This window comes from Sander vitreus, chromosome 4 (genome assembly GCF_031162955.1).
Source record: "Sander vitreus isolate 19-12246 chromosome 4, sanVit1, whole genome shotgun sequence".
NCBI classification, from domain to species: domain Eukaryota; kingdom Metazoa; phylum Chordata; class Actinopteri; order Perciformes; family Percidae; genus Sander; species Sander vitreus.
In genome coordinates, this window is record NC_135858.1 from 23,813,500 (window position 1) to 24,316,955 (window position 503,456).

Consider the following 503,456-nt stretch of genomic DNA (forward strand, 5'->3'; position numbering starts at 1 on the left):
AACACCATTACAGTAATGAGCAGTTAGTGCTGTCTGCACTACGGCCTCCCACAGCAGGTAGACCTTTAAGATTGCAAGGGACAACATTTCCATCAGGAAGGTGAGGGACCTGAGCTATGCCAGAACATTTTATTTCATATTTCTCCAGTCTCCTGATAGTCTATGATCACTGTTTGGTACAGCCTCGAGGCAGGTGTTGCCGGTGATTGATTCCTGCAGAAAGCCTGTCATTTGACTAAAACATGACAATCACAAATATATACTGTATGTATCACATTGATGGGAAATGCCTGTTCGGTCATGAGTTAGCAGCAAATGGATTCTGATTATCCCAGGACCTCACAGTTCACCTCTCATACTTTCTTCAGTGCATATACAGTGTTAGGGCTTTCACTTTTTCAAGTGTAGGGCTGAAACGATTCCTTGAGTGATTTGATAACTAAATATTGTTGATTATTACTTTCGCGCTTACAGGCTGTATACATGGCATGGATTGCAAAATAGAGGAAGAGGGAGAAAATAGCGAGGGGTGAAGAGAAGCCAGAGAAAAAGAGAGATCGTGTCCAAAGTGTGTACAGTGTGTCTATTGTAAAACCAAACTAGCTAACCACAGTAGCACAACATCAATGCTTCAGCATCCCAGCAGAAAGCATTCAGTGTAACGGTACGCACCTAGTCCACAAAACCCGGGTTGGATGCCCTCACTGCGGGGGCACAGAGCTGGTTAACTTCAGCTGATTAGGTTAGTTGTTAAGACCTTTGCTTGTGTTACGATGCTGCCCTTATATAGTGATTTTGGATACATCAGCCTAGCCCTTTTGAACTCTTGTTTGACGATTTGGACACTGTTGCTTCTGATTGTACTTCGTACAATAAATCTCAGGTACCGAGTTGCCTGTTGAGTCCATTCTGTGACAGACCTATTAATATAGCAGTAAACAAATATTTGCTATGTAAAGATATAATGGAGTAATAGCGTCCTGAGCAGAGAATGAAGTCAAACTCCCTCTGTGTGTTGTAATCTGAGCTTCTCCGTTCTTTGTTTTGATAGCGGTTCTGGCCGCACATGCATGTCGGTGGCTTGTGCGTTTGTGTTTAGTTGGAATTGCCTCCACATGGCTGTGAGAGCCATGTGGAGGCAATCCCAGAAAACTCTTTGCATTATTTTGAGTACAGCATATTTAAGGTTCTGAGAGCTTCTTCGTAATGTTTACAATAATTGTTAAGTCTAGGGAACGATTGTGGTGACGCTTTAAAAAAAAACGATTGTCTGAGTATTCTTAAGGGTCAACATTTTGGCAGTTAACTTGGTGAGCAATAGGAACTAAACCTACAATACTCAATATAACCCCTTTCATTCAATACCTGACAGAGCACTATCAATTCTCTATGACATTTCCTACAGTCACTTTCTTTGAATTATTGCTCCACAAAACATTTCCCTCAGGTCCTGTATTCTGATATATGAGCACTTAATTGTAAAGGCTTTGTTTACTTCAACTTGTACCTTGTTTTCATTTTCTACCTTCTGGCTACTCATTTTTCCTGCCTCTCGTCCTCCAAATGTTTTCCACGCCTACAGCTCTCAGGGACATCTGCCTTTTCCAGCCACGGCTTCGGCGTGTTTTTATTTCCTTTTATTGTTACATTTTGTCAACCCTCAGGGGACTAGGCATGCTATCTAAAAATCATTAAACACATTATTTGATAGGCTTTTTAAAATTTCAAATTAAGCAATTCCAGTGTCTAAACTGCAGCATATATTCAGTAATCCAGTATTTTTTGACACATTGGATCTTGTGAGCTACGTGTATTCTTTTCATTTTGTTCTCGACTGTGTCAAAACCTTATGGTTTGCTGGTTTCAAAGAGACAGTTACACTTAAACCGTGCTGTGTTTACCGTGTTATCTGGCAGAAGTTGGGGGTGTTTGGGATGCTCTTCCTATCCTCCGTCCTGCTTCGATCTGTGGAGATGTTTCTATGTCAGAGGGATTTGAGCAGCTTTCTGCTAAGCCAGACTGTGTGAGCGCTGATTTCTAAGAGCTTTGTGCTTTAGTGTAGGTGGTGTTTTTGCAGAGAAGTTTACAACTGGGTATTTATTTGTGTCTTGTGTGTTTTAACTTCATAAACAACAAACAGTATTGACCCAGCTGTCCACAGAGGAAAGCCACACACCGTTGATCTGCACACACTGCCCACACTGCCATGACGCAGAGCTGGATTAAAATCAGCAAAATAATCATATAGAAGACTTTACAAAAGACAATAAAACAAATGGGGAAAAATCCTATGCACAAAGAAACATAACCTTCCTTCATTTTCCTTTTTCTTTTTTCGTGATAACTACTACATTTAAGTATTTAGATGTTGCTAATGTACAGTATTGATTGCTGCCCATTTTTATTTTTTTACCATGTCAGAGCCAAGGGTGAAATCCAATAGGACCAAGCTATTTTAACACCCTGCGTAGGAGAGCTGCTTATGCTATGATAGATGTATACAGAGGTGTAGGTAGAAAAGCAGAATATTTTTGTTGATATTGGTCAGTCCTCCCTCCCTGCAACCGCACGGCAGGGTTTGTGTTTATCTTCTGCAAGCTGCTTGATACCTAAATACTAGATACTTAAAATGTAAATAAATAAAAAAAAAAAAAGGGTTTGGTACGTGAAAAATTAGAGCTGTATTGTTGTGTATATTGGTTATCCTGTTGTAAAAATATATGATATATAAAGAAATGAGTTAAAGTGAATGAGGGGTAGGAAACTTAGGAAGCTTCGGCTTCATCCTGCTCCTTTTCGGACAAATTTTTTAAATCAGAAATGGTAATAGTATTTTTAATATTACTTGTAAACACTGTATGGATATTGTTCTTTTTCCTTTGGTGTGTTGCTACACACTTTTTATTTATATATATATATATATATATTTGGATATATATATATATATATATATATATATATATATATATATATATATATATATATATATATATATTTGGATATATATATATATATATATTTGGATATATATATTTGGATATGTATGCATATGTATATATAGGTACATGCTGTATGTGTATATGTATTTTTAGTTTTGTTCGAAATAAAAACAAATGAAATGAAATACCAGAGTTAATATGGAGCGAACAAAATGCAAATAAACTGAGATTTCTAAATTATTCCATCAAGAATAGTTCTCTAGGTTCACTTTGCCATTATCACTCACTTTGTTTTCTCCTTTGTGTTCAGACAATTCATATTAAAATCCTTCATTGTGCTTTTCCTTCACCTGAAAGCAGATTATCCCACTTCTCTCATCAAGACATTGTGATTACAGTTGTTGACTCAATTACGTGTATTGCTTCTCCATTTTCTCCTTGGCAGAATAGATGCATTAAGATAACTGGACAGGCTGATGAGTCCAACCTCCTACTGTTGATTAGAATTAGTGCGCCCACCAGATTTATCATTGATGGTGGCAATAAAGATAATGGCTCTCTTGTTGGAAATTAGGCCAAGTTAGTTAGCACCAGTTAGTAATTGAATGGTTAAATCAATTAATGTAAACCTTGAGATGTATTGTAGAACTCAATCCTAGAAGCGTGGGCTCATGTGTGGAAATTTAAACCAAGGTTGTTTAAGCATCATTCTAATTCTGCGTCAGGATATACTAACGTTAACTCAAAAGGCCAGAAACCAATTCAGTTTTCATTGATTGAAGTCTGAAGAAACATCCACTGACAATCAATTGAGCCAGAATTTGAAGCCAGACCATTCAGTACTCCTAAAACTTTAAAACGTTGTCATTTCCACTTAACTGCTATAATGGAAGCTGCTATAGTGGCCAGGTCTTCAATGATTGAAACCATTCTTTCCTTGTCCTTATTTGCTCCTTTTTTTTCTCTTTTAATAAAAACTATGCTACATGCATGTTGCCAACCAATCATGTGGGTCCACACATATTTTCAATGTATTATTCAAGCTTAAGGACAGAATTGTCACGGTGGCTTAGTACTGGCATTAACCATACAGTTAAAGGCCTGTCTGAGTTTCCATTGACCTACACAAAAGAACCGCCTGGCTCATTTTCACAGCTCCACTTTAGCAATAATTGATATTCATGATGTGTGTTCTTGCAGCTGCTGCCAGTTAAATTCAGTGTACAGAGACTCAGGGGCGGTGGGTGGATTAATCTGCTCGTTGTGTCAGATTTAAGTCATCAAATCATTCAAATGCAAACTATAATGTTTTCGGTGGAGCACATAATGTCATAAAGTGTATATCATACTAACAAATGAATTTGCCATTAATTGTTGAGTGGCTGAGTAATGGATAAGTGCATTCAGCTGGCTAAAGCTTGGCTACCTGTGCTTTTTGGAAAATGGAATAGGTTACTTTGTTGGTTGTTGTAGTGCCTTTCCCACCACTATCGGTGAAAACGTAGAAATACTGCATACCTCCGTCTTTTTTTTAAATTTAGATATGTCTTTTCTTTTTCTCCACAGCAACAGCTGACAAGAGGATCATACATCTTGGCATCTTACAGGTAGGTCAACAATTCTTTACACAAATCATTACCCTGTTCACATCATCACTTCATCTCACTGACAACAAAAGTAAATAAAAACTAGAATTCAGGCTGGGATGTTATCACCTACCCTACGGGAAGAAAAAAAAAATTTGCTACACTGTGTATGGTGAGCTGCTATGTGGTGGGAGTGCTCCAGGTCACTTCCTGTGGTGTTTGAGATGACTGTGACCAGTGTTTGTTGAGATTATTGCCTCTGCATTGAGTCAACAACAGAGGCAGTCGGCACCATGCAGCCCTTTAAACCCTCAGTATTGAAATGGCATTGACACTGATGTGAAACTAAAAGAGGTTTTAGTGCACAGCCTTGTAATTATAGACATGTTCACTGAGTAGTTAGGGAGGAAACATGCTCTAACCCTTTATGGCCTGTCTGGTAGTAGAGGGCATTCTGTGTGTTATATTAAACGCAGTGTCTCATTTCTTTCCAAATTGCCTTTTTATTTAAGCCAAGAGTTTAAACACATTGACCCACAACTTTTGTCATCATATTTATAAAGGCTTCAGTGAAGCTCCAAGCTTCTTTTGTGTTTTTTGTTATGTGGCAATACTTATTTACAATGTGGCTGAACTCTATTGCTCAGTTCAGGTGCAGGTCATTTTCAGTTTTTACAGTTTCCAGTATAAGAATGAATCTGATTCCCCGCTGTATTAAACCTATGATCAGATCTTTTATGAAATGTTTAAACTAAATATTCTGGAGAAACATGTTGTTGTTGTTGTTGTTAAGGACTAAAAAAGATGCTGATTTAAATTTATTTGAGACTGTTGTGTTTGATTCTAAAATCATATTGACCTTTAAATGTATATTATATTAAATTGTTAATTCTTATCTGAGTCAATGTATTGTAATGTCATTCTAGCAGTAGTCTATATCCATGACGCTCCACTTCCGGAATCTGCCGGAAATTCCGCCAGATGTCACTCATTTCGGCCAGATGTCCGTTACCTTCTTTCTTTGTGTTGGCATTTTAGACCCCGGTAGATTTATGAGGACTATGGTTAACTGCTCCTCAGATCTCTGCAGGGTAAATCCAGACAGATAGCTAGACTATCTGTCCAATCTGAGTTTTTTGTTGCACGACTAAAACAACCTTTGAACGTGCACGTTCCACCAAAACAAGTTCCTTCCCGAGGCTATTTTGCAGCGGCACCGTGGCTCTGACCGGTGCTTAGCACCACCCATGATGATTGTGATTGGTTTAAAGAAATGCCAATAAACCAGAGCACGTTCTTCTTCCATCCCTGATTGCTTTGTGGACTAGCCAGACCCTCCTCTACAGCGCTGTGAAGGAAGGTCTGGCAATGTGAGACTATTCTAGCGTAACGTAATCATCGTTTAAACATAATTGTCTCTTGTCTCCAGTTCTTTCTTCCATATTCCGTCCTGTGCTACAGCCACATATGCAGACAACTTTTCAACTTCCAGATTATTTCCAATACTACAGTTTAGTGCCTCTATTCTTGCATTATCGACAGTCATGGTAGTGCAAGCCACTCAACAAGAAAACAATCTGGTAGCAATTGGTTTCCTTTGTACTCTAGGTTGAATAATTCAAGACTTGGCCAACTGTCAGCTTGGGTTTCAGAGTGCAAAAAACTCTATCAAGAATGCCAATGCCGTGTTACTTTTTAATTGAATGCTTAACAAAGTGGATGATACTCTCAGTTGAATGTAGGATCTGCCTGCATCACCAGTGACCACACAGGAAATCACTCCTAACCAATCCAGAACCATTAAAAATTATTGTGGCATTTTATTAAATCTGTAATTGATGCAGCTGAATATTTGAATGAATTAGACCTTATAAAAAGTTTAGTTTTTTCTTGTACTTACTCATACAGGATCATATATTTCATCAGTAATATATCAAATCAAATATCATACATGCGTAATTTAAAAAATTATAAAAAACTAAATGAATTGTCTAAATCCTATGTGATAAAGCTTATAATTGCAAGATCAACTAGTGACCAGATATTTAATAGACGTCTGAAACGTTTAACCAGTCATACTCTCATGAATAAGGACACACAGAAGTGACTTGACATGGGAACAAATTGTTCAACAGTTCAATCAGGAGAGACATAATTTAAGAGTGAAATACGTTTAATTAACATGGTGCATAGTAGGTTTATATGTTAGAGGCTTTAGTAATTAGACTCCATTGCAATGTGAATGTATTAGTGGTATAGAGGCCATATAGAGGATATATATAGGAATATCCCCCCGATGGAGTCTAACACTGGTGGTGATGATGAAGGGATAAAGGAAGAGCCTGAAGAGCTGGATGGATGTTAATGTGGAGCAGGGCCTCTGATAATGGAGGGACCCTGGGAGCTGGGAATGATGAGAAGGTGAATGGGATTGAGGAGGGTCACATTGATTTTGCCTGAAACAACAACTAACAGCAGCAGAGTAGAACAGATTTAAATTTTGAATGCAACAACGCAATAGCTCACGGAGATTGTGGCAAAATCTGGTTGTGTTAACTGAAAGATTGGATGCCCAGAGTCAGCTGATAACAATGTAGCTGATTAGGTTGGGAGAGAGAGAAATGTAAAGCATAGAAGTCTTCCTGATATACGCTAAGCTTCATTTCTCACTGTCAAAACCAATGTGACAGTTTGCTAAGCTATGAAGTGACATCATCCAGCCCTGCTCTGCAAAAAAAATCATATCTTGAACATACGTTTTGCCACTTTATTATAGAAAGAAATTGAAAAATATCATGCAGAAAATTGGCAGACATGACAGCACGACTCTCAGTTGGGTTGCAATATATTCCACTTTTCTGAAAAACCCTTCAAGAAGTGACAGATGTGGCCATGACATTTACGTCAGTTTTGTTGACTCATTTTCCATTCTGACTTGACTATTGACTAAATTATACATTGATGGTTGACTCTGCAGAGAAAGCAGCTATTTGGCGCTCAGTGAATTCCTTTGGAGAGCTCCTGTGTGTGTGCAGGGTTATGACTCAGTAAATATAATAGATCCAATATCTCCTTTGTTTTTATATTTTATTCACTGGCTGTTGGTTGTGTTCTTCCTCTTCCTTGCTGTCCACTTTAAGGTTGACTTTGACTCCAGCTGTGAGGTCTCTGAACCTTGGGTCCAATGAATGATGTAGTAAGCCGAGCTCATGACCTGAAATGACAGATAACCCTGTTAAGAAGGGCGTGCTGCATTTTCAGCGCTACATTTCTCAAACCTGATGATCTTATGATCCCGCAAATCTCGCCTGCTGCCATGATATCAGTGCAGGGTTAAAGAGGTTTCACTTGACTCTTCAAGATCATTGCTTATGTTGTCATCTCAAGCGCGGAAGTGAGGGATTTTATTATCACTTCTGGGTTTGACAAAACATTGAATACTGGCAATTCCAGCTCAGTCTCAGTGGGTGCAGATTCCTGTTCATCATTTCACATTGACACAGTGGTTGCCAGTTCACTTGTTGTCCCTTAGAAAATCTTGTTGCAGACTTTTGGAGGCCACTTGAAAATCTCCATTAATTAACTATCGACATCAGTCTATTGTTTAAGTTTACTGCGTCATTGATAATTATTTATAAATGTACATGTTGTATCAGGGTTATTCATTACATTTATTCTGAGTCAGATTATTAATATTAATACACTGATAAATGATGATATATATATAGATCAAGATACCCAGCAGTATATAAAGTCATTAAAAATAGCTCCAACTTTGCATCACTATTATAATCCATTATCCAATATATATGATTTAGCACTTACTTAAGTAAGGTTTTGAATGCAGGGCCTTTAATTGTAAAAGAGTATTTAACACTGTGGTGTTGCTACTTTTACTCAAATAAAATTCCTAAATGCTTCTTCCACAAATGGTTGTGATGTTTGTGCTCCTTAAAATACTGGTGGTCAAGGCATTTAAGCTTATTTATTGTCACTCTTGGTATGAATCACTCTAGATAATTTTATATTTGTAAAAGGCAGCGGTTAATGTTAGAATGGCAAGAGAGCCTATACAATGCAAAGACATTATCATATTAGATATTCAGCCTAAAGACAATATGAATCTATACCTTTACTGGCAGTAAGACACTTCAGAGTACAGTGTAACCACTTGCAAAATGTCATGCTTGCTCTAAATTAATCATCTACATCCATTTTTTCTTCAGAATGATAAGGAATCATTTAATGCATCACTGGTAACTTGATTATTACACCATGTCAGTTATACAATTATCAGATTTTGAAAAAAGCTAACTGTTGCGCACGCTACACTACACTTTTGAGTCTTTCAGTAAAAAGCAATAATGCCAAACCGATTTTAGAAATGTATTATTCAACTGTAAGCTTTCTTATTTTAACCAAAATAGTTCCATTGTGCCCATGACAATAGAACTACACTTCTCCCAGACAATGTTTAATAAAACCTTGTGGTGAATGGGATCACTTTGATAATTTACCAGTATTGCCTGTTAGCCTACTGGGGATCATTGATGTGTTATGGCTTCTCTGAGGAATATTGCCTGCTGCATAATTACTCATTTTTGTTTTATCTTTCAGTGCTTTCCTGAAAGGCAGGCTGCAGAACTTTGCATCATCATCATCATCACAAGCCAGACTAAGCAAAAAATGAATCATCCAGTAGGCGACATGTTAACTTCAACTTTAACAGGGGGTGGGTGTGCATTATAAACACGTGACAAAAAAGGAATATTATAGATCCAAGAAGAAACTGACGGAAGGGCGGGGCAAACACACACAGTTAGGCTACTGATATTTCAGAGTCATGGTCGGGGCAATAGATTCCCACTCGCACAAACTTCAGTCACATAAAGGATCAATGGGTCAGGCAGACTAGACTAACATATTCAACTAAACAACCCCTCTGCCCCAGCCCTCTCTCTGCTACTGAAGATGGAGAGGGGGATTGCAGGTTAACAAAGGGCATGCATTTTGGTAATTTTGCTAACATAGGGATGACATCCACCCTCAAATCGCGTTTTGGTTATCCCTAATACTGCCAATAGTGATAGTTATCATTTCAACACAGCAACGATCCCACTTCTTAAGGCCCTGACACCACACCAACTGGCTGGTAAGCTAGATTGCTTGCTAGGGGGCTAATTGTTTAGCGGTGCAGAGTGTGCAGAGAGAGAGAGAGAAGTCTATTACAGTCTTTATATTAATTATTACGGTATAGGAGGTTAGTTTATTAACGTTTATTTTGTAATGTGTAGGTATGTAGAGATCTTTTGTTGTTTATTATTGTTGGAATAAATATGCCTACACAAGTAGTTATGTATATCTTATTGTACGTTTGCCATCCTATGGACATAATTGGCAAAAATAGATATTCCAATCGTTCGAACCCGTGTGTTTTTTGAAGAAACATTTTAACGTAATTTTTGACCTGTTTTGACAGTTCTTATGTGTATTGGATTGATCAGATGAGATGAAATATTGTGTGTGCCTATCACAGTCATTTGTTTGTTTTCCTCACTCTCCTTTTCAAGCTGAACAGCCAATCAGATGAATAGGCTGTTTAGCCGAAAAAAAGGCAGACGAAGGCCGACACATGGCGACGGTGCAGGACACACAGCACAAACTATGCCGACGGTTGGTCGCCGACTGGCGGCTTGGTGTGTCAGGGCCTTTAGAAGAAGTGGAATCGGAAGATTTAATATGAATTGGGAAGTCATGTGGCCGAGAGTAGGAATAAGTCCTTCCTCTGGACATTGAAGGACGTTTCCTCCTGCTGAAGTGTCCTTTAACAGCACTGCACTGCATCTCTTTCATTAGTCAATGACCGACTCTACTTGATGCCTCTGGTGATATGTAGCCTCATACTGAACAGTAAACAAGTGCTCAATTACTACGCTTTAGTCCAAATGGACTGTGGAGCAAATACTAATGATATACATCTACCCTATTACTTTTGTAATTAATAATTTGGAATCCCAAATAATCACAATGTGTTTTGGGCAAAACAGGTGTCTATGAAGTCTTGACCTGCAATTCCATGGTATTTTTGAGCCTCCGGAAAATAGAATTTAAATGGCATCGTGGATTCCCTGGAGGGTGAATTTGATGTGGACTAGTTAAAACAAACGAAGAAACATGGTTCCTGAATCAAAGTTATTTACAGTGAGAGGAAAGAGGAGTTCTCTGTGGGGAGCACAACCATAACCACATGTTTATTATTATCCACATCAGGACAAAGTTCCCTTAACAATAACGGATAGGTTTATATTTCCTTTTAGTCTGTCTTTGAACAATAGTAATGTGGCTCTATGAACATTGAAAAAGATTTTGCTTGCTATAATAATTTGAATGGATGAAGTGACCCTGCCCGGAGGAAGCCCGGGGCCCCCGTCTGGAGCCAGGGTCATGACCGAAAGAACAAGATCCAGGGTACAAGCGGCCGAAATGGGTTTCCTCAGGAGGGTAGCTGGCGTCTCCCTTAGAGATAGGGTGAGAAGCTCAGTTATCCGTGAGGAGCTCGGAGTAGAGCCGCTGCTCCTTTGCGTCGAAAGGAGCCAGTTGAGGTGGTTCGGGCATCTGGTAAGGATGCCCCCTGGGCGCCTCCCTAGGGAGGTGTTCCAGGGACGTCCAGCTGGGAGGAGGCCTCGGGGGAGACCCAGGACTAGGTGGAGGGATTATATCTCTAACCTGGCCTGGAAACGCCTCGGGATCCCCCAGTCGGAGCTGGTTAATGTGGCCCGGGAAAGGGAAGTTTGGGGTCCCCTGCTGGAGCTGCTACCCCCGCGACCCGACCCCGGATAAGCGGATGAAGATGGATGGATGGATGGATAATAATTTCTCGTTTTCATACTGGCCACAAAAAGATCTCTTTATAACGCGCTTTCAATGCAAAATCCATAGTCCATGTTCTTTGCAAAATATATTCCAAAGTTTATTCAAAGCTTATATGAGGCTTCAGCAGTCTGATTTAGTCAAATCAAATGGAAATCTATAAAATCCTCCCTTTGTGTTTCCACTGACTTTTATTTTGTACTGAGCTGCAGTGCAGGGATAGAAACAAAAAGAAGTAATTGTGTACTAAAAAGTCTATAACTTTATGTCTAATTTGATTAATATGGCACATACACATGATGATGTCCTACTGATGGGGCCCTCAGATCAAAAACGCTTCTTATCTATGTGTTGCTCTGGAGAGCATGCACAAACAACACATTTTGTCATTTAATTTGGAGGACTTACTCCAGGCAGGATGGGAACATAAATCTGTGTCATCTGCGCAAAAATGAAAATTTCATTTAGTTGACTGAGGATGTTGCAAAGTGGAAGCATGCAAAATGAAATAAAGCAGTGGACAGAGCATTGGGGTACCCCACAGGAAAGGAAATGACAATCAGAGAAAGAATTGTTGTAAATAGCAGTGTGCGTCCTGTCAGGTAAGAATTTTAGTGCAATTTAGCAAGCTGCCACAGATAATCTCATGGCTCACTTGCATACTGATGCTCTGGGGATGTACTATAGACCATGTGTGTTCATATACTGCTGTAACATTTATCTCGTTGCATGTTATTGCCTTTAGAGAGGTCTTATAGACTCAGTCACATTGTTGCATTGCTACTTTGCATGTTGACTTAAATACTGCTCTTTTATTCATGTACCCAGACTCCAAGGATACTTTGAATTTTTATTTAATTTAATACCACATTTCTCCTCCACTTGTCTTTGGTGTCTTATGTTGCCCCTCATCCATCATTCAATGTGATATGACTTTGCGTAAACATACACACCACTTTCTAAAGCCAAGTGGCACGTGTTATCTGTACACATTATGAGCTATCTGCTTGTATGTCTACTCTACGCTGAAGAACAGGACAATGCATTTGGCGCTTCCACGTGTATGTCTACGCTTGCATTTTGAGCTATCCGCGTGTATGTTTACGTCAGAATGGGACATTGCATTTGGAGCTCGGGTTGGGTTTAGGAAAAGAAGAACGGGACGGTTGGATTTAGGAAAACAATAACGGGACGCGGGACAACAACGGCACGGTTGGGTTTAGGAAAAGAAGAAAGCAATGGTTGGATTTAGTAAGAGAAGAAAGCGACGGTTGACTTTAGGAAACGTGACACGCGGGACACAATCCCCGGTCTCCTGGGTGAAAGTCCTGTTTGACCCATCCTCCACCCTGACCAACCTCCCTACGCAGATTTTCGGCCTTTCATACTACTCACTACAGCGTAAATTGACACGCAATCGCAAGGTAATGTAAATCAATGGAGGCTAAACAGCGTTGATAAACATGCTAAAAATCGATTATGCGTCTTTATAACACACCAAAATGGCATACAAATTGTATAAAAATGTATATAAAATGTCATATGTATACTCCACTTCATGAGAACAGTCTGCATCATTCCAAAACACAGACATCCTGAATTGGCTTTGTTTCCTGTCTGAAATGTGGGATAGAGGGGGGTTTGCATCCCTGACTTGAATACTGTTTATTAGAAATGGAAAATGACCTACAGTTGACCTGACACTCATATTCCCCTCTCAAGCATACATGCATTCAAGGAATGCTAACATCAGAGCTGCAGAGTTTAAATGCTACTTCTGACAGAAACCGCAGCATTGAGAGTAGAATTAGGCTTGACTGCTGTTAAGGGCTGACCTATTGTATATTTCTTTACAATACAGGGTCGAGACGGACGTGTGTCTTTGAATTATTTATATTTATTTATAGAAATGTCTGAGCGCTGAAACCTTTTTGAGACTGTTAAAATTTGATAAGGATGATTATTACCCCCTTTTTTATTGAGTAAAATCACACGACCTTGAACAGTAGAGTAGATTTCTTGTTGTAATATTTGTACACTTAATCTACTATAACAAATAGAGCCACGTCATGCTCAGTTTTTTCCCTAGCCAATTACAAAGTACGCACTTTTGGACCATTTTTTATTAAATTTCTGAACTTAATTGATAAATAATATTTCCTGTCATACTAAAAGGTGCCGTTTCTAATACTCTGATGTCCTGTGGAAATACATTCAGGGATGATCCTGATCCTGTCAGAGCAGTCCTGTGAATTTGATTTACAGACCTCTAGTTGATGAATGCCATCCCATAGATCGTGTCACAGCAAGTTGTCTCTTATAGGATCATGCTTAGCAATTCCCAGCTGGAGTCTGGGGGCCCTCAAAGGGTCAGGGCCACAGTAGGGATTGGACTGTTCCAGTGGTGTCAGATTTGGTGAAATGTCACGGTGGGAACAAAGGCAAAAGAGCTGTTTTGCCTTTTGATGCTGCAAAGGAAGTCAAGGGCTATTGCCACCAGGCATGAACACAGAGATCACACCGCACACTGAGCCTCAGTGCCACAAAGCACATTCCCTAACCTTCAGCAGCTGTTTCTCAGCATATCTCAGGGTTGTACATTATGTAAATTCTGTTGAAAAAGCATGCAAATTTCCAAACATATGAGCATTTCTTAAGAGCAAGTGTGTGTATGTACATGTTTGTGAGTGGTCCCTGTATGGTGACCCAGTTAAGCAAATTCACATTTATGCACCAAATGGCAGACACAGTTAGCAACTAGCTGGCGAACACTGAGGAGCATTTAGCAGCTAAAGAGTCAAATATTTCCCTTAGGGGTTAGTGGAGACTTAAAACCGAAAAACAGAACTTACAATGGATGCTCATATTGCTCTGTATCTGCTGGATATTTACACAGGCAACTATTTGCAAACAGGTTTAAGACATTTAGCAAATAAAAAATAAAAGGATTTTGGGAAGGTTAAAGCTGTGATATTTTCAGTTTAACATATGACAGGAATTAGCTCTGATTGGCTCCAGGAGGCATCATTTGAACCAAACCGTGCCTGGTAAGCATCCACCGAGCTCAAGTTTATCTAATATGAATTAAATGAGCTGTTATTGCCATGCCTGTGAGGACGTAGTTCCATCGTAATTGCCATAATTTGCACATACAGAAAAATGAAGCAATTGTCTTTTCTGGAGGTGTAATAGGCTGTATTTGAAAACTAAATCAAGAAAGATAAATAATCTGCTATTATTCTGAGATAAAATCAATATACATTATTCTGGCTTCAGCATTACATGAAATGAAAATAACTGTTTTTTGCATCATTTTATATATTCCTTTAATTTATCATGACACATAGGAAGTTATGGATTTTTACTAGATTTTAAAATAAAGTTCAGCATGCTGCTCCATGCAATTTAAATTTGCAATGATAGATTTACCTAATGGTCAATAGGATTAAGTGAATCCTTTATTAGATCTTTCTACTGATGCTGCTGTCCATGGTGCTGAAAGCAGTTCAGTGTCTTCTGAGTCCGGTCCTGCTGGGGGTCAGCACAACCACGCTTTCAGCAGCTTCGTATGACATTGCTTCTTATAAAGCAGGCTGGTCACAGTCTCATTGTCTTCTTCAAATAGAGAAATTGCTGGACTTTAAATTGCTCGTAATTTGTTTGATTTGATTCACAATGCATTCCGTATCTCTTGAGCACAGGAAAGACAAAACATCCAGAACAAATAGCATCCAATTGTTGCCCAAATTTGCATCAAACAGTACTCATGTGGCAATATGTTGTTGGTTGATTGGGTGCTGTAATAGTACCATTCGTCTTCTCTATACTGGCCCCTGAAGTCATTCCTTTCCAAGTGATTGCAATAGAAGAGATAAGGTACAACATCACAGTCTACATTCTATGCAAAAATACAATCCGTAGTTCACCTGAAGCTAGTATCATTCACACACTACACTCCAAAAACTCTTTCAAAGTAGATTTGAAAGTAAAGATTAAGGAATTCATCACCTGGCCTAAAATATCTCAGAAATTCCCATTGCAATTGAATGAAGCACAACATAATGTCATCAAATAGCTTCCTTTTGCCCTTCTGTCTGAACAACAGACCAAACACCCAAAGGTATTGAGTTTATGATCACCTAAGACAAAGAAAATCCTCACACTGGAGACTTGTTGATTCTTTTACAGCCCTAGGCATGTAAATATTGAGTATTATTATCCGATTATTAACATACAATTAAAAACAATCTCCATCAATGAGCCCTTTTTGAAAGAATGACCATGCAGTATTTCCATACCGGTTCCTCTATATTAATAAAGGCATAAAATGATTTTCAGATACTCTATTTTACTTTATTTTAAGAGCTCAGTACTTAGGAGACTTGAATATTATATGGTTGTATAATCAGACATTTTCTCTTACTCTCTCAGATACTTAAATGTTATTATACTGCAAAGTGACAGGTCATTTAAATAGTACCACTCCCCAATTACGTGTTACATCCACAAATGCCAAGAAGACAGGAAACCAACAAAAATCTCTTATCTGATGGACAGCTTCGCATCAACGACCTTCTTTTCATATTCACAGCCACATCTTGTTGAACTGTAACCATATGTTTTGTGTAAGAGCTTTTAATACGATGGCTCTAAAAAGTCTGTGCAGGCCAGGTTGAGGTTGTTGGCAGTGGACAGGCCCTGAGGTCTGAATGAATGATTATTTTGATGAGGCTGTACGATTTGAAATCTCTGCCTGCCTCCTCTTGGTCCCTGTCTAGCCTTCTTATGTGGATAAATCAAAGTCAGCCCCTAACTGAGTCTCTGTTACTCCTCTGTCTGCAAAGTCATTAATCCAAGGATGTGGCCTGCGGGGCTCTCTCCTGCTTGACTCAATCGTTAGATGAAAAATACACTTGGTTTCTCTCTCCCTCGACCCTACTCGCCACATATCTCTCTTTATTTGTTCTAATGGGCTTCTGCTCTTTGTTTTCACACCGGAGGATGAGTTACATGTCCTGCTGGGGTCTTTCAGCGGGATTGTGTGAGTGTAACGATGCTATACGCTGTGCCCTCACTCTACATCGCTCTTGGGGAACATTCACAGAATCTCCCATTCTGTTGGTGTGATTTGTGTCTTCATTTTCCTTTTTTGTCTCCTCTCCAACATGCGTGTGACTGTGAACTGGCTGTAAAGAAAGTAGAAATAAAGGCCTAATGCATAATCATGCTATATATTTCCACACCACTATCGCCAGTCTCAGACACACACCCTCTTTTTTCTCTTTTGTGTATTTTCTCTCTATCTCCCTAATTACTTTTTTTTTCTGTGACGCCCCCATCCTCCTTCTGTTATAATGACCTGGAGAGGAGTTGTGAAATTCATTACATTCAGATCTAGAGGGGGCTAGGGGATGGAGGACAAGAATAGTGTCCCGAGTTCCTGCTGGAATCTGTTTGTCTTTGATGAGCGTGTTATACAATGTCAGCACCCCCGATAATATTGCTTCCCCAGTTTGTGGCAGACAGAGGGAATCTCATTTGTTGCATTTGGTTACGGAACAGTGGCTGCCTCTGAAGAGCCATTTTCTGCTCCATAATCTTGCAACTGTACTGACCAGAAACTTGTGCACAACCTGAAATGGAATAATGGAATAATGCTTTTGTTCATGAGCTTGTGTGTCTCTTTGTATTGTTGTCTTTTCTCTGTGCTGTGAAACTCATCATAGGCGGTCTGCTTAAAATTCCAAGTTGTCGGTGTCAAACAGAGCTCTCAGACAGCCCCTGAGACACTCAGCAGCTTCAGAGGAGGAAAAGTAGTGAGGGGACATGTTGCTCCAAGACAACTTGATTAGTCTTTTGCCTTCCTTTTTCCTTTGGCTTTCTCTTACCTGTTTGCCTTTCTTGCATAAAACCTTGAATACAATTTTAATATTCAGCTTCAGCGGGAGTGGTAAATACTAGGTGCATTAGAAATTTGGAGGTTGCTGTTGAACAGCCTTTAAAATGCAATTGATCAAAGTGGGTTTGTGATGCTGACATTCGCTGCTTGTAGGGTTGAAAAAATATCCCACTGAAAAAAAGATTAATGCCGCTGTTTGAAGCAAAGCAAAAGTGCATTTTAGCCCACAGAAAACCTAAATGAAAACACGACTGTGGGTATTTCAAGACACCGTCCCTATTCTCTTGTCAGGGGTGTAGTTGTGCACACAGCTGGTAAATATTTAATGTGTCTTTGTTGTGCTTTGCTGTTTCCACTGTACAGTATTTTCTCCTTTGTCCTTAAGAGACCCACATAAGAAGAGCTCTTGCTGCACATGAAGCTTCACTGACTATTCTCACCTGAGGAGGGTTTGGATGTTTGGACAGCCAATGTGTTTGTGCTCACCATGCAGTATATCAGCTACTGTATATTCAGGTAGCGGATCAAGGCAGCAATCTGTTGCAAGTGCAGAGATGATAACTGCAATTTTAACCACAAGACTAGACAAGCCCTCTGGGTTTTTGTCTGTATTACCATCCATGGTAATCCATGGCTTACATTTCAGCCCCCCCTTGGCTCTTGGATCTATTGTTTGAGTTTTTGTAGTTATTTTACTTTCATTATCACTCCAATACAACTCTGCAACTATTAATTCTATTTATTCTTTAACTCAGGCTGAAGCTGCTGTTTTTATTGTGTTAATTGTTGTGTGGTTTGTGTTGTATATTATTCATGTGATGTCTTCCTGCTGCATACGAATTGCCCTTTTGGGACAAAGAATAAACTGAACTGAACTGTATCGTCTTCCCTTTGTCAAATACAAACTATTGTAGACAAGAAACTTCTACTTCAACGCTAATTTTCTTCTTCTCATAATGTTACTCATCAAGTTCCTTCCTATAGTTTATTTTTCTGTCTATGTATCTAGTGTTTCAGGGTGAACTGAACCTCAGCTTGTAGAGGGCAGCCTCTCATTACCATCCTCGTCCTCCCATTGCCAGTCAAGTCCTTAAAGTCAAGGCTGACCTGCTTAGAAGACCACTCCAGCCAGCCTGCCACGTCTCCCGAATGAAACCTGCTGACATAGACTGATTACACCAAACTGCCCTTTCACCTGCCTCACACAAATCACTCTGTGCATAGCTTTTTTTTTCCCTCTTCCCACATCCTCACGAAGGAAATTTTTTGAGGGACACAGGGGGACACAGGGGGAAAAGAGCTCTCTTGAAACTACATTACTGTAGCTGCAATAACAGAATCATTCTGTTTGAGACATGACATTTCAGTGTCATTATCAGCCGAGGAACCGGGACAGGCTGACTGGAACGGAAGAGGCAGCCATTTGTGCCCACTTTGCTCTAAATAAAAAAAGGATCTGACTGGAGGAGGGTGCTAATTTTTGCCTGTGGACTATTGAATACTTTTCCAGTACAATAAATCTGCATAAAATGCAAATGACCATAAAATGTATAAAAAAGACTCAAAGACCTAAATAATCAGGGAATTATTTATTTGGCAAATCGTCCTAATGCTCCAACTCCAAAATAAACAAATCCTAAGAGACCACTTCTGATAAGCAGACGGCTGTTGCATTAAATAATATATTATAAAATAAATATATTTGGCAGTAGCCCTGAGGTCATGCCCCAAATATATGACAAAATACACTATTACGCTATTGTAAGTTGCTCTTTTTTCTGCAACACTGTCACTTAATCCTAATATGCAATGTTTTGGTCCCAAAACCAACAAGTTAAGGTCCATTGCCACAAAAGATGATTGATTGTTCTTATTTAAGAAACAGAATAGCAACGAGGCAAGTGTCAATGCAGGTCCATCCGTATCAATATCAATCAGTAAAGGAGCTGAAGGACCTTGGTGGGGGACACTGTGGCTATGTATGGCACATTCCTGTGTCCTGTCCTCTAAGCTTGTGATTTGATTTATAGCCCATGTCTGGCCAGAGTCCAGTCAGACCTAATAGAATCACAAAAGGTTAACAGGGGAGTCATCAGAGCACCCCGACATTAGCGCTGATGCTTAGGGGGACAAGAGGACAATAAATACACTTGAACCGGACAAGGCAGGGAAGGATATACTGTCTCATGATGGCAGAACACGTAGTAATTTACTAAGATAAACCTGTATGTAAGAGAGGCAGCGGAGAAGGCAGCCACAGGCAGAGGGAGGACATTAATGGAGAGAAGAGCAGAGAGGAGGATGCAGAGAGAGAGAGGGAGAGATGAAATGGAGAGGAAAGAGAAGGGTGGGGATGTAAGATTGTCCTCTCTTGTTTGACCATAAACAGACGTGCTCTGCCAGCAGATTGGGAAAGATATCACTTTCCTCATACCCTGATGTAGGTGTCACTGTGTTCTTTGAGGTGGGAAGTGAAGTGGGATCACAGCAAAATCTTCAAATGTGGGTTATAGAGCTGGAATTACCAGGTTGAAATAGGTCAGGTAACAGGAGAGACTTGTGTAAATCAGATCATTTGGTTCGCCCTCTTTTCAGTCCAACTCCGCTTCAGTGTAATGTAGTTGTCATCTAAGACGTGAACCAGGTAATACATATATATATATATATATATATATATATATATATATAATATATATAAATAATAAGACAGCAAACTTGGATATCAAATCATCTCTTCTGAATGGACTCTTCAACAACAGTCGCATTAAAAGGAAAAGCAGGTGTGCCAAATGACTGGCATGGCACCATGATATTGCAATCCCAGCGCAGTACGAACATGCCAGATTACTGCACCCTCCCAAAGGGTAAAGAAAGAAATATTTCAGTTCTGAACATGGGCAGCATTCCACTTCATATATCTGCAGAGGTTTAAAGTTGCTTAATATTGTACATAAATGATTAAGCTGACACATTATAACTTGAGTTCAGTAACTGCTGCCTCTGTCATGGTAGATTTGAGGTTTGGCTTTAATGTTGATCCTTAGTCAATCTTCAGTATAATACTGTAGATTGTTTTAGTAAAAAGTAAAAATGTCAGCTCTCTCAAATGTGGGTCTTTGATGTCATTAATAATAAACTACATTTATTCGAGTTTTGGATTGTTGGCCAAATAACACAAGCTATTTGAATACACCTCCTTGGTCCATGGAAAATTATAACATCATGTTTCACTTTCTTTCTGACATTTAATAGACAAAACAAGCAGATCAATCAAATACAAATATACTGTATGTTAGTTGCAGCCCTGAAAACAACAAAGGTCAGTAGCAAAACATGAACGCCGTCTCAAAACCTTCAAGTGTGTTGTTAGGTCTACATGTCTACATGCCTATTTCCTATTTTCCTATAAGAACTGTTCTCGAGCAAAGAGCTCTAGTGATTCACTTCATGTGAATCGCTTGTCAGAGTTGATCGGCAAAGGGGGAAGTTGCCTTCACTGGACATAGGCAGGAAATGTAAGTGTCTTGTTCCCTCTTCTTGCTGGGAATGAGAAAGAACTAGCCAGATAGAGCCTGAAAAATAGTCCTGTTTGTTTCCAGGGCAACGGGACAGATGCACCTTTCTCTTAATCTGGCAGAGATAGGAGCTACTTAGCCAGAGAGCACAGAGGAGACGCAAGGAGGGAGGGCCGGGGTGTGTACACACATGAAATACTCTCAGACAAAAAACACACACACACACACACACACACACACACACACAAACACACTCGATAAAGGTTGAGACAAGGAGGGAGGAGAGAGGTGTAGAAAGAGTCAAGAGCAGAGTAGAGAAAGGAACAGAGATAGAAAAAGCAGGAGGTTTTTCTGTAGCCTGGTGTTGTAAACTGCTCTAATACCTGTGCTCACCTGGGGATCCTCATCAGCTGTTCAGCAGGATGCCTCAGAGGAAAAGGAGTTTCACATTTGGAGGTTATGGAGGGTAAGATGGAGGATTAAGCTCTCTGAGAGTGATTTTGGAGTTGCCAGCTTTGTGTATGTCAGTGTTAGTGTACCTGTTGCATGTTGTTGCTTAGGGAATTGCACTGCACCTCCTCAACAGCTGCAGAACTCGATGACTCTGACTGCTCTCCTAATTTGCAGCTTTAACCATAATTAGTGAATAGCTGCCGCAATGCTAGAAATAATAGCCACAAAGGGAGAGGTTAAAGGGATTGCTTCAGTGTGTTTTATTGGCTCATTAGGATGATGATTGATTGTCTCAGTCATGTTTGTTTTTTAAAGACCTTTCAGAAGTTGCTGGTCAGACACTGCAGACTACTCAAAAGGAAAATAACCTTAAATGTGTCATAGTGAATACTGTAAACCCACTGGTAGTTTGAGGGAATTAGTCAGACCATTAGTGGTAAATAATGTTATCCAAAAACAATCAAGATCACCTCTGGAGTGCCGCCTTTTTTCGATCCTAATATCTTTGGGAGAAAACAAACACAATACAAACGAAGCTCTGGTTGTTCATCATCAACAGAAGTGGTGTGTCATTCTCAATTTTAGAATTTTTTAGAAAATGTTATGTTGGTAATACTGAGTTATTGTAAGATAGTTGTAATATTCAATTAAAGGCTTATGTGGGTAGTGTATTTCACTGTGAGGAAAGTGAAAATGATTAGCTGCATCTCAGCATGATTAAAAGGAGGGTGTGAAAGAGGAAGGATGCGACTTTGTATAGTCACAGTCTTTCATTTATGTGAGTCATGGCTTTTGTAGCCGTCAGAATGTGAATCTGAGATATGAAAAGTATTTTTATGAGCATAGTGCATTACAATTCATGAGGCAATGGCATTACTTTGGATATTGTGTTTTGCTGCTGAAGGGCTCAACCAAGTCTGCCTAGAAAGCACTCACAAGGCCCAGTTTGACATTTCAGTGGTAGGAGTCAGGTTGAAAGCTAGCCTGAGTGCACAGGCAGATACTGTGAACCAATATTAGACAAGGAAGTGCTATGTAGGGCATGGAACAGCAACTACTTTGTTTTGAAAATGTGCAATAAGATTCTTGGAAAAGTAGTCAAAAAGAAAAGAAAAAAGTAATGTTATTCTAATATATATGTATTTTATACATGTATGAACTAAATGATTGACTGGTTGAGGCAAATTGAGGCTATTCAGTTGTATCACAAATCTTCACCCCACAAAGAAAGACCTATGAGATGTCAATCTCCACGATGCCTGACTGACGGTTTTTCCTCAGTCTCATAGGCAACTAGACACTGAGGAGCTGCTAATATTGACTTGACTATTAGGTGTCGGACAGTTCAGGTCCACCAAATGGGACTCTTGTCGATTGGAAGTGCTTGCTTCTTATGAAAACCCCAGTGGACTAGTGTTTGTGAGGTTGGAATTTAGCTGTGGTAACTTCAATCCCTTTTACAAATTCCATCAAGAGTCCTAAAGTGGAGGAAACGTCTTTACAGAAAAACATAACTTCCTGGTTGTTTAGGTGCTTGGATTTCTTCATTAGTACTGTGTTTCTAAAGGGATACATTTCTAACTTGAAACATCATGCAGGGTTGTTTTTTTTTCACTCAAAGGATTGATAATGGGTATCTCAATTAAGATGGCATTGTATTTGTGCTGACCTGATAAATTCATGTTGATGAACTTTAAAGGGATATTTTGGCTTTTTTGCTGAGGGGTTGTATGAGGTACTTATCGATAGTCAGCCTGCAGTATACAGTATAACTTCCTCCAGTTTGGAGAAGCAGGCAGGAGTACTGATAGAGAAGCTAAGGAATTAAGTGCTTTGGATGCGGGGCAGCAGTAAAACGGATTTTAGACACCTAAAAAAAAATCCATTTCAGTTTAGGTGTACGCTAGATTTAGAATATTTTTACCACTTTACCTTGCTGTTAGACAGCCCTTTCCTCCAGTTTCAACAGAAGTATCTCCTCTCTCTCATTTGGCTGTTCAGTCTCTCTCTGCAAAAGTTCTTCTGGTTCATAAAGTTATACTCTTGTAATCACTCATTTTTATTTTCTTGTATTTCTTTATTCCATACTGTAAACCGAGGAGAGTCTGACCGAAACAGCTGATCTGCGGCTCAATACAGTGTGCAGCACAATTGCGCTTTTGCGTAGGAATACGTTGAGAAAATGTAGGGCCAAAGTAATGGCTGTCTGATGGCAAGGTAAAGCAGGGAAAATATTCTAGTTATAGCGTACACTTAAACTGATATTGATTTTTTTTTTTTTATGTGCTCCTTTTTTTAAAGGTGACTAAAGTATGTTTTGCTGCTGACTCTAAGTAATGGGCCGCTGAATCAAGTTACCTTCATAATGATTCCCATGAGTTTAATCAAGTGAGGTAGTGAGGTAAGAAAAGGTTGGATCGATTCATATACTTTTAATGCAAACCATTAAATTGTAGCAAATATCTACCTGGGTGTGTAGAATGGTAATGTAGTAATGGTGTTAAAGGTTTAATGAGCATGTATTGAATCATTTATAATCACAGTTTTCAAATGAGTGCTTCAAATGAGTGGATGATTGTTTGTAAGTGCAGCTTGGCTGAGCAAAGCCTGTCCTTGTCCACACAGTCCCCCAGATTGTCCTTAAAGAACTCCACAGGAGCAGTTTGATAGTGTATAGCTTGCCTGTGTGTTCTGGGATTGTGTTCCATATTAATTTTGCCCCCAAATTCTCCCCTCCATCTATGATCCTATCTGATAAGTTACAGACCTCCTCCTCTAATCTATAAACTACCTTTGCCTCGGGATTCTTTGAAAGTATAAAGCTGCCTGAGATGAATTAGCATGTTTGTTTCAAGATTTTTTTTTTTCAGCTTTTTACTTCCTAACTTTAATGTGTCTAACATATTTGTTTTTTTTTGCAGTTGTTTCTGTTAAAAGCTTGTTTTGTCTCTCCAGGGAAATTAATGCCTAATGAATAACAAGGAAGGGATTCTGTAACAGAAATGGATGGAGCCCAGACTTGACTTGGACCATCAAATAACCAATCTACATTTGTTTCAGTATCTGTCCTTGAAGCGGTTATTTTCTTGCAGCATAATTTCCACAAACAATTTAATGGAAATAGCAGATAATAACGTGACTGTTTCTACAAAACGCTTGTAAACAACTGCAAACAAAAACCAATGAGCCAAAAAAGAACAACTGGAAATTGTGATCTATATGAGCATCAATTTTACTGCCTGGGTCTGTAATATGCAAAATCCGGAGTGGGCAATTATGTGAAGTAGGCAAAATGATATAAAAACAATGGATGGTTGACGACTGTGTGGGTGAATAGCTCTTTTTTATTATATTCAGTAAACCTTTTCTTTAAACGTCCTACTATTTAAATCCATAAAGCATAGGAACAAGAAGGCAAGGCCAATGCCCTCCTCATAAACATCCCTACACACGCTTAAATGTCTTGCTTGATGTGAGTGACTTGCCTATTTTGAGATTGGAGGTTGTGGTGGTGAACTGAAGACTTACAGAAAGCCAATCGATGATGCTGGTGCTTTCACAGGCTTAGACTTATAGCTGGCTGGTTCCCTTCTGGTGAGCAAAGTCAGCTTTAAGCCTGAAGACAACTGGCAACTGTTCAGCCAAGTTATTTAAAGTGCTGTTCTGATAAATTCATGTTGATGAACTTTAAAGGGATATTTCGGCTTTTTTGCCGAGGGGTTGTATGAGGGTACTTATCGATAGTCAATCTGCAGCAGATGACTGTTAGCACGCCCTCAGTTTTGGAGAAGCAGGCAGGAGTACCAACAGGAAAGCTAAGCAATGTACTGCTCTGGAGGGGGGGCAGCAGCAAAACGGATTTTAGACACCTAACAAAATCCATTTCAGTTTAAGTGTATGCTATATTTAGAATATTTTCACCACTTTACCCATAAACATCCCTACACACGCTTAAATGTCTTGCTTGATGTGAGTGACTTACCTATTTTGAGATTGGAGGTTGTGGTGGTGAACTGAAGACTTACAGAAAGCCAATCGATGATGCTGGTGCTTTCACAAGCTTAGACTTATAGCTGGCTGGTTCCCTTCTGGTGAGCAAAGTCAGCTTTGAGCCTGAAGACAACTGGCAACTGTTCAGCAAAAATGAAAGATTCTAGGATTGTGCGCATAACCCACTGCGCTGTTTGAGTGTCCCTCAGGTGTCGTACCTACTTGATGGTGATGTCAAGGAGGAGGATGGCGTGATTGTGCACCCAGTCCACCTTTACTTTCAGGCGTTTTAGCTGTTCTTGGCTCTGATCCATTAGAGGTGGTTGTAAACATTTGCTTTAGAGGTGCAATTTTTTTTTTTTTTTTAAGAAAAAATGAGAAACTTGAGGATTTGCTGATTTTCTGCTGCTTGCAAACTGAAACATTTGGGTTTTGGACTGTTGGTTTGACAAAACAAGACATTGATAACATCCTCTTGGTATCTAGAAAATTGTGATGAGCATTTTTCATTGTTTTTGATGTTTCATAGAGCAAACGATATAATAATAGTAAATAATCAGCAGATTTAACAATTATGAAAAATAATCGTTAGTTGCAGCCTTAATGAATCGGCGTACTGATACAGATGCATTTAGTGAGAGATGTTATCTTTTCGATGTTATCTGAGCATTTCTCTAACATTAAATATACATGACTAAATAAGCAGCATTCATTTTGAGTAAAGTTTTTGTAGGGGTATTATGTATTAAGAGATTAACACACCAACTGTCAACAGATTCTGGATAACATTTTGACTACGATTACATCAAAAACCAAGCCATAACAAAATTAAACAGCAATCAGTGGTTGAAAAAGACTTTCTTCTCTGCGTTCTTTAAGTACCACTAGGCCACACACATTCAAATTAAGCTCTTGGAGCAGTCTGATTGTTGAACACGTTTGCACATTATTGTAACTGGACATATACCTTTATTTTGATGTCTTATTCCCTTCTTAACAAGTCTTGTTCTTTTGAAAAGGAAACTTTCGCGCTGTTAATGTTCACTCCAGATATCATATTGGTGATTTCTTCTGTCTTCTGTCATGTCTCTTCAACTCTTCACTTGATTTTGAGAAGATTAAAATGTTTACCATTTCTTATCAGGATGCTGCCAAGCTGCACCATTTCCCAGAAACCTGCCAAATGCTGCCTTTTCCCGCTAAAGAGTTTGTTAATCACTTCTACTAAAGCTGTATTCAATTTAGTCCAATTATTCTAAAAAGTATGCTTGAAAATTAAATTGGCTGGTAAAATTCTGGTCATCTCTGTAGATCCACATAAAGCAGCTGATGTGAGCGTCCATGAAAAATAGGAACAATGTAAAAGAAACCTCTGAAGAAGAAAAAAACATGTATTATTCGTAGGGGTGTCAGAATAACTGAGAAATCTTATCTGAGAAAAATAATAATCTGAGAAAAAATAACGCGTTAAAAAAAAATAACGCAGATTAATCCATTCCATATTGACGTTTGACCCGGAGCCGTTCTAGCCACCATTCAACTGTAAAATAAGGAGGGAGACGAGAATGCGCTGCCTGGATCATTGTTTGGAGCATTTACTTGTAAAAATCTTCTTCCTGTCAACCCTGGCTACCGAAATCTGGTGCCACTGATATGTCTGCACTTCTCTCTGCTGCTCTGAAACAGACGATACCGGCAACACAAACACCGCTGCACGTGACGCTAGTTAACACTATACTCAGCAGCTAACGTTAGCCTACCACTAGCTAGTTAACACTATACTCAACAGCAGCTAACATTAGCCTACCGCTAGCTAGTTAACACTATACTCAACAGCAGCTAACGTTAGCCTACCGCTAGCTAGTAGCTGGATTAAACACGGTTAAAATGCTGACAGCTAACGCTAAATGGTATAAAGTTTGACTGTGTTTTACTGTAGAGGATTCAACACCGGGATGTAACAATCTGCAGCTGCCGTCGGGAAACAACACAGACGGTGCGTTGAATGAAACTGGTAAACTACAGCCTCGTGGTGCATTTGAAGTTATTGTAAATGTCCTTTTCCCATCTGGTGGTTGTTTTTGTCGTTCAACAGCAATTTACTAGTGAAATAAGTTATTGTTATACATTATTATTAAATCATTTAATTTTGACCATATGGCCTTAGCAATAAACAAGCCGTTCTTTAATGTCACCAACTGTTGTTTAGTACCCTTTTTTTTATTTTCTTTTTTTACTTTCTTAAAAAATCGGTTCAGACACCGTTAATTATGAATGTGATTCATTTTGATTAATTAATCACAGAGTATATAATTAATTAGATTACATTTTTTAATCGATTGACAGCCCTAATTATTCATCACACAATCATACAGTACAGTGTAGTAAAATTCAGAGTCTGCGTTTAACCCATCCTAAGCATTAGGAGCAGTGGACAGCTAATAGCATCCGGGGAGCAACTTGGGGTTCAGTGTCTTGCTCAAGGACACTTTAACATGTGGTTGGAGGAGGCCAGGAGCAAACCGCCAATCTTGTGGTTGAGGGGCCGACCCACTCTACCACTGATCCACGGATTCAAGACAATCGCGATTTCTTATAAACCCCACAGACTGAACTTAACGGTTCACAACAGCTCTTATTAATCAAGTCTAGCAGAGGAAGGATAATCGTTGTGCTCTTGACAATCTTGTTAATGGTAACACTTCCACTCAAAGAAAGCTGAATGAATGCATTTTGCCGCATATCGTATTGATTTTCTCACATTTAACACATTTCATACAGTAGGGCTTTCTGTCTGAATGGCTCAATTTTCCCATTGTTTCTTTTCCTGGTTGAGAAGCAGTGCTCGAATTACGTGGGAGCCAGAGGGAGCCGAGCTCCCATAGAGTGAGGACTGGCTCCCATTAAAGCAACAAAGTCAAAAATCTGAGGGGGTGTCTGCCATATGTGGCATTGTAATTTAATCTTAAACAACGCTCATTATCCATCCCTGTGCGGTCTCTTACCATTAAAGACGTTAAATAAAAATATAAAATATAGGCTACTACGGGATGCTAATGAAGGCTAAAATAGAGGCTAATAAATAAATCTGTATCTTCTGCCATTCAGAGCTCCGGAAAAGTTCCCATATATTTTTGAAACACCTGCAGCAATACAATGCAATCTCTGATGTTTGGTAGTGCAATGGCTTTATTCATTTCTGCCAGTTAGTGTATTTTCCCTTTGTATAAGTTAGAGACTACATGCATTATTGTGTTTGACACTGAGGATATCTGATACGGTGGTCTGGTTCAAATGAGTTATGTTTTATTTCATTGTGAAATTGAGAATGACACTCAGACTAAATCGTTTAGTCTATTTCTTTGTATTGCGAAATTTAAATGAAATATGGACTATTACAATCAATAATATGTTGAATTTAATTAAAAGGACTCTATTTCTGTAAAAAAAAAAAAAAAAATCTCTGTCTGTTGTGTGCATGTGTCAAGATAATAGCCTAGGCCTACCGTGCGCATATACTGCGCAAAAGTGCCACTCCCGCCTAGGCTATTTATTTGTATAGCCTTGTTAGGCTATGTGCAGGGTGTGCCAACTTTGTTTTATGAGATAGAGAGACCCCCTTAAAGACAAAAAGATAATTCGAGCACTGTTGAGAAGGAAACATCTTGTGTTTTAAAGCCCCCCTCCAGCCAATATTACTTCCTGTTTAACGGTTAAGTAACAGGTTAAGAATGAGTGTGTGGATAATAGTCGGACCTAATCCATAACCATGGCAACCAGATTGCAGCTACAGCCTCTTGGAAAACAGTGATATGGCACTTAATTTGATGAATTTAGAATTTTAATAATTTTGAAGAATTAGCACAACACAGTCTGTTTCACTCACTCGCAATCAACAAGAGCACAGATGCAGAAGAACCAGGAACGCTGACCAATCAGAGCAGACTGGGCATTTATTGGGAGTGGGTCTTAAAGAGACAGAGCGTCTCAGACAGAGGGTGAATACACATGCAGCAGCCATGGGCAGTATGAGAAAAATAAAGTGGTTTTTTTTAACATTAAGGTGAGTAAACATGTTCTAATAGAAACACAAAATACAAGTATGAACCTAATAATGAGCATAATAGATCCTCTTTAATCTATTTTTGAATCTTGTTATGAGCAATTACTTTAAATGTCTTGAACTTTTCAAATATAAATATAAAAGCTCATTGGTTAAATGGCTTTAAATTTACAACAGCCAAGCCCATTTTGTTACCTTCTATCTATTTGATTGTCCTTCCTCGAGTGAGTGTCATGTACATCCACAGTAATTGGAGATTATCTGTTTTTCACTCCTGACACCAAAAGAGTGTGTTGCCTGTGTCAGCAGGGGGATAATAGCCAACCGTATCAGAAACTTGCAAACTAATATTTCCATTCTCAACACTGAGCAACAAACACAGGAAAAGAGCAGAGCACTCACCAGCAACATGCATAATGTTTGCATGGCAAATACATTTTTACAGTCGTGCACAAAGGTGAGCTGTTTCTGACAGAACCAAAGGCTGTAAGAGTGTGCATGAAGTAACGTGTTTGATGTCAGACACACTGCAGTGATACTGTTTCCATTTCTTGCATCACCCCATCCTCTCTTCTTCATCCTCTTTTATTCAAAACATTTTTACAACAGATACAAGTACGAAAATAAGAGAGAAGGGAGGACAACAAAGAGGGAAATGGGGTTGGGGGTGGGAGGGGGGAGGGAGGAGAGACTGAACTAAAGATTATAACAGGCTGGTGAGCTAGTTGGCAGAAACAGGGCTATCAGTGTGAAGACAGACATGCACAGATACACAGATACACAGACCTGGTTTGACCACTAGCTCGATTATGCCACCCAGTGGTGTGGGCATGCCATTGAATATTGACCCACTGCTCCCTGAAGAGGAGTTGGGCATCATTTTGATTTTAACAATTCTGATTCCAATTCCCATTCTTCCTTTTGATTTTGGTTCTTATTGATTCTCGATTCCGATTCTTTGAGGGGTGAAGTTGAAACGGGTCACATGCTTTCACAGATAAGAGGAACATTTTATTTTGATTCAATGGTGATTTACAGTTTTATTAACTTAATTTTTTTCAACGTAAAATAAAGCCACACTAGAACGCCGCTTACCATTTTCCATTGCTGGAACACAACAGGCGCATGGAAGTATTGTGGCTGCTACAGAAACCAAAACTTGTGCATGTTAAATTTGGAAGCGATGATCGGATTCGAAACCAGATTTTCCAAACGATTCCAATATTGAAACGATTCCAAGTTGGAACCGGTTCTCGATGCCCAATCCTACTAAAGACTAACTTAAATGTGTAGGCCAACAATTTAGTAATTACACTTCCCTAATGTTGGGGGACAAGAGACAGATTTTATAAGAATGATAAAAATCAAAACCCAATTTTTTATTTAATTTTCTAAAATACAATTTGGTATCACTTTTCATTAGACCCTTCTTGCCTCCTAAATACCAACTTCTTTCAAATCCCACACCTCCAAATGTAACAGTCGACAGTAAATAGAACGGTCGGATTTGTTCATTTGGGAGTCTTTGGAAATCGACCTATAATGTTGTTTAGTTATGAGAATGTGTTGAAAATACTTGTTAGTTGCAGCCCTTACTTTATTATATTACTGTATCATGCTGGCCCCAGTCTGTAGTGCTGCACTGTAGATCTAAAGCAATGAGTGAAATAAATCTTTGGCGGCAATAAGGCGGGGCTGTGTCTGTGTGTTTGAATTCATTTGTTGAATATGCGAAGAAGCCATGTTCAAGCTAAAACAAGGTTTAAAGCTGCACTTTTAGTAGAAACCCATACAGTATCAGAATGTGCACTTGTTTCTTATCTATCCAAAACTTCCCTGTGCATAAATAAATGATTTTGATGGTGATAGTAAATCACATGAGATGTGCTGCGCAGTAAGTGTTGCCTCTGAATGCATCCCTTACTCCAAACTCACCTTGGGTGAATATTGGTTTGTGACATTGCCGGGAATCTCATTTATCATTTTAAAAGGTTTTTCCATGAGACCTATAATCAATACATTGTCTTACTTTCAATGTAGACAGATATTGGTTTCAAACTGTGGGTGAGCGAGTATATTGATTTTATAGCACCTAACATGCTACTGGACCTGTCAAAGTCACATAAGTTGGCATTACCCATTGGATTGCATTTTACTTCTTGAGAAATCTTGGAAAGGAAGAGACTGTGGATTTTTCTTTAAAGGTAATTACTTAGATGACAGCTGCAGTAACCTCACACTGACCTGAGTCTCCTTGACACATTGCTATTGCACACTATACTTAAAACAAACTTCAGTTGCCATCCTGTCTTTATTCACTTAAAGCAGTTACACAGCAGGCCAATAATTGGCCGTTGGACAGTCTGGCGAGGTCAGTGACTCGAGTCTGTTCGGTGTGTTCCGTGCCGTCGTCTGTTGGAGGAGCTGTCCGTTTCGCCGACCTGACATGCTTAGTCGGAGACAGGGCAGTTGGGACTCACCCGGAAATGGCAATGAGCGTGACTAAGCCTCTCAAAATCTGACGAAAATCTTTTAAACTGACCTTTGTTGATCTGAAATGAAGACTGAATGATTCAGCAACTGCATGGCCTATTTCTCGCTTAAAATGTCTATTTTAGTACAATATGAGATCGTAATCTGAATGAGTCGCCAGTAATGGCCGTTCGAAAAATCCCAAATCTGGAAGCAGCAGCCAGATCCATGTGACGCGTTTGTCCAATCAGCTGCCGGTTTAAATTTTTTGGGCGACAATACAGATTAGCGCCGCCTGCTGTTATGGAGACGTATTACGTCTTGTTGCTTTGGTGTGTTCCGAGGCACTTTTTTGACCAACTCGGGGAGACTGATCAGTCCAACTGCCTCTTCTGCCAACGGTCGGCCGTCTGGTTGGTGTGTAACTGCCTTAGGATGGCTTTAATTACCTTAATGTTGTTATCATGTTGTTGCTACTGACGAATGGAGCGAGTGACTGTGAGTGTGTTGACATCGATTGACAATGGTGATTATTTGATTGGCCTAGCCCTGGGGAGAAAGGGATAAACTGTGATTATCAGAAGATTGATTTTCCACACTCAGGGCTTTAAAGATTGATCCAGGTGGGAGTTTTTGCCTGGCATCATTTGTATGCATGGTAAATGGAAAAGTGAACCAGCCACACAAAACACTCCTAGACCCCTAATACTAAATGGAATGCACCAACAGAGGGATACTGCCTTATTATCTCTTTTTCCCTCTTTCGCTCCCTGGCAGTTAATTTTATCTACAGGCACACATACTTTATCTTTCTCCCTCTGTCATTACTCATCCAACAGAAACATTTCTTGTTATTAATTGCTTATATATTTCCTGCATGCTTAATTAGCTTTGCATGTTTTTTTTGCTTGCCTTAATTTACCTTTTTATCATAGGTGATATTTGACTCTATCTCGCAATTTGGCACCCACCCCCATTCAGACATTTCTGGACTGCTGCCTACCCTGCACTGCACCAGCTGCCCCTTCTTTCTATCTTTGAGGCAATCCCACCCTGGTTAGACTTGGCAAGCGGATGACAGGCTGAGGTATAGATAAATGAAGTAGAGGGAAGACAAGGAAGCAGAACCATCCTACCTTCTGACCTATATCAGTGTAAATAGTATCAAGACTTACACTCTTTGTTCCCAGGATCTTTTCCTTCTGTCTGTTCCAAAGGTTAGAACTAAGCTGGGGGGAAAAGGTGTTTAAGTTTGCTGCTCCCTCTACATGGAACAAGTTACAGAAATCCATGAAACTTAATGATGGTCTCATTGGTCGCTTTTAAGAGGATGTTGATTGACTTGGAGGCAGCCACATCTGGCTGTAGATGTTTTGCCTGATGTGTTTAGGATTGTGGTTGACTTTGAGGGATTTGCTGTTTCAGTTGTTTTATGTTTTTAGTGTTTTTGTGTATGTGTGGTTGTACTGCTGCCTGTCTTGGCCAGGGTACTCTTGAAAAAGAGATTTTTAATCTCAATGAGTCTCTTCCTGGTTAAATAAAGGTAAATAAAAATTATAAAAAAGAAGCAGTGGAGGGAGGCAATGTGGATCCTATTCAACTGGCTTCATGGAGGCACATTATGGGTGTATATTGTTGAAGACATTAAAGCTGCACTAACCAATATTTCTGTGTTAGCAACAGATCAAATTACCACTTGTATTGTGAAAGGGGTCGTCTGTATAGTGACACAAATAATTATCGCCTGACTCTGTAGTTCCTATAATCTCTGTAGAGTGTTGAATAGGGGTGTGAATCTTCACTAGTATCACGATTCGATTATGATTATCCTGTTAATGATTCAAATCAATTTGATATCATGATGCATCACTATGCGTCACCTCCTCAATATTATATATTGCTACACATGGTTTTCATAGTCAAATTCAAGCATTAATCAAACTTTGGACTGACATTTATCAGACAACTCAAAATAAATGTTCAATTAACAGTTCTCTGTGTCAGCTTCATCTGTAATTAGCAACTGCTTGCCAAGAGATGACAAAGTGATAATAACGTTATTTTAGGTTGTCCTTAATATCATAAAAATGTCCTCTTATATTTATTGGAAGAAAAAAAATGCCCAGGATCAATAAAGAATTGAAATAAATTTAAATTATTCTTAGTCTACTCCACTAAAATAATTCAGTATTGTTCTATCAGTTAGATAACTCACACGTCTTACCTTTTCCCGTTTCACCTTCTCCAGATGTTTGTAGCAACTTTCTGGGATGCATAAGGATGTAAACTGATCTACTGTCACTTTGTTTCTCTCTAGAGTTGACAAGAGCTTCTCCAGGACCTTGTGGTGAGTCCTCTCCTTATTATTATTAAAAACATTATGCATCAGAGATTGTTGTGTCATGCTTGACTGCTCCCAACACTCTCTTCCCAAACGTTGCATTTCCAACTTCTGACATTTTTGAGGTGGAGGCTACAATATTGTTGCTTCCTTCTTATTCCACTTGACCAACCACCGTTTTGAATAGATTTCTAACTTCAATCATCTGAAAGCAGAATCAAACGTGAAAAGAACGTCTGTCAAGAGTTCAGATTTAGCATTCGTAGTGTCTTTTTGTTGCACCCTGTCAGCATGACTTTCTGTTGTGTGCTGCAGCAATAAAGAAGACATTTTCCATACTTTAACAGCCAGTTGACTCAGCATGAGGAGAATAGAGATAGAATTTGATTGGTCCATGAATGTATTGCTTAGTCAGTTACTTACAGGAAGAAGTACTGTGATAAAGGAAAGCCTCTTCACTTTAATATTCTCAAAACCTAATTTTTTTAAGTGAAGACATGATGACCCGAGTAAAGATAGAGTTAAAAAAGGTGAAGGCTGATAAGACCTCTATTTTTAGAGCAGTAAAACCATAAGCACACATTTCCTCTTCTTTATCTCTACCCTTGGCTTTTTCCTGCCTGGTGATAAGAATTTCAATTATGCATACAATTATTTACTCACTTAGCATTGTTGAAATGGAGATAGTAGAGCTTGCAATGTTGTCTATTGGCAGGTAGTCTCATAGCATGGAGAAATGAATGTGTGGCTGTAAATACAGGGGCAAGAGCAGATGGAGGGTGAAAGGGAACACACATATGTGTATCATACCAGCTGGCCATGTGGGGCACACACCTCTGAGGTCTCAACCAGAAAGATTGATAACACCACTTTAAATTTGAGTAAAAATTGGAGGTATTTCATATTATATATTGCAGTACTGAACCCATTAAACTTAGCTGTTTGTGGTACTGTGAGTTATGGAACTTTATATACAAGGCCATGTTTGTGATGTTTTATTGATATTATATAATTGTAATATGCAGACGTGCTAATGTGGAGAGTTTCTTATGGCATGGATTCAAGGCAGCAAATATCAATATATACAATATATAATATCAAATTATCACGGGTAATTAGCAAAACACTGTCCATCCCTGAGTTGAATTAAAGAGAAAAATGGAAAGAGAAGGGAGGGAGAGAGACAAAATATTAATTGCATTTTCTTGAGTGTTTTTGTTTTGTTTCTGTGTCACATGCAATAAAGCAATTTTTGTTCAGAGGGATTTTGTCCTTTTGTTTACAAGGCTCTTAGCGCAGCTCGCCAGCAGCTGAAAAAAGATTGTGTTGCTTCGTTATTATACATCAAATGGGCTAAAGGGTCATAAAAAAATAGAGTCATAATGAGTCTGGATAGTACAATGGGAGGGTATACTGGAAAGGGAAAATTGAATGTGCAAGGATGATTCAGGCTCATCAGAGAGTGAGTTTCATTATGAGGATTCGGGTTTCTCTCTTTCGCAAACAGGTCTGTAGCACATGCTAATGGAGCCTCAGGGCTAGCTATCCACAGCAGAGCTCTCTGATTATAATCCCTAACCCTAACCCAATATCATATATGGTTGGATGGCCTCAGAAAAGGTTTATGACGTAATTAGGACACATCTCAGTTGTTGTTTGTGTATGACTCCATGTCTGCTACCTAGCCGTCACACAGCTATTGTGTTAGGAACAGCACCATGTCAGTGAGATTTACTACAGCGGCTTCAAACCACAGTGTCTGTCATTACAAAGTGTCTTTCCAGGATCCCCTGTCATGTGCCACTTCCTCAAATCCATCACAACGTTATCCTCAACCAGCCAGGTGTGAGTGTATGTGGGGGGGGACAAACATACTTTTCTGTCACTCTGGTTGTCACAACCGTCTCCATCATCTCACCCTGGCTGGCTCACAGACACTTTCTCTTTGACTTGACTTGATTAGCCCTGAAGTTTTGGACAAGAAAAATCTCTCCATTTTGGCGGGAACACACATATTTTGAGGTGCAAAACGGCTCACAGCACAGTGTTCCCAATTAAACGCTCATTAGCTTGATTGCTCTCGATAATGGTGGTGCTTCGCTTTCTCAGTCTAAAGCTCTTGCAGTGCTGCAATAAGGAGGCCAGAATAACTGCATTGTCCCTTACAACTCAATTCTGCACTAATGGGGGAAAAGCTTTTTCAGTCTAGTGATGCAGTCTGGTGATGCATCTAATAAAGCGGAACAATGTGATCAGCATTTCTATTGTATTCTAAATATGAATTACATTTGTTTTTCAATTAACTTGTTTGGTTAGGGACGCCCCTCAAGGGCCTCCTCTTTGAGATCATGTGGCATATAATGTACATGCACAGCTCGAGGTATGTCTGTTATCTACTCTTGGCAGTAAACACAAAGCACCAGAGCTGTGACTCGGAGCAACCCTTTGACTGACACGAGAAGCTGCGTGGTAATGGAGTGGTCCTCAGTGTTGAACGATGGGAAAGAGTGGGGCTCTAATTGGGCATCTGCGCCTCTTCAGCTTGCTGTTAATGGCCGGTCTCCTTCCTAATATAAGAGTCAGTGTTGTGTGGCGAAAGCAAAGAGGAAAAGAGAGTAGCCAAGTGTAGCTCAATGGTAAGATCAAGGGTTGTGCTCAGTGAGGGCATGACTTGACTGTCATGGTGATAAACGAGCTGTTTACATTTGCCTTATTAGACATTAAGGCAAAAAATGAACAAAATATTAGGGGACCCTTCCTAATGTTGCGTTGCACCCAAAAACAAATTCCAAACTCACAGATGTTCAATTGGAATGAGATCTAATGCCGCTGCATCAAACCAGAATCATTGTAATGTTAATTGAACCATTCCTGGACAGAATTAGCCTGGCAGTACAGATTATAACCATGCTGATTGCATGCGCTGTTTGGTGCGTTAGATAGTGTAAAAGCTAACCGAACCAAATAAAAAATGCAACAGTGTTGCAACTTCACCCCCGAATCGCACCGAGGCTACCAAACTATAGGCGTGAAAGCGATCTTTTCCCACCAGACTGGCACTTGGCTGGACCATCTGAAGGTGTGTCTATGTCCCAGTGCCTGAAATATCAACAATAAACCTGAATAAAATATTTTCATAGTGGTAAAAAAATAACTTTAGCTAGAGTCTTTTCTACTGAAAACATGATGCAATATACCACTTCCAAATATGCAGTAATTTTATGAAACCTCTTATCTTACTATTCATATCTTGCATAATAAAACAAATGTGTTAATTGCCTCTTGAGGCTTGAGTGATAACAAAATCCTTTTTCTAAGCTTTTTTTTTCTTCATTTATAGATGAAGCGCTCATTAAACCCAGGTCGAGTCTGTGGAACCGTTTCATAAAGCCAGAGTGGCTTAGTTTTATCATAGGGCTGGGACGATATGCTTTGTCCCGATTTGATTCTTTCACGATACGTTGGCGCCAATTCGATTTGTATTGTTATTTTCATTTATTGTGATGTCTAGAAGTATTGCGATTCGATAGTATTGAGTATTTCGATTTTCTTTTCCTTCTTGAACAAAAACAAAAGTTGAATAATACACTTCTAGCGACAATACATCAGGAGACATTTCTAAAAACGAATTGTTTTCTAAGAAGAATGCACATCACATGTCAGACATTTCTTTCATTTGTAAAGAAGTACATAACATGGATTCTCTGCTTTCGGTCAGAAAACGGATATGATGTAGTCCCCATCAGCGGTGCCGTATAAACAGAAAATATTTCGGTGGATCATTGGTAAAAAATATAAATAAAACATATTGATTCTAGGGAAGGAACGATACAGGAATTCCCCCCCACCCTTAGTAAAAAACACCAAGGTTGTTTTTTTTTGTCGATGGACTGACTGTGTGATCTGAAACCAGGCAAGAGGGAGACCCCTGCTGTGACCCAGACAGGTGTGTCCAGGAAAACATTATGACGTAAAGCAGTTGCAATGTGGTCTTCTTTTACAGGTTGTGCAGAGGGCACAATCAGAGAGCAGCGCTGTGATGCTGGAAGTAATTTTAGCAGATGGGGTTCGCCTGTTACTCAGTGCACCTGTTCAGTTAAATACATGGTAGACTGCAGCTGCCATGGTAGATGAGAAAAGAGCCATGCATTTTAGGATCTTTTTTGAAGTAAGCTCCACCCTTTTGCCACACTTTAAATTGCATCTTTTTGATGATTATAATGTTCAGTTTTAGGACACTTTGACAGAGAAGGGTTATTGCTGTTTGAATGTTGAAAGATACTTTTCAAACACTGATTATAATGATACAACACACACAGGCACCTACTCTATAGTCCTCCCAGTCCCACTTCCTTAGCCTCTTCACTTAATATAGATGTATCAGCTAATTAATTGAAGAGTTCCGACTTATTGAGGGTGCAATGTTGCTTGCAGCCATTTGACTTTATCAGGAGGTCAACTACATATAATCAAGCTTTTATTGCATCTCAATTCCGGAGACTCTTCAATTTAAGTAGAATGACAGGGAGCAAAGATGAATGACTCGTACACTGCAGTACAATTGTTTCACCCAGACATATAGGGTTTGCTTTGTGGCATTTCTAACCATTGTTCAGAACTATCAAATCGTTCTTCTTATTATCATATATATTCAATCAATGTCGTCAACTGCAAGTTTCTAAGCTCATGTTTAAAGGAGAATTCCGGTCGATTTCAACACTGTAGCTCTGTTGTTTGTGGTCACGGGAGTGCTGTCAGTAGCGAGAAAAATGAAAATAATTGGTGTTGCCTACACCGAGTTATACTCTGCTGGAGTTCGCACCCAGGCGGCTGAAACCGGGCAGGTTTTAAACATGCTTTTAGCCTCTTAACATGTTTCGAGATGTCATTACAAGTGCCTAACCATGTGAACTGATTCCTTTCCAAGTGAACACAGTGAATATGACTGTAGTAGATGTGAAAGAAATGCATACAAGTTGTGCTAATTCAGCCAGTGCACATACCTCTGTTTAGTTCCGGGTGTTCCAGTGAAGTCCACACAAGTCAACTGTCGAACTCATACAATCCAATATTCCAAAACTTATTTTTTCCACCAAAAAACGATGGCCACGAATTACAATGGTTAAATAAACGCGGTGAAATAACGCCAAATATTCATTCCAGTGTTTCCCTTATTTAGTCTCAGCAGCGCAGCGAGTCCATGAACGAGGCAATCTGTTTGTGGTGAGTTCACATGTCTGTAAGAAAAGCAGGACAGGTGAGGTGAGTCAGGTGAAGATCACGTTGATTACACACAGGCTTGGTAGTGACCGACACGGTAACGTGCTGCAGATCCGGTGTTTTTAGCTGAGCTGGACCAGAGAATATTTGGTGTAAAACAGACCGGTGATGCTGTTAGCTGGAAGTGAATGTATCCCCGCTGTTTTGATGAGGACGACTTTACTGAAAAGAGCGAGTGCTGGCATTACTATGGACATCACCACTCGGAAGGAATCACTTCACATGGTTAGGCACATGTAATGACATCTGGAACATGTTAAGAGGCTAAAAGCATGTTTAAAACCTCCTCCATTTCAGCCACCTGGGTGCGAACTCCAGCAGGAGCGTAACTCGGTGTAGGCAACACCGATTATTTTCGTTTTTCTCGACTACTGACCGCACTCCCAGACCACAAACAACATAGCTACGTGTTGAAATCGACCGGAATTCTTCTTTAAGGCACAAGTTGTCACTGCAGATGAAACGTGGCACATCTTTTTGTCTGGAAAATGGTGAAGGCATGTTTGGTGATGAGGTTTTCAGCACAGCTCAGAAACCCTTGTGGTCAGATGTGGCAATTAGTTCAGTTTTTTGTTGATTTTCTACAAAGTAATGAAGGCATTTTACAGTATCAAGGCTGTAAACGAAATAACTTTTTATTTTCTAGTGTTGTATGCTGTTTTTATGCTTCAACATTACCATATTACCATGTCATATTCCAACATTTCTTATTCAATTATCTCTGCTTCAGTCTCTGCTTGAGGTTGGCTGTGGTGTTGTCTTTTTTGTCTCCTTTTTGTGCTCAGCCACAGTGCCCATGTGGAGCAGCTGCTGACAGCCCTGCATGTCCACGTAATGAACACTAATCACCTTATTAGCACTCAGAAACACAGCAGAGTGGGCAGGATCAATCAACTTCATCAATCAAGTTAGGATAGGAAAATACTTTCAGAATTTTATTTTTAAAAATGTTTGGGAATGTCTGTCTAATATACCTACTAAGAAATTACTTAAATGGTGCATTATGTAAAAAATATTGCTGATATTACAGAAGTTGTTTTTGTGTTGTTAAATTGATTGAATATAAAGTTTACTTTGGTGTTCCCTGGAGCCAATATTGTTCACAGACAGACACTAATGTAGTTCTTAGGATTTAGTGGATATACATAAATGACATCAAATGTAAAGTGCAAAAGACAACACTTGAGTGCAGTCTGACGGGAAATCAGGGAATTGTTGTGTTAGTGAACTGTGGATGAGCTCCAGCCTGTCTTCCATATGCTACCTGCCCCCCTTACAGTCCTGTGCTTTCACACCCAGTTTGGGTTCAGGTTTATCACTGCCAAAATCAATAGAGAGGGCTGCCCAAACGCAAGGTAATTATGAGAGTCAGCGGGGTTCTGGGATTGCTGACAACACTGTTGTTGTGTTGAAGAACTGCTTCCATTCCCACCTCGCACCCCAAGGAAACACACAATAATTACATTTATGATAGAAAGTTATCTTGTTCCTCTTTTCCTGCCTTAGTTTAAAGGTGCCCAGTTTTCTTGTAAACATACCAAAGTTATGTTCACATTCAGTGTTAATTGCCAAAACACATTGTGTGTATCCGTGTGGTGTAACAAAGTGTTGAGTATCATTTCTGCCCTCATAAAACATTTGCAAAGCCATTTTTTTTTAGATATTTCAAATCCTGTATTGTTTGCATCCATTTTGCTTGCTGGCAGTCTTCTTCTTCTTCTCGGTTGTTGACACATTGCCTCATTTGTTGGACTTGTCCATCAGCAGAGTAGTGTGAAAGATGTCAAATGCACAAAATATATACTCATATTTGCATCCTTGTGCACGATACAAACAAAATAGGGACCCACTTGTAAAAATATAGTTCCATTGTGCTGCTAGTGGTCAAAAACAAAACCGTGTGTGTTCAGTACTGGCCTGCATAAGGTAGAATTCACACTAAATCCGGTGCTGCGGCAAAACCCCCAGTTTTATTCATTTGAATGGGGGTAGTCCGTTTAGGACTGCCTCTATAGCTTCTGTGGGATGGGGGACAAAAACAAGGAAAAAAACTAAACAGAAGCACCTATCCTCAACTCCCCAGGTCCTTGTGGAACAGCTGATTGTTTCCTGAAACAAGCTCCAGCACAAAGCACAACCCTTCCGTCTTTTCTTGTCTAGCTGATGTGAAATGAAGGTGCCTTTTTAAGTCCGGTTGGAAATGTAAACAATACAACAAGAACGGAAAACAATAATTGTGAAATATAAAGGCTACTTTTGCTACATTTGGGGGGTTTAATAGGATTATTATGATTGATTGGTTAAACAGGACTGCACAATTTGCCACAGTGCCAGATTTGGTCTGAACGCAGCCTGTCTCCATGGCACTCAAATGCAAGCAGTTACAGTACATGTACACAGTACTTGATATACTGTAGTGATATGTAAAATGGGATTGGCTCTTGTATCAGCCTGATCCCGCTGTCTTTCAACTTAACCATAGTGGAAAAGTTGTTTGTATGGATGAATAATCTTTTCTTTTCTTTTTTCTTAAAAAAAATATATATATTTTAGGCTTGCACTGACCCTTTTAAGGCAAACCAGGACAAAACGATTCTCATACACTTTGTAATTGTAGTTACCTGCTACCTTACCTGCCCACACGTTTAGAAACTGTGACAGCAGGGAATCAAAACGGATTCCTTTAACTAAACTAAGGTGTATGATTGTTCTGCTATACATAGCTGTTGTTATATACAACATGTCATTTTTTATTTTGTATCTCCCTGAATCTTTGAAATGTTTCATCCATCCACAGAGCTGCTAGACCTTTGGCAGAGTTCACTAGAGCTGCAGAGGCAGTTTTACAAAGTTTTTTTTAGCTACACCCTAGGTGTCACTCGAGGCTGCAGCTACACTACAGTTAGGAAGCGAGACTTAAGCAAGATTTGTTGTCCTCACATATACTGTATGATGGGTGTTACACGGACAAAATTATTCATAAGTGTTACTTTTACTTTTTCCAAGAGTATTCTCTGCAGTAGGGTGGTGTGTAAATGTTAAATTTATCCGGCTGCCTCAGGAAGCAGACAGCCATGATGAGAGATAGACAGAGAGGGGGATGAAACTAATGAAATGAGAAATGTGTGTGTGTGGGGGGGGAGTGGTAAGAGTCTCAGCATGACCCACATACAATTGCTCTTGTAATTGCACACTGTCTGATTATCTTGACAATTCTAAATTCCGATGGACTCACTTGAAATAAAATACTGCTAATTTGTTTACTGAGCCTCCTCCTGATTTGACTCTATTTGTTCTGCTGCGTGAAAACAAAGATCCTGTTTCATCTCCAGCTCCACACCACTGACAGCTCAGAGGCTTCAAACAGACAGAGAGGAGTTGATTGTATTTGACCTGCATGCGTCATTCATTGGAGCTCAACTTTGTTCAGGCATTTCTTGCCCTCCTTGGGGTAACACTATCAAGTGAGTGTTAGAGCAGCTTACCTGGGACCCTACTGCTACTGCTACTGGAAAACCACAATGTACTCTCGGTGATCCATTGTAACACAGAACCTTCTGAGCAGTAAATGAAAAGAATACAGGCTTTGTGTGTTCCTTTCAGTGTGTGCGTAGGATAGCTCTTGGCTACCTGAAACATTATACACCCATGAGGGCGTGGACAAGCCAACAGGCCACCCAAAGGCTTTGCTCACATCCCCTTATGGGTTTGTTTCAGGGCCTGCAGCCTGGCTTATCGATTGGCTCTACCACCAACATTTTCTGAAGCTCGGTACTCTTAGTAGAACTGTAACTCTAACCTTAGCAAGCAGCTTAATCTGTTTTCAGAGGTGATGCCTCAGAGCAAAGTCGCTGGAGGATGTTCATAAGATTCTGGTTTTCCAAAAGGTGTAACACGTTTGGTAAAGGAATGTATTGTTTATTATATATGTACAGGGTGCAATTTGCCCCTTTCTGGTCTACATGTCCCTGCCCCTGCTGAATTATTTTTATCCCTGGTGGGGACAAAATGTATCCCCCCTCAAAGCGATCAATGCAATAGACCATATATTATATATAAAAAATAGAAGTATTTTAAACTAAAAAGCGTCGTAACGTGAACTGTCTATAGTGCGATAGAACGATAAAATCTGAGCTGGCAGTTGCTGGTTGTATTTAGCCGCTACAGAGCTCTGGGACGCCAGCTACCAGCGGCAGTTGTTTAGGCGCCAATAGGCGACTGTGAGCCGGATACAGGCACCGCCAGAGGACGGTCCTTTCAGGGGCCATGGTAGTTGAGTTAAGCCAGAAAAAATAAGTGTCATGCGGCGCTGACAGTTGAGTTTAGGAACCAAAACTATTCATTAAGTTTGGGAAAAAGATTGGATTTGGATTAGAACACTCCCGAGGAGCAAACGAGCATTTCCTGGGTGAAAGTATTTTGTTTTTGCCGCATATAGTGAACTCCGCTCTCCGGCTTGGAAGCGCTGTGTTTTATGTTGACACCACGGTGTGCTATTTCATTTTGAGATTATTTTCCATTGGATATTGAAGTGCATACGTGTTTTAGCATATCTGGCCGAGTGGCACTATATCCATGGTATTGGAAGAGGGATTTAATTCTTGCATGTTTTGTTTTGTTGTCCGCGATCAAAAAACATCTCCCCCCCTCTGCTTTCTTCACGAATCACACCCTGTATATAGAGATCTTTTTTGGCTTTTGTTTTCACTTGCATAGATTACTATATGCGTGGGATATACCTGTATAAAAGTGCAATTACTGTTACAAAGTTGTGTAATACCAAAGAAATGTATGTGACACATTCTGAATCATCGTTTTATTCTGAAAAAATCAACTCCTGTGAACTCAGAGTAGGAGTATCTGTGAGCTGCTCCAAAGTACATTCTATGTTGGACTTTTTTCGGATGATAAAGGGATATATCATTGAAACACTTATTTGTAGATACCGTTAGTTTGTACTGTTTGGTGCAGAAGGGTGTACGTGAACAGGCGATTAAAATCCAGTGAATGCCTTTTAAGAGACCACTTTTTTGTGACTGTGCACGTAATGTGTAGTGATGGCTTGTACTGTCTTATGAGGATTAGGGAAATGTGATTTCTCAGTAATACAGTGGACAAAACTGACCTGTGCTTATTCGTCTGTGGGCTGAGCAAGTGATTTTCTCCATTATGTGTGAGTGTGCTTCAAAATCTGCACTGTTTGAGAGCTTTTCAGCTAACTGTCTGCCACTAATGTGTCAAATGGACAATGGGATGGTGAGGCTAATTTATGAAAAGAGTTTTTATGATGTTGGAAGAAGCTGGCAGAGCAAAGCAAATAATTGGACAGACAGATTTGATGTCACCTTTTAGATGAGGTAATGTCCCCTTTTTTTTGGAAAACTTTGCTCTCAAGTCGACATCCGGCCGCAGCATTTTCCTATTGAAAAAGCATAATCTGTTCTTAACAAGCAGACTCACTGAGGCAAATCCAAAGCAAAGCAACACCCACGGCTCGGATGGAAAGCTCTCAGATCAAGGGAAAAGAGGGGAGGTGGAGATGAAGATGGAAAGCTAACAAAGGGAAGACATCGGCAGAGAGAGAGAGCAGGAAATAAAGAGAAGATAGCTTTACTGCCTGCCTCCGAATAAACACAGTCAGGAAAATGCACGCATGTGTGGAAGGGGAAGCGAGGGAGAGAGTAAGACGAGCAGGGTAGGGCTGAAAGGGAGAATAGAAGGAGGGCTACTCTCAGTATCATCTGACGGGAGGGCTACTCTCAGTATCATCTGACGGGAGAGAGGCTGATCCCCGATAGCAGGTGTTGGAGCGTAGAGAGACTGTGTCTCTCTGAGTCAGACGCACAGAGGGAGCGATACGCAGAGGAGCACCAAGTTGTTGAGGAGAAGAGACCGAGTTGCAAGTGAGGCACTGCAGACAGGTAAGCATGGGCTGGGATGATGGAGTGCACTGTGCTTGTAGAGAGAGAAACTGTTGAAAGATAGATACATTGAGGTAGCTTACAAGACAGACAGATGAGGGAGAGAAATGGACAGACACAATACATTGTGCATTAGCTGCTGTACTTGATCAGATTAGTTGCTCTCTACTAAGTGGACCTGCAAAGCTTCCGGGTTTGTGTGTGTGTGTGTGTGTGTGTGTGTGTGTGTGTGTGTGTGTGTGTGTGTGGGTGTGTGTCAATGTGTGTGTCGGTGTGTGTAGTGTGCTGGTAGAAGGAAAGATGCAGCCAAGCAAGACAGTACTCTTAAAGCAAAATTATGATCTAAATATTACATTTCTTCAGTATTTATAAATCTAGGAACTCAAGCCCAGAGCAAGAATTTAATCCTATAATGGCGTTGAAAGGCAAAACCTGGAGCTGCTCCAGTGAAAATGAATTAGAAAAACAACATTCTCGTCTCCTACATTGCTTTGAGCTTTTCACATTCAGTCAAGCTTCATTTGACTGTTACGTCAACAATTATCAAGAAGAAAATGTGCCAGAATGTCTGCAAAGTTTGTGCTTGTGTCCCCAATTCACTCTTGCTGGAGCAACTCCAGTATTGTCTTTTTGTGACATCAAGAGAGGGGCTCTCTTGATGGGACTGATAGTGTAGATGCTGCTACACTTAAAGCTTTACACCCAGCGAATTGGTTGTAAGCAAATCAAGAAAAATAAAAGTAGATTTTGGCAGAGTTCCAATCATTTCTTCTTTTCAGCTCAGTTTTTTGAAGAGCAGTCAGAGCCAACAGGCTGTAATCATGTTGACAGATTCAGACAGAGAGAAGACGTCAGATTAACCTTGACATACAAGTCTTGCTGCTGCCTGACTGGCGGTTTAGCTGGTGGACTGATTGACGAGATGATAAGCATGCTGCACCAGAGCATGTTATTTTTTGTTGTTTTGTAAAATCAGAGGGAGTTATTTCGGAAGTAGCTATAAATCCCTGTTTAACTGAAAAAAAGCTAGTAGCTGGATCATTACTATTACCCACCAGGAATGTTTTGCTTCTTGTTGCATACACAGAAAACATTACGTATTTGGGTTATAGTGGCTAAGTAATGGATAGCACTCCTGATCTCTTTATTAATGCAAGATGCCCCGCGGTCTTCTTGCTGAGGAGGGCTTGTCTGCTAAAGCCCTTTAACGGACAATTAGTCTACCATTAATAGACAAGGTTACTCTACCAGAGCTGCACTCAATCCGATGATATCTAACCCTTCCTGCAGTGCCTGCGCCTATCTTTTGTTTGCCAAAGAAAAAAATGCATCTGCTGGGCTAGCAGACATGCAGTAGTCATTTTCAGCCCGTATTTAGTCTGGGATCAACAATATTTACTATCGTAGATTTCTGCCGGTGAACCTTCGAGATGAGCCTTTACATTAACCTTGTAATTCTTTGTCTTTTTATTATAAGCTTTAAGCGTTATTTGGTTTCATAACGTATCTTTTTCAATTCAATTCAATTTAAATTCAATTTTATTTATAGTATAAAATCATAACAATAGTTATCTCAAGACACTTTAGATAGAGTAGGTCTAGTCCACACTCTATAATTTACAAAGACCCAACAATTCCAGTAATTCCCCCAAGAGCAAGAATTTAGTGCGACAGTGGCGAGGAAAACTCCCTTTTAGGAAGAAACTTCGGACAGACCCAGGATCTTGGTAGGCAGTGTCTGAAGGTGCCGGTTGGGGATGTGATGAACAGTGGCAATAATAGTCACAATAAAGATAATGGAATTAGAAATAGTAGTTGTAGTAGTTCATGGTGTAGCAGGGCACTGCATCTTTTTGTAACTGTAATGACTGCAGTTATTCTGGTTAGAGTTTATGGGGCTTAGCACAACTGATAAACTGATAATGACAAATTATCTGTACACTTCCTTGAGTGGTGCAACGTCGATGCAATAATTGTCATCAAAGATTTTCCTTTGTCATCATTTTACTCATTTATTAAATATTAAAATCAACACATTATTGGATGGCAGAAACACAGCACATTTTTCTTTTGCTGTGTCCAACAGCATGATAATTGGTAATGCCTAAGCATGAATAATCGCAATATACAGTGAATACCACACGGCACACCATATGTTGCTGGTTTAGTTTTGCTTTTTTTGTTGAGTAAAATAATAATAGTTATTGTTTTAAACTTGTCAGCAAACCAAACATGGCACTTATGGTGTGGACTGAAGCTTTGGTCTTCATTTCAAAGGTTACCCCTCTCGAGGAAACACACATTTTATTGTGTAATTGATATATTCATTCTTAACATACACAAATAATGGTTCAACTGTTTTGCTGTATCTGACTGACCCTGACCCTCTCAGTGGCTCTCTGTAACTACAGCAACCCAAAACAGACCCGTCCTACTCAAATGTATGTTTAAAATTCAGTTTGCGGAGCATTCATTGTAGTCCAGCTCATTTGTATTTGCAGGTGCTCCTCGAGCCTGAGCCATGATCGGACTACAGAAAGATGGAAGTCTTATCAGGGCTCATGATCCAGCAGTCAGTGGAGGCAGCTGCTGGCAACACACAGGAATAATTGGTGTTTTAAGTTTCAGACTGCTTTGTGTCTATTTTAGAAACTTTCTTCTGCCAGAAATTAATATAAAAACCTGTTATTTTATAATTAAGAGCATCGTAATCCAGAGTGTGAATGGTTTGAAAGTGATACCAGTTCTTTTGGAGTTTTGCTCATGGTCTATACCAACATAAATGTCTAAGTTAGCCATTAATTCATTTTTACTCTGGGGCTTGATGTAAACACTTTAGAATGTGCTGTTTTAAAGCTATAGTGCGTATAGTTTCTGTCGCCCCATGTGGAATTCTAAGTAATAACAACAAAACTGTCAGCGTGTCCACATGATACAAGCCTTACGTGATCGCCCCCACGCACACACTTGTGGTAGTGACCGCACACTCTGCCCATAACAGCAGTTGATCAAGGATCTTTTTAGTAATTAACATTGGCATGAGCAATGTGTTTGCAGAGAGTGCATGAGTCATGTGTGTGCAGCTTGGCAAAAGGCAGTGAACTGATTGTTTAAGCTGGCTAGGTAAATGTTGCTTGGGATGTGCCTCCAGTGTGCCAATCATCCCGCTGACGTGACACAGTGACCCAGCCACCTGGCTGCTGCTGTGCATGGGCTTGACCTGTGCCAGTCACCAGGTCCAAAGCTCATTAGGACACACCACTGTTTAATTCATCTTAATAAAATAATGAGCTGTTTATATAACTCTAGGTCTCCTAGATAAAATGTGTGATTTTGCTGTAATATACATAATATTATTAACACAATGGGGCTTTCTGATTGCAGACATTTTGGTTTGTCCATTGCATAGTTGCATTATTAATGTGAGTCAAGTCAGTTTAATTTATAAAGCACCAAATCGCAACAGAAGTTATCTCATGAAACTTTTCATATAGAGCAGATCTAGACCATACTCTTTAATTTACAGAGACATAGTCTCGCTTTGCCAGACCCTCCTCCAAAGCACGCTAAAGGAGGGTCTACTCCAGATAGCATTCGGGGAAGGGAGAAAAACGTGCTCTGGTTTATTGGCATTTCTTAAAAACAATCAGAATCGTCAAACCAGAATGCTAAATTCCGCACAGAACCACTGCAAAATAGTCGTGCGAGAGAAAACTCAGATTGGACAGCTAGTCTAGCTAGCTGTCTCAATTTACCATGCAGAGATTGTAGGAGCAGTTAACCATTGTCCTCATAAATCCACCGAATTTAAAATTGCAACACAAAGAAAGCGGAAGGAAATGGAAAATACATGCATCCGGCGGAATTTCCTGCAGCACCGGAGCATGTGATGCATGATGTGGAACGTGAAGGATATAGACTAACAGAGACCCAACCAAGTGGCACCCTCCGGTTCTGAAATTGAAGCCAGCATGGAACTGCTAAAAACTGCAGTTCATTGGGTGGCCACTTGAGGATGGCTCCAAAAGCAAGTAAGTCTCCATTGACCCCCATGTTAAAATGCCCAACAAGCAGAATTAAACATGTTACAGCCTGGTACAAAAAACTGTTTTGGTCTTTAAAGCTAAGTTCACCCTTCATGACAACTGTACATGGGAGAATTTTTTGATAACTCACCTGTTTAGATTGTATTGAGGCTTAACGTTATGCATAATTAAGGGTGTTGAGCTTTGAGTGACAGGTAGGCTGCCGTCACAGTAGGCGAGCATAGACTGTAGGTGTCATTCGGCCCGGCTTAGCTCCATCCATGTTCCACCTCTACAGCTGGATGCACCGGAAGCTGCCCACTTTGTGCTATATTTTGGCTCTTCGGAAACCTATGGGTGACGTCACGGAGACTACATCCATATTTTATACAGTCTATGGACCCAGCATTCCCCCATGTGCAAACCCCACGGGTGTGCAAGGAAAAAAAACTCAAACAGAACCAGGCTCCAGGTGGGCTGCCATCTGCCTTGACCATAAATGATTATATTGAAATGAATAATGGCCAGTTTCCAATTAGGATGCCCTTTGGCCCTAGTGCAATGGAAACAAGTGATTCCAAATGACAGAAAAACAAAACCTTTATGGATATGTAATCACAAGGGACTGTTTAAAATTGTCACTGATGGAGTAGGTATATACAACAGGATGTGTGCCAGGGTTCTGTCAAACAGGATTCATGAACCAACATCATCTTTAAAGAATTACAGATTTCCATGAAGTGAGCTGCGAAAAAGAACATCAGTAACAACCATAAGGCTGTACAGTACAGTTCATATTTTTTCTTCACATGCTAATAATGTATTTACTGCACTAGTGCACCTCACTGCCTTCACAGCGGATAGTGAATTACTGAATAATGCTCTCTATTTTGCGACTCTACTAAATCCATATCATGCAGTGTCATCATCATGTCATATATCAGGATGGTGGTATTTGATAAGGTGGGCTCACTGTGATAGTCTACTGAATATGCCAGCCTGAAATCTCTCCCTGAGTCAAACTTAGCATTTACCCTTTCACCAGATATATTATCTGCCTTGTAAATGAATGCAGTGACACACACCAACACACACACACACACACATACTACAAAAAGATTTTCATTATGAGGGCCACCAAGCGTGCTATCGGTAGTTAAAGTGGCAGGCTGTCTTGTGGCATCTTTCTGTCTGTGGAGTTTTCCTAAATCAATGATTGATTTGCTCTTTTGTGCTTTGCCTTTCTTATTTGGATATGTGGTGGTCCCACATAGGAGGTTGAAGCAATGGGCAGGTGACATACACCTACTGTACAAAGGGTAAAGCATGATGAAAGAAACATGAATTTAAAATAAAAATAAAAGTGCAGCTCTGTTTACTCAGAGATTCTCCCCAGTTGTTAAAGGCGCAGCATTTTCAGATATGGGGGAGCTGCAATTTCTAGTGCCTGCAGAAGAAACAACACTCTGTAAATGATCTTATTTCAACACATCACAAACCTATGTGGTGTGTGCTAAAATTGCAGAATAGGGGGAAATATGTGAGTGTGCGAGTCTCCACCAATTCTCACTCCATTCTCACCGAGAAATCAGATTGTGCTATTGTTCTGTGAGTCTTCTGCTCCTAAGCAATGTTTAGAAATGCCCTCTGCTGCAGGTTTGTTAACCGACTGCATGAACAGATGGGTTGCCAGTTCTAGCAACTAACTTGTTGTGTGAGACAAAGTGTGAAGTAATATGCTGTGACCAGAATCCTGGCCAGGCTGGTAATTCACTCCAATCACACAGAGAAGGATGGGGCCGAGGGGGAACAGAGAGAGATAGGTGAGGGCAGCCGTTGAAGAGATTAAGGTGAGGGTCCTTTCTTTTTCTGCTTTGTGTCAATTTTTCACTTCCCTCTCCATCTGTGCAGTTCTCCTGAACTCTAACGTTTCACAATCTCGCCTCTAATCTCACTCATCTCATAGCCTTCAACCTAGCTGGTGTGAGGGCAAAGGCTGCAGGCAAGCAATACACAAACCAAAAGGGCAGGACGTTTTTGTATTACTCCTGAGTAAAGAAATACCCTCAGCATAGTGGTGTAATAATAGCACCCTTTTCATTGTAGTAAGAGTTGAATGATCCTCTACGATGAGTCAAATGGGTCACTGTTACATACATTTTCCTGTGCTCTTATTGCTTAAGTGTGAAACTGAGATCAAGCAGGCCATAACCCCTCTCTCTCTCTCTCTCTCTCTCTCTCTCTCTCTCTCTCTGCCATCCTCTCTGACTCACAGGAAACAAGATGGAAGGATTCCTGGTATATCTGATGAAGTAGAGCCCTCACTAGCACACTCCCACCCTCCATTTCCTCTTCCCTCACTTACAAAGGTAACACAAGACTTCGACCTGTTCTCTTCTCTATTCAGGTTTGCATTCGGTATACAGCTGCTGGAATCACATACTGAGACAGTGCCAAGATATTGATCTGATAAACGTCAAATCATCAGAATGCTTTAAAGCTGACATTTTGTCACCCCAGTAAAAACACAGTTGTGATTACAGTATGTCTCAGGCGCCCATATAAACATTGAAACAGGTTTTGAGTTGCACTATGTAATCATTCCTCATGTTACAGTAATACTGGCCTTTAACAGATCTCTTTCTAATTCACTTCCACTGTAAATTTTGTGGACAACAGTTTTTCTGAAATGAATATGAGGCTTCAGCAGTCTGAAGCAGGTATAGGAATGATTACAGCAAGCAAAGTCACTAGCATGGCTTACTTACTGGTACACTTGAATGAAATAGAGCCAGTATTAATGTTATTAGATGCAACACCTGTGCATTTCCTGTTATGGCAAGTCAAATTGCCTGCTGTAAAAAATGTCTGTCAAGGATATTATATTTGTCTAATGGAGGATAATGTACTGTAGACAAAAATGGAGTAAGGCAGTTAGTGACCCATATCCTACCTTGTTTATTTAAGGATTTAAGGAAGTTTGGTGATGTTTTAAACTTTGTTATTGTTAACAAATCCCATGAAAAGACCAAAACCAAAAATGAAGTTATCTTACTAACAAATACTGCCTGTGTAGCCAAATCCTGATATAGAAGATATGAAATCCACAGTGCCTGGAGCACAATGGACAAGGCTAGGTGCTAACTAAGCAAAATTGTCATTGCAAACAAAGCATTATGTATTTACATTTATGAATCAGACCATTACCAATAATCTGCTTATAAAGCTGTTTACACTGGTTTGTATTTCTCTCTCTCTCTCTCTCTCATTGTCTTCAAGGGGGCGTCGCAAACACCAACCTGATTATTCTTGGGTGTTGCGACTTGTAAAGGTTGAGAACCACTGCACCAGCACATCAAATATGCATTAATTTGTGGCTAAATGTGGAACCCAACAAATGGTCTATTTGCTTGAGTTTGAGTAATGTTTGCTACTTCAGCATTTAGGAGGAACAAGTGCCACAGACTAGAGTTAGGGTTAGGGTTAGGGTTCATGTGTCATGACAAGTGTCATGTGTTCATGACAGTGTCATGTCACTCTTATGTAGTTACCTTCAAGTAAAGTGTTACTGAATAATGTAACTGTTTAAAGCAATGTCAGATCAGTATTTTGCATCAGTGATAGCATGAGCCCAGTACACAGAGTTACTGTTGGCAATGGAATAGTGTTACCAGTCCATCCCTACCTTTAATGCATCGGCCATTTTTCTCTCTTTCTTTTCCGCTCATCACATCCTTTAGCTGTTACACCAGGTGAAAGGTGGCTCTGATGCCCCCCACCTCTGGTAGCTGTTGGCAGGTTGTTGAGGTGCCTGACAGAAGAGTCTGTGCCCTCTGTCGCATGTCTCTGGGACAAATATAGATCTACAGCAGTTGTTCCTCTCCTCATACCATAGGAGGCACATTGGTGGTATTTTTGTCACACATGCAGTGGAAATACAATTTGCAAGGGATTCATATTATGTAGTTATATATGGAGCTGCAAAAATAGACTTGCAGGGATACATTTTTTTTTGTTTTGTCTCCATGTCTTCATGTGAGAAATGTTCTCATTTATTTATATATTTCATATTTTGTCAAACTGTAGACCTAAATATTTAACAATGTTAAAATGGATTGTGTGTGTCTATGGTGACAGGAAGTTGTAATCTCTACAGTACATACAGTCATGTGAAAGAATTAGGACACCCATGCTAAAGTTGACTAAAAAGAGGAATAAAAAAATCATCTTTTGGAAAGTGATCTTAATGCCTTAATTTAAAAAATGAGGAAAAATCCAGTCTTTAACGACACCAATTTTCTTTGTGAATGAATAATGTAGTGTAAATAAATAAATGTTCTTCCTTAAAATACAGGGGGCATAAGTAAGTAGAGTAGAGATTGGCATGGGGTACTTTCCATAAAATCATCTCTCAATGCAAATCAAACCAGCTATTAGGCTAACTGAAATAAAACCATTAAAATCTCTAGGTATGGTGAAGGGGATGTGATGATGTGGGGCTATTTTGATTCTAAAAGGCCAAGGGAACTTTATCAGGATGCAGATTATCCTGGATCCATGAAATAACTGACCTTTAAAAATAAAAATCTCCCTGCCTCTATGGGAATTTAACATAGGGGTGTACTTACTTATGCCCACTGTATTTTAAGGAAGAACATTTATTTATTTACACTACATTATTCATTCACAAAGAAAATTGGTTTCCTTAAAGGTTGGATTTTTCCTCTTTTTTTTTAATTAAGGCCTTAAGATCAATTTCCTAAAGATGAGTTTTGTATTCCTCTTTTTAGTCAACTTTAGCATGGGTGTCCTAATTTGTTCACATGACTGTATATGACGTTATAGGTTGCACACAATAGGGTTGTTAAAGCCAAGAGCTTAAACAAGACTGGGAAACTTTATAGTATTTTTTCTGCCAGTGGTTTAGTTAAAAGCTCTTTAAGTAAATCAGCCTAGTGTTTCTGAATAGAACAGAGCTGATGAGAAAAATTCACATAATAGAACTTGGGTCAGAGATATGCAGAGAATACTTCAGATGATTATACTAAATGTGACATATTGAAAGGTGCTTTGATGGTCTTTTCATGAGACGCTAATACACTAATGTTGGCCTGTAAGTGGCAGTGGAACCTTTGCTCATAGACGTGTAGCTACAGAGATGCTATCTGTGTCTTTTAGGTGTGGAACTATAAAGGTTTACTCTGCATTTCTGCAAGTCAGACACCTCGCTTCAGTGTGTTGTAATGATCTGATCAGAGCTGATGGCCTGAACGTTTTAGGTTGTGATCTCCAAGTGTGATTACAATGCAGGAGTTCCTTTTCAAACAAAGTGACTTATTCATCCACTCGTGCTCATGATGATTCGTACATGTGCTTTATGAGTGATCATCACAAATATTCCCACATTCAGTTTGTCTTAAAGGAGAACTTAAATGGAAATACTGCATATGTGAAAAAAGTAGAATAAAGCCCTTTGGCTCCAGATGGACCTACGCAAAGTCTGATGAATTGCCTCAAGTGATGTCACTTGACTGAACAATACAAGTTCTAAAAATGACAGAAGTGAGTTTCCCAGACCTATGTAGCCCACTTTTCATCTCTGCTTGGGACTAGCGGCTCAAGGCTACATTAGCCACTACTAGCATAGCACACCTGAATATCCTAATTAAGTGTTGGCGGTCAAGTTGCATTTTGGTTAATGTAAGCAACGGGTTTTGACAAGGAAGAAGAATGCTTGGAATAAGAAAGGCGATATCTGTGGTTCTGCTCCATCAATTTCCATCCTTTTTTTTTAACTGTCCATCAAGAATCTAGACAGGGTAACAGGAGTGCAATGCAAAACTGTTTTAGCAACAACTTTTTTGATGAGTGTATTAACCTGCTCACCTTGTCAAGTTAGCAGTAGGTTAATAGAAAGGAACTAATGGATTTAGCATCTTTATGCTAAAAGTGTCTCAAGTCCTTGGTAAGGCAGTGATAATAATGCATTACACATACAAATGGCCACAAGATGTTCATCAAAATGCAAGAGATGTTTCATGTTATAGGGAGAGTTACAGTGCCTCTTTGTTTCAACTGATTGTTCACTGCTTTTGCCAGAGAGAAGACAATAGGAGATCAGCCTCAGCATACAGAGAACTCAGCAGCAGTTCTGTAGACCTTAACCTCTGTGACAATCGGCCAGCTCGTCTGAGGCAGTGATGGGCTGAAGAGGGGGCCCATCTGTGTGAACTCCCTTTGTGTCCACCAGGCCCCGTTGGCCTCAACAAGGTCAGGCTAGTCTCTGGAGCCAGATCTGATGAATGGACCTCAATGGATTTTCTCTGGCTGAAATGATAGACTGCTCTGTCCATTGATTGACTCTCTTTGAAGTTCAGTTTTCCATTTTACCATATTGCCTTTGAGGATGCGGATAACCCTGAGAGCATTGAGGGATAGGGAGTGTTGGCTTTGGATGCAATGACAATTTGTCTGTGGAAATCCAAATGGGGCTCTGGTTGTGAGGAGTAAATGAAGTACTGGAGTCAAAGCTTCACTCCTCAGCTTGCAGACTAAGTAGAAAGGTCTGGACTGTATGGTTCTTGGATCGTATGTATTCACTCACATACTGGTTTTTTGACTCACTCTGCCATTCAGCTCAGTCAGTCAGTTCTTTCTTCGACACACACACACACACACACACACACACACACACACACACACACACACACACATTACAATTGCTGGTAATTTGAACAGTGATGGTTCATTGCAGCAGCTCCATATTGTCTCTGAGGGCAGGAGCCGAAACGTGAGCAGCTTAAAAAAACTGAAGCAAGTCTGAAAGTCCAGCGATGACACTTGTGAGTCAAACTTGTGAATCTGTTCACTTGTGTAGTGCTGATCTTGGTCTTCTACTGTACATATTGTTCCGTTAGATCAAACACCACATACTGTACTGTAGTCACCAGGAGGACTGTGCAACTGTGTGTTGACTTTCCGAACAGCTTGAACTGAAATGTCGCACACACCAACGCAGCCTGGCAATCAGTATGCTTCATGACTGAAACAATGTCAGTGCTCATAGTGTGATTCTGAATAGCAATTAAGATTTCCCTCACATTTGCCATCAAGTAACAATTATACATGATTATCAGGCAAGTATGTAATTAGTATTCAGCTTTCTTCTGTAAAGGTTATCAAATCCCAGTTTGGCATTCAGCTAAAGCCGGTCTAGACCTGAGTAAACAGATCAGCAGTAATGAAATGTAACCTCAGGATGAGACCATACTAGGTTACCCATTCTGATACATCACTCAGCTGCAAGTTATTGTCACACACTTGGATGTATGAAATGATTTTCTAGGCGTGCATGGTTTTTAAGAATGTCCACTCTTTTCTTTCTTCTGTAATCACAGAACACACACATATCAGCCTCATTCACGGCTGCACTAACTCAGGATTTACTACAGTGTTTACACATACTAGTGTAACTCTTATTCAAATAACAGTGCATAAAAAAAAGAATGACCATATTACATTATTACCCACACTCATATACAATCTTGCACACAGGCCACACACACGAGGCCGCCGGCAACTACAAAGAATTCCCCTTAGCTGCTTAGCTAACTCGAGCCGAGTGCCCCTTTTCAGAGATGTACTAAATAACTTTTCCGTCACATTAGCTCACATTGCATTATTGATATCCAATATCACATGTATGCTTTTTTCACATCTGTATTAGTACACTATAACACCTTAGCAACTTCTATGCTCACCTGTAATCACAGAACACACACATACCAGCCTCATTCACGGCTGCACTAACTCAGGATTTACTACAGTGTTTACTGAATTGTGCAGGACCCCTCATAGCTGCCCACAGTGCCTGTGCCTTTCTACTCACCCATACCTCATGCATACTGTCCCAGTGTTATTGAATAAATAGATGTTGTGCTAGCTAATGAAGCATTAGAACAACACATTAACATAATCAAGCAAAATAACAGAAGAGAAAGAGGTTTCCCTTTATATAGCCAATATTACTAAAAGGCCCACATTATCTCTTTCCATACAAAATCTGTACTTTGTGCACTTCAATTCAAATATTGTTACCTCTCCTCCTTGTGTGTTTTTCCCATCGATTTCCTCAAGGGAAATCAATGCAGACGGGTAGCTGACAGTGTTTATCTTCTAATGCAAAATGAACAACGCTTAACACATATGGGGAGAATCTGTCCTCTTGAAAGCTTTCAGCATTTTTTTTTAAGTAGGTCAGTGTTTGTTGACATCTGATGTTGGGAGTGCACCTGATGGAGAAAGCTACACAGAAAAGTCTCTGCTTTCACAGAACGACAGCTCCCCACTTTCATCCCCCTCGCCTTTTTATCTCTCCTTTCCTCCTAGTATACTTAACTATGCACTGATGATTCCCCTACCATGCTGTGGCATCTACATATGCAGGGAGTTGGGCTGCTGCTTGCCTGTGTCACATATCTCCTCTGGTGGAAGTGGTAACACGTGGAGCTTTCACTTTGTTGCTTTCTTACCAAGGACACGATGCAGTGTAAAGTGCTTGATGCGTGTGTAGAGTCCCCAGAGTGCACCACTCATTTATTAACTTTTCTCATTCATTTATAATGGTCACTTAATGTTATTAAGCATTAATTGCAAAAAAAAGGCTTTAGTATCTGTCTAAGTGCTTGTACAGAAATAGTAGCACATGACTAACAGCTCATAATCAGCACTTACTGTATAATTTATGAGAGCACTGCAGGTATAATAAACCTAGCTACCTCTCAACATGTGCTGTAAAAAACATCGTAACATTACCTGTAAAATGTATAGGAACGTCTAGGTTTGTCCTTAATCGCCTGAGAGGTAAAATAAATGCCTACACTCGCCTGTTTCTTTATGTCTGGCTCTCTGTATAAAGCAAAGGAGAAGAGTTTCTGAGAGGGAGGCTTGAGAAATACCAGATGAAAGAAAAGAGGAAGAGAATAGTCTAATATTGCAATTCAACAGAAAAGAGAACTGCAGGTTTTTTTGTGCGTCCACATTCAAGTGCATGTGTGTGTTTGCAAAAGAAAAGGTAGTTGTGCAGACAGAGAGGGGAGAAACATTGTTCCTCCCTTCCTCCTACTTCCTACAGAACAGCTGTGTGTGTCTATGGGAGGGTGGGTATGAAAAAAGGGAAGGAAGGGAAATTACATTCTCACACTCCGGCACATGCTTTTCTCACACACAGATGTATGGATTCTGATTGACAACAGTCTAGTTTTCTCTGATAGTCCATTGTCTGAGCAGTGACAGTGAGTGTGAAGTGTCATTGTCAACCTCGCTTTTCTGTCAGTTTGACTGCACCTGTACTTGTAAAATGATGACTGATCTCAAGATACCTAAGAATGCCTTATTGGACGGACTGCTCAACAGTCCCCCCACTAAGCCTTTTCTCAAGAGACGATGCCTCAGTGATGTGAGTATTTTTCACTTGCCTGAAGTGAGAGAATATTTTCACTCTAGTTCTTGGTGCTTGTTTAATTATTAAGGTAGCTTAGAGACAGACGTGTATGTGTTTGGTGCTGCAGGACAGTAGATATTTTATTTTTGTACATTGTACAGATAGGGACATGCGCCATTGCTCTAAAGTCCGTCTTAGCTCCATACAGATCAACTGTTTGCAGCACTTTTTTTTTTACCTGATGATAACATGCAAAATACAATTAGCCAATTCTGTAATTATGCCATTTTGTATTTCTACATAGCTATGGTTCACGTTCTGCTCTGCTAAAACAGTAGCTCCATCTTTCTCAGTAGAGATTGAGCAGTGATGTAGTTACTGTACGGTTCACTGATTATCTAGTCAGCATATGACAATGTTTGTTGATGTTTGTTTAGCAGTCAGGAGAGCAATATCACTTTGAATATCGTATGGCTTTGTTTATTTTAACATGAAACAATAGACTCCAGGCTGCACCTTTGGCTGTCAGGGTCAGCTGTGTCTGTTTGTTTGGGTGTGCTTTTATGGGTGGTGATAGGTGTACGTTTAAGTATGTTTTAATACATGTACATGTCAAAATGTTTATATACATGCACGTATACGCTTTCCTGTGTGTGTGTGTGTGTGTGTGTGTGTGTGTGTGCGTGCGTGTGTGTTTGTTTTGCACGTCCTGCAGTGGCCTCAGTAAATTTAAGCTGTCATGTGGAAACATCATTTTGACACTTCAGTCCACTTGTGTTACATGGTGAACAGAGGTCTCACCCCACAACAAGCACTGCCGCCAGGGCTGCTGCGAACCCTTTTCATCTCAGGTTGGAGCTGCTTAAAATCCATAGCGTGGCCTCTGCAGAAGATAAATGCATGCCTGAGGGTGTTTTCTTCTACTTTAACCTGTACCAGTACCTCTGCTAATTGGACAAAACACTAAATGATGTTCTGTGGTAGTGCATGGTCAAGGTATAATTACAAATACGCTGGATTGAAGCCTCTTTGTCTAATGAGCAGCACCGGTGTCAGTGCACCACCTGGACACAAAACATCAAGATTAAACCACTGTTGATGTGAAACCCAGTTGCCATAGCATCCATGTCAATTTAGGTATATTTCATGCCTTGTACACTCTGAATGTGCCTGTTATCTAGTTAAATAAGTCTCGTTCACACATTAATGTGACTGAAAAATCATAGTGCCTTCCAGCTAATTTGGCTGTTGTGTGTAGTCAGATGAGCTGTTGGCTGTAGCAACACAGAGAAGCACCATGGAGCTTTGAGGCTCATTTTCCCCTAAGAGGTACTTGTTTACAGTGTGTTTGTCTTCAAGCGTGAAGGAAGGATTCTTCTGGAGTTGAATGGAGTCTCAGTGAGAATGGTGTCTAGTGGGATGGGGGATGCGTTAAGAAGCGTCATAGGGAAATATGGAATTAGGGATTTAGAGATTCCAACAGGAGTTCTCGTGTATTGAGACTGCACAGCCAGCTTTTGCAGTGAGCAGAGATTAAGGATGAGTGAAAATTGCAGGGAAAGCATATCAACACAACTGTCAAACCCAGTGTCAACTCTCTTCCACAGACCTCGGACCTGTTTGCCATGATCGAGAGGATGCAGGTACTGTAAGTTGTCCCCAGGCTCTGCTCGTCCGCTCTTCTTTCCACGCTTTAATCAAAGGGCATCCTCAGAATTTCACTCGCTTTGGACATAAAACTTCCATTTAAGTCTATTTCGAGACTCCCATTTTTGTGCTTTTCCTGCTATTTTTGCATTCCAGATTACAACCCTGCTACTGCAAGACTTTTATGTGTTTATCCCTCTCTTTGCCACTAATGTGTGTGTGTGTGTGTGTGTGTGTGTGTGTGCGTGCGTGCGTGCGTGCGTGCGTGCGTGCGTGCGTGCGTGCGTGTCTGTGTTTCGTAGCAGTGACAGTCCTAGGCTGCCTTTAGAAACCTGATGCTTCTGAATGTGCTGAACAGAGCCTTTGTGTTTTCTCTTCACAGTTGTTTTTTGTCTGTCACCAGATGTGTGACATGTTATGATGGATTTGTAGGAATGTAGTTTGTGTTTTGTACCCAGTAATGTTCAACTCCAGAGTTACACAAACCAGGAATCAAGAAGAGTAGATTCTAAAATAAGCCAATCGAAAGAGATCAAAACATACTTTGATATAGTAACTTTGATAAAGAACCCACGTTCCCTAATTCACAGAATCATAATATCATTCTTTTTTGCGTCTGCCTTTGGATTTTGAATTATGCGGTCTTTAAACTGACAAAACACATTTTTACGTGTAAAATTGAACTTGTAATGTGGGCATTGCTGTGTCAGAGTCAACTTAACATGATCCTGAAACATTGTGAACAATATTTTAATCTAAATATCCTACTATGATAATATCTATTATATTTCTGAAAGAAGCACAAAAACATGACTTAGGTTTAGAATATGTAAAATTCTGTAGAGGCTCAAACAACAACATCTTTCTGACGTTCTAGGGTTGATATATGTAATACTGGGGGGGTTCAAACCATATTTTATTAATTTTGTTTACCTATAGTTGTTAAACACCTAAACAGCACAGAAGCAGCAACATGGAATGCATATTCTACAACATTTAAAGGAAATGCGGGAGGGAAAGAGAAACCGAAGCAGTGGAACCATCTTCAAAGAATGAATTTAATGAAAGCCTTTTAAATTTTCCATTTGATTCATCTTCCTCAGTCCTACAAAAATTGTGCATCGAATTTGATACGACTCAAATCTTGCTGCAGGGTATTCCACTCAAAGAGGCCACTGATCAGGAATGCTTTGTTCCTCATCTCTCTCTGTGCTTTGGAAACTGTCAGTAGTTAGGAGTCAGCAGAATAAGGAGATAGAATAGATGCAAAGCCCTGTTTGGGCCTTTGAGTGGAATTGTGATTAATTATATCTGCAGTATGGCTTGATGGTTGTTCACATGGGCCTCTGCTTATCTTTTTCACCCGATATAGCCCCCAAGATATATCACTCCTCTTTACTTCCTCTTTCTCGGGCACATCTGGTGATTGAGCTTGCGTTACGTAAACATCAATTATTGCCACAAAGACTGATCTCACTCTATGCTGCTTCACAAGAAATTTCTATCAAAACTGTGTATGTGTCTCTTTGTGTATCTTTGCACGTGTGAACCTGTTTTGAAGATATTTCACCTGTTCCCTCAGGATCCTATTGTTTTTTTTTCTCTCTCTACAGGGTTGCAGAATGGATGAGCAAAGATGCCCCCTCCCTCCCCCCCTCAAAGTGAGTCGAAAAATCCTCACATCTCCTTCTAGACCACTGTCTGGTAAAGCATCCTTACTGGCAGAGTTATAAACCTTTTCTTATCAGCTGTCAGACAGGCATTAGAATGCTCAACGACTGAGTTCGGAACTCAACGGGGACTAGGCCTGCAAAATCCTAAGCTGTGCTATTACCTAGACAGGCTTATACAGTTGGCAGTGAAGACTGGGGAATACTCTAAGTAGGAGATCTGAGGTCAAGTAAGGGCACACAATAGATGGTATCATCATCTTAAAGAAAAACATAAAGCCATTTATTGCTGTGGGCTGACAACAATCAGGTAACTTAGTGAGGGTCTGGCTGCCCTCTAATATGCATAAGGTCGTTTTGGAGTTTTAAGAAAAGATTTATATAAAGGCTCCCATGCAGCATAGTGTTGAAAGAGAAAGTTCTACAGTCCTATTGCCATGAATCATTAAAATAAATTTCAACAAATTAGCTATCAATGATGCACACTATATGGCCAAAGGTATGTGGACACCCTGCAGTATACCCATGTGTGATTGTTGAACATCTCATTCCAAAACCATGGGCATTAATACGCTGCCTCCGCTCTTCTGGGCAGGCTCTCTACAAAACGTTTAAACCTATTTTTAAGCAATTTTGTTTCCATTCAGGCACAAAGAGTAGTGAGGTCGGGCACTGATAGTGAGCGATAAAAGGACTGGCTCTCAGTCCGTGCTACAGTCCAGGCCAAAGGTGTTGAATGGGGTTTAGGTCAGGGTTCTGTACAGGCCAGTCAAGTTCTCCACACTAAATCTGGATAACTATTTCTTTAAGGGCCTGGCTTTGTGCAAGGGGGATAGTGTCATGTTGAAACAGGGCCTTCTGTAAACCATTTTGGAAGAACACTATGGCTCAAAATATTATCGCATCTTGCAGCAGTTAGGTTTCCCTTAATTAGCGCTAATGAGCTAAGCTCATACCATGAAAACAGCCCCAGACCAAATTTAAAAAGTGAACGGACACATACGTTGCAATATACTTTAGTGTACCATGACCCATGTCTGGGTCGCTATTGTTTTTTGGTGGTATATTTTATATTATATATATTATATTTTTTTTTATAACTGCACACATGTAGACAATGGAATGGAGCTACAGTTGAGACTGGCTTTTTCAGCTAACCTAAACCCCTGTCTTTTCCTCCAGCGCCACCATGAGTTTGACATTATTGGGTTTTTAAGTGAAATGTCTTGATAACTATTGGATGGATTGCCTGGTACAGATATCTATTGAGCCCTTTCCTTTGGTGATCCTCTGACTTTTCCTCTAGTACCACCTCCATCTCTACTCTTGTCTTAATCAAAACAAACGTTGAAACGACTACAGATTGTACAGAACTTAGCTTGCTAGGCTTTTAACCAGAGCCAAGAGGTACCATCACATCACACCTGTTTTAGCCTCTTTACATTGGCTCCCTGTTTGTTTAAGGATTCATTTTAAGATATCGTTGGTACTTCATGACCTGGCAATTCCCTTATAAACCTTTACGTTGTTTATGATCCTCGGGCATTGGTCTTTTGTCTCTTTTAGAGTCCAGGCTAAAAACTAAAGGGGACAGAGCTTTTGTAATCAGGGCCCCGAGGCTCTGGAAGGACCTGCCCGAGGAAATAAGGCTGTCTGAGTCAGTGTCTTCTTTCAAGTCTCTAAGTCTTCTGAAAACATACTTTTATTGGAAAGCATATCCTGATTTTATCTGATTTTTTGTTTTTTTGTCTCTTTGTGTTTTACATGTGTTCTTTTATTGTAAAGCACTTTGTAACTACGTTTTGAAAGGTGCTATATAAATAAAATGTATTATTATTATACTCCAAGGTACAATTGCCAAAAATGCAATGCCATGAGAAGGTTGCATTTTGTTTAAGGGACTGTAACTTTAATTTATAAAGCTCTCTTGATCCTGCTTTCACTTCTGCTACATATAGCCGATACAACTTGTAATGAAACATGCTCTGTTGAAAGTGTCACTATCCGAAATTAAAGGAAAGTGTGTTTGCCAAAGAAACATTGCAATATGTCGTCACAAAATTGTGTTTGCAACGGACATCACAGATTACTTCCACAGTACCTGAATACAACTTTTAAATGTTGAAATAAGATGACATGTTTGTAACTGTGTGATGTCCAATGATGTGTTTGAAATAGTTCTGCATGCATTATCTGTCAGTAACTGAAAGGGAGCTTATCTCACACCAACACATGAATAGCCAATAGGAAACATGTCACTTTCTTTTTCAAGGAAATGGGTTGTTTTGTCTATTTTTCATGTCAGTACTTTGAGATTTAGCACCCAGTCTTTGGAGATTATAAAATATTTAAACTTTTACCAAATGACACGAGTTTATAAAGGAAATTAGGACAGCACTCCAATTAATAGTTTTTATTGCCACACGTACGTTTCGGGCACCTTGCCCAAAACATCCGTGTGTCAACAGAAACTAACTCGGTGTGTTGTCGTAATTGCCTTTATACATTATACACAATTAATTAAGTATCCAGCACCCAGTCTTCAAAGTTTCAATATGTGTTGAGCACGTTGGGTCTTATTTTTAATGAATGTTAAAAAGAGTTCCAATATTTACTTTATAACAACGAGAGCAGTGAGTGCAGATTTCCGTCTCAGATAAATGTTACTTGCTAACAAAAAATGACTATGTATTCACTAGAGAGGAATATAAGGCATTCGTCAGAAGGCCTGCTAATGTGACCTCTGTCATGTTCGAACAGTAGTACAGTAGTTAATATTCTGTCACAGTGTTTATGCTCATTGTTATTTTCCTCAAAGAACCAAAAGTGAAAGTATGACTAGAAGCGGCTGTTTGTCAGCTTGACTCATGTTTGTTTCCCTCCCTGCAGACAGAAGAGGACTACATCCCTTATCCCAGCGTTCATGAGGTACATACAACACACTCCCCGCACAAATAACTCAACGATGCACTATATATTATACAGATGTCAGACACTGTATAGCTAAAGGTTTAAACAAGTATAACAAAGCACACATTTTCTGCAACAATGAAAACAATGCAGTGCTTAATGCAACACACCGACTATAAGTTACTAATCAGTATACTTTTTTCACATGATTATTGTCCATCACTGTCAGGTTCTTGGTCGCACTAGCCCTTTCCCACTCATCCTGCTGCCGCAGTTTGGAGGCTACTGGATCGAGGGGACCAATCACGAGCTTAAAGACCCACCGGAGGCTGATCAACCCCCCTGTCCTACCTCCCACATCAAACTGGAGACAAAGAGCACCGCCAAGATCTACAGGAAGCAATTCATGGGCAAGGTGAGAATAGGAAAAAGGGGTTTGTTTATTCATGCAAACAAAACAGCACAAAGTTAATTTATTATTTATTAAAAAATACAATTTGGGAAAGGTCCCTTGTTTCCATTTTTTTATATTTACTGGCCTGAGCCGTGGTATCGAGGTCCCGCCCATGCAACTGCCTGACTAATTGCTAGTCAGTCAGAGCTATCAATCATGACATTTCACCCTGTTTTTGTAGCATCTAATAAACAATTAAAAACAAACACACTTGAACAAACATCAACGTGATAAGAACTACCTAAAAAGACAGAAATCATCTTTGGTGTACTATGATTCTTTTACTTTGGTCCATGTCCAATCCGCTAACATGGAGGGGGCGGGGTTTATGACCTATACTGCAACCAGCCACCAGGGGGCGATTGAGATGTTTTGGCTTCTGTTTTGGGGAGCTGTCAAGCCATCCATCTTTATATAGGCCACAGTCAATGCATACTTGCAAAGAGATGAGGACAAAAACCAGTTGCCACTTGTTGCTTGTGACATTAAAATCATTTAATTAATTCAATTAAAGTCTTGTATTACCCTTGAAAACCTTTACTTTTACAATACTGCTACGCTGTTAGTATTCTCTCCCAAAGTGATGAAATGAAGAAGTACATGCACAAGTACATACACCACACAAAGTGAGAAAAATACTAACTGTCGCCATATTATGCTATATGATACAAAATTGTAAATGAAATTGCCTACTTGTAAATGCAGTTTGTTATATATGCCTACCTCAGAAGTTGTGAGTTCAACCTAGATTATTAAAAGTTGGTACCTTGTTTTACACCTTTTCCTCAAGGGCACTTCTTTTTTAATTACAAGACTGTTACTCTCTCTGCGCCTCTCCATTTCTAATTTATTATAGCATTTTTTAATTCTCAGTTGCTGCAGGAGTATTCATCCCTGCATTTAAGTTTCTTCTGCTTATCTGTCCCCAGGAACACTTCAATTATTACACCATGGATGCAGCCCTGGGCCACTTGGTCTTTTCCATGAAGTATGATGTCATTGGGGATCAGGAGCATCTGCGCTTGATGCTTCGGTACAGTTTCCTATTATCTCTATCTCTGACCTGTTTTCTCTTCCATTTGTGCTTTTTTTATCCTCTCACAATTTCCTGAAATTGTTCTTTGCCTTTACTCCATTTTCCCTTTCTATGTTTCTCTCTCCATGGCTGTTTTCTCACATTGAACCTGCAACAACCCTGGCTTCAAATATCCATGTAATGCAGTGATGTTTGGCATCTACTCATAAATCTCCCAAACAGAACCATTCTATATAGAGTATTTTCACACACGACTTAACTGTTATGGTTAGATTACGTTTTATTTTTTGCTCAAGAATAGTGTTCATTTGAGCAAAACTGACACAAACTGCAATTCTCACTGCATTTTAAAATGTATTTCCAGCTTGATTGCTGACAATAGGCAGTGCTGCGGCAAAGCTTGACCACACTGGCACAGGGCACCCAATACATTTTCTCATCAATTTCATCTTCAATTATACACTCACCTAAAGGACTATTAGGAACACCTGTTACATTTCTCGTTAATGCAATTATCTAATCAACCAATCACACGGCAGCTGCTTCAATGCATTTAGGAGTCCTGGTCAAGACAATCTCCTGAACTCCAAACTGAATGTCAGAATGGGAAAGAAAGTTGATCTAAGCAACATTGAGCGTGGCATGGTTGTTGGTGCCAGACGGGCTGGTTTGAGTATTTCACAATCTACTCAGTTACTGCTCAGTACAACAATGCCTTGTTGATGCTAGAGGTCAGAGGAGAATGGGCCAAGTGATTCAAGCTGATAGAAGATCAACTTTGACTCAAATAACCACTTGTTACAACTGAGGTATGCAGCAAAGCATTTGTGTAGCCACAACACGCACAACCTTTAGGCGGATGGGCTACACCAGCAGAAGACCCCACCGGGTACCACTCATCTCCACTAAAAATAGGAAAATGAGGCTACAATTTGCACGAGCTCACCAAAATTGGACAGTTGAAGACTGGAAAAATGTTGCCTGGTCTGATGAGTCTTAATTTCTGTTGAGACATTCAGATGGTAGAGTCAGAATTTGGTGTAAACAGAATGAGAACATGGATCCGTCATGCCTTGTTACCATTATGCAGGCTGGTGGTGTAATGGTGTGGGGGATGCTATCATATCAATATGGGCTAACATTTGTAAAGAATGCTTCCAGTCCAGAATCAATGCCACAAAGAATTAAGACAGTTCTGAAGGCAAAAGGGGGTCAAACACGGTATTAGTAGGGTGTTCCTAATAATCCTTTAGGTGAGTGTATATCACTTCAGACGTCTGCTGCTTATTTTACACAGTCTGACAGTGTGCAAGCTGCTATTGTTAAAGGATTGCAACTTGTGTGTTTACTGTACTTCTCTTACACAAAATTGACTTTGGCAGTTTCACAGTATTTTGTTTCTGAAGTGTGTTTTACAAAAAAAACTAATTTCATCTCAGGAAGGGTTTCATAACAACTGGTTTGGTGGACATCTGCTCCATCAAGCCTCCAATGGGCTTTTGTTAAGTCAAAGTGCTTTAACTAACACTGGCTCTCGTAACATGCAGCTATCTTACAATAAATACCCCAGAAATAGCTTTATACTTGTATTTTATTAAGTACATAATTTCTATTATCCATAAAACTAATTCAATAATTATAAATAATATTTTTGAAATAAGGATGCCATCACAGATTTGGAAAAGGGTATGCTGCTTGTGTCCTTAGAAACACAACAAAACACACGCCAGGTTCCAACAGAGATTTGTGTTATTTATGTTCTGGGAGTTGTGCAATAAATAGAATAGAAATAGAAGTGTTAAAATGTTGTGTGGTACCGCATAAACATTGAAGCTCCTCTGTATAAATTACTTTAAAATCTGTGCCACAAAGTACTCAACAATCACCACACTATTCATCTATGTTGTACAAGGGTAACGGCTCCCACCTGCTCACTCACCAAAATCCTCTACTCCTTCACATTCTGCTAAAGACAGACGAGGGGGAGTGAGGCAGATCTCAACGCACCACAACCTGTGAATTTCATTTAGCACCCGAGAGCACTCCTCTCCAGATTTGTATAGCTGCATTTAGAGTGGATGAGTACGTTACGAGGTAACAATCTCTCAGCCCACAACATTTTTCACATAGTGATATTTTCTACTGGGTGGGCACCACCCACAGTCAACCCAGCATCCCAGTCAAACTGTCACTGACTCACAGTCCATATTTAAAGCATTTGTAAGAGATCTACATAATGATGAGTCATCATTTCTATTCTTATTTTACTGTCAATGCCCTATACACTGTAAAAACACCCATTTATATTTAAACAGAAGGATTACAGGTTACTCCCCTGTGTTAATGTTGCTACAAATGTCAAGCTTTATGTTCTCACTATAGATTGTAATATGGTTCTCACACAGCACCTGTGCAGTTTACAAAGAAAACGGTGGTTTAAACTGGGTCCTTGTTTACTATGGCGTTATTTGTGCCTCATTCCTGAGCGAGCAATTGTATATTTTGAGCACAGAGAAATATATTTCTATTTTCATTTTGAAAAGAAATTGTACACAAACAAAACACATTTTTTTAGTTTAAGCAAACAAAAATCTATTATGTGCTTAATAATTGTATTTGCATGTTTTCTATTATTCATATTAACGTGCAGTAATAACCCCTCTCACAAACTCTTGCGCTGGCAGACCGCTGCTGCACACCGGTCATGTCTCCCTCTCTCTCGCAACCTGTCCACTCGACTCGGCCGCACACACTCACTCAATGTGCCACAAAATCAACCAATAGAATTGAAGAAGGTCAATTCTGATTGGCTGTTCTTCTCCAATTAGATCATTAGTAGAACTATCTAATGTTTGTTGCATGATCTTCTATCCATATTACCTGCAGGTAATGGGTCCAAACCATGGTCCAAACTGCCAAACAGGAAATGAGCTTCCTATGGGCAAAGCCAGTCTACAGAAAGCCGTTCCACTCCCTATTCAGCCCCATTGTACCGAATTTGGTTGCAGTTCCACCAGAGTTCCACTGGGGGGGATTGCGGTCCAGTGCTAAATGAATGGGACTCTATGGAGCTAGACGGCTAAATTTGTCTCTTTCGCCTGATTGTCATTGAGAAATCTCAGATTTGATTGTAGTTTTTGCAAGTTCAACATGGATTATAGGTCGAAAGTTGAATGAACGAGTACTTGTGTCCTTTCGATTTCTTACAGGTTGAGTCGTTGTTGCCCATAACATGCTAGCATTCTGCTAATGAATGCTGATTGGTCAGTGAAGGACTGAATATTCGGCGTGGTCTTTAAAACATTAGCAAACCTCTTTCTAGAGGCTAACCTGTCAGCTGTGTTGTCGATGCCTCGAGAGAGAAAAAGGAAGTGACTCAGAGCTTGCCGTAAAGCAGTATCTCTGGCCGTATATGTGTATGACGTCATTGACATTTTAAAAGGCTTTTTAGAACAAAAAAGCAACTTTAAAAAAATCTAACACCCAACATTTTCTTAGCCTCCCCTTTCGAATGCAACATTCAAATTACCGAGACCTGGTGCTAATACGGCACCGGTGGGAGAAGAGATGTGTCACCTTTTTCAGCCTTTCTGAGTTTACAGGTATGCATTCTGCACTCGCCTGTGAGCGCCCTATAGTGGAACCAGAGTGGAACTGCAACCAGTAGTCGTGCTGTGATCACAAAAGATACTTGAAATACATTAGTTTAAAATACGCGTTGACCACCACGAAAAAAACTAGATTAACGTGTCTGTGTCCACAAATCAATAGATTAAATAATGTGACCATTTCACAAACTGCCGTGAGACTAGGTTGGAGCTTTATAGTAGAGGGAACTCAGACTGTACCATGTTGAGTACAGAACAGAGGAGTTTTCAGTACCCTTAATATGTCTATGTTAAGACAGCGGTAGACACTCCTCAATGGAAGTTCATATGGTGCGTTCCAGTTGAACTGAGAAGTCGGAATTTCCAAGTTCCCAGTCAGAAATTTCAACCGGAAAGCTCCCTGAAGTCAGATTATCGACTCGGAAAGTTGGAAAAGCTCACAAACCCGGACATCACAAACCAATAGCTGCTCTGAGCATCAACAGTAGTGGAAGCTGTATGAATATATTGTTTATTAGCATCTCTGTCTTATTTGTGTCTCATTAAATCAGTCGTACACACAGTGCTGGCCATTATCTATCCGTGGACATTTGTGGACGTGGACCGTTTGCAATTCACGTCCAATGCTAACGTTGGCGAGTGAATTTCAGTAATGATTCTTTTTATTTATAAAGTAATTATAAGTATCCCAGTAATGTGGCACAGTTTCCGTGGTATTGTTTATTGTACCCCTCGGATAGAGCAGTTAGGAAAGGTCCTCTTTGAACTGGAAATTAATTTGCATGAATGCTTAACATCAAAGAAGGAAAACATTAAAGCAGGAGGATTGCTTTGGATTAGAAACCAAACAGTAAGCATTTTGACTTTTCAAACTGTTTGCCTTTCAGCACAAAGCTAAAAACATACCATGATGTGATTCCCATTTCCTGTCTTACTGAGTTCCCCAATGTGGTTCAGATGGCCAAGGTAGGCAGTTATTATTGCACAGAATATCTATTCAAAAATTGTATTTAAGTATATATTTAAAATGAGAAAAGCTAAATGTACCTTTTCACTTGCAGCTTGTTTGTGAAGAAGTAAACGTGGATAGGTTTTATCCTGTCCTCTACCCAAAGGTAGGCGCTAGTCCTCATTCCCAAATAAAATGTTCTCTACTGCGGTCCACCAACACAACATCTCCATGAACCTGACTTAAAACGTCCTGTTCTCTTGTCCTCAGGCATCCAGGCTCATTGCTACCTTTGATGAGCATGTGATCAGCAACAACTTCAAGTTTGGGGTTATTTATCAAAAGTTTGGCCAGGTGAGTGTGCTTCAGACATACCGCTGCTAATCTTTGCTTTTTAAGTGATGTGTCACTCGTCCTGAAAATGTCCTTTGCTTCCTCCATGCAGACAACAGAGGAGGAGCTGTTTGGGAACATGGAAGAAAGCCCTTCCTTTGTAGAGTTCTTGGAGTTTCTGGGCCATAAGATTGAGCTTCACGACTTCAAAGGGTTTGCACTCTTTTCAGTTAAATTTCTTTTATTTTTGAGTGCTTTTGCTTAATTCTCAGCGCTTCACCTCATGTCTGTCAGAAGTAGGCTGTCATCCACTTTGCATTTGTTTAGAGTTGGCTTTAAATGAATCTCTGAAAAGCGATTTCAGAGTGTCCTGATATGTGTAGTGTTGCTGACATTGTGATTGAGTAGGCAGAAGAAGTGCCCTTGGCATTTCCTCATGATGGATGAGCGTGGATGGGCCGAGTCCTCTGAGGGCACGCACTTATGTTCCACTCCTAACACAGCTTTTTTTCAGTTCATGTCTTTTCTGTCTCCCTCTTGGCTGTTCACCTCAATCCTCTTTTCGCCTTTACTTCTCATTTTTTCTTATCTTCTCCTTTTTATTATTCTCTCTCCTCTTTCTTGCTTCTGCCCTTAAATCCTCTCTGTCTGGCTCTCCTTTTCTTCTTCAGATTTCGGGGTGGGTTGGATGTCACTCATGGACAGACAGGGACAGAATCTGTCTACACAAATTTCCATAATAAGGAGATTATGTTCCATGTGTCCACCAAGCTGCCTTACACAGAGGGAGACTCACAGCAGGTACAGTGACTTTCCAATGGTAACGTATTTGTGTTTTTACAGCAGTTTTTATGTACCTCAATTATTGTGAACACTAGCCTGAAACAAAATCTTTCTACCAGCACCTCTTAACTCACTAATCATGTTATATCTTCTTTGTTTAATCTGTACTAAAAACAAAATTTAAAAATGAAATGAATAGTGCTTTTCATACTATTCATCATGCACATACACTTATTCTTACTACTCTTATAATGTTACTGTTTCTGCACTACAATGGTACTGTTACCACACAGCACATAGCTGTACATACTGTACATATCTGTCTATATGGTTCATACTGAATATCCATATTTATTCTGTTTTTCTTATAATATATTCTGTTAGTACACTGCATATATCTATATTATTAGTATAATGTTACTGCTACTACATTGCACATATCTGTACATGTTCATACATTGTTCATATTACATAGCCATATTTATTCTGCTCTTATAAGGTAACTGCTAATACACTGCACATATTTATATTTAATTTATATTACTCTAAACCACCTTCTGTAAACCAACTGTATACTACTGTCTACACTGCAATATATTTCATGTGCTGCCTATGCACCACCTGTCTATACTTTGTACATCGCATTGCACGTTTCTGCTTTTTTGCACTTCTGGTAGACGCAAACTGCATTTTGTTGTCTTTGTACTTGTACTCTGCACGATGACAATAAAGTTGAATCTAATCTAATCTAATCTAAAAAAATCTAATCTAAAAAAATCTAAAAAGTTGCAGTTTACAGTAATAGAGATATGTGTAGTACTATTTCTTGGTCAACCCCCTTTCTACCACAATGTATCATTTATAACTTGATTTTTTTCATTTGTATTGTTTATCTCGAACAATCATCAATGTTGCAACAAAACAAAAACAAACAAAATTAAAACGCAAAAAATCTGAATTCTCAAAGACTCAAAAAATAAATAATAAAAAAAGTATAAGTTAGAGAAGGAGCAGGCAGAAGCAAATAGCTTATTAGGTCCTGCCTCTACTTCACAATATCATATTATTACAAAATAAATAGATATGCAATTATAGCATACAATCTTTCAGGTCTTATGATAACTTCCAACAATACAACAATATACAACAATACCTTTACATTACAATTTCATTCCTATGTTTCGGTCTATTCTTTTCTGTATTGGTCAAGTTTTTTAATAGATTAAATGAACAAGATATTGATGTTGAAGTTCAAGCTGAAGCAAAGAAACTGAAGAATTTGAAATAGAGTGAGACCTCCTCCTCCTGCAGCTCTCCCTCTCTGTCCAGCCTCATAAGATGAACATGGGCATGCAGCAGCTTCATACAGTAACCTGAATGAATACTAGTCATTCATTGCATCCGGATGCCGTTATATAGCGTTTGGCTGAAGACTTTTATCTCTTTGATGAAATGTTGCAGTAAGCTACATTGGTCCATCTGCTCTTCACTGCATCTTAAAGTGGTCTTTGTTACCACAGTTAGCCTGCACAGACGGCCCATATTGTCAAGGCATGAAGAGAAACACAAAAGACACAAACAACACCCACATGGGGTGTTTCATGAGGTTACTCAAGTAATGGAGGCAAAGTGCAACCGTAAAAACATAGCACTATTTCAGGAGGGATTTTTATTTTCAGGAGTGGTTTGAGCGGGATGTACAGCATTAACAGATGTCAAGTGACTCAATCCAGCTCTGTCTGTGGTGAGCTTGGCAGTACGGTTTCTGCACAGAGGAAGTGGATGGATGTTATTCACCTATCTGGACTCATAAAGCCCCCCTGTGTGTATGTGAGAAATCTGACATTGTGATATCATCTAGGATTTTATTGTTTGAATGCTGAAAGAAAAACATTTCTGGAGCAGTGTTTATCATGTCTCAAACATGATATTCACCCCAACTAGTGCAAAATCCCAGATACACATATTTTGTAATAGTTTTCATTTGATAAAATTTCAAAAGGAGGGAAAAATCATATCTTCTCTGATATGTATGTCAACTTCCGAGCTGTCTAAATTAGAGTTTGTAGCAAAAAGCAATGAGAGTTTCCAGCAGAGAAAGAAGGTGTATGCTTGGCAAAAGATATTGCTTGGATAAAAATGTAATACTTCACAGTCACTCTGTCCTCAAAGTGCACAAGTGTTCTTTTGGCAACTTTATGCTTTTTGGCATCAAGGAAAATGCAGCTATTCAGAAGCGACGATTTGGGTCGCTGACAGTCAGAATCTGCAGAATCATAAACCATTTGTTGTTTGACTTTGCCGTGCCTTCACTAGGATTCATATTCATTAATTTTCTCACTATCAACAGCCTTCGCTAGCTAGCTTGGGCCTATATTTACAATTATTGCTAGCCGACGCCCTCTAGTAACCGTAATAAATGTGACGGGAGCAAAGCAGGAAGTCATGTAACGTGGTATTACAGTTTTCTAAATCGCTTTGGCACAATGGTCGAATGACTATTAAACTTTGTCAAACTATATGACTATTTATATATATATACATTAGGTCAGTTGTTCACATGACTATATTCATTTGTCATTGCTTTGGCACAAAATGCATTGAGTAAACCTTGCAAATCAAAATAGTTTGCATTCATCTGCTATTGAATCATATTATTCTCAAAGCGATTGAGAAAAACTGTTAACCAAGAAAGTCCGAGACGGGTGGATGGGAGCGGTGGTGGATGGGTCAAACAAACACAGGACTTTTACCCAGGAGACAGCTGTTCGTGTCCCGTTTAATGGTGAGTCATTTTAGCGTAGACGAAACTACGTCACATGCAGTATATGTATGCACAGAATTGAAGTAATGCAAGAAATGTACTGATTTTAACCAAAACCACGATTTCTTTTCTTAACTCAGTATTTTTGTTGCCTAAACCTAACCTAAACAACTGGTCGTATGGTTTGGAGGACTTTGACAAGATACAGCAGGGGATCAGTAGCAGTTCACAAAAACAGATAAAGGCGATTAATGGGTGCTGGTAGGTAGGTAGGTAGGTAGGTAGATAGATAGGTAGGTAGGTAGGTAGGTAGGTAGATAGATAGTCCTTTGACAATGAAGGTAGGAACTAGTGGAAAGAGTGGTGGTCAGTTAATACTGTAGGTCTATTGTTTTCCTGTAAACACCATCATAGATGTCATACATACTTATGAGTTATACTATTTTATTTGTATTCGTTTAATGTTTGAAAGAAGCTATTCAGATATATTTAGATATAGCATATTCAGTGTGTTAAATTCTTGGCACAAGAAGTACTACAAGCCAACTTTTTGGCTGCTATTAGTGTAAAACCAGGGTGTCATACATTGGTTTTTGTGACTCTAACTGTCCATTTGAAGTGTTTCCACTGTTCCAGACTGTTTTTGTTTATCTGTGCCATCCAGCTGCAGAGGAAGAGGCACATAGGCAACGACATTGTAGCCATCGTGTTCCAGGAGGAGAACACGCCTTTCGTTCCAGACATGATCCAGTCCAACTTCCTGCATGGGTATGTGGTGGTGCAGGTGGAGAACGCGTGCACGGACAATGTCACCTACAAGGTTGGTTCCAAAGACAGCCAAGATTGTATAAGAAAACCGACAATGAACGCCATTTCAGATTTACTCATTCATCAAGCTTTTATTCTTCTGTGTGGCATATATGACAGTATATTATAGTCAGTGCCCACCTGCGTTCTCCTCCAGGTGTCTGTGACAGCGCGGGATGATGTACCTTTCTTTGGGCCGGCTCTGCCTAACCCTGCAATCTTCAAAAAGGTCAGCTGTCACACAAACTCAGTTCCCCTTTTGCAAGCAGACATCACAAACATTCATTCCCTCCGCCTTTCCTTCACTATATTTACCTTCCTCAGGGCCCAGAGTTCCGCGAGTTCCTCTTCACCAAGCTCATCAATGCAGAGTACGCCTGCTACAAGGCTGAGAAGTTTGCCAAACTTGAGGTGAGAAGAGTGTTGCAATACAAATTACGCCATAGAAGTTTGGATGCCTGTAGAGTGTGTGTGTGTGTGTGTGTGTGTGTGTGTGTGTGTGTGTGTGTGTGTGTGTGTGTGTGTGTGTGTGTGTGTGTGTGTGTGTACAAACTTGAGCACACACCCGGCATATTTATCACCATCTAACTCAAACAACGACGACAATGCAAATGAGCTCCTGCACTGATGTCTATCATCCTGATGTGGTGCTGTCATACAATATTCACCAGTGTCACCCATAAACCTTAATTTGAAATGATGAACTAACTTGGGTTTTACATTTCAAAGTCAGTGTCAGTACCTATGCAGACTGACTGTGTTGTTGTTGTTGTTGTTGTTGTTGTCAGGAGCGCACACGTTCAGCCCTGTTGGAGACTCTGTACGAGGAGCTGCACATAAACAGCCAGTCCATGATGGGTCTGGGTGGAGACGAAGATAAGCTGGAGAACGGGGCCGCTGGAGGGGGGGGAGGCTTCTTTGAATCCTTTAAGGTACAGCCCCAATTCCTCATTTGATGAGGCGTGCACCGTTAATCTGCAACTCCGCATGCATGAGAGAGAATGGTTATGACTGTAGAATATTTAAGGATGCATTTTTTTTACCTCCCCTGGCTCATGGCTGGGATTCTGGGTATTCACACATGAGAAAAAAAAGCACAGACAGTTTGCACTATCTCAAAGGACCAGTCCTGAGGCATTTGATTTCCTCACTCAATGTGTTTTCACATGATGGTGTGGTTTTGAGGCTGTGGAGTGTCCTGTTGTGTATGAAAGGCACTTTCGCTGACTGAGTGCTCCATCAATGACCATTAGGGTGGTGGAGCGTAGCCCGGCTGCTGCTGCTCGGCGGTAGGAGCTGTGATTGTGTGTGCCCGATGAACGATTTAATGACCCCTCATTAGGGAGCTGATGATGCAGTCTGCATGTCTTTCCATGGGGAGCGTTCCCTCGCTGTGTTTCTCTTCTCTGTGTCACCATCCTTTCTGTATTTCCATGCAACTTCAGAGAAATCTATCCCCCTTTTCTCTCAGTCTCTGTCTTTAGATCCATGTATTCTCCATACAAGCATACACAGCCTGTGTATAAATGTACTCTTGGCGACAAATCCTGTCTGTTTTTCTTTCTACCTGTCGAGAGCCATCTTGCTGCCTCTCTTTCTCTCCCTTAAACCTCCACAAATTACATCCGCAAATATTTTCCTACACTGTCTTCCTCTCTCTACCTCTGTCTAACTGTCTTCCTTGCTAACACTGTCTCATCTTCCCCTCCCATGACACAAAACCCCACTATAGATACTTTAGATAATGGATTTTATCCTCCTTCAACACCAAGCCTAAACTCTCCTCGACCTTCTGTGAACCTACATTTCTTTCACGCAGCCTCTCCCTCCTGCCTGTTGACCTGCACTGCCCCTAAGTGTTCAGAAATAGTCCTGCATAAACACACATGTAAGCACAAAGCACTATGTTCATTGTGCACACACAAATAAACACACATGTCCGTATACAACACATTTGTGCCCTCAGATTAAATTTATTCTAAAATATTCACAGATATTAGCACTTCATAATAGGTTCAGCATGCTGTCAAACATGACATATTGAGCTTTGTTAAAAAATAAAGGGCCAATTGAGCAAAGCTATTATAAAAAGTTTGTCAGAAATGTTGACACTGTGTAACATACACCTGGATTTGTAATATAGTCTTGGTACATATTATTAATTATATATTAGTTAGGCGTTAGGTTACTTGTTACTATTAACAATGGCTGAGCCAGCATTCACAATACCAGGACCCTGAAAACTGATGCAGCTAAATGGAATTCAGCCATCATTAATTTTTTTATGTACACATTTGCTTTTACCATTGTGGCATTTTAAAATGTCCTCTGTAAAAAACGCTTATTGCCACCAAATTTTGTGAATATTCAATATCGATGTCTCTCATACACAGAACCGATCTGTGTATTGGCAAAGTATTTACTAACGTGTACATGTTGGTCAACTTTTGAAATTGACTTCGTTTGGATTAATGGAATTTCGTTTGAGTATAGAGGCACATATTTGTGGTATGCTTTCAAAAATCGGTCAGTGAGTTGCGTTTCCACATAATATCAAAGTGGATCCACTTACGGTATCTCCTCGTTTCTCTCTGTAGCGGGTCATCCGCAGCAGAAGCCAGTCTATGGACGCCATGGGCCTCAGTAACAAGAAGTCACACACAGTCTCCACTAGTCACAGTGGCAGCTTTACCCACAATCCCGCAGAGAGCCCCAAAACCCCAGGGATTGTAAGTAGCCCATTTTGGTTCACATGATGCCCACTTAACGCATACCTTCAGGATACAGTATATTCCCCATTCACAGCACAGTGGATACATACAAACTGCTCTAACCCCTATTCTTTCTTATAAACTGCACTTTAGCAAATTACTCCTGTTGGCATATTTTATCACTTTACTTTCATCAGTATGTTATCATTTTGGCACTCGCTTTCATTCCTGACATTTTAAAGTCACTCTTGCTCTTTACTAAAGCAGCTTCCATTGATTGCCTTTTTCCATTTACGACATTTCATTCCTTTTTTCTGTTGAGAGAATCTTCATCACCATGTAGTGTTACAGTATATTTAGATATCTAGGATGATGTTAAAAAGTATCCATTGTGGAATGAATCAGGTGGTTTCCTTCTCAATGCAAGATGACAGTCAAGTCTCTATCCTGAATCTTGAAGTGAGCTCAGTGTAGCAGCTGTATGACTACCCAGACTCCCTCCCTCCTGTGCTTTTGTCATGACTGGTTCCTCCTGTAAACCTCTCTACGCAGCCTTGTATATGTGCATGTTTGGCCGCAGCGTATGTATGGCACAAGCCTTAAATGCAAGGAGTACACCGTCCTGTTTGTGTCTCTTTCATAGATGTGGTTAATTGTGTTTCAACTCTTTTGACATGCATTGAAGTTTGGGATTTGGTTACTGTCAGTATTTTAAATTGGACCAAATTAATCTATGGAAGATTGTCTCTGATATAAATTGTATTCTCCCCTTTGTTTATGACTTAAGAACAGGTGAAAAAAAGGAAATTTAAAAAAAAAAAAAAAAAAAGTGTTGTGCCACAAAAGCCTAAAGTACACCACTACCTCACAGAGACGGAGTAAGTCCCACCCACACCACAGGGGAAAACAACCAATCTCCATTGACTTTATGTTGCGTGAAGGTGCCTCCTTGTGAATTAAGTCTGCTAGCAAACAGAATCAGAATAGAAGCTGTTGTGTGGTGGGATGCGCTGCCAACAGTAACCCATAACTACGTTTTTATAAGCTGCCAAAACAAAAACTGAGCTTTTAAGAAGACAGACGTGGATACCGGCAATAAGATGTGGGGCATCAGCAGGAAGAATGGGAAAACTGTGGGATCCTGACACTAACGTAATGCCTAACGTTACGTGTGCAGCGATCATTTTGTCACTAAGTCATCTTGTCTAAAGCTAAAGCATTTTTACCGTTATTAAATAACGTTTATTATTATTATACTGAAATGTGGATAAATCTAAAGTGCGTTAGCTTGCTAACACATAGTTAGCATTAGCTTACTAACACCTAACTTGTCCTACACAGAGGGTGCTAAAATAATCCTTTGACATGCTTGAATCTAAAGTTTTTAAGCTAGCTACAGGCACTTTGTTAGCGTTTCAGCCTCTGACTTGGGCTCTGTCTCATTCTAGTGATGATTAAAATACATTTCTAGCCAAAAGAAAGACTTGACAGTATTGTTACATAATTTGCTAACACAATATATGTACAATGTGTGCAGGGAGAAATTAAAACTCCCCTGGATAACATGAATGCTTTTAGTTCTATTTAGAACATGGGGTAGTGGTGTACTTCAGATTCTTAGTTATTACAACGCATACAAAAAGTCACTAAAAAACTTTTGTTCACGTTTTCACAGATGAAAAAAAGTTATTTGTAAAATCATCCTGGCAACAAAATGAATTTCACCTGGCAAAACCTTTTTATTCTACCAGTTTCACAGACCACAGGAGAGAAAACAAATTAGATCAGATCACCAGAAAATCACCAGGAGAAAAAAGATTCTATCTTGCTTCTGAGGGCGACCGTATTAAACCCATTTTTGAAAGGACTAAGTTTTCTTAAATCTACAGCTTTGGATTTTGTCAGCCCTCTTTGCCCTTTTTCCTCCTTCTGAATGCATCACTAAACAAACCTGTAATCCTCAGGGCAGAAACTGCCAACATGCCTGCTACCTTGGTGGCACTCCATCTCCTACTGTGCTCTCCTGTGTTGGGACTCCAGTCTGCTTTTGCTTCTCACTATTTTCTTAATATCATGTCTTCTCTAATAAGTCATGCTGCAAGCTCCTTTTCAAGCCCTTTTGCACCAGGCTGTTTAAATTCTTTGTGCTCTGTGCATGGGATCTTATGATGTGTTCTTTTCTTTTTCCTTCCCCTTACTTTTTCAATTCATCATCTCCTCTCTCTCTGTGTGCTTCCCTTGCCCTGTCTTGTGTGGCTCAGTCATTGCTTGTTCCAGGGAAAAGTCCCAGTAAATATGGACGCCGAGGCAGTGCCATAGGGATAGGAACAATAGAAGAGGTTCATGTATATTTTTTCCCTTCTTGTTTACTATTTATGTCTCTGGTCTTTGCTTTTTTCTTACAATGTCTTATGACGAAGTGTGCAGTTAGTAGTTTATAGTTTAAAATGTGCCTGTTTTAGTTCCCATGGCTGTGAGAGGTTATAATGTTAAGTTAAGAGTTACAAATTAAGTCATAATGACATTTGTTAAGTCATGGTTTTAATTATAATTTCATTCATTCATACAGTGGGCGTAACCCTCTTTCATTCATGCATTATACAGTATGGCTGAAAGGGAATGATCCATCATTGACCCAGGGCTGTTATAGCTCATTTAATTTATAAATCTCTTCGGTAATGTAGATTGTTTTTACAGGTAGACCATCTCATTTCAGATTATTGCATTTTCTGGTTTCATGCATTCCATTGCAGCAGATCTCAGGGCTTCATGCATGAATTCCTTCACACAACACTGTAAGAGAAAAGTAAGACATTTAGAAAATAAATTTCTAAACAGACTCACAGCTGTGTTCCTTTACACAGTTACTTATTGATGAATCATACTTGATCTTCAATAAGAAATGTGTACCAGACATTTTAAAGTACTTAAAACAAAAACCAAATAGAAAACCCAACAGGATACTTCACAGGGAAAAGGACGATTAAAAAACAAATCATTAGAGGCAAGAGTAGAAATAAGATAATATAGAATATATATCCATTAATCAATTCCTGCCAGAAGCCCAGAGCATCAACGATTTATAAAACATGTTGCCAAATGTGTCATTACAGGATTCATCAAGCCATCCATTCATCATTATTTCGCAGTATACAGTATACATGTGAACATCTTTCACTTCAGTAGCCTACTGCATCAAGTACTGTATATAATGTAGACTGTGGTTGTGAAATGGTAACGCTATCCCCATAGTGTGTGTCTGACTATCCTCTCCCTGCCCACCGTCAGTCATTGATCATTCCTGGGAAAAGCCCAACCAGGAAAAAGTCTGGACCCTTCAGTTCCCGTCGCAGCAGTGCCATTGGCATCGAGAACATCCAGGAGGTCCAAGAGAGGAGGTGAGAGGACAGAGCACAGCTGATCAGCAGGGAGTGGGTAGTGAACAGAGAATAGTGTGGCAACAGATGGAAGCAAAGACATTAAAATGAGGAAATCAGCTATTAGAAGTTACACTTTTTAAGATAATTGGATGGCAGTTTTAAACAAGAGGGAGGATTACCAATGCCTTACTTTATTTGTTATGCCTAATGCATGCAGGAACGTATTTTCAGTAGGTGGGGTTGCCCAGGAAACGTGCCTGTGCGCTTCAGCGAACACGCACACGCATATTAATGTTTAGAATAAACAACGTTATGTTGTTATGTTATATCACATTTTTTGAAACTTGCTTGGAAATAATCTTATAACAGGATAAACAATACGATCTATATGTCTATCAATATTTAGACCTGCAGCAAGTTCAGCTGCTGCTGAAAAAAATCCAACATACTTACATGAAACAAAATAACAAATGCGTTTGGAGACGACCACACAATTCGTGTGGATAAAACCTAATCCCTCCGAGCTTTTATTTTATGTAACATTTGTGATACAGCAGCTGATCAGTGTGTCACTTAAATGAGGAAGAAATATCAACAATAGTTCAACTGCAGTTTGTGGTTCAGGGCATTTGAAGGGCCAGATGATATGAATGTGTTATAACATTCATCAAGAGTTTGTCTAATGTTTTACCTTATGAAATAAGTAAACTTACAATATTTTCATGCATAAATCTCCGTACCTCTCCGGAAGCCGAGAGGTGTCACCCAGCACCCAGAGGACACCGGAGGGCAGCCTCTTTTCGCAGTCCGACAATTCCTCCAATCACAGCTCTCCAGAATTCCCTGCTACTAAGAACAGGTGACTGTCATTTAAATGTATTATATAATAGTACACTGTATTATATTTGCACACATTGAAAAGCTATATGTGGTGATTGATCAATTGGGTGGGCAGATAGGGAATACATTTGTATAGATTGGAACATCAACTCTGCATGGACGATTACTCTCATCACTACGCCTCTCTAGCCATTTGAATGAAACAAGCCACCAAATCCACATGATCCCTTTCACAATGTTCATGTTAAGTGATTGTTGGTCCAACAACATTCTCTTCTCATTCTGCAGGAGGCACCTGCATGGCAGAATGTATGCAGGTGTCTAGAGGAAATATAAGACACAGTAGAATCAGTTATACACATTTAAATCTGATAAAATGGTATACATGCACAGTCTACAGCTAATATGAGACAAGATATATTCTGGAATGGACTATAGTTTTGGCATTATATAGCTTGAATAGTCCTTTAATGGGTCTTAAAGGCTGCACTTGAACTAATTTGTTGGGTCAAAAACATTGTGATATACTGTAAGTTTTTGTAAGTATTGCATAATTAAGAGGGCTGCATTAACTACTGAACAGCTCAAAAGATTACGCAACCTGGCACAGATGCAAACACACTGTTGTCACTTTAGCTTGAAAGTGCTTCCTGAGGTGCTGTGAAATGATGATAATTCATTAGACTTTTGGAAGGAAAAATAACAAACACAATTTGATTGTGCTGCCCAAATAAATGAAGCGTATGGGAAACAGCTGTTTGTGCGGTCAGAGTGACCCAGGTGTGTAGTTTGGCGATGTGTTGCAGGGCGGCGTCCATCCCCGAGGCTCAGGACCTTTCCCGCTCCTCCTCCAACGCCAGCAGCTTTGCCAGCGTAGTGGAGGAGCACGAGAACGAGCACGAGGCGGAGGACGAGTACGACACTGGACAGGTGAGTGGAGACAGGCAGAGAGATAACACATAATGAAAGTGCTAACTTGCATGCCACTTCCCCAAAACCAAAACAGCAGACAGTGTCTCACAGTTGATGACATATTTAGTATTTGTTTCACTTTTACTGTGGGGGGAGAGAACAATCTACTTGTTCTTTATCTGTTACCTAAACAATTGAAACAAAGGATAGGAGAAAGTTTGATGGATTTCTCTATATCCCAATAATAACAGGTAGAGTAGTAGATCTGTTGTTAAGATTATGATGGATCCTTGACCTATTTATAAATTTTTGGTAGAGAAGAGGGAAATATTTCTAACGTCCTTTACCCCTCCTACAGGAAAGTGTGTCTTGTGTTACACCACTCAAGGGAGACTCATTTGTGTACAGCTCTGCGGTAGAGGACAGTGCCTGCAGTACCAGCCAGGGAAGTTTCCCAGGTAAGTTTAGGAGAAAGGGTCATTGATAGCCTGAAGGTGTGAGGAACAGGCACGTTACCAAATGTCGACTGTTTCACATATCCAGAGTATCTGGGGAAAATCTAGATGGGGCAGATGTTAAGAATAACACTCTTTGCAATTAATATGACCCGGTATTTTTAATACTTTACCTCAGCTGCACCAGTGCGGCTCACTGCCAACGCCAGAAGGTCTGTGTAACTTGGCAAATTGTTCTAAACGGATGATGTATGCCTGAAGGGTACAGCATTGCAAATATATCTGTGATTCCCACGCAACTTCTGTTATGCTGCACCTTTTTTATCACTGATGATTCACTCTGAACCATTAATCTTTTGCATGATGGGATATATTTTTTAGGCTACAACATCTAGCAGCGTTATGTGCTTGAGTTTATTAACCATGACAGCCACACATCTGTCGCATTCCTCCCAGCAGCGTCTCGTCTTCAGCAGCAACCAGATGGAGTGAAGACATCAGAGCCAAAGGGAACAGACAGCCGGCCTAAGACAGAGCGCCCCTCGCAAGAGCACAAGTTCTCATCGGTGAGACCTGCTTGTCAACAGTCATGGGTTTTACTCCATGTTTTGCAAAGTCACTGGAAAGCATGTTAGCGCTGGTTAAGGCCTCATTCACACTGCCTGCATCGGCCGTCAGATGGTCCAGCAAAAACACAGGTCTTTCCATTCATTTTGAATGGTGGTAGAGTGTTTAGGCTGCGGCGGGGGTTGCTGCAGGGGGGGACCATAGACTGTTAATATTAATGGACAGAGCATGTGTGACGTCACACATTGGTTTGTGGAGATCTGCTATGAGTCGTTGAGTTTGCCGTTACGGGCGCAGCCATCCTGGTTGTGGATATGACGATTTTAGACGAGAGGGAAGAGTGAGGGAGGAGCCACGTTACCTTACACACTTTCACTGGCAATCACATCATAGCCGCGCCCTAAAACACCCCCTGCTTTATCGCCGATTTTAAAATCAACGAGACCATCCAAAAATGAACATCATTCTGTATTGCAGAAGACTTAAAACCAGCGATTGAGACCATAAACTCATTATGAAAATGTTTACTGAGGTAATAAGTCAAGTGAGAAGTGGGTCACTTTCTCACGCAACCACACGTGTCGCCCCCTGCTGGAATTCAGATAGAATCATAGACAGTTAAAGAAATGGACCAACAGATCCCGTTGCTCTGGACGGAGACCAGTGAAGGATATTTAGAAGCACTTTTCCGGTGATGGCTGAGTGTTACTGCGCAGCCTCCAACTGAGCTTGACGACGTAGATGTGACGTGAGCAACGTGTCTGAAAGTTGGAAGTCTTCTGGTAGCTGTGCCAAGAGAAATCTCAATCATTCCGAATCTTGCAGAGATGGACAGCGTACGTATATGTAAGGAGATAACATAGTCACAGGCTTATTGCTAACTAAAATGCTAGTTAACATTAGTAATTAAACTTAAACAGCTAATGTAAGTCGAAACTGCCTGCGAGCTTCTCCTGTACTATACGGTAATTTCTCTACTATGCGACAGTAAGTCCCGTGGTTATGACACAATGGTTAGCCTAGTTGTACAAAAACGTCTACTACGGAGCCATAACGTGAGGTACAAGGTAATGGAGCCTTTTATACATTGTCGTGTTTTTTTAGAAATAAACAATGGACAAATAAAGTCTTTTAAACGCTTCAGATGTAAAGTTATTTGCTGTCAAAGTGACGTCAAAATGAATGGCAGTCAATGGAATGCTAAAGGCGGGTGAGTGCTTGTTAGCATCAAAATGGCGCCATAGGAGCTACACGTTGTAAAGAGAGACTTACCCACTTGGATAGAATGCAGGTTTAAGGCACTTCTGCATTTGCAACACTTCGCCGAACCGGATGCTTTGTCCATTAATATTAACAGTCTATAGGGGGGACTCATAAAAACGCAGCGGGCCTGCGGCAAAAAGTTGAGACCGACTCAACTATTGGAGAAACGCAACCTCTGTGTTTTGAGGCGGTGTGAGAATCCCATACAGTAAACAGGAAACCACTAACTTCGCTGCCACAAGAAAGTTTTAATACATTACAAGGGTAAAAAAGGATACACAAGCACTGAACTGGCCTGGAGTTTGTTCAATATCTGAATGTTTCCTGCAACAACAAAGTACATGCTGTCTCCCGCTCGTCTCTTTTCTTTCTCTCTCTCTCCTGTGAAATAAAGCTGCCTTCAAGTGCAGTCGCAAACGTTGAGATCTATAAACGGTCTGACGGAAAACAGTAATTGTGAAATATAAAGTTTACTTGTGTTACAATGGGGGTTTAAATAACACAATAAGACACACAAATGGGCCGTTTGTTAATTGACACTCCCTCCGCAGCACAACCCTGCGGCAAATCGCCAGATCACTTTTTTTGGTGTAAACTTAGCTTAATTGTTTAAATCATTTACTGAGTAGAAAGATGAAATATTCACTTTTTTTTCTGTTTAATGTGATATCTTTGGCTTTTGAAGATGTCACCAGAGTCCTTGAAACTTGTGATGGGTAGCCTAATTTTTTTCTTCAGTTTTCTGACATTTAATAGACTTGACAGTACATTAACAATACTAAAAGTCTACAGCCAGAGCGGCTCTGTAAGGCTGTAGTCAGGCACAACAGTGCTTTGTGCTAAATGCTTATGTCACCATGCTAACAAACTCAAAATGACAAAGCTAACACGCTGATGTTTAGCAGGTCTAATGTTAACGTTGTTCACCATCTCAGTTTAGTGTGTTATCCTGCTGAGATTTGATAATGTGCACTACACTTAAAGTGCCACTAAGGCTGATGGGAATGCAATTAGTTTTGCAGATATTTTTGATAAACCAAAGTTTTAGACAAGTTGAAATTATGACCTGATGATGATGCTAAATGAACAGTTAAGGAATCACCAAAGTTCAGTTCAAGTCATCCTGATTGGAACATAGATATCTGTACCAAATTTCATGGCAATCCATCCAATCGTCGTCATGACATTTCAATCCAAACCACATAAACCTCCTGGGGGTGCTAGAGGAAAAGAGATCATAAGTTGCAGCGCTGCTCTGACGTTAAGTTGTGTAGCAGGTCTTCTGTTGTTGTATTTAGCGATATTAACGGTGCCATTTTCTCTCCATATCTGTATGCAGAACTGTTAGACACACTCCCCTGATCACTGCATCGGCATCCATTTTCAGGTTAGACATAATGTTCACATAATCGTGGGGCTACTTAATGAAGATTTTCTTCCTTTTCTTCATTTGTTTTCTACTTTGTCACAATTTAACCCCTCATTCTCATGCTTCTACTTTATGCTTGTCTCATTTTCTTCTTCTTTGTCTCAGCATTCCCATAAGAGGCACCATTTACCAAAACAAGCCAAGGGCATGTGAACTCCACCACTGACGCAGAAGAGGAGTTGCGTTAGAAGCCAGATCTCAGAGACTGGTAGATCTTCCTTTGTATGTTTGGCATGGATCTGCTGCCTGTCATGACAGACACCCAGCTCCATGGACATGTTACTACCTATCGGCCTCATTCCAGCTCCATGTAGAACCCTTCTTGAATGCTCGAGGCAAAGGAAAAGAGACATCCACACCCATGCAGCATCACTACTGACACTACTGTCGTCCGTCAGTCATAGGTCTGGCTGCTTACTAACTTTCAGGCCAGGACATTTTGAAACCTAATTCTTACTGTAAACACTCAAATGTTGTCCTCTTTAAGAGATCAGGATTTGAACAGGGGTTTAATCTTCTAAAGAAATCGAGACCGATCAAAAAACTGGTGTGTATTTAGCTTGTGAAACAGTCTATAGAGAGGTGAGTTGCACTAGAGAGAAATGTTTTTTAATGTCAACCTCACATCCCACTGTGATATTGTACATGGGTTAAACTTTGATGTGTGTGTGTGTGTGTGTGTGTGTGTGTGTGTGTGTGTGTGTGTGTGTGTGTGTGTGTGTGTGGCTGTCTGTCGGGGCTGTTTTTTGTGTTTTATTGATGATCTATTATTCTGAGTATTCTGCAGTGGATATTTGTCGTGTTTTACGACAGCTTTGGTAAATCTGTCATGTTTTTAATGGAGGGTACTCCTGTGCTGCTGTTGTTGGTGGCTGTAATAGCATAATAGCATCAATCGCCTTCCTCCTGGTGGGGGGGAATATAAAAAAATGCATTTGCAATTTTTAAATTCAAAATTTGATTGTACAGTAAGTCTGTAACAAAACATATTTTAACATAACTGTAGACTCTATTGATGCTTTATAGTTAAGAGTGTAACTATGGTAATGCCCCAACCAGCAACATGCATTTCCAGTCCCCACTTCAAGGTACTGCTGTTTAGACCTTTGTCTCCAAATACTCTTTGTCACACACCACTTGTTGATTTGACGTCTGTGCACAGGTGTGTGTGTGTGTGTGTGTGTGTGTGTATACAATGGTACTGTGCATGGTGTAAATTTGCTTGCCAAAAGCCTCTCCTCTGTACACTGGTGCCAGGTGTTGTCCCTGTGATTTGTGTTTCATTGAAAACCAGCCAATATCTCCAGATGCAGTACACATTGCTAATAGAAAGCCAAATACCAGTTTCTTACTTTGTTTGTAAAGTGTAATATATGTATGTGACTTAAAGCGCTAAATTTTTAGAGTTACTTCCGAAAAGCTGACCCTTTTGAAAAAAAACTGATTTGTTGCTGAATATGAATTACACTGACTCTTCTTGAAGTTGCCTTTTTAATGATTGTGTCGCGTGAGCTTCTTTGAAGGAGGGTCATATTTAAAGGCACTATGTTGCCGGCGGGCTTGAATGTAAAACTAGACAGACATATTTATTTATAGATATATACCACAACGAATAGTGATACTGTGTTGAATCCTGACCACAGAAAACTTGAGTCTGAAACAGCTCACCTTTCCTGAATGGAGAAGAGTTTTCCTGTTTTCAGTTTGTTGTGAAGAAAAGAACTGATGGAGACATGGGGTTGTTTTATTTCAGTGATATGGCTGAAGCAGACATGAGCTTTATTGTCTATGGCAAATTAAAGACAGCCTTTACAGTTTGTAAAAAAGACAAAAGGTTTAAGACACTGGACCAAATGCAGAGCTGACTATATATTGTATTAATCAAGCTGTTTATAGCTACAAATCACAGCATTTTGCATTTGACTCTATAGAAAAATGGCATAGAGAAAACTAGAAAGATACATTTTGGATATAATTACACATTTGTATATTACAGCCTTTTAGATTTGATTTATGAAAAGATAAGATTTCAAATGGTGTTCCTCTGGACTTTGGAAATGCTTGAGTAGATGAAGTACCCCCTCCTGTGGCTCTATATTATTATAGCACATCACTACGTGGTACCATTCATCTAACTGTGCTTGCACTGTATGCCAACGGCCGGTCCAAATCACAACAAGATTGGGAGTCTTGGATCTTCTATGTGCTCGATTCAAATGATTGTATTTCTGTTCTTGTCAACAGTCTGCTTAAGCCCTTGTTCAAAAGACATGTTTGTACATATTGCTTTACATCCTTTTTGTAAATAAAGCCAACAAAAATGTTTAAAAAAGATGAAGAACGCCTGGGGTAATTCTTCCTGCATTAAAGTTGATGGTTACTGAGCAAATATTGTGGAAAGAAAGTGGAATGTATTGCAAAATGCTTAGAGAATTCAGCGTTGATTTAACAGCTTAGAAGAAGCTTAAATGATTTAAAGACATAGATAATGTAAGGCTTTGACATGAAAATATCTCTTCCAATCTAAAGTTAAGTCAATGTGCTATTTTTCTTAAACAACCTAATATTTTGAAACTGCCTCTTTCTCCATCCACTGTTCAGTTTAGGTTCACATCTCCAGGTTCCACCACTTGAAGTCAAACGGTTCCCTGCGGACGTTGGAGCCACAGTGCACCTCTCCCAGCAGTTTGTGGTAGGTGGCGAAGTCGTCGATGAACGTGCAACTGAGGCCCAGGCCCTCCATCAGGGAGCACATCTCAGCCTCTAGGGCACATCGTCCATTCACCTTGGGGCCAAAGGGCTTCGGGATGCCCAGGTCTTTCCCCAGGACAATCATGTTCACCTGGAAACAGAAGTGACAGATCATGAGACTCACAGTAGTGCTATCGGCTCCTAAAATTTACCGTGTGCTTGAATGCGTCTTATATTGGAAACAACGTTTGGAAAGTATACCAGCTCAGCAATAGGTCTGAACACACCATGTCAGGGTAGTAAGCCACTGCTCTGAGCACGCTCTCCTCCTCACCCTCCGTCACTAACTTGAAGAGGATTGGCAGGTCGATGATGTCCTCGTCGTCCAGGCCCAACTCTCTCTTCAGCACATCTCTGTTCCAGTCGATGCAGCTCTGCGAGAGAGCAGGCGGTTAAAGACATCAATTACCCATACTGTACAATACAGAAGTTTTATAACTCATTATTGCTCATTAGATTCTGTAACATTGGTCTGTCTCTTATTAGCATACAGCAGCAATTCTCAAAACCAATGTTACAAAGTGCTTTACACAAAATAAGCAATACTAGCAGTACTCAAGATAATCTTTGTCTGGGCGTTGACACTATGTGACCAAAAGTATGCGGACACTCCTGCTAATTAGTAGGTTCAGCTGCCTCAAACACATCCATTGCATCTCTGCCGTGTGCATCTCTGCCGATAAACATTTGGTCGCAAAAGAGCTCTGTATCTTTCAACGTAGGTCTGTGATAGGATGCCATCTTTCCAATGAGCATGTTATAGTGAAGTGCAAATAACAAGGAGCAAAACAGCTCATCATGAAGCAGTAGGCTACACAAGCTCTTCGAACAGGGCTGCAGAGTGCTGAAGCACATACTGTGTAAAAATAGTTTGAAACTTGGTAGTGTGAGAAGACAAACTGCTTTTGGAGGAAACGTCAGTATGTGAACTGTTGCTCAGGAACTTTAATAAAAGCCACAAAGTGACAGCAACAAGACTAAGATCAACAATGCCAAACGTTGGCTTGGGTGGTGTAAAGAACAGCGCCATTGGACTCTTAAGCTCCTTAGAGCAAATTTGGGATTTGTGATATTGGGCTATATGAATGAAAATGACTTGACTCTAGCGCAGTGGAAACATGTTGGCTAAAGCCATGAATCCTCCTTTACTACCTGGCTTTCTGATGGACGATTTATAATCTGGATGGATGCGTGGAGAACACTGCTGCCTGAATGCATGCATGATGCCAACTTTGGCCAACAGTTTGTCAGAGGAGGAACAGTCTGTGGCTTTCATGATTTAGCTTGGTCCCAATGAAGGGAAATCCAAACGCCCCAGGCAGCACCCTGACCTTACCAACATCCAAAACCTTTGGGATGAACTGATACGCTGACAGTGTGCCAACAGACATTATCACCCAACATCAGTGCTCATTCTCACCAACGCTCTTGTGGCAAAATGGGAGCAAATCCCTGCAGCCAGGTTCCAAAATCCTGTACAAAGCCCTAACACAGACAATGTTACAGCAGCATTTTAACAGTCATAGTTTGGACTGAGATATTCAACAATAGGAGATGAGTGGAATTTCTGGTTGTCCACATACGTTTGGCCATGAAGTGCAAATTATAGTACATCCCCACCAGGAAGCCACATTGTTTTTGTTTGGATTTTGACAGAATGAACTAGTCTTGCATCATTTTTTCTGGGCTTAAGTCTAACCTTGCAATCCAACTCACCTGTACGTAGTTATTTTGAGCTTGGAGATTCTCGTCATCAACTATCTCATCCACAGTTATTGTTTTTTCATCTTTCAGACCTTTTGGACGTGTTAAGAATGACATGATGAGTTTGTTTATTGCTACGATGCACATTGTACAGTTGATTTTACACAGCTACCCCAAGCCTACCCTCAAACATTTTGGCTTTTCCATGTCCATTGTTCTGTAAGCCTCTGAATAGTTTGTAGCCTGCGTCTGGGCTGGCCAGCAGCAGCCGGAATCCCTGTGCACAGACACACAATAGACAAAGATAACACCTGCTGTCTCATTGTCCTGAGAGCATATCAGGTTACACCTAGCAGTTCCCTGTCTCCCCCGTCAACTATTTTATATTTCAATATAGCAGTTAAAGTGTTTTTTGTAATATTTACCTTTCTGTTAGGTGCAGGAACAAAAGTCATGAATTCGTCTACGTGGCCGACACAGAGCCAGTCAGAGAACAAGGCGATGGGCTCCTGAACCTTCTGAGCCCACAAGAAGTCTTGAACTACTTTGGTCATGTTCCGTCCCTTAGTTGCCCTTAAAGAAAGAGAGCAATACAAGTAATGTTCACACATCTTTGGCCACATTTTACTTTGTTTCCTGTGCTACTCTACAACAATGATTATGATTATACACAAATTATTTGTATTCTTTGGAACAAGTCAGGGACTCCTCTCTGGATCTGTTACAAACTCACGTAGGGAAGGCCACTCCAATGATGATTCTGCCCAGGGGGTACTTTTTTCCATTCACAGTGACGGGAGGACTAACCTCCAGATTACCAAATGAGTCCAGACTGCTCACATGTTCTTCTTCGGCCACCCTCGTCACATAGCCAAAGTCGGGGCCCTGAGGACATGGAGGCATTTAAAGATCCACTCCAGATAGGTTTTAAGACGTATGCAAATACTCTGCTTTGAACAATAATTTGTGTCTGTGGTACTTTAAAATGCTTAAAATTACATCTGTTCCATCTCCCTAATTGAAAAATCCAGAATCATTCATTCATTAAAAACAATTTTTCTTTTGTGGAGTGGGGCTTGACTTCAACTCTTTTTGCGTCACTTGAGACATTTTTGGCATTTTAATTTTTTCAATCGCTTTGGCTGTGTTACTGCATGTGGCATACATTTTAGCTAAGATGTGAGTTTATGTTTAAATTTTTCGAATTTTGGAAGTTCAACCTCAGCTCCTATGAGTCTATAATAAACTGTGTAGCCAAAATACGGACACTCAGACCCTTAAGGACAACAATGTACCACTAATTTTGATCCCATGGCCAATACAGCATTGAATCGAGCAGTTTATTAAATCAGGTTTACAATTTTCTACCAGATTGAGCCATTTTCTCATGTTTGTCCTACAGCATGTATTTGTCCATATATGCTGTAAGGACAATGTGGACAGGATAATGTGCACTACACTTAAAGTGCCACTAAGGCTGATGGGAATGCAATTAGTTTTGCAGATATTTTTGATAAACCAAAGTTGAAAATTATGACCTGATGATGATGCTAGATGAACAGTTAAGGAATCACCAAAGTTCAGTTCAAGTCATCCTGATTGGAACATAGATATCTGTACCAAATTTCATGGCAATCCATCCAATCGTCGTCATGTCGTTTGTCCTACAGCATGTATTTGTCCATACATGCTGTTTTCCTGGTTTTCACTGGGGTAAGTGCTGCTGTATAATGGAGCAGTGTTTGATGCATGTATCTGATTTGGTAAGAACATTTTTCCATCTCACCAGTAGCTCATCATATGGAAAATCTCGGAGATCTCCATCTCGAGGGGAATCCAGAACAACAGGAAACCGTTGATGAGGGGAGTCGATGTAGCCAAACTCCAGCTCATCCTGAAAAATATAGAAGTTAACCCTTTTTACTTATCAGATGTTTTTAATAACAATAACAACTTTACTGATGCTTATACGGTTGTCTTTTCTGTGAATGTTTCATGTGACTTTGGGGATTTGAATGAATTATTCCTTTTCTTCCTAATGATGCAGATGATGTAAAAGCCATTAACAATGTTATTGCAGTGTTTCTAACTTGACTTTTTCTGGCTTGTCATTTTTTCAAAAGGAGCACATTTTGTCTCCTTTTCCAAGAAGTTTTTTATGTGACACATTCGGTTTTCTTACCTGCATCCAGCGATCCCCTCTGTTCACATACTTTGGGCAAATCGTGAACTTGTACCCGCCCTTTGCAACAAGGTTCCTCATTCCTTTAAGGAACGGGTTGTTATCATAAGTGCTGAGAAGGTGACCACAGAGAAAAAAGATTTCATTAAGCAATACTTTTTTGTCATTTCAAAATGCTTATTCAGGAGTGACATATAAAACCATAATGACAAAGCATCATTTACAGTACATGTATCATTTACATGCATCATTTTCTTGGTAGTATGAGTTCAAATTAAGGGTATGTACAATACTGTAACACTGTGTTGACACATGTATTGTCACCATCCTCTTTATTATTCATCAGTAGGCTCTTACTTGCAAACAAACACCTCCACAGGCTGGAGGGTGTTGGGTGTCATGATCCACGGTGCCACTCGGAACACGACTTTGTCTGTGAAGATAGGCGTCTCAGGGATATCCTGTCAAAACATGAGAGGCTGAGGAGAACTGCCAGCTGCACTCCTCTTCTTTTTTTTTATAACACCAACAATGATACAAAAACAAACAAAAACATACAATCTATACGTATATCTACATACATCATCACCATAACAGTAACCTTTACTGAATACAGTATATCATTTAAACACAACAATAATCTTTCTACCTCATTTCAGTTTCCAAAATAAAACATAAATAAATAAACACCAAAATGCAATCAGAATATCATTAACTTTTAAGGGGTGATAGAATGCAAAACCGATTTTACCCTGTCATAGTTGAATAACGACAGTTCGGTGGGTAAATAGGACATACATAGAAGCTCAAAATCCCATTGATACCCCTATCCTCTGCAAATTTCACAATTTGAAACTGCCGCTGAAAACGGGCAAATCTCAACAAAGCTGGAAGCTGACGTCAGCATCCCAACTCCTAGTCTTTGTCACGCCCCAACATTTGCATAGGCTACACCACTGACCTGAGGTCAGCTTAGTCTTCTGAATCTAGCTATGTCATGCAGATCTCCAGAGGTCCACTATTTAATTACTAAATTCACTTTACGTTACGTTTACGTTTTTATGCAAGAAATCAACTATGTAGAGGTCAAATATGGGCCGTTTTACGAAAATGGATGGCTAATTGCAATTGTTGTCCGAAATTAAGATGTGTAACATTGTGCATGTCGTGTTGCAGTTCTTACGGTGGCGATGGGCTCTAACAGACTGAGGTTGATGGTGACGAGCCCATCGAAGTCGTTGTCAGGAAACCTGAGGCCCTCCACATGAAATTTCATCTCTGCTACGCCTCCAAGGTAAGGCACTTCCTGGGACAGGACCTCACTGCTCAGCACCAGTGGATACTTCTTCACAAAGTTGTTGTAGAGGAATTTCTCTACTTTTAGTAAGAACAACATAAACAAGGCTCAAATACTGAGGTGCTTCATTGGAAAAAAGATTCTAAAAAATTACACTAGTAAAAAAAAAAAGGTTTAAAGCACCCATATTATGCTCATTTTCAGGTTCATAATTGTATTTTAAGGTTGTACCAGAATAGGTTTACATGGTTTAATTTTCAAAAAACACCATATTTTTGTTGTACTGCACAGCTCTCTCTCACTGCTGCAGATCCTCTTTTCACCTGGTCTCTGTTTTAGCTACAGAGTGAGACCTCTTTTCTTCTTCTGTACTATCTTTGATTGCACTCGCACATGCGCAGTAGCTCAGATGTAGATCACGTCAGCTAGCTAGCTCCATAGACAGTAAAAGAAAGGCTGTTTCTACAACTTCGGTCAGTTACAAGGCAGGAATAGCTGGGAGACTTCTAAATCAGGGCGCACATGTAAGTAGTTCTTTTGTAGATTATGGTGAACTTGTGTGTGTTGTAGCAGTGCTTTGCTATTGAGAACGAGGTAGCATGCTAGTGTTAACATTAGCATGCTAATGCTATGAGCCAACGGTTGCGGTTAGCCAGCTCGTTTCGGCTTGTGACATCACAAGCCGTGCCGATTTTGAACAGCTCACCCGGAGACTGAAGGCAGGACACATTCAGAAACCGGATCTCACTCAAAACAGCATGGATGGATTTTTGGAAGTTTGTTTGTGTGTGGAAGCACCAGAGACACAAAAGAACACCTCAAATCCCAGAAAAAGTGTTTTTTTCATAATATGGGCACTTTAAAGATACCAAATTAAAACAACACAGTGCCTTAAAGCTATAGTGCGTAGTTTCTGTCTCCCCATGAGGAATTCTAAGTAATAAGTAAGTAAGTAAGTAGTAACAAAACTTACTCAGCGTTCACATGATGATGATGATTCACATGATCACGCACCACCCCCACCCCTCCTCCACGCAGTTTTTGTAGCCAAAGAGAACACGGAGGATTAAAAAAATATGATGGACTCTTCAGAAAAGGTAATTGTCTTTACTTGATTTTCTGTGCGTGAAAATCGCCAGACGACACCAGTTTCTGAACATAGCCATACTGAGAAATACAGAAAGAGTTTTGTGGAGCTAATTAGCTTTATATCAACTCATTTGACGGATGTTCATTAATATAAAAAAAGTTACCCACTAAAGCTTTAACTAACCAGCTGAATTACATGCATGTTGCATCATCTGTTTAGGGGCTTTCTCACCCACCATCTTTACTCACCCAGTGTATTAACCTTGGCTTCAGGGGATCTGGACCTGAAGACTCGGACACACTCTGCGTGGCCCTGAGAGATGTGCATGGTGAGCTTGTAGCCCTCTGGGAGCTTGGCAGGGCCTCTGGTCCGCAGCACCATGACAGACATGTCCTTCAGATCTGTACATTATGGTAATGTTCAGCCAAGCGTGTCATTCAATCTTACATACCATGGATTTTAAATGCACATGTAACAGTTACATGACATAAATGTTTTTTTTTTTCTGCTTTTAACTCTGAAGCTAAATACTACTGTCAATGTGGGGTAATATGATAATATTAATAATAATAATAATAATAATAATAATTATGATAACTACTTGGCAGTACACACCCACCTATAATAAATAACTATTTTTCACATTTCAGCTAAACTGGTTTGCCTACTGCCGTCATTTGAGAGGCCTGCTTTATCAACCTGCCCTCTACACTCACACAGAGGTCTCTAGATTTGTAGTTTTATCAATCATCTGCTGACTTTGCCAAAGCAAATATTAGTGGCCTTCTATTGCTGACAACAGTTATAAAAGTTATAAAAGAGTGAATTCAGTGGTGAACCAGAAGCTGTACTATTTTACCTGACACTTTGGTGACATAGTCCTGCTCGCAATCTGGTATTTTGTTCAGGTACTTCTGCTCTGAGTCACAGTTGACTAATAGGATGGCTCCGTGCCCATTAGGACCCCATTTCCAGGATCCCTAACAAGTGTCCAACAAACCAGATGTGAATTAATTTGATTGGCGGGAAAATCTAAAGATACAAAAAGTTATGTGAAACGGCTTAGACTGTGACTTCAGTGATTACACTGCCACATATCAAACTCATAAAACACAACGAATTTAGAAAGAATACATGTTTAAACATTCGTTCACAATCGTAAACAACACAATCGTAGCGAGATCTCGCCTCTGATGGAGAAAGATATATCTGATAACAAACACTAGGCTGAAACACTTTAAAATGAATAATATGCAGTGCTGAGTTTGTCACACTTGGCCTGTTATTGTTTATAAGAAAGTGAAAAGAAAATATCTCCTTCATTAGGTTTTCAGATTGTGTACAGCCATCTGACACATTTGAGCTCACCTTATTAGCGTTGTTTTTCTCCACAACACCGTCTCTGTCAGCATCCACATCCAGAGAGATCTCTGCATGACAGACATAGTTTGTTAATCACAGAGTGCCTTTGCATGGCCCGTTTATAGTCCAGATAGTGGTTGAAATCACAGTTCATCACGGCAGAGGCGAAGAGACTGAAAAGTACATGGAGGAAACTAAGAAAAGAAAAGGAGAAAGTGACCGAGCAAGAGTAAATTTCAGACAGGATTTTAGTCGTTGGCGAGAGCTTTGCGACATAAAAGGCTGCAAGACAGACGCCAAGCTGGGCATGTTGCTGTTGGAATAGGAAGTAATAATAGCTGGCTTGCTATGTTTTGTGTTATTTGATGGTTGCTTAATGTTCGGCTGTGTTAGCAAAGTTGTGGGCTCGCTAGTTTTTGATGAAGTAATGTAATCATAACAAATGCATGTGTCCAGCTGTCCATATTTACGACAGCAGTGTAGAAGTGAATTGCACTCTGAAACTGTAGGGGCGACAAATCTCTCGAATCTCAAATCACCGATGTTACGCCATGTTGCTGTAACTTACCAACAGCTGTCAGGTGCAGGACTGCTCTCCCCAAGACCTCTTTATTCTCCCCATAGTACTGGACAGACAGCTTATAAATAAAAGCACAAGTCATTTAGTTAGACAAAATGACAATTGACAATTGTAAAATCTTAAAGAAGCATCAATGTAAATGATGAGTTTCACATTGCAAGGCAAACAGCTACTGAGCTCTGTTTAATGTTGAATATCTCCAAGTGATACATTATTAATCAAATGAAGGAAAAGGTACAAATGCTTCAAGGATGATGAGTTTGTCCTTGATATATTTCTAAATAAAGTCTAGTCTAAAAATATATATATACACACACACACACACACACACAGAATATTCAGAAGTCACCGCTTCTTCGTTCTGCTGTTAAATTTTAGGCTCTGAAACAAACTAATATTTAATATCTGAAATGCTAATATTTTTAAATTGTTCCAAAAATATTGGCCAACTGTTTCAGGGAAATTTCTAAACACTCTTTGCAAAAAACACCCAACCCAAGACTTTGAGTCTGTGAAAAATCATGTTCCTGGGTGTGCATTTTCTTAATAATAAATGGTTCATTTCCTGGAGCTGTTATACTCCAGTAACTCAGCACTCACTGAAATCAAGACATTTGACTTGCTGCTTTGTGACATCAGTTTCATGCACTTCTGTCCTACTTTACCTTGCTATCATTTTCAGATTCACTGGCATGGCTCATGCTGATGAGTAGTACTGAGTTTCCATTGAGAGGGGTGGGGGAGAGGTCTTCTCCTGAGGTGGGGGGGCTGATGCTGTACTGAACATTGGCAGTGCGCTTCACAGAGAAGAACTTGGACCTGGGAGGGGCACTCCTGCAAAGAAGAGAAACAGCAGGTTTTAATGCATGTTGTATGTTAAACATACGTTGTTGAACATACAGTAATAGGGTGTTAGAGCAAATATACACGTGAGGACGAGCAATGACGTACGCAGGAAAGCTCAAATTTCATAACAGGTGGTGAACCAAAGTAGAAGCTGCAGTCAAGATAAAGTCAGTCAGTCAGTCAGTCAGTCAGTCTTTATTCTGTGTTGCTTGGAAGACAGCAACGCAAGCAAAGTTATTATACACATATGGTTTTATTAAAATAAACAATTAGGATGATGTGTGTTCACAAACAGACGTTTTTTTTCTTAGGAAATTTGTCTAAGGACAAAGACATCTGATAGTTCCACACTATACTACCATCAGATCTCAGGTTTTGCATGTGTCAAGCCCTGTCTGTCTGTCTGTCTGTCTGTCTGTCTGAGAGGAGGAATGACTACATCAACAACAACAACTTTTTCAATAACACTTTCAATACTAAGTATTGCTTTAAAATGAACCCATTCTTTTCATGACAAGGCCTCAAGAATGGGTGTCTTCTCAAATAATAGCACACTTTTATTTTTGAATATTACAAAAACCCCTCAGAGCCCCTGGGAGTCCGGTCCGCGTGCCAGTCTCACATGCCCAGTTTGCAATCAAGCCTTGCTCTGTTATCTTGTGGAGGCTGGCATTTGGCAGAACGTATTGCCTACATTTCTTTAGGACAAACTGTTTTCTGTTGGCGGCAACAATAGAGGTCTGTTGACTGTATCCACTGTACAGGTCCACCATCAACATCTGCGTACAAATGCCACCTGACCCACAGCCCTATTGATGTGGGTTAACAATGGAAATCCTATACACTTAGTTGCCAGTTTATTAGGTACAGTACGCCTATCTAAAATGCGGTCTTATACAACAGTCCTGAGTAAATGTATATGTTCAGTTTTTGGCTTAGAGAGGTTTTGATTCAACCTCATGATACTTTTGGAGGATGCTATATTTAGTCTACCCTTATTAATGTAAATAGGGTGGAGTAATTTAACAGCAAAATAACTATAGCTGCCAAAATGACCATACAGTTGACTCAACACCTCCCTTAAAAAGTTAAAAAAAATCTGAACATTATAAACTTCATGAAGGGAGGATTTATTGCAGGACTGTTGTATTAGACTGCATTGGTTTTCGATACTATGTACAGGCTACCTAATAAACTGAGCAACTCATTTTAGCCCTGGATGCAAACAGTTGAACGGGTTGGCTGTTGACAAGTTCACATTGTTAAAATAAAAATGAGTAAAGAGACATAGGCAACACACTAGACTTAAGCTGTGTAAACCGTAAGCAGTTTGCCAAGGTAATATGATAGAATGTAATACAATATTTTCAGAGAAGAACGTGAATATTTTCACAACAGAATAAAAATTTAATCACAATGGAATAGAATATGACATACTCTAAGTAAACTCCATAAACTATTTTCTACATATCCGATGTAGGTTATGTATGTAGGCTGTGTGTGTGTGTGTGTGTGTGTGTGTGTGTGTGTGTGTGTGTGTGTGTGTGTGTGTGTGTGTGCGTGCGTGCGTGCGTACAGGTTGAAAAAGCTTACCTGTTCAGGTTCACGTTAAGTTCCGAGCCGACCACGCATACAACGCTTGTAGTTTGGTCATAATCTACTCTGAGAGTCCGGGAGTGAATCATGGCTGCAGTACTCTAGTGTGTGAGGCACTCAGACTGGTACTGACACTATTTGACACTAATGCCCGATGACTGTTCCGTTATCAGTAAGCGAAGACTAGTCTTCTTGCACACTGCAGCAAGCCATAATAAAGGCTGCTAAAAAATGGCTGACCAATCAGAGCAGACTGGGCTTTGTCAGGAGCAGAGTCGGGAGGGGGGGGCGGGACAGCAGCGTCTGTCTGCCTTATAGAATGTATATAAGAAGGTCTGACTATAGATCAGGTGCAGCAGCCATGATGATTTATTTATTTTATTTTTTTAAACAAATAAAGCATGTAGGCTAATCGTGTCCTAGTAGAAACACAAAATACAAGTAGGCTATGAACCTGAAAACTGTTACTGCTACTTTCTACCAAAGCTGTAGGCAGTAGCATAGAATAAAAGTAGCCTATATGGCAAACAGTTTGATCGGAAACTGATAAACCTAGGCTACTCATCAACATAAGCCTACACAATAGACTGTGTACCTTACAGTCAATTATCGCATTTCAGCTTACCTGTTCAGAGTTGCCTTCAAATATGTGCCAATAACATGGACGACGCTCAATCGATTTTCTGTGTCCAGACGACATGTCACTTCTCTCCTCTTGGGTAACACAGAAGCAGATGCATCGGTTCGGGACACTTCTTGAGACATGGTTGGTTGCGAAGGATTTCTGGAAGTTTGTTCGATGTTTGTAATTTGAGACACGATGGACATCTGTTGAGACACGCATTTACAGCTCAACTGGCAGGCAGTGAGAGAGAAAAAAAACACATTAGCCTATGTGAACTCATGCATTTCATTTCTCCAGTTGAAGGGTGTGGCTGCTAATGAAAAGGTGAAGCTCCTGTTCTGCATGGTTTACCGATGTGCATATGCACGGGGAAATGGTGCACAGAGTTTGCCCACCTACAACAAGGTCACAATATTATTCTGATATGATTTATAGCACATAGATAAGTCATATTGCAGCTATATGGAGACCACACACGAATGAAACCTTTAAAAGAATAGCAAACGTTCTACACGAATACACGAATCCCTGTTTGACCTCAGGCGAAATTTTAGCCTACATATTGTTAATTGTGCTGAAATGTTTTAATCTTTTTACACAAACTAAGTTAAATACTAAGTTAGTTAAAAACTAAGTAGGCTACAAACTTTGTCACTTTGTTTTGAAAGGCGCTGTATGAATACAGTTTATATTTTTACTACTAGGCTACTATTCCTAATAATAATAATGCTTTTGATTATATAAACTTTACACCGTTTAGCGTTAGCTGTCAGCATTTTAACGGTGTTTAATCCAGCTACTAGCTAGCGGAGGGCTAACGTTAGCTGCTGTCGAGTATAGTGTTAACTAGCGTCATGTGCAGCGGGGTTTGTGTTTCAGAGCATCAGAGAGAAGCGCAGACATATCAGTGGCACCCATAGGCGCCAGACTGCCAGTAGGCTACATACATTTTAAAAATAAACATTGCAGTTGGTGCTAAGTGGAGCGTCTGTCATAGTGTAATTGGTTATGTCGCCTATCCACCAATCACAGCGTCTCTCGGATGAAAACGCCTCTTTAGTCACCCCGCTCTATCCCCACACTATACAGTGTGTGTACAAGCGTTCGATAGCATTGTGGCGGTCCGTCACGGTAAAATTTCCAGCGCCATGGTATCAGAAATAGGGCAGACGCACAACAGGGTTTCCGCTATGTACACCGCGCACCACCGCTCCTTCAGCTGTTTATGAAAAGTCATAAACTCGTAGCGCCGTCTGCTCTACTGAACTCATGCGAACTGTCATTCGCTCTCTCTCCCCCTAGAGTGAGCAGAGCAACTGGAACAGTGACAGGACGTCATCACTCGCGAAGTTATGGCAACCAAATAAACGACAGGGCGAGTACTACTTCACTCAATAAGTGATAAACAGCGACGAAAGCCGCGACATGAAATATGACAGCTACAGTTTATTGGAAAATAGCATTGTGGACACTGAAGTTGATGAATTTACTGTTTACCAGACCACAGATGAGACAAGAAGCTAATGTTAGCCACGCTGCTGTGATGGCCCTCTGCCTCTGACTCGCCGCTGCAGCAGTCTGTGTATTCCTCCGACACGCTGTAGTAACGTTACTGATTTAAAACCGTTTTCCAGGTTAGTGGGGGTGTATACCGCTCAAAACCAACATGAAAAATGTAGCTAGTAATGTTCACTCAGCGTTTTGTTTTGTTGTTAAACTGTGTGTAAAATGAGCGGTGACGTGAAATCACCCTACGGTACCGTCTATTTTCTGGATGGTTTCAAGGTAACGGAAGATTTTTACAAGTAAATTAATAATCCAGGCAGCACATTCTCGTCTCCCTCCTTCATTTTACAGTCCAATGGTGGCTAGAACGGCTCCGGGTCAAACGTCAATATGGAATGGATTAATCTGCATTATTGTTTTTAACGCGTTATTTGTTCTCAGATTAATTAATCGAAATTAACGCGTTATTTTGACAGCCCTAATATATATATATATATATATATATATATGTGTGTGTGTGTGTATATATATGTATAAGCTTCATTTTAAATATGATTTGTGAAATTAACCTAAGTGACATGACTAATCAGACTATAGGTTACTATCTGAATCTTATGTTTGAAACTTCTCAAAAGGCATAGAGCGGAAATGACCGATAACAACAAGGATGTTTCATACATACAAGGACTGTTGCATGACTTCTCCCATATTAATCTGTTAGCCCCAATACATTGAAAGAATTACAATATTTGAGCACAATATTTATCCTACTACAAATTTGTTTCAAGATTTGTGACTGCAGTTAGCCTAACAAATGTGATTTTTGTAAAATTAAAGAAGTCCGAATGTCAGTATACATTAAAATTCTAGAACTCTCAAAACAATCCTAAACTGCAAGCCATTCAAGGATGTAACATTATGAAAACCAAAACCAGACAGTAGGCCTACAGTGGACTGTCAACTTATTAATTCTACTGGAAACATTTCACATCCACAAAGCTAAGTTCTCAAAGTCTCGGCTTTCATTTGAGCCTTCAGAATTTTCATTCAGTTTATTTATTTAATTAATTATTACTTTTTCTTGATGTGCTACTGTGGTGGTCCTACATTTATCCCATAAAATAAATGTAATAGCCTACATGCATACATGTCCTGAAAATAAAGGCTAAGCATGTATCTCCTTATTGAGAGTGAAGACAGGACTTTATTGAGTATGAAACTATGATGCCGAACTGTTTTATAATTGAATTTAATGGAGAGAGAAAAACAAGGACAGTTCGGAAAAAACTTTATTAAACGACTCAGGAGCATGGATTTTGGAGGCTACCACAAAAACACATTGGACATAAATCCAATCGGATTCTTGCAAACGTTTGACAGGCTGAAGAACGGACCAATGGAATAACTGGAAATATGCTGAAATGGGCGTGATCTAGGCAATGTCATCAACTCTAGACGCTTTGTTGTTCTTGCGGGACATAGACGGAGAAAACATTTTTTAATTCGTTGTAAACAAGCCGGGTTAAGCAAAGATACCATTTCACATGGTTCGATGTAATCAAACGCCAGCCAATCATATAGTTAAACCAATGTCTGCTGGTGAAAAGTGGCGTATTTGTTGGACTAAATCATCTTAGCATTGAGCTAGTTAGCTTTAAAGTTAGCTACTCCTGAGGGTGTCCACTGTCCAGATTGGAGCGGAAGAAATTCCAGGCACTGGGAAGAAGGGAAGAAATTTCTGCTGGGATGCCTTACACAAGTTAGGAGAAAATGTATTTTAATGTTCCGTCTGGAATCATGACACTATAAAACTGAAGCATGTGTTCGTTTGACTGATATCAAATTGCAGGGACGATTTGATGGTGGCTTTGTAACAGTTAATGTACCAGTTTAGCGAGTTAGCCACGTAGCTAACGGTACGCAGCCCTCAGTAGGAGGACATTTAAAATGGCGGAGGGCTGGCCCATTCCTTCGGCCCTTGTGTTGATGCTGTTGAGTTTGAGTGCCTGGGCTCTGGAGTCTTGTCCCGCTCCTTGCTCGTGTTCTAAAGGAAAAGATGCAGTCCATATTTTGGACTGCAACAGGAAAAGGCTGTCCACGGCTCCTGTGGACCCACCAGATGGGATAACACAAGTGTAAGTACACAACCGGTTAGACGCAAATTGTGTTGATGTAACGTTGGTCTCGTCTTGTAACGTTACTAAATCCACAGCACTGATTTGTTGCTCCACCGAGGGATGCACCATAAGATAAAAACACAAGAAAAAACACAAACCTCACTAATATAATATGAGTTAAAAAGAAGTAAACAAAAAAGTATGGCCTTTAAACGTGCATGCATACAATGCGCCGATGTATTTGTACAAATAGATATTGTACTTTGTAAGTGAATGTAAAGAATGACAAGCCTCCTGCGATAAGTGATAACGTTGTTCAATATTGAGATATCAATATTATTTGCGATAAATAAACCAATATTAAAGTGTACTGAGTTCAGCCTTTCTGCTGCTTTCAGTATTCTGCTATAATACAACAAATTGCTTGTTGAATTGTTAAACAAATTATACATTAAATTGAATATAAAACACACCACTGAAAAAGAACGACTGTTACTTTTGAAAGTGTAGTTTTCTACTGATATTTTCTTTCAACTACCTCCTAAAAGACATCAATATACTCATCTCTTTATTGAAACTGTTGGAACATTATAGTCTTCATAATGGTAGCGTTTGTTGCTGGGCTGTTGAATTGGAGTGCATTAGTTTTAGCTAGGTGTCTCTAATAAACTGGCAACTGAATGGAAGTATCAAGCCGTGAACCTGAACCTGAGTAAATTGATCAGAATTTCTAGAACATTTGGAAAAGGAGTTGTAATCACCATGGTCTGACTGATGCAAATGGTTTTAATTTTGATGATTTAGTTTGCCCATTTCAATTATTCTGCAGCAGATTTTGTGCCGCAGACTTTTTAATATGATACTAATGTTTGTTGAATTTAATTTCAGCACCATGAATCACAATGAGCTGACTGTTCTTCCCTCTCTTGGAGATGTGTCCTCAAATATCACCTCGCTGTCATTGTAAGTATCTCCTTAAGGTTTTTTAGCCTCTCTCAAAATAAGCCTTATGTTATTATGTAAAGGCATGCCTCCTTTAAAGTCTTTCTTCTTTACATACTTCTCCCAAAGTAAAAAAGCAATAATGAATAAGAATAAACACATCTATCTTATGTTAAGTTTAGAACCTTTTGGAATGGTTGGACACTTAAGCTTTTAATGCATTATTTTGTGTATACAAATATACTGTAACCAAAACACTGGTAAGGTACAATTATTTATATATATATATATATATATATATATATATATATATATATATATATATATATATATATACATACATACATATACACATACATACACTGAGTATACCACAGACATAATATGTCATAGTAACCAGTGTCATTATGACTTGAAAACTAATAACTGTCATATTTTTATACAATTCAGAGTCCACAATCGGATCTCAGAGCTGTCGATGCATCAGCTGCAGCCATACGTTTCCTTGGAGACACTGGACCTGACATCCAACTCAATCTCTGAGCTCAAAGTTGGATCCTTCCCCTCCATGCAGCTGAAATATCTGTAAGTAAAATAGTCATCTTCATTTAACCCATTTTCCATCAAGGAAGGTCGGAACATTGTCTACAAGAATAGCCGTCAATACAAGTCAGTGTTTCAACTAGGTTGACTGCAGTGCACCGCTGCAGAATGAATATAGGGGAAACACTGCAAGTTGAAAGTAATAGAAAATAAAACTGGATGGAGTATTGAAATGTTTTAATAAATTAAAATAATGTTACATGGCATGGATTTAGCATTATATGGCTGTGAAGTTGGCATAAAATTTCATCCTAAGTGATATTAAAAAGGTCTTAAATTTAACTTGAAGAATCCTGGTACCCTGATTTTACTAATAGAAAACATCTAGCATCTTAACTAATGTAATTACAAAAACACTTGTCATAACAGTAAACCAGTTCACAATTGGTAGAGTAACTAATGGTATAAAAAGGGAAAGGGGGCTCTATAATACAACAGTAAGGTGACATAGCAGTTTTATTTATTTATATATATATATATATATATATGGCTCAAATCTTTCTGCTCTTTTATCTCAAAGGAATTTGAGTAATAACAAGATCAGCGTCCTTGAGCCTGGCTGCTTTGAAAACATCTCCAGTTCCCTGCTGGTGCTGAAGCTGAACAGGAACAGATTAGCTGTGCTGCCACCCAAAGTCTTCAAACTTCCACAGCTTCAGTTCCTGTAAGTATTGGATGGTGTGTTTTTGGTGCAAAACTAAAATCATTTCTTAAGATTTTAACAGTTGGTACTTGGCAGACAAATTTGTGGATTTTAATTCTGTTGTAACAACTCTTAAGTAGCTGGCTGAATTTACTGTAAACCTAATTGAAAATATTGAGTGGCTTTAGTTTGTTTTGGTATGAATGTACTTGGTTTAAGGAAGCTGTTCCTTACTCTCATTTTAGTGAAATGAAGCGTAACAAGATCAAGATAGTGGACAGTCTGACATTTAAAGGGATGGAGTCACTAAGGTCACTGAAGATGCAAAGGAACAGCATCACTAAGCTCATGGATGGAGCTTTTTTTGGACTTAACAACATTGAAGAACTGTAAGTACAACGTTGTAGACTCTTCTTCAAAGTGGCATTTAACAGTGTGTTTATCAGCAATTGTGGAACAGTACAGTGTAACATATTTTAAAGTAGCTATAAAGATAGCTGTAAATGCACAAATGTAGGTGGGTTAAGGAAAACACAAAAGTAGGAGAAAACCTCACAACTTATTCTGTATTTTCAGTGTCATGACATTCGTCATGCTATTTAGTCATGATTTTCTTTCTGCCAGATTTTTCAATAAAATAAAACCTTTTCTGTAATTTAGTTATTTCTGTTTGTCATTCCATCTGTGTCTCAGAGAGCTGGAGCACAATAACCTAACAGAGGTCAACAAAGGCTGGCTGTATGGACTGCGCATGCTGCGTATCCTGCGGGTCAGCCAGAATGCTGTTGGCATCATCCGACCAGACGCCTGGGAGTTTTGCCAAAAGCTGGAAGAACTGTGAGTTTGCTTTACAGCTAAATGCCCATGCAGCTAAGAGTCCCCACTTTCTTTCCTCAGCTTCAGACTTTGAAATTCATTCTCTGTGCTCAGAGGAGTTATGGTATCTTGCTACAGTACTGTTGGGTGGCGGGAGCGGATTCAGTGCTGTCTTGCCTCCCAATTTTGTGAAAATGCCTCATTTTAGATAATCATTCTTAGAGAAGAGTCCAGCACACTGACCATTACGCAAGCAATCATTTATTTAGAAAAATACAACGTTTCGGTCCCAGACCTTCATCAGGTAAATTCACACATTGACCTCAACCATAGCCTTAAATAGTTTGGTTGACTGACCAGGACCAATCAAGTCCAGCTCTGGAATGACGTCATTCATTCACAAAGTGGCACTCCCATCACGGACTGTGAACAGGAAAAGGCAGAAAAAAAGCCACTCAGTACATTTAAAAACAATGGATAATCAGACCAGTTTTGTTATAGGCTCATGGTCAATGCATTGTCATTAGCCCAATATTTTTCTACACTTAATCAGAGAGGACACAGTCCATTCAAAAGTGGATCATTACATTGTAGCAGTCCATATGCACCTGTACAATGAACAGTTCCTGAGAATAAACTAATAAGGAAAAAACATCAAATTAGCATAACATGATAATCATGCTTGAATGTGGAATAACATTAACATGCAAGACTAGTGTTCCATAAAGAACTTGGTTGAACTAATGTTTGTCAAAATCTGGTTGTTATGTGCAGAGACTTGTCCTTCAATCATCTGACCAGACTTGAGGAGACAGCCTTCGTAGGATTAGGTCTCCTGGAGAACCTGAACCTCAGAGAAAACGCCATCATCCATTTAGGAGAGGGAGTGTTCAGTGGCCTGGCAAGTCTGCGCACCCTGTAAGTGCTATGCCTCAAAGAAATCGGTCTGAAATATGTGTTACCTATTTGATCAAACAAGTGTAATAGAGCACAGTATGCAAAATATAACCCTGTTGACATGTTCTTGGCTCTGTGCATTCTCATGAAGGCTGCTGACTACAGGAGGTCTGTGTTTGTTTCACTCGTCATGTGTAGTTCTAGTCCGTTTCCCAAGTAATCCTAAGTAGTTTAGAGAAATAACAGTAGAAATTGCCAGTATTTTTAAGTCTGCATCCTCTAATATAGTCTTTGTTGCCTTCTGATCCTGCTCGTCATTAGTTGTCTGTTTAGTCTTACAGCAAACCACCAGAATCCTGTTCTCTTGGTTTTGTGTCCTCTGTCGTGGCATTCACTGTAGGCATCATGTTTAATTGATTTCAGATGAGTTGAAACTGGAAAAATCTACAGTCGAGTTCTGCTCACTCACAGGAGAAGCAAGCATAGGTCTCTTACTTCAGGGTTTCCCGCAGCACTTTGCAGTTTAGGCGGCCCGCCTTAACAACACACGCATGCCGCCTTAACTGAGTCTTCAATAAATAATTAAATATATATATAAAAACCGCAAGTCGCATCAACACAGTCTGTAGGAAACAAGGTAACGGCGAGTTGTAAAGATACCACCAATCACAATGGAAAGAGCATTTGCTGGCGGTGAGTGTAACTGTCATTTATTCACATTTAAAGGGATAAATCGCCATTTCACCGTCGCGTGTGCGTTGGAGTTTGTTAACAAATGTGTGGCAGCTGGGGCATGCCCGGGCAGAGACGGGGTGAGTGGACTGCTGGAGTGATCCTGTTATGTTATCTCAGCGCGGTTTGTTTTGGAGAAGAGTTGTCAGGCAAAGTGGAAGAGAGCGTGTCACGGAGGATAATGGGAGCAATGCAAGTAAAATTGTTATAGCACTTTTTTTGAAAATAGTTTACTGAGCTTAAAATTTGTAAAATTGTACATTGCAACTGTTATTTTGAAAAGCTGGTTATTTATTAATTATTTAAATGTAATATTTAGTGTATTGTGTAGTACAGATTCTGCACTACAGAGATGTATTAATTGTATATTTAAATTTGATATTTAGTGTAGTGTGCACTACAGATGTAGTTGAATGCTCAACATTTCAGCGTCTACTGAGCATAACAACAAATGACAAACCGCTCTGGCTTTGTCAGGAATGTTCTCTCTTGGGTGTTGAATACAATTTTTTTAAATATAAGTTAATGGGAGTTATCTGTAACAATAATGCCCTCCTACATGTATGCACCCCATATATGTGCCACAAAATACATTACTTGTGAACAGGGGTATACGTCTGCTGCTTTTACCCTTCTCCATTCACAAAATGTGTGCGCTTGCAAATTATTAGACGACCAATCTAAACTATATTAACACCACCACAAAAGTTATGAAAATACTGTGTAGCTAAGGCTCAGAGTATCGGCCTAATTAAGCAAATATGCTTTTGTCATTGTACATTTTCTTGCAGAGTAAAAAGTGTTGGTAAGGGAGGAAGTTGTGAACTCATTATTTGCCGCTCAGACTTCCACTTAAGCCACTGAGCTGCGATGAGAAAGGGGTCCTTTTTGGGAGCTTGACCATCCTGGGAGCATTCATGGGAGAGGGGAATTGAAGAGTGTAACCAGGCATGATGAAAAAGAAACAAAAGAGCCCTATAAACACAAGGCCTCTCTGTGTTTCCAGTGGACCCATGAACTGTCCCACTGCTAAACAGAGCCAATTAATTTCCCCTCCACAGCCACAGTGCAGATAATGTGCCCTCTCTGTGGTCTTCTTTAAAAACAAAACAAAAACTTTGCAGGAGGAGTCATCACATCTTCATTCTGTAGTGTGTGCCTAATATCTAAAATGGGACTCTTTGTTTTTCAGGGATATCCGCAATAATGAAATCTCCTGGGCCATTGAAGACTCCATTGGTTTGTTTAATGGAATGAAGAAGCTGAACACACTGTGAGGGCACTCAGATTGCACACATATCGATAGATGGGAATATTGACAGATTTATAATACAAGTAAAATATCTTGGATTTAGACTTTATTTTTATTCTAAATTCTGTGTCAGTGTCCCAGACACTCTGTTTCTGGGGAGAAATGTTTCTTGATAATGTGAAGCTTTAATCATATAGGTCTGTTTGTACTTTACAGGTTTAATTGTGCTGTGAAATTGTTCCTGTTCCCAGTTTATTCTTACTTGCATTAAAAGGCTGGACAAATGTCTCAATTTTGCCTGAAGAAAAACTGCTGACTCAGTGGTTCCAGTGTGCAATGAAATGTTAGCCAGGAGCAGGTTTTGTGGTAACCGTTTTTACTGAACATCATGTTAATTATTATTTTTTTTTTAAAAAAGGATCCTACAGCAGAACAAAATCAAATCAATCACTAACAAAGCGTTTGAGGGCCTGGAGGAGCTGGAGCACCTGTGAGTAAAGCCATCGCACACCCCTGTTACGCCCCACAGTTATACTCATCGTGTCTCAGAAGGATCTCTTGTTATTGTTGAATGATTATAAATAGAAGGATTTTTTTTATTTATTTTTTTTATCACTGTGCTGCTGCTGTTGTCTTATGCTTGTGAGATGTGATGCCATTTTGATCAAATCACATCGTAGGCATGTCTAATCCATATTTCTGTCCACTCTGCAGGGACCTCAGCAAGAATGGCATCATGTCGATACACCCCGAGGCGTTGTCCCATATGAAGCTCAAAGTGTTGTGAGTAGACACTAAATGACTCTTAAAGCACATTTGGAAGCCTTATTGTTGTTTCTTGACTGATGTAACAATATTACTTTCATAAAAAAAGATGTATAATGATTAAGTAATACTGCAATTAAAGGATATAATTAGTGTTTTTAATAAAAAAATAAAATAAAAATTATATAGTTTGTATGAAGAAGATAAGTTGTAACCTACTGTAGCTTTAGTAATGAATGGACAAGAGCACTGAAACTTCAGTTTGGAGCCTTTCGTCCCATTCAATGTTTAAAATGATGTGTAATTGTGGAAACATTAGCTTGTTGTCTTAACAAAAACGTAAATGTATTGGCGCAGTTGGACCAGCAGAGAGATGTGATTCAGCATTTGAGTTGCAGCATCCTCATCCTCTTCTTTAGGTCAACTGTCTCTTCTGCCTGTGAGGAAAGACAGTGGAAATGTTAAGTCTCCTGGCTGTTTTTGAGGTTTTGATCAGCCCATCTTAGGAGTGTCTCAAGCATTGGCTAACGAAATGCCCCAGCAGTTGTCAAACTCAGTAAATGTATCATGACTCTAGTCCTATTAATTAGTCTGTTGCTTTAATAGAATATAGCACTATTTGCTAGGCGAGTGGATAAAGTGGCTTTGCCTGATAACTTAGCTACTGGAACATAATGGTTACACCCTTGTAATTAAGATTTATTTTAGGATTAAGTGTATTAAAACATGGTTGTGGAGGCGTTGTTAGCAATTAATTAATTTTCCTGTCTTTATTAAGATCAGTTAAAGGTTGCTTTTACACCTGTAATTCAGCTCCAATGGTTGGTTGATTTTTCTTTTTTTGGTTTGAAAATGAAAACCCTGATATATGACTTTGGATAGTGGCCATGCTTAAAATATCCTTACCCCCTTTCTATATAATGAATTTTGATCATTCACAGTGTTTCTTTTTTTTTATGGCTGTGTATCATTGCTTGTTGTCTGTATTGTTTGTATTTTTAGTTTTCTAGTGGGATTGTATTTATGCATCTGAACTGCTACAGGTGTGGCATTTTATAAACTGTTAGGTTCATAAATAACAATTCCTTCGGGGTTCAGAGGAACAAGGTGTTTTTTAGCAAGAATTTGTCACACATTGTAACAGGGACCTCAGAGCTTTGTTTTCATGATATTTGGTATAACAAAAATACAGCAATTCTTGCATGCTCACCGTCACTGTTACTTAAGCACCACTTGATATGTTGTCATATAGCCCTGTTTATATTATTTAGGTAAATTAAAACTTTACGCACACTTTAAGCAAGTAAAAGCAAGTTTGCTTTTCTAAAAAGGTAAATCATCAATCGCTTATTGAAATGTTCACAAACACATTCTGGAAATCCCAAGTTCATACTTATTTTTTTCAGTGGGTTCATCTGATCCTTTTATCCCTACAGCAGTTTGCGGATTCCATCATCTTATTTTAAAATGACTCTTCTCACGTCTTCCTTCATTACCTTTCTGTCCTCAGTGTCCTGAACACGAGCAGCCTGCTGTGTGACTGCCACATGCAGTGGTTGGGGCCTTGGCTGACTGACAGCCAGTTCCAGCAGTCTGTCTCTGCTATCTGTGCTCATCCTGCCAGCCTACTTGGTCACAATGTCCTGTCCATCAGCCTGGAAAAGTTTGTTTGTGGTCAGTACCATTTTTCTTTTTTTGTTTGTTTTAAATACTGTTCTCAGTCAGTGAGATTTGTGTGCTGATGGTGGTGCTACAACAGCCATCGAAAATTCTAAACTAAGCAAAAACTATGCTCTGCTGTTACCATGTAGCAATTTGAAGTCCATTACTCTACTTTTTGCAAAAGCTGCAAAACGTCTTAAACCTATCTCCTCCCACATGTTTGTTTCAATTGATACCAAATTTGGGCAACTTCATCTTCAGACTGTCCTCCACAAATTTACCATTACAATGTTTGATTAATCAAAAATTGAGTCCACAGTGCATTAAAACGTTTTACTTCATACAGTAGTGTAAAGAAATACTGCCATTTCTTCCAAACTTAATCTTTGATGTTCATGGAAAAAATTCACAACATTCGAAGATCATTGTAGATTTGGTGTGTGAAATTTCAGAATTTTATCTCAAGGAGATTTTTTTTTTTTTAATTGTCCCCATCTACACATTGCAGTCAATGCAAAATAGAGCATCTTTAAAGGGGTAATTGAATGCAAAACCGAATTTACATAGAACCTCAAAATCCCTTTGACACCTCTTTCCTCTGCAAATCTCACAATTTGAAACTGCCTCTGAAAACGGGCAAATCTCAACGAGCCACCTAGTTGACGTTAACTCGGCGGCTCTTTTGGCTCTAGTCTCTTTCTTTGTCACGCCCAAACATTTACATAGGCTACACCACTGATCTGAGGTAAGCTTAGTCATCTGAATAGGTCGCGTAGATCTCAGAAATTGTATACATTGTTAATCTGCTATTTTACCACTAAACTCATTTCTGAGACTTTTTTATGCGAGAAATCAACTATGTAGAGGTCAAATATGGGCCGTTTTACTACACTACAAATTTTGTCCGACTGTGTGTCGCAGTTCAGCAGGAGCTCAGCAGGCTACGTGACAGCGGCCGGTGCTGCCTCGCCGCCCGGCGTGTCCTACTTCATAGACTCCGGCTCGCTGTGAGCTAGCTGGATCTCCGTCACGAAGGGAAGCCCTCGGCGCTCCATACCCGCGCAAAGTCACCGTTTCTGGTTACTGGACTACAAAATCCGAGGCCCTGATGGAGCTCCAGGGCCTGTAGCTAGCCGCGATCTTTACCCATAGCATTGAAGGGACAGTAGCGGCTAACAAAATTCCTAGCTAATGTTCACAAAAATGCATTAAATTGAAATCGGACACCATTGTTAGCTTTATAAGTAGCCTGGTTGACACCAGACCCTTCTCAGTTGTAACTGAGAGTGGGTCTGGGAAAGGTTCATTGACAGTTAATTTCCAAAGGGGCGTCGCCAACGGACGCCGCTCAAATGCCTCTGGGCGCATTGGATACTCCAACCAATCAGACCACCAATCCGGGTGACGCTGCGCTTCGGTAGCCGTCATGTTGAATGTAAACAAAAAGCTGCTCGCCGTCGCTGCACTATCGTCGTCGCGTAAAGCCTGCCTCAACGGTTGTGATTGGCATAAAGCCCGCCTCAGCGGTTGTGATTGGTGACTCGATTTTGGGGACATTGGAAATGGGTTTGAATGGGCTCTTTGCCAGACTGACTTGCAGAGCAAATCTCAAATTTGCCAGAAGTTCATCAGGGTTTACCCAGGCTACTTTATAAGACCTTCGGGGTAGATGTTATATAAGTGGCGTGACGAAATTCAAACTGTAAATATACTCTAGTTATGCCGAAAGTGAAGCTAACTAACCGCGATCTGTACACATAGGATTGAAGGGACAGTAGCAGCTAATGAAATACCTAATGTTCACAAAAAATGCATTAAATTGAAATCGGACACCATTGTTAGCTTTTTAAGACCTTGGGGTAGATGTTATATAAGTGGCATGACGAAATTCAAACTGTAAATATCCTTTGGTTTGCTGGCAGCTGGCAGCCAGCCAGCTCCTGAGCCCCGAGCCCCGGTAGTCCAGTAACCGAGAAACGGTGACTTTAACTGGGTATGGAGGTTTCCGCTTTCTCGTCAGACTGTGTGGAGCTCCTAGCTAAAGTCCGACACGTCTTACCAAATTTGCAATTAGCCATCAATTTTCGTAAAACCATAGAGCCATATTCACAGGGACTACCCTGTGAATATATTAATATAATATATATGGCTCTATTTAGAAAAGGGCCTAATAAAATAGCATTCGGGCAATTTTCAGCCCAACCAATGTTACATACCCTATTAGGAGACCTTAAGGAACAGTGTAAAATACCCTATATAATCACTTATTCACCCCTTTAAACATCAGTTCGGCATTTATTGATCTTTTTGAAAATAAATGACAGGCATCTCTATGTTGTCTTAACCAAGTACACAAATTCTCAGAATTTTCTAATGAGAATTTTTTTTTCTTTACAGCAGCTTTAAATTCTTTTAGTTGAGTAGAGTTTAAAATGTTCGGCCCCGACCATCGCTGCGGAGCAGCTATAATTACAATGTATATTTTATTATAACAGCTCATTATGTCCTCCTCGAAGTTTTTTAACTAATTTCATAACCAGTTGTACAAAACGTCTAACACTGGGATATACAGTTGTTGGGTCCTAATAGATCCCAAGCTGACCACGATGTTGCCCTTCCTTTATTGGCATACTTTATGTTGAACACCAACTAATATCATACATTTCAGTTAAGAGGTCTGTTGTAAAAATATGGATTTTTCTAACTTAGAAAAATGCTGAGTTTATCTGTCCTTGCTCCTTAACAGATGATTTCCCCAAGCCTCTGATCTCAACTCACCCAGAGACACATGTGGCCCTGCGGGGGAACAACGTGACTCTGAGCTGCGTTGCGTCCAGCAGCAGTGATTCGCCAATGACAACAGCTTGGCGGAAGGATGGGGAGGTGCTGTATGATGCAGAAGTGCAAAACTATGCCCGGTACCAGGAGGGAGAACTGATCTACACCACTGTGCTTCACCTCCTCAATGTCAACTTCACTGATGAGGGGCGCTACCAGTGTGTGGTCTCCAATCACTTTGGCTCCAACTACTCCAACAGGGCCAAGCTTACTGTCAATGGTGAGGATGTTTTCCCTTTTGTCAAAGAATGTGATTGATGATTGCCAAGGATTGCCAGCCATATGTTTTTCTCTTTTTCTGTATTTTTTTTCTGTAAGCTATAAGGTGCTGGTCTTGCCAGTATACTATACACTTTGGTTATGGCTTATATCACTTTATATTTTATGTCTGTCCCACCCTTGACTTTCTATTGACTTATCTTTCAGAGCTGCCATCCTTTCTTAAGACTCCCATGGATCTGACGATCCGGACTGGGACTATGGCCCGGCTGGAGTGTGCTGCTGAAGGCCATCCATCACCCCAGATTGCTTGGCAGAAGGATGGAGGCACTGACTTCCCTGCTGCCCGGGAGCGCAGGATGCACGTGATGCCAGATGATGACATCTTCTTCATTGCTAATGTGAAGACGGAAGACATGGGAGTGTACAGCTGTACAGCTCAAAATGCAGCTGGCAGCCTGTCTGCAAACGCTACTCTCACTGTACTGAGTGAGTCACCCACCTGATCAACAGAGCATATTACTGACGTTTTATTACTTGGTATTTTCAGAGTCACTCTGCTCATGTACACTACCGGTCAAAAGTTTGGGGTCACTTAGAAATGTCCACTCCATTCCAGACAGAATACCAGCTGAGATCAGTTGCATTGTTTTTTTTAATCAGAGCAGCAGTTTTCAGATTACATTGTGTGCTTACATAATTGCAAAAGGGTTCTCGACTGTTGTAGACAGAAGTGGCTGAAGAAACGCTTGAAATTCCATGTTTTTTGGTCTAAATGTCATACCCAAGTTAAAAATGTTGGTACAGCTCCCATATACTATAGACACTGGGGTGTGTCTGATATCATCTCAAGTTTTTGTTACAAGTGTCAGGGTGATTCTAGGCCTTACTGACACAGAGTTACAGACGCTAGAATGGAGGTTTTTTATTTCCGTCCAAGTCATAAATCTGTAAAATGATTAGAATACACTGCTGTAAACACATCTGACAGGTGACAGACAACACAGGGCATTATGGCACATGTCTCAGCTTACTACAGAAAAAATCCAGAAGCCAAAAGACTCAAAAATGTATTTTATATTGTTTTTTTTCCTACAGATTCTACAATGTCTGTGTGTTTTTTATTTTCATTTGAAAAGTGCAAAGAAAAAAGCCAAAAAACTACAAAATACAACACTTCTCAAATACACAAACACACCCACATCAATCACCTTTCCAATGATATCAGGCACAGCCCAGAGTGTCAAAGTATATGGGAGCTGTACCACTTTTAACTTGGGTATGACATTTAGACCAAAAAACATGGAATTTCAAGCGTTTCTTCAGCCACGTCTTTCTACAACAGTCAAGAACCCTTTTGCAATTATGTAAGCACACAATGTAATCTGAAAACTGCTGCTCTGATTAAAAAAACAATGCAACTGATCTCAGCTGGTATTCTGTCTGGAATGGAGTACAATGGACATTTCTAAGTGACCCCAAACTTTTGACCGGTAGTGTATGTCTGTCACTCATTACACACCCCTGTTTTTGTTTTTCCTAATTGGCAATTTTAACTAATGACAATGTAAATGCAAACCTTATTATACCATGTCCACGGAGTATATTTAAATCTAAATGAATGAACTGTCTCTGACACAACTGTTACATCACAGTTCTTAATAACTGTGCTTCTGAGATTTGATTAGGCTATATGGTGGTATATAATTAATGACACAGTTTTGTAATCAAGGCTTAAAGGAGAGCTATTACACTCCAGGCTCATGCTTTTTTCATACTATTTTTTGTTCCTTTTCTACTAGAACATTTACATGCTTTAATGTAAAAAAAACCCTACTAATTCTTCTCAAAATAACAAACTTGACCTTGTAGACATCCATCTAAACCGTTTGACACACACCACTGGGATTATCCTTATTAAATAAAAAATCAATGAATCCTTTTCTCTCCCAGAAACTCCATCCTTCATGCGGCCGCTGGAAGACAGAACTGTGGCCCGTGGTGAAACTGCTGTGCTTCAGTGTATAGCTGGAGGCAGCCCAGCCCCTCGTCTCAACTGGACCAAAGATGACGGGCCTCTGGTACTCACCGAGCGCCACTTCTTTGCTGCAGCCAACCAGCTCCTTATCATAGTTGATGCTGGTCCTGCTGATGCTGGGAAATACACCTGCATCATGTCTAATACTCTGGGAACAGAACGTGGTCACATCTACCTCAGCGTCTCACCATCACCAAACTGTGACACCGGCCCGGGATACGACCAGGACGGCTGGACCACCGTGGGCATTGTGGTGATTGTGGTGGTGTGTTGTGTGGTTGGGACTTCGCTGGTCTGGGTCATTGTAATCTATCACATGCGCAGGAAAAGTGAGGACTACAGTATCACCAACACAGGTCAGCAGTTTAGACACATAGCCATCTGTGATATAAAATAAACCCAATAATGGCGGCTTTTTGGAAACCATGAAATGTGTTTATGGGGACGGGACTTTGTTGTGAGGATTAGACCGTTTCACAGAACGCAATACCGTGTAACAAAATGTGTCTGTTCCAGACGAGATGAATTTGCCAGCAGACATCCCCAGCTACCTGTCCTCTCAGGGTACTTTGTCAGAGCCTCAGGAAGGTTACAGTACCTCTGAGGCAGGCAGCCACCAGCAGCTCATGCCTCCTCTCTCCAATGGATATGTCCATAAGGGCACAGATGGTGAGTAACCTTCTTTTTATATTTGGTGAATTCCACTATGTTTGATTCTGTAACACAAACTGTTTTTTTTCTTTTGGATGAGGTTATTTTTAATTTTCTTGTGATCAGGAATAATCATTTTGTGATATCTATAACAAGCTTTGGTTTTTCATGATAACATGATAAGTATGTCCTGATCTTGGCATAACAAGTAAGGTATTCTTGCATAACATACGCACACATTGAGTGTATAGTAATCATCTATGAACTGCAATCATGAGGTAATCTCTGCTATGGTCATTACACACTCAGAAAACATGCGATGCAATCATAACCGCCACGATGGAAATTCGGGCCGTAAATTGGAGGGGCCAAAGCCCCCCCTTCCCTACTTTTGGTGCCATGCTTGGACCACACCCATTTTTGAACTCTGCCCTCATTTTGATCTCAACTACACACCTGTACATTTTCGTAACTTCATCTTGCAGAGTCGTGACGCTATCACGTTGACAAAAATCTGGCCACAGACTACAGTAGGTGTCTCTAGGACGTTTGGATGCCATGATGACACACACATACATACATACATGCATACATACATACACACATACACACACACACACACACACACACACACACAGTGAAAACAGCACCAGTGTTGCTGTCGCCGCTGGTAACAAAATTCATGTGACCACAAGAAATCAAACGCATAAAGATGCAACGCATCTGACATGGAAAAACATAAAATGTCTTTAAATAATTCTGTATAAATAAATCGCAGCTTCTTGGACTGACTTTTCAGGATTCAAAGATTTTCCTATGCTGTTAGATTCTTCTTTCTGCTTTTGTTTTTCGGATCACATCCCTGCTGAAATGAGACGCTGACTAATTATCATGTGTGTCCCAGGTGTGTGTTATGGAGACACGGGCAGCGAGGTGGAAACTGAGGGGAATGGCGTGCTGCACTGCAGGGTTGGCTCTTTGTTCACTGGCCGTAGCAGCTTTCACCCTGGAGAGCCCCGCGAGGGACTAGTTGGACTCTCCACAGGTTGGTGTCATCTACACACAAGCAGTTATGTGCTTTTTATTTATGTTCAGAGGATTAGATTTTTGTTTTCTGCATTCTTATTGTTCAGTCCAGATGTTAGTTTTTTTTTCGTGTCTAAAGGATTTGGAAACAATAGCTATGCCTTTTACTCATCCTTTCAACTTGTCTAGTATTTATGTAGATGTGTTCATATAAAGGTGTAATAAGGTTGAAGTTATTTTCATATGTATATATTTTAATTCAATTTTGATATAATAACATATGAACTAATTAAGAGAAAATGCATACTACCCTTAATAATGAGATCAGGATGCTCGTAATAATTGCAGCACTACGCGCATAGATACATATGACGATGGACACAATTCAAAATATTAATCTTTATTTAAATGGCACCTCTCATACACACAGCTAATTTCAAAATGCCAACAATTAAACAAAGCTAAAATGTTGAAACACGTTTAAAAAGAGGAGGGAAGTAAAAAAATAAGAGTTATGTTTTAACAACATAACCTCTTTAAGTAGCTTTTGTATGCAGATCCCAGAACAGTGTGAAACAGTAAACAAGGGTTTCCCCTAGATCAAAGAGAGGCTAATAAGAAACCACGTTAGAAATGTAGCAATTTCAAGGTTTACATTTATTCAGTCATTGTCAGGATTTTTCTTTTCCTGCAAACCAAAAATTAAATAATTTTCCTCACAATTTTGTGGGACACAGGTAACATGTTTTATACTTCCTGTAAATTTACTGTAATCCAATGAGTCTAATGTCCATATGTCTTTTGTATATACTCTATATTAAGACCTTATTTTGAAAAGCAGACATAGTCACATGTGTATCTTGGGCTGTTTTGATGTATTTACGGAGATGTGAGAGGCGGTAGTCTTTTACTCTGTCAGCTCTCGTGCTTCTCTGGTGGTCCAGGGGCAGCGTTTGCATTGCCTCTTTCAAAGAACTTAAATATTTCGGGCTGCTTCAGATTTTTGTCAGACTGTGTTCGCTTCTTGGAAGTGCGGCTTGCCCCAACTCCGTATGCTACAACTGAAGTGAATAATGCGCGGCCGTTGAAAGATTTAACAACTATGAAAAGATTAACAATCTAATAAAATAATAACGCCACAACATTCTGACACACAATACTTGGAACTTTACATCATTAAAGGAACACGCCGACTTCTCGGGACTTTAGCTTATTCACCGTATCCCCCAGAGTTAGATTAGTCCATACATACCCTTCTCATCTCCCACCGCTAGCCTAGCTTAGCACAGATCCTGGAGGTAACCGGCTCCAACTAGCCTACTGCTCCCAATAAGTGACAAAATAACACCAACATGTTCCTATTTACATGTTGTGATTTGTATAGTCACAGCGTGTACAAATAACAAGGTACATGAGACACAGCCATCTCCTAACCGTATACATACTGGGAACTATATTCTCAGAAGGCAAAGCACTGCTATTTCTGCTACTTGGGCGGAGTGATTTGCTCGCAGCACACGAGAAGCCCCGTGGTGAGGAGCAGAGAGTAACAACGGTGCTTTTCAGGTGGTACTAATCTTATTAGCTTATCTAACTCTGGGGGATACGGTGAATAAGCTAAAGTCCCAATAAGTCGACGTGTTCCTTTTAAGTGACATTATTTTCAAGTTCAATTCTTAATAACTATATATTTACCTATTATAAAAAACAAATGAATGAAGTCAATATAATTGAAACACTGGAAAATTGAAATTTGAAATGAAATTCCAGGTCTCGAAAAAGGCATGGAAAACAAAGACGATATGAAATAGTATTTGTTCTATTATGAAACCAATGAATACAGAGTGTATTTGTTTTACATGAAATAAATATATGGTGAGAATAATTTGAAGTAATCAGGCGATTAAGTGTTTCTAAGGCCTTTTCCCAGTTGCATCACGCTGATCGAGTCTCCAAAAGGAAGGTATGGTCTGGAACAGGTTTGAAAAACATATGGAAAGTAATAGTTATCAAGATGCATATTCTTTCTGGCCAGGTGGTGCAGGTCCTCTGGTCATCTGCTCCGACTGCTACGACAACGCAAACATCTACTCTCGCACACGGGAGTACTGTCCCTACGCCTATCTGGGGGAGGACGAGCCGCTGGACAGGACTCTACCGGGCCTGAAGGAGAGCTTCAGCGAGCATGCCCAGCACGAGGACACAGCACTGGAGAGCCTCATTAGCAACCTGGACTCCTCTGTCTTTCTCACCTCCCACGACAAAAGGTTGAGCAGCCACACTCCCCCGGAGCATTATGCTAATGGTGAGACTTGGAAACAGAAATGTTGCCTTTTAGAGCAAGGTGGTGACACCATCCTTTGTCTAGTTGCCAGCTATCATGTCCTACCTGCTGAGGTGTTTTTGGGTAACCTGTTGATGTGTGTGTGTGTGTGTGTGTGTGTGTGTGTGTGTGATCCTGTGTATATGCAGTATAAACACTGAGGTCATTGATTTACTCAAGCCAGATAAGAGATTTCCCACTTAACTGGTCAACTCATTAAAGATTGTATTTATTATACATATTGATCTTCCAGATATGATTTGGCCAATTTAGATACATAGAGGCTTGTTATGAAGGTTGACGGTTGATATAGGGCTTAAATAATTGATTATTTTCAATTACTTTTTGATGTCAAAACAATGTAAAACAATCACAAGTTCCTGAGAGTGTAAAAGATCTTCAGTCTTGTTTTGTCTAACCAACACTCCCAAAATCTAAAGGTTTTCGAGTTAGATGGATATAAATATTGGTGTCTTAAGTATTGTGTTTTCCTGTCTTTGCAGATTCTCTCAGCAGGTCCTTCTGGGATGAAGGGGAAGATCCGTCCTCGAAACCCCAAACAGGCGCATCCCAGCACCCAGTAACCGTACACAGGACACCACCTCTGGCCTCCGCTGCCGACAGGGCAGAGGAACAGAGTGAGGCAGAGGCAGACTACTTGTCCAGCCAAGTAACACAGGACCATAAAAGTGCCTCTAACAGGACTAACCCTCAGGAGCATCCTGCTCCCACATAAGTCCTTTCACTCTGCCCACGTTCTGCCTCTGACTCCTCGTTGCTGCACCCCCACCTCCCTTCACCCACTACCTCCAAAGAGACTCCTTACATTCTGCCAAAGATGCTCTCTTGTATGTTTACATTCCCCTTTCGCTCAAGAGGACATACTATCGTTCTCCACAGTGGAGAAACTGATATGTCAGACTGGAGAAACGGACCATCGATTAAATGGACCTCCTCCTTGACACCTCTGCAGGACCCTCTTCTCCCACGTCCTTCACTTTTCTTTGTTCTCTTTCTAGAGAAAGCTATGAATGTATGCTTTAAAGAGCCATGTCGGATGCTGCCGTGAGAGGAGGCCATGACATGGTGGAGTCTTTACAAGCTCTCGCTCCTCCGTCCCTGCTACTGTGGGGCTGAAATGTTGTGCCCGTGGACGTCACACTGGCAGTTTTGTCTCATCATTCCTCGTACAGACACCTGTTTGAGCAGCCTACGTGACATTCAAACTACCTTTTCCCAAGTGGGGAAAATGGATGTTAAAACAGCTGACAATTGTTGTTCCCTGACCAGCAGTTTGTGGTTGTTAATATAGGAAAGAAAGTATGTGACCATGTAACTGACTCAAAACTATGCTATCTGGACCGTGACACCAAAATGCGGTGTATATTATGAATATATCCTATATCATCTTTATCTGATCTTGTTTTTTTTGTCCTATGTCAAACGCAATTGCTTATTCCTTCATTTTATGTCTTTGTAATGATAAGCAGTTTGGAGAGAAAGCGTACAATTTCTTTTGCACATGTGACAATCATGGTTTTGCTGGCTACTTTCTAACGGTTGTCTGTTGGATGGCCTTTTTAACAAGCATTTTCAGTAACCTCGATCAGGTGATATTATGGCTTATATACAGTATGCACTGATTTGTTTTCCCCCTTCATCATATCTTCCAGGCACTTAATTTAATGGTGGTAAACGTTGTTATGGCAGTGTGCATGCTGTTTTTAAATTGTGAGGATTTATCATCACAGTTTTATCTCAAAAAGCTCACGATCCTTCCATAGATATTGATTAAGCCTAGATTTTCACTTGGGACTGTGAAAAATGAGAATGTATTGTATTATTTTATACATGTATGTATGTACATAAGGCTAGTAATCTATTGAATTCCATGTCTTACTAGTCCATTTGCAGAAAGGTTTGAGACATAAGCTGCAGTAATTTTAAGCTTCTTCATGTTATGCCTTTATTGACATAGCGTTATCCTGACGTTTTAAGCTGTTTGTTCAGGGAACAAGATGAACGCCTTTTCCTGAGAAATGGGTGTAATTTTCCTCCTTACAGAATGACTGACTGTCGTCAAACTGTTCTGTTTCCACGTCAGCTATTAAATTGCTTTGAGGATTTGGAAATGTAAATGCCTGTCGTGTGAAAGAACGTGGTCTCGTTTTTATCAGATTTGATGTCATGAGTTGTCATTAAAAAATATTTATATATAATTTATATTAAGCAAATTGCATTCAGTTGTCAGTTTAGTCGGTACACCGAACTAGTGCACTCTAATACAGCAGTCTCTAAATCCAACCTTCATTACGGTTTTAGAAAGGTGTTGATTCAACTTATGGTTATTTTGGAGGATGTTTGTGGTGCTGTTGAATTGTATTGAGATATACCAAAAGGTGCTTCAATTATTTGAATGTAATACAGTTCAAAAGCACTACAACATACTCAAATAATCAACACCTCTCTGAAACAAAAACTGAACATTTAAAAGCTTTTATGAAGGTTGGATTTATTTCAGGACTGTTTTGTTTCACTACAATAGTTTTAGCTTGGTGTACCTAATAAACTGGCAACTGAGTGATCTCATACTCCATTGACATGATGTCTGACGACAATATTTGAAAGTTTATTTTTGTTATTGTCATTTCTGGTATGTTGATAATCTGTACTGCTACTTTCTGCTCATTTATTTTGGAACAAGAAAGGATTTGTCATGTTCCTTTTCACGGTTTTTTTTTCTTTTCTTTTTTTGCAGTGGTACAAAAAAAAAAAAAATCCAAAATGCTGAAAAGTTGCTAATGTGTGATGGTGTAGCTTGATGCTATATTTTGTAATGTCACAAAGTCGACATGAATTGCATGTCATTCTTGCACTCTTTTGGTTCTAACTTGTTCTTATATTTTAGCAATCATCAGCACGCCTTTGAAAACATCAGCACATTCCAAGCTTCTTCCTCTGAATTTTGGCATTACCAAGCTCAAAACCAACATGACTTTGCCAAGGTCAGTTTCATGCCCCCTTTGAGCGATTGAGAAATTCAAAAACTTGCAGTGATAAGTCATCCTAATGGAGCTACATGTAGGGGGTATTGATCGCTTCTCTGATCAATACTTTTTGCCAACACAGCATAACATAATGTGCATTTGTATTTTATTCTCTGAACGTCCTTATATGACTTTATACCAAAGTTTAGCAGTAACTGCGCTGGCAATATCCAATGCTGCTTGTTTGTATTGTTATAGTTTTGCATCTTGTTTTCAATAGTATTTTTGGACCTTGTTTACCTGTACATTCTGTAAAGCATGTCTCAAGAGCCTTTTTCTTACATAGCCATTACTCTGACATTAAACATGAATTCTGATAGTTTGCTTTGGATCGTGAATGTCTGTCTCAACACTTCTCAGGTAGAAGTAGGATTATTTTCAAAATGGATTAAGCTGTCTATTTTTATTATTGGTCGTTTTGTCTGTGAAATGTCAAAAAAAAAAAAAAAAAAACGTGGGAAAAAGCTCATTACAATTTTAAGTCCAACGTGACATATTCTAAGTGTTTGGTTTGTCCAAAGATGTATTGAATCTACTATGATCTATAACCGAGAAAGGCAAAGAAAAGCTGGAACGAGCAAATGTTTGTCATTTTCGCTCGTAAAATAACCAAAATGTTTTATTCATGAAAATAGTTTATTTTCTGTCAAAGATTAATCAAGTAATCTGTTTCAGATTTCTGTGATGGTGTGTGTTTTTCTGACAGTAGGAAGGTTTAAAGAAAAATGAGAGAAAATGTTCTTGCAGGCTTTGATTTAGGTTACATGTAATTCCAGACACAGGGGTCTTAACCACAACATGATTCTTGGCACACCATGGAACGATTTAAAAGGCCAAGCCATCTATAATCTGGATTTAGTCATGTCAAGCCAACACAAATCCAGCTAATATGGGCCTTAAAAAACTGTTAGTCCATCATCAGTCTTGTTAAGAAAAAGACCTCGTTTTTAAAAGTCCCTCCTACATAAATTCAGTCAAATCCCAGGAAACGTTAAATACAAGTCAAATCTGACTGTGCATCAGCCTTTTAAAGTCTGCAGGTTGTTTGGATCTCCGCTCCACTCCCCAGTACCCATCAAAGACATGATAGCATTGTTAATCATCCTCTACAAGGCGATGAATTATTCAGCATGGCGTCCTGGGTGGCAACTCTGTATTTAAACACCGACTTCTAATGCATCACACACCGAAAACAGAAACTACTGCTGCTTCATAAATACTACAGAAGGTGTGTTCCCTGCTTTCAGTTGTAAAGTTAACAAACTCGACTACATGGCGCTGACATATGAATGTCCTGTGAGTCAACATGCCCAAATTGTGAAAAACCATCGTGCCGTATTGGAGAGGTTTTGGCGAAAGCAAACTGTGTATCATTTTAAGCATGCTGTGAAACACAACTAGTTATCTCCAGAGATGAAGTGACATTTACAAATCTGAATTAACAAGCTACACTTAAACACCTCTTCAGTTTTTGCATCATCTTGAATTCTTCATCCAGCTCCAGTGACATTTATCATGAAACAACCAACATTGCACAAAGACAAAGGAGCTGTTATATTTCATAGTTTGACACCAGCGCACATACCCTTATGTAAATGTGTGAGCTCATGCAAAACCTGTGCTCTCAGGCCATGAAATGGGTAGGCTTTGCATGCAGGTGGGAGTTTCCCCTTGAATAAAGGGTAAGAATTCCCTGCACTAGACCTACATAAATGATAACAATGCACCCATAAACACAGTACTAAGGCTATTCTAAGCATTTTTATGCATAAACAATTGGAAAACAAAGCCATAAATGCCATTCTAGTGACAATTAACGATTAAATCATCCTCCGTATAGGCCATGCATGGATAAATACAGTTGAATGCAGTTAAGCGAGATGGTATGAAGGTATGCGAGTGTAAACCAAAGACCTCAGGGAGGGAGAGAGAGATGAACCAGAGCAGTAAATGGTTTTGATCTCTCTGATTGTGTCAGTAGGTGTCGCTGTGGAGACACTTATTACGATCAACCGGAATGTCCTCCCCAAGAATACTTACCTCACTGTACAAATCAAGAGTCTTAATTAGGTGTAATTGGTTCTGCACGCTTAATATTAGGATTACATGCTCTGTGTATTTTTAGTTAGTCTCATATGTTACACTCATTCTGCCTGATATTAACAAAATACAAAATAACAAAATACAGAATGACATTGCTGCTATATATATTAGACAGGGACTAAAAATGACAATAAGTCACAGTTAACATTACTGGACTCATACAGCCTTTTTTTTTTTTGTGTGTGTATGTAACTGTAAACACATTTTTACTTGTTTATCTTTAGAGTGTCTTGTACGTTTTTTTCCCCCCTATCCCTTGCTGCTGCAACAGTGTGCATTTCCCCGTTGTGGGATTAATAAAGGATTTTGAATCTAGAATCTTGTTGTTTATCATTTAGTAGGCTACCACAGCACGCCGGAGGATGGAGCCAACGTGCGCGTCTACAAAACACTGCTGCTGCTGCTGTTGCTGCTGCTGCTGCTGCTGCTGCTGCTGTTGCTGCTGAGCGTAAAAAGGGGCGTTTCGGAGCTTGGCAACGGCTCTCGTGGCGGTGCCAGGTGTGTTCAAACCTGTAGCCGACCAACGCTCGCAGATGTCGCTCAACTCAATCACCATGGGCTGGATGTCAGCCGCCTAAAAAACCGCCAACCGGTGATCGCTGCCGCACGTATATTTTCAGCCTGCCCACAGGTATGAGGGGTTTCTCGTTGACGCACTGCATTTCAGCGACAGACACTCAACAATCTACCGCCGAGTGAGCAAAATACTCTCTGTTTACAGTTTGTTCTGACTACTTGACGTCGGGATCGAGGCTCCTCCGGTGACGAAGCAAAGCGCGGACATGGTTCCAGAGTAGCTGTGGAAAGCATGAAACCAGAATTGTGTTCTTTTTTAACAATCTCGCCGCTATCAACTCTCCTGTTTTTACGCACAAGGAGCGCTTGGAATTATTGCCACCCAGGCAACTGTGTGCGCACACCGGAGCATTAACCCGCGGAATAACAAACCTCAGCGGCAGATTCACGGGCTCACAACCAGCCTCCTAAATGTCAAGAATATGAAATCCCCAGCAGCATGTCGGGAGAATAACTCAGGAGGGTTTATTAGGCCGCTTCACTTCGCGTTCATTTAACAACAGCAAGACGAAGCGACTGTAACCAGTTAGATCGTTAGTTGGTTAAAAAAAACAAAAAAAAAAACAAGGGAGTAACCATGTCCAGAACACTGAAGAAGAAGAAACACTGGTCCAGTAAAGTGGTGGAGTGCGCGGTATCATGGGGGAGCCTGGGGGACTTTGGCTCCATGGTGGAGGTCCTGGGTGGAGCAGAGCTGGGACAGTTCCCCCACCTGGGCCAGATGAAGCTGGACGTGCTGGTGTGCCACGTCGGGAAGCTGCCCTACTACGGCGACGTTTTGCTGGAGGTGAACGGGACGCCCGTGAGTGGACTTACAAACCGTGACACCCTGGCTGTCATACGCCACTTTCGGGAGCCGATTCGCTTGAAGACTGTGAAACCAGGTGCGTCCCCCCCCCCATCTGAGCTATGTTTGTAAGATGAGCGTTTTGTTATAATGTGGCATTCACCAAACACAACAACCCACATGATGATTATACCCAGCCTGTAATGTAAAAACAGTGGCACCCATTACAGCCAGTCTGATCATCTCAAGACAAACATCCTTAAAATAATATTCAAAAAGATGCATAGATTCATTTAATTTTTCACAGAGTCCCTCCTCATATAACTTGCAATAGGACTATATGTCTCCCTGTGATAGGCCTATATGAATGTACACATGTCAGCTAAAGTTGACTAAACCATTGCAAAATAGAATTGAAAAGGTCTACACACCATTACATCCCTGTACACTACATCCCAGACTTCTACTGTCCTTTAACACCTAATTGGTCAATTCTCTCACTACTTTCTCAGGGAGATCGAATCGTGATAATGGTAATAATGGCATGTAGCCCAGTTGGGGTTTTCTAGGCTAAGTGCACATGCATAGAAATCAGGCCTAATTACATCTTTCATTATTAAGGCTACTTTGCTGCCCATTGGCCACAGAAGCCAGAGTTAGCTGTGTTGTGCCCTGTCCTATCATTCCATATCCACCTCTCCAAGGATGCTGGCTGCAACATCCAAACACTGATAACGAGCTCTAATGTAAACGCTTGGTGATGCTGCTGCTGTTGTACTGTACTGGTTCTGGCTCAAGCTGAGGTCCTCAGGTGAAGGGTTTCACTGGCTCTTGAGATACAGTTGTGGGTATGTTGGTAAGGGAAATGGCCCTTACTTTACTCGTTTGCTGGAGCTGGAATGTTGAAACCACAATTGAGACTGTTCACAAGGTTACATCATCATCAGCAGCAGCAGCAGCTGAGTCCCAGGATCTCAGGCCAGGATCCCTGAAGATCAGCTGTATGTGTGCACATGCCTACTTATGGTGTGTGGCTGTGGTCATGCTTGTGTAATCCTTCCTAGGAGTTTTTTTTTTATTAACATTTTTTAAAATCTTTTATAAGCAAACAAGATGAAAGGAAAAATGTTTAGAGAGAGAGAGAGTCATGGCTCTACACTCCCCAGAGCTCCTAACACCACGCTCTCTGCCCCACTAACCAAGGATGATTAATAAAGAGCATGGAGAAATGAGAGAGAGAGAGAGAGAGAGAGAAAGAGAGACAAAGAAACAGAGGAAGAGAGAGAGAGAGAGAGAGAGAGAGAGAGGCGCATAACGAGAGATGGGGAGAAAATCGGCTCTGCCTTTAGCTCCAGGCTTTACTCCTACGCGAGGCTCTTTTTTTTTCTCCTTAAAGCTCACAGGGAAGTAATAAATGGCAAAATTCCCCATCACCTATTTCTTCACTGTCACTCTAACCTGTCTGGCCCATATTCAGTTTCAGTGTATCTAATGTTACGCCCAGTGTGGATCGGCTCTTCAATGTTCTGTTTGCAAAAAGGCCTCACAAATGCACCCCTGGCATCAGTATACAGATGGGGTTGTTACATTGTATGATTCCATATTGTGCATGTGTGTATGTCTGCGCTGTGTTGTGTACATTCCTGCCTGGTAGCCTCATGTTTAATTCACACCTCTTGCATAATTTGAGTTTGCCATTGGATTTTCTCCATGTTGATGGAGGATCAGCTGTCACCGGGAACCCTGGGAATCTGCGATGACATGGCGGCGGCCCGGCAGCGACGGAGGCTATCTGGGTCTATACCAGATGCCCCCACGTACTCATCCCAAGATCCTCTTGTGCTCTGTTTGCCTTGCCCTCTGGAGCTGGTGTGCTTCCCATGCTGCTCCTGCTGCTGACAGCTGGGGCGGAGCGAGGAGGGAAGAGATAGAAGTGTGTGTGCAGAGTTGCAAAAGCTGAAATGGGGATTTGAGGCGTGGATAGAGAGAGACAGGATGCAAGAGATGCAAGTCTCTATGGAGGCTATTATCTATCTCAGCCATTGATCGAAAAGAATGTAAGCTGAAAGAGTTGAACACAGCACTTCACTTACTTTTCTGCTGCTTCTGGCGCATCATATATTCTCTCGGGAGTGCCAAGAGGCTTCTCTCACATGCATACATCCTCACATCATACATACTGTTTGAAATGAAGAAGTTCACACCTGGGCCTACACCAAGACTTCACAATATACCGTGAGGTGAATGTGCTCATTTCTTGGCCATCTTTGATTAAGCTGGGAGACGCCTCTATTAAAAGCTCTGTAGCTCTGTGCTTGCTACAGGAATCTATTTCTGCCGCTACCCTCAGCTAAGGATCGGAAAGATGCCTGATGAAAAGGTTCATGAATGGCATCCCAGAATTCTTATTCCACTGTTATTTTCTGCCGTGCCGCCTATATAGTCTATGTTTGCATCTTCAATCACTGTGCCATCAAAACATACATATTACGACTTTTAGCCATTTATATGCTGCTGAATGCATGATGACTGACATCAAATAAATAATTTCAGAGTGCAGTACACAGTGGAACCTGTGAAGCAAGCTTTCTTTTGTCTTTTTGAAGATTGATCTTAGCTGGCCAAATGTATGAAACCCACAACAAGCCCTCTCTTTAAAATGAATGAAATCTAACGGCAGTCACCAGATTGCAGATATGTTTAATTCAGATGGTAATTAATTGAAATACTCAAACACCTTCGGGGTGTGGGAATAACAGCATGTATTTATTGGAAGGTGACATGTCATTTTATCTTCATTGATTTTAATGATTGATAATTGTTGGTTTGATAATGAGAAAACATTAAGTCTGCAGAATGGCATAATTCATTTGTTTCTTCAAGCTACTGAGTTTCAGAGGCAGGTTCTTAATTACCCTTTGAATTTTTAAGTCAAATTGCATAAGTGGGTTTGTATAAAGCAGCAGCGGATTCTGCAAATAGATTGAATATTTGTTGCCTACCCAGATTACATTTTTGAATTGCCTGCTTCTGCTAATACCTGCTGATCATGCCAATAAAGAAGAATACAGAGTGACATGAGCGCCTAAACCCCTGTATTAAACGGCAATAGTGTGTGAGGGTTAATCACGTTAATGCACCTCTCATATCAGGAAGTGCCTCTCAATGGAATCATCCTCTTGACAGGCGATGCTTTGTCACTGCGAAGAGATTTGTAGTCAGCTGCAGAAAAAAATGGGGAGTGAGAGTGGGAATACAGCAGCTCAGGGAGCCTGGTCAAATAAATAGAGACATCTGTTCTCGCCTTTAAAAGATGTTTCTGACAATCAGCTGAATGGAACAGGAGAGCTCCTTTTTGGAGCGGAACTCATAACAAATTAATTTTAAGGCTGAATGATTTTTTTTTCGTGAGTTTAAAGCGATTATGAGTGGTTTTTTTTGTTGTTTTTTTTAATGCAGATTCAATAAGGCGTCGGCTATGTTTTGTTTTGCTAAGATCTGTTTAAGCTTGGGCACTGATCCTGCTGCTCTGCTATCGGATTATTGCCAGTTTGATGCATATGTAGCTACTTTTGGGCCTCTTTGTGATTTTAATTGCACTTTTGCCTCGTATGCATGTTACTGTATGTTTTTCTACGACTGTCTTCATAATGCTTTCTTGGCCAGGCGTCCCCTTAGAAAAAAACAACCATTCTTAGGGGCCATCCACACGGAGACGCTTTTTGGTGCAAACGCACATTTTTAGCATCGTTGGGCCTCTCCCCCTGACAAATCCAGTAAACGCACTGCCTAAAAACACACTTTTTTGAAACTGGGTCCCAGGTTGAAAAAATTCGAAAACTGCTCTCTTTTGGCTTCGTCTGGATGGTGAAGCTGGATATTTATCGTATTGATGATGTCATTGCCACACCCCTCGACCTCTTACCCGCAGTCCCGCACTAGTGCACGGTCACACACGACTGCGGTGAAGCTAAACGAGCATATCCCATCTCATGGTCAAACCAACTCACTTCATCTAGCTAAATAGTTTGTCTCTGCTCCCTGACACTTCCCTCTGCTCTGCCGGTCCTGGATTCTACACAAGATATATTGCTAACGTTATGTAGCTAACGTTAAACATCGCTAAAGTAGCTGACCGCTACAGCAGCGACGTAACGTTAACGTTAGCTGCTATGGTTAGCTAGCTGTTTATAAAGTGGAAGCTAGCTAGCTAATCTATCTGCTTATCAACTCCTTGAACGGATTATAGTAACTTTTACCACGGCTTATTGTAGAAAAGCTACTGCAAGAAAAACGTGTAGATTATCAAAAAGACATGGGTCATTGATGTTTGTTTGACTGCCAATGTTAGCTAGTTAGCAGAGCTATCGTTAGCTCTGCCAGCTAGCGCGCTGCAATCATGTCCGATGGCAGACAGAATTGCAAAATAAAAAGCAATCCAACAGCACATTATACAATGTAAACAAAGAGACGTTTCCTTGCAGAGGCCTTTATAAAATGAGTAGTGGTGAAAGTTATTCTAGTCCATGGATGTATTAAGAGAACGTTAGTCTAGCTAGTCATGTTATGATGGGAAGTTAACTCTTCGTCTCCGTGTTTTGGTGAATTTCTGTAGCAGAAACAGCGCTGCCTATAGGCCTGGAATATGAAGTAGCGCGTTGAGTCATTTACACAGATCTACATGGATCCGTAAGGATGCAAAAATCCTTGAAACAAATCCAGGGAAGACGGGTAAAAAAAAAAAAAAGATCGTTTTGGTACGTGTGGACGTGGCCTTAATCTCATTGGTGCCAACTAGCAAATTAAAGGCTGAATGAAGAAATTGACACACAAAATGATTACTGTACACACAATAAACTGTGGATGGTAGTGAACTCTCATGTGCCTCATTAATAATTTACAATGTAACACAGAGTATAAAGATGAAACTTGGCTAACCTCTACTAGACACCTATATGAAATATAAGCAGAGTATTGCATCAGGCACTCCTCTGCTGCTGTATTTATTGAAACGCCACGGCTATTCTATATGGAAGAGCTTAAAAAGAACCATACTGGTGTTTCAGTCTATTAACTGCATTAACATTACATTAATATGTATACTCTATATTACAGCTGACCATTTTCTAAAGCACGCTGTAGTGTAGATTGCTCAATGTGTCAATGTTTTGTTTCCTACCTTCCAGGCCAGCACTGTTTTCATTTCATTTCACTACAATAATGAAAATCACCCAGCAGAAACCTTCATTTATGTAGATACCATGTGTGCTTTAATTGTTGTCATAGTTATCATTGTGTGGCAATAAATCATAGATTTTTCACTCACAACTGCACTGCTGCACAATGACGTAACGTAACACTGACGATAAAAGCAGGCATGATGTTCACTCTGATGGGTTAGTTAACTCAAGCAAGTTTTATGGTTCTGCAAGTTGAAGGACGACCTGGAAACGAAAACAAATAAGGTTGGAAACTACTACTTAAAAGCTTGTGACACTTAACACCTACCAGTGTTTGAGATGAGAAGCACAGCAGCAGACACTTGATCACAAGCCCTCCTGTTTTGTTAACACCACCAGGCCACTGGCATGTAATGTCACCACGCTCATCAGCCAGCGTGGGGGTCTGTTAGTGCTGCACAGGGACACTTGAGCAAGACTGTCAAAACTGGAAATGCAAGACGGTTGCCACGGCACCAGAGTATGACAATTAGTGTCGTTCCGTCGCTGAATATTCTCAGCCCTCTAACCTCGCCTCATTAATGTCTTACACACACACACACACACACACACTTGCTGTCTCTCTGCACGCTCCTTTCCCTTTTCACTTTGTATCAGAAAGATATAATGCTATGAGGGTGATTTCGATCATCTATTGAATATCCTTATTCTTTTGATGACTATGATGCATTTTGATAACATTTTTATCATGCAGAAAAGTGTGAGGCCCTGGCTTAACCAAATACAATTTGAAATCTTTGTCATAATAGGCCTTCAAATGCCTTAAAAACATAAAAGTACTTAATAAATTCTAATGGGTGGAAATGAGGATATGTCTATTTTCCCGTCCTTTTTCTTTTTTTCTTTGTACCCACTCCATGCTTTTTGTATCCGTTTGGCCTTTCGCTATATCATCCTACAAAGCATTTTGTTGATATACAGCTTGTTTGTCCTCTGTGACTCCCATCAAGCATCTCCCATGTGTGCCTGAGGCAGCTGTCAGACTTGTAGTGAAGTGCTGCTGCCTTACACACACACACACACACACACACACACACACACACACACACACACACACACATATACACACAGATCTCAAAGTACACTGTGCAAAATGTCCATCCTGACATGTAATCTAAATTAAAACGGAGACCTAAAATCATTAATTTCATTGTTGTGAAACAGTTTTTAACATATTATGATTAGCAAAGTTGAAGGAGTCAGTTTAATTGATTGAATTTCATGACATATGTTGATCTGCATCAGAAACAACCCTTACTCTTGTTTTTAGCAGAGTAAGATATTTAAACTCCATACCAGCATTAATTACTTGTTTTTTTGCAGTGCAATACTGCACCAGTTTCCCATAACGCTAAAGCAGAGCACAGCTGCCAACATCCCGTAGTTGAGAGCCCACTCTCTCATGCCCCACAGTGTGTTTGTGGGGTTAGGGGGGGGAGGCATAATATGACTACAAAACAAACGAGCGTGAAGTTGCTCCCAACCCTACTCCATGTCTTCAATAATTCATCTCTACTAGATACTCTACTGACGTGCATGTGTCTGTGTGTGCATGTGCGTGATAACTGGTGATATTAGAGTAAAGCGGTAGGCTACAGTGAAAAAGCATAGCATGACTCCCGCTCCCCAGCACACTCTTAATATTCCCACTTTAATCAAATTGGCGCTGCTCTTCTCGCACACTTCAACAGCACCTGCAACGATCGCAATGTAAAGCATGCTCGACGGTGAGACGGTTTGGAGTTGAAACCCTACATTTTGAAACTGATTTTAAGTGTTTCATGATGTTTGCCTTGTAGATGTGAAATGTATGTGCAGTTTTGCTTCATGGATGTCCGTTAGGCTTACATTCAGTTAAATAGAGATGGGTAGAACAGCTGGCAAACCATGATTTCTAGTTGATTTCGGCACATTTCAAAGAATCCTCTTACGAGGCTATGAATTGAATTTTCTGATAAGCATTAACTTCTTTTTGTCATACACCATGTCTTCTATAATCACTTCAGTATGTCACTGCTGAATTCTGCTAACAAACGAGAAAAAAGGGTGGTAAAACTGAGCATAAATGGGTTTATCTTCCATACATTGTTTATATTCGCGGAACTGAATCATTTGTCCTAAGGCCACCTATTCAAGAATGTTTTTTCTTTTTTAGTGTGTGTTTGTTTTTTTTTTTTTTTTGCATATAAAAAAAGAAATTAGCCAGGTTCTATAACAGTGTGAGAACTGGAAATTGCGTAGTGTCTGGTCAGGGTATATTACGGTGCTCTCATACCCAGGAAGCTGAGAGTGGTGGACACAGGTCATAGTGGTGTGTGTGTGTGTGTGTGTGTGTGTGTGTGTGTGTGTGTGTGTGTGTGTGTGTGTGTGTGTGTGTGTGAGAAATATGGAGGAGTCCTACCTGTACAAGCAAACAACATAATCTCCGACTCAAATCTAGGCTACATGGCCTATTATGGAAAGTTGAATCTTCATCATGGGAGGATTAATTCTCTAATTGCATAGTTGTTTACAGTAGCATTGGCCAAATAGCATTTGGATGTTTACCGTATTTTGAATTTTCTCTGGGCTATTTTTTATTAATTTTTTTATCAGTGGGAGGTTCTGGGGGATTTCAGTTACTCTGTGCCTTTAGTCGCTGTTCCAATTGAAGGCTGTGTTTCTGTCTTTAATGACAAATTCTAATCCTGTCCCAGTAAATGTGCATTTATTATGGTGTCATAAAATAATTTATTACATTTTTCGTTCTATATAGGGCTCTAGCAGTGGAGGCAAATTGGCAGTTGTTGCTGACTGAATAGAAGAGGAGTAATGGCTATAGAAATAGAAACTGGTTATTTTTGCTTTCACCTGCATCCTATTTGCCCTCATTACCCACTGTTCTTTCTGCCTGCTTTGTGGAGAGCTCTGCTTTTCTCTGCTCATATATGCCCATAAGAGATATCTGCCATAATTTCTACCTGTGATCAGTGTTGGGCAAGTTACTTTGAAAAAGTAATTAGTTACAGTTACTAATTACTTCTTCCAAAAAGTAACTAAATTAGTTATTCAGTTACAAATTATGAAAGTAACTAGTTACTTCAGAAAGTAACTATTGCGTTACTTTCAAGCAAATTTTTAAATGCTCAAATGTACACAAATCTAAACTATTTTAATGTTGCTATGGGACAAAGTGAGACTAGCTTCCAATCAAATGCCATGTATGTAGATATTATGTTTATATAGTGGCTCGATATAAATAACACAACACCTCAACAGGCCACAACTGAGCAAAATTAAATTATGCTTGTTAAGCACTATACCAAAAATAAATAACAAATATATACTCTTTGTAGTGCAAATAACGTAAGTGGCCTGATCTTTATACTTGTGCGCTGGTGTGTGCGTCGAGTACCGACTAGAGTCATATAGTAAGAGAAACAAAGTGTGTCCCCTGTTCTTTCTGACCATGGTGGAACATCTGTAGCAGGAAAAGTTAACCCTCTCCTTGATTTCATAACGCCATACCTGTCTCTCTCTCGACTCACTTGTGTTGTTTGTTGTGTGTCTGACTATGCGTGCTTTTGAACACCCGCCCAACTCTACCTCTGATTGGCTAACCATGACATTTTACTCAACCTCAGCCAATCGTCAGCATTTATGCGCTTGCATCGTGCACTGCCCAATAACCAAGGAACAACAGTAAAAAAAAGTATTTGCCTCTCGGCTCAGACTCAGATATCTAGTTGGTCTAATGAAAAAAACAGCTTCAAATATAGTAACGCGCCGCATTTTTTTGGAAGTAATGGTAACGGCGTTATTAAGATGGGAAGAGTAATCAATTAGATTACTCGTTACTGAAAAAAAGTAACGCCGTTAGTAACGCCATTATTCATAACACCGTTATTCCCATCACTGCCTGTGATAGAAATTTGTCATTCATCAATCTTTTCTAAATGTGTTGTATATCTACAATAGGGTCATGCATCCATATAGTATTTGTCCAAATACTAAGCATACAACCCCTGTAGCTAGTAGTATGATAAAAATGGATTTAGTCTTTATCACTTTATCCACTGGAATCCACAGAAACCCCTAAATATGTAATCGGCAAAATACAATCATAACAGGAGCTCAAAAATCCCCAAAAGATGTATGTGATATAGCTACAATCTGGAAATACGAGTGTTTATCCTTCTGTCTCATTTTAGAGTGCATCAGTCACATCGTGTATATGTGAAATTGGGGGGGGGGGGTTGCTTTGTGGGTCGTCTTTTGGTTGACGGCTGGTGAGGAGTCACTCCTCGGTCTGAGAGCCTTGTTTATTTTACCAGAGGCACAGCAGCCATATGGCGGCTGACTGACCCGGCACTGTCATGAAGGACGTTATCTTTATGCAACGATAATTGCTACATGCCACAGTCCCTTCCCGTCACAGCCCCCCCTCCCCCCACCCATCAGCTGCGATCACATTCGGCCAGCGTGTCACTCCCCACGTTCCTATTATCCAGATGTGCATTATCCTCCAACTGGTGTTGATCACTGCAAAGATAGGCGCTCAGGTCACCTCTAGACAGCTCACAGGTAATGGGCCTTGACATCTGAATTAGTCTGCTCTTTCAAAAGTTGATTAGCAAGCAGCTTAGGATTCTGGGGAGATGTTGATAGGCAGACATAAACAGACAAGGGCGCTAGGCTGGTGTTGGGGGGGGCGTTAAGGGGGGTGCCCCTCTGTGGTTCATGATGGGAGGCTTGCCAGTAATACAGCTCATCATGAAGTGGTCACGGTGTGGTTTTGCAGATGACAACGGTTGGGATGGAGGGGGTTGCTGGGGCCAGTGCGATTATGATTGTGCAGTGGTGATTTGGCCACTTGAAGTATATCATTTTCATTAGCTGATATTGCAGCGCGAACAGTGAACCAAGGTGCTGCCCTCATAAACATTATGAATAGTAGAGCTTTCAAATTTTACACCGAAACCTTTTTCCTGTCTCTGTTTCTTGCCTGTGTGGCTGGTCATTATGCTCATCCCTTCTGCAGCTCTTTTATTATTCCTCGGCTGTCTGATTCTCTGTGTGCTTGTGGCAGCAGGGGAATGGCTGGCTTTGTAGAATCTCAATTGCGGTGAGCTAGCGCCAAGCTTTCCATTCGCCGCTTGCTGCAGGCGTGTAACTGAATGCCAATGAGACATTAGGGTCGAGGCAGGATGGATCAGGCCAGGCTGTGGCAGGCGGGATCGCAGTGGCTATAGAGCCCTTTACCAGGTGAGGGGTGCATATGTCTGCTCTCATAGGCTGCACAGCAAGATGAGCTCTGTGTCTCTGGGTTATCTCAAGAGTTGTGCTTCTCTGTCAAGAGGGAGATAATCTAAGTGCATTCTGTTCGACTTTGACTTTACGCCGCTTCCCATGTAACATACTGCCCCAGAAAGTGAGGCTGTTGGATTCTGATTCAGTAATGACACAATGATAAATGACACTGAAGCAAGGGGCACTGTGTAGAGGCTCTGCTAGAGGTATTCTAGATGACCATCTCTTCTCTTCTCTGTAATTTGCCCTTTCCTATTTGGGTCAGGCTGGGTGATAGAATATGATGATATTTTCTTAATTTCCAGTGTATAACAGCATTTAATGATATTTGCCTTTTTCTGTTAAAAATACACTCATGTGATGTTTTATTTAAGCCTTCCTTGTAATAACACTGTTTGATACTGCAGCTTTTATTAAAATATAATCTCCTCATTTGGTCATCACCACAAATTATCTGTTATTGCCTGCATGTGTATACTTTTATGATGAAAGATGGTATTATAAACCTAATAACTATTTTATATTTCATGTCATATATTGTCTAGCCTTCTTGCTGCTTGGTTTCCTGTTGCGGTGCAGGAGATAGTATCCCATTGCCAGACCTATCTCCACAGCACTGTTGAGTAAGGTCTGGCTGCACCACACATACATTCTGGGATAGGTGAAAAAAAAACACTCTGGCTTGTTTGCATTTCTTTAAACCAATCACAATCAATCGTCTTGGGTGGCGCTAAGCTCCGGGCGCAACGACAGTGGCTCTGCAAAGTAGTCCCGGGAAGGAACTTGTTTTGGTGGAACATTTGCAACCTTCAAAAGAAAACGCCACATACAATATTAAATGAAGTTAACTGTTCATACAATACAGTAATGTGAGTTATTTGAATTAGCTGGATACATTGTTAAAGGTAATTTACTCTTACCAGTGTATCGCCGTGTGTATTTTGTCCACAGCAATCACAACAATCGGTCCCAAAATGTGCCAGTTAGATAGTAAATGCCATACATGCAGGGGATGACTGAAGTGCGTGCCTGCGTGCGTGCCTGCGTGTGTGCCTGCGTGCGTGCCTGCGTGTGTGTGTGAGACAACACAGGACCTAGTAGTGTACTAATAGGGAGCTGTAATGCTAACACTCTTACACAAAACACACACATACACACGCACATTAATATGTCTCTTTCACAGCATGCACATAATTCTCCACATGACGCAGATGTTGCTAACAGTGGGATGGAGTGATGGGTGAATGCAGGAGCCCCAGTCACCCAGTCATTGCCTAATCTGATTACAGACGGCTCCACACAGTCATCCTGACCGATGAAGGGAGGGCATCAGGGAACGGACAGATGGACGAGCCATGGTTGTTAACAGCTGTGGTTAACTCTGTTGTGTAATATACAGTTGTGGTGTTCAGGAAAAGGAAGGCACATGATGGCATTCCACTGCATCATATTGTAACAGTACTATCACCAGGGCTGTGTGGTGTTAACAGGTTTGAAGCCTTTGTGACATAGAATCTATCCTATCCATCTGTCTGGGTTGTATAACAATTATGGTATCAAGTCCTAAAGTTGACAGTAGTTGTAGTCTATCATCAAACCACATTTCCCATAACTCACCCATGTAGTAGGGTTTGGCAGTGGTCTGTATTTTCAGTGTGAGATTTGCAATAGCCGATGATCCATAACGTTAACTTTCCTCATAGTACAGAGAGTGAAGCAGTGGGTTTGTATGAGTGGCTCATGCTGATTAACATCACATCCATTATGTTTCTTTGCCCCTCTGGCCACCAAAATATGACTTCCCCGCAGTTTGTAAGAGTAGCAACCAGAGCTGAGTGGTCGCAGCTGGTGCTGGCTCACTGTCAGATTTGTAACAACTAGTCGATTACCCCAAAAGACTGATTCAGATTGTTAAAATTGTTAAATTTCCCCCTAATATAAGTCATAAAGGGACACACTGTACTAGCTGGAACATGAATGCCAAGCAGCCTTTACAATAAAGCAGACTATATTTAAGCTAACAATGTTCTGCCTACTCTGATCTGCTCACTTGCTAACTCTGCTGTAATACTGCAACACCTGCTACTGCTGCTGCTGCCCATGTAGCATTTCACGACGAGCAAACTCACCTGCCAGTAGTCCGATCATGTCTTCGGGATGGCTTTTTTGAGGAAAATAAAAAAAACTCAAACACTTAAATCTGGAAGCAGGAGTCTCCTGTCCTGGTGTTGGCAGTTCGGAACCACAGCAACTCGTCCCAAAGGGTTCATTCCCTTGAGGGTGCAGATGCCGGGAATTACTGCTTCACTTTATCAAATAAAAAAGATTTGCTTGTTGTGAGTTGATGTCTTCCATCATTGTTTGTGTGCTTGGCAACACCAGTTAGCTAACGTTACGAGGTTGGTAGCAGGTTGTTTTATTGCTATCTCACAGATCTTGTGGGCCATGTCATTGCTGTCTGCTAATTACTGATCTTATACTGATGCTAGCAATATTAATTATAAATTATTTTCTTGTAGTGGATTAGCTTATTTTTCTTTTGTTATGTGCCATTGTGACATGTGGCACATGCTGTTAAAGGTCCCATATTGTAAATATATCTTCTGATTATAAAGCAGGTTGAGGCGCTATATAAATACTATGAAAGTATCAGAAATGATGCCTTTAAATGAGCAGGACTTCTGTTCGGTTCTGATGTCAAACTGTACTATATATACATAGAAAGTGTCATTCCCCGGTCGCATAGCAGTGCAGAGAAGCCAAGAGTATAGATGTGAAAGACCCGGAAACACTGACCAATCAGAGCAGAATGGGCTTTTTCAAGGGGCGTGCATTTCAGACAGTGGGTGAATACATGTATATTCAGACAGACAGTATGAGAAAAATAATGTTTTTTGAACATTAAAGCATGAACATTAAAGCATGTTTCAGTAGAAACCCAAAAGTACAAGTATGAACCGGAAAATGAGCATAATATGTGACCTTTTAGTTTATGTAGTGATGAAATAGAAATACACTCTTATGTATGAGTAAGTATTGTATTGTATATTTGTTTTGTAGTGTTTGTTTTGTCAATGTATATGTCACCATTATATGTACCTTCAGTGTTGGGAAGGATACTTTCAAAACGTATTCCGTTACAGAATACAGAATACATGCCCAAAAATGTAATTTGTAAGATATTCCGTTACGTTACTTAATCTGAGTAACATATTCTGAATACTTGGATTACTTTCACAATGAATTGCATTTTTATAAGTGTAGGAATGCGGCCATCACATACAGCTTACTAAACAGGCCTATTCTGGTGTGTTCTTCTGTTCCAACTGGCTGAATGTGTACCTAAACAAGCAGATAGATTTTTGTATTTGTAGTCCCGAACTAACCTGACTCCGCCAGATGGATTTGCTCGGCATATCCATCTGGGAACTTTCCGTTGGAGAACTTTTGGGAAGGGGCGAAAATACTGGTTAGCTGATTGGATAAACCATCTGTCTATCACCATGTTGGTGATAGACAGGCCAAATCAACCAATCAGATCAACGATATATCAAACTCTTGCCGAAACCAGTCGGGAGAAGAGCAAAAACATTTTTTACTCCGAGAAAAGCCTCCAGTGCCGTTTTTTTGCTCTTCTTTCAATGAAGGAATACTTTCTAATTCGGATAAAACTTGCGCGATAGCTATGCTCATCTCATCCGTGGAAGCCGTCATGTTGTTTAGACTGAACAGTTGCTTCTCGTTGCGTCACACCCATAGACAGTATATAAGAACACACCTAAACCCGCCTCAAAACCAACGCTGATTGGTCAGTCGTTTGGCGAACGGCTCCAAATTTTCTCTGTCTCAAGATGCCAGACTGATCTGCGAGTGGAAAACTGGAGCTCACGAGATCAAGACAGTCTCACGAGGCTAGTCCCGAACGGCATACTACAAAAATCTAACCGCAGTGTAAGCTACCATGAGCTAATTTTAGCTAACGTTAGCTAACTAGCTAACTATGTCAAACGGGGCTAGTCTTTCAACGGCTCTGGGGATAGTAAATCAGCACGTAGGAGAATGTAAAGTCGCACGTCAACTATAAAATAGCAAGGTGACCAGTAAAACTACAGCAGACGACTACCCTTGGCTAATTAAAAAAAAAAAAATTACTTTAAGATGCTTCTTCAGGTTGGAGGTGGAGTAATTTGGACACTGAAAGGAAGTTGGTTGCTGGCACAGTTATATTTCATTCTCCCTCCTTTTTCTTTAATGTGAAATGCTGTTTGAATTTCCAAGATAGAAACGCATTCCTGCCCTGGCATCTCTACCTCTATCAGTGATCACGCAAATAGCTTGTTTTTTCGTTTTCATATTGGGGCTTCTGGGAAATGCATGGAGTTGTGAGAGTGAATAAACTCGTGAAACAGAAGTATCGTCATGTAATCCATTGATTTCAACAATGTAACTGTATTCTAAATACCAACTATTTAAATTGTAACTGTAACGGAATACAGTTACTCATAATTTGTATTCTGAATACGTAACGCCGGTACATGTATTCCGTTACTCCCCAACACTCTGTACCTTTTAATGTATAGTGAATGAGTGCTGTATGACTACTGGCTGTCTCTGTTAGTCCTATGTTACCTGCCTAGGGACTGCAGATGAAAAGTAGTTATTTTTACTAATTCTGGCATATTTACATGGTGTTTTTATACAACAGTGTTCATAAATATGCATGGTCCCTATCAAATAAACCAATAAAATAAAAATAAAAAAGTATTATGAGTGTAAAGTAGTGGAATTCGTTTAAAGACATATTTCGTGTTGTTTTGGGGGGTTCCTATTCTTGTAATGAAAACACCAGTTCTAATCCCTAAAAAGGTGAATTTATACAACCCTGCTGTGATGAAACTGATTTCCTTCTCTTTGATTGCGTTTTTTAGGGTTGAGGTCAATTCCCTGCAGTCTATCTAAAATGCAATGTTAAACTGTGATTCATTAATGCATTCATTCTTTATTAGTTCATTATGATGGTGAGCTTTCTTGATTAGAATTTTCTCTGATTGATTTGAAAGAAAAGAGTCCTTTGTGAAGTTGTTTAATAAGATAATTCTGCTCAGAACACTTATTTCTCATAAGATTTTGAAAGTGTAAAATGCATTCCAGCATAACGTACAAACTGTGGGTGGAGAGAGAGTTACAGATGTGGCAGAACTTCATTAAAAGCAAACCATTTCTAACACAAATCTTCATTAGATGTGACAGTCATGACCATGTTCTTTGGGGATCATGAATGCGTTCTTACTGTGTATAAGCTTTAAAGACAGTCAGCAACAATGAATCCTGGGACTCAAACTATCTTGAGCTCCACATTTCCATATGAAGGAAGCTTTCCCAAAGGCCTTCATAAATAATGATACAGCAGTGACTAAGTCCAGAGAAGCAGACCGGCCTCAGCATGCAAGGTACAATGATGAGTCAGGTTTTTAAAAATGTTTTTTTTTTAAAGCCCCAAGATTAACAGCAGCTGACATCTACAGGATCTGAGCTGATGCAAACAAATTCCCATAATCTATTAAAACAGGTTTGAAAAAAAAAAACAACAGTACGTATTTGTTCCTAGACTCAACATAAAAGCAAGTAACAAAAGTTTGTTTCTCATGTAAAACCCTTAAAATAAGCCTTTTAAAAAGTTTTCAAAGTGTAGATTAAAAGAGAGACATCGACATCAACCATCAGTCGTCAATTAAACGCCAGTTTGACACCTGACTGCTGCTGCTTCCCTTTTGTGTGCTTACATTATGGGAGAGATTTGAAGGTTTGTTTCTGTTTTGATTCATCTGCATTTCAAATAAACTTGAGGTTGCTGCAATTGCACTAAAATATCAAATGTCTGTTGCGTGTCTATGCATTCAGTGAGGGTGCAGACAATACATGTCAGTATTACTAAATTAAAACATGTCTGTGTGCTCATACTTAAGCAGGTGTTGCTGACAAGCTTTTATCCTATCTGAGCTGCCAAAGTGGCCAATACAATTCAACAATCGAACACTCTCCTCCGTCAGCTTTGCTTCCATTGTTTAAGCACTGGCTGTCCTCTGCTCTGTTGCACTTTAGTCTGTGTCTGCAATTTCATTCACATAGCCAGTAGCGCGTTCACAAATTGTGGTTTTACCTCTGAAATTTTGATACAGATCTGTCGACTCCGTCTGTGTTTCCTTTCTTTTGTCTGACCCTGTGTCGTCTGTACAAGTCGAGGCCTGTTGTGTTGCAGAAGAATTTAGTCGGGAGTTAAGTTGTTTCACATAACTACATATTCCTTTGGAGATCTGAACTCACTTTAAAGTCAATGAAGGACCTTTTTATAAATTGATATGCAGTATCGGGTGCCTGAAAGTAAAAAAAAATAATCAACTGCTGTTTTCTTGATCAATTAATCTGTGGATCATTTTATTGATTCGGTCTATATAATGTCAAAAAAAGTTTAAAAATCCCCTTAACAATTTCCTAAAATCCAAGTTGATATCTTCAAATTGCTTGTATTGTCCCACCAACAGTCCAAAACCTAAAGTTATTCAGTTTACTATCATTGAAGACTAGAAAATCTTCACTTTTGAGAAGCTGGAGTGCAAACATTTTTGCTTAAAAACAATGACTTTTGATATATAAATAAATTTGTAATTTTATTGAAGTCTGCAAATATTCAACACATTATTATAAAAGATCTATTAAAACACATGAAATCTTGACATTGGTATGCTTTTCTTGTAAAAGCTGAACTTTTTGAAACTGGAGTATACCAATTCAACAGATTTGTCAGTTTTCACCAGGGGTTGAGGCTGTGTTTTTGTGCTTCGGGCCAGATGATGCAGTGTGGCATCATGATCTCTCCTCTGATTCATTACAGACTCAGCCAGTTTGTGTTTTGACATGGCTGACTCTGACCCCGAGCCCCAGTCTGTCTGGATGGCTGTTTTTATACCTGGCTGAGCAGCCCTGCCATTGGCATTCACCCACACATGAACATAATCAAATCCAAAAAGACACTCTCGCATGTGCACACTTACACAATGCTGTTGGGTTGGATGAGGTGAAGGTGGAAGTCAGTAAAAGGCGGTCCAGCTGTCCATCAAGTTGAGGTTTATTTCCAGGTAATATGATGATAGGTGTTCCTACTTTGAAATTGGCATCAAAGTCTGACATAAGCAATATTCATTTTGTTATGGCGAATGTGATTGTGGCTGTCTACGGTTTGACATTTGAACAGTTAATAACACGGAAAAGGCTAACTCTGGGAAGACTAATGAAGGCCAGCAGAGACGGCGCTTCTAATTTAAAATGTGGAAAGAAAAAGATGATGAAAATTACATTTTTTTGCTGCCTTCAATAGTGTGGAATGGATGCTCATACCCATCATTTCCTTGTTTGGTGCTGTCATTTTAAATAATGCATAGAATCACTTATCAGGGTTACATTTTTGCACCTTATTAAATTAAGGGAAATCTTGCGTGATAGTGAATCACAAATTAGGGACTCTCCTCTCTATTGTATTTTACACATTTACATATGATATCCAATTAATAAAAAGGAATTAGTTAAACTCATTTTGTTTCCCTGCTCATTACCACACAGCAGCAGCAGCCTTGCTTGAGGAGTCCCGCTGTCGATTGTCTGACAGTGTTCTCGTAAATGTTCTTAAAATTACACCATTGTTTTGTCTGCATAGTTGCTGTGTTCCTGCAGACAAAATTAATTTAAAATCTCAAACTCACTTAACAAATGCAGTTTGTATGCAGAATGTGTCAGGAGATGCAAATGTCCACTACAAAGCTGAGGAAATCTGTTCTAATTTTCAAGCAGTTTTTCACTTTCACAAAACAAAACATTTTACTTGTGGAGAGATTTGTCAGGGAGGGAGAATTGCATTTTTATATTGATAAAAATCCAATTTGCGGTCCAGTATTGCATATAGATGTATTTTTCATATTTCTGAGTTAGATGCCCTGGGAAGACCTTTGCCATTTAATTTTTTTTGATTGTATTAACAGGAAAAGAATGCCAAATTAAAAGAAGATGCATTCTAGGAAAATAGTCAGTTTGGCAAGCTCTGTTACAAAATGTCCCAGACTTACAGCCATGTACCAAACCAATTTTGTTACTCAAACAAAATTTGATTTGTGTGAATAGACTGGATTTCTCTTGCGTTGAGAAGGGGGGGGACACACACCACAGATGAATATATCCACTTATCCATCCACCTGCCCATTCACCCATCTAGCCAGACATGGGTTTCCCTGACAGGGATGTTGCTCACTGTGACAGGCTTATTGACAGGCCAGAGAGGAGCTCAGGATTATGGGACTAGAGTACGACACAAGTGCTTGTCAGGCTGATGTGGAGAAGGCTTACACGCTGTCAACAGGCTGAACACACCTGTGTGGCATGGATGGAATCCATGTAGCTGCACCGCGACCTGCACAAGCTTCTTGATGAAAACCAGTCAAACCAGTTGCACCTTTGGACATGCACGGTTGCACGGTTTATTTATCTGTCTCACTCAGGACAAGGATAGATGTTTGCGAGTTGGTTTAATTGTGTTGTTGACCTTTAAAGGGAAAGAAAAAAGCTATTAAATGAATTCCTTTCATGGTCTAGCTGGTAAGCCACTGTGGGGGAAAAATCTCCTCTGTACATAAAGTATCTGTTGTATATTTATCTTCAATGTTTGACAGTGCTGCTTTAAATAGCAACAAAAGTGGCTCATTCTTCAATAAAGGAGGGCTTTTTTAATTCACAGGGTGAGTCATCTACTTCTAAATTTTGTAAAACCACTTAGTGGTTTTGTTTTGTTTATTCTTTTAATTTGTTCTACAATACATGACTTTATAGTTGACAAGGAGGTATCTGTTAACTTCTCCCCAACTGTCTTCCACTTGTAGCTACTCTCTAACTGATCCTTCTATTTTATATTTCTTGTTGCAATATTTGCTCACAGCTGATCTGAGGCAAACAGGAACCCAAGCTGTATTGCAATTCTACTACTTTTGCTGAAATTTTTTTTCTATCACGCAGTGCGATTTATCCATTCTTTGGAAAATATTAGAGATGTTCCGATACCGATACCAGTATCGGTATCGGCTCCGATACTGCCTAAAACGCTGGTATCGGTATCAGGAAGTACTGGAGTATATGCACCGATCCGATACCACGTAATAAAGCCCTAAAGAAAAAATACGTTAAAGTAGTTTATTTATGTTTTTTTTACGTTATAACTGACTGTCAAACTGGAGAATAAAAGAACGTTCTGTGGCATTCATGTTTCACAAAGAGTTTAACTTGAGCCAGACCGACAACAAAGATAGAAATCATATCACATCAATACAGGGATAGTATACAGTTCTTAAAACATAATAAAATATATGACACACTGGTATCGGATCGGTACTCGGTATCGGCCGATACGCAAGTTCAGGTATCGGAATCGTTATCGGGAAGCAATCAATGGTATCGGACCATCTCTAGAAAGTATCTTGACAAACAAACCTTATGAAGTCAGAAATTGTATGCATGTTGTTGACCAGAACATGGATGAGTGATCACATTACTTTCTTATCTCCCCTCCAGGACATGAGCTCCAACCTGACACTACATATGACTTGAAACATTGAGGACAAAGTTAGCTCTGGGTTATTTGTCAATTCTAATGTTCCTATATGCGAGGGCACTAGTACATCTGTACTTATGCGGCAGCTGACAGATACATCGGCTGATGTCCGTGTCTTTCTGTGTTTTCACAGGATTCATGTCTTAATTAATGTCACTAATTTGTGTTCTTGTTCTTGAGGAAACACCCTTTTTTGAAATGGGCAAGATGGAGACGCAGGTGTGTGTAAATTTTAGATTTGTTTGTGGGTCAATTAGTTGAATTCCACAACATGTCTAAACCACAGGTGTGGAGAGGAACAAGCTGCTTCTGGAAGGCCCCGCCTGTCTTTGTGCACATAATAGTTTGAATCATCCTGTTTTGTAAAGCCAGTGATTATGCATTGGTATTCAGAGCCACCCAGCCACACCAGTGATGTTCCGTCAGCTTCATATTTGAACTGCACCCAACAGAGTTAAATCCCTCCTGAATCATCTTCCGCCTAAACATAAACACGCTAAAAGCTTCCCAACAACATAGTATCCAAAAACATCATTTTGATATTTCTTTTTGGGGCGGGGGGCTGGCATTCAGCAGGATGTTAATATGTAAAGCTAATTCTACAGTCAAATTGTGGTATGGGATTTCACACTGTGAGGCTTTCATTGTATGTCTGAAAAGCAATTGTAGCTGTGATAGAGCTGGATTTCATTTTCCAGCAGCAGCCAATGCCCTCTTATCGCTCCTTTCACTTTGACGCTTATTATAATAGCTTTACACAGACATGGGAAGAATCCTAGCAGCCTATTACCTCTACCTGCATTCAGTTTACGTCACCTCTGCCTGAAATGATAACCCCACCCTACCCCACACTATTGCACTACTTTTGTTTTTATAAACCTGTTTTATCAGATGAAAGAGGCAGAAATAAGAAATACAAAATCTAAAAAGCAGGAAGGAGTGTACATACACACATGTATAATGTATTGTTAGAATAACATGTATTCTGATATCTTAGACCAAAAATAGAAACATTTTTTTTTGGAATATGAATGTCCAATATTTCCAATTTCAAAACCTTGGAGAGATTACAGTATGAGACAATGAACACCTGGGCACAAACAAGTTAGAGGATCTGCCGTGGCAAGAGCCACATTGCTTGCATTACTTGTATTTTGATATTTTCATGTTAAAGGTCCCATGACATGGTGCTCTTTGGATGCTTTTATATAGGCCTTAGTGGTCCCCTAATACTGTATCTGAAGTCTCTTTCCCGAAATTCAGCCTTAGTGCAGAATTACAGCCACTAGAGCCAGTCCCACAATAAGCTTTCCTTAGTATGTGCCATTTCTGAGTCTGTAGCTATTGAGGAGGAGAGAGGGGGGGCAAGGTGGAGGGTGGGGATGTGGCCTTGACAACCTGCCACTTTGCTCGTTTGAAAGCCATGATGTCTCTCTCTTTCTCATGGGTGGGCCAAATTCTCTGGGCGGGCAAAGCAGAGAAAGGGGAGGTAACCTAAATAAGTAATTTAAAAGAGAGGCTGTTGTTTAGGAGACTTCAAACCGCATCAGCCCCTGGGCCCATGTGCTAATCCAACATTTACCTAAATGGATATCTAGATTAGGGCTGCACAATATATAGTTTTATTTATCGTCATCGCAATGTCAAGTTGTCCAACATACACATCGCGAAATGCTGCAACATATCGCGATGGACACTTAGAGTGGGTTAGTTGTAAGTAAACAATAGAAAACTGCAGATTAAATTGTAACATTCCTTTTTTTAGTGCTGCTTTTCATGTTCAATTCATTGTTCAATAAAAGAATGTTAGAAATGATATCCTTTCATTTGCTTTAAATTCAACTAGCAATGTATTGTATTTCAGCATACTAAAAGCAGCAGAATGGAGTACACTTTAATATCTGTTTATTTATCGCAAGAAATATCGTTATCACGATATTCAACAACGATATCACATATTGCATATTTTCCTTATATCGTGCAGCCCTAATCTAGATATCATTTTTTATCAGAAGGTTCTCGTTATCACGATTTAATAGATTTAATGTAGCATGGGCATGGAATCTTCTGAAAGCTGTTGCCAGGTCAAAGACATTTTGGTAATGTGGCCTTGTCAACTGCGCTCACATCAGATCTCCTTATTTTAGAAACACTTTGTTTATGACACTTGACAGTTGCATCAGCAACACATTTAGAAACAAAGCAGAAGCACAGTCAAAGAAACGGGGTGAAAAGGTAAAGTCCAGGCTCAAGTTTCCATGGTAACCCCAGCATTGAAGCTTTCTCTGTGAAACCAGAAAGTTAACCTGTCTTACTGACATAAATAAGTATAAATAATAAGACTTCATGCAGGTTTTTACTTAGCGCTCTGTGTTTGCAGCGTCAGACTGAGATGGGTAGCTGTCGTTGAGACAGCTGACCCCCGGCTACCTCCTGCCTTCCTTATGCATCAGCTTGCATGCAGGAGCTCCTCCCCTTCATCCCGCCGTTTAAGACCGAGCATTTCTATTATTGGGCTCTCCTGCATTCATCTGTCAGTGGATGCTCCGTGATACGTGGTGGCAGGCCGCAGAGGCAATGAAGCATTTCCGCTCCAAGTGCCCTCTTTCCTCATTTCACCTCTTCTTTTCTTTTCTCTGCTATCATCCTTTTTTATTTGGCTCTGTTCTTCACTTTTGCCCATCTAGCCCTTCCACAGACAAGTGCATGAAGACACACATACTGGACACAAATGTATTGTACTCACATTGTACAGACACTTGCATTACCATGGGGAGCTGTTCTAAGGTATATGTCTGTGTCGAACCATTTGCCCTGGAGTCACTCAAGCATTGCCTGTAAAAAGGAAAACGGTATTTCTATTTTTACTCGTAGCTCTTAATGCATGCTTACATAGATGGAATCGAGAGCTGTACACGCATGTGTGTATGTATGAGTGTGTGTGTGTGTGTGTGTGTGTGTGTGTGTGTGTGTGTGTGTAGGTGGGTGAATGAACATGCCCACATGCTGACAGAAAGAGAGGGTAGAGATAAATAGTCCATTGTCTGCTGCAGCGCCGGACGGGAGTGCACTGCTCTTGTAGAAAGCAGAGGTGGATAACTGGATGTGCCTGCCCTACTGTTGATTTAGCGGAAGGCTATGAGCCACCTCTGGGTAGTTTCTGCTCCTCTCTGAGCCTGTATTTCTAGATCCAAGGCGTGTCATTTCCCAGAACATGTAGGCACCCATGTGTTGGATTTGTGTACTTAGTAGCAGTGGTGGATGAAGTATTCAGATCCTTTACTTAAGTATAAGTAGAAATACCACAGTGTAAACTACTTGGTGACTAATAAAAGTAACTAAGGTATATATATCTTTTTAAAATGTTATATTATTATGATGTAAACTTCATTGGAACCATTATTATTTATAATCTTTTTGGTCTATAAAATGTCAGACTTGACTGAAGAATACCCATCACTAAATCCCAGAGCGCAAGATGTCTTCAAATGTCTGACTGTCCAAAAGCCAAAGTTATTTAGTTTACTATCATCAAAGGCGAAGAAAACCTGGTAATATTCTCATTGAAGAGGCTAGAACCAATAACAGTGTTTGAACATGAATCGATTATCCGAATAGGCTTCTGTCAATCAACTAACTGAATAATCAACTAATCATTTCATCTTCTAATTACTACAGATACATTAAGGTGTAATTAGCATTTTAATGTGTTCTTACGGATATTTTAACTTGTGTAAAGCATCTTTAAGTATCTTGAAAATCACTCTTTAACATTATTATTTTTAATATTTTAGAGGCTATTCGTATGTTTTGTACGTTAAATCTTAATCTGCAAAGTAATTACAGGTTTCAAATTTACTGGAGTGAAAAGTAAAAATGTTCTTTCTGAAATGTTGTTTAGTACAAGTGGGGAGCTACGCCTATTTTCAAAATTCACAGTCCAGAAATATTAGTAAATATTAACAATTCTCTCCCAAATCTAATAACTAGAATGCTAAAACTAAAATGTTTGATAGACAATGAATTGGGAAAGATGTTATAGATGATACTGAGCAACAACAAAAAATGCAATAATTATAAATAAGTGTCCCTCTGTTGCTCTTGAGTTTGGGGATCCTACTAGTTTAACAAGGTTGAAGGAATCAGAGGCACTCTTGAGGGTAATGTTTAAAAAGCCTTTAATATCTTCTTGGCTATAAAGTCATTAAAACATGCCTACATGTTTTGCGTAGGCAGGTCTAATCATGTTGCAGATACATGATAACCACATATGTATCTACCATACTTAGTGATTACCTCCGATTATCGATTGAACTTTCCTAGGCCATGGAAATGACCAGCTGTTTCGAATGTTATCACTCCATTAAATGGGCGTTATCAGTGGTTAACAGCCTCAAAGATGTGGCTTACAAGGGGCCTGCTATACCCACTAATAGGTTCAGAAGGCCGTTATCAAATTGATATTAGATTCATATTCATATTAGATCAGAAGAGTCGGCGTTAGCGTGGTCTGGACCCCTTTGCGTCACTTTTTAATGCTCTGGGAGTTCCTATTGTGAATTCAAACAAAATACACATTACTCCATTAGGTTTAGTAAAAGATCATGGTTTGAGTTATAATACGTATGTTCGTGCATTAGTTAAAGGAGCTGTAGGTAGGATTGTGAAGATCCAGGACTTAGCCAAAAAATGTTAACAATCAACTTCTCAGTCCCTCCCCCCTTTCAGGTAAAGCCCAAAACGGTCTCCTAAGCCCCTCCCTCTACAAGGGAGAATGAATGTGTGTGCATGAGCAGTGATTGACACGCAGTTAGACACCCTCCCCTGGCCCTGATTGGTGCATCTGAACAGGAAGCGGTGGATTTTTGCAAATCGCACTACAGAATGGTGCCAGAGGACCTGGATTTTTTTTTTTTTAAAGTTACCTGCTTCATGTAGTTCTACTCGAACATAGGATCAGTTTCAGCAAATATGACAGAAAGTTAGTTTTATAAGTCTTGCCTACTGCACCATTAAGAATGTCATGTAATAACAACATAACGTTGATATTTGGTGGTTTCACACAGGACTCCCGGGTGAAAGTCCTGTGTTTGTTTGACCCATTTTCCACTCCAACCTTCCGCCTCATGCTGAGTTTTGCTCTTTATACTCCTATAATATAAAAATTATAATATACACTTCATCGTACAGCGCTGCGGTCAAGCAGTTGCTTTGAGCGTCTAATATTGACGTGGATGGGTGAGCTAGTTTACCAACGTATGATAACGGCTTACTGAGCCAACTAGGAGGTAGAGTAGGCCGAGCCATACCGTCTCATGTCAGTGGTAGTGATAACTGATAACGCCCATTCAATTGGCTGATAACATTTGAAGCAGGTGAAAAAATATATTGGAATTCTTAATTTAGGTGGTGTTCCCCTTTAAGTAAAATGAAGTAAAGTACCTTGAAGTTGTACTTAAGTACAGTACTTGAGTAAATGCATTTAGATACTTTCTACTAGTCTTTACCAGGACCAAATGCCCTCACAGTAGTCAAGAAAGTACATTTCAGGTCAGAAATAGAATCAGATTATGATCAAGGCTGAGTGAATATAGTCAATGAATATAGTCCGTTATGTAATGCTGTGCGCATGTATGCATGTAATGCTGCGCTTCTCTGAGTTTATACAGCTCATTTTAGTTTTAGACTACTTTGTTGCTGCATTGAAGGTTTCGCATTATGATGCAAACAAATGTACTCCAGGAAATGTAGAAAATTCTTAAGTGCATTTTCACTGTGCCATAGCAGAAAATGATCCATACAAAATGATGAAGGATTGGAGTTTGACAGCATGTTATCAAATCTGTATCCAGTATCAAATCAGATCATCTAAATCATTTTTAAAATCTTTTATCAGTTCTTTTCAGATTAAGCTGTTAAAAGTTTAAAATGGCAAGTTATAAATCATTTTAAAAACTCAGATTGGCATTCAGAGAACTTGAAAAAGAAGAGAGAGGAGATAAAAGATTTGATAAGAGATTTGTTAGATTGTTTAGAGCTTAATGAATCCGGGAATATTACCAACTTGGAACTGGATCCAAAATTGAACTATTTGAAGGTAACCCTGGAGATATGATGTCCAACACTAACAGTGAGATGCTGATATTTCTTTGCAAAGTTTCCCAACTTGGAGGCAGATAGAAGTCTTATAAAAGAAGATTATATGCTATTATATGATATTGTTTTTTATTTTAATATGTTACCTGTCTTTATTTATACAGATGAGTTGACTAATAAACTGCATCCTTCTTGTATTCCAAACAAAACTGCTAATTCCAAACAAAACTGCTAAGAAACATTTTAAATAAATTATAACCCATTTTTGATGAATACATCATAGAATGCTATCTCACATGTCAGACTCAGCTTTTTTTTTTCTTTCAGTGAATATAATTCTCACAAAGTTTGTTAGTTATCAGATATATCCTTCAGTGATGAAAAATCTCATTTCCATCTGCTCTGCCAGGCTGCTAAGATCCTGCTGTAGATTTCACATCACGTACAATCAGCATGCTTTGAGCCACCGGCTCACATTCAGTCTTTGAAGTAGTCTGCTTTTCCCTTCCCTTGTCCCTTCTTCCAAGCCAATACTTTACCTCCCTCAAAGCTGTGTTCCCATCACTTCCTGCTTATAACTGGGGCATGGCTGCAATTGTTGTGCAGCATTTTATTCAGAATAATGCTAAGTTTTGTAATAAATGCATACATCAGATGTTCCTCCTATGTGTGCAGTTTTGAGTCTTTCCATGATGTCTGTGTGTACATTTAGGCCAAAAGAGAGAACTTTACAAACACCTGCACTCATACACAAGCTGCTCTTAGCTGAAAAGATATGCGTGACAGACTTTCTGTGTTGGCAGGGTACATGTGAGATGGGATCATGATTTTTGTTTGGCTCTTGAGAGGGGCATCTACCGTGAGGTGCTTAAATGCAGAATCGATCTGTTTACCTCGTCCTCAAACACAGAACTGGTTCAAGTGGAGCTTAAGCTGATCTTGCAGTCAATTACACCAAACTGAAAATCGCTAACCAGTTAGGTCTCACTCCATGGATTATTGGATGACATTAGTCATATATATGTATATGTGTATGTGTATATATATATATATATATATATGTGTGTGTGTGTATATATATATATATATATGTATATGTGTGTATATATATATATGTATGTATGTATATGTTTTAATGTTAAATCATTTCCCTTGCAGATCATTCAAAATTATCAATATAAATTATAAACCTTTTTATTAAGCAAAAATGCCAAATATTTCCTCAATCTAGCCTCTGAAATGTGAGGATGTGCTGCTTTTCTCAGTTTTATATCCATGTGAATAAAATTCCTTTTGGTTTTGAACTGTTGGTCAGACAAAAAAGCAACTTGAAGATGTTACCCTTGGTATTTAGAATGTATAATGGGCTTTTTTTTTCTATAAAACATTTAATAGACACAATGATAATTCAATTAATAAAAGATTTGTGTCAGAATAATCAATAATACAAATAATCTTTAGTTGCAGGTCTAAGGTAAATGAACATGCCTTCACTATTAGTGTAGCAGAAGGTATAAATATTTCTCAAATATGTGAGTAAACATCGACAAAAGCTCAGCCTTAATCAGACAGAATTTAACGTTTTTCCATTTTAATCTTATCTAAATCACAGCTGGCCTGTTAGAACTGCTCATGTGTCCTAGTGGACACTCTGCTTATTGACTTCTGAGATTCAGTACATGACTCACATAGCGTACGTGTCTAATAGATTTGCAAGGAATCATTTCCAGCTCCGGCTGAAATAATTAAGTTGACATTCTCTCCCCAATGCAATTAACAATAAGCGCTGTCCAATCTGTGACCCGTTAGATGTTTGATTTCATGGACTGCATCTTACATTACAAGCCCAAGACGCAGAGCACTCCTAACAGGAGGCAGCATGTGAAACCCATCAGGGATACGTGGTGTTAAGAGGACGCTGCCTGTGAGCCATATCTGCTTCTCTTGGCTAATTTTCTTGAGGTGTAGTGAGCTCTGCTTGCTTTTTTTTACAAATTACTGTCACGTTGCTGTGCTGTTGGTGTAAATTAGCAGGCTTGCACAACAGATTATGCTTTTGAATTTGTTAATCTGACTTGACCTGGAGTATGAGTGAATGTTAGATAACTTTTTTTAATTCATGCCTGTAATTCCTAGTAAAAATGTTGTTTTATGGATGTTCTTTCTTTGTTATTTTTGATCAAAACGTATGTCTCTTTGTGCATCAGTGACAGTGAGTGCGTGCGTGCGTGCCTGTGAGCACATGCGTTACCTTGATGTACAGTAGACTGAGTAGCTCCTCAGATCAGATTGAGCGGCTGAGAGCAGGATGCTGTGAAATTCAGATGCACCATGTGGAAGGGAGGCAGCCTCTGATGTATTTTTAGATGGGCTAAATAATGAATGCCTGAAAAGAGTGCTAGGACCCCAGCTGCCAAACCTTCTCCTTTTCTCTGTGCTCACCTGTTCTTCTTGTACACGCCTTGAGATGGAGGGTAAGGAGCAGGGCGTCTCCCCTTTCAGCATCAAAGCAACCTGCTGCCGCTGTCACCGGCTGTCACCGGGAATGGCAAAAGATCACTTACACGTCTCGTCTGGATATAGTTTTAGACTATTACTGCTCTTAAAGCTGGGGGTATGTGTGAGAACTGGGTGAGCTTAAAGTGTGTCACCAGCTTTCAATGCAACTTCAACTCTTTTTCTTTTCTGATATTTGGGGATTTTTTTTTTTTTAAATTAGGCAATTGAGGCAATCCAAGCATCTGGTAGAACTCACTTCATTTAAGAAAATCCCTTTTATCTAAGTTTAGTTTTATTGGTAATAAGTGAAGTTATTTTTTTTTTTTTAGACCCTGCATCTCAGTCACCTTTTTGTGGCTAAACTTAACTTTCATATAGGCCTAACAGTTACTGGTCGCTGTATTTTCATAATATATCATGTTTTCACAAGTTGTTGTCCATAAGTTTCCGTACAACGTCATACGAACCCGTTCATGAGAATGTGTTGTTTAAAGATGAGCGGATTTATCTGTACACAAGAAGTAAAATATGATTGTTATCTAAGAGCATGTTGTTTTTACTTAGTGCTGAAATGATTAGATGATTCATTGATAAGTTAATCAACACAATAACTATTTTGATAATTGATTGATTGAGCTTCCAGCTTGAATATCTTTGGATTATGGACTGTTGATCAGACAAAACGAGTAATTTCAAGATGTGTCCTTGGGCTATGGGAAATTGTGATTCCCATTGTGGCAATTATCGCTATTTTTCTGACATTTTATAAATGATTAATTAAGCAGATAAAGTTCTTAGCAGGTCAATCTATGATGAAAATAATCATTAGCTGCAGCCCTATTTTTATTCATCAAACTGATGCAGTAAACGGTTTCCTTTCTGAATTGTGTTTTTGCACCAGTCATACCATTACAAATATGTTCTTCCACCCTCCATTTCCCTCATACTCCTCTTTAAAACAGCCCTGGAAGGGATAAGCTGTTATTTACTGAGTAATTATGATGTCCCCCCCCCCTACATGGATGTGTCTAGTTTGTCTGTTTCAGCAGAGCTATTTTTAAATTAAAAAATCAAGTAATTCCAATAAATCAAGCTGCTCCACCTCCTCGCCTACAAACCAGCCACAGTTTAGAGGATCAGATTATGAAGATGCCGCAGGCCTCTGGGCATGGCAAGGGAATATCCATGAAGAGAGCTGATTAAGGAAGAATGGATGGAACAATGGGAGATACAGTACTGTGTGTGTGTGTGTGTGTGTGTGTGTGTTTGATGGCAAGTGGCAAAACTGGGCACTTATAGTGGGAACCCGGCTGAGCTTCCCCACAAACTAAATGTCTTAAATTCCACTCCATAAATCACCACCAATTTATGGTGAAAGTATAAACAAAATGTGAACCTGATGGTTTGTGAAAAATATTCTTTGTGAAAAATATTCTAAGTTAATAATATCGTCTTTTTTTACCAAGACATCACCAGAAGACTATGGCTAAGTTTAGACAGAAACAATCTGAAGAGAAAACGCAAAAGTATAACAACCTTTCCACATTGTCGAAATCATTTAAAAAATATTGAGCCATTACATTGAAAATCTTTTAGATAACAGGAGCCTATAATTTCTGTAGCCTACTCCGTAACAACAGACTACCTGAACACCTTTTTCTCGTCTCTCTCCACACCGCTGTCTTCAGACTTTTGCGTTTTTACCCTTTCGACGGGAACGCGACGGTGGAGCGTTTTTAAGATTTCCACTCTGGAGGGTGGTTTCACTTTTTTTGCGTTTTTAAGCCCCAAAAACCGTATAAACGAAAGACACATCTGATAAAATGTTGTCGTTTTCATCTGTGAGCATCATTGTGTAAACAGGGCCTATGTTTTTCTCTTCCTGCATTTGCTTCCTCAGCAATGTGTGTATGGATGTAAAAAGCCCTGGTTGGAGGTTCAACCCTGATTTCTCAGCTGCGAAAGACAAGCTGAGATTTTGTAAATCTCTCATCATGAGCTCATTAGTCAATGTTGGAGACGAATGATCAAAGATGGGGTGTGTGTGTGTGTGTGTGTGTGTGTGTGTGTGTGTGTGTGTGTGTGTGTGTGTGTGTGTGGTTTGCTCCACTGTTAATCACAACAACTAACTTCCTCTGTGCTGGTATTCTGTGCTAAGATTTTGTCTCTTTTTCCCTCTCAAAGTACAGAGTAAGAGTTTAATGATGGATCTGTTGCCATGGCGCCAAGTGAACAAATGTGGTCAGTCAGACAGGTTTAGTCTCTCCACACTTTCATACTGTACCTGTGGTTAAGAGATGGGGGACAACATCCACAGTTCTTATTCTGTGCAAAAATGCATATGCATTTTCTAAACAGTCTATTCCAGTTGCTGGTAGTTAGTGGTCTTTGTATTCCTTTAAAGGCACATTATTTAAATGTGGGTAACGGTGGATTTCCCTAACACGACCTCTCTCAAAACTAGCACACATTTTGTTATCTTCTTCTCTTGTAAATCTTGTCTCTTCTTATTCGTCTTTTTCTTGTTCTTATTCTTATTCTTCGTCTCGCTTGCTATGCGTACAGTCGGCATGGTCACTTTTTTTGGGCTGCACGTAGGTGGCCCGCCCAGAGCCTTGCAGACATGGGCGGATGACGACATTTACGTCACATGGACTGAGCCGGACCCTAATGGACACACGTGGAAGGTATACAGGAAAAACCTTCAGGAACGCCACAGCGTCTCTCTGAATCAATGTGCAGCCATTGGCGTGTTTTGTCTGCTACTAACAAACCAAATTATCAGCTGCTGTTCCTTGTTCCACTTTTTATCAATATGACTCCTTTGATCTTTGTTTTTTTCCAGATCCATATCTCTGAGGTCAGCCTTTCTCCTTATTATCTCTGTGTCAGCACTTCTCTTGATCTCTGTCCAACTTTGGAGCCTCACTAGTCTAAGCTAAACACCTGACACTTCGTCACTGACAGCACAGGGGGTTTTGATGGGTCTTGTCCTGGCTATTTAGTGTCAAAAGGGAAAGACTCTCCCCTTCATTTCCCTTTACAGTTTTTTTCGATTGCTAAAAGGCAGTGGTCACAACTGAAGCCACATGTTCAAAACTCTACTTACAGTCTGCATTACCAACAGTCACCTGAGCTAAACAGTTCACATCACCTGCAAAACTCATTCCAAACAACACAACTCTTCACACGTCTCAAAACAGGCTGTCAACAACACACACTGTCACTCAGAACACACTGAGAGTAAAAACACTAGCATCAAACACCACTACAGAAATTAGACACTTTTCATCTTTACAGTTTGAATAATTTAAGTGACTTCACACTAATAAATGTATTTTCTTTAAAGAAAAGAGTGACATTCTTTCACATGAAAATCTTTATGTTATAACATACCAGTTTTTTTTATGTAAACAAGACTGAAAATCCGCAGTTTGCTTCAATAGATATATATTTTTATTTTGTCTGTAGTAATTTATGTAATTAGGCTACTGGAAAAAAAGTTACAAACTAAAGGTATGTAATAGTAACAAAGAACAGTGGGGCTAATCCTGCCTCTCTCCAGCATCAGGCAGAGAGGCAGGCTATCTATCTAATTAAGCGAGACGTATCTGTATGTATGTGTGTCCGTGTTTGGAGGGGGAGAAGGTAACCTGCACATCACACCCAGACGCCACATGCAGAACGCTTTACAAGAGCAGGGGGTGGGGGGTGTTACAGCCTTTGACTCGTTTATTATGCATTTATATCTATTAAATTGCTGTGAGCTGGCAGAACATAACGTAATCTCTGAGATTATTCCTTCACAGCGCTGTGCAAAGCGAGAAAATCTCAGAGTTGAGCCGGGCAGACACAGCACCCTGGGTCGGGTTAATTAAGTCTACTGCTAATTTACAACACTAATAACATTACCGTCGCCAAAATACCCCCGCGAATCCACTAAACCTGTATGGAAATCAACACCTCTGCTGACGACGAGACAACTCTCTCTCTCTCTCTCTCTCTCTCTCTCTCTCTCTCTCTCTCTCTCTCTCTCTCTCTCTCTCTCTCTGCACACACACATACACAAATTGTCCGGTTCTGGTGGTTGATTAACGCAGATATGTGCTGATTAGCTCTCATAACGGGCCAGTTGGGTAGCGCACTGCCATGAGTCCATGATGCAAAGCTAACGCAAATCTCTGATTACTCCACATTGTCATTGTGATATTTTGTGATTACATTCTGAATCCGCCCCATTCTCTGTCATGTAAATACAGTAGTAGGTAGGCCTACAATGTCTTCCTCTGATGTAGACATAGCCTACACTGTAAGTCAGTAGTAGGCTATAGGCTACAGTGGAGTAAGTGGTTTGGGGTCCTTCTGTAAGTAATTTTGGGGTACAATTTGGTTTTGAAGAATTCTACAAGCAGCAATACCACAGGCCAAGCAATCGCCCGTTCCAAACAGGCACATTTTCAACGGTCTCTGTACTAGTCTATATAATTACAAATGAATGTGGTGTCTCCATTGCTTCCACCTCCATTACAGTAAGTATGCAATTTTACTGTAGTAAAGGTAGTGTTTTCATATATATATATATATATATATATATATATATATATATATATATATATATATATATATATATATATATATACACACACACACACACAGTATGTGTTCATTAACAAGTCTAAAACAATATAGGCTTTCAGCTGAAGTTGCAATGAGCAGTGTTTGAAATGTACCAGGCTGAAATCCAGTGTGTTTGTGTGGTTAACAGTTTGGACAGCAGTGTGTTAGCATTTGAACAAAGTGCTGTTAGATCCACAGTGTTGTGCAGGTTGTGGTTTAAGACATGGTATAAATGTGTATGAGTTTTGAAAACTTTGTTCAAGCAATGAAAAACAAAGTAGAGTTTGGTCCACATGAACTGCTGCTGTGCAGACTGTGGTTAGAGTTTTGCACAAGTGGCTCCAGTTGTGCACACTGTCGTTTAGCAATCGAAACCCCCCCCCCAAAAAATAAATAAAAAACAACTGTAATACAACAACACACAATTAAAACCAGCAATCAAAGTATTTTTTTTTTTTTTTCTGTGTTAGGGTAAGTTGTATCTCACTTCAGGATCTGTTCACTTAGGATGTCTTGCTGCACTACCTGATTTAGAAGATATTTTTGTTCCATGATTTGTTTAGTAGGGAGTCAAGAAAGCTCTCTCTTTACTAAATATCTTAAAGAAATTAGCTGTCAGTGAGCAGAAATTATCATCATCAGACAGTTAAGAGTTCTACAGCTGTGCTGCAGTGATTGGTCTGATGGCAGTTTCAGCTGTGAAAAATTACATCATGAAAACATCCACCTTGTACGGTGCATGCTTTAATGCACATGAGGATATTTGGGGCTATAATCTGCTTATCCCATGATAACATCCCAGAGCTGGCTACTAAGTTAGCGTCTTAATACCATAAGAGGAGATTTGCTCAGCTTGGTTACAGTGACCAGCTTTTAGCTCAAAAAGCTCTTTACTCTATCTTCAGAGTGAAGAGGAAAAACATTTTTGTTTGTGCTAAATATTACTGCATGTCTCCAAAGTATTTGACTTAGTGCAGCAGAAACCCAGGGCTTAAAGCCAAAATATTGTACCCTGGGTAAGAAGCAAGGAATTGTAAATCATGCAAGACAGAATTATTATTCAAGAACAAGAGCTTGCTTACATTCAACAAAGAGGACCAAAACAAACATCATAAAATACTCAAGACTGGAAAAACATCCCATAATCTCCTCATAATACCAAAACACGTGTCATCACACAGAGCAAGTTGGTTACAGAAAAGTGTAATTGTGTCTGTTTTCATCATCTTTAATGGTGTCCTTCAATTCAGCTACAAAAGCAGTGTTCTTGTCCCTGCTGCGGTTGCCATAGATACCCAACAGGACCAGAGATAACACTCTCAGAAATATTTAGACACCAGACTGGTTCTACAAGAGCAGAATAACAGCTTCATCCAACAAACAGGACACAATTGAAACACCAAAGGAGCAGTGAAGTAAAGAGAGAGACACCACCTAAACTGAGAAGCTCTCAAACATTTATGACATCATCTTTTAGTCACTTTTGTCATCCAGAACAGCTAAAAGTGTTGACGACTCAGCAAGCCCGAAACGATGATGCTATAAAGTATATGGAGTAGGCTTCATTTGATGCAACAAGTGAAACAAATCCCTTCTTCTCTCACCTTTGCTATAGATACAGTCTTCTTTGTTCATTCTGTCTCAAGACAAACGTTTTGCTCATCGTTCAAGTCCAACTGAAATCACAAAAGTCATTACATTTTAAATCATTTTTTATTATTGAAGGAAAGGAAAACGGTATTTGGAGATACATCAGAAATGACCCTTACCCTCCCAGCCTCTGAGCTGTGTTTGATTGGCTGCTGAGCCGACAGGGATGTAACCAAAAGAAACTTCTGTTGTAACTGTAGCTTACGAGCCAAGGAAAGACGGTGTTTCGTTAGCTGTCGTACAAGCCAAGGAATCGCATTAGCAGTGGGTGAAACAATACCTAAATAATTGTAATTACACATACTACGTTTTGTTTTAAAGGAGGCATATCATGCTCATATCCAGGTTAGGTATTTTGGGTTTCTACTAGAACATTTTTATTATTATCATTATTATGGCTAAAGACTTTTTTTGCTCATACTGTGTCTAAATATATCTGTATTCGCCCTCTGTCTGAAACACTATTTTAGCGGCTGTCTCTTTAAGCCCCTCTCCTGAAAAGCCCACTCTCCTCTGATTGGCTTGTGAGAAAAATATGGCACACCTTTGCAAAGGTAGTTTTCAAGCCATGGGTGGAGATACTTAGAATGCAGGCGGTATATTCTAATGAGGCTGCATGTGACATGGGGGGGAGCCAAATCTGATTGGCTTGTTGAATCCATGTTTTCTGATCTAGGGGTGTTTGTAGGCACTCCAGATACCCAAATGTATGTGCACAAGCACTGACAGAGTAAGTTATTTTTATTACGTGTCCCCTTTTAAGTTTTGATACAAACATCAACAAGATTTATACAAAAAGAAGTGTTTGTCTCCTCTTAGTGTATTCACTCTTGCTTCTCTGCTGCTGTGTGCATGTGTGCAGCCATCACCTCGTCAGTTCAGCGAGATCACACAATAAACATGTATCTACCGTTAAATACAAATGCATATTGTTTGGCAAATCTTTTGGTAGTAATAGAAAATACATTATGAAGTAGCCTATTAATGAAACATCCACCTCATAGATTATAAAACATCCCTCTTTCATTATAGTACAGTAGTTACTTTTCGCACCAAATGCTTGCTCTTGGGGGGGGGGGAATAGTTGGGTCTCTGTAAATTATAGAGTGTGGTCCAGACCTACTCTATCTGTAAAGTGTCCTGAGATAACTTCTGTTATGATGTGACATGATAAATAAAATTCAATTAAATTGAATATAACTTTTAATAGTATGAAAGTACTGGTTTCAGTATAGATATTGACCCTTGCATTACTTGGTATTGTATCCCCACCCTGATCAAACCCATGTTGACATTTGTGCTACAGCTGACTAGCTATATGCTTTCTGCCTGTCAACCAGTTTTGGCAAAGCACTTTTCCCTGGTGAATATTTGTATGCTGGCTCATTCAGTAAGCCAAGGTGCAGGATGAGGCATGCTTGTACAGAAGAAGGCTGCCGTCGGACTGTTTGTCACTGTCAACCTGTGACAGAGCGGTCATGTTACTGCTTTATGCAAATACAGCTGAAATGAAATAATTTGACTCTGTATTTAGACAATGTGTCTGTCTGCATAGAGAAACGATGGAATTCTGACTCATTCATACACAGGCAGGAAGCACATCATTGAAACCAAAAAATGTAAATCCCACCCTTTTTGGAACAGAATCTTTTTTTAAAAATGGAATTGTGAGATTTAATTTCAGTCAGATTTTAAGTAATAGATAGATAGTTAGTTAGTTAGTTAGTTACATTTTATTTCGGTGTCATGCCAAACATTTGGCCCATCCCGCATGAGATTACAAGACACCACAAACTTATTTAGCAAATGTCTTCCGGTCGCATATACAAATCATTCAAAGAAATGCATGAATACAAATGTATACAGTACATACACATATATATATATATATATATATATATACACCCACAGTACACACACACAACAAATCCTCATCTACAGATCATCTCGATAAAGAGCTTTTTTCCTCTTCTCCCAGGCTTTCTGAAGATAATTGGCTAATTTATGTTTCACATGTGAACAGCCATCTCAGTCTTTGAGCATTATCCATATTTACCACATCAATCTCTGCTTTTATCTTACGAAACAAAAAATCACACTGTTAAATGAAAACATTATCTTTCATATATGAATTCTATAAACTGAATTTTTATTTGACATTATGTCAGTCTCACATTCCGACAGAATCGGAGATGAATTCAGCAGACACAGTCACTTTATCATTTCATAATTGCAGCAGCTCTCTTCATGTACATCACAGAAGCAGCAGCAGCGGCAGCAGCAGTGGCGGTGTTGTGTCAGGCTATCTGTCTCTTCCAGACAGACTAGCCATGCATGCGGCTCAGAATAGAGCAGCTGGGGCAGTGAGTGCTGTCTGTGGTCAAAGAAGAGCAGCCAGAGATATGCCCTGTTAAGCTGAAGCCATACACGGCCTTGCTGAGAGTCTGTATCAGCCATTCAGCAAAGCCAGGGCTGAGAGCGGTGGAGTGGCACTGGAGTAAAGGGAGTCAGATGGAGACAGCCACCAGATAGACAAACTGGATAGAGAACATGACTGGCGGCTCTCTGGATACGTCTGATAGTTTTGTTGTAGGTGTAGGTAGTTGTATAGTCCCATAAACAAGAGGAGTTCAGAGAAACACACCCAAAAAAGTGCATACACACAGTAAATTCATCAAAAATCCATTTTCTCTGAGACACGCACCAACACACACTCATTCTACACCCACTGTGTATCTTTAGCATCCATGCAGCGTGTCTTTCTGGAGGCACTGGTTTGAGTTTGAATCTCTGCTGGAGTCTGGACACGCTCGACGCACCACAGCGCAGGGCCACAGGTGTCAGCAGCTGACAACCACACACAGGCTGATCGATCAATTAGGGGAATAAATAATCCTCTACAAACTCTGTCCCAGCTGGTTCACTCTATGATTGATTCCGCACGTGCTACCAATACTTAGAAGGGGTTATTGGCTGAATATTTGAGGAAGCCACAAATTTATGTTCCTAAAAGCTAGCTCCTTATCCAAAATAACATAGAACAACTGCTGATATTGATCACTGGGCTGTAATTCAGTCTGACAGAGTTATTAAAGTGGAGTTAAATTATGATGGAGCTGCCAGTGAATGGAGTAGTCTTCAGCACTTCTCTCTGACCTGGGGGATCTTTATTCTCCTTGCGTCTCTCTTCCACACATCCTGATGACTTTTGCACTCTCGGTTATTACTTTTTTCTTCCTTATCTGCCACATCTTTGTCGGTTACTCAACATAACTGGAATTGAATAGCTTTGTAATGTTTTCTCCAAAAAAATTTGGATGCTTCAAATAAAAGCTTATCTGTGTGAAAGAGCCTGAATCTGTCTTTGTCACAGAGAAAGGGACGGTGTACTTTAAAAACTTTTTCAATTATAGAATTGATTGGCTGTACCTATTTGATTCAAAATGCTCACTGATTCGCCAATTGTCTCGAAACTGATGTGTCTTTTTTTCTACTGTCTATATGCATAAGGCTCCGTTCAAGACAAAAGTCAAGCCAAATGTTTTCGTGGGAGAGATGTGAAGTGGAAGCGGCATGTGTGGGGGTGAAATGTGTATTGAAAAAGCTTCTGCAGACGAATGAAAGAATCTGATTTGTGCAGCATTTGCTCAATGGTCGTGCACGAGTGCTTGCACACATATTAGACATGGACCCTCCCACAGGAGAGGTTAAATGCTTACAAAGGGCTAGTCAAACAAATTAATGCACGTATTGCACTTTTTCTCCCCCAATGCTGATTCCAATACTCAGGTGTCTTATATATTGATCCCATGCAGTCCTCTTTTCTATTTCAATTAGAGCTGGGCAATATATCGATATTATATCGATATCGTGATATGAGACTAGATATCGTCTTAGAATTTGGATATCGTAATATGGCATAAGTGTTGTCTTTTTCTGGTTTTAAAGGCTGCATTACAGTAAAGTGATGTCATTTTCTGAACTTACCAGACTGTTGTAACTGTTCTATTATTTGCCTTTACCCACTTAGTCATTTTATCCACATTACTGATGATTATTTATCAACAATCTCATTGTGTAAAGCGCACCAATAGTCAACACTACAATATCGTTGCGGTATAGATATCGAGATATTTGGTCAAAAATATTGTGATATTAGATTTTCTACATATCGCCCAGCCCTAATTTCAATTTAAAATATGTATACATCACTCTGTGGTACTGGCTTTTTCAACTAGTGAGGCAACATGTGGCTGTTTTTCTGCAAAACCATTTAACACCATCTGCAAAAAATGTATTATTACTTATTATCCTACAATAATGCCAACTAAAACTTGGTTAAGCTTAAGGAAAGATTGTGGTTGTGGTAAACAAATATAAACACATATTATCTGAGACAGGATGAAGTTCAGGATTTTTGTTTGTTTGTCAAAATGTTATACAGGCCCACATTTTCTAAATACTCTGAATGTCTAATGGTTAGCCAGGAGAGATCTCACCATGTGAAAACAGGTGAGTTCTGCTGGCTTGTGAGGCTACCTCTCCCATGAAAGCATTCATACTGAAAGGAATAGTTGGACATTTTGTAAAATATGCTTATTCACTTCCTTTCAGACAGTCAGATGATGAGATACATACCACTGTGCAACGTGGTTAGCTTAGCATAAAGTCTGAAATCAGGGGGGAAAGCTAGCCTTGCTCTGTCAACTATTTCTTGAAGAACAGTTTATCCGTCCACACAGCACTTTTGTGCAGTTTCTCCCCTGGTTGGTTGCCTGGCTGTCTATATGCTAGGCTAACTGTACTGTATCCTGGCTGTAGTTCCAAGATGATTTTTTAAGACTTTTTTTGCCTTTTTATTTTACAGCACAGCTCAAGATCGGCTGGAAAAGAGAGTGGGGAGACATGCCGCAAAGGGTCACAGGACAGAGTCAAACCCCAGCTGCTGCAGCAAGGACTCAGCCTTTGTACATAGAGCGCATGCTCTACCAGTTGAGCTACCGGCGTCCACCTATAGAAAAAGCGTATTTTGTAAAATATAAAATATTAGAATGTCTCTTTGTAATGGGTTTCTGTGCAAGCATGTAGCCAGTTATCTACATACAACGGATACTTTCCATGTTGGTTGCTTTTTTCATAATGACTGGTCTGGTATTCAAGAAAGGCCTGCATTAAAAAAGATCCCTTACTGACTTGTCAAGACTGAATTGGTAATGCTGGGGTTCTGTTTAAACGATGACTGTACTACTTTTTACTTTAAAATGCTTCACAGACTGAGAAAGGATCTATTTTTTTAGCTCATTCATCAGGTCATGTTGAGTGCCCTCCTACCTACAGATCTAATTGGGTCTGTTTATTGCTCTTGACTCTTTACAACCTTGTATTACATCAAAAGAAATAGGACGGAGCTCTTTCTCTCCCATAGCCTTGAACACACTGACCAATCACATTGTAAACAAGCTCTCTCTCTTTTTTTAGCCATGTTTGGTATTACTTTGGAGGCTGACACACTCAAGTAATAACATCAGTGCTATGGCGATTGTGTCTCTTTGGGGCAGACAGCAGACTAATTGGTCCCATCTCCTCTTGAGTAGATGTTCCAGGAGACGGGCATAATCTCATTAGGCAGAGGCGAGCAGCGACCGCAGGGCTGTGTGGGGAGAAAAAGGAAGTCCCCTTGTCCATGTTAAGCTGGCCAGGGGCAAGAATCCTCCTATGGAGACAACTGGGCATATGAAAACTGTGTCAGTTAGGAATTTTCAGGCTGACAGAGGTAGGGGTGTGTGTGTGTGTGTGTGTGTGTGTGTGTGTGTGTGTGTGTGTGTGTGTGTGTGTGTGTGTGTGTGTGTGTGTGTGTGTGTGTGTGTGTGTGTTCTTGTTTAACTATATTCATGGGGTCCAAAAACCGGGAATACAGTATACTTGTGGGGTCCGGACAGCTTTGTGGGGCCAAAATGCTGGACCCCACAACTTCAAAGGGCTGTTTGAGGGTTACAACTTGCTTTTAGAATTAGGTTATGGTTAGGGTAAGGGTAAGGGTTAAGTTTAGGCATTTAGTTGTGATGGTTAAGATTAGGGTAAGGGGCTAGGGAATGCATTATGTCAATGACGGATCCCCACAAAGACAGTGAAACGCTGTGTGTGTGTGTGTGTGTGTGTGTGTGTGTGTGTGTGTGTGTGTGTGTTGGGCAAAAGCTGAGGTCTGCTGTTGCCACAGTGACTTAAGCCGCGCTGTAAGTTTTTCCCTCTTCAGTAAAACTACAGGTGCCAGGAGGCTGAGTAATGCACAATGTGTCTGAGAAATTATTTAATACAATAGGTCATGCAAAGGCTAGCCTTACAGCTTAGCCAAAATTCTCCTTTCCATAATTGTACTTGAAAAAACAACCTGCTAAAGGCTCATTTACTTGGCAATATTTTAGCAGGAACATTTCATTTTAATTTAGATGTGACAGCCTGTTTTGGTGAGCAGGTTTAATTAAGGCAATTTTTTCAGGGGGATATTAAAAGAAACATTTGACTTTTGGTAAATGAAATCCGATTTTGGGACTTACTGAAAACTTCTGAATCAAGTATAATACTGTGGGAGAAAAATGTCACAATATGAATACAGAAAGATCACAGTCTGTGCTGACACTAGCGAAACGCAGAATGACAACTAAAGTTGACACCACTCGTTACTCATGCATGTTAAAGTCATACCGGACATGCATTATGTCTATACAAATTAAATGCTGTCATGTAAGTCTATTTCTTCTACGTGTTTGTGCAGGAGATAAAGCAGAAATAGACTTGAGTGGCAAATACCTTCATCATTGAGACATCGCTGAGAAAAGGCCCCTCCGACACAACTTTATCTAGACAGTTCTTCAATGTACAGTACAGTGAAGAGGTTCAGGGAAGCTGTTCCACTGAGCCCAGGAACTGCTTTGCACAAATCCCTTTCCTAAGTACTTATTTCCTCTCAAATGTAACAGTGAATTCACTGTTGGCTCTACCTCTACAAACACACTATTGGTTTTTCCATCCATTATTAATAAATGTGTTTTGCAAAGGGCATACTCTTTAATTTTGAGCCCCCAATCCTGTCCCACCAATCACTCAGAGATGTAGTCTGATCTCCCATTCTTATTTCTAATAAAGCTCCTATGCATCCCATAGCCTTACTTCTAAAGTTATTGCAATGTCACGGAAAACCAACCTTCATAAAGACCAATCATTCTCTCAGCAAGCAGGTCTGACTAAGTACTAGGTTGAAGCTATTAAGGTACTTGTCAACAGCACTTTCCAGAGTGTGGTGCCTTTGGCTTTCAATCTAATCAGTCCTGATAAGAGCCTGCTGACACCACGCAGGATATCTCCTCTTCACCTCCAGCTCATCAAACGAGGGCATTAAATCTCTGTTTATCATCACACGATTAGGCATGACTCCAGTTTACTTCTTCATCTCCTATTTAATTGATTGGACTCTTATAGGAGGAGGTGTTAATAACCTGCTACCTGTGTTGCTCAGGCACTGAAGACCTCTTTGGCTTCATTATAGCAAGTAAGGGACTCCACCAGTGAGTTATCTACCTCATTAGACTTCTATCCATTTGACAACAAGGATGGACAGGTAGCTCTGCTCTATTTCAGCTGAGATGAAAAGGCACTACCATCAGATTACAAACAGGATTTCCTGCAGTCCTTCCTTCCTGGCCGTCACTCAGAGCTACTGCCAAAGCGTTGGCACCATAATGCCTCTTATCAATCTCGTAGCAAACGATAGTCGAGTTCACAGTCAGGTTATTCTGCTCCATTGTTACCTCTTTGACTCCCAAGGTCTGTCTCCTTGACTATCTCTTAATCCCTCCAAAATCACAAATCGTAATGTATTTACACAAGCATACGGATTCTGATCAAATATATTTGTAAAACCTTTATGAAGCCTGTGGAATTCCACTTATACTTATGTGTTTAACTTTTGAGCTTTTCCAAGTTATTTTAGTCGTATTTGTTTGTCTGTTTTTTTTCTACCTTCATACTGTATCAGAACGTAACATGTTATAGCCAAGTTGTAAAATAAAATCATTTATGGACTTAATCTGGCAATAGAAGTGGGTAGATAGCCATGGATGAATGCCTTTTTGGGCGTAAAAAGAGAAACAAAACACTTGGGTAATATTCATGAAACAGAGCAGAGTGCAAGACTGCGTGTTGCCAATGGTAACTGGCAGAGACCACTCAGCCTATTAGAGAATATGCAATAAAATGCCAACAATGCTTTTTGAAAGATTCCATTAAATTTTTTACATTACATGTCATTTAGCTGAAGCTTTTATCCAAAGTGACTTAATTGCTATATATCAGAGGTTGCACGCCTCTGGAGCAACTAGGGGTTAAGTGTCTTGCTCAGGGATACATTGGTTGATGTATTGCAGTGGGAATCGATGTGTCATATCCACTGTGCCATCACCACCACCCGGTCCTTATAATAATACGGGACGTTTACTACTCTACGTAGTCCGACTTTAGTGCTTTGTGATTTCATTGGCAAAAAACTATTTTTGATAAGGCTTGAATATGACATAAGACTTGTAGAGGAGTTTGTCAGTCTTCTGTATCAATTAGATATACACTTTACATATACTGCAACAAAATCTTACTTACTAAAAACTATTCTGAAGCTTGATAGTACAGTGCATAACATGTATATTTACTGTAGATAATAATATGCATATTCTCATCAGGATTAACAGCTCATAACATTTGCATCGAGGATGGACATTTTTTTACTACATGAGACCCAGCAAGCTAATTCTTTACCTTTACTAAAATCATCATTCAAATGAACATTTCAGTCACAGTTATGGTGAATGTGCCAGCTTTTTGTGTCTCACATTATCCACACGTATTAATCAACTTTATTATTAGACCTCTATATTAGCTGTACTTCTCTTTTTACCATAGGAGGTTACTATCATACACTGGAACGTGCCTCTTCCCTCTTCACATCTGAAGAACTGTGTTGTTACCATGGTAACCAAAGCCTTATCACACTTACATGAGCATAATTTAAGCTGTCAACGTTTATTAGAAAAATGCAGAGTTTAAAAGTGCAAGTGTAAGTCAGAGGAAACTTGTTGAGGCGTCTTTATACATTTCTTAACTGGTAATTACTTGTCTGTATAATTAAGTGTGTGTACATCACTTGCTAATATAAGTTATTAGCCAGTTATCAACTAAGCTAAATATAAGTAAGAATGAATTAAATTGGGTATGAATTATGCATTTCAACTTTAAGATATAGAATCTGAAAAGAAATGTGAAGCTTCAACACATGCCAAATGAGGTAATATTCAATACGAACAGATCTGCGTGGGCATGTACTGTAAATCACAGGACATTTTATATAGGCCTACATTTATACATAATGTACAGAAGGTGTATGTTTGGATCTTTGATAGAGCTACCGTACCAAAATACAGTTTGTCTACTTAGAGATCTAAGAACAAGTTTCAGCCATGTTGCCTTGCACACCTCACTGCTGTCTGTTTATACTGAATATCAAGATAATAGATTATCAAGATTCAAGATGTTTATTGTCACGCTGGTTATGCAAGTTCAAATGTGTAAAATACTTTTGCTCCTTCAGAGAAAAACAGTGAGTAGTAAAATGTAGGACATATAAAATATAATAACAAATGAGGCATATAAAAAGAATGCCCTGACAAAACAAAAAATCTATTTGAGAGAAAAACAGTAAATATAAAGAGATAAAATATAATATAAAATACAATAACAAAGTACATATAAGAGGCAATGAAACATACAACAATATACATAAAGAATATATATTTAAAGAATATATACATTCGAGGCGTAACACAGTGGTTATTGCTTTGTTTTGAGATTGATGCTATATATTTAGTCAAATGGTGCAAAATGATGGAAGACAATAAAGATGCAATGATCCAACAGTGCTGTTTGCTGAGGCCTGGACTTTTGTTTGTTCAGCTCAGTATTGCACTTTAAAGGAATGAAGCTAAAGGAGCATTTTTAGCAAACTGTGGAGCCGGTGAAATATGTCGTTCAGGACAGAGTTAAGTCCTTGCCATCTTCTCTGTTAATGCCTCCTGGGGGTTCAGACCAGTCCGTATGATATAATGTCCTCACTCTTCACTAGTTCATTTATCCTGCCTCAGTCTTGGTGCTGCTTCTCCAGCTCTCCATAACAGAGCAACACATTGATCAAAGTCTTGAAAGACCTGAGCCACCTTAAGAAGAATATTTGAGTGCTTCCATCCATATTAAACATCTTGGGTGTTTGTGCATCGGTAACATCTCCACCTGCTCACCCTGCTCAGTGACAGGTGTCAGTGGTTTTCTATACTCTATCACAAATGTAGCTCTCTCAGCTCACTGAAACTCATTACATTCTCTGAAGAACCCAACAAAGGCTTCTCCTAGACTCTTACAGTAGGCTACACTCTGCCTCCTTAGTAGTGTCTTTTTTAATTTGTGTAATGGGCACAAATGCAATTGTCTTTAGGCAGCAATCACACATACTGTTATTTATTGAAATTATGTACTTCTTCGCCAGCATTACTGCAAGATTCTTACTGAGCAGATGTGCCTAGATGTGAAGAATTACACTAAAATGATTACCACAGTGTTTCTTGGCCCAGATTAGCCCTGTGGAGCAAATAAATCCTTAATAGCAACTTTTTTTTTAGCGGCTGTTATGATGATGTCTCAGCAGTCTTTTGTACTGCCTGCTTAGTAATTTACTGTAATTTAAATACTAACATTATTTGAGGGGGAAGTATAAATAATTATAATACATTACTACATAAAAAATGGAATTATTCAACCAGCGAGGTAATTCCTCTGAGTGCTCATATGATGATAAAAAGATGGCTCTTCTTGCTCACGAGACAAGAAGCTGATGGTTATTATTTCCTGTTACTGTCAGAATTAATAATTATTAACTTAATTATTATGTGCAAAAGCAGGTCTTTTCCAGTTTAGTGATTTAATTTCCAAGCACAAGAAAGCAGTTAAGATTTGCTGCACACTACACAAGACACACTGCACAAGGCAAAAGGAAAGCGAGCGAGTAACAACACCGGGTAAGTCAATAAATTGCAGGGGTTACGGATTTGGAGGTAATATAAACAGTTTACAGATGGAATGAACTTTACTGGAGCAGCGGTGAGTCCAATCAGCATCCCACTGACTTGAGGATTAATTGCCAATTTAGGTTACAAGTTACTCAAAGCTCCAGATTCATAAAGTTATTAGTCGGTTTGTGGGGGTGCTTGTGTGCACCCTGGGGACGCTTCCTGTTGGAGTCTTGAGTTTGATGTGCAGCTAGTGATTCTACAGGAGCTTTAGTCTCGACAGTTTTGTTTGGAGGAGAGATCCTGGCGAGGCCAAGTGAATTAATGTGAGTGAAGTCCATTTTTTGCTTTCTCGGGTAAGGCGTTTTTGTAAGGATTTGTTCTTGACTGCCCTAGATGATGTGTTCTGGCCAATCATGAGGATTGTAATGTTCTCACGGCTGAGTCACTTCCACTACTGTCATTTAATCTTACATTTTGGGGCATAGGTCTGCCATGTTGAGGCCAAAATAAGCAGAAAACACTGAACTTGTAACTAGCTTTTAATCGCACTGAATGATAAATTAGTATTTGTGTGTGTGTGTGTGTGTGTATGCATGTGACTCATGCTGGCCAGCATCACGGGGCGCTACAAAGTGCTGCTGATGTTAAAGATCAATGGCGCTCCTTCACCTTGATTCAGCCTCTGTAGCAAAGATCTCTGCCTGCCATCGTCAGTTAGCCAACATTAAAAAAAAAAAAAATAAAAATCTGTTTTCAAATTTTCTGAATCTGTTATTCTCAGTAAAAATGCGAAAAGCACCATTACTCAGTACATGCAGAGAATAAATGTATCTGTGCATGATAAATGTAGGTCCTTTGGGTGAAAATCGATTTATTTAAAACAGTTTGTTGTCCTACCCTAGTCTATATCCACCACGTTCCACTTCCGGGATTGCTCCGTTGCCTCCGGAAAATCAGCTGGATGTCCCTCTTTTCAGCCAAATTTCCGTTACCTTCCGCTTTCTTTGTGCTGTAATTTTAAACTCTGGTGGATTTCTGAGGACTATGGTTAACTGCTTCTCAGATCTCTGCAGGGTAAATCCAGACAGCTAGCTAGAATATCTGTTCAATCTGAGTTTTCTGATGCACGACTAAAACAACACATGTTCCACCAAATCAAGTTCCTTCCCGAGGCTATTTTGCACCGCCCAAGACGATTGTGATTGGTTTAAAGAAAATGCCAATAAACCAGAGCACGTTTATCTCCCATCCCGGAATGCTGTGTGGACTAGCCAGACCCTCCTCCGCAGCACTGTGGAGTTGGAATTGTTTAATGATAATGATCTACAGCTGAATAATTGAATATCAAAATTAGCTTTTTCTTTTAGTTGACTAATCCATTAATCATTTAAATTGTTTATCAAGCCAAGAAAATCACATCTTGACTGTTTCAAGCTTATCAGATGTGAATATGTATTACTTCTTTAATATATAAAAAAAATTGAACATCTTTGGATTTTGAACAATTAGAAAGACGTCATTATCGATGGATTGATCAGTAATGAAGTTTGTTGCAGCCCTATAGCAGAGATGTTCACAAGTCATTTTTTGGAAGTTCAAGTCAAGTCTCAAGTCTTGCCATGAGTCCAAGTCCAGTCTCAAGTCTCTGGCCATCTGATCTGTCCCTAACACTGTATTGTTAAATCTTATGAATTCAAAGCATGTCCTGTAGCTACCATCCATACAGTCCAGTATCAACATCAGTTGTAGGATAACTTTATGGGGTCTACTTAACACATCCCTCTAGCCCTCGGACCTGGTGAAATATTAACCTAAGGCTGTCACATCATATGGATACAACTATAAAGATACAATGTGCCTGTTCCCAGCATTAGCACAACACTTTGCGATGGTTAGCTTGTTACCTGTGATTATATATGCTAAATGTAACGTCTCTTTCACTCAAAAAAATCTAATGTCGAAGTGGAAATCAAGAGAATAGTGGCAGCGCCACACCAGTTACAGAACAACATGCATCTCAGTGTCGGTCCAAATTACGCACAATAAGCAGTTTGAACTCACTGATCTAATGCAATTTATTTATTTTCTAAATGTTAGTACGCTCAGTGAAACTGAGTCCAGCGTGAGGGAGACCCGACTCAGAGGAGGAGAGGTTAGTGAGGCCAGCGTCTCCACGGCAGGTGACAGTGCGCACGGATCCGCTGCGCCACGCATGGATGAAATAATGAAATAGTAAATAGGACTACAGTAACAGAAACATGTGCAGAATTAAGACAGTCAAGACAGCCCAGTGTTTGGTGGACCGGGTACACCTTGTTCACTTAATAGCCTACCAATCATCCACGGGATCAATTACGCATCACATGAGTTTGCCCACCCGACACAGCGTTTGTTCCTGGGGAGATGGATCTGTGCGTCCCACCTCCTGTGCACCATGGATGTCTGAGCCTCAGCAACCACTAACTATAAGATACAATGTGCCTGTTCCCAGCATTAACACAACACTTTGCAATGGTTAGCTTGTTACCTGTGACGATATATGCTAAATGTAACGTTTCACTTTCTTAGTGTGTGAGTGACTGACCTATCTGGGTGCGTTTTGAGATGCCTGATGAAGTTCGACGTTGTTGATCCAGCATCATTTATCTTGGTGCCACACACCTTGCATGTAGCTGTTGGCTTACTGCCTCTGTTTACCAAGTTATTGAAAGCAAATCGAATGACAAAAGGCACAAATCCGGAAGGACTAGGTGTGGCCATCGAGTGCGCGCACATAAGGCATAACGCATGCATTACGTTGCACATTATGGCAAAGGGCAGGGGACATGCAGCTCGTCATACGTTTCCCCAACATATATGCGCCAATAAAAGAAAATAGAAATACATGAATACATTTAGATTTAAAAAGCAATAATTGCATGAAAACATGTTGTTGACGAGTCTCGAAGCTGGAGTCCGAGTCAAGTCTGAAATCTTTTGGGTCGAGTCCGAGTCAAGTCTGAAGTCAGCTGTTTGTGCGACTTAAGTGCGACTCGAGTCCGAGTCTCAGGCTCGAGTCCCCATCTCTGCCCTATAGTCGGGATCATATCATGTTTGTTATTTTTTATTCATAGATGTGAAGAGTGTTGATTGATGTCATTCATCACAGGTTATTGCACTGAATGTAAATTTGATTATTCTATGACTGATATCAATCAGAAAATTTCCTTGTTAATATCATGAGGCATTGGCAATGTGGTTATTGCAAACCACCAAGCCCTAATCACTCCATTCATAGTCTGTTCTAAATTTGAATCACTTTAGGTTGAAGGAAGCACTCTTCATAGCACCACTTTCAGCTTCAGCGTCATACCTCAGCCATAACTCAGCATTGGGGTTTAGAGGACATTTTGGAGTCTGTTCCTTAATGCCCTATCTCTCTATATTAGCTTCAAGATCCTTTAGTCCCACTCTGGGGCTGTTTTGTACTAGTGCCTTGTTGTCAGGCATCCGTTTTAGCTGCTTGTTGGACCAATTTGTGGCCAGCATTAGGCTTTCATTACAGGCCTCCCAGTGCACGCACACCTTGTAAGATGGGACTTAATTAAGTTTATGCTTTCCTTGGCAGACCCAGGGGCGTGCTGCTTGCTTCTGCTGCCGATTGTTGATTTATGTGGAGTCCTCAAGGACAATCTGCTTCCTCTGCCACAGAGCAGGACTGAAAACAAACACAAACACCCCCCCCCCTATCAATCAGGGTTCAAGTTACAAACACTTGATCCTCTGGTCGCTGTTAGCATTCTTTGCCTTTTCTCTCTCACGTGTTTTTAATACAGTTAAGCTGCTTACACATGTTCAGAGGTAAAACCGCAAGGTAGGGCGCAAAGCATTTTCCAGACACAGAGGCAAAGCGCAGTGCAGGTATACGCCATCATTGCTTCTGGCTTTGGTTGCGCCTTGAAAGATCGGCGAGGTCAAAATTGATAAATTGAACTTGGAGCGTAGTGCTCTGCGGCAGTTTCGAGCAGTTCCTGACATGTGTTCTTCTCATGTATCTGAGTTGAGTAGGGAATACGCAAAATGTAATTTATGTATCTCGATTTGAGTCTTATGTGAATGAACCATCAGAGAATGGTTTTTAGCTTCTCCCCTGAGCCTGGAAGCCATTGAATTTTTGAGACAGGAAACCCAACCTGATTTTAGCCAGAGTTGATCTTTCACACATATTCTTCGGTGTCGATATCTGGGAAAGATGAATGCAATGCAACAGACAGATGTGTTGCCATTTTGATTGATAGAAAGTCTCACAAACAATGACATCCACAGTCAAGGTGCAAAAGATTTGGTTTCTGTGGCAGATTATCATGTTTCATTTCTAGCTTTTGAAAGAATAGAATATTAATCCATAAAATGCCTTTTAATGTGATAAGGATCGATTTGTCTGTGTGAATGTGCTGTCTTTTGCCCTATAACTGTTCGGCTTCAGCTTTTCAACAAGAGGACCTGTTCTCGTTCATTATAAAGAAAAATACATTTGTCTGTGCTGGGCTCCTCTTTGATGTGCACTTCCCTTGCTGTCAGCCACAATAAATGAGATTCATCTGAGAAGCCGAGCAAGACAAATAAATCCAATAAGGTTTTGTCACTCACTCTGTGTCCTTTGGTGACATCCTCTCCTCTTTTCTCCGGCGCGCGCTCTCTCTCTCTCTCTCTCTCTCTCTCTCTCTCTCTCTCTCTCTCTCTCTCAATCTCTCTTGTTCCCTTTTCTCTTTATATCTGCTTATTTTTATACACTCTTTGCCACTCCCTATAAGCAGCAATTGTTTTTCAGATGGAAAAATGGTGCTCGGTTTAATAAACAAATGTAACTCTTCGCCAAAGCGCCACTTCAGTGAGGCTTTTGTGTGTTTCGGAAGGTGCTGATGCTTGTGCAGCGCAAAGACTGAAAGAGTAGACAGAGTAGCAGGATAAGGTTTGCCAGACGCTACATGCCTGGAACAACAGCACATCCATCAGCTGCCTTCCTGACACGTCTACCATGCCCAGGTTTTTTCTCTGAAGTCTGGCAGACTGCGAGCCCCTCGCAGGTTCTTGACGTGCCTCCCTACGCTGAGCACAGGGTACAAAAGACAGCTGCTGGCTTTAAATGTGTAGCTGCATCCAATTCAACTGTGGCGGCTACATTCAAGCCAAACCTTGGCTTAGGCCCACGGAGCAGGAACAAACCTGTAGATGAACCAGGGAAACAAAACAATAAGGAGAGACTTGGGTCCATGCCCGGAAGACTCTTTGTTCCTGTCACAGGGTCACTTGCGCAACATGTTTTTACACACACACAAAATAGGGACTCAGAGGGAGAGGGTACATCAGATTACAAGTATCTGTGTGCAAACTTTGAGCCCATCTGTGATTAAACTGCTTTTTTTTACACTAATTAGATCTGCCGATGATAACGCAGCTGGGATAAGACTTTAAGGAGCTCTGTGAAGGCAAGTTAGCTGCTGCCGGTGCAGCTGAGAGGTGATCCTTGTTGTACTTCACAGCAACATCCCCTTAACACATCTGCAGGAGTCTGGCTGGCCGATGTCCTCCCCCAACAGAGATTTCATCTTACTAATTGGCTTTGATGCTGAAGCATAGTGTCAGTGCTGCTTTTTAGCTGTTAAGGGCTGGTGTTTGGTTTGAAGTTGGTGTTTGGTGTCACTGAGGCTGGTGCTGGGCTAGAATACAAATACATAGCACACATTACCCACTCATTTGTGACTAACTGGTGTCATTAGTGAGTTGGCTATGTAGACATTGGAAATATTGCAACATTGAAATATTTAAGCTGCTTAGTCAATATGATTTCTGCTGAAAGTGCTGAAAATACTAAAACATTACACATTACATTGACATGTTATAAACTGGTTTGATTAAAGAAAACACAGCCTTTAATTAAGTTGTTGTCACAGATCCTTTTGGGATAGTTTTCACACAATAAGGGAGGCTGTATACAGTGTTACAGCTAAATAATCCTTTATATTATGTTATTCATTTAAAAAAAAAACTCATCTTAGCTAAAATGTCAAAATGTTTTTCACAAACCCGAATAATAATCCAAACAGCTCAAGAATAAATATTGTCTATGAGGCATTAAACTGAGCAAAGACTCAACATCTCCGTGTTGTGTGATCGTTGGGAGCTTTGTAAAACTTAATGTAATGAGCCTAACTCGTTTTTCTCTCACTGCAGGCTGTGATGATATTAGAATTATAAATAATATCAATTGGAATAGCAGAAAGTTCTTCAAGCGTGTGTGCACAGGAAAACCACATTGATTTTGTGATTAGCTGTGAGTGTAGAATGTGGATTTAGCTTCCCTCTGCCAGCTCATTGAATAAACCAGATGCACATCCTTGAGTATTGGTACAACGGGAAGAACGTCTCTAAACAGATCAAGAGACACAACACCCACAGAATTTGGATCCATTAATCAAACTGAATGAATATGCAACAGGGGCTGCTGGGATGCAGCCTGCTGCCTGTCTGGCTAACAAGGCTGGCATCCTGCAGCTTCCCTCTGAAAGAAAGATATATCTTTTTCAATGGGCTGAGCTCTGAGCAGCAGGCGTATGTGCTGTCGCTCCGTTTGCAGTCTCCCTCACTTCCTCCTGCCTGCTTCTCTCATTCCTTCTCTTTATCCAATGCTGATGCTTGCACTTGCTCGTTCATTCACTCACTCCCATTCTCACTCACTCATCTGCAGCATCACTGACTATCAATAGTGAACTACTCTTTGGTATTACAACACAGGGATTATGTTGGTGTTATGTGCTCTACTGTGCAGAAGGCCGGTTGCATGAACACAATGAAAATAGAGATACCATATACCATTTTTTGCTTCCCGATACCAATTCCGATACCTGAACTTGCGTATCGGCCGATACAGAGTACCGATCCGATACTAGTGTGTCATATATTTTATTATGTTTTAAGAACCGTATACTATCCCTGTATGGATGTGATATTATTTCTATCTTTGTTGTCGGTCTGGCTCAGGTTAAACTCTTTGTGAAACATGAATGCCACAGAACGTTCTTTTATTATGCAGTTTGACAGTCAGTTATAACGGAAAAATAACATGAATAAACTACTTTAATGTATTTTTTCTTTAGGGCTTTATTACGTGGTATCGGATCGGTGCATAAACTCCAGTACTTCCCGATACCGATACCAGCGTTTTAGGCAGTATCGGAGCCGATACCGATACTGGTATCGGTATCGGAACATCTCTAAATGAAAACCCTGGTTTTGAATGAAAAGTATTGAAAGGACCATACCACCAGTGGTTTTTCATACTTTTGCCCATTTACTACAGATTACAAACACTGTACATTACAGTGTACCATTTTTGCAGACCATGTCGCAATGTGTTAGATTTGTAAATGTTTTTTTTCCCACCACATGCCTCACAGCCATTGGTTTCCATTAATTTCGACCATGCAAGTTAAGTATGGTAGCTGACTGTTGAAACTCCAACACAGTGATCATCAAGTCTGCTTTAATTTTTTTTCAATGTTACTATTATTGTGTGATCAAACTGAACAATTAGTCCATCAGTAACCGATAAATTCAAAGGTTCCCAACATCTGGGGCAAGAAGCATTTGCTATTGTGCTAAAACAATTTGACATGGATATAAACTGAAACAACTGCACTGGTTGGCGGAGGCATGCATCTGCAAGGCGGTAATTCTAGTTTCATAAGCCTTCTTGTGTTACACTTCAATGTGTGTGTATTGAATATTTAATAAATTCATGAAGAAAACAAATTTTAAGAGTAATTTTTCTTGAATCACTCTGTCTAAAGGCTGCTTTGGTGGAAGACCTTTTCCTTAACTTAAAGGGCCGTGTTCTTTTCACGGAATTCTTCCGTGGGCCCATCACGGAATTTTCAGTGATCCGTGTCCATTTCACGGAATTCTTCCGTCGGCCCTTCACAGAATTTTCAGTGATCCGTGTCCATTTCACGGAATTCTTCCGTGGGCCCATCACGGAATTTTTTGCAATTCCGTGAAACTGCCACAGATTTTGAGGTAAGGGGCTGTGTTCATTTCACGGAATTCTGTGAGATCAGGTTGGGTGAACAGCTAGAAGTTTTCTGTCGCAACGCACACTTGTGAAATGGTTCTGCATTATGTGCACCTATATACATACCATGTAGATATTCACTTATACTGTATAACGCACTGTTGAGCCACCCTAAATTAAATAAATTTACTTCACCGCTTCAGCCCTAAATTTAACCTTAGCTAGATCAAATGAATTTAATAGATCCCCAGTACAAGATGATCAGGCTTCATACCAAGGCTCTGTTGTAGTCCTTCCTTCAGGCTACAGTGTGTTCATGATGCTTCTGTAGATGCCAGTGACCTTTCTGCCCTTAATGTGCTACTTGTCCAGACAGATAACAGTCATTCTACATCAGTTAAATCTGCAGCAATACTGAATCACAGATGCAATGTGGAGAGGGCAGGGGAGAGGTCCCCACTGTGTAATAATAAATGTTAGCTATGGCTTTAATTGCTGGCATCAGTCAAGGCAGTATTAACCTGGTTAGAGGAAACAGTCATAAAGCAGATTCTGGGCTTCTTTCATACACCAGCCAATAAGGACTCGGTCCCCTGAGTGCTCAGAGGAATGCTCTTTCTCAGCCGTAGGGCTTTTCTGTGTTGAGGACTACAAAACCTGTTACTGAAAACGCTATCATCTTTGCTCTGCCTCTGAGTCTCATGAAAACACATACTGTAAGCCTGGCTTTTCCATGTAAATCACTGAGGATTACATTCAAAGGGACACAGAGGGATGATCAATATGCCTGTGTTGTCCTCCCAACTTTCTCACAACATGGCTCTTGTAAGTTCATCTCTTCATATTCTCCAGAAAAAAAGCTGACCTACTTAAAGTTGACTCTGTATTCTCTCGCTCTTTCTGTGAGGAAGAAGGGGAATCTGGGGGTGGGCAACTGCTGAGCTCATCGCCCATGCATTTCTGTTTCAATTGCAGTCTTAAACTTGTAACTGGCACAATGTCTTTTATGTGCACGCTCTGTGATGTGTGCATGCCTCCAAATGAAACGACTCCCACTTAAACCAAATTTCTACCTTCATACGGCACCTTCTTACTTTTAGTAAAAATCAGCTCATTTACTTCACACAATGTTCATCCTCAAACGTTAAAACATGCCAGGAGAATTTGTTTCTCTCTCAGATCGGGAGACCATAGTGGATGTGATTCTCTTTGTGGTTAACTGGAGCTAACTGATTTTGATGTATGGCGTCATTGTTTTAGCACATACACAAGATGGACAACCGCAGAGCAGAAACAACAGCAGGCAGGTGACAAGAGCACCCATTACTCCCCTATCTTCCTCGACTGCCGAGACACAGCGCGAAATGAGGGACAGTACTGTCATCGGGGAGAAAGATCATGTCATAATAGAGACGCTTTCGCACAAAAAAATGAACTATTACACAGTCTGACAGCTTTTAGATGCAGGGTTGAAGCGTCATCCATTATAATGCTGAATGTCCAACTTGAATGTAAGGTTGTAAGAACGCTCATGCAGACATGCACACATTCAATCCATCAGGTTGTATAAAATCAAGTAGACTAGACACAGACATTAATTTATCATGGCAGATGGAGTAAGTCTCACTATCACCATAGACATCTGCTATAGGGAGGAACTGTGTGCACTGTGTGAAATCCAACACACCCTCTGGCTGCGATGTGAGCCATCCTTCAACATTGTATTGCTACCATTACAGCTGAGTGCTGAAGCTAGCGCAGAAATACCTTAAGCTGAGACCGTTTTCCCCTGAAAAACAACCCGATAAGTCATTTGTTCAAGCAGCAATTACAACCAATATTTACGTTTATAGTGGTGACGCCCTCTAGTGGCTGAAGTAACTATGACAGGAGCAAAGCAGGAAGTAAGGTGATGAAGAAAACTTGGTGTAAGGAGGCAGGTTGGGGCGGTGGAAGGGTAACTTTATGGAACAAACAGAACTATGTCACATTTTGCGTCACATGCTTAACAGGATGTGAAGTAACGGAACTTAAAATTGAAATTAACTGATTTTACCCAAACCAAGATCTTTTTCTAAACTTAACTAAGTAGTTTTGCTGCAACAGTTTCACAACGTTGACGACATGTTTAAAATTGCAACGAAAAACTCCTGTGGGTCATATTTCCTGCCACCGCTAGGGGTGCTAATTTATGAAACACTCCTGGGTCGTATTATTGGGTAGGAATAAATAACCTGTGGCTGTATGGTTTGGAGGACATGTTGCTTAAAGACTCACTTGTCCTTACAGTATTGGTGAGAATTTTGAGACTCTTGTTCAGTAAGGAGATTTTAAGGGTTAACTTCTCATATCATGATTTGCCTGTTATGTCCTATTTATTTAGCTTTAAAGTTGGAAGCAAATAATCCTTCACTTCCTGCCAAATATAAATAACAATTACGCTATTGTAAGGGCTAAATAACAAAAACACACAAAGCACAATCCCTAGTAAGTGTGCACAAGGGTAGTAGTGAGCAGTGTGCAAAAGGATCAGGTTAATTGGGACAAGAAGTGAAGGGTTTTATGATTAATACTTATCTCTTCACCTCAGCTGATTGAACTGAATTGAATGAAACCGTTTTGGCTAGTGGGAATTCATAGTGGCTTGTAAAGTTTAATTCTAGTAATCACTTTGGCTGATGGTCCTTGATCCAAAAGCACTTTTAAAACCCTTTTATTTAAAACCCAATTATTTATCTGCTTGTTCAACATGTCATTGAAACAATTAGTAATATTGAGTGACATTCAAACACTAAAGGTCTACCATCAAACAGAAATATCCTTGACAACAACACATGCATCATTTTAAATGCCAATAATGCAACATTAACATACAACGTATTATATTTTGGAAACCCTGGGATCTTGATTTGAATGTAATGTGATATATTCTGTGGGGTTTCATTGTGCAGTTTCAGTTTGCATTTGTAGTTATAAGACAACTAGGTTTAGGATGAAAGAGAAGCTTTGGAGCATCTTTGCTTGACTGACAGATGTCTCAGCCAATCACAGTCAGCTGAGGTGCTCCTTTCACCTCGCTACTCCTCGTTTTTTGCAAACATTTGGGTTTTCCTGGCTATGACATGGCAAAAATTCAAATTCAAATCTCTCAGGTCCACCCTGAAATAATCTGCCGAGGCTGCTACTGTCTCCACAGGGAATCTACACTTGACCATCAATTTCTTTCTGGTCTGCTTTAGCCCATTATACCTCATATCTGGTTTTGTCAGCTACTTGCAGCCAGAAGTCAACAGCCAAGATGTCAGTTGACTTTAACCTCTTTATGCAGCCATTGCCATTCCCTCTGGTGATGCTGCAAAAACAATAAAAGTGCACAGAGACCTGCAAGTTTTTGGCAGCAAATTTGTAAATTTGCAGGGTTCATTGCTTGTTGGTTATGAGGTGAGTGTCAGAGGTGTGCTGTTTTAGTTTAGTCAGCCATGACAATAATTAGTTATTGTCATTTCTCCATTTGTTTGAGACATTCAGCAAAAAAGTAATGGAGTCCCTGTGGAGACAGGCGGTCGATATGGCTCTCCTGTGGGGTGAGTTGTACTGGATGGATAATGTCACGGACCACTGCTCAGAAAGAGGAAGGAGGGGGATAAGAGGAGCTGTGGGCTGGGAGAGTGAAAAGGAGATGGAGGAAATGAGAGGGTGCAGGAGTGTGGGACTGCAGGTAGCAATAACAGAAAAGAAGAGTGTGGAGCACAAGTGCCACATATATATACACACATACTGTACATCCACACACACTCCTTCTTTCTTTTACTTGTCAAATTAGTGCTCACGTGGCAAGTATTAAATTAAGCAGAACTGTCAGTGTCACGTGCACAGAATGGGCTTATTAACCTTAATGTGCATTAATCACCCTCTCAAAATAATTTTCTGTCGAATCAGTGACAAGGGATTTCACATGCCAATTGATTCTTTTTTCTCGAATTAAACACCTACCCTACATTTAAGAGCTATGTCATGGTTAATTAATGATGTGTTATGTCTAGGGCTGTCAGCGTTAACGTGTTAATCGCGATGCGATTAAGGGCTGACGCGATGCGATTAATTTGTTTTAATCGCCTGCCGGCATTTATTAATTTATTTTACACTTCACTCGGCTTTGCGTGGTGCCTAACAGGCTACTATTTTGACCCTTTGCAGCACCGTTAATTATCATCAAGCTGCCACTTCCTCGTATCACATCCTGCTGCTGCAGCAAATCCTGAATGGCGCTTTTTATTTTCCAAAACTCCCAGACGGCTCAGTAGACAAGTCGAAAGCCATATGCACATTGTGTAAAGCCGAATTAAAATATCACCGAAGCACGTCAAGCTTGAGCTACCACCTACGGAGCTAAGCATAGTAGTACAGGTATTAACGTTGATGCTACCCGCTAGCATGCTACCCACTCAGGCAAAGCACTATTTTGGAGAGTGCTACTTGCCGACCTGTGGATGAAACCAAATCCCAAAAAATGACTACAGCTCTTGCGAAACGGGTGGCAACTAACTGCAGACCTGTCAGCATCGTAGAGGACTCGGGTCTTAAAGACGTACTACGGTTGGCATGTTCTGACCTGTCTCGTTGCCGTCGAGGGGGACAGTAGTTTCACCATACACAGCCTGTACCACACAGAGAAAGCAGCCTAACTGGAACTGCTGCAAAGTGATGCAAGGTGATCACCGGACGTCAGTGAGTAATCAAAATGATTTAGGAGTAACTAAACACTATATTGACTCTAGTTAGGATAGGGATTTTTAGTTTTTTAGTTAGGTACTTGGAGGAATTGTGCAATAATGACAGATTCACACATTTTTCTTTTGTTTACAGTAAATAAATAATTACAAATCTTAAAATCAAGTTCATAAAGTAACTTCCTTTGCATTCATTTGATTCCCAATCAAGATACACTGGTAAGAATTGCTTTTGATTGTTAATATGTACTTAAAAACTGTTTGAAATGCAAAATAATAGAATTGTAATCATGTGATAAAATATGCGATTAATTATAGAAATTCAACGATTAATCGCGATTAAAAAAAATTATCGTTTGACAGCCCTAGTTATGTCACACGCTACATGTACAGCTCAATATACTAGGGCTCATTTTGGATTCTGAAGAAGAAAAATGTTCACTTTGAATTTCTCTATCTTCTTTTTTATTCTATTCGTTGTCAGTCATAAGAAAGCCCTGAATTCATCATAGCGATTCTTTTAGTGAGTGAAGAAAAACGTGGGTGACAGGCAAGCAAGACAGCTTTGATGACAATATCCGCCACTCATTTTGCACCCATATGTGTGTGTGTGTGTGTGTGTGTGTGTGTGTTGTGTGGGTATGTGTGTGCATGTTTATTAGTCCCAGGAGAGGCATTGCAGCAGCTACATACCTCCCAGGCAACACATAGAAACGGGGGCGGCATTCACGTACTTGTATTCTATTTTCACAGATGGGAAAACATCAGTTCACAGGTGACACACACACACACACACACACACACACACACACACACACACACACACACACACACACACAAACGGTGTGTGTTAGAATAAGTAGGTCATGTATCCCCAGTAAGAAAATAATAGATTCACTCAACTTAAGTCACAGAAAATGAGTTGGGATTCTATCCCCACTACGAGAAATATTTTTCATTCACCTCAAAGAGCGAGCTGCACGGCTCACTCAGTAGGACAGCTTTGAGGCTGTGCTTTTGTTTGATGCATGCAGCTGTTTGTGTGTATCTTACCATTTACATGTGATAATTCAGCTCTGATTTGACAGGCTCAGTTTCCACATAAAACAAGTTGCTGGAAATCTCAAATATACAGGGCTGAGTAGAGGAGACATCATAGAGTAGGCATTACCTTTTAAGGTTCTGCGGTGATGGTCAGGACTAAAGCATATTGCTGTGTGTGTGTGTGTGTGTGTGTGTGTGTGTGTGTGTGTGACAAAGAGAGGAAGAAAAGAAGTCAGACTAGACTCACATAGTGTGTTAATACCACCACTTGTTTCAATCTGCTAATAAGGATGGATATAGGTCAGATAAATAATCAATATTGTAGACTACTATGATATGATTTCTTGCAATGTATAATTGATACACTGGCCCTAATATTGGTTTATGTTCTCTTGTAATGCCAAGCCAGAAAATGTTCTTTCGCTGACATTTGAACTCTTGTGGCAGTTCAGCTTATTGTCGTTTATTGCTATTTGACATTTAAATAAATACACACACATGTTAATGTGTGTAAGAAGTATTTGACACTAGCTTAGGGTGACCAGATTTCCCGGAACTAAAACCAGGACACTTTGCGCGTGACCATAGTGCTCGTGCACCTATACACTTTTTAACGTGAACATGTGCCAGCCCAGGTCAGACATAGACACAGACAGATTAGACACAATTTTGCCAACAGCACACATAGGCCTACTGCTCACAACATAATGGGGTATCTCAGTTAATATTCATGAATTTTCTTGGTATGTAGCCTACATATCTAAGAAATAATATTAAAAGACATTGAGTGAGTTTTGTGTGGGACCAACTTTATTTTTTAGAATTAAAGCATTATTTTGGAAAATGCACCCACTGAAGTTGTGAAAAACTTTGTGAAAAGATATTTTTCATTGCATGGCACTAAACGAATTATTTGGAACTGCTGCCACAGGCTTGAACTGAAGTTATGGTAAGACTTTACGGTAAGGGTACATGAATTATGAATTCATGAATTAATTAATTTATGATTTGTGCATTACTTCACTCCTTTATATCTTATGAATCATCAGGAATTGACATGAGTTCATAGCCTCTCGTTCATGACCTCATGCATGAACACATCAACTAAAGCATTAGGTAAGGTGGGTACATCATTATGCACAATTTGTGTTCAAATCAGAATTTGCGCAGTGATGACCACATTTCTTTGCAGAAAAATAAATAATCATGCTTAATAAGTCATAATTCATAATGATGTGCCCACGTACCTAATGCTTTAGTTGTGTTGTTCATGTATGAGGCCCCGAATGACAGACTATGAACACATCAATTCCTGATGATTCATTAGATATTAAGAAATGCAGTAATACATAAATCATTAATTACATAATGCATAATAATACACATCAATTAATTCATGGATGAATTCATGATCACGCATGTACACTCACCGTGAAGTGTTACCAGAGTTATTCTAACCAACAACACACACACACACAAATGTAATCTCATTTGATAGAGCAGATAGCTTCCCTATTGGAAACATTAATTTTGTTTGTTAGAGGAGTGAATTTGCTCAAGAATCAGTTTGTTGGCTGAACGCCTACTGTGAAATTGCGCACAGGTGTCAGCAAAATTGCCCCGTGTGACGAGTAGCGCCTTTAAGGTGGGAATGGTCAAGCGGTTCCTCTCGTCAGTCCATGTGTTGTTCATGAGCGAAAAGATCCGCTCAACAAGAGCATTTGTGCCCAGTAGACACACGGCGAACTGACAAAGGAGACCTACATTTTAAGTCTGTGGCGTCGTCAGGTCCATTTATTTCACTGTCTATGGTTAAAACGAGACAGATAAGAAGAGGCATTGCAACAATGTTTAGAAATATACATTGTAAAGCTGGCTGCACAGATTATGCAGACGCAGACTGCTACGATTGACTGACACACACATACATTGTTAAAATCATACACTGGATTCTTTATTAGTCTTTCTACATGGGTTTAGTTAATGATCGGGCTATAATAAGACCACGTCGGCTATGTAATTGCTGACAACCGGGACAATTTCATAGTGGTTGGTGTAAACCGGGACATTTTAGCGTCTCGACAGGCTTTTGTCGGGACTCGGGACACGCAACTCAAAATCGGGACTGTCCCGGTCAAACTGGGACGTCTGGTCACCCTACACTAGCTAGTGTTCTCAGTCTTTTGCCTAGCTAACATGTTAGGCTAATGTAGCAATCAAGATCAAGTCTCATTGACTACGTTTACATGCACATAATATTTGCCCTTATTCCGAAAAAGACGATATTCCGACTAAGCTGTTTACATGGCTAATGAAAGTGAATATTCCACTAATATTCCCGGTTACATTCCTGGTTGCTGTGCAAAATAAGATTTTTTCAAAGTTTACCAGCGGTGGCAAACTTGTTGGACCGTGCAGACACAGCCTCCCTCTTTAAATTCCTTCAACCAGCTTCTTGAAAAGGACAGCATAGCGATGTGTGCGCATATCCCAAAACCTGTTGATATCCAAGTCTTTAATAATGTTTAAAAGTAGCTGTGTTTCTCCTTCTTATCAGGTCTGCAGCCTTGCAAACTGTTGGCTGGTTGGTTTGTGTACAGCAACCATAGCAACGCACAGAGCTGACCATAAGTTACAAACAGGCAAGAGGCCGTAAACTGCAGTAAAAACCCTGATTGAGACGCATATTCCGAATGCGCTGTATACATGTACAAAGAATGTCTCTAAAGCCAAATAATACCGGAATATCCCACATGTCTTAATCGGAAAATGCTATATTTGGAAAAAAGCGTTATTCGGAATATCCAACCGGAACAGCATTTACTATCTAACTGGGACGTTTTGGGACAGATTGTGGCAGGATTGCTCGTTACACTAAGCGATACACTGGTAAAAGCATATTATGTTTAACCATGTATCCAGCTAATTTAAATAGCTCACGTTACTGTACTGTGGGAACAGTTAACTTCATTTTATGTTATATGTGGGGTTTTCTTTTGCAGGTTGCAAATGTTCCACCAAAACAAGTTCCTTCCCGGGACTATTTTGCAGAGCCACCATCGCTGCGTCCGTAGCTTAGCGCCACCCAAGACGACTGTGATTAGTTTAAAGGTTTTTTTTCCTATCCATGTGTGGAGGAGCCAGATCTTACTACACAAAGCTGTGGAGTAAGGTCTGACAATGCAAGACTACCCAATGATAAATGCACTCCTTTTACTTTCCTTTTTTACTACACCAAGAGACTCTTTATTGAGGGTCAGCCCTCACTATTTTGCAACACCACATCACAGCTGAGCATTGTGACAACACCTAAGTATGATGTGAGTGTGGTCTGTCTGGTCTGACACTTTGTCAATCTTGCACAATGCTCTTTCACAGTACAACATTTAGTGTGGAGTTTCTCTTTAAGAGCTGTGTGTTTGGTCTCCACACACTGATCCTCATCAACACCCTCCGTCGAGCTTCTCAGTTGAAGTCTTACAGAGAGACAGCTCTTAAGAATTTGAAAACTGCAGAGAAGCCTGACAGACATGATATTCTTTGATCGGTAGGACGGGCCATCCCGCTGGGTACAAAGCCTAAAATATTCCATAAGTGACTGAGAAACCAGAGTTAAAGACAGGAACCACTCACTTGCAGTTCTCACTTTAGTTTGATGGCCATGTGAAGATTTTCACAAATACTGAAGAAGCTGGTCCATATAGGAATACATTCTTAAATGGGAAATAATAAAAGACATCTATGTTTCACATAGTGATAATGCACTGTTAAGAGTTTTCTCTGTTGAAACAGTTTGTAGTATTGCTAGAAAACGCCTTTAGGCCCTGCTGAATATATACTGTGATTATTTTCACCCAACAGCTATTCCACCTTAACAAGAGCCAGGGTGTGCGTTGACACTGATTTTATTGCAGCAATATGTGCTCACCTTTTATTTATATGCAGGAGGATTTAACAAACAACTATTTGTGTTTTATTTTACAGTGTAGGCGAGGATTTCAATTAAAATGCCTGTAATAATTGCGTATGCGCAGCAGTAGTGGAAAATCAAAGGACTGAAAAAAAGGGGAGACTGTTGAAAATGTTCTATAGTGGCGTATAAAAGCTTGGCTCCCGGAGCATCACTCCAGGATTGTTTAAAAAAAAAAAAAAAATACGGTACAGGAAGGGGAAGTTGAACAGTGGCATTCATTCTCCCTCTGCTGCTGCAACTGCTATATTTTTCTTTTCACTTGAAGTAGGCTTTGAGTTTTTCAGGTGCTTGTTTAAGCCATCCCATATGCCAGTATATAAACAAAACTATACACATATTTTAATATGGCATTTACTAAATGTAATGCTGTTCATTTGTGACAATTTTCTATCTCGGGGAAAAAAGTGCCACATAAGGTTTGATATATAGTTAAGCAATGGTTAAATTCTAATGTTTTTTTTCAGAAAGAACTATTGATTGTATAAACAGTACAGTCTCCACTCTGCTTTTATTCATTGGAAATAGATATGTGTAGGCAAATGTAGGTCCTTATCGAGAGTACATTACATCGCAGCGTACATTACATGCAGTGCTTTATATCTCCCCGAGTCTATTTAATTAGAAAGAAAATTACACAGTGTTATTGCTTCCCTTTTGTTGAAATTTGATTTTATCTGAGTTATGATAAATGTTGTTTTGAGTGAGTCAATACCTCTCCTGTGAGCCAGATCAGCTTGCTCTAGTAGAGATGTTTTTTGGGGAGAAAAATATTTTTGTCTCAGCTTTTATCTAGACTCTCCTCTGTGTTCTTAGACAGACAGGTGTAATTGATTGAGAACTTAGTGTGCGAGACAGAAACTAGATGTACTGTCCTCTAAAGACTACTTTAAAAGTTTTAGTCACTTTCTCCTAGACAGAGCAACATCATTCTAGTTTTATGGTGAGCGCCATATCTGCGACATAAAACTTGTTTAAAATACTATAATGTTTTTGCAACTTACCATAAGCCACACATGTCTTTTTTGTCTTCTGTCTAATAGCTGTTATTTTGTCTACTGGCAAAGGAAATGTCAGGTGGAACGTGAAGGCCTTGGGTCCCAGCCCATATCAGCCAGTCTCAGCCAGTTAACACCTTAGTCAGACCTAAAGGTCACCTCCCTTACAAATCTCCTCATACATATTCATCCCCGCTCCTCTTCCAGTCTTTGCTGAGCGAGAGCTTAAGCGTTTCTTTTATCCCCTCATTCCTCTCCCTTAACTGGAGGAAACCTCCAGCCTCTAGTTCACATCCTCCTTCTTCTGGTCTTTCATCTCAGCTCCTCAGCCAGCCAGCGAGCTCCTCCTCCGAGGAGGCTGAGTTAGCACCCTCGGATTGTAAAACGCCTGCTTGGCCTTCAGGAAAAGCAAAGTGAGGAAGACGGAGTGTGGGTTGCTGAGCTAGCTGGCAAAACAAGCTACTCTTCCTCTCCTCTCTCTGCCCTCGACATTACTTTAGCACCAGCAAACTATCCCCTAATTAGCAACTAATCTATTATGGATGAACCTCTAATGCATCTGTAGAAATAACTATGCTGCCGTGCCTGCGTGGGTTTGTGTGCAGATACTCAATCATGCTGTATCAACTATGCATGCACTGGTGTTTGCGCGGCTACATGTGTGGGCCCACATCCATTGCATGTGTGCATTGTCATGTTTGCACCCATGTGTTTCCAAGCTGTTGGATATCGCTGTATGCCTTAGTATCTGGTGCTTCCCAGCTCATTAAAAGCACCCTGCACTCAAACTGCAGGCAAGAACAGAACAGTAGTGGATAATCTCATGAAAAATGTAGGGGGAGCAGCAGCCTTATCTCTCGGGCCCTGTGCTGGGGTGGTTTGTGTGTTGCTCCAGCCCTTTGATGTAGTCCATTGATCTTCCCTTGCTGACATGTTCTCCGGGCCCATGGCTGAACCAGCCAGAGGGGTGATTAGCCTTATTAGTGTAATGGAGGGGAGTAAAGAGCTTTAGAGGTGGAAAGGATGGAGGGAAGAGCGAAGGAGGAGGAGAAGAGGGATGCAAGGGTGTTTGGCCAATGCAGAAGATGATGATCAAGCTCTAGCCCACAAGTTTCTCTGCCTGTGATCAACGCGAGGGAGCGAGAGAGGAGGCCAGCTGCAGCGATGCAAGCTGCTTTGTGACTGGGTTGGGTTAAAGTGCAGCACTGCAGTCCTTTGTTGTACTGCATGCTTCTCTGCCGTGATTTATCATCTGTATCAGAGGATGAGTGCTACTGTAAAATGCAGAATTGGTTTTGACTTTCAAGGAGCGGTCGAAGGGATTTGGCCACATTTATGCCAAAAAACTATGATAAACACTGGAGCACTGTGGGTTTTGGCTTAGCTGCCAGCTGGTGCTTCTGAGGGCAGCGTGCTACAGCAGGCATCATTTAATATGAGGAGATAGGTCAGCAAGAGGAAACCAAATGAATGACAGCAGAATACCATGGGGGTTTGCTAGTGGACCTGTGATGGCATCAGAGTAATGTTGTCAGTGCTGAGTTCTGGCATGTGGAGACGAATGAATGTCAGGAGATACTCTACAAAGTAGCACATATTACAGAGATAAGCTGCTAACTGCCAATTTAGGAAGATTATTCAGATAAACTCTTGTGTGATTTTCTCTCTCAAGCGAGAGCCCAGTTTGAACTATATAATTTCCTCTGGGCTATGACAAGGCTGACCACTCCTTCCCTATGACTTTCCCATCATTCATTGCACAATTACATGGACAATGAATGTGATTTACTGCCATGCATTACACTGGCAGTCCAGCCGGAGTCTTTGTGATTTCCATTAAAGCGCTGTGGTTAGAATGGGGAAGCTGAGCAGTTCGATATTCCTGCTTTTCAGGAGCTGCACTGTCACACAGAGACGCTCCACTAGCCGCTGTGAAACTACACATGTGCTTCGCAGTGGAGAAGGTGGCTTGAGAGAGAAGGTCATGGTGGAGGGTAGAAGCAGAGGCTTTAAGGGAACGGGGGGGTTTGACAGAAAGACAACCGACGAGGAGTCCTATAGTCCTTTACTCCTTTTCTCTACTGTCATTTCCCTCTTCTTCCACCGCCATGTTTTTGGCAGCTGCTTGGGGCATGTGCGTGCGTGTGTACGTACCTGTGTGTGTGCCAAGGGCCAAGTGGAGGAGTGCATCGGGCTTAAGAGGACTAGTCGCTCACTCCTTCAGCTTCCTCACCAAAAGCCCGCCTCAGGCTTGATCAACCAATCAAAGATTGTGTTTTTCGGACAGTCATCAGACTTTTTTTGGCTCACCGTCTTCTCACGTGACATTTTGTGACGCCAACATTTTGTGACGCCAACATTTTGTGACGCCAACATTTTCTGCTGCTTAACAGGCGACTGTAATGATCCATCTATGTGGTATAGAAGTTGGAAGGCACTTTCAGCTCATTAGAAAAAACACATCTCAGGAACCAGCAGATTACTTTTTTGGCATGGACAGTTTGAACACACAAATGCATTTTTAGCCCATCATTTTGATGAAAAAATACATTATAGCCAATTCTAACTGCTTAATATGCTCATGTTCAAAGCTCTCACCTCTTTTTCTCTCTCTGTCGGTGTCTGTCTGCCTCTTTCTCACAACCACACATTCACAGATGATGACACAGTGTGAGAATAAACAAGTCTTTGTCTCTCAGTTGTTTTCACTCTCTCTCTTCTCTATGCCCCCCCCCCACACACACACACACACACACACACACACACACACACACACACACACACACACACACACACACACACACACACACACACATAGACACAGACAGACAGACAGACAGACAGACATGCAAGAACATCTTGTCGCCCATGTTGCTTTATCACCAATAGACCATGAACAGAGACCTTTTTTATAATGAACACAGTAAACACTACACGGACGACAATCTGTCTCTGCCTGGGACCTTTTCTTTTTCCAGCAGGCTGCCAACCCCTTGCTGCATCACACCTCAATAATCTCAGGTCAATTGCTTTGACCACAGCACCTGCTGGCTGTGTGATTGCCTGCTATCATTTTAATGGATCGCCACTCTAGATACACTTTAATTATGCCTCACTCCTGACACATTAACCATTTGAAAAAGACTGACATTCGATGCAAAGTGCAAGATAAGCAGTAGGTTGAAAAGAAGCCCCCATTCTTCCTTTTTCTCTTTAAATCTGCATCTGACCGATAGCACAGGCCAGGGAGTAAATATTTGCTAAACCATGACATCTTGTTTCTTCTCCTGCAGCTATTTTCTCAGGGCGGCTGAGCTCTTGCTGTGACAAGATGACAAGCTGCGTTTATTGTCCTGTAGCAGGCCATGATTTATACACACACTCATGAGAGACACCGACATGCAAAGGCCACATGTGCACAACAATGCACACACCGTACATGTATGCATAGAAGCTGAACACACTTCTGATGAAAACACAGATAAACACTTACACACAACGATTTGGGTCAGTCTTTTTGTTGTCTTTGTGACTCGTCAGCCCCCGAGCTGTAGACAAGCATTACATACCAGCTTCCGATACCACACACCCGCAAGTGTTGGTGACACACATGAAGGAACTGTGGCAACCCCATCTGTCTGGCAGCATCAGCCCCACAGTGGGCGAAAACACGGGTGGTCTTTTGCTCTCAACCCAACTGGTCTGTTCCTCCTCCTACTCTCCTCTTGTCCTTTCTGCAAAAGTGCCAGGAGACACATCAATCCAGCCCTGTCCCCACTCAGGAACACCGACTCGTTTGCTTTTATTGTACACTAGTCTGTGTTTGTTGTTGAAACCACTGCAAGGTAACATGAGTTCAAAAGCCAATAATCTCAATTTTATAAGCTTGACAAATACATGGGAAGAAGGTCTGGGCATTTGATTTAAACAGTACTTTCATTGTGTTCAATATCTACTACCCCTTTCCCTCTTTAGTTTTATATTTATAAGGTGGTTTACTGGATGTTTTTAATGCTGCACTATCAATGGTAAGTCAACTGTAAAAAGACAGAGATGTGGTTTATGAGACACGATGTGTAATGAATCCTGAAGCCATTTACATGCTGTCTGGTGGCGAACAGAATGTGCAGAGTGCATGAGCTCAGAAGTGTCTCAGAGGAAATTTACTGTTATAACATCGAAGACTAAACAGTGAACGGGGGCAGGATGTCTTGATAACCGCAGATCCTCACTCCACCCTGAACAATGCTTGAAAATCACTCAGCCATAACCCAGCGAGGAGTTTGCATGTTAGTGGCGGTGTGAAATAATGAGTGAATAATGCCAAAGTTGGGTGTTTGTGTGGAGAGGAAGAGTTGACATAAGGGAACAGTCTGTGTTGTGGTGATATGCTCTCATATCGTATTCTGCCTGCGCAAACGGCTGTCATCCAAGGCAGATCAGGAAGACTAATTCAAAGGGCTTATGCATGCTTAACAGCACTCTGCTTGGTTTTTAGCAGTTTATTTACACACTGTATCTGTTTGCCTAAAACTCTCTTTTTATTTATATTTTGCGAGCCGACCTTCAGGCTGGAAGTGGTTTTTGACAAGAAGGTTCTCTTGACCACTTTCTTTTTCTTTCCAAACATTTCTTTTTATAGGAATTAGGTTGAAAAAGGGCATTCGCGTTTTAAATGTATACATGTTGGGTCTTTTTTTTTTTTTAAATTATTATTTTTTGTGGCAGTGGATAGACAGGAAAGGTGGGAGAGAGATGGGGGATGACACGCAGCAAAGGGCCGCAGGTCGGACTCAAACCCGGGCCGCTGCCAAGGACTCTTTATCTGGAGCAATGATTGAGCTGGTTATATTAAGTTGAACAGGACCAATGCATCAAACACATTGTGCATGATGGAAATCAAAATTCTGTTAACTTGTATGAGCTGGTCCCTACGGTGGCCGACAGGGGCAGACGCCCTGCAACTTAAAAAAAAAACACATTTGCAAATAAAGAAAACAACATCATTAATTTCACAACACATGTGCAGCATTCAGCAAATGCACAACCAAATACATAAACGTGCTGCAAATATGAAACGATGCAAAAAGAAAAGCACACAAACCCAGAAAACGAATGCAACAAAAAAACGCAGCATCCAGATTACACAACGGAAGTTCTCCAGACCTCTAGAGGGAGCAGCTAGTGGAACAGCTGGATTTTTGACCCCACGGGGAGAGAGCGCTCTGCCTTTTTATTAGAGTCGGGTATGGCTGCAGCCTGGAGAACTCCATAGACTGTATATTAAATTCATATTATTATTATTATTATTATTAATAACATAACATATTAATAATATACAGTCTATGCTTCTGTCTCATGCCCTCCCGGCTGGTGCCGTCCCTGAGCTTCAGCTTTTCCAAATAAAAGCTTGCGTCTGGTCCGCTATGTGTTTGTACTTTGGTGTGTTGGATGTTTGTGAACTAAACAGTACGGCAGTCATGCTAATGAATACAATAACTTTTTCAGCAGATGTGTTACTTACAGCACGTTGGAGTTAGCAAAGCAGTTTTGTGTTTATGTGCGGCGGGATTTATTCAGTTTGATAAATCACATTAAATTGGCTGGTTTAATAAACAGGGAGGGACTATAAATCCTGTCTGTTTTTTGTTTTTTGTATTTCAAGAGCAAATTGCTTCACAATATGAAAACAGATTGATCACTTATTTTGTTGGTAACCGTTGTTGTATGATCACAATATTACACTTGAGAGGCTATGCCGGTAATGGGCCTTCGTACCTCAATTAAACCCTCTCATGTAATATGGCTTGAAAGCAAGCGTCAGCGTTAAACGCTGATGCAGTTTTAAATGTTTTATTACCTGGTTACAGACGTCTCTGCTGATTGAGTATCACCTGTGACCTGAGCCGAGACACACCCACCAAACGAGAGAAAACGTATCTCAAACATACTTACTGTCTATATTTACAGTCTATGCAGTTGTTCTCTCTCTCTCTCTCTCTCTCTCTCTCTCTCTCTCTCTCTCTCTCTCTCCGTGGGGTCAAAAATCAAGCTGTTCCACTAGCTGCTCCCTCTAGAGGTCTGGAGAACTTCCATTGTGTAATCTGGATGCTGCGTTTTTTTGTTGCATTTGTTTTCTGGGTTTGTGTGCTTTTCTTTTTGCATCGTTTCATATTTGCAGCGCGTTTATGTATTTGGTTGTGTTGTGTGTATTTGCGTGTGTTTTCTTAAGTTGCAGGGCGTTTGCCAATGTCGACCACCGTAGGTCCCTGTTGAATAATTTTGAACATCTGCTACAGCTTCACTGACGCTGTAAGTAGAGTTAAACTGATTTCTTTAGTAAAATAAAGCATGTGAAGAGCATACTGAGTGGCATTCTGCCTCTTTGGGCATATTGACACAAAATGCCACCTCCTCAGTCTCTCTACAATATGCAAATCACACACTCCTCCACCTTGGTTGCCAGATTGCAGTGCTTGCTGAGGTAAAACAAGAAAACTCCGCATTACTCTTCATATTAATCCTATTCTTTAGTATTATCAGTGGTTGAAAGCAAATCTCCAGATGACTTTTGGTTTGGACTCAGCCTTGTCTGCTTGAAGTTTTGCCATGCCTTCCTCTTGTCTGTACACTGAAAAATGTTTAGAACAATTAACAAGCTGAATTCCACAGCTGAGATTTTAAAGTGAAAATGTTGTTTTCTTGCATCCCACATGCCAAAAATATCAATATGGAGGCTGAGTTGGAGGCACACATCAAATCTCTTCCCCATGACTGTCACATTGAATATTTTAGGCCTGTGAACCCTTCACAGTAAATATGATAGATTCCGAAGGTGTGAATTGGACTTTTAAAGCAATGCCACACAGGAAGTGATAAATTAGCCTTCATGACATGCAACACCCCAGCGACAATCAGTTCCTTAATTGCGGAGAGGGAGAGTGGTGCTGGCATGCTAAAACCTGAGTGGTGTTGATTGCATAATACACCGCATGCAATCATGTGACACAGAGATCATTATCTTAGCGTATTATAATTAATTATAACCAGCAATTCATTGTGGTGCTGCTTAAGGTGTTGAAATATCTCAAATAAACCCCCCAAAATCCTGAATGTAATCCCTTCCTGAGCTGTATTCACCCCACTGTGACCTTGTTGACTTTCTAATTCTTTGTGTAATGATGTCCTCCACTTGTCATTTCCCTTGAAACTGAAAGAAGCTGTGCTAAAGCTGTGCTGGCTCGACAGAAAGAGAAAGCAGTAGATGGAAGGGGAGGGGTTGTGGCCGGAGAGCGCCCTGGCATTGGAGGACTGCTATTTGGCAACATCGGCGTTGAGCTGCGTCCCTCTGATGCCCTCTCTCTAAGTCTGTCTTCCCACGACAGACAGCACACAGTCTCCCATCCATTATGCATGGATGAGCTTTATTGCATTATGTTTTTTTAGGCTAACACACTTAGCAAGCTTGTAGCATGCACAACTCTTCTCCACCAACTCTGTGAATAATTCAAGACCAGGGCATTAGGCTTGGAATAGAGGAGCTTAATCAAAGGCTACAGCTTTCAGTGCGGCTCAGCGCCGCCCCATTGGCAGTTGTAACCTCAAGCTTGGTGCAGCATAGATTTTAAATAGGAGGTTGAATTATCAGGCCAGAGGCGGACTTTGGAGAGCTGTGTTAGCTTTGACATTGTAATATAGTTCAGAAATGTTACATCCAGCAAACCTCCTTAGCTTTTATTGTGAGCAGTCAGGACACTTTGTAGTGTATAAGCTGCTGAGGCTGCCGTTAAGGCAATCCAGCTCAGCTCCACCCTCTTTTTTTATTTCAACTTTAAAACTTATGCTGCGTGTTTTTTTTTAAGATCATCTGCCTACTGTATATGCACTCCAAGGGAATATTTGCCTACTATTGTGGATCTTAAATATTTTTAATATGGCTTAATGTAATCTATTCTCTTCATGCAGCTTCTGGGCCATGGGACATATTGTTGCTGTGAGATGAAAAACAAAGTGTCAGCTTTTCAGGAACTGCCTGGTTTTCAGATTGTAAAGCGTTCTTCTTTAATTCCAGAAGGTGGTTTTTTACAGTAAAAACATTTCTACAAGCTTTTAGGACATGTTAATCCTGCCAGCAGATGGAAACAACGTTTGGATTAGTTTAAAATCCACCAAAACACAAAACTGCATATAAAACGATCCCAATCTGACCCTCGCAACTGATTTTACTTAGACACCTCCATACCCAGATATAACCTTATGCCTTCATCCCACACCACAACCTTTAATGCACAAGTAAGAATGTCTTCTGGCAACGTCCATCTATCCCTTCTCCCTTTTCCAAACTGAGCCTAATCTTGATAATTCCTAAAATTTAACTCTCTCTATTCTGCCTCCCTCTACCCCTCTCCATCACCATTTGTCTGTCTCACTCTTTCTCCTAGCTGTCTCCCTCTCTCTGTCTTCTTTTCCATTTATTTCCTTTCTGTCTATCTTGCTTTCTCTGTCTTTGTGCCTCTCTCTCTCTCTCTCTTTCGTTCGCTCGCTCGCTCTCTCTCTCTCTCTCTCTCTCTCTCTCTCTCTCTCTCTCTCTCTCTCTCTCTCTCTCTCTCTCTCTCTCTCTTTCCCCTGTAATACGCATCCAGCTTCCCTCGGGGGCTAATCCTGTTGGAAACGTTTCAGGGAAAGCGGATTATCTGTCGGAGCGGCATGATTTTTGGAGAAAGTTCACTCACACTTGATTAAATTAATCATTGTCCTCCAAAAACCCCTTATGGTCTTTCCTTGTGGATATTGGTAGAGATAAATAACCGCCCTCAAACAGCATAATTCAGCTCTAATTGATTTAGGGTGGTGTGCTCTCTGTTGTGGTGGAGGGCTTGGTTGTGTGTGGTCGGTGCAGTGCTGTTGAACCATACAGAGTGGGTGGCAAAGCTGTCTAGGGACTATTGGCAAAGCTTTTGTAGGCACAGGGACTATTTTAATAGTTATTTTAATCTGGCAGTTTGCAGGTTGATGCAAAATCTTTGACAGCTTGATTTATCCTCACTTTTTAATTCACCATTGCATTGCTTGAAGGTGGCCCCAATGTGCTTTTGTTAGAGCTAGTCAGAGATTAATGCCTGATTTGGTCTATGCTTTCATAATTTATATAGAGGTGTCAGCATGCTTCATGCTGCCACCGCAGAGATTTGCTGCAGAACACATTAGAGGGAGGAATTAGTGTATAAATACAGGTGTGTGTGTGTGGCCAGCAGGCAATTGTTAGTGTGTTGTTTATAGCCCATGAAGAGCGATGTGGTCAATGAAGCTTCACAGGTGGATGGGATACACCACAACCTTGAAATGACGATAAACTTTCCACTTCCTTGCCTACAGCCATCCCTCCCAACCTCCCTTAATCTCTCCCTTTCTATTTCTCTCTCACACTCTTTCAAACCAATGCCAGGCTTTCAAAGGAAAGCCTGCCGAGGCTCCATTTAACAAGAATATCCCCTCATTACACAACTGCAAAACCTTAAAAGTTACTATCCGCTAAGTGGTTTCATTTAAGGCAATGAAAAATTCCCTTTCAAAGGAAATAATTACAGCTGGTTCTTCAGGGGGGCATGCAGCAACAATGTTTATGGAGGATAATTACTATGCAGAGCAATTACTCTACAGCAACAATTGATAGCTGTACCCCACATGAGTATGGGGATTAGAGCTGTGATCATCATGGGTCTCGAGCACTCGTCTGGATGTGATTATTGGAAAGGTCTAAGGTTTGGAGTGAATCAGGAGTGAGGATTTTCTATCTGCCCTCTGTGCACCACAGCTATACTACGAGGAAGGCTATGTGTATGCACTGTGTGAGGGATGCTGCTGTCAATTTACTGTTGCTGAAGTTATTTTCAGGTATAAACTTAAAATATATTGGTATTTCTGTATAATTTTTTATTATGAATATTTGTCCAGTTATGGATGAAAAGCTTACAAATCTGTCACATGCTGTAGTAAATAATCAATAACTATTGTTTTGTAACAATGTTTTTATTGCTGTAGGTGTATAATATGCTGTATGCATACTGTAGCATAAGTGTAATTTGTTGATCATAGTATATTCTTTTAATATGGACCTCAGGTGGAGTGATTGTTGCCAAGGTAGTCTCCCATTGCCAGACCTATCTCCACAGCACTGTGGAATAATGTCTGGCTATACCACAGATACATTCTGGGATAGGAGGGAAAACATGCTCTGGGTTGTTTGCATTTCTTTAAACCAATCACAGTCGTCTTGGGCGGTGCTAAGCGCTGGACGCAGTGACGGTGGCTCTGGAAAATATGGCTCTTACCTACTACTAGTACCATTTCTGCTGGGCTCGACCCGGCCGCGGTGCCCCGTCCTCCATTTTCCATTGCAGATTTAGTACCGCCTCATGCGTGAGGCGAGCGTGGCTGGTCGTCATAGCGACGCCGCAGGAAACTGCCGTGGCCTAACGTAACACACACACACACACACACACAGAACGTCGAAGGTGTGTTGTTTTGATTCTCGGCAAATTTTGTTTCAAATATAGCTGGAGGCATCAAAAAAACACTGCTGGCTAAGCTATTTAAAAATGTCGGGTTTGTTCAGGACACCCCCGTCTGTCGCTAGCAATGATGATGATTCTCTCTGACCAATCAGTAGTCTGCAGGTTTTCACGTCACCTTTTGGTATCGCCTCAGCTCGCTTGGAACCTCGACGGAGGTGATACTAAAAAAAAAGTACCTGTTAGCTAGTACCAGGTACTTTTTTCATAATGGAAAAACAAAAAAGGCGAGTAGAGTCGTGGCGAGTCGAGCAGGTACCACGTAGTGGAAAAACGCTTATAGTCTCTGGAAGGAACTTGTTTTGGTGGAACATTTGCACCCCGCAAAAAAACTAAACGGCACATACAATGTTAACTGAAGTTATCTGTTCACACAGTAACGTGAACTTTATAAATTAGCTGGATACATGGTTAAACCTCATTTGCTATTACCAGTGTATCGCCATGTGTACTGCATCCATAGCAATCGTTGCTAATTGATCCCAAAATGTCCCAATTAGGGAGTAAATGCTGTAAACATATTCTTTGTGAACCTTTACAATCATTCCCCGAAAGAACCAAGCAGGCCTGCCTTGTTGCATGACCCATTTTCTTCAAAACTTGCCATTTTCAGCATGTAGCTTGCTAGCTAGAAGTTTGTTGTTGTTTCCCATAGCAAAGGGATTTTGAGAAGGGTAAATGTATTTCTGTTGATCCAGAGTCAGACTATTGCCAAGGTAGCAATTAATGGGATCCAAATGAACAATGATCCATAACAAAATCAATGAAATATAATAGAATAGAGGTATGTTTGAATGACCAGAGTGGGTTGTAAAAATGCTCATTATATCAACGTCTAGAAAGAATATTTGTGCATTCATAACATTTCCATGTGCTTTCATAAATCGACGTGTATATTCATTTGCATGCATGTGCGTGTGTGTTTGTCATGCATTCCTGCTGCAGTACAGGTTGCTCTCTGAAAAATGGCTCCCCCTAACATCCTTACTCCGCGTCTCCCCGGAGATTCATCACGTTACATCATGATCCACTTGCTCAGCAGGCATCCTGCCTGAGATGCCTTGACTCCTCAGGTCTGGATAGTCGGTCACTTACATAATTTGTCTGCAGAAAAGATGTGAAGAGGGGATTCAGACTGCAATGGATTTGTTTTCTTTTTGAATTGGTAATGTGCAAATGGGGGAGAAAAAATAGATTTCTGTCTTGTGCACAGACTCTGGTTCAGAGAGGTTATGAAAACACATTGTTTTTACTTCACAGACCGCTGCTGCATGATGCCTCATTTGTGATATGTGTGTTGGCAGAATCTTGAATATATATATATATATAGATGTGTGTGTGTGTGTGTGTATATATATATAAACTTGTATGCTGAACAGTTAAATCAGCAGGGGTGATGTAGTTGAGGGATAGTGCTGAAACGGTTAGTCATTAAATTATTAATTTATTATTAATTAAACAGTTGATCAACAGAAAATGAATTCATCATTTAAATCATTTTTCAAGCAGAAATGCCAGACAGTCACTGGTTCCAGCTTCTTTTCTCAGTTTTGTTATTGTTGTAAATTGAATTGGACTATTGGTTGGACAAAACAAGACATTTGAAGACATACATTCTTTTTTAATTATATTTATAGATTAATTGAGTTTGAGAAATTTTCAACAGATTAAGCAAGAATTAAATAAAATCATGTTGGCTGTATTGACATCAGCTGCAGATTTTCCTGCAGTGTTAATGCAGTAATACATATTTTTGACTTCTATATTTCTAAGTTTACAAATCAATATTTACTATCCTCTTAGATTTACTGTTATTCTCATCTTTAGAGAATATTAAAATGTATTGATGCACTGTGAAACATATTAATCACAACCCTTAGAGAGTTTGCTTGGAAATTCTCCTCCTTGCCAAAAATGTTTGTGTATGATTTAAAATAAGATACTGTTCTTTGCATCTGAGCTGTTCATGTAGCGTCTCTACCGCTTTGTAGTCAACAACCTATGTGAGATTATTAACAGGTCAACGCACACATCTGAGCCAGGTCGTCATGGGGTTGTCCCTGGCCACCAATAACTCTTCTCTTCTCCTCACCTGTTACCTTCTCTTCCATTCAACTCCAGGCTGTGCTGACTTATTCTCCCTTCTGTCCTTACAGTGTGTATGTGTGTCTGAGAGCTACCTTTCCCCTAAGCCACAAACATGTCAAAGCTTGCCCTCCATGCTTGTCTCCATTGACTTCTTGCCCAGTAAGTGTCAACACAACTGGCAGATAACCTGTGCTCCTCCACGAAGTCTCTCCCCTGTCACATGAGTTGAGTCAGCACCAGAACCTATAGTGCAGGCATCATTACTTATTCGTTTGTATGCTGCAAGTTAACTTGGTTCCTTCTGCCCTCGCCGTTTTGTTTCTTTCCTCTACTTCTCTTTTTCTCCCTCTGATTTTGGTAAATGCTTGTCCATGCATATATCTTCACTAGATTAGACTAGTGTAACGTCTTTACAGGTCTGCCTGAATAATTTGATTAGACATCTGCGGCTGATTCAGAACGCTGCTGCTCGAGTCCTCACCAAGACCTAGAAAGTGGGTCACATCACTCCAGTTCTGAGGGCTTTACACTGGCTTCCTGTTTGTCAAAGAATTGATTTCAAAAATGCTACTGTTGGTTTATAAAGCAGCAGAAAACACACTGCCAGGAAGCTTAAAACAAGGAGTTCTACTCTTAAAAGAATGCAAATGCAAAGATGTTGGTAAAATATGTGCTCTTACCTTGGGCTTAGAATCACTTGAAATGCCCTGTTCCGATATGATCCCTGAGTTTTAGTAAAAAAAAACAACAACTTTATTTTCAATAACTTGAGGAATATAGAGATTAAAAAGAAGATGGAGGACAAGTTCTCAAAAGTGAGATGTTCAATCTGAAGAGATTTATGGGGATTGATACAGAAACCGACTCTTTAGATGTCTCTTACATGACAATACTTACATAAATACAGTATATACTAGAATAATTTCTGTCTGGAGGACTCAAGGTAGTCTGTCAGTCCCAGCTGCTTTTCAGTTCACAGAAAAAGAATTCAGAGAGCCACCAACAGATCCTCTATACCTCAGCACCCAAATCCCTCAAACTCCCTCAGCCTTTTGCCAATTAGGAGTGCAGCACATTCTGTTTCCAACTGTTTCCCTGCAGACTCCCCAGCTGTAAACGGTAGTTATAGCCAATATAGCCTCATGATGAGGGTGAGCAGTTAATCCCCGACTGCAGATACACAAACACACCTCCACAGTCTAATCAGCAGGGGCTGTTTTCATCTGTGACAAACTTTCTCTGTCACTTTTTCGCTCTGTCTGTGTAACATCCTGGCAAGATGCCGACATGTCTAGACAAATTCATCACCATGAACTGTGTGGAAGACTAAGAATGAAATCATACTCTAAAATACTTCCATCGCTGTGTAAATAAATAGTCTAATAGCAGACCTTAATGCAGAGACTTAATGGCAGCTTATAACATAAAGCAACAAGGCCTGGCAATAGCTGTGTTGCACTTTAGTTACTTTCCCTGTGTCAGAACTGTTGTAATCTGGGTTTCCTGTCATAAACACCATGGGGATATATTTTGTGCTGTCTTCTTTATCACTTGCATTGTTATAAATGGTTCTCGGGGTCCTCTCAGTCAGCAGGATTAGAGCCCAGGATTAAGGTTCTGCACAGTATGCGAGTGGGTGTGCACTGAGTGAGGAGAGGTATTGGAATAGCCATCATTATCCTCTGGATATCTCATCATGAACTTCTCTCTTCAGTGCTCCTTCAGCTGCACATTACAGTGCATTTGCTGAATACACATAGCTGCAGAGCATTAAATGGACAGATGTTTAAGAACTTCCACTTCTTACTGCATGTTTGCTGAACTATTTCTTCCCCTTCCTCTTTACCTGAAGTTTCCTTCCAGCAAAATCTTTGTTTGGCTTTATGTTTGCGTAATTTGTGGTTAATTGCATGAAGTGGAATGGATACACTCTACAATACTGTAATCAAATCAACATACTGTATGTCTAGTGCTTTTCCTGTAAAATGTTTTACAGTGTGGCAGGGATGTTTTTGTCCTCTAAAGCTGTGGTTCTCAAACAACGCTCACAGATAATATGCTTTTTTTTTTTCGGGCAGTGAAACATTTAAGGGTAATGGATTTATTTTAAGGGTAATTATTATGTTTTGGGCATTTTAGACTATGTTTGACAGGACAGCTGAAGACATGAAAAGGGAGAGAGAGGGGGAATGACATGCAGCAAAGGGCCGCAGGTCGTGGTTTGGATTAAAACACTCCTAAGGAACATGCATTTCCTGGGTGAAAGGCTTTAGTTTTCCCCAGGAAGCAAACTCCGCTCTCTGGCTTAAAAGTCCTGTATGTTAACGCCCACCCCTCCACCCCGACCTCCTACCTACGGGGCCAGCCGCATTCTTATACACCGGTCGTCAATGTAGTGAATACAGCAAAAACAAATGTGGAATGCTTACGAATTACATTGCTTAACTTTTCATTTCTTTTTGAACTAATGGTTCATGAGGACAGGCTGCCTCCTGAGCCTTCAATGCTGGCCTGGTGTATCTGGTACCTTCTACCCCACCCCAACCAGGAGAAAAGGCCGTTACCTGTGGTTTTGATCTTAAAAAAAAATAAACATTTGTCACATTTCTACAGCAATGTTACAAATATCTAAGTTATCAAGGACTGTTCAGTAAATGGACGCTGTAGTTGGGTAAGTGTTTGCGTAAGAGGTGAAACGTACGTGTGCATCATGCTCGCTTAGCACAATGCACTTTCATAAGATGCCCCCAGGATGCTCTTTGCTCACTCAACAATGAAATCCATGGTATTAGAAGCGATGGACTGGCATTTCAGGCGGCACGGAAATGCCGACCTTCGCCTTCCACAAGAAGCCACGATGATAAAAGAGAAAGTGGTAGAGGAGTCTTAGCCTGGAGAGTAGAATTAGGCGGTGAGCTGCACCTTTTGTTCACAGAGTCTTTGTATGATGACAAACACATCCAGATTGACATCAGTCTTGACCTTCAAACCAAGTTACTTTTAATGATAGTTAAACACACACTGTAATGATCAGTGGAATAGAGGAGTCAAGAGTAACACACAAATCCTCACTCTCTCTGCTCTGGCACACACACTGTCTTGCTCTCCTCTGCATAATCTGGCGGCTGCTGTCTCAAAACAACCAGGCTAGCACATCTCATCACCACAGCAACAATTACGGTTCTATTTCAAGCCTATCTTTGTTTGGGTGTGCGTTGAATTAATAATATGATCCTCCTCTGTCAATCTGTCACTGTCACTTACACACCTCACAGAAAGAGTGAAACAGAGAAACAGTGAGCCAGACATTTTCCTGATTCCCATCCTCTGCTCAGCGATGGCCTGCTTTAACCAGGCATGCAAACTCCTCACCTTTCGGCGAAATTCGCAGCTTTGAAACCAAAATGGGTCACCTACTTGATTTGTGCAGTTCCGATGAGAAAAATAGTAGGGAGAGTTAGAAAATAATATATTTTATTGTCCACCATGACAAGTTCTCTGTTTAACTTCAGACAGTGAGCTGGATTACTCTATTGCCCAAGTAAAGTATATTTGTAATCTATTTTCACCATATGACCTGTCAGGTATCATCCAGTAGAAACTATTTTAATTCAATAGCTGTTGATTTATTTGATCTGCTGCACTTTGGATCAATAGACTGATATTAAAAATGATGTCTAATGGATGTTTGTTAGGTTTAAGTGATGCTTTTGACTTGCAGATCATCTTGCCTTTGCTGTCTCACAGAACGGTCTAATAACGTGAGAATGAAGCACAGATTCTACATAGATCTAGCCTCTTAATTTTGCTCTCAAAGTGCACCAGATTCATGCGTTAAACTTTAAAATCTACAAAATGTTCTCCCTTAGATGGTCAGGGGTCCACCGTATCCTTCTCACATTTTTTAACCCATGACCTGTTTGCATGCCTGATTAACAGCACTTTGTAGTTTGACTACTAGCTGCCGCCATTGAGGAAGATGCCTGCGATAGCCCATATTTCTCTCATCATTCCCTGACGGCTGGCAGGATTAATGGCAAAGCTGCAGACTACGACACTCGACAGCCATCATGGGTTAAGAATGATTCAGCCCATTTTTTTACCCATTGTAGACTAATTAAACATCAAAAGGAATGCCTGATGAGCTCTGTAGCTGCAATAATACACATAATTTGTTAGGCAGCATTGAGTCAACAGCATTCAAAGTGGTCCTAAGTGGAGCCTGTTTAAGGTCTTGCTGCTGCATTTCCCACTTTGAGTGTCTCCTAGTATGTTTCCCTGTACGAGATACTTGTGTTTACGGTGCCTTGGTGTGTCATTTTAAAGAGAAAAACAGACTCTGCCAATAGGTCTGAGGTAGGCTAGATGTAAGTGCTGGTGGGAGATTAGGATCCAGACTTTAGTCTCGTGTTCCTTACTGCCTGAGCAGATTGGTCGGCTTCCACCTCATTTCAGTAGCTATTATGTTCTCTTTCTTACTGTTTTTTTCTACCACTCTCAATAATTGAATACGTCTGGCCGAGTTCTTGCTCCACAAAAAACATGACTTCACTTTTATGGAGACATGATTTGACAACAAGCTTGGGATTAGACAGACCCTCCCACAAGCGGAGAACAACACGGCTCACTTGAGTCACACGTGTTTTTTTTAGATATAACTTGAAAACTCATTTCTCTCCAGCAGAAACAGTGTTTGCATGCATTTGTGCCAGATGTAGTTTTGCATGTGAAACAGTTAGGAGTGTAGAGAGGGGGCGAATAAGAAATGCACGTCGGTTACACCGGTGGTTCCCAAAGTAAGTGGCATATAGCCGAAACAATGAGCATGTCCAGAGGGAAAAGCGTGGATTGGAATAAAAGCTGAATGAATCTGATTCATCTGGAAACAATAAACAAACAAGAGTGCTCTGATGCCAGTAAGGCAGTCAGAAATCAAAACATGTATAGTACAAGAGATGAACAGATTTTTATCGATCAAAAATGTTGGTCAAATCTAAAATATGAAACGCTTATCTTGTCTCAGAAACTATGGATTGCCATTAAATTCGATAATTTCTGACTTACCATCCAGCAGCACCGGCAGGTCAACTCTTTTTCAATACTTTGGTTTAAGACCTGCAAAACTAGCTTTCCCATTAGCCTCAGCCCAACTTTGTACAGTATTTGGTGCTAATTAGCAAATGTTAACATGTTAACACGCTAATCTATAATTCGTGAACAAGGTAAACATATATTAACATCTGCTGAACATCAGCATGATAGCATTGTAACTGTGAACATGCTGATATTAGCATTTAGCTCAAAGCACAATTTGAGCTAAATGCTAACATTAGTTAGAGCTGCAATGTTTAATTGATTAATCGATTAGTTAACTATTAAATAAATCATCAACTATTTTCATTATCGATGAATTGGTTTCAGTCATTTTTTATGAAGGGAATGTAAAAATTCTCTGATTCCAGCTTCTTAAATGTGAACATTTTCTAGTTTCTTGAATCTTCTATGACAGTAAACTAAATAGTTTACTTAGAGTTGTGGACAAAACAAAACATTTGAAGACGTCATCTTGGGCTTTTGGAAATTGATTGACATTTTGACATGTTATAGACCAAACAACCAATCGATTAATCGAGAAAATAATTGACAGATTAATCGACAATTAAAATAATCGTTAGTTGCAGCCCTAATGGCTGTAGACTCTTAGTGTTATTTAGCGTCTTTCATTTCTAGGATACCCAATATTGTCACTAGTTAATACCAATTGATCTGATCTTACATGCCAGGGGCCTGTTAATATAAATCCCACAACTTGCCCTGCGTAGAAGCTTAGATTAGGCATTGACCTCCGGTGGTCAGGGTTAGGATAGCCCATTGGTCAGTGGAGAGGACCTGAACGCGCCAGCATGGATGCCTGGCCAATCCTAGTGCTTGACTGCCAAGCAGGGTCTTGCAAAGAAAAGCAAGGGGTCATTATAACGTGCCAGGGAGGGATGCGAGGTGTATGTAACAGTAGCTTCCACACACACAGCGAAGGAGAGCAAAGTTCAGTTTTTACTATCAATGTGGTGCAAACTTTAGTCAGATTGATAAATGCTCTCGTATGAGGTTTTGCAGACATGTTGGCTGAGCCAGATGTTAAATGAGGCCCCACATGGGATGTACAGTGTGTTTGTGTGCCTGTGTCTGAGTTCATTCTGCAGCTGTCTCCTTTTGCACAGGCCACATTAATGATAAAACAGAGGCATGGGCCATAGACTCATTAAACAGAGTAGAAGAATACATGCAAAGTGGAAAGGATCCAGACAGTAGAGGAGTATGAGACAGTAAAAAGAGAAAAATGGATTCAGAAGATTTTAGAAACAAAAAAGTGAAGGTACGCAAAAAAAAAAAAACTAACATGACTAAAAAATAGAGCAACAACATGACTCAGCACCTGCAGGGCAACACTCCTCTTTCCTCTCTCCACATCTTCTCGCACTTTCGTCCTCCTTCCTTCCTCTTTTCCTCAACCCCAACCCTTATCCGTCTCTCTGGGACTAGGACTTCTTCTTTTCCCCTCACACTATCACAGCAGCTCTGGCACTCCTGCTGTTGATGCTGTTAATTCGCACACCGCAGCCCGCTCCCACCTCTGCCGTTCTGCTGAGTTGTCTTGCCTTTACCTTATAGGAGGAAGGTCATGCCTCCATCTCCTGAGTGGCAATGGACTGAGGGGAGGGGGTGGAGGGCAGAGGAGAGGAGAGCATATGGTTAGTTAACTTTAATGCGGAGGCAGATGTCTCTCTGTGTACTTGCGTGATCAGTGGGCTGGAAATGTGTCATGCTATGAACATACGAGGGAATATTTGTAGTCTTTATTGTCGGGGGTGGTCCTGTACTATGCATCATGCAGTGTTGGTGGAAAGGAATTTCTGCTTTTTTCACTGTTGCCTTTATTATAATAAAAGAGAATAGATACTCATTGCATATTTTAAAACATCTGACTTTTACGTACTTTCTGATTATTTCTACTCCTAAATGTTATTACATATGAGGTTTGAGGCTGTTATTTGCAGTCTGGAGTAATATTGTAATTAAAGGTGCAACATTAACACACACTTTCTGTCTACACAGTGTGCGTGTGTGTCTACCACCAAGACACGCAGTCACAAATAATTGAACATCATCTTGGGATATTTTAAATTGCTGAAGTCATGCCAACATCAAAAAGCTAACACAACAAATCTAATCACCTTGCTGGATTTTTACTTTGTTGTGTTGTTTTTTTCTCTCCCTTTTAGTTCATCCTTTTAATCCGCTTATGCCAGACCTCTGTCCCACTGCTAAAATTAGGTGAAATGACAGCGTGTGTAGAGAGAGGTTTGGGCGTGTGAGACCGCTGCCTGTTAAACTTTGCATAGCGCTGTAGCCAGCCAGCCAAGCAGACAGACTGGAAACACAGCTACACATTGACCAATCAGGCGAGCCCCTCCACTCCTCTAATGCAGAATCCTCCAGCCGTTGTAGCCCTCCACATGCCAGTTATATAAGTGCAGAGAATTCAACTGATGGTACTGCATGAGGTGTGAGATTATAAGCCAGGCTTATAGCACACCACTCACAGTCTTTGCTTTTCTCAGCAGACTCAGCAAGATGCCCCATGATCCCAGTCTCACGTACAGCTATTTGAAAAGTTGAGCAGAGGTCTTGCTGGAAACTCACAGCTCAAAAGGTGCCCTGAGGCAATTTTGTCACCTAAAATGGCCACAGGAAGCTGCAAGATTAGAGCAGGATGGAGGAGGGTGGTGGAGCGGGGTGTCCTTGCTGTCAGGGCAGAAGAGTGATGAGGAGCCAAACCAGAGGTCTTTCAGGTGTTGGTGCCTCAGCATGCCCCTGTTTGACTGAGTGCCACAGGGGAAGAGGAGAGTCTGAGGAAGAGGATGTCGGTGACCTGTCATACATCACATGATGGACGGAGAGGGAGCCATGATTTGGGGGGCTACGTGTAGCATCTGCCTGCTTGCAAGTATGGGTGAAGCAGAGCATTAGAGAGAGGGGTTTAAAAGCACAGTGTAAGGGTAAAATCTTAGAATCAAGAGACACACAGAAAGGCGGGACAAAAACAAACTAAAAGTATAACTTCCCTGTTTTTTTAGGTAGTGCTGTACAGTGCTCAGATTACTGTTTATGATAGGTATTCACATAATGCATTGGTTTTCACTTCTTGTGGGGTTTTTCTTAAAAGTTAGAAACATTGTTTTCTAATTATCCTTGTTTTTATTTTTTGGTGTTGGTGCAAATGCATGTAATACTGCACAGAAAATAATATAAACACACACAATCAGCAATAGTTGTGGGTCTTAAAGCAGCAATTGACACATATACATATACAGTACAGTGACATATTATTCTAAGTTGCTAAATCCAATTTATGTAATTCACTTTTACTAATTAAACCATTAAGAAGCCGCTTTACTGAAAACATCCACACTGTCTGACAGTAATGCATATTATATATCAGCTTCTTCCTTTTTTTATTGAAGCAAGAGTTGGGCAATATACCTATTTATAGTTACAACTCATGTGTGGTCTTGCCTTCCTTGGTTGTGACAAACTAAGGGAGTGTGTATATATATATATATATTACCAGCAAATGTAATAACAGAGAAATCAAGGTACTTCATCACGTTGATGCAAAAATTATATAACGGTCCAATATTGCCATAAATCATTCCACTAGTATAATAGTTTCACGGTGTACAGTGTCACATTGCTCACCTCTAATTGAAGCTATATGATGTTGTGAGATATTAAAACCCACACAAGACTCAGTGTTTCCATCATGTTATACACATATCCCCACAATTCACCCTGACATATTTGGGATCCCTACTAGAATTTAAAATAAAGATCTGTGGGTTTGAACAATATGAGTCTGTCCTCTCATTAAAATTGACTGCATCAGCCAAAAAATGACATGCTTACATTTAAGTGACAAAGCCCTCTAGTGGCCGTATTAATTATGACCCTTGTCCATCGGAGCAAAGGAAGAAGTATTGTGATAAACAATGGGTGAAGTTGCCATGCAGCCACATAGTCTGCAAAGGCTAAAGGTAGGGTGGTTGGATGGGTAAACAAAACATTAAACAGAGACAGCTGTTAATTTCTTGTTCACTACTCACAGCCAACATTTGGTTTCTTTTAACCACCACCACAGTCATAGTTATGTAACCCAGCCCAGGATCTTTCCCAAAACCTAACCAAGTTGTGTTTGTGCCTAAAGCATATTTTCCCTTTTAATAAAGTACATTTTGTCAGATATGTTCCTCCTCTACCTAAAGATTATCCACTCGTTACACAGTAAAGATGTTTGGATAAAAGCATACTGTATGTTGCAATGCAGCAAGTGTCTGGAAGTCCCATGGGTATCTATTATAGAGAGAAAAGAGAGGAAGGTGTTCAGTCTAATAAATGTGAGAGACAGAGATTGCAGTCTTTTGCATATACATTCCAGGCACACATGTACCCCGTGACTTTTCAAATGTCTTTTGGCAAAATGTGTAGAATTCCTGCCTTTAGTTTCTCTATGAGATGACCTTGTGCACTGAGAAAGGTGTCCCGGAACAGCTCCAATTCTGACGACATATTCCCTATTCAGAAGACTCTTAAACAACAGAGATAATGACCTCCCTGCGGACGTCCCACATGCCTCGGGGAGAGTGCCTCAGAATGAAATGTCGCAATAGAAATCAGGCTTTTGCTCACATTTCACTGTGTTGGAAAAAAGGCCCATCAAGAGGATTCAATAATTGTCCATGCACAGCCATGCTCCTAGGCTGTGTTTTCGTGCCGAGAGTGAGTTTAGAAGATTGATGCCACTCTCATGTCTGCACAACAAATATGAAGCTACAGCCAGCAAACGGTTCGCTTAGCTTAGCATAAAAACTGGAACCAGGAAGAAAGTCACTTTTCCAGGCCAAGAAATAGTCCAGCATGCAACCCCCCTGTAAGACCACAGCATTTCTTCTTTAAACTTTATTATTTGTATTAAACAAACAATATACAATAATACTTATACTATCTAATATTTTTTTTTAGATGTTGTTGATTATATCTATCATCTCATATAACTCAGCAAGAAAGCAAAATGTTGAACTATTCCTTTAAGACTTGTGTGAGGTTCTCCCTTGGAAGCCTTTATTTTTATTCAGTTTTGCACTTCTGATTACATCAAAATGAAATACTTGGTTAGAATGTGCAGTTTAGATGAATACAATAAAAAATTGATTTGCACCTATAAGACAAAGTAATATTACAAATTTAAAACGTAATAGACACCTTTTCTCCATGAGTTCTAGGAAATTTAGAAAACACTTTAGTTAAAAAAAATGACATGATGTGTTTTCAGTCTTCTGATCTTACATAATCATTTTCACAAAGTAAATGAGTGCATTTTTCCCCGATAACATTCACAGAACAAATCTCTTCAAACGGATGCTTGACGTGTGCTTGTGTGTGAGAGAGAGTTATGTCTTGAACTTGGAGTGTTAATCTAATTCTGTGGCTTCTGAGTGAGGTGTTGGTCTAAGTGAGGATGTTAACAGGCTGTTGCTTCACTAGGGGTGCCAGGCGCTGCTTCCATCACTGCAGATATTTTCTCTTGAGCCTCCAGTTTTTGAGGAGAGGAGTACTGCTGATGCCATGTGAACTGGCAGCACGATGCTCAAGGATTCCCGTGGGTGACCTTGCTCTTTTATGACACATCTCCTGTCGTCACTTCATGACAAAAATTCATGACAAAAAAAAAGTTAGCAGAGGAGAGCAGAGGATCTTTGGATGAGCTGAGTGTTTTTAAAGGGAATCAGTTGTTATAGTCTAATCTGATCCAATTTGGAGGAAGCCTCAGAATACAGCTCATGACATAACACACAAAATAAATTAGAGACAATTTTCTGCCATCACAATGACTGCAGTCATAGTGAAATCAAAAAGACAGTGAAAGTTGAGAAAAGAGAGACAACTTGCAGTATTTTAAAGGAGAAATGTGACAGAAATGAGACCTTACCTTATTTTCTATTGTAAAGAGACAGTTACTGTACTGTATGCTCATCTTCCTAGCTGGCTGAAGAGAAGTAACTTACAAGTGAGTGGGTGGCCGATGGGGCACAATAGAGCCCATTGAGTCCCCGTCACAGAAAAATGAGGCCTTCTACAATAGCCGTGTTATCTGTTGGGAGGAGGAATGAGGAACTCTGCTGTGACAGCCTCACTGTTAATAGTCTCTGACAGGACCCAGGAAGCCCCACAGGCCGGAGCTGTAGTGCTATACTTGTACCGCAATGAACAGATCAGAGCAATGTTTGTGTGTCTATGTGTGTGCATGTTTTTTTTTCTTTTATTTATCCAGTGAAGTGTGAATGAGCATGTTTGCTCTACTGTCTTGCAGTGAGACACCTGGTACCGTAGCTCTACTGTACAGCCACAAACATCTACTGCTGATGAGGCCTGTTGGCTGCTAAAGGTTGAAGCATGTGTGAGTTACAGAGAGCCATTGACTACTTTCATCATCAAAGAGAGAGTTTCATCTTCGCAAATGCACGCGATTTTAGCCTGCAATTAAGGGTTCAATGTGTAGAGTAATATTTGGTGTGATTGATTGGCTCGTGCTCAGGGGGCTGTTGAGACGGTGAAAGATCAAAAAACTAGTAAAGTCAAGTGTATTTGTAAAGCCCAATATTACATGCAAAGTCTCCATGGGCTTTGCAGGCCCACCACATCAATGATCTCGGAGAAGAGAAAGGAAAACGGCTCAAAAAGAAAATCCTCACATTTCAGGAAGAAAAGCCTATTTTAAGATTCCTCACGGAAAGAGTAGGAACCAAGAGAGAAAAAAAAGACATTCCCAAAAATCTTATTACCCAAGCCATTCAGAAGATATCATTTGAAAACGCTATCAGCTAGCATGGCAGGTGTTAATATCTGACTATTTTCTGAGTTGTTTACCTCATAATAGGCAAGAATCTGCATCCATGCAAGAACGGAGAAGAAATGCAGCTTTCACTCATGTAAAGATTCTATCCACAGTGCACCTATCTTTGGTGCTCTTGCTGTTGAAATATTGACAGCAAATACTACAACACATGCTGAACATCACTGAAAAGCTAGTTGACATGTCACATGTTTGGACGAGCTTTGAGTAAACCCAGGATAACCAACAGACTGATGACGTTTAATGCATCTTATGTCTGATGGCCAAATGTTTTGACAAGGCTATTTTTTTAAGCTAAATGTGTTGAATCCTCCCCTATGTCTCTAGCTGAAAGCATATGGAGCACATGTAGTTTGTTGTTCCCTATTCATTCCCTTGTGTGTGTGTGTGTGCTGAATTTGAACAAAAAGGATATTCTGGGACAGTTTTGAGATGAAGTTGCCAGATTGGGCCTTGGTTCCCCAGTCTCAGTCTGTTTGTCTGCTAGACCAGCTGTGATGCAGCCCTCTTTGGAGAGGCAGACCGAGAATGTGCAACCTTTATTCTGAAAAGTCAGGCCCGCCGGGATGATTGCTCTTAAAACGGCGTCAGATGGCAGCGAGGCCTGTGAACATTAGGGGCATTTTTATGTGAGTCAACAACGAAATCCGAAACTTGTGTGAGAGTATGTTCTGAACACAAAAACATAGGATCTCTCTGTGGTGTCACAATAAAGGCTGGTTGGTGTTGGCAAAGAATTTCTAATATGGGAAGAAGTTCCACTCTCTCGTTACTTCCGGCTTCTGAACTGGATGCAGTTCCACCAGAGTTCCATATAGGGGGCGCTCACAGGCCAGTGCAGAATGAATGGGACTTTATGGAGCTATACCCCTCAAAATCCACTTTTCTCAGGATATATATTTTTTGTCTAGTAATTTGAATGTTGCATTCGAAAGGGGAGGCTAAGAAAATACACACTGCTGGGTGTTAGATTTTTTTTAAAGTCGCTTTTTTGTTCTAAAAAGCCTTTTAAAATGTCAATGACGTCATACACATATACGGCCAGAGATACTGCTTTACGGCAAGCTCTTTTTTCTCTCGAGGCATCGACAACACAGCTGAGAGGTTAGCCTCTCCCTGTTAACACACGTGCTAGAAAGAGGTTTGCTAATGTTTTAAAGACCACGCCGAAATATTCACTCTGACATTCTGGTTCTGTTTCGGATGCCGTCAAGCGGGATCTCCGATCGTAATCAGTCCTTCACTGACCATTCATTAGCAGAATGCTAGCGTGTTATGGGCAACAATGACTCAACCTGTAAGAAATCGAAAGGACACAAGTACTCGTTCATTCAACTTTTGATCTATAATCCATGTTGAACTTGCAAAAACTAAAATCAAATCTGAGATTCCTCAACGACAATCAGGCAAAAGAGACAAATTTAGCCGTCTAGCTCCATAGAGTCCCATTCATTTAGCACTGGACCGCGATCACCCCCAGTGGAACTCTGGTGGAACTGCAACCAAATTCGGTACAATGGGGCTGAATAGGGAGCGGAACGGCTTTCCGTAGACGGGCTTTAGTGTTGGAAAGGAAGATGTAAGGGTTAATAAAGCTTCCTGAAATATTCCCAGAGCTCATCATTATTGAATCACCCCTCCATAGTCAAGTACATCTCCCCTCTCTGTTAGCACATACACGTATACGTCTATAGTAGCAAGATCCCATCTTTAGGGACCGTTTGGCATTTATGGAATGAACCACCGGAGGAAAATAGGGGAGGGTCATGTCTTTTTGAGGGGAGGGTCACCCAGCATTTTTTAGTCTAGGAGGAGCGGGGGGGTCACCCAAATTTTGTATTCATGAAAAAAGCAACATTTCAAAGTGGCTTGTTTGGTGCATATTTTTTCATGTAGCTCTTAGTCTCGGCCCTCCTTCGCTACCAGATGGGTCTGACCCATGAGTTTGCTGGGGGGGCAGGGGGAGCACTGCCCCCCTGGTGGCTGAAATGGGTAATTGCATTGTTTAAAACATGAGTGGAATAATTATATCTGGCATGACCAGATATTTTATAAATATCTTAAATAACACAAAACAACTAAATGGTGGTAGGTAATACATCAGATTCCATATACTGCTTTAATAAAAAAAATATTACCTGGCTGATGATGGGAGCAGCAGGACGCAAAAAAACTAAAGTTACTGTTGCACTAGTCTGGACATCTTGCCTTGCCAACCTTGCAATAAAGGTTTCCTAAATGCCACATAGCCTATATACATGTGATGTCAGCTTACTAATTGATTGCGGGTTTTGTGTAGATTTGGACTTTTATACGTTTATTCCACTTTGTTTAAACGGCGAAGTGGAGAGGCCTCGTTCACCTGTTTGGAGCTGGCTGGTGAATGTGACGCTCGTATCGGCCTTGCTGGATGCACCGTGACTCTGTTTGTGGAACTACTGATCGCTGTGGATTACTTTTTTTTTGGGTCATTGGATTACGGCAAAATACAGATCTTTTTTCTCAATGTGTCTTAACGTTTTATAGTGAGTTTGGGGAGGCATCTCAACAGACTGTAGGTCAAACACTGATTGTTCACCGTTACATTTTAGTTGAATTTAAGCGTCTGTCTATTGCCGTCCAAGACAGCCGTGCCGCGATTGGATTTCATAAGGGTGAATTGTTAAATTGTTACAATGTAATTTAAAATCTGTTTTAAAAATAAACATATGTGTTTTGGAATATAATGTTCAGCTTCGGCACCTTTACCTATGTACTAAATATACGACTGAGGAAGCCTAGTGACAAGTCCATAGCAACCAGTGTTGAATTGTTATTTCCCAGTGTCCTTTGCTGAATGGTCTTAATGTTTTATTGTTTTATTTCATATGAATACTAGTTTACTAGAGGAGTAACTTAGTATTTGAAGTAATGCAGTAATGCAGGAAGTGTGCATTTAGTTTCCATGCTTATTGTGTTTTCATAACTATGTTAGTGAGTAAATCTACTGAAATGGCCACCACACCATTTTCCATTTCCATTCCATTTATTTTTTATTTCGAACAAAACTAAAAATACATATACACATACAGCATGTACCTATATATACATATACATACATACATACATATGCATACATATCCAAATACACACATATATATCTATTTATAAAATAAAAAGTGTGTAGCAACACACCAAAGGAAAAGGAACAATATCCATACAGTGTTTACAAGTAATATTAAAAATACTATTACCATTTCTGATTTAAAAAATTTGTCCGAAAAGGAGCAGGATGAAGCCGAAGCTTGTAAAGTTTCCTACCCCTCATTCACTTTAACTCATTTCTTTATATATCATATATTTTTACAACAGGATAACCAATATACACAACAATACATCTCTAATTTTTCACGTACCAAACCCTTTTGTTTATTTATTTACATTTTAAGTAAGTCAACAACCCATTTCCGTAAATCCATCATCCTAACAATCCGTACACTAACCCCCCTTCACAATCATCTCTCTTCCTCTTCATATCCTTTTAATAAAGTGTTTTTATATAACTTTTTAAACTTTGTTATGTTTGTACAATGTTTAAGCACCTGGTCTAGCCCATTCCACAAATTCACCCCACCGATCGTGATGCACATACTTTTTAAAGTTGTTCTTATTTTAAGTTTTTTAAAGTTTATTTGTTCTCTCAGGTTATACCCCCCCTGTCTTTCCATAAAAAAATTTTGTAAACCATAATAGAGGAGTGTGATGTGTACGATGAGAATGCAGAGGTTAACTCATGTAAGTTATGGCTGTAAAAATCAAATGGCATCTGTATATCTTTGCTAAGCGCAAGCTAGCACATAAGGGGAGGGTCATGCCTCTTTTTCAGATCATTTTGGAGGGTCAAGTCTTTTTAGCAGAGAGGTCCCGAAACTCCTCCGGTGGCCCCTTAAATAAATAACGAACAGTCCCTTAGTCCTTCTGATTAGAATTCATAGGAATGCAGAGAGGAGTAATGCGGAGCAGAGTTTGGTCTGTGTGCTCAACAGAGAGGGAAAGAGAGACGGAGACAGAATAAGGGACAGAAATGGGAGAAAAAAATTGATTACTTCTCTGTAGTCAAACTGTTTTAAAGCCTACTCTCCCCCATCTGTCAAAAGATATGGCTCACTCTGAAGCTGAGGGCAGGCAGACACTGAAGATCTCTTCCTGTTTTCCAAACTCCTCCTCATGTTCTTTCAGAGAAAAACTTTTTTTCCCTGCTTGTGTATGACGACTCTGAAGTCTTCTTCTGCCTCAAACTTTGCATGAACTTGCTTTGTTTTTACAAAGGCTTCTGGGAGTTGAGAGCAAAGGCGAAATCTTTTCAGATTTTCTTATGAAAATCTCTTTGGCGTCTCACTTTTGAGGTTGTGGCATTGCGCATCTTTGCCAAAAAGTTTTTGAGGCTTGCGTGTAAGATTGTTGAAACTGTAAAGACAGTCAAGCGTATGGCATTCATCATCTGTCACTTAGCAGTTTGTCAGATTTGTTGCTTCAGATGAACGAAGGCAGTTCCAGTTTAATTTGTTCTCGGTATTTTTAACAAGCAGTCTTCACTGAGTACGCAAAATAATCAGAAAAATATTCTAGTACGGCATTGGGCTCCCTTTTCAGCAACACATACACAGCTGTTTCCGGGCCAAATATCCCTCAGTTACCTCTCTCGTACACTCAATCTCCACTTACCCGCATAATGATTGCAGTGGATTTAATAGAAGAGATCACAGTTTAAAAATCTGTTTAACCTTCATCCTCCTCCTCAGCTACAATCTCCCCTCAATGATCAAACTGGAATGAAAATGAAAATCAAAAAGGATTTAATCTCTCAGCTAGACAGAACAGGTGGTCGTCCATACTGTACCTACGGGCATATACTGTATGTAAAATCCTGTGGATAATATTGCAACTATGAGTGAAAACTGTGAGTTTTGACTTTATCCGAAATGCTTTGAGAGAGTTTTATTAGTTTTATCTCATCCAATCAGGCAGGTGCTTAGGATTATGAGTCTAAATAAATTTGGTTAAATCCCTCCATCAATTTTGATATTAAGCAGCACTCAGTATTTGTAAAAACAAAACAAAAAAGCACCTGTAAATGCAACATCTATGCTCTAAAATGTTAACCGTTAAGTCAAGTAGAAAAACAGTTTGATCTGGTTCTGTGGTATTGATCACTTTCTAAGGGTACATGTCACTTGGATGGATTTTCTTTTAGACGTAAACCCTTCAGAGAGAGTACGGCCATGTTTGTATTGACCCCTTCTTCCTCTGTTTTTGCAGGTAAAGTATTGAACACGGACCTGCGCCACTACCTCAGCCTGCAGTTTCAGAAGGGCTCGCTGGACCACAAGCTCCAACAAATCATACGGGACAACCTCTACCTACGCACCATCCCCTGTAAGTACACCATACTGTACAGGACTGCATACGTAACACTCATTTTCTACACTCAAAAGCACCTGCGAGCACAAAGCAAGCCATGAATGTACAGTGTAACCTACTTTCTAGTGCATATGTGCTTTTATCTGAGCATCTTGTGGGAGCGATGAGGATGTTCTGTATGTATCACACAGCTGGATATGCAACCCACCGGAAGCAGCGTTAATGTGTTCTCTTTCTGGTACGCTATGGACGTTATACACATACCACACTCACATGCTTGTGCTCACACATTTTCATCCTCTCACAGCTCTCTGTCACACACTTTACAAAACACACAGACTTCAATGTCACCATAGCAACCCAAACAAGGACATCTCTTTAATGTAAGTTATTTACTTCTGTGCCGTGTCATCACAGTGATCAAAGCCATAATCTTTCCATAAATAATCCTGTGTTTTCGCTCTGCTGCTCCGCTCTCCCTCGCTGACATTCTGCTCAGTTTGGCCATCACCGGAATCAGTAATGGAGTGGTAAATAAAGAGATTGGTACTGCAGACTGCCAAGAACCACTGCAAAGAACAGTAGCTGCATATGTTTTCAGAGTAACAATAGTTCTAATGGAAATGTCCATTAATTCCAAAAAATAATAATATTAATGTTGCAAAACAGCTGTTGATCTAATATTCTGTATAGTTGCTGCATGACATGTATTTGGAGTGTTTTAGTATTTTAAAATTTACCATGCAGGCAAAAAAAAAACATCTGTCATTTTCCATGAGCTCAGAGAAAGGGAAAAAAAAACCCACATTTCACATCACAGCCTGACGCTCCTGTATTTTCTTGGGTTTGGGTTTATAAGCTAGAATATTGTAATTTTTCAAATGAAAGCATGACAATTACCAAAATTAGAGTGACACGGCTGTTTAAAGGAAATAAATATCCTGATTAAGGTTTGTGTGGGTTGCAGAAATGCAGGTTATTTGCCACAATGATCCAAATGCCACCAAATTAAATTTTCCTGGAAAGACTTTTTCTTTCAAGTAAACAGCTTCTGTCTGCTGCTCTTGTAATTTATACTCCATTTATACACAAAGATGATGATTATCAGCTTAAAAAGGCTAGATCATTTCTATTCCGTTTATTATAAAGGGCTGAACAGCTAACAAAAATTGAAGCCGTCTCATCTCTGATACACTCTGCTGATGTCTACAGAGATACTGCACTGCATTTGTAAAGCACCAGATGACGTGTGGAAGTGAAATTACATCAACAGGAGACGTGACTATGACACAGTCTCTGTAATCCTGAAACTGTGATGATATTCACACAGATATTTCGGCCTAAATATTTCCCACGTCCTGTTGAAGACTGACTTTGCTCAGACGAGCGCCGTAATTGAGTGTAGTCAAGGTTTTAGTCCCATGCAGAGCGACTGCTTCTTAGGCGATGACAAACTCTTAGGCACAGCACTGTCACAAACATGCAGCATCTCTGCTCTCTACTCCCCAAGGGCTGGAGGTTGCTCTCTGTCTTGTTCAGAGGTGACTTGGATGCACAAGTGTAACATTTTTAGGAAGTAAGCTGCTTACATTTCATCTTTATTTAATTTCTTTGGTTTTGGAAAGGGAGGGATATCTTTCTTACCCCCCCACCCCCACTTTTACTTTTCCTTCTTCTTCCCTTCCATGTCTGTTTCCTTCATTCACTCACTGTCCCTCTTTATTTAATTTACCTGTCAGTCTCGTTCTGAGCCAAGCTGTTTGGTTCAACTTGAATTGTTATTGAATCTTTCTTTTCAAAGCTCAGTTGCCTTGGGAGTATCGCAGGTCAGTTAGATGGAGTACAAACCTCCTTGGTGTTTTCTACTAAACTCCTCATCAGATTTCTCTTCCAAGGACAACCTGCATTTTCCTCCACAGCCTGCTCAGCTTTCTGTCATCCACATTCAGCTGATACACACACCCTGATCTTAACTACTACTGGAAACTTGGCTTTCTATTTTTTCTTTTCATGTACAATAGTGGCGGTCGTTGAGGTTTTTATGGCCCGAAACCACCATTCATCATCAGCAGCCAGTGGGCTCGCTACATAAGTCTGACTCTCTAATCCCCGGCTTGAATTACTGTCTTAATGAGCAAGAGACCAGGACTCGCACAGTGACGGCACCTCCATCATTCACTCGCTCACTTTCACTCCCCCATCCTTCACCCTCTCTGTTTCACTTTCGCTCTTTCTCCGTTTCAATTTCCCTTGTCTGCCTTTAAAAAAAATTTATTCATTCAGTTTTGCTTTCTGGTTTGCAGCTTTCTTCATATTAATGAGTCGATTTTGATTAGACAAAGTCTAAGTACAAGAATAGAAGAAAATTTAGAAAAGCATTTTTTTTTTCTAATTGCATTGACCACCGTAATAATGAACATATACATTTGCAGTTCTGATGTTTGAAAGATGTTTGAATGCAACATCTAAGCTACAGTGTTAAGTATTCACATCCCAAAATCAGGTGCATTAAGAAGGTCAACATATAGATTTCACCTGATTCAGAGCAGTTGTGGGTCCCAGATTGAGCCCTGCCTTTAGTTACATTAAATATTTATGATATTTACAAAATGCAAAGTTTGAAATCCAAACATCAGCTTTATTTAGGAGCATCAATTCAGTGTTGGGGCGCCTTGCTCAGGAATTGTTCATACAAATCTAAATCCTTACATGCATTTCCTGGTCTGTTTTTTATTACACTTCTGCAGACAATTAGTCTATATCCACGACGTTCCACTTCTGGGATTGCTTCGGTGCCACCGGAAATTCCGACAGATTTCACTCTTTTCGGCCGGATGTCCATAACCTTCTGCTTACTTTGTTTTAGCATTCTAAACTCCGATGGATTTATGAGGACTATGGTTAACTGCTCCTCAGATCTCTGCAGGGTAAATCCAGACAGCTAGCTAGACTATCTGTCCAATCTGAGTTTTCTGTTGCACGACTAAAACTTTTGAACGTACACATGTTCCACCAAAACAAGTTCCTTCCCGAGGCTATTTTGAGCGGCACAGTGGCTCTGACCGGTGCTTAGCACCACCCATGATGATTGTGATTGGTTTAAAGAAATGCCAATAAACCAGACCACGTTATTCTCCCATCCCGGAGTGTTTTGTGGACTAGCCAGACCCTGTTCCACAGCGCTGTGGAGGAAGGTCTGGCAAAGCAAGACTAGCAGACAACTAACTGACATTAACCACAGTGGACCACAGTGCAATGCAGGTGTTAGTTGAGGCTTGTCTGTTGCTTTTTCTCCCAAACTCCCAAAACTCACTGTCTATCCCCTGCTCCTACTGCAGTTGTCTTGCTCTCACAGCGTCACCCTCTAAACATGCTGTACATGCTGGTCTCCTCATCTCTTTGGCACTGAAACTTGAAGAAATAATTTTCCCATTGTGGGAAATCAGTAAGGTTCTTTTGAATGTGTTGAACATCATAAATTGATGATAAATAAGCATATCTCAGGGTGGATTTATATCCAAAATGTGTGTGGCAATCAGGCAGACGGCAGGAGGATTAGCAGAGGCGGTTTGTGTCACTATGCCAACGGCCCACTTTACTTAACTACCAGCCACACTGCTGCACCCTCATACAACTGCAGCGGATCTGTGCTGTCTTGTTTGTGTGTCCGATCAACACCACAGGATTACTTGTGGCCATAATGAAATAGTTTCTACTTTTAGTCCAGTTATGAAAGCTGATATGTTCAAATGAAAGAAAGACAGGCAGTGAGTATGGTCTGTAATGGAGGGATAGGAGAGAAAAGTGAGGAGCAGAGAGACAAAGAGAGCAAGCTGTGTGTGGTAAATCCCTAAGACTCCTTTACTGGGTCTTGGGACGGGCTTCATCCTACTTAGGATTCTTACGAAAACGCTGGAGGAGGCTCTCAGGAGCTCTTGAGAGGACAAAAGGAGGAGGATTTTTCTAAGAAGTCGGAGAGCTCAAGGTCCCAAACAGTCCCTCGACTCCCCGCTGAGATCAGAGAAGGCCAGAAAGATTTTGATCTCACACAAACTCTCCTTCTCACTCACGCACACACACACATGCACTACACTGGCGCACGTACACATGGACAGAAATGCAGGGACGAGTTGGTACACGTCATGGACACATAGCTGTGACCTTTCTGCCTGATTTGATGCAACCATTTCAGGAGAGGATTTCCTCTTCTCATGCTCCTCCTTCTCCCTCTCCTCAGTTGATTATTATTATATTTTAGGATAAAGAATAATGGTAGATGGTTGAAGTTTTGTATTTCTTGTTAAATGTTAATAGCTAAACTCTATTTTACAATGTGAAAACATCAGATTAAGCTATATGGCAGAGCTTGCCTCAGTATCCTAAGAGCAAACACTTCACAAAAGGACTGAGACTTTAGCTTTGTAATGATCCTCTTTCCTCTCTTGTTGCCTCTTTCTTTCTCGCTGTTTCAACAGCAAAGCCCTAAGACATCTTTTTTTTCTTAAGTATCACCAACATAAAACTATGCACAAAATCACCATGTTAAATTTATGGGCTGCCATTTCTGACTGACTACCTCTGATGTTAACCATCGTGACATCCTCTCAGTCCAGACAGTTCAGCAGTGATCAGCCGTGAGACCTTGCAAGACTAAAGTGACAATTTGTTTCAGTCCAGGATACACTCACACACACACACACACACACACACACACACACACACACACACACACACACACACACACACACACACACACACACACATGTAAACACATGGCTTTGATTACTGTGCATGGTCATGAAATTAAAGTCATAGTTTGACATTTTGGGAAATGGGCTTATTTGTTTTCTTGCCAAGAGTTAGATGAGGGGATCGATAGCACATTTGTGTCTCTCCTGGATTCAAAGCTACAATCGTTTGCTTAGCTTAGCATAACTAATTACCACATTATATCGCATTTGTTTAATTTGTACAAAACTGAAGTGTAAACATTACAGGTTTGGGTTAATACTGGGGGTGTGCCGTGTTAGTTCTTGGCAGAGCACATAGTGACTTAATTGTTGTCATTGTGAGGTTGCAAGGCAAACAGCGGCAACTCTAAATTGTCCTTTTTACACTTCGGTTTTTGCACGATTAAAACAAACAAGATACAGTATAACATGCTTATTAGTGCAGATTTTGTCCTGTTTCCAGTCTTTACGCTAAGCTGAGCACACTGGATGCTGGCTGTAGCTACATATTTTCTGTATACATAAGAGTTGGAGTGTACTTCCCAAAATGTCAAAATATTCCTAGTACTGTAACATGCTTTCCTTTCCTAGCACTGCACAATGCAAATACATTTCCTGGATGTGTTAACCAACACTGTGTATAACTTATTATTCTGACAGAAAGTCTTTGATAAAGCCTCTCTATATCCACATCCCTCTCTTGTCTGGTTTAATTAACTGCAGTGTATCGACTGCACCTTTTTCAACATACACTGAGCATTTTGTTAGAAAGACCAATCTCTGACAGTTTTTTTGAATGCAGATCCAGCTCCTGTATTGACAAGGAAAGTACGATAGGATGTTATGTACATACTGTAGCTCTGCTATAAAAGATGCAATGCTTTCAGTCAGATGTACCCTCAAAGCTCAGCAAGCCCTCATTATATTGTCAGCGACTGATCCCCGATTGGAGGCTGATTGTATATGTTGGTGTGACTTCTGGGCTAATGGCTCGGGGAGATCCTTGGCAGGTACATAACTGTGGCTCAAGTAATTGGGCTACAGGGGACAATTTTGAGTGACCAAAGCCAACGCGGGCAGGCAAACAAGTTGGTAATGAGAAGCAGCAGAGGCTGGCATTCTCACACTCAATGCAGTGTCAACTGCTTTAGTTTACACAAAGTGTGGTATCAAGGCACACTGTGGAAGGAAGCTTCTCTGATGGTTATTTCTTTCTTTTTCAAACTGTGTTTTTACTCCTCACGAGCGCAGAGAGCTGTCACAGTCCTGGTAGCGAGAAAATAAAAGAGCGGAAAAACAAAAGGAAACGGCAACAGTGGTTACTTAATAGGCCATTGGGCCACCACAATCTGTACAGCGACTTCACTGCTAATAAGCGCAGACTCGACAATTGTCAAGGAATCTACTTAGGAAATGCACACAACAACACATTTCAATGAGATCCCATACAGCATAGTTGTATCAGACTATGCTATTTAAGGTTTCAGTGCAACATATTTTATACTGTCATCGAACAGATTAGCACATTTCCTTAATGTATAATCAATATAAAACACAGCTGCTGTTTGTTACTGTATACTGAGGGTCAAATTACTTAAATGTGTGAAAGAGTGTTCATTAAACTCTGATCATGAGACACAGTCTGCTTCTGACTCATCTCACAGAAAGACATCCCTGGCTTCTGTGGGGCTTTGTATCTGTTTGCATCTCCTCCTTGTGCTGCTGCAGGGCTACTCGTGTGCTCTGATTTCCCCTGATGCGGAAGTCAGGTTGATTTGAAATTCTAAAGCGCCTGTTTTTCTGAACATAAATGACTGTCTGTGTTAGATGGACTGGTGGCCTGTGCTGGTGTTTTTCTGCCTTCCTCCTACCCTCACTCCACTGTCCTCTCCACAACCCTGAAAATGATTTACTGGGCTGAGTGAATGAATGAATACGCTCCATAACCATGGGCGACAGTAAATTTCGGTGACAGAGATTGCCATGGAATGTAGCACTGATGATTGCTTCATGCTGTGTGCTTTGTTCAGCCTCCCATGCAATAAATAACTGCTGTCCTGCCTCTAGTTCAGCTGAGGTTATTTCTATGGACTTAACAAGTTTGATGACACGCCACCTAATTAGCCTGGAGTGCAATAGGAACCCAGTCCTACTTATTTATTCATGGAATATGGTTTACATAATCTTCACGCTAATGTAATCATTTGGTGTCCATTTGTGCCTTACGGATATTCATCCTGGGAAAAGCCTCCCATCAGTATTGGAATAGACTGCGGCTTCACCACTGGAGCTCTCAGGATGGCCTCTGTGGGACTGAGTGAACCTATACCATTCCAGGTGTTTACACAACTCTTTGCTTCCATCATATTTCACATCCACAATTTACTCGGCTGCTTTCTTTCGTTTCAGCTGTAGCCAGTAAAGAGCCTCCCAATAATAACTTGTTAGCAGAAGCTGCAGTTACTCATGGAGGATTAAATGAATACCGCTGCAGGCCTTTCATCAATTATCCATCTTTCACAGGCTGGCATCAAGGTCTTTTTTGGGTTTTCATTCCAAAATCAGATATCCACCCTTTTGAGAAATGTGCTGCAGTTCAAGGCGATTTCGATCACAAAAACACTGTTACGAACTGGATCCAAGGAATGTCAGTTGAAGATTTCTCAAAAATGTATCCTAAAATAATGTTTTTATGTTCATGTTGCAGCCACATTGCACTGTAAGCCAGGAGGAAGAATGTGTTCGATAAAGAACTGGAGCTTACTGAAACACTTCTCAGCTCACTTTCAGGGCTTTCACACAACAAAAGCAAAATACAGCCAAAGTACTTTCAAAAAGCATTGCATGATGTGACATCATTAACACAAAGCACTTATGTCTCTTACCTAAAACACGTTACGTGTTTGCATTTTCCTTTTTTTCTTTCAGGCACCACACGGCTGCCTCGAGACACAGAGGTGCCAGGAGTGGACTACAACTTTATCAGTGTTGGAGACTTCAGGATCCTGGAGGAGAGTGGACTTCTACTGGAGAGTGGGACCTATGATGGTAGGTATCACCACAGTGTTAAATATGAGAAACCTGTGTGTGTGTGTGTGTGTGTGTGTGTGTGTGTGTGTGTGTGTGTGTGTGTGTGTGTGTCCGCATGCATATATGGACACGATTCACACTGACATCTCTTTATAATGGAGTCAGTGTAAGCTCGATATTCACAGTTATTATGACTTACCGCCTGCCTTAGTGAAATGTGACAAGCAGGACGAAATGTATTGATCAGTGAAACAGGATTAAAGACTTGTTGGAAGTGACAGTCAGATTAGCAGCGATACTCGCAGCACTTCAGATGAACTCCACTATTCTGTTCCTCCACACTGTGTGTAAAATGGGCCACTGAGTGATAAAGTAGGCAGACTTTATATTTAATTTTAAATGGAAATACTGGAAAAAATCAGGTGTAGTTGGGTGTAACTTTTTTTTTGTCAGCAGGGATTAAAATAAACCTTACATTTACCAAAGATTGAACGTTTTGCCAGCTAGCCTTTTAGAACCAGAAAAAAACAGCAGATATTGACAGTTGTGGTATGCAGGTGTTGATTTCTCATTTTATTGCAGGCAAACAGTTAGTGAGCTTAACAGTGAATAGTGAAAAGGCGGTAGCCACCGTTCTGTATTGCAAATATGGCTGGGCGATGTGGAGAAAATCCTATATCACGATATTTTTGATCAAAGTGGCTGTAGTAATTATGACGGGAGCAAAGCAGGAAGTCATGTAATGTGGTATTAAGACCTAGAAATTCTTTATGTCTATGTGTGGGCGGGACAGGACTTTCATTCAGGAGAAAGGTGTTCCTGTCCCATTTAAAATCTGTTTAAAAATAAAAGTAAATGCCAACTTATTTGAACTTTACCTAACTAACAGAACTATATCACATTCTGCGTCACATGTGTAATTGCGTCATGTACTGTACTCAGTGCTTAATTTGTAAAGTGGGAGGTCCTGGAGCGCAGAGGGGGGGGTGGATCCGGCGACTCAAAAGGTTGGAGGTAACAGATAAAAAAATAAATAATAAATGACACTGCCTGTGTAGGTTCTCTGAATAAAAGAACCTAAACAACACTGTGTGTACATCAGGGCAATGTTTATTTTTATTTCAGAACATGCACTGCATGGGTACGAAATGTAAAAAAAAAAAAAGAATACACTGCAACAATCTTTGTCACAAGCAGCAATTATCCATCGGACTATTAAATTAACCAAAAAACCCACCGTGGTATCCACATTCTTGATTGACAGTAACGGTTTTTGCTTGTTTGGGATCCGACTGGCCAGCGTATTTGAAAAAGTTAAGCAAACTTTGTTGTCTTTTTGACATTTTTCCCCTGAGTGAAACGAGGTTAACACTAACAGCGCTTGTGTCACTTGAAGTGCAGCGCCGCGCTGTTGAAGTGCCTCCCCTCCCTCCGTCCCTCTCCCCCCCTCTGTCTTACCCTGAAAATTCACCTCAAAACGCATTGAAAATGCAAACACAAGATTTTTGTGGAACTTCAAAGGGGAATAAAGACTAACAAGACAGATAACAACATTGAACACTACACAAACAGTAATTTATTTTTTTCATTTAGGTGATTATTTTTTCATGTTGACACAGGAGGTGCCGGATCCAATAAAAAAGGTTTCGGATCCAACGTCGGAGGTGCCGGAACATGTTCCGGCGTGTTCCGGCTCAAATTAAGCCCTGACTGTACTGTTTTTAACCCAAACAACGTTTTTCTTTCTAAACTTAACCAAGTAGTTTTGCTGCCTAAATCCAACCAAACTGCGACTGTATCCCAACGTTAACAACATGTTTAAAACCACAACCGTTACATGTAGACATGATTTCAGAAAAAGCTTCTGTGGGTTGTATTTCCTGCCACCAGAAGGGGTGCTAATTTATGAAACACTTCAATGGGTGGTATTAGAGGGTAGGAACCTATATGGTCGTGACCTATAGTGACCTATGTGGTCGTATGGTTTGGAGGACTTTTATTGTGCATGTCTGTGCAATGCAAGCATACAGTCTTTATTCGTCAGTTCATTGGATAAACTTCCTTTTGTGTTCTCATGTGTCTCTGCCAGCATGTCTTTGTCTGTTGACAATATACAATAGATATTCACACAATAGAGTCTGAGAACGCAAGTCGCTGTAGCACCTTATGTAAACCAGTCAAATATACCAGCCTCCTCTTTTTCCCACCCTCTCTCCTCTCACAGACAAGCTTTGGCTCATCACAAACATCCAAAACTAATTTTGTGTTCAGAGCTATGTAAAGTAACCCACCCCCCTTCTACTCTCTCCACAACTATATAAATGTTCATTTGAACTCCACCTACCTGCAGTAAACATGTCAGTGGCGACTGATATTTTACAACAAGTAGACAAGCCCAGTCATGTTCTTTCCAGTAAAAAGTTTACACAAGGAGGGATATTTCAGCTTGGCGAACAGCTGAATGGCCAAGTATTTACCATTTCTAAGACCTTATACTACAATGGAGCATAAGTACTTGCACTGCACTGAGAGGTCTTGGAAAGTCAGACGGTCGCAGTGTATTTGTGTCATGAGGGGATTAGAACGGAGGATTTCTCTCACATTGCACAATGATTAGAGCAATAACATGATGGTCTTTCTCTCTCGTTAAGCTCATTCTTTCTTACTGCAAATCCAGGCTGCTGTGAAATGGGAGGGGATTTTTGGAAATGCTTGAGGGGCAACCTCTGGTCGCGTGAATGGACCTTCTCTGCACCATTCTCTCGTTCCCCATTCAGCTGCATTTCGTGTTTCCTATAGGATGCAGAATTAAAAGATAAAGTCAAATCCTCATCCAGTGAGAAAGAGCCTTAAGTCTGAGAGTAGCTTCCTCTGGATGTGCACAAGTGTGTTTGTAGAAGTTTGTGTGTGTGTGTGTGTGTGTGTGTGTGTGTGTGTGTGTGTGTGTGTGTGGATTTACGGATGGTGAAGTGCTTATTCTAACGTGTGATGGGCCTGTTGAGGCAGGTTCTTCCACGTTCGTCCTTGTAGCACAATAGCAGCAATGACATTAAACACGCACGCACAAACACACACACACACACACACACATACTGTACAGTATGAACAAACACTTGCGCATAAGAGCGCATGGAACAAATCCCGTCCTTCCTTCCTTCCTTGTCGGTATAGATCATCTAAGAACTGGAAGATCAGGTTTCAGGAGCTGCCAAGTCGCCCACGAGCTGTCCTTCATCTGTGAGCTGAAGCCAGGCGGGATTTACACCTTCATAAAGAGGTTGACCGTGGGTAGAGATGGAAAATGGAGAGCAAACTGAGGAAGAGCACATGAGAGAGAGAGAGAGAGAGAGAGAGAGTTGAGAGAAGTTGATATTGAGGCATACTGAGCCTCTCAGCTCCCAATGGAAAACCCCTTTGCAGAGGGAGCAGGACTGTCTTGGCAGTGTGGATTAGCTTCTCAAAAGTTGGAAGGTTTGAGTATATTATCCCAGAGACAGAACTGAACACTGAACCCCCCCCCATTTACTCAATTTGTTCGTGGTTGAATCACGTGCCTTTCTTTTTCTTTGAAAAGAGGAAAATAACCATCAAACATCCACTTGTATAGGTTACATGGTTCTCTTTCCTTCTGTGAATAGCTCATTAATTACCTTCAGTTTATAAGTGAACAGTAGGTGAGTGTTACTCAAGGTATTGAGTTAATGGGATTCTTAGCTAATCATAATGGTCCCACTAATAGTCCCACATGACTTGCCTGAATGCTCATTATGTTAATGGTTCATGCTTTCAACGTTTCTTTCTCTTATCTCGAAAAATCTTTTATGGGAGTCATTTTATTGCATTGTACACATTTCAATTTAAACACCCTCTCCTCGACTCCTTTATCTATCATCCTGCCATCCATGACCGTGTTGACACATCCACATCCTCACAGAAGTCAGGACACAACTCACATGCATAGCGAGTGTCAGACTGTTTCTGTGGGTACAGGCTCTGCTCTATGATTGGTAGGGTACATGCTGGCTGCTCCATGTTGGTCTGGAGGGTCCCAGGTTGCCTGCTAAGCAGACACATCCGCCATCTGCGCCAGGTGCTGAGAGCATGTCTTTCTGGGCTCTTGGTCCCTCCTCAGTCTTGGCGCCTCTGAGGTTCAGGTTGGGTCACTCTCTGAGAGCAAAACAGAGCAGCCGGACAAGAACTAAATAGTCCTGCAGTGAAGTGCAAGACTGGAGGGACAGCTGCCAGGAAAATGAAATTTTGCACACAGAGGTTGTTTTTTTGGGGTAAATGACATCTTTAATCGGCTACCAGGGAATGCAAATTTCTGCCAAATTGAGATCACGTTAAATCTGTTGTTTTGGGATCCCCATTGTGGTAATGAGTCTGATTTTAACGAGGAAGGAAAACAGACCTGGAGATTAAACTAGATGGAAATGGCAGTGCAGAACTCATTCATTAGTAGTAATGTGTGGTGTACTGGGTGGACAGTTGTGTGGCTTTGTGACTATAGTTGTCTCTTCATGATCTCGGAGAGAAAAAAGTGTACTCATGACCTTGTGTAGCTTATGGATATATAGTGCCCTTGAAAACAGGAGTCTTTTTATTACTGGGAGCTGATTCCATCACCATGAAATTGCTTGGGCGCACTTTGAAAGAAGAGGCTCGCTCTTTCTGGCTCATCAACCCTGTGACACGAGAATCACAAGTAACGTCAGACAAGCTCCCTTGCTCATCAGCTTACGAGGCTTCCTTCCATTTATAATGGAAAACGGTCTTACAAATCTTCACTGACGCACTGCCTTAACACACCTCTATATCTGCGACACACATTTATCAGGGGCCAAGAGACATGTTTGTAAGTAATTAATCACAGGCATAGCGTCTGGCTGATGAATGCAAGCGCACGTCAGGAGACAGGCGGGGATTAGCCAGCAGACCCAATCTCTCCTTGCTATCGTTGTGCCACCCCTGTTAATGAAGCCATCTTTGACAAATGCGGATGAGTGTCGCTTAGTAAACACAAGAGAGTCGAGCGACAAGGGGGGGAGAGGCTGGCGTTCATCCAGCCTCCTTCTCCTCCTCAACCTTTCCACTGCTTTGAGGAAGACGAGCATAGCTGCATTAACCCAGTTTGCCATGTATTGTAGTTGGCTTGCCTGAGGAGATGAGGCCGCACTCGAGATGGACTCACTTATCAAAAAAGCTGTTGTGTTACTGTGCCGTGCTGTAACGCTGCCGGAATGGCTGTCATGTGTTCCTCAGAGCCCTCTGTTCTTCCTGGCATTAACCGCGTTGACATTTTCCCGTCTTTGTACCGAGCTATAAAAAGATCTGGAGTTGATAAATGTTGCTTCTACACTACAGCACTTGTGATGTCTGCATGCTTACGCTTAAGTACATCAAAGCTCCGTAATACCATGGTCCAACTGAAAGTAAGATCGAGTTTATAGAGGCTAATTAAATTTCTGTAAATCCTTATTTCCCAGTGGTATCTCACCCTATTCTTTAATTAATCTAATTAGAATTTGTGATTTAGCTGAGTAGGCTCAATTTGATGATCGCTTATTGTAAGAACAGAGTAAATATTTCACTTAACAAATGGATTGCCGAAAGATTCATTTCATATTTTTGCATACATACATCTGACAGAGGAGCATTTAGCAAACAAATAATGGTAGGAATATAAATTATTATGCACATTGTTTATAATCCTAATGGAGGTTGAATAATTACTTATTATACGCCTAAATTAAGTTCTGCATTCTGTACTGCTCGCCAGCTATACATTGATGGATCACCCCATGAGCTAAATGAGCAAATAATTTAACAAAGTTTTGCACTTTATCCCCTCTCTTTACGGAGCGCTGTTATCCCACTGAATATTTATAATCCATAACACAAGCTTTTTCTTCATTAGGAAAAAAAAGCAAGCTGAGACATAGATAATTGCTGTATTCAATGATCAGTGTAATTAGTTGCTAGCAAATTCCAAGTGAAGTGATTTTAATGTGACATGAGTCATGACAGCCCTGCGGTGCAGTTATCCAGGAAAAACAAAGCAGGGGGTTAAGAGATGTGAAAATCATGCAGAGGAAGCAGAACTCTGACACGTGTAAATATTGAACCGTGAGTGCTGGTGTGTGACATTTAGAGGATTCATTTCTGAACCTGATTTAAATCAGATGAATTAGTGGATGATTTCTCTGACTGTGTCTCCCTTCCTCACATAACTTCCATTTAAACTACTGCCCAGATGTTTTAGGACAATTAAAACATGGACAAAGACTTTTTTTTTTTATCCAAAAGCCATAACTGCACTTAACACTGCTTGAGTATTAGGGATTGATCGTGCAGTGAATGTCTTGTATGTGTGGTATGTCTGTGTATTTTTGTCTTTACTTAAAAAAACAACAACTTCTGTCTCTTTTAATATATTTTTATAGTGACTTTTAGCTGCTCTTTTATTTATTTATTCACCTATGCTGCACATTTGCCGATGTTCTGACATGATAGGACTGCATCCTATTTCGTTGTCTGTAAAGACTATTCTATTTTATATTGTACAGTTAATGGCACATCCTTTACTAATCCATATGCTTTTTTTTCTTTCTTAATGTTAAACAGTTATATTTGTTTCTGTATTTGTTTTTTTAATTTCATATTAATGTGTAATATGTTTATGAATGCACCAACAACCAAGGCAAATTCCTTATAAGGGTTACTTACTTGGCAATAAATCCCTTTCTGATTCATGTTGGTCTGCTCTCCAACTGCCTTTTCTGTTGCTCCTTAACTATTTGGAGTTGCATTATTTTATGAGTAAGTCTCTCTTCTCTTCCACTCTCTGCTTCACTCTGTAAGGTAACTACTATGGGACCCCGAAGCCTCCAGCGGAGCCCAACCTGGTGCAGCCTGACCTGGTGGATCAGGTGCTGTTTGATGAAGACTACGGTGGCGAGGTCCCCAGGAAACGCACCACCTCAGTCAGTAAGATGGACAGGAAGGACAGCGCAGTCCCTGAGGAGGAAGATGATGATGAGAGGCCACCGCTGGTCAATGGATTGCCCGGTCAGTAAATGTCAAACCACAGAATGTCACGTTAAATAACGGACATTCTGCAAACTTTGTCCTTTTGGTTTTGAACTTGCCACATGAGGCCATTGTCACTGTCTCTTGAAAGACATATAGACTTTGGCTTGCTGCAGATTGTGTACAGTTTGATGGACCCAATTGGGTGTGTGAGGACACTACGGTACTGTGCACTTTTCAATCATCACTTAAAACAGCATGAAAAGATTGTCTGACTACAGCTTCCTGAGCAGATTGATCATCCGCTTCTCATTCATTTGTCACTCAAGGTTCTAGTTTTTTTGCACACCCAGTTCAAATTGTACTTGCACTTTTATTTCCTTATTCAGTTCCAGTGGAAGGAGATTTGATACACAGGTATATGTAACTGCTGGTGCAGTTAAGTAGGTAGTGCTTTTTTTAGTGTTTAAGAACTAACATGAGACTTAAATGAACCAACCTAATTACAAAACCTATTACTAAAACTTACCACTGATATCTAGCAATGCAGACAGTTTTAGCTTTGTTTGTATAGATGTTTAAATATCTTTCTCTGTCCCTGAAATTTCTACCACAAGACAACCAGAGGTGTGTAGAATTGTCTTTGTTGTGCCATCAGTAGAGAGGATCCCAAGAAGGCTATAATTAGATCCAATCCAAATGCAGTTGACCTCAAGAGACCCAAATAGATTTAGCCATTGGATATACTCATATTTTAGACATATTGGCACACAGACCTGCAGCAACAGAACCGGGCCCTCTTTGACCCAAGTGAATTGTAATTGTAATGAATATAATTAGGCCCCGGGCCAATATGTGTCCCCAGGTCAGCTCTCGGTTACTAGGAAGCAAGCAGTCCTATAAACCACTCTAGGTCACAGCTTTGAAAATTCAACAGAAACAGAAACAGTGCCCCACTTATTCTGGATTAGAGTTAAAACAATTCGATTTATGATCAACAGAAAATGAATTGAACAATTATCAGTTACCCGCTGTTTATTTTTCAAGCAAAACACCATTTGATCATCATTTGATGGTTTCAGCGTCTTATATCTGAAGACTTGCTTCTGAAGTTGCTTTTTCTTGTCTTACATTATGGTAAACTCTACCCTACTTATATCTTTGGTGTTTGGACTGTTCAGATAAAATAAGACATTTATAGAATGCATGTTGGACTCTGGGAACTTGTTTTATGATGTTTTATAGACTAAGTGATTAATGGATTAATCGAGAAAATAATCAGCAGATTAGACAGTAATTACAGCTCTTCCGTGGATAATCCGCAGACTTAACTGTCAACAGTTAATCTCAAAACCTGAGCAAATAAAACTAAAAATATCTGCATGCGTTTATACCACAAAAGCTAAGTGAGAAAATGTGTTGTAATTTGGATGAACAAATCATGTAATACTGATCTGCTATTGAGTCACTTAGTGACTAAACATGGCTGACATGCTGTCTCTAAAGTGACAGTAATCACACACACCACATTCAAATGTGCTGGCCACACTGTTGATCTGACACTGATGAAATCTTCCGCTGGCAATGCCGTTACTGTTACCTTCTAATACCTCGTACCACAGGTCACCTTGAGAAAGTGTCATCCAGAGAGCAGGACAGTGTGTATGTGATCAATCAGGACAACTCCTCAGCTCTCTAAGGAACAAATATGTCCTTAATGCTCACAAGGAGAACAGCCACACAACAGAAATGGGTTACATACGGTGCACCATACCTGGGTTTTCATAGTGAGAGAATTGGGTTTAATACTGAGGCAAGTTGAAGCTAAAAAAAGGTATTTTTCTTTTCCGAATGAAACATTGTTTTGACAGTCACGGCTCAAACACTGCTTGCTCAGCTGTACAAAGGATTCACAGAAATCCAAAGTCTGTTTACCCAACCGCTCTGTCATATTGAAATCAAACACAAAACGATGCCCAGACATTTAGGAGTTCTTTTTATGGTAAGAAACCAGTCACAAATGACTGCTCTGCTACAGCCCAGAGTTGATACAGAGAAGTCTCAGACCAGCCATAGATGGGCAGAGTTATGGTCGAATGAAAAAAGAGGTTAATGGAAAATGTGAGCTCTAAGTCTCTAAACTCTTGACTGCAGATTTCCACATCTTTCCACAAGACTGTCCTTATTACCCCCTCCCCAGCAATCCCTCTCTAACCCATCTTGTATTGTGGAGTGAGCCCTCACCCTGCTGTGAACCCTAAAGACCTCAGCTCTCCTTCAGGCTCTGCCCTCAGGCTGCTTCTCCAAGTGTTTGTATGTCTCTTCCACACACGTGCATTCACTCTGTGTGTTTGTGCCTGTAAATATGAAGCACAAGTGTGCGTTTTTGATCAGAGAGGCAAATGAAGAAAGTGTTTTAGCAACTAACTCAGATGTTGATGCTACAGAGCGGCTCTGTGTTTGGATTTTAAGCAAATATGTGTTCAATCTAAAATTCAGGTGGAATGATCTTTTTGGTAATATTTTACATTTATGTTTCGGATAGATTTTATGTTGATTTTATGTTGATCAGTGTTTCTCGGTTACATATTTGTGTTGTGAAGCAACAGATTGTAGCACAGTGCTTAAAGTGCTCATTTTATGCTTTTTGGCTTTTTCCCTTTCCTTTTATTGTGTTGTATATCTTTTTTGTGCATGTAATAGGTTTACAAAGTGAAAAATCCCAAAGTCCACCCCAAAGGGACTTACCATCTCCAACAGAAAACACTGTTCACAAACTGCTTCAAACAGCTCTATTGTAGTCCAGCCTTTACTTGCGTGACGAACGTGCGTCACTTTGTAACACACGTTATAATGCTCGCCTAGCTGCTAGCGTGGCACGCCTTCATACTCTGCTTCTGACTAGCTAGCACTGCTGACCTAGCTGCTGCGCATGTGCGACTCCCAACAAAGATGGAACATAAGTGTGATGCCTCACTCTGTAGCTAAAACAGAGAGCTCAACACACAGGGTGAAAAGAGGAGCTGCAGCAGTGTGCAGTACAACAAAAATATGGTGTTTTTGTGAAAATTAAACCATGTAAACCTATTCTGATATAACCTCTAAATACAATTATGAACCTGAAAATGAGCATAATATGAGCAATTTAAGACAAATTTGTACTCTGGGACAATAAAGTATATTCTATTCTGTTCTAAATACATCCTCCAGAAACATGGTGTGCGTAACAGGTTGGCTCCAAATGAAAAGAAAGGGATAAAAAAGCACTTGTGTTTCATCCCTTTGTAACCATCTTCTGAGGGAAGGTATGAAATGCTAAGTGAATTAGGAGGGCCTTTGTTGTATGTTTCATGTTCATTGTAGAGCAGTTTCTTATGAATATGTGTCTACAAATGCAATTGTATATAGGTGAAGAGCAGCAGTAAAGTATTAGCAGCATACAGAAACCGCCTTGAGCTTAAATGGACCTTTCTCATGTGAATCCTTGCCTCTATCATTGCAACACACAGGGAATGGACATATACACACATGCATACACATTAACACTGTGTGCACATGCAAATGCAAAACAGCCCTTTGGGAACACACACACGAACACCATCGCTCACATGCAAATCCTATGTGTGACATCAGCTCTTCCTCCACTCCCTTGCAGCACACAGGAAAACAGGAGGGCAAAGGTGTTCCTGCAGGCTAACCATCCGCTCCGTCTTCTCTGTTTTCCCTTCTCTCTCTCTCTCTCTCTCTCTCTCTCTCTCTCTCTCGCTCTCTCGCTCTACAGATCACAAAGAAGGGGCAGACTGGAGGAAAGCGGTGCCCAGCTACACCCAGTCCAGCAGCACCATGGACTTCCGCACATGGAGCTCTCTTCCCCGCGATGATAGCCTGGAGCCCCTACCCCTTAACTGGGAGATGGCTTACACTGAGACCGGCATGGTCTACTTTATAGAGTAAGTGAAAGACACAACCCACACGGGCCATGAGACCCTTTAGTGTTGAAGTACATACGTCAACTGACTAATTAATAAGCATCAATTGTGATGAATCATTATTTTTAATGAGCAATTAGTTCATTTTATGAGATTTATTAAATAAAAATGCCAGATGCTTGTAGGTTCCATCCTCTTCCAATATGAGGATTCACAGCGTGTCTTTCTTATATTATTACAAACTAACACAACATTCCAAAATCATCCTAAGGTTGAGTTAGACTTCATACAATTTTGCCACAGTACTTAGGTGTACCTAATAAACTGGCAACTGAGTTAAAAGTGTTTGTCCAGCAATATTAATTTTTAATTTTTTTTATTTCAAACAAATCAGAATCAGAAAAGGATGTATTGCCAAGTAACTAATACTTAAAAGGAATTTGCCTTGGTGGTTGGTGCATATTGCATTGGACGCCATTGGAGAGTCCTCAACAAATGCAAATTATTCCTGTTTGAGTAAAGCTATTTTAGGATACAGTTAGCCTTTTCTTGTATGTATACATCAATATATATATCTGTGCACTGTTTAAGTTGCATTGTCAGTAGGAACATCTTTGGGGTCGTTTCACAATTAGAAAGCTATATAAAAATAGAAGCCCTAACAGTAAGATGAGGCTGCAGTAGATATGTTTTTTTTATTGTGTTTTTGATTATCTTGATCAGGTGTAGTTGTGCCTCTATGCTGGATGATGAGGGAAGAAATGTAGGGCAACTGACGATTTGAGTCTTGTTACTTGTGTAAATCATGTCATCTTACAACTGCAGCGGGGTATGTTGCAAGATGCGATGTTAAAAATGAAAGTGTTTGTATATCTGATGTCATACAGCATTTCAGTTCCTGATATCTTCTTTATGCATAATGAAACACAGATTAATGTTTCTGTTAGTATCAAACCAGGATCTAATTAGCCAAACACCCTGGTTAGGTTTGATCCTGGGTGTGTGATGTTAATGAACGATGGGTTTGTGATCTGCTTAAGACATAATTTGTCATAACTGAGTAATAAGAAAAAAAGAAAGAAAAACAGAAAATAGCAGCTCAACCTCACCCTAACACGTTAAAATACAAGGGAAAGAAAGAGTTAATTGTGTAAAATATACACATACTAATCCATTTCAGGCCCCCCACTTATTGTGTAAGTAAAGCTCAGAGCTTAGTGTAAATACTCAGATTTATTCCCATTGACTGCCATAGTTGTTTCAAGTGTCTTCTATACCTAACATAAAGACATGTTAAGCGCTGCGCTCTTTCAGAGTTATATTTGTGTGTGGGTGTACTGTACATACATGCAAACGTGTGTTTTATTCATTTTTGGCTCTAAGCCACTTGTCTCTAAAGATATTAGAAGACCATTGTGATTTTCCCCCTGATTACACACCCCAGTTGTTGAACACATTTGAGGATAAACAAGTTTGTCGGGTTTCACGTTCAGAGGTTTTTTTCCTTCTCCCTTCTGAAAAGGGCACCTAACCATAAACACTGTTATGTGACAGCTGGACGTAAACCAATGGATCAAATGTTTGTTGATGAATCCAGTCTCTTATCAAAGCATATTACACTGGAGAATACGGTTGTCGTTTTTTTAATACTGGCATCATCCTTTTATTGGCTGCTTGTGCCTCAGCAGCGGTTTCTCTGCTGGCACAGGTCTTTTATAGTTGATATTTATTGGGTGCTCTTTGTGCTCCATAGTCATAACACCAAGACAACTACGTGGTTGGACCCCCGCTTGGCGAAGAAGGCAAAGCCCCCTGAGAAGTGTGAGGATGGAGGTACGTAGGCTGCACTACTCAGCTGGTGAACTCAAGCATACAGTCATTCCATTAACTACTGCACATGTTTTTACACATGGCCATACCTCTATTGTATATGCCCCACATTACATAATCCATCACACGTTTTTACACATTTAATCAAATAACCAACCAGAGTGAAATATAACTAGTCTTTGAATTGACATGTCACCTAAGTGTAACCCTCAGCTTCACAGTCATGTGGCCTAATTTACCTCGAGCTGGGGTCTACTTTAAGGAATTCCAGACGTGCCTTTGTATCCCCAGGATGCTAATGTGGGCTTAAGTGCAGACAGAGACAGAGAGTGGCCACGACTGAAGGAGTGGGACCTTTCCAGCTGGGTTTTAATGGATTTTTACTGGCGGACAGAAAGCTAGTTGGTGTGTGGCTTCTGAAAAGCTACTCCAAAGCCCTCTCTTGCATGAAGAGCTCTTTTCTCTCTTTCGCTCTCTCTCTCTCTCTCTCTCTCTCTCTCCCTCTCTCTCTCTCTCTCTCTCTCTCTCTGCCTGATACTGTATGTTCATCAGGGCATGACATACATCAGCCATTCCAGCCAGCTCACTAAATCATTGCATGCTACTTTCATGGCTACTTTCTTATGCTAAACGTCCCAGTCAGGGGGAAAATAAATACACTGGTAACTACTGTTGTAATTTACCACAATGTTTAAAGGGTTACAACTCCCAGATGATCGTCTGCTGGACACTGCTCTTTCTCTTCTGTCTTCCATTCTGTTATGTGTGCTCCCTATTTGCATCTTTGCATAACACAATGGCGCACTGTTTTCTGTCTGCAGAGTTACCTTACGGCTGGGAGGAAATTGACGATCCACAGTACGGCACATATTATGTTGAGTAAGTTTTATTGATTTATTGAAATATATAATTTTCCAAGCACTCCAGCTGCCATTATCACAAACAGTGCAAAATGTTTACTCACAGATGCACATGACACACCGACGCAGTTCACCAGAAGGGTCAGTCAAATGCATATTACACTGCTTAGTGTACATTAGCATTAGACCAGCATTCAATACGTTCTAAAAATAAACAAATGGGCAGCAGTGGAAAGAGTACTAGAATATTGTACTCAAGTACTGTTAATTTAAATACATTTTACTCAAGTAAAAATACTTGTGTACAAATTTACTTACATAAAAAGTAAAAAGCAGGTCAGTTGAAGTTACTCTGAGTAAACGGTACTGTGTTACATTTTTAAAAGGGGAGGGAGGTCAATATCAATCCACAACATGACCCCTTATGCGGAGGTACAATATTGCTAACCATAACCCATAAGAATGTGATCCCTAATTTGATTGCATTGTTGTGCATTTGTACTGTTCACTAAATACTAGGCCCAGTCTGGGTGCGACCATTGTTGCTCACCCTTCCCTCCCGCTGACAGCTGACTGTCTGCTGGTTTTTACTTTGTAACAGATGCGACTTTAAATTTAGTGAGATATGACTACTTAAGTAAGAGTAAAATTACCGATTTTTAAAAATACTCAACAAAGTACAAGTACATAACGAAACGACTTTGTTACAGTAACATGAGTAATTGTAATTCATTACTGCAAATGGATTTAGCACACAGCTCCTTTCGTTCATCTTGGGTGAGGAGAGCAGTTGAAGATTGTGATCAGTCGGTTTATCAGTGGGTGGCAAAATGAAACTCTGTGGGTAACATTCCAGTGACCTGCATGTGAGCACAACTCTGATTGTGCTCTGGTTGTGTTCTGACAGTGTTTGTGTGTTTGTTTGTGTGTGTGCAGAATGTGAGTCTGTGTACACGTCTCTGCCTATTGTTTGTCTGTGTGCAAAATGTGTTTTTGTGCTTGCCACCCCAGCAGGAAATCAGCGAAACACAGCCATTGTAACAGCAGTAGAGAGAAGTGGGGAGACCTTCAACTAGAATGCATGGAGGGAGGAGAGAGGGGGCTGGAAGGAAAGCAATCTGTTGTGATAAAAAAGAAAATGGGAACACTCGCGTTGTTTTATTGCTCAGACTGCAGAAGCATCCCTCGTAGGTGGAAGTGACACAAGAGAGAAGCTCTCACTGTTTGGACTAGGAGAGTCAGTGGCATATAGATGGAGCTTATAGCTTCCAGTGTTGTAGCTTGAAATGAGCTAACTATGATACAATGGCTGTGGTTTGTATGCCAGAGGGACAACAGGCTGTTTACCTTGTTGTAGAGGAACAGGATGTTGTTGGCAGTCGGGGGAGGGGGGGGGGGGGTTCATTTCCTACAATATTAAATTGCTAAAAGCCATAGTAGTTTCCCCACATAAAGAGGAGGCAAGCCAGCCTTTACTGTATGTGTGCTGTGTTTAGGAATGTATTTATAATGGCGCCACTATAGCATCCCTCTAATAGAAAATCATGGTTCCTTTTGTAGGGAAGTTGCATACATAATTAATTTCAGAAAAGTGGCACAGTAAGCTCAAAAAGTCAGAGGTATGTGTGTATATATATTGTGTGTGTGTGTGTGTGTGTGTGTGTGTGTGTGTGTTTGCAGTTCCCTTCTCTTAAATCTGAGCCTGTTAATGTTGCAGCCACATCAACCAGAAAACCCAGTTTGAGAACCCGGTCCTGGAGGCAAAGAAGAAGCTGAGCCAGGAGACGGCTGCGATACAACAAGCCGCAGCAGCACCTTCCCAAGGTAAAAAGAGCACTGCACAGCCCCCCCCCTCCCCCTTCTACTTCCTCTCCATTTAGACTGTTAGTAGGGGAAAAAAACTTCCATCATTTCATAACTGCAGAGGAGTTAAATAAAGGACACAGAGTATTAGATTTTTCACTCATGAAAACTTGCTTCAACACATGGGACAGTGACCTTTAGAAAACATCATGAGGCATTGCACCCTGCCTAGTGGGTTTTGACATCTGCCTCAGGTTTATAAGTACATGTATAACTACAGTTATTTCCACCAGCTTTCTCGCTTTCACACTCACAATTCACTTGTTTGTCTGGGTGAAAACAACACCACAAGAAATTTCAGTAAAACTGAAGTGATACGGTATTCTACAGTGAAAATCTTTGTTGCTGCTGTTTGTACGAACATTCTTCCCATACTGTGCCAATATTTTTTGACCTAGTGTTTACTTCACTATTATGTATGATGTTCAAGAACAACAGGAGTAGTTTTGGCTTTATTGGAGCCATGTAACATTTTCACTGAGCTTATTCTATTTCTGTACTCACTTTAAATCACTCTGGACACGAGCATCAGCTAATTGTCTAAAATATAATTGTAGTTTAATTACTTTGGCTTGTGCTCTGTACTCAGGGCCAACCCTTTTCACCTTAGTCAGTGTGCTGTGATAAATATGTTTTCTGGGAATAGAAAGCATTAAGGAATGCCAGTGTTTCATGCAAGGTCAGCTGAACGTGTCAACCTTCTTGTAGCCTCAAACAATAATAGATTGTCAAAATGAACCTGTTCTTTGCCCTACTTTGCTCATACTGTATAACACAGGTTTGTGTCAGTGCTGCAGTAATGGTCTGTTCTTTAGGTTGACAAGCCATTTTCCCCCTGCAATAAACATTATGAATTAAGTGTGTTTTCATTACAATGGATGTATAATAGATTACAGTGCTGCAGTAGTGGAGATAGACAGGCTTGTTTGGGTTTCAGGGTGTGCAAGAGGGAATGCAGGGGAGGAGGCCGGCTTTTAGCGGTGCATGTGGCAACAGCTGGTAGAACAGCACGTCGGAGAGGCCAAGCATAAACATATCTCTGCTCAGGTGTGTGGGGACTGAGGAAACCGCCATCTCGCCCCTGATTACCGATTACACAACCTAGTGAGCTGTCAGGCGGTTGCTATGATGAAGCCAAAGCATCAGTCGACGGTTACACCTCAGGCTAGAATTCAGATTTTTACAGTTTTCAAAGATGGGGTCCCAGAGAGTTTTATATCATATAAATTACTGCTATTAAAGCATAATTAAGACATATGAATATATACAGATATACATGTTGTAAATAGTTCAATAAATTCTTAAAACTTATCTTACATTTTTATTATTATTCCAAAATGCCCTTTTTCAACACTTTTTTTATTTCATGTGAGTATTATTTATCTATTGAATATTGGCAATTTTGAGGCCCATATTATCTGTGGTGTTGCAGCTAAACCTGCAAAGGAGACTATACTATGGTGTGTGTCAGCTAGCCAACATACCAGGCTTTGTGCCTACAGGTTACTTTGTTTTGGTTGATCTATATTGTATGCATGGTACTTTGCCTGCTAGTCAAATCTTGGTCTTGCAACGACAGTTATTTTTAAATTGTGATGTTGAAGGTACATTGTTGGAAACATCAACCGCCGTTGCTCCATTGATGTACTAAGAAAGATGTCTTCCCAATTATGCTGAATAACGTCGCTGGAGATTTACAACGCAATTGAGTCACACACGAAAAATCAAACACCATGGGTGTTTGTTGTGGTGGATCTGATGGTTTTGTCTGTCTCTGGCTTTCAAAGGCTGCCCACCAACATTGGCACGGAGACCTTCCTTGAACTCTCCCACACAAGTACAGGCTCGCACACGCCACACTCACTTCCTTTCTCTGTTTCATTCTCCCTCCATTACCCCTGCCTGTTTCATCAAACACAAACCTGCAGTCAAATTGTTATTTCAGCACTAACTGGCAGGAGGAAGAAAAAAACAACATGTTGAGTTTAGCAGGCAATTTGAGTGATTATGTAAATGAGCTTTGCTTGATCCATGCGACAGAATAGACAGTTTGCGGACATCTGGAGTCCACTCTGACTGTGATAAGTGACAGTCACTCACAGCCGTTCATGTCTGCCCTGGATGTTTATGACTGCTGAACCATTTGATAGTTTGAGAGAGCCTAAATTTAAATTCCTCACACAAGCCTCAGAAAGTTATAGAGTGTTTTTAAAATTGAAAAGAAATGAGAGGGGAAATGTGCAGTTGATACTTCCCAGCCAAACTAGAAAGCTGCTGTTGTGATCTTGACAGTTAGATATGAAAATTTGCACATTGTCCAATCACCATGTGCAACAGAGGGAGATAAAGAGGTAGAATTGGAAGAAGATATGCGGCTTTAGATTAACATACACTGAGCAGTTATTTTCAGGTTAGGCATACATATGCACTGATGCAGTCTTTTCAAATCCAGTTTTAGACTCAAATCTTAAAAGTCACATAAAAGTGGCAAGTGTAAATTTAGCTAAAGGGCCCTTTTCAGGCACGACTCATAACCCTTAAACCACTAATGGTGATACATATAATTCTCTGACTGTCAACAAATGTCATTAAAAGACCATCAACAACAATGAATAAATCCTACTAACAAGCATTGTCTGTGTAGCCCACTGTTACACTGTGTGACATTTACCTTCATTACCATCAACACAGACATTCTAGTTTATTTTAAGTCAACATCAAATACCCCATCCTGATGGCATTAATACACACTAATGCAACGATCGTGGCAGAAATAGTCGTCAACAGAAGCACTATTAACTGGCTGTTATTATTTTATCTATTGATAAAACTATTAGTTGTTTTTTGTTTTTGTTTTTTTACAGATTTCTATTTTCTGTAGGAATTTATGGGTTTGGGAGGACAGACTAAAGTATTGTTGGTTTTGGTCTTTTGATGGGATTTGTCGACAATAACTCCAGCCTATCCTCGACTGTTATTTGTGAATATTTTCACAAACTCTAATTGAGTGAGTAGTCATCTTTAACTAGCGTGGTGGCAATGCAATTCTGTTTTGGGCAGTGTCATTGTTTCTTTGGAGAAGAAGTCAAATACTAGTTATTTTTGATTGATTTTTGATTTGACTGATTTGATTATATGTTTAATTATTAAATTAGTAATGCTCATTTAAAGGTTCAGTTGGTAATTTTCATAAAAATAAGTTTTTGTCATATTTGCTGAAACATATGGCTTTGGACCGATCATTTTCAACATGGCGGCCAGGTCGCAAACCTTCTCATTTTGAAGCTGAACAGTACACTAAAATATGTTTCTGAAAACATTTGAGGCGAGAAATAGGCAATGCAGTCTCAGAATCTTGATTCATATTTAATCAGCGGTGCCTAGTTTGACTGTTTGATTGCAGTTAACGAGCAGTCATTGACACAGTGTTAGAGACTCCTCGGCTCTGATTGGTTGTTTTCTTCAGGCGCGGTGGAATCTTATAAATGTCATTAGGAGCACTACAGGGAGGCAGAGGAATGTGATTTTTTTCACAGATTATCTGTCTCATGTGCTACGGTCAGGATATAGTGACACTTTCAACAACTATGACAAAAGGTTATTTTTATAAAAGTTACCAACTGCAGCTTTAATGTTTTATCACATTTCTATAAACACAGTGAACATTCTTTGGCATTTTATAATTAAATACATTTATTGTTATTGCTGACACGCATATGATAAGTAATATTTAGTGGAAAAAAATTATAATAATCAATTGATGTATGGAGTATGGGCAAGTCGTTTTGCTGCAGTTCTTTGAACTTTCTAAAGAAACTTGTAGCTTCTTTATTAAAATGATGACCGTTTCTAAAAGTATAATGATATTCCAGAGACAGACAGCCACATCACATTCTCTCAATATACAGCACAGTTGCTGGGATGTGCATCATTTATCACCGGCTGCCTTCACTTTTAGTGTTTTTGAGCTGAAGCTATAACGCAGTCCAGGCCAGAGACCATCAGGCACGAAGGGAAAAATGATGTGTCCATGATCTAAAGTGCTGATACCACAGATAGAGAAGCTGCTGCTCAGTTTAATTCAGTGTAACCCTGACAGTCGGTTATCTAGTGTATAGCGTATGCCACAGCCAAGCTGCTGGTCCATATTGATGTTGCCACTGACCTTAAGTTGTTCCTAGCTCAAGTTATGAAATGTCAGTGAAAAACACCATGTCACAAAGTCCTCTTTTTTTCTCTCTGCAGGGTTGCACAAAAAGGTCTCGATCTCTTTTGATGGGTTTATCTAGTTAAGGCATGTACATTATGCCTGTTAATTAAAAATGACTAATTACTATGTTGATCCTCAGCACATAATGTGTGTCATCGACGTTCAATGCAGACATGGATGGGTTTTGCTGTCTTTCAAGAGGGTTATGAATTTATTAATCTGTGTTGCTGAGTTTGATGTCGAGCTCTGTTTAGCGATATCGCTTGTGTTTAATAAAGCTTGTCATTCACTCAGGCTCTCTCTCTATAGTACACGTCCCTGCCCACGCGCTCTTTACACATAAAACCATTTTACACACATATGCTTACATATGCACTTTGTTTGCAGGTAAGGGACGTGTGTTTGGCTTCACTTCAGACCCCAGTGAACTAAATGGTGAGATGTACCACACAGCACTGAAAAAGAGCTCCCAGGGATTTGGATTCACCATCATTGGAGGTGACCGCACAGATGAGTTTCTGCAAGTGAAAAACGTGCTTAGCGACGGCCCTGCTGCCCACGACAACAAGATGGCGTCTGGTGAGCAAAACCTTTGCAGATGCACACACACGACAGAAAGGCTATTCCTGTTCTAATAAACACTTAATTTAGCTGGCTGAAAGATCTATGAGTTCATAGCTTTCTGCGATATTACAAAAATATATATTTTGCAGCTAACTGTGCTACCACGATGCACCTGAAGGTATTAATTTGACCTCTGTAGTGTTCACTTAACCTCACACTGTCCCATGAGTTCAACAAGGCAATAACAACAACTCCAGCTCTATCAAGGGTACAGTTTTATAGCAGACAGTCTGATTAGGGTGGGTGCGAAGCCATGTAACGTCTTCGTTGTTTAGTTTCTGATCCTCCCATTGCCTTGCGGCAGCCTGCATAAACCAACAGCTGTGTGTGTGTGTGTGTGTGTGTGTGTGTGTGTGTGTATTAAACGATGAATGGTATAAAGGCGGGACAGGAATAAAGTAGGAATAAATGGTAGACTGAACATAAAAGGAACAGGAAGAGTTACAGGGAGCTGCCAAAATAAAAATATGAGAGAGCAGTGAAGAGGAAAGGGACATTTTAGAAGAAAGATCCATCTGACAAAGGAAAGATTAAGTGCTTTCCAAAGAAGAAGTGATGTCTAGATTAAATACTAGAAGAAAAACTCCCCCGTCACTTTATTTCTTTCCTCCCTCTGTTTTAGGTGATGTGATTGTTGAGATTAACGGGATGTCTGTGTTGGGGAAAACCCATCCAGAGGTGGTGCAGATGTTCCAATCCATTCCCATCAACCAGTATGTGGACATGGTTCTTTGCCGTGGCTACCCACTTCCTCCAGATGTGGATCTCGACAGCGACGACCCTCTTCCACCTCCTCCCCCCCCACCGGCCACCCAGCCCCAGCAGGCCCTGCATGGTGGAGAGGTGGTGACAGCCGTGCCCCTCATCAACGGACAGCCGCTGCTGGTGAAAGGCGACGTCCTCCACGGCTCCTCTCAGGAGCTCCACTATGTCACTACGGATGCCAGCGGCCGGCCCGTTGTGGCGGCCTTGCCCAATGGGAGGCAGGGGGAGCGTGGAGATGCGCCAACAGGGATGCTGCAGCCGGAGCTTGTAAACGTGCCGTTGGTCAAGGGGCCTGGAGGATTCGGATTTGCCATTGCTGACTGCCCGCTGGGCCAGAAGGTGAAGATGATCCTGGATGCCCAATGGTGCCGTGGCCTGCAGAAAGGAGATGTCATTAAGGATATCAACAGGCAAAATGTCCAAACGCTGAGCCACGCCCAAGTGGTGGACATTCTCAAAGACTTACCAGTGGGCAGCGAGGTTAACGTGCTAGTGCTGCGAGGAGGTGAGAGACTGAAAGAACAATACATTTTTGTATTTGTTTGTCTGTCATCTGTCTGTCGATGTAGCTATCTATTTGATGTAGATCTATTTATGGCAGACTAAATGGCTGTATATCTGAGTTGTTGTTTCTCTCTCTGCCTGTATCTTAGTCTTCCTCATGGCATTTCCTTCATCCTTCATTCTCAAGCTTTAATGCCCTCTCGTGTGTGTGACGTAATTTGCTATTGCTGTCAATACAACTTCAACAGTGCCCAGGGCAGGTGAGGTCAGCGTGCTGATGCTGACAGGAGGTGAGGTGGTGTTGTGGCTGGTTGGGCATTGCCTGACCACACACTGTTGTTCTGTAGAAGCCTGGGTGATGCCACTGTGTCTGTGGTCTGTTTAAGATCACCACAATGAGACTGCTGCCATTTTTTTAGCTGAAAAGATCCACCTGCACCTCCGAAGCTGTTCCATACAATGATCCGACTCGATCCGACTGAGCTCTATTGCTTGCCATCGCATGCAGCTTCTTTGTGTTTACAAACTGTACAGCTCAAGCATTTCTCGAACATTCCTCCCATGTATCTTCACTCAACCCAGCTCTGTGTATGACGACTGCCATTGAGGCGTAATGCAGTCTGTTACAAGTCTGAGAATTACACACAAGTGTGGGGCTGTGCTTGATTCCAAAAGAGAGAGGGAGGAGAGTAGGCATCCTTCAAATGTCTCCTACAACATCTTCAGCCACCCCAGGGATTTACTGCGTAAGTCGATGAACCTCGGATTGGCTTTGAACATCAGCGGAGCGTAGGGGTCTTCTGCTTGCCTCTATATCCATGGCCGCTTAAAGAGCCTTGGCTAAATGTCTATAGATGGAAGCTCCCCAGGGGCCTCCTCCCCTTAGCCGCACCCTAACCCTTTTCTCTCCTCTCCCGAACAGCCACAGCACTCACCCTCACTGCTGTGCCACCATCACTATGTCCTAAACTCTGTCCTATACATACTGCATGAGCCCACAGTCAAAACATAGCTGGGCTCAGCCTTACCCAGTCTGCCCAATAGAAGAGCTAATGCTAGCTAACCCTCATTAGACAATGGCCTTTGGTTTGGAAGAGGATCTCTGTGAGTGGGCATCACTGAACAGAAGAAGAGCAGAGCTTAGAGAAAGGATGGAAGGAAAAGAGTGGTGTGAGTGGGTGTGTTTCAGGTGTGTGCATAGCGCACAGATTTTTTTATATGATGACTCTGATGTTGGATTGGGAATTTCGCAGTGAAGCGGAAGAGAAGCGGAGCGGAGCTGTCTCCCCTTTAAATCAGGCTCCATTAACCCCTCATCAAGCAAAGTGTTGGTCCGGCCCCACAGGGCTATAGGCTCCAGAGCACTGTTTGTTAATCCAGTTAATGCAGGCTGTTGATGGGAGGGGGGGAAGGGGGCTGTAAGAGATGATCTGTAGGGAACAATCTGAGCGCTTGAGATGGATTGTGTGGGTGTACTGTACAGCGAAGAAAAGAGAGAGGGAACAGAATTATCGGTCATTGAATTATATGCATGAATCTCTAATGCTCTCACCCGCTTCCTTAGCCCAGCATTGGGCTTCCACTATGTAGTCAGCACTCCAACACATGTACCTCCTTTATATTCCCTATGTATCTTTAATCGCACATGGATGCATATTCCCTAATGGAGCACCTCTTGAGTTTAGAGCAGCTCACTGGTTTATTTTTATGCTCACTGCTGCTGTTTCTCAGTCAGAGAGGCAGTGCCATCTGGTGGATGGTGGTTGAGTGATTGTTGTTGTTCCCAATCAAATCTGCATTTCTTACCATATTCCTGTCTATCTATGTCTCTCCATAGGTCAAACATCACCTGTGAAGAGTCTAAAGCCTGTGAGTAAAAAACATACCTTTTCCTTTTTCCTCAATATTGTTTACCCTTGGGGCCTTATCCCTCAATTGAATTTCAAAGTGTTTTGTCCTTCAGCTTAACCAGTAAGCCTCTGTAGCATCGAATTAAATGATAGCAATAAATTTGAATATTGATTATGTTTCTGGGCGCCTCCTTTTGTTTGCTCTGAAAAATGGTCTTAATTACTTCCTTTCAGTATTCATATTCTTAGGGCTATTGTCAGGGGATTGCAATGGTAATGAAGCATGGATGAGCCTCTTTAGATATGGTGGTATTATTAATACAACAGTTTTAGATAAAGTAGTTGCCCTTTCTGGCTGAATAGGCCTGTCACAACCACGGGGAAATCTTTAGTTTCTCCCGTGTGGATTTTAAATTACATTAAAATCTCATTCCTTAGCCTTTAAAACACTTGAAGGAATGTAAAGTAACACAGTCTTTGCTTAAATAAAAACAAAACCCCCCAGTGAAATTACCTTTACTGCTTTATATAATCTATCACCATCAGATGCTCAGCCACTTGTCTTGGGTAATGAGCTGTAGAGACAATACAATGTGTGATGTCCTTAGGTGAATAACAAAGGATGTGTGATCTAATGAACATCTAAAATTAATATGTTCAAAAGCAATACGTGGTGTTGATGGTACATGTATTTCTCTTCAGAGACAGGAAATGACAGCCAGTACAGAGACTTTGGATGGTATCGTAGACTCAGCCCCCCAGGCCCTGCCTTACCACTCCAACACAAGCACCCTGCGCTCCGCCGACTCCCCTAAACGAGATGCCACAGAGATGTACCTAAAGTCCAAAGCCCTGCTGGAGAGCAGACGTAAGTGAAGACCAACACACCATCAGTTGTTCACAGAAGTTGTTTTTCAACCTTAATGGCAGTTCAACTTCAAAGTGGGATCCCTCACTCAGTATTACTCATTCACAGAGCCTCATACCAAAGACATAGATGTTTTTCTAAAGAGAGACATTGAAACAGGCTTTGGCTTCCGTGTTCTGGGAGGAGAAGGTCCACAACAGCCAGTAAGTATATGTATGCATATTGTAAGTATTTTAATCTCTATTATGGAAAGATTAGACTATAAAGAAAGCAGTTGATGTGGAACTCCAAAATTAATAATTCAGTTTTTTATTTATTCAGAAACTGTGCCTTTAAACGATCCGTCAGGACTTCCTTATGGTTGTGATGTCACAACTATACAATATATAGGTAGAAAGTGCTGCCACAGTGGTGTTACAGTCATTCCCTGGCTGTAATGACAGTGCAGAGACGCCCAGAGTGCAGATGGGTAAGACCCAAAAACGCTGACCAATCAGAGCAGACTAGGCTTCGTCTTAAAGAGACAGGTGCTAAAATGAGGCATTTCAGACAGAGGATGAATACAGGTATATTTAGACAGTATGAGAAAAGTAATGTTTTTCCAACATTAAATCATGTAAACATGTTCTACAGGAAACTCAAAATACAAGTATGAAAATGGGCATAATATGGGACCTCTAATAACCATTAAATGATCTATTTTCTCAAAGGCCAGTTCTCCATTATATTAACCCTCTATCAGAATGTTTTCCCCCAGGTGTACATTGGGGCCATTGTACCCAACGGAGCTGCAGAGAAGGATGGTCGTCTGAGAGCGGGAGATGAGCTCATTGGAATCGATGGTGTGATGGTTAAAGGTCGTTCACACAAACAGGTGCTGGATCTAATGACCAACGCTGCCCGTAATGGTCAAGTTATGTTGACTATACGCAGGAAGGTCATCTACAGAGGTGAGTAACAAGCAGAACAACATCTGACCCAATTTAAATGATTTGCATTTTATTAAGTAGTAATCTCACACTTCCATATTATTAAATGGAAGAAATTGTGTTTTGATGTGTTTTTATTAAATCAAATAAATTGAGCCATCCTACAGTGTGTTAAGATCATGAAAACTGTCTTGCTCTAAACACCCTAGGAGCCCTATCTTGCACCCAGCGTGGCGCAGCGCAAAGCCCGACGCAAGTGTCTTTGCTAGTTTAAGACCGACGCAGTTGTCAATTTCCCGCCGAGCGCCCACGTCGTTGAAATAGCAAATGCATCTGCGCCCATCTGTGCGCCTATGGGCGTTCTGGTCTTACATGGAGGTGTGTTCAGGTGAATTCTTGACGTATTGCTTTCTTGAGGAAGCGGGAAGTGATCGTGCCACTGACCAACAAAAACCTGCTCTAAAGTCAATAGCGCAGCATTTCATTGTTATTTTAACAGCGAATTAGTAAAATGCGCCTAGGCTCGTGCGCAGTGTGCGCACACTATGCTTGTTACACACACACAGGGAAGCGCAGCAGCACACAAACATGCAAGAGATTGCAAATAAAAATATTACGGTGCAAATCCGCAATCATAATAGCAATGCGCCAAGGTACAAATGTGACTGGCTTTTAAAGGGAATGGGAGACGACACTCTGATTGGTTTATTGCATGTTACGCCCAAAACACACCTATGAATTAATGAAGACACTAAGTACAACCCTTTTGAACCATGCGCCTGGCGCACGGACCCTTTGGTTAAAAAATAGATGATGAACACAGTAGTTAGTTTGAGCAGGCAACCAGTATATCTGAACAAAGAAAAAAGGCACAATTCACAAAATCTCACAGTTAGTCAGTGGAAAATCTAGACAAACTGTTTGAGCACTGGGTATGCTGTTTGTTTTTATCACAAGTTATTACAGCCTCAGCTTGGGATTCAGGAAATAGAGGCCATGCACAGAATGTTTAAGTAGTTATTTCTCCACCAACATAGTCACCGGTAGCCATTGGCCGTTGGCAATCACACAACATTCACGGCTTTGTTTATAATAGACTTAAAAGACAACACTTTTATTTGCATATCTCTTGTACATGGCCACATAAATAAACTCACACACACCTACACACACAAATACAAACAGAGCTGCACCAAACACAAATACATTAGATCCTTTTATTTCAGATGCGACAGATGAAGAGGCTCAGGAAATGGCTCCAGTGCTGGTGAACGGTTCTCCCAAGCTACCTCGCCTACCAATGCCCAGCGCTCTGGACCATGAGTCTTTTGACATCACACTCCACCGCAAAGACTCTGAGGGCTTTGGCTTTGTCATCCTCACCTCAAAGAGTAAACCGCCGCATGGAGGTGAAAGTCTAGTCTCTCAAGTCCTGCATTAACATTTTAAGATTTTCCTCATCTATGTTTTAAGCTTAGCACAGTATTATAGATGGAAAAAAAATGTTTTTGGCCCTTCTGACAAGTGATACAAGTGCAAAATGGATGAGTAACTTAATTTAGATAAAATCCTTAAGAAACTGCAGCAGTGTAGACACATCATAGACGATAGGAGAAAGATTCAATGATCACTGTTTTTCAGGTGTCATGGTAAGATATGATGTATTATAGTTTTTTAGCAGTTGGCTATGAACTACATTACATAACATTACATTTAGCTGACGCTTTTATCCAAAGCGACTTCCAGTAGGTGCTTTCAAACATGAACGTACTTATTTATTTATTTTCAGGTTAATTTATCAGTGACAATGCACACTAATAATACATAAAAGTAAAATGTGCCGGAATCAGCCTGGAAGCTATTTTATATCCGCTGTCCCTGGACTGGTGGTAAGAGGTCCCCCTAAAATGAGATAAAACGATTAAGCTATCAATAAATACATAAAGATTTGGCCTTATACAATAAACATTTGGCCTTATACAATAAAAGTATAGATAAAGTACAAACGGAACAGCAAGAATCTCATAGAAGAAGTACATTGGCTTCAAATAAGCTGAACTACAAAGTGTCGCATGTAAGTACATGTAAGTGCAGTTTGTTTAGTTTTTATAACCATCATCTTCTTAGCTAAGGTGCAGTTGGAAGAGATGTGTTTTTAGCCTGCGGCGGAAGATGTGTAGCCTTTCAGCTGTCCTGATGTCAATGGGGAGCTCGTTCCACCATGTAGGAGCCAGGACAACAAACAGTTGAGATTTCATTGAGTGATTAGGTGTCCCTCGCAGTGTGTGAGCAGCAAGTAGATTGGCCGATGCAGAGCGGAGTGTACGGGCTGGGGTGTAGGCTTAAACTAAAGAGTCATATGTGGATTTGAACACTGTTAACCATCACTGAAGGAGACTCACCGGGGTTTCTGTTAGCTGCTGTGTATTTAATAGTAATCCCAATTTAAAGACGAATAGAAGAAACAGTGTTTCTCTTTTGTAGCTGATACATTCTCTAAGTCTTTGCATAAAGAAATCAAGACATTAAACAGAGCAGTTTTGCTTTGACCATGAAGTCAACCATTATGTTGGCTTTCTAGATATATTTCAAGGTTTTCACACTGGCCACTCAATCTGGGTCGTGATGTCTCTTTTCTTTTCATATCTGCCATTTCAGTTATTCCACACAAAATTGGCCGAATCATTGAAGGCAGTCCCACCGACCGCTGCGGCCTGCTGCACGTCGGAGATCGTATCTCAGCAGTCAACGGGCGCTCTATCATTGAGCTCTCTCACAATGACATTGTTCAGCTTATCAAGGAAGCCGGCAATGTTGTCACCCTCACTGTGGTTCCTGAGGACGGTGAGTATCAATCTGTGTGCTCACATATGCACATACTATAGTGGTATGTTGTTGTGATCAATTCTGTTTAATTCTTTCTTTTCTGCATGGGGAAATGAGTTATGGTGCCAGGTAAACAAAGCAATCAACCATGCACATATTAAGAAGATGTGCATATTTTAGTATCAGTATCAAGAGTTTTGTAAATTGAGGTATTCCAAATCTGAAAAAGGAGCCCCCTGTTTATTTGAAAGAATCAAATGAAGGAAAATAAAATGCATGCCAGTTTTAATGCCAGTATACTTTTACAGGCTACATTTTCATCAGGTTGTTAAAGAGTTTTAAATGATGAACATTTTTAGCCTAAAATGAAAATGAAACATGTTGTTGAAGGATAATATATATTGGCATTTTTTGCACTAATCTCTGTGATCTGAAACATATGTTAGAATACAAGGGCCCTCCATCTGGAGCCAGTTCAGCTAAACAGAGTCCAGCTCTCCAGCACAGAGCCATGGGGCAAAGGTCAGCACTACAGGATGAACGGTAAGAATCTACTCTCATTCAAAAGGAAAGCAAAAAACAAAGCTTTCAGTCATCGGAGGAAAAGGGCCTTTGAAACTGTCCAAACATATTAGAATAGAAATAAAAAGCCTTTATTGTCATTACATAGGAATACAACGAAATTAGTTGTGACACTCAGGTGATCCATTCCAACATTAAAAACACAAGACAGAGGACATTCAGTGGGATACAAATGCAATAAATGGATAAATATAAAAGTATTTAAAGTGCAGCAAGTGCTTAGTGGATTGCAGGATGGCAGTAATTGATTTTTTGTTTATTTGGTGTGCTGATGGCTGTGGGAAAAAAAACTGTCTCGAGTCTGGTGGCCATGTTCATACCAGTAAATTTGAACTCTAACTATACTCTGACTACACTACACACTAACTACCGGAGCTGGTGCATCGCTGGTCCAGGGTCAGTACCAACAAGTCCTCCAAACCATACGGCAATATAGGTTGATTATTCCTACACCCTAATACGAGCCGCAGTAGCGTTTCATAAATTAGCACCCATAGAGTTGGCAGGAAGTACGACCCTGATAGCAGTTTCTGTCCTCATATCTAAACCAAAGGACTGTAACGGTCGTGGTTTTAAACACGTTGTAAGTGTTGTGAAACGGTCACAGTTTGGTTAGGCACAAAAACTACTTGGTTATGTTTTGGCACCAAAACCAATAAGTTAAGTTTAGAAAAAGATTGTGGTTTGGGTTCAAATCCGACATAACTTCCCATAGGGCTTCAAACGCAGCATGAACCCTGGTCTCCTGGGTGAAAAGTCCTGTGTTTGTTTGACCTATCCACCCCCCCAACCTGCCTCCTTGGCGTTCTTCTACTTCGTCACCTTAACTTTCTGCTTTGCTCCCATCATAATTACTATGGCCACTAAAGGGTGCCACCATTATAAACAAAAAAAGAGTTATAATTGCTGCTTGAACAAGGGACTTATGTGGTCAGTATGAAGGTTTGAAGGTTTTCTTGCTTCCCAGTCAGTTTTTGAACTGCCACCATTTGTACCATAAAAGAACAAAATATGCCTAAATTGCACATTCATATTAGGCAATATTGAGAAAATTATTGTGACGCTTTTGTAGATGTTTTTTCTCTCCAAACTGGAATGGCCAACTCCTCCTTCACTGTTGGTGCTCAGACTGTCTGCCCCCCACCCCCCCTTTTGGCCTGAGGAGGGTGCAACAGGAACCTCCTCTAAAATAGAACCCTAATCACTTTATGGTTATGGTAATATTAATAGAATGCTATTGCTACTTGCCCTTACAAATGATTATGAAACCACAAACAATCCTCTGTAATTAGACTCACATAAAATAAAGTGTGTGTATGTGGAAGATGAAGGGTTGCCCTCAGAGAAAACAACTAAAAAAGATTTCTCTCAACAAAGGCGATGGTATAATAAATATAAACATGTGTAAGATAATAATGTGTGCAGTATAGAACATATACAGTACAATACAGCATACAAATTAAAATATCCAAATATGAAAAAAACTGCCCTCTCCTATTTCATATCCAGCATTAAATTAGATTTTAAGTTTGGATAATGGCTTTTTTGTGTTTGTGTCCTCCAGCATGCTGTTACTAAAGAAATACATGTGTTGTTTGTTTGCTTGTTTTAGTTATAACCTGGACCTGGAGGAGAAAAGGGAGGGAGTCAACTGGTCCGACCACAAAACTCTTTCACTTAGTGAGCAGGGAACGCTGTGTGTGACAGGACCCAACCAGGTAAGAATAATCCTCAAATCTATTCCTTTCACCGTACAGTCTGTTGTCTTAGCAACTATTTGTAGGTTAAAGCTGCCAAAGGCACACATTTTACATAATAGGCATAAAAGCTTTCATCTTTATGACCGTATCAAAAAACAAATATTACAGTTTGTTTGCTTACAATACAGCATACTGTTCCCATCACATAAAGTTCTTAGCTCTTACATTGAGTTCATGCATACTGCGTTCGTTGGGTGTGAATGCTGAAAGCACCTGTGTTCTTTTAAATCTTTATTTTATTCCGTCTTTCAACTCCATCCACATTTTTCAACGTAGAAACCTTTTTTTTTTTTTTTATTAGTGCAATAACATTACAAAAAAACACAATACAATTGGTCGGTTATAAAACATACAGGTAAGGCCATTACCAGACCAGTCCACTGGTCAACATGCCATACAGGATCGCCCTCAGTCCTGTAAAATCGTCTTAAAATTATCTTAAACTTGCTCTAATTCCCACAATTTTCACTCTTCACACTTCCATATAATGTAGCTATGAAAGCAAACGGACTTACACATTTGGCAGTGTGAGCCTGAAAGTGACAGTGCCCAGGAGCTGCTGCATTGACTCCCATGACCAGACATATCTCAAGTAGTCTCGCATTGCCAGACCTTCCTCCACAGTGCTGCGGAGGAGGGTCTGGCTAGTCCACACAGCATTCTGGGATGGGCGAAAAACGTGCTCTTGTTTATTGGCATTTCTTTAAACCAATCACAATCGCCTTGGGCGGCATTAAGCACCGGACGGAGCCACGGTGCCGCTGCAAAATAGCCTCGGGAAGGAACTTGTTTTGGTGGAACGTGTACGTTCAAAAGTTGTTTTAGTCGTGCGAGTGAAAACTCAGATTGGACAGATAGTCTAGCTAGCTGTCTGGATTTACCCTGCAGAGATCTGAGGAGCAGTTAACCATAGTCCACATACATCCACCGGAGTTTAAAATTCCAACACAAAGAAAGCGGAAGGTAACGGACATCCGGCCGAAAAGAGTGAAATCCGGTGAAATTTTCGGCGGCATCTGAGTAATCCCGGAAGTGGAACGTCATGGATATAGACTATATCTCAAGCAACCTTCTCCCATTCACACATGGTTAACACCACAAACATAAAGTCAATGCGCTGATCTTCTGATCTGGTCTTTTCTCTCTCATGATAATAATACTTATGATTGATTGACTTATGATTAGACTCAAGGTTTTAGAGCGAGAATCTGAGGTTTAAGAGGTGCGCCTCAGCTTTACTGAATGAACTTAAATTAACTGTCTGACCCAGGAGTCAGTCAGCAGTTACCATCACCATGGCAACCTGTGATTGCAGCTGGACATACAGCTGATTGAGATGAGCTCTATCAGTGCAGTTTGACACTCACTCACACACATGCACGCATGCAAGCTAACACACACACACACGCACACACACACACACACACACACACACACACACACACACACACACACACACACACACAGCCTTGTAATACCTTGAAGGAATAACTGATAAAGCATGTAAACATGTCAGTCTGTTGGGATCTAATCAGTGTTGACAAGTCTTCAGAAATTGCCTTCTCTAGTTATAGTTTCAAATAATGTTACTTTCCAATCAATATGAACAAAGAAGGAAGCCTTTTAGAGAAGAGCGAGGATCATTATTGACATTTTTAAGCAATAGAAAATTCTCCAGATCTCACTGATCTCGAGGCAACTTTGGGCACTCTTTGAGTCTCTCCCCTCTGGCAGGAGGCTAAGGACCATCAGGACCAAAACCTCACGCCACAAGAACAGTTTTTTCCCTTCCGCCACTAGCCTTATCAACAAAGCCCGGAACCCACCCTGACACTCTACCTCTGGCTCTACATGCCACTGTACTTACTCTGCTGTACTGCTCTTTTTATTTTATTTCATTTTATTTATTTTTAATACATACTGTGTATATATATTTATACTTATATTGTTTTAACTCTAATACTTAGACTTTCTTAACCTTCTTATATTTAGACAATGTGTGACATGTACCTACAACACCAAAACAAATTCCTTGTATGTGTATAAGTATAATAAAAATTAAAAATAGGCAATCGTTAAACAAGAAGAGGGTTCAATGACATCTTCAGTTGAAGGAAAACTGCACCTTGAACAAAAATGTTTTATGACAGGAATTATGGATTAAGCCCTGCATGTATATTTGTTTTTATGTATATTATTTGTGCACGTGTGCGTGAATCTTGCCGCATGACTGTGTGTCTGTATGTGAGTGTATTAATGACTGAGTGTTATCTTTATGCTGTGTAGGGTTGTCTGACAGTGGAGTTAGAGAGGGGTCCCAGGGGCTTTGGCTTTAGTCTGCGAGGGGGAACAGAGTACAACATGGGCCTATACATCCTGAGACTGGCTGAGGATGGACCTGCTCAGCTGGACGGAAGGATCCATGTGAGTGTTTCTTTTATTATAATCTTTATAATAAAAAAATAAAAAAAGGTTTTTGTTACAGCTGGAATGAATTGGGGGGGGAGGAATGAAGTTAGAGACACTCTGAGGGACTTAAAAGTGTGGTTGTTGATGTATTTTACATATATGTGTTTTTTTTTTTTTTTATATGGATAGATTTTTTTCAATGAACCCCATGACCTGTGGAAAGTTTGAGTTGTCCCTGTGGCCAGATCCCACTGACTCATAATGTCTAAAGGACTGCTAGTGGCACAATATTTAGTGTTAGATGGAGAGAACAACATATTGCGAATTACACTATTTTTAGCATCTTAAAAGTGGTGGGGCTAAAAGTGTAAAGTTTGCCACAGGGAGGTGCTACAAGAAAGGTCATGGGGTTAATAATAGCTAACGTCATTATCCACAAGTAATGCATGTGCTTAGAGCATTTCATTGAAATTAGCCTATCAGGGTATAAGATATCTTGTGTGCACAGTTGAGCTAGAGGAAAGCACATGGGATTTCTACAAATGAATATTGAAAGGTCAGGGGTTCACCAGAATAATTTAAGATTCATTCTCACAATGAATATCTGCACCAAATGTCATGGGCATGTATCCAATAATGTGAGATGTCTCACTTTGGCAGACAGACCAAATGGCCGACAGATAGACATGGCCATCCTCAGGGCCTTCAGCTAACGAGAGGTAAAAAAAAAAAACTTGATTAAATAAAAGTCAATCCATTCCTGGGAAGCTCATTTGGTTACACTCAATACTGTTAGATAGATAGATGTTAGATAGTGCTATTATATAGAGTATTACATTGCTGAAATCTAATTTTGCACATCTACTAGTTCATTAAGGAGAGAGGTAAATCAGAAAAAAAAACATTGTTGCTGTGTGTTGAATGCACCAGAGATTAATCTAATGAATTGTGTTTCAACAACTGCCAGTTACAGCGTTGAGGGTATAATGCTGTAGATGCATTCAACTTTAATGTGTTTGCTGTTTTTTTGCTTTCATTTAGCATAGTTAATCAAGATCTCAACACAGCAAGTAAAGAGAGTTGGGAGATGGTCTTTAAGTATCTATTTTCTGATTTGATTTGATTGTGTTCTTGTTTTTTTATTTCTAGATTTTTATCATATTGGTTTCTTACCTACTTCTTACCATCATTAGGCCTAAGTGTCTTATCTATCCACCCGTCCATCTATGTCAGCAAGCATCCATCCTTCTTTAGTGCCCCTAAGGGTGAAACTGACCATTTCCAGGAAGGTCACAGTGTCTTCCTGGAACTGACCCTGTACTGTTTCTGTCTATGGAAGAGGTTCAGCAAAATTAGAATTTGCCCATGGGGATGAAATTATCACACTATTATTATTATTAGGATGAGAGGGGAAGTGATGGAACAGAATAGAAGCTCCTGGCTCAGAATCAATCCTAGGCTTGCCAGACTGTGATCTCTGGGCATAACTTTGCCTATTCAAGGGTGGAGAGAAATGTCAACACTGATTAGATCCCAACAGACTGACATGTTTACACGCTTTATCATGAGTTATTCCTTCAGGGTATTACAAGGCTGTGTGTGTGTGTGTGTGTGTGTGTGTGTGTGTGTGTGTGTGTGTGTGTGTGTGTGTGTGTGTGTGTGAGACCTGCAATTTAAATATTGTGATGTGTATGTGTGTGAAAGCATACCACTTCTGTATGTTTGAGTGAAAGTGTGAATACATGCACAGTGAAAAATGGTAAGCTTTGATCAGACCTGTTTCTGTTTGATAATTGGATTTTCTGTATTACTGACAGGTTGGAGATGAGATAGTGGAGATTAACGGGGAGCCGGCACGCGGCATTTCCCATACACGAGCTATTGAAGTGATCCAGGCTGGAGGAAGCAAAGTGGTCCTGCTGCTGAGACCTGGGGCGGGCCTGGCTCAAGATGGCAGTAAGTACTGTATACACACAATTTATTCAATTATATGTTATATTGTAATTACATGTTTTGTAATAACACAGTACAGAGACCAATTCAAGTGTTTAGTTTACCATTTAATATGGACCGCCTTTGCGCCTAGAAAGTAATTGCTATTTTAACTATTTTGGTACAATATGAAGGATAATATAGTAGGAAACATTAGTACTTGTTGACTAGTTGACAACAAATATATGGCATATAATAACTTCTTTCCTCCAAGAAGAATTTTCAATGTTTTCAATATAAACTCCTTAAAGGAATACCTTGGGAAATACATGTATTCACTTTTTGCAGCGAGTTAGACAAGAAGATTGATATCACTCACTCACTAAAGACTGAAAGCAGTAGGAAACTAGCTAGCCTGGCTCCGTCCAAATGTAAAAACTAGAGCTTCAAAGATGAATTGATTAGTTGTCAACAATTAAATTAATCACCAACTATTTTGATAATCGATTATTTGGTTTGAGTCACTTTTTATGAAAAAAGTTAAAAATGATCTGATTCCAGCTTTTTAAATGGGAATATTTCTTAGTTTATTCACTCCTCTATGGCAGTAAACTGAATATCTTTGAGTTGTAGACAAAACAAAACATTTGAGGGCGTCATCTTGGGCTTTGGGAAACACTGAAAGACATCTTTCACAACTAATCAATGAATCGAGAAAATAATCAACAGATTAATCGACAATGAAAATAATCGTTAGTTGCAGCCCTAGTAAAAACGACATGTTGCAGTTTCACAGGGGTTATGTGCCTATACAAATTTGAGACAGTGAGACGTCTGTGTCTGGTTGGCAACTTTACGGTGACAAGACTCCAAGAAGTCACTGCACCCTGCCAAGAAAAACTTCATTTTTTGTTACGAATTAAGCAAACGAGATAGAACATGTTATTTTCGCGCTTTATAGGTACTTGTTGGTGTATTTTGTTTTCTCTTGGACAGAGCCGGGCTAGCTGTTTCCTGTCCTAATGCTAAGCTAAGCTAACAATCGCCTGGCTGTAGCTTTATAATTAGAGCAGAGATATGAGAGTGGTATACAACTTCTTGTATTTCGCAAAATGTCACACTATTCGTATAAATTCGACAGCATATCTTTCACAATCAAGTTTTAACAATGGCATGTTTGATTAATGTTTTCAATGAAACTTAAGTTAGTAACTGGATTGGATGTATTTACTAAATGTGTTTCCAGAGAGGGGACACTGAAAGTAGTTAAATACATTCTGAATCCATAAATCCAACTAACGTTGATGATAATGACTCCAGGTTGTTTGTTAATTGCTGGAGCCTATTTTGGAATGCTGCCCGTATTGATTTGAATGTGCTTTCTTTATTGACTTTTTTATTTATTAATTAAATCTCTAACCATCTGCTTCCTTTTGGCTCTTCTTCTCTTGCCCCTGATGCAGGTAGTACGGCTTCTTCTACTGTGTGCTATTACACTGAGCACCAACACTAACATCTTCACTGCTTTTACTGGCCTCTTCTCTTTTACCTTGGTAATTCCTCTCTTTCTCACATATCTTCCCTCTGTTAACCTCTCAGCATTAATCCGTTTTGTCTTCCTTCTCTCCCTCAATTTCAGTATTTTGTGTGGAACTTCTAATAAGTATGTTTATATGGTGTCTCCATGTAAAATGTGTGCATCTTTTACAGGTCAACGCGATCAAAAACTCATTCCACCCACAAGCTATTCCGAAGAGGTGTTTTACTCTGACACATCACCCCTGACCTCTCCATATCCCAGCGGGGCTTCCCTCTTTGTTTCCTCCCCCTTCTCCAGCAAACTGAAACATTCCCACAGCTGTAGCAGCATCTCCCCACAAGGCCTCAGGCCCCGCAGCAGCAGGGGTTTACACTCAGTGGAGGAGAGCGGTGAGTGGGCAGACAAAGAGGTAGATAGGCTCTCTCCTGCCTCCATTGAGCAAATGAACTTCTACAAGAGGACCAGGCCCACAAAAGATTCCAGAGAGCTAAGCAGCCCAAAGAAAACAGGGGAGACATTTCCTAAAGCCAAAGAGCAACATTACGGTCCCAAAAAGACTGAGAGTCAGGCACAGGAAGAAAGACTGAGCAGGAACAGGATGTCTCAGACACAGGCAAAAACACGATCCACAAGCCCTAGGAAGTCTCCTCAAGCTGGACAGCAAGTGGCTTCGACCCTGCAGCGTGCAGAGCATCAACAAGGCCCTCAGAGGAGATTCAAAGACTCTTCCAGCAGAGAGAGCTTGGATCATGAAAAGAAAAACTGCAAAGGGGGGAATCTTGAGATCAGAAGATACTCACAAAGGCGGGAGATGGAAGGGAGAGGAGAAAGGACCAGGCCTGGCCGTGAGCAAGAAAGTTTCAAAAGAAGGGTGGCAGGAGTGTCTCATCACCACAGGACACCTCCTCATACAGTCAGAGAGGGCGAGAAAGGTACAGGTAAAGACTCAGGGCAGAAAGATACTAATGGTAAGTATAAATCCACAGAAGACAGGAAAACAAGTAAAGAAACCGTCAACAAAAGAGCATCACTGTTGTCTTTTAAAGATATGTGGAGTAGAAATGGTTCTGTAGTTTCACCAAGACAGGAGAAAGGAAGAGAGGACACATTTTCTTACTCCAAAGAAGTCGGTAGTAAAGAAGACTTTGTGGCCTCTATAAACGGTCCTCCGGGGACCCCGCAGAGCCCAAAGGGACCTATTAACCCTGGCCCTTGGAAAGTGCCCAGCTCAGCCAGAATCCTCTCCCAGGCAGAGGTCCTTCGTGACCCTTTGTGAAAGGATATTGAATCACCCAGATTTGAGAATACTCAACAGTCGATCAGTAGATTGTTTTTTCTGAGTTCTTCCATAAAACAGAGAGGTAATAAAGTGCAACATTATTACCTTTGGACCATGTCCAGATTTGTCTTTTGACTAGGTCTTTTTCGGGAGTCCTGTGACATCAACGTGTTGGCATGTAGCAGCTCCCCTTCCGCCTTGTCCGCTGCTTCAGCATCTCTGATGTGGGACTTAAGCATTGCCAGACTAGACATTTTGAAATGTGAATATGTGCCAATTCTGGGAGCCTCCTGTGGAACGACTACCAACAGCGCTTCACCCATTACAATGCAATGACCCATATGCAAAGAAAGGAGATAGGCCCTCGCCTCTCCCGCTGTAGTATACACCAAGTGTGACTGTCATCTAGGGTTTAATTTAGCTCCCGGCCTCATTGTTGGATATTTTGACTATTTTGTCTTTTTCTTCAACTTTGCTCAACTGCATGCAGTCGGCCCTTCTGTTTGTTTTACTGCACGTGCTCTGCTCATCACTGAGGATGATCCTGTTTATAATTGTCATTCTCAACACCAGGCAGATTTCTAATACAATCCAGCAAGCGTTCACTTTACCGGGGACTCTAGACTGTTCTATGATTATAGACTCTCCTCAATACGAACAGTATCATTAAAAAGACCAGAAACTTGTGGTTTGAGATCTTGTTTACCATGTGTATGATAACCAAGCAGTGTGTAATTTATTGAGATGATAGATTAATATGTGTATATGTAGCTGTACCAAGCCATTCCATATTTTGATATAGACTTCAAAGATTTGTCCCATGTTATTTGAACGTTCCCCATCCCTCTGATGTACTTCAGTGGTAGGAATTACCATGGATCTTGTAGTTCATGAAATGTATAGGAAACGTGCAAACCGCTGTACCAAATGTTTGCAATCGCTCAAAACGTGTCTCATTGTGAAATATAATATATAAGTATATTTGAATGTGTCATGTTTTGCAGATTCTAACTTTTAAATATCTATTGAATTCCATTGCACTGCATCTGCCCTTGTAGCATAACAGAATGACCACAAGTTGTATTTAATTTGTGATGTTGACTTGCTACCAATGCCATTTTATTATTATCCTTATTTTATAAAGCTATTTCAGTTTTTCTAAAAAGTTCACTGTCGAAGGCCAAAAGGGCAATTTCGATAATAATTTGCAAGTTGTGAGTCATGTCCCTTATGGTTTTACCTTTGCCTACTGAGAAATGAAACATGGGGGTTTTAAATGTATGTATTTGTCAGTCCTGCTGTATAATTATTTGACAGGGTAGCTTGAAGGATAATGGAGCTTAGAGAGTGATGTGGTGGGTTACTGAGATATTGAGCATGCATACGGATGTAAGTCAGTTATACAGAGATCCCACCTTTTACATAATTTAAGGGTTGTTGGGCTGATGAGATGAACATTTGGTTCCAAACGTGGGGTCAGTTAAAATGAGACATTTCACACGGGACTAGTATTACCTGGGGACTAAAGTGTAATAACTACGGAGATCGTCTGTGATCTTAATACTGTGCAAATCTGCCATGTCTGTAATTTGTCAAGTCAAAGTTCTACTGCAAATTACCTACCATATTTTGCCAAACAGAGGTCGTGTGATAATATAAGTCCCATTCGAATCAGCATCTCTGTGATTTGGGGTCGTATTGGCTGTGTTGGCAATTATAAATTCATGTTTTGACAGAGCCTTGACATCATATCCGGGGGGTAATTAAAATACAGACTTTGCTTATCCCTCTTTGACACACCAACCTGACGGCCGACCTTCGGCAGAAAAGGCAGTCAGGGGGCGACCTCTAGGTCACCCAGTAAGAGCGTTCACCCCATGTTGGCTGAGTCCTGCAGCGGCGCAGGTTTCGAATCCGACCTGCTGCCCTTTGCTGCGTGTCATTCCCCATCTCTCTCCCCCTTTCATATTTATCCACTTTCTAATAAAAGGGAAAAGCCCCAAAAAAATAATCTTAAAAAAGAAAAGGCAGTCGGACTGATCAGTCGGCTCCCGTCTCTCAAAAAAGTGCCCCGGAACACACCGAAGCGACGCCGACTTGAGCGTACGTTCTGTGCAGTGCAGCAGGCGGTGCTAATCTGTATTGTCGCCCAAAAATGAAAACCGGAAATGACGGAACATCTCTAGACCAAGTAAACACTGTCATTGTTTTCATCAGAGAGTGTTGATAGTAGTCAAGAAGGATCGTTGTTGTCATTACTCACTGAATGGAAGAAAATACGATGGCTAGTAATAAGAAGATACTGGCGGTTTTCTCGTGCATTGATTAACTAGTCAAGGACTAGCACTCCACCATCAGATTGGTCATTGAGTCCGACTGCCCACTGGCCGATTCAACAAGTCAAATCGGCCAAAATGGATGCCGACGGCTCCTCCAACTGACGATGGCACGGAACACACCGAACAGACTAAGAGTCACCGACCTCGCCAGACTGTCCGACCGCCGATAATCGGGTTGGTGTGTCTGAGCCTTAAATCACACGAGGTCCCCTGGTAACACTAGTCTCATGCGAATAGAGCTTGTCGAATTTCACTGTTGCTTAAGTACGTTTTTGAAGCTTCTGCTGTGAAAACAGAGAAAAGGAAATATACTCAGCATACCTGCTAATACAGTTTATGAGATTAAGACATTCAGATGAGCTCAGGGAACACAGTATAGTTGCAGACTTGTGATAAAGTCAATGTGAGTGATAGTCAAATGATGGTTGTTGGTGGTTGTTGGTGAGTGGTAGGTAGGTGTGCAATAGTTTGGTTGGTTGAATGAGTAAATCAGGTACAGGCAGTTCACTCTGGTGGGTCAGATAATGCCCTTTATTATTGTATGTCCCCTGCACTGTTGTACTTCTTTATGCTTTTGTTTTGACCTTTTTTTAAATCTCATCTCTGTATCATACTGTGGCCTTGCATCGCTTCATTAGAAAACAATCCTTGTGGTGGAACAGTAGATGTAAATGTTTGTACATTGTACAGCACCTTTATAAATACTTGCTGAGTGCTCTTTCGGAGGGGAGGGGGGGGGGGGCGTGGGAAATAGAGGTATATTAAATTGCTCCATTATTTTTTTATGTAAAAAAAAACAAGAGAAAATATTTAAAAATGAGTTGAAAAGGATAGACTATGACCTTGACATGGTGTTCTGTTCATGCACTGAAAAATAAAGTTTTACTGAAAATACCTACTGGACCTCTTGTACTGAAAATAAAACACACATATATTATATATATTAGATGTTAAATTCAAACCGCTATACAATTTCTCTCACACTTGTCCATAGGATGATCATTTAGGTGCCATATTTAGATTATTTTTGTTTATAATACTGTCATAGGACAAAGCGACATAAGCCACTGTTACTATGGCAAATTTCCATTTGTCATGGTAGCCAACTGCTTTTCTCGAGTACACTGGAGGTAAATGTTCTGCAAAGACTTGTACCTTGTCTTTTTTTTGTTTGTTTGTCTAACCTAAATGTGTTTTTATTGCCTTTTCTGTCTGAAAACAATCACATTCTGCTGCATTCATGGGTCAGATTTCATTAGATAAAAAGGATATATTAATTTTTGCTGGTTTGTAAAACCATAAACTAAAAAGGTAAGAAGCAGTTGCTGATATACAAATGGCTTAGATTGATGGAAAGTTAGAGGTAGGCATATATGAATGAATATTATTCAGATTTGTGCCATAACCATCATTCCTTCACCTTGTGTTTGTTTTCGACCCAACACGCATACAGCACTGATCACGTTTTGCACAGGAAGAAAATGGATTGTTACGTCATAATTATTGTCAGAGCGTTTGCCTTTTAATGTAGTCTATATTTCATACCACTAGATGTCACCAACTTGCAGGGAAGTGTGGGTGTACATTTGACTCAGTTAATCATTTTCAGAGGGCATTAGAAGTGGTTTTCTGAGGAGATCATTATCTCAATAATGCCTACTGTAAACACAATATGCGCCATTTGATATTTGTCTAGCTATAAATGGATATTTCGGTCTATGAGTCACATGAAGGCACTGTCATGCATTTTTGTGAAATGTGAATATCAGGGAGACAAGGTTTTCCTAAATGAAGCCCTTTGTATGGTAACATCTGGTATGTCATAGAGATATGTGTGTGAAGATATGTGAAGTATGAGTGGATTCAAAAGTTATGGTCCTGCTGCTCTTTATCCTTGGTATGTCTGAGCATAAGGAAGACAGGTGAACTATGCAGCAGCGGACAGATACTAACATTTGGGTGGCAACCTCTTTTCTCCATTATCAGACATGAAGAAAAGCAGATGCATTCTTCTAGGTTGGTTACTGAGAAGGGAGGTGTCTTAATCGTTCACTTGGACATGGTGTTTGGAGAGATAAGCAAAGCAGGCTGCCACAGCCCTTGGAGGCTTTGAACATTAGAAGTTGCTTGGCAGACTTGTTACCAACTAATGCTGGTTTTTTGAACGCCTTAAAAAGACATGATGTGCACCACACAGTTTTTACAGGTCACATTTTATTGGGTTGCGTGTGCAGACCAGTGAGATCTCAAACATCTTTTAATATCCTACTTTTTAGTGATGTAATGTGCATAATGAGGTTTCTTCACTGGTTCACTGGATAACTAAAGAGTGCAGATGCGGGCTACTAAACTTCATTAGCTCTTTGTTGCCAGGTTTCTTTGTTAGTCTGTGTGTTTCTAAGACAACTCTGGGTGGAGGACGGAGACGGCCCCTGTCAACAAACTTATGTGGTTGAAAATGGGTGGTGGAGTGAACTCCTTGGAATTTTCCCCAGTAAGTGTGTGTGTGAGGCAATGAGGCACAGCCCCCTTGTTGAAGTAAACGGTGGAATGTATCCATGACAATAACCCAAAACCCAGAAAGTGACTTAGGCTCTGTAATGTACTACAAAAAACACCAGAATCCTCATTATCACAGTCCCTCAATGATGTTGTGTTATTTGTTTGATTAGTAGTAGTAGTAGTAGTCGTTATAGTAGTATGAGTATCATTATTATTATTTACCAAGGCATGTAATGGAATTATTATTCTGATATTTATCATGTTCTCTTGCTGACACTTTACAAACGTGTATGTCTGTATCCGAATATACCAGAATAAAATAGAACTGAATAGAATAGACTAAAGGCGTCCCCCCTTTGGAGGACCCAGAAAGGGAATACCCCTTTTTTTCCAGGACACCCCGACCCACGTTTCCACTTTTTTGGCGTTGCAACACTTGGGGAAAAGTCACTTCTTCACTGAGCTGCTCTTATTGGTGGACATACTGGGAGTTTGTGTTTATTTACTGGTCATTAAAAGAACATTCACATACTTTAACTATGTTGTTTAAATATGTCCTTGATTTTATTTACTGGTATGTGTTCACTCTGAGATCTCTGTCTGTGCCTGCTGTCTATCCCGCTGGAACACATCAAGATAGACAGACAGTTTTAAAAGCGAAACTTTCTGTTTTGCCTTTCAAAATAAGACACTTGTTTGATAGATAGATAGATAGATAGCTAGATAGATAGATAGATAGATAGATAGATAGATAGATAGGTGGCTGAAGGTTACTTTGCAGCAATAGTTTAAGGATCTCAGAAATTACAAGTTGCAATTTAATGCACCATTAATTTAACTAGGGGCACATGAATGCACATGGAGCACCCTCATGCTTTACCTCCGTTATGTGTTTACGTAACTCACTCACGGGAAAGACAAAATGTTGCAACCCGGAGGACTCGGGCAGTGACCATGGTTTCCGGAAAAGTGCAACTGCAGGCTACTGGTAAGCTAACTTACCCTGTGTCTTTTGCTGAATGCTACCAGATGTAATCTGCACTGTGCCTGTTGTTTTTTTCTTCAAATGTGCTCAAGTAGGCGGGGGTGGAGAGAGAGAAAAAAACTGATGTTGATCGCTTTTGTTGATCAATTTTCGCTTTAAAATCAAAATTGTGACACCCCTAATGAAAACTGATTTTTTTGGTTAAACACTATTCTAATTAAAACTTGAAACCATTTTTTAAAAGGAAGTATGTGTAAAAAATCTCCCTTTTGAAAATGCATCAAATATATTTTTCAATAGCCTACCATAGATAAGCAAATGTGCAAGATATAACCATACATGTTCATACCGTGATTAACTATTAGGCTACTGTTTCTTGGTGAGAATATCACTGCTTTTATTATGAAGGCCATTCTTTTCTCTTTTCCTGTCATTCTGAAGTTAACTTGACCACAGACAAAATGGTAGTAGTGGTGCGTTCAGGAGCGCGTCAGTGTAGACTTGACACCGGGACCGGAGCGACACGCGTCTCTACGTCGGCTGTCTGGAGAACTTGGACTGAAAGAGACAGAATCTGCATCAGGCTCTTTAATCTCGCTTTGTAGCCCGGCATGGACGTTTTACTGGACACCAGTGGACGGCGACGAGTCAGTTCTCTGTTGTTACTTTACCTCTTTGTCGTGAAGGCTGCAGGTCAGTAACATCAGCCTCGCAGATCTTATTTACTAATGTACCGAGTCACATGAGAGTTCACTGCATTTTCTGTCAACTCCACAGCCGCTTACTGTGATGTCAGCTTCTATAAAATGATGCTGCAGAAAATCGTATAGCATATAGGTTTACTATTTGGGACTTAAAAACTGATTAAAAAAATCCTCCTAACTGAACAAATGTATACTTTTCTATGAGGTCCGCGAGTAAAATAACAGTAGATTAACAAAACATATGAATACACACCTAGTGTCCACTTTATTATGTACACCTGAACAATATTTGGCAAACTTCTAAAGTGCCTATAATGTTAATTTTTTTGTTGACACTGTCATAGAGGTGTTTTAATTAACTTAATTATAGTATGTTTAGTAAGTAAGTAGTTAGTTAATTGGTTGGTTACTTGGTTGTTTAGTTAGTTAATTGGTTCGTTAGTTAGGTCTTTATCTAAGACCTCAGTAATAAACATATAGTTAGTTAGTTAGTTAGTTAGTTATTTCGTTTGTTAGGTCTTTATCTAAGACCCCAGTAATAAACATATCGTTAATAAACATATCGTTGAATTTACACATTTTCAACAATGTCATCAAAAACCGAACATTATGCTTTTTGTAAAGATAGATGTTATGGGTGGTCTGTGTACCTAATAAAGTGGCCACTGTGCATATAAAACAAATGAATCAATATTACTGTAAACCTACTCCACATTGACATCTCCGTAGAAGTATTCTAGGACTACTTATGTGAGATGAGCTGTCAAGACAAGAGATATCTGCATATTTTAGAAATATTCTGTGGTAAAGAGATAAGACATTTCTGTTAAGTATGATGACGCCAATGTAACATGTTGACTGTACACAGTCATAGTTGACTACCACAGACCTACCACTTAGCCTATGTCTTTTTGGAAAAGAAGCTCATCAATTATTTTCAGTATCACTTTTTTTAAAAGCCCTCCTTTACAAAGGCTTTATTAGTTGTAACTAATTGTTTTATTAGTTTATAAATAATGCTTTGTAGATCAGTTCTACATCTTATAAACTTCTAAATTAAAAGGTTATGGAGAACCTCTTGGACCAAAATCCATTCATTAACAACTACTTGTAAGATATAACATTTATAACAGCAGACCTGATAGATTAAAACCCCTTTTGTATTAATTTATTAATGTATGACAGCAGACTTGATGGATTAAAATGCTTTTTAATGACTTATTAATGTGTATCAGCAGACTTGATGGATTAACAAACCTTTATTAATGACTTATTAATGTATGACAGCAGACTTGACAGATTAAAAACACGTTTTTTTAATGATTTATTAATGTGTAACAGCAGACTTGATGGATTAAAAACACTTTATTAAGTAATTGTTACACTTGCAAGGAATTTTTTCACATGCATTGGATCATCTCTATCAATGAAAATATGGTACGTCTGTTATTCAATTCAATTTAATCCAATTTTATTTATAGTGTCAAACTAGAGATGGTCCGATACCATTTTTTGCTTCCCGATACCGATTCCGATACCTGAACTTGCGTATCGGCCGATACCGAGTACCGATGTGATACCAGTGTGTCTATATTTTATTATGTTTTAACAACTGTATACTACTATCCCTGTATGGATGTGCTATGATTTCTGTCTTTGTTGTCGGTCTGGCTCATGTTAAAGTCTTTGTGAAACATGAACAAACACAAACAATGAACGCCACAGAACTTTTTTTTATTCTCCAGTTTGACAGTCAGTTATAACGGAAAAAGAACATAAATAAACTACTTTAACGTAGATTTTCTTTAGGGCTTTATTACGTGGTATCGGATCGGTGTATTAACTCCAGTACTTCCCGATACCGATACCAGCGTTTTAGGCGGTATCGGAGCCGGTATCGGAACATCTCTATGTCAAATGATAACAGACGTTATGACTCAGGACACTTTACAGATGGAGTAGGTCTAGACCACACTATAATTAACAGAGACCCAACAAATTCCCCCAAGAGCAAGCATTTGGTGCAACAGCTCTACTTAAGATCTATTTATTTACTTACGGGATTACAGGATTACAGCTTTACTGTTTTATTGAGTGATTTTGAAACAAAAAGATGTCGCTGTTCATGTTGCCTCTTTGTCTCTTTTTTTCTCTCAGCCGAATGTCCTAAACCACATTTCGGGGAAAATATGGTCCTCACCAACACAGCCCTTCTAATGAATGAATTTCTAGAGGGTTCTGAGGTTACTTTAGAGTGTCGTAATGGATATGTTATAGAAAGTGGCTCTGGGATTATGACTTGCGTTGATGGGAATTGGACTGAACCAGATTTCGTCTGTAAAAGTGAGTCCTGTCTACTTTATTTATAACTCTACTGACACTTTTATCAAACAGTATACTGTTGACAACCAAATAGCCTTATTCTGTCATTTTGCAGTTGGTTTCGTGGCTTAAAAGTCCAGCAGCAATGTTGTGTTGTTTGTTTTTATATTACAGAGAAGGACTGTGGTCTCCCTAAACCTCAGCCGAACATGAGCTTTAATACCAGCGCTGGTACTCTGTTTGGCGATACAATAAAAGTAGTTTGTGATAAAGGGTGAGTATAATTGTATGAAATATGTTCCCATCTGGTTGCTATCTGGTTGAATTACATCTGAAATTATGTTTGGAGAAACAAGTGTCGGCACGTAGCAGCTCCAGTGACACAAAGGGAGCCCTCAGTAGATTAAGTCAAGACCATTTACATACACAGTATCTGTTTTTGCTGTACTGCCAAAAGATGTCAACCTGAAAGTGCTGCTGCAAAATAGACCAAGATGACTCAAGTCAAGGTGGATTCGCTGAAGAAAAAACAGTCTCTAAAGAAAACTAAATAGTCTTAAAAGATAAATGGAGCAGTTGCCAGAAAGTGCCACATTATGGTTTCACTGATTAGAAACTTGCCTCTGCTTTTGCCTACATTGAGATAATTGTTGATACGTAGTTCTTCACTAAACTCTTGAAGAATTTAGTTTCAAAGTTTAAATTAACTTTCCATTGCATTACCAAATCATGGCTCTGCAGTATCAATTCCTCCTTAAATAAACATCCTGCTTTATTTTCTTCCAACTCTCAACAGTTTCAAGCTCAGTGGATCAAGCTTCAAAAAGTGCTATGTGTATGGGTGGAGTGGAAAAGCCAACTGTACAAGTAAGTGTCTCTTATTTTGTACTTCATGAAGCCACAACCAGAAGCATAAAACAATTGTTTGGGACATTCCTACAACAACAACAACAAAAGTTACAAAAGCTATTTTTAAAAGACTTGTTTCTCTCCTCTTGCAATAGTTATTTAAATACGTAACTCATAAAGCAGTGGTTTAGTTTTTTTTTGTATTTGTGAAATTCTTCTTCCTCTGTTTCCAAAGTTTGTTGTGTGTGTTTTCTCTCTTCTCTTTGTCAGTCAGCAAACAGTACAGTTTATATGCCAACATAATGGATTATTTGTTTTACATCTAAATTATTGTGTGATAAGAATCCGTGGAAACACCTGTTTTTCTGATTCCTCAGTTGTAACATGTGCTAAACCTGGTGAAGTAGCCAATGGCAGAAGCTCATGGGATTCTCAAGATCAACCAAAATATGGAGAAAGCATACAGTACGTCTGTAATAACGGATACACCCTCATTGGGAATGATAGCATTGTGTGCAGAGAAACTGGTAGATACGATTCTCAGCCTCCGGCATGCGAAGGTAAGCACAATCCGTCCATGTGTTTGTCTTGTTCCTCAACATCTTACTGTTTACACTGAAGAGAGGCAGGCTGAGGTGGAAAAAGCATGCATAACAAGTATTGTTTAAGTTATTTTAGGACCACACAGGTAGTTGTGCATGTTTTAACCCATTCATTACAAATACTATTTACATTACTGCAGACCATTTTCAAACAATAAGTTGGTAGATGTAATTCCAAGTTTTTAATGCAGCCCCTGGTTCCCATTCATTTTAATGCGATATGAAAATCAGCTTGCAGGCACTGCCTTGAAATGTGAATGAACATTTGCTTCCATTATTTATTTATTTTGTTATGTTAACACTATGATAAAGCAGAGAAATCTGTCCCCAGCTGTCCATGTTTGTGTGATCAAGGACATCAAATATGTAAGAGTTGGATGGTGATTAGCGTTGCATTCACCAGCTAAAGTACTGGTCTGATAATTAAACCAAGAATAAGAACATGCTAATATGGACGTAATAAAAAGGTTATGTGAGCATTGCTGCTTGGCAGGTCCCTCTCAAGTCTCAGTGTTGTGAACGCCATGACGAGCCAAGTCTTAAGCAAGTTTTAAAGCTCTGCAAATTGTAATATTCATATAAAACAATTCATTAAATTCTGCCTGGAATAAAGCAGGCGGAAAACCACAGTTATGCTTTGACATGTTTGTGTAACGTGTTTAGACTTGTAGAGTAGTTAATGGGCAAAATCATGCAAAACCACAGGCGTGGTCATATCTTTCTGATCCTAAATAGGCATAAACACAGGCTTGCAAGATCACTAGCAAGTTTGCAGTGCACCTGCAAACACCCAAACAAAGTGTTTATCTGTAATATACTGTATTCAATTAAATACAGTTCACATACTATAGGTGTTGCCAAGGTGTCACTGAGGACACTCAGCATTAAACACACTGCCTTCAAGTTTAAACATCATCACTTAAACCCCTCTCTACACACTCTTGTCCGAGCTCTTTGAAGCAGTGACCTAACCGTAATCACTATTAATGTCTGTGCTCACCTAACACAACATTAGGGCTACATTTACACTACTACGTTCTCATTTTTATGTGGCGTTTTGAGACAAAAACAATCTCTGTCTACACAAGAGTTTTAGCTCCAGTAGCAGAACTAATCTCCGTTCACGTCTGACAATGCATATCACATGACCATTCGCATACACTGAGCATGCGTGTGCCGGTGTAAACAGGAAGCGGATTGTCTGACGTTCCTCTGCGTTCGAAATGGATGGATGTATAAGTTAAAAATACAGAAAATACTTTGGAGAAAGAACAACAATGGCGAAAAGTAAGATCAGTTTGGACTGATGACAAGGTGGAACTGTTAGTGAAAGGTATGTAAGCCTACCTAACCAATAAGACTGACTGACGTGCGTCGTCGTCTTTTCCAAAGTTCTCCGTTTGTGCCTGTATAGACTACAACGCAAGAGTTTTCAAACCAAAACAGGGGCAGCAGTGTTTCCAAATTTCTCCGTTTTAGGGGCTCTGAAATTCCGTAGTAGTGTGAACGCGAGGCGTAAACGTAGCAAAAGATCTTTGTTTTTAAACCAAAACGTAGTAGTGTAAATGTAGCCTAGGTATAGTTTTCTGTAAGTGGATGGTTAACAAGAAAGCATATTACTGATGCATTACTGTCATTTGTAGGCACAGCACATTCTTTCTTGTAAACTGGAATCTATATGCATTGCCTCCAATCTCACAAATGACTGATGAACCATTTTTATTGAAATGCCAGATAAATTCAGTAGTTTTCTTATTCATAGGTGTTCATATTACAACAGAAACAGTAACGCCAACATCTACACCTACAGCAAAAGGTACATAAATATATAGAGAGATAATTACCAATACATAGTCCCTCTTTACAAGGAATACAGTATATTAAGACTCAAGAAAAATATTTTGACAACATTGATTATTTTCCACAGAAGCGTCCACTTCTACAGATTCATCTGCCACACCCACAGCTCACAGAGCAAAATCTGTCACAACCAGTGCAACACCTACTGCCTCACCTTCAGTACAAGGTACAGAAAAATGTCGATCGGCATGTAATTATATTGAAAACCTTTTAGGCACAGGGCTTGGCAGCATGAATGGATGATGTGCATGCAGCATGCATCTTAGAAATTGCTTCTCAGCTTGACAAATGACTTTTATCCTGCCCAAGCTTGAGAAGAACTAAGAATCTCTCTGATCGCTCTGTTCAAAGGTGGCAGAGACATTTTGACAGCTGAGGGTACAACCACTGTAACATCATTGACATCATCTTTATTTCAAGGTATTGAACAATTGTATTATAAAAGTTGTGTTGTTATTTCAGTTAAATAAACTGTGGAGGGAAGAGAGAATGTGTGTTATCATTGTGGGATGAAGACAATATAGCAAAATATAGTTTAAGGCAATTTAACTGGATCTGTAAGTCAAACACAATATTTAGTACTTTAAAACTACACAAAACCATTCATGAGGAGAATGAACATTGTAATCAATGTGGACAGCTGACTCCAAACCACCAGACAGGTCAGCTAGAACTTATATGTGTTCATAGCTCACTGCATAGATATTTAGTTCCACTTTTAGACATTTCCTGAAACACTTAAACTAACAAATTTAACATAATGAATATTTGACATTTTGCGTGTTAAGCATATTCGCTTAACTTAATATTCTTAATATTCGAGACTTGGATGAGCTGAAGTGTAAAAACAACAATTTGCCGTTTTATTGGGAAGTATTGCTTGGCTTTGAGCAGTTGCCAGGGAACCGGCGAAGCGACCTGGATTTTGTCAGACTAGCTGATTTCCCCTGTTTCCAGTCTTTATGCTAAGCTAAGCTAACCAACTGTTATATAACGGCTATAACTTCATATTTAACAAACAGACACATGTGAGAGTGATATCAATGTTCTCATGTGACTCTCCACCAGAAAGTGAAAAGGATTTTTTTCCTTTAACACCATTATTTATGGATCTTAGTTTGCCCTATAATTATTATTGTTTGTAAAGCGGATAGCAATGGTTTTAATTTACTGGGCAAGACAACCGTAATTTAATATTCACAGACATGTCTCCCTGTGCCAGTTAATATATTAATGCTTTGGTCTCTCCCCCCCGCCCATCACTGATCCGACATGGAGACACAGAGATAAACAAACAGAAAGCAACACATACCACTTTTTCTACATACAAAAACATATTCTAGCATAATCATTTGAAAGATGCTGTAAATTGCCTAGAAAACTTTACAAATATTGGCTTTAAATCAGTAAATGAGACGCTCAATTTGTAACAAACCTTGTATTCGAAGTATGCTTTAAACCGCCTAAAACCTCTACACATAGTGGCTTTAAAGCTTTAGTGCGTAACTTTTTTATATTAATGAATGTCCGATACATTGAAGCCATTGCCATATGAGTTGATACAAAGCTAATTAAGACTATCAGCTCCACACAACTCTCTGTATTTCTCAGTATGGCTATGTTCAGAAACTGGTGTCGGCGTAGAAACTCAAGTGAATATATAGAGATAATTACCTCTTCTTCATCATGTTTTTTAGTCCTCCGTGTCCTCCTTGGCTACAGGCATGTGTGTGTGTGGGGGGGGATCACGGAAGGCTTGTGTCATGTGGATGCGCCAACAGTTTTGTTGTCATTACTTTGAATTCCTCATTTGGGCGACAGAAACTACGCACTATAGCTTTAAATCGGTAAATGAGATGCTCAGTTTGTAACAAACCTTGAATGTGTTGATATGGTTTCTGAGCCTGACTGAGCCATGTTGTCCTTGCCAGATAAATAGTTTGCATACTAATGATACGGTTTTATACTTGCAGACAGACATGATGAGGCTGTAGATACTAACAAGGATATTGGTGAGTTATTATAAAGATGTTACCATGGGTCATTATTTATGATCTGCATTTAACTTTGCATGTGTCTTTCAGGATATATGCCTGTGGTAGTCAGTGTGATATGCGTTTCATTAGGTAATGTACAATTTTTCTCTTTGAAAGTCGAACTTCAACTACGTTTTGCAGTTGAAGTACAATATATAATTAAACTTTTTGTTTATTGTTTTCTTTACAGTTGTGTGTATAATTGTACTCTTTTTACACAAGTTTCTTCTCAAGAGAAAAGGGTGAGCTCCAGTATTTTACTCCTAACTTTTCAATGCATGACCAATACTTGATAATGCTTCTTATCCTCTTTGCACTTTCTGCTCTTTTTACCTTTTGAGGTTAACATATTATTTGTACTCTCAGAACGTAAATGCACATCAGCGTGCAGGTCAATATTAGCACATATTTCTGTGAACAAATACAGCACGCAGTGAAGTAATATGCAGTAACTTTTAGGAAGGAGCAGGTTCAGATTCTTCACTGCTTTTTAGTTTTTGAACTGTTTGAGGAAATCTTGATGTCTGTGTTTCCGGGCCTGTGCTGAGGAATGAGGGAAGTCAACAGGAAATCCTTTAATCTGTGACGTAGAAATCAGCATCAGGAAGGAACATTCCCTCCAGGCCGGAGTGAATCAGGATTTCTTTAATAATCAAGTTCAATAAAATGTACAGGAAGCAGGTTGACATATTTTGTCATTCATGTGACAAATCTTTTTTATCCAGAGACAAAGGCAGTTAAAGCTTTCAACTGTGAAACAACACGTAATATTCATCTTGTGAAATTCACCTGTTATCCAGATAAACCAGATAGCTTAGACTCAGCTAGAGAAACTTTTCTTAAACATGAATCTCTCATATAATCATATGCATGCTCGAATATTCCACTAAGCCAAGGTTAAAGCTTATTTTACAAAAACAAAAATCGTTATTCTCTCAAAGTTGCAATGACTAACACTAATATTTCGTAATGCTAATTAAGTATGCATTAAAACACCATTTGGTTAACTAATAAAGTTTTAACAAAAATAACATAACGCAACAAATCTGACACAAATTCCCTATTTGATGACACCATAGCTCATATGACACCAGAGAAGACCTGAAGCCGGAGTTATTACAGTTCCAAAATCTTTAGATTGCCTGCCTGACTAAGGTACCTGTCCATTTATATGTGTTTAAGATGCCATAAAACAACCAAATACTTCTAAAAACATATTGAAGAATTGTTTATTGTCACTTAACTTCTCAGAAAGTAAGCTAGCATACAGTTTTTAAGAGGGAACATGAATTAGATATAACAAGTGAAGCCAAGAAAAAGCATGAATGTTGTGCTGTTTTTCCAGTTTTTGCACCACTGTTTGAATGAAGCTCAAACTAAACCGTTTTTCATTTCATACTCGTCAACACTAGCTATGCAAATGGAACCGTGCACATCTATTAAAGATCATCTGTGACCCAGGAGGGACGTGCCAGAAAACGATGGGGGAAGAAAGAAAACTCACTTTAATGTTATTGCATTTCAAATGGCAGATGATCAAATCAAATGTAGGATAATTTAAATCAAGCACTTTTTGTAATGATTTTTTATTGCCATGCTATAGTATTGCTATTTTGTACATTACTTATGTTATACACTGGAATAAACTCTTTTACATTGCCTCGTCTTATGAAGTATGTAAAATTATTATCTTTGCGCAATCTCAAGGCCATACGTTTATGTGTTATTAATGTGCTGTTTTGTTAGGACAGACTCATGAAAAGGTGATTCAAGAGGCATACAATGTGGTTTATTCAGTTTGCAGACTGAAATGGCGACTGATAAAGATACAATCAGCTGCATTATTCACCCCCTGACTTTCTTTTTGTCATTGTCTATTCTTCTGGGGCTCTTTTCTCGAGCTGTGCAAAATAATGGGAAACCTTTCATGAGAAAAGAACCTAGTGTACCTACCATCAATGAATCATGTAACGCTAATTACCATATTGGGTATGGGGGGGAAATTCTCAGGAAAGTCATAAAAATGTGTTTGACTTTAAATCTGTTACTGAATGGGCTCATTGTGCCAATGGAGCAGAAACCTGTAAACGCTTGTGCACCATTCATTGAATATGTGCAGGAGGCTGATTTTGTTAATGCAGACATTGCTGAAAATATATTTTATATGAAAGTATAACTACCAGATCTAAATGAAAATGTAAATTGTGTGTGCTGCCTTGCACGGCACAGCATATTATTTTAAAGGGGAAAAGTTTCTATAAAATAAAAAAAAACTGCACATGTTGAAGCATTGTTCACTTACAAAGTAGCAGTTTTTGTGCCTGAAAAGAGAAAAGTCAATGGTTGCATTCACAGTCATGGCAGCAGTGAAGGACCAAGTTGTCATCCTGGCAGGGGTGTGGACCAGTACAGAGAAAAGCCCCATAATGAAATGTGGTTACACTGTTTCATTGTACCCTTGTCTGTTGTATAGTGCCAGGGGCTTAAAGTGTGCCTTTTTGGAATAAATAGAGAAGATTTCTCCTGTCTGCTTCAAAAGAACTAAATTATTTTGGGTCAGATTTTACAGTTCACTTAAGTGTATATATGAGCTTTAGCTGGATTGAAAAGATGCATTGATGAACTCCTTTGGAAAAGAAAAGCATGGTCATAAACAGGATATGCACTTATCATCTTAGTTATGTGGACAGACAGCATATTTCCAGAGAGGAGAGGTTTGCTGTTTTCCCCAGAGAAATCTGGACAACAGTGGTGTTCTTTGTAGAAGTCATCAACCATCCTCCAAACTCAGCACCCAAAAACAGCTTTTTTTTAAGTTGAAGCCATTTGTCTGTGGACTACAAATGATTATTTTTATTTAAAAGATAGAGCTGGTGATATTCTCTTTTTTCATCTTGTCAACAAATCAGTATAGAAGCTTTTCCCCTTTTAAAATTGCAACCATAGTAATGTTGTACAAGTAAATAACAAATCAATTTTCTTTTAAATAAAATAGTATCAATAATAACCAGCTTTACCGGTCCTCTTTTTGCTTCAGCAGTCCTTTGTCTGATGTGCTTCACCGTATAATGTAGAGAGACAAAATAAAGTGATAGCAGGAAATAGGCTAAATGTCCTCCCTGTCTCAGCCAGTTTTCCACTAACTAAAAGCACAAGCATTGATTGCTCCTCTTTCAAACCCTGTTTTTCCACTGCACAAGTACAGTACCACACCCATCCTGGCTCATACTGTATCGTCACTGTTAGAAAACCTTGTAAGAAAAACATGTATCTCCCAAACATGTTGTGATTTTCACAGAGACCCAGACGCAGACTCAGAAGTTGATGAATTACAAAGGGATTTATTGTAAGGGACAAAGGGGAACGGAGGTGGTATGGGCGAGGAGGCAGAGGTTAGGTAGTGACGAGCTCAGGCTGGAGATACATTCACATGACAATAGCAAGATGTCAATCAGCACCTGCTGTTTTTTTCCATTGGGTTTCCATGAGTGCCTATCCTGTTTGTGAAGCACAGAAACATGGTGATGACATGTCTGTCCATCCTGTGTGTGTGTGGATCTCATTACAGGAATTCACTTTGTACTTACTGTATATATGTACTATATATATGTATGTATAACAAATCTTCAAAGATGATGAAGACATTGATGTTACACTTTTGAGACTTACCTAAAACAACAATTTCTTATGCTGTACAGTATAGTACAACATAACATGGTTGTATAAACATAGATGGATAGAGGAGATTTTCATACATACATTTAGAAACAAGTGTGGACCTTCATATGAAGCATGTATTAGTTACATGGGTTAGTGTGTTTATTAATTTGATGGGATGTACATGTTTTAGGTAGTTATTCACACATTTATAAAGAATTGTAACCTCTCCCAGGGGCAGTTCACTCATAACTACACACACATTAAATGTACTAAATGTATATAATGAAAATATGCTTCTCGGAGCATGGAAATACTTTATTCTGACATAAGCTAATGTGAATTACTTGGTAAGGATACTGATCCAAGGAGGCCAGATGACACTGGAGGGGAGTTACTCACTAAAACATTTAAAGGGATACTTCACCGATTAGCATTAAGCTTTGTATCAGTAGAAACCCGGTAGTATTTTCGAATGATCGTGCTTCCCTCCCTCATGTCCCCCTGAAACTGGCTTTCTCTGTATTGTGGGTCTGGAAAAAAGCGTCTGTTGACGCAAAAATCATCATTTAGCGTCATCGGAGGCATTTTTGCTCAGAGTCTGTGGACTACAGCCAGCTAGTTCCATATGTTTTCAACCCACCCATAGGGGGTTGGACTGTCTTTATCCGTAGCCAGCCGAAGCAAGCCGAGTGTCAGCCATCTTGAAGCTTCGCTAAACAGGCTCTGTCTTTTCAGCAGCAAACCTTTACAACAATGATGTGCATTTAAACTACCGCACATGTGTACCACCGGGATACATTGGTACAGATCGGAGAATATGCAGGAAACTTTATTACAGACTGAATACTTGACACACTACGCGAGCATCGCCTGCTGCGGAGACCAGCACCTCAGCCTGCGGTGTCGCTTGATGCCGCTAGCCGGTAAGGGGACATCCTCAGCGGTGAAACGCGGAACGAGGGCAGGAGTAAGAGCTAGCTGGGTGGAAAGCTAACGCTAGCGGGCCACCTGTCCAATCAATCCTGCTTGCAAGTGTCCGCTCATTAGACAACAAACTGGACTACATCCAACTTCAACGAAACTCCCAACGCGAGTTCAGAGACTGCTGTGTTTTTGTTGTTGTGGAAACATGGCTGAACAAAAGTGTACCGGACTATCCAGCTACCAGGCCTGCTGCTCTGTCGCCGGGTAAGACTAGTGGAGGTGGGCTGTGTTAACACGGACTGCCTGGTGCAGAAATGGGGTGTTTGTATCCAACTAACTGGTAACTGCTGGAGGAGTTTGTGACTGTTAAATGCCGACCATTCTACATTCCACGCAAATTTATGGCTGTGTTTATACTCGGTGTTTACAGCCCACCAAGCGCTAATGCTAGTATGCGTTAGCTGAACTTTACGGAGCCTATAATGTGTGTGCACTAAATGTAGCCTGTTTCGTATGTCGTTTTTAGTAATATATTTTAAATGTGTAACACCACTTGAGCCACAGTGAAACGTTGTTTCGTGTATAAGGTTGAAATGACAATAAAACACACTTGAGTTGAGTTGAATGCCTCACTGTCTGTCTATGTCTGTAAACGGTAGGGGTGGTACGGTTCATTAAAAAACATCCGAACCGCTCGGTCCGCTTGTCTCGGTTCGGAGTGTGAGTGTGTGCCGCACGGTTCGACGCAGGGGCAATGTAGCCTCGTACCCGTCAGGTGCCCGTATGTGACCTCAGACAGCTGTGTTGACCTTTTGCGCGAAAGAAGAGGTGTGGACAAGTTACCAACAAAACGTACAGCGAAAGTTCGGGCAAAACATTTCAGGCCGTCCTGCCAACCTGTATACTTTTTAACATCAATGTACTGTAACGTTTTTTCACTCTAAAGTCGCTGAAGCGGCTGACGTTTAGATCCTGTCGGGTCTCTGCAGCGGGCGGGGCTGCTCAGTTCTCCCCGCGACTGACACACAGACACACACACACACACACACACACACACACACACACACACGGTAGATGCAGGAAAAAACGGAGATGAGACGTATACAGGAGGACCTGACAGCTACGCTTGTTATTGTAAGTGCAATGATAACTACTTTATCAAACCGTATGACTGTGTGTCCCAGCCCAGGCCAGGATAGGAAATTAACTAACAATGTAAACAGTTTTTATGTTTAATGTATTCTGACTTATTCAAAAGATGGAGCTTTAAGAGTTCCTCTCTTTTTCTTTTAAAGGATACATTTTTGTAAGAGCTACACTGAAGTTGGCAGTTTGATAAATGCAAGTTATTTCAATTGACATTCTGTAATATTTCAATCTTCCAAAAAGGCACATAAGTTCCTGTAGATGGCACACATTCTCCTTTTTGCCGAAATCGATGAAAAGCATTGTTGAAATCATCAATGTCTTCCCTCTTGCTGTATCAAAATCTCACCTAGCTTTCCTCAGAGATGGTCCCAATAATGTGCTTAAAGTCAAGTCCAAAATTCAGTTGTGCATGATTACATAGACCTCCTAGATGGCAATACTGTATCCTACATTGTGGATAATTAAGCTATATATCATATGCTGAAGTATATTTCTGGAGTGTTGAAGATTAAAAGAAAAAATAACAAGAACTGTACAGAACCGAAAACCGTGACCCTAAAACCATGTTGCTGAAATCATGATGTCTTCGCTTTGCGCGTCATCTCGCTGAACCGTTTACCAAGCAATTTGTCAATGTCTTAGTCAGGCGATGGCTTTGACTGTACATGGATGCACACCGATAGACCTAAAACCATGATACGAACTGAACCGTGGGTTTTTGGGAACGTATACCACCCTAGTAAACAGCAGGCGTGCTTGGGAGTGACTCAAAGCAGCAAGCAAGTAACATTCTGGGGATTTGGTGTGTCTGCTTTCCATGAGCCAAAAACACATTTTCTGGCTTTTCTCGGCATAGAAGGCACCAATTTCTAAAACAAATTCACATTTCTACTACATAAGTGACCCAATTTAAAGATATATTCATCTTTCAACGTTGAAATATCCCTTTAAGCAACAACACGACAAAATAACACCACACAAACCTTCCATAAGACCATACAGAATCTTATCTAATGCTCGACGTTTCTCTTATTAGATTTATCTCTATCTTCTCTGTTGATGATTGCCAATGTGTTACTAGTTTTAAGTCTGTGCGCATACCCCACTCCCTATTAACTGTCACATAAATTGGATGAAATATACAGCAATGGACTTTATGCGTGTCGTAAAACATGTAATAATAAGGTCAGGGATCCTGACTCACAAAATGTTGCTGAAAAACCGCTAAACGAGATGCTCTCTCTTCACAAAGAGATGCTAAATGACCACAAAAATAAACAAAGCAACTACAAACGACACAACATGACTGCAAAGACATGCAAAACGACCAAAACTAGATACTAAATGACTGAAAATAGACACTAAATGATCAGAACATACACAAACAAACTACAAATGACCCATAATGACTACAAACACACACAATAGATGCAAAACAACCACAAAATGCCCACAATTAGTTAAAAATGACTAATAATAGATGTAAAACGACCACAAGAGACACACAATGACTACTAACAACCCAAAATGTAGAGAAAAAAAACTACATAGAACATAACACGCCAAAAATAAATGCAAAACAACAACAAGGAGATACAACATGACTACAGAGACCCAAAATACAACAAAAAGATGCAAAATGACTACAAATAGATGCAAAACAAATACAGAAATGCAAAACAATCACATCACAACAAGACGCAATGTAAAAAGATTATTAGAAGAAGACTCTTTGGTTTTGGGTGTCTTGTTATATGTAGACAGGGTGGGGGGCCTCTTACATGTCAGTTCCCAGGGGCCAATTTTCTCATAATCCATCTATGGTCATTACAATGTCAAAAATCAATCATTCTTTTTTAAGGAAGTTTTAAATGCATTATAGCTGGACTTTAAACTGCCTCCCATTATATTAACTTTTCAAGATCAGGATCCCAAGATTAGTCTTTATAGTTTGTTAGGGCACAAGGAGGAGGAAATACGCCCATCAGCCTTGCATGAGACCATTCCCTTTATCCTGTTCCAGCTACATGATTAAGCATAGGGGGGGATCTCACCACAAAGGAAGTGATGCAATTTCACACATGTTGTAAACAAGAAATGGAATTACACATCACACACACTCAGGTCAACACATTTTTCTGTGGCTTACAGAATGAACCTGGCAGCCTGACTGGAGCAAATACTGAGGCAAACTTAGCCTTGTTTATGATTCATGTAGTGAATCACTTACATGGTTACGTACATGTGTGGTGGGTGTGGTTATGACACTACAGACTTTGCTGTGGGGGGGGGGAGAAAAAAAGAAGAATGAAAAAGAATAAAAACACTTGTTGGTAATGCTCGTCTTTAAAGTTGTTCTCGTGAGTAGAGCGGATGGACATCTTTAACATTAAGACAAACATGACACAAATGGTTCCCACTGAGGCATCAACATTAGACCAGAAACAGATGTTAAGCGTAAATCCCCTGCCATAGTGTGGCAGTGATCTCAAAATAAATGTTTACATGTTTTTAATAGAGCTGCTCTTAGTGTAAGCACCTTTGACAAAATGGACTATTAGTTTTACTTGACCAGCCTGCTTCCACTTTTACTTCAGTAAAAAACAAAAAAACAAGTGAACATAAGGCCATGAACATCAGCTGTAGTATAACACTGTACATTATGTGGGCTCTTATGGCACAGAACTTATACTGAGGCTTATGATGTAGACATATCGCTTACAATGACCGCATTGTGTTGAGTGTTGAGTTGGCTGGTTCTGATTTTGAATGCCAAAACTGCAAGTGTCAGTTTAAAGTTAGCCAATGTAACGTCTGCTGAACAACAGCCCCTTTAGATATAAGGACCACGGAATAGTGACATAAAGGAGCTAGTATACTTCAACAGAACTGCTTGTCGAATGATCTAACAGCGTCTGAAACCCTCTCCCCCCACGCTGGAAACAGACAATCAGATATTCACGCTCACTTCACACAGCCGCCGAGGTGCGTGGAGGTGAGAAAGGTTTTGAACTAATCTCCCAAGCTGTCTTTTTTCATTTTTCTTAACCCAACTATTTCTGTCACTCTTGCATGTACAAATGTGTGCAACATTATGAATGCTCTCCAAGAGAGACCATATTGAAACGATTATGGCATCTTGTTCTTTTCCATGACAGCCGACTTTTTACCTTGCCTTTGAATGTGGCCGTTTGGATCAATTATAAACACCTTTGCCTTTCGACATGGTTGGACAACATGCTGTACAATGTAGTTCTTTTCAAACTTACCCAAACTGACTCAGTAGTTAGCTAACATAAGCCACTGGTCATACCAGAGCAATTAAGGCCGTAGCAGCACAGCCTCTCAGAGTATTGAGTAGAGCAAGGGCGTCTTTTAATGCTTATGAATTAAACTTTTAATTTGTAAGAAAATGAACATGCCATTGCTTCTTTTAAAAGTCACATAGTCTAGCTTTAAGTCTTCAATCTTGTTGCCTACTATGACCAATTTGTCATTTTAATTGTCAGTCCTCCTCCCACATCTGCCAGGTCAAGGGAAAATTCTGAATGTATGCAACCAAGGATACCATTCCCGGTTACCACATCACAGTGAAGCAGACCGGGTGAGTCAAAGCTGAGCTGCGCAGAATCAAGCATTGATGATGCTGCTGCTGATGTCATGTTTAATCGAGACACTCCTTATGACTCACCTTCGCTCAAAAGTCTTGTTTATTGTTAATATAGCAACACACTCTGCTAAAAATATATCCTTACCCATTCGCCAGGTTGGCTTCTTGCAGACACCAGAGATAGAAATAAGGTCATGCTGGGTGTGGAGATTTCTACCCCTTTCAAGGCTAGCCATTCAGTATTTTAAGACTTTTTAATTTAGCTTGGACTTCACTCCACAACACTTATCACTCTGTTTGAGAAGGTTATTAGGTTGTGAAGAGTCATGAAAGAGCTGTGGGACAAATACTCAGCAGTCACCCTGTTTGGGCACTATTACTATCTAGGAAGAGAAAATGTCAGAGGTGGATTGAGAAGCTGTAAAGCTGGTGGTTCAACAGTGTCAAATGATGCTAAAAGAGAATGCAGATCTGTAATTCGACAGTAGAGCAGCATAATGCTCAAAGTGTCAACAGAAATATGATTTGTCTGGCACAGCGACTTCTAATTTGTTTGTTATTCACATATTATGTTTATGTTCAAATTCATACTAGGACACTGAGAGGTGTTTCTCGTATTTGGACTACCCTCATTGATAGAAATGGGGTGGACAAAACAACAAAAACATTTTTTAAATATATTATTATTTATATATATTTCTGTTAGCATAACACAGCAGCTACAATTCAACAGCACCACAAACTCCCAAAAATGGCCATACAGTTGAATCAACACCTCTTTAAAACAGAAGGGCACTCGGAGAGCACATACCTCCGCCATGGCATGCCCTATCTCACAACGCAATGCAGTGTCAGGAACTCATTTTTCAGATTATTACGACACCACATTAATGCAGCAGAAACGCCCTATCGTGTAATGTGACGTTATTTGTGTACCGCCCAGTGATTCGTATCCACTCTCAAATGTAATGGGTTTTTCCTTGGCCCATGCTACACCCTTCCACCAAGTTTAATGAAAATCAGGCAGACAAAAAACCAACAGACAAACCAAACACATAACATCCTTGGCAAAATAAATTATGAACATTATAACCCCCATAAAGGGAGGATTGATTGCAGGTCTGTTATATTAGATGGCATTAGTTTTAACTAGGTGCATAGGTGGGAATGCTGGAGACATGTCCCCACCACTTTTTGAAATGGTTGCTTTTTGTCCCCTTCACATTTTTTCAAACCAAATTTGTTAAAAATGTTCCGAAAATAGAACACAGAAAAAAAACAGAGACATGGAATATGTTTTGAATGAGCAGAACTCTTGCTGAAACACATCTGAGCTATTAAAGTCCAGGGGTTTATGAATGAATTCAAATGCATTCATGTATCATTGATGTGAACAGGTGCCACATGTACATTGATAGAGGTAACTTCCACAAACAAAAGACAAAAGAAAAGTAAAAAAGTAAATCATGCCTACATGTGAATTGAAAATGTCTTGGGTAAGAACCCCCTGAGTGTGAATTAATGAATGTTTTTTTCATCAAACTGCAGTTAACCTTAACAGTGTAGGTTAAAGGCAGACATGAATTCAATTATTACATGCTATAATTACATTTAAATTAATTAAATTACAAAATAATTGCCTCTGGTCTGGGCATTGGGGGAGGCAACAGGTTATGATTAGAAATGAATTAATAAGCTACAGTTGTTAATGTCAAACTTCTGTCTCCCTTAAAACGAGACAGAGATGACATGGTGGTGACAATTAAAAGATGCAAAAACGTACTGAAATTGAACATTAATCATATCAAACACAAAAACATATTGTTACATTTTATTCAAATAAAAATAAAAACATTATCAGTGTCATTTTCATTTAATTACACTCACTAACTTAATAAATGAAACACTGTACAACTCTGAGTGAAACCAGTTTTGCTTTATTAATGGAAATACAGTATGGAGCTATTGACATGTTAATTTAACAAACAATTAATTAAAAATGATTCAAAATGATTTAAATATAAATAAATAAAAACTTGTATACCTTGAGAGCTCTGCAGTGGGCAGATACACAGCCTCTGAACTACTGAAGCATTTAACTAGATATTCTCTCTGTTTATCATCTGTCCCTGGAGAAAATGAACAAGACAAGATAACTGCAGCTCAAACTTGCACACAGCACGGCTGAGTGATGGCAACACGATTAAAGAAGAAACAGAATTCTGAAAAAAAGAGCAAACAGACTAACAAAAAGGAACTCTATGGAACAGTTGTTGTACCTGATCAGGGTTCTCCAATAAAACGTTCACTGCTTGAATGATTCTAAAAAAAAAAAAAATTGTTTGATAGCCTTGGGATGATAGCATGGATGGCAGCTCAATGCTACCATCTTCTGGTACTTTAAGGAAATTCATCATGCATCTGCTGAAGCAAAAGCTTTGTTGATAGTCCCTTCACATTGTAACCGATTTCAAATGGTGCTAGACATGATGGAAACTCTGAACACCAGATGAAAACGGTCAGCCTTGGTGAAAGGGGTGGCCAGCTGGTCAGAAGATTGAACTTCCAACACCTTCTTTTCTTCTGGTCACTGGAGCGTAAGCTGTACAGAGAACTGATTGATATGACTGAACACATTTTACATCTGGAATAGTTTTAATGCAAACAATGCCACCAAACTGCAATCCTTAACTGTCTTCCAACTTAGTGAATTAAGTTGTCACTGTCATCATTCCTGAAGCCTGTTCCCGCTCAAGAACACCGATTTCAAATGGTGCTAGACAGGATTTTATACTCTAAGACACCATCTGAAACCAGTTCCCTGGGGAGGAAGCGTTTAAGAAAAGCCACATTCGGAAGCCATGTTCATTTCTGCAATTAGAAAAAAAAAACATAACCGTCATCACTTTTGAACGTATTTGTTTTAATGGTTAAGACACACAATCAGGCATGGGACTATGCCACTCTCAGTTTCAGTATCAGATCGTGGAAATGGAATTAATCAACTTATAAATGATTCTAACACCATCAATAAAAGTGGCTCATCCTATTACTGGGTACACAGTGGTACATGCATGTGTAATCATTTAATTTTCCATTGGACAGATTTCCAGTGTCTTGCCAAACTGCTTAATGCAGTACTCACTGCCTTGTAATGATGAAGCCTGTTACCAGTTAACAAAGGCAAAAAAAACAACACTACACAGGCAGTTATTTGAATAACCTGTTTGTTTTCGTTCTGGCTGCATTTTATTTACAAAGGTAATACAATTCCAACTCTTTAGGGCATATATTTGTTGTTCTCGTGGATATTTGATAGGGAGAACTGATTTCTTAGACACACACTAAAATCCATTTTTGCCTATGTAAACCTCTGCAGTTTGTTTGAAACGCTGCTCTCAAATGAAGTCTGGTGTTGAAATTGAATAAAAGAATGTTTAACAACCGTCATCTCAACTTTTGGTTATTTAATGGGGAACAGAATACCTGCCTGTTTCGCCACACACACTGTGAAGTGAAATATTTGCACAAACTTCATTTTACTGACTATAAACATAGCATATTTGGGTCTATACAGTGATACAGTTGACATATTCCCTAAGCGCTGGAAGTATATCTCTTTCCAAAGAGAAGAGGACCCAGAAACTCAGGCAGATGCAGATCTTTGCTGGCGCCCAATGAGGAGAACCACTGAGTCACACCCAGCTCCTCTAAGAGTGACACAGCAGCTTTATTCCTTACATCAGAGGTGCATCAGATAACCAAGATCGCAGTGTAAGAAAGGGCATGGCAGCAGACTGGCACCAGAGATGAACCCCAACAAAAACTGTCTATGATTCATACTGTGGAAAAATAGATCTCCGCAGCTCCCTGTAGACTTCTTTGTAATGCACAATAGGATACTGTGTCCTCTCCTGTGTCTGCCTCAGGCATCCAGTCCCGCTCCTGGTCCAAGCCGGGTAGACTCAAGATAGAAAAACATGGTCCTGAAATTGGTAAGGACTCATTAGTATGAACCCCTGTTGTCCATTGCTACGAGGCATGCAGTACAGTATGTCTACAGAGAGCTCATTTGAGACTTTCTCTGTCACCATTACCGTCCCCATTTGCTTTTGAAATGACAGCACAATATCAAAAGAATTAACGCGGAGAACTCACTGGATTCTATTTGCAGGTCTGGCATTAAAAGACTGGCGTTATCTGCTGTCTCAGTGTCTCAGACGCTGTTGTCCTGTTAATGGGAAACGGTGACGTAGCATTTAATCCGGAACCTTTATGTGTCTCCCTAATCCTCTTCAATGCTATTTTAGTGTTTGGGCTTCTAAAACAAGAGCAATTGTACTGATTGCTTATATTTACGCCACTGACATATAAGGGCCATCGTTGTTTTAACGACATGTACTTAGACCCTAACAACAGATTAAAATATCCTCGATTTCGACAAGCACTCCCAACATTTACAAAAATACAGTGTCAGCTTCGAGAATAACTCAGGCAGACTGCAGTATGATGGCCACAACGTTGCTTTCATCCGTCTTCTCCTTGATTTGCTATTGCGACTCCTCCCATGTAACAGTGCTATTTGTGAACTCTGCATTTACCTCTCTCTTGCTCTCTTGTTCTCTTTACTACAAGCTCTTTTTTGCCGTCTATTGTGTGTGCAGAGGTTGCTTTCTGCATCGAAGCCTTTTTTTCTGCCAAGTCACCTGACCATCTACTGCTTGTTAAAGGCGCATCGGCCCCTTTTTAAAAACCAAAGCAACTATTGGTTTACTTTAGAGCCACTATGTCAAACTGTGGTCATTGTCAATCTTTAGCAACAAATCGCATGAAAGAAGATACAAAAAAAAGTTAACTCAAAGTCAACAACAGAGATAATTCTTCCATCAGAAATAAACTAAACAAATGTTTCTGATTTAGGAGCAGAATAAAACAAAAAAAATCTATTTGGTTTACAAAAATGAGATGAATGCTGTGCATCAGGCAGCACAGACAGGGAGAGCCACTGGGTTGGGTCATACTAGAGGAAGTGACGTAAAATGAACACTGAATGTCTGTATGCGTGTGACAGTGTGTGTGCGTAACAGTGTGTGTGTGTGTGGGCGGGTGGGGGGGTTGTGTGCATGTGTAAACAGGGAGGGTGTTTAATCCTCTTACAGATTAGAAGTCCAAATTTATCAGGAGTGAGAGAGGCAAACTGAATGAGGTAATATGTCTTTTTAAGCCACTCTCAACATTTGCGCAATCAGGGAAAACTTCAGAATAACTTGCAACAGTTGAACTAATGTGTTTTTGAAGTTGTTATTAATGTGTTCACATGATACTTGACTGGACCAATCAAAGCCAACGGTGGCACAAACTTCATTTCCTGCTGATTTTGCCTGCACAGACAATGTCCTAAAAGTACAAATTGTGTTTGGATCATGTAATAGCTTGCATATCTCCCACTACGTTGCATCATCTTCTCTTCAGAGCGACCAATTGCGAAACGTTCGGAGATGTGAGAGCCTTAACACGTTCAGATGAGCCTGACACTTTGTTTGTTCTATTGTATCTGCTACACGATGGGTGGAAATAAATAGGAAGGCCACAGATGGAAGAGCTGATTTACACTTTGTCACCCTCTTCTGGCCCCGACTCTGCCTGTTGGGAAATACCAGATGTCTGGTTGAAAACACAAGTGGTTTCATGAGGTAAATAACGTGAGATAAAAGTGCGTACAGATGTACAATGCACCTGCAGGTTTCCAACGATAAGCGTTCTTACTATTTTACCCTCCTACTGTATGTACTGCATTTCTGAAAGGAATATTTCCAAAACTTAATATGTATAAAGGCATAATGGCAGTAAGGAGAGGTACCTTCTGAGTTTCAGCACAGTAGCTTACAATAGTCCCCCCCTCCCTTTTGCAGCATGTTAGGTGTCTAGCTGCTAATGATACCTGCAAATAAATGCTGCTTCACACTTGTCTATTAATACATCATCTAGTGAGGGGGGGGGCGGTGCTCCGAGTTTAATTTTAGCACTGTCATGTCTTGGCTCTGTGCCACCTCTGATTCTATAATCTGTGTGTAGGAGGGATTTGTTTTAAAAGACAGTGTGTCGCTCCCCATTTTCTCACTAAAGTTTTATGTGGGCTACAGGTGATGCTGGCCCCCTGCTGTAAACACATCCGTCAGTAGATTCACACTGCCTCTCCTCGGAAGGTCTTTTAAAAAGGCTTGCTTGCTGCATCTAAGTTTGGTCCGACAGCATCTGCTGAATTTCATTTGCTTTAGCTGAAAAAGCAGGGGATTGTTTAATTGCAAAATTTCTCCAAGAACTCTGAAAACGAGTCTGAGCGCATTGCATTTAGCCCACTTGTACTGTTTGTTTGACTTGAGAGGCAGCACCCCTCCCTGTAAGAATGGCAAAATAACTATTGAGGTCACGTTTCTTGTCTGTGAAAGTGGGTCACTGGTTCTACTGGTCAGCCTCAGAAGGCATGGTAAACTTCACCACTGCACAGGACACGATCGCCAGTAAAAACATATTCTGAGGAACATCTGATATAGAGGTTTGTGCTTTTCATATTTGAAGACTAATGCAAATAAGCACAAGGGAATGTTGTTGCTGCTGTGAGGCCCCACTTGTACTCTTTCAGTTATCAGCTTGTACTTCCTCCCATGACCTTTACCTGTTTGTTTCGAAACTACCATAGTGACATTCCCTCGGGAGTCAAGTTTCTATTCAGTACACATAATTAAAGTTCTAAAGCTCCCCTTCCCTCCCCTTCTCTTCTCTTCTCTTTCTGTCTCTCCTTCTCTTTCCATTTCCTTGCCAGTGGTTTAGCAACTCATGGGGTCTACTGCTGATTCACCCACTGACCGAACAAATCCACTTGGCAGGAAGGAGTTTGCTCCTCCTGTGTGTCTCATTCTCACCTCAGAAGCTCTGAGAGGCGGGGAAGCACTTTATCTCCTGTCCCTCTGGCAGGTAAGCAGCAGGAGGCTTTCCTTCACTAGGGTTATTAGGAAGGTTGACAGGAGCCAGCAACCTTGGTGTCAACAGCAACATCCCAACAGCCGTGTCAGTGTCCCATTGTGCTTAGGCAGATGTGCATTACAAGGTCTAGAAAAGGGAGACAAATCCACGAAATGGTTTTCTCACAGCAACAACAGCTTTAAGGACTCTAACTTTGTTTTAGAAAGCTCAAGGCTTTGTATGATTTATTTAGTTACATGCATAATCATATGGTATTTGTCCATGTAATCATGGGTAAAATAGGCCCCAGAGAAAAAAAAGAAGAAAAAAAAGTAAAACAGTTAGTATTCAGGTTCGAGATGAAGAATACCTGTATGTCAACATCCCTTCACAGCAGATGATACATCCCAAAGACTGTGTTACTCAATAGCACCCCCTATATGTAGGAAATAGAGTTTGTTTTCATCATACCAAGTGCGCACTAAAAAGCCAGATTACTATTAAGGACCTCCTGGAATCTCTGTGACGCAGCAAATGTTGTTTGGCATCTCATTTATAAAACAAGCTGCGTCACCACTGTGTTGCTCACTTAAAGCATAAGTTTTTATTTCCTTCGAAATTACGCAAACAATAGAACAACACTCCGTGCGTCAATGTGTGACCATGTTTTGAAAGTATCTTTATCCTGCTTTGCTTAAAAAGTCACTCAGACCCGGTCAGTTATTTCTGATAACACTAGAAAAAAAAGACCATGGTGTTAAATAATCGTGCCAATGTGAACTGCGTAACATCGTCTTCCACAACAGGATACGCACTATCCATCTCTTGCGCAGCATCCTATTCCGAGCTCTTCCATCACACGCCATCCCCGCCGATTCCACGCTGTGTTTACATCTTCATATTATCACTAAAACCAGGCACAACTCAAGTTTTAGAGCGAGCACAACAACGCTGCCTTCGCAGCATGTTCCACCATCGCAGCGGAAATTCCCACTGGATTGTATGTGGCTTGTCGGTCCTTCTCGCTGACGCAGTTTAATTTACCTGTTATCATGTCGATGATGAATCACTCGTGATTTAAAGTGTGTATAACCTCTTCCATCAACAAGCCCTGTGTTTTCCTGCAAATAGCCTACAAGACTTTTCTTTATTTTTTTTTTTTATTATTCTTTACACTTCTACAGCAGCGCTGCTACAACTGGGCTTGTATTATGTCTGTTAACACAGTAGCTACTCGAGTGTGAATTAAATAGTGCTATTCTCTACGCAACATACGCACTATTATGTCGCTCTTGCCCTATAATGACATAAATAACTTACGTGTTTATCCCAACTGCATGTTTCCCTCCCGTGCCAAAGGAGTCTCATCCATTTCGCGACCGGCGCCACTCAGACCCGGTCCTCGGTGTAGCCTACGGTCGGTCCACCAAGTTCCCGTTTCAGCCTTATTGTTTGAATCTATTACGTTTTATCACTGTGTATCCACCTAACGATTTTCCATAGCGCAACACATAAACCCCGCCCCTGACACGCCTCTGGTCGCTGGTTGGCTGGAGTCTTTCCTCATCGCCAAAATCACATGTGGATGACGCATGTTTACAAACATCGGTGAAATCACATGGGCGCCGTTTTACCGTAAACTACGTTCTTTTGACGCAGCTACCAGATGTCGTGCCGAGAGCCTTCTTTATTTCAATAACAAAATGAAAATATAAGATAGCCTAATCAATATTTCTATTTAAGGACACAGGAAGTGCAACCACAGCCTGTCCATGGCCATATATGATAGGCCTAAATAAGGGATAGTATAGGGATTTAGAAATAGGAACCGCAGACTCACATGATCCTACACTTGGATCCAACCTGGGGGATTAATAAGAAATAAGAAAATCCGAAAATGAATTCACTTTGTTTATTTTTCTATAATATTGGTTTTGCTTTTTCTTGTGAAATATGCCTACGGGATAGCAAGCTACGTAGCCTACCTCTACAGGCCTTTACAAATCCTTCAAATAAGACAAATCCACGGAAAGGTCAACCCATGTGGGGCCACAAGCAATTGCTTTATTTAAAATGGGTCAAAGGCCAAAAAGTTTGGAACCACTGTACAAGTATGTACTACAAGTCTACTGTTGTCATACTTTTGACCTCCTGCTGTAGCTTCTGGTGATTTTTATGTGTCATAATATCCACACAATATCCTAAAATATGAATTGCCATGGCCCTTTTTGTCTAGTATCTTCATTACGTCTACAGGAATACTTTTCTTTGTAAAAAAAAAAAATGTTTTGTTATCCAGAGATCCAGCTGCAATTTGTAGAGTGACAAGACAAAAATATCTCCTAAATTGTAATGTCGTTTTTGTTGCAACAGATGGCAGTGTAACACTCATGAATGGCTTGAGTGAGTGTCTTGTGTGCTTTTTCAATGTCCTTTTGCATCACCATATTCTTAAGTGGGTAGTGTGGCTGAATTGACATTATAGCTATAGACTGTAGTAGGCTATCAGCCTACTCAATGTGGAATTGACTTAAAATTATGTCACATTTGACTATGACTATGGCCAAGAGGAAGGCTTGAGGAAGTGAGGTTTTGTTTAACTAATTTTCTGACTCAAGAAACAACTCAAAGATGCAACTTCTGATCAGCAACAAAGGCTACATCAAAGGCAAGGCACACATAAGTATTGCGTATACTTATGTGCGTATTGGTATTAGGTAGCCTATTACATGTGCTATTTTTGTTTCTCTATTTACTTTTGACTCTATATCCAATTCTCTTTTTTGGTATAGCTAAAAACAAAATCCAAGAAAAAGCCATAAATAATACTGCCTCCCTGCTTCACAGTGTAATTTACGGTAAGTGACGTGCCTCTGTGCTCCACTGTACCGTCCTTTACGGTAATTGGTTATCATATCACCCGAGACCCCTATCTAAATCAAAGACCTCAGCTGTTACATGGCATTTGTGTTCGCTCTTTGACACACAAACTGTCACAGCCTTTCAAGTAAGTACACGTGTGTTTAACCAGTGGTGCCTGGGGAAGTGTGGGCCTGACAAGGTTTAAAACACGGCTCTGAAAAGTAACGTTATCTTTTGTCTTTGGTTTGGTTGAAATGAAATGCAATAAGCACATAGCCTACTTAGTTTTTGGAAAGAGAACAAGCTGAAGTCTCTTTAAGTAACGTTAGTAGCCGAGCAACAGTGTTTTTGCGCATTACGAAGTAAACATGAAGCATACTGGTACTCGAGTTCAATGTTAAGGTAACTTAGTATTAAACAAAGCCTCTCTATAATCAGGAAAATGTTTCCTGAACAACCTTAGCTGCAATAACGAAGGACTCCCAGTAGGTGGAGACACAGTATTTACTATTGGTTGTGCTTTGCTGGAAACACATAGCACATGGATCCACATTCTCCACAAGTGGTTTTTCCCATGCAGTCGAAGTTTTTGCGACTTTGTATATATATATATCACATATATTGTGCACTGATGCAAGATATATATATATATATATATATATATATATATATATATGTGCACTGTATGTCATAGATATATATATATATATATATATATATACATATATGACTGATATATATATATATATATATATCTTGCATCAGTGCACAATATATGTGATGCAGTAGGAAGTATTTGTACTTGATATACTTTGCATAGGCCTATCATTTGTGAATATTTCCATTAGTTGCTACTTTATACTAAAACAAACTCTAAAAAATTGTACTCAGGAAATGTTGTACTTTTTACCCCACTACATTATTTGACATCTATAGTTGGTAGGTTTGCAGATTCAGGTTTATATATTATCAACGTATAACATGTGTATTAGGTTATTAGGTCAGGTTGTTTTAGGTTAAACTCCCAGTATATCAAGTGGTTAGCTCCAATCTGACTGAAATGCTTATATAAATCTGTAATATTAACCCAATTATATAGGCTAGCCTATACTGTATGATGATTTATCAATCTGAAGGGATAATGAGTACTTTTACTTTTAACACCTGAGTGCATTTTGCTGCAAATTCTTTTAGACTGGAGGACTTATTTGTACACGGTGGTATTGACACTTTTACTTAAGTAAAGGATTTCACCACTGCTTATAATTTATATTAGGCTGTTTGTCTTATTTTGGAAGGCTTGGGATTATATGGAAGATGCACCTGATCATTTCCATATCTGACAAGTTTGGAGTTGTATCTCAGGTGGTATTAATCAGGATTTGTGCTATGGTTGTAGGCTCATCCTGTCCACATGATGAAGTTCTCTTAAACAAGATTAGTATGCCAAATGAATGGAGAACTTCTCCGGGAACCATCACCTTATCGTGGTGGAGAGGTTTGTGTGTCCCTATGAACCTGAGGGCTGTGTTGTCTGGAACTTTGTGCTCCTGGTAGGGTCTCCCAAGGCAAAGTGGTCTCAGGTGAGGGGCCAGACAAAGAATGGTTCAAAAATCCTATGAAAAATCGAGGAAGGGATGAAGTGACCCTGCCCGGAGGAAGCCCGGGGCCCCCGGTCTGGAGCCAGGCCCAGATGGAGGGCTCGTCAGCGAGCGTCTGGTGGCCGGGTTTGCCACGGAGCCCGGCCGGGCGCAGCCCGAAAAAGCTACGTGGCGGACATCTCTCCATCCCATGGGCCCACCACCTGTGGGAGGAACCACTGGGGTCGGGTGCGCTGCCACATGGGTGGCAGTGAAGGTCAGGGGCCTCGACGGACCAGACCCGGGCAGCAGAGGCTGGCTCTGGGGACGTGGAATGTCACCTCTCTGTGGGGGAAGGAGCCGGAACTTGTGCGGGAGGTGGAGCGCTGCCGGTTAGAACTGGTAGGGCTTACCTCTACGCACCACAGTAGCGCCGCTACGTTGGAGTTTAACCCGGTGGACGAGAGGTTTGCCTCCCTACGCCTGCGGGTTGTGGGGGGGAAAACTCTGACTGTTGTTTGTGCATATGCACCAAACAAGAGTTCGGAGTATTCGGCCTTCTTGGAGACCTTGAGTGGAGTCCTGCATGGGGCTCCAGTCGGGGACTCCATAGTTCTACTGGGGGACTTCAACGCGCACATGGGCAATGATGGAGACACATGGAGAGGCGTGATTGGGACGAACGGCCTCCCTGATCTAAACCAGAGTGGTTGTTTGTTGTTGGACTTCTGTGCTAGTCTTGGATTGTCTATAACGAACACCATGTTCGAACATAGGGATGCTCATAAGTGTACTTGGTACCAGAGCACCCTAGGCCAAAGGTCAATGATTGATTTTATAATCGTTTCATCTGATCTGAGGCCGTATGTTTTGGACACTCGGGTGAAGAGAGGGGCGGAGCTGTCAACCGATCACCATCTGGTGGTGAGTTGGGTCAGGGGGTGGGGGAAGACTCTGGACAGACCTGGTAAGCCCAAACGGGTAGTGCGGGTAAATTGGGAATGTCTGGAGGAGGCCCCTGTCCGACAGACTTTCAACTCACACCTCCAAGCTGTGTACAGTAAGGATGGGACGCTGTTGACCTCAACTGAGGAGGTAATAGGGTGGTGGAAGGAACACTTTGAGGAACTCCTAAATCCGACTAATACGCCCTCTATGGTAGAGGCAGAGCTGGAGGATGATGGGGGATTGGCATCAATTTCCCTGGTGGAGGTTGCTGAGGTAGTTAAACAACTCCACAGTGACAAAGCCCCAGGAATTGATGAGATCCGTCCAGAAATGCTTAAAGCTCTGGGTGTGGAGGGGTTGTCTTGGTTGACACGCCTCTTCAACATTGCGTGGAAGTCTGGGACGGTGCCTAAGGAGTGGCAGACCGGGTGGTGGTTCCCCTTAAAAAGGGGGACCAGAGGGTGTGTGCCAATTACAGGGGTATCACACTTCTCAGCCTCCCCGGTAAAGTCTACTCCAAGGTGCTGGAAAGGAGGGTTCGGTCGATAGTCGAATCTCAGGTTGAAGAGGAACAATGCGGATTCCGTCCTGGTCGTGGAACAACGGACCAGATCTTTACTCTCGCAAGGATCCTGGAGGGAGCCTGGGAGTATGCCCAACCAGTCTACATGTGTTTTGTGGATCTGGAGAAGGAGTATGACCGGGTGCCCCGGGAGATACTGTGGGAGGTGCTGCGGGAGTACGGGGTGAGGGGGTCCCTTCTCAGGGCCATCCAATCTCTGTAAGCGAGAGCTGTGTCCGGGTTCTCGGCAGTAAGTCGGACTCGTTTCAGGTGAGAGTTGGGTGGAATGAGGATCAGCACCTCTAAATCGGAGGCCATGGTTCTCAGCAGGAAACCGATGGAGTGCCTTCTCCAGGTAGGGAATGAGTCCTTACCCCAAGTGAAGGAGTTCAAGTACCTTGGGGTCTTGTTCGCGAGTGAGGGGACAATGGAGCGGGAGATTGGTCAGAGAATCGGCACAGCAGGTGCGGTATTACATTCAATTTATCGCACCGTTGTGACGAAAAGAGAGCTGAGCCAGAAGGCAAAGCTCTCAATCTACCGGTCAGTTTTTGTTCCTACCCTCACCTATGGTCATGAAGGCTGGGTCATGACCGAAAGAACAAGATCCAGGGTACAAGCGGCCAAAATGGGTTTCCTCAGGAGGGTAGCTGGCGTCTCCCTTAGAGATAGGGTGAGAAGCTCAGTTATCCGTGAGGAGCTCGGAGTAGAGCCGCTGCTCCTTTGCGTCGAAAGGAGCCAGTTGAGGTGGTTCGGGCATCTGGTAAGGATGCCCCCTGGGCGCCTCCCTAGGGAGGTGTTCCAGGCACGTCCAGCTGGGAGGAGGCCTCGGGGGAGACCCAGGACTAGGTGGAGGGATTATATCTCTAACCTGGCCTGGGAACGCCTCGGGATCCCCCAGTCAGAGCTGGTTAATGTGGCCCGGGAAAGGGAAGTTTGGGGTCCCCTGCTGGAGCTGCTACCCGCGCAACCCGACCCCGGATAAGCGGATGAAGATGGATGGATGGATGGATGGATGAATGGAGAAATAATTGCACAAGAAGTATTAGTAGTGTGCATATAATCAAATTTTTATTACGATTTTGGCTCCTAACGATCACAAAAACAGAGAAATCAACAATAACGATTCTTTTTTAACATAACATTTTGCTAGTAAACTGTTATTTGTTATGTGTTCTGAAGGGCCATTCAGAAAGTTCAACGGGAAAAGGATTAAGGGAAATTTCACAGTTCACGGTGATTTAATGATTTAATGTTAACTGTTAATGTTTAACTATTTCACTGTTTTCTAAGTTCAATAATTGCAACATCTTTTCAAAAGTCAGTGAGTAATTGTGTTAAATAATCGTGATTCCAATATTGACCAAAATAATTGATTATGATTCTTTTCGTTATCGAGCAGCTCTAACAAGAAGTCTAGTAAAACACAAACCGTAGCCCTTATTGTGTGACAAATGAGAGATTTGATGTTGCTGTAAAAGCACTGACATGTTGGAATATTTGTTGTTCTTCAGCGATGTAGGGATACAGCCTTGTTCAGAGTCATTGCCGAGCTGCTATCAGCAAACACCACGCTGGCCTTTGCACCCACTCAGCTTTACAGCAGCTGTACAGACAGTGGAAGCCTCTAGCCCGGTGGGCTCAGTAAGTGAACCGTTACAGCAGGCATGTATAGGCTGTCAAGAGTGCAACAACAAGAGTTGAAAAAGGTCACATCAGCAAGAATGACAGCAGTGGTTAATTTGCTGTTGCTACATCAGCCACACACACACACACACACACACACACACACACACACACATACATACAGAGCCAGGCTTTTCATACACGTATACTCCCTCTCCAGAGTATCTGCACCCAGAAGGAAAGGAGACCTTGTGACGATGTGTTGTGTGACTGAATTTTCATGGCGGATCAGTCCAATTCCAATAATGTCTCAGACAATATAAGTAAAATTTGGCACAAGCTCTAAAAGAATTTGTACTAATAATACTAACTACTTGTAATGTTGTTGAGCTCTTTAGAGTGTGTGTGTTTGTCGGGAGTGTCTCCTCCCTCTGTACATATGCAACTCTGGGCAATCCATTAGTCCACTGACTTCACTGAGGCACGTCGCTAATGGTATGTTTTGAATACCAGATTTGATTTTTCATGATGAACATTCAAACTACAGGCTTTAGTTCTCAGGGGCTATTTTCTGCTCTGCCTTTTAGTCAAAATATTGGTTTGTGTTTTCATAGAAACTACAACTGAAATCCATGCATAATCTAACCTTGTAATCTAGGGGTGTGCAAAAAAAACGATTCATATCGCGATTCAAGCTCTACTGATTCATAGAATTCCAAAAATCGGTTCATATTTTTATTTTTTTTATTGTATGTCTACTGCAATCACATGGGAAAAGTAACATTTACATACTGTGAATCGTTTTTTTAAAAATCGAGAATCGGTTTTTGAATCGAAAATTGATTTTGAATCGAATCTTGAGCTTAAAAATCGATATCAAATCATGACATTTTCTGAATCGTGCACCCCTATTGTAATCATAGAAGAGAGTTTTCCTGTACCAATGGTAAATTCTATTATTTCCCTAAATCGCCTTTTAACGTCTGCTTCATATAGGCTAACTTGAGTCATTTATATTCAATTTTGAGAGCAAGTTTAATGGCGTTTTTCCATTACATGGTACCTGCTCGACTCGCCTCGACTCTACTCGACACACTGTGCGTCCGTTTTCCATTGCAGATTTTAGTTCTGCCTCAGCGTTGCTGGTCGTCATAGCGGCGCCGCAGTAAACTGCTGTGACCTAACGTGACACACACACAGAACGTGGAAGGTGTGTTGTTGTTGCCACAGCCAGAAGACACATTTTGTTTCAAATGAAGCTGGAGGCAGCACAAATAAACACAGCTGGCTAAACAATTTAAAAATAGCGAGTTTGTTCAGGACACCCCCGTCTGTCGCTTTCACATCACCTTTTGGTATCGCCTCAGCTCGCTTGGAACCTCGACTGAGGTGGTACTAAAAAAAGTACCTGTTAGCAGGTACCAGGGACTTTTTTTCGTAATGGAAAACCAAAAAAGTGTCTATTTTAAAACAAGCTCTTGATTAAATCAAGAAAAGTTTGCTTGCAGTAAATCATAACTTCGTTAATGTTCGAGGATCAAGAGCCTACTGCTTTGCATGACAAGGTTGTGTTCATTGTTTTTGGTGGAGTGAACAGTTTAAAACAGCCACAGCCATATTCTGTTTCACTGGTTGTTTAGGATAATGAGTATAGAGTACTTCACATGTATATATTTAGTAAGTAATTAAGTAGCTGGGTTAACTTTACCATACCAAGGATCTTGGATAGACTGTTTAGATATATTCCTGAGTACAGCTATGCATTTTTTAACATGAAAGTATTTTACTGGACCTGGTGTGGAAGATTTTTGATGAATGCATTTAAATGTTTCTGTTCATAAATCAAGTGAGCACAACAGAAGTAAGCTGAAGACAACCCACAGAGATATTGTCATCAATCACAGTTTATGAGTCAGGCACAGGTACTACTAACAGAAAAAAACAGGCTTATTTACACATGCGGTACATTATGAAATCAGCCAGTTGTTCAAAAGAGAAGCTAAACATGTGTACCACTGATACAAAAGTTTTATACCAACAAGGAAAGAAGCCAGTCTTGGAAATGCTTTTTTCATGGCAGTGATTTTGTTTACCAGCTTGGCACCTAGAAAACTCCCAGTCCGTTTTTTTTGTGTTTTTCCTTTTTCTCTGAATTTAAAAATGCTGCTGCTTTTCACCATTTCCAAAGACAGTAGTGAGCGTAGTAAAAGTTTGCATTTGTTTAAAAAACAACAAAAAAAAAAACATTAATTAATGTACATTAATGACATCATTAAAATCACCACGCTATCACAAAAATTGAAATGAATTTTGCAACTTATCCCAATTTAACTTTGACCAATGGTCAGTAGTTGTCAGTAGGTTAATTGTTAATTATGCTTATCAGTCTAAAGCATCGAGTCAAATGCTCAGTTTCCAGCTGACATTTCCCTGGTATGAATAGCTTGGTAGATTTATTTCATTCCTTAGTAAAAGCCAAAGACCATGCTTGCTATGCTATTGTGCTAATACTATATCAATTGGTTAACAACAGTGACAAGCATTTTTTTTTGCAAAGATGGCAGTTTTTTTCATTACAGTTTGGCAATCTGTGAGAAAATATACGCAACTTAAAGTAAAAAAAAAAGTTTAAAGATTATTCTTTTGGGCAAAAACATTTCCTGAATCAAATCTTTTAAAAAACGACAAGCAGTGAGCGTCAGTCAATTGGTCTCATTTCAACTGCCTGACTTCGTTGGCTTCATTGCATCACAATTGTCGATTGAAATAATAGCATTTGCTGCTTCTTCGTCGTAAGTCAACAGCACATATTTGGCATTGTTTGGGGATTGTGCAATGATTGTTACAACCAGACTAAAGTCAGGGCAGCTAATAAATCCCAATCAGTGCCCTGCTGAGCAGTCTCAGTCCCAAACACAGCGTATGTACACTCCTCTTGACACCAGCAAAGTTCCCAAACTTTTCACATTACAGGCATTGTCCTTATCGTCATCATTGTCATGAGCTTAATCGTTGTTGTCATCAGCGTCCCGAGAGGTGCAGTCAAGGAAGAGGGGAGGTGAATGTATTTGGCGGATTCTTGTTGAATATGTCTCAGTGTGTGGACAGTCTCTGAGGCAGCAGAGGGGCTTGTGGGTAGTGTGTCCCAGTGGGTGATGGTTAGGACAGGCGGTCCGAGGTGTCATGAATCACATCTCCGTGTCGGCCACTGGGGTCTGGGTGGCAGAGTGTCCGTTAGTGGTGGGGGCAGGGTTGGTCCCATTTTCCGGTGGAGACTCACCATTGATGGTCGGCTTGTCCAGAGGCTCTTGGGGTAGGGGAGCCACAGACACCAGGGTATTGGCCTGGTTCTCCTCATCCACCTGGAAAGATTCGGCCTAAGAGAAAAAAACACAGAACCCTAACATCAGAGCTGAAACAGGTTTAAGATGCACATGTATCACCAACAAGTTTAGTTTTACTAGACATCAAGAAAGAACCCAAGGCACTTGTCTTTAAGATAGATTATTTCGAAATGCCTTTAATACATCTGGCGCATTCATACTCCAAAAAACAACTTTGACGCTGAAACGCGTGAAAGTTGTTTTTTAATCTTGTTCTATTGAGAATGCGCCAGATGTATTAAAGGCTGGATTTGTTCATGTCCCCTACCAAAGAGCACCATCTTTTGTTCACTAACACTAGTTCCAAGGAGCTCTCCAATCTCTTCCATCCTTCAAGTTTAATTTCACTGTTCAAATATGACACACAAACAAGCAAGAAAGTGTGAGGTTGAAATTGGATTTGTTTTTTGTGGCCGTTGTGCAAAAATAAACAAATGCTTTCTTTGTTAATGAGGTTTATGGGTTTCAGCTGTGTGTGTGTGTGTGTGTGTGTGTGTGTGTGTGTGTGTGTGTGTGTGTGTGTGTGTGTGTGTGTGTGCGCGCGCACTCAGAAGGGGGTTTGGTAATTGTTTTACTTTTGGGAGGTTAACAATATGCATGCATGCATGCTTGTTTTACTTTGCTTCAAGCTGAACATATGACCCCTTTTGTAAGTGACTTTGTTTAAGTTTGGTGAGTAGTGTCGGCAAGAACCCTAAGGGTAATATTTCATGCCTGTGACAGACACTTTATTCAATAAATAAGACACCAAACAAAGGCATTTTAGCGATCTGTTTCATCCAAACCATCATATGGGTGTGCCCCCATATGTAAACGCTTTAAGAAGTGATGTCATGAGCTTGAGAGAAAGGGGGGGGGACTAAAACCATATGTAGCCCCCTGGCAGGGGATTGAAGTAGAAAAAACAGAAAGCACTCGCTGCTTTGAGTTAAGAAACATGTGAGTCAGTCATGTCTCACATGACCCGAGGATAACCATACATTTGACCTCAAATCCATGTACTTTTTCTTTCAAATTAACAATCACCGTGTACAATTTCCTCAGTGAACTGGATCTTGTGGGGCCATATTATCTTATCTTAGGTCAATAAAGGTAGTTGCTTCATTACAGCGCATGATGCTTTTCTTTACTTGCACTGAAGGTATGCAATACGGGGTAGAAAGAAAATGTTGGCCTAGGTGGGATTTCTTTAAAAGGTAGCCAGGGTCTTCGTTTAAATGCAACCTAAACAAGATGATTGAAGAAGTAGGCATTAACCGTGTGACACACCTCCTCTCTTCTACTCACCAGTCTGACTCCTTTGGAGTTCTTGCGGTGGGTCTTGAGGTAATAACCAGCTACCAGCAGTGCAGCCAGCAACAGGCCAGTCAGTAGCAAAGAAACCAGCACCAACTTAGAGTTCTTCCCCCAACGAGGAACAGCCTCCTCCACATCAGTCTGATAACAGGAATGAGAACAAAATAACATGAGTCAAGTGTTCACATTGTGCGTCTCCACCAAGTTAAAATTATAGTGCCTCTAGCAAAACAAACACTCTGTACAGAAGCTGACATGCATGGATACATTGCAGATGTTGCAGGTGTACATAGTGTGTAATCGTTACACTGGCAGGGGGAGATCTTCATTATCAGGTTACTGTGGTCTTGTCTATCATGACTGAAAGTAGGAAAAAGCACAACCCCACCCAAAGACTTTGTTTATGGAAATGTACCTACACAGTTGGCATTATTTCCTCTGGCTTTAAGGCAGTGTGAAAACAAAAATATGCCAGCGAGCAGGCTGTAGACAGCATAATAAAGAGTGACTGTTTGGCTGACACACTGGTAGATTACTTATAGGATTATTCAGTATGTGCTGGAGGGAAATGTAGTGTATGTTGAATGCAAAGAGACAGAGGGGTGTGACAGGCACACGCAGGGAGTGTTCCCTAGGTAGTAGAAATTATGTTTTTGAAGCTGACAAGTGGATTGTTTGTGGGCTTTTTGTTTGTCACACGAACTGACTGCCTGGCAGTTTAAAGCCTTTGGAAAAGTCTACATAGGCAGTGTTTTTCTTCTCCCTTGTGTATTCCCCTGTTTAGTTTGATTCGGAGTCAACCAGCAAATTTATGGTGGCTGAGTCCAGTGGATGTAACCTTGTACTGTTGAATGTGTATTTTACAGGCCCTTCATGGTGCATGGTGATGTTGACTAGACATGTGATTTGAGTACCAGCTTGGTCCATGCATAGAAAAGATATAAAGCATAATGCATTTGGAAGAAATTCAGTCACAAACCTAATCATGACTCTGCAGTTACCAACTGAACTGAATGATTGATTGATTGATTGATTGATTGATATATATATATATATATATATATATATATATATATATATATATATATGATTCAGTTCCGTTGGTAACTGTATACTATTAGGACAAGATAAATGTGTATTGTGTAATGTGAGTATTTCTACAATACAACAGATGTAGTACTGTACCTTATCTTTGATGTTGTCATTGTTGAACTTGTTAGCCATGTCTGCAACATCATCTGCAAATAAAAGATTTTGTTTGTGTTTTTCCTGTTACATTTTTATTCACCGAGAAGTGGAAGTAGAGATGGTAGTTAACAAAACGCTATCCTATAGTAATAAAAAAGATAATCCATCATAACTGCCAGTAAAGTAATTGGAGTGTTTAAAGTTTGGAGCAATGGAGCCGATATTAATGTAGGTTTGAGCTTGATTTAAGGTTATGTGGAGGCTCCACGCAGAGCTTTCGCTGTAGCCTACGTAACATGTGCGGTATACTAGCCTCAGCCGAGGTGGCGTGCGCCAATGTGATGTAGAGGTCGCGCACCACTCTATTTGTTTCAGCGGCGTACAACAAAGCAGAAACAGGAAGCCTGAACGAGTTCGAGGGTAACCGGATGCCAGGACTCTCAGAGTGACTGCAAGTCTCTCTTGTAAACTTACTGGGTTAAGATGAGTTATTTTATGGTGAATGAAAGGCTTGATCCAACGAAGTAGGTCATCGAATCAAATCGAAGCATTGACAACAATGCTGCTACCAGTTCTGCCATTGTTTACCTTTTTCTTCTTCTTCGAGTCTGTAGAAATAGCAAAGTCGGTAGCCTCTCCTCATTTCTTCATTACGGTGGGAAATCTGTAGCAGGAAAAGTTAATCCTCTCTTTGATTTCATGTTGTTTATGGAAAAGGAAATGAGTAGGGGGGAAATGCAACGCTACCAAGCCACGGCCGAGTGACCTACGCCGCCGCGCCGTGTAGTTACATTTTTCGAGAGGTGCACGTCAGGCTACGGCGTAGGGTCTGGCGTAGGTTTGTGTCTCCACGTACCTACGTAGATAGCAACGGTGTAGATTTTACGCAGAAGTATAAATCAAGCTTAGAGAGAGCTCAATGTTGCTACTTAGAAAACTTCCAAAGCAGCCTCATAATTGCTGCTCATCTGATGCTTAAAACTCAGAATACCATCTTATGAGGTGTAACAATGTGCTTTGTCATTTAAAAAAAAAAAAATCATATTAATTACCACAAGAACGGTACTGACCTTCAACATACTTTCCAGATACAAGGACTTGGTCTGAGTTGTCCTCTTGGTAGATATCTAACTTACAGTCTTCACCACATAGCTCCTGCAGAACACTTTCAATCTTCACTTTGCTGTCTTTCTGCAAGGAGACCAAAATAAAAGATAATTAGAATTGAAACATTTTTCATTTCAATATGTGAACAGTTTAATTGATCAAGTTCTAATTTGCACAGTGACATTCAACGCTAATTCCAAATCAATAGCACTCGCAAAATCTCAACACCTGCCTTCAATAGTGCCTTAAATCTTCCACTCCACCTCTAATCTCTCAGTAATCTATTGTATATTGTGGTGGTAACAGCTGTTAATGCATTATATAAATGCAAAATAATGCATGTCGGGCTATGTGACAGCCATAGCTAGCTGAAATCGCATCTAATGGTTTCAGACTACATAGGTGCTGTGATTCATATAGAGCTTAAAGCTGTTATCCTCACACTCTGAAAAATGTATGTTTCTAAACACAAACACACCCACGCTGCTGCTTCAGGCCTCTATACATCACAGTCTACAGCAGTGGTGAGCCCACCCACTGTGGCCCTCTCCCTCTGCCCTCACGGCTCAATCCATGCCCTGGCTTACACGCAACAGAAATCTCATGGGCTTCCTCTCTGCATAAGAAGTCAGTGTTAAAAAGGATAGACACTTTTGTATTGGCATTGGAGATGTAACAGTCACTGCCTCTTAAATAAGGAAGGATTTCCTGCTGAACTTATGTTTAGCAAGCTGGTAGCCAACTGGAAATGGCATCAAAACCAAGCGACAGACAATTTTCCTTTCTAGTGCAGTTTGTTGGTTTGTGTGTAAATGTGCATGAATGTTTTGCACCCCTGCGGGTTCATATGGCCCCTGTAAAATTGTTTGCTTCCGTGTCTGTATCATCAATACTTCTGCAATGTAAACGCAAACACTTTTTCTTTTTGCTTTGCCACACAAACATACTTTTATCTGATAGCACATATTAGTAGATACATAAACAGACAGAAGGTGTTTTCTGAACTTACACAGTTGGAGGAGGCCTTGAGTTTTAGATTGACTGCGTTTTTGTCCTGGACTGCCTCTTTGCTGACACATACAACATCATCCTGTGGCACTGGCTGCAGAGAGAAACCAAAACTCCTTTTATTATCCCATGACTAACTATTCCGCTCATGACTGCTGTATGTCATTGTCCAAATTGTACAGATTGTTTGTGGCCTTTAACATATTTAATTACATCACACATTATGATGGACACTTACAACTGAATACCTCTGGCCTGCTCCCTCTATTATAAGCAATTTTTTTAATGTTTTGATACTATTTATAGCAATCCAAGAGGAAATCCAAATGTACAGCACAGCATATATTACAACTTGTTTGAGCATCTCAGAAAACTAAAGAAAATCATAGTCCCACTGGCAATGGGACTGAGATAAATCATTCATATACTACAAATGTGTACGCAATGTTAGCTGGAAGAACAACATTTGTAAACAAGACCAAACATGGCCTGCAGAGAGAAGTATGAAAAAATATATCCTTATTTTCTTATGCAAGAACTACCACTCTTCCTTCTCTGCTTGGAGAAGAACCATTTGCAAGTAGCGTTGCACCTCACTGTCATTTGAAAATTTGATGCATAAAAAAGGTGTCCCAACATGCAAAAGTATAAGTATAGTAATAAATACTATTGATTTTAATATAAATGATATAACATTGATTGTTATTCCGAGCTCTTTATAATAACTTGCAGATATACTATCTTTACAGATACAGCCAGACTGCATATTACAAACCAGAAACCTCATTTCTACTTTATGACCAACTGAGTGATCGGACTTCTTTATCATACCTGGGGAATGTTGGGACCGTCGCCTCTGGCAGGCATAGGTGCTGGGGTCTCTTGTTCCACAATTTTGGCAATATCAGTATGGACCTCAACTGTGAACTCAGCTTCCTTATCTGCTGTCTCCTCTGGGCCGCTGTCGTTATTGTCTCCTGCCTCTTCTGTAGCTGTTGGTGTTGCTGCTGCTGCTGTTGTCTGTTCAGTCAGTTCAAGAGCTCCAATAGTAGGGAAAACCGCGATTTGCGAATCATCTGGCTCTGCAAAACCAATTTGTTCAATATTAAAACAGTACACACTGGCTTTCAGACACATGGTAGATCAGAGGTTATTATACAGTTGATTCTGAAAAGCAGAACTGTAGTGTTGGTAAACGTACAGCATGTTTATTGTAGGGACCAATGGTTGGGCTCAGCTGTGTTTACTAGGGGTGCAAGATATATCGACTTAATATCATTGCAATATCACGTTGCGCAATAGTATATCGAGTGGTGCAAGATATATCGACTCAATATCGTTATCGCAATATATCGAAAGTGTCGCAATAAGCATGCAATATTTTTTTTATTTTGTGGAGCGCTGCGTCCCGTCTATTGGCTGTGTGGCTTAGTTGTGTTTGATTTAGAGCTTGCTTGAAACGCTATAATGATCATGTTTCATTGGCCAGTTACCGTGCCACTTGCACATGTTAGTGCACGTCAGCGCACGGGTCCACTACGTGACAAACCCTATGGAGCGTACCACGTGATGTGTGTGCATATTTCAACAGAGTGACAGTGTAAGTGAAGAAATAGATAGGGACAACTAAACGGAACGAATCAGAGAAGAGAAAGAAAAGTTGTGTCCTGTTCTCTTTATTTATTTTATACTGTACAACCAGTAAAACATGTTCTGTAGACATGGTCCTTATTTATTTATTCATGTTGTACCAGTCCAATATGACCGTCAGTTGAAATAAACCTTGTGTTGTAAGAAAACTTGTTTAATTTGTTATGAATCTATTTTGATGCGTTTTCCCGTAACTTTTGTAATTTTACATATGTTTAAAAATATCAGAATTAATATCGATATCGCAATATTCATAATCGATATCGCAATATCACATTTTGACGATATCATGCAACCCTAGTGTTTACAGAGGAAGGGTCTGAGGTTTTTAATGCATTGTTTCTGTTAAAGTCTGTAAAGTGAATTCAGCACACACATAGATTGACTATCAAACAAGTTATTGACTTGACAAGTTTTTTCTAATAGGATGTGAGGGAAATAGGGTGCTTGTTTTTCTCATTAGTTTGTGCTGGTGATAAGTCAATCTATAGAGTAAACCTACAAAATATTTCTATAAATGAATGTTAGTGCTAGTCAGTGTTTCTTACTAGGAGCTCCAGTTGCCTTTGGAATCATGTCTCCTCGTATGTATTCCTCTGCATTCACAGGTGGCGCCTCTGCAGCGACAACTCCCTCTTCCTGTGCCGTGACTCCTGCTGTTAAATCAAAATAAGGCTTGGTGTGACTTTTTTGAAAAACACAAACATTCTCATTAATATCGTCATGTAGATGCAGTGGCATACCGTTAAACCTGTGACTATCATTAAATCTGTGACAAACACAATGACATACAAGATACCTGAAATAAGAGATTTTTCTAAATAATTTGAAGGACTCAAGTACTACAGCCCTGGTATCCAGATATCTTCTAATGTGATGTTACATGTGATGTTGCAACAACTTGCACACACCAAAGCTCACATGTACTAAAGTGGACAATTATCACAGCTGCGTAACAGATTCAGCAGATTCAGCAGAATTCGCCTGCTGCTGTTTTAGAGCACAGTTTTCCATTTTGTATTTCCAGCTACTTTAGTCCAGCTATTCCACATCAACACATTATGGTTCTGATGCACTGATTTGATAAAGTTGTAATGTGAGGTAGTAGCTCATAGCTCAGATGGCCGGTAGTTTTCACCAGTGTGCTCTCGTAACGTCAATTATCATCGTAATGCATGAGCTCATACAGTGTGAGAGCTCTTTGGTGTGCTCGCAGTGAGATTTCTTTGTATCTATAGAGGCCTCTACAGTGATGGAAGATTAGGTAAACGATCTTATTGCAGTAGATAACTGATGTGCTCAGATCCATGGAACACGTCATGAAGTCCATTACTTTGAAATTCAATCTTTCTCACTCCGAGGTTTTTCAAAAGATCCTGTGGTCACAGTGACTCACTTTAGTTTCGGCACGAATGGGATACACAAAATAAGTTGTTGAAATATATTATTGTGAGTAGAATGATTTTCCATCTACGCTGTTAAACAGTTGAATGCCCTGATAAAATGTGCTCCTGGAAGGTGCCAGGTAATGATGCCATTGAAAACATCACTTTTTCCAAATCTTTGAATTGTGTAATGGTTCTACCGATCCGTATAACTTTGGGGGGAAGAGTCATTGATAAATTGCAACACTAAATCAAAGTCTTGATAGGATATTTCTATTCAGGTTCTTTCAGCTATAAATTACTTTACCTGCAAAGCTGTAATAACCTGGATAACTTTCAGGGCATGTTTTTATTCTCTGTGCAAATTAGTTAAATATGCTACCGCACCCTGCAGTCACTGAGCTAATGAGCTGAGGCCTTTATTGCTCTGATTTGCTCAGGTCAAATTGCAAGGGTACGGTCCAAGAGTCAAACCAGAATATCCAGCATGAATTCCTTTTACCCAGGTTTCCCTCTCTGTCTAACAACAGCATTACCTCACTGTCAAAACATTCCCATAATGCCTTACCTCTGCAGATCTCATTACTTTTCACTATTGCCAGATTGAGTTTGTGATTGATTTCAGGTGTTTGTAATTCACGTATGCTGCACCCTGTTGAACTAAATCTTACTGACACTCATGCCTTTGTTTACATTAAGATTAATATTCGCTGGCCTGCTTGACTTTAGTAATACAACTTATGTAAACAAACATTTTACAGCATAACAAAAGAAACTGCATTCAGTTTGTTCGCCTACTTTTGCCTTCCTTGTACAATATGAGTTGTTTTTCCACCTCTGTTCCACCCTATTGTCTCCCCATGGTCATCTCTAGTCACTACTTGAGATTTTCACACAAGGCACATACTGTATATTCACACAGTAGTGGCACTGTGACACATGTCCACTGACTTCCTTAGATAAATCATTGTGACAGACAGGTGCCACAAGTACAGAGTAAATACTGTGTGGGCAGTAATCTCCAAGGAGGTCTTTGGGCATGCTTAGCCAACTGTCCATTGCAGCCGTCTGTCATACTGTGTGTAAACAGGGGAAATAAGTCTACACTTTGTAACTGGTTCAGATAAATGAGAAAACGCATCAGAGTCACTGACCTCTAGGCAGTTTTGGACTTTCCTTTTTTGTTACCCATGTCAAACCTAGAATAAAAGGCAAGAAGGCTCTCTTTTAGATCTGGAGCCAGAATGTTGCCTCGTCTCACTATCCTTCCCATCTCCAGTTTACCATTAGTAGCATTAGCGTGGGTGTGGACCAGCAACAGGTCAAGGACTCCTTAATCCTGTTAAGTCTGTCTATTAGACCTCCAGTCTGCAGCCTGTAGCCTACAGCTGCCATCCCTGCCACGTCTCTGTGTGGTCTGTCTGTTTATTTTACCGGAAAGGATAAGGTTAAAAATAGGTGAGATGGTTGGGCATAAATCAGTTTTTGTTCATACAAATGTGACACACAGGAGTGTGAGAATGCAGAGGCTGAAATGTGTTGTTTCAGCTCTGTGATCACTTTTGTCATCAGGTTATTTGTAGCACACTTTTAAAGGATATTGTGGTAAGTGACTGGAAATTAATTTGTATTTCCATTTAAAATGGAGCGAACCACAATGGAACTGGCATTATTTTAACACATTTCCGTGTTCACACAGCACAGAGTTTGAAGGATTAAGGATGATTTTAAATCCATATTGTAAAAAGCAACTGTGTTTTACTAGTCTTGTGCTAATGATTTCATGGCTCCTCGAGCACAATTGTAAAGCTTGGCTGCTACATTTTATTAAAGCAAAACATGCTTGTTTAGATTCAGCCACAATGACACGTGCCCTGTTTTTTTTGCAAGACTGCCAGTAAACTCTGTCCAGCTCTCTGACCAGCCATCACTCATTACACACAAACAAACTTCTCTGACAGACCAGAGCCCAGATAGAATGATACCTCTGCATATAATTGCCACTTATGACCAACATTTACAGAAACAACAGGATCTGACTAAGGCCTTTCATTGTTTTGTTTTCATTGTAGACCTAAAATCTTCAAATCTGGCTATTATTCATTTCAGGCAAACACTTTTTTTTCAAGGCTTGTTACACAACAACCATGCATTATTATTGAGTTACTGTGTATGAAGACAAAAGGAACTTTGTTGTGAATGTATAACCTGTAGCTGTTGTGCTGTAATTGATACAGTGGTATAGGAGCCACAGCTAACGGTAATTATTCACAAATTTTACTGAACCATTCCACTAATGCATACTGTACATCAGAGACACAACCCCGAGCCTCGCATCATCACTAATACCCACGCAGACTTTATTCCTTCTTTTTGTGTAATGTTAATAAGCGGCCAAGATATCCGTCATCAGTCGTGTGTCTCGCTGTCATTGCACAAACATGACAAACCTAATCAGCCCTGACTCCATATGGTGTACAGCCTGGGCCCTGACTTCACTGTTCTCTTGAAGATTTTCCCACCAGATTGCTTTGAGTGACGGCTGCGGTCTTGAAATGCTCCACCCCACACCCCCCATCTCTTGGGACTCTGGATGGAGGAATGTGGCAGGCTTTGGAAGAAGACAAGCCTGCAGCTCGACGGCCTCCTCCCTCCCAACTCTCCCTTCCTGCTCGCCTTCTCACGCACAGCTAATCCCAGGCATCTATCGAGGTGATATGTCGGGTTCAGCCCTCACACCATATTGTGTAATGTAAAGCAACGTGCCAAGAGACGTATACTAATGGCTACTTTCTCTACCGTCGCCATAGAAAGCTCTCCCTGCATTCAATCTCTTAAGCTTGCTTCATGGGTATGTAATGGCATAACACAAGTTTCAAATGAAGGTACACATCTTTTTGCATAACTTTGCATATATACCTCTTGTGCCTCTCATATTGACTTTGAGCATGGAAACTCAGTATTTCACTGACAAGATTTTCATGTCAAGTTTCATCATTTTAAATGTAAGAAGTTGTGCAACTTTGCACCCCCTCTTCTAAATGCAACCAATGCCCCCATTCATCTGCAACTACTGTACATCTTTCACTGTGCACCCTCTATCGTGTGTCTTATATATAAAACATGAATCAGCTGTGGGATGTTTTATATGGGTAGTCCCTCCCATGTCTTTGGCCTCCCGTCCCTGCCTGGCATCCATAGAAGTTCTGAGCTACTGTATATGTTCATGAAGGACAAACCCCCAAAATATGGCCTTATACCCCTTGGCCCCCGGCTTCTGTTGGGGAAAATCCTGTGCCGTGTAAAGGGGCATGGTGAGGTGATAATGGTCTGCACACGTGGACCACCATGTCAAAGCCTTAATGAATGAGGTTCTACTAACACCCTTGCTACCACATGCAGCATATAATAGTTACCACATGGCATAGTCTTTTTTCATTGAAAATCAAGACAATCTGACTCTAAATGAAGCCATATAAATTATCTCAAGTCTTTACTGTCCACGAATAAAGTTTGCAGCATTGACCAGTACCCATATTCTGCTTTTGAATGTAGATGTCCTATCTGCTTTGACTGAGTGTGTGAGAAGTCTGTCCAGCCAAGACGGCTTCTATAAACACTCTCAAGACATATCGCCTCTTCTTTTCCCTCAGGGTTACATCTACTGCAGATATGTGTTTGTCCACAGGATATGTTTGGATGCCTTGAACAGTGTTGATTGAGTTGGTTCGGTGGGAAGGGGCAGCACAGGCGGCCCAGCATGCCAGTCTCTTAACGGCCCCCTCTGGGACTTCCATGGTGGTTGATTACCAATTCGAAAAACGATTATGTTTTTAGAGTAATACTCAAGAAAGATTTTGGAATGGTAAATAAGTGTAGGTGTTCTCTGTAAACGGGAGTCTGCCTTCCATACAGCGTAAAACATTACGTACAATTATTTCAGTATTTCTGAGCAATGTAATACTGAACAAAAATTGCAAAAACGCCTTATTAAACTGCATGTCATCAAGGGTAATTTGTGTTCCTTTGCTGCTTCTGGACCTGCCTCAAAATTGTAATGTCAAAGTACCTCTTTAGAGGTTCTCTGTCAACACTGGCATCCATTGGATAGAAATTTGATCCAAGAGACCCCCCTCCACCCCACCCCTCCTGCACTCAACCCAACCTGGATTTTCAAAGTAGAACTGAAGATTGAGACACAACAATGAGTGTAATCACTCTTAAATACCTTTTCTGGCATCCCATAATTATACTATGATTTGAACTATGTTATTTTCTCAGGGTTATCAGAATCTACTCAAGAGCAGAAAAGAATATTATAATTGGGTTCTGTTTCTTTCAAATGAAGCTCCAGAAGTTTATATGGAGCAATTATAATATACTATTATTATTATAATGTGAAAATAAAGGTGCTACAGTATTTTTTTCTTCTTATCTTTTTAAGGCCCCGTAAGTGGTTACCCCTGTTTGACTTTTTAGACAGTTAATGAAATCGTCATTCATTCAGAGTATTGTCATGATTTTAAAGCATATCTTAAACAATCTGAATTTGAGTGAGGAGCGTTCTGAGGAGTGTGACATTGGAGCTTAGCCCCTGAGGGTTAAACATGTTCTGCAACTCTACCCTCTTTGAAACAACAGACTGCTGACCCCGCTATCTTGAACTCCCCCAACCCCCCCGTCGTTCCTGTCACAGCGATTAATAGCAGAACCCAGCCCATTCTTCTCTCTTTGGCAGAAAAGCAACTGGATCTAATGGTTTCAATCAGGCCTGTGGAAGCAGCACTTACTTCACCCAATGCTGCCCAGCTGCAGCATTCACCCAACCCAACCCTGAGGTCACTGCAGCCCCTTATCGAAAACAAGATGCCTGTTTCTAGGGACCACAATCAGGAACATGACATCTGCTTTCAATTGTGAGCATTATATCATCATCACCAACCCCTCCTCCCAACACACACACACACACACACACACACACACACACACACACACACACACACACACACACACACACACACACACACACTCTTACAATTGCCCACCAAAGTTTCACTGCTCTCTTCATTACCTTGAATGAGCCTGTCTGGTTTGAGTGTATGCAGGTAGACTGTTAAGAGGATCCTGTTGCAGAGTAAAGCAGATCTGGGCGTCAATAGCTCAGAGGCTCAACAATGATTTTGTCCAGAAAAAAATTAGATATACTATATCTTTAAAAAAACAAATCCACCAGAGTAATTACTTGCACACACATCCAGGGGTGGTAGTGAAAAACACACACGCTGAACTAGAATGCCCTTTGTCAATGTGCAATGATTTGGTCTCTGCTTTTGAAACATCAGTTGCTTTCATTTAGAGTTTTTACAGTACACGTTGCCATCTGATACGCTGACGCTTTGACTTCCCTTTCACGTATCTAATTTATATATCAGGGAACCTTCTGGTTGTTTGAAAAGGCAGCTTGTTTGGCTGTACCATGTCAACCCGTATTTGTATAGACACAGTGTAAATGGAGTCTAAAAGTAAAACACTGGAACAAGTTCAAAGACAAAGTTGTTAAGAGCTGAGTGGAAAGCAGCCTTTCTTCTCTTAGGAACGGATGAAAAATACTAGCCCAAGTGAATGAGGATCTTGTGTATGAGTGTGGGTGGGTGTGCCCAGATGTACTTGCCACCGCTGGCTCACTTGACACAGGGATTTGACTTGGCTCACTCTGTGCTACTTTCTTCATGAGAGGATTGAACGCTCTTGTTGTTGACATTGTTCCTGTGATTATTTGGTGAATCCGTTACTTCAATGGCTACTGCACAAACAATGATTTACATAATAACTTGGTCTGCGGTTGGCATTGAGATTGGACAGTGTTTGTTGCTTAACTAGGGAGCCTCCTAAAAACCACTTCACAGTGCAGACAGAGCTTAAAATATATTACAGAAATTGTTGTGCAGTTCTCTTCCACACATGAGACATTCCAGTCATGTCCTTGACAACAAAGTTAATCTAAGCATCATTCAGTCCCTGTGCACTGCTTCATCGAACAATCTTACTGCTTTTCCAAAAGAAGTCTGCTGAACATTGTCAACAGGGGTTTCCCCACGGTGTTTCTGATTCTACTACCACGACCCCCTCCTCCAGGTTGTCTGGGTAACCGTTACGCTACTGCTCTGACCTCATCACAGTAAAGTTGTACAGTAAGCCCATCTTTCCTCTGCTTACACAACTGTCCTGCTGCCATCTCCTGGGTTGACAAGACAATTCTACAAGAGGGATTGTTGTCCGAGTCAGGAAACGGGTGGTTTATCCTGTAGTTGAAATATAGTTAACTTAGCTGGTCTTCTCTGTCTTTGCTCTGGTTCCCATCTTTAATACATCTGATATCTGCTCCATTGCTATTCATCTTTTAATTGACAAGCACATTTGGTCTCTTGTGGTTTGCCACGTTTCGGGTTGCTTTGTGTGTTGTGTCCCCTTGTGATTTTTAGAGAAGCTAAACGTTGCAGTGCACGTCAAGAGATTATTTTTTTTCTTTCCTTCAAAAGCAGAGTACAATTTTTGCTGCTTCTGGTTTAGAATTTAAAGGTTGACATTATGTTACAGTTTCCAAAGCAGATGCAGCAGCCTCTTATTGCTGATTATCTCATTCCCATATATCCCAGGAACAAGACAGAAGGTTTAAATTAAGCAATTCAGTGTGTGGTTCATTTCCAGCCACAACAGAGAGCCCTGCAGATGATGGTATACCTTTTAGTTCATTCTCAGCTCCATCTTTTTGACATCTTGGTCTGGCTTTGTGTTTATTTTGATTTGAACTTTGCTCGGCCACTATTGAAGGATGAAACAAATCTACCATCTTAAAAGGTTCACAGATATTTCCTCGCACATGATCTATCTCTTTATTTTTGGAAAACAGAAACGGTTTATTGTCTCTCTTTTTTTTTTATTATACTTGCCTTGAACTAGTGGACTTTAAAATTGGCTTGGATTGGGGGGACAATTATTTTAAAAAGTTTGGGAAAAAACGTTACATTTCTTTAAAAGTTAAAACGGACTGCATTGTGCAAAATGTGGTGATTTCGGAAACCCAGCGTGAATCTGAATTGGCCGCACCCTATTGATTGGTTAATGATAAGATTATGTGCAGATGTTGATTGTTAAATTAGGTACAATAGATTAAGTTGTTCCATTCTAAATAAACAACTCTTAAATTGGTTCTTAATGTATTTAGAGCTCATGTGAGCCACATGTGGTCCTTACACATTTAACACTATCAGTCTTCCCTGATCCCTAAAGCTCCTACTATATCGGCACAACCACATTAACAACCAAACTCCACACCCTCGACCCTCCTCTCACGCACGCTGGCCTCGCATTACAAAGCTAAAAATATAAATAGACACATTCTACACACACAAGTCCTTGAAGATTGTAACAATCAGGTCAATGAAATTGCAAACCTAGCACCAGAGGTTCACAAATATTTAAAACTGAATAGCAAAAGGCAAGAAGGAAACTCATGAGATAACACAGCAGCATATTTTAAATTCCGAATAAAGATCTTCGCTTTAAATCATTTAAAACGTCCCTGTGCCTCCACAGAATTAAAAACCCATCTCTTTAAAATGATCCCTTTGTTTGCCAACGTATACTCCAAAGTAATGTTTTCTGTCTGCATCTTGGAGAAAAAAACCTCTTTATCAAACCCTTATCAAAACATATAAAGTCTCACGTTTTAGATTTGTTTTCAGTATGGAGATAGTTAGCATTCTAGAGAGTAAAACAGTTGTAGGGTTAAAACTAGGATTCAACTCCAAAGATCATTCAAACAAACACTCCTCCACCCTAACCCCACCCCTCCTGGCCCTCCCTCTCGCCCTATGGATGGCCATACGATCTCTGAGAACTTGACCCTCTTTGCATTAGGCATTTTTAACTACTTACCATTTAAGAGTGAGGATATGAGAAGCAGCCCAAAAGCCAGCATTTTGCAGGGCCCGTTTGTTCTCTGTGATGCTGCCATTCTGGTCTGGAGTGTGCACACGTCCAACGGGTGTGAAGCGCAAAGAATAGGAGAAACGTGTGAAGCTGGTTGAGCCAGAGCAGTTAAGGGTTTCCTCTTACCCAGAGCGGGACAGGGTGGATAAAGCACCACTTGTGTTCTGCCCGTTTTTATATATCGCCCCCACCCCCTCTTCCTTACTCAGGCCCAGCCCTACACCCCTTCTTCCACTGGTTACTTTAACCCTTCCTCTGTGCCTCCACCCTTCTCGAAGAAGTAAGGCAGACAGAGGAGAATGGGGTCTTGTTGGGATGTTGTGTGTGTGTGTGTGTGTGTGTGTGTGTGTGTGTGTGTGTGTGTGTATATGTTTATATATATATATATATATATAAATAAACTACAGTATGTGCAGCATTCTTCAAATACCAATCAATGTTTAGACTTTATATATACACATTAAATAGGCAGTTCCAGTGCTTGAATCCACAATGAACAGGCAGGTTATGTTTTGGTGATCATTACTTCATCCTTTGCTCGTACTGGGTTACAATGTCTGCCTGATCTGTGAACCCTGTCTGGATGGGCGCAGTAATCCACTACACAATGAAAGGTGATAGCTGACAATAGGGTGACACTCTGGTCCCTTAATAGGCTTACGGAGATAGACCGTGGAGCAGCATATTGTACTCGAAACAAAAGTGTGATCCACTGTTATGCTAATGGCATTAATCCATTTCGGTGACCCAAAGCCCCCACCACTCAGCAAGGCCATCAATCAACAACAGCCATCCCAGTAGTGAAGTCACCACAGGATCCGCTTAAACCTTTCACACTTCCACAGAGTCCTGAAAGCACCAACCCCCTGCAATTTGGGGATCTTTGCTTTACTTTTGTTAGCTCTTTTGCTAGCTGTTCTCATGTTCTCTGTAAATCACACATCTGGAACCGCTGGCGAAGGTATGCTAAATGACTTGTTAGGTCCCACCCTCCTAGACAAAGAAAAAAGTAGCAACAACGAGGGGAGTAAACTGGACCACAGCTACATCTTACATGTTTGAGAAATGCTCTTGTAATTTGATACCAGTCCCACTGCCCATAGTCCCCCTGTTCCCGTTTTGGCCCCATACTCCCCCCCCCCCCTTTCCTCCCTGTTACCCTCCTTCCTTCTTGCCAGACAAGACCCCTATCAAACGTTCAGCTCAAACAGCAGGGCGTTGAGATGGGCAATTGGCCCCTCACTGTGACTCGAGATGAGCTTTGCCGAAAACCTGAAGAGAATGTGCCCCATTACAGCAGCCACAGCTGGACAGCAGCAGTCATGTCACCCCAGTAAAACATTCATTAGACTGTTAGCTAGTTAAGTATTTCTGCTACTTGAGTCCTTGTGAATCACAACTTCCTGACAAATGGCAGTAAGACATAGAGTAGACCTTTTACCCTCAATGAAGGGCAGCAGGACAAACCCTGGCAGTTTTGTCGTGACACCCCTACTTCATATATTGTTCCTTGTTCCCCTCTTTCTTTCATTTTTACGTATAGTATAGTATAGTATATTTATTCTCACCTTCCATGTTATTGTACCTTGAAGGTAATGACAGCCAGAACTCATTTACTCTCCATCAGTAGACGTTTCATTTACGGGATATTTCCGACGCCGCCGGAGGTTCCGCCGGATGTCCCTCATTTTCGGCCTGATGTCCATCACCTTCCGCTTTCGTTGTGTTGGCATTCTAAACTCTGGTTGATTCGGGAAACATCCTCCGAGCTAGAACCGACAATCAAATTATATTCATCTTTTTCTTTTTTTTTTATAAAATTCTCATCACACACTCGGCAGCCATTGTAATTGCAGAGCTCGCCTCCCTACGTGCACATGTTTCACCATCCACCATGTTCCACCTTCCCGAGGCTATTTTGCGGAGGCACCGTTGCTGCATCTGGGCGCTTAGCGTCGTCCAAGACTATTGTAATTGGTTAAAAGAAATGCCAATAAACCAGAGCACATTTTTCTCCTATCCAGGAATGCTATGTGGACTAGCCAGACCCTCCTCGCAGTGCTGTGGAGGAAGGTCTGGCAATGCAAGACTAGTAGACACTCAAAAAAAGAAGACAGAGGTAAGGAAATCTGTCTTCCTTTGTGACAGTGTTTGGTCTAAAGTGTCACAGAGTAGCTCGTCATGGTCACAGAGCAGGAAACCAAAACAGACAGCAAGTGCATCCCTCCTACGACCTTACAGAAAGCAAATCTGGAAAAGATTTCTACCACTGGCATTCTGTGATTCCTATGGGTCTGGCTTCATATAGCTATATTTGTTTATAATATATTGACTGTTCTGCACATATGTTGCAGCTTATGGAGTTTTAAAACAGAGCCTCCATTTTCCTTTTAACTGCTTCTTCAGTAACAATACATTTGCAATCATCATATCTGCTGGTGTTATAGATTATTTATGACAGCAGTGTGTATTTTTTTTCTTTTTAGCTTGCAAGCGTGTTTAAACCAGATTTTGAGTGTTGAGCTTTTTAGTTATTTTTCTTTAACTTTTTAGTCAATTTATTGAACATGTTAAACAAAAAAAAGGCAAAAATGCAGTTCTATGCATTGTGTGCATATACCTCAGAGTATTAAATGCTTTCTGAAATGTATAATGGAGTCTCTCAGGAGAATTTAGGCAACTGGATTCAATATCAAAAGAGAAGTGTTGTGCTTTTGTGCTTGCACTCTCTCATGAGGAGTCCCCTTTAGATTTACCCTATAGTTTAAAGACCACAAAAATCCTGAGCTGTTGCCAAACATTTTGTGAACATGCAATTTTTTTTTTTCATTTACTTGCATACTCTGTTTCTTTTTCTTTTCTACAGTCAAGGCATATGATTCACACACGCACACCTGTTTCTGACCTCAAACAGAGAAAGACAAATCAAAAGTTTTTTTTGTCTGTAAATAGTTTTGAGGACACACTGCTGAAAAACAAAACACATGATGCTATAACTGGTTTTCTGAGAGCAGGGACAGATGATGGATATGCACTACAACCAGTTTCTCCAGGGCATGGGTTAACCCTAGCTTATGTGTGCGTAATTAAGTTCATTTGGTTTCTTTAGAACACACATTCTAAATATGTTAATGAGCAATCACATTACTAATTACTTTCTGGGTTAAACTAGCCAAACTTTGCCAATAAAAGAAGCTCTAACAGCCTGGCTTGCATCTGACTGTAATATTTTACTTATTGGGTGTGTTTTAGGAAAAAAAAGCTCACTGGTGTTTTAATCATGAAGGCCTATTTTGTGGTAATGGACGTTTAAGCTGATAATTGGAGACTCCAAGGATTACTGAGGCTTGGCTGACGAATCAGTAGGCTACTTTAAATGACAGATCCCCATCACTAACTAGAGAGCTAATTAGCAGAATATGTCATGGATTATATTCTCAGGAGACTTCTGGTTTTATTTTTATTTTTTTTAAATGTAAGTTCAGAATGAGAGACAGTGAGTTTCGTTTATAGCTTTGTTTAAAATGTGAATCTTCAAAATGTTTTGCAGTACCAGCAGTGTTGGCTATATTTATTCCGTCCGAGGGCAAGAGTTCACCAGCAATGGATTATTTGTAAGCCCCAGGCAGAGCATTGGAACAGGAAGTTGTAAAACAGCGACTCTCCTAATGTGACAATCTTTTGTGGGCAGAGAATTCCTTTGCAACCCGTTCATAATTAACAATATAACCTCAGAGATTCATGGTTCCGTTTTGAACTAATACGTCACAGAAATAGACAAAAAGCAATTGACATGCTCTGCTAAATTAATGGTGAGGGCATTGTTTTAAGTCCTCATTGAAAGGGTGTTTATAATTTTAATTTTGGTTCATGTATTTGTACAAACACATGCAGACACACATACACACACACACACACACACACACACACACACACACAGAAAACATTGTAATGCACATTTTATGGCGCTTTGAAAATGGGTGCCATAAATCCCACAAAGCTCACCGATTGGCTATGTAGGAGGGAGCCTGTCTTGAAGTGATTTCATGAGTGCTGGAGGAAAGCTGAGAAGGAGAAAAAGAGGGACGTTTTGAGAGGAGGAGGAGGAGGTTAAGTGGGAGGGGATTTCATTTCAAACTGCAGCACATGTTGACCGTTACCTCTCTGGGCTGAGCAGCAGCAAGGTCTTTGCCCTCGAGTGAGCCGGGAAGAAGAAAAAAGAAATTAGAAAGAAAGAAAGCTTTATTGATGACATCACTTTATCCCAAAACCAAATGTGTTAAGGGTTCTCTCTACAGTCTCTGGGTATTCAAGTACATCTGTGTCATGACCTACAGGACACACACACACACACACACCCTCAGACTGCAGTGCTAAAACAAGACACTTGTTGTCACTAACACATGCTAACCCTTTGGCCGCTTCCTGCATCACATTTTGACAGCCTCTCACACAATCTTTCTCTCTCAAACTGACAGTTCACTGTTGAACTGACTTCAACAGTGAATGAATGAAGAATGCTCATTCTGTCTCAGTCGGCCTGTTTCCAAGTCATGCTCGTGATAACAACTTTGGCCAGAAGATGGCTCCACTAGACTGGTGTGTGCTGTCCAGATCAACCTACTGGACATCAGCTTCATAAGTAAATCATTAAACCCTTCAGTTATTGCTTCATATTGTTTAATTTTGTGGAACTGAAAGCATTTCCACCTGCACATATTTAAAGAATCCAGCCGTTAAGTGTTAGTAATGGTAGTGAGTAATGAAGTCCATTATGGCCTGAGTCTGCAAGTAACCGCGTCGTTGCTAATGGACAAAAGAGAAATTACTACAGCAAATTGGGGAAATAAAATGCCGTCATGGATTAGCTCAACGAATAAATCCTGAAACAAGTTGTTACAGATAGAGGCTGAGCTGTGGTGATTTCACTGACTTATTCTATACTGTCATCAGGGATTTCTTTTGGATGTGTGGTTTGGACAGCTGTCTTTTGTCCTTGGCAAGAACAAACATATTAATGCCTGTTTGATTGTGTGCACTCTGATAATGCAGTTTGTATTTAATTCAAGCAGCAGGAGACTGATGCTAGCAGACCTCAATAGCCTAGAGGCCTTCCAGTGGTGGGAATTTGAGGCTCGATTGTACAGTAGTGGGAGTGTACATTATGGAAGGGGAAAAACAAATGACGCATTTGTATCTGTGTCCACTAAAAGTTTCTTCCCATCTGAAAAGAACCACAACCCATAAGAAAAAGCATCTGTATACTGTATATAAAAGGATGCAGGCTTATGTGTGTGCTTATCATGCAATCCTGCATGATCTGCACTCCAAAAAAATTACCATTGGCTTGGCGTTGAGAGTTTGTGCAAAAACGGATAATTTTATATATAATCTTTATTCAGTTTATATATAACGTAGGGCTATTTTACTGTATTTAATGGCTGAAACTATATATTTTCATTATCCATGAATCTGATGATTATTTTTTTCAATTAATCTTTGTATTCAGAATGCTTGTTTTATTTAACCAACAATCCAAAACCGACAGCCATTCAGTTTATGAACATACATGACAAAGGAAGGAATGCAATCTTCACATTTGAGAGGATAAAACCACTGAATATTTGGCATTTTTGCTTAAAAAATTAACAAAATGATTAATCTGTGAAGTCTTGGATTGTTTTGTCTGACAAACATCCAAACGTACGTATAATCACATAAAATAGAAAAAGCGGTGAGTTTTGAAAATCTTAAATAATTGTCGAATCTTTATTTTCTATTAACGTCCATCAATATACAGAATATACATAGCCATTGTATAACCAAAGTCCCTTTCACACATGCACTGCAAACCTGAACTTATCTAGACATTACTTGGCGGAGCTGTATGTGAGAATGCAAATGGCTGAATCAGTTGGATCGGCCATCAAATGGTCTTTACCCTGCCAGCTCCGTAGTACAAAGTCTGTGTATTAAAGTGTGAGAATTCACAGCAAGCGAGTGGGCGCGTTGATGATGTTTCATGCGGCTCCCGCAAAACTGGAAGAAAACAAACATGCGAGGGTGAAGAAAAAGGGTCATTTTACACGAAGACGGCAACCAAAATGTCTAACTTGCTAAACCACGAGATTCTGGAACTTCTGTCAGTAGACGCCAAAATCCTCAGACAAATTCAAGGAACGTTTTTTTTATGACCAAATTATGAACCGACTCTGTGGCGCAGTGTAATCTGCGTCATGTCCTGTCTCCTGAACGAAATGGAGTATTTCCAGTAAGTGAGAATGCGTCTGACACGGACAATTTCTTGTTGTGTGCTACAACTTCGGACAATGTCAGGGCCTGAATCGTAGGGACATCGTTCAGAGTTCATATGTGAAACCGGCTATACAGTAGATGGCGGTAAACTTAGCACGCCCCTAGTTTGAAGAAGCTGGCAGGAGTAGGTAAGCTATGTACTGCTGTGGGCGGTTGCAACAGCAAAAAAACTTTTTAGCCACCTATAACAGACCCACCTAAAAAAATGAATATCCATTTAAGTGTACGCTTTATTTAGAATATTTTTGGTGTTTTGAAGGGTTACTTAGATCCACCAAAGTCACAAAATAAGACAACTAACCAATCAATGCAGCGGTAGACCAGCATCTCCAGTGTTATGAGAGGTAAAATGAGTGTTTTTGTCAAAGGATTCTGGTGGCTTTGAAGACAACAGATGGATATAACTGCTTCAGTTCCCCGTCGAAAAGGGCTGTCTGACGGCAGCGTAATGTGGTGAAAATATTCTAAATACAGTGTACATTTAAACTGATATTGGTTTCAGTTTTCTAGTGCTGCCACTAACGACTTATTTTCTAACGACTAATCTTGAGACTAATTTTTCGATTAGTCGACTAATCTAAATGACTAATAAAAAAATCAAGTGTTTGTTATTTCATCCATTTTATTTTGAACTCAATTGAAGGGCCAAAACATAAAATGTCACCTGTGCCATAAACAATATAAATAACTTAAATGTTACCAAAAAAATGACATAAAGCAGATATAAATGTAATTCTAAAAAATAATAAATAATGATCGATTTTGAAATATTGCACCTGTCAATACAGAAAAAATATTCTGTAGCCTATTTTGCAGTCAATACTGCTGACATTGTCTTTGCTGTAATCAAATCAGTATATATTTATGTTATAACCTGAAGTATACTACTGCTTGAGTGCAGTAATCAATGGGAAATGGGAAATTACATGTGTACAGACAAGGCTAGCAGCAGCTTCAGACACCTTTCTGGTGTGTAAAGACATAGAGAAACACCACGCTCACACCACGCAGGTAGTGTGTAGCTGAATCAGGCAGACACGCAGCTACTTGCGCTTACACTTGCGTGCATGGCGGGGTTTAAAACATTAACTAGGTAGCCCGTTTAACATCCAAAGACAGTCATTGTACTTGTCAAGAGTTAATAAACAGTACAGACTTGCTCGCCGTTTCATTAATAATCGTATACTTACGTTCAGAGGCGGAGTGGCAATAGGGAGAGTCGGGACTTTTCCCGGTTGGCCGGTAGTGTTTTGAGGCCACAAGGCCCGGCTGATAATAGTTATACATTGCAAGTTCTTAGCAACACCATTTGGCGGCCTGGTGTGCCGTGGCCGCGCCGCTGCCCGCTGGTCAAACTGTGCAGCCTCTGCTCAACTCGTACGGCCTGCCGCCGCCATTTTTCAAATCAAAACAGTGAAGGCGGGGTGGAGGGGGAAGAAAGAGGATAGCAGATTAACCAGCAGGGCGCGCACAGACTGGTGTGGAGGTGAATTACAGTGAGCCATTTGAGACAGGAGACCAAAAATAAATAGGCGGTCAATAGTAAAACGACATGTCGACTAAAAAAATTGCCGTCGACTTATTTTAATGGTCGATTACGTTGACTAAGTCAACTAATCGCGGCAGCACCACAGTTTTCAGGTAGGTTTGCTGCTGCCCCCATCCACAGCAGTACATTGCTTAGCTTACATGCCGGTACTCTAGTCTGCTTCTCCAAACTGAGGGTATGCCGACCTCCATGTATTGTAGTCTATATCCACGACGTTCCACTTCCGGGATTGCTCTGGTGCTGCAGGAAATTCCACAGGATGCATGTCTTTTTGCGATGTCCGTTACCTTCCGCTTTCTTTGTGTTGTAATTTTAAACTCCGGTGGATTTATGAGGACTACGGTTAACTGCTCCTCAGATCTCTGCAGGGTAAATCCAGACAGCTAGCTAGACTATCTGTCCAATCTAAGGTTTCTCTGGCACGACTAAACTAGACTAAACTTTTGAACGTACACGTTCCACTAAAACAAGTTCCTTCCCGACAGGGCTGGACTGGCCATCTGGCATACCGGGCATTTTCCCGGTGGGCTGACGCACTTTTCGGCCGAATTGCCGATATAAATTGGCCTTTTTTTAATGTATTTTTTTTTTTGGCCGCGCCGGCCCATAAGGAACGCACAGCGGCCCATTGGTTCATTTTCTTTATTGGCACTGGCCTGACCCAATCATATCCAGGAACCCCTTCCCACTCCGGTCCGCAAATTTACGAATCCCACTATGGCCACGCCTACCGGCCCTGAGACACAAGCTGTAATAGTTATGCTGGAAGTTTAGCATCCACGTTAAAATGGACACAACGACCACCGAAGCGCAAGGTAGGTGCAGAGAAATTACAGGAGAAAAAGATTAAGAATCTACAGGCGGATTCCTCAAAATGTGCCAAAATTTCGGACGTTTGGGGCTGTAGTAGCTGCTTCAACATCAGTATTACCTGAAGTAGAGGAGGAGGAGAGGTGGCGCGCTATACAGAGAAGCAGAAACAACATCATGACAGGGACGAAGCCGAGGACGAGAGTGACAATGACAGGGCCAGTGGAGCGAGTGAGGAAAAGATGGAAGAGAGAGTAGATGACGATGTGGTAAGGAGTAGGCAAATTAACAGGGACTCTCAGAAAGGGTGTGTGTGTGTGTGTGTGTGTGTGTGTGTGTGTGTGTGTGTGTGTGTGTGTGTGTGTGTGTGTGCGCGCGCGTGTTATGTGCGCCTCACGTCATAACGACAACAAGCAGTTAAAGTTAGTGGCTGTCAGGTAACCTAACTGCTTAAGCTTACATTGAAAATTCTAGCAGTTGGGTAGCTGAAAAGTCTGTGTGGTCTATAAAATCAGTGTTGATACAAGCATCAGTGTTCCTTGAATTGCTTAATTAGCTTATCTTGTATTGGTGCTCTTTTCCAGGGCATATACTACTCTCAGCTTTATTGTAGCTTTTGGGAAGGGTTATGGTTATTGTATTTAGCAGACACTTTTTACAATAGTTAAAAGTAACAGTAAACTGTTTTTAAAGTTGCTAAGCCAATATTAAGCAAATTAGTAATAATACCAATGATGGCAATACAATATCAAATATCAATAATAAAAATACAATAAGTACTCATAACTCTAAGAATGAATGAATTATTTAAGGGTAAGATCAACAGATAAGTCTTGAGACCCCTCTTGAAGGATCCAAAACGATCACATGAACACAAAACACTAGGCAACTCGTATCATAGAATGCATGCATATTTTAAGAGGACTGTCTACAGGGAATGTGTCTGACCAATCACGGTGGGTGTGGGCCGCCTGAGCCAAAAATGCCAGGGCCAATTTTTTGTCCCAGTCCAGCCCTGCTTCCCGAGGCTATATTGCAGTGGCTCCATGCCAAGCTTAGCACCTCCCATGACGATTGCGATTGGTTTAAAGAAATGCCAGTAAACCAGAGCACGTTTTTCTCCCATCCCGGAATGCTGGGTGGACTAGCCAGACCCTCCTTTGCAGCGCTGTGGAGGAAGGTCTGGCAAAGCGAGACTAGTAATACAATGACTATGGTTTAAGTACCTCATACAACCACACTTAAAAAAATCTGAACTATCCCTTTAAGGACATTGCAGCAGAGCCTTGTACGTTGACTATTAAAACAAACTCTGCTGGGTTGTTGAAAGTCAAAGGCCTTTTTCCATTCAGCCTTCGTTCCACAGTTAGAGTCCACAGTTTGAATTATTCTACAAGATCTGCAGTCTGGGCGTCAGGTTCATTTCCCCCTGAATCTAATATTCTGCAGCATGAGAAGATGAGGATCTGTTATACCAGTGATTTTACAGAAATAATAAGTGTTGCACTGTTAGTTAACATCACGATGTAGTGTCATCAATCGTGGTCCAAAGCATGATTCAGATATTATGACAACTGTCAGGGATTAATAGGAGAATAATGGGTTTCTAATGGCTGTAGTAGCTCCGTAAACCTGTTTGGTACCATCTAACTACACAGTCTATCAAGAAGATATCCTGCGGCTCGCTCAGCTGTCAGTAGGTTCTAGTCCTAATGATCCTCCTCTCTCTCTCTCTCTCTCTCTCTCTCTCTCTCTCTCTCTCTCTCTCTCTCTCTCTCTTTCTCTCTCTCTGTGTGTGTGTGTGTGTGTGTGTGTGTGTGCGTTTGTTTTACTATATTCGTGGGGTCCAAAAACCGGGGTGTGTTTGTGTGAGAGAGAGAGAGTTGGAAGTGTGAGGTGGAATTGCTAGCTGCTAACTGTAGGCACTCTGACAAGCAAAGAAAGAAGAGAGGAAAGACAAGGGGTTAGAGCCTGGCAGGTATACACAGGACCCTTCGATAGGCTGATGACACCCCCACCTGGATCTGACAGGTATGAGTTGGGAGGCTCTCCTCCTCCTCCCCCCCTGCTCTGCTTGCCCAGAGCCTCGAGGGTTAAACATGAATAATGAATTCTGGCTCCTTATGGCAAGTGCTCAAGAGCCGCTATATGCTGCTCACATACCATAGCAAATACTGTCACAGTATGACGGCATTCAAACTATTCTTCATTCAGAGAGGCTATTCACCACTTGATGTTTTGTTTTATATGAAATTCAAAAGGATATTTCTTTGTTGTTTTGCAAGCTAAACTCCTCTTTTAAATATCAAAGGTGCCAGTCTTGCCAGACATGGTGTGTGTTAAATGGTAGTTTGCTGCCTTTGTAAACATCAGATTTCCTTTGTATGATTGCAATTAACAGTTGTCAGAAATAGTCAAAATCATTGGCTGTCTTTGACAAAATTAAAAAACACATTTTCCACAAACCCTGTTACTTCCGGTCATACTTTAAAGAGAACATTTAACATTTTTTCTTTAATGTACCACTATCTGTAATGTTTTTAATTTTTGAAGTACTTAAACAAGCTGGAAGTGATTGTTCCATCGGTGCTTCTTTTGCTGGCTAAAAACGGCCTTAGCAGTTTGCTTTATATTTATTATATTGTATACAATAATGTCCCAAAATCTGTGGTTAATTCATGTTAAAATATTACATTTTACCACCTGTTCAACCAGGCATTCTAATTATTTCACTGAAATAAGGATTAACAATAATGCACTTATGTTATAAGATATAGATACGATTTTAAAATGTTTCATGATGTTGTAGTATAGAGTGTTGCTATTTTGTTAGATAATGAATTTCTCATCGATACAAAGCTGGAACACAGCTTGTCTGTGGAGAGGTCAGTGGATTGCTAATGTCATTTGTGTATGTGTCCAACAATTATGTTAATGTCTAAGTACAAAGCTGAACGATAGTACTGAACGATGTACCCCTGGGATTTCAGTGGATCTCTGACATCATCGTCTTGCCTTTAGAGCCCTTTCATTTAAACCCAATAAGAGCTTAACTGTTAATTTAGCTTGCAAGTGCTCCACTAACATAATAACAATATATTATCCAGTTATGTGTAGCTTCAAAATGAGGTAATCTCTAACAGGAGCAGACATTTTGTCTGAAAAATACGATACCTAGAAATTTAGTGGCCATCATTTGTGACGGATGATTCTTTGTACAATGGGCTGTCTTTTATATTGTTTTATATATTGCAGTATTATAAGTCAAAGCAGTCTGAAATAGAAAATTACTTTCCACAGGAATGAAGCATTTTGACGACACAAGATTTTTATCAACCAGGGATTAATTTTAGGATCTAACACCTATAAATATGGAGAACTTAATGTTCAGCAGGATTTTTCCAAATTTCTCATCACAACAAAAGAAACCAGGCGAAAATAATTTTCATCAGCTGCGCATTTAATGTATAACAACAGTACAAAGTGAATCTTTTTTGCTTGCAAAATAGGAGTGTTTTGTATGTACAATATTTATACAATAATTTATAGTTTAAAAAACATGACAGTTTAAACGTCCGACAGTTTATTGCACAACACATTTATAAATTATCATCATCAAACCACACATGAAACAGATGAGTTCTCTGTCATATTTCAACACTTAACAGGAAATGTATTATTTATATTGTTTTATCTTGCTCTTCTAGATTAGCATGAATAAAGGTCCTGTGGGGAGTACATTAACCCCACTGATACTGAAATGGTAAGAAGAGCAGCGCTCCATAATGACACTGATGACAGTCGCTGTGACTTTCATATGGAGCGATGAAACTGCCTCAAGCACAGAAAGAAGTTAATCTTTCTTTCAGCATTGCAATGGGTAAAATACAAAACTAAAACCCTGAATTAACGCGATGCCTCAGACATACTTTTTCATCATGAAAATCATTTTAAAGTTTAGATATGGCACTCTATAAATACAGCAGCGAGGAGACAACAAGCGGTCAGGTAAAATGTACATATGAACGCAAAATTAAAACTTATTATTAGAATTATATGCTGAAAGAACAGTCCGGACTTAAAGCAAAGATAGCGTGAAGCAACAAACAGACGTCTAATGAATGAACTTTACAAGGACCAACAACTGATCCAAACACATGTATCATTAATCATATATCCACTCTGTGGACAAAATATTAGGAACACCTACTTTTTTCTGAACTACAGACCCGCTTGCAGCACCCACAGCTCAAATGTCTCCAGGGTGAAAAATCCTTCCAGCTCGTTTCCTACGTTTAATTTCCAGGTTACGTTTAAAGTGGATTTATTGGGGAAAATCAATAAGGCATCAAAGCCTTCATCTAACTAAATCTGGCCAGATTAATTAACAGGGACAGCAGGCGCTCTTAATATCTTGTACACTCGGTGCATTTCAAGTATCACGCTGAATGTAAACAATGACTGATGAGACAGGGAGGGTGGGGGAGCGGCGCTGTTCGCCAGGGTTTGGGTAATCGGATTCACAATCAGACTTAAAGCATCATTAATCATGCTTCCTGCTACAGTTCAATTTGGTCTCCACTTATCTTTGAATGGCTGAATTGGTGGTCTATAGATCATCACTGTACAACATTTCCTATCTTAAATGGGATCTTTTCCGTACAATGACATGTATTTTTAATAGCTTCTACAGGAGCGTTTAACATGAATTAATCATGAGACATATTATATTTGGCACAAAAAGCCAGGAATTAGGTCTGGAAATATCTCAACATATATTTCAAATTTGAAGATAATGCCTTTTGCAGTATTATTAAAGAGCTGAACCTTCCACCTCGTCAATACCAAATTTTGTGTATACTGTTCAATCCCTGGCAGACATGTAATTCAGAAAGGACAGGGAGCTTCAAGTGGGGAAATGAAAAGTGATGATGCCAGTGTCTTTAGTGTTGTCTTTTTTAAGCCTTCAAAAGGCAATAGGAAAACACTGCTCCAAATGGTGATGTCAATCCAAACCTGTGATATGTAGTGTGAATAAGTGTCCTTCATCTTTGACATATAAAAAGTACTTTAAGTCTTGTCTCGGCACATGTGCCGTCCCAATGAAATAGCTCCTGTCTTTGTTGAGCTTCTCCAGTGACTTGTCAAGTTGAGTCATTCTTTATTAAGCGCTGTTCTCAGCCATGCCACACACACACACATTTTGTATAAGCCAAACAAAGACAAACCATTACCGCATGGGAAAGAACTGGCTGCAAATTCAGTAACCGTGATAGCCCAAATCCTCTTTCTGTCTCTCTCTATATTGTGCGTTTTAGAAATTGAGTGTTTGCTTTTGGAGTTTCTTCTGAAAAACCGATGACATTGGATTTAATTCGTGCTTTGGGACGATCTGTGTGCTGTGGTTTATGTATGTACATTTTTATGTGTGTATTTATGCGTGTGTGTAAATGTCTTTGTGTATGTATTGTCAGTTTGTTTATACAGTAGGTCCATTAAGTCCGTGATGTCATCCTGTGTGTGTGCGTGCGTGCATCTGAGTGCCACGTGTGTTGCCGATGGGTTTATAACTCCTCTGCCATAGTATGTTTCAGTGTGTGTGTGTGTGTGTCTGTGTGTATGTATGTATTTGTGTATGTGTCTCAGCTCTCTATAGACATGGCTGAGATGATCTGCTCCACTTTATACGCCAACTTCTGCTTCTGGGCCTGTTCGTCCTGCTCCAGTGCCTCGATGATCTAAAACACACACACAGAAACACACCAAAGGGCACAAACTGTGAAACCGAGGAGATAAGGCATATCGCCGGTCAGCTATAGGAATCATACAAATAAGCACATACACATCTACACCAACAGCTTTCACTATTAATTCTACTTGTGATGACTTAATATATTGTATGTGCATTTAAATTTCTAAATTATGTTTGCAGGTTCATTTGAATTAACCATCAGTGATTTGACTAAGAATCCATAGCATATGTATAAACATTAGCAAAACATCTGTTATGTAACTCAGTTATAACTAAAGTTTATCAAGCTAAAATATAGTAAACATTTGCTGGTTCCAGTCTCTCAGATGCAAGGATTTTATATCATTGTAAATAAAATATCTAAATATCTTTGGGTTTTGGACTGTTAGCTGACAGTACACTCAATTAGAAGATGCCACCTTGGGCTCTGGGAAATTGTGATGTGCATTTTTCTGACATTTTATAGACCAAGACCATTCATTGATTAACTGAAAATCGTCAACATCAACATATTGATAGATTATGAAAATAATCATGAATTTCAGCCCAATCTACATGCCTTTAAAGAGTAACTTAACACCGCCATTTGTGCCGACCAGCAGTGGTTTAACTTCTCACCTTGTTGCAGTGATGTACGGGTGTACTTCAAGACACCGTGATGTCACTGTTGGGTGTGGTTACAGGTGAAACGAGCCTGAACATTTCAACCGGAGAGGTTGGCAAAGCGCTACTTTTCAGCCTGGTGTTAAGTTACTATTTAAACCTGAATTCATTGATATTTTCAGCAACTTGGGGGCAGCACAATCGACACATGATAACCTTATAAAGTGGTTATGGCGGACTTGTTAGCAAACAGTTGCCTATCTGCACACCCAACAGACGCAGAGCAACATCGTCATTCATTAAAAGTTCTGATAGTCCACATGATTAATTAATATCCAATATTCACTCTCCTTTTAGCTCGGCCTCTACCAACTCCTGAGGGAATTAGCTGGTTCTTTAGTCACCAGCTAGTCGCTAACTTTGTCTGTTTGCTGTTTTGTTCTGAACAGCTAGCATACAGAGAGTTTCTCAGAGCTGCAGTGGGGTGATAATTCTATGTGAATTCACCACTACGAACGACAGCTTTTACAGTACACATAGTCATTTTATCCTTTTGTTAAATAAAAATACCTGTTTTAATAGAAACATTGCTAACTTCAGTCGGCTAAACACAGCAGCAGGACCTCTAGAGCACATTTCTATGTCACAGTGTGTTGACTGGGCCTCACCTCTTGGCTGTACTTGCTGACGTAAGCGTAGATCTCATGGAGGGCACTGAGCATGTTGAACTCACTGGAGTGAAGGCGGGCCTGTTCAGCCAGATAGGCATTCATATCCTGATCACTGATGGCAGGCAGGCGGTTGATATCAGCGTAGTACCTGCGAGGAGACACACAAACTGTGTCAGAATCAAGGGCACAGTCATGCATAGCAGAGCTTTTCTCCTCACCTGGATTCAGTCTGTTGTTGTGAAAAGTCAAAGAATATCAAATTTTACAGGCGTCAGTAAATCAGAGGCATTTTGGCAGGAAAATAAGAAACCTGTCACTTATAGGTTCAGTCATTTAGTCACAGTGGTTCAAACCACACCAGCACACTGTTTTTATATAGAAATGCACAACCTTATATGACTATACTTATGAATATTTTCACTTGATTACACATTCATTCTGTCACTCCCAACCCTATTAGAGCTGCATGATTAATTGGGCCACAATTTGCATTTATAACTCTATGCAATCACATTTATACATGATGATTCTGCCCTAATAGTATGGAGATCTGTTGCATTTCATCCCTGCATCAACTAAGGACGAGACTCCATTGCACTATAGGACAAATGTGTGAGCGATTCGGAAAAGGAACATGGCAAAAGATAAAACTTCAGACGAATAACAACAAAATTAGTCATAATTGATAAAACCCCTATGATGATAAGCAAGAATAAATAGATTAATCCGTCAGTTCTGACAAAACCTGGTAGTCAAAAAAGTAGATGAATAGCAACCAATGTTCTGACGTAGTTTCTGAACTGTATAGTAACACCAGAAATAGTTACTACCTCAAAATACAATATGATGAAGCCATCAAACCAACACAGTACATCATCATATCTGACAGGGTGAAGTAAATCATGATTCTCATTTCATCCAGATTTGGCGGCTCTAAAACCTATATATATAATATAGTATATCCAATGGCAAGCCTCACCTTACTCCTAAAACAAAGCCTTAAATGTCCCATACTATGCTAATTTTCAGGTTCATACTTGTATTTTGCGTTTCTACTGGAACATGTTTACATGCTTTAATGTCTTCTCTGATTGGTCAGCATTTCAGGGTCTTTCTGTAGTATAGTTGTGACATCACAACCGTACGGAAGGACTGACTGCTCGTTTAAAGGCACAGTTTCTGAATACAGGCTGTGTCCATTTCTCCGTGGATTGAGCGTTTTGATACTTTCACAGTATTTACAGTGCTCAGCATAAGTGAATACACCCATGCTAAAGTTGACTAAAAAGAGGAATAAAAAATCATCTTTTGGAAATTGATCTTAATGCCTTAATTAAAAAAGTTAGGAAAAATCCAACCTTTAAGGACACCAATTTTCTTTGTGAATAAATAATGTATCGTAAATAAATAAATGCTCTTCCTTAAAATACAGTGGGCATAAGTAAGTACACCCCTATGTTAAATTCCCATAGAGGCAGGGAGATTTGTATTTTTAAAGGTCAGTTATTTCATGGATCCAGGATACTATGCATCCTGATAAAGTTCCCTTGGCCTTTTGGAATTAAAATAGCCCCACATCATCACATACCCTTTACCATACCTAGAGATTGGCATGGGGTACTTTCCATAAGATCACCTCTCAATGTAAATCAAACCAGCTATTAGGCTAACTGAAATAAACCATTAAAATCTCACTTTGTATAATATGGGACCTTTAAGTCAATACTAACAATAACCTTTAACATAACGCACCCAATCATACGTAAATCTAATCTTATTTATAACTAAAACAAATGTGATTTCCTAACTTTCACCTAAAACATAGGCCCTGATTTTTAACCAACCCAGTGAAGATGTGATGACAACCTAAAGACTCCTCAGTCGGGATTTAAATCATCTTTCTATCCTTGTGAATGGCATTTGTCTTTGCATGTGTACACACACACACACACACACACACACACACACACACACACACACACACACACACACACACACACACACACACATACATACACACCTTTCAACCCAGCTTTTGTAATGTGGTATGTCCTTGGCATAGAGTAGTTTGGTGGAGGGTGAGTCTTTGCCCAGACGGTGTTCAGAAGTTGAGCAAGAGTCCATAAAGGTTTGGGCCACCACAGACAGACAGGCGTCCGTGATGCTGCTTTTATGGATGTCAAACACAAACTGGGGATTCTTGATCACATTTACCCAGAAGCGCAGGGGAAGGCTGGAGATAATAAAAGAGGAGAAAGATAGGATAGATAGACAGATGGATTTTACACATTTTTAGACTTGCAAAATAAAATGATTACTTCATGTGTACAAGATGTTCTTTTTTGATTTTCTTCTGACCAATAAAAAAGTATAGACGTTTTTAAGTGACTTTAGCCATGAGAACAAGATGAAGTTGGCGTTAAGATTCTTCAAAAAGCAGCATAAAACTGAAATATTAAGATAAATTAGATAAGGGTCCACCCTGGCATCAAGGTTTCAATAATTCAGAAGTGTTCACTGGGCCCAAAGCTTTGACTGTTTGTAAGTAATGAGTAAAAGTTCTATAGAAAAGTACTGCAAGTTGGCTTGTTAAAGAAAGTGAGATGTCTCTACAGTCATATTAAGGTAAAGAGTTTCTCCCCCCTCTCTTTCTCACCAGTTGCTCTTCCAGGTGTGACGAACGTCCATGTCATGGATGCCATGCCTGTCAGCCTGCTCGTCCAGGAAGTCAAACATATATTTGATTGCTAGAGGCAGGGCGGTGCCCCGACACACGGTGCTGAACAGGGTCTCAAACAGATCGTCCACGAACTTCTGCAGTGTGCCCTATAGAAAACAGTGTTAGAGTTCAGACTTGTAGCGTTACTGCTTGTATTGTCTACTCTAAATCTAAAGTGTACTACTGCGTGAAAAGTGTAACTTAAGATAACAAAAATTGGCACGTGTCCAAAAGTAATTCTTAATTGTAACTGAACACCGCGCCATTTATTGTTTCTCATTATGTTTTGGTTTTAGGGATGTCAGTGATGTTTAGTGGTGTAACGGACCATAGTTGATCCGTGGCCCGTACGGACACAATCTAGCACTTGGTCACTGCTGTTGTCGGAAAAACAACATAGACGGGACTAAATGGTGCGTTTATTTATAACTGGTAAACTTTGAGGGGCATTCAAAGTTATTGTAAAACACCCTTTTCTCATCTGTTTTTGTCATTTAACAGCAATTTACTGGTGAAATAAGTTATCGTTTTTACATTTTTAATAAATCATTTAAATTCCCCCCTTTTTTTGTGCTGATCCGAAAATTGATCCGATCCGTGAATCAAAACCGTGATCCGAAACAGAACCATGAGTTTTGTGAACTGTTGAACCCCTAGTGACAAACCTAACAAATAGAATAAATAAATAAATCAAAGTCCAACATATCGTTACTATAATAACTGTAATATTTTGCACCTTTGTTGCTAGTAGCCTCGTCAGGTAGATCTCAGACACCATCTTGCTGCCACGCTCGCCCTCTTTCTGGTCTCCGTGGTCGTGGTTTTTTACCAAGTGCCAAACTTTGACCCCGCTCTCCAGGTCAGGGGTCAGCATGGGCACACGGGAGTGGGGGCTGTCTGGGCTGGTGGGTGTCGAGCGGAAGGGAACGTCCACACCTAGATGGTCAAATGACAGATATAAAGAAAATATAAATTCCAAAATGCTCTAGAATCAGTTTGTAAATATAAAACCTTTGTCCATAAAATGCCAGTTTGTCAGACAACGGAAAGAAAGTCACATTTGCTTAACACATCTGGATTTAAGGAAGAATTTCTGTTTGTAATGTGCAAGTGAGCAGGTTGGATGTGTGTGTTTAGAATGTATAATCTTTTGCTGCCATTATTTCATCCGTTGTCATAGTAATGACACAGCATGCACTCTTTTACTAAAGACATGTTTTCAATCTGGGCTCTGGTCCTCACTGTCTGTCACTCTTTTCTGGTCTTTTTGTCACTTTGTTTGCAGTGTCATGTTTTTTTTGTTTTGTTTCTTTAAATTGATTGATTGATTGATTGAAAACTTTATTGAACAACAATCAACAAGAGGTGTTCAAAAGGATAAAAAACACAATAAAGCCCAAAGGCTTGTTTCCATTGTGGAATCACTTGAAATCTATTATGAAAGATGCGTGCAAGCTGTAGTTTCAGAGATGTGATACTCAATCATTATATGAATCTAAAGTGATGAGACTAGATGAATATTTTTGAAACTGAAATTGCCTCTCTTTGTTGAATGTGCTGTATAACAGTACCTGCTAATGTGCTTTACAACAGACTGATCATTGACAGCAACAGATGGTGCAACACGGCTGTGAGCTGGGTGAATATTAAGTGCGTTTGTATTTCTTTAACAGTACTGACCGTATCTGCTGATGCTGCGTGGGAAGCTGGCTGAGGAAGGAATATTGAAAGAGGACATCTGTTTGGGCACCAAGGCAACCACACAGCGCTCAGACACCTGAACGACAAAGGTAAAGGTAGAGTATTATTTTTATGAATTGGTGGCTTGCAGCTGTAGGTCAAAAGCAATCATGGCTTGAATACGTTCTTTGCGAACACAAATCAAGGACCAGGGATTTGTAAACTTATGATTCAGAGGTGTTGAATAGTCTTCCATGGGCAGTTGAATCACATGACTTACAATAGACGTATAAAGGAATGGCCTTTAGTTCAAGTAAAACATTCTTTTAAAATCGACAGTGGTAAACATCTTCCATCAACTCTAGCTAGATAGAAATACAGATAGCATTTATCACAACAGCTTCAATTACCAAACACAATGGGACCAAACCCATAAATATCTACTGTATATCGATCATGAACTTGCTCAGAATACACCTAACTGAGCTAAAACTGGAATAAAGTAAGAAGATTTATCAGTGCAAAAATAAGACCTCTTTTTCACAGCAATATAATTCTCTTTGGTGAAGTTCAAATGTAGTCAAGGGGAAGGAATCAAAACAGTGTTTAACACACAAAGCTGAAAAGTATTTATATACATTTAGTGTGAGATTTCCATATATGTTTTTTTATTATAAAGCAGGTCAAGGTGCTATACTGTATAAATACTATGAAGGTATCAACACGCTCAATCCACAGCCCGTATTCAGAAACTGTGCCTTTAACCGCCCGCCATGACATCCGTTTTGTTAGACAAAAGTATGCTGCACTGAAATAGTGGCTGTGTGAGTGGTACACTTCCAAAGCCCAAAGCTGATAGTAAAGGGAAACATTTGACTGATAAAGGAAGAGGATGACTCATCTGAGGTTGGTGACCTGTGTTGTATGAGCTGAAACAAAAAAAAGATGTTGTAAAAGACACAGGCACACAAGTGCATGTTCAGTTGACTAGGCGTTCTTGTTGGCAGGGGGGTGAGCTGAGTGATATGAATATGAATGAGTAATGCTCTGTCCATCAACAATATCTGCTGTGATGCCCTTGAGCAACTGAATCCGTTGTTTTTTTTTCAAAGGTTGAAAGATTTGTTAGATTTGTAAGAGTGGAATAGCTCTGAGGGACGCTGTAGTTCAGTCAGAGTTGGGGGTGCTGAGAGAAAGTCAGTCTATATGATAATGTTGTACTAAAATACTGCACGACATTCATGGTTTTTGCATTAATTTGAATGGCCAGGATAATTTATATTTAATAACTGTTAACTACATTTTACTCTCATTTTAGAATGTTTTACACTACAACAGACTGCAAACTTGTGGGTGAGAGATGTGACCCATAAACAGGTTATTATAGTTTATAATATTGCAGGACAGTGAGGATACAGCTATTTAATATAGGAGACGTGCGGAGAGCTACCAATGTGGATTAACCCCTAGAGGTTCACATGAGACAGCTGTCACTCTGTTGTCTGCAGTCTAGTTCATACACTTCAGTGATAAACTGAGAAATATACAGAGTTATAATCATACTGTATGAGGACTTGTAGTAGCTACGTGTGTGTGTGTGTGTGTGCGTAACAGAAATGATGTCCCCTTTGTGGGTGCGTCATCGCAATCGGCAAAGACAAATATGATTGCTTAATACACATTTTCAAAATAAGTAAATCACACTGGAAGATGCTCATAGTCTTAGGCCTACACCAAACCCAAGATATCCAAAAATATTTTGATTGACAGAAGATTAATCTGCAACTATTTTCTTATTATTTATTAATGTTTGAGTCACTTCTCAAACTAACATGCCTAGCATTTGCTAGTACCAACTTCCTAAATGTATTTTCTGCTTTTTATATAATTGTAAATTGAATATCTTTGGATTCTTGAAAATTAGTTGGACAACAGGAGCAATTTAAGTATGTCCCCTTTGGCTCTGGGAAATTGTGATGGGCATTTTTCACTCTTTTCTGTTTGTTGTAGACAAAACAATTGATCTACTTATCAAGAAGATAATCAGCAGATTTCATTGTTAGTAAAAAAAAAAAAAAAAAAGTTAGTTGCAGCCCTAGTATTAATATTATTAACATACCTGGTAGTGCATGAGTGTGTTGAGTCTCTTCCAGTCACTCTCTATCTTAGTGGTGATGTCCTCATCCTGCAGGACCACACGAGCTGTTCTGCCCTGCCGCCACTCTGAAGGAAAATGCAATCAATAGTGAATGTATGACACATGTCGTTTTGGGGAATGTTTGTATCCCAAGTGCATGGCAGTTACATATTGTCTAATGCCCATCGTTGTCTTGCACTGTCCCTTTTGCGCTGCAGGTGAGGTCATGTTATCCTTGTGCACTGTTAGTTTGTTCCCTGAAACTCTTGTTGTCAAGCCAAGCAGCCAAAGTGTTACCAAGACATCTTCCTGTACATTGTGATGTGATTCAAGTGATTATGATTCTACGAACAAAACACAAATGACACTGTCTCCACAGAGATTAAAGCTGCCCAAAGCAACAAGGAGAAACTGATCCTCTCCAAATCCCTAACCTGTAAAAGCCCCTTAAGGTGTATAACTACAAACCCAAGGCAGTATCAGCCACTACCTACTTTATTTGCCGCCTTTTGAAGGTGCGTGTCAGCTGGATTTGTGCCAAGTCATTCAGTACTGGATGACACATTGTGGGCGTAAGCCTAAGTGTAGGTGAGCTGTCAGTAAGGTTTAATGTCAGTGTTGTTGAGTGTTGCTCTGGCTAGGGCTGTAAACCGGTTTGGGGAGGAGGTTTTCTTCCAGAAACTAATTTTTGAGCTCTTTGCTGATGGCATACATCTTTAGTCAAACAACTGTGATAACTCCCTGACACACCCACTCTAAGCTGTATTCTTCCATCCTGTCATTATTCCAGCATATCATGTGCCATGGCTTCTGTCTCTAATATACAAGACAGCATTATGAAATGAGTAGGGCTGGGCACCGAACTTCGATACTTTTAGGCACCAATCAAATTGCCTCCATATATCGAGTATCAAAAAATGCCTTGTCATTCAATACCAAATTCTAATACCTAAGTAGTAATTCTCAGTGACAGTGAGATAGGAAGCATGCAGTATACTTCTAACAAGATCTAATAATGCTGGTGATTAGCTGTCTACATGTGGTAAAAGCATGCAGGACAAACTCTACCTTAAAGGTCCCATGGCATGAAAATTTTATGAGGTTTTTTAACATTAATATGAGTTCCCCCGGCCTGCCTATGGTCCCCCAGTGGCTAGAAATGGCGATAGGTGTAAACCGAGCCCTGGGTATCCTGCTCCGCCTTTGAGAAAAAGTAAGCTCAGATGGGCCGATCTGGAATCTTCCCTATATGTCGTCATACGGGTTAAGGTTACCTCCCCTTTCTCTGCTTTGCCCGCCCAGAGAATTTGGCCCACCCATGAGAAAGAGAGAGACATCATGGCTTGCAAACGAGCGAAGCATGGCAGTTGGTCAAGGCCACACCCCCACCCTTCAACTTGCCCCCCCCCCTCCTCCTCAATAGCATTTAAAGCTACAGACACAGAAATGGCACATACTAAGGAAAGCTCATTGTGGGACTGGCTCTAGTGGCTGTAATTCTGCACCAAGGCTGAATTTCGGGAAAGAGACTTCAGATACAGTATTAGGGGACCACTAAGGCCTATATAAAAACATCCAAAAAGCATAATGTCGTGGCCGGGTTGGCTCAGTGGGTAGAGCAGGTGCACGTATACTGAGAGGCTTATCAGTCCCTTCAGGATTTCGCGATGTCGCGATCGCGCCAATTCAAGCAAATTCAACCAATCACCGTGACTTTGGTGCGACTCGCAATTTTGACCAATCACCGCAACTTTTCCCGCAAATTTGACCAATAACCGGAGTTTCCCACGACTTCAACCAATCCCAGCAGTCCCACGTGCCAGACTTTACGTCTGAGTGCCACTGACCAAGCGGGAGTGAGAGAGAGCTTGTTTCCGATATGAAGACGAGACTCGGAACATCTCACATTTACCAACAAAACGTACAGCGAAAGACCGTGCAAAACACTTCAGACCGTCCTGCCAACCTGTATACATTTTAACATCAATTTACGCTGTAACGATTTTTCACTCTTAAGTCAGCGGCTGCTGTTTCAATCCTGTCGGCTGTCTGGAGCGGGCGGGGGCGGGGCTGCTGCTCATACAGTTCCCCCCGCTACTGACGCGCACACACACACAAACACACACACACAGTGGATGCAGGAAAAAACCGTAGATGAGACGACACGATGACCTAAATTGATGACAGCTACGCTCGTTAATGTAAGTGGAATGATAAGTTAAAGTTCAATAAGTACTTGTGTACACCGAATGTGTGTCCCAGGCCAGGATAGGAAATGAACTAACAATGTAAAGATCAACAAGCCACTGACAGATATGTTCATATTTGATTCATTCAATAAATTATTATTTTTTGTCTTAAATCCACCAGCCATTTATATTATACCAACATTTGCAGCATCCTGAGCCTTTTTGGTAAGGTTCCTAGCCCAGAGTAGTTTTATTCTCCCCGAAACAAGTTTCATTTTTATTTTTAAAGAACTATACAAAAAAAAAGCAGCTTTTTTCTGCAACTTTTGCTGTGTCCCGCAACTTCATTGCAACAAACATACAAAAGACATCGCAACTTTTATCGCAATTTTTTACAAAAGCTCCCGCGAAATCAGGCATTTTGGGCCGCAACAATCTCAAAAAAAGGCCGCGAAATCCTGGAGGGACTGGCTTATGCCTCGACGCAGAGTTTCAGTGTTCGAATCCGACCTGAGACGATTTCCTGCATGTCTTCCCCCTCTCTCTCTACTTTCTCACCTAGCTGTCCTATCAAATAAAGGCGGAAAAGCCCAAAAAAAAAAATCTTCAAAAAGCAGCATGTCATTGGACCTTTAAGCGCAGACGGGGCTCAGTTGTCTGTGTGTTGTATTTTGAGAGGCTTGACTACAGTGTGCGTCACAGAGGTGTAAAGAAGCTGAACAATTAAAATAAAGATTTGTTCCATAATGTGTAATGTTGTAATTTCTTTTTGTTAAAATGAATTTTATAAAATAAAAATATATACATATACATACATAACAATTTTATGTATTTTATTTCATATATATATATATATATATATATAAAATTGGTTTGTTCAGGAACGATATGAATGATACCCAGCCCTAGAAACGAGTCTTTCACAGCAGGATTGCAGCCTTACCGAGATCCATGTCTGCAGCACGTGGTCGCTGTGAGCAGGGCATGTTCTTATACACCGCATCCAGGATCTTCTCCTTTACCTGGGTAATGGTGTCACAGTTGAGCACCTTGACAGGGATTTCTGGGATATTCTCATTGTCTGGGTTTACACAGCTCAGTGTCTGGGGATACCGGATAGAGAAAGAGGGAGAGAGGAGGGGGTAGGGGAAAGTAAGAGAAAGAGAGGCAAAAAGAAAGGTGTTGCCTTTTATTTCATGCTCCTCACCAAACTGTCCTGGTGGAGTGTATCTTGGCCAGAAATGTAATTTCACACCTCGAGGATGTGGCTGTGCAGCTCCAGCAGGAGCATTAGACAAGTAATGAGACTCAGACTCTCAGACTCTCCGACATGGATATCAGAAAGATGTCATCCTGTCGCTGGCTGTTTCTGTGTTGGAGCAAAATCCTTAGGGAGAACTTATTCTGACGGGCTGGTGGAGGAACCCAGCTGGCTTCATTTTAATGGAAAGGTAAAATAGAGGCACTTGTTGTGTATACAGGTGGCCCTACTACATGACAAATGTATATATGTTCCTTCCATTTAATTATTTCTCCGCTAATTTGGGCAGCCTTGACAAAGTTCATTCTGCCTAAGCCCAAACGTTTGAGATGTCGAGGCAAAAGCATGATCCTCCTCCTTGCCCTTCCAGTTAAGCTAGGAGAGGATACATATGTGTCTTCTTCCTCTACAAACCAACAGTTGGAGTTAGCTGTGACAAGGACTGCAGTGAACAGGGAGTTGTTTTGAATAATGCGGACAGCCATGCTGTTACGCAAATAAGAAAATGAAGCTGGGGTTAAACTCCCAGCTAATTGAATGGCTGTGTCAACGTTCTTAGGTCTTATTTTCTCAATTTGTTTTGAAGAAACTTTGACTAGATCTCCTTAAGCCTGATGAGATGGACATCTGGCTATGCAAGATTAGTTGCCCTCTGCTGTCAGGTTATTGAAACTCCCCAAATATTCAAACCATTCATACAATTACTTTCACAACACATGCCACATTTCTGTGAAACTGTCAAGGCTTTTTGCCAAGAGATGTACAAAGATGAACACAGACAATATTTGGGACTTCTTTTTTTGTCAATGTCTTTATGACTCACCAGCGTCTTGTATTCAATCTGCTGTCGGATGAGCTTGTCCTCACTGAGGGAATAGCGTGCCTCTCCAGTGATGGAGTCTATGGGTCCCTTCTCCATTTGCTGTTTAATGGCACAGAACAGCATGAAGAGAGGCTCGCCAGCACACTCCTTTGTTTTGGAAGGGAACCCAGGGATTAGAGTGAAAGGTGGGAGAAAGGAAAATAAGACATAGGAAGGAAGGGAAGGCAAGGACAGAGATCTGTATTCATCAGCGCAGACGATGAGACTTATTAACTAGAGCATGACACATCAAACATGATAACACAGAGCTTTCTCTCCTTATGAATTACAAGCTGGAGATATGTTTGACCCCAGAGGTAATGATTATCCCTCCACAATGTCCATAAAACTCATCAATACCACACCATTAAAATGGCCGCTACATATAAACTTACACAGCAGTCATTTCAAAATCGATGCTTATAATTTTAAGAAGCATTGTCATCGTACACCTTTTAGAATGTTACATTGACGCCTATAGCGATCATTTTACCTTGAGAAATTTGTGTAGCAAGAAGGCAAACCAATTTGTCAGCATCTTCTCGGCCACCGACTCTGTTCTGCAAGACAAGAAGAAAGCACACTCATTTGTTAGCAAGAGGCGTCCCACAGAGAGCTGGAGTGCTCTGATTATTCTTTTATAATTTAAGACGTAGAAGAGGCTGACATTGTTGGATCCAAATAAACTTGACAGAGTTTACAGAGAAACACCATCCTTACTCAGATGCTCTGTCTCAAAGGATACATACTCTGATATACTGTGAGTGCTGCTAGTGCAGAGAACATATTTGGGTCATGACATAATTGTGCAGACACAACTTAGATGTCCACTTCAAGTCCTTTTACTGTTTCTTCCTCGCTGTGTCTGCACTTGGCTACTTTAGATTTCATGGTTTACTGTAGCAAATCCTTTAAATCATGTAACCGAACCGTTAAATGGCGTGTAAGCTCTTTCTAATCAAAATGTAATCCAAAGCCTGCAGTTTTATAGCCACACGTCTCTCCATGCCTAACGTGCAGTCTGTCTGTCACTTGTTTTCGGTCCTTACCTGCATTTCAACCCTAACCTGTATTGACCCGACTGTTGACGGCATCCCATTAAAGGTTTCAGCAAGAGCAGCATGTTAGGGCTAACAAGTTCTTGTTGTACCGGCTCCCATGTGAACTCATCCTTATATTTAATGAGTGTGCTTCAGATTGAGAGAGCCCTCTTTTTCATAAAAGAAAAAAAAAAAAAAAACTCATGAAACATTCAGTAGGCCAGTCTCAGCACTGGGAAAACAATCGACAGATAAGCAGAGGTGGAGGAAAGGGGGAGAGGCGAGAGAAAAGAGGACCGGAGAGGTGATGGAGAAAGAAACGTGAGCTACAGCTGAATGTTTCATGAGTGGCACACAGAAGATAAGTCAGACTGACAACGACTGTGCCGCTGCTGCACTCACTCTTCCCCATTAGGTTCTCTTCCTCTGCCGGTCCCTCCCACTCTCTATCGCTATTACCTCTCCTGTCTTTCACCTGTCTGCTCAGGCACCCTGTTTCTCAGACTCGTAGTGGGTGTTTCACGCCGTTGCACAAAGCAAAGCTGAACAGAGGTGGGCTTTCCTTCGCTGGCCTACTTACTCATCCATCACAAGTGCTGTTACTGGGCTGGAAAGAACAGTGCACAAAGGAATTATCCATGCCAAAAGATAAGCAGCGCTGATTAGAACTGGTCAGCTTCGTGACAGAGAAGGCCTCCAGTTTGCTCACAGTGGAAAATATGGACAGAGAAAGTGAGAAAGAAATTGTCGGGTTTAAGTACCTGAAATTTACAAGGAAATGTTTGTGTGACATACATGACTTGTCAAACTTCTTACCAATAATGTGCTTAATGTGCTTACCCTCCAAGTGAGTGTTATTTAAAAAAAAAAAACAGTGATATTATTCTTAGCAACTGCAACTAAGATGCCTAGATGTCAGAGATGGGGACTCAAGTTTGAGACTCGAGTCACATAGACTTGACTTGAGACTCGTCCTCAAAAGACTTCAGACTTGAGATACGGGACTCAATCTTTATTTTTAGGAAACGTCTGATGAGCTGAATGTTATTTCCCTCCCTGTGTAAACTATAACCTACCTATGGAACACGTAACGTATCTGCTGCGTGAGAGAGGACAACAAACATGTTGACCGCAGCGGCAGCTGCTGTGCCTTCATCAGAAGCTTTGGTTTTAAGTAGGGCTGTCAATCGATTAAAAAATGTAATCTAATTAATTACATACTCTGTGATTAATTAATCAAAATTAATCGCATACATAATTAACGGTGCCTGAACTGATACTTTTTAAGAAAGTAAAAAAAGAAAAGAAAAAAAAGGGTACTAAACAACAGTTGGTGGCATTAAAGAACGGTTTGTTTATTGCTAAGGCCATATGGTCAAAATTAAATGATTTAATAATAATGTATAACAATAACAATAACTTATTTCACTAGTAAATTGCTGTTGAATGACAAAAACAACCACCAGTTGGGAAATGGACATTTACAATAACTTCAAATGCACCATGAGCCTGTAGTTTACCAGTTTCACTGAACGCACCGTCTGTGTTGTTTCTCCGATGGCAGCTGCATATTGTTACATACCGGTGTTGAATCCTCTACAGTAAAACACAGTCAAACTTTACACCGTTTAGCGTTAGCTGTCAGCATTTTAACCGTGTTTAATCCAGCTACTAGCTAGCGGTAGGCTAACGTTAGCCGCTGTCGAGTATAGTGTTAACTAGCGTCACGTGCAGCGGTGTTTGTGTTACCTGTATCGTCTTCAGAGCATCAGAGAGAAGTGCAGACATATCAGTGGCACCAGATTTCAGTAGCCATGAAGAAGATTTTTACAAGTAAATGTTCCAATTAATGATCCAGGCAGCACATTCTCGTCTCACATTCTCGTCTCCCTCCTTCATTTTACAGTTGAATGGTGGCTAGAACGGCTCTGGGTCAAACGTCAATATGGAATGGATTAATCTGCGTTATTTTTTTTAACGCGTTATTTTTTCTCAGATTAATTAATCGAAATTAATGCGTTATTTTGACAGCCCTAGTTTTAAGAACTCCAGACAACTAGGCCCAAACAAAAGAAGCGCAGAATGCCAAATATGTGGGATCAAGATAAAGGTTTCTGGCTCAACCACATCTGATTTTACCTGGCACTTGAAAACGCACCCTAATAGGTTAGCAAACATGTTTAGCGCAGCATTAGCCATCTAACGTTAGCTTGCTTCTTGCTTCTTTAGCTGTGACCTACGGGAGTCGTTCACTAGATGTTATGAAAAGATGAATGGGCATTTGTTTGCCAAACTTGTGATAGTAGATTTACGTAATCATTTATGTCCCACTGGATGCAATGCTTTGAATTCCTTATATATAGCTATGTAGTGTTCTAAGCAGCCTGGGATGGAATGCAGAAGGTGATACAACACTCATAACCACGAGAGACTTGATTGTACTCTAGCTCAGAGACTTGAGGCTTGACTTGGACTCTAGCTCAGAGACTTAAGACTTGGACTCTATCTCAGAGACTTGAGACTTGACTTGGACTCTAGCTCAGAGAAGTGAGACTTGACTTGGACTCTAGCTCATAGACTTGTGAGTGTCTCTGCTAAATGCCTAAACCTGAGCTTCCTGAGTGACATAACTGTAACCCTTTGTTGATGAATATAACACCAAGGCATTTTTCCCAAAAGTACTGTATAACACAACCGTGTGAAACTACTGGTTTACCTGCGGAGGAGTAGTTTGGGGTGGTTCTTGCTCTCCAGGTTGCGCTCTATAAGATCTGAGAGCAGGTGTTTGAGGATGTCTGTGGCGTACTCCAGCCGCCCCTGCAGAGCGGTCATGATGAGCGAGGCGACGTAGCCGCGGTCCCGCATGGAGAAGGAGCGCTGCAGCTCCAGTGTACGGATGAATGTCAGCAGGAAAACCTTGTTATTCACCAGCTGAGCAAACTGCTTCAAGGCTTTCTCCACATTCGCCTGTCCACTCCCCGGCACCTACATGCATCATGCACACAAAGATGCACGTGCTCATTAGATAATGCTCACTCAGGGATCGGAAAAGTCATAACATAGATGGAGGAACATAAAGACAGAATAAATAATCTCAAGGCATAAGTGAAAAACAGAACCACTGGTGTGGTTACAGGCTTATCGCTAACACATCCATCCCCACCAGGACGCAGTTGGTTGATTGCTTCTAAATTCATCAAGATGTTTATCAAGAAAACACATAAACTATGCGTATGCTTAGTTCTTCTGCAACAAATACAGGGCCTGTTATTTTGATGAGTCAGGATACAATCAGAGAGAAGTTGTTCTACACTTAATGCAAAGGCAAATGGTTTATCATCAGAGTTTCTTTAAAATTAGTTATAGAGTGATACAGAATTAATCCCTTAAAATGTAAAAACAATCTCAGCCGTGTCAAAGATCCTTTTAAAACCAGGTCCTCTTGAGTTTGAGACAAGATGCAATCCATAGGGATCTAGGTGAGGGTGAGACCAAAATGAGAATAAAACAAATCCTACCTATGACCAGTACAAAATAGGCAATGGACACCACAGCACAAATGTAAAAAAAAGAATGCTTAGGGAATTTCATGAACTAAAAATGTAGATCCTTCATCCTTCAACATCCAGCTTATTGATGCAAAGGAATACATAAACATTTGACAAACACCTAATACTATCCTGATGTAAAGTTTGTGATGAAGAAAATACACTGTGTAAGATCAGGTGTAGACAAATAATTTTGTTAGAAAGTTTTGAATGTAAAAGTTAAGAGTCAGAGACTAAGAAAAGTTTGACTCAAAATAGGTGCGTGACTGATACTAAGGGACGTGGCAAACTAACCCACAAGCTCTGGAAGACCCATCAAACAAACAAACAAGCAAAGACTGACATTTGCTCACATTGCTCTGCTCGACAGCAGTTTGACAGCACTCGCCAACAAGCCCCAAATCAATCTATTTTGGAGTATACTAGAGCCCTAAGGTCAAGATGTCAGAAAAATGGTTGAAGCTGGATTCAAGTAATGCAACCCTGCTTCAGAGGTTGCCTTACCTCCAGCTCTCTGAGCACAGGGTGATCATCAATGCCAGGGAAGAGAACCCTCATGGCGTAGGTGCGATAGTCCAGGTAGGGGATGCCAGCTCTGTCCAGATCGCTCGTTAACTCGTTGATGTCTGTCTGCAGCTCTGCAAAGGCTGCATGGGACACAGGTGCGCCTTAAACATTTTGCCTACAATTGTGTCACCACAGTAAACCTAAAAGATGATGTTCCCTTTCTCAACTGTTTCTGATTGAAATGGTGAAACCGTTGGAAAACAGTAAAATGATGACAAAGAGAGCGTCCAGTCATTTTTGGATCCACGTCTGTAGTAATTGTACAGTACATAATGTATCTTACAGTATACTGTATATTTCATCGTGGGGTTGTTCATTTTCAATTAACTTTGTTACCTTATTGCAACTCAAAATACAGGTATCCAAAACGTAGCTAGGTGTGTTATTTTCAAGCTATAATTAATGACCATTTAATCATTCCCCAGCCGATATACATGTATATAAGTAAATAAACCTTCATTCAGATAAATCAAACATCAGCCAAAATAATGCAACTACAAATCCGACGTTCTTTTGAGAGTGTGACTTTTAAGAAAACAGGATTTACGATCCCTCGGATCAGTCTCACTTACCTTCCTTGCACTCCAGAGCCACTCGGGACTCCAGATTGTCCATCTGCATCTGCAGGCGCTTCAGAGTGAGGTCGTTCTCATGCGACTTCCGTCTGTAGGCCAGTAGGACTATAATGACGATGATGAGGAGCAGCCCTCCTCCAGCTGTGATGCTGAAGATAGCAGGAAGGGTGAGCAGGCTGTCGGACCGGATGTGAACTTCTCCTGGAGAGATGTGGAGTCCTCCTACTTGGACCTGAACAATAATATAAATACAGGCGTAAGTACAGTAATAAGCCCAAAACAGTGTTGAAAATGCTCAAATTACAAAGAAAAAAAGGAATGAAAAGGCTGGCCTGAATTCAATACATCGTTGCTGAAGAAGATAATTGGCAAATACAATAGAGATGTGGACCATTTTCCTGAACGGACGCCTTTGAAGAAAACAATTCCTGAAAGTTCCAGGCACACCAGCTTTCTTTTTATAGCTATCCCTCGTTATTTGCAAGATTGCCTGTCAGTAATTCTGCAGAGCAATGTGCTGTAATTGGGAACCCACCAGACCATGAGTGACAGACAATGACAGAAAAGCCAGCAACTAACTGAAAGCCTGTCAGTGACCCACAAACACAGTGACGTACAGACAGTGACCCACATCCACTCAGACAGGCGATCAGATGCACAGACTGACAGAAAACTGCCGGATAGGCAGAAACGTTTTTAGACTGACCAGGACTTTGTGCTGCCCGGTGAGGTTTGGTGGCTCGCAGAGTAACTGAGTGTCAGAAACAGTGAGAGAACAGGGCGTATCTCCGATCAGCACCGTGTAATTCAGCCGGGCTCCGCCAGATGCAGATGGCACCAGGTTACGTCCCTGCAACACGGTTAGAGAAGCATTGTACAAAACTGCAGAACATAACAATATATCAAACGTAAAACTTTTTTTCTTACACGACTAAAAGTAAACCTAACAAAGTTTTTATTTTTTTTTATTTTTATTTTTTTAAATTGTATCCACTGTACAGTAACTATGTAGTAGACAATCACCCCGTTGCAATTCCCTCTGTTTTTTCTATGAAGTTTCACTTTCGTAGCATCATTTCTTGCTGATCATTGCATTTTAAACTCAATAGATTATTACCGTGCAATTTGGGGGCATTAGTATAATTACTTTAATCAACCTTCTTGGAGAACACTGTGAGCCATTGACTCATATTCTGGAGGAAATCAGCTAAATTATTTTACCTCACAAAGGCAGATTGCTTCAGGATGCAAAGCATTCTGCCATGCTGTTCCTCCACGGCACACAGAGGTGAAGGCAATTGCACATGGCGTAAAAGTGAAAGGCAGATGGAAAAATTCTATTCCAGAAACTAAAAGAAGTAGCCATGTTCTCTTTGTGACAGGAGTTCAGTTTTTCAGAAAAAATGAAAAACATGAGTCCACTATTGTTTCGTTTGTTTACAGCGTTTGTAGTAAAGCATTTCAATTAATTTCATAAACGTATGTTAAGAAATATTACGTGTAGCAGATTGTCTTATCAGATGTATTCACGGTTGAAGGGACAGCAGTGAGGCATTAGACTAGCTTGTATGTATTTCATATTCTTACGTCACTGTCAACGCCAGATAGTATTAGAATTTCCTCTCTGTCTATTGCAGTGAAATCAAAAAAAATAAACCATAATCGCAGTAGCAGGTCAGACGTACTTTGAGTATGATGGGAGCACCTGGTTTCTGCTCCAGAACACCTGATAGACTGAGGGGTTCCAGGTAAGGGTTGGGGTAGTACACAAAGCTTGTGTTGTTGTAAGTGAGGAGAGCTTGGACGTTGTTGAAGACAAAGCCAAACTCGTCCACGTGTTTGATCGTCTCCGGGTCTGCAGTGTACTCCGCCTTCAGAGAGGGGGCGAAGCAGCTGATGGTGGTTGTGTTCAGCACTTTGCACACCTACAGATGAAATCAAATCAGTCAATATTACACACGTCACAGCCCATACGGTACCCACACGATACACATATTTAATGATGCAATGGCTCACAGTGTCTGCTGCATGATTAATAACAAATGTGGATTTTGAAGCTCTCAGCAGAATCGAGAGTCAATATTTTACACTCAGAAATGTGGTAGAATTACTATTCTGTCATTTTAAACATCCAGATGTTGTGAATCTTATGGAGTCTTAACTTGTGTAATAACATAAATATACAGATGGTCTCCGCGGTGTTAACCTACATAAGTATATCTGTATGTCTGACTCTTATTCATTAGCTGCTACAGTATTCTTCACATATTTACCTCCTCCCTTCCATATGTTTACCTGTCTGCTCTTTACCTTATGCTTGTAACAGCTGCTTTGCCGCGACAATTGCTAAAGTAGTGACACTAAAGGCATGCCAGGGAAGTTTTTCAGCCATGTTTTCTGCATATCTACCAGAAACTGTTTTTCATACGAAACCAATAACTTGCTCCCTTGATGAGGTTAATATGAAATTCATAAAACTTCTTTCAGTTCTTTGTCACTACGGCTCTACGGATCACTTTATCAATAACTAATAGCTCTCTGGAATTGGCATGTGCCTTCTGTTTTCCTCTGCAGTTCTTGAAAATCCTTCTCAAAATCAAGCAGATCTGTTAAATTCCCCCAGCTTCAGGCCAATTTCTAAGCTTCACTTATTATCTAAGGTTTCACAGAAAGTTGTTTCAAGTCAATGAACTGCTTTTGTGATTGAAAACATTTTTGAAGCAATTCCAGTGATGTTTTCGAGATATGTGCGATGAAGAGACTGCCCTCATTAAATTTACCAATGACCCTCTTTTAGCAGCTGATGCGGGTTAAAGTTCAGCTTTAATCCCTTCAGATCTCAGTGCTGCCAGTGACACTGTAAAACATGCCGTTTTAATTGACCGGCTCACATTCTGGGCTGGCATCATTAACGCACCATTTAATTAGCTCAGGGCATACCTCTAACACACAACATTGTCTACATAAAAAAAAAAATTTCACATGCTTCCACCTGAGCTTTATTATCTTTAGATATAGTGTTTTTTCCACTGCTGTACCAACAATATAGATATTTTCAATTTTCCAGAGTAATGTTTTCCAAACAATTTCCCAAACTGACTATATATAATGTATTGGGCTAGACAAAGCCATTAATGCTTTCATATCATATTCATTTTGTTTTCTATCTTTATTTTGGCATCAAGAAAATATGCTTAAGTCTTTAAAATGTTTACCTTTTGCTGATACAAGCAAACAATCTTATCATTCCATATCTGGCATTTCTCCACTTGTAACTTGCTTAGAATTGATTTTTAAGAATATATTGATCTATTTCAAGGTCGAGCCAAAAGTTCCCTCCATACGTTTTGACCCTCCTTCAGCCAGTGTGCAGTCTCAGATCCTCAGGCAGTTCCCTGACTGGTCCAGAGTGGAATAATAGAGGCTAAAGGTGACTGGACTTATGCCACCGGGGCCCCAACATTTGGAACAATCAATCACTTTGAAACGACCTGCCTGAAGAGCTCAGGCAAGCACAATCAGCACCATAAATCACCTCCCAAAACTGAGTTGAACTTTCATGTCACTTTTTAAAAAATCTCATTTTGGAAAGAAACCTCTCTATATGCAACCTCTGTCTAACCCCTTAGTTTATGTATGGCTTAATTTCAACATACATTGCAACGCTGACGTTTTACAAACTACGGCCTATTAGACTGTGCCATAGTATTTCAAGCTCATTTGTTGCTACACAATTTCTGGAGAGATGTCTTTCATACCCTATCCAACATCTTAAAGCGGATTCTAGATCCGGACTCTCTGATAGCTCTGTTTGGCATTACAGAGGAAGACAATCTTCATCTGACAATCTGCAGAGCGCCGCATGGTTGCCTTTTTTGCAGTTTTTCCTCAAATGGAAGGATGCTGCCCTGCCCACACATCAGTGTTCAGTCAGTAGCTCCAAGTCATAAAGTCCTGCCTTAACTTGAAGATGATAAGCCTCTCAGTCAGTGGCTCTGAGAAGAAATTCTTTAAGACCTGGGGACCATTTTTGACATACTTTCATAACACCCAAAGGACATAGCATGACATGCATTCTAACTCTACCCTTGACATGAAAAATAACTCCTGACTTCATGAAAATAACTACATCTTTAGTTGTATTTCTTTATTTTGTATTGTGCCTACATTATACTAGATAATCTAGGGTTACCTTACTTTATTACTGTTATTATTGTCATTGTTATTTTTATATGACACTACATTGGTGTGCATTTTATAGGGCTGTCAGCATTAACGCGTTAATCGCGATGCGATTAAGGGCCGAGCATAATGCGTTACATTTTTTTAATCGTATTAATCGCATGCCACCATTTATTAATTTATTTTCACTTCACTCAGCTTTGCGTCGTGCCTAACAGACTACTATTTTGCCGTACTTCCTCGTAACACATCCTGCAGGAATAGCAACGCGAATTTCGGTACCTCATTCTGGTGCCACTGATATGCCTGTACTTCGCTCTGATGCTCTGAAACAGACGTTACAGGCATCGCTGCACGTGACGCTAGTTAACACTATACTCGACAGCAGCTAACGTTAGCCTACCGCTACCTAGCAGCTGGATTAAACAGGGTTAAATGCTGACAGCTAATGCTAAACGGTGTAAAGTTTGTCTGTATTTCACTGTAGAGGATTCCGACACCGGTATGTAACAATCTGCAGCTGCTGTTGTCGGAAAAATACAGACGGTGCGTTCAATGAAACTGGTAATTTACAGCCTCGTGGTGCATTCAAAGTTGATGTTAAATGCCCTTTTCCCATCTGGTGGTTGTTTTTGTCATTCAACAGCTATTTACTAGTGAAATAAGTTATTGTTATAGTGATTACATTATTATTAAATATTTAATTTTGACGATATGGCCTTAGCAATAAACAAGCCATTCTTTGAAGTCGCCAACTGTTTAGTACCTTTCTTTTTTGTAACTTTCTTAAAAAGTATCGGTTCAGGCACCGTTAAGGCACCGGTACCGTTTTAAAAGTACTGCTTTAGCACCGGTATCCAAACCAAACAATACCCAACCCTAATATTGACTCTAGATTCAAATGTGTGACTAGATTAAATATACAATAAACAAATACAAATCTTAAAATCAAGTTCATAAAGTAATTTTCTTTGCATTCATTTGATTCCCAATCAAGATACACTGGTAAGAATTGCTTTCCATTGTTAATATGTACTTAAACACAGTTCTGAAATGCAAAATAATAGAATTTGAATCATGTGATAAAACATGTGATTAACTATAGAAATTCAACGATTAATCGCGTTTAAGAAAATGTAATTGTTTGACAGCCCTAGTATTTTATAACAGTCTGTATTCAACCCTGGGATTCTTTTGCTGAAAATTTCAATAAAAAGGTTTTGAAAAGAAAAGAAGCTTGTTGGTTAATTTGCTCTTCATCCTGTAGAGACACTTTGGTAGTTCTGTAGTTATATAATATTTTGTACTCAAAACTAAACTAGCTCTAAACATCCTGTCACCCTATCAGGAGAAGCAAAACAGGTTTGTGACTAAAGCTGCATACATGCTTTACAAAGATGGTCACTGCAGATCAGTATGTAAAACAAAAGGTAGTAAACCACAGCCCTAAATGTACCTTTTTACAATTGTAGCAAACTATCAATAAAGAACAACTTTACTGTGACATTTCCATCAGCTTGAGTAAGCAACGCCAATAAAAGGTTGAGTGCAGTATATTAGCAGTTGTCAGTGTCACACTCACATTGACAGATTCATGGCCACCATATTTGACTCTGACGCGTGGCTCCTGAACTACATCCAGGTTGGTTCCAGTCACTGTCAGAGTGGTGTGTCCACTGTTTGCAAGGAAGGAACAAGATTATTCATAAATAACACAAATTGTTGGTCAAACACATGTACACATGCACATACAAGCACTCCACTTCAGCTCCAGGTGACCTATTTATGAATGCAAACCATGATTCACCGTGATTCAATTAGAGTGACGGCCGCAGAGAGAGCAATCTTTTTAACTTGCAAACCCCACATTTTCCAGAGGAACTGCATTAATGCAGGTTTGAGGAGGTTTCACTGGCATGGTAGCTCGCTCTTTGTTATTGGACAGAAGAGCCAGATCAAACGGCAAACCAGCTGGCTGCTGTTTTATATTCATCCATAACTGTGAGGCTGGCATAGCATGAATACAGGTGCTGCTTGTTTACATATCTGTGCTAGATGTGATTAAAATAAACAACACTCTAATCTTTGTATAACCTGTGCTGCAGTGTGAGCTTAGCAAACTGTACTATGGAATTGGAAAGTAGAGAAGGAGAGACAAAGAGGGGGGGGGAAATACAAGAGAGAAGTGATGAAAAAATAGCTTCAAAAACTGGCCAGTCTAGTCAGCCTGACAGAGTGCCAATCCCTCTCTTCTCACACTTCAAAGGATACCTAAGCTTGTAGGGCCACATAGTGGGACTGCACATTCATGATGAGGGCTCTTGATTGCCGCTCCACAAAGCTCCTCCTGTCACTAGGCTGAGGGCCAGGGTGTCTCTCTGAAGTCTAATCTGCAGGGACGTAGTGCTGGGTAATACCACCCGACACCAAATTAACTGCCATCTTTTATTTAGTGGCATACAGGTAACACACCTTTCAGCCGCGACAGAAATGTTTATGCAGCAAATTCACTTTCATTGTAATATTCGCGGCATCGCACTCACATTCATCTGAAATCTGTTTTCATATTTCAGTGAAATGTAGCATAAATAAAGGTACTATTTTGAACACAGATTTTATTTATTTACGCGAGTCCTCTTTTTGTGAACACTGATTTGATATCATTTAAAAATCTAGTTATAACTGACAGCCGCAACACCTCAGTTATTTGCATCACTCTCACTGTAAACCTGACCTTAACCTAATTAACCATGCAGGCAGGAGAGGGTTTCCATCTTATTTGATTTTTACTGGGAAACTACTATATAATAATACTATATAATAAATATAATGTCAGAAAAAAGATAAGATAGATAGACGGATCAGTGTCCTTGTCTAGGTTTTGTTCAACACACATTTACTTAGCTTATTTGCATAATCCCGTCTTTGTTTGACACACAGTACCACATATATGTTCTATAAATAGATCTACAGTTTGTGCACAGTTCGTTTTACAAAATCGGTTGGGTTTGGATTTGATGGCATTAAGATAAATGCAGTAAAACAGAAAACAATATGAAGAGCAGCTCAAGCTCTCATTTACACCTACTTAGAGTCTCCAATCAACCAGGGGCCTGGTTCCTCAAATTTGCAATATGCAAGCTGCAATTTACAAAATGAGATCACTTCGTCTTGCAGTAATTTATGGTGCAAATGTATTTAATTAAGTAAAATAAATTATTATTGGATATCTGGGGGGGGTTGTAAATTACGCTTATGCTGGGAGGAGTTCAAACTCCACACAGAGGTTCAGGGAATGAACCTCCATCCTCGTGAGGTATTAGTGCAGACGTGGCTGGTATCTGAACCGTATATGCAGTAATGTGTTGCTTAGTGTTACCTGGTGATGCTCCACAGGGGTTCAATGTGCTGGACTGTGGGGTCCTCTATGTACTCAAAGGCCAGACTCCCAGGAACGTTGGCCCGGTCGACACTCAAACTGACTTGCACCGGCCCGGCTCTCGTCACAGACGGTGCAGAGAAGCACACAATCTCCGACATGGTCCTCCTGGTGGGAGCACCAAATGAGCCATTTATTCATGCCTTTGATTGTGACTCTCCCCACTTGTTACTGCAGTGGCAAATCCCCGACTTCACGCAGTTATGAGCCAATGTACATTACCATAAGGGAAGAGGATTCATTACAGTCAGACTCATCTCTTCCTCGTTACAGATACATTAGGGATGGAACACTGTAATTAGAGGGTGCTCTAGCTAATGGCTTCCTCACCTCACCCCTGACTCCTACCATGTGAGGCATTTTGAACTTTAAATAGATAGCTATTAATACACAGAGAACAATACCTACGGCTGTGGGTTTCATCACCTTCTCACAAATCATTATAAAGACTTTTCATGTAACGCACAAACACTTAATTGTATCTAAAGTGTACTTCTTTAAATATAGTGATTTCTTACTATGTTTCATAGAGATTAGAGAAGGCTAAATCTTTGATGTTGTGCGGAGGCAGTCTCACGTTAGTTTCTGTGAATCTGGAGTCTTAAGGAATGTAAAGCCCAATTCATGGTCCTGCGTACCGTAGGTACGTACGTAGGTACGTGTAGAAACGGACCCTATGCCGTAGCCTGACATGCACCTCTCACTAACTGCGATTGGTCCACTACCATGTGGTCCACTTGGACCATGTGTATATGCTTCCCCAGCATATACACATGTCAGCCCTGCTACTCTCAAAGAGATATGCTTGAACGACGCAGACAACAAGTATAAACCTCAGGCTACTTACGTAGGCTATGGCGTAATATCTGCGTAGAGCCCCCGCAGAAGCATAAATCCTGTTCAAGGCATAATTTAACATCAGGGAGTTATGTTGTCAGACTCACCTGTACAGCTCACAGGTCTGATTACCAAAGTACACATTAACAGTGCTGCCAGCGCCCAGGTTCTCCCCGACAATGGTGACTTTGGTGCCCCCCGATTCAGGTCCTCTGCCTGGGGTCAGCGCCATTATCGAAGGGTTCTGTGAAGAACCAGAATTCATTCACTTTTTATTCAACATAGATCAAAATAAGCCACAGTAGAAAAAAAAAGTTGCGGTAACAACATAACTTTTAAAATGGTAGAGAAAAGAGCTTCTTTAGAAAAGAAAAATAGTTTAATGAAGTATGACCCCTATCAAAAAGAAAAATACTAATGAAACAGTGCACCTTCAAAAGCAATCAAAATCGTACTTGACTTGAGTGCAATAAACCACATGATTCTTTTCATTAGCCATGAAATGAAAATAATGCACACAGTGAACACACCTATAGAAACACCTTCGTAACGATGATGAACTATCTATGCATGTCTCTTCATGTTTTACTTACTGTAGAAAATGTACTTTGTGTCTATGACACCTGTTCTGAAGTCTGCATGAGGTGTACAATGTGCAGATTCTCATCGCACATTCTTTCTTTAGAAATACCAGTTCATGTGTGGGAAAAGGTATATGCATGGATTGTTTATGCATGTGGCAGAAGTGTGGACTGGAGTCACATGACTTGGACTTGAGTCAGACTCAAGTCACAAATTTGATGACTTTAGACTACTCAAGAATTTCAGGAAAGACTTGCAACTCGACGTGGACTTCAACACCAATGACTCGTGACTTCACTCGGACTTGAGCCTTTTGACGTGAAAAGATACTTTTCCCCAAACACAGATTAAAAAGTATGTTTTTTTTTTTTAAAACATGCTTTACAAATGAATTGATTTCCTTTCATTTCCTGAATCAACTAACGCTATTAATTCCCAGCAAGTCAATACTTTATGAACATATCATTTCCCAGATCCACTGGACCGGAGAGAAGCATGAAGTGAAGTTATGTCAATAAGTGCCAGTTTGAAATGATGACACCAAAGAATTTTTTTGCGTATGAAGACTACTTACCATCAGAATTACTATTTAGAATCTTTGTCCTACTGTTTATTTTCTGGGGGAGCGGTAAGTCCGCCTGCTGAGCCCCTGTAATCAGCATGAGTGACGAATGAATTGTAAATCCTTATTGTTAATTACAAAGCAGTTGCCATCCCTTTTCCATGGATCTAACACCTGATGGGCTGTGCTGATTTCAGACAGTAGTCACCCACGGGAGCTACATGAGGTCAGCCCGCAACGATTAACGTTACTGTTGGCTGAGATACAGCTGAGTTTCCCTGGTGCGGAGCTTTGCCTCCAATACTACACAGTTATTACATGTTCAGTTGTCACATTAGGAGGCATAGGAATAGCTAAATTTGACGCCCAGATCAACAGAGAGCCGGAGAATGAGAGAGAAACCACCTCTAATTGCTAAACTAAAGTAGCTCATAACAGCAGGTAAACATTAAACACCTGTGTGGTTAGCGAGAAAGTCGCTAAAAGGAGATCGCTATGAGTGCTTGAGTGAACTAGTGTAACATTAGGTTTAAATGTAAAGTGAATAATTAGCCACTGTAATGATGAATATAACAAAAAATACTGCGGCGAGCTATCGTAGCAAGACGCTATCAACACAGAAGCATGTCAGCCAAGCAGGAGGCTGGACAGGACTGCCGGTGTAGTTTCACTGATGAAAGTGAAAGCCGCTCTGCAGATCCATTATATGTTATGTGCAATTACGTATTCAATGTAACCTGCGATGGCGATGAAAATATTAGAGATCGCCCAAGCCTATGTGGTGGTCAACAAAAAAATAGATGCAATGTGCAAAACATGCAGGTTGAAAATTACAGCAACAACTTCCAACTTCGTTAGACATTTGAAAATGCACAAAGAATGGTAATGTTAAGTCGAGGCTAAATCATTTAATCAACAGAGGCGCCGTGTCGGCAAAGTGTCGTGGGTTCCCTCCCTAACTCGTACTTAAGTCTAAGTAAAAGAAATTGTGCAACCTTGCGGGTGAATGCAACTGTTTATGCCTTTTTTATGTTGTTTTATGCAAACTGTGGTGTTTGCAGTACACAAAGTTTATTCATAAAGTGAGTGTTTTCTTCTTTTATATTTATCTTTTTAATTCATGTAGATATAAAACATTATGAACGTGAAGTGTCTGTGTTATTAAATGCAGTAGCACTTGGTAAAACGTGTTTAAAATAAATAAATACACATTTGAAAAGACCTTCATGATTTGTGTACATTTAATTTATTAGTTTTTTAGATTTGCGACTTGACTTGGGACTTCAGTACAAAGACTTGAGACTTACTTAAGACTTGCAAATCTTGGTCTCACCTCTGGTATGTGGCCCCAGATGTTTGCTTCAGAACAAATGGACAAGAGTGAATGTGGCCTCCATTGACTTACATTACAACCCCGTTCTTCTTTTCCTAATCCCAACTGGTTCTTCTTTTCCTAAACCCAACCCGTCCGCTGTATACGGCGCTCAAAATGCGTACAGATAACACGCCACTTGGCGTTAGAAAGTGGTGCGTATGTTTACGTCCGCTGTATACAGCGTAGACATACACGCGGATAGCTCAAAATGCGTACAGATAACACGTGGGCGTGTATGTTTACGCGATGTCATGATGTCATGTTGGTGTTTCAGTGTCAGAATTACCACAAAGGAGTAGAGCTGGGAGGACTGTGCGCGTAGTTCTGGTCTGCATTCGCCAACACACAGCCTAACTGGACCTGGAGCAGTTCCTTTAGGAGCCGCAGCCATCTCACACACAATCCTGTCAAAACAAAAGACAGAAATGCAAAAGGTGCAAAAAAACAAGCGGGCAACGGATCATCGTGCACACAAGTAATAACACAAGCCAGGCACACACAGCAGAATCACTGCACTGTATCACATTTGTTCTGAATTGCACAGGGACAAGATGGCCTGTGCTGGCCAGTGTGATAGAGGCAGACTTTCATAGAAGTTGTGGGTCAATATGGAGGGCCATCTTTCTTCCTAATGGGAAACCTATAACAGCAATATAACTCAAATGACAAACTACACCCCTCCCCATCTACAGCACGATTGTCACCCACCATTACCTCCGGTTGCCATGACAACATAAGGGTTTCTTCAATAACTCAGTATTGCCTGCCAGGTCAATAAGATAAAGTGTGCCATGAATAAGTCATTATAGCAACTGACCCCATGCCGAAATTAATGGTTGTAACAGTTGTAATGCCATGTTTTAAAGCACTGTGTGCCAAATGAATGGCCCTGCTGAATGCATTGCTCTGCTCAACAAACTGTTGTCTGCGTTTCCCTTTACAGTAAGAGCACCCAATGAATCGTCCCTGCCCATCCCTTCTATTCATACATCACGAGAGTTTTCCAATTTTCTGCTGGCATGTTCTTTTCTTTTTCTTTTTTTACAAGGATATAAATAAAGTCCCTGCAGCCTCAGCCCAATCGCATTACATGGCTGTGAGAGAAACACATGGCTAACAGATTGTCCCTGCAGTCAGCGACATGCAGCGCATTTCAATTACAGCTGTGCCGACAGCCTCATAACGACAACGACACAAAGACTGTCTCTTCCTTTGGCTCTGACTGCACCAGAGCAATGCAAAGCCCCCCACACAATCCTACAACCTGATGAGGCATCATGGGCTTATTCACAGATTCTGCTCGTGACTGTGAGAAAAATGGTGTGAGAGAGGAAAAGTGTGTGTGTGTGTGTGTGTGTGTGTGTGTGTGTGTGTGTGTGTGTGTACAGTATTGATATGTACAGTTCAGTATGAATCCATGCATGTCTGGGCGGGAGAGGAGTCTCTCTTACTGTTCTGCAGTGATGTATCCCTCCTCCTGTGGGATGCACTGCATACCCGCCACCTCCACGTTACCCTCCAGCTCAGAGAAGGACAGACCCAGGTTCAGGCCCTGGATGGTGACCAGTGTGCCCCCCTCCAGAGGTCCTGCCACTGGGCTCACCTACATAGGAAGGAGAAGAAAGTAAAAAAGGATGAATAAAGGATTTGACGTACAGTAATAGGTTCTCAGGCCATTCTTGTATAAATAAACACTTTTAGGCAACACTTGTCTTTCTGTGAGTTTATTCTATCACCAGCAGATGGACTCACAATAACACACATACATCAAAGTGCATGTTTGCTCGAATGAGTGAGGATAGCAGTGAGAGCCTGTTATTTATCCAGCTTCAGGGTCAAGCATTATCATTTCACAGAGACATGTCCCTTAAGTCTGAAAAGAACAGAGAACATAGCTGAAAACGACCAAGATTTACAAAGTGTATCGTTAAATTGTGCCTTTGAACTGGATAAAAGTCCATTTCTGACAGAGCTTATGGCGGGTACACACAGACGCTGACACATGCGTGTGAGAGACACAGTGAAAAGCTACATCACCTGAATGATTGAGAATCTACACAGACACACACTTCCCACAGTTTCTGTGTAATCTCCATGTAAACATTAAGTAGATTTACCTTAAGTCACATACTGCAGGGGTTTATTCAAAAAGCCTTGAAATCCACTATAATTCAAAACAAACTTTAATGAATAATGCAGTGCATGACAAAACCTTGAGAAGTGTAAAGTGTAAAGTTAACCATCCCAGCAGGAAACCTTTAGACCTATAGAGCAGAACAGGAGCAATGCCGGAGCAGCACTCCCTCTACTCCCAAGCAGCACTCGGTGGTTGATTCATTCTGCTGCAGCTCCCTCAGAAGCACTAATAATGTGACGGGGACATCAAAGGCTCGCGGCTCTTTGAAGTGGAAGAGCCTCGCATCTCTGTGCCTGACCCACTGTGCCTCATTCATGAGAATGAACAGGAGTTTGTTACATAAAAGATCCATCACCACTCCCTAAACAGACTGAATTCATTTAGCTGTCAAGCACTTAAGGTATTCAGCCTGTGTGGGATAAAATGTAAGATAGTCTCAGGTAAACAGGCACTTGGATGGGAAATTGGAAGGTAGCCACAGATAAAATGTGTTCGTTGTTGACATTTACATACTACCAGGAATATCCAACAAGATGTCTTGGCATATTGTTTTCTGATACTAAGAGGTTCAGATAGAGAGACGGTTGAAGAAACAGACTTGTTCAAAGCCTTTAGCCCCCAAACTCTTCCAGTAAAGAACAATAGAACTTAAATGGCGGTTTCTGGAAGTAAAAACTATTAATAATCTCCACAGGAAATTTGGTTATGCCTGCACTATATTTACATAGGAACACAACTACAGTATATGATCCTGTAGAAGTCAACCTAATTTTTTAAGAGATCTTTTTTCCCACATTTCTGAAAAAGCACAAAACTATCCAACAATCCTAAGCTGAGATCTACTAATCAAATGTTACCGTTACACCATTGTGACACTTATCTACTCAGCTGGTAACCAGAGCAGAGTGAAATAAAGTAGTTTCACCTATTTTAACAACCTGCTTCACCTTGGTTTCTCTGTCAAACATGCCTTGCACATCAGTCAATGAGTTTGCTTTTGTTTTTTTATTGCTAACAAAACCCCTGAAACAAGACTATGCCTTCCTTCCATCTTCAACCTAATTTTTTGACTGATGACTGACTGACTGGGCAACAGCCCAAACAAAGAATCAACAGACCTCAGTAATGCGCGGGTTGGTACACTTGACATTCCTGGCAGAAAGGTCCAGCCAGCGGCTAGCATAGGGGGAGATGGGAGGACAGTGCTGCTTCATGGTGCATCGGCCCTCACCGCTGCACCAGCCACACTGGAACTTCCTCTCTGCCCGCAGACACATGCCACAGCTGTCCCGCTGGGCGCTGCACTTGTAGAGGTGCACTGTGGGAAAACACAGAGGATATCTGCTCAGTTAAAATATCAAGTCATTTCACCTTTCAATATTGATGATTTTGGAGAATGTCCCTGCTATGAATAGGCTATCAAAGCAAATGTCAAGCATAGAATATTCTGTAAAAACACCAGCAGGGAGTCATGTTACAAGTTAGTCTGATCAAAATACTAATCAACCAATCAGAACACATCCTTAAACAGAAGGTATGTACAGTCAACTCCAAAAAAAAACAAGAAGGGTCTAGCTGCAGAGCTCCAGGCTTGGGCCCACCTTCTCCTCCGGACCCTTGGATCCCCAGCTTGGAGAAAGCTGTGACATCTGAAATTGTGTACACCAGTCGCCAGAGACGATACGATCAGGATACTACAGCCTGCCTCATAGTTCATTAGTTTGGATAAGCCAAACGACGTCTACCAATAACACCAAGGTAAAACATACAACCTTAATACTTTATGTCGATACTGTAACTTAATAATGTAATTAGGGATGCACTGAATCCAGGATTCGGCCGAATATTGGGATTTTTGACGGGGTTCGGTTTCTGCCGAACCTTAGAATTTTTTTCCATCGAACCGAACCCGACGCTTGCACTACGCGCGCTACGCTGGTCGATGTAATGACGCCGCTGTTGATTACGGGAACGTGTTTACGTAGGTGGACCGTTCAATGCAGTAGGCTGTGAGAAAGTGAAAATGGAACTCGTGAGCAGAAAAAGTGTTGTTTGGCAGCAGCCTACTTTCAATCAAAAGAAGGCGATTCAAGTCGAGCTACATGTTCAATTTGCAATGGCGATTTGCCTCGTGGTGGGAAGGACCCTAAACAATACACAACATCGCTGCTGTTAAAACATTTGCGTATGAAACATCTGAAAGAATACGACTTGTGCATGAAGGAATCTACAGACAGCAGCCTGAAGGACAGTCATAGCTAAGAACCTGTGTTAGTTAACCAGACGACCATTAGTAGCCTACTTTATGGGATTATAAATCTAAAAGGCTAATATTTTAGATATTGATTCGATCTTGAGATAGGGTAAACATAGGCCTATGGTAATTGTCAAAATAGTTTTTCCCACTTGTCTTCCTGGCATAATGTTGCCTATTTCATTTAATTTTTTCACAGTTCAAATAAAATAAAATGAAAAATACACTGCTGTGGACGTTATTTACTTCATTAATGTGTTTACTGTGTTAATGGACTGAGGATGGGAGTAGGATGCGGTATTGGGATTCGGCAGAATCTTAACCAGTAGATTTGGTATTCGGCCGGACCCCAAAAATCTGGATTCGGTGCATCCCTAAATGTTATAAATGTAGGTAACGTAAAACATTGTGTAACGTAGAATAGCAGCACCCTCTCTCCCACAAAATATATTGTACTTGCTAGCTTATGTTACGGTATATACAGTTACTTACCTACGTTACGCATTGATATGTGTTGTTTTTAACATTAGGTGACCTAACTTTCAGGTTGTTTACCTTAGTGTCATCGGTGGAGGTTGTGTGGCTTAGTTTATAATGGGACTAACGTTACTTGTACTGTGGCATGGACGTGATACAACATAACGTTCAACAACAATGTTCAACAAGCTTATAAAGTTATTTTTCCTATAATTGTTTTGACCACTGATAACAGCGCTGGGCTACCACAAGATTGAATTCGCCACATAACGTTAGCTGCAGTAGCTGTATGGGTAGACAACTCATCTAATGGTAAGTTAGCAAGTATGCTAGCCCAACCTCCTGTCTCTCCACCTCTCCCTGCTGCTAGATGACTTTTGCTGAGATGAGATCTGACGACAGGTCCGGATATGAACGGCTGGCTAGTCAGTAATTCCACCATGCTTTCATGCTGCATGAGTATGTGGATAAAGTATCAGGTTGTTGTGGCTGGCTGGCTTGCTTAGCTATCTAGCTTGCTAATTCCCCCATTCTTCATGCTACACTGGTTACCACCAAAAAGAGAAAACACTGTGGCTATTTCATTCGAATGAAATGACATTAAGTAAATAAACGTTACAAATTGTAACGTGAATAAATCTTTAATACATTATAGCTCGTCCGTGAACATTGTTTCTGCTCGAGTCACGTCAGATAGATTTACATTGGCAAAAAAGACTAAAACTCCCATGATCCTACACTACTTCAAGACAGCATCTTATATTATGATTGAGAGACCCGTAGCGGTGATTTTTAGGTCGGCCTGAGCCTGGAGCTCTGCAGCAGGACACTATTGAAAATAACTGGCTACAACCATGGACAGTCAACTAGGGAATTCCATAATACTCTAATACTATAAAAAAAAGTTGGTTTAAATTCCTTTATCTTAATAAAAAAAATTCAAAGTAATCCAATAAACCTCTTCTTTGAAGTTTGTCACTTACATCCTCTCCCGTATAAGTAGCCTATATTTATGCCCATATAAAGTAACTTACCTACGTAATGACAAGGCCTTATAAAATTCATGGCCATCACTGTGTATATCCTTGGCTATGGGGATGTATTTAATATACAACCCACAATGACAACTGACAAACACCTTTTCTCGCATGATGATGGAGAGGAAACCAAGAGCAGCTGTGAGAGTCAAACTGAGCAAATATGAAGATTCACCCTTCACCCCTCTGGGCACACAAGTAATTGGGTGCTTTTTTGACAACACTCCCTGCTATTGTGAACTTTATCTTAAGGCCTTTTGGGAGCCTTGAAGCGGTCTCTATGACCCATCTATCCTCTGTGGATTGAGTGCTTTACACTTCTCTGGCCTGGCAGTGATGGATGGCAAAGGCACCTTTAATCTTCTCGGGATTGTCGATGATGAAATTGCCGTTCCATACGATGGAGAGGTCCACTGCCAGGTCACTGATCTTCACCCCCTCGTACATGTACTGAAAAGAAGAAACAGAGAGTGAGGGATTGTGCGGTAAGTGGATCCAGAGAGAGAGAAAGTCAAAGTGAGACAGAGGATAGAGTAAAAACAAAAATACAGAGAGAAAGACTAGGAATATGAGATGATGAAAGGGCAGCAGACAGACAAGGCTTTTAACCATCTGTCATTTCTGCTATGGTTGTCTGCTCCTCTCCTCTTTGACATGTAGGGACGCAAACCCTGGCTGGGGTGGCCGATCATCCACATCTGAGGAAAATGGCCTTTTCATTCATTGTCACAGAGTAGCAATGTACTGTATGCTTTGCATTGAAATGTATCCTGTGACTTGCATTGTGCAACAATAATCTCCTGTATTAATCCCAACATCACTGATATGCTTTGTGAACACTATACTGTAGGTTTAGTCAGACAATATGCTGCTTACTAGACAAGCTAGTATTGAGTATATAGCCATTAAAAAAAAGTCTTTTCTTCCTTCCCTGTCAATCTTCTTTCTCTCACATGCTTTCCACCTTTCCTCATCCCTCTCACTTTCTCTTTCCTCTACTTTCTCCTTAGTATGCTCAACACCTCAGGCGGTATTCACTGATGTACCCTATGTACCTTGCCTACACAGCATCCAAGCTGTCTGCCTCATTTGACAGCTGTGAGACTCCCACTGGGAGTGTTTGAGGTCATACCGAGCTGTTCTGGCACTGCACGCTGGTGCTGTTGAAGCGCAGCGCCGTGACACGGTGGCTGACACCCTGCACATGCACCACACACTCGTAGCCCCGCTGGCCTGACTGCGGCTGGGGAAGGTTTCGGGCCCTCAGGGTGATGGGGCGGACCTCACCGGCCGGAAGAAGAATTTCCCCAGAGTGAAGGAGCTGAGGGCAGTCCTGTGAAAACAGCACACACACACACACACACGTAATTGTTCTATTCACAGTAAGAAAACATGCATGCTTGATTCATGTTGTCCCTGCTGTTTAGCCTTAACATTACCGATGCATAATACACAAGTAGTATTTTCATATCTTCAGAGATTAACTGATTTATCTACAAACGTTTCTATAGTATGTAGGTATCAAGGGCAGACTGGCCATCTGGCATACCGGGCACTTTCCCGGTGGGCCGATGTGCTTTTTGGGCCAACCACCGACACTTTTTTTTTTTTTGTCAGGCCAAACAGGCCGGTCCATAAAAGTGGTAGGCTTAGATCGGTGGCCCATTGTTTTTTCCATTGACACTAGGCTGCTGGCCCAAAACACTTGGACACTAGTCAAAAATATCACATAGGCTAGATTTTGTTTCTGACAGACACGGCCCATGAAACATCATATCTTTACACAGCACCCTCTTTGGGATTTCTGCCTGCATGTAGTTTCAGTGTGCATCTGCCAGGCTAGAATAGTGATAGAGATCATGGAGAAGAAACGCAAAGGAGGTGCAGAGCTGCGTGAGAAAAAGAAACAGGCCCTTCAGGCAGACGCTGCCAAATGTGTCAGACATGTTTTCGGGAGTAGCAGGACCTTCATCAGCTCCCGTGGCTGATGATAGTGGTGGTGGTGGCATGCACAGTGAGGATGAGACTCAGGAGGAGAGGGACAGAGATGAGGGAGTGAGGGTAGAACCTGCAGTAAGCAGAACTCCCCTTAAAACACTTTGCCCCTTGATAAAACTGAGCCAAAAACAAGTGGTGGACAAACTGTTGATGATAACACTACAACCAGTGATGGGAGTAACACGTTACAAAAGTAACGCAATTACAGTAGGCTAATGTATTCCTTTTTGCTGTAACGCAGTAATATAACGCATTACTAATAAAATTTGATAATATTATACCTGTTCTAATCTCAGTAACGCGAGTTACAACGCATTTTAACCCGACATTTAGTGAAGTCTGCGAGTGTTATTTCCTGTTGCTGGATTCAGTGGTTGAAATGACTGCAGAGACGGATACATTTGCGAGTTTTTTTACGCTGCGTTGAAGCGAGCTGTCTCGTCACTGTTCCCGTGGTCAGAGCCAGAAGCAGAGACGGTAGGCTAGGGACATCTGTGTCCTGTCAGTGCCGACAGCAATGTGACCGAGCAACTGACAGATAACAACATGTCGGGAATTAATGTTTAGTCTTGCTACATGTAATATCATTACATTTTATCAGCAGTGGAAAGTAACGTAGGTTACTTCAATTCAATTGTAAGGTGCTTTTAATTGAGTATTTTCATTTTCTCCTACTTATTAAGCTATTTCTACTCCACCACAATTCAGAGTCAAGTAGGCTATTGTACGATTTACCTAACTATTTATTTTATAGCTTTAGTTACTTTGCAGATTCAGATTAATAATACAAAATAATATGAATAAATTATGATGTATATAGTGGATAAAGATGAGACTTTGTTGATCCAGCGTTGAAATTCACAAGCTATCTGTCAAGTCATACTTCTGCTTTTATTTTGGTGAAAGTAACTCAAAAGTAACGCAAAAGTAGTGTAAAGCATTACAATTCAGAGACAGTAATATTGTAATATAACTAATTACTCTCAAATGACAGTAAGTAATCAATAATGTATGAATAAAGTACCTTGCCCAACACTGATGAGGAGTATACCCTTTTATTGTATTAATAAATGGCACTTTTTTGAGGTATTTAATGTGTCAACTCTCACTGATTCTTGCTTACTCATTACATGGCGTTAGTAGTTTTAAAGAGTAGGAGTTGGTATACATATTCACAGGGAGCGCAAGGACGGGTGGTATTTGTGATCTTATGTGGTGGGCCGGTTTGGGCCAAAATGCCAGAGCCGATTTTCGGTCCCAGTCCGTCCCTGGTAGGTATCTACTATCTATTTGTCTATTTATGTGTCCCTCTCTACTACGAATGTAGTACAGGGATTAATGGGACATACTAATTTCTAATCGAAATACAGTTTGCATTCAAATGCTACATGTTACACTTTCCACTACAGTAAACTTTATATAAGACTGAGACTATGCTCCATTGTGAACATGTACTACTATATATATATATACTGTATATATACACCATTATATTAGATTATTTAGAACTATACTTTCTGTCAATGTATTTATTAAATCTTTGATTATCTAAATTAATATTAACACTATTTTTTTAAGCATTTTGTAACCCTTTCACTGGCCCAATCAGTCATTTATAGCCAGCCTAGCGGTATGGCTCTAGGGATGGCAATGACAATCAGTCGTCCAACCCCTTCAGTCCAGACTGAAATATTCTAAAAACTATTGCCATTAAGTTTGGTACAGATATTCATGGTGCTCACAGGATGAATTATTTTTTTTCTTTTTCTTTTTGGACATTTTTAGGCCTTTATTTGACAGGACAGCTGTAGACATGAAAGGGGAGAGAGAGAGGGGGAATGACATGCAGCAAAGGGCTGCAGGTCAGAGTCAAACCCGGGCCCGCTGCATCGAGGAGTAAACCTCTATATATGGGCGCCCGCTAGTCTGGCTATCACCAGACCAAGCTCAATCTATTAAGATTGAACATTAGTCTGGGGAGTCTGCTCTGTATTTTCTACTGCACAAGAGGCATGATCAACGGGCATAGTTCAAATGACTCTCTACGCAATTGGATAGTCCTTCAACCAATCAGACCAACAATTCGGGTGACGTAGCAGCGAAAGCGGCATCAACGGGTTGCTGCGCGTTGGTGGCCGCTATGTTGAATGTAAACAAAAAGCTGCTTGGTCGCATCGTGTTAAACCCGCCAATAGAGGGCCAGGTGGATAAGCCAGTTTGCGATTGGTTCCCGCAGATTTGTAACGGAAGCAGGATAGATAAATGTGCAGGGGCCTGTTGCACAAAAGTAGAATGAAGAAATCCAGGATAACTGAAAAAGCGCAGCTTGACTTAGTGTGGTCCGCTCATCGCGGCTTAATCGGTTGCACGTTTGCCGAGCCAGGATGAGAAGGTGAAGCTATGTCAAGCAAGGTGTAGATAGCTGGGATAAGTGCACATTCACGGCTTTCTTAAATAGACCACGGTATCGATCACAGATTTACTGATGCAGAAATGGAGAAGACGCGTGCGGCATATGTTTCATCCGCTGAGCAGCAGCTTCCAATGGAAAATTACGAGGAGGTGAAACATATAATATGCAAAAAGGGAAACACGGCTGTTGTTATCAGACAGAGAGAAAAAAGGCCAACAGACAATAGCGGACCGACTGAATGTGTAAGTATTTAAAAAGATCTACTTAGGGCCTACTAGTCACTCCACATTTTTACAAAGTTGTACACTCTGTTTTAATTGCTTTTAATATGCTTGTTTTATGTGTTGGTTTTATTGCTGTATCTGTTTTTATGTGCTAAATGTGCTGGTTTTACTGTAAATTGTCTTTGAGTAGCCAGTAAAGCACTATATAAATAAAATGTTTTATTATTTAGCTTACTTTGCCTTAAAAGTGAGCAGAGGGAATTAATGTTCCTCGGTAAATTTACCCTAAGGACTAGGCTTAATTCCAAACCCTTATTCATAATGCGAGAATATGTTTTACAACCATATGCACCAATCTCTATAAGCAATAGTGACAAGTAATGCATGTTAATAAAAATAAAGCAGAACACATTCAGAAGACAACAGAATAACTGTTAAACACGTTTATTTCGGATCAGAGCAGCAGCTGATTTAACATCAGACTCCAGGATTAATCTTAGCCTGGCTGTTAGCCTGCTGTGGAGCAGGCTAGCTGCAAAGAATAAATCTCCATGGTTACTTGGCTGGGTTTAATTCAACTTCAACTTGAATATCCCGGCTTAATCCCTTATCCTGGTTTTGTGCAACAGGCCCCTGGTTTCCAGCCTGAGCTGCAGGGCGAAATCAAATCGCCGGCAGATCAGGCTAGGTTTACCCAGTCTAGGCGCCCGCTCTACCAACTGAGCAATCCGGGCGCCCCACAGGATGAATTCTAATGACTTTAGGGATCCCCTGACTTTCCACCATGGGTTGAATATTTTTGGTATTTAATAAAAAAGTATTTTAGTCTTAACTATTGAAAAGATTGCCATTACATTTGGTACAGACAACTTGTAATAACTTTGATGATCCTCTAACTTTTCATTTAGTGCCATCATCAGGTCAATATTCAAAATTGTCCAGTACGTTGGTTTATTGTTGTTGTTAATGTGAGCATGTTAGCATGCTGATATTAGCATTTACCCACAATACTGTTGTGCCTAAAATAGACGCCAGCATGGCTGTAGACTCTAAGCTTGCTTGAGTCTTTGGTGTGGCTTTAGTTTTACATTTAGAACTTGGATTGTGCCTGTAAGGTGTGTCGCAGAGAAACAGATAAAGGGTGCTCTGGAAAGCTACACTTTAATCAGCTAATGAAACTGTAACTCTCTTTATGTTAATGGGAAAGGCAGTACCTCTGAGGCATTGACTCTTCCCTCCTGGAAAGAACAGCTGCTGGGGTCATGGGTGCACAGGTTGCGGTATTTACACCAGTGGCAGCGGAAAGTGCTGTTTACACAGGACAGACATCTGCAGGACGAAATGAACACATTACTACATTCAGCAACCTTTTAATGATGCCTACTGTATATTGAGTTGCTCTGTATTCGCGTAGTATGTAAAAAAGATGAATCCCTCTTTGTTTCCTACCCATCATCTAGGCTACATATTCCTCTCTGGGGTGAAGAAGGTTGTAAAAGGGAGACTGATGAAGGATTATAGCTTTCTGCTGAGTTTATCATGCCAGCGATGTCCCCATTTTCTATGCAGACAGCAGTGAATGGTAGTCTTTTGGTCGTATATGACCATAAATGACCTTAAGTCTTTCAGGTGTAACTATTGAAGTGTCCCTGTCACTTAAAATCGTTTTAAAGCAATTAAAATTAAACAGTGTTATATAAAAAGATGTAAAGGTCATACAGTGTCCTTGTTCTGAGCTTTTCATTTCATAATTCATGAATCTTTTTTTTTTTACATTATGTTGATTTGTATTTCTGATTTCTGACTACAGTACATTTCACCTCTCATCTAACTCTGGATTATATACTAAAGCTTGAATGAAAGTGACAACTAAAATATCTGATGGGTAGAATTGCACAACCTCTTTGGCTCTGATTCAGTGAACTACAGCCAACGTTGTGGATTAAAGTTGGGCTGAAACAACCCTGATAGACTGGATTTAGTCACTTTTCGTTCAGCAAACATGGAGCTGATTTTCATCCAATTTTTGGTGGAGACCTGAGACTTAAAGAGATAAGTGAATAGCGATGGGTGATGCACAGCTGTTGATATACAGTAACAAACAGAGCAATTGGAGAGCTGAAAATTGAACATGTTCTATTTGTCTTTGTGGGGGGGGCAGAGACTTTGCTGTGTATAATAGAGGTGTACCACTGTGCAGAAACCTGATCCCTGCACTATCAAAGTCTGTTCTCCTGAATTTGGTCATGCAATAAGATGAAACCATGAGGAAACTATAAAACCACTAGCAGCACTCCAATACTATGGCTCATAGCAAACTACAAATGGCAATAAATGTAGTGCAGTGCCATTACAATTTTATATTAATTAGCTGCCTAGGGCCAGTATGGACATACAAGTGTGTGTGTGTGTGTGTGTGTGTGTGTGTGTGTGTGTGTGTGTGTGTGTGTGTGTGTGTGTGTGTGTGTGTGTGTGTGTGTGTGTGAATTTAGGGGGTTGGGTATTAATAGAACCGGACTGGCAGGGAGCAGCAAACACTGGATAATTAATTATGGAGGGTGATGTGGTGGTATAAGGGAGGTGGAGGAGGTGGTGCTGGGTTAGGAGTGTGTTTGGTTTGAAATATTAATCACAGGAGTTCACAGGGTCACTCTGCAGCTAATGAAGGCTGTATTGGTGTGGGGCAGATGTGATGAGTTTCCAACTGTTACTCTCTAATGGCTTAATATGGTTATATTAGGGCATTCATGTCACAGTCAAAGAATAGGTGACATGTATATCCACTGTGAGCTAATTTTCAGGGTTTGGCTATGAATAAATCATTCAATAGGGAACTTTGTTTGGTTTTGAGGATCAAAACCGACTCAGAGCTAGCTTTCTTTCTATTAGACAAGTAACGTTACATGCATGTGAAATATATTGTGATATTGTGGTTTTAGTTGGCTAATGTTAGCTTGGTCGCTAACGCGGACGAACTGCTAGCCAGCTAACGTAGCAAAGTACTGTCTTGAGTGTATAACGTCAGCTAATTCATCCAGATTCCCGGGGCTGATCTGACTGGTAAATTTGTAAGCTTGCCATTTTCAAATTAGTTTATCAGCTAATGTTACGAAGCAACCAACGCTAGATCCATGCCACGCAGCTAAGATACAGCTAGCTGACTAACCTTAGCTTCATGTGACTGTTTTGGCCGATGCCCAGGATGCTTACTCTTGCCTACGGAGTGCGGGAATGTGCGCGAGAGCAAGGAACAGGATGCTGACTGCAGTTCACCTAACCAGTGTCATTAATAACAAGGATTTTTTGCAAATCCCACATATTACCTTTAAAGATTGATCCAACTCTCAGTAGCCTCAAAATAGAGAGAAAGTGTTTCTTTCCCTCTCTCATCTTACTGTAGGCTACCGTTCAGAATGTGGATGAAAATGTAATAATTTCACGATAAATGTCTTTCAAGAAACTAATTCAACATTGTGTCATTTTACCTTTTTGGAGATTTGTTAACTGCGCAACTCATTAAGTTGCTGATTAGCAGACATCTTTTAAAGCTGACAAATGCTGCTAATTGACATTCATCCTAATAAGATCCACCTTTGTAGCAATGTTTGTAATTGCTATTTAGATTTAGAAACACTCAGTCATAGTTTGTTACGGTAAATACAGTTTACATTAGCATAATGGCTCAAAGTCAAAGCAGTTTCCCTGCCCAGTCAGAAAGAGCTTATATTGGTAAGACAAAACAGATGAGTATTTAAATTAAAGTCCTCTTTAATTTACATTATTTTATCCCCCCTCAAGGCACCAGAGCAAGGCTAAAAATCCAAAAATGCTCAATACATACAATTCTCTGGTGAGGCCACTTGGGACAAAGTCAAGGCAGAAAGGAATGTGTGTGTTTGAGTCTACTGCTTATCTATTCAGGGGGCCTCGGGGACTGCTGGCCTATACAGCGAAGCACACTCAGTTACACCAGTAAAACTGCTCTATTACGAACACTGCAAGTCTACTAGGCAGTTTCTAGGTGGGACAATGAATAAGGTGTTGCATTAAAAGAGCATATGCTTCAGGTATTAAAAAAAAATAAAGATCATTGGGTATTTTTCAGTAACTGACAGAACAACTGTAGCTATTTGTATTTAGCAGTAAGCCCACAAACCAGTTTAAACAAAGTTGAAACAAACAGGCCATGGCAAATGCATCATGTTGATTTAAATGAAACCTGACAGATAAATTGAACTCAGAGGTTATCTAACAGCCCAATCTTAAGTGGAATTGTGAGCATCAGTACATCATTGCCCTAAATTAAGTCGTGCTCCTCCATCTATTGAACAAATCAAAGTGTGTGTGGGGGGAGGAGAGAGGGAGGGGCTTGGCGGTGGCAGCTGGACTCACGTATGATGGGTGCTGCAGTTGTAGAACTTCACCTCTGTGCTGGCAACCATTTGACCTGTCTCCTTTGAGTTCAGACGAAGCTCTACGCCAGCCCAGTCTGAGAGAGAGAGAGAGAGAGAGAGAGAGCATAATGAGTGAAAGGACGGAAAGAGGGAATTAAAAATATGCGGGAGAGTCAATGACAGAGAGAGAACAACGGGAAAAAGAGACAGAGAGAGAGAGAGAGAGAGAGAGAGAGAGAGAGAGAGAGAGAGAGAAAGATGAAAGAGATGGGTCAAAGAACGAAAACATTGAACGAAAAGAGGAGGTCAAATTGAGAAAAAAAATGTTAATACTTTTATCACACTTCTGTAAAGAGCCACCTGGTGTCTGCGTCACTGCAAGGGCACGTTGCTGTTGTCGTGGGAATGCCTTCAGTCAGAAACTTCAATTGAAGGATTACTGTGTATGCTCTGAGAAAATTCTACTGCTCCTTGGTACTTATCAAACTCTTTGGATAAACAAAAAATGCAAGGTGGTCCATCTGAAAAGACGGCTGTTTTTTGTGTCTGGAATATTGGTATTCTTAGTTTTTCACCTGACATTGGCATCACCATTACTCTGTATATTTAAAGTTCCCATGGCATGAAAATGTCACTTTATGAGGTTTTTTAACATTAATATGAGTTCCCCCAGCCTGCCTATGGTCCCCCAGTGGCTAGAAATGGCGATAGATGTAAACCGAGCCCTGGGTATCCTGCTCTGCCTTTGGGAAAATGAAAGCTCAGATGGGCCAATCTGGAATCTTCTCCTTATGAGGTCATAAGGAGGAAGGTTACCTCCCCTTTCTCTGCCTTGCCCGCCCAGAGAATTTGGCCCACCCATGAGAAAGAGAGAGACATCATGGCTTGCAAACAAGCAAAGTGGCAGTTGGTCAAGGCCACACCCCCCATAGGCAACTTTATTTTTAAAGTTATATTTATTTTTATATTATCCGTTTGTTTTGATACATGATATCTGAGCTCACCTTGTCCTTCTGGTATCTGAGGGACTTCCTTCCCAGCCGGGGACAGACACATAACCCTGTTCCCGTTGACGTGACCCTCCACTTGGGCCTGCTGGCCAAATGAGCAGGTGATTCCAGCAGAAAGGTCTGGAACATTATTCACCTCCAGCAGAAGCTTAAAAGAATAGGAGAGGGAGAAGATTGAATGTGCTGAACTTTGTGCATTGGCACATGGTGAATACTGTGACAGTGCTTTCAAAGTAAAATGTAATAATAAAAGGGTTAAAGAAATAGTTCAACATTTGGGGAAATATGCTTATTTGTTTTCTTGGCACACTTATATCTAACTGTATCTATCTAAATGTAACTGTACTTATATCTAACTGTAATATGAAGCCTGGAGCTAGAAGGTGGTTAGCTTAGCACTCCCTGTTCCAATACTAGAAACAAGGAGAAGCTGCATTTTATTGCATTTGTCTCTGTCCAAAGGCAACACAATTTGCCTATCAGCACTTCTTAAAATCACTAATTAACACATTAAATCTTGTTTGTATAATCCATATCGAGGCCGAACTGTAAAAAAAGGACTAAATTTACTCCAGGAAGTTACTGCTCCTGGCTAAGAAATAGTCTGACAGACAAGCCCCTTAATCTGTTGTTTTTACACTTGTGTTTTTGTAAAGATTAAACAAACAAGAAATAAAATGTTAATTAGTGAGCTCAAGAGGTGCTGGTAGGCAGGGTTTGTTATGTTTGGACAGTGCCAGGCTAGCCTCTTCCGCTGTTTTTTTGTGCAAAGCTAAGCTAGCCAGCTGTTGGCTCCAGCAGCATATTTAACAGACAGATAGAGAGTGGTATAAATCATTTAACTCTTGGCAAGAAAGCCAGTTAAGTGTATTTCCCTAAATGTCAAACAATTCCCTTAAAATAACCCATAGCTCCTGCTGTACTTGCCTCCGCTGTGCTCTTGGCTACTGTATGAAAACAGTTGAATTAAGCTTTTAGGAAATATAATCAACCTTTTTGCAGATGCATCAGAGATGCTGACACAGTAGCTCACAGCCGCAAAAACAACTCCCACCTTTTTTTGAACATTTGTCCCCACAGTACATGTGTTTGAACCAAAATAAATAGAGTGAGTGTCCTACAGGGAGATTCAATCTTCTCTGCTTGTACTTACTGTACATGTGGCTATACAAGGCTACTCTCAGTGATTGCTCATAAACATTGTGCAGTGGGATTTGTGTAATGATAAGCAGACTCACAGGGACACTATGTGCTGAGACAGCCATGCTGTCCGGGTGAGCGATAACCTTCACACAGTGGTCAATGTCCGTGGCGAAACGGAATGTCTCCTCTGCCCTCAGACACAGATCCCTCCTCGAGCACCTGTGGAGCATTAAAAAAGTTGTAACAGTGCAGCAAGTTTAGTGATGAATTACATACTGAAATATCTCGACAACTACTGGATGTATAAAGTTTGTGCAGACATGCATGGTGCCCAGAGGATGAATCCTATTGACTGAATGCTGATCCTGTGCCTTTCCTTTTGGCGCCACCATGAGGTTCACATTTGCAACTTTGAGTGAAATATTTCAACTATTGGATGGATTGTCATGAAATTTGGTACATTTTCTGGATGAATTTCAATTATTTTGGTGACATTTCATCTTGTGCCATTATCAAGTCAAAATTTCAGTTGTACAAAACTTTGGTTGGAATTACAAACCTACAAAAATAATGGCATTTCCATCAGCCACCGCTTTACTTTGTGCTTAGTGCTAATGAGCAAATGTTAGCATGCTGATGTTAAACCAAGATGGTGAACACGGTAAACATTATACCTGTTAAACATCAGCTTGTTAGCATGGCTGTAGAGACCTACAGTATTGTTAAATTTGTACATCAACAGCATGAAAGTAAAGCTATTAGTGAATGTCTTGTCTGAATCAAAGCTGAGGTGACATCTGTAGTGATTAAAAAGTGCTCCCTGAATCTAATTATAAAATATGGACATATAGTAGATATCACATTAATTTCTAAAGCTGTGTAACACTTTTCTTTTTTAACTTGACCACAAAATAAGATTGTCCATGTTTAGATTGTTTTTGGTCATGGTCATCTCCTGTACATGGCTTTCAGTCAGCTCGGTCAGATTCCTACCTTTACATTTTTACTGTGCTTTTCTGCAGAGCACATTACACCGAGTGCACCAGTAGAATAAGCTTTAGCTCCAAGATCCCAACAGGCAATTAAAAGTAAGAAGTGAAGGGGTCGACACCATAGTGCGACCTTAAACAATTCTTGTAAGAGAGAAGTGCAAGTAAAAGTACATTTAAAGTTATGGCAAGGAGTAGTAGAAAGGATTTTTGAAACGTTGAGCAATTTTTCCAGTTTCAAAAATGGGGATTTGTTGTTGAGATTGTTTTAATGTGGTTGTATGTATTGATACTGATTTATTTGAAAGATGCCTTATATGAGTTAGGTTTGTGAAGACTCATAGCAACAGGCATTAAAAAGAACAAGAGTCTCTCAGCTGTAGAGTTAAATTCGCAACGGCAAACTCAGAGTATTTTGGCTGTACACCATCATCTCTTTCTTTTAAATGTGTAATGCGCACAGCAAGGGGAGAGAGTACTTAATACACTCTGAGATGCTGCTGAGGGGGTGGCACCTCCTGAGAGAGCTCAAAGAGCACCGAGGCCTCTGCTGTAATTACAACACAATATAAAGGCGGAATGGAAACGCTGTGAGAGCTGATGCTGGCTGGGCTCCTTGAGGCGGACTAGAGCCACAGGAGTATAGATAGTCACCTTCTGATCGCTCATCAACTGAAGTGGCTCTGAAAAAAAGGACACCTTTCATGTCAGATTTTTTTCATTGCCTTTTGTTTTTCTCCTTTCATTCACCACGTTTTGTCTGATGGAGCCATTTGTTCCATTTTTGTCAAGCTTTGTGCCTGTTCAGCTACGCCCCCCCACACACACACACACACACACAGATAGGTGCTTTGGTGCACCGTGCCAGGGGTGAGAGACCCTCCATGAGAGTCATTCAGAGGCTAGAAAAAGACCCCAATCAGGATTAAATAGACAGAATAATAAAGTAGCCTCCTTCTGCAATGTGAGGGATCATGATTGACTTTGGGCTTACTTGAGGGAGTAGCAGCCTATCTGTTCACTGATAAGTGTAAGGCATTAACTTAAATAAGCAGCGTAATGGGTCTTGCCGACAAAGTCAGCACTTAGGGAAAAAAAGGAAAAACAACTGCTTAATGAGGTAATTTGGATTAAGAAGAAACAAAAATGTTTCCTCTCACTTCACTGGCGATACACTGAGAGCTGCAATTTAAATAATGCTGATCATCGTTAAGATATTGCTCGCTGAAATGCAGACGTCATATGATGACACAGGTAAATCCCCGGCTGAGGTCAGCTTCAAACACAGAGCCTGGTTCAGAAACACAGTGTTTTAATCTCACGATTCCCCTCTGCTCCATATCGAGGTATAATGCAAGCTAACCCGGGGGTCAGATAATTAAAATGGAAGAGATAAGCTTGCTCTGTCAGGTCCAAAATGTTCCCCGGGTATATAGAGGTGCAGTTGGACTGACAGGCTAATCCCTACACCATTAACACCAGTCGTCCTCCTGCCTGACAGACAATTAAATCTGGTGGGCGTGTAGTTTCTGCTGTCCTGAATAGCGCTATTTAAGAGGGATCACACTATCCAACAACCACTTTCTGGTTTTCCGTTTTTCCCGCCAGCTGTTGATAATGGTGACCTCCATGGAGCACAATATCTCTGTTATATTAAATCACATGAGCATGTGCTTAGCCTTATTTATGGCTTTCTATGAGCTGTTTGGTAAACAGTTATGTTGTGGTTTTAATCCCTTGGCTGTGATGTGTGTAAGTGAGCATGGGAGAAGATCAGGGAAACAGACTCACATGTTGTACAGGACACACCAGCCACAGTGGGGATCCTCAGAGCTCAGGCACTCAGCACATGTACCGTACTGCTCACAGGCCTCCACGGGGACCTGGGCCACCTAAACCAGAGGAAGGACAGGGAGGGTTAAAATGTGGAGTAGCACGCGTTAAGGAAAATGTATGGACATGATTCCAGCGGCAGCTGAATTGAGTTTACTGCACAGAGAAAAGGAAGCCCGATTTGGTCCTTTTGTTGTGTACATATCATACAATCTTTATTTTTATTTCAATTTTCATTTTTCTCACATTTTCACTTTCACTGTATAGTGTAGATGCAAACAGGAAACACAGGAAGAGAGAGAGGGTTTATGACATGCAACAAAGGTCTCTGGCTGGAATTGAGAGAGTTGAACCAGTCTCCCAAAGGGTTAGGGTTCCCTGAATAGATCTGGTTAATGAATCTGAATCTAGATTTTGGGTTATTGCAGCTTCCAGAATTTAACATGGTTAATTCACCACTGTACAACTACCTTTCTGTCCTGCCACATTCATGCAGTTGTTTGATAAGCATATATATATATATATATATATATATATATATATATATATATATATATATATATATATATATATATATTAGGGCTGTCAATCGATTAACATTTTTAATCTAATTAATTACATACTCTGTGATTAATTAATCAAAATTAATCGCATACATAATTAACGGTGCCTGAACTGAACTTTTTAAGAAAGTAAAAAAAGAAAAGAAAAAAAAGGGTACTAAACAACAGTTGGTGACATTAAAGAACGGCTGGTTTATTGCTAAGGCCATATGGTCAAAATTAAATGATTTAATAATAATGAATAACAATAACTAATTTCACTAGTAAATTGCTCTTGAACGACAAAAACAACCACCAGATGGTAAAGGACATTTACAATAACTTCAAATGCACCACGAGGCTGTAGTTTACCAGTTTCATTGAACGCACCGTCTGTATTGTTTCTCCGATGGCAGCTGCAGATTGTTACATAGCGGTGTTGAATCCTCTACAGTAAAACACAGTCAAACTTTACACCGTTTAGCGTTAGCTGTCAGCATTTAACCCTGTTTAATCCAGCTACTAGCTAGCGGTAGGCTAACGTTAGCTGCTGTCGAGTATAGTGTTAACTAGCTAGCGGTAGGCTAACGTTAGCTGCATGCAGCGGGGTTTGTGTTTCCTGTAACGTCTGTTTCAGAGCAGCAGAGAGAAGCGCAGACATATCAGTGGCACCAGATTTTCGTCTGTATGCAAACGTCAATATGGAATGGATTAATCTGCGTTAATTTTTTTAACGCAGATTAATTAATCGAAATTAACGCGTTATTTTGACAGCCCTAATATATATATATAATAAAGTGAGACTGAAGTCCTATACTCTGTTTCTAAAGTAACTATGGTTTTATCAATTAAAAAAAGCTCTGGACCAACTCAAAACTTCTTAATTGGAAACAATTTTGACAATCGATTAATCATTTTAGTCATTTTTTAAGCAAAACTGAATTTTACAGCTATTCCGATGTGAGGTTTTGCTGCTAATCTTTGTCTTATATCGATGTAACTTGAATATCTTCTTTGTTTTGGTTTTGGACTGTTCTGATTTATTTTTTTAAAAAGGCATTTGAAGATGCCACCTAGGGCTTTGGAAATTGGGCTATTTTATAGTATTTTATAGCCAAGACGATTACTTACCTACATGGTATTTGTTTAAATATTGTCTGCTGAAGAAGAGTGAGCAGACTCAATCACAGGTGTGAAACAGAGGACTCTATGCCCCACTCACAGCATTGTGTAGACGTACAAAAGTCACATTCCACACGCAGCCTTAGTCCATCTTAAAAATTGCAATAAATATGCATTTATATCCTGAGAAGAGATAAAATATACATATATTTCAGAGGACTAACTAGTAAGGCGACTATATACTGTAGCCTATGTGTATATGATCAATTTCATCCAAAATGCAACGAATCCCACACAATCCAAAGAGAACTACAGTAGATGAAGTAAAATTCACTTTTACTTTGTTTGACCTGCACGTGTTTAAATAATAGTACTGTACAGAGGCCTTCTGATTTAAATGTAAATAATGTTATGTACTGTATAAAATGTTAATGCAAATGTCATTCTTCTGATTAAAGATTTCCAAATCTTTTCCAATCTTTGCCATTGACTGGAAATAAGGTCTACGAAGGCGTGCCACCAAAACATTTTGATAAATAATACGCAGTTCTGATGAGGAGAGACCATTTCATCATGTTGTCTATTTTGCAATATATGGAAGTCTCATCACAGCTCACACTGTGGAATATCTCCGAGGAAAACGACTTTGACACCAATTTGCAACATGCAGCATTGTGGTTCTGCCCACATGAGGAATTTTCAGATGTCAGAAAGCACATGATGTGACTCTACAACTATTTGAGAAGCATTTTTGCAGCAACATTCTTATTTAACTTTTCTTTTAAAAATTCATAAAAGATGTTCTTGCATTGGTAAAGCATGACGACTTGTAGACTCCTGCAATAGTAATTACACTGTTAGTACGCAGTGTAGGTTTATGCTGCTATTTTTCACACACACACACACACACACACACACACACACACACACACACACACACACACACACACACACACACTGACAGACAGGCAGCCATACACTCTGCTACTGCTGCCACTTCCATGCATGAATGTCTGGCAAAGCATAAGCTCTCCATTAGCTGCTGTGAGAGGCACTGCTGTCACACGGCCAGCACCACCCCTGCATACAAAACCAGGTTTGGAGCTGCACCCGGTTATTTTATACTTTGTTATTATTCAATGTCTGGACGTATGATGCAAGCAATTTCCTGATGTAAGCAATCACAAATGAAGAGTGGATTATGGATTAGAGTGTCTCTGGGGCTCCTGATAGCATAAGTGGGTGCTCTCTCAGGTCTGTGTTGGCAAAATGGATTATCTGCAGCGCCCTATGAAAGAACTTTCTCTTTTTTCCCCCAGCAGTTCAGAACCCATTCGGTGCATTCCATTAGCAAAATGATTTTGCAGTGTGGGAGGGGCTGAGGTTCTAAGTCCATATCTGACGCAGTGGGAATAATCCATGAATTGTTGTGGGCTAGAGCTCGTCTAAACTAACAAAGTTGGTCCGTGGCCGTTAGGCAGCGTGACCTTTACAAGGGGAGAGCTATGGATCTTCTGCTTTCCGCGAAGAATCAAATGTGACGCTCTCGCTGCACATCGGCGTTCATTTGTTTAGTGGAACTGGCCTGAGCAGGAACGCGCTGTGTTGAATCCAAATGAAATCAAAAGACATGACCTCAGGTTTTATGTTCACAAGGTCTAAAAAGCATCGCAGCTCAGCATGTGAATAAGCATCAGCCTGCATTATATTTTTTTCACGTTGGTTTAAGATGATGTTATAGTATTTTGCCTTTATTGGATAGCGACAGTTCAAGTACAGGTCAGAAGTGTCATAAAACATGCAACAAAGGTCCCTGGCCCAAATCAAACTGGGGACTCTCCTATTATATGGGTCTTACCCACTAGGCAATTTGTAGATCTTAATAAAACACTAAATATGACAAACTATGGCCTAAAGAATTAAGGTTGAATCAAATCCTCTCTGACAAAGGTAGCAGTCCAAATCACATTGACATTTATATTAATGCAAATTACTAATAATCCAGCCTTTAAGCTGCCTTTAATGAACACAATTTTCCACAAGCCCTGGACCATCACGTCACTACTAGTCCAAACTTGGCTGTAACAATAGGCGGACATGGCTGTAGACCTTTTTAGACAGCAGAGATAACAGCTAAAAAGTATTTTTTTTTTTGTATTACATTATATTGAGCTCTGGTGGGTATTATGGGCAAAGCAGAAACCAATAGTTACAAGTACCCGCGCTGCTGCAATGGTGAATTTTAAAAACGACTTAATAGTTGTTTAACGTTGTGCAGGTCACTAAGGGTTCAACTTCAAATATCAAGTATGAATAGAATAGAATATGGATAGTAAACCACAAGAAAGAAAGGTAAATGAAATGCTGAATGAGAGACTGCATTGAGCCATGGAACCTACTGTCGTGCAGGTGTTTCTTTTAGTGTCGAGCCAAATGACAGTCACCATATAATATATCTTATAAATGTAATGGTACACGGGAGTTGATCTAGCACACCTGTTCTCCCTCCCAACTTGTCACATACGGATGCTTAGTCAGTGGCCCTACGCGTCAAAGTGTGACAAAATATGTTATTGTGGAACGTTTTTCGTTTAAAGTTCATATTGTGGTGATGAGTTTAACTTCACAGTATAATCTACAATAAACTGATCTATCATCTTTCTACAATCGTGGATCACTAAATGAAGCCTTCATTCTCAGTTTATGTCCGATGTACTTTAGATTTCTCATTAGTCATTCATTATCAGTAGTATTTGCTCATCAAGCTTCTGTTTGTCTTGTCTTCTCTGAGATCATTTCTTCAGGAGAAACTGATCATTTAAAGCAAACGCAGAGACCCAATGAAATCCCCACGCTCCCGAGAGGCGGAATCTCAGTCTGGCTGATCATGCTTTGTATCATGGCAGAGTTGGATGATCACGTCCACTTTTCCAGCTTTGGGAATTACAAAATCCTTATCTTTTCACAACATCTGGGATGCCCTAATGCTCATTCTTGTCATGGGGTTATCCGGTCATATCCAGGATTTTTTGTTTTGTGGTACTCTGCAAGAAAATATATGATTCTGAATTGTTAGACCCAATTTTATTATTCAGCATTAGAAAAACCAATGAGTAGTTTCCTAAAATTAAAAAAAGAAAGAAAAAGAAAATCACTTTCAAACTCATGAATGAAAGAAAATGTAACCTAAGGCTAATTGTGAACTGCAGAGCACAAGCCATAACAATTGACAGATATGTGACATTTTAGAAATTAATTCTACAATTGTAGAATTTCAAGCATTACTGACTGTATTAACATGCAGTTACCTAGATCAGTTTATAGACAGTAGCTTCAGTCTGAAGATAATATATCCACACATGTGCAATGTTACATTAACCTTTTTCACTTTCTCAAAGCCTGTTACAGTAAGTGCACATGCTGTACAGCTGTGATTCCCAACCATGGGTATGTGTACCCATGAGGTATGAGTTGCCAATGGGTGTATATAGAAATAGTAGCTAATTTTAAAGAATTAGAAGATTTTATTTAGAAATCCAGATGTTTCTGTAAAAATCAACAACAAATAGGATTACAAATTGGTGTGGGGCCGATCTTTAGTAGGTTATATGTATTGTCACAATAACCAGTAAACTACCAGCTACACCTCCCACCAACCCAGGTCAAATAACACCTGAACACCATCTGCTGGGATTCAGAGTTCATCAAAATTAGTTAGCAAGTAAGCAGATAAGTTAAAATATAGTTAAAAGTGCTGATAAATGGTCGTAATGTCCATTGTCTGTAGTTCAATATAAACTTGACTGAACCTAATTAATAGTATAACATCCAGTTTAAAATCCATTCAAATGAGCGCATTTGGAACATGACGGATGGTGTTGGTAAACGGGTGCTTGAGCTCATCTGATAGAGCTGTGGAGTTATGTCGGTTGAAAAAAAGTTGGAAACCAGTGCTGTACAGCACTCTTACCTACAGGTGAGAGGGGGGAAAGACAGACAGAGAGCGCTAGAGAGAAACAAAGAAGTGGATTGGTGGGATTTCAAGCAATTATTCTACATTTTACAGAGTGGCACCTTGAGTGGCACCCCATTGCCCTGGAAAAAAAAACAGCAGTTTCCCCTTTTCTCCAAGGTTTAAAGCCTTCAGCCATGAGGTTATTGTGTGTTTGGATACTGAGCATTTCTATTCTCAGAAATCATTAAACTAAAGGCACACAGTGAGGAAAAAAGATTAACTGCTGTTTTCTTTCATATCAATAATGGTTGCCAAATGGTGTGTTGGTGCGGACACAGACACAAGCACAAGTATCCACACACACACACACACACACACACACACACTGATTCCCTCTTTTCTCTCCTCACTCTTCATCATCATGCTAACCCTGCGTGTTTCACTCGGCAGGAGACAGAGAGGCTCATTGTTATTCCACAAGGGTCGGCTGATCTCAGCCAAATCTGTCTGTGCCTCGCTCCTCATTCCACATCATTCCTGTATTGTTTGGCTCCCAGGAATCAGAATCTCATCTCTGGGATCTACTAGAAAATGTGGGAAATCTGTGAGTGAAGCCCTCTCCCTGGGGGATTCCACACCCGAGCCGAGCAAAGATGGAGAGGGAGACGGAAAGAGGAAGGCTTTACTTTGCTCCGAGCACCTTAGTGCTACAAAGCCAAAGCTGTTCTAATATTGAAAGAAAATGCCTGGCCAAGCTGCGTTTTAGTTTTTGCTCGGTTATTATGTGTCCCCGGAGGCGGAGTGAAGAGAGTAGCCGGCTATCTCCTTGAAGGAAGCATGTGTCTCCTTGAACGACCAGAGCTCATCAATAAGTGATGTTCTGTCTCTTCCAGTCTATCACACAGAAGGCAGAGCTGCCTTGATTTGTTTTAGAAGACAGTACCCAACACAATAGTGTCTCTATTCTGCCTCGCTCTTCAGATGACATCCCTTATTTTGTAAACTTAATGCTTTTATAGATTTTCGGACTGTCTTTCAAGCTTCCAGAAAATTGTTTTGGAGTTACTTGGAAATAACTGACACAACTGCAATCACCCCAATGCCCTTTGCCTGTCTGTCCTGTGACTCTGGCTCATCACATTCCAGCAGTCAGAAGACAACTGGGAGCAGTGATAGGGGCGCTTTCTTTTTGTTTTTTGTGGCCGCACTGACACCTAATCCCATTTCACATTGCCATGCAGCTGCGCAAAAATAATCACTTGATGGGAGTTGAAAGTGATTACCACTGTTCACTCTTATCTCCAATGAGTGCAGAGAATAACGTCCAACAACAACAACAACTGCTCGCCTCTGTGATGCCGGGCCAAGTGAGGAGCAGACGAGAAGGGGTATACAGCCACACAGAAAAAAGCCCCTAATGGTTTTTTATGGTGTGTGTGTGTGTGTCTCATGTACAAAAGATGCATGCACTGTAAGTCGATTCGCATGGATAAGTAATTAGAACAGTGGTCCATCCCCTTACACACAGCCTACATATTTAACAATCCCTACTGTAGACATGCAGTTTGTGCATGTTTGGGAGTTGCCACATTGGAGTTTGGGGATAAGTCATAATTATCTGGTCGGATTTCAAATAAATGGCATTAATTTATCATTTAACATAAATTAATGTTTTTGATTTTAAACTGTTTTGCTGCTAATTCCTGAGCCATATACAATAATAAGGCTAACTGTAAAGCTGGTATTTGTGCAGAAAAAAGCCAAACATTTCTTTTTTCAATATCCTGATAAACCGGATCCAAACAAATTCTCATAAAATAGGATTGACTTATGACTTATTGACTTATTGTTTGTATCTATATACACATGTAAATACTATATTTAGTGTTTGCTTGTACAATTTTCATTGACCCAATGGCACAAATGTTCCCATGCTGTACCTTTTTCAAGTCAAGTAAAACTACTAGGGCCCTTTGCTGCATGTCATTCCCTCTCTCTCTCCACGGCCTTTCCTGTCTGTCTTTCTCGCTATCACAGTAAAAACAGAAATGCCAAAATAAAATACACATAAAATACACTACATAAACAGTTTCTTGCTCAAGGACGTGTCAGAATAGCGAACGCTCGCTGTCACAGGGGCATGAACTCGGGGGGCTTTCAGCTGAAGGACCGTCTCGCTACTCACTACATCACTCTTCCGCTTAGCGTTTCTCCTGACAGCAGCAGCAAAATGAGGGTGTTTCCTCACCTGATTGTCAGACATGACATAGAGAGAGTTCCTGTCCAGGGAGAAGGCCATGTCCCGGAGGATGGGGCTGCTATCCTTCATCACGGTCACTGTCTCGTACAGCACTCCTCCCTCCAGAGGACCGTCCACTCTGATCTGTAGAGACACAGACGAATACAGAGACAGTGAATTCTAGCTGCAGGACACAGTGACTAATAGTTACTGTACTTTAGTAGAGTGGCATCTGTTGTTGACTGTGTATCAATTTAGTATGCCTAGTACGCTTCCTTTTGCATCTGTATGCGAGCTGCCACTTTCCTTTCTTGAGGGAAAATATTCTTTAAATATCAGCTTTATAAGAAATGAGCTCATAGGATGTTTTCAGTTTGATGACTGAATTTCAATTTTAGCTTTCTTTCTTGCTTCAAATGGTTATACAACTTTTTTATTCACTTTGGGGGATTGCTGCAATGCCTAACACTTCTGGTCATTTCAGTACATTGTGAAGCAAAAATATCTATTCACGAGTCACCAACATAGTATGAAATGTCTTCTTGTTCAAGCCTTTTACATTTTTCTCAATAATGACAAATAGACATACAGTTGTAAATAAACTCTCCTCCAGTATAGCACTCAAGTAGCTTAATAATAGAGAAGCTAATAGTGAGCAGTAGCGATATGGAGATAATCAAATATCATTATATATTGCAGCAATATTGTAGGGTTGACTATTGGTGCTTTCACAAAATATTTACACAATGAGAGTTTTGATAAATAATCATCATTAATGTGGAAACAATGACTAAGTGGGTAAAGGCAAATAATAGAACTGCTAGAACAGTCTGGTAAGAAAATTAAGCTACGTTCAGACCAAAAATGAGTGCATTTGCCGCAGGGTTGTGAGGCGGTGGGAGTGTCATTTAACAAACGGCCCATTTGTGTGACGTCTTGTTGTGTTATTCAACCCCCAAATGTAGCACAAGTAGATTTTTTTTTCACAATTACTGTTTTCCGTCAGATGGTTTATAGATCTCAACCTTTCCGACCGCACTTGAAAACAGCTTTAATTCACAGGAGAGAGAGAGAAATAAGAGACGAGCGAGACACAGCGAGTACTTGTGTTGTTGCAGGAAACATTCAGATATTGAACAAACTCCAGGCCAGTTCAGTGCTTGTGTATCCTTTTTTACCCTTGTAATGTATTAAAACTTTTTTGTGGCAGCGATAAAGTTAGTGATGTTTCCTGTTTACTGTACGGGATTCTCACACCACTGTCACTGTTCGATGTGAGATGTGAGTTGCGCATGCTCAGATTTAAGCGGTTTACAGCATAATGTGTCATACTGAAATTTGTGAAATCCATAAAATAATAAACTTTTCTCATTACAAACAATAACAGAAGATGGAAATAATTTCAAAAACGTTTTAGCTATCTATGATTGTTTGATTGGTAACTTGTAGCCAGCAGTGAACAAACTTCATGTAGGTCCATTTTTATTGTATTAACATTACCGAAGTCTCTAGTTAGCCGGTTCTTGTAAGCTACTTGTTGTAGTGACGCATGCGCAACTCACATCTGCACTCGTCACAAAGTGACGCATGTGCCGCACAACTCACATCTGCACTCAACTCACATCGGGCAGTGACACCGCCTCAAAACACACTGACAAGTCTGATCTCCGGTTACATGATTGGCCACCACAGAGTGGAGTGGGGTTGCGTTTCTCCAAAGGTTGAGGTCTCAACTTTTTGCCGCAGGCCCGCTGCGTTTTTTTGAGTGTGCCTGCCCCCCCAAACGCACTACCCCAATTCAAAATGAATGGAAAGACCTACATTTTTGCTGGACGGTCTGACGGCTGACACAGGCAGTGTGAATGAGGCCTAATAGCCATGATGCTGTAGTTGAGTTTTGAAATGTGCTCAGTAAGCCTTAATTTGACTTTAGAATGACTTTCAGGCAGCAATCTTTTGACGCTTATTAAATGCAAGCATGGAGAACAGATGCCCACTGGTGAAGGGTTTTTCGATTCTCCCACCTCTGCCTAAAAACAAGATGTGCTGTTGCAGTGAAGCAAACAAATAAGCAGGGCTGTCTTTGTAATAAGTGGGTTACTGATGTTAGAGCTGTCGAAAGGCAGCCTTGTGAGGATGTGAATGTTTGTAAAGATGTAAAGTGGTGAGTAAGCTGGAAGACCCTTTACTATTGCTGAAATAAACTACCCGTTAGTGTTAGTGTAACTTTTCATCTGCTTACCAAAAAGACCTCCTTGTTTGTTTGGTTTATATTGCGAAACCATGCCCAATGAGCTTTGCACCACAAAAAGACTAGGCAATGTTCCTTACATTTTTTTATTTCACAAAAATACCTTGCATCATACAGTAATGATAATTTGACACTCAAAATATAAGTCAGAAATGTGAAATGGGGGAGAAAAGTCTGAATGAAGCAGGATAGCTAGAGAAAAAAATCCTTATTAGCTATGCAAACCCAGGTTGAAGCCCTATTTAAATTCCAGGGAGATTGGATCATTAACCATGTGATGCAATTACAGTAAAGCTGAATTAATTTCTCAATCGTATTAATTGAAATAAAAGCAAGATAATGAGGAATTGGAGCAGAGAATTGTGGAAGTGTTGCGATACGTCTGCAGTGCGATCATGCTAGTCTTCGCTGCATGCATTCTGACACGTGAACTTAGGCGTCCTCCCCACCCAAATCATATTTGACTGCAGAAGATTTTGAATGCGTGCCAGGTCTAGCTCGCACACATGGTGGCAGAGCCTCAGCAGTCGCTCAATGGGGACAGTCAATCAATACAAACTGATTACATGATTGGATCCCCTGGGCACCAAAACTTCATCAATCAATCACGCCTCCACCTTCCTGGCAGCTGTGCCTCTCCAACCGTCAGCTCCACCACCCAAAAATGAAAAAAGGAGAGAGAAAAAGTGTGCGTGCGTGTGTGTGTGTGTGTGTGCACGCGCGCGCAAGCAAACTGGGGGGTACAGGGAGGATGGGGCGTCATCTTTCACATACAAAAACACTAAAGTAATGAGCACAATAGTGACATGATATGGTCTGTTGATTCTGGAACATAAGAAGAGACTGTCTCTCCCATTGGTTATTTCCTCGACACTGTGCACGCACCACGCTATCCTTTGAAACAGTTATTTCATAGACAGATTTATTTTTTATAATAGAAATTTTAGGGCTAAGCTTCTTTCTCTCTCGCTCATTGTCTGGTTTCTTTTTCTTGCCCCGTCTTCTCTTGCTCCTATTCTTCCTCCACCTCCTCCTTATCCTATTCCTCCTCCTCTCCCGTAACACTATCCCACGCAGTAATGGAGCCAGTTTACATTATTGTTTCCCACACTCTTCATTCCATATAAATAGCATAGAAAGCAGAGCATGTAAGCATTTCTGTGGTGAAACAATGTTAAAATAAAATAGAACAATCATCTAGAGACGGAGAGATACTGAGCCATGTGTGTTTTCATTTGGGGATGATGAGGTTGACTAAGGGCCATGGGTGCAGAGATGAGCTCAGACAAATACTGACCCATCCTGACCGATCCGTGGTGTTTGATTTCAGTGGATTTAAAAGTGTTTTTTTTTTATCATTTAAAACAGGGCTGGCCAGGCAGAAGCCCTCTGGGAAGTACAACAGGTCCTCAATCTCCCCTTAAGCCCCACAGCTCTATAATGGGAGTAAGGCGGGTTTAATTGGTTTTATAATGAGCCTGCTTGTAGGAAATGACACACAAAGTTGCACACACACACGCATTCCCACCTACACACACACACAGGCATGCAAACAAAGACACATACACTTGCATGCAAACAGACTGCAAACTGACTCTTTTGGTGGTTGCCCTCATTAGATTTGTAGTTGTAAATTATGTACACGATTACTTGTTTGATCAATACACTATCATGGATTATTGCATATCAGGAACACACACCCAATATGCAACAATCCATATAGAGCCAAATTAGGCCCCATCTTCACTTGCTAAGCATAAGTATTTATCAGGCCCCCAGGAAGTGCATTTAGCGATGCAGCAAATTTTTACAGGATTGCAACGGGAAAAAAAACCTGCGGCACCAAAAGCATTTTCCCCATTGTAAAAAGTGACATAGATGTGAAATTGCCAGGACACCTCAAACTGCAAACAGGGTCGGTTATGACCCTTTTTATTCAGAATTTTTAATCCATTGACTATTTACAGTATATTTGACGAACTTCCCTCTAGCTGGGAAAAGCGATTTGAAAAAACCTGTGACATCACCACAATATAAACTCTATGGGCCGAGCGGGAACTTGCGGGCGGGGCCAGCGGGAGAAACACTACTGCGCGTATTCAGTGGGGCGCATGTGCTAGGTAAGCAACTCCATTGAACTGAATAGGCGCCATATTGGGATCCAGTATCCAGTTTATATAATACATCCATGGTATCCATAAATAAATAAAAACACATTGTTGAATCCTATTTGGGAATGACAGGACTAAAAACAAGACTAAAATTACATAATCTTTACAGTCCTTCACTCAAGCTGCTCCCTCACCTACAGATATTTTAGGGATTAGACTGATCAGGGGTCAGATATACGCTACAAAAGCTCAGTGCGCCTTCTGGATGATCGTATGTGTTAAAATTAGCTGCCATTGACCCTGTGAGTGGGTGTTTTCACAAAGCGCTTACACTTCAACATCTAGCTAGAATGTGACAATTGGATTTCAATCCACCTTGAATGCTTCTTGATTGCATTTGTACCCAGCTATTGCATATCAAAAGAGCTATCTGATCCGACAGAAATGAAGTGACTAAGTGTAAATGGGGTCTTATATAAGTAGTTACGACACTTTGTTCAAAGTCAATATGAATAACTACATATTTCCCCAAGCCCCCAGTAAACCTCATTTTAAAATTCAAGCAGATTCCTCTTGTGTGGTCCATGTCATGTAACAGAAGAACTGAACTGATTTGCCATTAATACCACATGTTCATATGACCTCAGTGAGCTCCTCATTTCAATTTCTCTTCCCAGCTTCTCACAGCTGACGAGGATATACTGTATATATTTAACCCATGAATAATATTTAAGCCAATAACAGCATCGTCTTCCTGCTGCTGAAATTCCATTGCAGAACCTGCAATGGAATATAAACAACCCAGATTAGCATGGTTTCCACAAACAGATATGCAACCTGAGCCCATGTGCTCTTAAAGAAAAACAGCCTCCCTTTCTCGTAGCTGGGTTTGCATTTTAAATGCTCGGCTGCACTCTCATCCTGTGAGAGCCAAAGAAAACAAAACAAAAAACCCAAACTTCTTAGATGTCACTTGGCTTGAGTGGGGTTGGCTCCGTTGTAAAGCTGCCAGACCTTGCATGAGCAATACACTCAAATGTCTCTCCAGTGAGTATTAACATATGGGGTTGATTTTGAGATTCATTTCAGGCTATGATTTTATTCATGCTGAGAGGAAGTATACATGGAAATGTCCCCGAACTCCTGCTTTTCCACTGCATATTGGGAAACACTGTAATTGTGATTACTATGTTTATGTGGTAATGGCTGTCCAATCTAAAAAAGTGTGTCCATATGTGGCCAGCTGGTCTGTGCCCTCCACATTCACCCAGCTAACCTAAACATATGGATGATGACCCAGGAGGCATGGAGCACTCTGTTAAACCAATCAGTCCCAATCTGCCACTCTGACAAGGTTTCATCTGTCCCTGAAGACCGCTCTGACCGACTTGAACCAAACACAAAGAGGTCGGTTCATTTATTCAACAACAAACTTGTCTTCTTCAGTCTTTGCATGGGATTTTGCTGGAAACCAGTGATTCATTCTGTATGCAAACATCGGAATTACAGTAAAGTATTGTGTTTTGCTTAAAAAAACACCAAAAGTAAATAAGTCACAATTGGGCAGGAAACCACACATACATCTTCCATAACACTGGGTAAGGGGCACAGAATGAAAATCCATGCACGACCAGATATAAAGTAAATGTACACAGACTGTGAGCAAGACATATTTTGGCAACGGCTTGACTCAATATTGTGACACAGGGCATGCAGCGACATAAGGGCCAGACAACTGGCCACCTTTTAAGGTTGAGTGGCTGTGCATATGGTCCGATGGAGGATGACAGCCAAGGAGAGCGGGCATTGATTAGCCCATATACCCATCACGGCTCTGTGAATGCTAATGAGACGAAGCTAAGGATTGAGCTGAGCTGATGCGGCTGATAACAACGAAGAGCGTTCAGGGGAGGAGGGGTCACTGAGGTGGAGATGTGTATTACAGGACAGGACTAATCATTCAGGCATCACATTAACTACAGTACAGTCACAAAGCCAAGCCTATTGATCATAGCCACTAGATACGCTGTATGTCGGCAAGTACCCATAACTTAACGCGATTATCAACTGGGTCGGAAGAGAGGTCATGGTGTGTGTGTGCGTGTTCATGCATGTATGTTTTTGAGGGTTATTGTTAAAAGCCTTCCAGCTGCAGCAGCCAACATTTTCAGTTTGCTCTAACCTTCAGCTGCATGGCGAGCTTCCAAGTCTTCATACTACAATTTCTACAACTTAACCACAGCCTCCTCTGTTTCTGAATGTTCACTTCTTTTCTCTCTCCTTGAGGACATGGTTTCCTGTTCTCTGTTTCCTGTCCTCCTCCGCACGCCCCCCTGTCCCTCCAATCATTCCCATTGTTTGTCGGGTTCCCATGGCCCACCAACAAAAGCAGTGGGAGGGGGACAGTGGAACCATTAATGGCACCCGTATGGTCTTCATTTTGCTGACCGCAATGCAGTCACAGTCCTCTTGTGTGTGTGTCCTTTTATGTGAGTGAGCAGGAGGAAGAAAACAGAGAGGGAAGTGAGGACAAAAACAGTTTGAGAAAGAGATGGAGCTGCTAAATAAAACTGCAGACAGAAAAAGCAGAGCGATGAACACCTTTCTACCTTTCTGTGTTATCACAAAATTGCCTCCCTTAATACCATTTACTATTTCAGCTGCACTGAGACATCTAATGGCGATCCGCTCTTCACCCTCAGGTCCAGCTCCCTTCATGCAGTTATGAAAATTCTATTCTGCTGGTGCCCCTCCCCTCCTCTGAATCTCCATTCTTATGCTTTCAATCACCAAATCTCCACTTTCTGACACCCCCCCCCCCCCTCCTTAGAAATCGTGACTTTGAAAAGTCCAAATCGTTTAGCTGTCCACTGGAGAATTTTCTCACCGGGTCAACTCTCAAGAAGCCATAATGAATCCACTATTTGCACATGAGAGTATTTAACTAAAGCTTTATTTGTTGTGAGCTTGACATTTCCAACCATTTCTAGGGAAATACCGCTGCTGAATAGCTGAAGCCACTGAGGTAATGTGCTGGTCGGTTTTTATTTTGTTCAGCAACACTGCACCCCCTTCATATTGCAGCGTGTGCATCCTTCACAATTATATTTACCAGCACTGAGCTAATTCTCTTACAGTGATTGATCAGTAAAGGCATCAGTGGCTCACTCAAAAGCAGTGTTGAGGCAGCTGCAGGGATCAAATTTGTGATGCTTCAGTTAAAGGACCGTTTCTCCACCAGACCTCCCTCCCCAGCATGTGGAGAGTGAGATGGAATCTTTAAATATTAAATGGTTTAATCATATGATAAAATATTACTGCAGTTGTTTTGTGGCAGGTATGACATCATTGATTTCCCTCTGAAATGGAATGCACTCTAAATATTAGTAGAAACTCGGAACATCTTGATATTGAGTTGCACAATCCTCGTCCTAACACTCACTATGTCAGGGAACCATCCGGTTGCACTGTGTATGCCATTGTAGTCCTTCTGAGTATTACGGCGCTCTGCTGAAACGATTCCTCAGAAAATCAATTCCACTCAACACCTGTTATGTGTTTGAGGCTGCCACAGGGTAAGCAAAAGTATAATGTCATTCTACAGTGTGTTTGCTGCTCACTTACTGTACTTGCTAGGATTCAGGAGCATGGAGAAATAATTCTGCTGTCCTTCCTAAGTGGAAAAGTGAAATGGAGTATGGGGAAATGTGTTTGTAGTCTTATACAGTAGATTTTAGAACCGAATAATACTAACCATTTATTTACAAATCAAACTACAATGCTACTCAAACCACATTTTGAGTCTCTTTACTGATTTGAGTTGTTTTGTTCAGTTCAGTTAGTAGTCACTTGTCAGTAGTCTCTGACTGTGATTCACTGTTTTTTTTTCTCCAAAATAAGTGATCACTTCATCATTTACTGTAAATGCACATCAGTGAGCCATAACTTAACTCTTCAAAATGCTACAACCTCATGGCACTGCTTTTTACTGTGTGCAGTTCAGTAGTGATGTCAGTCTCTTTCTGGTTCAAGATTTTTTTCTTTCTGGGCATAGATATGCACCGTTTATGCGATTATTGCTCAGCAGCCACCTGTCTGCTACAGAATTATTGAATCATGATTGTTTATCTTGCTTTTGCAGTTGTTCAGTAACCCAAAAGGTAATACATTAGCTGAGCTGTTAGGTACATACAGTGGCTAAGCTGACAGGGGAGTTCTAATGCTAAAAGCTACTGATTTGGTCGGTGACAATGGCATCAAAGATTTGTTTGTACATGTACCAAATTCACCTCTACTCTCTCCACCTAACCAAGCTTCTTTCAATATGTGTTCATGTTTATTAAAATGTTATGTATCTCAGGCTCTGCCTTCTGGTTTGTGAGCTCCGGCACAGTCTTTGTCACACTTGCTCAGAATTTGTTGTTTGTCACACCACCAAACTCATTGTTGCAATAAATGGTTAAAACCTTGATGTGACTGCTAACGAGGGGAAATTGTGCCATCGGCGCCAATGAAAGTTGCATCTACCAACACCTCCTGCCTTGAGACTGGGAATAGATTTAAATAAGGATCAGTGAGATAATGGCTTTTACCTGGATTCACCTCATTAGCTTGCATGCATACAAAGTGTAAAAGCCCCTTTTATATTCAGCCCAGAGCTACCTACAGGGTTAGGGTGGTCATGTTACTTAGCTAAAATCAATGACCTAAGGCAACAAAACTGTGACAGGTGATGATAGAAATATCCTATTATATATCTGGACTAGGAGTAGCCTTATCGAGAGTCGTTGATGGACTCATCCATATGGTGCATGGAGCCTGGATGGTGAGACTGTTGTTTATCCCTGTGACCTTTCACCCCAGCTACACCATTCCTGTGGCAGGCTTGACCTTTGCAATGGCCCTGCTGCTGGAATGATCCGCTGATGGCATTTATTGTCATGCCCCATTTCCACTCAGCCTGTCCATTTGGGGGTGATGGAATAGGATTCAAGAGATGACCCCGGTGCTCCTGCAGGCTCCTGGGAGTCTGAATCATGGCTGCTCGTTCTCTCAGTGTAATGACAAACTGTGGCCTTTAGACACTATGCACTTAGAGCAGTAATGACGGATTCCTTATACTCAATTCCTGAACACATGCAAAACATACATTTTGCTCTGGTCTAACTTCTCTTTCTTCCTAAATATATCCCTCTTTCTTTTTCTAACTGAAAATCTAAGTCTTTTTACCTCCCTTTGCCATTTCTCTGTCTTTGTCTCACACTGTCCCAGATTCTTCTCTTTCGCTTTCTGTCAGGCTATCTTGTCTTTTTTCCCCGATGGCTCATCCAATGAAAGAGCTGCAATGATGCTATCTGCACTCCTAGTCTGGACCCGTGTGTGTGTGTGTGTGTGTGTGTGTGTGTGTGTGTGTGTGTGTGTGTGTGTGTGTGTGTGTGTGTGTGTGTGTGTGTGTGTGTGTGTGTGTGTGTGTCAGACAGACTGCTCCTCATAAGACTGAGGCCCCCAGGCTAATGTCACAACAGTCCCCTCACACATTTCCTCAGTCAGCTGCATGCCTGTACGACTGTGCAGTATGCAGAGCCAGAGGTGCTACCAAGTCAATCCAGTTAGATCAAATAATGAGCCTTATAGGAACTTGATTATGAGATATTACAGCATGCATTTGAAATCAAACATGATGGACAACGAGTTAAATCAACTTTATGAGACCCTCAGAAAGAGGTCATTGAATGTCTGTGGGTCTACATGTATAGCTGTGAAAGAAATCACTATGGTGTATGAGGCATTCCTATAAATGCCTGTGTTCTGTACATTTTCTGTATGTGGCATCACATCTATAGCGTTCTTTTGTTTGCTTGCTTTGCTTTGTTTGCCTACCTTATTGTGTTAAAGTTGTTGTTCAGTGAGTTTCAAACGTACATCGATATATCATTGTTAGACATGCCAAGGAGCATTAAGGGGTCAGTATGCTGTAAAGTGCTTGTCAGATTGCCAAACAGCGTCTGAACACCTTTCTGATTTTTGTTATCTTTATGAAACCGACAATCAGTGTTTCCCACACATAGACTAATGTGTGGCGGTGCGCCTCACTATCAACACCGGCCGCCGCACATTGCGTTTCGTTATTTATTTTTTTTAAACGCTATTTAAAACACATTCTTCTGCATTTCCTTTCCCTGCTCTCCTCCGTCTCTCTGTCACTTGTGTCTCGTTCACATACACACACAGCTCCTCCCACCATGCGTGTTTGGTGTTTTTAGCCCCCAACATCGCCTTCCAGGCAGCGCAGCAATGGTTATGTCAAAGAAGTTATGTTAGTGTTAAGGTGAGGGTTAGCTGCCTGTAAGGCGACATTGGAGGCTTAAAACACCATCAAGCCCACCGTGCACACAGCGTCTATCTCCGTAAAGGAGAGAAGACGGCTGGTGAAATTCACAAGTTCACGAAAGGTTTGTATCTATCTCGTGAACACCTTTACACAATCACACATTCACAATCACCGACCCGACTCTTAGCAAACAAGCGATTGTGCCTGCTTTAGAAAGTTAACTAGTCGCAAGTTTGTGGTAAAATGCAGTTGGGTTGTCGAGGTCAAAACACTATATAGCAGCTGTGAATCAAATAAACGTATTATAAGTCATTTTTTACTCTTAAAAAAAATAATGAGAATTTAAAGTCAGAGTAAAGTAAAATCAGTGATATTTAAATATAGCCTACATGTTAGAAAATACTTGTTGAAAACATATGAAAAATAAACTGTATAGTACTGAATTGTGGAATTTTTTGGCTGTCCTAAAATCATGGTTTAATGACGTACTAAAGTCATGCTTAACATAACCCCTCCCCCCTACTGTATAAAAACAATGTTACTACCAACGTTAGACTGCAGAGCATCGGTCTCGTTTCGTTCACCAAGTGTGTGAGCGGTTCAACTTCGTTACGTTCCACAAGCTCTCTTAGCTCTCTCAGTCTAATAAATGTCACTGATGTACCTTTCAGTCTTTGGTGCTGTCTGTCGCCGTGAAGCGGCTCAGAGTGTGTGTGCTGTCCTACTATAGACTGTGTGTGCCAATGAGTTAGCTGCTAATGATAGTCTGTTGCCGCAGAGAGTGCTCTTCGGCTCGGGGTGTGTGTGCTGTGCTACCATTGTCTGCTACTTGCTTAGTATATGTGCTAGTGAACTAACACATCTGCAACAAGAGTCAGTCGATGCCAGCGGCCAATGGCAGTGGCTCGTTCTTCCGCTCAGTGCCCCCAGTGTCTAAAGAGAGAGAATACTGTGTATTGTTTCATGATTTAGAAACCTAATTTTATATACTTGGGCGATTTTTGTGGTCCTTCACAGACAGACTCAGAACACATTTATTTTTTTACTTTACCGGGACAATAAAATAATGGAAAAGCTAATGTTAGGCTTTGAAACAAGGAAAACTCAAATTAGACTTGTTAGACAAGTCCATTAATTGAAAATCATTGTATTTTCTTGTTTTCTTGTGCCTTAAGGTGAAGGATTTAGTGGAGTGATTTGAACCTGCCTACAAGATACAGAGAACACTTGCAAATCGAATGGTGTTTTATTAACATGTAAAAATCCATGTCAAGCACACAAAGATAATGTGAAGTGGTAAGTGGACCTTTACATATTTTGTAATGCTAAACCTTGTTCAAACCAGAATCCACCAGGACATGTGTTAAACAAGAGGCACTAGAGCTGCATAATTTCCTGTTACTAAAACAACTAATACAAAGGGATCGAAGGAACAGGCATGTGCTTCAGTTGTGGCTCAAGTTGTCACATGTGGAAATTTACATCGGTTTGTCCTCGGTCCAAAGGCTGCAGATGTAGTGCTGCATGATTACTGCACCTTTGTTCAGCTGCATAATTCCCACATAATCACCGTGATACAGTATTAAACACAACCAGTTATGCTAATTAGGCCATTCATTGATCATATTATTGCACTAATTAGTGTTAATGGATTTAAGATCATTATTACATAAATGCACCACGGCGGTGAGACGCAAAAACAGCTATGAGTGATGAATCTCACTAGTGTATTCTCATGGTCGACTGACAAATGATGTAATATGAAGTTTGGTGGAAGAAACCTTTATTGTGATGTAACTAAAGGGACATTCCACCAATTGTACACGTAAGTTAATTAGTCATGGTGAGTGCAACACAGCCCGTGAAAACGTCTTTCTTTCTAATTATGTCATCAGGGTTATTCTGACTTTGGCACTGGCCCTTCAAATTCTCAACAGCAAGCCTGCGTTACAAACTGTGGGCATGGAGTTAGACATGAGCATTTAGGAGACAGGGAAGGTCTAACCAAAAGCTCTGCGCTGCATTATGGGAAATGTAGGTTCCCGTGTGTTTGGAGTTTGACTCCCCAAACTAGGAACTAAATGTCAGGATATCTCTGGCTCTGCTGTATCAAGTTTGACTATTCTTGTTGTAGTCTGTCCCCAAATTTTATGGAAGTGTCATACTAAATTGCTGGAGTATTATTTTAAATGAATTTTTGAATTATTAGGTTGTGTTGTCACTCCCACAGAATCATCAGTTTGCATTAGAATTGTTTTATATGCTCATGTCTCATCAGGTCAAGGATTTAGGGGAGTGTCTTCAAATGTTATTTTGTTAGATTATTCCCAAATCACCCAGTGACACAGCCATCCTGCTGAATTTGTTTTTAGTTGGCACGGAACAGTTTATCTATCATAGAAATGTGTCCTTTTAAGTGTTGTTATTTCTGTGCTTGGACTTGATGCTGGAGATTGATGCTACTTGTACAGTTTCAGCAATCTTATCCACCCATTTTGCCATTTTTCTGTGGCTACTTTCCATTAGCTGGCCAGCTTTGTAAGAACATGACTTTCCCATTTTTAACCCCACCTACTAAGCTCTGAGGAGTTAATTGTTTTGCCAACCATTGGAAATAGCCATGATTAGGCATGACATCAGACCTATTTGAATCTGCACAAACCTGAGATGCCAATAGGTCATCACTAGCAGCCTCGATAAATCATTGTTGTGTTTTAAGTAAATAAGTGATGTTATTTGTCATCAAGAGGATCTGGTTACCTCTCTTGAGCATTTCGCTTTAAGCAACCAGACAATCCCTCAGTATGCTCTCACCTTCTTCAGCCGTCCACTCCTGGTCCCCAGGAAGATCACACTGTGTCCATTGTAGACGTAAGAGGTGACAGAGGTCAGCCTGTCCCTGCTCTCAGTGTACACCGTCCGACCCGTCACCAGCTGGGAACCCCCCAGGGGCTGGTTTATATCCAAGCCACAGAAGTGATCATCGATGGGAACAGGCTGCGTGGAGAGAGGGAGGGATGGACAGATGGGTGTTGGGGTGAGGATGAAGAAGGCATTAAGAATATGAAGGTAGAGAGGTGTTATTTGAGAAGGTGTGGGGAAGAAAACAGGAGAAAATGTGAAAGGAGGGAGGGATTGAAAAGGGAAGCGAGTGAGAGGAAGGAGGAGTGGGGATGACACATGTAAGGAGGGGAGGTGGAGGTAACGAGAGAGAGAGGGAAGAGCGTAAGTGGGAGCCAGAAAAATTACTGAGATCACTGTAGGCACATACGAATGTCTACAGAGAGACGAGAACTCACGCTGACCTGTGGCAAGCCTAACATGCATTAAGTGCACAATATTCAGGGTTAAAAACGGTTACTTCAAAAGGGTTCTGGCTGCCGCCTTTATCAGCAAGCCTCGGAGCGGCCAAATTTGCGGAGCAGGCTAATTGCTGATGGCAAACACAAGAAAAGCTGTGTATTTTGCGCCTGTTTCTGTGATTTTTAGATCACTTGATCTGACATCACACAAACACACAGCACAAGATATGTCAGGTTTAAGCATCAAAGAGAGCCGCATGCTTTGCAGTCCTGTTACATCTTTTTGTACTAACATGCAAACCTTTGCTAATTGCCTGTCGCTCAGTGTATCAATACCTTTTTAGGGCAGCTAATTTCTTTTTTCACATCCTTGACTTCTAACGCATATTAGTTCTTACTTTTGTTTTTCTTTCATCAAGAAAAGTGCCTCAGCTTTGCTGATTGTGATTAGTGAAATAAACTCAGGACCACATATAAGCCATTTTCTTTCTGGCTATAGTATGCGTGCATTCAACTCTTCTCTTTTGAAACTTATTGTACATATATCTGTGAATATTCTAAACAGTTGCATTTGTTACTGTTGACTGCTTGCAACAGTCTAAAATTCTGCAGCTGAATTTTTAATGGCATACCTTTTATAACTACTTGGAAATGTTAGATGTTAAAGGTCCCATGGCATGAAAATTTCACTTTGAGGTTTTTTAACATTAATATGAGTTCCCCCAGCCTGCCTATGGTCCCCCAGTGGCTAGAAATGGCGATAGGTGTAAACCGAGCCCTGGGTATCCTGCTCTGCCTTTTGAGAAAATGAAAGCTCAGATGGGCCAATCTGGAATCTTCTCCTTATGAGGTCATAAGGAGGAAGGTTACCTCCCCTTTCTCTGCTTTGCCCACCCAGAGAATTTGGCCCACCCATGAGAAAGAGAGAGACATCATGGCTTGAAAACAAGCGAAGCATGGCAGTCGGTCAAGGCCACACCCCCACCCTCCACCTTGCCCCCCCTCTCTCCTCCTCAATAGCATTTAAAGCTACAGACTCAGAAATGGCACATACTAAGGAAAGCTCATTGTGGGACTGGCTCTAGTGGCTGTAATTTTGCACCAAGGCTGAATTTCGGGAAAGCCACTAAGGCCTATATAAAAGCATCCAAAAAGCAACATGTCATAGGACTTTAAATTAGAAATATAAGCAATTAATCTAACTTCCAGGTCGGCTTTTATAAATACTTCATCATCCCTTCACTTAGTCATCCCTGCAACAAAGACATTGGTCTTTTTAAGTTATTATCTTAAGATAGGCACGTTTAAAAATCTAAATTTAAAATATCTTGATCTTTCACTTTCAAGATATCCACTTTCACAGGAAAGAAAATATTTTGATCTTCCACTGAGTAATTAATCATGCAACCAAAGAAACACTGAACCACTACGTTTCATTTACAGTCCATTTTAGATAGAAAGCCCTTTGGGTTAACTGCACAGTAAGAGTTAATTACAAATTATTATGTGTCTCTGTCCTCCCTCAGCTGTTTTTATGAATAACATTACTGAACATCTTATTTGTTTATTGGCATGGTGGAATCAAAGTACATGTTGTGAACCAACAGAGCAAAGGATGCAATGAATATCATTGTTTTCATGATTCACTTTCAACTTGTTTCCATGAAAGCCACTCATTATGCAGAATTATAGCTTTCACAAGGAACAGACTTGGACATGTACAAGAAAGCCCTTTTCTCAAGATCAAGAACAGATCTCAGAGGGCTCTAATACAGCTGACAGCGACAAGAGGAGAAGGAAGGAGATGGGGGGGAGAGACAGGGGAGGAGAAGTAGGCGGGAGTGAGTGCCCAAACCCCTGAATAAAATCAAAGCTCTATACAAAACTCCTCTGATTAGCATTGTGGAATTAATCTCCTCCAGCTCTTCTGCTCTTGTGGGATCCTGAAAACCTGAATGGTGTCTTCATCACAGCTCTGGCTGACGGCCTATCAGCTATTTAGGCTCCAATCATGGTTGTGCATAAGCTTTCAGTAAATCTATATCAGTGCGGCTCACCACCTTTCATAGTTGGTCTAAATATGTGTGTTACAGGAGGCTAAATTTCTGTACATTTCACCTACCGCCTTGGTGCACTGCACGTCCTTTCCCAGCAGCCAGTGCAGCTCCAGGTTTCCCTCTCCCTGGTAGCAGGACTGCAGCCGCTCCTTGATGCGAGTGTTGATGTCTTGGATGGTGAAGACGCAGAGAGCGGAGTGATCTGGAGGGTCGTGGCACTGCTTCTGTCCCTTGGAGAACACGGCAAAGAGCACGTCCTCCTGGGCGCTGATGTTGAGCGACTTTGCCAGAACCCTGCCGGCCTTAGACAGGTAAGCCGCCTGCAGCAGACGGTACTCCTCGCCTTTATGTATGCACCCCACAGGAAGCGACACGTATGAGTGGAACTTCTTGTCACCTTTGCAGAGGCGGATGATGCGAGAGGTGTAAAACAGGTCGCCAGGGGAGCCGCCAGCAGGCATCCCATTCTCAGGCGTCTCCGGCTGCACGGTCATGAAGTAGACGAAGCTGCCGCTAGCAAAGCCGTAGATGTAGTAGATGTCAAAGTGTGGGACAAGAGCCAGTGTGTCTGAGGGGATTTTAATAAGAGAGGAAACAAAGTCAGTGTGAAGCTCGTAGTCCAGCATGGCAGAGGATTCTGGGTCGCGAGGCAGCTTGCGGCTGGAGATAGTTGGGAAGTAGTCCTGTTTGCCACCAACGGCCGTACCGATGTACAGAGTGGCATCCTGACCCTGCGAGGGCACAACAACCCCGTACATCGTCCCGGTCTGGTTGTCACTGGACAGGTAGTGTTCCTTCTTGTGTGTGGGCTCCACAAGGATGAACAAGTCGTCCAGCCTCATCAGCTTGCAGACGCCCTGGTAGAGACTCCCACAGGCCAGCAGCCGGTTGTGAGAGTAGTCGATGAGCAACAGTTTGTTCACGTTGTCAGTAGAGGCAAGAGGCTCAGAACAGGGCTGGACAATCAGCGGAGGATAACACGCTTTGTTGTCATACTCTGGCCCTGTGTCATGGGACACCAGGAGGGTGAGATTAGCTGACAACTTGTAGATTCGGTTGACAGCTCCGACATACAGAGCTCCAGTAGACTGATGCACAGTCAGGTGGTTCAGCGACCACTCCCTCCTCTCTGATTGGAAGGTGTTCAGAGTCTGTCCAACGGTCGTCTTTTGATTCACAGAGATTAGAGTCAATAGCCACAGTGCCAGGGGCCATGACATGACCTTTAGTGGACAGGGACCTTTAGCGAGGCCGCAGTAAGGCCATCCTTTATCCGAGCACGTTCCCATCCCCATAAGGCCCCAAAAAAATAGCTAGATCAGACAAAACACCTGGGATCGTGTGTCACCTGGGAGCAGGACTGAGCTGAAGTACGGTCTCGTTCTCCTCAAGTGATCTTTACATCATTCTGAAAGAGAGAATAAAGACATTTGTTTTGAACTCAAAAAGATCCTTGATTCTTCAAGAGTGAAAAACTGCCTTCAGGGTATCATTAGACACTTCATCTAAAAACCTAGAAACATATGTGCTTGTTCTTCCCTCTTTCTCTACTTAGTCAGACACATGAGACATCAAAGAAACAAGTAGTCATTTGTTCAAACTGCTTCCCCATATTTACTAGCCCGAGAGAAGGTCCAATATTCCGCCTATCAACAGGGGGGCTCATTATATTGCATCTCTGAAAGAGAGAACTAACTGTGGTCTATTACTTGAACAAAGCAGTGACACACTGTAGCTGTGCCTTCCCTCTGTTTGGATGGCTAATTAAATGATCCAAACGTATTAATTATGCTTCCATATTTTGGGCTCCCTGTTTTCCTTTCTCCCCTCTGCCTTGTTCGTTTAAGTGGTTGAATCCAGGAGGAATTAATCACTCTCCACTGCGGCCGACATTCCTAAATTAATCAGGCTTTTTCTAGGGATGGCAGGGAGTCATTAGATATTCAGAGCCAGGCAGCATCAACCCTCACACTTCCCTGTTTAATATCATTAGCATATTTTATGTAGATATTTCCAGGGGACAAACAATGTCCCTCAAACACATGATGGACTGGAGGATGGATGAGTTAGACACAATGGCAAAGGATGTTTGATGTGTTTGTGACACTTTTTTTTTTTTTTTTACCCTTGTCATAACTATTGTGATGTACAGTATGTTTTAGTTTGCGGTGTTTCTTATACAGATGAGACAAAATAAGCTAATTTGCAACAAAAAACAGGAACAGGTTTTTATCTCAGAATAAAGACAGATGTTTAGTGAATGCAACACAAGCATCGTACATAAAGTGGCTTCACATACGCCGTTACTTCATCGTAGTCCATTAATGGAGTAATAAAACTGCCTGCATAGGAGGAAGAATCATAAATTAAGACACCTACACCACCCTAAATCCTGTCCATGTGCCACCAGAAGCTTCTCCAATCTGGCCCCTAAAGGTTCTTTCTATCTCCCCCTTTGTCATCGCCAGCAGCCCCTTCACACTCCTTTAATCATATCTCTACAAATGTCCTCCAAAGATATGCTGCCAAAAAAGTCTTCTTTTGGCTGCAGATAACATAAACAGGGTGTTTTCTCAGTCAGACTTCCCAGTATAAGTAAAGGTTAAATGAAGACAGCCATGTCAGATCCTAATGCGGGGGTCATGATGCGGTGGGCGCTCTCCATTGGCTGACTAACAGGACTTCTGGCTGAGTTGAGAGGGAGCCAGGGATGGAGCGGATGGACTGACACTGAGCTGGCTGGGCCGACTCCAGCTCCACTCCAGCATCTCCTGTCCATCTGTCCCCGCCTCGCTCACACCAGGGGAGAAGTCACTCGAGTGTCTCGACCTACTCTGCTCAATTTGGCAGGCTCAGTGTGAGAAACTCTACCCATAATTGGCCACCTAAGAGTAACATCTGACGCACATTGTATTGCTGAATTTGAATCTGAAGTTCAATGTTTGCTTTTCTTTAACTGTAATGCATGACATTTAATTCAGACCTATGTGAATCAATCCTAGTCACACTGTTGCTTTTATCTATATATCTTTATCTATCTCTGCTTAAATGTTAGATCACAAAGCTTCTATTCTTTTCTTGACCACTATTTTCCAACTGGACAGAAAAACTATGTTTGCTTTTATTAGTTCTCAGAGAGCTGAGATTTGGCAGGACATGGTGGCTCTAATATTTACAGCTTCTTTATTTTGGGGCAAATGGTGTCCAACAAATTCCTTCTGAAAATCCCTGAAATCATCTGTTTTGCAAGCTGATGAGTCACGGAACCAATTTCTGTGTTGATGTAACCACCTTTTATTATAATTTGTCCATTTTATGTGAAAACCCAATGAAAATAGTATTCAGGTCTTTTGAAATGTTTCAGAGGAAGCAGTGGCAGTCCTCTATTTTAATGGCTTCTGGGTAGACAAAAATATAAACTATTTCAAGCAAGTTTGTTTTCAGTAAACCAAATTGCATAAACCAGTGGTCACTGGAAACCTTTACTCCCTAGAGTGCAAACCTTTTTCTAAATCTGTCTTCTTCTTTTTGATGTAAGCTAGTGGGAAAGGGGACGCTGGAATGGGATGTAATGCATTATAGAGCTGTTGAAAGTAGGCGGATTATATCACAAAAATCTGACTCAATCCTACATATTCTTGAGCTGCCACAAAAAAAACAGCAGAAAAGTGATTTTGTGTTTACCAATTCAACTAGGGTTGTCTCTACTTATCCCTTACCTTTTAATTTCTCTTGTTCAAATCACACTGCAAACTTTCTGGTGAAGACCTTAAGTAATTTGCATTGTTATCAGCACCTCAAGCGCTGTCCTTTTCTCAACTAGAAGTAATTAATAAGACAGCGTTCTTGATGTCCGACAGCAAATAGCAGACCATATGATATTTGCAAAGCCAGATTTGAGTCTGGCATGACCTTAAACAACAGACACCAGCAGTGCCACCCAGAGGTTAATTCAGTGTTGCGTCTCCAGTCAAACCCCTGGAGGAATTACAAAACAGGGAGGGGATAAAGAGAAGAGGAAAAAGGAAGTGCTGGTGGCAAACGAAGCCAGGCAGACGAGCAGCAGCCTCATCATTCCATCCATTTCTGTTCCCCCGGCTTTAGTCACGTCTAAGGCGTGCAGTCATGCTGCTCAGTGTTTACCCTGGATTATAGAGACAACTTTTTGCCCTGTGCAGTCCTCCCTGCTGAATTCTCTGCCTCGCCACTCAGACACGCTCCAGCCCAGACGTGACTCATTCACACTCACACACAGGAACATGGTTTGCTGAGGCCTCTGGAGAAGCAAGCGCTCAGCGGGCCCCAATCACAGCGCAGATGAGGGAGAAGCCAGCCTCTTGTGCTCCACAAACACGACCCCTTGACCTGGATCGAGATCAGTGGAACCAAATCCATTCTTCAGGTTCAGCTTTTATCGGGGTGAAATGCTGTCATAGCTTCTGTAGCGCCCTGTTAGGCATGATGCATGGGACAGAAGGGATGGTTAGCTTTTGTTTGTTTGACCCATCTGCCATCAGAGATGAACTAAATGTTCATAGGGGATATTTCTTTGTTAGGCTGTCCAAGTGTATCATTTTCACTGCTCGCACAAGTTCGATAGCATGAAGCCGGGCTTCCAACAGGTCAGCAAACATTTTTCTTGTAGTAAATTCACGAATTATAATGAGCTGTCATGAGTTAAATCACTGATGTTATGTAAAAAAAAAAAAAAAAAAAACTCATAACTTAAGTTTTTTGATAATTTTTGTGATTTTCTTTTCCTTTGCTGTGACGATTGCACCTTTGTGAGACTTAATGGGTTTTAAAAACACTGTTAAACCCCGGTGGATAATGTCACAAAGCATTTCTAAACATGTTTTCACACATCAGCAATAAGATGGCCCAACATGATCTTTTCACTTAAAAGAAAAACACATTTAGCACGAACAGCATGGTGTCCAAGTTTATCTTGTTTACATTTTGGATTAAAGATTTGGGTGAGATCTGTCAACAGACTGTGCCGTGATCTTTCTAAAGGTCAGGAGAAACATTTCTGTTCTCACACTTAGTCAACAATGGGAGTCATTATCACTAGCATCAGAAGTGATAAAAAATATATTTTTGTGGCCTAGATTTATACAGCTGCACAAAAGCAATAACCGTATAAGACCAAGGGGGCGGAAAGGACAGTTCTGTCTTTATGATTTCAAGCCAGCTGGGTAGGTTTTTTGAGTCACTCAGTTTATGAAGTTCGTTCTTGGAGATGATTTCAGATTTGGGGTAAAGGTTGTGGCTGCAGTTCTTCTTAGTAATGTGCTGCACAATATTTGCACTTATTGTATGCAAGCTCACATGCCCTGATGGGATACTCTTGTCTAGGGTTTCCTGCAAATACACATGGACGAGTCATTGGGGGGAGGGCCATCATTGTACACATTACACATGAATGAGCTGGGAGGGCGCCAGCCGCAACAGAATTTGACTTCCAAATGAATAAATGAAGGCAATTAGTAGATCTGTTTACAATGTTGTGAAGACAGAAGTAGGTCAAACGTGGCGGAGACAGGAGGGAGGAGGGAGCCAGCAAGCCAGAGCCAGGGGCTGTCGCTGGTATGTACAGTGATGAGTCGGGGAATTAGGACATGAAAATGCCGTCTTTATTAAGGATGACTTATAAATGAATGTCATATTGAATCACAAGGGACCGGTGGGGTTTATTAGAAAAAGCAATGTTTTGTGATCAGTCCACCGTGTTGTATCTGTGGCTGCGTTGTGAAGGAGCAGCCCAGGGCAATTGGCCCCTCCTCTTAAGGCCCCATTACAGAAACACAGACTCAGGCCTCAGATAGCATAATGTGTAGCGTGGATGCTCACACTGCAGATACCCACAGGATATCTCCACTTTGATGCCACACAGGGACATTTTGTGACAGTTGGCCTGTGGTTAATTTTCTTCATTATGTTCTGCAATGTAAATTCAAACGGCAGTGCTTCTTGCCAGACATTTCTCTTAGTCATGGGGGGAAAACATCTTACAAGCAGTATTTAGAATAATGATAATAACGCTTTGTGATGCTAGTATTCTCTGGAAACGGTGAATTGCTGTAAATGCATTTAGTTTTGTTGGCAGCTCTTCTGGCATGTCTGTATGTCCCGGCATGATTTTATATTAACAAAAACAAACCGTAATTGCCTTTTTTCCATACTTGTTGTTTAGTTTATTGGTGAGCGCAGATAGGCTACTGCACGCTTTAGGACTCTCCAGCCAGCCACTAATCTTGATGGTAGCGTAGCAGGATGTCTGTTGGGAACAGTAAAACAGCACTATGTCATCACAACACGCTTTGCTCCTAATAACTGCAGGATGCTGCAAGGGACCTGGGCACAGGCAAATGTGACATAGGGGACCAATTCCAACACATCACCACAACACAGTCAGCAGCCTCCTCTGCAATGCATGCCATTATCTTAGGGCGCATGCATTATACATGCAGATACAGTACTATATCTGAAATTGCTGTTAAGAGCAGGGACCAGATGAAGGGCGCTGCTGCCACCGTCACATTTAACCATGCATGCCTTTCTCCTCCCTTCCCTCTTCTCAGCTCTGTCTCCTCTTCCATAAATCTCGTTGTCGGGCTTCCCTGGTTAATGGTGACCTCAAGCAGGCTCCTTTCAACTGCCGAAGCCCTGGTGTTGCATATGTGATGAGCATAGAGGGAAAAGTCAAGGTGACCTCCAGCACTGTGATGAAAACCCATGCAGCTCGAGTGCAATAGAGGGTCTTCTATAATTCAGCGGCCACAGAAGAAGACAGAGTGAGCGGCGTTTGCTTTGGAACCACACAGCGTGTGCGTTTGAGCCGTGCTGCAGCGGCTGCCCAGCACCCCTCCTTCTTCAACATCACTTAAGTGCAAGAAGAAGAACAAGGGGCAAACAGAGGAGTCCGACCGGGGCTCTGAGTAATCTGTGGACAGTGCAGCTGAGGGCAGTAGAGAACGAGAGTGGTGAAATGTGAGCTCTACTCTCTAGCCCAGAGACAAGAACACAGAGCTCTCCAGTTGTTGTTTTTTTTGTACTGTAAGAGCACTCAGCCTTTTTTTTTTCTTTTAGCCATTTTTCTTTGGCTCATAAACTACCAGAGTGATATTCAGCCTCTGGCATGGCTGTAATTTTATTGTCTGCTCCCATATCTTCCGAGTTTCTGTCTCTTTTGTCTGAGTTGACATTGCTCTTTCTCCATAACACAGCTATATTTCTGCTCAGACTGATTCAGTTACAGATGTGCATGGCTATATTGCTTTTGTATGCATAAATCATGGATACCTGACAGGGAGCATACATTACATTTGGCAGAGACTAGACCCCGTGCGGGTGTATGAATGAGAAAAATAATCAAACACAGTGATGTAGAGCGTCCATGTGAAGCTGTGAAGCACATATGTCCATAATTCCCACACCACTGCACACAGAAATCATTCTAAAGAAGCCAGTATGTTTCCTCAGCTTTCTCCCTCTTTGCCCATATGGCTTCTTGGGGTGGAGGATGCCAAGGTTGGAGGTAGCCGGCACAAATAATTATGATCAAAGAAATTACAATGCGAAAGGAACAGCTGCTAGCTCCACTGCTGACAAATCACTGTGAGCAAGAGGAGACGGCAATAGACAGCGAGTGAGTGAGAGAGAAACAGCAAAGAGGAGGAGAGAGGGTTCATGTTCTACTATTCAACAACTTTCCCTCTAAGTATCTGCTGCTCCAAAACCCATTTAAACATTTAATTCACTGTGCAAATAAAGCCCTTGGTGGCCATTCACCCAAAAAGCTATACAAATACAAGCATCTGCCCAGATTATCTCAGTTTGTCTCCATGGTCGGCCCAGCCCAGCTTGTCCCTAATTCTAACCTACTCTGAAACTATATCCTAGTCTCCAAAATCTCTGAATGTAATTTTGGGCAAATACATATAAAGTTCCTCAATGTTCAGAAATACAGACATAGCCTGGTTAAAGGTACAGTAGTGTAGTGGGCCAGAGGTCTACCATGACTACAAACACAGGTGAATTTCTCTCTGGAAGGCAAATGGGATGCAGGTTTTTTAAATCTTTTTTTTTGTACAAAAGCTCCTAAAGGGATAATGCATACTGGGGGAAAAAGTGTAGAATTTACACAGCAGAGAACATTTTCCATCGCTACAACCTGTCCTTCTTGATAGGTCTTGATCCTCAAATGAATACTGAATTCTCCAACTCTATTAAGTAAGTCCAGTCCCACCTGGTTTGTTGCTGCCAAGGGCTGAACACGGCTCGTCTCAGATGTAGTCCAGGTGCTCTGGGCTTTTGGGACATGTTCTAAGTAACTGATCACTTACTTTCTTTCTAAGACCAGCCCAACAAACCCATTCAGTGTTGTGCTGTGATCTTAATATCCCCCCAAAGACAGCCAAGTCACAAGGGAGAAGCAATTTAGTAGCGTCCTCCTCCTGTAATTCAATTCAGTTGGTGTGAAACAAAGATATTTTTATCTATAACCTTGAAATCTCATACATTCTACATTCTTTAAAACCGTTCAATTCCAGCAACTGCAAATCCGCAGATAATATTTTAGGAAATGTAAAAAGTTCTAATGGGTGAATGACCCTAATTGCACGTCACATTCTTTGAAATGTGGAAGTTGCGGGTTGTCTGTGACGGGACTGATGAATGTGGAGATTGTTTAAAAGTCACTGATGTTATTTTTCATTGGGGAATTTCACCTACTTCTCACTGACATGCAGTGCAGAGAGTACCACAAAGTTTTCGTTTTCTTAGAAATGGAAATTTATTTGAGTTGGAGGCATTTGCTGAAATGGAGGAAGGAGACAGATTTTAGTGGAGTGACACAGCTTTGCCATGGCTCTACCACATTAAGATCAATTTCCATACATTTTCCATGTCATACAACACTTTTTTTTCCATGACCAATATTACTATATGAAATTCTTACATTTTAATTGATAGCTTATTTGAATTCTCCAAGATTATTTTTAGTTCCCTAACAATGACATGTATGAAATTATGTTTTCAAAGGTTAACGTTAATCGGTTTAGCATTGCGATTCCATAAAGTTCGGGGACTTGCAAGAGATGGTATTGTGCAGAAGAGGCCGAGATATTCTGACTTTTGGTCCCTAATATGACTCAGCAGCGGATGCCACATTTCTCATAATGCAACTTGATAGCATCATTTGTGAGACCCTCCCTACCAGGAAAATGTCTTTCAAACTCCTCTGACCTGAGTTTGACTTTCTGTTAAAAAATCTGTAGTCTGTAGTCAAGGCGGACCTGAGATAACCCCCCGATGATATCACCTATTTATCTCAGAATTTAGGGAGCTTCTCCAGAGCCACAGAAAACATAAGTCTGTTTAAATAAGTAGTCCTGCTCATAATGAGTAAACTGATCATTGTGTGTAAAATCACTGGAGTGCCCCTTTAAGAAGAAAGAGTTTACAAACTTTTCAAATATGAAAGTCAATTCCTTCCCAAGGAAATAAAAAGAACACACATGACTTCCTTCATCTTTGTCAGTTTTCTTTACAACCATATGCTGTCTGCTTACACCAGTGCCAGAGGAAATCATGCAAAAACACACACATCAGCAAAGTTATTGCACTGTTTGTATCAACAACGGTGTGACAATCTGGAGGCGGTGCGCCATATTGCAAGACCGCCATCACTGCATGCTGAGAGCTGCCAAAGCTACCATCTGGCAGGTGAGCTGCACGCTTTCCACTTGCACCTCTCCTCCCTTTCACTTCTCTCCTCCACTGTTTGTTACTACCCCTCTCTCTCTCTTTCTCTCTCGCTCTCTCTGTTTGTATTAGTCTTTCTCACTCCCGCAACCTATCTTTTCCACCTCTTCCTCTCCTCTCTACCCGTTTACCCCTCTCTGTCCCTATTCTCCACCTCTGTCTTCCTGTATATCCACCTCCCTCAAGGCCTGGTTCACACACTAAAACAAGAGGAAGCATGAAGATTGAAAGGGGGATGAAGGAGAGAAAAGAGTAAGGACAACAACATATCGGTCATGCTTGATGATCTGCAGTATTTTGTTCTCTCGCTGTTTCTTTCTCCCGTCACTGTCGGTTTCATATCGCTGTTTGCGTCTCCTCGCTTTTTGTTGCTTTCTCTCCAGCTCTCTAATATATACCCTCCAATGCGGAGTCACACTAGTAAATCCACATGTGCACGCACACACACACATACTACATGCACACACATGCAAACACTATCACACACACACACCAGACACAATACACACACAGTAGGGCTCTCCTTCTTCCTCCTCGGGCTGTAGCATCTGAACAGTCGTGTTTAATCAGTGTCTCCATTGGCAACGGGGGTAGTGGTGGAGGGGAGTGGTTGAGGGTTGGAGGCGGGGGGTCGCCAACTACTGTATGGGTAGTAGTAGTGAGCTGCTGTGCACTCACACACCGTGTAATTGTGTTACATACACTAATTCTCCTGATGTACTCTTGCAGCGACTGTGCATCGCCTTTGCCCCTGACCCACATCACCCTCTAATGTTCAAATTACTCTAAAATCAATGTCACGGTTAGAACTGGTGGCCATTTAAATCAAAAGCAGTTTTTGTTTTTTGCAGCTAGAGTTGTGGTTCTGACTTCTTCCTTTTTTCTCTCTTCTCAAACGTACACTATAGCTTATTAATCTCTGTAGAAGCCTGAGATAACACTTAACTCCTGGCTTGTGGGTATTTTTGACAGAGACAGATGTTGTAAATTACTTCACCTACACTGGTCCTGCGTTGTCTCCAGGGACAAAAGAATCCAAAATAATGCAGTTTCACCTGCAATTTCTCTGCATTCAAAACTACCTTAACAAAAACTGGTAAAAAATATAACACTCTTCAAATAGAAATCAGTGAACAATCCAATGAACAATTCATGCTTTATTCCTTTTTATCTAATATACAGTGTATCAATCTGACTCTACGTTGTGGAAAAATGGTATGAATATATCTTAAAACCTCAGCGTGTAAAACTAAAAGTATCTGCATGGCTAGAAAATACAAGCAGTAAGGGGGGTAAAATATGTATTTTTTGAAAAACTAACCCTAAAAAAAAATGGTCAGCCTCTGAGTTTAGATTGGTTAACCCCTTAACTGCATGTACTAGATGAACACCTTTCATCATCACAACCCAAACCTCAAATTTCATTTGTTGCTGTCAAAAACAGCAAAAGAGTGAGAGACAGAACTAATGTGGAGATTCATATAAATCCTAAAATTAGCATGCAACTGATAAAGTGTGCATGACTGGCATGAACATGCTGAGGGAGAAGCCAATCTCTCTCTCTCTCTCTCTCTCTCTCTCTCTCTCTCTCTCTCTCTCTCTCTCTCCCTCCTTCCCTCCCTCCCTCCATGAGAGGTTTTAACTACTCTGGAGGGGCCAGGAGAATAAAAAGCTAGTCCAACTGGCCGGCCAGATAAGCCAGACCAGAAAGAGCATACAGAGGTAACACGGGTTCATCTGGTTTCCATGAGGGGTGAGAGTCAAAGAACTGTGAATCTAACAACCAGCCCTCCTCACCCCCTCTACTTGCACCCAAACACACACACACACACACACACACACACACACACACACACACAGACGGGGGCTCTAACAAAGACGCACTTGGTCAACATCATTGTTGAGGTTGGCACCGCTACAGCCGTGTGTGCTTTAGTTCTCTCGGGCTCAGGCTCCATCTCAGCTCCTGCCCAGCCTTATCAGCATCCCAAAAGCTTCTGCTCTGCTCAGGCTGCCAAGGCTGCACAAGCCCTGGCTGCAGGAGGCAGGAGGCAGGGCAGCACTGGAGGACTCACTATCTCCAGGCTAAATACTTCACTTTGGTATTCTCCTGATGACCACTGATCTGATGCGCTGCCCAGAATAATCCACAAGTGTAAAGAGTTGTGGAAAAATCTGCACAAGCCGGCTGCTATAGCAGGCTTTGCCTAAAGTAGAGTGAAATGTATCCCTGTGATAATGCAATGATTTGCACCAAACCTACACAATGCTCTGCCTCCTGTCTGTGATGGGTGCTGAAGCTGAGACATTTACTCTCCAGAGCATCAGACCACATCTGTTGGTTGCCCCAGGTGGCCAGCAGAGGAGTAATTTGATAATTTTCTCATGTAAACATTTCATATAACACCTTGATTCAGAGTGCACCGGAGGTTTTTCACTACGCCCAAGCGCGTAAAGTCTGCCCAACTTTGCTCTCCTGCACACTGCCGGGCTGCACAGCACTACAGGCTGCTGCTCTGCAACTAACAGTAAAGGAGCTGCTACTCACCTTGAAATAAGAGGAGACTCATTCATGAGTAGCACAGATCCGGTTATTTCGCTGGAATTTTTAGGGGGGAAAACGTCCCGCGTGTCAGCCAGCCTGCCAGTCAGCAAGTGAATGAGTGTGGACGCCAAATTCAGCTAGATAAACTGTCGGTTAATTTATTCTACGCGCTGCACGCGATGCACAGTCAGCCAGTAAAGTCATCTGGACAGCAGTGAGCATCTCTCCGTCAGCGGCTAAGAAGGAGACGGTATCAAGTGACCCTCCTACCTCGTTCAGGGATTGATCATTTTCTGTAAAAGGCTGTCATACAACCTCCCTCTATATCTCTCTCTCTCTCTCTCTCTCTCTCTCTCTCTCTCTCTCTCTCTCTCTCTCTCTCTCTCTCTCTCTCTCTCTCTCTCTCTCTCTCTCTCTCTCTCGGTGTGCATGCCGGTGCTACATGAAGTCACTCATCAGTTCACTTGCACCTCACGTACAGTGTGCGTTTTTAGACCCAACCTCCGTCGCGTCATCCTTTGGCACAACTTGAGCGCACTGCAATACATTTAATGTTCCTTAGTCATTAGGTGAACTCTCTAAAGTGTTTGTAGATTTCAATCGGTATTCAATTTTTTTTTTTAATATGGAGAAATAATCAATAAATGCAATACATGTAGTAGAGATTCAACAGAAATATATCTAGAATGTAGACATATTGGCCCTAGTCTGCCTTTGTTATCAGCAGCGCACAGGATGAAGATAATGTCAGGGTCTAAAATAGGTCTATTTGTCAAATGATTGCTATCTTCATGTTTTTGTAAAAATGACTGCCTTCCACATGTACAAAGGGCTGTATTTGTGGCTCAGTGTATATTTTGAAACAAGTATCCATCCACACATCCTCTGAGGTAAATGTAAACTGTGGTTTAGAAGAATGTGAAAGGAAATTATGTTACAGCAGCTCACATGCTGGTTAGGCCCACTCGCCCAGTCAGATTCAGACTGAGACAGGACCATTTTTATAAATAAGTCATACAACCTTTCACAGTGAATATTTATGCGTTTTCTTTTCATTCAGAATACACTCACTAGTTTCCTTAGAAATACTGCCATCTGTAGGACTTATGATGCAACCACATATCCTTCTATCACAAAGCTGTGATACAGAGCCTATGTACAGTATTTACAGAAGAAGCCTCATTATTGAGTTGTGAATAAGAGAGTGTATTGTAAGATGCACGGATATGCCTGACTTTGAAGGGAAACTGTGCACACACACACACACACACACACACACACACACACACACACACACACACACACACATCCAGGCAGCAACATGCCTACATGAAACTAACATAGAACTGCTTATGTTGCTAAATAGCTCAGTAGGCAGTTTTCTTGGGTCTGTCGGCCAGCTGTCTGCCCCTCATTATCTGCCGTTTGGTGGGTTGGAGATGAGTTGGAGATGTCAGACATGCTACTTGTTAGGGTCGAGCAGCTCTGGGTGGCCGGTGGACTCCCTCAGGGCTGACCAGATGGCAGCTATACTCCTTACTGGCCCCACGTCAGGCGCTGGGATTCATGAGGCAATGTTACACACACACACACACACACACACACACACACACACACACACACACACACACACATACACACACACACACACACACACACACACACACACACACACACACAAACTGTAATGCAAAAACACACGCCTGCAGGCATACAAACATATGCAAACATACACCTGAAGCAGGCGAATTGTGTCAGTGCTGGAAATAGTTATGCTGCATGCATGACTAGAGGGAAACTACATTGTCAGGTGAGGGGAAAAGTGAAAAATAGAAAAGGCATGTGTGTTGAGGCTTTTAGAGATGTGTGATGATGTGATTTTGCTTGCAACAATTCATTGTTAGAATACTTCTCTGTATGAATTCAAAAATATTTCCCCAAATTGTAGTCTTCTTTATCAGATTCATCAGTGAAGGAGCTATCCATTGTGCTGAAACATACATGACTTATGAGTTAGGGTAAATGCCAAGCTAAGCATAATGATTTGTGCTTGTATGAATAGCACACAGTAGTTGTGCTGTTTTTCAATGTTGGTCAAGGCAGCGGTGGAACTGAGTTGTAGAAGATTGTTATATTTCCTGCACAAGTTCAATTACACAACACTGTCTAATTCAAGGGCAATTGCAGTTGTTAATTATTTTTCAAGTTGCAAACTTGTGTTATCACTCCTTTAAGAGCAGCAGTTGAAGACTCTGGAGAAAACCTGCTCAAATGAAGAGCATCTGAATGAGACTGCTGCAGATGCAGAAAACAGATTTCTCTTTGAAATGCCTCACTATATCGTTGTAACGTATAGCAAAGAGGATGTAGCTATGTGTTTTTCCCCCCCTTTAAACAGATAATGGCGAACAAGGATTCTAGCTAGATAAGATTTACATAACTATGCATTTCAAATAAAAGATTTTGGTTAGAGTATTTATATTAATCATTAATATAAATACTAAACTAATTAAAGATGCAAGCAGCGTTGGACGGGCCCTCGTGCCTCTGAACGCGCGTCAGGGTTACTGGCGGACGCCGGTCCTTGCGACCTTTGCATTTGAGCGGCACTCAGACACCGCAAATCGTCACCAATGAAAAGGGAACTCCCTGCTGAGTTCAATGGTACCTCACACAAGACTTTACGTCCTATAGTTCATTACCTGTGAAAGGGGGCGTGGCCAAAGCATAGGGGGCGGGCCAAACCATGATCAATGAATAAGGAAGTCTCTGCTGAGTTCATTGATACCTCACACAAGACTCTACCTTAAACGGTTAAAAGTTTGGGCAGATACGACAACATACACTCAAGTTACAACAACTTCTTTGTCCATCGCTAAACACTCAAAATGGCCACCACGCCACGCCCACACCGTTTGACGAAAAGTTTTTCTTTTAATAACTTTTCATGTCTAAGGTGTTGAGATGGTACAGACCAAATTTGTCTACCAAGTCCATCGGATGAAATCTCTAGGAGGAGTTTGTTAAAGTATAGAACCTTGACTTTTAGGCTTACTTCCTGTTGCCACTAGGGGGCGCTATGACTTTGAGTAAATATTGGCCTTTATTTGTCCTCAGAGATAGAGTCTTATGAATCCTGAAAAGTTTCGAGCCAGTTGGACAATGTACAGTCAAGTTACACCCACTTCCTGTTTTGATGGCGAAATGCACAAAATGGCCGCTCCGCCACGGCCATGCCCTATGACGAAAAAAATTTCTGTTCACAACAACAACAACAACTTTTCATCTTTAATGTCTTAAGATGGTACAGACCAAATTTGAAGTTGATCTGATGAAATCTCTAGGAGGAGTTTGTTAAAGTACGACGTGGAAATGGCCAAAATCACACTAATTTGGAACTTTCAATAAAAAATGGCGGACTTCCTGTTGGGTTTAGGGTATGGCTCCAATGACATTTCTTGTACGTCTTGACATGTTACATATGTGTACCAAGTTTCGTTAGTCTACGTTAAACGTACTGCAGGGGCTCACATTTTTTAACTTTGTAGGGGGCGCTAGCGAGCCATTTTTGCGGGCCTATTCTCGAAACCCTTACAATACGTAAATTGTCACCAGGCTTGATGCGAGTGCCAAATTTGGTGAGTTTTTGAATATGTTAAGCCCCTCAAAAAGGCAATTCATTTGCCGGGAAAAAGAATAATAATAATTCCTTCAGTTCCAATAGGGCCTTCGCCGCTGTCGGCGCTCGGGCCCTAATTAATGCCTGGGAAGGTTCTCGGTCATTCAGAGAAGGGTTAAACTCAAGGGCAACTTGACCTGGTTAAAGGTGCTATGATAAATGTTTATCAAATTCAGAATCAGCTTTATTCCAAAGTCAAAAGGCTACAAGTACAAAACATGTATTGGGCCAGATCAGTGTTTTCAAATTTAGAATTTCTCTCAATGCTTAAGTGCCCTTTGTTTTGAAATCTTTATTTTACCACGTTATGCCCTAATGGGACATTTCTGTATGCTTGGTTTCGAGTTAAGTCAATAATTATTATATATACCAAAATCACAAATTTGCCTCAAAGGGCTTTACAGAATTTGTCAACCTTTGTCCTCAGACCTATGGATGAAAGACTTAAGGAAAAACTCCCCAAACATGTAAAAACAGGACAGACAGACATGCAAAAGATGTCATGTCAGAGTAGAGAGAAGTAATAATCATGAACTTAGGTTATGTGGATAGTAAAATTACACTATTCATTCTTGCCTTAAAGCAACACTATGTATCTTTTAGCTGCAGCTGTAGTTCCAATGAGACAACCTGTAGGGAGACCAAAGTGGGAAAAGTTACATAGTGTTGCTTCAACCCTTGTGTTGTCTTCCCATCAACCATGGTCAAAATTCAAAAGTCTGTTTTGCCTGTTTTATAAAGCATACAGTTTAAATTATCACCCAATTCTGTGTTACATTGGGTGGTTACAGCTTGATTCCAACTTATCACTGCTAGTTTTACACTTATATTTGGAATATATGGTCAATAAACGTAATTTATATCAAATTATGCCTATTTTTTTAGTTTAAAACCCTGGATATTATAAATTATTTTAGCTAATAGATAAGATCAGGGGAACCTATGTTGATGCATAAGTACAGCCTGTTTTGTGTATGGAACTATCCATTTTGATTTTGGGCAATTTAGTTGAAAGAAACCCATATATTTTATATAGAAACTTGGAGAACACAATGGTTAATAATGTCGCACCAGGGGGGCACTTTAGCCCCTGATCAGTTAAAATGTGATTGTTAGCTTGAGTGCTGCTCTGAAATGAACTCTTAACACTAAATGAAAACCCTAACTGTAACCTTGCACACAGTAGAGATGTGTTCATTACGATTATTATGCTGTGGCTCCAGGCTTCTCCCGCAGACAGGACCCAAGTGGAGCAGCCATCGAGATGCAATCTACTTATCAAAATTACCATAACAACACAAAGCTGTGGAAGGCGTCAAAGGGAGGTGCATGCAAATAGCACAACAATGAAATAAGACCGCAGGCCCAATCAAGCTGTCATAACGCACAGAATAATAACAACTGAAAGCCATTAAAACCTTTCACTCCGAACCGTTACACCTCACTGTGCAAAGAATAGGATTGAGAGGCCCTCATATCCCTCATTTTGCCCAAATAGTGACATATACACACCAGGCTTTATCCAACTCACATCCGTCATCTCCAGATTATAATGAGACATTCATCAAAAGGAGTCTTGTGCTGGAAAACAATTATCCATCCCCTTGTCACTTGTTCTTGTTTAGGCTTTCCACATAAATGTCTCTTCTCAAAAAATTCAGATCCGTTTTTCTATCGAAAAGAAAAGTAAAACCAGGTGCATTTTTCATGTTAGACTGGTGGTTCGTGCTTGTGTGGCTGTATGAAATCACCAAAGCCTGATATAGTTCATTCATCTGTGCCATAGACCTCCATTGTTTGCCAAAACCTATTAAAAGCATATCATTGAGCTGCAGCGTTGCACATTTTCTGTCATTACCATAAACATGGGCACTGTAGTTTATTTTGAGTCGATCCCAACATACACCGTCCTGCTGCTGTAAATACTCACTAGTGAACCAAATGTGTATATATCCACAGCTGGAAATAGTCCCCAACAATATCACTATTTACTCCTGTTTGCTAAAAGCTACAGTGCCCAGCTGTAAGTTTTAGAAGGTTATTTGGTTTTAAATCTATTTGTCATTAACTTTGAGACTGGCTTTTAAAGATCTCTGTCTGCAACATTGTCTGGATTAAATAAACATTTCAAAGCATTTGGGGAAAAGTATAATTCTGTGGTCAGTTTGGAAGCGATACATAATAACAGATAAAGCTTTATTTTATTCTGAATACACATACTGTACATAATTTCAAAATGTGTTAGTCAACTTTAGATCACAGACAAAACAACAGTGTGTCTGAGATGTAAAACAGAAAATGGTCCGTACCGACATACATGAATAATAACAGCAACACCATAGACTTCATCAAGCAACTGAAAACAATTAACACTCAGTTGAGATAATACTATCACTACTTCTATACTGTCAAAGCACTATGAGGCAACTAGCAGAGGCTGAACAATGATAAATATAGTTGTTACCTGAACGGCAGATGATGCGTCAGCCACAAAACCGGCTGTGTAATGTGATGCAAAATGGGAAACTGTCACGATATCTGCCAGACAGACTGTTTTGCAAACAAGAACAGCAGTCAGAATCCAATGCTCACCAACAGCCAGAGAAATATGCCGATAGCTGCTAAAGACCCTAAAGGTACATCCTCAAACTCCCACACTGCTATTTAACACTTCCTTGAAAGAGTTTTCAATAAAAACAATCTACTGTGAGCTTCACAAAGCTGCTAATTATACTGTCATAGCAGGGGTGGCAAATGGTGTAAAAGGAACAAAACCTAAACTGTGAGCAATTAACTGTTTATTAATTAACCCCCTCCTCTCGAACATCTCAATCATAGCTGAGCAACCATAACTACATGGTTTACTACATATAGTAGGCATGGCAGGTCTGTCAAGCTTTGGATTTCTCCACATGCAGACACTATACGAAGAGAGCTGATGTACCCAAAGCTGCCAACACATTTCTCTCATGATGTTCCCATGTTCCAGGATGATAAAGCCCAAGTTTACAAAAACATGTAAAAAAATTTTTTATCTAAAAGGTTACAGGAAACCAAACAACAACCAACTGACATCCCATACTCAAAAAATGTGACACGTACTTAACATGTAATGGAGCGGTGAATTTACATGACTTGATGAGTAATAACTTATATTAAAGATATAGTCATCTATATTGTAGACGTATTAGTTCAGATTTGTCTAATTAAATGTTTTATTCATATCTCTGCTAGTCTCGCATTGCCAGACCTTTGTCCACAGCGCTGCGGAGGATGGTCTGGCGAATCCACACAGCATTCTGGGATAGGTGAAAAACGTGCTCTGGTTTATTGGCATTTCTTTAAACCAATCACAATCGCCTTGGGTGGCGCTAAGCACCGGACGGAGCTACTGTGCCGCTGCAAAATATCCTCGGGGAAGGAACTTGTTTTGGTGGAACGTCCATCCATCCATCCATCTTCATCCGCTTATCCGGGGTCCTGCTCTGAGCAGTTCCAAATATATCCAAACTTCCCTCTCCTGCCACATTAACTAGCTCGATTGGGATCCCCAGGCGCTCCAGGCCAGGTTAGAGATATAATCCTCCACTCTAGTCCTGGGTCTCCCGAGGCCTCTCCCAGCTGGACGCGTGCCTGAACACCTCCCAGGGGAGGCACCCAGGGGGCATCCTTACCAGATGCCTGACCTGATCTCAACTGGCTCCTTTCGACGCAAAGGAGCAGCGGCTCTACTCCGAGCTCCTCACGGATAACTAAGCTTCTCACCCTATCTCTAAGGGAGACGCCAGCCACCCTCCTGAGGAAACCCATTTCGGCCGCTTGTACCTCCTGGATCATGACTCCAGCCTTTCATGACCATAGGTGAGGGTAGGAACAAAACTGACCGGGTAGATTGAGAGCTTTGCCTTCGGGCGTTTTCTTTTCTGGCCACAACGGAAGATAAATTGAATGTGGCCATCGCACCTGTCAGCCTATCTCTCCAATGACCCCAACATCAGTCCCTCTCCCATCAACAACTGCATCCAAGGGGGCCTGATCCCATCTATGGCATCATTCTCACTTGGAGAAGGCACTCCATCGGCTTCCTGCTGGCGAACCAGGCCTTGTTCTAGAGGTGCTGATACTCATCCCAGCTTGCCACGATCGCTGCGAACCGATCCAGTGCTGAAGGTCACAGGCCGATGATGCCATCAGGACCACATCATCTGCAAAAGCAGCTATGAGATCCCCCAGCCCAACGAACTGCAACCCTCTCTCCACCCCGACTCACGCCGATATCCTGTCCATAAATACTACAAACAGGATTGGTGACAGTTTATTCCTGGCGGAGGCCAACTCACTGAAACGCCAGTCCGACTTCACCGTCGAGAACCCAGACAGCCGCTTTGGTCGTACAGAGATTGGATGGCCCTGAGAAGGACCCTCACCCCGTATCTCGCAGCACCTCCCACAGTATCTCCTGCACCCGGTCATACGCCTTCTCCAGATCCACAAACACATGTAGACTGGCTGGGCACTCCCAGGCTCCCTCCAGGACCTTGCGAGAGTAAAGATCTAACCTGCTGGTTCCACGACCTGTGACGTGAACTGTGATTCATCCTCTTTCAACCTGAGGTTCATCATCGACCTAACCCTCCTTTCCAGCACCTTGGAGTAGACTTTACCGGGAGTTGAGAAGTGTGATACCCTCAATTAAGTATTGACATTCCTCTGGTCCCCTTTTTTGGTGTGGGCAAGAACCACTACCCCAATCTGCCACTCCTTTAGGCACCTTCGTGCTTGTGACTTCCATACTTAATGTTAAAAGAGATGTCAAATCAAGACAACCTTCACACCAGAGGCTGAAGCATTTTCGACCTGATCTCATCAAATTCCTGGGGCTTGCCACTGTGGAGTTGCTAACCACCCCAGCAACCCCCACCAGGGAAATTGATGCCAACTCTCATCCTCCGCTCTGCCTCTACCATAAGGGCGATTAGTCGGATTTAGGAAGCTCCTCAAAGTGCTCCTTCCACCGCCTCTGCTTACCCCCCAGCTGGAGGTCAACAGCGTCCCATCCTTACGACAGCTTGGATGGTTCTCCGCTCCCTCCTGAGGTGGCTGAACTGTTTTCCAGAAGTACCTTGGTGCCGACCGAAGTCCTTCTCCATGTCTCTCCCGAACTCTCCCACACACGCTGCTTGCCTCTTTCTTACGGCAGAGGCTGCAGTCTTCGGGCTCCTTTCGGCACTTGCAATCACTCTCCGGAGTCGCTCTGGGATAATATATCCTCGAAAGACCTCTCTTCGTCGGACGGCTTCCCTGACCATCGTGCCCAGCTCACGGTGTTCGTGGGGTTACTGCCCCTTGAGGCACCTAAGACCCTAAGACCAGTGCTCTTCACCGCAGCTTCAGCACGGAAACTTTTGAACATTGGGTCCACTGCCCAATGCCCCAGCCTCCACAGGAAGTAATTTAAAAGTTCAGCAGAGGGGTGAGTTGAAAGTCTGTCAAGCCTCCTCCAGACATTCCCAATTTACCCACTCACCTGCTTTGGGCTACTTAGGCCTGTCCAGAGTCTTCCCTCACCCCTGACCCAACTCACCACCAGATGGTGATCCAGTTGACAGCTCCGCTCTCTCTTCACTCCAGTGTTCAAAACATACGTCTCAGATCAGATGAAACGAGCTGAGTAAAATCGATCATTGACCTTTGGGCTCTTAGGGTGCTCTGTACCAAGTACACTTATGAGCATCCTTTATGTTCAACATGGTACTTATAGACAATCCATACCAGTACAGAAGTCCAACAAACAAACAACCACTTGGTTTAGGATCAGGAGGCTGCTCTCCCAATCACTCCATGTGTCTCCATCATTACCCACGTGCGCGTTGAGTCCCCCAGCAGAACTATGGAGTTCTTCACTGGAGCCCTATGCAGGGGTTCCACTAAGGTCTCCAAGAAGGTCGACACTCCGAACTCCTTGTTTGGTGCATATGCACAAACAACAGCCAGAGTTTTTCCCACAACCCAGAGGAAGTGAGGAGGCGACTCCTCTCGCCCATCGGGTTAAACTCCGGGTTAAACTGAGCAGCCAGCCGGGGCTGCTTGTGAGTAATTCCACCCGCCCGCGCCTCACACCCTGCAACTGAGAAGAAAAGAGTCCAACCCCTAGCCAGGAGTGTCTCAGAACCAAGACTGTGCGAGGTGCTCCCACCAGATCTAACCGGTAGCGCCCACAATCTCCGTGACAAGTTCCGGCCTTCCCCAAGGCAGAGGCAGACTCTTACGCCCCCAGAGCTGCCTCTGCTGCCTGGCTCAGTCCGCCGAGGCGCCTGACTTTTCACTCGCTTCCCATGTGGCAGCGCACCGACCCCAGCGTTCCCCTAATAGGTAGGCCCATGGGATGGAGAGAGATGTCCGCCACGAGCTTTTTCGGGCTGTGCCCGGCCGGGCTCGTGGCAAACCCGGCCACCAGACGTTTCGCTGACGAGCCCTCCATCTGGGCCTTGGCCTCCAGGGGGGGGCCCCGGCTTCTCTCCGGGCAGGCCGCCTCATCCCTCTCGATTTTTCATAGGATTTTTGAACTATTCTTTGTCTGGCCCCTCACCTGAGACCACTTTGCCTTGGGAGACCCTACCAGGAGCACAAAGCTCCAGACAACACAGCCCTCAGGTTCATAGGGACACACAAACCTCTCCACCACGATAAGGTGATGGTTCCGGAGAAGGTGGAACGTGTACGTTAAAATGTTGTTTTAGTCATGCATCAGAAAACTCAGATTGGACAGATAGTCTAGCTAGCTGTCTGGATTTACCCTGCAGAGATCTGAGGAGCAGTTAACCATAGTCCTCATAAATCCACCGGAGTTTAGAATGTCAATACAAAGAAAGTGGAAGGTAAAGGACATCCGGTCGAAATGAGGGACATCCGGCGGAAATTCTGGCGGCACCTGAACAATCCCGGAAATGAAATGTCGTTGATAAAGAATATATCTCTGCATACCTTATATTATGTCCAGTGGGACATTTGTCAAAAAGAATACAAGCACTGATGCTTCCACTCTATCTCATCAGTTTCCTTGTTCAACAACACTGACTTGATACATTTAGATGAACAATTAGAGACAACTAGCAGAGGCTGAAGAATTATAAATATGGTTGTTACCTGAACTGCAGATGATGTGTCAGCCACAAAACCGGCTGTGTTATGTTATTAGTCAGATAAATATGCCAATAGCTGCTAAAGACCCCAAAGGTACATCCTCAAACTCCCACACTGCTATTTAACACTTCCTTGAAAGAGTTTTTAATAAAACATAAACAATCTACTGTGAGCTTCACAAAGCTGCTAATTATACTGGCATAGCAGGGGTGGAAAACAAGAATACAAGCACTGATGCTGCCACTCAATGTCATCAGTTTCCTTGTTCAACAACACTGACTTGATACATTTAGATGAACAATTAATTATTGTATTCATAAACAATCCTCTAAATTCACACTCCAACAATATGCAAACACTCGAGCACCAACTCATTTACACACACTACAAGGATTTTACACATATCTACATCAGAGTATCAGGATTATTGTTTTTTGTTTGGGGTTTTTAAATGTATCTGTGTCCTAGTCTCTGTGGTCTTTATGTATTAAACTTAGAAAATCGCTGGGCAATCAAACAATTGAAGCTATATCATCTTTTGACTTGGGTTTCCTTCATGAAGTTTGAATTTCTGTAGATATTTTGTTCAGAATTACAATTTATTTATTGTTTATTTTTCATTGTTATTGATTTTATGTTGACCCAAGGAACTTTGTGGAATTTAATGGGGATCCAAAAACAAATTATACTTTACACTAAACAGATTATAACTCTACATTAATCCGTCACATTATACAACGATAAAATACAAAGAGAACAACTACAGTATCGTAATGATATCAACATATAATGATAAAATAAAGTATTAACCTTAAATCAAATTACACAGTATGACACAGTCCATCAACAGGTACAGTTGAGGATAATGTTTATAAAAAGGGTTTAGTTTGTAAGTTTATTTGATTAGGACAATGCATATTAATCAACATTTCTGTAAATGCGCCAGTGTTAGCCAGTCGGCTAAGGTACAGTTGAGGATAATGTTTAGAAAAAGGGTTTATAGAATTGCTGTTAGATACAGCATTTAGACCTAAACAACCAGACCTAGATAGGACTTTAAAGCAGCAAATGTTAAAGCTTTCTTACAGTGAATAAGAACTGAGTCACTGTGTCACTGAAAGTAATAAAATGAAAAAGAAACATTTCTATTTTGAGCCATTGCCAGTGCGGATGTGTCAAGCTTGGGTCTAAACAGACCCTCACAATTATACACTCACAACTTTGTGCTCTGTTCACATTCAGCTCAATCAGTTCACAAATAAGATTAAACTGCACATTATAAACCAACCATAGAGACCTCATTCACAAGTTCTTGACAGATTAGAAATAGGGCAAAAGATTTATGAATTTTTATAAACAATGCACTTCCTCCGCTGATTGAATTCAGTTAAAATTGACCCTTTCCTCGGTTACAAGAGTGTGTAAATGAAGTTCTCGGATCTGTTTATGTGAGGAAAGTGTTTATCATCAGTTTATTACCCTCCTTGACTCTGAAGGTATTTTGCAGGATGTTGCATCCCCATAGCATTAAGGAGGGGATAGGCAGACAGTAAGAGCCAATTGTGTGTGAATGTGATATGGAAACACACAGTTCGTCCATCAGTCATGCATTTTCATCAGCTGACATTTGCTGGCATTTTGTGGCTCCCTATTTATTCGAGCGCTTATAATGAGACAAATCAATACTGCACTGTAAATATTGAGAAAACTAAGCAGAAGTGGAAGACCAGAATAAAGGTGTATTGCTGTTGAATTCTGATCCCTTATACATATGGATCATTTTTGTCCTGCTTTAATTTATCTTCCTCTTAAGGTCTCTTATTAACTTCAAATGTGGATGTTGTGCAAGAAAAAAACGCGGCTGTGTGAAAATGAAGAAATATTTGTCAAATCGAATTAACTTTTTGAGTTACTCTATATTCACTTTTGCCAGATGGCTCCTTGTATTTCCAAGGTGTCAGGGTATCTTACTTTCGGACACGTCTTCGCCTCTTATTTAATTTTTGGGTTATGAGTTAAGATCACTCCTCTTTTATGACTTCATCACTCGACTGTGCATCACCTGCATGCTTGGCTTGAACATGAACTTACCCTGCTGGGATGTCTACCTGTTTGTGGAGGTCATTCCCTCTACGAACAGGTGGAAAAAACTTGATCTGCCAACTCAGCATTTCCCCCACATCCTGTGGAGCAGGATGCACTCTTTAAGCCAAATCGCTCTGGTAACCTGCCCACTGCACACATTTGAGCCCTGTGTATGAATAAGTCTGTAGTCTCTATAACTAGATTCTTATCCATTTAAAGTAAATTTAAGAAATCCCATATTTTGTTATCAAGCCGACAAAACAAAAGCTATTCGGAATGTGTTACAAGCCAGTACACAGGGCAGTGTGCATCATATTTTTAGAGTACTTCCATATTTAGAACAACATCAGACCCTTTTTTATTAAAGAGGGCTTAGAAAATCTTGAATATGTTTGACCTTCTTTACTGGAATTAATTTGCATCTGGCTTATTGGATGAAAGTGTGCCAAGTAAATTGGCATTTTCTTGTCAGAGGAAGATATTGCATGTGTAAATATTCAGCAGGAATAGACTGAAGCCTTCCCTGTGGCTGCAAAATAATGTGGTGAAATATAAAAGTGGGTTCTTGTGTGTAAGAAGGAGTCAGTTGGTGTGGTCAAAAAGGGGCAGAGGACTGCACTGTCGCGGAGTTGAAAGAAAAAACGAAGAAGTGAAGAAAATGTCTATCACTGCCATTTAACCACCAGCTCAGCGAGATTTCAGAATTGCCCCTCTGCAGATGTTCTGGGAGTCGCCTATTGAAACCTCAGCACAAATGTTAGAGGACATTTTGGTTTCATTTGCGCTATAAGAAATGTACCACAAACATTGAGTAATGGTAATTCTTAAATTTGGCTTCTGAAAATGGCTGCTGATGAACATGCTGCTCTGGCATACATTAGACACTGGCTCAGTACAATGTGTGGCACTGATTAGATCTCTGCAGGGTTTCTCTCACTTTCAGCCCTATTATTGGATTATTTCACAATACACAGAAAGGATGAAGCCTGTGCTCAGAATAGAATGTAATGTGTGCTGCCTCTACCTTGGCACAGGAAATCATTGCACACTGGTTGAGCAAATAAAAGGAAGCGAGGCTGAGGAACAGACTGTGCTTCAGCCTCCATCCCTGGTTTATGGTAAGGATTTGAGAAACCATGTTAATTTCATAATTAGAATTTTAATCTAATTTGAGGTTTATCTAAAATAAACCTCAAATTACCTTTTTTTACAGATCCCCAATGCAGATTTCTATATTGTTTTCATGGTCAAGCTGCTTTGAGTTTGAAATCGCCATCTGTGTCTGTATTTATCAGTGCATAACCTTTTTATATTTATATTTGTCTGTTTACATGTAGTTGTGATGGCAGCGGGCTTTTCAGTAGCTCTAGATCACCTAATTGGACATAAATAAGACTAATGGCATGTCTACCCAGAAAGCGTCTTAGCCGCAAACGTTAATGTTGCCCTCAGGATGAATTGTAATAACTCTGGTGATCCTTAACATTTCATCTAGCACCTTCATCAAGTCAAAATTTGTATTTGCCCAATACTGAAAAGGATAGTTGGGATTTTTTTGAAGTGGGGTGGTATGAGGTAGGCCTACTTCTCCAGAGTCAGTGTATTACTTACAGTAGATGCTGGTCGGCATGTCCCCAGTTTGGACTATTGCAGGTGTAGCAGGATTTAGAGAAACTAATAGGAAAGAAATCTCAAATTAAAAAGAATGTTATAGTCAAAGTACATTAAAAAAAACTATTATTTCAGGTGTGTTATCATCTGCCTTCTGCTATGCGTTTGAAAATGCAGCTCACTAATGTGTTTATCTGGCACCGAATGCACTTGAAGAAAAAAGTCCTCTGATGGACATTGTGTTGATCAGGCTTTTTTTTATTCAGAAGCACCCCATAATTTTATGCAATGTAATGCAATGTCTGTCAAACCTATAGAGAGGGAAAGCAAACACACTCAAGTCTCTTTGTATGTCAATTTCAGCACCACGGACAGCTGCACTCAGTCATCTTCCTCTGCGCTTTGTTTTGAAATTGCCGGTCCAAAGCAATCACAAAAGTTTTGATGAGTATATATCTGCTGCCGCAAAGTTCTGATGTGACACATTTACCCACAGAATGCCCTCAGAAACAAGAAAACACACACCTGAGGCCAAATCCATATCTCCTCTTGGAGTAAATAATTACTGCTCTGACAGGCCTGCTCGGCTTTCATATCACACTATCATCCCAGCAGTTCCTTATCTGGTTTGACGTTTGAATGGTGGTGCAATGTGCACATATTCAGAGGTGAGGCTAGGTTGTGTTTGCTGTCGCACAGAGTCACTACAGGAGAGATGATGACCTGCACACCATCCTTCGCTGAAAGCTCTAATAAGCGTAGCCCGACACCCGCCCCAAGGAAGATCTGCAATATCAACTATCTGATCAGTAGGTCAGCTGGGATTTGTATGCTGGGTCTCGTCTGATGAATGAATCATTTCCTCTCATCTGTCCCTCAAACACATCATGTCCAAAGGTTAGATTGGGGAGGACATCAAATACAGACATGGATGTGAAGAGAGGAGAAAACATAAACACAGTGCTGTCATGAACATATGAAACCCCTCCTCAGGGAGAAACATGTTGAGGGAAAGAAAAAGTGATTTATGTTGGATGTCTTCAAATAGAAATCATTGCAATTGATGCACATCTACAGACATTAACTTAAAACATCATTCCCACTTTGTCTCTCCCTATGCGTCTCTATCTCTATCTTCCTATTTGCTTAATTTGAAGTAATTGGACCTCGTTCCTTGCAAGATGAGTAATTTTATTTTTGTGAGCGACGGTGGCTTCCTGCGAACACTTTGACAGCAGTTCAAGCTGGTTTTGTTTTAGCTCTGCTCAGTGGGACAAGTTGTTAGACAAGCCCCCCTCCACTCCAACTTGGTTCCCCTTTGCTTTAATAGTCATTGTTCAGGATTTGTTGTTGTGGATGTAGAAAACCAAACACTTAATTCGTTATAGAATCTTATTAACTGTTAATATTATACTAATGCAACATCTATGTATAAAGCAATGCTTCAACATTTTGGGAAATACACATATTTATTTTATTTCCGTTTTATTAAGTAAGATGAGAAGATGGATACCAATCTCATGCTCAGTAAAGTAAATATGTAGCTGAAGCCAGCAGCTGGTTAGCTAGCTTAGCACAAAGACTGGAAAGGAGGAAAAAGCTAGCCTGACTATGTCCAAAGGTAACAACATCCTTTGTTTTTTTATCGATATTAAACATATATTGTGTTAATTAGTGAGCTTTAGAGTGGCTAGTAGGCAGATTTTTGGACAGAGTCAGGTGAGCTGTTTACCTCTGTTTTCAGTCTGCGTAAGGTAACTGGCTGCCTGCAGTAGCAATTTAAAAAAATACAGACATGGTATCAATCCTCTTATCTCAGCAAGAAAGCAAATAACCTTGTTTCACAAAATGTTGGAAGCTATTGTTTTAGAGGATGGCAACTAATGTGTTTTTCTTTTGTCCCAAAATCCCATTAAAATACCAAAACAAACAATGAATTGATACTGCTAACAAGTGTTGTCTGTGTAGCCAAAGTCTGATATGCTGTAGCTTTTCCTCTGTGCCATTGACTGCCATTGTTTTCCAAAAACTATTAAAAGCAAATCATTGAGCCACACTGTTAAACTAAGTGACATTTTGCATAATTTCAATGATCGTTGGCACTGTTTATTTCCAGTTGATCTAACACACACTGTCCTGCTGCCATAAATACTCACTATAGCACTAAATGAATATTAATCAGCAGTGGAAAGTCATCCCTAAAAATGCACCATTTAGTTTGAGTAATGTTTGCTAAAAATACCAGTAAGGAAATTACTGATCCTTTAAAAACAAAACAAATGTTACTATATATTTGAACTGTTTTTACGATACTCTTTTAACAGGGACCAGTATGCTTGGGGCTGAGTGCCTTAAACATGGTAGGGATGTTGGAAAATATGAAAAGATGGACACATTGTTGGTTTTGGTCTTTTTATGGGATTTATTGACAAAAAGAAAAATATAAAATATCAACAGACCTATCCTTTAAAGAAAATTTGATATGCCTGGATTGAAATAGCATGTATAGTGAGTGATCACCATTTAAACATACATGCTGCCATCCTACAATTAACATAGGATTACATGTCTTAATCACAGGATTTCAAGCTTCAACAGCCTGTATCTTGGGTGAATCCACATTCATATTCCCCCACCTAAATGATGATCAACTTTTGATGCTGCCTTTCTCTCACAAAAGCTTCCACGAGTCTACTAATCCCGGGTTTTCTCTGCTAAGACTTGGCGACTTATTATCAAAGGTTAAGCTACCTCATAGACACAGACGGAGCCCGTAGAATTTAAATTTCAGTTCAAGTTGTGTGACGGAGCTAATGAGAACTGAGGGATTATCAGAGTTATTGGCCGTGATCAGGTCAATTGGAAGGTAGTCGGGCATCAGGAGGCTGAGTTGGGCCATGATGTCTGCCAGAAGAAGGATGAGGAGGGGAAACAGCAGCAGAAGCCCCAGACTTTTCTCAGTGACAAGCAGACATGCTCTGGGTCATGCACAGTGGTAATTCCCAGAAAGGTCACACAAAATGACACCTACCAGCATTAAGCCTGGCCCTGCTCTCTTTCCTCTCTCTCTTCAAAGCTATAATCTGTCTGATTCGTCTTCATAGCACTGCTTGTGTCATCTCTCACACTGCTTTCAGCCCCACTAATGCCACCTCTGAGAACAAGAGGGCAAAAAGGGCAATCTCTGTCACATTCCTCAGATGTAATGTTTCTCCAGCTGCATCGTATCCGACGTGAAGACACAATCTCTCGGTATGTGTAACGCCAGGGAAATCAATGAAAATGGATTACATGGTGAACGTGTACTGTATAAATTTCTATTATATTTTTTTTATCACCTGAGAAGGAAGAGTACGTGAAGGATTTATTATGGTGTTAGCATTACAATGCTAAAGCAATTTGGTCAGCTCCAGCCATAAATTGGCTTGTCACATAAGATAGCATTGCCGAGATGAACGGAAAATGCCAGGGAGCACATTAAATTATGAATGATGGGAATTCTATTAACATTTAAATGAGACAGTCATGGTCCAGTTGGATTACAAGTTTTCAGTGTTTATGGTGTGGAATGATGTATTGCGAGGAAATCAGAAATGAATTTTAGCGTGTTATTACATACCCGTGGTTGTTCTTTACACAACAGCAGTTTACTTCTTAATAGCATCCTGATGAAACTGATGTGATAACTAATCATCATGATAGGCTCACTAACAACTGGCCTTTCACTGGTGTGGTAAATAAATAAGAGGTAATGGGAGAGCAGCAGCAGAGGGACTCCATAAGTTTACATTTCTGTTTACTCCATATATCTGCTTCTTGTATGAGAAATGTTGTCATCGTGAGAGTATTTCTCTGAAATCACAGCTCCTGATTCCCCCTGCTGCAGCTCCAGCAATCACAGAAAAACATGTCCAGGGGGGACGGGGAAGGAAAATGAAAGCAGCAAGTACAGGCAATGACCTTTGCAGACTCCTAGCATGATAAATGTCAAAGGTTTTCTGTTTTTAATTTGTCAGAGTTTCCAGGGAAGCCTGACCTATGCCTACTTTCAACCACAGCGTTCCCATCACAGCAGTCGCTGAAGCGGCACCTCAAAACCTATTACTACCCGCCTTTGCTGAGGCTGGTGCTGTCAAAGCTGCAAATTAGCCCATTTGCAACCTTTTATAATGCACTGTAGCAAGGAACAGCATGTTTGCCATAGGGAGGGCTGACGCTGAACATTGTAATGTATTGCAAATGTGACAGATTGCAGACAAACCAGAGAATACATTCACATTTGGCAGGTGTCACTTTTGTGCTGTTCTGCAATCCATTATGCTTTCTTAGCAGAGGCTGACCTTTTGTGTTATAGTGTATGTATAAATAAAGTCCATTTAATGTGAGATGTTGATGCAGAAAAACAGCAGTAATACGAAATCAGGGCTTCATGAACTTGAAATGACAAATCCTCTGAAATCACCTCAAACCTGTGCAAAATATAAAATAAGAATACACCATTGTCTGTATCCACTAAAAATGTTTTTCTCCTGGTGTGTCTTTACCTTGATCTCACTGACAAAAATAACTGAATTATTTCAATTTAGCAAGTCATTTACCTGTGCAACATTATTTTAAGATTTAAAAAAGGCCCACTTGGAGGCTGTACAACAACATGTACACACAACACATATTATCACTATGTCATTACATAAGTTGATATGGAGAATGTGTTAGCAAAGGAGACCCAGGGCAACATTATTATTAATTTGGAGTTATTTAGTATTTTAGTTAGCAATATTCACTCTTCCTCTAGCTTTGTTGTTAGTCTCTACCAGCTCCTGAGGAAAATATCGGGCTCTTTGGCTGCAAAATGACCCACTATGCAAGCTAGTTGTTAGCTTTGTCTGTCAGTCATTGATACTGGGCAGATAGCATAGATGAACTTGCATGCTACAGTCTTCACTGATATTTTTAACAGGTTTGACATGGAATGCAAAGTTCCTGCATGTTTTAAATACGCTGTCATAATTCCTGTGCCCAAGAAATCCAACATCAGTTGCCTGTATTATTACAGACCTGTCGCATTAACATCTGTAATAATAAAAATCATTGAGCGTCTAGTGTGTAAACACCTATCCAACGCAGTCAGCTTAGACCTTCGCCAGTTTGCATACAGGGCAAATAGGTCTGTATCTGTCTCCATTCCATCCTGCAGCTCCTGCCACTTATGCACGGGTTCTCTTTCTGGACTATAGCTTTGTTTTTAATACGATCTTACTGTAACTACAAAACATTTTGATAAGTTATAGGAACTAGGAGTCAATCACTCTTTATGTCATAGATTTTAAATGTTCTACAGCATAGAATACAGGCAGTCAAAATTAACAACATGCTTTCTAAAACCTGGTACACTGGTGCCCCTGGTGCTAGTCTTAGTAACATAACAGACTCTGACTGCCAATATAAATGCAGGACTCTAAACTAACTGTGTGTGTGTGTGTGTGTGTGTGTGTGTGTGTGTGTGTGTGTGTGTGTGTGTGTGTGTGTGTGTGTGTGTGTGTGTGTGTGTGTGTGTGTGTGTGTGTGTGTGTGTGTGTGTGTGTGTGTGTGTGTGTGTGTGTGTGTGTGTGTGTGTGTGTGTGTGTGTGTGTGGGGAAGGCTGAGGAGTGGCTGGTGGTGGAAGACATACAGTAGTTTTCCTCCGCCAGCTCAAAAAGTTATATATATTTATGTATTAACTATATAAATTTAGCAGCGGTGGCCCACCCCTGTTATATTATGGGGTGTCGCTGCTAAGGTGTCGTCTATGTCCTGAATTTTTCCTTAGCGGTGGTTGGCTAGTAATTGGTTGCAACGTCATTGTTAATATTTTGGCACGATGTTTAGTAGCCTATATGAATTGGTTGAGTCATATTTTCTTTGTAAATAATATAGTAAGTGATACAGTTCAAGTTACTTCAGTTTAGGCTTGTGAAGCCAATGTTATTCTGCGGGGGCCCCCTTTTGTAGATACAAATATGTTTCACGTAAGGCAGACGTTGAAGCCTCCTAGTTTGGGAACCACTGTTCTAACCTAAATTTAGCCAAGAAAAAGCAAAGGCTGAGTTTTACTTGTTAAGTAAATCAAGAACAGACATTTGAGTCAGAGGCTTGATTACCGATTTCTGATGTTGAAGCAGGAGCAGGGTTTGTCCCACTCAAAGCGTTCTTTGTTCCTGTCTTGGAGTTCTTCTGGAGATCAATGAATGGCTAGTAATCATTAAAAAACTCCATCTTCCTCATAAATAGACTTTTCTTTTTCTGCCTCCGCCTACTCTTTTCAGATGAAAGTGTCAGTGAATGGTGGTCTTGCTTTCAGATCTAAAGGAGAGAGAGGTCTGCTTCGTCTGCCTGACAGAGTTTCATACTGTTGGTAAAACCAGCTACAAGCGTTTTTTTAATGTTTCAGAGCATCTCCTATAAAACACAGCAATTAAAAACAGCAGGACTCTATTTCACATTACATTTCTAATGATTTCTCATAAACAGACCATCAATTATGAACCTGGGCTGAAACCCAAGCCTGAAGATGTGAATACAAAGTGTTTGACTTTGTGTTTTTCAGTGTCAGAGGGATGTATCCTCAGAGGTCAGAGATAGAGAGAGAGAGAAAAAACAACTCCTCCTGTCTCAAAAGCAGCAGAGCTCTTCAGCATGCAGTGAGGCTGCAGTACGTTGACCTTCATCCCATAACCCAACCTCTCTCCCCTCCTAAGGCCCGATTGGCTACTGGTTTGGACGTTTGCCAGGGTCAGGTATAGGGCCTCGGTCCTGTGGGGAGTTGATGAGGTGATGTGTCCAATGCCCTCCACAGTTAATGAGTGTCTTGTGAAGGACCATACGGGGGTAGAGGGGGAAGCCTGAGGTGAAATGGTGTCACACTATCCACCTAAATCAACCAGATGTGTGTGTTTTTGCGTGCATGCGTTTAATATTCCAATAAATTATGCATTAATATATTCACTTTAATGTTGCAGCTGGTAAAGGTGGGGTTAATTTGAATTGTTTTATATACTGCTGGGTTGTTTGATCTACTTGTAAAATACATCATCATTTATTAGTTGATTTAAATTTTGTATAAATCATCCAAATCTGCTGTGTGTGTGTGTGTGTGTGTGTGTGTGTGTGTGTGTGTGTGTGTGTGTGTGTGTGTGTGTGTGTGTGTGTGTGTTTTGAAGACAAGTGACTGGTGGTAGAAGACGTACAGTAGAGGAGGGGTCGTATGTTGATCTTTGCTGTTGGAAACATGTCTTGTGTTTAATGGAAAATTAGAGACAAAGAGCACTGCTGTGTAATTATCCGTGACAGCAAACCTATAAGCAATTATTTATGGGTTTATTGATTTAAATGAAATTAGATGGATAGGGATTTTTCTCTTTTCTTGAAGGCAAGGCAACTTATAAAATAAAATAAATGTTTCAAGTAGATAAAATTCAACTTTAGTTTGGTGTTTGGTTTAGTTTAGTTTTGAGAAGTTAGTGGCAGAATTACTGCATGTTGGTGTCATACTGTTAGACACACAATTTCTGACCAGCGCCTGCCTGTTCATCAACTCTGTACTTACTAGGACATGAATTTCAGTCGAAAATACTGCATCGTGACAATAGTTTCTAATGATACGAGAAGTGCGGGTAAAAAACTAACCTGGCAGTTCTTTAAAGGCTAATCTGGGCATACTGCTGTGTCATTGATCATCTGGCTTACTGTGGCGCTTCTCTACACAAATAAATCCATACATTATTCAATTAATTGAGACTTGAACAAAACCTGTGACACCGAAGAGAACTGGTGGCCTTCACTGCCTACTTACCTAAAAATATCTTTATTATTATGAATGGAACCATACATTTACACTTCAGCCGTCCTCTTATTTGTGTTGATTTACTTATCTACCTAAAATGGAAGGAGTCTCTGTCTGTCCTTCGTTTTTCTCAACAACCGTTCATCCAATTGACTTCACATTTGGCAGGTGTATAGCTCAGGACCCAGGGAAGTGTAGTGTTGAGTGTGAGCTCTTGAGATCTACGGGACATTTTTATAAGAAGTGGTTATGTACACACTGTGTAGCATATTGAGAGGCGACGCCTATTAACTGTTGCACAGCCTGCTGTGTCATGCTGGTTAGAGCTCGCTCTCCATCACTTGCTACAGTACAGATAAACAGAACAGATGAAGAAAGAGAGACTGGAGATATTACATTGTAGCAAACTCAAACATTGTTTGGATGAGCGGTTCTCGAGAAAGCTGCAAACTGCTCAGAGTTTTGACAGCGCAACAACTTAAATTCTTACAAAAGCTTAAACAGATTTGAAAATATACTATATATTATAAAGGCGAGAAAATCTTTAAAATCTACATTTTGTGAGTAGGACTTTTTTTAACCAGTCTGTCAAAGTTTGGTGAAAGTTTTAGGCTCTTCAAAATGATAGTTTGAGACATGAATCTATTAAATAGATTTAGAGCTGGGTCATGCTGTGGACGTCATTATGAATATATATGCCTTTTATGTCACAAGTACAAACATTCATTACCAAAATCAACCCAAACTCAACACTTAAGCAAGGCTGGATCACCAAACGAGCAAAGCAGGCACCTGCCCCAGGCCCCCAGGCCTCCAGGGGCTCCAAAAGTCCCAGGTTCACTGTGTCATTTGCCTTTCTTAAATCTCACTAAAATACAATAACAACTTTTTTGCATTATTGTATAATCGTGTTGCCCCTGTCAAAATGACAATAATTATTATTATTTTAGTTAATATTGTGCTCACGTGGTGAATATTCATATATTAAAATGACCACATACTTACTGACATACAGAACGGCAGGGGCCAGGTAGTAGTCCAGTATAGTGTGCTGCAACATGTGCTGGTTGGTTTCTGGATCTCTGGGTGCAAAATATGATAAAGCTGCCATCTTTTAGTGTGTTGTGTGCACTCTACTTGATGGGAAGTTAGAGGTTTCCCTCGTAAATTAATTATTTCAGCCATGCACTTAAAGTTTCGTTTGTTTAGAAATAGAGCTACTATTTTATTAGCTATTAGTAATTACGGTCAATCACTTTAACTCACTGAGACCTTCATTATGAGAAGTTTATATTGACAAATAGTACAGATATACCGGTGTGTGTGTGTGTATATATATATATATATATATATATATATATATATATATATATATATATTAAATAAATATGGTACCAGTGCTGTCTGTCTATATGAATTATATCTTGTAAATAAAGTGAGTAAAAGTCACACAAAGTCACAAAACTCTGCTGTACAAATTAGTGTTTCCAAGCAAGTTAAAAACTCACAAAATGATTTATTAAAGTTGTTGGTTTACATGTGTATAGGGTCTTGCAATACATAACAGTGGAACACAGTTCACTGCATTGACCGTCAGTTTAATGCATACATTTATCATATTGTGAAATATATGTTTTGAAGATTTTTGTAATAATATTGATTTCAGTCTAATTTCCAAGATTTATTTATATTTAGGAATCTACCCTATATCACAACTGCAGTGGTATTATTCAAGTTGCCCCTACATTGCAGTACCATAAAGAATCAACAGGTGGCACTCTCTCCTGCCCCATTTCAATATACTTAGAGGTACACTGCCTGATTTTGTTATACAGTGACCCAAACTACCAAAATGTGCTCCCAGCTCACAAATAATGATTTCAAAAGTCAAGTCCAAAGTAAGCTGGTTGGACATTTTGGGCTTTAGCAGCACAATGGGGCGGCTACAACAAAACTAGTCAGTGTGTCTTTAATTTGGGAGGTGGTCCAACTCAGCAGAACATGGGAAGCAAATTCGTCTCATAAGACGATTTTGCTTCCCATAAAATCACAGACTCACACTAGACTAGTGTGAGTCTGTGATACACTCGACTGATATAAACTCTGATATGGTTGCGTGTGTGCAACACTTTTGTAATTACTCTGACAGCAGCTGCACCATGCACAGATGATTCATCAGAATTATTCAGCCTTAAGTGGGTGGAGTGACACCACTTGTTTTGAAAAAGCACAAGGAGACTCCATTTTTCAAGTATGTTGGAGTAACACTCCCTATCATCACATGCCATCAACTCACCACTCCAGGCAATTTGTCACCTGTGTGATGCATTTAAGTGCTCTATACAGTAAATGGAAACTGAAAATGTACTCTACTAAGACTGTTACACTCTGACAGCAACTTTGGCTCCAAAGAGGCACAATGTTCTTGTCATTTACTCCGTACATTATTCTGCAATTCCTTTCCCCCGTGTGAAGGGTGACACGAGCAAGATGAGATATGTGTGGCTGTTATGTCAGCACATGCCCGCTCTGTATAACTTTACAAGGTCTGTTGCTCTGAGGCACAGATAGCAATCTACATCTGTTTAATAGAGCAGTCGTTTCCAACTACTTTGAATTTAGAGTTGTGTTAACACCTTGCTAAATTTAGGCCTTTTTGTGTGAGTTACTTATGAGGACAAACATATCGAGTTATTCGTTGAAATCACTAAATGCATCAAACTACTGAAGCAAAATAGATGTTAACGACATTCAGACTACATTAATTGGTTACTGGACAAAATCAGAGACAGCTGAGATCCTAAACCGGCTCTCTGCGGGATCCTCGTGACAATCAACAGCAACAGTGGCACACTACAGGGCAGAGCCACACTTTGAGTAATAGCTTAACAAACCCCCTGAAGGGAGAATAAAGGAGTTGGACATGGTGTGCACAAGCTCAGCACCTCAACATACTGTTACTGAGGAGATGCCGCACTCTGTAGGCTTGCTCCATCTTGTCTGCATTCCACGGCGAACTCAGGGAAGTGGCTCGTGGAAAATTCCACCTTTGTAGCAGTTAGGGGGGAAGATGGGAAAGATAAAGGGCAGGATCCATTTTACTGCTACAGTGTGAATTTGACATGAAGAAGGTTATGTTACCTTTTGACTAAAGGTCTTTGTTGGATCTGCTGGTTGATTTACAACCAATTGTTTTTTATAAAATAAAAATGTCAAAGTCTCACATATAGTATAATTCAAATCAACATTGGGCATTTATTCATAGAGAAGATGTAAATATCCTGTATTTGAGCTGTTTTGGGGCAACTACTGTATGAAGAACCTGTCTTAATGTCAGTGTTGCATGATATTTGGGAATGTCACTCCGTTTTTAAGGCTGAATTTTGCATTTGGTTCTGTTTTCAGGCATTTAATTCTAAATAAAGAAATAATGTACCGAGCAGGCGGTGGCAGATACAGCTTCACTATGATTTCTGCAATTTAATTCAACTTTTAAACCCTCGGTTCAAGCCTCGTCCATGCCTTTTAACCACAATCATTTTAAGAGATTAAAAATCTGGGCGCATGGTTTACGTATTCACACATCATTCAGCATTAACCAGCGTCCTAGAGGGACACTGGATTGGCTCATCAAAGGATAAATCTCTGCAAACTGACATGTCAGGAAAGCCAGTTCCTCCCTGATATATTTGCTTCTCTCTTGAAATGTATGTTTCGCTATAAACAGATATCTTGATCTCAGTGAGAATACCTGAAGACTAATAAAAAGAAAAAAATCCACCCCTGAATAATAAATGATAAGCCACATGTTGAGTGAATACTGACGTATAGCACATGCTGATACTTGGATCACATCAGGGCAGGTCTCAGCTTTCAGTTCAACCAATTCAAACTGTCACTCCCGTCTTTCTCCTGAAAGATTATTAATATTCAGTTATTTCTCAGAAGTTTATATGACAACATTTCCATGCCTGTTTATAGTTTTTTTTTTCTCTAACTCAGCAACCTAACCTATTCTTTTCCACTCCTTCCTCTCTCTTTCTTCCTTATATTGTGATACACTGCTGGATAGGGTGCAGTGCATCTTGAATGTCTTTCAAGTCTCAGCACAGCAGTGCATATCTTACCTGAGAGTGGTGGAGTTGCAGCAAGCTGCTGCCCTGGGGCCTCCGAGCCTTCCACCCCACCCCCCACCCTCCTTCAGTGTGGTCCATGTCCTTGCTGGTACATTGGAAACAGGCATTATCTGCTATACAGCCTCCCTGTCAGGCATTATGCAGACATTGTAAAGGTAGAGTAGTAGTTTCACTGCTAATGCTTATTTGGACAGCCATGTTTGTCTGTTTTGCAAAATGTAGCTCTTTTCTCCACCTGCTTTTAATGTTTTCTCTCTGATGAGTGGGTTTTGACTGAATTGAAAGAGGCTTTGTCATGTAACATTTCTATAAACTTACCTTTAAAGGAGTAGTTTGACATTTTGGGAAAAAGGCTTATTCGCTCTCTTTCGAGAGTTAGGTCTATACAGTAAATATGAAGCTACAGCCAGCAGCTGAGCTTTAGAGACTTTAGAGAGTTTTTTATACAGAACAAACTAACAAGATTGTGTTATTAATTAGTGCTCTTTAGAGGTTGTGTTACCTTTGGACAGAGAAAGGCTAGCTGTTATCTCAACTGGCTCTAGCTACGTGGAACATAAAGTATGAGAGTGATATCGATATTCTCATCTAACTCTCAGAAGCAAACAGAAACTATTCCTTTCATTTGTTGCCACTTGATTAATCTTGTAAAAGCAGGCTGTCAGAACTATAAAAGCAACCATTAAACCCCAGAGCCTGCAGATTTATGTGGATATTAGACTGGCATTTCAGCCTTTTCTACAAAATGGATGTTAATCAGGATAAATCAAGAAGTATTGTGTTCATCATGACAGAACAGGCCAAAGTTTCCCCTTAACTCTGTCTTCTTCTCACCATCTTTAATACAGAGCTCCTTGCTTTCGTGCAATGCAGCATTCCAGGCAAGCTGAAACACGACCGTATGTGTTTGCCTGTCTGAGGGAAGCAGTTAAACTGGGTGGATGCAAGGTAATGGGTCACACACATAGAATTCTGTAACTTAAGAGTGCAAAAAATGAAGTGTAAATTGTGTTAAACTCATGTCACTTCCTGGTATATATTTTGAGGTAAAGTTTAGAGCATGTTGCTTTTACATAATTGAAATATTTTTCCCAAATGGGCACTGCTCTGAATTAAAACCAGTTCTATGATGTGCAAATTCTTTTTTTACAATCAGTCCCGCACTTAAAAAAAATACTAAATGAAGTGATTTGCATAAAAGCACAGTTTTTATGGCATTCTCCATCAGGAGCTTCACTCAAACAGGGAATAAACAACACGCCTACAGAAACATCCCTTTGAAGGAAAAGCAAAGACGGTATCAGCAAACGTAAAAAGGGCTTATTACGTCTGTCATTTCCATAAAAATGTGGGTTTTGAAAGTACCCCAGGATGTGTTTATTGCTGACACATTTTCACCAGTAATAAGCCCCAAAGTTTCCAGTTGCTATAGTCAGCCAGAGGTTTTCTTAACTGGAAAAACATCAGAGAGAGTTTATGGGATTAATGACAAGAATAACTTTCAAGGTTACTGGATTTAATTGATAGTTTAGACATAAAATAACTCAAAATGTTTTTATGTGTGACTATCAAATTATTTAGAATTGGCTTTGGGAGGTTACTGTGTTGTTGAATGGTGTTTGTTGACACTGTTTACATGTATTACCTTATTAGTCGTCAATTTGCTCCTGCATTAGTATAACCAGTACACATTTCTGCACGTTGCACACAGTGATTGTAGTGATTTAGATCATGATGTTGAAAGTTGTTGTTTTTTGCGAGGGAGGAGAGGGTTTGGGTTTAACATTCAGTTCCTGAGTGAAGGAGGACTATATTAGGGTGTGGACTGGCTTCAAGGCAGAAAAGGGGTGGGGTTTAACCCTGCTGCTGCATTGCTATTGGTGGACACGGGGGACAAATATGCCTGTACCTGGTGCAGGTAAACAGACTGACAGACACAGCAGGTGTGGATCAGCTGGCGGGATTTACTGCAACCCTTAATCGACCATTCTGGACAACTTGACAGCTTTTTTGCGTGTGTGGCTTTTGTACAGGTTTGTGTTGTATACTTTGTCTAACTACAGACAAGTTAGCATTTCTAGGTTTATTTCTTTAAAAATATGTCAGGCACCGGGGCTTTGTTATTTTCCCTGGTAGCTTGTGCAATTCACACATCTTGCTTCGTCAAGCCGGTGAGATGCAGTCAGAGGCTGAACAGATGACCAATGTACATTTATTCAGCTGTTGCAAGCTCTGTTTTAGCTGCAGAATTAAGTCTTGGAGGGGAACCGTGAGAGCTCAAGGTTGTTGGTGATTTGAGAGTAATGGCAGTAATAGAGGGTTACATTAGTGTGGGTTTTGTCTCTACATGTTTAACAGCACCCTGCATTCATTGAGGCACAAAAGACTCCAGAAGGATGGAAAACGGTGAAAACAGGTCCTGTCTTGTGCAAGGAGAGGCCGGCCCGGCACACCCTTCACACACTCACACATACACATACACACACACACACACACACACACACACACACACACACACACACACATTGAAAGAGACATGAACAACCTGCTATTCATGTTTTTGTTCCTTCTAACTAATCTGCAATTTCTTTCCCGACAGAAATAGAAAGAATGACATCACTGAAAGCGTGGAAGGGAATCAGCCGTGTCAACTATATGTCATTCTCCGTGACTCCTCACCGGAGGCGCCAGCACGCTTGCCACTCTAATGAAACCATCCTTGTATTCTATCCTTCATTCCACCGGAGTCTGTGTAAAGTGTCAATCAGATTTCAGTGGTTTGAAGGGTAAAACACATGGAATTTGTCATCTGGAGAGAGCTTTCCTAAGAATAAAGTCACGTTAAAGAGGGTTTTATTGGTTGCAACTTTTACAATAAAGGTGAATGTTACTCTGTGACAAAAGATCAGCTTTATTGTATGGCTTTTTATATTTTTTCATGTCAACCTGGTGTTGAATGCAACAGTTCTGCACAAACACTTAAAGTGGACTTCTCCTCACCTGCATTGCGACAGTAGTTCAAAAGCGCTGCACTGATTGCACTTTAGAGTTATTGCAGGATCACAGAGTGCTGGCAGCCCTCCTTTATGTCTGTCACTCACAGAGGTAGTTATGTCCTCACCCTGCCTCTCTGCCCTTGCTTCACCAAGACATGGAAATTACATAATGACTCCTAAATTCCCACATTACCACATCCACAGCAAACTCTTCAGTGTTTGTGCCAAGACATAGCTTTGTGTCCTTTAAAGTTTACTCTTCTTATAACTGCACCCAAAGAACTCACACATACATTGTCAACATTGTATTGAGTATTGAACATATTTTTTTCTCTAAAGAATATAGTTTTCCCATCAGGTTTTTAAAAAATTCTCTGTTGGATAATAAACCTGCCTCATTGGCATTAGCAGATTCTATTCAAAGCCTCAATTATAGCTAAATGGGCAGCTGGAAGTCATTTGACAGCTACATTGAGCCCCAAGTCACCCAGCTATAATTCTTCTACCCAATTAAGATGGAGAGAACATAAACAAACAAAGCCACATACTGTAGTGCAAGATCAACGGAGATCCATACAGACCTGTATTCAGTGTTGTTATGACAGTTTTGGTCTTTAATTATAGACAGCGAGACAATAGGTTCCCCCTGCCCACAAGTAAACCTTCTAATCAGAGCTGCAGTCAGTTATTATTTCATAACATATCTGAAAATACTTAAACAAGATATTTTAATAATTGATAAAAAAGGAGACAGAGAAAAGAAGAGTATCTTCTGCAAATCTTATCTCAAAACATAATACACCCAATACATACAAAGACAGAATGACCTATGCATGACTCACACTTTAGAAAGATTCTGTTTTTACCATCTTGGCTTCCTTTGCTGTCAGTAATCAGCTATCACAGTAGGCCTCACATAGTAGAAATACTCGTGGCTTGCTCCTGAACAGGCTTCTCATGCACTACACACCTCAGCCTGCCATTCACCTTCCTGTTAGATGCAATAATGACCACGGGGCTCAGTGCTGCATAGAGTGAGGAGAAGAATATACGCAGGTCAGAGATCAGCGAGGAAGTCATGGTCTTCCTCACAGTGAGAGTGTACACCCAAAGCCCATTATCTACCCCATAAAGAATCACATATAAGGTCACAAGTGCTACCACGGCTTTGGCAGCTCGTTGCTCGGCCCCACCACTTCCCCCACCCCCATCGCTGCTGCGGAGTCCCTTCACCTGCTGGCTGTGCTTGTAAAGGAAGACCAGGATGATCAGACTGGCTAGGGCCATGAGGGCCATGGGCACCACATCTCTGCCCACCTGGATTGCCCCATTTGCCTCTTTGGACAACTGTGAAGGAAAGCTAACAGAGCAGAATTCTACATTGATGCCATGGTCTGTTGGGCTGGAGGCATTTTTGGTGCTGAAGGAGAAGAGTATGGCTGCCGAGCTCATACAGGTGTTAGAGAGCCAGAGGAAGAGGAATAAAAATCCCAAATACTGGGCAACCAAGGTGCGGATGGAGGCCCAGCGTGATCCGGGAGAAGCAACGCTCAGACACTGGTACGCACTCAGTACAAAGGTGAGCCAAATCGAGAGGGAACGCGATGTTCTGTAGACAAAGATCACAGCCTTGCAGCCTACGTCTCCAAAGATGTTGGCCAGGCGAAAGGATGCCAGGGTCTCCAGCAGACAGCGAACACCAACCACCAGGAGGTTGACGCAGGCCAGGTGCAGGACAATGACATCAGCTGGGTGGAGGCGATTCTCCTGGTACAGCAAGAGGAGGAATGCCAGGATGATGGAAGCGTTACCCGGGACTCCCACAACAGTGAGGAACAGGTAGAGCATCCCACGGACAAACTCCTCTGATGGCATTCCTGCAGCAATAGAAAAGAGTACAAGGCAACTTTATCAATGAAATAAACAAAGTGTATTCAAAATGATATCAGAAAAGAATTGCTGCAGAAGTTCACACCCTGACCTGAGAACAGTTAAAGCTAGCAAAGTCTGAAGTGGACCTTGTCCTTGATCCCTCTCTTCTGAAGTAGTCAGGTTGTTTGTGCTCTTATAGTTGCAAACAGGTAACAGTTGTTGGATCTGTTTTTCATGGTACATTGACTTCTCTTCGCTCAACCTCCAATTACTTGAGATCAATTCAGATGACTGATTCTGTCCCCTCACTGGGTTTCAGACAGACAGGATAACACAGTGAAAGCTGAGTGTGTTTGGATTCATTTGCAGAGATCCAACCAGTGGACAGGGAAACTGGTGTTAATGAGGAGATTATATCTATTAGCCACATGTTTATAGTCAAAAAAAGATTAAAACAATTTCTCAGTGTCACTGTTTCACTGAGTGGAGACTATTGAATACTTTCTTTCTAATTACTGATCCTATATTTAGATTTCCTTATGAGAACCTTCATATTACCTTTTGTATTTTTAATTTCAGCAATCAATTTTAAAAGCCACTATTAAAAAAGACCTCTCTTGTGTTGAGTAGTCAAACACCAGCACCACAGTGTCCTCCAGTGGAGAAAGTTGAAACAAAGTAAAAGCCAGAGGCCGATCCACTCGGTTTGCATGATGGATCACCGACAATTTCATTTGTAGAGTGTGACATAGCATTCAATTTATGGTTGTGTAATTCATCCAAAGCAATGAGAGTTCTAAAAATGGAATTAAATCTAACCTGTGAAGATATTGTAAGGGCAAATAAGTGTGGGTGGACTGCATGATTTAACTGCAACATGTCCCACAGCAGGTAATTGGTAATGAATATTAAGCCCATTTCTCACAAGTACATGATGAGACGTGTTCTCCACTGAAATTAAAAGAGAATATACTACAATATGACCATTATTGAGATTAGTTACATGGGCAATAACCTTTTATATTTTTATATATTTTGTATTTAATAACAAAGTTACATTTTGAACACGATATAAGAGGATGTCATGTATTGATAGTGTTGAGTTGGTTAATTTATACCTAATACAGTTATGGAATGTAACTCAGCACATTTACTCACTGTGAAAATTTGAAGTACTTGACTTGAGTATTTCCATTTTATGCTACTTTTTAATATACTCAGACACACATTTCAAAGGTAAATATTGTACTTTTGACTCCACTAGTACTGGTTAGTAGTTACATACTGTACAAAACACATTCAATATGATGCTTTGTACCCAATATTATGTAAAGCAGTCAATATTAGCTACACCGTAACCAAGTGCAACATTAAAATGACAATAATACATCACTAACAATAATCCAATAATATATAACAGTAGAACTCTCACACAGGCCATTTTTCTCCATTAACTTTTAAATGCTGGACTGCCACTTGTAATGGAGTATTTAAACAGTGTAATATTGCTACTTTTACTTAAGTAAAGGATCCAACTTCTTCCTACAACACTGTACTTCAGAACACTTCAAATTTAACTCTATTGTCTTTCAAGAGAAAATTGTCTTTCAGCCAGGTGAAATACATATTGCACACAGACTTGAAAGTATATAAAAAAAACATTACAAAAAAATCTATAAATTCTATGATATGAATAGAGAAAACTGAGAGAAAATTGCAGACAGGTACCTAAACTGATGACTGATCTCTGTAGATTTGATGTGATAGGTGACGGTATACTCAGTGGAATGAAAATACATGTTTACAGTTAGAAGGATATTAGAAAGGCTAGAAAAGATATATTCAAATAACATCAAAGCTCGTGGGAGGGCAATTCTGCAATGATAACTGCAAATAAAGAGTCTAAGGCCCATCAATATCAGACGGGAGACTGCTAAGCCAAAAGCCTCTTAAACCACATTTTTGCTGTGGGACAGATTAACTGGCACATACTTAAAGGTTAAAAAGGTTAAAAAGTATACATATCTCTGAACTAACTTGAGTTGTATCTAAACAACACTTAAACTTAAACACTTGATTTTAGATAGTACAGCCTATAATGGTGCAAGAGAATGCATTTCTGAACCCTAAGGCAACCAAGTACATTTTCATAGTTATATTAAAAGTATGGAAATCTCATTTGAGTACAGCTCATATTGTGCAAATTATTTTATTATACATGCAAAACCATTAACTGATACTATTTTATCCATAAAGGCATCCCTTAATCAGGAATACAATATGATGTGTCACATATATTATTGCATGCACAGAAAAAACAAAACATTCTGCATGTAGTTGTTGACTGAACTGTATTAAAGTATATAAATGTAAACTTCACCTCTAATTATATTGTTGTAACGGAATTAGCTAATGTAAAATTAAAATTGAATTAGTGCTATAGGGAAAAAAAACTATTTACATCAGCTATAAACAAAGAAATAAAGTCTCATGTCAGGGGGGAAAAAGCCCAGATTGCAGCGTACTGTACATGATGCAATCCCCTGAGAAGGACATGCTTGAACTTGCCATTTTAATTAGCTCTCTGAACATGTAAACATGTAGAAAAAGACACAGGAAAATAACACATCTTATGATGCTTTATTCCAAAGCCCTCTCCCAGGAGAAAACAAGCTTCTCAAACAACGTTATAGCACACAAACCCAGTCTCAGTTTTGCAACTGAGAAAACATAAATAGAGAACAGTTTATAGAGATAGTGCTGGAATACCTTGATACAAATTGCAAACTTCTGTTGTAGCATGTGTCAGTGATGAGAGTTAAGAACATAAATTAATAATAGCTGGTTGTCCCTATGCCCCCAATTAGTATAGACATGCATTGTTATATGGTTAATTGTCTTGCTCCTCTGTGTCTTTTAACATGCTCCCAGGACAGGAGGGAGGAAAGGAGCGCAAACTGAAGCATCAGCTGTGCATGTCAAAGCCTCTTGATAGCTCATTCAAGGCATCATCAGGCTGCTTTTGCATCAACAATAACCGCACACCATTGTCTCTGCGGGGGTTGTTTAAACTGTTTTTTTTAACTCCACAGGGAAATAGCATTATAATATTTGACTAACGTGCAGTTTTTCTGTCTATAGAAGCTGAAAACTGACATGTGGAAGTTAAAAACAGGAAAATAACACTGAAGTTTAGAATTCACATTATTCACAGTGTTGTGCAAGTTACTGGAAATTAGAACTTAGTTACATTTACTGGGTTTTACTGCATATAAAAGTAATTAATTAATTAAATATCTGCTTCAATTCTCTTATTAATGCACACATAGCTATTTTATTTTAGTGTTGCTGTGGCACAGTGTCGGACAAGACAACTGTCAAATATAATTAAACAATAATAAAGCAAAATAGATATGTTTTGAATAGTCTATATCGACGACGTTTCACTTCTGGGATTGACTTCCAGAAATCCCGCCGGATGTCCCCCATTTTGGCCGGATGTCCTTCACCTTCCTCTTTCTTTGTGTTGGAATTTTAAAATCCGGTGGATGTATGAGGACTATGGTTAACTGCTCCTCAGATCTCTGCAGGGTAAATCCAGACAGCTAGCACGACTAAAACAGCTATTGCACAACTAAAACAACTTTTGATCGTATACATGTTCCACCAAAACAAGTTCCTTCCCGAGGCTATTTTGCAAAGGCACTGTTGCTCTGTCCAGCGCTTAGCACCGCCCATGACGATTGTGATTGGTTTAAAGAAATGCCAATAAACCAGAGCATGTTTTTCCTCCAATCCCAGAATGTTGTGTGGACTAGCCAGACCTTCCTCCGCAGCGCTGTGGAGGAAGGTCTGGAAATGTGAGACTATGTTTTGATAGACCTATTTATTGTAGCCTTGACAGGCATTCAAATCAAGCAACATAATATGGAATGGCAGAGTAAAATTAACTGTTTTGCAGGCATTTGACAGTCATTTTCTTTTAGTTCAGTTCCCTGAACTGTCAGCCATTGTGTACAGTGACAGTCAAATTGATTGATTTACAGTATGTAATTCATTGTGCCACCTCCGGTCAGGTTGACGTTTAGATCATACCCTGGAAAAAATCCTGGGAAGGGTGCGTTTGCAGCCATCATTGCAGACAAACGGCTACGTTTATCTGCAATGATGATCAAGACAAAAGTAACGAGTAGGAGAATTTAAATTTTAGTAATTGTATTTTTTAATTTCATAATTATTTACAATTCTTGTTACCACCAAAAGTAGTGGAATTAGAGTAACATGTTGTTACTCCCAACACTGATTACTCGTATGGCCTAAGGCAGCTCAATGACTTTTTTTTAAACAATTTTGCTGACCACCACCCAACCTGCCACCACACAAATTTTGGGGCTCTTATGCCAGTCACCTTACTTCCTCGCTTGTTCCTTGGTTTGCTCCCGCATTAATTACTACGACAATTAGGGGTCATCGCCTAACAACAAGCGTAAATACAGTATTGGTAGGTAGCAGGCCTACAGCCGTTATTTTGGTGAGGACAGTCTATATATAGTCTCTTATACATGGAATAAATACAAATTACAGTGCATTACTTTTCGTAGTTATACGTACGAATGGTTCATGAGATCAGCCTGTAGATTTAAACAGGATAAGTGATTACAGAAAGCAAAATCTGTTCAAATCAACATTCATAAGGGCACCTGACTATTATTTAATTCAGAATTGAAAAATTATGTGCATCCTTCAGTTGTACTATATTCCCTTTGTGGTGCTTTGTCCTCTGAGATCACCTGAGTCAGATTTAGTTGGTTGCTTTAATTTACCAAACTGGGGGCTGAACACTGCAATGCTAGCTAATGATCTCAAGGGGCATTTAAGACTATAAATTGCAATTACACAGGTTATTGAACATCCAATGCACAATAGGCTATACTTTTCATCTCAACATCTCTTCAGGTGAGCACAATTTTTTCCAGAAATACATCAAAGAGATTACATTATGGGTTTCTTTTGAAGACTCTTTGGTAACTTGGAGGATGTTTGTGTGCAAGTGTATTCACGTCAGATTTGATTCTCTGTCTGCTTCTCAAAATATTATCACTGCAGGCCTTGGTGTCATGGATCTGTGTGTGACCATCAAAGGGGTCTCCTTCCTCCTGCAAACAGGTGTGGGCATCTTGGGGAACACTGTGGTGCTGCTGGCGTATGCCCACCTCATGTACACCGAACCTAAGCTTCTTCCTGTCGACATGATCCTGTGCCACCTGGCCTTCGCCAACCTGACGCTGCTACTGACCCGCTGCGTCCCCCAGACTATGACTGTGTTTGGGATGAGGGACCTGCTAAATGATCCCGGCTGTAAGGTGGTGATCTACGCCTACCGCATCGGCCGGGCTTTGTCAGTCTGCATCACCTGCATGCTCAGTGTGTTTCAGGCGGTCACCATTGCCCCCGCTGGACCCCGTGTGTCCAAGTTGAAGCCTGCACTTCCCTCCCTGGTCCTCCCTACCTTTGCAGGACTGTGGCTCCTCAACATGGCCATATGCATCGCGGCCCCTTTCTTCTCTATGGCTCCACGTAATGGCACCGTCCCTGCCTTTACCCTCAACCTGGGCTTCTGTCACGTGGACTTCAGAGACAACCTGTCCTATGTAATTAATGGGGTGGCTGTCTCTGGGAGGGATTTTGCCTTTGTTGCTCTGATGGTGGGCTCAAGTGTTTACATCCTACTGCTTCTCCACCGCCACAGCCGAAAGGTAAGAGGGATCCGTCGCTCTCAGGGCGGTGGGGCAGAGACCAGGGCGGCCAAAACAGTGATCACCTTGGTGGTTCTGTACGTGGTCTTCTTCGGGATTGACAACATCATCTGGATCTACATGCTGACGGTGGCGAAGGTGTCACCAGTGGTGGCTGATATGAGGGTGTTCTTCTCCTCCAGCTACGCCTCTCTCAGTCCCTACTTTATAATTTCCTCCAACAAGAAGATCAAGGCGAAGATTGTGTGTGCAGCTGAGCAAGACCAACCGTCAGTGGACAATCAGGAGTCGAGTGACAAATGACCCTCTTTCTCTATCTTGACAGGCTGCTGACTAACAAGACAACAGAGTGTACAGATGACTGAACAATGGACTCTTCAGAAAGTAGTAGAAACAGTAGTGACCTTGCAATGGTGTTACAGGGTTTTCTCTTACATGTATGTAGCCTATACTTTCATCAAAATCATAAATATACAAGTCTGTACCTGCAATGTGGTTTGTGGTCATTTTGTATGCCAGCAAAAACACATAATTCTCATCCTTGGTATTAGAGCTAAAACAATTAGTTAATTAGTCAATCAGTAAATAAATCTGCATCCATTTTGAAAACTGATTCATCGTTTTAATAATTTTTCAAGCAAATGTGTCAAAAATCATGGGATTTGGAAATTATCCACCAGAATTAAATTCCTGGCATTGTGGAAATAGTTTTAAATGTGGAAAAGACAACTTTACAGACTTTTTTCTGGTGGCTAATAAAACCTTTTATAGGGTGGTTGCAGTATTTCTAAAATTGTGGTCCTGAATTTGAATATATCACTTTGGGCTTAAGGAAATGTTATAGACCAAATGATTAATTGAGAAGGTAACTGTCAGAATAATTGATAATTCAATGATATTGATATATAATATCATCATGTCTAATTTACTGTCGCTGTGTCATTCTTGCTACACTCTGATTGGCTGAACCTTTAGGAATAATTTAAAGAATATGGGTTTATGTTGTCCGTGAAAATGCCTCCCAGGCAGTACCTTCTCTCTGCTAGTGTGCGACAACCTTCATCAGTCAAATGTTTATGTTAAAATATAAGGAAAAATCTGTTAATTTGTTGTGTTTTGTTAATGTTCATGACGATCTTAGCGTTTATTGTCTCAATCTTACCCACGGAAAAGGATTCTGGATGCAGCCTTGGCGACAATATGGTCAATCTCAGCCTGAGAGACAATGCATAGGGAATACGAAAATCCCACACGAGCACAACAAAGCCACAAACACAAACCCCGGAAAAGAGAAGCGGAAGAGCCAAATGTTAAACAAAACTAAAGTTAATGAAGTTCAGGGTACCTGAAATAAACGTATCGTTAACTAGACAGGCGTGTGAAGAAACAGTTTAGAAATGCAACGTTTGCAAGTCGTTTATCGCGTCGAAAAGTGTCAGTTGAGGTAAAGGCGTGTTACGTTAGCTAGTAACGTTAACGTTAGCTCCGTTTAACAACAAGAGGCTGCAGCGCTCCTGAAACCGATGAAAAGAAAGTATTTAACGACCAGTTTGTTATGATTATTAAGGCTGTCCTCCAGTTTGTGTCAAATCAACCCGTACTGTTTCATTATAGGTAAGTTACTTTAGCTGCTTGCTAACAGGCAGCTACTGTTAGCTAACGTTTACTTACAACGATTTAGTGAAACGTAAACAGATGCTTGCTTCATAACTAAACTAACGTTACATCTACACAATGCGCGTAAAGCTAACTTTGTATGTCTTCCTCTGTTAACCATTGTCTTTCTTTGTGTTGCTTTAATGCAATGTTAGAATAAGTTCTCATATATTTTACTTGTACGTTAAATGTAGCAACACCACAGTGCAAAAATACTCTATAAAAGTCATGCATTCAAAACCTTACTTAAGTAAAAGTATATTTGTATTTGCATTTAAATTTCCCTAGTACCACAAGTAAAAGTATCCATAATGCAGAATGGCCCGTTTCAGAATAATATATACATTTCAGAATAATACATATAATATCACTAGATTAGTAAATCGTTAACGTGTAAGTTAAGCATCACTCATGTTGCAGCTGGTATATGTATATCATCCATAATAATGCATTATACTTTATTTGTTGATTATATTTTGTGTTAATAATCTGCATCTGTAAAGTAACTAGTAAATGTTGTCAAATACATATAGCGAAGTAAAGTAAATATATTTCCCTCTGAGTTGTAGTGCAATAGAAGTATAAAGTAGCATACAATGGATATACTCTAGGGAAGTACCTCAAAATTGTACTTAAGTACAGTGCTTGAGTAAATGTACTTTAGTTACATTCCACCACTGCTTTTATGTCAGGTTTAATGTGTTTGTGCCGCTTTTTGTTTAGTGAACAAATCTGGATTTCTGCCCAGTCCTCTCTGTCTCCTGCACTCTGTGAAATGGCCTGACTGCGAATTCACTGGTTCCAGCATCAGATGACAATGGCCAGAATAGCCTGGTATCAAGAGAAGGTAAGACAAATGTTTTTTGTTAAAGACCTATTTAAAAGCTTACATTCATTTTATTTATTTATTTAAATGTATCCAACAAACCACATTCTACACAGGTATGGCATCTAAAATGTGAATTTTGTGATATTGGCACAGAAACGGCTATACATTTATGTTATATGAAAATCGTATATGTATCATGATTTTGTTTTTGTGTGTGCTGATTTTAGAATCGATTCTTTTCCCTAGAATCGTGATGTATTTCCCGTCTTTTTTTAAACCAATGATTGACCTAAATATTTTGTGTTTATACGGTACCGCCGACGGCAACTACATTGGTATCCAGCAAAACAGAGCGAAAGCAGAAAATGCAGAAAATCTGAAGTTATGTTCTTCTTTACAAATGAAATAAATGTCAGACTGACATGTGATGTGCATTATTTTTAGAAAACAATTACTTTTTAGAAATGTCTCACGATATATTGTCTCTGGAAGTGTATTGTTCAACTTCTGTTTTGTTAAAGAAGGAAAAGAAAATAGCAATGCTGAATACTATCGAATCGCAATACAAATCGAATTGTCACCCATGTATCGGGAAACAATCGGATCGGGACAAAAGCATATCGTCCCAGCCCTAGTTATAAGTGTACATGTGTGAAATTTTGGGAGATTTATGTAGAAAATGTATTTATAAAGATATGTGCGACTATTTGATGCATTTTTGTTTTTTAATGTAGACTTTGATTTGAAATGGCATGTTTTATATTAATAAATCGGAGAAAACCTAGCACACACCAGTTCAAGACTGACATTAATGGATTTATTGTACTAGTTTATTTGACAGGACCACTGCTCATAGATATACAAAAACACCTGTTTTTCCTATGTACCTTTTCTGGTTTTGTATGACTGTGTACAGACCAAATAAAGTTGGAAAAACAGGTGTTCTCTGTTCAACAGGTTATGTTGAAACCTGTAGGGGGATATTTACTGAGGCTGCCATGGGAACAACATTGTACACCAATGTCATTTTTCAACTCATGTTACAGTATGAGCTCAGCTGCATTTCACCAAAAGAAATACTCCCATCTTTTACCTTTTTTTTAAATGTTATTTACAACAGTTTATGCACATGTATTTTGAAATGTCTGTTTCATATTCACCATTGGGATACGTATGAGGCTCTTAATTAGCTGTCCTTAAATGCCAGATGAAAATGTCATTGGTTCATATTCATTTTTAAATACATTCCTTTTAAATACCCAGTTTATTTTCGTGGCAGTTTTTACAGCCATACACCTCAATGCATTTAATCAGACACTCTGATCAGCTCTGCCTCTCTTTTTCCTCAGTCTCTGCAGAAACCGATATAAAAGCATTCTGTTTTAAAGTCCCTTTGATTGAAACTGGGCAAAACCTTGGTGCTGTAAATATGGACAAACTCGATTTTAGTAAATAACCCTCTGGTGCTTAATTTGTATGAAAATGATGTTATGTTATTATGTAATGTATGAAGTTCTGTTGCTACAGATTGGGGCCTATGATCAACAAGTCTGGGAGAAATCTCTGGAGCAGACAGATCTAAATGTGAGACATTTACAAAGTGTAAATATTATAAATAAATATTTGTGTATTTATCTTGTGCGTTACCACTAAATCGAAAATAACACTTGCCATTCATCTAGGGCTTGGACAGCAAACCAAGGAAGACGGGTCACATCAAAGCAGACCTCATCGATGTCGACTTAGTAAGAGGTGAGGGTCAATAAAGGGTAGTTCTCCGTCTGTTGTTAAGTTTGTTTGATCACAGATACATTTACAACATCTGCATACACACAGCTACACACCAACAAATACATTTTCTGCCTCCCCTGTCAGCTAATACCACCCCAACCTATGGAATTTCTGCCTGTGTATATGTTCTGTTTCTCTAACTTCTGTTAAATTACCTGTTTTCTTTTGTCTTGCTTCAGCCACTATAATTATAGTAAAATAACAAAAAGGCAACAAAACAAACTTTGTATAGTTGAGAGAGAGCCTTATCCAGACTGTCAGCCCAGATCAGTTTTTTGGTATATTCAGATTGAATCCAGATTGATTTTAGAAAGTCTGGACGGGAAAATCGGATCCAAACTACATTTAGAGGTGTTTAAAAAAAAAAAAAAAAAATGTGATTCCAATCGGATTTGTACAGATGCGTCTCAGTCCAGAGGCTTGCACTTGCAAATAATGGTGCGGACAGTTTGTCTTAAAGATCTGATTTGAGAAACAATTCGAAATTGCCCGCAGTGTGAACTTGGGCATTGTCATATCTATAGTGGTTTCAATGCAGCTCTGTAAGAGACTTTCTCATTCCTACCCTTAGGATCAACTTTCAGCAAAGCCAAACCAGACAGTCCCTGGACAGCTCTGACTCGAAAGGGTCTGGTCAGAGTGCTCCTGTTCCCGTTCTTCTTCCAGTGGTGGATCCAGGTGACCTCCAAGTCCATCTCCTCATGTATCCTCGTGCTGTACTTCATGCAAGGTTAGCTCACTATTTCTCATCTAATTTTATTCATACAGGAGCTGTAAGTTTCTCAGAAAACTGAATTTGAAAATGAATTTATACATTTACCTAACAACAAGAACTAGGGTACAAGTAAAAGACTACAAACTGCAAACTGACTCCTTCTGTGTTGTCTTGACACTATTCATATTCACGAAATATTTCAGTCCTGCTCATACTTTTACTGAATATATCCTTAAAAGTCACTTGGAGAAGAGATTTGGAAGAATAGTAATCCCTTCATGAGCCTCTTTTATAAAACCATTAACAATCATTCATGTGCTGTTAGATCCACAGAGAAGAATATGGAGCCAAGCTGTAATAAATTAATAAACATGACATGCACGTCGAATAATGGTTTTAAAACTAACTTACAAAGTAGGGAGAGAATCTGCACACTTTATACTCCTGTATACATTTATTGCATCAGTGACATTTTGAGCGTGTGTCGTTCTTATTACATCATTACTGCGGCTGCAGTAAAAAATCGTTTTGGATTTTGTCTTTTGACTTTGCTAAGCCATCGAAGCACAGTGACACTCGGTCAATAAAGGAAATAAATACAGTATCTGGTTTTTGATATGTGCTTGATTCAGTATCTCCATTTGTCACAGTTTACATTCATTTATGTGCAACAATAAACGTGTTACCCATCACACTTGAGCAACACAGAAAGACCTCATTAGTAAGCATAAATTCTGTTCTAATGGCTCCCCTAAGAGACCGTTTTGTTTGCTGTTGCCAAATGTTTTGCTCCCCTCAGTGGCAGCAGTGGTGCTGTACTTGGAGGTCCCTGGGGCATGTGCCAGCGAGGTGTTTGGGCCAATGTGTCTGATGCTGCTGCTGGGTACCGTACACTGCCAGATTGTGTCGACTGAGTCCAGCCGGTGGCCCTCGGGCAGTCCAGCTGCCAGCCGCACCACCAGCCCTGCTCGCAGACGGAGGTGGTTTTCTCATTGTTAGGCACTGCACATTCATTTTAATTTACAAACACACTCTCACCTCTTGGCACATGCATAAGCTACCACATTACACAACCATGAACATGAACTTCAAATTAGCACTATTTCTTTCTATCAAACAACTGATTTGACAAAGGTCTTTAATCAGCCTAAAGTTATTCTATTCAGTAAAGCCTCTCTGATACTCCCCAAGATTCTCTCACTCACTCCTGTGGTTTTAGCTCATTTTGTAATGCCTGCTGTATCTACACTCCCTCGCATTTGACTGTTATTTTTATTCTGTCTCCTTCAGGCCCAGGAAGGGCAGAGGGCTGAAAAAATCTGAAGAAAAGAACGGCAGTAGGGACACAGAGCAGGAGGGGCAGTTTGAAGAAAGCCAGCGATTGTACAGGAAAGAAGAGAGGAGGGTACAGTCACTCATCTCACTCGTCAGTCTCAGTACTGCTGTATCAATCAAAGAAGGAACTAATTTATGACCGCAGTAAAAAGTAATGGTCAGAATAAATAAATGAAAACACTCAATAAATCCAGGTAGGCTGTATTGGAAAGTAGCTAGAATGAAACTCTAGGTCCACTGTCGAAATGTAAGCATAATTTGACCACACTCTGCAGGTTTGAGCAAAATGTACATTCAGTGGCTTTTCGATGTACAAATACATTCAAGTGTATTTAAGTCTAGCTTTAATGGCCTAGTGTGTAATGTGGGTCGCTTTATATCACTCAATGGTAGTAAAGTCTTTAGCATTTGTCAAATTCCTGCATGTTTTGGAACACATTTTTAAAATGTATTTTCTATCCGGATATCCTCTCAAAGACCACAAGAAAGTCATTTGGGGCATCGGATGAGTTTTCCAGTGAGGAAGAGGAGGGGTTACAACCAGTGGAAGTAATTCTTCCAATATCTCATCAAGAGAGACACCCTGCTACAACATGGCCGACATCTACACCAGTGTCTTCTGTTAGGAAGAGAACTCTAAAGTCGAACCCCAAACTCACATTAAGACCTCAGGTAAACCTCATAGTTACACTGTGTTAGGCCCCATTCTCACCTGGTATATACATCCATCCTGAGTGACTTGATCACAAGTGGACAGCTCTAAGTACGTGTAGGTACACCTGGCAGTAAAATGTGTCTCCAAATGGGCCTTGAGTGACCACTTGTGATCGGATCTCACTTCCCAGCTTGTGTGTGTTGTGTGTAAATGTGTTGTTGTTACTCTCACATATATCATACATCAGAAATGTGCGATGACTAATGAAAAAGCGCTGCTTACAGTAGCTGCTAATTGAATCTCTGTGGTTTGATCTCTATATCTGCTTTATTTTACCATTTCATGTTGGCATATAGGAACGCAACCATGATGTTCTGTGCATTGTAGACACATGCAGACACTTTTCTGGAACCGCTTGCGCGTCGGTGCACCGACACAAGTCCTCAGAAGCGTATGTCCAAGTTTCCACCGCATTCACCTTCAGGGTTGTCAGCTGTGTGTCTACCTGGCATACTGTGTGTGTAGGATGGCCGGCAGAGAGCCGTCCTTAATTACTTTTTTACTTTTGTTTTAATATAGTTTTTTACTGTTTAACTGATAGTATTGATCGGTCAAAAGTCTTATTGTCAGTTAACAGTTAATCTGTTATTCATTACCAACCCTAGTCCAGTTTAGCGTGATTCGAAACCACTCTTTGATTGACTGAAAACAGGAAGGCAGTGGGGCTTCCATCAAGGGGAAGCCACAAGCTGTGGAGCGCCTAAGGCCGAGCGTGGGCTCTCGTCCCGCCTCCGACACTGATGACACACTGTGGGAGGAACTTCTCCAAGGGCCTGACTCCGCCTCCACAGGGAGCAGTGACAGCGACTCGAACGGGAGGTACACCGCTGGCATTTCGCTCCCACAAACCTCCAATCTGAGCAACGATGATGAGAGCATACAGCAGGGAATCACCGGAGTAAGATCAACAAAAATCTTGAATACTCTTCTTTGACTGGTTTTGTCGTACTGTGTCATCAACATGTAGTTGTACAGGTATATTTCATTCTTGGATGTCAAACACTCCTAAGGGATGCAACGTTATGATGTTGTGACTTATGTTATATTCAATCGATAAAATGTGTCAAAATCCTATGGTGGACTTTTTGTAGACTTGTTTGCCTCATGTCCATAACCATCTCCTATAATCTAAATTTAGCGTAAGCCCAATTGCAGAACTCGACACTGCACTACTTTACACATTGGAAACCACCAACAAACTATATGTTATTTATTGTGTTTGATTTCAGAACCAGCTGTCTTGGCTGCAGGCATGTCACCCATCCAAGGACCGTGTCAGTGCCATAATATGGGAGCAGGGCGAGTGTAAGAAAGCAGACATGTCAGTATTGGAGATCAGTGGGATCATCCTCACACGGGTACACTTTATCCTCTTTATGTTGTTATTAATTCTGTTCTATTAAATTCTGTTCTTCTATTAAAGATTGCTCGATGTTAACCCTAAAAACTAAAACAGCATGTTCAGCATAATGCAGGTATTTGAAGCTAAACAACTAGCCCTTAAAGCTCCAGTAGGTAACTTTTATAAAAATATGTTTTTGTCATATTTGCTGAAAATATAAGAGAGATCCTGACAGTTGTAGATGAGACAGATAATCTGTGGGAAAAAATCAAGTTCCTCTGCCTCTTCCTAGTGTTCCTAATGGCATTAGCAATTTGCGTTGCTATGGTTTCTGTAGACAAACCAACCAGCCAACAGTTTGCAAGGCTGGAGACCCGATAAGAAGGAGAAACACAGCTACTTTTAAACATTATCAAAGACTTGGATATCAACAGGTTTTGGGATATGCGCACACATCGCTATGCTGTCCTTTTCAAGAAGCTGGTTGAAGGAATGAAAGAGGGATGCGGTGTTCGCACGGTCCAAAAAGTCCACCGCTGCTGGTAAACTTTGAAAAAAATCTTGTTTTACACGGCTAGCTACATGTAAACAGGAATATTAGTGTAATATTCCCTTTCATTAGCCATGTAAATGGCTTAGTCGGAATGTCGTCTTTTTGGAATAAGGGCAAAAAACTGAATATTATGTGCATGTGCACTCCTGACTGCATATCAAGTTTCCCATTTGAGATAATAAAGTGACTAATAAACTGAACTCAATGTAAACGCAGTCAGAGACACCGTGTTAGAGACTCCTCGGCTCTGATTGGTTGTTTTACTTATGCCATTAGGAGCACCAAGAGGAGGGAGAGGAACATGAGTTTCTCACATATTATCTGTCTCATATAGTACTGTCAGGGTATACTGACAGTTAAAGCAAACATGACAAAAGTTATTTTTATAAAAGTTATCAACTGAAACTGGTCCAGTCCAGTATTTACACATACTATTTTCCAGTTTGTCAATTCTGCAATATGTACCAGACATACAGAGCAATAGAAAATACTTTCTCTCCGACCCACGGTTCAATAAGGACACTTACAACAAGTATAATATAAACGATAAGTAATATATACAAATAAAAAAGCTAAGTAATATAATACAGTAATATATTATATCCGTCACCTCTGTGGCAGGAAATATAATAATGTGAAGTCTTTTTATTAAGTTGGCAAATACAAATTAGAATTAACATTTTATATGATTACTAAGATGCCAAAATGTGATATTCTCACTTTGGTCACAACATTTACATTTAGCTGTCAGATATTATCACATGTTAGAGAGTGTTCATTCAACACAAATATTTTGTTGCTGTAGCTTTTATTAGCATAAAAATGTTGCAGCATAACAAGATGCCTCCTGTCGATCCCTCTCTTGTGTTTCTGGTTCCCAGGTGAAGTTGGTGGAGCAGGGTATGGGTTACCTTGTGCTTGGTGGACTGATGACCGCCACCCTGGCGCTGCTTCCCTTTTTCTTCCACTTGGCTCAGCATCTGGACATGTCGAGCCTTTGCTCCCTGTCCCTAAAAGAGCTGGGAGAAATGGCGTTTGGGCAGCATGATGGCCAGGCCTACGCCTTTTACTTCATCACAACGGTGCAAAGAGTCTGCCTCATAGGACTGTTCTTCTTCATGATGTGTGTGGCTGAGAGAACGTACAAACAGGTGAGCACTGACTTTGTATCGTTTGAATCATTCTCTTGCTTTTTATTTCCAGCTATGTCTTTCCACTATGGAATGTTTACAAAGTAGTAACAACAATAATCTATGAGTTTTTACTTTCCTAACATTATACTGATGTACATTAAAACAGCTCCCATTTTAACCCATTAAACCTGATTGATGCATGGCCGGGTTGGCTCAGTGGGTAGAGCAGGCGCACATATACTGAGAGGCGTATGCCTCAACGCAGAGGTCCAGGGTTTGAATCCGACCTGAGATGATTTCCTGCATGTCTTCCCCCTCTCTCTCTACTTTCTCACCTAGCTGTCCTATCAATTAAAGGCGGAAAAACCCAAAAATAATCTTTAAAAAAAGAAATAAAAAGAAAACCTGATTGATGCGTTCCTTCATCTTAGAGACATAACTCGGTAAAATCTTAATACATAGACATGATACATACTAGTAGAGATGGTCCGATACCATTTTTTGCTTCCCGATACCAATTCCGATACCTGAACTTGCGTATCGGCCGATACCAAGTACCGATCCGATACCAGTGTGTCATATATTTTATTATGTTTTAACAGCTGTATACTACTATCCCTGTATGGATGTGATATGATTTCTATCTTTGTTGTCGGTCTGGCTCAGGTTAAACTCTTTGTGAAACATGAATGCCACAGATCGTTCTTTTATTATCCAGTTATAACAGAAAAAGAACATAAATAAACTACTTTTAACATATTTTTTCTTTAGGGCTTTATTACGTGGTATCGGATCGGTGCATAAACTCCAGTACTTACCGATACCAGCGTTTTAGGTACAGTTCAGTTGTTTTTATAATGACGATTTCTTTGTTTCCCTGGCACAAAAGGAGAAATAAATAACAACGAAAACATATATAATCCTCATTTAGAGCAGGATCTGGGGGCTTTTTGCAGGTGAGAGCAGCTGTTTTTGTAAAGTACCCTTCTGCCATCTAGTGGCTCTTCTATTTGTTTTTATGTTTAACAGCTGTGCCAGATTGAGTGGAGAAATAAGTTATTATTACTTTTTAAATAAGTTACTTAAATTTGACCATATGGGCTTTGTGTGGTACATTTAAAAAAAAGTAGCCTATCTTTTTAAGAAGAATTTGCTAAATTGCTCAGTTGCTCAATTAAATTGACAATTGTCAGGGCATAAAACCAACAATCTGTTGGTCTCTACGAATAAATAGTCCACACTGTCTAACAGTGGAATAGCCATTGGTGCTGAAAAAAAGAAGTTTAAATAAAATGTAATCTAATCGTAAACCTAAAATCAAAAGTCAAATCAAATCGTGGATTGGGAGAATTGTTACACCCCTAATATACCCCTTATAACTTCAGTTATTGCCTCATAATCACTAGAGGTGTGAATCTTCACGGATCTTTCGATTACGATTATCATGTCTTCGATTCAATATCTCGATGCATCACGATGCGTCAAATACATTTTTCTATTAAAGCCATATAGGATATTTAATTCATAGCTTTTCAAGCTTCGAAAACAAAACATTCTGCAGTGCTCTAATACTAAATAAATTGGATACATAAAACAAAAGCACTGAGCACATGGCACTTCCTGAATGTGCAAAACATAACAGAATATGTAAACAGAAAGGTTGTTAGGCATACATTAAATTGTAAACAGAAATAATCGATTATGGCCCGGCTGATTATCGATGCAGCATCGTCCATGTCCACGATTCGATGCATCGATTATTTGATTAATTTCAACACCTCTAATAATCACTCAAGGTGTAGCCTCTCACTAACAATATTATACTTCTATATTATACTTCCTACTTGCATCCCCCAAAACATTATGGTAACTGTTCCAAACCGTTACATCATTTCCCAAAGTAAAAGTAAGAAACAGGAGAGACAAAATCCATTAATATTGGCCTTTTTTCGGTTCGCACTATCACTATGTTTTTTTTAAACATTACTAAGGCTGAGCATGTCCAATCAACATGGCTTTTATATCCCAAGACCACTGATACTCTACCCATTTATTTATTTTTAAGATTATTTTTGGGCATTTTAGGCCTTTATTATATAGGACAGCTGACGATGTGAGAGAGAGAAGGAATGACATGCAGCAAAGGGCCGCAGGTCGGAGTTGAACCTGGAGCCGCTGGTAACTGTAGAAAGGACTAAGCCTTTCTACATGGGGCGCACCCTCTACCAGGTGCGCTATCCAGGCGCCCAAAAACTCTACCCATTTATGTACAGAAATCTCCATGTCTTGAAAAACCAGACAAACTGGCAAAAAAAACTCAAACGACTTATCCTGAAAACAACAATATACAGTATGACATGCCTGGCTAGACATGTAGTAAACTGAGGGAGTAAAACCCCATCAAGTAGTATTACTGCTGATTGTTTTTTTTTTTGTTGTTTTTTTAAGATGCAATGTACTTAAATTAATCCAGATGGTACACAAGTTATCCATACTCATCATTCTGTTTATTCATCTCATGTTAGCTGCTCTTCCCTCTAGTGGCAGTTAAGAAACCCTGAAACAGAATCACACACTTGAATCTTTGCAAGACTGCTAAAATCCGTACGTTCATGTTTCCCCAACAGAGACTGTTGTTTGCTAAGTACTTCAGCCACCTCACTTCAGCTCGCAAGGCCAAGAAATCTGAGATCCCTCATTTCAGGCTGAAGAAAGTCCAGAACATAAAGATGTGGTTGTCACTACGCTCTTTTCTCAGGGTTTGTATTCTCCTTCTTTACCACTCACCCTGTTCTTTTATTACTGTACGTGGTTTCACCACTGCAGGGGTTGCCACGGACTTGCCTTTGTTTGTAACGGTGTGTCACTGACTTGCTCTCTCATTGCAGAGACGAGGGCCGCAGCGCTCTGTTGACGTCATCGTCTCCACTATCTTCCTTTTGGCGCTTTCCATTTCATTCATCATTTGTGCCCAGGTCAGTCATTTATCCGCTGGAACAGATCCAATCTGTTTAGAGAACGCACATTTACTAACATTGTTTATATAGTGATTTTTGCATAGAGATGAAGTAACAGGTAGACCGCCACAAGACATGCAACCATCTAATCATATTACCTGAAATGAAGATAGAACATTTTTATAAGCTCTGCTTGATACAGAGACATCCTAATTTTCACAACAACAAAGTGCTGGGGGCTTATTTTTGTTTCTTTTCTGTTTTTGTTGCCCTCCCTCAGCTACTACACAACCACCAGACATTCCTAGAGTCCCTGACAAATTGGGAGCTGATGGTGTGGGCCTCCTCCCTCGTCCTCTTTCTGTTACGGCTGGCCACGCTGGGCTCGGAGACTAACTGCAAATACAGTAACTCCTCAGTGCTGCTCACTGAGCAGGTAAGAACCCGTGTCTGCAAAACACATGGAGTCGCAGGTTATTTCTCAGTGGGTTCACCGCTATGGACAACAGCATTGGCTAATGCATAGTTGATATCATTTAATGTAGGTTTGAATACATTACTTTGACTTTATTGTACAATTTACAGAATGTAAAACTGTTCTTGGTTGCAGATCAATTTGTATCTCAAGATGGAGAAAAAGCCCAATAAGAAAGAAGAACTCAATATAGTAAACAATGTTTTGAAACTGGCTACAAAACTGATGAAGGTAAGCAACATCCAGCTCCTTTTGTTTTACAGCTGTTGAATAAGAAATTGTTGTTTTATTTACAATACAGTGGCTTTATCTAACTTATTGTAGATATTTTTGCTATGGAATACTGTATCCCAACAGCGGAACTGAAACCTTTCACTCATAATTGTTTATAAATAATTTGTACAATAATTTGTTGTAAAATATTGTAAATACTTGAATTTGAAGTATATTAACCCCGTCAAACTATGAAAACGCCTGTATTATAAGAGTTTTCAAAATCATTTTTTCCCCCAGATCCTAAACCAAGTCTTTTAATAATGATTCACTGACACTGTGTCTCAAACCATTATTTATACTCGACTGCATACTACAGCTACACACAGCATTTAACAAGCACATTTAAGTCAACAAATGTACCCTGACTTAGGTAAGAGTCATTTGACACCTGAATAGTTTTCAGTCTGAATCAGAACTTTCCTTCAATGTTTATGCTAATGTTTTATTTTTAAGAAACAAAAACTAATATAAAAATATTAAACGCTGCCCAAAGTTTAGAACACAAGGGCATTTCAATTCCAATTAAGTAATGCCTAAAACTGTTGGCCATGTAGATAACAGCTGTTACTACCACTGATAGCTGATATCAGTCAGTTAGATTTGTTCCTCAACCGACCATGAACTGCAATGTTCCTGGTTTGGATGCAAACTTTGTTGCGTTTCTCATTTTCAGTCATCTCTCTACTGGCACTATCTTATGTTGTGAAAAATGACTGCGATTACCTCAGGACATCCCTAATAACATCTATAATACGTTCTGGTGTTGACCCATGTTGATAAGTTCAAATGACACTGTTTTCCCTCTTACCTCCCCCAGGAGCTGGATATTCCATTCAGACTGCTAGGTCTGACCGTGAACCCTCTGATCTACAACCTCACCAGAGTGGTCATCCTGTCCGCTGTGTCTGCTGTGGTCAGCGACCTGCTCGGCTTCAACATCAGAGTGAGAACCTTTTATAGAAAATGTTTATAGAGACAGAACAAAATACATTAAAGGGGCACTCAACTCATTTTTCTACACATCAAGTTTATTTGTCACATGAAGCAGAGTTCAGCCTGTGAAAACAGGTGGTATTATGCCTTCTGTGGCTCTAGAGGGAGCTTTCTAAAGTTTGACTTTTTCATGGAGATAACAAGCATAGGTATTTACGAGTCAGTTGCATCGTGGGAAATGTAGGATCCAGTGATTTTCATGCTTGACCAGGGACTAAAACTTGTCATCTTGGCTTCAGCTGCTGAAGTATGGACAGTTTTTTAACGATCTCCCTTTTATGATTATCTCAACAGCTTATAATTATAAATAAATAATAAATAATAAGGTTGATGCATAGATTGTATAAGTGAAGCCAAAACATCTCAATCACCCGCTGGTGGCTGGCTGCAGTATATGTCATAAATCCCGCCCCGTCCGTGTTAGTGGATGGGACATGGGCCAAACAAAAAAATTGGAGTACACGTCAAATACATTTTGCCAAAGATTGTTTCTGTCATTTAAAGTAGTTCTTATCATGCTGATGTTTGTTCAAGTGTTATTTTTCTGATAAGTTTGGGTTTTATTAGTTGTTTGCTGCTACAAAAACAGGGTGAAATCATCATGACTGACAGCTCTGATTGACTCGCGATTAGTCAGGCGGGTGTATGAATTTGACCAAGGCTCCGTTACTCACGATTGTGGATAGCACATGGCAAAACGGGCACCCAGGCACAGTTAATCGGCAGTCACAACTTCAGACATATCCACTCTAGTAATTTAGCATGTTGGGGGGAAAACACCACACAACTTGGCCTTTACATGCAAATGATGCAATTTTCCATTTATAATTGCATGTGTTGGTGTTGTAGGCAGCCTACTAGGATATCTTAGAAATATCTTAGAAACCCTCTTGCTACAGTCATGCCATCTGGCAAATAAACTAATCTAAGTATGGATATTGAGACTTAAACAAATTCAAGATGTGACTGATCATTTCATTCATTTGCTTACTTGCAGAGAGATTAAATGATAATAATAGAATCCTGGCTTCTAGCTCCTTATTTATAGCACAGACATGAGACTGGTATCGATCAAAACTCTCTGCGAGAAAATTATTAAGCATACTTCACTAAATGTTGAACTGTTCCTCTAATGAGAGATAAGCTGGTGATGCTACATTCCGACTTGTTATATACTGCGTTTGTGTTTGTAAGATGTCTGTGTTTTTCTCTAATGAAAGTTTTATCTCTTCTGCTTAATTTCCAGCTGTGGAAAATCAAGCCTTAATGTGAAAATGGCAAACCACTAACAGTCGGACACTGGAGACCAGAAACTCCACGTGTCTGCTGCATACAGCGTCTCATCTACAAAAAGAGTGCAAACCTACTGACTGTATCATTGTCTGTGCCTGAAACGTCTGTCTCTTGAGATTCATCAGTCATTCACAGGCCTGAGATGCTCTGACAATCGCTTACACACCGTTACTGGTGGCTCAGCTGGTGTACATCCGCCACGCCACTAACCCAGTGCCTAACCTTTGACCCTTGAATGTTTCTCAGTATGTGGTTAAAAGAAGTGGTGAGTTTGAGGTCTGAGATCATTTCAGGCTTCTGTGGCATCCGGATTTCCAAGTGTGTCTTGGACAGATGTGTGGACACAAAGTGAAACGTAAATGCAGATGATAATGCAGATAGTTTGTTTAGTCTTATTGGCTGATGTGTCTCATCATCAGTAGTACAACTAACTGTAAGACAAGCTATGTGCATTCTAAAGCCGGTAAATCAAAACTTGGCTGCCAGCTTAATTAAATGAATTTTCATAGGACTCAAACTTTTTTGATCTTTTGCACTATTTAATAACGAAAAAAACATTATGATTGTAAGTGGGCTTTATTTATTTTGGGGTTCTGTTTTAGCGCTTAAACTTGTAATGGTACCTGTAAATCATGACTCTATGACCACTATCTGTCTTGTGTTGAAGATCATTGTTGAATGAAAATAACTATGCAACGTTTGTATAGTTATGCTTTAAGAAAATGTTTGATAGAGGTGAATAAATGTTTGTCATCCGTGGATCAGTTTTGTAATGCTTCTCTTTAATGCTGGATTGCACCGCATCCTCTGCAGAGCCCTTACAGTGTTTTGAGTTAGTCATACTAGGCTGTGCGTTGACGTATTATCTATTATCAACGTTACGGTAATGGGGGGGGGAAATATGACGTAGAGGCACACCTACAGCTTGGAAGGACACCAGCCGGCCGAGGAAGCACCTCGGCGACAAGGACAGGCCGAGCAGACTGGCTCCTTCGGTCGCAGCGGCGTTCGCAAACTCTCTGTCCGGCTGCCGACCGTGTTCAACGGCGTCCGAAGAGACTTTCTGCCCGGCGGGACTCATTATTTTCTTACCGACCAGGTAAAGAATAAATAAAACCAACCGAATATGATGCTGTTAGAAACGCGTTCTGTATGATGTTTGAGGTGGATTATGTTACACATTTTCATGTCAGATTTAGTGTCGCATGAACTCGGTCACCATGGTTGGATAGGAAATCATTGCTTGCTCATCTGCGGCTTTGTAAATACAATGCGTTTAGCCAAGCGCATTCATTTTCCTTTATGATGTGGCTTGTGATCTTCTGGTTGATGTTTGCCTTTAGAGAATCCATAGCTTTGTGTGCAAGATTCTGTTGTATCAGAAATCCATGGAAGTAATACTGTACATGTGCATACCATTTATCTGACTCCTCTGTTTCAGACCAGCTTGGACAATGCCCTTCTGAAAAGGAGAGAGCTGATTTGGACTCAAACTAGACTTTCAACATGTCGAGCACTCAGATAGAAAATGGCTCTGCAAACTCAGTAGAAGCCAAGAAAACAGACCTGAGAATGAAAGAGAAGAAATGCTGTAAGTAAAGTCTCCCACAATAATTAGATATGAACAAGGTTTTCTGCATGACTGCTCTAGTCTACAGGTGCACTTAAGTGGAACACCTTTTGTTGTTCACTCTGGATTGAATTCACAAGTAGTTTCTAAATCAACTCTCTGGGACACTGCAGCCCCTTCATTTAGACTCCAACATGAGAAAGACAAATGAAAAATGTCATCTCTGTAGGTGACAAAGAAAAGAGGTGGTTTCCATGTCCTTGAGAAAACTGAAATCTCTCCCAGGAGTTCTTTTTCTAATTTCTTCATATCCTGTCTTTGATCCCATGCAGTCCACTGATAATTGCTTTTAAAGAGATAATTATTTTTGTCCAGTACACACATGGCCTAGTTATTGTATTGCCTTAACCCTGCAAGGATGGCAACAAAAGGCACTTTTCATTTTTCAATTTTTCATTTATTTTTAAATATAATTTTCCAAGACATTTTATATCTATTTTACTTAATGTATCTGCCTGTTATGCAGCATTTATCATGTAGGTGATTAACATTGAAGGGTCAGACATTATACAGCTGTGTAGGGTTACTATTAATGTGCTTGACAAATGTATAGCTCCGTTCTGTTCTCTGTGTAGCATGGGCATCCTATATGACAAATTCTCCAACGGTGATCGTAATGATCGGCCTGCCTGCAAGAGGAAAGACTTACATGTCAAAGAAACTCACACGCTACCTCAACTGGATCGGAGTCCCAACTAAAGGTAGTACATGACATGTGAGAACACCTGTTTAAGTGTTTCAGTTTATCTCGACTGTACATTTATGTAAATGGGACATTTTATCAGAATACAGCATAGAAAATCTGCTTAGAAATATTAGATAGGATAGAACAACACAGTGTAATTCTGCTGAATAAAACATTAACACATTCATTACTAATTTCACTTGTTTTCATTTTGTATATCCGAATACAATACACATTTTCTATAAGCTCAGTCTGCCACTTTAAAAAAAAAAAAAATCAATTCCAGTGCTGGTTCTATTATTATTATTATTATTAGAATTTTGGATAGTCATCATGGAAACATTAATGGGTCATGTGACAAGGGCTGGAAAGATTGGCAGAACAGGCAGCCAAGTGACAGTACTCTGATCCAATGGAAATCACAGTTATCAGATTAACAGCACTCAATGGATTGGGGGCGGGGGCAATCATATTCCCCGTGCCCCTCTTCTAGCCCCGCCCCTGTTTCAAATAATTTGTATGTAGTAACCCTCACCCCATTTGACATGTACATTTACGTATATGTAAGGGTATCTCAGAATAGGAGAATACATTTTTAGTAATTACTTACTAAAAACTACCCAATCTGTGACTTCAAACAAGCACAGCGCGGGCAGAGTGTTAATGTCATTTGTTCACTTTTCAGTGTTTAACTTGGGTGTATACCGCAGAGAGGCTGTCAGAGCTTATAAGTCCTATGATTTCTTCCGCCACGACAATGAGGAAGCCATGAAAATACGGAAGTAAGTTCCACTTCAACTAATGTGCTCATCATTACAAATGACATTATCTATCTATAAGTAAAGGGAGCTGTAGCATCTCTAATGTCTGAATATAACATTTCCCCCAGTCAACATGGGTCTGTTTGGTATTCTACAGCCTCCACTGCTGCATCAGTGACTAAGCTGTTTTTGGGCCAACAGTCAATGTTCAGCCGGGGTCAGCACAGTGTTTACTACCTTACACTGGCACTGATCTATAATTAATGTGCACACACAGACACAGACACCACTTGACAAAGTATCACCACCAAATTTATTATTATTTATGTTTGGATTCACATCAACTGTAAATCACTGCTGCTTTCTCCAAGAAGATATAGTTTAAAGAATATAACTGTATTTCTCTGTCCTTCATGGTCTTATCCATTAGTGGTAATTCAAATGGAGTTTGTCGTTCATGGCTATCATTTAAATACGACAGGCTCTTGACAGCGTCCCAGTGCTGAAATCATGACCTAGATATTAAACAAGCTGCCGCTGTCACTCTGAAGCTGACACAAACCCACCAGGATCCAGGGTGTTACATGGCTATCTAACCTGGGTCAAACAGTAGCTGTTAAGAGTTTGTCTTTTTGCTATTGGAAGTATCAGCTTTGTGGGGTTAAATAGTTTGTCATTTTGTAAAATACGCCTTTTTTCTTTTGTTGCCGAGAGTTAGATTTAGTTTAGTTAGAATTGGTTTGAAGATGGGTGGGATGCACTGAACAAAACAGCACTAGATTGTCCCAAATCTAAATGGTCACATTGAGTGTTAGGAAACAATCCGACCACGATCGTTTTGTGGTTTCATATCCTATCCTCTACTGACTTGACTCTATGAGTTGATTCTGAAAGCAGTGACGAGCTCGGACAACAAAGTCACATGAAGCATGGTTCAGTTCACAATGTTCTAAAGGTTTAATCTTTAAATATAAAGTTTTATATAATGGTTTAATAAATAAATAAATATATATATATATATTATTATTTTTTTGTTTTTTAAAGATAAGGTTACCGCCAGAAGCCTATTGGCTTAGCATAAAGACTGGAGACAAGGGGAAACAGCTAGCCTAGCTTTCTCCAGAGGCAACAAGATCCAACTTCAGCACCTCTAAATCTCAGAGTCAGCCTACCGGTTTCCCTGTTTCCAGTTGTTATGCTAAGCTAAGCTAACTGTCTCATGGCTGTAGCTTCTTATTCATCATACATAAAATGAGAGTGGTATCGATCTCCTCGTCTAACTCTCAGCAGGAAAACGACTTAGCATATTTCCCAAAGTGTCCATTTGTTTCTTTACCTCAATGGGACAATTACGTGTTGTTCTGTTGAGTAAATTCCACCCATCTGCCCTCGAGGTAGACTAAATCAACCCCCCAAAAAATATTACTTTTCTGCCAAAAAGAATAGTCCTAATGAAAACTGTGCACTAAGGTCTATAAAATATCAAGGGTGTAACCAAGACATTGTTTGTTGAAAAATATATTGCAGCTAAGTTTTCCAACTGTATTTTTGCATTGCTTTGAGCAGCACAAATATAGAATTAATTCTTTGGGTGGCAGCAGAAATCTCAGAGGTAGATATATCACAACCTTGGCACATAAAACCTAACCTGTCTCCGTGGTTAGACACCATTAGGAGAGATTGTTTGTTTGAAGTAACTGATCTTTTAACCCAAATACCATCAATATCCTTAATGCACAAATGCTACAAATAGATTACCAGTCTACTTGATGAGCAAAAGAAAGAAAACAAAGAATAATCAAATACTAGAAAAGCACTGATAATCAAGGTCTAGGCTCTTAGAGAGGACTGTTTCCATGCTTTCTCGCCCCCCCCAACAGGCAGTGTGCTCTGGTAGCTCTGAAGGATGTGAAGGCGTATCTGTCGGTGGAGGGAGGTCAGATCGCGGTGAGTCCTCTCTCTCTGCCGTTCTTTTTATCTGTCTCTCTGTCTGTGTTTCAGTGTTGTCTCATTTCCAAAAATTAAACAACATATCTGTTACAGAAACACATCTGGCATTAAGACAGCCTTAAGCCAAAACTGTCCTTCAAACATTCTACCAGATAATACCTACATTATACATGAGAAATATTTTTCCTTTTTATTAGGTTTTTGATGCGACAAACACAACAAGAGAACGGCGAGACCTCATTCTAGCTTTTGTGAAGGATGCATTCAAGGTAAGATTATTCAAATGTATTATGTCTATATTTATTATATGTCTATATTTTGTAATTCCTTCATCTTTACAAGCAAATTTAAAAATATAAAATGATCATTTGAAAATGTAAAGTGACAATAGTGTCAAATGGTAAAGTGCAAATGCAAAAATATATTTTTTTTTTTTCAGTTTGAGCTTTTCCATTTAAGCTTTTGCATTTAAATTTCACTTTTTTCATTTTTGCCTTTTTCAAATCATTTAAAATGTCCATTTTCTTCTTAAGTTTTAATTTTGGCCTGATTATTTCCCAGTAGTAGCCTGACAAGCCAGACCCACATCAAGATGTTGGGTCTGGGAACTCACCATTGGCAGGGCTCAATCCGAGGGGCGGGATAAACAGTTGTCCTTCATATTCCCTCTGCATGCAATAGGATAGCGCTACAACCAAGCAGAGCAACGAAGAAGGTAGCGAAGCTAGTTGATATATTAAACTTTTGCTGTGTCCGGTCGGCAAAACTCCGAACACATCTTACTTTTTTAAGAATGATTTCAGTGCCGTTCTTTTCTCGAAGAAAAGCTTAACTCCAAGTCTTCCAGAAGACCGCTGTTCCCAGCAGCAGCAGCCATAAGCCCGCCCACCGACTCTATACACGATGTGTTTGGCCTGACCCGAGTTTGGTTTTTCCAGCTCGCAAGCCAACGGAGAGTGCCTAGACCCTCCTTGGCTGCAAATAAGATTTGCTGCCGCTAGGGTGCGTCTAGATTTCTAGGCTATCCCAGTAGTAAAATAAGAATCTTTGTAATTTCATCTCTTTTTTTATTTTTTTTTATTTGGACTTTTAATTTTAATGATAAAAACTATCCTTCATTCCCAGGGTGCCTTTTATCTCTGACGATAAAGCGGCTGATTGTGTGACATGGCGTTTGGCCTATGGACAGTTACAGGAAGCTATTGCACATGTTGACCCTGTGGGCTGCCCTCTTTCCAACAGGTGTTCTTTGTGGAGTCGGTGTGTGACGACCCAGACGTCATTGCTGCTAATATTCTGGTATGATCTCATGTCACCAACGAGACTCAGAGGTTTGACTGTGACTTGTTGTCTGGGTCAAACCCATAATCTATTATTATTCACACTATCTACAGTGTTCTGTGAGAACAGCCGTGCTTGCTCACATTGTTTGAATGTGCTGAATACCTGTAACAGGAAGTGAAAGTGTCCAGTCCAGACTACCCTGAGAGACACAGAGAGAGAGTAATGGATGATTTCCTCAAACGAATCGAGTGCTACAAGGTTACTTACCAACCATTAGATCCTGATGATTACGACAAGTAAGAACTGATAAGATCCTTGTGCTTTATTTATGTTTTTTAAAACATTATTTAATACTGTTTACGTTAAAAAAACAAAAACATTATGAGCTTATTTATATAAATCTTACTTAAGTCTAATCTTTACTTAAGCAATACAATTATTTGACACACACACACACACACACACACACACACACACACACACACACACACACTTCCAGGCAGTGCTGCCTGGAAGGCACTAGGATTAGGCAATGGTTAGGTGCTTTGAAGTCGACGGTCGTAGTGCTGCCTTGAAGTCGACATTGGGGGCTTAAGACACCATCCATCCATCCATCCATACATACATACACACACACAGTACATACATAATGTTGTGGAATTACAGTTGCAGTTCAGAAAGAAAACACTAGGTGGTGTCAGTAAACAACCATTCGACTCATTCAATCATGAATCCACCTGCAGGGACCTATCTTTCATCAAGGTGATGAACGTGGGTCGGCGTTTTCTGGTGAACCGGGTACAGGACTACATCCAGAGCAAGATTGTCTACTACCTCATGAACATCCATGTGCACTCTCACTCCATCTACCTGTGTCGGCATGGAGAGAGCAACCACAACGTTGAAGGCCGTATCGGAGGAGACTCAGAACTTTCTCCTCGAGGGAAACAGGTTCTCTCTCATAATCCTCATTTTATGAACTGCAAAGCCAGTGTCTTCTAAAAAACAAAAAAAACAATCACAAGCCTCTTCCAGGGAGACTGATCACTGGGATAAGGTGTATTTAACACCAGAGTCATAACCTTTATCACATTTAATCCTCTCCCATTTCCCATTTTCTTGTCTATCAACTGAAAATGAATCTAGTGAATTAGAAATACCTTTGAATACATAATATTAAGGACTTGATAATGGATATATGATGAACAGACAGATGCTTGGAAACCTCTCTCTGTCTCTCTCACATTCCAGTTCGCCCATGCCCTGCGAGATTTCATTGAGGAGCACAAACTGTCAGATTTGAAAGTGTGGACGAGCCAACTGAGAAGAACCATCCAGACAGCGGAGGAGCTGGGTGTCCCTTATGAACAGTGGAAGATACTCAATGAGATTGATGCGGTCAGTTAGCCTTGAAAGCTAGACGCACCCTATCCTCATCATCTAACTTCCCACATTTTACAATTCTATGAATCATTACAGATTCAGATAGAAACTGTATTTTGAGGAAAGGGGGCTTCCTGACAGTACGTAACACTATACCATAGTTTAGATAATTTACTTAAAGCTGTGGTAGGCAATTTATTTTTGCAAAAATTCCAAAATAATCTTTCAGCATACTGTAATTCAAGTGGTCTGAGAGAAAACTAGACTTCTGCACTTCCTCTTGGCTCTGTTTTTAGGCTTTAGAAAATCCAGCCTGTGATGGAAACTTCGGCCAATCACAGGTCATTTCAGAGAGAAAAAGGGTTCCTATTGGCTGTTCTGCACATGTACTGTATATGCCCGTTCAACAGAGAGGAGAGAGCTGCAGGAAGAGGTCTCACTCTACTTCAAATTCTGGAGTTTTTTTGTATTCTACCCACTGCAACTTTAGGTAAAAGTTCTAATACCCCTGTAAAAATACTCTGTTACAAGTAAAAGTCCTGTGCTGAAAATCTTACTTACTGTAAGTAAAATGTGAATAATGGGAAACTGTAGTTATTAAAGTAGTGCAGTAAAATGGCCTCTTGCCAATTCTGTCGACTAAACAATCAAACAACTAAACTTTTCAACTGTACTTGTTGGATAGTTTAATTTAGGACAACACGTCATATTTTATAAGCTCTTCGTATGTTTTGTATGAAACAATTTGAATTTGTAAAGTAACTAGTAACTTATGTCAGATATTTGTAGTGGAGTAAAAAGTACAATATTTCCCTCTAAAATGTAGTGGAGTAGAAGTAGAAAGTGGCAGGGAAAGAAAAGAAAACTTACTACAGTACTTGAGTGACATTCCATCACCGCACAATACAAAAGGAAAAAAGGCTTCAGTGTAGAAGTGTAAGCTAAACAGCCACAGAGCATTTCAGTGCTTTTGCTCCTTTTCAAGCATCCAGAGAAGAAACAGAAGGCCTGAAGAAAACTAAAATTTCTAAAAAATAGTGGTTACAGAAATGTCAATCAGGCAATCTTAGGCATGCAAGTAGAGAAGCTTTTACAGTATACCATTGCACCACAATCACTTTGTGCTCTTACTACATGTGAAACTAACATTCTTCTTTCAAAAGATACCGCTGCTATTTTTCTTTATATAATCTCTATGTGGAATACTTTTAAATCCTGCAGTCATGTTTTCTCGGCAGCAAAATTAAACATTTAGACAAATGCTCTGTTCTCCTTGTCCAGGGTGTGTGTGAGGAGATGACTTATGAGATGATCGAGAACACATTCCCAGAGGAGTTTGCTTTGAGGGACCAGGACAAGTACCACTATCGCTACCCAGGAGGAGAGGTCACCTGACATGCTCCTTCCATACTTTAGTTTCAATAAGCTGAATTCATCTTGTTTAAGCTTGGTCTTCTGCAGTCAGGTTTAAATAGTCTCTTCTCTTTTTCCAGTCCTACCAAGATTTAGTTCAACGTTTGGAGCCGGTTATTATGGAGTTAGAGAGACAGGGCAACGTGTTGGTCATCTGCCACCAGGCTGTGATGCGCTGTCTGCTAGCTTACTTCCTGGACAAGAGTGCAGGTCAGATAAACACAAGTGCACACACACACACACACACACACACACACACAATATACACGTACTAAATCACACCAGCAGATGATAACATTTCATATACTCTCTTCTTCATCCCATAGAAGATCTACCATACATGAAATGCCCGCTGCACACAATACTCAAGCTAACCCCTGTTGCATATGGTAGGTCTTTACCTTAGCTCCCTGTGTTGCACCATAGCATTTCTTTCTAATATGCATACATTATTTAAATGTATTCTATCTTTTATCTTCTAGGTTGTAAAGTGGAAATGTTTTATCTTAATGTGGAGTCAGTAAACACACATCGAGACAGGCCTCTTGTAAGTCGCTCTGAATCGAGCTGAAACACACTGTTGCATAAATGTGCATTCAGCATTGTTGAATTAAAGCTTCAAATGTGATCATATATGCAAATTATCAGCAGATCTCAACATCTAATCCAAATCTAATAGGCTTGCTGTTTGTTGTGTCTGCTAGTTCAGTGCAATTCATCCCGTGTGAGGCTTTGCTGCCTTGACTCCCTTTTCTTTATGCCTGTATTGTTATGTTGGCAAATTGTTGCCTGGCTTGAGCTGCAAATAATGAATGTGAAGTCAGTTGTTAATTTGGTGTTATGTTACTATGATGGAGGCAGTGGCTGATCGTGCTACCTTGCTTGGCTGATCTAATCATTACTATTGCTCTGGTTTGCATGCTGATAGTAAGATTATGTATACTTTATGAAAGATTGCTGTATTTGAACTATTAGTCCCTTTACTATTACAGTTCAATAATGTTTTGTGTTGTGTGGTGGAATAACATAATTGGAACAGCGTCTGTCACTTAAAACGGCTTCTGTGGATCCATGTGGAGAGGAAGGCTAGTTTGCTTGGCTGTGTCTTGTCAGATGTCCGTCCCCAGTTGTTTGTATGTTCCCTGATCTTTTTTCCTTAACACTTGCGGTATTTCATCTCCTACCAGGATAAAATCCCGAGGGACTCTGCTCTCATACATCGGCGGAATAGTTACACTCCCTTGTCCAGTCACGACCAGGTCAAGCGTCCCAGGCTCTACAGCGCGGGTAACCAGCCCTGGCTACCGCTCGCTCCCACCCCATCAGCTCTGATGCCAGAGGGACGGCAAAGCCAAGTTAGTGCCAGAGTTACAGGCTCCCCCTCTAAATCAGTCACCGTCAGCTGTAATCAGTCATGTCCCACCACAGTTGTAACCCTGTGTCTGGCATTCCCTCACCTCAGTGTTGGATCCTCTCGAGGATTTAGTGCCTGTGTTGGAAATGACGTTCATGGAATCCATCTCTATAATCTATCTTTCTCTCTCAGGGCATGTTTTGGAGCTGAAATGGGTTGCTCTCTTCTTTTTATCGGTCTGTTTCCAAAGTTTGCATGACCTCTGCTTCACCACTGGGCTGTCTCTGGCTTGAATATGCAGCACAGCATGTCTACATTTTTTATTTAGCCTTTATGGGATACAAAAGACACACAAACATTGCACAAGACTTCTTGTACTGTATTTTGTTACAAGGGTACATTATTAGCTGAACATAACCTTCATAAATCTACAGGGATGATTGCACTTTTTTAAAAATGGAATCCCATTTGAGAACAATTAGAGATAACACACAAATGACACATTTCAAACTTTCAAAACAAATAATGTTTAAAAATGCAAATTTGTGTTGTGTATTTGTTGGCCTTGCCTTGTGGGTATAGTACTTTAGCCCCTCTCCACATTTCTATCTATCTCTCTCTTTCTTCTAAACCTGTCTTACAGCCTCGGATAGGAAGCATTTTCTCTGAGAGTATTTTGGAGATTAAAGTACATGTAGCCAGCCCTTAATTCTTCTTTCCCACAATTCAACTCATGTCATTGTAACCCATGTCAATATGTTGTCACAACGCTGTATTTGTATGGTTTTCAGTCTTTGGGTTTCTCTAACCTCCCATCACCTTTGCACTTTAATTAGAACAAAAGCTGCTGTCTGCTTTGGTTCATCTAAGCAGCCTTATCAAGAGCGCTCTATCAGACACTAATTCTGTGGTAGTTTAATAAATGGCTGCAACAATTTAATCAACTTTAGTAAAACTCTTTGATGATAGTAGTTAATGATAGCTCCTGTAGTGCTATTTATTAATATACGTGTAGATTGTTTTGGTGTGAGTTGCCCAGTGTTGGAGATATCATCCTCAGAGATGTTTGCCTTATAGGGTGTAGTTCGGTTAAAAGAAAAATAGTTCCTACATGAAACTGTTCACCAGGTCTGTGGATTATCTTGAGTAACCAGGTCATGATTTCTGGAAAGAGACATTGCTGTTAAGTTTTGATTGTTTTTTTTTTTATTTGTCATCTAGCATCTGGTTCCATTATATTGGAGAGAAGGCAGACATTTCTACGGCCGATATCTCCAACATTGGGCAACTCGCACCAAAACAATGTAGATTGATGAATAGCACTACAGGTTATTTTTAAGGCTCCTGGGCCCCCTGGGAAGCTGTTAGCTTGAATAGGAGTTGCTGCTGTAAGTCATTAATTAGTTGTAAGTGACATGATCTTCTTTTTCTTGAAGGAGTCCCTGTGCGAAGGAAGCGACATTGACAGCCCTGAAGAAACGAGTGGCTGTGTCCGCTTCTGAGTGAAAATGAAGGCCTCTTTCTTCATGGCACAATGTGGGGAAAAGTTCTGGGTTCAGTCATGATTTTTTTTTTTACCACATTCTAAGAAATGGTGGTCGGATTATGAGGTCATTTTTTTTGGCCATGTCTATCTCAACCTCTGTTTAACTTTACTCTGCATGCTGAGGCCTCAAACTGGAAGCCTTATCATTAGCATCATAAACATTTCTGCATTTGTGACAAAAGCAATCAATCACCAAAACGAATTGGCAACTTATCCTCATTGTAAATACTACAATGCCTTACTGAACTTTAAGTATATTGATAGAATTAGGTTCTCTGTATGACTTTACCAAGAGCAAGTTATGCGTCATTATGATGAAAGCCAATTGTCACTCGTGCGAATAGAACATGTCATAAACGATATATAAATATTTTTATAACACAAATTCTGTCATCTATCATGCAAACAATCTATAGTTGTGATTTATATCAAATGTATTTCTAACTGTATTCTGTATTTCTAGCCATAATCTGTTATGTATTATGTAATTGATTTGGTTTAGATTTGAGAGAATGTACTTGTTGAGTTCTGAAGGAAATTAAAATATTGTATTTCTGTATAAACTGAGTTTCTTTCTTATGTTTTGGAAGCTTTGTATGCTGTATGTATTGTTAAATAAATACACCACATTGCTGAACATACTGTATACCAGCAGCAGATAAAGAAATGTACTTTTCCGTCACAAGCTGCCATTTAAATACCTAATGTATTAGGCTGGTGTTATCTGTCACAATGTACACTAAATCCTAAATGTCCATCTGTTAATCCATTGTTCTTTTTGCCTGTATATTCTATAGGAAGGGGTTTTGTGCAACCAAATTCTGATGATGGCATTCTGTCTATTTCTTGACTTTTGTGTTTGTTATACTGTTTTAATTGCTTTATGCAAATGTATCTTTACTCGTAAAATTTTCTTTACATCAGCCATATTCAAAAATCCTTTCATTTTACTTAATAATAGACAGTTTCACTCTAGGGAAAGTTTCACTCTCTGACCGTCATTTGTATTGTTGATAAGGATTTGCTCAAATCTTTGCAGCATGTGATATCTTCCAAATGGAATGATACAATCAGACCCATTCATGAGAACACGTTACGTTGATCTGTTGTAATTCTATTATTTGTGGCCTTCATTTATTTGTTCCTTGTTTAACGCAAGTTGGCTCACACTTATCAAAGAATTGAATTAGCTTAGCATAGAGAAATGGCTTTGCTTGATACATATTAGGATATTATTAGAAGAGAGATAAAATCAGAGGCATTACAGTTTTTGATTAGGGGACAGAAAAGTATGGGAGGGGTGGTCTAGGGGTATCTTCATTTACACGTCACGATAACTGGAGTGAAAACCTGAACCAATTATTCAGTCAATTGTAAGCACAAAGAAATTAATAGTTTTAAAGAACTGGAAATTGACTTGTTTCAGCCTAATTAACAGATTAAATGTGTTATTCTCTTAAAGCCTGTTCCTGGGGTTTACTGTCCGTATTCTCATAAATTGGCATCCACTACAACACTTACTATAAGGAATTTAGACATTTGTGATTTTCACAAAGTTCAAAGGTGATATTTTTCACATCCACACATACATTTATTTTCTGTTATATTGGCATTATATCATAATTTAAGGATACACCCCTGCATATACAAACATGAACATACATTATACAAAAACACATACTTTCTTCAAAAAACAATCAAATATACAAACATGCAAGCCTACTCAACATAATGGTTCAGAGATGTAATAATGAATACAAATAATGTAAATAAAATGTAATTGGGTAACAGAAACTTATAATAGCAAAATACATACATTATTCCTCTAGAGTTCACCATAAAAAAAGTTATAGGAATGTTGTAAAAGAAAAAAGTCATAGTACATAAAAGAAAACATAAAATGTCATAAAAAGGTATAGCATAGTATGTCATAAATAAAGTGATAGTATAGTATGTTAGAAAAAGTCATAGTATAATAATGATAATTCATACTTTATTAACCCCGCAAGGGAAATTACAATGTTTTCACTCTGTTGTTAGAATACAAATTACAAATAGGCCTGAAATACACACACATGTTCAGTACCTATACATGCACTAATGGAGAGATGTCAGAGTGAGGGCGCTGCAGCTGTCGATGGACAGGCGCCCCAAGCAGTTGGGGGTTTGGTGCCAAGGGGGCCTTACATAAGCTGAAGCTTCTGACCCTACCCTTTGGTTACGACCAATAAAATTCATTCATTCATCAAAAAAAGTAACAGTATAGTATGTCGAAAAACGTCATAGTATAGTATGTCGAAAAAAAGTCATGGTATAGTACGTCAAAAAAGTCATAGTATAGTAGGTCGAAAAAAAGTCATAGTATAGTGTGACTTTCCTTTGGACATCTTACTTAAAAAATAGTTACCTCTTGATGGGAATCAAACTCCTAACCTAAGCCTGCCCAACCAGTCTTCTAACAGACTGAGCTATAAAACAAGTCATAGTATTGTATATCATAAAAAGTCATAAAAAGGCATAGTATAGTATGTCGAAAAAAAAAATATTATAGTATATTGAAATAATAGTCATAAAAAAGTCATAACTATAGTATGTTGAAAAAATATTGAGAAAATTTATAGTATAGTGTATGTTGAAAAAAGTCATACTATAGTATGTTTACAAAAGTCATTGTATAGTATGTCGAAAAGTGTTGAAAAAAGTCATAGTATATTTTCTCAACATTCAAAGTAAAGTATGTCATAAAAAAGGTCATAGTATAGAATGTTGAAAAAAGTCATAGTATAGAATGTCGACAAAAAAGTCATAGTATAGAATGTCGACAAAATAGTCATAGTATATATGTTTAAAAAATTCATAAAAAGTCATAGTATAGTATATCAAAAAAAGTCATAGTATAGTATGTCGAAAAAATAGTCATAGTATAAGTATGTCGAAAAAAGTCATAAAAAGTCATTGTAAAGTATGTCGAAAAAATTCATAGTATAGTATGTCGAAAAAAGTCACAAAAAAATCGTAGTATAGTATGTCGAAAAAAAAATCGTAGTATAGTATGTCGAAAAATTGTCATAGTATTGTAAGTCGAAAAATGTTGAGAAAATGTATAGTATAGTATGTTGAAAAAAGTCATAGTATAGTCTGTCGAAAAAATAGTCATAGTATAGTATGTCGAAAATAGTATAGTCTGTCGAAAAAATTCATAGTATAGTACGTCGAAAAAAGTCATAAAAAGTCATAGTATAGTATGTTGAAAAAAGTCATAGTATAGTATTTCGAAAAAAGTCATAGTATAGTATGTTGAAAAAAAGGTCATAGTATAGTATGTCTAAAATAGTCATAAAAAAGTCATAACATAGTATGTCGAAAAAAGTCATAAAAAGTCTTGGTATAGTATGTCGAAAAAAAGTCTAGGTATAGTATGTCGAAAAAAGTCATAAAAAAGTCTTGGTCATAGTACGTTGAAAAAAGTCTTTGTATATTATGTCGAAAAAAGTCCTAAAAAGTCATTGTATAGTATGTCGAAAAAATAGACATAAAAAGTAATAGTATAGTATGTCGAAAAAATAGTAACAGTATGTTATGTCGAAAATAGTATAGTATGTCGAAAACATTCGTAGTATAGTATGTCGAAAAAAGTCATAAAAAAGTCATAGTATAGTATGTTGAAAGTAGTCATAGTGTAGTATGTCGAAAACATTCATAGTATAGTATGTCGAAAAAATAGTCATAAAAAACTCATAGTATAGTATGTTGAAAAATGTTGAGAAAAAGTCATAGTATAGTATGTCGAAAAAAGTCATAACATAGTCTGTCGAAAAAATAGTCATAGCATAGTATGTCGAAAAAATTCATAGTATAGTATGTCGAAAAAGTCATAAAAAGTCTTGGTATAGTATGTTAAAAAAAAGACTTGGTATAGTATGTTGAAAAACATCATGGTATAGTATGTTGAAAAAATTCATAAAAAGTCATATTATAGTATGTTGAAAAAAGTCATAGTATAGAATGTCAAAAAAATAGTCATAGTATAGTATGTCGAAAAAAGTCATAAAAAAGTCGGAGTATAGTATGTCGAAAAAATAGTCATCGTATTGTATGTCGAAAATAAAGTCATAAAAAATAGTCATAGTATAGTATATCAAAAAAATAGTCATAGTATAGTATGTTGAAAAAATAGTCATAGTATAGTATGTAGAAAATTGTTGAAAAAAGTCATAGTATAATATGTTGAAAATAGTCATAGTATAGTATGTCAAAATTTTTTGATAAAAGTCATATTATAGTACGTTGAAAAAATAGTCATAGTATATATAGTATGTTGAAAAAAGTCAGAAAAAAGTCATAGTATAGTATGTTGAAAAAAGTCATAGTATAGAATGTCAACAAAATAGTCATAGTATAGTATGATGAAAAAAGTGAAAGTATAGTCTTTCTACAAAAATAGTCATAGTATAGTATATCAAAGAAACAGTCATAGTATAGTATGTTGAAAAAAGTCATAAAATTTCTCGGTAAAGTGTGTCGAAAAAACTCATAGTATAGTATGTTTGAAAAAGGTCATAGTATAGCATGTCTAAAATAGTCATAGTATAGTTATGTTGAAAAAAGTCATAGTATAGTATGTCAAAATTTTTTGATAAAAGTCATATTATAGTACGTTGAAAAAATAGTCATAGTATAGTATATTGAAAAAAGTCATAAAAAAGTCATAGTCACATTTCATCACCTTTGTTTTTAACGTCAGATTTGATGGGTTAAAGGACCACAATGCAGTTTTTTGTCAAATATTGTTGACAAAAGTCATGGTATAGTATTTCAAAAAAAGTCATAAAAACATTATAGTATAGTATGTCGAAAAAAGTCATAGTATAGTATGTATAAAAAAGTCATAGTATAGTATGTCGAAAAAATAGTCATAGTATAGTATGTCGACAAAATAGTCATAGTATAGTATGTAGAAAATTGTTGAAAAAAGTCATATTATAGTATGTTGAAAAAATAGTCATAGTATAGTGTGTTGAAAAAAGTCATAGTATAATATGTTGAAAATAGTCATAGTATAGTATGTCGAAAAATGTTGAAAAAAGTCATAGTATAGTATGTTGAAAAAAGTCATAGTATAGTATGTTGAAAAAAGTCATGAAATAGTCATAGTATATATAGTATGTTGAAAAAAGTCATAGTATAGTCTGTCGAAAAAAGTCATAGTATAGAATGTCAACAAAATAGTCATAGTATAGTATGTAGAAAAATGTTGAAAAAGTCATAGTATAGTATGATGAAAAAAGTCATAGTAGTCTGTCGAAAAAATTGTCATAGTATAGTATATCAAAGAAATAGTCATAGTATAGTATGTTGAAAAAGGTCATAGTATAGCATGTCTAAAAAAGTCATAGTATAGTTATGTTGAAAAAAGTCATAGTATAGAATGTCCAAAAAAATAGTCATAGTATAGTATGTCGAAAACAGTCAGAAAAAAGTCATAGTATAGTATGTTGAAAAAAGTCATAGTATAGTAATTTGAAAAAAGTCATTGTTTTGTATGTTGAAAAAAGTCATAGTATAGTACGTCAAAAAAATAGTCATAGCATAGTATGTCGAAAAAACAGTCATAGTATTGTATATCGCAAAAATATTGAAAAAATTCATAGTATAGTATGTCAAAAAAAGTCATAAAAAAGTCATAGCATAGTATGTTGAAAAAAGTCATTGTTTTGTATGTTGAAAAAAGTCATAGTATAGTATGTCGAAAAAATAGTCATGAAAAGTAATAGTATAATATGTCGAAAAAATTCATAGTATAGTATTTCAAAATAATAGACATAAAATAGTCATAGTATAGTATGTCGAAAAATGTTGAGCGAAGTCATAGTATAGTATGTTGAAAAAAGTCATAGTATAGTCTGTCGAAAAAATAGTCATAGTATAGTATGTTGAAAAAAGTCATAAAAAGTCATATTATAGTATGTTGAAAAAAGTCATAGTATAGAATGTCAAAAAAATAGTCATGAAAAGTAATAGTATAGTATGTCGAAAAAATATTCATAGTATAGTATGTCGAAAAAAGTCATAGTATAGTATGTCGAAAAAATAGTCATAGTATAGTATGTCGAAAAAAATAGTCATAGTATAGTATGTCGAATAAAGTCATAAAAAGTCATAGTATAGTATCTCGAAAAAATTCATAGTATAGTATGTCGAAAAAAGTCATAAAAAAGTGATATTATAGCATGTTGAAAAAAGTCATAGTATATTATGTTGAAAAAAGTCATAGTATAATATGTTGAAAAAAGTCATAGTATACTATGTCGAAAAAATAGTCATAGTATAGTATGTCGACAAAATAGTCATAGTATAGTATGTCGAAAAAAATAGTCATAGTATAGTATGTCGAAAAAAGTCATAAAAAGTCATAGTATAGTATGTCGAAAAAATTCATAGTATAGTATGTCGAAAAAAGTCATAAAAAAGTCATAGTATAATATGTCGAAAAAATTCATAGTATAGTATGTCGAAAAAAGTCTTAAAAAAGTCATAGTATAGCATGTTGAAAAAAGTCATAGTATAGTATGTTGAAAAAAGTCATAGTATAGTATGTTGAAAAAAGTCATAGTATAGTATGTCGAAAAAATAGTCATAGTATAGTATGTCGAAAAAATAGTGATAGTATGTATGTCGAAAAATGTTTTAAAAAAGTCATATTATAGTATGTTGAAAAAAGTCATAAAAAAGTCATAGTATAGTATGTCAAAAAATTAGTCATAGTATAGTATGTCGAAAAAATAGTGATAGTATGTATGTCGAAAAAATTCATAGTATAGTATGTCGAAAAAAGTCTTAAAAAAGTCATAGTATAGCATGTTGAAAAAAGTCATAGTATAGTATGTTGAAAAAAGTCATAGTATAGTATGTTGAAAAAAGTCATAGTATAGAATATCGAAAAAATAGTCATGGTATAGTATGTCGAAAAATTTCATAGTATAATATGTCAATAAAAGTTATAAAAAAGTCATAGTATAGTATGTTGAAAAAAGTCATAAAAAAGTCATAGTATAGTATGTCAAAAAAATAGTCATAGTATAGTATGTCGAAAAAGTTCATAGTATAATATGTCGAAATAATAGACATAAAAAAGTCATAGTATAATATGTCGAAAAAATAGTTATCGTATTGTATGTCGAAAATTGTTGAAAAAAGTCATAGTACAGTATGTTGAAAACATTCATAGTAAAGTATGTCATAAAAATGTCATAGTATAGTATGTCGAAAACATTCATAGTAAAGTATGTCAACAAAATAGTCATAGTATAGTATGTCTAAAAAATTCATAAAAAGTCATAGTATAGTATGTTGAAAAAATAATCATAGTATTGTATGTCGAAAAAAGTAATAAAAAGTCATTGTATAGTATGTCGAAAAAATAGACACAAAAAATTCATAGTATAGTATGTCGAAAAAATAGACAGAAAAAAGTCATAGTATAGTATGCCATAAAAAATGTCGAAAAAAGTCATAATATATTGTGACTTTCCATTGGACATCTTATTTAAAAAGTATTTAGCTCATGATGGGAATCAAACTCCCAACCTAACCTCCCCAACCTTCCTGGTCTTCTAACAGAGTGAGCTATAAAACACATAATTATCAAGAAGACATAAAAAGTAATAGTATAGTATGTTCAAAAAAAGTATAGTATAGTATGTCGAAAAAACTCATAAACAAGTCACAGTATAGTATGTCGAAAAAAGTCATAGTATAGTTTGTCATAAAAAATGTCATAAAAATTCATAGTATAGTATGTCATTAAAAAGTAATTGTATAGTTTGTCATATAAGTGTCATAAAAAAAATCACAGTATACTATGTTAAAAAAGTCCTAGTATAGTATGTTAAAGAAATCATGAAAAAGTCATAATGTAGTATCTCAAACAAGATGGGACTCAAACTCCTAACCTAAGCCTCCCCAACCAGTCTTCTAACAGACTGAGCTATAAAACACGTCATAGTATTGCATGTCGGAAAAACTCATAAACAAGTCGAAATAAACAATAGTATGTCGAAAAAAGTCACAGTACAGTATCTAAAAAAAATCATTAAAAATTCATATTATAGTATGTCGAAGAAAAGTCATAGTTTAGTGTGCCTTTCCATTGGACATCTTATTTAAAAAGTAGTTAGCTCATGATGGGAATCAACCTCCCAACCTAAGCCTCCCCAACCAGTCTTCTAACAGACTGAGCTATAAAACACATCATAGCATTGTATGTCGAAAAAATAAAAATTAATTGTATAGTATGTTCAAAAAAAGTCATAGTATAGTATGTCGGAGAAAGTCATAGTATAGTATGTCATTAAAAAGTCATAGTATAGTATGTCTAAAAAATGTCATAAAAAGTCATAGTATAGTGATATAGTGATAGTATTAATAAGAATAAACAATAAATACAGAAACAGAAACATATATACAAAATAGCTGTTTAAGTAGTTTAAGCACTGTGTGCAATGGGCAGATGTATAGTTCAAGATGAAGGTTAGTAAGTAAATAAGTAAGTAAGTAAAATGTATTTATATAGTGCTTTTCAAAGTTAAAAAAAAATCACAAAGTGCTTTACATAAAACATACAATATAATACATATTAAAACAAAGTACAAATAAAACCACAATGTAATACAAAAAAATAAAGTGTGGAGAGGTCATTCAAAGCCCTGTTTAAAAAAGTAGGTCTTCAACTGATTTTTAAAAGAGTCCACAGACAGCAGACCGTATTGAACGAGGCAGGGCGTTCCAGAGTCTCAGTACTACGGGCTCAAAAGAACTGTCCCCACGGGTCTTAAGCCGGATGCGAGGAACAGTCAGGAGATTGGACATATTGGACTTTACGGGGTGTGCTGATAAATAGGGTTGCCCTACAGTAGGTCAGCCACATATGCAGGTGACTGACTATGCAATGATCTGTATGTGAGAATAGTTATCTTAAACTGAATCCTATATTTGAAGACTTGAGTACAGGGGTGATGTGACACTGTCTGGATGATCTTGTAAGTAGCCTTGCGGCAGCGTTTTGGATGGACTGAAAGCGATCGAGGGCTGACATACTAAGTGCAGAAAACAGTGAGTTGCATAAGTCAATGCGGGAGGAGATAAAGGCATGTATGAGCAGCTCATGTTCAGCAGTGAAAACTACAGCTCTCAGTTTACAAGTATTCTTCAGGTGGAAAAAACAAGTTCTGGTCAGCTGCTTTACATGTGTGTCCAACAATGTCGATTTATCAAACAATCACCCTTAATTGCGCAGATTAGAGCGGACAGCTGAGGAAAGTCCCAATACATTGTATGATTGTGAGGACGACCTTTTTTGGAGCAACAATCGGAACCTCTGTCTTATCAGTATTGAGCTGTAATGAATTTACTGCTAACCAGTCCCTAATAGCATTAAGACAGTCAAGAAGCCTAGATAACCCAGAGTACTCACTTGATTTAAATGAAAAATTAAGCTGGTTATAATCTGCATACCTGGTAAGCAATGTTGTATCTGTTTATGATCTGTCCCAAGGGTAGCAAATACAAAGAGAATAGCAGGGGCCCCACAACCAAGCCATGGACACTGCAGGACAGTGGAGAGGAATCTGACACACAGTCTCCTATAGAAATGGTAAAGCTTCTGTCAGTTGAGATAGAATGAAAACCAATCTAGAGCTATGCCTGATATACCCACCCAGTTGTGTGGCCTTTTAATCAAGATGTTATGGTCTACTGTGTCGAATGCTGAGCTGAGGTCAAGAAGTACCAACACAGAACAATCACCCACATCAGAGGACGTTAAAATATAATGGTGCAGTTAGTGCAGTTTATGGCGTGAGGTTTTGGTCCTAATGGACCGCAGTCTCCTGCCAAAGGGGAGAGGTTTAAACAGTTTTTGTCCTGGGTTAGAGAAATTGGGTACAATCTTTCCTGCCCACCTTAGTGTCTTGGAGGCGTACAGGCCTTGGAGAGAAGGCAGATTGCAGCCAAGCCTTAGCAGTTGCAGCAGCGTCCCAGATGGTGATGGAGCAGGTGAGGATGGACTGAATGATGGCAGTGTAGAAGTGAACCATCACAGTCTTTAACAGGTTGAACTTCTTCAGCTGCCGCAGGAAGAACATCCTCTGATGGGCTGGGCTGCCACTTGAGGTCCTGGGAGATGATGGAGCCCAGGAAGCAAAAGGACTCCACAATGTTGACTGTGGATTCACCCAGGGTGATGGGGGCAGGTGGGGCTGTGTCCTTCCTAAAATCCACAATCATCCCCACTGTCTTCAGAGTGTTTAACTCCAAGAAGTTCTAATTGCACCAGGTCACCAGGTGGTCAATCTCCCACCTGTAGGCGGACTCATCCCTACCAGAGATGTGGTCGGTGTCCAATGAGAGTGGTGTCATCCGCAAACTTCAGGAGCTTGACCGATTGGTGACTGGAGGTGCAGCTGTTGGTGTACAGGGAGAAGAGCAGAGGGGAAAGGACGCAACTTTGAGGGGAACCGGTGCTGATGGTCAGAGAGTCAGAGATGTATTTCCCCAGCTTCATGCGCTGCATCTGGTCAGACAGGAAGTCTGCGATCCACCAGCAGGTGGAATCAGGCACATGCAGTTGGGACAGCTTGTCCTGTAGCAGAGCCAGGAGGCTGGTGGTGAAGGCAGAACTGAAGTCCACAAACAGGATCCTGGTGTAGGTTCCTGAGGAGTCCAGGTGCCGGAGGATGAAATGAAGAGCCATGTTGACTACGTCTACAGACCTGTTGGCTCTCATAGGGTCTATAGTATAGTATGTCATAAAAAGTCATAGCATGGTATGTCATTAACAAAGTCATAGTATATAATTCAAAAAGTAGTAGTATACATTAAAAAAAAACATTAAAATGCCATTAAAAGGTTATAGTATAGTATGTCATACAAACGTAACAGTAACCTATGTCATAGTAATGTATGTCATAAAAAAGTATATTTTATAAAATGTCATAAAATATCATAGAATAGTTTGTCATAAAAAAGTCATAAAATTGTCAAAACAAAGTCATAGTGTAGTAAAAAAAAAGAAAAAAAACTTCATAGTATAGTATGTCATAAAAAGTCATAGAAAAGTCAAAGTATAGTATGTCATCAGAGATGTCAATAAAAGTCATAGTTTAGTATGTCATAAAAAAGTCATAGTATAGTAAAAAAGTCATAGTAGCTACAGTGGGGCAAAAAAGTATTTAGTCAGCCACCAATTGTGCAAGTTCTCCCACTTCAAAAGATGAGAGAGGCCTGTAATTTTCATCATAGGTACACTTCAACTATGAGAGACAAAATGAGAAAAAAAATCCAGGAAATCACATTGTAGGATTTTTAATGAATTTATTTGCAAATTCCTCGGGAAAATAAGTATTTGGTCACCTACAAACAAGCACGATTTCTGGCTCTCACAGACCTGTAACTTCTTCTTTAAGAGGCTCCTCTGTCCTCCACTCGTTACCTGTATTGATGGCACCTGTTTGAACTTGTTATCAGTATAAAAGACACCTGTACACAACCTCAAACAGTCACACTCCAAACTCCACTATGGCCAAGACCAGAGAGTTGTCAAAGGACACCAGAAACAAAATTGTAGACCGGCACCAGGCTGGGAAGACTGAATCTGCAATAGGTAAGCAGCTTGGTGTGAAGAAATCGACTGTGGGAGAAAATATAAGAAAATGGAAGACATACAAGACCACTAATAACCTCCCTCAATCTGGGGCTCCACGCAAGATCTCACCCCGTGGGGTCAAAATGATCACAAGAACGGTGAGCAAAAATCCCAGAACCACACAGGGGGACCTAGTGAATGATCTGTAGAGAGCTGGGACCAAAGTAACAAAGGCTACCATCAGTAACACACTATGCCGCCAGGGACTCAAATCCTGCAGTGCCAGACGTGTCCCCCTGCTTAAGCCAGTACATAAGGCCCATCTGGAGTTTGCTAGAGAGCATTTGGATGATCCAGAAGAGGATTGGGAGAATGTCATATGGTCAGATGAAACTAAAATAGAACTTTTTGGTAAAAACTCAAGTCATCGTGTTTGGAGGGGAAAGAATGCTGAGTTGCATCCAAAGAACACCATACCTACTGTGAAGCATGGGGGTGGAAACATCATGCTTTGGGACTGTTTTTCTGCAAAGGGACCAGGACGACTGATCCGTGTAAAGGAAAGAATGAATGGGGCCATGTATCATGAGATTTTGAGTGAAAACCTCCTTCCATCAGCAAGGGCATTGAAGATGAAACGTGGCTGGGTCTTTCAGCATGACAATGATCCCAAACACACCGCCCGGGCAACGAAGGAGTGGCTTCGTAAGAAGCATTTCAAGGTCCTGGAGTGGCCTAGCCAGTCTCCAGATCTCAACCCCATAGAAAATCTTTGGAGGGAGTTGAAAGTCCGTGTTGCCCAGCGACAGCCCCAAAACATCACTGCTCTAGAGTAGATCTGCATGGAGGAATGGGCCAAAATACCAGCAACAGTGTGTGAAAACCTTGTGAAGACTTACAGAAAACGTTTGACCTCTGTCATTGCCACAAAGGGTATATAACAAAGTATTGAGATGAACTGTTA

General features: G+C 40.3%; 11 protein-coding genes and 1 long non-coding RNA gene across 33 annotated transcripts; 7 read left to right on the forward strand and 5 right to left on the reverse strand.

Annotated features, from left to right (window-relative positions):
* Positions 1 to 21,139: 21,139 nt before the first annotated feature.
* Positions 21,140 to 89,724, forward strand: rap1gapb (RAP1 GTPase activating protein b). Of its 6 annotated transcripts, XM_078249091.1 has the most exons (26): positions 21,140 to 21,275; positions 34,105 to 34,134; positions 51,630 to 51,723; positions 60,404 to 60,439; positions 62,057 to 62,104; positions 65,003 to 65,041; positions 65,253 to 65,438; positions 66,407 to 66,510; positions 71,009 to 71,087; positions 71,183 to 71,236; positions 71,341 to 71,424; positions 71,516 to 71,616; positions 72,075 to 72,204; positions 75,615 to 75,770; positions 75,915 to 75,986; positions 76,082 to 76,168; positions 76,546 to 76,689; positions 78,355 to 78,486; positions 80,730 to 80,807; positions 81,757 to 81,866; positions 82,600 to 82,707; positions 83,477 to 83,618; positions 83,959 to 84,058; positions 84,512 to 84,621; positions 87,225 to 87,272; positions 87,420 to 89,724. In XM_078249091.1, the coding sequence occupies exons 1-25, from the start codon at positions 21,232 to 21,234 to the stop codon at positions 87,231 to 87,233; spliced, it is 2,277 nt and encodes a 758-aa protein (XP_078105217.1). In that variant the 5' UTR covers positions 21,140 to 21,231; the 3' UTR covers positions 87,234 to 87,272; positions 87,420 to 89,724. The 6 variants fall into 6 exon arrangements, with proteins under 6 accessions (XP_078105217.1, XP_078105212.1, XP_078105214.1 ...); XM_078249086.1 differs by lacking the exon at positions 80,730 to 80,807 and having other exon boundaries at positions 21,143 to 21,275; positions 84,515 to 84,621; XM_078249088.1 differs by lacking the exons at positions 78,355 to 78,486; positions 80,730 to 80,807 and having other exon boundaries at positions 21,144 to 21,275.
* Positions 89,043 to 101,633, reverse strand: padi2 (peptidyl arginine deiminase, type II). Of its 4 annotated transcripts, none has more exons than XM_078249093.1 (16): positions 101,348 to 101,633; positions 98,946 to 99,114; positions 98,269 to 98,338; positions 97,707 to 97,768; positions 97,198 to 97,318; positions 96,587 to 96,739; positions 95,135 to 95,325; positions 94,309 to 94,412; positions 93,952 to 94,063; positions 93,556 to 93,663; positions 92,503 to 92,654; positions 92,195 to 92,342; positions 91,953 to 92,046; positions 91,782 to 91,861; positions 90,293 to 90,439; positions 89,043 to 90,156 (listed from the first exon to the last, which is right to left on the reverse strand). In XM_078249093.1, exons 1-16 carry the CDS (start codon positions 101,548 to 101,550, stop codon positions 89,923 to 89,925), a joined length of 2,148 nt encoding a protein of 715 aa, XP_078105219.1. In that variant the 5' UTR covers positions 101,551 to 101,633; the 3' UTR covers positions 89,043 to 89,922. The 4 variants fall into 4 exon arrangements, with proteins under 4 accessions (XP_078105219.1, XP_078105218.1, XP_078105221.1 ...); XM_078249092.1 differs by having other exon boundaries at positions 95,135 to 95,328; positions 101,348 to 101,632; XM_078249095.1 differs by lacking the exon at positions 101,348 to 101,633 and adding an exon at positions 100,720 to 100,918.
* A 2,639-nt stretch (positions 101,634 to 104,272) lies between these two features.
* On the forward strand, positions 104,273 to 125,743 carry lrig2 (leucine-rich repeats and immunoglobulin-like domains 2). The gene is made up of 18 exons (XM_078249097.1): positions 104,273 to 104,988; positions 105,859 to 105,933; positions 106,363 to 106,497; positions 107,036 to 107,179; positions 107,404 to 107,547; positions 107,852 to 107,995; positions 108,749 to 108,892; positions 110,796 to 110,876; positions 111,274 to 111,345; positions 111,570 to 111,638; positions 113,131 to 113,294; positions 116,029 to 116,340; positions 116,547 to 116,828; positions 118,293 to 118,733; positions 118,894 to 119,046; positions 119,933 to 120,073; positions 122,090 to 122,359; positions 122,881 to 125,743. The coding sequence occupies exons 1-18, from the start codon at positions 104,801 to 104,803 to the stop codon at positions 123,111 to 123,113; spliced, it is 3,192 nt and encodes a 1,063-aa protein (XP_078105223.1). The 5' UTR covers positions 104,273 to 104,800; the 3' UTR covers positions 123,114 to 125,743.
* Positions 125,744 to 128,014: 2,271 nt separating this feature from the next.
* magi3b (membrane associated guanylate kinase, WW and PDZ domain containing 3b) lies at positions 128,015 to 272,436 on the forward strand. Of its 4 annotated transcripts, none has more exons than XM_078249098.1 (21): positions 128,015 to 128,987; positions 223,753 to 223,869; positions 231,513 to 231,632; positions 238,476 to 238,682; positions 242,425 to 242,593; positions 244,326 to 244,405; positions 245,224 to 245,281; positions 246,980 to 247,086; positions 251,723 to 251,914; positions 252,582 to 253,229; positions 255,066 to 255,097; positions 255,781 to 255,946; positions 256,055 to 256,149; positions 256,689 to 256,896; positions 258,087 to 258,284; positions 259,534 to 259,719; positions 260,148 to 260,244; positions 261,896 to 262,001; positions 264,330 to 264,467; positions 266,270 to 266,408; positions 268,095 to 272,436. In XM_078249098.1, the coding sequence occupies exons 1-21, from the start codon at positions 128,681 to 128,683 to the stop codon at positions 269,198 to 269,200; spliced, it is 4,476 nt and encodes a 1,491-aa protein (XP_078105224.1). In that variant the 5' UTR covers positions 128,015 to 128,680; the 3' UTR covers positions 269,201 to 272,436. The 4 variants fall into 4 exon arrangements, with proteins under 4 accessions (XP_078105224.1, XP_078105225.1, XP_078105226.1 ...); XM_078249099.1 differs by having other exon boundaries at positions 258,102 to 258,284; XM_078249100.1 differs by having other exon boundaries at positions 256,704 to 256,896.
* Positions 272,437 to 275,506: 3,070 nt separating this feature from the next.
* LOC144517183 (complement decay-accelerating factor) lies at positions 275,507 to 285,061 on the forward strand. Of its 7 annotated transcripts, XM_078249104.1 has the most exons (13): positions 275,509 to 275,722; positions 277,891 to 278,076; positions 278,230 to 278,329; positions 278,852 to 278,922; positions 279,282 to 279,464; positions 281,269 to 281,322; positions 281,434 to 281,532; positions 281,718 to 281,786; positions 283,340 to 283,378; positions 283,451 to 283,492; positions 283,593 to 283,644; positions 284,482 to 284,557; positions 284,815 to 284,906. In XM_078249104.1, the coding sequence occupies exons 1-12, from the start codon at positions 275,641 to 275,643 to the stop codon at positions 284,537 to 284,539; spliced, it is 1,035 nt and encodes a 344-aa protein (XP_078105230.1). In that variant the 5' UTR covers positions 275,509 to 275,640; the 3' UTR covers positions 284,540 to 284,557; positions 284,815 to 284,906. The 7 variants fall into 7 exon arrangements, 5 of the variants coding, with proteins under 5 accessions (XP_078105232.1, XP_078105230.1, XP_078105231.1 ...); XR_013501905.1 differs by lacking the exon at positions 283,451 to 283,492 and having other exon boundaries at positions 283,625 to 283,644; positions 284,815 to 284,838; XM_078249105.1 differs by lacking the exon at positions 284,482 to 284,557 and having other exon boundaries at positions 284,815 to 284,941.
* Positions 285,062 to 296,197: 11,136 nt separating this feature from the next.
* On the reverse strand, positions 296,198 to 301,227 carry LOC144517184 (uncharacterized). The gene is made up of 3 exons (XR_013501907.1): positions 301,029 to 301,227; positions 299,669 to 299,855; positions 296,198 to 296,731 (listed from the first exon to the last, which is right to left on the reverse strand). It is a non-coding gene; the product is annotated as an uncharacterized LOC144517184 (long non-coding RNA).
* Positions 301,228 to 309,172: 7,945 nt separating this feature from the next.
* LOC144517185 (uncharacterized) lies at positions 309,173 to 326,455 on the reverse strand. The gene is made up of 8 exons (XM_078249108.1): positions 326,242 to 326,455; positions 317,467 to 317,574; positions 316,100 to 316,350; positions 315,270 to 315,362; positions 314,224 to 314,344; positions 313,151 to 313,203; positions 311,957 to 312,106; positions 309,173 to 310,663 (listed from the first exon to the last, which is right to left on the reverse strand). The coding sequence occupies exons 1-8, from the start codon at positions 326,318 to 326,320 to the stop codon at positions 310,475 to 310,477; spliced, it is 1,044 nt and encodes a 347-aa protein (XP_078105234.1). The 5' UTR covers positions 326,321 to 326,455; the 3' UTR covers positions 309,173 to 310,474.
* An 11,966-nt stretch (positions 326,456 to 338,421) lies between these two features.
* On the reverse strand, positions 338,422 to 431,873 carry LOC144517187 (plexin-A2-like). The gene is made up of 32 exons (XM_078249109.1): positions 431,826 to 431,873; positions 413,435 to 414,777; positions 410,825 to 411,007; positions 397,327 to 397,461; positions 389,418 to 389,518; positions 386,733 to 386,856; positions 385,489 to 385,642; positions 384,483 to 384,579; positions 381,305 to 381,419; positions 376,588 to 376,788; positions 375,809 to 375,905; positions 372,806 to 373,005; positions 371,002 to 371,153; positions 369,837 to 369,954; positions 367,139 to 367,275; positions 366,135 to 366,302; positions 364,338 to 364,431; positions 360,259 to 360,498; positions 359,280 to 359,423; positions 358,571 to 358,805; positions 357,936 to 358,078; positions 356,600 to 356,868; positions 353,337 to 353,403; positions 352,805 to 352,951; positions 351,664 to 351,823; positions 348,514 to 348,617; positions 346,395 to 346,491; positions 345,451 to 345,650; positions 344,652 to 344,821; positions 344,016 to 344,228; positions 341,993 to 342,143; positions 338,422 to 340,707 (listed from the first exon to the last, which is right to left on the reverse strand). The coding sequence occupies exons 2-32, from the start codon at positions 414,662 to 414,664 to the stop codon at positions 340,612 to 340,614; spliced, it is 5,742 nt and encodes a 1,913-aa protein (XP_078105235.1). The 5' UTR covers positions 414,665 to 414,777; positions 431,826 to 431,873; the 3' UTR covers positions 338,422 to 340,611.
* Positions 431,874 to 455,808: 23,935 nt separating this feature from the next.
* On the reverse strand, positions 455,809 to 457,205 carry ora2 (olfactory receptor class A related 2). Its single transcript, XM_078247508.1, has 2 exons — positions 457,136 to 457,205; positions 455,809 to 457,031 (listed from the first exon to the last, which is right to left on the reverse strand). Exon 2 carries the CDS (start codon positions 457,027 to 457,029, stop codon positions 456,067 to 456,069), a length of 963 nt encoding a protein of 320 aa, XP_078103634.1. The 5' UTR covers positions 457,030 to 457,031; positions 457,136 to 457,205; the 3' UTR covers positions 455,809 to 456,066.
* A 4,920-nt stretch (positions 457,206 to 462,125) lies between these two features.
* ora1 (olfactory receptor class A related 1) lies at positions 462,126 to 463,085 on the forward strand. Its single transcript, XM_078247509.1, has one exon. It carries the CDS (start codon positions 462,144 to 462,146, stop codon positions 463,083 to 463,085), a length of 942 nt encoding a protein of 313 aa, XP_078103635.1. The 5' UTR covers positions 462,126 to 462,143.
* A 930-nt stretch (positions 463,086 to 464,015) lies between these two features.
* On the forward strand, positions 464,016 to 479,604 carry phtf1 (putative homeodomain transcription factor 1). 2 transcript variants are annotated; one of them, XM_078249110.1, is made up of 17 exons: positions 464,017 to 464,396; positions 465,162 to 465,285; positions 466,795 to 466,851; positions 466,950 to 467,019; positions 467,630 to 467,788; positions 468,573 to 468,753; positions 469,064 to 469,178; positions 469,586 to 469,780; positions 470,476 to 470,721; positions 471,053 to 471,181; positions 472,600 to 472,869; positions 475,479 to 475,610; positions 475,740 to 475,826; positions 476,089 to 476,244; positions 476,419 to 476,514; positions 477,377 to 477,502; positions 478,799 to 479,604. In XM_078249110.1, exons 2-17 carry the CDS (start codon positions 465,250 to 465,252, stop codon positions 478,817 to 478,819), a joined length of 2,076 nt encoding a protein of 691 aa, XP_078105236.1. In that variant the 5' UTR covers positions 464,017 to 464,396; positions 465,162 to 465,249; the 3' UTR covers positions 478,820 to 479,604. The 2 variants fall into 2 exon arrangements, with proteins under 2 accessions (XP_078105237.1, XP_078105236.1); XM_078249111.1 differs by lacking the exon at positions 469,586 to 469,780 and having other exon boundaries at positions 464,016 to 464,396.
* A 78-nt stretch (positions 479,605 to 479,682) lies between these two features.
* pfkfb2b (6-phosphofructo-2-kinase/fructose-2,6-biphosphatase 2b) lies at positions 479,683 to 492,303 on the forward strand. 4 transcript variants are annotated; one of them, XM_078249113.1, is made up of 16 exons: positions 479,683 to 479,944; positions 480,287 to 480,436; positions 481,051 to 481,176; positions 481,846 to 481,942; positions 483,802 to 483,868; positions 484,069 to 484,140; positions 485,114 to 485,170; positions 485,327 to 485,451; positions 485,899 to 486,106; positions 486,407 to 486,553; positions 487,820 to 487,924; positions 488,032 to 488,161; positions 488,278 to 488,340; positions 488,434 to 488,498; positions 489,139 to 489,306; positions 490,742 to 492,303. In XM_078249113.1, exons 2-16 carry the CDS (start codon positions 480,352 to 480,354, stop codon positions 490,805 to 490,807), a joined length of 1,581 nt encoding a protein of 526 aa, XP_078105239.1. In that variant the 5' UTR covers positions 479,683 to 479,944; positions 480,287 to 480,351; the 3' UTR covers positions 490,808 to 492,303. The 4 variants fall into 4 exon arrangements, with proteins under 4 accessions (XP_078105239.1, XP_078105240.1, XP_078105242.1 ...); XM_078249114.1 differs by having other exon boundaries at positions 480,292 to 480,436; XM_078249116.1 differs by lacking the exon at positions 489,139 to 489,306.
* The last annotated feature ends 11,153 nt before the right edge of the window (positions 492,304 to 503,456 follow it).

What these genes read in the sequence shown, in the direction of transcription:
- rap1gapb (XM_078249091.1), top strand. Translation starts at nt 21,232, where the DNA reads ATGCCTCAGAGGAAAAGGAGTTTCACATTTGGAGGTTATGGAGG. An exon ending in CATCTGCGCTTGATGCTTCG is followed by an intron (nt 66,511 to 71,008) that starts GTACAGTTTCCT and finishes TTTGCCTTTCAG; the next exon opens with CACAAAGCTAAAAACATACC. An exon ending in AGAAGTTTGCCAAACTTGAG is followed by an intron (nt 76,169 to 76,545) that starts GTGAGAAGAGTG and finishes TGTTGTTGTCAG; the next exon opens with GAGCGCACACGTTCAGCCCT.
- padi2 (XM_078249092.1), bottom strand. Translation starts at nt 101,550, where the DNA reads ATGTCCATCGTGTCTCAAATTACAAACATCGAACAAACTTCCAGAAAT. An exon ending in CTATGTCACCAAAGTGTCAG is followed by an intron (nt 96,740 to 97,197) that starts GTAAAATAGTAC and finishes CATAATGTACAG; the next exon opens with ATCTGAAGGACATGTCTGTC. An exon ending in TTCCTGCACCTAACAGAAAG is followed by an intron (nt 92,047 to 92,194) that starts GTAAATATTACA and finishes GTCTGTGCACAG; the next exon opens with GGATTCCGGCTGCTGCTGGC.
- lrig2 (XM_078249097.1), top strand. Translation starts at nt 104,801, where the DNA reads ATGGCGGAGGGCTGGCCCATTCCTTCGGCCCTTGTGTTGATGCTGTTG. An exon ending in TCCATGCAGCTGAAATATCT is followed by an intron (nt 106,498 to 107,035) that starts GTAAGTAAAATA and finishes TTTATCTCAAAG; the next exon opens with GAATTTGAGTAATAACAAGA. An exon ending in CGCTACTCTCACTGTACTGA is followed by an intron (nt 116,829 to 118,292) that starts GTGAGTCACCCA and finishes TTTCTCTCCCAG; the next exon opens with AAACTCCATCCTTCATGCGG.
- magi3b (XM_078249098.1), top strand. Translation starts at nt 128,681, where the DNA reads ATGTCCAGAACACTGAAGAAGAAGAAACACTGGTCCAGTAAAGTGGTG. An exon ending in GAGAAGGTCCACAACAGCCA is followed by an intron (nt 256,150 to 256,688) that starts GTAAGTATATGT and finishes ACCCTCTATCAG; the next exon opens with AATGTTTTCCCCCAGGTGTA. An exon ending in TCAGCACTACAGGATGAACG is followed by an intron (nt 260,245 to 261,895) that starts GTAAGAATCTAC and finishes TGCTTGTTTTAG; the next exon opens with TTATAACCTGGACCTGGAGG.
- LOC144517183 (XM_078249103.1), top strand. Translation starts at nt 275,641, where the DNA reads ATGGACGTTTTACTGGACACCAGTGGACGGCGACGAGTCAGTTCTCTG. An exon ending in CTTTGTCGTGAAGGCTGCAG is followed by an intron (nt 275,723 to 277,890) that starts GTCAGTAACATC and finishes TTTTTCTCTCAG; the next exon opens with CCGAATGTCCTAAACCACAT. An exon ending in ACCAGATTTCGTCTGTAAAA is followed by an intron (nt 278,077 to 278,229) that starts GTGAGTCCTGTC and finishes TTTATATTACAG; the next exon opens with AGAAGGACTGTGGTCTCCCT.
- LOC144517185 (XM_078249108.1), bottom strand. Translation starts at nt 326,320, where the DNA reads ATGGCAGCATCACAGAGAACAAACGGGCCCTGCAAAATGCTGGCTTTT. An exon ending in ATCTGGAAAGTATGTTGAAG is followed by an intron (nt 313,204 to 314,223) that starts GTCAGTACCGTT and finishes TTTTATTTGCAG; the next exon opens with ATGATGTTGCAGACATGGCT. An exon ending in ACTCCAAAGGAGTCAGACTG is followed by an intron (nt 310,664 to 311,956) that starts GTGAGTAGAAGA and finishes TTTTTCTCTTAG; the next exon opens with GCCGAATCTTTCCAGGTGGA.
- LOC144517187 (XM_078249109.1), bottom strand. Translation starts at nt 414,664, where the DNA reads ATGGGGATGGGAACGTGCTCGGATAAAGGATGGCCTTACTGCGGCCTC. An exon ending in TGCAGTGCCAGAACAGCTCG is followed by an intron (nt 375,906 to 376,587) that starts GTATGACCTCAA and finishes TCTTCTTTTCAG; the next exon opens with TACATGTACGAGGGGGTGAA. An exon ending in CTGTGCTCAGAGAGCTGGAG is followed by an intron (nt 356,869 to 357,935) that starts GTAAGGCAACCT and finishes TGATGCATGTAG; the next exon opens with GTGCCGGGGAGTGGACAGGC.
- ora2 (XM_078247508.1), bottom strand. Translation starts at nt 457,029, where the DNA reads ATGCCATCAGAGGAGTTTGTCCGTGGGATGCTCTACCTGTTCCTCACT.
- ora1 (XM_078247509.1), top strand. Translation starts at nt 462,144, where the DNA reads ATGGATCTGTGTGTGACCATCAAAGGGGTCTCCTTCCTCCTGCAAACA.
- phtf1 (XM_078249110.1), top strand. Translation starts at nt 465,250, where the DNA reads ATGACAATGGCCAGAATAGCCTGGTATCAAGAGAAG. An exon ending in CGTGCTGTACTTCATGCAAG is followed by an intron (nt 467,789 to 468,572) that starts GTTAGCTCACTA and finishes TGCTCCCCTCAG; the next exon opens with TGGCAGCAGTGGTGCTGTAC. An exon ending in CTGAGAGAACGTACAAACAG is followed by an intron (nt 472,870 to 475,478) that starts GTGAGCACTGAC and finishes TTTCCCCAACAG; the next exon opens with AGACTGTTGTTTGCTAAGTA.
- pfkfb2b (XM_078249113.1), top strand. Translation starts at nt 480,352, where the DNA reads ATGTCGAGCACTCAGATAGAAAATGGCTCTGCAAACTCAGTAGAAGCC. An exon ending in TCATTGCTGCTAATATTCTG is followed by an intron (nt 485,171 to 485,326) that starts GTATGATCTCAT and finishes TACCTGTAACAG; the next exon opens with GAAGTGAAAGTGTCCAGTCC. An exon ending in CTTCCTGGACAAGAGTGCAG is followed by an intron (nt 488,162 to 488,277) that starts GTCAGATAAACA and finishes TTCATCCCATAG; the next exon opens with AAGATCTACCATACATGAAA.